General features: G+C 48.1%; 22 protein-coding genes, 7 long non-coding RNA genes, 2 other non-coding genes and 8 pseudogenes across 162 annotated transcripts, besides 56 other annotated features; 15 read left to right on the top strand and 24 right to left on the bottom strand.

The window, feature by feature from the left end:
- On the top strand, positions 15,629 to 16,206 carry NAPGP2 (N-ethylmaleimide-sensitive factor attachment protein, gamma pseudogene 2; annotated as a pseudogene).
- Positions 21,215 to 21,895: an enhancer, noted in NCBI's record as "H3K4me1 hESC enhancer chr6:30923489-30924169 (GRCh37/hg19 assembly coordinates)". NCBI's record gives its function as "activates a minimal SCP1, AML or CMV promoter by ChIP-STARR-seq in naive H9 embryonic stem cells {active_cell/tissue: H9 hESC(naive)}" and the evidence as "EXISTENCE:reporter gene assay evidence [ECO:0000049][PMID:30033119]".
- On the top strand, positions 22,745 to 31,628 carry HCG21 (HLA complex group 21). The gene is made up of 3 exons (NR_138040.1): positions 22,745 to 22,830; positions 25,076 to 25,245; positions 31,029 to 31,628. It is a non-coding gene; the product is annotated as an HLA complex group 21 (long non-coding RNA).
- MUCL3 (mucin like 3) lies at positions 23,386 to 36,634 on the bottom strand. The gene is made up of 3 exons (NM_080870.4): positions 36,526 to 36,634; positions 25,108 to 29,060; positions 23,386 to 24,636 (listed from the first exon to the last, which is right to left on the bottom strand). Exons 1-3 carry the CDS (start codon positions 36,605 to 36,607, stop codon positions 24,490 to 24,492), a joined length of 4,182 nt encoding a protein of 1,393 aa, NP_543146.2. The 5' UTR covers positions 36,608 to 36,634; the 3' UTR covers positions 23,386 to 24,489.
- Positions 35,961 to 36,798: an enhancer, noted in NCBI's record as "H3K27ac-H3K4me1 hESC enhancer chr6:30908586-30909423 (GRCh37/hg19 assembly coordinates)". NCBI's record gives its function as "activates a minimal SCP1, AML or CMV promoter by ChIP-STARR-seq in naive and primed H9 embryonic stem cells {active_cell/tissue: H9 hESC(naive and primed)}" and the evidence as "EXISTENCE:reporter gene assay evidence [ECO:0000049][PMID:30033119]".
- On the bottom strand, positions 38,701 to 40,566 carry LOC124901299 (uncharacterized). Of its 4 annotated transcripts, XM_047419622.1 has the most exons (4): positions 40,306 to 40,566; positions 39,424 to 39,538; positions 39,094 to 39,309; positions 38,701 to 38,966 (listed from the first exon to the last, which is right to left on the bottom strand). In XM_047419622.1, the coding sequence occupies exons 1-4, from the start codon at positions 40,486 to 40,488 to the stop codon at positions 38,833 to 38,835; spliced, it is 648 nt and encodes a 215-aa protein (XP_047275578.1). In that variant the 5' UTR covers positions 40,489 to 40,566; the 3' UTR covers positions 38,701 to 38,832. The 4 variants fall into 4 exon arrangements, with proteins under 4 accessions (XP_047275578.1, XP_047275577.1, XP_047275580.1 ...); XM_047419621.1 differs by having other exon boundaries at positions 38,701 to 39,309; XM_047419624.1 differs by having other exon boundaries at positions 38,701 to 39,305.
- Positions 39,218 to 39,719: an enhancer, noted in NCBI's record as "H3K4me1 hESC enhancer chr6:30905665-30906166 (GRCh37/hg19 assembly coordinates)". NCBI's record gives its function as "activates a minimal SCP1, AML or CMV promoter by ChIP-STARR-seq in naive H9 embryonic stem cells {active_cell/tissue: H9 hESC(naive)}" and the evidence as "EXISTENCE:reporter gene assay evidence [ECO:0000049][PMID:30033119]".
- A 4,870-nt stretch (positions 40,567 to 45,436) lies between the features above and the next one.
- SFTA2 (surfactant associated 2) lies at positions 45,437 to 46,254 on the top strand. The gene is made up of 3 exons (NM_205854.3): positions 45,437 to 45,571; positions 45,812 to 45,900; positions 46,033 to 46,254. The coding sequence occupies exons 1-3, from the start codon at positions 45,511 to 45,513 to the stop codon at positions 46,117 to 46,119; spliced, it is 237 nt and encodes a 78-aa protein (NP_995326.1). The 5' UTR covers positions 45,437 to 45,510; the 3' UTR covers positions 46,120 to 46,254.
- VARS2 (valyl-tRNA synthetase 2, mitochondrial) lies at positions 51,148 to 63,369 on the bottom strand. Of its 3 annotated transcripts, none has more exons than NM_001167734.2 (30): positions 63,138 to 63,369; positions 62,570 to 62,802; positions 62,370 to 62,451; positions 62,152 to 62,252; positions 61,740 to 61,861; positions 61,560 to 61,626; positions 61,358 to 61,455; positions 60,648 to 60,729; positions 60,383 to 60,502; positions 59,801 to 59,912; positions 58,692 to 58,780; positions 57,759 to 57,849; positions 57,391 to 57,518; positions 57,171 to 57,274; positions 56,858 to 56,939; positions 56,466 to 56,542; positions 56,302 to 56,377; positions 55,916 to 56,018; positions 55,612 to 55,682; positions 55,366 to 55,491; positions 55,053 to 55,157; positions 54,833 to 54,901; positions 54,631 to 54,709; positions 54,376 to 54,503; positions 54,102 to 54,254; positions 53,047 to 53,253; positions 52,222 to 52,333; positions 51,888 to 52,063; positions 51,599 to 51,727; positions 51,148 to 51,498 (listed from the first exon to the last, which is right to left on the bottom strand). In NM_001167734.2, the coding sequence occupies exons 1-30, from the start codon at positions 63,193 to 63,195 to the stop codon at positions 51,397 to 51,399; spliced, it is 3,282 nt and encodes a 1,093-aa protein (NP_001161206.1). In that variant the 5' UTR covers positions 63,196 to 63,369; the 3' UTR covers positions 51,148 to 51,396. The 3 variants fall into 3 exon arrangements, with proteins under 3 accessions (NP_001161206.1, NP_065175.4, NP_001161205.1); NM_020442.6 differs by having other exon boundaries at positions 62,570 to 62,797; positions 63,263 to 63,369; NM_001167733.3 differs by lacking the exon at positions 62,570 to 62,802 and having other exon boundaries at positions 63,263 to 63,369.
- Positions 54,180 to 54,761: an enhancer, noted in NCBI's record as "H3K4me1 hESC enhancer chr6:30890623-30891204 (GRCh37/hg19 assembly coordinates)". NCBI's record gives its function as "activates a minimal SCP1, AML or CMV promoter by ChIP-STARR-seq in naive and primed H9 embryonic stem cells {active_cell/tissue: H9 hESC(naive and primed)}" and the evidence as "EXISTENCE:reporter gene assay evidence [ECO:0000049][PMID:30033119]".
- Positions 54,180 to 55,924: a biological region, named in NCBI's record as "MED14-independent group 3 enhancer GRCh37_chr6:30889690-30890889".
- Positions 54,495 to 55,694: an enhancer, noted in NCBI's record as "MED14-independent group 3 enhancer chr6:30889690-30890889 (GRCh37/hg19 assembly coordinates)". NCBI's record gives its function as "activates an origin of replication core promoter dependent on BRD2, BRD4, P300/CBP and CDK7 cofactors, and independent of MED14, by STARR-seq in HCT116 cells {active_cell/tissue: HCT116}" and the evidence as "EXISTENCE:reporter gene assay evidence [ECO:0000049][PMID:35650434]".
- Positions 55,343 to 55,924: an enhancer, noted in NCBI's record as "H3K4me1 hESC enhancer chr6:30889460-30890041 (GRCh37/hg19 assembly coordinates)". NCBI's record gives its function as "activates a minimal SCP1, AML or CMV promoter by ChIP-STARR-seq in naive H9 embryonic stem cells {active_cell/tissue: H9 hESC(naive)}" and the evidence as "EXISTENCE:reporter gene assay evidence [ECO:0000049][PMID:30033119]".
- On the bottom strand, positions 63,501 to 69,400 carry GTF2H4 (general transcription factor IIH subunit 4). The gene is made up of 14 exons (NM_001517.5): positions 69,204 to 69,400; positions 68,434 to 68,573; positions 68,068 to 68,172; positions 67,544 to 67,675; positions 66,846 to 66,942; positions 66,666 to 66,754; positions 66,338 to 66,449; positions 66,108 to 66,176; positions 65,840 to 65,923; positions 65,461 to 65,593; positions 65,149 to 65,279; positions 64,450 to 64,497; positions 64,220 to 64,298; positions 63,501 to 63,796 (listed from the first exon to the last, which is right to left on the bottom strand). Exons 2-14 carry the CDS (start codon positions 68,568 to 68,570, stop codon positions 63,624 to 63,626), a joined length of 1,389 nt encoding a protein of 462 aa, NP_001508.1. The 5' UTR covers positions 68,571 to 68,573; positions 69,204 to 69,400; the 3' UTR covers positions 63,501 to 63,623.
- DDR1 (discoidin domain receptor tyrosine kinase 1) lies at positions 77,451 to 96,637 on the bottom strand. Of its 58 annotated transcripts, XM_047419321.1 has the most exons (22): positions 94,624 to 94,673; positions 94,281 to 94,343; positions 93,462 to 93,549; positions 92,897 to 93,069; positions 92,376 to 92,539; positions 88,793 to 88,919; positions 88,597 to 88,699; positions 88,177 to 88,405; positions 86,487 to 86,634; positions 86,128 to 86,227; positions 85,419 to 85,605; positions 85,065 to 85,311; positions 84,444 to 84,539; positions 84,184 to 84,335; positions 82,936 to 83,101; positions 82,093 to 82,203; positions 80,742 to 80,986; positions 80,466 to 80,593; positions 80,010 to 80,246; positions 79,300 to 79,534; positions 78,570 to 78,719; positions 77,451 to 78,451 (listed from the first exon to the last, which is right to left on the bottom strand). In XM_047419321.1, the coding sequence occupies exons 5-22, from the start codon at positions 92,385 to 92,387 to the stop codon at positions 78,311 to 78,313; spliced, it is 2,814 nt and encodes a 937-aa protein (XP_047275277.1). In that variant the 5' UTR covers positions 92,388 to 92,539; positions 92,897 to 93,069; positions 93,462 to 93,549; positions 94,281 to 94,343; positions 94,624 to 94,673; the 3' UTR covers positions 77,451 to 78,310. The 58 variants fall into 58 exon arrangements, with proteins under 58 accessions (XP_047275277.1, NP_001374828.1, XP_047275278.1 ...); NM_001387899.1 differs by lacking the exons at positions 92,376 to 92,539; positions 93,462 to 93,549; positions 94,281 to 94,343 and adding exons at positions 91,927 to 91,982; positions 94,442 to 94,526 and having other exon boundaries at positions 80,010 to 80,228; XM_047419322.1 differs by lacking the exon at positions 93,462 to 93,549.
- On the bottom strand, positions 86,635 to 86,724 carry MIR4640 (microRNA 4640). The gene has a single exon (NR_039783.1). It is a non-coding gene; the product is annotated as a microRNA 4640 (primary transcript).
- Positions 90,681 to 91,187: an enhancer, noted in NCBI's record as "H3K27ac-H3K4me1 hESC enhancer chr6:30854197-30854703 (GRCh37/hg19 assembly coordinates)". NCBI's record gives its function as "activates a minimal SCP1, AML or CMV promoter by ChIP-STARR-seq in primed H9 embryonic stem cells {active_cell/tissue: H9 hESC(primed)}" and the evidence as "EXISTENCE:reporter gene assay evidence [ECO:0000049][PMID:30033119]".
- Positions 92,203 to 92,710: an enhancer, noted in NCBI's record as "H3K4me1 hESC enhancer chr6:30852674-30853181 (GRCh37/hg19 assembly coordinates)". NCBI's record gives its function as "activates a minimal SCP1, AML or CMV promoter by ChIP-STARR-seq in naive H9 embryonic stem cells {active_cell/tissue: H9 hESC(naive)}" and the evidence as "EXISTENCE:reporter gene assay evidence [ECO:0000049][PMID:30033119]".
- Positions 92,780 to 93,553: an enhancer, noted in NCBI's record as "H3K27ac-H3K4me1 hESC enhancer chr6:30851831-30852604 (GRCh37/hg19 assembly coordinates)". NCBI's record gives its function as "activates a minimal SCP1, AML or CMV promoter by ChIP-STARR-seq in naive H9 embryonic stem cells {active_cell/tissue: H9 hESC(naive)}" and the evidence as "EXISTENCE:reporter gene assay evidence [ECO:0000049][PMID:30033119]".
- Positions 95,988 to 96,916: an enhancer, noted in NCBI's record as "H3K27ac-H3K4me1 hESC enhancer chr6:30848468-30849396 (GRCh37/hg19 assembly coordinates)". NCBI's record gives its function as "activates a minimal SCP1, AML or CMV promoter by ChIP-STARR-seq in naive H9 embryonic stem cells {active_cell/tissue: H9 hESC(naive)}" and the evidence as "EXISTENCE:reporter gene assay evidence [ECO:0000049][PMID:30033119]".
- Positions 99,682 to 100,183: an enhancer, noted in NCBI's record as "NANOG hESC enhancer chr6:30845201-30845702 (GRCh37/hg19 assembly coordinates)". NCBI's record gives its function as "activates a minimal SCP1, AML or CMV promoter by ChIP-STARR-seq in primed H9 embryonic stem cells {active_cell/tissue: H9 hESC(primed)}" and the evidence as "EXISTENCE:reporter gene assay evidence [ECO:0000049][PMID:30033119]".
- RN7SKP186 (RN7SK pseudogene 186) lies at positions 113,114 to 113,357 on the bottom strand (annotated as a pseudogene).
- Positions 119,761 to 120,055: a silencer, noted in NCBI's record as "tiled region #13207; HepG2 Repressive non-DNase unmatched - State 4:PromP, and K562 Repressive DNase matched - State 9:DNaseU". NCBI's record gives its function as "represses a minimal TATA promoter and a strong SV40 promoter by Sharpr-MPRA in HepG2 and K562 cells {active_cell/tissue: HepG2 | K562}" and the evidence as "EXISTENCE:reporter gene assay evidence [ECO:0000049][PMID:27701403]".
- LINC02570 (long intergenic non-protein coding RNA 2570) lies at positions 129,448 to 138,078 on the top strand. Its single transcript, NR_134610.1, has 3 exons — positions 129,448 to 129,639; positions 130,458 to 130,570; positions 137,588 to 138,078. It is a non-coding gene; the product is annotated as a long intergenic non-protein coding RNA 2570 (long non-coding RNA).
- Positions 129,918 to 130,420: an enhancer, noted in NCBI's record as "NANOG-H3K27ac-H3K4me1 hESC enhancer chr6:30814964-30815466 (GRCh37/hg19 assembly coordinates)". NCBI's record gives its function as "activates a minimal SCP1, AML or CMV promoter by ChIP-STARR-seq in naive H9 embryonic stem cells {active_cell/tissue: H9 hESC(naive)}" and the evidence as "EXISTENCE:reporter gene assay evidence [ECO:0000049][PMID:30033119]".
- Positions 133,021 to 133,315: a silencer, noted in NCBI's record as "tiled region #587; HepG2 Repressive non-DNase unmatched - State 21:Repr, and K562 Repressive non-DNase unmatched - State 7:EnhWF". NCBI's record gives its function as "represses a minimal TATA promoter and a strong SV40 promoter by Sharpr-MPRA in HepG2 and K562 cells {active_cell/tissue: HepG2 | K562}" and the evidence as "EXISTENCE:reporter gene assay evidence [ECO:0000049][PMID:27701403]".
- Positions 136,594 to 136,770: a silencer, noted in NCBI's record as "fragment chr6:30808614-30808790 (GRCh37/hg19 assembly coordinates)". NCBI's record gives its function as "represses an EF-1alpha promoter that drives an FKBP-Casp9 reporter gene in an ReSE screen in K562 erythroleukemia cells {active_cell/tissue: K562}" and the evidence as "EXISTENCE:reporter gene assay evidence [ECO:0000049][PMID:32094911]".
- An 8,869-nt stretch (positions 138,079 to 146,947) lies between the features above and the next one.
- On the top strand, positions 146,948 to 164,741 carry LINC00243 (long intergenic non-protein coding RNA 243). The gene is made up of 2 exons (NR_130726.1): positions 146,948 to 147,092; positions 162,835 to 164,741. It is a non-coding gene; the product is annotated as a long intergenic non-protein coding RNA 243 (long non-coding RNA).
- Positions 148,002 to 148,901: an enhancer, noted in NCBI's record as "H3K27ac-H3K4me1 hESC enhancer chr6:30796483-30797382 (GRCh37/hg19 assembly coordinates)". NCBI's record gives its function as "activates a minimal SCP1, AML or CMV promoter by ChIP-STARR-seq in naive H9 embryonic stem cells {active_cell/tissue: H9 hESC(naive)}" and the evidence as "EXISTENCE:reporter gene assay evidence [ECO:0000049][PMID:30033119]".
- Positions 148,002 to 149,075: a biological region, named in NCBI's record as "Sharpr-MPRA regulatory region 12192".
- Positions 148,781 to 149,075: an enhancer, noted in NCBI's record as "tiled region #12192; K562 Activating DNase matched - State 5:Enh". NCBI's record gives its function as "activates a minimal TATA promoter and a strong SV40 promoter by Sharpr-MPRA in K562 cells {active_cell/tissue: K562}" and the evidence as "EXISTENCE:reporter gene assay evidence [ECO:0000049][PMID:27701403]".
- Positions 149,875 to 150,375: an enhancer, noted in NCBI's record as "H3K27ac hESC enhancer chr6:30795009-30795509 (GRCh37/hg19 assembly coordinates)". NCBI's record gives its function as "activates a minimal SCP1, AML or CMV promoter by ChIP-STARR-seq in primed H9 embryonic stem cells {active_cell/tissue: H9 hESC(primed)}" and the evidence as "EXISTENCE:reporter gene assay evidence [ECO:0000049][PMID:30033119]".
- Positions 163,021 to 163,315: an enhancer, noted in NCBI's record as "tiled region #6414; HepG2 Activating DNase unmatched - State 8:EnhW, and K562 Activating DNase unmatched - State 5:Enh". NCBI's record gives its function as "activates a minimal TATA promoter and a strong SV40 promoter by Sharpr-MPRA in HepG2 and K562 cells {active_cell/tissue: HepG2 | K562}" and the evidence as "EXISTENCE:reporter gene assay evidence [ECO:0000049][PMID:27701403]".
- Positions 174,263 to 174,432: an enhancer, noted in NCBI's record as "experimental_91437 CRE fragment used in MPRA reporter constructs". NCBI's record gives its function as "activates a minimal promoter by MPRAs in K562 erythroleukemia cells, with activity observed for both the introgressed and non-introgressed 6:30771037 variant alleles {active_cell/tissue: K562}" and the evidence as "EXISTENCE:reporter gene assay evidence [ECO:0000049][PMID:34662402]".
- Positions 183,710 to 183,829: a transcriptional cis regulatory region, noted in NCBI's record as "candidate enhancer chr6.1563 targeted for multiplex CRISPR interference". NCBI's record gives its function as "positively regulates IER3 gene expression with high confidence in K562 cells {active_cell/tissue: K562}" and the evidence as "EXISTENCE:mutant phenotype evidence [ECO:0000015][PMID:30612741]".
- Positions 185,357 to 210,782, bottom strand: HCG20 (HLA complex group 20). Its single transcript, NR_138037.1, has 4 exons — positions 210,656 to 210,782; positions 188,735 to 188,916; positions 186,651 to 186,718; positions 185,357 to 186,181 (listed from the first exon to the last, which is right to left on the bottom strand). It is a non-coding gene; the product is annotated as an HLA complex group 20 (long non-coding RNA).
- Positions 188,667 to 188,844: a silencer, noted in NCBI's record as "fragment chr6:30756540-30756717 (GRCh37/hg19 assembly coordinates)". NCBI's record gives its function as "represses an EF-1alpha promoter that drives an FKBP-Casp9 reporter gene in an ReSE screen in K562 erythroleukemia cells {active_cell/tissue: K562}" and the evidence as "EXISTENCE:reporter gene assay evidence [ECO:0000049][PMID:32094911]".
- Positions 198,081 to 198,375: a silencer, noted in NCBI's record as "tiled region #6937; HepG2 Repressive non-DNase unmatched - State 23:Low". NCBI's record gives its function as "represses a minimal TATA promoter and a strong SV40 promoter by Sharpr-MPRA in HepG2 cells {active_cell/tissue: HepG2}" and the evidence as "EXISTENCE:reporter gene assay evidence [ECO:0000049][PMID:27701403]".
- Positions 207,322 to 208,521: an enhancer, noted in NCBI's record as "P300/CBP strongly-dependent group 1 enhancer chr6:30736863-30738062 (GRCh37/hg19 assembly coordinates)". NCBI's record gives its function as "activates an origin of replication core promoter dependent on BRD2, BRD4, P300/CBP, MED14 and CDK7 cofactors, with strong dependence on P300/CBP, by STARR-seq in HCT116 cells {active_cell/tissue: HCT116}" and the evidence as "EXISTENCE:reporter gene assay evidence [ECO:0000049][PMID:35650434]".
- Positions 207,374 to 207,905: an enhancer, noted in NCBI's record as "H3K27ac-H3K4me1 hESC enhancer chr6:30737479-30738010 (GRCh37/hg19 assembly coordinates)". NCBI's record gives its function as "activates a minimal SCP1, AML or CMV promoter by ChIP-STARR-seq in primed H9 embryonic stem cells {active_cell/tissue: H9 hESC(primed)}" and the evidence as "EXISTENCE:reporter gene assay evidence [ECO:0000049][PMID:30033119]".
- Positions 207,906 to 208,437: an enhancer, noted in NCBI's record as "H3K27ac-H3K4me1 hESC enhancer chr6:30736947-30737478 (GRCh37/hg19 assembly coordinates)". NCBI's record gives its function as "activates a minimal SCP1, AML or CMV promoter by ChIP-STARR-seq in naive and primed H9 embryonic stem cells {active_cell/tissue: H9 hESC(naive and primed)}" and the evidence as "EXISTENCE:reporter gene assay evidence [ECO:0000049][PMID:30033119]".
- Positions 208,293 to 208,472: a silencer, noted in NCBI's record as "fragment chr6:30736912-30737091 (GRCh37/hg19 assembly coordinates)". NCBI's record gives its function as "represses an EF-1alpha promoter that drives an FKBP-Casp9 reporter gene in an ReSE screen in HepG2 liver carcinoma cells {active_cell/tissue: HepG2}" and the evidence as "EXISTENCE:reporter gene assay evidence [ECO:0000049][PMID:32094911]".
- Positions 213,052 to 213,839: an enhancer, noted in NCBI's record as "OCT4-NANOG-H3K27ac-H3K4me1 hESC enhancer chr6:30731545-30732332 (GRCh37/hg19 assembly coordinates)". NCBI's record gives its function as "activates a minimal SCP1, AML or CMV promoter by ChIP-STARR-seq in naive H9 embryonic stem cells {active_cell/tissue: H9 hESC(naive)}" and the evidence as "EXISTENCE:reporter gene assay evidence [ECO:0000049][PMID:30033119]".
- Positions 219,761 to 220,055: a silencer, noted in NCBI's record as "tiled region #12821; HepG2 Repressive non-DNase unmatched - State 6:EnhF, and K562 Repressive DNase matched - State 8:EnhW". NCBI's record gives its function as "represses a minimal TATA promoter and a strong SV40 promoter by Sharpr-MPRA in HepG2 and K562 cells {active_cell/tissue: HepG2 | K562}" and the evidence as "EXISTENCE:reporter gene assay evidence [ECO:0000049][PMID:27701403]".
- On the bottom strand, positions 226,318 to 226,569 carry RN7SL353P (RNA, 7SL, cytoplasmic 353, pseudogene; annotated as a pseudogene).
- Positions 233,060 to 234,408, top strand: IER3 (immediate early response 3). The gene is made up of 2 exons (NM_003897.4): positions 233,060 to 233,298; positions 233,411 to 234,408. Exons 1-2 carry the CDS (start codon positions 233,089 to 233,091, stop codon positions 233,669 to 233,671), a joined length of 471 nt encoding a protein of 156 aa, NP_003888.2. The 5' UTR covers positions 233,060 to 233,088; the 3' UTR covers positions 233,672 to 234,408.
- Positions 233,393 to 234,273: an enhancer, noted in NCBI's record as "H3K27ac hESC enhancer chr6:30711111-30711991 (GRCh37/hg19 assembly coordinates)". NCBI's record gives its function as "activates a minimal SCP1, AML or CMV promoter by ChIP-STARR-seq in naive H9 embryonic stem cells {active_cell/tissue: H9 hESC(naive)}" and the evidence as "EXISTENCE:reporter gene assay evidence [ECO:0000049][PMID:30033119]".
- Positions 233,934 to 234,644, bottom strand: IER3-AS1 (IER3 antisense RNA 1). Its single transcript, NR_149095.1, has 2 exons — positions 234,511 to 234,644; positions 233,934 to 234,373 (listed from the first exon to the last, which is right to left on the bottom strand). It is a non-coding gene; the product is annotated as an IER3 antisense RNA 1 (long non-coding RNA).
- Positions 234,645 to 234,919: 275 nt separating this feature from the next.
- FLOT1 (flotillin 1) lies at positions 234,920 to 249,898 on the top strand. Of its 7 annotated transcripts, none has more exons than NM_005803.4 (13): positions 234,920 to 235,080; positions 235,404 to 235,460; positions 235,740 to 235,815; positions 235,903 to 235,993; positions 236,274 to 236,417; positions 236,809 to 236,928; positions 237,016 to 237,111; positions 237,297 to 237,449; positions 246,507 to 246,688; positions 246,880 to 246,925; positions 247,042 to 247,179; positions 247,421 to 247,585; positions 249,462 to 249,898. In NM_005803.4, the coding sequence occupies exons 2-13, from the start codon at positions 235,418 to 235,420 to the stop codon at positions 249,489 to 249,491; spliced, it is 1,284 nt and encodes a 427-aa protein (NP_005794.1). In that variant the 5' UTR covers positions 234,920 to 235,080; positions 235,404 to 235,417; the 3' UTR covers positions 249,492 to 249,898. The 7 variants fall into 7 exon arrangements, with proteins under 7 accessions (NP_005794.1, XP_006715010.1, NP_001305804.1 ...); XM_017010157.2 differs by lacking the exon at positions 234,920 to 235,080 and adding an exon at positions 235,096 to 235,140 and having other exon boundaries at positions 235,808 to 235,815; XM_005248780.4 differs by lacking the exon at positions 234,920 to 235,080 and adding an exon at positions 235,096 to 235,140.
- Positions 235,155 to 236,035: an enhancer, noted in NCBI's record as "H3K27ac-H3K4me1 hESC enhancer chr6:30709349-30710229 (GRCh37/hg19 assembly coordinates)". NCBI's record gives its function as "activates a minimal SCP1, AML or CMV promoter by ChIP-STARR-seq in naive H9 embryonic stem cells {active_cell/tissue: H9 hESC(naive)}" and the evidence as "EXISTENCE:reporter gene assay evidence [ECO:0000049][PMID:30033119]".
- Positions 246,641 to 247,265: an enhancer, noted in NCBI's record as "H3K4me1 hESC enhancer chr6:30698119-30698743 (GRCh37/hg19 assembly coordinates)". NCBI's record gives its function as "activates a minimal SCP1, AML or CMV promoter by ChIP-STARR-seq in primed H9 embryonic stem cells {active_cell/tissue: H9 hESC(primed)}" and the evidence as "EXISTENCE:reporter gene assay evidence [ECO:0000049][PMID:30033119]".
- Positions 252,185 to 257,255, bottom strand: TUBB (tubulin beta class I). Of its 7 annotated transcripts, NM_001293213.2 has the most exons (5): positions 257,044 to 257,255; positions 254,962 to 255,070; positions 254,579 to 254,689; positions 254,176 to 254,267; positions 252,185 to 253,569 (listed from the first exon to the last, which is right to left on the bottom strand). In NM_001293213.2, the coding sequence occupies exons 1-5, from the start codon at positions 257,098 to 257,100 to the stop codon at positions 253,210 to 253,212; spliced, it is 729 nt and encodes a 242-aa protein (NP_001280142.1). In that variant the 5' UTR covers positions 257,101 to 257,255; the 3' UTR covers positions 252,185 to 253,209. The 7 variants fall into 7 exon arrangements, 6 of the variants coding, with proteins under 6 accessions (NP_001280142.1, NP_821133.1, NP_001280141.1 ...); NR_120608.2 differs by lacking the exon at positions 254,176 to 254,267 and having other exon boundaries at positions 252,185 to 253,668; NM_178014.4 differs by having other exon boundaries at positions 252,185 to 254,267.
- Positions 256,731 to 257,629: an enhancer, noted in NCBI's record as "H3K27ac hESC enhancer chr6:30687755-30688653 (GRCh37/hg19 assembly coordinates)". NCBI's record gives its function as "activates a minimal SCP1, AML or CMV promoter by ChIP-STARR-seq in naive and primed H9 embryonic stem cells {active_cell/tissue: H9 hESC(naive and primed)}" and the evidence as "EXISTENCE:reporter gene assay evidence [ECO:0000049][PMID:30033119]".
- Positions 259,434 to 260,181: an enhancer, noted in NCBI's record as "H3K27ac-H3K4me1 hESC enhancer chr6:30685203-30685950 (GRCh37/hg19 assembly coordinates)". NCBI's record gives its function as "activates a minimal SCP1, AML or CMV promoter by ChIP-STARR-seq in naive and primed H9 embryonic stem cells {active_cell/tissue: H9 hESC(naive and primed)}" and the evidence as "EXISTENCE:reporter gene assay evidence [ECO:0000049][PMID:30033119]".
- On the top strand, positions 260,326 to 277,800 carry MDC1 (mediator of DNA damage checkpoint 1). 18 transcript variants are annotated; one of them, XM_047419582.1, is made up of 16 exons: positions 260,326 to 260,362; positions 261,900 to 262,019; positions 262,429 to 262,567; positions 263,424 to 263,804; positions 263,890 to 263,959; positions 264,253 to 265,733; positions 265,881 to 265,940; positions 266,103 to 266,195; positions 269,250 to 270,041; positions 270,153 to 270,223; positions 271,509 to 273,986; positions 274,070 to 274,189; positions 274,321 to 274,503; positions 274,730 to 274,855; positions 274,944 to 275,054; positions 276,975 to 277,800. In XM_047419582.1, exons 3-16 carry the CDS (start codon positions 262,432 to 262,434, stop codon positions 277,140 to 277,142), a joined length of 6,270 nt encoding a protein of 2,089 aa, XP_047275538.1. In that variant the 5' UTR covers positions 260,326 to 260,362; positions 261,900 to 262,019; positions 262,429 to 262,431; the 3' UTR covers positions 277,143 to 277,800. The 18 variants fall into 18 exon arrangements, with proteins under 18 accessions (XP_047275538.1, XP_047275540.1, XP_047275541.1 ...); XM_047419584.1 differs by lacking the exon at positions 261,900 to 262,019 and adding an exon at positions 260,524 to 260,569; XM_047419585.1 differs by lacking the exon at positions 261,900 to 262,019 and adding an exon at positions 260,524 to 260,725 and having other exon boundaries at positions 266,106 to 266,195; positions 269,250 to 269,471.
- Positions 260,930 to 261,677: an enhancer, noted in NCBI's record as "H3K27ac-H3K4me1 hESC enhancer chr6:30683707-30684454 (GRCh37/hg19 assembly coordinates)". NCBI's record gives its function as "activates a minimal SCP1, AML or CMV promoter by ChIP-STARR-seq in naive H9 embryonic stem cells {active_cell/tissue: H9 hESC(naive)}" and the evidence as "EXISTENCE:reporter gene assay evidence [ECO:0000049][PMID:30033119]".
- Positions 264,423 to 274,540, bottom strand: MDC1-AS1 (MDC1 antisense RNA 1). The gene is made up of 3 exons (NR_133647.1): positions 274,414 to 274,540; positions 265,182 to 265,295; positions 264,423 to 264,919 (listed from the first exon to the last, which is right to left on the bottom strand). It is a non-coding gene; the product is annotated as an MDC1 antisense RNA 1 (long non-coding RNA).
- Positions 276,586 to 277,087: an enhancer, noted in NCBI's record as "H3K4me1 hESC enhancer chr6:30668297-30668798 (GRCh37/hg19 assembly coordinates)". NCBI's record gives its function as "activates a minimal SCP1, AML or CMV promoter by ChIP-STARR-seq in primed H9 embryonic stem cells {active_cell/tissue: H9 hESC(primed)}" and the evidence as "EXISTENCE:reporter gene assay evidence [ECO:0000049][PMID:30033119]".
- On the top strand, positions 280,071 to 280,861 carry RPL7P4 (ribosomal protein L7 pseudogene 4; annotated as a pseudogene).
- On the top strand, positions 286,187 to 289,558 carry NRM (nurim). Of its 11 annotated transcripts, NM_007243.3 has the most exons (5): positions 286,187 to 286,231; positions 286,326 to 286,765; positions 287,364 to 287,560; positions 288,155 to 288,331; positions 288,665 to 289,558. In NM_007243.3, exons 2-5 carry the CDS (start codon positions 286,633 to 286,635, stop codon positions 288,944 to 288,946), a joined length of 789 nt encoding a protein of 262 aa, NP_009174.1. In that variant the 5' UTR covers positions 286,187 to 286,231; positions 286,326 to 286,632; the 3' UTR covers positions 288,947 to 289,558. The 11 variants fall into 11 exon arrangements, 8 of the variants coding, with proteins under 8 accessions (NP_009174.1, NP_001371298.1, NP_001257636.1 ...); NR_073065.2 differs by lacking the exon at positions 286,187 to 286,231 and having other exon boundaries at positions 286,623 to 286,765; positions 287,364 to 287,582; NM_001384369.1 differs by lacking the exon at positions 286,187 to 286,231 and having other exon boundaries at positions 286,623 to 286,765.
- On the top strand, positions 289,216 to 301,218 carry PPP1R18 (protein phosphatase 1 regulatory subunit 18). 4 transcript variants are annotated; one of them, XM_047418258.1, is made up of 4 exons: positions 289,216 to 289,831; positions 291,561 to 293,199; positions 298,218 to 298,428; positions 300,319 to 301,218. In XM_047418258.1, the coding sequence occupies exons 2-4, from the start codon at positions 291,589 to 291,591 to the stop codon at positions 300,336 to 300,338; spliced, it is 1,842 nt and encodes a 613-aa protein (XP_047274214.1). In that variant the 5' UTR covers positions 289,216 to 289,831; positions 291,561 to 291,588; the 3' UTR covers positions 300,339 to 301,218. The 4 variants fall into 4 exon arrangements, with proteins under 4 accessions (XP_047274214.1, XP_047274213.1, NP_001128342.1 ...); XM_047418257.1 differs by having other exon boundaries at positions 289,216 to 290,143; NM_001134870.2 differs by lacking the exon at positions 289,216 to 289,831 and adding an exon at positions 290,400 to 290,493.
- Positions 293,844 to 294,733: an enhancer, noted in NCBI's record as "H3K27ac-H3K4me1 hESC enhancer chr6:30650651-30651540 (GRCh37/hg19 assembly coordinates)". NCBI's record gives its function as "activates a minimal SCP1, AML or CMV promoter by ChIP-STARR-seq in naive H9 embryonic stem cells {active_cell/tissue: H9 hESC(naive)}" and the evidence as "EXISTENCE:reporter gene assay evidence [ECO:0000049][PMID:30033119]".
- Positions 294,734 to 295,623: an enhancer, noted in NCBI's record as "H3K27ac-H3K4me1 hESC enhancer chr6:30649761-30650650 (GRCh37/hg19 assembly coordinates)". NCBI's record gives its function as "activates a minimal SCP1, AML or CMV promoter by ChIP-STARR-seq in naive H9 embryonic stem cells {active_cell/tissue: H9 hESC(naive)}" and the evidence as "EXISTENCE:reporter gene assay evidence [ECO:0000049][PMID:30033119]".
- Positions 295,201 to 295,495: an enhancer, noted in NCBI's record as "tiled region #567; K562 Activating DNase unmatched - State 1:Tss". NCBI's record gives its function as "activates a minimal TATA promoter and a strong SV40 promoter by Sharpr-MPRA in K562 cells {active_cell/tissue: K562}" and the evidence as "EXISTENCE:reporter gene assay evidence [ECO:0000049][PMID:27701403]".
- Positions 302,509 to 302,648: a silencer, noted in NCBI's record as "fragment chr6:30642736-30642875 (GRCh37/hg19 assembly coordinates)". NCBI's record gives its function as "represses an EF-1alpha promoter that drives an FKBP-Casp9 reporter gene in an ReSE screen in phorbol 12-myristate 13-acetate-treated (for megakaryocytic differentiation) K562 erythroleukemia cells {active_cell/tissue: K562(+PMA)}" and the evidence as "EXISTENCE:reporter gene assay evidence [ECO:0000049][PMID:32094911]".
- Positions 304,290 to 304,886: an enhancer, noted in NCBI's record as "H3K27ac hESC enhancer chr6:30640498-30641094 (GRCh37/hg19 assembly coordinates)". NCBI's record gives its function as "activates a minimal SCP1, AML or CMV promoter by ChIP-STARR-seq in primed H9 embryonic stem cells {active_cell/tissue: H9 hESC(primed)}" and the evidence as "EXISTENCE:reporter gene assay evidence [ECO:0000049][PMID:30033119]".
- Positions 304,601 to 324,480, top strand: DHX16 (DEAH-box helicase 16). Of its 6 annotated transcripts, NM_001363515.2 has the most exons (21): positions 304,601 to 304,972; positions 306,333 to 306,571; positions 306,655 to 306,817; positions 307,141 to 307,197; positions 311,874 to 312,128; positions 312,333 to 312,536; positions 312,615 to 312,806; positions 314,586 to 314,696; positions 314,865 to 314,980; positions 315,176 to 315,851; positions 317,365 to 317,575; positions 317,773 to 317,871; positions 317,983 to 318,135; positions 320,515 to 320,655; positions 320,848 to 321,010; positions 321,098 to 321,216; positions 321,342 to 321,409; positions 322,010 to 322,172; positions 322,271 to 322,432; positions 322,728 to 322,901; positions 324,237 to 324,480. In NM_001363515.2, exons 10-21 carry the CDS (start codon positions 315,751 to 315,753, stop codon positions 324,363 to 324,365), a joined length of 1,683 nt encoding a protein of 560 aa, NP_001350444.1. In that variant the 5' UTR covers positions 304,601 to 304,972; positions 306,333 to 306,571; positions 306,655 to 306,817; positions 307,141 to 307,197; positions 311,874 to 312,128; positions 312,333 to 312,536; positions 312,615 to 312,806; positions 314,586 to 314,696; positions 314,865 to 314,980; positions 315,176 to 315,750; the 3' UTR covers positions 324,366 to 324,480. The 6 variants fall into 6 exon arrangements, with proteins under 6 accessions (NP_001350444.1, NP_001157711.1, NP_003578.2 ...); NM_001164239.2 differs by lacking the exon at positions 315,176 to 315,851 and having other exon boundaries at positions 304,601 to 304,651; NM_003587.5 differs by lacking the exon at positions 315,176 to 315,851.
- Positions 306,082 to 306,680: an enhancer, noted in NCBI's record as "H3K4me1 hESC enhancer chr6:30638704-30639302 (GRCh37/hg19 assembly coordinates)". NCBI's record gives its function as "activates a minimal SCP1, AML or CMV promoter by ChIP-STARR-seq in primed H9 embryonic stem cells {active_cell/tissue: H9 hESC(primed)}" and the evidence as "EXISTENCE:reporter gene assay evidence [ECO:0000049][PMID:30033119]".
- Positions 324,400 to 330,474, bottom strand: C6orf136 (chromosome 6 open reading frame 136). Of its 5 annotated transcripts, XM_011514384.3 has the most exons (7): positions 330,304 to 330,474; positions 329,761 to 330,001; positions 327,648 to 328,049; positions 326,525 to 326,613; positions 326,141 to 326,341; positions 324,890 to 324,959; positions 324,400 to 324,805 (listed from the first exon to the last, which is right to left on the bottom strand). In XM_011514384.3, the coding sequence occupies exons 3-7, from the start codon at positions 327,690 to 327,692 to the stop codon at positions 324,692 to 324,694; spliced, it is 519 nt and encodes a 172-aa protein (XP_011512686.1). In that variant the 5' UTR covers positions 327,693 to 328,049; positions 329,761 to 330,001; positions 330,304 to 330,474; the 3' UTR covers positions 324,400 to 324,691. The 5 variants fall into 5 exon arrangements, with proteins under 5 accessions (XP_011512686.1, NP_001154848.1, NP_001103408.1 ...); NM_001161376.2 differs by having other exon boundaries at positions 329,761 to 330,474; NM_001109938.3 differs by lacking the exon at positions 329,761 to 330,001.
- A 311-nt stretch (positions 330,475 to 330,785) lies between these two features.
- Positions 330,786 to 350,733, bottom strand: ATAT1 (alpha tubulin acetyltransferase 1). Of its 8 annotated transcripts, none has more exons than NM_001031722.4 (13): positions 350,333 to 350,733; positions 350,087 to 350,147; positions 349,880 to 349,971; positions 349,696 to 349,756; positions 349,462 to 349,575; positions 349,177 to 349,278; positions 337,185 to 337,230; positions 337,004 to 337,072; positions 335,360 to 335,431; positions 334,596 to 334,839; positions 331,633 to 331,712; positions 331,498 to 331,540; positions 330,786 to 331,138 (listed from the first exon to the last, which is right to left on the bottom strand). In NM_001031722.4, exons 1-13 carry the CDS (start codon positions 350,401 to 350,403, stop codon positions 330,964 to 330,966), a joined length of 1,230 nt encoding a protein of 409 aa, NP_001026892.1. In that variant the 5' UTR covers positions 350,404 to 350,733; the 3' UTR covers positions 330,786 to 330,963. The 8 variants fall into 8 exon arrangements, 7 of the variants coding, with proteins under 7 accessions (NP_001026892.1, NP_001399996.1, NP_079185.2 ...); NM_001413067.1 differs by having other exon boundaries at positions 350,615 to 350,733; NR_033823.3 differs by lacking the exon at positions 334,596 to 334,839 and having other exon boundaries at positions 330,786 to 331,540; positions 350,615 to 350,733.
- PTMAP1 (prothymosin alpha pseudogene 1) lies at positions 342,370 to 344,157 on the bottom strand (annotated as a pseudogene).
- Positions 350,601 to 350,895: an enhancer, noted in NCBI's record as "tiled region #13793; HepG2 Activating DNase unmatched - State 1:Tss, and K562 Activating non-DNase unmatched - State 2:TssF". NCBI's record gives its function as "activates a minimal TATA promoter and a strong SV40 promoter by Sharpr-MPRA in HepG2 and K562 cells {active_cell/tissue: HepG2 | K562}" and the evidence as "EXISTENCE:reporter gene assay evidence [ECO:0000049][PMID:27701403]".
- Positions 351,215 to 359,767, bottom strand: MRPS18B (mitochondrial ribosomal protein S18B). Of its 2 annotated transcripts, NM_014046.4 has the most exons (7): positions 359,664 to 359,767; positions 358,006 to 358,114; positions 357,801 to 357,898; positions 357,618 to 357,686; positions 354,709 to 354,775; positions 352,665 to 352,724; positions 351,215 to 352,105 (listed from the first exon to the last, which is right to left on the bottom strand). In NM_014046.4, exons 1-7 carry the CDS (start codon positions 359,739 to 359,741, stop codon positions 351,810 to 351,812), a joined length of 777 nt encoding a protein of 258 aa, NP_054765.1. In that variant the 5' UTR covers positions 359,742 to 359,767; the 3' UTR covers positions 351,215 to 351,809. The 2 variants fall into 2 exon arrangements, with proteins under 2 accessions (NP_054765.1, XP_024302176.2); XM_024446408.2 differs by lacking the exon at positions 354,709 to 354,775.
- Positions 359,538 to 360,106: an enhancer, noted in NCBI's record as "H3K27ac hESC enhancer chr6:30585278-30585846 (GRCh37/hg19 assembly coordinates)". NCBI's record gives its function as "activates a minimal SCP1, AML or CMV promoter by ChIP-STARR-seq in naive H9 embryonic stem cells {active_cell/tissue: H9 hESC(naive)}" and the evidence as "EXISTENCE:reporter gene assay evidence [ECO:0000049][PMID:30033119]".
- Positions 360,364 to 377,194, top strand: PPP1R10 (protein phosphatase 1 regulatory subunit 10). 6 transcript variants are annotated; one of them, XM_011514722.2, is made up of 21 exons: positions 360,364 to 360,383; positions 360,609 to 361,129; positions 363,005 to 363,058; positions 367,652 to 367,769; positions 368,444 to 368,530; positions 368,693 to 368,828; positions 369,716 to 369,767; positions 370,751 to 370,828; positions 370,966 to 371,139; positions 371,364 to 371,469; positions 371,572 to 371,684; positions 372,513 to 372,613; positions 372,872 to 373,019; positions 373,096 to 373,254; positions 373,353 to 373,599; positions 373,764 to 373,827; positions 373,941 to 374,135; positions 374,322 to 374,397; positions 374,648 to 374,761; positions 374,916 to 375,671; positions 375,949 to 377,194. In XM_011514722.2, the coding sequence occupies exons 4-21, from the start codon at positions 367,663 to 367,665 to the stop codon at positions 376,056 to 376,058; spliced, it is 2,823 nt and encodes a 940-aa protein (XP_011513024.1). In that variant the 5' UTR covers positions 360,364 to 360,383; positions 360,609 to 361,129; positions 363,005 to 363,058; positions 367,652 to 367,662; the 3' UTR covers positions 376,059 to 377,194. The 6 variants fall into 6 exon arrangements, 3 of the variants coding, with proteins under 3 accessions (XP_011513024.1, NP_002705.2, NP_001363124.1); NR_072994.2 differs by lacking the exon at positions 363,005 to 363,058 and having other exon boundaries at positions 372,933 to 373,019; NM_002714.4 differs by lacking the exon at positions 363,005 to 363,058.
- Positions 367,089 to 368,288: an enhancer, noted in NCBI's record as "BRD4-independent group 4 enhancer chr6:30577096-30578295 (GRCh37/hg19 assembly coordinates)". NCBI's record gives its function as "activates an origin of replication core promoter dependent on BRD2, P300/CBP, MED14 and CDK7 cofactors, and independent of BRD4, by STARR-seq in HCT116 cells {active_cell/tissue: HCT116}" and the evidence as "EXISTENCE:reporter gene assay evidence [ECO:0000049][PMID:35650434]".
- Positions 386,085 to 406,165, bottom strand: ABCF1 (ATP binding cassette subfamily F member 1). Of its 2 annotated transcripts, NM_001025091.2 has the most exons (25): positions 406,047 to 406,165; positions 400,152 to 400,198; positions 399,694 to 399,789; positions 399,405 to 399,531; positions 399,222 to 399,259; positions 399,030 to 399,137; positions 397,602 to 397,676; positions 397,088 to 397,201; positions 395,100 to 395,213; positions 394,419 to 394,541; positions 393,899 to 393,999; positions 393,717 to 393,802; positions 393,276 to 393,415; positions 393,041 to 393,189; positions 392,264 to 392,347; positions 391,925 to 392,049; positions 391,616 to 391,728; positions 391,302 to 391,473; positions 391,059 to 391,133; positions 390,896 to 390,966; positions 387,887 to 387,919; positions 387,633 to 387,801; positions 387,394 to 387,458; positions 387,229 to 387,301; positions 386,085 to 387,072 (listed from the first exon to the last, which is right to left on the bottom strand). In NM_001025091.2, exons 1-25 carry the CDS (start codon positions 406,117 to 406,119, stop codon positions 386,906 to 386,908), a joined length of 2,538 nt encoding a protein of 845 aa, NP_001020262.1. In that variant the 5' UTR covers positions 406,120 to 406,165; the 3' UTR covers positions 386,085 to 386,905. The 2 variants fall into 2 exon arrangements, with proteins under 2 accessions (NP_001020262.1, NP_001081.1); NM_001090.3 differs by lacking the exon at positions 395,100 to 395,213.
- MIR877 (microRNA 877) lies at positions 393,190 to 393,275 on the bottom strand. The gene has a single exon (NR_030615.1). It is a non-coding gene; the product is annotated as a microRNA 877 (primary transcript).
- Positions 405,984 to 406,545: an enhancer, noted in NCBI's record as "H3K27ac hESC enhancer chr6:30538839-30539400 (GRCh37/hg19 assembly coordinates)". NCBI's record gives its function as "activates a minimal SCP1, AML or CMV promoter by ChIP-STARR-seq in primed H9 embryonic stem cells {active_cell/tissue: H9 hESC(primed)}" and the evidence as "EXISTENCE:reporter gene assay evidence [ECO:0000049][PMID:30033119]".
- PRR3 (proline rich 3) lies at positions 413,884 to 420,898 on the bottom strand. 4 transcript variants are annotated; one of them, NM_025263.4, is made up of 4 exons: positions 420,157 to 420,312; positions 419,395 to 419,457; positions 415,483 to 415,773; positions 413,884 to 415,218 (listed from the first exon to the last, which is right to left on the bottom strand). In NM_025263.4, exons 1-4 carry the CDS (start codon positions 420,260 to 420,262, stop codon positions 415,112 to 415,114), a joined length of 567 nt encoding a protein of 188 aa, NP_079539.2. In that variant the 5' UTR covers positions 420,263 to 420,312; the 3' UTR covers positions 413,884 to 415,111. The 4 variants fall into 4 exon arrangements, with proteins under 4 accessions (NP_079539.2, NP_001070965.1, XP_047275337.1 ...); NM_001077497.3 differs by lacking the exon at positions 419,395 to 419,457 and having other exon boundaries at positions 420,157 to 420,898; XM_047419381.1 differs by lacking the exons at positions 413,884 to 415,218; positions 415,483 to 415,773 and adding an exon at positions 415,842 to 416,279 and having other exon boundaries at positions 420,157 to 420,898.
- Positions 420,145 to 420,709: an enhancer, noted in NCBI's record as "H3K27ac hESC enhancer chr6:30524675-30525239 (GRCh37/hg19 assembly coordinates)". NCBI's record gives its function as "activates a minimal SCP1, AML or CMV promoter by ChIP-STARR-seq in primed H9 embryonic stem cells {active_cell/tissue: H9 hESC(primed)}" and the evidence as "EXISTENCE:reporter gene assay evidence [ECO:0000049][PMID:30033119]".
- Positions 420,710 to 421,274: an enhancer, noted in NCBI's record as "NANOG-H3K27ac-H3K4me1 hESC enhancer chr6:30524110-30524674 (GRCh37/hg19 assembly coordinates)". NCBI's record gives its function as "activates a minimal SCP1, AML or CMV promoter by ChIP-STARR-seq in primed H9 embryonic stem cells {active_cell/tissue: H9 hESC(primed)}" and the evidence as "EXISTENCE:reporter gene assay evidence [ECO:0000049][PMID:30033119]".
- GNL1 (G protein nucleolar 1 (putative)) lies at positions 421,118 to 436,226 on the top strand. The gene is made up of 12 exons (NM_005275.5): positions 421,118 to 421,476; positions 421,887 to 422,052; positions 422,416 to 422,552; positions 422,692 to 422,843; positions 422,961 to 423,032; positions 424,050 to 424,257; positions 424,428 to 424,523; positions 424,946 to 425,140; positions 430,077 to 430,255; positions 430,333 to 430,495; positions 430,771 to 430,911; positions 431,294 to 436,226. Exons 1-12 carry the CDS (start codon positions 421,404 to 421,406, stop codon positions 431,533 to 431,535), a joined length of 1,824 nt encoding a protein of 607 aa, NP_005266.2. The 5' UTR covers positions 421,118 to 421,403; the 3' UTR covers positions 431,536 to 436,226.
- Positions 421,275 to 421,840: an enhancer, noted in NCBI's record as "NANOG-H3K27ac-H3K4me1 hESC enhancer chr6:30523544-30524109 (GRCh37/hg19 assembly coordinates)". NCBI's record gives its function as "activates a minimal SCP1, AML or CMV promoter by ChIP-STARR-seq in primed H9 embryonic stem cells {active_cell/tissue: H9 hESC(primed)}" and the evidence as "EXISTENCE:reporter gene assay evidence [ECO:0000049][PMID:30033119]".
- A 21,800-nt stretch (positions 436,227 to 458,026) lies between the features above and the next one.
- LINC02569 (long intergenic non-protein coding RNA 2569) lies at positions 458,027 to 461,341 on the bottom strand. The gene is made up of 2 exons (NR_149088.1): positions 460,996 to 461,341; positions 458,027 to 458,894 (listed from the first exon to the last, which is right to left on the bottom strand). It is a non-coding gene; the product is annotated as a long intergenic non-protein coding RNA 2569 (long non-coding RNA).
- Positions 459,158 to 459,657: an enhancer, noted in NCBI's record as "H3K4me1 hESC enhancer chr6:30485727-30486226 (GRCh37/hg19 assembly coordinates)". NCBI's record gives its function as "activates a minimal SCP1, AML or CMV promoter by ChIP-STARR-seq in primed H9 embryonic stem cells {active_cell/tissue: H9 hESC(primed)}" and the evidence as "EXISTENCE:reporter gene assay evidence [ECO:0000049][PMID:30033119]".
- Positions 462,760 to 463,537: an enhancer, noted in NCBI's record as "H3K27ac-H3K4me1 hESC enhancer chr6:30481847-30482624 (GRCh37/hg19 assembly coordinates)". NCBI's record gives its function as "activates a minimal SCP1, AML or CMV promoter by ChIP-STARR-seq in primed H9 embryonic stem cells {active_cell/tissue: H9 hESC(primed)}" and the evidence as "EXISTENCE:reporter gene assay evidence [ECO:0000049][PMID:30033119]".
- On the bottom strand, positions 483,413 to 488,098 carry HLA-E (major histocompatibility complex, class I, E). Of its 2 annotated transcripts, NM_005516.6 has the most exons (8): positions 488,012 to 488,098; positions 487,612 to 487,881; positions 487,092 to 487,367; positions 486,195 to 486,470; positions 485,954 to 486,070; positions 485,171 to 485,203; positions 485,024 to 485,066; positions 483,413 to 484,858 (listed from the first exon to the last, which is right to left on the bottom strand). In NM_005516.6, exons 1-7 carry the CDS (start codon positions 488,073 to 488,075, stop codon positions 485,026 to 485,028), a joined length of 1,077 nt encoding a protein of 358 aa, NP_005507.3. In that variant the 5' UTR covers positions 488,076 to 488,098; the 3' UTR covers positions 483,413 to 484,858; positions 485,024 to 485,025. The 2 variants fall into 2 exon arrangements, with proteins under 2 accessions (NP_005507.3, XP_016866296.1); XM_017010807.2 differs by having other exon boundaries at positions 487,612 to 488,098.
- Positions 487,257 to 487,805: an enhancer, noted in NCBI's record as "H3K27ac-H3K4me1 hESC enhancer chr6:30457579-30458127 (GRCh37/hg19 assembly coordinates)". NCBI's record gives its function as "activates a minimal SCP1, AML or CMV promoter by ChIP-STARR-seq in naive H9 embryonic stem cells {active_cell/tissue: H9 hESC(naive)}" and the evidence as "EXISTENCE:reporter gene assay evidence [ECO:0000049][PMID:30033119]".
- Positions 490,631 to 491,722, bottom strand: RANP1 (RAN pseudogene 1; annotated as a pseudogene).
- Positions 501,604 to 502,227: an enhancer, noted in NCBI's record as "NANOG-H3K27ac-H3K4me1 hESC enhancer chr6:30443157-30443780 (GRCh37/hg19 assembly coordinates)". NCBI's record gives its function as "activates a minimal SCP1, AML or CMV promoter by ChIP-STARR-seq in primed H9 embryonic stem cells {active_cell/tissue: H9 hESC(primed)}" and the evidence as "EXISTENCE:reporter gene assay evidence [ECO:0000049][PMID:30033119]".
- On the bottom strand, positions 506,685 to 508,729 carry SUCLA2P1 (SUCLA2 pseudogene 1; annotated as a pseudogene).
- On the bottom strand, positions 508,736 to 511,382 carry TMPOP1 (thymopoietin pseudogene 1; annotated as a pseudogene).
- Positions 510,948 to 511,691: an enhancer, noted in NCBI's record as "H3K4me1 hESC enhancer chr6:30433693-30434436 (GRCh37/hg19 assembly coordinates)". NCBI's record gives its function as "activates a minimal SCP1, AML or CMV promoter by ChIP-STARR-seq in naive H9 embryonic stem cells {active_cell/tissue: H9 hESC(naive)}" and the evidence as "EXISTENCE:reporter gene assay evidence [ECO:0000049][PMID:30033119]".
- On the top strand, positions 514,004 to 516,782 carry LOC105375012 (uncharacterized). The gene is made up of 3 exons (XM_047419620.1): positions 514,004 to 514,326; positions 515,091 to 515,201; positions 516,385 to 516,782. Exons 1-3 carry the CDS (start codon positions 514,288 to 514,290, stop codon positions 516,556 to 516,558), a joined length of 324 nt encoding a protein of 107 aa, XP_047275576.1. The 5' UTR covers positions 514,004 to 514,287; the 3' UTR covers positions 516,559 to 516,782.
- The last annotated feature ends 16,773 nt before the right edge of the window (positions 516,783 to 533,555 follow it).

Raw genomic sequence — 533,555 nt, 5'->3', positions numbered from 1 at the left:
TTGAGCCCAGGCATTCCAGAGACCAGCCTGGGCAACATGGTGAAACCCCATCTCTACAAAAATAAAAAAAACAAGACAAGGTAAATTTGCATCCTGTACCTGGGAACAGAGTCAGCTAAGAGTAGGGAATCTTTTATTGTGTAAATCAACCAAAAAGGTTGCATGTCTATGAGGTCAGGTAAAAATAAATAAAAGTTCATAAGGCCAGGTACAGTGGCTCATGCCAGTAATCCTAGTACTTTGGGAGGCCAAAGCGAGAGGATCACTTGAACCCAGCTCTATCTCTGGGTAGACAGAAGCTGCAGTGAGCCAAGACGGCACCACTGGACTCCAGCCTGGGTGACAGAGTGAGACCCCATCCAAAAATTAAAATGAAAAATTTTTTTTAAAGTTCATAAAATAGAAGCTAGAATAGTGCTTACCTTTGATGGAGTGGGTATTATCTGGGAAGGGCCACAAAATAAACTACTCAGATGGTAGAAATATTCTACATTTTAAGTTGGGTAATGGTTGTACAAGTGTTAACACATTTTGAAATTAATCAAGCTGTACAAATAATATTTGTGTACTTTTGTAAATTATAGTTCAAAATTTTTTCATCTGTGAACAGTATTTATTTTTTTCAATTAATATTGTTCTTTTTATTTTTTTTTTATTTCTTGAGACAGAGTCTTTCTCTGCTACCCAGGCTGGAGTGCAGTAGCACGATCTCGGCTCACTGCAACCTCTGCCTCCCAGGTTCAAGCAATTCTCCTGCCTCATCCTCCAGAATAGCTGGGATTACATGCATAAGCCACCATACCCGACTAATTTTTGTATTTTTAGTAGAGACAGGGTTTCCCCATGTTGGCCAGGCTGGTCTTGAACTCCTTACCTCAGATGATCCATCCGCCTCAGCCTCCCAAAGTGTTGAGGTTACAGAACTGCGCCCGGCTGTTCTTTTTATTTTTAAGTGTAATTTAACTTTTAACCTTTCTCCCAACTGTATTAAGTTGATACGTGAAACATATATTTGGACTTCTGCACATTTCCTGGCATGCAGCTCCTAAAATCCTTAGGTACTGAAAAGTGATTTTTTTTTTTGTATGCGAATGAGTCAACTGTTGGCTACAGGATGGGGGCTAATCACCGGAAAGACCAAAGCACCACCCCTTAACCCTTAACCTCCAGGGAGGAGAGGGGACTGAAGGTTAAGTTGATTACCAGTGGCCATGGTTTAATCAGGTATACCTACATAATGAAGCCTCTGTAAAAACCCCAAAGGCCAGGGCTCAGAAAACATATGGAGGTTCCTGGAGGATGGAGTGCTGGGGAGGGCATGGAAGCTCCCTGCTCCTTCTCCCTCCACGCCTCTTCACCTGTATCCTTTGTAATATCCTTTGTAATAAACCAGTAAAGGTGTTTCCCTGAGTTCAGTCAGCCACTCCTGCAAATTAATCGAAACCAAACAGGAGTAGCCAACTCCAACTTGCTCCAGTTGGTCAGAAGTTCCAGAGGCCTGGACTTGGCAGCCTGTGGGAAGGAGCGGTTGGTGTTGAGGGACTGCGCGCTTAGTCTGTGGATCTGATGCTATCTCCAGGTAGGCAGTGCCAGCACTGAATCGGAGGACACCGAGCTGGTGTCTGCTGCAGAACTGATTGCTTGCTTAGTGTGGGAAGAACTTCCCCTCTTAATTTGGTCACCAGAAGTGTTTTGTGTTGGTGGTGGTGTGAGAGCAGAGGAAACACAGTTTGTGTTTTTCCCACTTTCAAAGCTGGTGAATAAATATTGCATATACTTATGGTGTACAATGTGATGTTTTGATATATGTATACATTTTGAAATTATTAAATCAAATTAACATATCTATTGCCTTGCATACTTATCATTTTTTATTGGTAAGAATTACACCTCAATTTTTAAAGATAAAGAAAAATAAGAGACAGGCCATAAAGAGCTAAAGGTTGGAGAACTATCTAAAAAACACTGTGGGCCAGGTGCGGTGGTTCACGCCTGTAATCCCAGCACTTTGGGAGGCCGATGTGGACAGATGATGAGGTCAGGAGTTCGAGAGCAGCCTGGCCAACATGGTGACACCCCATCTCTACTAAAAATACAAAAAATTAGCCGGGCATGGTGGCACATGCCTGTAATCCCAGCTACTCAGGAGGCTGAGGCAGGAGAATTGCTTGAACCCGGGAGGTGGAGGTTGCAGTGAGCCGAGATTGTGCCATTGCACTCCAGCCTGGGCAACAGGGTGAGGCTTCGGCTCAAAAAAACAAACAAACACTCTGGCTAAGAACACAGGCTCTGCTGTCAAGCGGACCAGAATTAGAGCCTAGCTCTGCGTGGCCTTGTCCTGTGGTCTTCAGCAAGTTACTTATGTCTCTGCTTCCAGTTTTCTAGTCTATAAAATGGGATAATAGGAGTACGCATCCCCAAGGGTGGTTGAGCAGAGCAAAGGAGAGATGATGCCCTCTAAGCACTCTGGGCCCTGGACCTCATACCTAGTAGATAGCTAATAAAATGCTAGTTAACTAATATTACATCTTTATCTTAAACATTTAGGGGGTTGCTCATGGCTGGTGAGTCACATATTGTTCTTCCCTTAGGGAGGGGTCAGAGACTCTGAAATAAGAAACTCAGGTAAGTTGATTGTAAATTATGTTAACTGTTTGTGGCTTGTGTGAATTTCTCATTTATGTATTGTGTACTCACTCTGGCTCCTCCTACAAATTTACAAGACTGCATACAGGAATACATAAAGCCAAAATGGGAAAATATAAATGTTCTATTTCTTAAAATAGAACAAGAGAAATACATTTGAATAGAAGATTAAGACCAGGATGGACAATAGAACACAGTCTGCTGCTGGCCAGTGGCTGTCACATTGGCACCAAGAACTGCGGAGGGCTGGGGCCTCTGGAACGTCAAACCCTCCCCTACACCAGGGGGAGCGTTTCTACAGCCTCCATTCTCCAGAAGGGCATTTCTTTGTCAACTTCCCTTAGTGTTTCATGAAGTTTTGAAATCTCTAGCCTATTTGAGTTGTGCTAAGAGGTACCTAGAAAAGTGAATTTGTTTTCACTTGGGTAAAATCATAAAGGCATGAGGTGGGACATGCCCCACTCTCACCCTGGAAGGAGCTTATGATTTTGTCTGTCTTGAAAGTGAAAAACCTGTTGAGGACCTAAATGTTCATCACTTTCCAAAGATGTTTTTTCTAGTGTTACATTCCCAGCTATTTTATAAGACACATTTTCCATCATATTCTCAATGCTCTCCTATTCATACCCAGACACTTTCCTCTCACTTGGGGCCCCCTTCCTCTTTTTTTTTTTGAGATGGAGTTTCACTCTTATAGCCCAGGCTGGAGTGCAGTGGCGCGATCTCGGCTCACTGCAACCTCTGTCTCCCGGGTTCAAGAAGTTCTCCTGCCTCAGCCTCCCGAGTAGTTGGGATTACAGGTGCCTACCACCACACCGGCTAATTTTTGTATTTTTAGTAGAGATGGAGTTTCACCATTTTGGTCAGGCTTCTCTCGAACTCCTGACCTCAAGTGATCCTCCTGCCTTGGCTTCCCAAAGTGCTGGGATTACAGGTGTGAGCCACCACGCCCGGCCTCTTCTTCTTCTTCTTCTTCTTTTTTTCTTCCTGCTATATCTATCGTTTATATTTTCTGTCTTTCTCCTTCTCCCTGGTCTTTATACTACACTATGTGAGACAGTAAAAATCAGACTGCGAAAGCAGCAGTCGGCCGCTGTCCATCAGGAGGTAGATGCATAACAGCATAGGTGGCCAGCTGTGAGGGGCACTGAGAGGAATATTTTTCCCCAGGGCGCACTGCAGCTGTGAAGTATCACAGCCCTTACTCACTTCCAGTGACCTACTCACTTGCAGTGATTTAGCCAATGAAAAATTTCATTCTCTAAAATCGCAGACTATTACAAATTTGCTGTTTGATTCTAAATCAGTGAGAAGGAAATATCCCATTCTTGTCTGGAAACTCTAAGTGACTTTGACACAGAGAAGCAGCCTCCAATTCCAACTGGGGTACAGATAAGGGGTTTCTCTGAATACAACATTCCACGTTCATTTTAACTGTAGTTTCCAAGGAAACAATCTATTTCACAGTTTCAAGCTGCCGGTGACCCCTTTACAAACAGCCCTGCTTTCTTTTGAGCCTTTTAAAATTCTTTCATTTAAATTTCACCAAAAATCCACACTTTCCTCCAATACTATAATGACATTTCCCCCAATACTATAATGACATTTCCCCCAATACTGTAATGACATTTCCGTTGTTTGGTGAGAAGCTCCTCAGCTCCCTGGTATACAGCCTCCCATTTTGCAACTAACTGATAAATCTGACTTCATGGGACTATACATTTGCTCCTGCACTCTTGGTCGATTGGACTAGGGTACAAGTGACTCTCCAGACCCCTCTCCATGCTAATAGTCTAGTGGCCCTTCTTCCGTCAATTCTAATCCTCCTCGTGATCTATCTTCTCAGGAAAGCTCTGCCCATTTCCATGCTCAGTCACTCACAGGCAAAACCTCAGTCCTACTGACAATCCAACACCAACCATGACTACAGCCAGGGAAATGAGCATGATGGCCTGGGGCTGTAAATGTCCACTCAGTTTGATCACATGTTTGGATGTGTGGCTCACGCTAACTGTATTTGTGCCTGTGGACATTGGGCCTGTTTACTGGGAGGTGTTGCTGGTTGGCTCACGGGTGGATCCTGTAGTGGTCCTGAAGCTGGGGGCTGAGGTGGTAGATGATGCTCCCATAGTGGATGTACCCAGGTCAGAGGTGTTTGAGACTATTCCCGTCACAGGATGGCTGCAGCAGAGGCCATGGAGTCCATTCCAGGGGCCATGGTGACAGAGCTAGGGGCGGTAGGACTGGTTCCAGGGGTCACACAACATGATGCATTCATAGCAGAGATAATTAAAGGGGAGTGGGAGCGCTTAGAGCAGAGCGGGGTGAATCTAACATGTCTATGGTGAGAATAGCTCAGGAGAGGGGTGGTGGGGGAGGAGAGATGGTAGAAAGCCATTCCTCTGTGGCCGTGTCCTCACAATAGAGGTGGGTGTCGTACAGAGGAGGAGGTAGAATGTGTCACCTGGTGGAGTTGGTGATGGAGGAGGCAGAAGGTTGAGGAAACGTGACCGTGATGGGTATGGAAGTGGAAGATCTATTTGACTTCGGAAGTGGCCACCCAAATAGAAGAGGGCGGGCTTGTATACAAAGTGGCAGGCCCTGCTTCTTTTGTGACTGTGATCACTGGGTGTAAGGAGGGAGCTGGAGGAGGAGATGACAGAATTGGATTCATTCATGGGCATGCCAGTGGCCGTGGCTGGGACGGAGGTGACATCATCTACCACACTGTGGTGGTCAGCAAAGGTGGGGTGAGTGTGCTTGGGCAGATGTGGGAGGACCTGACCCAAGTGGAGAAGGCTGCTCACAGGGACAGGAGAGGGTGGGCTCAGACAGGTGCGAGTGAGAATCAACACAGCAGAGGCAGTGGTGGTGGCTTTGATAGCAATGGGTGTGCCTAGGTCAGAAGTGGTGAAAATAGGATCCCAAACAGCACCAGTCACCAGAATAGAGGTGAGGGTGCTCAGAACGAAGAGGATAGAATCAGATGCAACCGGCTTGCTGATGGAAAGTGCCAGAGAATGAACATAATTGTTTGGTCTTAGACTGGAGCAAGGTGATATGATTTGGATTTGTGTCCCTGCCCAAATCTCATGTCAAATTGTAATCTCCAATGTTGGAAGAGGGGTGTATTAGTCAGGGTTCTCTACAGCGACAGAACTGATGGAATATATATAAAGCGGAGTTTATTAAATATTAACTCACATGATCACAAGGCCCCACAATAGGCCGTCTGCAGGCTGAGGAGAAAGGAGAGCCAGTCCGAGTTCCAAAACTGAGGAAGCATCCAGCACGGGAGGAAGATGTAGGCTGGGAGGCTGGGCCAGTCTCTCTTTTCACATTTTTCTGCCTGCTTAAATTCTAGCCACTCTGGCAGCTGATTAGATTGTGCCACCCAGATTAAGGGTGGGTCTGCCTTTCTGAGGCCACTGACTCAAATGTTCATCTCCTTTGGTAACACCCTCGCAGACACACCCACGATCAATACTTTGTGTCCTTCAATCCAATCAGGTTGACACTCAGTATTAACCATCATAAGTCCACCCCTTGTCAACTTGAACCCATGCGCATCTCCTGAGATTATACATAATCTTCAAATAAAGACAATAATAAGGTCATAATTATGCCCAACATAATACAACTATCCTTCATACAACCGGAAACGCACCAATCCCCAGCCCATATGCTATTACGCAAAGTTAATAATACTTAAATGCTGATGTGAAGTCAATAAATCTTACATCACATAATAAAGGAGAAAGGAAATAAAATGAAGATATTTTCTTAGTACAAGTGTATACATGTACAAACGTGTTTTTAACAAAAGAAGGAGGAAATACTCATGACAATTACAGTGCTCTTTCTGCAGCTGGTCACGCAGTCATAGTTGGTATTGATGGCTACCTTCTTCTGCTACCCATTCTGTATTCCCTTTCCCTTTAGCAAGCATCTCAGCAGGTCATGGTTTTTTCCTGGTGGAGTGACCCAAACTTCCATTTCTGAAGGGTCTGGGTCATTTGTAGTCCTGCCTGGATTGGGCTGTTGTAGTTTCCCACTGACCTTAATCACAGGGCATGGTAATGCTAAGAGACGCCCTAATGGATCTCAAGTATTCCATGCATACTTTTCCTTACCTCCGTTGTGGAGTAGTAGACTGACTTCATCAGGATAGTCTAGGTCAGTCACAGCAGCCAACACTGTAACTCCCTTCTAAGCCTGTTAACGTAAAGGTAGAAGGAGCCCAAAGTGTCCAGGTGGCAATTTTAACTTCCAGTTTAATGGCATTGTTGTTGTGTCTCCTGGTGGCAGCGTTCCTCCCTCTGGAGCTAAGACCTCTAGGCCAGCAGAATGTAATGTCACAGGAACAGGAAGCAAAAATTTTGCTAGTGGATCACTAGGGGTGATGGTGAGTGGTGCCACTTCCACTTCCATCCCTTGCTTCCTGGACCCAGGAATGCTGGCTATGGGAGAAACAGTACCATACAATGGACACTGATTCAGAGCATACACAGCCTTCTAGAGAATTTTGCCCCAGCCCTGCAAAGTATTGTCACCTAGTTGATGTCGTAATTGTGACTTCAAAAGGCCATTCCACCGTTCTATCAATCCAGCTGCTTTAGGATAATGGGGAACATAAGACCAGTAAATTCCATGAGCATGAGCCCACTGCCACCCTTCTTTAGCTGTAAAGTGAATGCCTTGGCCAGAGGTAATGCTGTGTGGAACCATGATGGTGGATAAGGCATTCTGTGACTTCACGATGGTAGTCTTGGCAGAAGCATTGCATGCAGGATAGGCAAACCCATATCAGGAGTAAGTGTCTATTCCAGTGAGGACAAACCTCTGCCCTTTGCATGATGAAAGAAGTCCAGCCAGTAATCCAGTAATCAGCTGGCTGATCATCCTGAGGAATGGTGCTATACTGAGGGCTCAGTGTTGGTCTCTGCTGCTGGCAAATTGGGCATTCAGCAGTGGCCATAGCCAGGTCAGCCTTGGTGAATGGAAGTCCATGTTGCTGAGCCCATTCATAACCTCCATCCCTGACACCACGGCCACTTTGCTCATGGGCCCATTGGGTGATGACAGGGTTGGCTGGGGAAAGAGGCTGAATGGTATCCACAGAACGGGTCATCGTATCCACTTGATTATTAAAATCCTCCTCTGCTGAGGTCATCTGTTGGTGAGCACTCACATGAGATACAAATATCTTCACAGTTTTTGACCACTCAGAGAGGTCCATCCACATAACTCTTTCCCACATTTCTTTGTCACCAATTTTCCAATCGTGCTTCTTCCAAGTCCCTGACCATCCAGCCAAACCCCCTACTGATTATGCATCAGTAAATAATCACACATCTGACCGTTCTCCTTCCATGCAAAGTGCAGAACCAAGTGCACTGCTTGAAGTTCTGCCCACTGAGAATATTTCCCTCCACCGCTGTCCTTCAGGGATGTCCTAGAGAGGGGCTGTAGTGCTGCAACTGTTCACTTTCGGTTAGTGCTCCATATTGTGCAGAACCATCTGTGAACCAGGCCCTAGTCTTCTCTTCCTCTGTCAACTGATCATAGGGAACTCCCCATGAGGTCATCGGTACAAGCTGGGGAAGAGAAAGCAGGGTGGCAGGAGTGGAGACCATGGGCATTTGAGCCACTTCCTCATGTAACTTACTTGTGCCTTCAGGAACTGCTTGAGCCCGATCATGTGTATATCACTTATATTTGATGATGGAATGCTGCCGCACACCGACCCATTTTATAGCTAGATGGATCAGAAAGCACCCAGTTCATGATAGGTAGTTCAGGTCACATGGTGACTTGATGACTGATAGTCAAATGTTCAGTTTCCACCAAAGCCCAGTAATAGGCCAAGAGCTGTCTCTCAAAAGGAGAGTAGTTATCTGCAGAAGATGGCAGGGACTTGTTCCAAAATCCTAGAGGCCTCTGCTGTGATTCACTTATGTGGGCCTGCCGAAGGCTCCAAACAGCATCCCTATCTGCCACTGACACCTCAAGCACCATTGGATCTGCTGGGTCATATGGCCCAAGTGGCAGAGCAGCTTGCATAGCAGCCTGGACGTATTGCAGAGCCTTCTCCTGTTCTGGATCCCACTCAAAACTGTCAGCCTTTCGGGTGACTCAATAAATGAGCTGGAGTAACACACTCAAATGTGGAATGTGTTGCTTCCAAAATCCAAGTAAGCCCACTAGGCGTTGTGCTTCTTTCTTGGTTGTAGGAGGGGCCAAATGTAGCAACTTCTTCACCTTAGAAGGGATATCTTGACAGGCCCCACACCACTGGACCCCTAGAAATTTTACTGAGGTAGAAGCTCCCTGAATTTTAGTCAGATTTATTTCCCATCCTCTGGCACACAAATATCTCACCAATAAGTCCAGTGTGTTTGCTACTTCTTGCTCACTGGACCCAATCAGCATAATATCATCAATGTAATGGACCAGTATGATATCTTGCAGAAGCAAAAAGTGATCAAGCTCTCTCTGAATAAGATTATGACACAAAGCCGGAGAGTTGATATACCCCTGAGACAGGACAGTAAAGCTGTATTGCTGGCCTTGCCAGCGGAAGGCAAATTACTTCTGGTGGGCCTATGGACAGGAATGGAGAAAAAGGCATTTGCCAAGTCAATGGCTGCATACTAGGTACCAGGAGATGAGTTAATTTGCTCAAGCAATGAAACAACATCGGGTACAGCAACTGTAATTGGAATCACCACTTGGTTAGGCTTACGATAATCCACTGTCCTTCTCCAAGATTCATCTGTCTTCTGCACAGGCCAAATGGGAGAACTGAATGGGGATATGGTGGGAATCACCACCCCTGTGTCTTTCAAGTCCTTGATGGTGGCACTAATCTCCGCAGTCCCTCCTGGGATGTGATTTTTTTTTTTATTTACTATTTTTCTAGGTAGAGGCAGCTCTAATGGCTTCCATTCAGCCTTTTCCACCATAGTAACCCTCACCCTACCAGTCATGGAGCCAATGCAGGGGTTCTGCCAGCTGCTAAGTATATGCCAATTATGCATTCTGGCACTGAGGAAATGATCACAGGATGAGTCCAGGGACCCACGGGACCCACTATAAGTCAGACCTGGGCTAAAACTCCATTAATTACCTGACTTCTATAAACGCCTACTTTTTTTTTTTTTTTTTTTTTTTTTGAGACGGAGTCTCACTCTGTTGCTCAGGCTGGAGTGCAGTGGCAGATCTTGGCTCACCACAACCTCCACTTCCCAGGTTCAAGCTATTCTCCTGCCTCAGCCTCCCAAGTAGCTGGGACTACAGGCGTGCACCACCATACGTGGCTAATTTTTGTATTTTTAGTAGAGAGGGTTTCACTATTTTGGCCAGGCTGGTCTCGAACTCCTGACCTCGTGATCCACCTGCCTTGGCCTTCCAAAATGCTGGGATTACAGGCATGAACCACCACTCCCGGACTCATAAGCCCATACTTTAACTGGAGGGCCACAATGACATTTTGGGTCTCCTGGAATCAACGCCAGCTCAGAGCCAGTGTCCAGTAGTCCCCAAAATGTCTAATCATTTCCCTTTCCCCAATACACAGTTACCCTGGTAAAAGGCCAGAGGTCTTGGGGAAGGATGGGAGAAAGATTCACTGCACAAATTGTTGGTAATGTAGTGGGGTCCTTCCTCAAGGGGACCCGGCCTCCCGTTCATTCAAGGGGATCTGGGTCTGTGAACTGGCTCAAGTCTGGAAATTGGTTGAGGGGCCGTGATTCTGTTTTTATAATTCAAATTAGTCTTTTGTCCATTCAGCCTAGAAGTTCTCTGCTTGTATAAATTAAATAGGAATGCAATAGGCTTCCTATCAATTTCACTTCTAGGAACACTGTGATTAATTAGCCAATGCCAGAGCTCTGCATGAGTTGGACTATTCTGATTGCCACTTTGCCTCTGCTGTCCATTATGGTACCTACACCCACATTGCCTTCGATGTTTGAGTGCTACCACTTGGCCCCTGCCACCTCTGGATCCAATTATTCCCATTGTATTTAAATTTTGCAGTTGACTGACGGCGGTTCCCACTGTTAGATCTGACATACAGAGAAGAGCAATTATAGGGCTCTTCAGATATGCAGGTGCTGCCCTCACAAATGTATTTTGCAAAGCATCATCAAGGGTATATCTTCTGGACCCTCCCAGCTGGGATGAGTAGGTCTAAATTGACTAATCCACTCCACCATCCCAATCTCCCTAAGCCTTTGGATCCCTTCATTTACATTAAACCAAGGGAGATCAGCTTGCTCACAGTGGGCCATCTTTTAATCCATATTTTAGCTAACTAAGCAAATAAACTATTAGAACCCTTTTTAACTCCCCAAGCTGCAACATTAAATGCAGAGTCCCTATTTAGTGGGGCCAAATCAATAAATTCAGCCTGACCTAACTCTATGTTCCTTCCACCATTATCCCACACCCTTCATATCCATTCTAATGCCTGTTCTCCAGATTTCTGTTTATATAAATTAGAAAATTCAAGCAGTTCTTTTCGAGTGTAGTACATCTCCTCATGGGTCACACTCTCAACCTCGCCTCTAGGGGCCCTCCAGGAAATGATACCTAACAGTGTACAGGCTTGACTTGAGACAGGGCAGAGATGATAGAAACAGGTGAAGAGCTAGTGGTTGCCATTGGAATTAAAATGTGTGTGATCAGAGAAGACATGGGGGTTAGTACCTGACACAACTGTTTTGGTGATGGTCTGAGTAGAAATGTCAGTGACCTTGTTGGGCACGAAAGTGGCAGAGACAGTGGTGGAGGTTGCAGTGGCCCCAGAGGCTGTGGTAGAGGCCAAGAAGGGCGATGAGGCCAAAGCGAAGGCTGTGGAGGTCACAGATACTGCTGTGGATGGCATGGTGGCCTCAGAGCCTGTGGTGGAAGCCATGCTGCTTCCAGACCCTGAAGTGACCTCAGAGGCTGTGCTCACAGCCATGTTGCTCGTGGATATTGCAGTGGAGGCTGTGGTGGTCTCAGAGTCTGTGGAGGAGGCGGTTGTGGGCATAGATACTATTATGGAGGCACTGGGGGTCTCAGAATCTGTGAGGGAAGCCGTGGAGGTTTCAGTGGCTGTAGTGGTCTCAGATCTTGTAGTGGAGGCTGTGGTGGTCTCAGAGCCCATCATGGATAAAAATCCTGCAGTGTTCTCAGAGGTTATTTTGGAGGTTGTTGTGGGCACAGATACTATTGTGGAGGTAGTGGGGGTCTCAGAGGTTGATGTGGCCTCAAAGGCCATAGTGGAGGCTAGGATGTGGTGGACACAAATATTTTGAAAGAGGATGTGGTGGACTCAGAGGCTGTGGAGAAGGCCTCAGTAGTTTCAGAGGCTGAGGTGGGAGCTACAGTAGGCACAGAGGTTATCATCCAGGCTGTGGGGATCTCGGAATCTTTGCTAGAGGCCAATGTAGTCACAGACTGCAGTGGTTCCTGAGGTTATGATGGAAGCCAGAGTGATCTCAGAGCCTGTGGTGGTTTCAGGCGCTTTGATAAAGACTGCAGTAGGCACAGATACTATCTTGGAGAGAGTGGTGCTCTTGGAGGCTATGGTAGAGTCCATGGTGGGCACAGACTTGGTCACGGAGTCTATAGTATTCTGATAGAGTGTGGTGGAGGCTGTGGTGGACACAGACGCTGTAGTGGTCTTAGCAGGCATTACGGTGGCTGTGGAGAACCCAGACTGTGTGGTTGTCACAGGAGCTTTGGTGGAGACCACAGCAGTCTCAGAACCTGTGGTCATGGCTGTGGTCATGGCTGTAGTCACTTCAGTGGCAGAGGTGGAAGCTCTGGTGGTCTCAGAGCCTGTGCTGCTTTCAGAGGCTGTAGCGAAGACTGTGGTGGGCACAGATGATACTGTGTGGTGTCCGGTGTTCTCAGAGCCTGTGGTAGAGGTTGTGGTGGGCACAGATGCTGTGGTGGTCTCAGCAGGTGTTGGAGGGGCTGTAGAGGGCGCAGACTCTACAGTTGTCCCAGAGGCTTTTGTGGAGATTGCAGTGGTCGCAGAGTCTGTGGTGGAGGCTGTGGGGATCTCAGAGCCTGCGGTGATTTTAGAGGTTGTGGTGAAGACTGTGGTGGGCAGAGATGTTATCGTAGAGGTCGTGGCGGTCTTGGAAGCTGTGGTCATGGTTTTAGAGGCTGTGTTGGGAGCTGTGGAAGGTGTAGATGTTATCACAGAGGGTGTGTTGTTCTTGGGGACTGTGGCGGACACAGATGCTGTGGTGGTGTCAGTAGGTGTTTTGGTGGCTGTGTGGGGCACAGACTCTGCAGCTATCACAGAGGTTTGAGTGGAGACTGTGGTGTCCTCGGAGGCTGTGATGGCAGCAATGGTAGTTTCAGACATGGTGGCCTCACAGGCTGTTGTGTTCTTAGAGCCTGAGGTGGAAGCTGTGGTGGGCACAGGTGTTACTGTGGAAGATGTGGTGGTGTTAGAGACCGTGGTGAAGGCCAGGGTGGACTCAAGGGCCAGGATAGAGGCTGTCACTGGCTCAGACACTGCAGTGGAGAACCTGATGGTCTCATAAGCTGTGGAGGAGACTGGGATGGCTGCAGAGCTCATGGTGATCTCAGAGGCTGTGCTGGAGGCTGTGCTGGAGGCTGTGGCTGACACAGACATTGTAGAGGACGTGATGATCTCAGAGGCCGTGCTGCTCTCAGAGCCGGTGGTTGAGGCCACAGTGGCACAGATGCTGTGGTGGAGGGTGTGGTAACCTCAGAGGCTGCAACAATAGTTGTGGTGGCTTCTGAGCCTATGGAGGTCTCAGAGTCCATGGTGGAGATGGCGATGATCTCAGAGGTTGAGGTACTCTCAGAGCCTGTGGTTGAGGCCATTGTGGACACAGACTCCACCATGGTCTCAAAGGCTACAGTGGGCCCTGGGGGCATAGTCCTTCCTGAAAAATATCAATTTTTAGTCAAATACGACACCTACTTTACATTTTTGATATTTAATTAGGAGCATCGTGCATATGTCTTTCTTGTTTCCTTTACATCAGCAGAACTGCTGGTGTCGTTACCTTTTATTTGGAATCATGTATTTCAGAGGCTCAGCATTTGCAGTTTCCTCCGCAGCTAAGGGCCCGGTTGCTGATTCAGCTGTGCTTCTGTAGTGCATGAGTCATTTGATCGATCTTCTTGGCACCTTGTCCTTTCTGCCATAATGTTTTTTGGAACTGTACTTGCCTAGGTGAAATAAAATCTAACCTATGTTAAGGAGGCTCCACATTATCTCTGTGTGTGTTATAACACTAAGGATAGTTGGGTCTCATCAGATTAGGGGAAAGTGTGTTGTTTGAAAACCTCATCCAGGGCCAGGCACAGTGGCTCACGCCTGTAATCCCAACACTTTGGGAGGCCAAGGCGGGCAGATCACCTGAGGTTGGGAGTTCGAGACCAGCCTGACCAACATGGAGAAACCCCGTCTCTACTAAAAATACAAAATTAGCCAGGTGTGGTGGTGCATGCCTGTAATCCCAGCTACTCAGGATGCTGAGGGAAGAGAATTGCGTGAACCCAGGAGGCAGAGGTTGCAGTGAGCCGAGATCGTGCCATTGCACTCCAGCCTGGGCAACAAGAGCAAAACTCTGTCTCAAAAAAAAAAAAAAAGAAAGAAAGAAAGAAAACTTCATCCAGGTCATCTGGACTGATCAGAAGAATCCCCTTGTCTGGGTGGAAGTGACAAGGAGGTCATAGGAGGGCAGCTTGAGCAGAGACACTCTGGTGCAAGTCCCCCATCACTCTTTGGGACGTTCAGCACACGATCCCTGCCTGAAGGGAGCCTGCAGGTTCTCATCCACCATCTGAGAGCACCGGGGTGTAAAATTCACAGGAGGCCAGCTTTTTTCCAGCCTCTTCAGGTGGTGAAAGTTGATGAGTTAGGCAGTTTGTAAAGAGACACAAGGAGATACTAGGGGGAAAAGTCCTTGGGAAGATTTCTTCCCCTCCCCTCCTTTCCCCTCCCCTCCCCTCCCCCCTCCCTCTCTCTCTCTCTCTCTCTCTTTCCTTCTTTCTTTCTTTCTCTCTCTTTCTTTTTCTTTCTTTCTCTTCCTTCCTTTCTTCTTTAATTCCTTCCTCCCTTCTTTACTTCCTTCCTTCCTTCTTCCTCCCTCCCTCCCTTCCTTCCTTCTTTCCCTCCTTCCTTCCTGTCTTTCTTACTTTCATTTATTTACTCTTCTAGTATAACATACTAGATTAAGTGGTAGCACTGGGAATGGATTAGAGAAGAATCTGGGGGATTAGTCTGGGTTTCTCTCTGATATACACTCTCTGCATCCAGGCCTTCTCATTCATTTATTCAAACATATTCCTTAAGAACCTTCTGTGGGCCACATGATGTGCCAGGCATGGGATACAGTGATTGAAAAGTTGATACAGAGCTTATATTCAAATAAGGGAGAGAGACCATGAATAAGTAAATGGATGATGTCCGAAATGAAAAACCTATGCATAGCTGACTGGGACTCTTTCAGGGGCCAAAAGGAAAAGTCCCTCCTGTCCTCCATGCAGGACCATGTGCAGGACCAAAAAAGAAATGAGAGGCCCAAAGCAAAGAAATACCTGCAGACTGGTTTTTCAAAATGGAAGCCGTACTGTGACAGTGCCCTTCTGAATATGGAAAAGTAGCGCTTCTGAGCAAATTGCCACAATGTTTTCTTGTTTTTGTTTTGTTTTGTTTTGTTTTTTTAAATGGAGTTTCACTCTTTTTGCCCAGGCTGGAGTGCAGTGGTGTGATCTCGGCTCACTGCAACCTCCGCCTCCTGGGTTTGAGTGATTCTCCTGCCTCAGCCTCCTGAGTAGCTGGGACTACAGGCACACGTCACCACGCCCGGCTAACTTTTATATTTTTAGTAGAGATGGTTTCACCATGTTAGCCATGAACTCCTGACCTCAAGTGATCCGCCCACCTCAGTCTCCCGAAGTGCTGGGATTACAAGCGTAAGCCACCGCGCCCAACCTAGTTGACACAATGTTGAAGGAAATGCAGAAATCCCAGCCTTTGATGGATCTAAAAAACAGCAGCACTGACACAGCAACCTCAGAGGCATTGGAGCAAGCTGGAAAGCTCAGAGAAAATGTAGACCCAGAAAAGGCTGTACGGTTATACCAACAAACAGCAATGCATTTAAAAATGTGGAATGCCTCAACAGGCAGCTGAACAGTTAGGAAAAGCCTCAGGACTGCTAGTATAAGGATGCAGGATTGATGGGACAGCACTCTCTATTTATAAAGAAAAATATTTATAAGGAAACAGAGTTATCCAACTATAAGAAAATAGTCGCTCAAGTATTAGTTCCTCTACATAGCAACGACTGTGCAGCTGGGAAAGCTGTGTCAGGAGAGCTCCAGCACAGCAGGAGTCCGTGCAAGTGGTGGCTGAGCTGTGCTAGAACAGCTTCCAGAAGGGTTTGCCCAGCAAGACCAAGCTACCCATCAGAGGTCAGCAACTCTCCACTTTTCAAGTACACAGGCAACGATTATGCTAAACCCAGCCTGAGTTTAGTAGTTCCGGGACAGAGAATCAAGAAGAAATTACCAGGGATGGTTGCACAACCACATGAATGTACTTAATGATACTAAACTTTACTCTTATAAATGGCTAAAATGATGTATTGTAAGTTATGTATATTTTATCATGGTTAAGAAAATAAGAAGGCGGAGGAGAAAGCAGAGAGGGAGAGAGAAGAGGAAGAGGAGGAAGAATTAGAAGAAAAAGGAGGAGGAGAAGAGGAGGAGGAAGAAGGGAAAATCAGCAGCTACCCTGGCCAAGCCTGGTGGCATCATCTTTGTAGCTGCTGCTCAGGAAGACAAATATTTGGGATTGTGCAAGTACTTTGCTATGCAAAAAGGAAAGGAAAAATTCTGACACGGCATTTCATGGACTTGGAGCTTGTTTAAGAGTACTCCACACTTCATTGCATCCATGGTTTTGAATGCTAATAAAGCCTCTAAGGCTGGGCATGGTGGCTCATGCCTATAATCCCAGAACTTTGGGAGGCCGAGGTCGGTGGATCACCTGAGGTCAGGAGTTCAAGATCAGCCTGGCCAACATGGTGAAACCCCGTCTCTACTAAAAATAAAAAAAATTAGCCAGGTGTGGTGGTGCATGCCTGTAATCCCAGCTACTCGGGAGGCTGAGGCAGAAGAATTGCCTGAACCTGGGAGGCAGAGGTTGCAGTGAGCCAAGATCGCACCACTGCACTCCAGCCTGGGCAACAGAACAAGACTCCGTCTCAAAAAAATAAAAAATAAAAAATAAGACTCTAATTTTTAGTTATCAATTCCCCAAATAACCTATCTGTGTCTGCTACCTGGAAAGCATTTTTTTTTTCTTTCCATAAGAGCTTTCTAAAACATAAGCAGGAGTTAACAGTAAATGCACTGTCATATTTTCATACAGTTTGTTTTAAAACTTATGAGCCAAATTCTAGATAAATTATGTTTTAAACAACAGAAACAATAGATATGGATATTTTCTCTCGAGTCATGTAACTTAGAGAATTTCCTTTGCATTTTATTTTATGATTACTGCTAAAATGAAGTTTACTGATTTTTAAAAATTAGAATTAAAAAATATTTTTAGTTTTGTTTTGAAAAGAAAATTTATCCCTCCATGATATTGGATACTGTCTTAATCACCTTGGACTGCTATAGCAAATACCACAAACTGGGTGGCTTAAACAATGGTAATTTGTCTTCTCACAGTTCTGAAGGCTGGGAAGTCCAAGGTTAAGGTACTGGACAACTTGGTTCCTTGTCAGGGCTCCTTTCTGGATTGCAGATGGCTGCCTTCTTGCTGTGTCCTCACATAGTGAAGACAGAAAGAACTCTCTTTCTCCTTTGATAAGGCCACAGTCCCATTGAATTCGGGCACCACTCTTATGACCCCATTAACTTTAATTACTTCCTAAAGACCCTATCTTCAGATATAGTCACATTGATGATTAAGACTTCAACATATGAGCCGGGCACGGTGGCTCATGCCTATAATCCCAGCACTTTGGGAGGCCAAGGCAGGAGGATCACTTGAGCTCAGGGGTTCAAGACCAGCCTGGGCAACATAGTGAGATATGGTCTCTACTAAAATTTAAAACAAAACTAATTAGCTGGGCATGGTGGCAGCCTCTGGGAGGGGTGAGTGCTGAGATGGGAGGCTCGCTTGAGCCCAGGAGGTCAAGGCTGCAGCAAGCTATGATTGTGCCACTACACTCCAGCTTGGATGACAGAGCAAGCCCCTGTCTCAAAAAAAAAATAGAAAAAAGACTTAAACATATTTAGGGGGGACACTGTTCAGTTCATAGTAGATATATTTAAATTAGTAAGTCCTTTCAGAGGTGAGATTGGGACAGGAAGCTATTTTGAGACTTACAATATTCTTTAGTCCAATAAAAGACGCAATTTAAGGTCTCATTAAAAAAAATCTATGAATTGCAATACAATATGGGCATGATGTTTAAATCTGCACTTGCAAATACTGGGATAAAAAGCTAAAAGTTAAAAGTCGTCTCCTCTGGAGAACAGGAATTGGACATGAAAAGGGGGAGGGTGCATCCGTGCTAGTTTTTGCAATAAATCTATGGAACTATTGGACTCTTTAAACTATTTACATGGATTGCTCTGGTAAAACTTGCAGAGAAAATACATACACACAGAGAGTAGGAGATAAGGACATGAAGATAGTGTTTGTAGGGGATTGTTTCAAGAGGCTTGGTGATGAAGGGGAGCTGATGGGGGCAAGGCTGAGAAGATGTGGGTGGGGGTCTGTGAAGATGGCTGCCAGCAGAGCAGAGCTTTCCAAAGTGTGTCCCTGGACCACATCAGGAGTGCCTGGGGAACTTGTTAATTTTTTTTTTTTTTTTTTTAATAGAGACAGTGTCTCGCAATGTCGCCCAGGCAGGTCTCTGACTCCTAGCTTTGGGCAATCCTCCCACCTTGTCTTCCAAAAGTGCTGGGATTACAGGCCTGAACCACTGCATCCAGTGGCCATCTCCATTTTATTTATTTATTTTTTATTTTTTTGAGACAGCATCTCATTCTGTCACCCAGGCTGGGGTGCACTGGTGTGATCTCAGCTCACTGCAACCTCTGCCTCCCAGGTTCAAGTGATTCCCCTGCCTCAGCCTCCCAAGTAGCTGAGATTACAGGTGTGCACCACCACACCTGGCTAAGTTTTGTATTTTTAGTAGAGACGGGGTTTCGCTATGTTGTCCAGGCTGGTCTCAAACTCCTGGCGTGATCCGCCCACCTCAGCCTCCCAAAGTGCTGGGATTATACGCATGAGCCACCGTGCCGGGTCTTTAGAAATCTACTTTTTAAAAATACTCTCCTCTGGGTGCTTCCTGTGCACACTGCTTAGGGCTTATTTGGCTGGTGTTGGGAAGGACCCTGTAGAAGGAGAAGGAAAAACTGGAAGGGGAAGAAGCCCATGAAGAAGGCAGGAGGTGTGGGATGGGGGAGCCAGAGCCAAGATGCACGAACACTCCAATGTTAGCAGGGGAGAATGGATGCTGATGAAGGCGGCTTTTTAGACTTGATGGTGGGAAGACGAGGTGGGTCCTGACAGTATTTTGCACACTTGTGCCTCTCTTTTATTATATGCCTTCTTTGTGTGATCTCTGCCTTTCCTAGTGAACTGTGAGCTCCCTGAAGGCAGGGCCTGTTGCTGTTTTGTTCACTGATTTATCTTCAGAACTAGCACAGAGTAGATGCTCAAAAAATGTTTGCCAGATGAACACGTGAATGTCACGTTTGATATGATGTGACATCCAAGTGAAGATATTATTGAAAAAAAATTGAAAATAAAGGACTGGATTTCAGAGCCAAGGTAGACTTAATATGAGTTTGGAAGTTGCCTGTTGCAGTAATAATTTGGGCCTCTTAAAATGAACAAGCTCACAGAGACGCAGGGAGGAGGAAAAGAACAGGATGTGCAAGGCAGGGTCTCCAGGAGAGTGCCTGGGATAAGAGAGCAGAGAGAGGATGCAGGAAACAGACATCAAAGAAGCCACCACAAAGCAGCCTCCTGTTCATTCAGCCTAGGGCTGTTTCTGTTTATTCCAATTCCACAACTGTCTCCTTGCTCCCTTTTTATGGCATTCCATCCTACAGTGGAAGCGAAGGGGCTTTATAAATCTGCCTGACATTGGGTTGTAGTCATTAGGCAGAGAAACTTGAAACATTGAAGGGACCAAGGAGAGAAGTCAGGTGGAGAGAAGTCAGGTGAAATGGCTAGGAAGACAGGAATTTGGATTGTACTTCTCTTCAGGCTAATATCACCCACAGTTCCCGTATCCCTGGGATCCGAAGGATCCCTCCCTGTCTCTATCCGGGGATTATGAAAGCCCTACTGAGGATTTTAATTTAGGCAGTATTTCTGGAAGTGATATTTTCATTTCACTTGGCTTTAGACTTGGAGCCTAGCTCTAATAAATATTTAAAGATGATATTGAAACTAGAATTTTCAAGTTAGATACAAAGCATTTGTTGAGCAGCCGTTAAACCCGGGATTCTAAGGAAATACAACACAGCTATTATTTGTGTTCATGCTTACAGCGGAGCATTGGAAGGGGAAGATGAAGGTGGGTTTGCTGCAAGGTGAAGTTGGGGGTCAAAATCGTGGTTAGTGGGGGTTAAGGTTAGTACTGGCTTTTGCAGAAAGGGGCAAAAAAGAAGTTCATCATCTTTGCTTGCTTTTTGCTTTTGCAAAAGAATGAGAATAAGAAAAGCAAACAGAATGCCTGGGACAGGAACCCTTGTCTCCTTCAGACTTTTTGTGGCCTCAGTGTCTTCTCCGATTGATGGATAATTCACTTACCAGTCTCAAGATTCCAAAGAGAAGCATCACCTGGATGCAGGAGGTGGGAGGTAATTTCCCTCACCTCATCTTGAAATAATCCATGTGGGAAGTTGTTATCTAGAATGCCTGGGTTCTAGAGGGCAGATGGGCTCCAGAGGGGGCCTTGATGCCTGGTGTCTCAATGGGACATGAAGTTGCAGGAAGAATTAAAAGCTTGCCAGGGGCAGGGTTCTGGGAGGAGTAAGATCAGTTGGGGTAGGTTCCAAGACAGTGGTGAGTGGGGACTGGGAATGCTGGATTCCTGGGTTCTGAGGGTTGCTCCCACAATATGTCTGGCTTAATTTCTTTTCTCACTTGACCATAGCTGTGGCATTTATAGTTGCCACCAGGCAGGGGAGGCCGTAACTTCTGGACGCTCCCTCTCCAGGGAGGGGTATCTTAAGGCCATGACAATATGAGGGAAGAAGGAGGGAGCGGGAGAGAACAAGGGAATCACATCTGTGGGAGGAGAGGAGACCCACCCTCCCAGCCAGAGGTCAGCAGAAACCTGTTTTCTCTGGGATGTCTCATTTCTGGGACAGAGGCCTTTGTAGGAGGCAGAGGGGAGAAAAATGAAGGTGACTGTGTCCCAAATCATTGGATCTTCTTACTTTGCCAGCACCTCTCCAGGGACAGCTGGGCACTGTGAGGGGAGGATGCAGAGCCTGTGACTATGAGGCCAGTTAATGTGTCTCCGGGGACAGAGGCTGGCAGAAAAAACCCTGACCTGGGATACTGGCAGTGAGGCCAGAAGAAGACTCTGGACGTTCAAGGAGCTGGAAAGGGAGGCCTGGACTCTGGAAGAAGGGGCTGGACACCCTCGTGCAAATCTCAATTACACCCTGTTCCTTAGGTGGTCCCTGTAACATCCCACCCGTCCAGGTGGGGCTGCCTTGGTGTCAGAGAACCTGGCTCCACTGAGGAACAAAGTGAAATTGAGGCTTGGAGAAAATAAAGCAAGCCTTCTGTTCCATAGGAGCCGTGTGGGTTTGAACAGGGCTCTTCTCTGAGCCTCGGTTTTCTCATCTGTAAAGCAAGCTTTATAAGAACTCTTATAAGGTCTGTAACTTCTTATAAGGCTTGTAAAGCAGGCCTCGTAACTCGCAGGGTGATCGGAGGATCACAGGTGCGATGTACGTGAAAGCACAGCACAAACGGGTGTCAGTTTTATGGCCAATGTCACGGGGGTAGGAGCTACGCCCAGGCCCGTCAGTCCAGGCCCCTCCCTGGGGGCTGGGGGCTGGGAGGAGGGGATTCGGCGCAGTAGGGCTGGGGCGCTGCGGGGGCGGCGGCCTCGAGCCACTAATCTGAGCTGTCCGCAAGAGATCAGAAGCCGCCCGCAAAGCGGAACCTGGAGGAACGAGGGAGGGCCGCAGTCTCGGGGAACCGGAGCCCCCGCTGCGACTCCGCCGGGACAGCAGCTTCCGGCGCCCCGGCAGCCTCCTGCCCTCGGGGCACTCGCTCCCCCCGAGGTGTACTCCCCGAGGGCTGGGGGAGCGCATTCCCTCCCGTCCTACTGATTAAGTAATTATCCCTAATGAGGGCCCAGCCCCGGAGCTTGTTAAAGGATTTCCGCCTAGATTTCAAAGTGATAATTAGCGGGGAATAGAGAGGAAAGTGGGAGGGAGACACCCGCCGCGCCCCAGGGCCCACAGTCCGCCTTTGCCGGGCGAAGAACCTCCCCATCCCCCTTATACACCCTTTGACCTCCAGTGCTGCATTTTGGTGTCTTGATAGGGGAGGGGTCTGTCCGGTTGGATGTTTAGGACTCTAGAGGCAGAGATGTTTTTATTTCGTTTTGTTTTTGAATTGGGGTCCAGGCTGAGTTTAGGGGTTTCTGCATCCCTCCCAGGGCAGAGAGACACTCCTGTCCTGGCAGATGCCACAGGCTGAGTCACCGTCTACCCAGACAACTAAAATCCAGGCATCTTCCTCCTTTTCTCGAGGGCTCTCCAGCCCCTTCCAGAACCCAGGTGTCCCTCTGCCTCCTTTCTCCAGGGGCCTAAGTCTGGGTCCCTCTGGCATCTGGCATGTCTGCTTTCTGAGAGTCAAGCTTCAATCTTGCCTTTAGCAGAGCGGGTCTCTGGTGGGAGATTCAGTAATAAGGGCCTTCCCAGCCCAGCCAGGGCCAGATAGTTCAGTGACATCAGTGTCAGGGTTGGGATTACTGACCATGATAGGTTTCCAGCTTTCAGCAAATGGGGATGCCCAAAGGAGCAGATAGCGAGTGACCTGTGGCCCTGCTGTTTGATTCTGGATGGAGTTACGTTTAGGAGCCTGGCAGCAAACTGGGGCACCTGTTCAATTAGTGATGATGCCATACTCTGGTAAGAGAGCCAAGGCTGCATGGGTGATGGGAGGTTTCTGTTGGGACTGACATGGGCACACAACGGTTTTGGAGCAGGGCTGGTGTCCTAACATAAATAGGGGGCATAGTAGATGCTCACGGAGTTGGGCTTAATGAATTAGGGTGTTGTTTTATTCTATATAGCACCTAACTTGTGACAACTCTTGTTGAATTATTTAATTTTAATTTTCCTGTCTTTGTGTCTCAGGTGAGAACTATGTCTTATACTTCTTTATATCCTCAACAGAGTATATAATAGTTGCTTTAAAATACTTGCTTATTAATTGACAGGTTTTTCTACTCATTTTGTCACCATGCAAATAAACCCAGCCTGGACTGAGGCTGGCTCTTACCTAAACCCAGAAAGGAGCCATTTTTGGAGCAATAGAAATTCAGCCTCCCCTTTCTTGACCCTCCATAGATTGCCAGTCCTGCCCTCCAGCTCCTCTGTCTCCTCCACTTCTGTAAGGTCTCAGCCAGAGCCAGGAACGCCAGTCAGAACTTTCTCCCAATGGATAGTCTAATAACTATGATGCCCTTTATAAACATGTTATACTTTATTATAAAAAAGGTCAATAGACAGAAGGAAACTATCATCATCATTCTCCTTTTCCCCCTCTACCCAATCAGTAATAAGGTGAAATGGCCATAAGAAGAGAGAGAGAAAATCCAGAAAACACACACAGATGAAATGCCTACAAGGAGGAAAACTTGAATCTGGGGTGAAGGTGGGAGGAGAGAGAATGGGGACAGTAGAGAAGATGGGTAACTTTTACGAGATAAAGCTACAGCTGGCTTTTGGTGGAAGAGACAGGAAAATAAATGCTGAGACACCAATCAGGGAAGGTCTGGGGTGGAGATCAGTGGGTGAGACTGCTGGCCAAATAAAAATCCCCTCCTTGCGTGTCCACCCACAACCCAGCAAGCCAAACCAACAGGGCGTCCACTGTAGACATTTAGGAAAACTAAGGGATTTGGGAGGAAGAGGAAGCAACCATGTAGATGAGAGATATTTATGATTTCTTCTGGACTTTTTTTTCTCCAGGGCATGGAGAGAGTGGAGAAGGAAATAAATTCTCTTTTCTTCTTGGATCCGTTTTTTTTGTTTTTTTTTTTCATTAAAAAAATGGGGGTGGGGGCAAGGGTCCTGAGAACTCAGAGATGAGCCTGTTTACACACAAACTCTTAAGTAATAGTGAATGGAAATAACATAATGCTGTCCTGAAACCCAGAGACTCTGCCCTCAGTCCCTCCCTTTCCCCATAAACCCCACTCACAAGTCAGTCTGGGGCATTGCCTATAAGGCTCCTGTCCTTCCTTTAGGACTCAGTGCAGTGTTCTGCATTGGTGCCCCCACAACATGTCCATCAAACACCTTTTCATTCTCAGACCATTACCTTCTACAGAGAATGTCTGCTCGTATTATTCATTCTTTCTTCTTTGTCCCCTAAACTTACACCCTCCTTGCTTATCACCTCATTCCCCAACCAGTTTCAAGAACAGATGAAGGGTTAATACTGGTAACCGTCAGTATTCTCTGCCCTTCCTGTAGTCCCGGAAATAGAAATTGTGAGTCCGGTTCCTCATCCAGGAAAGGGGCAGAGCATGGAAGAGCCAGGGCTGGGCGCCTACTCCAAGATCACCGTGGGGAAGGGATCTGGCCCATGCCAAGATTCTGCTGCTCCATCAGGTAGACCGGGTAGGAATTGGGGCCACCCTCATCCTCTGCATCATTGTACTGGGTGTTCTGGGTTAGTGTGCGGCGTGTCCGCATCATATAGGAGACCTGTGATTGGGATGAGAAAGGAGGAATGAGAACCATCTGCGATTTGTTTTCCACAACACTCACCTCAGGTCTTGATTCTATTCTCAAGATTCCATCCAAACCTTGATGTTTATTCCAGCTCCAGGTCCAATACAATGAGTCCCAGCTCCATCTCCAGTTCCCCACTCTACCATATTCTCCTTGTCTTTACACCTCCTATTCTCATACCCCAGACTCTCCACCCCCCACACTTTCTCTTTCACACCCTTTCATTCTCAGCCACAGCCTTGTCCCCAATTCCAGCTTTTTACCTCCTGTGTATTTATTGTCTTTCTCCTTAGTTTTCACCAAAACTCTCCCTCTATTACTGTTCCTCCCACTTCTGCCATGTCTCTTTTCCTAGACTCATTATTCCCTGTAACTCTGACCCCTAATGTATCCTCAATTCCCTATCCCATAGGTTGATTTCTGTGGGGCACATCTGTCCCTTACCAAGAAGATCAGGCCAAGGAACACCAGGAGGAGAATCACAGCCACCAGGACCACAATAACTATGGCCCATGCAGGGAATGAATCATTCTCTCCCATCTGTCCAGCGTGGATACCTTTCTGTGAGCCATCTTTATTGAGGTATGGATGGCTCTCGTTTCCTGTGGCTTCTGATGTGATAGAACTCAGCTTCGTTCTAGATGTAATGAGGGTGAAAGAACCAGTGGGCACCTGATGAGTAACTTCAGTTTTATTTAGATGAGAAGAGGTAGTAGTGAGAGATTTGTCTCCTGTGACCTTGACTGAAGGTTTTATAGTCTTTGTGACTGCTGCTGTTTTTTCTGGGTTTTCTGTGGACTTTACTGGGGCTTTTATGGTCTCAGTGGTCAGTGTGGTGTTCCCCAGGTTTTCTGTAGGCTTTTCTGGGACTGGTGTGTTTTTCCCTTTGGTGCATATGGTCTTCTCTGAGTATAGCGTAGGCTTTTCTGGGGTTCTTGTGGTTTTCTCTGTGGTTGACGTGGTCTTTTCTGGGTGTTCTGTGGACTTTTCTGTGACTTGTGTCATCTTCTCATGGGCCAATGTGGTCCTTTTTGCATGTTTTATAGGCTCTGCTGGGGCTGGTGTGATCACATTGGCTGATGTAGCCCTATCTCTATGTTCTGTAGACTCTGCTGCAGATGAGGTGATCTTGTCATTGGGTGATGTGGTCCTTTCTCCATGTTCTGTAGGCTTTGCTAGGGATGGTGTGATCTTCTCATTGGCCGACGTAGTTTTTGCTCCATGTTCTGTAGGCCCTTCTGGGGATAGTGTGATCTTCTCATTGGCCAATGTAGTCTTTTCTCCATGTTCTGTAGGCTTTACTGGGGATGGTGTGGTGTTCTCATTGGCCGATGGGGTCATTTCTTCGTGTTCTGTAGGCTTTGCTGGAGATGGTATGGTCTTCTCATTGGCTGATGGTGTCCTTTCTCCATGTTCTGTAGGCTCTGCTGGGGATGGTGTGGTCTTCTCATTGGCTGTCCTTTCTCCATGTTCTGTAGACTCTGTTGGGGATGTTGTGGTGTTCTCATTGGCCAGTGGGGTCCTTTCTCCATTTTCTGTAGGCTCTGCTGAGGATGGTGTGGTGTCCTCATTGACTGTCGTTTCTCCATGTTCTGTAGGCTTTGCTGGGGATGGTGTGGCCTTCTCATTGGCTATCCTTTCTCCATGTTCTGTAGGCTCTGCTCGGGATGGTGTGGTGATCTCATTGGCCAGTGGGGTCCTTTCTCCATGTTCTGTAGGCTCTGCTGAGGATGGTGTGGTCTTCTCATTGGTAAATGGGGTCCTTTCTCCATTTTCTGTAGGCTCTGCTGGGGATAGTGTGGTCTTCTCATTGGCCAATGGGGTCATTTCTTCATGTTCTGTAGGCTCTGCTGGGGATAGTGTGGTGTTCTCATTGGCTGTCCATTCTCTATTTTCTGTAGGCTCTGCTGGGAATGGTGTGGTCTTCTCATTGGCTGTGCTTTCTCTATTTTCTGTAGGCTCTGCTGGGAATTGTGTGGTCTTCTCATTGGCTGTCCTTTCTCTATTTTCTGTAGGCTCTGCTGGGGATGATGTGGTGTTCTCATTGGCCAGTGGAGTCCTTTCTGCGTGTTCTGTAGGCTCTGCTGAGGATGATGTGGTCTTCTCATTGGCAAATGGGGTCCTTTTTCCATTTTCTGTAGGCTCTGCTAGAGATGGTGTGGTCTTCTCATTGGCCAATGGAGTCCTGTCTCCATTTTCTGTAGGCTGTGCTGGGGATGGTGTGGTGTTCTCATTGGCTGTCCTTTCTCTATTTTCTGTAGGCTCTGCTGGGAATGGTGTGGTCTTCTCATTGGCTGTCCTTTCTCTATTTTCTGTAGGCTCTGCTGGGGATAGTGTGGTGTTCTCATTGGCCAGTGGGGTCCTTTCTCCGTGTTCTGTAGGCTCTGCTGAGGATGATGTGGTTTTCTCATTGGCAAATGGGGTCCTTTGTCCATTTTCTGTAGGCTCTGCTGGGGATGATGTGGTCTTCTCATTGGCTGTCCTTTCTCTATTTTCTGTAGGCTCTGCTGGGAATAGTGTGGTCTTCTCGTTGGCTGTCATTTCTCTATTTTCTGTAGGCCCTGCTGGGGATGGTGTGGTGTTCTCATTGGCTGTCCTTTCTCTATTTTCTGTAGGCTCTGCCGGGGATGGTGTGGTGTTCTCATTGGCCAGTGGAGTCCTTTCTTCGTGTTCTGTAGGCTCTGCTGAGGATGATGTGGTCTTCTCATTGGCAAATGGGGTCCTTTGTCCATTTTCTGTAGGCTCTGCTAGAGATGGCGTGGTCTTCTCATTGGCCAAAGGAGTCCTGTCTCCATTTTCTGTAGGCTCTGCTGGGGATGGTGTGGTCTTCTCATTGGCTGTCCTTTCTCTATTTTCTGTAGGCTCTGCTGGGGATGGTGTGGTGTTCTCATTGGCCAGTGGGGTCCTTTCTCCGTGTTCTGTAGGCTCTGCTGAGGATGATGTGGTTTTCTCATTGGCAAATGGGGTCCTTTGTCCATTTTCTGTAGGCTCTGCTGGGGATGGTGTGGTCTTCTCATTGGCTGTTGTTTCTCTATTTTCTGTAGGCTCTACTGGGGATAGTGTGGTCTTCTCGTTGGCTGTCGTTTCTCTGTTTTCTGTAGGCCCTGCTGGGGATGGTGTGGTGTTCTCATTGGCTGTCCTTTCTCTATTTTCTGTAGGCTCTGCTGGGGATGGTGTGGTGTTCTCGTTGGCCAGTGGGGTCCTTTCTCCATGTTCTGTAGACTCTGCTGAGGATGATGTGGTTTTGTCATTGGCAAATGGGGTCCTTTCTCCATGTTCTGTAGGCTCTGCTGGGGATGGTGTAGTGTTCTCATTGGCTGTCCTTTCTCCATGTTCTGTAGGCTCTGCTGGGGATGGTGTGGTGTTCTCATTGGCTGTCCTTTCTCCATGTTCTGTAGGCTCTGCTGGGAATAGTGTGGTATTCTCATTGGCTGTCATTTCTCTATTTTCTGTAGGCCCTGCTGGGAATGGTGCGGTGTTCTCATTGGCTGTCCTTTCTCTATTTTCTATAGGCTCTGCTGGGGATAGTGTGGTGTTCTCATTGGCTGTCCTTTCTCTATTTTCTGTAGGCTCTGCTGGGGATGGTGTGTTGTTCTCATTGGCTGTCCTTCCTCCATGTTCTGTAGGCTCTGCTAGAGATTGTGTGAGCTCATTGGCTGATATGGTCTCTTGTATGTTTTTTGTAGTTTTTGTCAGGAGCTTGTCTGAGGCAACTGTTGTTCTGGAATCTTCAGTTTTTTCTGACTCTTCTGGGGTTCCTGTGGTCTTGTATGTTGTTTTTGAGGCTGCTGTGATTTTTTCTGGAAAAGATGTGCTTTTTTGCTTGGTCTGTGAATTGCCTGAGTTGTGGAAGGAAGTTGTAGTCTTATGTGAGCTGGTACTTGTCTTATCCAAAGTACTCATGGACTTTTCCAAAGGTCTTCCAGTTTTATCTGATTTTCTTGTTACCGTTGATTTGCCTGTTGTGGACTTACGACAGTTTATTTTGCTCTTGGGTGCTGGCGTTATATGTTTTTTTCCAGCGGATTCTTTATGTGTGGTAGTGGAGTCAGCAGGATCAACAGAGCGCTGGTTCCGGATCATTGGGTCTTTCCCTTGGTTGCTGGAGTTTTCTTCAGAAGTGGGAGGAGCCTCATGATTATCTGTAGAGCTTTTGTGGTCTATAGTTTTGGAGTTGCCTGTAGGCTTGTCAGTTGGCTTAGAATGGCGTGTGGTGTTGCAGTGGCGTTTTTGCTCATGGATTTCTGTAGATTTAGGGAGCTCTGGAGGTCTTTGTCCTGAATGCAGAACAATGTGATCAAAAGGGATACTATAAACAAGGCCTGGAGTGAGGGGAAATATGTGATCGGATGTTGAGAGTTCCCCAGTTTTCTGATATTCTTGGAATGTAGTAGCACCTGTGGAGGGAGAGAGGCAAATAAGAAACTTCCCCCATGTTCTTCTCCAACTCCCCCTTCCCACCTCCTTCTCTAGGGGATCTCTTTGTTCCCCCTGATATGACTCCCCAGCCAGTCTCCTCTGAATACTATGATATCTATTCCCCATTCTCACCTCCAGCCCCTAGGCTCAGGCTGTGCCTTCAGCAAGCATGCCACCTCATCCCCTTCCACATCTCCTCAACTCTCCATCTCAAGGCCTTCTGGCTTTAAGGCATCTTTTCTGATCCGTCTAAGCAGATAAAATCCAGCTTCATTTCAGTGCTTGAAAAGGTCTTTATTCACCATTCTGTCCTGTTACCTTCAACTTCACGTTACAGTTGTTTGCGTGCCTGCCGACCTCCACTCCCTGCCATGCCTATCCAATGGTAAGGTTTTGAGGGCATGTATGGACTAGCATTTTACTGTGCAGGTGCCCCTTTAGGGTCTGTAACTTATGGAATGGAGTCTTCTTTCTATGGCATAGCTGAGAAGACCAGGAGTAAACGTTAGACTCTTCACCTTTCCATAACATTCTAACACCATCCCAAATGTAACAGTGTGAGAAATTGAGGTAAGACCTCTGGCAGAACTTCCCATAGGGATTAGCAGGTAGACACAAATTGTGAGTGAGAGATGTATAAGAAGAATGGAGGATGGGTAGAGTAAGGAGATGGGAAGCTTTCATTTCGGTGATAAAGTTGGATGAGGGGAATGGATGAGATGACCCAACCCTTATGGTCACCCCACTGGGTCCCCCTCTTCACACATTTAAAGCCAACTGGGGATAGATGAAAGGGGCCATCCTGAAAGGAAAAGATATCTGCTTGGGGGTCCTGACAGGAGTAAACGAGGCAACTAGATTGTGGTAGGGACTGACTATGTTTAAGGACAGGGTGTGAGAGAAAACACCCCTATCAGTGGACAGATACACGCCTTAATTCCATGGAAAAACAACCTGATGGAGACAGAGGAGATGTCTCTGATACCTAGCCAAAAGAGTGAAGGCCAAGAGATCACCAAAGAGTGAAAGAGATAGTGTCATTACATAACTGAGGTTTCTGGTCCCTGTTAGCTCAAGGCGGCAACCGGAACCTGGACCTATTCCCAATCACAAGAAACCACAGTCCACCTGCCTGCTGATGGGCAGAATCGGCCTGGGGAGCTTAGTCCTTGAAAGAAATATGGGCAGGACAAGAAGGGTGTGAGGGTAATAGAGAAGCCCAAGTCTCTGAAAGGAATTGAGAATGAGGGGAGAGAAGGGGGCTGAATGATCAGGCCTGCACTCCACTGTCCCAATCCCATTACCTGATCTCCTTGGCAGCAATACCAGTAATAGCTATTGTTTATTGGACACCTTCCCCGGCCCCAGGATGTGGCTGGTGGCCTCACAGACATTCTCTTTCTGGATTCTCTTCTATGGTGATTGATCTCCCAATGCTCCATAAGGCTCTTTAGAAGCGGTCAACTTCCCCTATTTTACATCTGAGAAATTTACATTTCACGGAGGAAAAGTGACCTGTACATAGTCCCACAACAATAGCAATGGGCAACGTTTCTAGAGCTCTACAATGAGACAGGCAGGTTCTACAAGTGAGGGCATACATTAACTTATTTACTTTTCACAAGAACCTGTTGAGGTTGAGAACTATCCTATTCTCCAAACTTTATAGATGAAGAAACAAGGTTCTGAGTGGTTAAGTAATCTTCTCAAGGACACCCAGCAAGTAAGAGGTCGAGACAGAATCTGAACACACATCCTGGGGTCCCGGGCCCAGATCATTGCTGGTTAAGACCACAGTGCACAGCCAATAGGTCAGCCCAGTCTTTTAAAGAAGGAAAGACACTGACATGTGTGGACTCCCTGAAAGGTGCTGTTCATATATTTGTTTATTTAATCAAATAATTATGAACCTGTGAAGTGAGGAGTGTGATCTTACTGTTTTACAGGTGGGGAAAGGAGACGCAAAGAGGTTAAGTAATTGGCAAAATTAGACTTTTCACTGTGCCCCAGATGTTTTTAAACATGATAAGGGATGAATGACTATCTATTGAGTGAATAAAGGAGCTGGCAGCAATGCAAAGGGCATTTTCCACTGGCCTTAAAGAATCAGAGGACAGGTTTGACATCCAGGCTCGGTCCCTCAGCGGTTTTGCATTCTTGCTCAGGTCTCTTAAGTGCTCTGAAGCTCCATGTTCTCGACTGTAAATAACCATGATGCTGACTGCACCAGCTTAATGTGAGGATTAAAGGAAGTATGGACCATGGAAGACTCTGGAGCACAGAAGCTATTTAAATGTTTGTTGAATCCACATTGTAGTCTCTGAAATAATCTCGTGCTTTGCCCTGTCCTTCTCCTGGTAGTAAGGGGAGCCTGAGCAGTAGCCCTACCCCCCTGCCTGCTCCATCCACCTCTCACCTGCTGTGGCCACCTTCTTGAAAACAGCAGCCTCTGCATTCCTGGGCCACTTTCTCTGCTGTGTTTTAATAACACAGCACTCATCACTTTCTGATATGTGATAAATACAATTAAATTTCCACAATGGCAAGGCTTTTTTTGTTTGTTTGTTTTTTGAGATGGAGTCTCACTCTGTCGCCAAGGCTGGAGTGCAGTGGTGCGATCTGGGCTCACTGCAACCTCCACCTCCTGGGTTCAAGTGATTTTCCTGCTTCAGCCTCCTGAGTAGCTGGGACTACAGGCACATGCCACCACACCCAGCTAATTTTTTGTATTTTTAGTAGAGATGGGGTTTCACTGTGTTAGCCAGGATGGTCTCGATCTCCTGACCTCATGATCTGCCCACCTCAGCCTCCCAAAGTGCTGGGATTACAGGCATGAGCCATTGCATCCGGCCGGGGTTTTTGTTGTTGTTGTTGTTGTTTGAGATAGAGTCTTACTCTGCACCAGGCTGGAGTGCAGTGGCATGGTCACAGCTCACTGCAGTCCTGACCTCCTGGGCTCAAGCAGTACCCCCACCTCAGCCTCCCTGTCAGCTGGGACTACAAATGTGAGCCAGTATGCCCCCTCCTCACCTTTTTTTTTTTTTTTTTTTTAAGACGCAGGGTCTCACTATGTTGGCCAGGCTGGTCTCAAACTCTGGTCTTCAGTGATCCTCTCATCTCAGCCTCCTAAAATATTAGGATTATAGGCGTGAGCCACTGCACCTGGCCTGGCCTGGCCTGGCCTGGCAGGGATTTTTATTGTTTTGTTCATCGCTGTCTCCAGCCTAGAACAGTGTCTGATCCATAGGAGGCACTTTGTAAATATTTGTTGAATAATGAATGAAAGAATAAGACTGATGAAAACTCCTTAAAAGCCTTGCCAACAACATTTCATCATGCACGTTAAGTAAAAACCAAATGTATTTGTGACCTCCACAGGCTGGAAGACCAAGGGCGACTTCCGCTGTTCAGTAATTGAGCTCTGAGATTAAAAGACGTTGAAAGAAGGCCTCTGGCCCACCAATTCTGGGATACCAGTTGTCATTAAACCACAGGATCACAGTCCATAACTAGACTCAGATAACAAGATTTTAGAATTTTAGATCTGCATCAAACAGTTGTGGAACCATAGATTGTAAAAAGCTGAGGTAAAGCTCAAGGGATTCCTTGGCCCTGACACAGCCAAGAGGCAAATCAGTGTAAACCCCCAGGACAAGAGGAGCATCTCTGCCCCAGACGATCTACTTTGGTAGTGACTTATTTCCCTAGTAAGTTTTCACCAGGAGATATTCATTCCACGTACAACCATCATAGCCCGAAAAGAACTGTTTTGGTCACTGAAGAATAGGCAGGAGGTGCAGAGAGGAAAATCCAACTTTAGCACAAGACACTGTAGGTGGATGCTCAGCTGGGATAAAAGAATAAGAACAAATCCCACAACATCAAAACGATGCACAGTGCCAAAGGTCCCCGCCATCTGCTTTGTTCACTCATTTGAAAGAGAGGACATCGGCTGGGCACAGTGCCTTATACCTGCAATCCCAACACTTTGGGAGGCCATTGTGGGCCTGAGGTCAGGAGTTCGAGACCAGCCTGGCCAACATGGCGAAACCCCGTCTCTACTAAAAATATGAAAATTAGCCAGGCGTGTTGGCAGGACCCTGTAATCCCAGCTACTCAGGAGGCTGAGGCAGGAGAATCAGTTGAACCTGGGAGGCAGAGGCTGCAGTGAGCCAAGATCATGCCACTACACTCCAACCTGGGCCACAGAGTGAGACTCTGTCGAAAGAAGAAAGAAAGAGAGACAGAGAAAGAAAGAAAGAGAAAGGGAAAGAAAAGGAAGAAAAGAAAGAAAAGGAAGGAAGGAAGGGAAAGGAAAGGAAAGGGAAGGAAGGAAGGGAGAAAGAATATCTTGCTAAGCAACTCATGCCTTGGAGTCGCTGTCAGGGCACGCTGTCCCAAAAGAGCATCTCTAGTGTTTCCTGGTATCCTTACCCCCATAAATGGCATGCTCCATTTGCAATAATGTGGGTAAATGTTTGTTAAAATACCTATACAGTATGAGTTCAATAAGTGGCTTAAAATGCAGACATAGAAAAAGAAAAGCTGGTGGGCACAGTTGTTCACACCTATAATCCTAGCATTTAGGGAGTCTGAGGCAGGAGGATCACCAGTTTGAGACCAGTCTGGGCAACATAGCGAGACCTGTCTCTACAAAAAAAAAAAAGGAAAGCTAAAGGGAGATATAATCAAATGATTGCTTGGGGACTAGGGAGTATACAGAGATTTTATTTTTCTTTCTTATTTTTTCTATTTTCCATTTTCTACAATGAGCATACATTATTTGTGTTATAGAAATTAAATCAAATAACATTTGTTATAGGAAAATGTTCTTGTTAGATTCTTCCAAGGACCCCAGCCCCAATTCCCATCTCCTGCCTCACCTGTACTCTCTCAGATGGTTTCATCTAGACTGCACCTGTGCTCCCTCAGATGATTTCATCTGGGCTGCACCTGTGCTCCCTCAGATGATTTCATCTAGACTGCACTTGAGCCTCCCTCAGATGATTTAATCTAGACTGCGCTTGAGCCTCCCTGTGATGATTTAATCTGGACTGCACCTGTGCCTCCCTGTGATAATTTAATCTAGACTGCACCTGTGCTCCCTCAGATGATTTAATCTAGACTGCACCTGTGCTCCCTCAGATGCTTTAATCTAGACTGCACCTGTGCCTCCCTCTGGTGACTTAATCTGGACTGCACCTATGCCTCTCTGTGATGATTTAATCTGGACTGCACCTGTGCTGCCCTCGGATGATTTAATCTAGATTGTACCTGTGGTTCTGTGACTGCATGATGCAGACTCTGGGGTTCCAGGATCTAGTTATCTGTCTGGGTGTTGACTGGTCCTGTGGACAAACGTCAGGGTCTCCTCACCAGAATGGTAGACTAAAGGGCTTCATCCATCCCAGTTGTCCCTCTTCCCTTCCTGCCCTGGCCTCTCTCTCTGCTGGGCACAGCCATGCACCAGCTCTGATTCACACTCCAGTTCCACCCGACCTCATCACAACCCGAGCCCAGCCTCAAGCCCTCCCCACCTGTAACCCACTCACTCTTGTCTTCAAAATCTGCAGAATGGGAGCAGCCAGCTCCCCTTGTCCTCCCCACCCCTCCCTCCATGCCGCCCAGCCACGCCTATCTCCTCTCCGAGACCACGCCCACATGGCCCCATCGGAATCTCAGGAATTCAGATCTCCGCCCTGAAGCAAATCTCAGAGCGACTGTGTATGGAGTGGATTCCCTTCCGCCCCCTGCAGGTTCCTCTTCCTTAAGCTGCAAGATGGAAGGAGGAGAGAGCAGCCAGTGGACAATCCGCCTGAGAGGAAGGGGAAGGAAAGGCGGGAGAGATGGGGCCGGGAGGTGTTGGGCAGCTGTGGTACCTCTGTCTCCAGACCCTCAAGGTAGGGGAGACAGACATCAAGTCAGGGCACAGACAGGACGCACTGCTGAGACCTTTCAGAGGCAGCTCAAAGATTCCTCAGTCATCGCCATTCACCACCCACCTGCCCCTGCCTCCACCCCTGGCCTCAACCTGACTGTGCTCAGGGAAGGGGCACTGCCTCTAATATCACCCTGTGGATGGCTCTGTCCTTGGATGACTGTCCAGTGGGTAGATAGTGTCTCTGAATCTGCTGTTCTACATCTGCCTTGTGGAGACCCTCCTCCAAATTGCCCAGGCCCTCCACACCGCCCCTGTGTTCAGCATCTCTGCTCCCCGGGTTCAGTAGCAGTCCGTTTCTTGACTAAGTGAACTAATTTCATAATTTCATCTTATCTTTAGGGTATGTTTTGTTCGTCGAACTTGTCCATAGTCATTTTCCCATCAAAGTCCTGAGATGTTTCCCAACTGTAAGACAGGGACAGAGCCTTTGACGCACACTTTTCTGAGTCTCCATGTGGATTAAATGAGTAAATGTGGATGAAGTCCCTAGAGCAACACCTGGTGCAGTGTAAATGCTCTGTAGGCATCAAATACTGGTACGGCTGGGCAGCAGCATCCAGCCCATTTTACAGATGGTGTGGAAGGCCAGAGTAGGCAAATGGGTCAGAGTCAGGACTGGAAGCTAGGTCTGCACAAAACAGAGCTCTCAGGAGAGAAGCTCCACCTGTCCCCCCAGGGCTGGGGGCAGTGGAGCTGGAATCCCTGCTTACCTCCCTCTAGCTGTGAGATATGGGACATAATCATTGTGAATCCACTCTCCTCAACTATAAGATGGGATATTATTAGCCACCTCAGGGGATGCTGAGATGAAATGAGATGAGTCTCTGGGCACGGTGGCTCTCACTTGTAATACCAGCACTTTGGGAGGCCGAGGCAGGCGGATCACTTGAGGCCAGGCATTTGAGACCAGCCTGGCCAACATGGTGAAATCCTGTCTCTACTAAAAATACAAAAAAATGAGCCAGGCGTGGTGGCAGGTGCCTGTAATCCCAGTTACCCAGGAGACTGAGGCAGAAGAATCGCTTGAACCCGGGAGGCAGAGGCTGCAGTGAGCCAAGATTGTGCCACTGCACTCCAGCCTAGGCAACAGAGCAAGACTCCTTCTCAAAAAAAAAAAAAAAAAAAAGAAGAAGAAGAAGAAGAAGAAGAAAGAAATCACCATGAGCAGCTGTGAATTCCGTGCACGGTGCTCAATGAATGTCAGGTGCCTACCCCCACCATCCAGGGCTGGCAGCCTCTACAGTGTCTTTATGCAAACTTGAAGAAACCCCCTCTGGATGGGTGCAGCCCTGTGAGCCATGTTTTAAAGAGCAGAGCACAGGCTGGATTTCATCTCCTACTACATGTCCCTTAGCCAGCAAACTTGAGCAGAGAACACTCTAGACAACTGTCTGTAGCAGCCCCGTGCCCGCCCCCTTCATTCATTTCTATTTGTTGTCCAACGCTATGAACACTAAGAAACAAGCTGTTTCTGTCTTCTGTATCCCCTGTGGGCATCTTACCTGCCCCCCAAGAAGCTAGAAGGAAGAGGAGGCAGCACTGGAGGCCAAAGGCGGAGCAGAGGCTGTGGACCGGCTGGGCCATGTCGGAGCTGGGTGGCTGCTTGGGGACCATGGGCTGCGGACCCCTCACCTTATATGGAGCCAATCTTGACGTCATGGGGGCTGGGGCTCCTCAGGACTAAGTCTTAAACAAATGGAGCCACCCCAACCCACAGGGGAGCCCTGATAAGAGGAGACCGCAGCTGCTGCGTCATGGAGCCAGGCACCTGGGTGCCTGCCGAGGGGTGGGATCTGGGGGCAGGGCAGAGGAACCAGAAAGGAGCAGGCACCTGAGCCAGCCCCAGTGGAGGGAAGTGAGGGTGGCGCCTCCAGGGCTCTGGGGAAGTGGGGAGCAGATGGCTCAGTTCTAGAAGGACTGAGCTCTGGCTGGGAGCAGGATGGGGTGGGGTTCACGTTCTGATCTGTGTCCAGCTTCACGCGCACCCTCCCACCTCTCCCGCATCAGCCCAGCTTCCACACCCCTTATTCACACATGGTCATTCTTGCCACCTTGGGCGGAGCTGTCCGCGAGGATCAGGTGAAAGAGCAAAGGCGAGAGAAAGCCCTCGAATGACCCTCGCTGCAGAGAAAGGTGCTTCATGATGTTCAGAGGTCATACAACAATATGTGGAGAGTGCAGAGGCAGTGACAGAGACAAGACACAGAACCACAGGGACATATGTCACACCCCTCACCAGGGACACAGACAGGTCAGGCCACCCAGAAGGACCGAGGCCAAGATCTTTGGCCAAGAGATGCTCGGTGTACAGGGGCTTCTGCTTTCACTCTACCTCTTCCCTCCCACCTCAGCTCAGCGGCTGTCTCTTTGTCTCGAAGTCCCCATTCACTCCTATACAGAAATGCAGACATCTCATTTTTAGGAGCACCCCAGAGCTCCCCCTTCCCTTCCTCACTTCCTGCCTAAAGCAAGCATTAGCTCAGAGACTCCCTTGTCTCCCCAGTGACAGTGCCTGGGGCTGGAGTAGGGGAGGACAGACTCCCTGGGTCTCTAGCACAGAGAAGTCACAACCCCTTTCTGCCCACTGTGGGTCTCCATGGAAAGTAAGCACCTTGGATCCCTGCTGTGTCATCAGAGCCTAGGACAGTGTCTGGCACACAGTAGGCAATCAATAAATGTTTCCACTCCGCCTGGATGGAGTGGAAGCCAGGGCCGGAGGATGCCTTTCTGAGGGAAGTGGGGGCAGGCAAAGGCCATAGAGAGGTCCAGGACCTGAGGGCAGGAGGCCAGGCCCTCAGGGCATTTGGGCTCATGAGAGGACTAGAGAACTGGACATGTGGGTTCCTCTCCTTACTTGGTGTGACTTGTCCCTAAGCCCTGGGCAGGGCTGGAATAGGTGGGAAGAGGAGAGGAGGCCAACTGCTTATTAATGTGATTAATGGGAGATTAATGAGGCTCCGTGGAGTCAGGCCAAAGACTGACTACTCAGAACTGGGCAGCCTGCCTCCCAGGCAATATATCCTGCAGGATGGAGAAACTAAGGCAGACACAGGCTGTCCTCTGCAACTCCATGTAGACTCGGGTGACTGACAGTCCCCCTTTTCACTGGTCCCCTTCCCCCCCCCCCTTTCCCCAGGGACCCAAGCCTCTAGGACGGTGGTTCTGTACAGGGAGGAGTAATTTTGCCCACATCAGGGAACATTTGGAAATTTCTGGAGACATTTTTGTCACAATTTGGAGTGGGATGCTACTGGCATCTAGGGGGTAGAGGCCAGAGATGCTGTGGGACATCCTATAATGCCCAGAGCAGTCTCCACAGCAAAGAATTATCCAGCCCAGGACACCAATTGTGCTGAAGTGGAGGATCTCTGCTTTAGAATAAGCACTAACCAGTGTTTGTGAATGAACACCCCCTTCCCTTCTCTCTGAGCTACAACTCCACCCCAAGGACGCTGATGTCTGGGATGGAGAAACCTGGAGGTAGGTGGAGGCCCAAAACAGTCTCTTACAGTCAGTCTATGTTGCTTCATCTGAGCTGGAGGCTGAGAGGCCAGTCACGAAACAACTCTGCCAACTACCATTGTTTGGGCATTTCTATGTACTGAAGAATGTACTAAGCACCTCACCTATGAGTTATCACCTGTCACCCTCACTTTACAGATGAGGATAAATGAGCCTCGGATCAGGGAATGACTTGCCCTGGTAACTGGCAGAGACCAGACTTGGCCCTTCCGGGCCCACATGACACAAAAGCCCATGCACTTGGGCAAACCCACAGCATCTGGGAGACAAGTGGAGGAAGTGCCATTTTATTTAGCAATAACTTGTTCACCACCCTCCCATAGCAGACCGAGGGGGCACCACAGAGGAGGGTCCTGCACCTGCCCTGAGGGGAGAGAATCAGAGGGCCTTGGGGGCTCAAGAGCCAGCCTGAGGGGGCTCCCTGTGGAGGGAAGTGAGAAGGGAAGCCGTGAGCAGACTGTCCTCAGCTAAAGAGCTTCTCTGGTCGTCAGGGAGGAGGGTGGGACTAGGAAGAGAGGGTGAGGGGCAGGGGTTCCAGCTGTCCAGACCTGGGCTCCGTGAGGGCTGGAAGGTGCCTGCAGACCACTTAGCCCTGGTCCTTCCTTCTACAGATGAGAAAACTGCCCTCGGAGAAGCTGGGCACCTTCCCGCAGTCTGCATGGCTGGCGGCAGGACAGAGAGCAGAATCTTGTGACTGACAGTAGACTCCTCCTTACGCTGTGGGTGGAAGAGACCTGGGGGGGCCAGTGACCCCAGGAATCTACCTGCAGGAAATGGTCCCAGCTAAGGTGAATGGGATAGGGGAGTCTGGGAATGAGACTATCTGGGAGAGGAAGAAGGAAGGCCAAAGGGTAGGCGCTCAGCTGCCCCAGCCCCACCTTTCATTTGACAAGAGTAGCGCTGGCTGGCAGCCTCCCCCTCATGGTGGCTGCTGTAAGGGGTCACAGAGCCACAGCCACACCCCAGACTCATCTCCCTCCGGAACTGGCAGGCCTGTGAGATGAGGGGAGGGTACGATGGGTTAATCTAGGGACCCGGGAACCTGCTGCTCAGCCCAGCTCTTCCCATGAACTGCTGCTTCCTCTTGGCAACCCAGGCACTCAGCATTCCTCTTTGAGCAAAAACAGCAATAATAATGAATAAGGCTGTATATTGAGCACTTACTATAATACATGCCAAGCACCATTAGTGCTCTCTTTGCATAAGCTTATTTGATCCTCCCAACCACCCTTTGAGATGGATGCCATCATTCTCATTTCATCCAGGACTCAATTACCTCATCTGTAAAATGAGGAGTAATATTTCCTATATCACTGGCTTGCTGTGAACTAAAATATGTACAGCACCTAGCACACCTAGCACATAATCAGTGCGATGTAATATTATTATTATTTAAGTATTATTATTAATGAAGAATCCGGAGCACAGACAGATTAAGTAACTTGCACAAGGATTCAAGCCCAGGTGAATGTGGCTCCACAGAACTGGTCCTTCATTGCCTAGAGCTGAGTTGAGTGCTTCCACGTGCCAGTCAGCCTCCAGCACTCCCCCGCCTCTTTCAGTGGCCCCAACCCCCTATCCCTGCCAGACCGGTGTTTTTCTCGGCCACTGAGACAAGGGCTCTCTTTGCCCTCCCTGCAACAAGCCCTGCAAGCTGTCATTCCCCTCCCCAAAGCCCTGTTCTCCTCTGAATCCTGGGGCACCAGGTCCCAGCCCCACTGGCACAGGGATCCCACACATTGGACCATGGCATTGCTCACCTTCTTGATACCGTACATTAGGCTGACAATTGCTGCCACCAAAGTGAGAGTGATCAACACAATGGCCCAGTCTGAGACAGAGTCCTTCTGGGGCTTCGGACCTGGGGCACAAAGACAGGGCCAGTGACTGAGGTAAGTGGTGCCTCCAGCCCCCCAGACCCCCACTGCCCTCTGACTTTCCATCTTTCTTTCTGTGACTGATGTCTCTGACTCTGAGACCTCATCTCTCTGGTGTTTTCTCCTATCACCTTGGGAGCAGAATCTCAGCAGGGGTGGGGGTGGGGGTTTAAAGGGCTTCAATCCAAGTCTCAATTGCCTCTTCCCTGTGGACACGTCTGTCAGTCCCAGACTCATCACTGAGGTCCGCACCTCACTGTCTTTCTCGGGCCCTATTTTCTGCATCCCTGGGTCTGTGATGCTTCTGCACTGGGAGGGTCCTCAGTAGGCACTCTCCTTCCTCCAAGCCCCAGTTCTCCCCACCACTCCACCCTGATTCTTGTCCTTAAGGGGAACCAGAGCCTGATCTCCTGTCTTCCTTCCATTCGTTTCCTGCCGTCAGACTTCCCGCGTGGTATTCCCTATGCTCCCCTTCTAGGAATGAAAGGGAGGGGAGGAGGATGATGGAAGAAGGAGGGGTGATCTCTGGAAGGAATGCCTCTCGCCCTGAACAGAGAGATTAGATCATGAGGAAGAAAGATGAAAACCTTTCGAGAAAGCAGCCAGGTAACAGGCATCTGGCAGTTGGTCTGACCAGAGGCCACCAAAACCCCTTTGAGCTACAGACACATCCTCAGACAGGTTTAAAATACAGTTGAAAGCAGGAGCTAATGACTCTCCCTGAACTCCTCCCAAGGAGCCAGGGGTGGCTGCAGGGAAATGAGAGAGAATAGGCCCACCAACATTTTACTGTAAGTGACCCAGTGCCTAGAAGAGTGACTTAACTGGCCAGGATGCTGAGCCCAGAGGACGTGGTGGCCACCCAGCCATGGTGGCAGTGGAACTCCTAAGACAGCAACACTCAGTGCTAAAGTCCCAGGCACAGTTGGAGCTGTTCCGGGAGCACTGGATGAGGCAGGTCCTAAGAGGGCAGAGGGAAAAAACAGAAGAGATTCAAGCAAGAGCAAAGCAGAGGTCACATCAAATGCACCCACAGGCAAGACTCCAGCAAGTTTTTGGAATAAACTGATGAAATAATGTTATGAAAATCAAGACTGAGAATAACCAAGACACTCTCTTAAAAAAAAAAAGGGAGAACTTACACTATGAGATCTCAAGACTTGCTACAAATCTGTAGTCCTTAAGCACTGTGGCCCTGGAGTAAGAACTGACTGATAGGCCGGGTGCAGTGGCTCACACCTGTAATCCCAGCACTTTGGGAGGCTGAGACAGGCAGATCACCTGACGTCAGGAGTTCGACACCAGCCTGGCCAACATGGTAAAATCCCGTCTCTACTAAAAATACAAAAAAATTAGCTGGGTGTGGTGGCAGGCGCCTGTAATCCCAGCTACTCCGGAGGCTGAGGCAGGAGAATTGCTTGAACCCGGGAGGCGGAGGTTGCAGTGAGCCGAGATCGCGCCATTGCACTCCAGCCTAGGCAACAAGAGTGAAACTCCACCTCAAAAAAAAAAAAAACTTACCGAAAAACCCACACAAATAGTCACTTGACTTTCAGGATAGGTGCTCACCGTTCAATGGCAGGGACAGGGGAGGGTCCTTGGAAATAATGGTTCTGGATATTCATAAGAAGAAAAAATGAATCTTGACTTCCACCTCGCTCCATACACAGAAATTAACTTGAGATGGATAATAGACTTAAATTTGAAAGCTAAAATAATAACGTTTCTGGAAGAATGCAGAGGAGAATATTTTCATGACCTTGAAGTAGCCAAAAAAGTCTTAGGATACAACAGGAACTAATCATGACAGAAAAAGGTGATGAATTGGAAAACAGAAAGAGAGGCCCTTGTATAGCCACAAAGGCAAGGGAGCTGCTTCCACTGAGGTTCTGGAAAACTGCCAGGCTTGCAGGAAGCCCCACCCCAGAGCTACAGACCGAGCTGAAGGGTTCTCCCGAGATGGGTTGAGCAACAGAAATATCACCTGATGATGTGGAGACTGTTCCTGAAGTGCTCCCAGAAACGGCTGGAGCTAAAGACTGAGGACTGCTGGGAAAACTCCCAGAGTTTGAAGAAACTGTTGAGACACTCCCAGAGGCAGTAGGGAGACTTCTAGAGATAGTGGGGACAGTTGCAGAGATAGTGGGGAGACCTCCAGAGACAGAGGGAAGATTTCAGAGACAGTAGGGAAACTTTTGGAAATAGTGGGGACAGTTGCAGAAACAGTGGGGAAACCTCCAGAGATAGTGGGAAGACTTCCAGAAACAGTGGGAGACTTCCAGAAACCGGGGAGAGCTCCAGAGACAGAGGAGAGACTTCCAGAGACAGTGGGGAGACTTCCAGAGACAGGGGAGACCTGGGGATACTGTGTCAGAAGTCCCCAGTAGGGTCAGCTGAACTGTTGAAAAAAGAAGATAAACCATAGAACAGGGTTAGAAGAGTTGGCCATCCCACTGGGTCCCAAATTCATGTCCTTCCTCAAGACCCCCTGTCTGGGCCCAAGTGCTCACTGGGTCCGGCCAAGGCCTGCAGGCCCAGGAGCAGCACCAGCACAGTGTCCATGGCACCAGTTGAAGTGTGTTGGCCAGGCCCATCTCCCAGGCTCTTTAAAGGCTCTGGGGCCTATTATGAGTCCCGGGAGAGCCAGTTGTGCCGGGGCCTCCACCAACACCAGAATCTCCATCCCCAGAGAGAGGTCGCCAAGTTGTCCCAGGGGATTAACCTGTCCCAGCCTGATCCCAGGAAGCACAGGGTGAGGGGGAGAGTGAGTAAGAGCCTGCGGGCTCCCCCACCTGGCCCTTGGGCTCTTCCTGGACTAGGGACCTGTCCCCCAGGTCTGAGTCAATTCACAGCCCAGACCCTCCTTTAAAAGGGGAGACCCAAATGACCTATCCCAAGGTCATCCTCTTGTTCCTAGAAGTACAACCGTTGGAAGTCAGGACGTATGAGTCCCTCAGGGAAGCAGGATTTGGAAGCTGGGGTTGTAGGGGAACCATGAGGGTCTAGGACTGCATCTGACCTTCTGGAAACCTAAGAGTGGGCTGGGAAGGTCAATACCTGAGCCGTGTCTCACCTAGATGGCTGCAGCTGACAGAGCTTTCCATTCCTTTGACAGGGAAGGGGAAAGGGGAGATAAGGGGCACCAAGGAAGACACGTGTCATGTTTGGGGACAGTGTGATATGGAAGGTCAGACCCCAGCTCTGGAGCCAGACAGCCCTGAATCCTCAGAAGCTCAGTACCAGGGCTGAGTCCACTGCACTGGAATCCACCACTGCTGAGCTGTGCATTCTCTGGCAAGTCACAAGGCCTAAGTCTTAATTTCACCTCTAAAATCGGGGTAATCTAGTACCTACTTCACAGGCGCTTATGCGCTATAAAGGAATACTTAGTGATGAGCCTAGCACATGGCTGTAGAAAGTGTGGGGGAGGCCAGGTGCGGTGGCTCACGCCTGTGATTCCATCACTCAGGGAGGCCGAGGGGGTGGATCACCTGAGGTGAGGAGTTGGAGACCAGCCTGGCCAACATGGTGAAACCTTGTCTCTACTAAAAATACAAAAATTAGCCTGCTGTGGTGGCGGGTGCCTGTAATCCCAGCTACTCGGGAGGCTGAGCCAGGAGAAGATTGCACCACTGCACCCCAGCCTGGGCGACAGGGATGAGACGCTGTCAAAAAAAAAAAAAAAAAAAAAGGAAGGAAAGGAGGGAGGGAGGGAGGGAGGAAGGGAGGGAGGAAGGGAGGGAGGGAGGGAGGGAGGGCCCTTACTCTTCTCCGAGGAAGATCTCTCTGTGTTCCCAATTCTACCTCCTGCTCGTCCCTCCTGTGCCTGCTGCTCTTCTCCTCCATGCTTTCTTCCCACTGTGGTCTTCCTGTTGTCCTGTGCAAGTCTGGGAGTCATTGGTTGCCTCACTTTACACTTACAGTGCAGACCAGGCCTCTATCTCTGTTTCCCCATCTTGCTTTTGCTCTCCCCACCTCTGCCCAGTGCTCTCTCTGCCTCTGTCTCTCTGTGCTCAGTCCCGCTGGCTTTGGGGAAGGTGGAGAGGCTGCATAGGGAAGTGGCAGATAGGAAGATGCTGGCCTGTGCCCTTGTGTGTTCAAGCAAGTTTCCATGGCTGGTGTGTCTCTTTGTCTGGCTAGAGGGATGGGTTCTAATCTCTCTGCTACTTGTTGGCTGGGTGACCTTAGCAGGTCACTTACCCTCTCTGTGCCTTACTTTCCTAGTTTCTAAAGAGGGTCAGTAACTCCCTCTGCACATCTGTCCTGTGCTTGCCTGTCCCAGCGCTTGCCTGTAGGCATCTCGGCCGGGAGTAGGTGGGTGTCCCCTTTTCATGGGTGCACAAGGCAGGAGTGAGAGGATGTCTGAGGAAACTCGTGTCTCCCCCTGACAATCCAGGATGCGTTAGAGCAAGTAAAACAGAATGTTCAGCAATGGAAGTTCCCATGACCAGATTTCTCATCTAGAAAGCCACCAAGGCTGGGGAAGCAGTGTTCACAGTCCATTATAGACCCAACTCCTTGTTCTACTCCTTCTACTCTTTTCACTACTGCACTTGACTAGTGTTTAAAAAAAAAAAACCTGAGGGAGCAGGACACCTGGGTTCTGGAAGAAACTTGGCTTAATCCACCCCTCCCTTTTGGGCCCACATTCCTGAGCCCTTCGGTGTCAAGAATGATGAAAATTAGCTGCAGTTAATAATTAATCTCTAAAGATCCTTGGGAGGCCCGGGCATGGGTGGGGGCCCAGACACCTGCAGGAGGGACGCCTCCCTGGTCCCCGCTTCCCTCTCCATTTCCCTGTCTGTAGGACCCGCACTCACTCCCTCAAACCTGGAGACACAAGGGAGGGGTGGGACACAGAGTGGAAAAGAGGGGACTTCCTTCTATTTTCCCCAAAAGCACAGTGAATGGTCCTCTCCTGGGTCCTCTCTTACTGGGAGAACTGGAAAATCCAGTTGACCAGATTCCTCCTCCCATTTCCCCTCAAACACTTATGCTAAGGCTTGAGTGGGGTGTAGAAACAGGCCTGTTAAGGAGAGGCCACCGGGACTTCAGTGTCTCCTCCATCCCAGGAGCGCAGTGGCCACTATGGGGTCTGGGCTGCCCCTTGTCCTCCTCTTGACCCTCCTTGGCAGCTCACATGGAACAGGTGAGGGCTAGAGGGCAGGACTCCTGGGTCCCTGTGGCAAGAAGAGGCCAGAGAAAAGGGGTGGGACTTCATGGTCCCTGAGAGTGACAGAGACACCCCAGTCCTGAGCTTCCAAGAGGCTCTGGAGGGGCATTGCTGGGGAAGAGGAACTGTGCCGGGGAGCGTGAGCAGGAAGGTTCTGTGTCTCCGGAGGAATCAGCCCTGACTGCTGGGTCCTAAGCTGTACTTCTGGATCCGCAGGGCCGGGTATGACTTTGCAACTGAAGCTGAAGGAGTCTTTTCTGACAAATTCCTCCTATGAGTCCAGCTTCCTGGAATTGCTTGAAAAGGTAGTTCTTTGGAAGGGGAAAGATGGGGCTGTGTGTTTGTGAGTCAGTTTGGGCCTCTGCTGGGGTCTGGATGTCTCCGTGGTGGGAATGGAGAGCTCTCTTACATGGCGCCCTTTAACCCTTTGTTCCCAGCTCTGCCTCCTCCTCCATCTCCCTTCAGGGACCAGCGTCACCCTCCACCATGCAAGATCTCAACACCATGTTGTCTGCAACACATGACAGCCATTGAAGCCTGTGTCCTTCTTGGCCCGGGCTTTTGGGCCGGGGATGCAGGAGGCAGGCCCCGACCCTGTCTTTCAGCAGGCCCCCACCCTCCTGAGCGGCAATAAATAAAATTCGGTATGCTGAATTCAATAACTTGCTTGACTCTGTGGGTCCCTGAGCACAGAGCTGGCAGGAAGTGGGGGTTGGATGCTCAAGTCTCTGACTGTCCCCCTGTTGAGCAGAGGGTTCCAGGGATGGACAATGTCTCCCTCAACACCAGTGTCACAGGCCTACAAGGCATCTGGGGAGTTGTTTGGGGACACACACACCACACACATATACGCATGCATAGGAACACACACCAAATTGAGATCTTTGGAACACCTGGGAATAAAGAGAAGCAACATTTATTGAAGTCCTGCTTTTCTCCTGCATCCCTATTTCGATGCTTGCAGCAGTCTTGAATGTGGCATACTAGGTATCATTATCCTATTTTACAGATAAGGAAATTGAAGCTCAGAGAGGGCAAGTCACTCACCTGAGATCTAATAGCAGTGGAGAAGTCAGGCACTAGACAGAGGTCTTGGTTTAAGCAAGATTTTTATTTCATTTCCCTTTGCTTAAGCATTGGGGCCAGGGGCTCAAAAACCAAAGAAAGAGACATAGGCAGAACACCCCCAGGACATGGTTCCCCTGGCCCATGGATCCACACAGGTAATTGGGGTGGGAGGTGGGTGGGCACTCAGGTGAGAGATGACGGGTTCAGCTTGTGAGAGGATGCCCAGCCAGGCGCAAGTGCTGGGGAGGAGAGGCCAGGTGCAAGCTGAGCCTGTCCTGGTTAACCATGTGAGTATGAGGTGACACCAGCCCACATGTGAATTCCTGGGCATGTTTCTTATCCTCTTGGAGCCTCCATTTCTTCACTCGCAAAATGGGAACAATGATGGTACCTGCTGTAGTGTGACAGGTCCCCTACCAGGTTACTTAACGGTGTATGCCACTGCCTGAATCCTGAAGGCCAGGTGGCGAGCCAAGGTCACGGTGCCTGGCCGAGGAGCAGGTGTCCCTGAGAACCCAAACATCCCGGAGAGTATCTGGGAACCCACCAAGGAAAACAGTCCATTCGCACACACACAGTCGGCAGAGTCAGAAAATTAGCTTGAAAGCAGCTTTAGCATGGGAGGCAGCACGGATCTCTAAAGCTGTCCTGCTGCCATCCAGGAGTGCCTTGTATGTAAGTCCTAAAAAACTCATCTACTCACCAAGCTGGACTTGTCTGAGTCACTTTTTGGCCTCTCAGCTCCCTCCCAGTTTGGGGGAAGGTTTTTGTTGTTGTTGTTTTGTTTTGTTTTTACACAATTCTGAGTTTTTCTCATTATTCCTGCACCATCAGGTTGTTGTGAGGATCACACAGGGAAGCTACTTAGGGACATATCACAGCCTGTCTTATAGGTCGTCGGCAGGATGGTAGGGATTGCTGTTAGGATGGAAACCTGGTCCCAACATATAACTCCTAGTCCCCTGGGGTTCAGGGTCCTCCTTATGCTGATTTCTGAGGCAGGCACTCCTGACCACCTTCTCAAGATTATCTTGGCCAGGCGCAGTGGCTCACTCACGCCTGTAATCCCAGCACTTTGGGAGGCCAAGTCAGGTGGATCACCTGAGGTCAGGAGTTCAAGACCAGCCTGGCCAACATGGTGAAACGCCATCTCTACTAAAAACACAAAAATTAGCTGGACATGGTGGCATGTGCCTGTAGTCCCAGCTACTTCGGGGAGCTGAGGCAGAATTGCTTGAACCTGGGAAGCAGAGGCTGTAGTGAGCCAAGACCATGCACTCCAGCCTGGACTACAGAGCAAGACTCTGTCTCAAAAAAAAAAAAAAAAAAAAAAAAATTGACTTCTCACCAGCTCTCAAAACACAAACTTGCAGCTCAGACTTGAGCAGTGGGGGGTACTGATAGGATTGCTCTCTGTCCTCTGTGGTACCCACTCTGCCCCCCACACCTACACAACCCTCCATTATCTCCATATGAAATTGGAGACTGACTCCTTTGGAGACAGAAGACAACAAGAGTTCAGTATGGAGCATCACTGAAGATGAGGGGAGCATAGAAAATGGCAGGGTGGAAAAAAAACACTTAAAAAATTGGTCTACCTTCCTTCACAACTGTCCTGGGACAATTAGCCCCCAAGGAGAGGTAGCAGGGGGCTCCAAAGGAGACTAGTATTTTATGACTTGCCCCTAGCCTGCAGTAATGGGCAGGTGACGCCCATGGGGCAGCTGTGAGGATCCCCAAACAAGTTGGGGGACTGGATATCTGAATGTCCAAGAGGTTGGTAGAGCAGACAGCTAAATGCACCTCAACCTGGTTCCTAGACTTCAGGGCCTGAGATCACCAGGATGTGATTTCCAGATTATTTTTCTCAAAGAATTGTCTCCCAAGGCTCAAAACAGAGCAGTGCAGTGAAGAGTGCTTTGGGGTTCACCAGACCTGGGGGTGGCAGAGACTGCTAACTGGCCCCCCTAACAGCCATCCTCCTCCTTTTGGATAGTCATGTAGATTTCAACTCAGCATGTGGATCATTACATTTCCCAGCCTCCCTTGCAGCTAGCTGTGGCCATGTGATCACGTTCTGTCCAATAGGATGCAAGTAGAAAGGAGGTGGGCAACTTTCTGGTAGTATCCTTGAAAAGAAAGGAGCTTCCATTTCAGAGGAGGAAAAGCAAAGTTCTTGAAACAGCCTATAAGGTCTTAGATCAGTGCTTTCCAATAGAACTTTCTGTGATGATGGAAATGTTTTATAACCGTGCTGACGAACATAGTAGCCACTGGCCACATGCAACTACCAAAACACTTGAAATATGGCAAGTACGACTAAGAAACTGAACGTTTTTATTTTATTTAATGCTTTAGGTAGCCAACTGGCTACCATTTTGGACACAAGCCCCAGATTGTCCGCCTTGAGTCTTCCCTACCCCCCACCAATTCCCCACCCTCACCTCTGTTTCTCCACCTCCCACCATCCTCCCCTTCTCACTCTGCCCCACCACACTGGTCTCCAGGCTACTCCTCGAGCTGTCTGACCATGCCTCTATCTGTTTTCCTCTGGCCCTTCCCTTTGTCTGGAACGCTCTTCCTATACCTCCTACAAGCCTTTGCTTAAACCTCACCTTTACAGTGAGTTCTGCCCTGACCCACTATTTAAAAGTACAACCTGCCCCCCGCCACACAAACACATTAGAGTCCCCTTACCTTGTTCTATCCTTTTTCCCTCCCCTGCATTCATGACATTCAAACATAGTATATCGTTCACTCATTTGTATGTTATTTCTGACTGTCCTGCTAGAAGGAAAGTACTACAAGGGCACAGAATTTTGTTTCACTCACTGATGAATCTAAGTGTCCAGAATAAGGCCCAGCCCATCCATAGCAGGTGCTCAAAAAAAAAAAAAAAAAAAAAAAAAAAACACCTTGCTGAAACAGAGTAAAAAGAAAAAGAAAACTGCCCATCCCCTTCTTTCCCTCCTCCCTCTGGGTGGAAATGCAGACACGGTGATGGGAGCTGGTGCAGACCTTGGACATGAAGTTTGACAATGCATCAGAATGGCAGGAAAATAAGATTGAAGGAGGTGTGGGCTCCCATTATTGCAGATCTCTGCACTACTTATGCCCAGCAGAAGAAACATCCACCTCATCTAAGCCACCATTATATTTGAAGTTTAGTTACAGCAGCCAGAAAGAGCCTGCACCTAATTTATTGGGTTAGGTCCCAGTGGAGACTTTTCTCTGAGCACACGTCTTCATCTCCAAAATGGGGGCTGGGCGCAGTGGTTTATGCTTGTAATCCCAACACCTTGGGAGGCCAAGGCAGGTGGATTATTTGAGCCCAGAAGTTCAAGACCACCCTGGCCAACATGGCAAAACCCTATCTCTACAGAACAATTTTAAAAATTAGCAGGGCAGGGCTGGGCATGGTGGCTCATGCCTGTAATCCAAGCATTTTGGGAGGCCGAGGCAGGCAGATCACTTGAGGTCAGGAGTTCAAAACCAGCCTGGCCAACATGGTGAAACCTTGTCTCTACTAAAAATACAAAAAAAATTTAGCTGGGCGTGGTGACAGACAACTGTAATCCCAGCTACTCAAGAGGCTAAGGCAGGAGAATCACTTGTACCAGAGAGGTAGAGGTTGCAGTGAGCCAAGATCTCACCAGTGCACTCCAGCCTAGGTGACAAAGCAAGACTCCGTTTCCAAAAAAAAAAAAAAAAAAAAAAGTAGCAGGGCACAGTGGTGCACACCTGTGGTCCCAGCTACTCAGAAGTCTGAGGCAGGAGGATCACTAGAGCCCTGGAGGTTGAGGCTACAGTGAGCCATGATTATGCCACTGCACTCCAGCCTGAGCAACAGAGCGAGACCCTGTCCCAAAAATAAAGTAAAAATAAAAATCTCCAAAATGGAGCTAACACCCGCCTCATGAGGTTTTCAGTAGGATTAAATGGCATTGTACATCTAGCACCACAGAGGACCCAGCCCAGGACAGGCTACTCAGAGCTGCTGGACAGAATGTACTCTGGGCGTGGAAGGGCCAGGCCCTTGAATTCCATGGAGATGAGATGGTGTTTGGCGTGGGTAAGGTGGCTGGCTGTGCTGTGAATGTGTAACTCAGAGGCTGGGCACTCAGGTGTCAGAGCACAGAAGGTGGGGGCACACCATCTGCAGCACAGCCTGCAGCCCATCAGGTCTGGAGGAAGTCCTACTTCTCTCAGCACCTCTAGGGATACAGCCAAGGAGCGGGGAAGCTTCCATTTAGTGAGAAGTGGAGGAGAAAGAGCCTGCAAAAGCCAGGGCACTGTCAGTTAGTCCAGAAAGTAGGTAGAACCGGAACCACTGTGCCCATACCCTACCCATGACTAGAAAGTTCCTCTTCCTCCAGCGAGGACCCCTCCTCCTCTTTTCCCAGACCAAGCTCTCAGGGGACAACTCAGAAGCACAAAAGTCACCACTGGGAGCAAAGGGGACCAAAGAGCCATAAACAGACATGTTTGGGATTTCAAAAGTTTATCTCAATCTCCTCATTCCCAGACTTCCAGGTGGGAGGCAGGCCGGGCAGTAATGTGAGCATCTCAAGGACACCACAGTCACTGCGACCAAGCCAGTCTGTGTCCTCATTTACACAATGAAGGCGATGGACCACATAGTCTCTGACGTCCCACTGCACCCTGACAGCTGACAAATCTGTTTGTCCTCAAAGACAGGTCTGAGAGGGAGGAAAACTGATGGGGATGATGAGTTAGAGCTCCGGGCTCCCTGGGGCTGGAGGCTCATCCATCAGCTGCCGGAGGTGAGAGGCTGCCTTGTCCAGTTTTGACAATTCCAGCTGGAGGGAAGAAAGCTGGACGAGGAGAAAAGGAGGTGAGGATCCAGGAATGAGGCCCCTCCTGGCCCACATTCCCTCAGGGGTGGAGCCTTCTGGGGGCCTCCCTCAGCCTTACCTTTTGTTGCCTCTGAGTCCCTGCCTCCCCTTCTGATGGGGTCCTGGCTGTGAGGCTGTCAAGCTGCTTCTGCAACTTGTACCTTCGGGCGGCTAACAGAGGTAGCTGGATCTGCGGGTCCACCAGGCCCTGGGGAAGAACAGGGAGAAAAGGCTCAGACATCCGCCTGCTGCCAGGCCTCCATCCTCCATTAGAAGGTCCCTTCCCCTACTTTATAGAGCCCAGCCCCTCCCTTCCTCCCAGCATGCTTCCCAAGCCTGCCCTAACCCTCCCCATCCCCTCTGGTCACCTGCAGCTCCATGTAGACTTGAGCCGTGTCACTGAGTGGAGCCTGGGCCCAGCCGGAGGGAGCTGCTGCGCCTGGGGGTAACAGGCCCACAGCCCCACAGTAGCCCAGGGTGCCCAGGGGCTCCAAGAAGGCCTCGAAGAGGCCCTGGTCCCCAGGCTCTGAGCTCTGCAGCAGCACTGGAAAGAAAGAAACTGTCAGGGGCAAGGCCTCAGCTCCTGCCTCCCTTCCTACCCTGCACCTCCTAACGGGGGGGTTGGCCCTTCAGGCTCTGCTCTTTTCCCCACCAGCCCCCTTTTCCTGCAGGGATCCGAGCCCAGGACCCGCCTTGCCTCACCTCGGGGCCGGGCTTTGGTGAGCTGGTACGTGGCTCGGAGAGCCCTTAGCACCTGCACGACCTCTTGGACCCGGGAGAAGCGCCGCTCCAGCTCTGGCTGGCGCCAGTGCTCCTGGCAATGGGGGGGACCCAGAATTGGCAAAGGGGCTCCTGGGAGACTCAGTACCAACCCTGCTGGCTCTCTTCTCGACCCATCCACCCCATCTCCTTAGGGCAATGAGATCTGTCCTCAGCACCACAGAAAATCCACTATCTCAAGGAACATGACAAAAAGTGAGGCGTCATTTAAGAGGTTTTAGATGATCAGTGTTTGATGCCTGTTTAGTTGCTGTGATTGAAATGGCCAACCAAAAATAAATTAGAATTTAAAATGAATTAGTCAAAACTCAAAACCAAATAAGTATAAATTTAAATAGTTAAATTTTAAAATAATTTTTGGGTGAGTTCATAGCATTTATCCTTCTGAAGTTATTAAAGCTGCACTGAGATTTTGGGGACACCCTATTACTAACTTATCCAACCCTCATCACAACCATAACATATACTATTACTGTTCCTAGTTTAAACATGCGGGAAACTGAGGCTCGATCACACAGCTCAAAAATAGCAGTCTAGCAACAGAGTCCTGCTCTTGAGCACTACGCTAATACTGTCCCTCAAGACCCTAGGGTCATCGCAGCAACCCTGCAGGAACAATCCATCTTCCCCAGGGCTCCACAGTAAAGTACGAACCATTCCTGCAGATGAGCCCCCTGCAGCAAACCCCTTCAGAAGGTGCTCCCCCCCATTCACCCACAGACCCACTCCAAGGTGCTTGGGACTCACCAAGCTGCAGGCGCTGGGGTAGGGGGCAACCGAGATGCTGGGGGCAGGGGGGCAACCAGGCCTGGGGGGCAGCCTCTGCCAGAGCTCTTCAGCCAGGAAGGGCATCAGTGGGGCCAGGAGGCGGAGGCCGAGGTCAGCGCAGGAGAACAGGACCTGAGGGGGCCCCAGGGGGCGGGGCGAGTGCCACAGCACGGGCTTCACAGCCTCCTGGAGAGGAAGCCAATGGTCAGAGGACAGGTCCAGGGCCACAGCCCTCCTCCCTACAGCCACTGCTACCCGCCAGTGGGGCAGGCCATGGGTCCTGGGAGAGAGGGACAGGCAGAAGCACTTAGCACTTCTGATATGATCCACAGTCCCAGGACACACTCAGCACAAAGAAGGGGACTCCAGGACAGCAATTCTCTGCAGTACACAGGGACAGGATTTCCAGGGAAACATGTAGTTTAGGGAAAAAAATCATTGAGTTTTTTGCTTATCAACAGGGGACAGAGGTTTTTAAAAGGCTGAGCTAGGGCAGTGGTCCACAGCCAGCAGCAGCAGCACCACTTGGGACAAGAAATGAATATTCATTACACCACCCACCCCCACCCCAACCTGCTAAAGGAGCCACTCTGGGGTGGCAGTGGAGCGGGGGGGATCCACCGTCAACAAGCCCTCCAGGTGCTTTGGACGTAGGACAGCGTGAGAACCCCTGGTCTAAAGACCGCTGCTAGTCCCTCCCAGGCCTCTCTCAGCACGCAGCCTGCCCATGGGCCAAACTCAGCAACTACAGGGACTGAAAAAATTCCCCTCTGCCTTCTGACACCGACTTGTCAGACATTTCTAGAAGTCTCCCTCCTCCTCCTCTCCCCAGGTGACAGGCAGGCAACAGTGCCTGGGCTGCACTGCCAAAACCAGTCCCAGGAAGAGGGGAACTGAGACTCCCTCGTCTCCTCTCCTCTCCTAACTGAGGGGACAATTGGGAACTTATTAACTCCAGAGCTCTCTGCCTTGGAAATTTCCAGAGGAATTAGAAGCAGGCATGGGAATACCAAGCCTCCCCCAGCCTCACTCACCAGGTAGACGTCACAGAGGTTGTGAAGCCAGAAGTGGTGCAGGGCATGAGTGACGAGCGAGAGCTCTCGGGTGAGGAAGCCCCGCTCACACTCCTGGGCAGCCAGGGCAAGGCGGCTCAGGATCCAGGCATCCATCGGGGAGGAGGGAGACAGCTGCAGGCAGAGGGGGCAGGATGGCCTGACTCCCCCTCCCCTGCCTCCTTTCCTTCCAGATGCCACCTTGGCCCTCTGACACCTGACTACCCTACTCCCAAGCACCTCTGTTTTCTCTTACCTCCTCAGCAGGCTGTGGCACAAATTTCTCCCCTAAAGCATTGAGGATAAAGCGAAGAGCATTCCAGATCTTGTTGCAGAAATGTCGGCAGCTCTGGACCTCAGAGACTGACAGGTGCAAGTCGCCCGCTGGAAGGGAAGAATCGAGGTAGTCTGCATGTAGGTGGCAGCAGCACCAGAAGTCCTGCCCCTGCCCTGCCCCTGCACAGGTGCCCGCTGCCCTCTGCTCACCCCGACACCCCTCGCCCAGGCTTACCCTGAACTCCATGGGAGCAGAGTGTGAATCTCAGGGCATCTGTCCCACACTCAGGGATCCCGTGAGGAAAGTCCTTTTTCTGCAACCAGAGGAAGAAGAAGGGTGGCAGATGCCTTTGTGGCTGCAGGGCCAGGACCTGGGTTGCAGAGGAAGCCAGAGGTGGTGAGCTAGAGCTGGTGGGGGGCAGGCAGCGATGACTCACCTGTGCTGCAGCCACAATGGCCAGCTCTGCAGGGTCCAAATTTCCGCTTCTCAGCTTTTCCTGCAGCACCTGGGGATGGAAGGGGGCAATTCACGACCCAGGTCGAAGGCCCTGCCTCTATAAGGGTCACACCTGCTGGCCTCACTCCTCCCTCAGCCTGCCTTCCTCTCTCCTGCAAACCCTGCAAACCTTGTCCCTCTAGTGGGTGCTTCGTCCTCACCTGCATCTCCACCCCACTGATGATGTCTCTTGGGTCCAGCACATTCCCCAGGGACTTGCTCATCTTCCGGCCCTGCCTGTCCCGAACCATGGGATGAAGAAGCACCTGGGGGCAGGGAGGGGTCAACAGAGGGGGGTTTCCTTGGAGGTGCCTTGGGATCTCTGGCCTCCATACTTTTGGGGGTAGGGTAGGAAGTGAATTAGGAAAAAGGAATCAGCAACGTGGAAAGGACCACATTAGGGGTTAGAAGGGAGGACAAGGTTTGGGGAACACTGGAGTCACAGAAAGCGGCAGGGCACTGAAGGGCTCTTACCTTGCTGAAGGGCAGCTGCCCTGTGAGCTGGGTCCCCAACATGACCATGCGGCCCACCCAGAACAGCAGAAGGTCGCTGCCCGTTTCCAAAAGTGACAGGGGGTAGAAACGAGCAAGGTCTGGGGTCTAGGGGGAAGAGGAGCAGTAAGAGGCCCAGGCCCCAGGCCCCCCTCAAGCCTCTGTGGGGGCCCAGCCATCCCTTCCTTATCGTTTCCCCTTCACTTTCGCCCTCTCAACCCACCTCACCTCTTGGGGCCAGCCCAGGGCAGAAAAGGGGAACAGGGCAGAAGAAAACCATGTGTCTAGGACATCAGGATCTGGGAAACAGAAAAAGAATGGGGACAGTTGGAACCTTGGCTTCTAGGACCTCAGACCACTGCTGCCACCATTCTAGGCCAACCCCCACCCCCAGAGACCAGGGCTGTCCCCTTTGGCTCCATTCCCAACTTTCCTGACCCTACCTTCTGTATCTTGGGATCTGTTCCCCTCAAAGGCCCAGATGCCCAGGCCCCCGCTCCCCTGTACATCCCTCCCCAGCTCAGGCACTCACCCCTCTCCAGGGTCAGCTCTGCCCCTGGCCTCCCTGTCAGTTCCGCTGCTACCTCTCTGGCCTCAGCCTCTGACCGCCCAACCACCCAACAGTCCTCTTCTCCCTGCAAAAGTAGGAAGGGGTTGGGGAGAGTGAGGAAGAACAGCTGACAGGTGTAAATGTCACTTGGTTTTCACGTCCTCATGTGGTCTTAGAGTGGCCAGGTTCCCCCAGGGGTGAGATAAAGAAATGCCACTTCAGGGAGCCTTGATCGCGCAGAAGGTTACATGACTATGAGCATGAAGCACATGACCAGGCAGGAGCGGGACTTGGCCCTGCGGAGCTCTGACTCCTGGGCTAGGTGCTCTGTGCCACACTCGGCCCTCCGGGTGCTTCTTCCTACCCACCTGCGCATGGTCCTCTACAACCAGGTAGGCTGGAATCTGATGGCCCCACCACAGCTGCCGGGAGACACACCAGTCCCTGCCGGGAGGACATTCGTGAAGTCTTAGAATAACCAGTCAGTCCCCCCTCCCCATCTCCACAAGAGCTCCCCTTACCCTACCCTTACCCAATATGGGAAAACCAGTGCTGCCAGTTCTTCTGGTGGAAGGAGGGACTGAGCTCCAGGGCCCCCGACTCCACAGCCTGGAGAGAAAGGGGACTTTAGACAATGTTGCCCTTCCTGCACGGCCGCACCTCCACAGATAGGACGAGTGGCCTCTGAGGTCATTTTAAAACTCAGAAAGGACCTCCCAAGCCTCTTGCCAAGATTCTGGGCTTGAGTAAGGATATGAGCCAGCCCTTGCTGGGCCGCCCAGCCTCCATCCCACACATCCTCTCAGTTACCACAGCTGGAGAGGTCTTCAGGGCAGGAGGTCTCCTGCTTCCCATTTCTTCATTCCAATTCTCAGGGAGCTCCCCCAACCCCTGGCCCCAGTCCTTCCTACACTGCAGCCTCACCTTGGCAGCTCGGGCCCCCATTTCCTGGCAGCGGACAAACCACTGGTTCTTCAGCAGGTATTCTATCACATCCCCAGAACGGCTGAAAGAGAGACAGGGTGAGTCCACTGCTCTTCCGGCCCTGTGACTTCTCCCAGGGGCACAAGACCCCATGCCATGCCAGGCCCTTGGTACTGAGGATACAATAGCGAATAAAACCGACACGGAGCTCGTATTCTAACGGAGGGGTGCAGAGCCCATCCTATTGTCACCCTTAAGCTCCATACATTCCCTTTTGGGGTAGCCCTTAGTAAAGGAGTTAAAATGAGGTTACCTGCAGATGGGCAGTACCATGGGGTGGTTCTGGAGGCCCCGGAACAGGCCCCATTCACTCAGCACAGACATTATCTTTTCCCGGGCCACAAACCGGTGAAGACCCTGGAGAAAAAGCGGCAAGAGTAAAGACTGAAGGCCTCTAGAGAAATAAGAAACTAGGAGGAGGATTAGGGGGACAGAGAGCCCCCAAAGGATGGGGTAACATAGGGTGGTACCACCTGCAGCCAGTCCCCGCAGAGGGAGGTCATGGTCCCATCCTCCGCAATGACATTCAAGGGGCTCAAGCCATGTCGGGCCCCCATCTCAGCATCGGCAGGACTGTGAGCTGGAGTCACCTTCACTGCCCCTTGGGGAGCACAGCCATGGTGAGTACTGAACCTGACCTTGGCTTTTGCTTTTCCAGATGTATCATCATCACCTGCACCGCCCCAGCCCCTGCGACTTTCTCTGTCTGTGCCTCCCTCCCATTCCCCACTCAGACCACCCTATATGAGGATCTCCCACTCCCACCTTCCTCTTCCTCCTGGTTCCCTCCCCTCTCCTCCAGGACCCCCAACTTTCTCTCCCTCCCCTGACTTCCACTCACCCGTGCCCACATGTGGCTGAACAGCATAGTCTGTGATGAGGGGAAGAGGCTGCCCCATCAAGGGGTGACGAAGCTGTCGCCCGTGTAGATGCTGAAGGGAAGGGAGAGGGATCAAGGACAGGCACCTGTGAGGGTTGGAAGGGTCTGGGCTGGGGCGTGAGAACCCCAGGAATAAGAAGGTAGAAAGTGGAAGGTAGCAAGCTAGAGCAAGGTCAGCAAACTCTTAAGGGGCCAGAATGTAGATATTTTAGGCTTTTGGGCCTAGAGACAAATTCATTCTCAGCACAATTACTCTATTATGCCACTGCAGCAGAGCTGGAGAGGGTATATAATAGCAGCCATAGATAATATAAAGGCTGCAAGCAGCCAGGCGCGGCGGCTCACGCCTGTAATCCCAGCACTTTGGGAGGCCGAGGTGGGCAGATCACGAGGTCAGGAGATCGAGACTATCCTGGCTAACACAGTGACACTCCGTCTCTACTAAATAACATTACTTAAAAATTACATTACTTAAAAAAAATTAATTACTAATTTTTGTAAAAATACAAAAAATTAGCTGGGTGTGGTGGCACGTGCCGGGCATGGTGCCACGCTCCCAGCTACTCAGGAGGCTGAGGCAGGAGAATTGCTTGAACCCAGGAGGTGGAGGTTGCAGTGAGCCAAGATCACACCACTGCCCTCCAGCCTTGGTGACAGAGCGAGACTCTGTCTCAAAAAAAAAGGCCGCAAGCTGGATTAGGACCATGGGCCAGTTTGTCAACCCCTGAGCTACAGAAAAACTATAAGAGGAGGAGGGAGTCCAATCAGAACCACTGAGAGAAGTCTCAGGAAAAGGAAGTAGAAGCAAGAGAGAAAGAGCCACCATTTAAAACCCAAGAGAAGAGAAGGCCATTGGCGGGGCGGGCCAGAGTGCAGGAGCGCACTGGGTATTACTGTGTATCGCGAGTCGTCTGGATGAACGGCCACAGCCACATCTCCAGGCAGCGTCTCTGGCCTTGTGGTTCCTACCACAACCTCTGCATCTGAAGATAAACATTTAAACACTTACAGCTGGTCATCATCCTCACCTCTCACTGCCAACATAGCTAAAGGCAGTAGAACTGGAAAGGGGAAGGGGCAGGGAGTAGTCAAGGTGGAAGAGGCCCCCAGGAGTGACTAGAAAAAAGTAGGAGCAGTGTTTATAGGAACCCAGGGTTTCCCATAAGCTGATGACCAGAGGTCTGAGAGGGTCTCTGGTGCTAAAGAATTCCCTGATAATTTGCATGGAAGAAATGGGGGCAGCATTAATTAAAGCAACTATAATAGAATTCTTGCTGGGTGCCCAGAGGACACTGGGGATTCTCAGTGTCCTAATCACAAATGCTGTACATTCCTCAGGGGGAGCACCAGCTCCTACAAGAAGCTTCCACTGACAATTCCAGCTCATCTGTCTTCCCTTTCTCTGAGCTCTTCAGAACATTTACCGTAAAAACCACACCTTAGAGGCCAGGTGCAGTGGCTCACGCCCGTAATCCCAGCACTTTGGGAGGCCAAGGCGGGCAGATCACGAGGTCAGGAGTTCGAGACCAACCTGACCAACATGGTGAAACCCCGTCTCTACTAAAAATACAAAAATTAGCCAGGCCTGGTGGCACGCGCCTGTAATCCCAGCTACTCAGGAGGCTGAGACAGGAGAATCGCTTGAACCTGGGAAGCAGAGGTTGCAGGAGCCGAGATCGTGCCATTGCACTGCAGCCTGGGTGACAGAGTGAGACTCTGTCTCAAAACAAACAAACAAACAAACAAAACAAAACATACCTTAGAACTGATCTCTTTCCTGGGTAGCGCACTCCTGAAGAATCACACCACACTCTCAAAGGGCAGTGACCACATGCACTTTTTGTACATCCCCCAGAAGACCCTGGGTAAGTGCCCACGCTGAGGTGAACACTACCAAGGTACATGTGAGAGATGGACTGATGGGTTCCTAGCAGCCCAACATGGGCTTCAGAAAACAGGAAAAATGGAGGTAAACGGGTGACCCTGCAGAGTACTATGCTCACCAGGCTCTCCATCCACGGGGAAGGCAACAGAAAATAGGAGGCCAAAAGACACGGGGGTGGGGCAGCCAGGCAGTCGAAGCTGTGTGTGGCCAGGCAGGGGCCGGTTCTCCACCTGGAGGCACCGAGAAAGCTGGGTCAGAGGGCAGCCTTTCTGCAAGGCTCATGCCCAGGCTTCACTCTGCCACTCATCCATCTGCCCAGCCTCCCTGCAATCCATCTAAAAGCCATTTGGAGGATTCGGGAGCTACCTCCCTCTGCCCTCACCCAATGCTCGTGCAGTCACACTTCTAATAAATATTCACTGAGCACTTAAGCCATGGCCAGGTATCTTGCCAAGCACCTATGTGAATTCTCATTTAATTTTTACAACACCCCCACGATGCAAGCATTCCATCATCTCTAATTTACAGACTGAGGAAGCTGAGGCTTAAAGAGACTAAACGGCCTGCCAAAAGCCACACAGCTGTAACAGGCAGGCATCAGATTTGAATCCAGGCACCCTGGCTCCAGAGTCTGAGCTCTTAATCATTGACCACTCTGCCTCAGAGCTCTCACAAACCTGCTTCCCTCTCTCCGCCTCACCTCAATGTCCGAGATGGCTGATCTTAAAGCACATGACCAGTTGACAAGCTGATGGTTCCGGTACAGCAACCCCGCCTTGTAGAGCCGCACAAAAGCTTCAGTCACAGCCACTGAGGAGCCCTGGAATGACCTGAGTGTCCACCTCTAAGAGCCACTTCTCAGCCCATCACCCTGCTCAGGGACCCAGGCATTGCTTCCTCCCTGCCCCACACAGATCCCTAAACATCGCCCATCACTCACAGGGACCAAGGCACAGAACACTCACAACATCCATGGTAAAACACTCTCGATCCCAGTCCAGGGAGGCACCCAGAGCTCGCAGCTGCTCACAGATCTCTCCACCTTTCCTGTGCCCAGAGAGATCCTTGTCAGCAAACACTTCCCAAGCACTTCCTATGTACCAGGCCCAGCGATGCCCCCAGCAATGCCAGGTGTTGGAGGAAAATCAAGTGAGGATGGCATTGATCTAGCCTCTAGAGGCTAATAGAAATGGACTTACAAACCCAGTATGGGGTTTTCTAAGATATTAAAAGAGGCAAAAGATTCTATAGGAAGAGAGGAGGGATAGCCATATTGTGGGAAATCCAAGGATGCTTCACAGAGATGGCATGAGATAACAGACCCAGAAGAATGAGGGTAATTCCATGGGAATTGAAAGGTGGGAATGGGCGAGTGGAAGAAGGTGAGATTTAGACAAGAGAAATTGGGGTAAGTAAAGAGAAAGAAAATATATATATATATATAAATACACACACACACACACACACACACGAATATTCTAATGCATATATAATATCCACACACATAAGGCTTAGAAACTCCACCAAATGTTAACAGGCTCCAGAGCTTCCATCTCTGAGGAAGTCAGAGCTGTGTCGGGAAGAGCCAAGGATTACAAGTCAGGAGTGATAGTGGTGGGAGGCAAGAAACCAAATCTGCCATCTGGGCCCCCCGAGTCCTGCCCATCATACTCACGCCTCCTTCCACTGCCACACCTCCCTAAGGAAGGCCTCCCGGCTCAGCTCATGTCTCCTCACTCCCCGTTCCTTCCACAGTTGTTTCTCCACCACAGCCTGCAGTTGGATTCAGGGCAAATGAACAGAGTCAGGTTGCTTGGTTGCTTTGGGGGAAGAAATTGCTTTTGCCCAAGAAAAGGAACAGGTAACAAAAGACATACTTGTGTAGCAATTCCTGCATGATCTGAACCAGGGACCCACAGCACTTGATCCCCACGCATCCGGTGCCTGCAACAAAAATGCCCTCCTGTGAGCCCCTGAGCTTAAATGTTTATCCTCACTCATTCCTGCCCTTCCTATTTCCCTTCCAAGAACTCAAGCAGCCCCCACTCCCCTCTCACCAGCGCACGAGGGCATCCTGTATGGCCACCGTGAGTGCGTGGCCAATGTGCAGGGAGCCAGTGACATTGGGAGGTGGGATACACATGGAAAAGGTCTCCCCTGTAGCTTGGGGCAGCCGGGCCTAGAGGAAGAAAAAAAGTCAAAGGGGCAAGAGAGAATTGGATTGGGGAAAGAGCACCCTCTACTGTCTCCAGAACAGAAAGAACTTCAAGGAAGAACTGTCCTGCAAATAAGAGGAGAGTGGAGAGGAGGGAATTGGCCAGGGGGAACCTGCCAAGAGAAATCTTTGGAGACACCAGAGCCAGAAAGAAGACAAGGTCTACAATGTGAGCTCAACTCTGAGGTCCAGTTGTATTCAAGGGCCACTCTGTCCTGGAGACAATTTAGGACCCCTCCCTGCCAGATACTAACCTGATATTCTGGTTTGAAGAAGCCCTCTCGTACCCACCACGGGTACCAGGCAGCCTCAACATATCGGGGGCTGTATGCAGGAGGCAGGGGCCCAGAGACATCTGTGAAGGCAGAGGAGAGCTCCACTAACCACTGAACTTGTTCCCAGGCTGCATTTCGGCAGGCCAAATGGGCAACACATATGTGAAAGAAAAGGCCTTCTTACTTATTCTACTTACCTTTCTTTTCACCGGGTTTCGTAGGGATTTCATACAATACTAACTCCTTAGGCCTCCAGGCCTTAATGGATTCTGCAGGTGACTGAGAAGAGAAAGCAGAAGAGGCTGGGATCCAGTATACCCCAGACTGCATTTCAGCCGGTCTCCTCCAGCCCCTCTCAAGTCTCAGAAACCCAAGGACAAGCTGTCTGACCCCTAACCTTGCTCTCCCCTGCTATCTCAGCCTCCAGAGTCGCCTGCTTCTCTCGCAGGCGCTTCTGTTTGGCTTCACGGTTCCTCCGGGAGATGGGAGATCCATGGGGCTCCGACTGTGTAGAAACGGAGTGAAACCTGGGGAGGCCCCGTGAGTGCCTCAGCCCCCAAAATGGTGGTCGAAAAGAGGCGAGAGGCAAATGAGGCATCAGGAGTGTTTGGAAAGGGGCCGAGATCTGTTCTGGATAGAGAGAGAGCACATTAGGATATGGGGGTGGAGAAGGGTCACTCCCCTTGTTCCATCTTTCCTGTCTCTAATTAGCACAGGTCTGTTATTCCAAGTCTCTATTCCCTTCCACAAAACCTTTCCTCCTTGAGAGCTAGAGTGCATGGTATCGACAGACAGCGCCATGGAGCCACGGATATCAGGGCTCTTCCGGAACAGGGCCGGAGTGTCTGGATTCGGCGGTGACCACTGACACATGAGAGATAGGGCTCAGAAACTCAGGGAGATGATGGGCATCAGCGCGCCCAAGAGCCAGCAAGGAGTCCCGCCAGGGCCGCGGCGATCTCCACCTGCACAGGGGCCTCCTGCAGTGCCCACAGCCCGGCGCGGCCAAGCCTTCCCGCCCATCCCAAGGCCTGGGCCCAGGACCCGCAGCGTCTCCCACTTCCCGGAGGCCGCCCCGGCGCGCGCTCACCAGGAGGCCCCGCCGCTATCCCAGGGCGCCCCGCGGCGGCAGGGACTGAGGAATCCACCAAACCCGACCCTGGAACGTGGCCCTGGAGCCGCGCGGCGCATGGGGGCGGGGCCCCGGCCGGCGCATGCGCAGCAGCTGGCTTTGGCCCCACCCTCTCCCTACCGGTCCAAAGGCTGTAGACCAGAGGAGCGAGTCCGCCGCGAAGGCAAACCCCACGGGGAGGCGCCCGGGACCGCACTGCTAGCTATCATAACTTTATTAAACAAGAAAAGCCCTGACGCGTAAATAAAAAACACCTGAGTTCTGATGCCCCGCCCCGCCCAGTCCCGCCCGCCGAGGTCCGTGTCCAAGTCCCGCGCTCTCAGGAGCTATGTTTCTGCCGCTTCCAAAAGCGCTTGACGTCGCTGTGCCCGGCCGGGGTCACCACCATGAGCCGCTTGGCCGAGTTCTCGAACACGAGCACGCCCAGCTCCCGCGCGTGGGCCAGCAGCAGCTCAAAGTCCACTTGCGACAGGAACTGGTTATACAGGACACCTGGGGTCGGCAGGACGGGAGGGGCGCGGGGAGAAGACGAGAAAGTGAAGCTCGGAGCTCCTATTGGGAATCCCCCCAGCTCCTTGGTGGCAGCCCTGGACGCGGTCTGGGCTTGCCCCCACCGCAATTTTACAAACTAATTCTCTATGCTTGTCTGCTCAGGGGTTCATCTTAACACCAGTGTGATCCAGCCATATTCAGAAAGGCCTAATACAAATTACTGTGAATTATTCCCTCACCTAGCCAAATCCAAAGTGCATTGATTTGGGACGATTTGTTTACTACCGACTCACCCCAAAACAACAAAAAACTGTCTTGCCAGCTTTTCTCTCCTAGTCCATGAAGTAAAAAATAAAATGCAGACTGAACTGTCTGCCCTTTCTCTGGCCAATGACCAAGACTTGGCCACCAGAAGCTACTCACCCTCAGTGAACCGGAGTCTGTCCCTTTCCAGCTCCCAGAGCCGGATCTGGTCGGTGATGGTGGGGGGCAGCACAGGTGTCTGCAAGGAGCAAGGGTTGACTGTAGGGACTCAGAATACTGCCCCAGACAACCCGGCCCTCTGTTTCTTCCCCAGATTTGGATGCCCCTTTTTCTTTTCCATCATGTCATCACCAGCTGCCAGCCTCTGACATCTTGGAGCCTGTCTATACCTGTTTGAGCATCACTGGGTGGGCTCTTGTCCTTAGGAAATGGATTATCTAGGAAAACAGACAAGAATGGCATGAGGGCTCCAGCAAGAAGGCAGGAAAGCCATCTGAGCTGTCACCTAATGTCACTGGAACATCAGCTTATTCTAAAAACTCATAACTCCTGTCATCAACTCCACCCATCCCAGTTCAGCTGTTATCCCACGTTGCTGCTCCCAGCAACGTGGGATATTCCTTTTCTGGCACATTCGCCCTTTCCAGTAATGTTTTGTTTTTCTTTCTTTAAAATAGCAGCAGCTACTATTTTCTTTTTTTAGCATTTATTGCATGACAGGTGCTGAGCTCAATGCTTTGCCCCTATTCTTCCAATGAATTATCCCGGCAACCCTGAGGTAAGAACTGTCATTTACTAGATGAGGAAACTGAGGCTCACAGAGGCAAAACAACTATGTCTAGTTTACGCAGTTAGGATGTGGCAGTGCCGAGGCACAAATCCAGATCTATACCTCCTCCCTCCATGTTTTTTTCCCCTCAAGGGTCTACCTATTCTCACACCCAAAGCCTTCATTTCTCTTCAAACACAGACAACTCACCACCACCTATTATAACAGACTCAGAGCTAGCCTTCCATAATGTGACCCCTGTCCCCCGCAGCCCAAGTGCAGCCTGTCTTCCTGCTCCACCTCTCCCAAGTGGGAATACCTGCTGGGCTGTGATGCCACTGGCGATTGCCTGCTGCACACTCTCCCGGGTCACCTGCGCCACCACCATGTTGGGGAACCGATAGAGCATCTCAGAGAAGAGGGCAATGAGGGCAATCTGCAGCTCCGACTCTGAGCCAGGGATAGAAAGAGGATGAGGAGGCCACCCCCACACCCAGACTCCCTCAAGCCCTTCTTTCAAGTGTCATGAGAAATGTCAGAGAGCTCTGTAGACTGCCAGGTAAACACGAACATAAACTGGCATTCCCTCACCCCCAACCTCCTCTTCCAGGGGCCCTCTGTCCCGCCTCACCCGTGTAGGCATACAGTCGGTAATTGGTTTCCACGACAATGAAACCTGGCTGATGCACAGTGCCCCCAGCTCCAGAGACACCTGATGAGAGATTGATGGCCAGGCGTGTGGGGTAGTAACGCCGAGATTTCCTCTGAAAAGAATAGAAAGGCAGATGCCTTGTCTCAGAAGTCACTGCCTTACATCTTCCTGCCTGAAATATCAGATCCCTCCCAAGATGCAGAACCTCAACCCCCAACTTCTCTCCCCCGAGAGACCCAAGTATTCAGTTCTGGCAACTGCTTCCTGCTACTGCCCCAAGACCCCACTCCTTTTTAAAGGCAAAGGCAACACACCACCCTGTTTCTTCCCTGGAAGCCACTTATCTAGGCGCTCATACCTTCCTCTGGAAAACAAGCCCAAACTCACGCAGATGTTGCAGGAAGTTCAACAGAGAATCACTCATACCTTCCACAGAGTAATCCTGAGGAACAGAGGTTTCCAGCTGGGGTCCAAAACACAACCCACCCACCCCCAACCCCATACATTCATTCTTTCTTTCTCCATCTCTGTTCGTTCTGTTTTCATTCTTATCTTCTCAGTCTACTCTACTGCCCCACAACTTGCTTTCCCCTTCCCATCTCTATACCTTTCAGCCCCCTGCTTACCTTGCCCAGAGTAGAGAAGCTGAGCTGGAAGAGGAAGGAGAGAATCTCTACCAGGTCCATGCCCCGGCTCTAGGGAGAAAGAGGCAGAGACAAAGGAGGAGGGATGGGAGGGAGACAATGGGAAGAAAGGGACAGAGAAGAGAAAATCAGGGAACAGTCTGTAGGCAGGAGTCTCTCAGTGAGACCTGAGAGGAGCAGAGCATGCTGGTTAAGTGGCCCTGCCTCCTCACCTGGGCTGTCTGCAAATACTGCAACATAAAGTACCAGAGCTGAGCCGGGGTGTCCAGCAACAGGAACTGGAAGCCAGCGGAAGTAATGCAGGGCGGCTCTCCAGGTTCAGTACTAGAGACAAAGACCAGGACAATGATGGTGATATGCAGAGAAAGACTACTATCCCCACTTGTCCACTCACGTTTTTTCTTGGTATCTCTGGCTATATTCTACTCAGCTTGCCTTTTCCAGCTAATGTCCTCTGATCTTGACTAGCCCCAGATACCATTTCTTAGGGACCCAAGGAGATGGCACAGCAGAGAGCTGCTGTACCTCCGGCTTCCTCACCTCTTCATGAGCCCAGCCTGGCTGAGGAGCTGAGCCAAGTCCTGGCTGACAGCTGCACTGGGGGAGCCCACCATGAAGTGCAAGACCACCTGAAGAACAGAAGAGAACAGGGAGACCATGCCCCAAGGGCCATGGGAAGTAGAAGCACAAGCAGAGACACACACACTCCCAAGTGCTTACCTCCCATCGCTCCTCGGCGTACTTGTCAAGGGAGGGAACGTCCCGGGCATGCTTGTCTGGTCCCAGCTGACTTGTGTCATCAGACCAGGCCTTCCCCCTACGGCCAGGATGGGCCAAGAGTAAGGAACCCTGGCCAGGCGCAGTGGCTCACACCTGTAATCCCTGTACTTTGGGAGGCCGAGATGGGCGGATCACTTGAGGTCAGGAGTTCAAGACCAGCCTGGCCAACATGGCGAAACCCCATCTCTACTAAAAATACAAAAAATTAGCCTGGCGTCGTGGTGGGTGCCTGTAATCCCAGCTACTCAGGAGGCTGAGGCAGGAGAATCACTTGAACCCAGGAGGTAGAGGCTGCCGTGAGTCAAGATTACACCACTGCACTCTGGCCTTGGTGACAGAGTGAGACTCTGTCTCAAAAACAAACAAAACAGAACAACAAAAAAAGAGTAAGGAACCCTGTCTGTGTTCCTTGCTGCCCTCTGCCATCTTTCCACCCTTATCCTCAGGGGCCATGAGTGGGGGACATTTCCTACACCACACACTACATCTGGTCCAACTTACTCCTAAAGGAGTTCCCAACGTGGAGACCACAAGGTTCTGGGGAGGCCCCCAGGAGCTCCCCCTCCCAAAGTTTAATTAGTGGTTTAATAAGCAGCAGTTCCCCTGCCCTAGCTTAGGAAGAGAGAGAAGTGACATACCCACCCAGAAGGGCAATGCGGAGGTTCTGGCGGAAAATGGGGTTGAGGATGAGGCCCTGGAGCCCGCCTGGGAGCAGCTGTGTGTGCCAGATCCGGAGGCCGCTCAGCAGCCCTGTACTTTCCTCCTGAGCCCTGGAACAGAAGCAGAGAGGTGAGTAGGGTATTTGGAAAACAAAAAGGAGGCCCATAAAAGCCACCATCTCTGCCTGTTCTGAACTTGCTGACCCTTGGAACACTGTTCCACAGAGTGAAATTAGTATCTTCCTAAGACAAATTCTTTACTGCATTACTTATCAGAGCCTCATTACAGATATCACACATAACTCTTTAAGAGGGAAGATACATTTGAAAGCAAGATCTCAGCTGGGAAATAAATAAAAGGGAAAAGGCAATATGCAGAGTTTCCCAAATGTATTTATTTTTAAGTTTTGTGATATATCTATTAACACTTCCTGGAAGTGCTCCAAGGAACAGCAGTTTGGGAAATGTAGCTGTTGAGAAATTTGTATCTGGCTGAGACTTACTTGCTGAATTCCTTCTTTACCCACAGAGCTACAGCAGCCTGTGGCAAAGGCTGCTCCAGAAAGAGCATCCGCATCACCCAGTTCTTAGCCAAGGATGGGAGCTCCCTGTACAGGAACAGAGGTCAAAGGTTAGTATCAGAAGCTGCATTGTATCTGCATCTCTGCCCTCAATTACCTCTCAAACATCTCATCTCACTCCAGCACAACTTTACCAGTCCTGCTGTTTTGGCCTCCACACTTTAGAGCAATTTCCAACCCTTGCCCCCAGTCCCCACCCCGACTCCAGGCTGCTACACTTTTACCTATGATATTTTATTCCACTCCGCAGACCCCATTACATTTCCCTGCCATGAAGGGGCTTCTCACCTGAAGACAGCCAGACATGTGGCAGGGTGCCCATACAATCGGTCCAATACCCCAGGGCTCAGGCCCCCTAAGAATTCCTGCAGATTCCTGCATTGTAGGTGTACTCGGTTCAGTCCCCTTGAAGGGGTGCTCTCCATCACCTGAGGAATGCAAACGTCAGAAGTGCAACCTCACCATCCATGCCAGTGTCACCCCTGACCTTTCTAACTGATTCCAGATCCATCAGTCCCCACAATAACCCCACCTTTTCTGTGGTCTCCTTTCCCATGTCACTCATCTCCTCTGGTTTCTCCCAAACCTGACCAATCTCCCTCCCTTTCTTGCCTCCTCACCCTATTTCTGCCCTTCAACTCCAGTCTTCCCTCAATTACCAAGTGACAGAATTGTTAACTGTCCAGTGTTTGCAAGATCATTTTGTATTTCAATGACTTGTCTCATCTTTGGCTAAACAGGGACAAAGAAAATTGAGCCCACACCTCTCTCTTCCATCCCATCCTGGTCAGACCAGTCTACAAGCTCCAAATCTGCCCGTCCTTCCTATCTTCTATCTCTTAGCCCACTTCTGCTAAGTACGGCGGTAACCTCTCCCCTCCATGCTTCCCAAATCTAAAGCCACCTCTTTTCCCTTCCCAAGTCTACTTCACGTCATTCACCCTGACCCACGCCTTCCGATCTCCTAGCTTCTCCCTGCCTTCCTCTCACTCTTCGCCTCCCACTCACCTCTCTCTCTCTCATACCTCTGCCACTCCCGCCCTCCTAGGTCCCCTCACCACTCTGTCGATCCTCCTCGCGCACCCCGAGTCTCGGGCCGTCGCTTAATCGGAGCCAAAGTCTCGCATTGGCTCCTGGAGATTGAGGGAAAGATGGTGAAAAAATGCGAGGAAAAGATGGGGAAAGCAAAGAAAGATTTCACAGGCAAGAGCCCAGAATGGAGAATTCAGAAGAGAAGGGAGGTAAGGGGAGGAGTGGAAAAGTGAAGAGGATGAGAATAGACGCTGCACTCTCCGGGCGCGGGGGATGCTGGGAATTGGAGTCTTGCCTTTGCTCTCCTTAGAGCCGGCTGAAGCGCGTCTGACTACAAATCCCGAAAGGCACCGTGGGGAAGCCGAAAGGAGAGGAGCTGGCTTTTAATTGAGCGAGGGGAGACACCAGAAGCTGGACCAGTTGGTTCCGCGAAGGCAGAACCAACTCCGCCCACGCTGCTAACGGCGCGTGTAACCGGCTGGAGCGGGAGGCGGGTCCGGGAAAGTAGAAGTGCCTGGAGGGCTTCCTTGCGGAGGCGCGCTCTGGCGACTTGGTGGTGAGCCGAGTGAGCACAATTACTCCCCATAAAATTGGGATAATACACACTCCAGGCCGGGCGCGGTGACTCACGCCTGTAATCCTAGCACTTTGGGAGGCCGAGGCGGCGAATCACCCGAGGTCAGGAGTTCGAGACCATCCTGGCCAACATGGTGAAACCCCCGTCTTTACTAAAAATACAAAAATTAGCCGGGCGTGGTGGTGGGCACCTGTAATCCCAGCTACTCTGGAGGCTGAGGCAGGTGAATCGCTTGAACCCTGGAGGCGGAGTTGCAGTGAGCCAGGACCATGCCATTACACGCCAGCCTGGGCGACAAGAGTGAAACTCCGTCTCAAAAAAAAAGAAAAGGAAAGAAAAGAAAGAAAGCGTACACACTCTGGGCGGTTTCCACGAGTTAACGATTAACACGATCCAGTGCACCTTACTTGACCCTAAGTACTCAGTAAATCTTAATTTCTGCCTCCACCACTCCTCAAACCGTTTACTTAGAAGACCCAGATAAATACAGTTTTTAAGACACCAACTATTTGCTCTGATTTGATTTATGAACCTACTACAAAAGTGGAGGTCTTCACCCAAACCCAGAACTACACGTTTCCCCAAATTCCTATATGCAAATTTTGTTATTCCCACCTTATAGACTGGAAGACTGGAGCCCGGCAAGATTAAGAAATTTGCCTGCAGCCTGGCGAGGTGGCTCAGAGCTGTGACCCCCAGCTACTTGGGAGGCTGAGGCAGGAGGATCGCTTGAGACTAGGAGTTTGAGGCTACAGTGAGCTATGATCGCACCAGCCTGGGTGACAGAGGGAGACCCCCATTTCTCTCTCTCTTTTTTTTTTTTTTTTGAAACGGAGTCTCTCACTCTGTCACCCAGGCTGGAGTGCAGTTGCATGATCTCAGCTCACGGCAACCTCAGCCTCCCGGGTTCAAGCGATTCTCTTACCTCAGCCTCCCAAGTAGCTGGGACTACAGGTGTGTGCCACCACGCCCGGCTAATTCTGGTATTTTTAGTAGAGATAGGGTTTCAACATGTTGGCCAGGCTAGTCTCAAACTCCTGACCTCAGGTGACCCACCTGCCTCAGCTTCCCAAAGTGTTGGGATTACAGGCATGAGCCACTGAGCCCAACCTGAGATGCCCATCTCTAAAAAAAAAAAAATTAAAAAAAAAATCCCTACAATCAGACAGGAAGTGCCCAAGCTGGGATTTGAAGCACATTTGCAAGCAACCAGGGATCAAAATGGTAATGACTATGCAAGACTTTTTATACTTTGTAGCCCACCCATGTTTTCTGTTGTCCCTGTCTTTTTAGCAATTAATGTTTTAAAATCTTCAAAGAAAAGCTAAAAATTGACAGAGCTTCTTTATGGCAAACTTTAGGTAAGGTTGAAAGACAATTTACAATCTAGGAAGAAATGGTTGATGAAATAAACAAAATACAAAAAGCTGTTACAAAGCAATAAGAAAAAGAAACATAATAGAAAGATTGGGACAGACCACTGCTTACTAGTTAGCCCTGCTCAGCAAGGAGCAGCTTAAAAAAAAAAAAAGAAGAAGAAAAGAAAAAGAAAAGAAAGAGGCCTGGCGGGGTGGCTCAGGCCTGTAATCCCAACACTTTGGGAGGCCAAAGAAGGTGGATCATTTTAGCTCAGGAGTTCCAGACCAGCCTGGGCATTATACAGAAACTCTATCGCTACAAAAACAAAACAAAACAAAAATTAGCTAGGTGTAGTGGTGTGCTCTCCTGCGGTCCCAGCTGCTCAAGAGGCTGAGGTAGAAGGATCACTTGGGCCCAGGAGATTGAGGCTGCAGTGAGCAATGATAGCACCACTGCACTCCAGCCTGAGCAACAGTGTGAGACCCTGTCCCAAAAGGAGAGGGGAAGAGAGGAGAGGACAGGGGAGAACTGGAGAGGGGAGAATTGGGGAGGGGAGAGGAAGGGAGGGTTAGGGAGGGGGAAAGAAGGAAAGAGAAAGAAAGATTGGCCAAAGCAAAAAGAAAGTTAAACAGAATATCAGAAATGTTTCAAAAATCAAAAAATTGGCTGGGCACGGTGGCTCACGCCTGTAATCCCGACACTTTGGGAGGCCGAGGTGGGTGGATCACCCGAGATCAGGAGTTCGAGACCAGCCTGGCCAACATGGTGAAACCCGTCTCTCCTAAAAATACAAAAATTAGCCGGGCGTGGTGGCAGGCGCCTATAAGCCCAGCTACTCGGGAGGCTGAGGCAGGAGAATCGCTTGAACCCGGGAGGTGGAGTTTGTAGTGAGCTGAGATCGTACCATTGCACTCCAGCCTGGGGGACAAGAGCGAGACTTTGTCTCAAAAAAAAAAAAAAAAAATTCAAAAAATTAGCCAGGCCTGGTTCTGTGGTCCCAGCTACTCAGGAGGCTGAGGCAGGAGGATTGTTTGGACCCAGGAGGTCAAGGCTACACTGAGCTGTGATCATGCCACTGCACTCCAGCCTGAGCTATACAGTGAGACCCTGTCTCAAAAAAAAAAAAAAAAAAAAAAAAGAAAAGAAAAGAAAAGAAAAGAGAAAAAGAAATTAGCTCGGTATGCACACACCTGAAGTCCTAGCTACTCAGGAGGCTGAGGTAGGAAGATCGGTTGAGTCCAGCAGTTCAAGGCTGTAGTGAGCTACAGTTACACCACTGCACTCCAGCCTGGCCGCAGAATTAGACTGTCTCTTAAAAATAAATATATAGGCCAGGCGCCATGGCTCACACCTGTAATGCCAGCACTTTGGGAGGTCAAGGTGGGTGGATCACCTGAGGTCAGGAGTTCCAGACTAGCCTGGTCAACATTTTAGTAGAAACCTTGTCTCTACTAAAAACACAAAAATTAGCTGGCATGGTGACGGGCGCCTGTAATCCCAGCTACTTGGGAGGCTGAGGCAGGAGAATCACTTGAACCCGGGAGGCAGAGGTTGCAGTGAGCTGAGACCACACCATTGCACTCCAGCCTGGGCAAGAGTGAAACTCCATCTCAAAATAAATAAATAAATAAAAATAAAAATAAATAAATCGGCCGGAGGCAGTGGCTCACACCTATAATCTCAACACTTTGGGAGGCCGAGGCGGGTGGATCACTTGAGGTCAGAAGTTCGAGACTAGCCTGAGCGGGTGAAACCCCGTCTCTACTGAAAATACAAAAATTAGCCAGACATGGTGGCGGGCGCCTGTAATCCCAGCTACTTGGGAGGCTGAGGCAGGAGAATCACTTGAACCCAGTAGGCTGAGGTTGCAGTAAGCCGAGATCACACCACTGCACTCCAGCCTGGGCAACAGAGCAAGACTCTATCTCAAAATAAATACATAAATAAAATTAAAATATAAAAGTTCAGCAAAAAAGAAATTAAGGATTGACAACCTCAATGTTGACCAGGGTATAGGAGCATACTCATACACTTTTGCTGAAAATTGAGGCCGGGTCCAGTAGCTCATGCCTGTAATCTCAGCACTTTGAAGGGAGGCCAAGCCAGGCAGATCACTTGAGCCCCGAAGTTTGAGACCAGCCTGGGCAACATGGTGAAACCCTGTCTCTACAAAAAATAAAAAAATTAGCTGGGCATGAGGGTGCATGCCTGTAGGCCCAGCTACTTGAGAGGCTGAGGCAGGAGGGTTGTTTGAGCCCTGGAGGTGGAGGTTGCAGTGAGCTGAGATCACACCATTGCACTCCAGACTGGGCAACAAAATGAGAGTCTGTCTCAAATTAAAAAAAAAAAAAAAAAAAAAAAAAAAAAAAAAAAATTGAAATAGGCACACCTCTTTTGGAGGGGGTGAGGGGACAGAGTCTTACAGTGTCACCCAGGTCAAATGCAGTGGCACAATCTTGGCTCACTGCAATCTCTGTCTCCCAGATTCAAGCGATTCTTGTGCCTCAGCCTTCCGAGTAGTTGGGATTACAGGCGTGAACCACCATGCCTGGCTAATTTTTTTTTGTATTTTTAGTACAGACAGGGTTTCACCGTGTTGGCCAGCATGTTAGTGGGCATGGTAGTTCAAAAAAGAAAATTCCTGTGATAGGGAGCTCATGACCTCCTCCTCTCAGGCAGCATCCTGGAGAGAAAGAACAGAGAGCCAGGGCCAGGCGTGGTGGCTCACACCTGTAATCCCAGCACTTTGGGAGACCGAGGAGGGTGGATCAAGACATCAGGAGTTCAAGACCAGCCTGGCCAACATGGTGAAACCCAGTCTCTACTAAAAATACAAAAATTAGCCGGGCATGGTGGCAGGTGCCTGTAATCCCAGCTACTCAGGAGGCTGAGGCAGGAGAATCGCTTCAACCCAGAAGGCGGAGGTTGCAGTGAGCGGAGATAGTGCCACTGAACTCCAGCCTGGGTGACAGAGCAAGACTTTGTCTCAAAAAAAAAAAAAAAAAAAAAAAGGAACAGAGAGCCAGGAGCCCACAGACCCACTTCCCACAGGCTTTACTGTTGACTGACTGCTACTTTGGGCAAGCTGCTTAACCTAACAGAATTTTCTTCTCTGTGCAAAGTAATTTTAACTACTTCATATATTGTTGTATTAAGTAAGATATAATATGTCGTAATTTCAATACCTGGTATATAGTGGGTGCTCAGTAATATATTATCATCATTATTGTAACTTTCACTTATTAATCCTAGTTCTAGTTCTGTAACTACATAGAATCTATGTTAGTCTATCAGATATTTGCTACAATTCTTTCTTTCAACCAATATTGAGCCCTGTGTTCCAAGATTTTGCCCTTGTGCAACTTATAGTTTGGTGGGAGGGGCAGGTATAAAAAGATATGTAAAATTACACACGTAGTAAGTGCCACAAAGAAGAGATTCATGTCCTCTGAGATTATCAGTAGGGAATTTGACCTGGTTGGGGAAGTCAGGAAAGACTGCTGAAGGACAAGCAGGAGTTAATAAGGCACAGACTGCAGGGAACATTGTTCCAGGTGAGGGAACAGCATGCCACGAAGGCCACGTGGCAGGAAGTACTGTGGCCCATTGGGTGAATCTGAAAGAAGGCCAGTGGCCCACAGAGGAAAGCAAGCGGGTGGGGGAGGACGCTGGAGAGGTATGTGGGGGCCAACCTTGGCCAGAAGGATTTTGTTCTTCATTTTAAGATTAATGAAAAGTCACTGCTGGATTTGAAATGAAGGATTAGGGTCAGATTTGTGTGTTTTAAAGATAACTGTGGTTGCAGGGTGGAAAACAACCCAGAGAGGAGCAGAGGCAGATCTGGGTGACAGCTGGGAGACCACTGCAGGAGTCCAGGCAAGATGGAGGCAGCATGTGCCAGGAGGGCGATGGAGACAGAGATGACAAGTTCCAGGGAGATTTGGGAGGCAAAATCAACAGCGTTTTGTGCTGGACTGGACTTGAGAGGTGGAAGGTAAGGGAGAAGGAGCTCGGGGATGCCACCTTGTGCGGCTTGTGCAGCTAAGTGGATGATGCTGCCATTCACTGAGTCAGTAGACTGTGGAGGAGAAGCAGGTTTGGACAAGCAGGGCCTGACTTTTAAATTAACTGCAGGTGGGGCTGGGCACGGTGGCTCACGCCTGTAATCCCAGCACCTTGGGAGGCCAAGGTGGGCGGATCACGAGGTCAGGAGTTTGAGACCAGCCTGGCCAATATGGTGAGACCCCGTCTCTACTAAAAATACAAAAAAATTAGCTGGGCATGGTGGTGCACACCTGTAATCCCAGCTATGTGGGAGGCTGAGGCAGAAGAATCGCTTGAACCCAGGAGGCGGAGGTTGCAGTGAGCTGAGATTGCGCCACGGCACTCCAGCCTGGGTGACAGAGCGAGACCAGGTCTCAAAAAAAAAAAAAAAAAAAAATTAACTCCAGGTGTTTCTGCTTGAAAGACAGCTCAGAGATTTGGGTTATCAGGCTCACTGCCGTGGCTTCCATCGCTCATTATTCTGGGATCTGGCCTCTAAACTCTAACCTATCGGTACACAACTTAAATCATAGTGCACAGTGGTTTGACCTGTGTAAGTTTTAGCAGGACTATTAGATTCGGGACCTAGGCCCCAAGGGCCTATTAATTCAACTTCACATTGATTTATCTTTACTGTGATCCTCATTATCCAATTGGCTCATTTTGTGAATATCATCAACCAAAACCCCAGGGTTTTTATTTCACATGAATGGCCATCAAGATGGGTCTGCCTTGTCCCATCCCTGCAACTGACTTTTAATTTTCTTTTTGAGACAGGGTCTTGCTCTGTCACCCAGGCTGGAGTGAAGTGATGCAATCATGGCTCACTGCAGCCTCAACCTCCTGGGCTCAAGTTATCCTCCCACCTTGGCCTCCTGAGTTGCTGGTGCACACCACTAAGCCCAGCTAGTTTTATATATATATGTATAAATGGGGGCCAGAGTGTGCTATGTTGCCTAGGCTGGTTCCAAACTCCTAGGCTCAAGAAATCCTCCTACCTCAGCTTTCCATAGTGTTGAGATTACAGGGCATGAGCCACCCCACTGGCCGATTTTTTCTTTCCAACCAAATTTGAACCCTTTAATTGTTCTCTTGGTGGTTGCAGCTCATCCTTCCAAGCCTCTGAGATAACTGAGGCTCTTGATTCTGGTTTCTGGTTCTGGTTTCCATTCCAACAACCTATCCCCTACCCCCAGTGGGGCATTTGCACACTTGATCAGCATAACCCAGGGATTCTCCCCTGGGATTTCCAGACCCTGGGGAGCCAGATGGGTTCTAGAATTTGGGCAAGAAAAAGAAATTACACCTTTTACTAACCTCTAATAGAAGTTTAGCATTTCCTCCAATTATGAATATGGGTAAAACCACCAGTAGTATTAGCAGTACCTGTGACTTGTCACTAATTGACACCACAGCTACTTTTATGTCTCACTGTGACTGTTGTAGAAATCTCAAATATGGCTTATGCTCATTAGTATTTGGAAAATGTCAGTTTATTACACCTGTTTTTAGATCTTGTTATTAAATACATGAAAAAGAAGCACATTAGTTTCATAATTTTTTAGCATTTTGGTAAACTGTTTCCATTGGTTTCCCTTATAATCCTATACATTTTATGGGTTTTGTTGTTGTTGTTGTTCTGTTTTTGAGACAGTCTCACTCTGTTGCCCAGGCTGGAGCACAGTTGTGTGATCTCAGCTCACTGCAACCCCCACCTCCCGGGTTCTAAGCAATTCTCCTGCCTCAGCCTCCTGAATAGCTGAGATTACAGGCGCATGCCACCACACCCTGCTAATTTTTGTATCTTTAGTAGAGATGGGGTTTTGCTATGTTGGCCAGGTTGGTCTCGAACTCCTGGCCTCAAGTGATCTACCCACCTCAGCCTCCCAAAGTGCTGGGATTACAGGGGTGAGCCACTATGCCTGGTCCATTTTATAGGTTTTAAAACCTAATTCTGAGGAGGACTCAGTAGACCTCTACAGACTGCCAAAGGCGTTTATGGCACAAAAAAGGTTCAGCACCCCTGGCCTGACTGCATTCCTTCCAGGCCTCCACCAGAGCACCCCTCTGAGTTGAGAAGGTTCATGCACTCAGACATTCATGCATCTCCTGAGGTCCCACAGGCAAAGGCCTGGATTATCCAGAAACAGAACACAATGCTGGGCAAAACAGGTGATGGGAAATGGAATGAGGAGGCAGGAAAAAAGGAAGATGGGAAGTGGGTTGGGAAGTGGGTTCAGAGGGAGGTGCAGGAGGCAGAGTTACCAAATTCCCAAGGAACCCACTCACACAGTTGTGGAAAACTCAACCTTTATTATTACCTGCCTAGTGCAGGGGATTAAAATTGCCTCAAGCTAGGTCCATATATTAGTGTAAAAATCTGTGTCTCTCCCCCCAAAAATGTACAAACCCCAAGTGATTATAGAAAAATCAATGTGGCAGCTACACTAGAGATGTCCAACCCCAAGGCTATGGGCCGTTGCTCCCTCTTTCCCCCCAATCCCAATATTTACTCCACAGAAACGTATAGGCTTAGAGAAGTTCTAGCTACAAGACTGCAAGTGGGAAGTGGGGGTGACTGAGGGCTGGGGCGGGGCTACCCCCAGGTCCAGTGTTTCAGGTGATGGAGGAGGAAGAAGCCCAAGCTGAGGACAAGTACAGGAGCAGGCACAAGGAAACATTTTCCTCTCCTTCTTGTCCTCCTCACCCCCAGATTCTCAGCCAGTGGGGTCCAGTGTGTGACAGGGAGAGAGAAGCTGGGGGCGCAGCCACCTCTCCAGGAATCAGTGTTGTCCAGTGGGGCCCAGGTGCTCCAATGGGCCATGTCCAGTGTCTATCCTATATTTCTCCCCACCCTTCCCCAAGGGATGGCTAGAGGAGGGTGGAGAGGATCCCATCCACAGGACCAGCTGGGTGGGCGACAGGGGCTTCTAGGAAGGAAGAACAGGAAGGGGACATGAGAGTGTGTCCAGGAAGGGGAGAAGGGGCATCAGCTCCCTGGGTGGGCCCAGCCCACCTGCAGTCTCACTGCCTCTATTAGAGGTGATGGGCTGTCGGGAGGGGAAGGGCAGAGGTGCCATTGTGTCCTCTTGTTTTAGTGTCACTGGCTTCCCCTGGATCGCTCCCTGAGGGAGGGGCAGCTGGATGTGTGATTCACACCGTGTTGAGTGCATCCTCTGCCAGGAACCGATGCAGCTGGGAAAAGGGTGGTCGCTGCTCAGACTCCCGGCTCCAGCACCGAAGCATCAGCTCATATAGGCCCTGCGGGCAGGCAGGCGGCCGGGACAGGTACACCTGCATTGTGGCAGTGTGGATGAGAGTCAGGGAACAAATATTCTTTAGTCTCCAAGATGACAACTCTGCCCCTTCTGTCCCCCGCCTCGGACCCATCTTCCCTCTCCTCCACTCTGACCTGCCGGCCCTGGTCCCGGAAGAACTCCCCCGCGTTCTCGATGACCTGCTCGTCGGTGAGCTGCCCAAAGGGCTGGGCCCTACAGAGCATCAGCACCTCCCACAGGGTCACACCAAAGGCCCACACGTCACTCGCAGTCGTGAACTTCCCCTGGGATGCAGAGAAGGCAGCAAAAACAGACAGGGACATCAGGCAACGTAGACCCTCCTCCCTTCCTATTGGAAGCCCCAGATCCACTCTGGGCTCCACTCAGGCCTGATCCCTCCTGACGCCAGGCTCTCCACTCTCCTCCGCTGGCCACCTTTTCCAACTCCTCTCCCTTGGGCTCTGCCTTTCCTCTCCATGCTCTGGTCCTCTCTCCAGGGCCCTGGCCCACCTCTTCCTTCTGCTCCTCCTTCCTCTCCATCCACCCCCACTTTCTGGTCCTGACCTTCGGTCTCCCTACCCAACCCCTTCTATCTCCAGCTTCCTCGCCCAACCTCATCTCTTGAGCTCTCTGCCACCCTGTCTCCATCCCCAGTACCCACTCTTGGCTCCTGGATTCTTGCCCATCACACTGCAGCTCCTGCTTTCCCCAGTCCCTTGGGCTAGGAGAACCTCATATTATAGATGAGATTCTGTAAAATGCAACCCAGAGAAAGTGTGTGACTGATGGAGACCAGGGCTGTGAGTGGCGGCCAGTGTTCTCCCACCTGCCCTGCTCCAACCTGGCTGTCCTCGGGCTGCTCACCATGAGGATGCACTCCCAGGCCATCCAGCGGATGGGCAGCACTGCCCGGCCCTGCACACGGTAATAGTCCCCAGCATAGAGGTTCCGGCTCATGCCAAAGTCTGCGATTTTGATGGTGAAATTTTCCCCAACTAGGCAGTTCCGCGTGGCCAGGTCCCGATGTACAAAGTTGAGTGTGGCCAGATAGCGCATGCCGGAGGCGATCTGGGCTGCCACATGCAGCAGCATTGGGTAGCTGAGAAGGGAACCGACAGAAGGTCACTGGGGGCAGCTTCGCAGATTCCCATCCAGGAGAGGAGAGAGAGCCCACTCCCCGGGCCCGGTCACTCTGGCTCCCCATGTGGAGGTGGAATGCCCACGTGAGGCCAAGGGTCACTTCCCTCTCAATCTCCCAGGCCTGGCCAACACTAGGGGGCTCTTCTTTTATTGTGCTCCCCAATCTGGACTCAGAGGGGAGTGAGGGTGAGAGAAAGCAGAAGGGACGTCATGGCAGGGCCCAAGTCCCTTCACCACTCTTGCATAGTCACCTCCAGCCTTTCTGTCCATGTTCCTGGGTTAACTTGTCACACATTCCTTATCCCAGGCCCTCCTGGAACCTCTCTCCCTTCCCACCCCCACGCTCCCCTCTTTTCCTCCAGGCTGAAGCGAGGGGAGAGGAGGAGATCCCCTGGGGGAATTCTGAGCAAGGCCCAGCCTGGGTAAGCAGGTACCTGATGGTGGGCCCCTGCGCAGCCTGCCCGTCCCCAGGGGCCCCCTCGGCTGCCTTGTCCTCCAGCTGGTGGGCACTGAGGAACTGGTTGAGGTCGCCGTTCTCCATGTAGTCAGTAATCATGCAGAGGGGGTCGTCCTGCACACACACGCCCAGCAGCCGAATGATGTTTGGGTCCTTGAGCCTCGACATGATCTTCACCTCTTTCAGGAAATCATTCCTGGAGAACAAGGAGAAGCTGAAGAGGAATGCCGAGTGGGCGGCCTGCACCTTCCCCCGCGCCCCCACCCCCCTGCCCCACCTCAGGCAGACCAGGCGTCCCCACCCCCAGCGTACATGTAAATCCCCTCCCAGAGATGCCACCCCTCTGTTGGGCTCTGCCATTGTTCTCTCTAGATGGCTCCCCACTCTTCACGGCCTCCCCTCCCTTCTTCCAGATGCCATCCCTGGTCCTCACCTGGCATTCTTGGTGGCATCTGGCCGTAAGATCTTGACAGCTACCAGCAAAGGGTGTCCCTTACGCACATTAAGGGGGAAATCAAGACTAACCAGATCTTGAGGGCTGTCGACCTCACACAGGTGCACCTGGAGAAAGAAGTTCGTTTGCTAGGCGGTCACAGGGTCAAACGGATTAACACGGTTACAAATGACTAAGGTTCCTGGCTAGGGGGATGCGCAGGCATGGCATCAGAGCACACAATAGGGCCAGACACTGGGTAGGCACCCTCCTTACCTCCCCAAACTGGCCCTCGCCAAGCTTCTCCTTGAAGCGGAGTCGAGATCGAGGGAAATCCACTCTGGGGGGCCCATCCCCGACTGCCCCTGGGGGCAGTGCAGGCACAGCATAGGTGTTGCCCCCGGTGACGCCCTGCAGGGTAACAATGTCAGCCTCGGCATAATGGGGGACGCTGTTCTGGGGAGGTGGGGGCAGAAGCGGGGCGCCTGGCTTCTCAGGCTCCATATAGTCCCCACTGTAGGCTGCAGGGGTGAGGGGAAAGAAGACAGGACGAGGCATCAGGAACAGCCCAAGAGCTATAGTTCCCCACACCTCAGCCTCCCGGAGGGCCCTGTGTCTCCCGGTTGAGTGAGAGACTGGGTCTATGCTGTATCTTCCCAGTATTCCATGCGCCAACCTCAAACCAGGAAGACACTGGCATGGGACGAGAGTTAGCTATTCCAGAGCTTTTCAAGGCAATGAATATGGTTGAGCAAAACTGTCATAAAGTCTTACTCTTTTAGGGCCTCCCTAGGGTCTCTCAAGAGACTGTGAGATAAATCTTGGCTGGAAGAAGAATTCCTCCCCAGGAATTCTCCCGCCTCAGGATGGTCCCAGCATCCAGGCACCCTCCACCTTCCAAACCCTTGTCCCGTTCACCACAGCTCCCTCCCCTTCACTTAGCTGCTCTCCCGTGGCTTTCAGCCTGGCTCCCCCTGGGGCCAAGCCCTCCCAACCCTTTCAACCCAACACACCAAGCTCAACAACAAGCAGAGACAGAGGCACACAGAGAGGAGGGAGGGTAACAGCTGCTCACAGCCCCAACACAAGTTGTCTACAGACAGGAGAGGAAGCAGAGCTGTCCCCTCTTAGCCCTGGGGAAGGGGCCACAATGAGAAGGCAACACTGAGGAGAAGAGGGGCAGATGGAAAGGGTTGGGGCATGAGCCTTCACCTCTGGGACTGCAGAGAGAGGACACATGTGAGGGAAAGGGCAAGCGCCCGGGGTGAGAGCCCTCCTCCTCGCAGCTCTAGAGAGAGTGGAGAATAAAGGAGGAGTTACTATAGTCTGGGGCCACCACAGCAACCTCCTGTCTAGCTCTGGAGAGCTGAAGAGATGGCGTGGAAGAGGAGGAGGGAGAAGAGCTGGGGACCAGTAAGCTTTCTACTCCTCAGCTCAAGGGGGGGACCTTAAAAAAGAGCAAGCAGCAGCAGAGATGAGCTAAGGGCACAAGAGCTTCCTCCTTGGGAGCTCAGGAGAGCAGAATAGGCCACAGTGGGGAGAGGAGGAAGTGCAAGGTGTGAGGGCTTTTCCCTGCCCCAGTAGAGGTATGGGGAGCCTGGCGGAGCCCAGGGGCAGAGGGGCTTACCCTGGGTGTTGGTGGGTTTGGCCCAGGCGGGTGTGGGGGGGCCCGGGCCTCGAGGGGGACGGGCGTAAGTGGCCAGAAGGAGGCGGTAGGCTGGATTGGAGAGCAGCAACGCTGTCGGGAGAAGGAGGAGGGGAAACACGGGGAAGGGATGAGACTCAAGGCTAGACAGACAGGGAGACCTTGAATAGGGCAAGACCAGGGCTGATGGGATGATTGCATTAAGAGACAGACAGGATAAAACAAGGATCTGCAGAGTGACGGACGGCTGGCTGGATAATGAATGCATGGACAGATGGGACGTATGAATAGATGGATGGATGGTAAACAGATGTTTTGTTGGATGGATGGATAACAGATGGAAAGATGGATGTGTGAATATAGATGGATAGATGGATGATGGATATGGGTGGGTGGATGGATGGATGAATAGATTTATGAATATAGATAGAAAGACAGATGATGGAAGATTGATGGATGGATGCAAGGATGTATGACTATGGATGGAAGGATGGGTGATGGAGGATAGATGAAGGAACAAACATGGTGAGTCTAATACAAAGCAAAGGGGCCAGGGAGACACAATGAGAGGGTACAACAAAGATAGAGAGATGTCTGTGGGACACAGACAAGATAGCACCACGGGGGACTATGGGTAATACATGGGGAACTCTTGAGAGAGACTACATGGTAGGGACAAAGAGTGATATAGACAGTAACCAGGGGCACAGAAAGAAGAAAACAAGTGGAAACTGGGGAAGACAGGAAAAAAAGAGAATGGGAAAGGGATACAATAAGAAAACAGCAGAGAGGACAGAGGTGCGACTGGAACAAGGCAGGTCTTACCAGAGCCATTGGGGACACAGGGAGCGGAGTGGGGCGGATTCCCACGAGGCCGGGGCTCCTGGTACGGGGGTGGCTCTCTAGGACCTGGGCGGTTGTTGATGAGGATAGTGTCCCCAGGGACAGAGAGGTGAACCGTCAGCTCCTCTTCCAACACCCTCCGTTCAGCCTTGTCATAGGGATGGGAGGCATCACCCGTGTTGCTCAGCACACACGGCCTGGCCCTCTGCTGTGTCCATCCCTGCGTTCCCTCCCTCAGCCCTCACAAGAGCCCTACAGCTGTGGATACTATCAGCACCATCTTACAGGCAGAGAAAGTGAAGCTCAAGAGCATGGAGGTAACTTCCCTGTCCCACAATGAGATTCTAACCCTCATCTGCCCAGTCCATAACTATCAACCGTTTTTTTTTTGTTTGTTTGTTTTTTTGAGATGGAATTTTGCTCTTGTCGCCCAGGCTGAAGTGAAATGGCATGATCTCAGCTCACTGCAACCTTCGCCTCCCAGGTTCAAGAGATTCATGCCTCAGCCTCCTGAGTAGCTGGGATTACAGGCATCAGCCACCATGCCTGGCTAATTTTGTATTCTTAGTAGAGATGGGATTTCACCATGTTGGTCAGGCTGGTCTCGAACTCTTGACCTCAGGTGATCCTCCCGCCTCGGCCTCCCAAAGTGCTAGGATTACAGGCATGAGCCACCGTGTCCAGTCATCAACCTTAATGTACATTACTGCCACTGGACTCCAGCCGGAAGACGTGGCTTGGGGTGTGCCAGACGTCTTCCCTTTGCCCCTCCAACCCCACTCTCTGCCTGTCTCTACCCTGCTTCTGCCCCAAGGCTGACCAGTGTACACTGCACCAACAGGCCTGGTTTGGGTTAGCCAGAGAGGAGCCCAGCAGGAGTTTGGGGCAGAAAGTGAGGTCAGGGCATCTATTCTCCCAGGCCCTCCCTGAGGGGTAGATACGGGCCAGCTGCATCCCAGGACCAAAGTCTACTGCCCCTGTCAAGGTGCCCTCTCCACAGGCTCTCTCCTCTGGGTCGTGGTATTTGCTCCTCTCCGCTGAGCAGACCCAGAGCTGGGGAGCAGCCCTCCCTGTGAGCCCCATACCCTCTTTGACATGGTGTAAGTGGTCTCTTTACTAAGCCCTCCTCTTGGGATGCTAGTGGGCTGTGCCCTGCAGGTCCCACTGGACGCTGGCTCGTGCTGGGGCCTGGCCTCCCCCCGCCACTCCACATGCCACGGCTGTGCCCACCTTGCTGAGGAGCCTGCGCCAGTGCAGCCGCCAGAGCATGAGGGCAATGATGAGCAGCAGGAGCAGGATGATGGCCACCAGGCAGCCGATGAGGATGGCGGTCGGGCTCCCCTCGGCCTTGGCCACGGGCTGCTGGCCTCTGGGCTCCAGCTCTGGTGGAGGCAGCAGGGTCAGCACCACAGGAGGGTCCCACCCTAGCCGAGGGGGAGGCCCAGGGAGAAGGGTGCAGAGGGTCCACACGCCCACCCAAGATTGCTCACCCAAGCTGCTGAAGTTGGTGGGAGGTGGGCCAGGCGGCCACCAGGGGGCTGGCGGGAAGGTGCCTCCCAGTGCCGGAGAGGAATTGTTCACCACATCTGGGGAGAAGGAACAAAAAGAAAGGAGGGAGGTAAATGAGGAGGAGACCCAAGGGAGGCAGAGGCAGTGGACTGTTGTGCAAAGGAGCAGAAGCATGGGTGATTCTCAATAGGCAACCACTGACCAGTGGGGGCTGGGGGAGCAGGGTCCTGGAACACCCAGCTGTGGTGGGTGTTAACCCTATAGTTGCTGGATTGTGGGGAGGTGGAGGACAGGTATCTGGAGGCTTAGAGAAGAGGCTATTTCTCAACTAATACAGAAGTATTTCAATATTTTAACAACCAGTACTGTCATACTGGCTCAATAATAGTCACGGGCAAGGGGCTTACAAAGGAAAGATGGATACGCAGAGAACAAGAGGCAGAAAGGGGCTCAAGTTATTTGGGGCACCCCTAATTGAGAAGTTTCGGTGGGTGATGGGTAGATATAATGCAAGGAATGAGTATTTTAGGGACACTGCAGGGTTAGGAATGAAATCAGTTGTCAATTTCAGGGACTGGAGACTGGGCTACTCCAGGGCTTACCAGAGATGAAGGAGATTTCGCTGAAGAGTAACCAGGGCCCCGCAAAGAGGAAGCGGCACTGCAGAAAGCGAGCCACACGGCCGCCAAGGGGCACTGAGACAGCCCGGGCTCTGGGGTCCCCCAGGTTGCCCCCTAGGTTGTGGCGCATGGGCTCCCCCTCCCAGGCCATGGCAGGGCCACGCCGGAAGCGACATTCCACCCCGCCAGGCAGACGGGCTCCCAGCGTGTGCATGTTGTTACAGTGGACCTGGGGGGAAGGGAAGAGGGCACAGGGTCAAGGCTAGGAGTGGTGGGGGCACCCCAACGGCACCCTGCATGGCTTCAGAGCCCTCCTCGAGAGCCGGACTCACTCACCTGCATAGCCTGGAAGGCCCTCAGCCGGTCAAACTCAAACTCCATCTCCACATAGCCACTGGAGAAGCTGTGGTTGCTCCATCCCACATAGTCATAGCCTGGCCAGACCCGCAGCTCCTGACTCTTCCTAAAGTCATCCAGCCCCACCACACCATCTGCCAGCTGGCCCAGACCCCCATACTGCAGTCTGGAGAAGAGGGGACCAAGGAAGAGGAGGTTGGAAGGGAAGAGGGTCTTGACATCCAGGCATTCTGCTCCGCCACCCTCCGGCACAGTGGCATGGCCAGCCTGGCTCCCATCCACTAGTCCCATTCCCATCCCACCTCACACTCATGCAGCTGGCCCTTCTCCTCTCTCCACCCCACCCCAGCACTACAGGTACCTTGCAGGTCACATCCAGCACAAAGGCACCACCTCTAAGGGGCACCATTTCAATCTATGATGTGTATATTTATTGCAGCAATTTCCAACAATGTGTGTTAGCAAAGGGGTGCCTTTTTCATACAGTGTCATACGGGCTAGTGGTCACCCTAGTGCTACCCTTTGAGGCCCCACCTAACCCATCCCTCTTCTCAGCTCTTCCATCTCACTCCCCACCCTACTTACCAGCCCCCCTACACACACACACTCTCACACACACACACACACACACACACACACAGTCCTCCCTCCCACCCCAAACTCCATATCCTGCAGGGGCCTTTCTTACCCGCCCACGGTATGTCCGTCATAGGTGGAGTCGTTGAGGTACACGGCCTCAGATAAATACATTGTCTGCCCCACAGGGGCGGTGTAAGACAGGAGTCCATCTGGGGCAGGGTGAGAGGATGGGGGTCAGAGGCACTAAGGCTCCATCCCCCATCCCTGCATCAGGCCTGGGCAGGTTTCAGGTCCCTTCTTGTATCTCTCCACTGGCTCATTGGCATGGAGGAGACAATGCTGGCTAGCCCCCTCCTCAGAGTGACAGCTTCCCAGCAGGAGAAGGGATCCTGGATGCCCATTCTCCACACTCCCCACCCTCCAGTCCCCTGCTCAGGAAACAGATTCCCAGGAAGCTGAGCCACTCACCCCTCCAGAGGCAGCCATAGAGCTCTACCCGCAGACAGACGCTCATGACCCGGTCAGCCCGGGGGTAGAAGCGAACCAGTCGGGCAACCATGGGGGGCCCAAGGTCCTTCAGCACCACTCCCTCAGGGTCCTCATTGCCTGAGATCACCTGTGGGCCAGGAAACAGGGGGTGGGTGGGATGGAGTCCAGGTCAGATCTTACTTCCCACCCACCAGCTGCTCCCTGGCCCAGCCCACAGTGGCCACTTAGAGACCCATGAGGGGTGGCACCGAGCACACAGCACTGTGGGGCGCAGCCAGGCATGGGTGAAATGAAGATCTGCAGCTGAGACCTCTGGCTCTGTCGCAGCTCTGATGTTCCATCCTCAGACTTCAGGCTCAGCTGCCCTCTTCTCCTTGCCTGGCTCCATCCATTTGTCTCCAAGCCTATCATCCCATTGTGCCCAGATTCTCCCCAATCCTCACAGCCCTGCACCCCTGCCTCAGCTTCCCCTTCATTTCAGCCCATTCCCTCTGTTCATTCAGCAGAAGTTGGCTGAGTGCCCGCTCTGTGCCAGGCGCGTTCTCAGTGGTGAACGTCACTCCCCACCCTTGTAGGACTGAGATCCCAGCAGGGAAAACAGCTGCGAAGAACAAGAGGCAGGAAGTATGGACAGAGCAGTGAGGTGGGTGGCCAGAAAAGGCTCTCTAAGGAGGTGACACCTGGCAGAGAACTGAATGGAGTGAGGGAGAGCCTGTGGTTATTTAGGGGAGGAGCTTTGCAGGCACAGAGAAAATGTCCAGAAGCTGTGGGAACGAGCCCTGGCTTGTTCCAGCAACAAGAAGAAAGGCAGCGTGGCCAAGGAGGCGCCAAGAAACAAGTGATGCAGGCAGGAGCCAGGTCAGGCTGAGCATCCTGCACCAGCTAGGGACTCAGCTTTTGTTCTGGCAGAGTGGAAAGCCAGCATGGGGGTGTCAGCTAGGTGTGACGTATCTGATTTACATGCTCTAAGGTCCACTGGATGCCGCCCCCCCAGGTGGAGATTTGACTCCAGGCAGAAAAGGGCAGAAGCAGGGAGACGCGTTTGGCATCTACTGCACTCATCTAAGCTGGAGATGGCGGGCAGGTGGCCTAGGGCAGTAGAGGTGGAGTGGTGAGGAGTGACTGGACTCAGGAACACTATGGAGGTAGAACAGACGGGGCTGCTGATGCTTTGGAAGGAGGTGAGAGAAAAAAAGGAATCAAGGATATCATCTTAACTTATAGCCTAGGCAACCAGGCAATGGTGATACCACTTCCTGAGCTGGAGAATGCCAGGGGAGGAGCAGGTTTAGGCTGGGAATGGGAATCAAATTCAGCTTGGGAAGTTAAACGTACGTTTGAGATGCCTATTAGACATCTAGGTGGCTGGCTACAGTGCTTGTAATCCCAGCACTTTGGGAGGCTAAGGTGGGAGGATCACTGAGCCCAGGAGTTCAAGACCAGCCTGGGCAACACAGCAAGACCCCATCTATTAGAAAAAAAAAAAAAGACATCTAAGTGGAGAAATCCAAAAGGTGGCCAGGTTTACAATATTGTTTGGAGCTCAGCTGAGAGGCTTAGTCTGGAGATGATATAAACTGGAGAGTCGTCAGCGTATAGGTGGTGTTTAAAGTACAGCTGGAAGTGAGGAGAGCCAACCTCCTCTGGGTGCTGCCCCTGCCAGTCTCACCTCCTGACCCCAGCGGTCCTTCCAGCCCATCCAGCGGCGACCATCCCGGGAGTAACGCAGCCGGTAGCTCCGGGAGAACTCCTTGCCCAGGCCCCCGGCATGCCGTCCCTGGGTGCCCACCAGAGCCACCAGGTGCAGTCGTTGTAGATCCACCTGCAAGTACTCCTCCTCCTTGGGAAACACCGACCCTGCGGGGCACCAGGCCCCATCCCCGTCACTGCTCTCCAACCTGAGGGTGAAGAGGGGCACAGAGAACATCTGGCCCCAGGTCTGCCTCCATCTCCAGTATTTAAACCCCACTTCATTTGCCCCCTCAGCCTGCAGGGGTTTCACTGGCATGGGCAGAGGGGTTGGAGGGGAAGTAGAGGTCCCAGGAGCTCCTCTCGGGGCAGCTACAAGTGTGCCAGGTGTGCCAAGTACCTGCTGTGGCGGGCGGCAGTGGAATCTGACCAGGAGCTGGAAGCAGAGATGTCACTGTCTGGGATGGTCCGGTCCTGCATGCCCAGGGCATAGCGGCACTTGGCTGAGTAAAAAGCAGGCATGTAACAGGTCAAGGCCCCCAACTCTCTACCTCCCAAGCCCTGGCCCTCAGGGACCCATGATTCAGTCTCCTCACCAGGATCAAAATGTCCCTTCATGTCAGCATCTCCACTTGCCACCAAGAGCAGCAGCAGTAAAGATGACAGGGCCTCTGGTCCCATAGCTCCTGATCCCTCGGGCCTAAGGGGGTGGGGGCAGCATCTCTGCAGGGGATAAAATGGGTGGTGCGTAAGTTAATCAGGGGACTGAGTCATAGCTGACAGCAACAGACAGAATGGGCCGCTTTGGGGATAATAACAGTAAAACAACAACAACAGTCATTGTTTAACAGCATCAGCTATATTTTTAGAATGCTTCCCCTGTGCCAGACACTGGCCTAAACCCTTAAACAGAATCCATAATTTTATCTTCACAGTCACTTCATAAGGTAGATACTATTACTATCCATATTTAACACATGAAGAAACTAGGGCAGAGATCAGTTAAATAACTTCCTAAAGCCCCATTTCTCCAATCAGGAATGGGCAAAATATCCCCATAAACAACGGCTTAGAACAAACAACAAGTGTGCAAAAAATGTTTATAACACATACAACAGGAAAAGGTTTAATAACTACAATAAACTAAGGCCCCTTAGGAACTGACAAGAAAAAATATATAAGTAACCCAATAAAGAAACAGCCAAAGAATGTGAATAGTCATTTCACAGAAAAGCAAAGCCAAATTGCCAACAAACATTTTTTTTAATGGTCAAATTCACCAGCCTCAGGGAAATACCAAGCAGACTGACAAGATATTTTTTTAAGGCTGTAACATATAAAAGTGGTAGAAAGTGATGAAAAGGGAGGCACCATGCTCAATGGCAGAAATGAGTGTTATCTTCTATTTGGAAAGCAATCTAGCAATGTCTATTATAATTAAAAATGCACATCCTCTTCGACCCAGCATTCCCTCGAGAGAGAAGCACCAGGAAGTAAGAACATATGTGCAGGTCTGGGTCTGGTGGCTCATGCCTGTAACCCCAGCACTTTGGGAGGCCGAGATGGGAGGATCACTTGAGGCCAGGAGTTAGAGACCAGCCTGGTGAACATAGTGAGACCCCATCTCTTTAAAAAAAGTGAAAAATAAAAATAAAAAAGAAGATTTCAAAGATGTTTATTATGGTACCTTTTGTAAGACATAAATCTGTAAGATATGTGAATGCCCACAGGGGACAGGCTGGAATTAAAAAAAATAAGGTTTATTGACTACTATGCAGCTATGAAAAGTAACAAAGAGGCAATATATTCCTAACTTTGTGTGATTTCCATGTATATCTGTTGAATATGAAAAGCAAGCAACAGAAGTATAAAAAATATCCCACCTTTTGAAAATAGAATAAACAAGCACCCATGTTTGTATATATACCTGTGTGTACGTCTAGAAGGAGAGAATATATAATAGAATATAACAATAGAATACAATATAACAAGAGTTAACATGAACGGGGCAAAAGAAAAGCAAATTTAAAAAGACAGGTTGATTGTACTATTTTTCTAAATCTTGTAACATAAATGCATTTATGTAAAATCATAAGATATGTAAAAGAATATGAAAATCATTTTGACTTTTAAAAAATAAATATGTCCCAGGAAAGGTTGGGCAATTCCTTGTTGAGGATATGATAGAATTAAACATCAGATAAGCCTGGACCAGCTCACCCTGCTGCCCTCCCACATAGGAGTCCAGAATTCTAAGAGAAGGGCAGAGGGGACCCCAGCACCTTCTAGTCTTACTGTCCCCTATAGCCCTCTAGGCCCAGGGTGGTCCCTGGACCATCAGCAATACCTGGAAGCATGGAAGAAATCAGAATCTCAGGCTCACCCTTGACCTGCTCAATCAAAATCTGCCTTTTAACACAATTCCCAGGTGACCTGTGCCCATTAAAGTTTGAAAATCCCTACTCTGTTCCTCAGGCCCAGGAAGCTTACCCCACATAAAACTATTCTAAATGGCATCTCCTTACAAACCCAAGTAACTACTCTCCCCTCCCCTGCTGCAGGAAAAGCTATCCTAACCTGTACTGGTCTCAGAGCCCTGTACTGAAGTCTCCAGGCCCTGGAGTCCTGAGGGACTCGACTGCCACCTCTTATCAGGTTCAGGGCATCTTGGGCCCAGTTATCCCTGCTCTGCCTTCCTGAGACCCAGACATCCAGTCCCCCCAGTTCCCACTTCCAGAAGGTGGCTGCCTCTGAGGGACTGAGGAAAGGCTGAGTTGCCTTGGAGACGAGGGCGGGTCTAAAGACAAGGAAGGCAGGTCACCCCAGGAGGTAGGAGGAGTGGGGGATACTCCCCCATCCCTTTGTCCTCCTCCAGCTGCTCCCACAATGCACTAGGGCAGGAATGTAAGAGGCAGCTGAGACCCCAGAGCTCTGAAGCAGCAGCTGAGGGGGACGACTGAGTTGTGGGGGGCACTCAGAGGCTAGAACCAGAAGGCATCACGCCTGGTCCCTTAGGGTCCAGCGCCGGGGAGCAGGCTGCCAGAGTCCCAGGAGACTGGCTTGGAATTCCTGGGTGCCGCTCTCCAACCCCACCTCTCTCGGGAACAGCGGGGCTCTTGTTCCCCTAAGTAACCTTCATGCCTATCCCAGATGAGTCATCAGAGCCACACAGAGCCGAGAGGAGCCCGGGGCAGAGATACAAAGGCAGGCAGAGGATACGAGGCAGGCGGAGACAGAGCGAGAGCCACAATGCAAGAGGTAAATAGAGCAGGCTCAGAAACACGGGGCACAGAGCCAAGCAGAGGAACACGGAGAAGCACAGAGACGTCTGGGCTGTCTGTTCTCCAACACCCCCAGTCACCTCATCTCTCTCCACTGGGTCTTCAGTCCACAGTCAGAGACCCAGAGGGCAAGAGAGGACAAGCCCAGAAGACCTTCCCCAATCCCACCCCCTTCCACTCCATTACAACCAAAGACAAACCAGGGGCCAGGCCACCCTGCCTCAAGCCCTTCACGCTCCTCTCCCAACCCCCAAGTCCCACTCAGACAACACCCACACAGCTCTGTACACACACACACGGTGAAACACACAAACTTACTGAACTGGCTGTAAACAGCGAGGCTAAATGTGGCATGCACACACCCACCTCTCAGTGTCCCTGACAACCCTCACAGAGTTTCTGAGACAGAGCAAACACAGAAGCTCATGCATACATCAACCCGTCCACACCTTGGCATTCCTTCAAGTCCAACCCCATCGCTCAGTGAATAGCCACCTTCAGACACCTGTGAACATGAAATGACAGACACCACATGCTCCTGTGACCAAAAGACAGCATGAGACACACACACCCGGGCCCTTGGGCACAGGATCCCCAGAGAACTGGGGCCCAGCCTCTAACACACATGGGTGACCAAGCCAGAGGGACGTCGAGGGGGCAGGGAACAGGTGGGCGCTGGGTGGGAAGAGTGGCAATAAGGACAACAGCCTTTCCCTGCCTTTCCACTCACTCCCCTTTCACCTGTCTCCACCACACCACTCAGTCCTGGACACACCTACAGGCCCTCAGCAACAGCCAGCGAGCTTGGGCGCCTGCCTCTGGCTGCTGGAAGCGCTGGGAAGAAATGTTCAGCCAAGAGCCAGGCATGGGGGGGTGGGACCCTGAAGCTGGCGCTCACCGGCAGTGACATTCTCTCATGCCAGAGCTAATTGACCATCCAGCCGGGAAGAGTGGTGTCACTGGTGGGTTAGAGTGGCAGTCCCTCTTTTTGCTGGACTGTGACCAGACTGACCAACTGGGTGTTGGCTGAGCGGAGGCTTAGCAGTTAGATGCCCGCAGGGACTGGCCAGGTGGAGGGCAGGCGATAGATGAGCTGACTCAGTGGGGCTGCACAGGAGCACCTCCTCCCGGGGCTCAGTTCCTCCGCACTGAGTGAGAGGGGACTTGCCTCAAGGCTGGAGGCTCAAAACTCTTTCTGGGAGGTCACGGGCTTCACCTCCACCCAGTCCCCGCCCCCGGTTTTCAGACGGTATGCCAGAGCATCGGGGAGGCGGGCAGGGAGGCTTAGAAGAGCTGGACGACCAAGCATGGCTCGGGACGTCCTGCCTCCCCCGCCCCTCGCCCTGCAGGCGCCGCCGCGCGCCCCCACCCCAAGAGCCCCAGGCCTCCGCCCGCGGGTTCCGCCGCCGCTCTCCCTACCTCTCATCGCTCTTCCCGGCAGACCCAGGCGTCCGACCCGGGAGCGGGGCCTCTTCGGCGGCGGGGCGAGGGGCGGGGGAGGCGGAGGGAGCCAGGAGCCGGGAGCCGGGAGCGGGAGGCGCCGGCGGGGCTCGGGTGTCGGGAGGCGGCTCCCGAGAGCAGCTGTCGGGGGCCTGTTCCGGGGAGAGGAGCCAGGGCTGGGGCGGCTCGGGCCCAGGCGCCGCCTCCCCCTCGCCTCGGCTCCCTCCCTTCCTCCTCCCGCTCCTCGCTCCCCTCCCTCCCCTCGGCCTTCTCGCCGCGCGTTCGGGCTCGCAGCCCTCCCTTCCCCCTCCCGGACCCAGTAGTCCCAGTGGCTCCCACGCCCGGCGCCGAGCTCCAGGCCCCGCGCCCGCCACGCCCACCCCGCGCGCTAGCGCCCGGCCCGGCCTCCCCCAGGTAACCCGCCCGCCAAGCCCGCCTGGGCGCTCCCAGGCCGCCCAGCCGCCCGCGCCGCTGCCTCCGGCCGGCTCCGCGCCCAGCCCCCTCCACCCACTCGCAGCCCACCCCCGCTTCCCCAAACGAGAACCTCCAAAGCTGGCGCCCCAGGGGGCTGGCTGCAGTCCCGCTCAGGGCCCACGAGGGGAAGACGCCCCTCCTACTTCTGGGATCGGTTCCTGGTGGGAGAGGCAAAGGGGAGCAGCCCCAGGGCACAGAGGAAGAAGCAGGTTCCCACAGGCTCGGCCCAGCCCAGCTGCGGGAGTTAGCCCAGAGAAGGGAGCAGAGCTCAGGTCTCAGGGCTCACCTGTCCAGCCAGGCCCCAGACTGCTCTTCTCCCTCCACCAACCTTTGCTCCTCTCTCGCAGCCTGTGCGCTCCCGCCCCTACGACCCAACCTGGAAGGCCCCAGACCCTGAAGGCGGGCCCACTCTCTTCTCCTTCTCCTCTCAGTTCCTCTCTCTGAAGGGCGTTCTAAGGGACCCGGGGGTCCAGACGCCCAGGCCCTGATTCCCCTGGGCTCCCAACGGAGTGGAGTGGGAGGGGGACTCAGGAGTCCTCAGGGCAAGCCTCCCTCAGGCCCAGCCAGCTCTGGCCGTAGTGGGCCAGAGGGTCTGATCACTGGCCAGAAGAGGCCAAAAATGAGGCCAGGACAAAGTTGAGTGGTCGGGAGGAGGAAGAAGAGGAGCAGGAGAAGGATGGAGGCACACTGAAAATCACACACAGTCAAAAGGAAGGGGACCAAGAGACCCAGGGAAGATGAAACAGTGAGACTGAGTAGGCAAAGCAACTGAGAGAGCTACTGGGCAGAGGATGGAGCGGGACAGAACAGCTTGTGGTGGGAGGTGCTTTTTCCCCACTCAGCACTACCTCAGCCCCTCACCTCTCTCCACACCCCCACACCTGCTCACCACCTAGACAATGTCACGGTCACAGGAAGTTCTCGCTCCACTGCACATCTCCGCCCCAGGAACCTCACAGTAGATAAAAACATACCCTGCTTGCAGTCCCAGACAACAATCCCAAGAAAGAAACACGAAGTCCCAACCAGACAAGTACACAAAAGCACTACCAGGAAGAAGCTGGCCCTTGGGAAAGGCCGAGGCACACATGGGCACTAGTTCAGAAGCCCAAGGACGTTCCAACGGCTGAGGGACCTGCTAACAGACAGCCCCAGGGTCACTCGAAGAGCAGCTTCTTCCCGCCTTCCTGTCCCACCAAGCCCCCAGGGATTCATTCCCCCAGAACACCTACCCCTCCAGAGAACAGCAGCTGGGGAATCTAGGCCCAGGAGACGCTGGACTGGGGGTGGGGCCAGCCTGGGGGTGGGGCCAAGGCTTCCCAAGTCACCTCACCTGGCAGCCCACAGCCCCTCCTTCCAGGAGCTGTGCTCTGGGAAAGCCCCAACAGGCCTGCCAGGCAAGCTACAGCCCGTCATACCCTGGTGGGACATTCCACACCCCAGGCCCACGCTGACCCCAGCTAAGTGGCATGGCAGTGCCAGACAGAGGGGTCCACTGGGGAGAGCAGAAGGAGCTAGAGAGTCCTGAAACCTTTGTCCCCTCTTCTCACTGCCTCAGGAGAAATTCCTAGTGGTGATGCCCACCTCGCCCCAGCTCTAGGCTGGAGGAGTGGGAGGGATGCAAGGCTGGGGCCCAGTGGAGTCAAGTGACAACGGAAAGGGAGCTGGAGCCAGCTGGAATGCGGGACTCGGAGCCGAGATTCCCAGGGGCCTGAGAGGGAAATCCCAGCCATCCTGGGGCCCAGAGAGCAGCACCAAAGACCAAGAGGGCCTGATTACCCATCCGTGGTCCCCAGAGCCCATTCCACATCTCCTGCATCACTCCGAACCCCAGAGGCCCCCTGTGTCCCTGAGAACCCCCAAATGACCCTCTACCATCCCCTCCCATCCTGGGCTTCCCTCCCCTTCAAGCCAGTGGCAGCCTGCTGCCCAGGAAGGAGAGGATGGGAAACAGCTGAAAAAATGTGAGGAGAGGCACGTAGGAGAGGGGAGAAGGCAGCTTCAGGCCTGCAGACCACCTGGCCACAGGAGGGAAGCCCAGCACGACCAGCGAGCGAGAGGACGGACCAGATGGGCCCCCACACATACACTAGCTGCAGTCCCCTTCCGGGAGCTGCAGCTGCCTCTGGAGGAGCAGGCTGGGTCAGCAGCTGGGGAGAGTAAGAAGCGACGGGTGGGGGGCAGGGTGAAGGAGTGTACAAGGCTTTGGGTGTGAGTCAGACCTGATGCCACTGAATAAACTGGAAACTGAGGCCAGGGAGCGAAGGAGGAGATTGAGATGACGTAGCTCTGGGAGAGAGATGAAACAGCTCAGCTGTGGTTGGGGAAGAAAAGGGCAAGGGACCAGAAGAGGGAGAGGAGGCTGATGGTCAGATGGGGACAATGGTGAGAGAATTCCCAGAGAGACGGAGATGGACTGAGGTCAAGGCCAAGGAGACAGGTCTGAGAGAGGAAAAGGAGGATGAAGACAGGGCACACACAGCAAAAGGTGGGAAGCCCCAGGGGCTCAGAGGAGGAGACTGAAGTTTGGGAAGAAAAGGGCTGAACTGGATGAAGGAACTGAAGTGGACTCGGGAAGGAAACAGTGTTGGAAACAAACTCCTAAGAGAGGAAGGCAGGGAACTGAGGAGGCTTGAGAGCTGGGCAGACAGATCAAGGGGACAAGAAGCAAGGACAAGGGAAGAAGGGGCTGGAGTGAAACAGAGAGTGGAGGGAAAGAGGAGGGAGACTGGGGCGCAGAGTGTGAAGCTAAGGGACACGGGGAGATGAGAAGTATAAAAGGCTGAGAAAGGAAGAGGCACCTGCGGGACAGATGGGGACATGAGGACCAAAGAGAGAATCTAACCTGTTTCTGGACAACGGTCCCCCTTTGGGGACACCCTAGTCCCTCAGCCCATTCACCACACCATGGCACCCAACTCTATTCCCTCTCTTTCCCCTCCTCCCTGCCAGGCTCTGGGCCGCTCCCCTCCTCCCAACACACCTCCAGCCTCCAGCCGGGGACCGCCTGGTCCCTGCCCACAAGGGGAGGGCCCAGCTCCAGTGCCCACTCCTGCCCTCCCAGTTCATCTCTGGCTTCCCCCCTCTCACCTCCAGCTCAGGATTCTCTTAGGTCCCAGTCACCCCAGTCTCAGGCCTTTGGGGTCGGGTCTGGGGCTGCCAACGCTGCCTGGCTTTGTCCGAGCGTCCGGGGCCCCGGGCCCAGGAGGAGCAGCTGCCCGGGCCAGCTGCGGCTGGCTTCAATGTGACCATGGCAACCAAGTCCCGCTCCCCTCACCGAGCCTCTAGGCCCCCGCAGAGAGGGACTGAGCAGCCTGGCTGTGGAGAAAGGGAGGGGAGGCTGAGAACTGTGAAACAGAACCAAAGGGAGACCCCAGACAAAGAAACCCCAGACAAAAGGAGATGAAGGGAGGCAGAGGAAACAGAAAGCGGCATTGGGGGTGGTGGCCGGGAGCTCAGGCCCTCCAGAGGGGGAGAATCTAGGAGAGGCGGAGAAAGAGGCAGAAGCAGGGGCTGATTTGCAGGGGAGAAGAGAGATTAGAATTGACTGGCAGAGGTCCTTTAGAGACTCCTTCTGGGCCCCTGAGAATTCACTTCCTTCTCCCAGGATTTTGCACCCTGGAGAGAACCAGAATCCCAGTTTCTTAGTTGGCTGTCTCAAAAATATTATATATGGCGAGAGCTTCCCTCCAATTACACCAATGGCCATAGGAAATATCTGAAAACAAAAGGTGCTCTCAGTTTTCACAAACAACCCCAATTTCAAAGCCTAAACCATCACCTCTTAAATACCAATGGCAATGGTGCCAGTTGCGGTGGCTCATGCCTATAATCCCAGCACTTTGGGAGGCCAAGGAGGGCTGATCGCTTGAGCCCAGAAGTTCGAGACCAGCTTGGGCAACATGGCACAACCCCATCTCTACAAAAAATACCAAAATTAGCTGGATGTGGTGATGCGCACCAGGAGGCTGGGTGGGAGGATCACCTGAGCCCGGGAGGTCAAGGCTGCAGTGTGCCATGATTGCACCACTGCACTCCAGCCTGGGCAACAGAGCAAGACCCTGCCTAAAAAAAAAAAAAAAGGGCATTGTCAGACAATGTTCAGACAATCCTTGGTTTGGAAACTATGATCCCAAAGCCAAAGGTGATGAATTAGGCTTGGAGGGACTGGAGGAGGGAAGAGGAGTAATGAGGCCGCCTCTCACAGCATGCAAGAGGAAGCAGAGTATCAAATGGGAGGGGAGAAAGCAGGGCTCTGCGTCTGAGAGGGAGAGTTAAGGTTCCGACTCAACATCTGGCTTCTCTTGGCTGAGTCTACATCAGTAAGAGGGAGATAATGGTCACTGGCCCAGAGTCTGTTTAGAAGATAATGAGATAGCATCTGTAAGGTACAGGCCCACTGATAAAAGCAACCATCCAAACTCCACTAAACATGATCTCTCTCTGTGGACTTCTCATGTGTCACTTGGGATCTCTGAGTGCCACCTCCCAAGTCATTCCACAACAGTTGTTATTAAGAGTTTGCTTTGAGAGGCCGAGGTGGGTGGATCACCTGAGGTCAGGAGTTTGAGATCAGCCTAGCCAACATGGTGAAACCCCATCTCTACTAAAAATAGAAAAAAATTAGCTGGGTGTGGTGGTGCGCGTCTGTAACCCCAGCTACTTGGGAGGCTGAAGCAGGAGAATTGTTTGCACCTGAGAGGTGGAGGTTGCAGTGAGCCAAGATCACACCACTGCACTCCAGCCTGGGTGACAGAGGGAGACTCTGTCTCAAAAAATAATAATAATAAAATAAGAGTTTGCATAGGGCACCAGGTGCAGTGGCTCATGCCTATCATCCCAGCACTTTGGGAGGCCCGAGTCAGGCAGATCACCTGAAGTCAGGAGTTCGAGACCAGCCCGACCAACGTGGTGAAACCCTGTCTCTACTAAAAATGCAAAAAAATCAGCCAGGCATGGTGGCGGTTACCTGTAATCCCAGCTACTTGGGAGGCTGAGGCAGGAGAATCGCTTGAACCCGAGAGGTGGAGGTTGCAGTGAGCTGAGAATGCGCCATTGCACTCCAGCCTGGGATACAAGAGTGAAAGTCCCTCTCAAAATAAATAAATAAATAAATAAATAAATAAAAATAAAAGAGTTTGCATAGGGCAGGGCTCTGACAGCGAGAGCTATGAAAGATGCATTCAGTAATGGAACCCACTCCCCACCTTCCAGGCCTTTACAATCTAGAGAGTGTTAGGCGTATATATGTAGTCACAGAAGACAGAACACCGTGCTACAGGCAGAGCTGGAAAGGGTCATGGGAACCCAGGGAAGGAGGAGGCCAGGTCCTCCTGAGTGGGACAGGAGACAAGACTCAGGAAGACCTCAGGGAGGAGCTGGAGCTTGAACTGGGCCTTAAGTCATGCTAAGATTTGCAGAGATGAGGCAAGGCCATTCCTGGCCAGAGAAGCGGAGGAGCCAAGGCAGGGAGGCGTGAATATGGCTATGTCCAAATGCAGCCTCACCTGGAAGAAGGGTCCATCCCATGAGTGAAACCAGAAAGGCAGATTTGGAACCTATCATTGAGTAGTTTGGCTTATTCTGAAGGTGAGGAGAAAGAACCTTGGGGTTTTGAGCTGGGAAATGACATGTTTAGATTTGTGTTCTTTTAAAAGTGGTTTTTGGCAGCAGCATGTGGGATGCAGAGTTCAGAGTAATGGCTGAGGGGAGGGAGGAGTTAATCCCACTTTATCCTGTGTACGTCCCATGGTGCTCCCCCTAAGCCTCCAGCCAGGACAGCAGTGCACATCCTAGGTGTTTTACTAGCATTTTCAACCATCCTGTGTTTGCCTCCTCAGGGCCCTCTGACATGAGTGGGGCAGGGCTCTCATAAAAAGAAAACCTTGTAATCCCAGCTACCCAAAAGCTGAGGCAGGAGGATGGCTTGAGCCCCAGAGTTCGAGGTAACAGTAACTATGATCACACCACTACACTCCAGCCTGGGTGACGGAGCAAGACTCTATCGCCAAAAAAAGAGTGAGAAAAAAGAAAACTAGGCCCAGAGGGGCTGCGATTTACCTTAAATTGCAATAGCAATTTAATTGCCACTTAATGGCAAGTGGCTGCTTCCTACCCAGAACTTCCCCTGGATTCCTCCATCTCAGTCTTCCAAAATGGAAAGGGGGATGTAGAATGGCTCCCTGGGCCTCCAGACTGGACCGACCCTGGACCGACCGCTAAGCCTGGTGAGTCCTGCCTCTGCGGAAGCCCGGCCTTGATAAACTTATCGGAGTATTCTTTAGGCCTTATGGTCCGGACAGTGAACAGGAAGGCCACTTGGGGGCGCTTGCTGCACAGGTGACCAACTCCAATTACTGGAAAATGGAAGGAAAGTGAAAGCGGCCAGGAAAGAGATTCAGGCTTGGGCAGGGAATGGCAGGAAGCACCCCAAAGCAGCAGACCCAAGAGAGAGGTCAGAAAGGCTGACTGGAAGCCCAGGGCAGCTGCGGGGCTATTTAGGGTACAATGACCTAATTTGCACATATAGGAGATGTTGTCATTTATAGGCAGAATGTTAGAATCTTCACTTTCTCTTTTCTATTGTCCTTTGCTAAAAAGCCTGTGGAATTCTCAGCAGCGTCTTAGGATCCCTGAGCCTTGCTGTGAGCCAGGCTCTGCTCTCAGCGCTTTCCAGAGCCATCTCATTTGGCCCACACAGCAGTTCTGTGATGTGGCATTTTGAAACATGCCCACTTAGGGTAGAAACTGAGAGTTAGAAAAGTTGCTCTCCATCCCCATCCCCCATACACACACAGTAAATGGCAGATCTGGAATTCAGATCTCAGTTGTTTGTTTATTTGTTTTATAGAGACAAGCTCTCTGTCACCCAGGCTGGAGTGCAGGGGTACAATTATAACTCAATGCAACCTCTCAAGCCATCCTCCCACCTCAGCCTCCCAAATAGCTGGGGCTCAGGCACCATCATGTCCTGTTATTTTTTATTTTTATTTTTTTGAGACAGAGTCTCGCCCTGTTGCCTAGGCTGGAGTGCAATGGCACGCTCTCGGCTCACTGCAACCTCTGCCTCCCGGGTTCAAACGATTCTCCTGCCTCAGCCTTGAGAGTAGCTGGGATTATACGTGCCCGCCACCACACCCAGCTAATTTTTGTATTTTTAGTAGAGACAGGATTTCACCATGTTGGCCAGGCTGATCTTGAACTCCTGACCTCGTGATCCGCCCGCCTCCGCCTCCCAAAGTGCTGGGATTACAGGCATGAGCCACCACGCCCAGCCATTTTTTGTTTGTATGTAGAGATTGGTAGAGATAGGGTCTCACCATGTTACGTAGGCTAGTCTCAAACTCCTGGCCTCAAGCGATCCTTCTGCCACAGCCTCCCAGTGTAATGAGATTACAGGCGTGTGCCACAATGCTTGGCCCAAATCTGAGTCTTTTTGATTACAGAGCCAAAGCTAGGCTGGAGGATCTCAGCCACCATTCTTTTTCCAACTCTAGAGGTCTATAATACATTCTTATCCTTTCTCTCTAGTCCTTGAACATCTTGGAACATTGTCATTAACTCCTCTAACTTCTTTTATCTCCCAAGAACACTGGTGGCCCAAATTATTCTTGTGTACAAAAAATGTACAGAGATCCAAAAATGGTAAATGCTTACCTCAAGGTCACCCTGGAAGTCAAGGTCAGTGCTAGGATAGTGTTCTCAAACTGAGGTCTCTGGACTCCTGAGGACTCGTGAATACCTGTGAAAACTATTAAGTTCCATGTCTAACTTTCCTTAGTAGCATTTGAAAAGTGTTATAAGCATGTTTTGGGTCATTTGTAACTGATCCTGGCCCTGCTTGTGAGTACCTGCATTTGCATTTACCTATTTATAGCTTTAATTGTCTTGGTCGCATTTGTACCAAGTGAAGGCCAGGAGACAAGTTCTAACAAAGATTTCTTAGTAATTTGAACAGACATGAGAAGGGGAAGAATTGAGTCATCGCCAGGCACACAGTGGAATATTGTGCCAAGTGCGGAAGAACCTTCATCAGGCAGTACATGGTCTGTTGCCAGCAGCAACTTCATTTCAGAAAAACACTATTTATTACATTAATGTTAAACTTGTCTTTATACTTTTGTTTGTACCTATGGCTACTTTGCTTTGGTTTTATAACTGCTTAACTACTGAAGCATAAGGAATTCATAGTTAGTTGTGTTTCCACACATTTAAATTATAAAAATAATTTAAGTCCATGAAAATTGTTTTCCTTCCAAAAAGGTCCATCCATACATTACTCAAGTTCTTGCTCTCACAGTAGGTATAAACTAAACCTGGGCCATCAAGAGTCTCCAAGGAAAACTTGCAATGATGGAGTCCCTGTTAAAGGTCAAAAATCTCCCCGACCCTCAAGATCCAGTGCAAGTGAAGCAGCCAGTTGTCTGGGGTAAATACCCGGGGTTTGCCATCCCATGCCAGGAAAATGTAGGACACGGACACACGCGAGGAGTCGCGAGGAGTTTAAGAGGGAAGGTTTAATAGGCAAAAGAAAGAGAAAGGAAAACAGCTCTCTCTCTAGTGAGAGAGGGGACTTCCGAGAGAAAAGGGGCAGCTGGAGGCAGATGAGCCGAATTTATAGTCCAGCTTGAGGAGGCGGCGTCTGATTTACTTAGGACTCACAGATTGGTTTGATCAGGTGTTTGTTTACATAGCTGGGAAGGCTGGCCGCCCCACCCTAAGCTTATTATGCAAATGAACTCTCTCGGAGGGTGCCATTTTGTCGGCTCCTTACTGCACCTGTGGCTGACAGAGAAGGGATGATGGGGCCGCCATTTTGAACATGATTGGCACAACTGCCGTCATCTATGTCTGCAGCCCGATTTTACAGGCTGCTCTTTGTTAGAAGGAAAAATGATTTGGGCCTGCTTTCCATTAAAAGAGAAACCTTACCAAGAACTTCGGTAACCTCACTGTCTACCTAAGTAATTTCTTCTTAACTCCTGTGTCACAAGGAAGTTAGAACCTGGGGTTTCTGGGCTACTAAGAGAGGAAGATGTGAAGGACTGATTCACAAAGTGAAGAAGTCAGAGGGCAGTCACCTGGGGAAAACTCCAAGGACAGTTTACAGGATAGAATCAAGAATTGGCCAGGTGAGGCCAGGCGCCCTGGCTCACACCTGTAATCCCAGCACTCTGGGAGGGCGAGGTGGGCGGATCACGAGGTCAGGAGATCGAGACCATCCTGGCTAACACGGTGAAACCTCGTCTCTACTAAAAATACAAAAAAACGAGCCGGGCGTGGTGGCGGGCCCCTGTAGTCCCAGCTACTCAGGAGGCTGAAGCGGCAGGATGGCGTGAACCGGGGAGGCGGAGCTTGCAGTGAGCCAAGACCGCACCACTGCACTCCAGCCTGGGCGACAGAGCAAGACTCCATCTCAAAAAAAAAAAAAAAAGGCCAGGTGAGGTGGCGCACGGCTGTAATCCTGTTACAGGAAAGGGGTCTCAATCCAGACCCCAAGAGAGGGTTGTTGGATTTCGCACAAGAAAGAATTCTGGGTGAGTCCTCAGTGCAAAGTAAAAGCAAGTTTATTAAGAAAGTAAAGGATTACAAGAACGGCTGCTCCATGGAGCAGCCCTGAGGGCGGCTGGTTGCCCGTTTTTGTGGTTATTTCTTGATGATATGCTAAACAAGGGCTGGATTATTCATGCCTCCCCTTTTTATTTTTTATTTTATTTATTTATTTATTTTTGAGATGGAGTTTCACTCTTGCTGCCCAGGCTGGAGTGCAGTGGTGAGATCTCAGCTTACTGCCACCTCCACCTCCCAGGTTCAAGTGATTCTTCTGCCTCAGCCCCCTGAGTAGCTGGAATTACAGGCGTGCACCACCAGGCCTGGCTAATTTTTGTATTTTTTTTTAGTAGAGACAAGGTTTCACCATGTTGGCCAGGCTGGTCTCGAACTCCTGGCCTCAAGTGATTTGCCTACCTCGGCCTCCCAAAGTGCTGGGATTACAGACGTGAGCCAGGGCACCCAGCCCCCCTTTTTAGACCATATAGGGTAACTTGCTGACATTGCCATGGCATTTGTAAACTGTCATGGCGCTGGTGGGAGTGTAGCAGTGAGGATGACCAGAGGTCACTCTCATCGCCATTTTGGTTTTGGTGGGTTTTGGCTGGCTCCTTTATTGAAAACTGCTTTATCAGCAATGTCTTTATGACCTATATTTTGTGCTGGCCTGCTGTCTCATCCTGTGACTTAGAATACCTTAACCATGTGGGAATGCAGCCCAGTAGGTTTCAGCCTTATTTTACCCAGCTCTTATTTAAGATGGGATTGCTGTGGTTCACACGCCTCTGACAATCCTAGCATTTTGGGAGGCCCAGGTAGGCAAATCACTTGAGGCCAGGAGTTTGAGAACAGCCTGAGCAACATGGTGAAGCCCCGTCTCTGCAAAAAAATACGAAAATTAGCCAGGTGTAGTGGTGCACATCTGTGATCGCAGCTACTCAGGCATCTGAGGTGAGAGGATCATTTGAGCCTGAGAGATGGAGGTTGCAGTGAGCCATACCACTGTACTCCAGGCTGGACCACAGAGTGAGACTGTGTCTCAAAAATGAGTAAATAAATACAGAAATAAATAAATAAGAAAAGGAAAGGTAAGTAGTTAAATGTCCATTAATAGGTATGAATAGCCACAAAAATTACTGTTTTATTTTAGGTTTCTCCAAAAGCACATCCTGGGACAAGTACTTGGATATAAGTAGTTTATTTAGGAGGGGCACTGAGTGAAGGGCTGGGAAGAGTGAGACAGGGAAGGGAGAAGAGCCAATAAAGCGTGTGTTAATGAGCAGATTACTTACTGTTGGGAGAAGTGGAACTTAAAACTGTTGGGACTGTAAGTGTCCAATGGGTTCTTCTTGCCTGCTGCCCAGATAGAGCCAATTTATAAAGGCAGGGGAATTGCAGTAGAGAAAGAGTTTTTCACATGTAGAGCTGGCGAAGGAGAAGACTGGAGTCTTATTATGCTCAAATCAGCCTCTTAGAAAAAATTCTGAGACTAGGGTTTTCCAAGGATAGTTTGGGGGAAGAAGGGGAGTAGCTAGGCAATGGGTGCTTGCTGCTGATTGGTTGCAATCATAGGGGTGTGGGAAATGGTCCTCATACATGCTGAGTCACTTCTGGGTGGGGCCACAGGAGCAGTTGGAGGATCCAGTTGGAGCCATAAGTCGTCAGACATAGAAAAAAATCTGAAAAGATATCTCAAAAGCCCAGACATTTATTCACACTAACGGTGAAAAGCATACCCCACAGTGTCAGTGGAGGTAACATGGGGTCCTGGATTTCCTCTTCACCCTCAGTGGTAGTGAGGTGTTCCTCTCACTCCTTCTGAGTAGAGGAAGCCAAGAGGAAAGCTGGAACTTGTACCATCATCCAGTGGTGATAAAGCCTCTGTCCCTCCACCTTACCCCCAGGTTATCAGTGGCAACCACATGGCTAGTGGTACCCCTCCCGCTCCTAGCCAGAATGATATCAGCAGAGGCCTAGAGAGTAGCCCAAAAACTCATCTGCACCCAGCAGGACTGAGGTTTCCTACCCCCACCAATGGAAGCCAAGTGAGGAACCTAAGCCTTCACCTCTCACTCAGCAGGAACCAGACAACACCCCCTAACACACACACACACACACACACACACACACACACACACACCCTTCTGTTAGTGTGGTATCAAGGAGGCTTGATAAAATAGAAGATTTAAATAGGATCCAGAGGCTGGGTGCAATGGCTCACACCTGTAGTCCCAACACTCTAGGAGGCCAAGTTGGGTGGATCACTTGGGCTCAAGAGTTTGAGAACAGCCTGGACAACATGGTAAAACCCTGTCTCTACAAAAAATACAAAAATTAACCAGGTGTGGTGGCACATGCCTGTAGTCCCAGCCACTTGGGGGGCTGAGGCGGAAGGATCACCTGAGCTAGGAGGCAGAGATTTCAGTGAGCCAAGATTGCACTACTACACTCCTCCAGACTGGGTGACAGAGTGATACCTTGTCTCAAAATAAATTAATAAATAGGATCCAGAGTCTCATAACATAATATCCAAATGTCCAGGATGCAATTGAAAATCACTTGCCATACCAAGAACCAGGAAAATCTCAACCAGAATAAGAAAAGACAACAGATGTCAATATCACGATAACACAGATGTTGCAATTATCTGACAAGGAAGCAGCCGTCATAAAAAATGTTTCAACAAGTCATTGTAAATATGATTGAAACAAATAAAAAAGGGAGAAGTCTCAGAAAAGAAATAGAAGATATAAAGAAGAATCAAATGGAAATTTTAGAACTGAAAAATGCCATAATAAAAATTTAAAATTCACCGAATGGGCACAACAGCAGAATGGAGAGGACAGAGAAAAGACTCAGTAAACTTGAAGATAGAACAACAGAATTCATCCAATCTGAACAACAGGGAGAAAATAGATAGGAAAAAAATGAACGTAACCTCAGACCACAATGAACATAACTATGTGACTGTAACAAAAGATCTAGCATTCATGTTATTGGGGTCCCAGAAGGAGAGGAGAAACAGGATGGAGCTGAAAAAGAATTGAAAGGAATAATGGCTAAAAATTTTCCTAAATTTAGGGGGAAAAAACATAACAGATTCAAGATGCTAAGCAAATCCCAAACAGAATAAACCCAAAGAAATCCATGCAGAGGCACATCATAATTAAACTTCTGGAAACTAAAAAATCTTGAAACCAATCAGAAATGACACAGTATTTGTAGAGGAAAAACAATCCAAATGACAGAAGATTGCTTTTCAGAAACCATGAAAACCAAAAGGAAATGACATTTTTTTCAAGTGCCAAAGGAAAATAACTGTCAGCCCAGTATCCTGTAGCCATCAAAAATACCCTTCATGAATGAAGGGGAAATCAAGACATTCTTAGGAGAAGGAAAATGAAAAGAATTTGTCATCAGCAGACCTACCCTAAAAGAATGGCTAAAAGAAATTCTTTCTTTCTTTCTTTCTTTCTTTCTTTCTCTTTCTTTCTTTCTTTTCTGTATGTGTGTGTGTGTGTGCATGTGTGCGTGTAGAAGCAGGATCTCACCATGCTGCCCAGGCTACTCTCAAACTCCTGGCCTCAGGTGATCTTCCTGTCTCAGCCTCCCAAAGTGCTGGGACTGCAGGTGTAAGCCACCACACCTAGCCTAAAAGGAACTCTTGAGACAAACAGGAGAGGATAAAGAAGAAATCTTGGAGCATCAGGAAGAAAGAAAGAACAATAGAAAATGCAAAAATATGGGAAGATTACATTATTTCACTCCTTGGCATCAGGTTTGGCTATGTGACCTTCTGTGGCCAATCAAATGTGAGCAGAAGCAACATATATCACTTCCAGGAAATAGCTTCAAAGGCCAGTGTGTGGTTCTCCATGACTCTTTCTCCTCTCATGACACCTGTCACTGCTCCAGCTCTGCCATCTGGGTCCTGGTGTGAGATGACATGGACAGGGCCATAGCCAACCTGCAATGAATACATATAGCATGAGCAAAAATAAATCTTGGATGTTGTAAACATCTTAAGATTTTTGGCCAGGCATGGTGGCTGAAGCCTGTAATCCCAGTACTCTGGAAGTCTGAGGCAGGTAGATCACTTGAGGTCAGGGGTTCAAGACTAGCCTGGCCAATATAGTGAAAACCCATCTCTACTAAAAATACAAAAATTAGCTGGGGGTGGTGGCAGGTGCCTGTGATCCCAGCTACTCAGGAGGCTGAGGCAGGAGAGTTGCTTGAACCCAGGAGGCAGAAGTTGCAGTGAGCCAAGATCATGCCACTGCACTCCAGTCTGAGAGACAGAGTGAGACTCTGTCTCAAAAAAAAAAGTAAAGATTTTTTTAACCATGGCAAAACTTGACTTTTTTTTTTTTTTTTTTTTGTGACAGAGTCTCGCTCTGTTGCCAGGCTGGAGTGCAGTGGCATGATCTCGGCTCACTGCAACCTCCGCCTCCCAGGTTCAAGCAATTCTCCTGCCTCAGCCTGCTAAGTAGCTGAGATTACAGGCACGTGCCACCACATCCAGCTAATTTTTTGTATTTTTAGTAGAGACAGGGTTTCATCGTGTTAGCCAGGATGGTCTCGATCTCCTGACCTCGTGATCTGCCTGCCTCAGCCTCCCAAAGCGCTGTGATTACAGGCGTGAGCCACCACGCCTGGCTGACCTTTCTTGATTGATATATAATCACAGTGATACATCTGTATAGTTCTTTTGTGTTGCCAAAACCTCACATTATTTACTTTGACCTTCATAAAACCCCATGAAGTATGAAGACAAATTATAGAGGGAGCCAGCCCCCAATATTTCAATGTAGGTTCTTTTCTATTTTCCCTTAGTGTCGGCTGGTCTGAGAAATAAAGAGAAACAGTACAAAGAGAGAAATTTTACAACTGGGCCTCCAGCGGTGACATCACATACTGGTAGGACCGTGATGACAACCCCGAGCTGCAAAACCAGCAGGTTTTTATTAGGGATTTTAAAAGGGGAGGGGATGTACGAACAGGGAGTAAGCCACAAGGATCACATGCTTCGAAGGGCAATAAAGATCACAAAGCGAAGGCAAAATTAGAATTACTGATGAGGGTCTATGTCCCGCTGTGCACGTATTGTTTTGATAAACATCTTAACAGGAAACAGGGTTCGAGACCAAAGAACCGGTCTGACTAGAATTTACCAGGCTGGAATTTCCCAATCCTAGTAAGCCTGAGGGTACTGCAGGAGACCAGGGCATATTTCAGTCCTTATCTCAACCACATAAGACAGACACTCCCAGAGCAGCCATCTACAGACCTCCCCCGAGGAATGCATTCCTTCCCCAGGGTTATTCCTTCCTGGGAAAAGAATTCAGCGATATTTCTCCTCGCACATCTGTTTATAGGCTTTCTGCAAGAAGAAAAATATGGCTCTATTCTGCCCAACCCTGCAAGCAGTCAGACTTTATGGTTATCTTTTCTTGTTACCTGAAAATTGCTGTTACTTTGTTCTTTTTCAGAGTGCACTGATTTCATATTGTTCAAACCCACATGTTTTACAATCAGATTTCATATTGTTCAAACACACATGTTCTACAACCAATTTGTACAATAGTGGTCCTGAGGTGACGTACATTCTCAGTTTATGAAGATAATAGGATTAAGAGATTAAAGACAGGCATAAGAAATTATAAGAGTATTAGGGAAGTGATAAATATCCATGAAATCTTCACAATTTATGTTCAGAGATTGCAGTAAAGACAGGTGTAAGAAATTATAAAAGTATTAATTTGGGGAACTGCTAAATGTCCATGAAATCTTCACAATTTATGTTCTTCTGCCTTGGCTCCAGCTGGTCCCTCCATTCAGGGTCCCTGACTTCCCACAACAAATTAATGATATTTTTGTGTCAAAGACTAGCTGAACCCTATGTTGTTCCCGGTTACCAACTGACATAAATAAGTATGTTTGTAATGAGCCTTAAGAATGGTTCTATGGAGTTGCCCATGTAAGAAGCAGCCGGATGGCAAATTAGTTATTGTAATTTGAAGTGCTCACAGTTATAACTTCCTATATAAGGTTCCTACTTGCAATTTCTGTTTGTTTTCTATATTCACAATATCTTAAAAGGCATAGACTATCTTTCCAAGCCTCACATTATACATCACTTTAATTTGCTCTGGTGTAAAACTGCTAATTTCTTTGAGGTGATACCACAGAACCACTAAATTAGATACGCTGTATGCCACATAGCATATATTTTAAGTCATTTTTTAATTAAAAAAAAACAAACCTTAAAATTTGGTGAAAATCCATTGTGTTTGTTATCTATTGCTGCATAATAAATTGCCCCAAAAGTAAGTAGCTTCAAACAATAAGAAACATTTATTTTCTATCTCTCTTAAACACATACACACACACATACATACACACACAAACACAGTATTAATTTGTTATTGTTGAAGTTTTAAAAAGTGATTTGTATGTCAAAAACAAACCCCAACCTTCTCTCCTTGCCACCCAAACCAAAGAAGGCCAGCTCCATAACATAAAAGTGCGAGGTGAAGCAGCAAGTGATGATGAAGAAGCTGCATCAAGTTATCCAGAAGATCTAGCCAAGATAATTGGTGAAGGTGACTACACTAAACAACAGATTTTCCATGTAGATAAAATAGCTTTATATTGGAAGAAGAGGCCATCTAGGACATTCATAGCTACAGAGGAAAAGTCAATGCCTGCCTGGCTTCAAAGCTTCAAAGGACAGTCTGACTCTCTTGTTAGAGGCTAATATAGCTGATGGCTTTAAGTTGAAGCTAATCCTCATTTACCACTCTGAAAACCCTCTGGCTCTTAAGAATTATGCTAAATCTACTCTGCCTGTGTTTTATAAATGGAACAACAAAGCTTGGATGACAGCATATCTGTTTACAGCATGGTTTGTTGAATATTTTAAGCCCACTGTTGAGAGACCTACTGCTCAGGAAAAAAAAGATTTCTTTCAAAATATTACTGCTCATTGACAATGTAGTTGGCCACCCAAGAGCTCTGATGCAGAGATACAAGGAGATAAATGTTGTTTTCATGCTTGGTAACACAGTGTCCATTCTGCAGCCTATGGATCAAGGAGTGATTTCAACTTTCAAGTCTTATTATTTAAGAATAAATTTTGTAAGGTTATAGCTGCAATGGATAGTGATTTTTCTGACATATCTGGGCAAAATACATTGAAAATCTTTTGGAAAGCATTCATCATTCTAGATGCCATTAAGAACACTTGTGAGCTGAGCACGGTAGCTCACACCTGTAATCCCAGCACTTTGGGAGGCCGATGTGGGTGGATCACCTGAGGTTAGGAGTTCCAGACCAGCCTGGCCAACATGGTGAAACCCCATCTCTACTAAAAATATAAAATTAGCCAGGCATGGTGACACACTCCTATAATCCTAGCACTTTGGGAGGCCGAGGCAGGTGGATCACCTGAGGTCAGGAGTTTGAAACCAGCCTGGCCAACATGGTGAAACCCCATTTCTACTAAAAATACAAAAATTAGCTAGGCCTGGTGGCAGAGGCCTGTAATCCCAGCTACTTGGGAGGCTGAGGCAGGAGAATTGCTTGAATCTGGGAGGCAGAGGTTGCAGTGAGCTGATATCGCACCACTGCACTCCAGCCTGGGCAACAAGAGTAAGACTCTGTCTCAAAAAAAAAAAAAAAAAAAAAAAAAAGAGAGAGAGAGAAAGAAAAAAAAAGAACACTTGTGATTCACGGGAGGAGGTCAAAATATCAACATTTACAAAAGTTTGGAAGAAGTTTGGTGCAAACCTTCATGAATGACTTTTGAGGGGTTCCTGACTTCGGTAACTGCAGATGTGGTAGAAAAAGCCAGAGAACTAGAAGTGGAGCCTGAAGATGTGACTGAATTGCTGCAATCTCATGATAAAATTTGAATAGATGAGGAAGTGCTTCTTGTGGATGAGCAAAGAAAGTGGTTTCTTGAGACGGAATCTACTCCTGTTGAAGATGCTATGAACATTGTTGAAATGACAACAAAGGACTTAGAATATTACATAAACTTAGTTAATAAAGAAGCAGCAGGGTCTGAGAGAATTGACTCCAATTTCAAAAGAAGTTTTACTGTGGGTAACATGTATCAAACAGCATCACATGCTACAGAGAAATCTCTCACAAAAGGAAGAGTGAATCGATGTGGCAAACTTCGTTGTTGTCTTAATTTAAGAAATTGCCATAGCCACTTAAGCTTCAGCAGCCCCCACTCTGATCAGACAGCAACACACCTTCCACCCACAAAAGGATTATAACTCTCCGAAGGCTCAGATAATCATTATCATTTTTTAGCAATAAAGTATTTTAAAATTAAGGTATGTACTTCTTTAAGACATAATGCTATTGCACACGTAATAGACCATAATATAGTGTAAGCATAACTTTTATGTGCACTAGGAAAACAAAAACTTAGTGACTTACTTTACCGAGATATTCCCTTTATTGTGATGAACTGGAACTGGGCCCGCAATATCTCCAAGGTATGCCTATATCTGAGAAAGCAGCACTGAAATGGCAAATAAATAATATTCATGAAAGCTTTGCCAGTAAGGAAGTAGAGGGTGGCTGTTTTGTGGAAACTAAAAGCGTGTCCTGCAAAAACCTTTCGTGAAATCAGACAGGCTTTCTTTCTTTTTTATTTTTTTTTCCAAGACAGGGTATCACTCTGACACTAAGGCTGGAGTACAGTGATGTGATCTCAGCTCACTGCAGCCTCAACCTCCTGGGCTCAAGTGATCCCCTCACCTCAGCCTCCTCAGTAGCTGGGACTATAGGCATGTACCCCAATGCCTGGCTAATTTTTTTTTTTTTTAAACAGTGGTCTCTCTTTGTTGCCCTGGCTGGTCTTGAACTCCTAGGCGCAAACTGAATAGGCCTCCCAAAGTGCTGTGATTACAGGTGTGAGCCACTGAACCCAGCCAGACAGGCTTTCTTCAGCAAGTTGTCTGCCATGCAAAGAGATTTGGGTCATAAGATTCAGTAGTCTCTGGGAAGCCTTTAAAAAAGAAGTTGAACCTGGCCATGATCAGATTGGCATAGTATTATAAAGGATGATATGAAGGGTGATACAGTTTGAATCCGTGTCCCTGCCCAAATCTTATATTGAAATGTAATCCCCAATGTTGGAGGTGGGTTCTTGTGGGAGGTGATTGGATCGTGGGGGCAGATTTCTCATAAATGGTCTAGTACCATCCCCTTTAGCACTGTACTCACCATAGTGAGTGAGTTCCTGTGATATATGGTCATTTAAAAAGGTGTAGCACCTTTACCATCACTCTCTCTCACTCCTGCTCCCGCCATGTGAGATCCCTGCTCCCCCTTCACCTTCCACCGTGATTGAAAGCTTCCTGGGGCCTCCCCAGAAAGAGATGCTGCTATGCTTCCTGTACAGCCTACAGAACCGTGAGCCAATTAAACCTCTTTTCTTACAAATTACCCAGTCTCAAGTATTTCTTTATAGCAGTGCAAGAATGGCCTAATACAAAGGGAAAGCAAGATTAGGGGAAGGGGTGCCAGTAACAAGGCTATGTATTATGTGCTTCTAATTCTAAATCATATACGTACTGGGAAACCAGAACTTGCAGGTGGATGGATCACCATCATACCTATTCCATCCCAGGAGCAGCAAAACTGTCCCCCTTAGAGATCTTCCACCGTGAACCTCAGAGCCATTCAGCTATGGGTAAAGCTAACCTAAGCACAAATAGCAGATTTTTAGCGCCTGACTGGGATCCAGAGCCACTTGGTCAGCGGGGAGGGTAAGGGATGGATATTGTGAAGGTTCAGAGGTCAGGGTGGGAGGGGGCTGGCAATGGGTTAATCAAAGGGGCTCTCACACAAATATCCTATTCAAGACACCAAAAGTGACAACCTGAGACTTCTATTAGCTTGATTTTGTTGATGAAACATTCACCTTGAGGGGAGGAGGGAGGTACCCAAGGGATATCTCATGCACCTCTCACCTAGACTCCAGGGAAACCAGAGGCAAGGACTTCATAATGATCTGCCCCACCTGAGGATGATGGTGATATGCTGACATCATCCTCTGTACTGCCCAAATCCTGCTGCACATCAAAAACACAATCTGCACCACCACACAACCACGTGATCATCAATTGAGACATGAAGTTCACATCTTGTCTCTGGACCTTGAGAGCTTGTTTGGAGATTCTAGCAGGGGAGCGCAGCTACTCGTATACCCTTAGCCGAAGACTGGTCCTCCTCTATTGGGGATGGTCCTCCTCTTCAACTGAGCACACAGCTTCAGGAGGGATGCACATGGAGTGGTGAGGGAAGAAGGGGACACCACCTAGCCAGCTAGATCAGCAGAATCAACAGTGGCAATCACTGGGGTGACAGATGTCATAGCCAGATCACCCTCACATCCAATGTCTCTGGAAAATAGCGTTCAACTTTCTCCACTTGAGAAGGCACCTGACTACTTGCCTGCTGCCCACACTAGGGGCCAGATATGGTACATTAGTCACCTTCTTAGAGGCATTCTCCAGGCTCAGCAGGAAGCCCCCCCTTGACTGGGGAGCTGGGAAAGGGCAGGGATGTACTTTTCTGCAGAGATCTATTTTCTCCACAATGGGATTTAAATCATTAAACTGACTTTATAACATCAGTTCTAGAGCATCCTACTTGCAAACGGAGTGAAATTATCCAAATTATAAAGGAATCTCTCACTTGATAAAAGAAACACATGGTCTCAGGTAGCGTTTTAATGTTTCATAGCATGTGTTTTCAGATCAATAGACACTTAGCAGAGGGAAGGTGTATTAGTCCTGTAACAGGGTGTATTAGCACTGCTATAAAGAACTACCTGAGACTGGGTAATTTATGAAGAAAGGAAGTTTAATTGGCTCACAGTTCCACAGGCTGTACAAGAATCATGCTTGGGGAGGCCTCAGGAAACTTACAATCTGGGCAGAAGGGCAAGGGGAAGCAAACACCTTCTTCACACGGTGGAGTGGGAGAGAGGGAAAGTGAAGGGGGAGGTACTACACACTTTGTTTTTTTGTTTTGTTTTGTTTGTTTGTTTGTTTTTTGAGTCAGAGTTTTGCTCTTGTTGCCCAGGCTGGAGTGCAATGGCGTGATCTCGGCTCACAGCAACCTCCATCTCTCAGGTTCAAGTGATTCTCCTGCCTCAGCCTCCCAAGTAGCTGGGATTATAGGCATGTGCCACCATGCCGGCTAAATTTGTATTTAGTAGAGACGGGGTTTCTCCATATTGGTCAGGCTGGTCTCGAACTCCCGACCTCAGGTGATCCGCCTACCTCAGCCTCCCAACATGCTGGGATTACAGGCGTGAGCCACCACGCCCGGCTCTACTACACACTTTCAAACAACCAGATCTCGTGGGAACTCACTCACTATCACGAGAACAGCAAGGGGGAAATCTGCCCCAATGATCCAATCACCTCCCACCAGGCCTCTCCTCCAACACTCCAACACTGGGAATTACAGTTCAACTTGAGATTTGGATGGAGCCCATATTGGAGGGATTGAAAGTTCCTATGTTCCAAGACACAGACCAACAAGAAAGCAAGCAAATTAAAAAGGAAGCCTGAAATTCTAGTAGTAAGATGAATTATTAGGCCGGGCGTGGTGGTTCACACCTGTAATCCCAGCACTTTGGGAGGCCAAGGCAGGTGGATCACGAGGCCAGTAGTTCCAGACCAGCCTGACCAACGTGGTGAAACCCTGTCTCTACTAAAAATGCAAAAATTAGCCAGGCATGGTGGTGCGCGCCTGTAATCCCAGCTACTCAGGAAGCTGAGGCAGGAGAATCGCTTGAACCTGGGAGGCAGAGGTTGCAGTAAGCTGAGCTCACACCACTGCACTCTAGCCTGGGTGACAGAGCAAGACTCCATTAAAAAAAAGAGAGAGAGAGAGAAGTGATTTATGTATTTGGTTTTTCCTGGACAGGAAGCTAAAATTCCAGGCTGGTGTTTAACCCCGGATGACTGTCAGGCGTAGCTGAAGACTCTGCTGGGTTTCTCTGGGCAATTGGCTTTTCACATTGGTCTGCGGGTTTGTCTGTAACTCCAGGCGATAGAGCTGGGAGTGTGCTGGGGGAGGACCAAGATTAGGATGAGACGCAGGTGAGGGCTCAGCCGTACTGTTTGTTCATGGGATGTTCCTCATGAGATCCTGTAGCCTCACATCGGCAAGAAAAGAACACATCTCCTTTATGTGCCAGCTGGGAGCTGAGGAGACTGGTCACACTCACAGAAAACCCAAGGAACGTTAGTAGTCATGGTTTTCAAGGCCAAAATCTAAACAGTGTTTGGGGAGGAGCTGGTCCCTCCCACCATGCACAGAGGTGTTTATGTGGTGTCCCTAGGCCAACGAAGAATGTCTCTCCAAGATCTCAGCTCCTCACCACACCTCCCCAACCCTCAACTTTCCCCTTCCCTCTCCATGAATCCACCTCCTTTTTACCTTCTCTCAAAGTTCCCTGCCTTCCCAAGTCCTTGCACTGAGCTGCGCCGACTCTCCGGCAAGATTAGCAAGTCCCTGGCCCCCTTTTATATTTTTGTGCTTGCAGCCTGTCAACTCTCAGGCAAACAGACCCTGACAGACTGCTTTACCAGGCAGAGTGCTACACCTCCTGGCTCCCCTGCTACCAGCTGCTAGGACCTAGTGCACGAGGTTATCACCACTTTGGCCAGCCTCCTCACCACCCTATTTTCTTTTCTTTTTTCTTCCTTGTTTAAAAAAAGAGAGAGAGAGAAAGAGGGCCTCGCTCTGTTGCCTAGGCTGGAGTACAGTGGCACAATCACGGTTCACTGCAGCCTTGAACTCCTGGGCTCAAGTGATCTTTCCAACTCAGCCTCTGGAACAGCTAGGACTACAGGAACATGCCACCATGCCTGGATAACTTGGTTTTTTGTTTGCTTTTAGAGAGGAAGTCTCCCTATGTTGCCCAAGTAAGTCTCCAACTTCTGGCCTCAAGTGATAATCCTGTCTTGGCCTCCCAAAGTGCTGGGATTATAAACTGATATGGTTTGGCTGTGTCCCCAGCCAAATCTCATCTTGAATTGTAGCTCCTATAATTCCCATGTGTTGCAGGAGGGACCTGGTGGGAGATAACTGAATCACAGGGGTGGTTTCCCCTATACTGTTTTCATGGTAGTGAATAAGTCTCATGAGATCTGATGGTTTTATAAGGGGAAACCCCTTTCACTTAGTCTCTCATTCTGTTCTTGTCTGCCACCATGTAAGACATGGCTTTTGCCTTCAATTGTGATTGTGAGGCCTCCCCAGCCATGTGGAACTGTGAGTCCATTAAATCTCTTCTTTTTCTTTATAAATTACCCAGTCTTGGGTATGTTTTTATCAGTAGCATGAAAAGGGACTAATACAGTACATTGGTAATGGGAGTGAGATGCTGCTGTAAAGTAACCCAAAAATGTGGAAGCAACTTTGGAACTGGGTAACAGGTAGCGACTGGAACAGTTTGGAGGGCTCAGAAGACAGGAAAGTGTGGGAAAGTATGGAACTTCCTAGAGACTTGTTGAATGGCTTTGACCAAAATCCTGATAATGATATGGACAATGAAATACAGGCTGAGGTGGTCTCAAATGGAGATGAGGAACTTGTTGGGAACTGGAGTAAAGGTGACTCTTGCTATGTTTTACCACAAAGACTGGTGGCATTTTGCCCCTGACCTAGAGATTTGTGGAACATTGAACTTGAGGGAGATGATTTAGGGTATCTGGCAGAAGAAATTTCTAAGCAGCAAAGCATTCAAGAGGTGATGTAGGTGCTGTTAAAAGCATTCAGTTTTAAAACTGAAACACAGCATAAAAGTTCAGAAAACTTGCAGCCTGACGATGTGATAGAAAATAAAAACCCATTTCTTTTTTGTTTGTTTGTTTTTGAGATGGAGTCTAGCTCTGTCACCCAGGCTGTAGTGCAGTGGCATGATCTTGGCTCACTGCAACCTCTGCCTCCCAGGTTCAAGCAATTCTTTTGCCTCAGCCTCCCAAGTAACTGGAATTACAGGCACATGCCACCACGTCCAGCTAATTTTGTATTTTTAGTAGAGACAGGGTTTCATCATGTTGGCTGACCAGGCTGGTCTTGAACTACTGACCTCAAGTGATCTGCCTGCCGTGGCCTCCCAAAGTGTTGGGATTACAGGCGTGAGCCACCGTGCCCAGCTAATTTTTGTATTTTTTGTAGAGATGGGGTTTTGCCCAGGCTCGTCTCGAACTCCTGAACTCAAGTGATCCACCTGCCTCAGCCTCCCAAAGTGCTGGGATTACAGGCCTGAGCCGCCACGCCCAGCCAAAAAAATCATTTTCTGAGGAGAAATTCGAGCCAGCTGAAGAAGTTTGCATAAGTAATGAAGAGTCAAATGTTAATCACCAAGACAATGGGGTAAATGTCTCCAGGGCGTGTCAGAGACCTTTGCAGCAGCCCCTCCCATCACAGACCTGGAGACTAGGGAGAAAAAATGGTTTTGTGGGCCAGGCCTAGGGCCCCCCTGCTGTGTGCAGCCTGGAGACTTGGTGCCTGCATCCCAGCCATGGCTAAAAGGGGCCAAGGTACAGCTTGGGTCATGGCTTCAGAGGGTGCAAGCCCCAAGCCTTGGCAGCTTCCACATGGTGTTGAGCCTGTGGGTGCACTGAAGTCAAGAATTGAGGTTTGGGAACCTCCAACTAGATTTCACCTGGATGTCCAGGCAGAAGTTTGCTGCAGCGGTGGAGCTCTCACGGAGGACCTCTGCTAGGGCACTGCGGGAGGAAAATGGGAGGTTGAAGCCCCCATGCAGGGTCTCCACTGGGGCACTGCCTAGTGGAGCTGTGAGAAGAGGGCCACCATCCTCCAGACCCCAGAATGGTAGATCCGCCCACAGCTTGCACTGTGTGCCTGGAAAAACAACAGACACTCAACACCAGCCCATGAAAGCAGCCAGAAGAGGGGCTGTACCATGTAAAGCCACAGGGGCAGAGCTGCCCAAGGCCATGGGAACCCATCTCTTGTATCAGTGTTACCTGGATGTGAGACATGGAGTCAATGGAGATAATTTTGGAGCTTTAAGATTTGACTGCCCCACTGGATTTTGGACTTGCATGGGGACTGTAGCCCCTTTGTTTTGGCCAATTTCTCCCATTTGGAATAGCTGTATTTACCCAATGCCTATACCCCCACTATATCTAGGAAGTAACTAACTTGCTTTTGATTTTGCAGCCTCATAGTTGGAAGGGACTTGCCTTGTCTCAGATGAGACTTTGGACTGTGGACTTTTAAGTTTATGCTGAAATGAGTTAAGACTGTTGGGAAGGCATGATTGGTTTTGAAATGTGAGGACATGAGATTTGGGAGGGGCTGGGGCAGAATGATATGGTTGGGCTGTGTCCCCACCCAAATCTCATCTTGAGTTGTAGTTCCCATAATTCCCATGTGTTGTGGGAGGGACCTGATGGGAGATAATTGAATCACAGGGAGTGGTTTCCCCCATACTGTTTTTGTGGTAGTAAGTCCCACAAGATCGGATAGTTTTATAAGGGGAAATCCCTTTCACTTGGTCTCTCATTCTCTTCTTGTCTGCCACCATGTAAGATGTGCCTTTTGCCTTCTGCCATGCTTGTGAGGCCTCCCCTGCCACATGGAACTGTGAGTCCATTAAACCCCTTTTTCTTTATAAATGACCCAGTCTCAGGCATGTCTTTATCAGCAGCATGAAAACAGACTAATATATAGGCCTTCACCATCGTTTTTTTTTTTTTTTTTCGAGACAGAGTCTCGCTTTGTTGCCCAGGCTAGAGTGCAGTGGCATAATCTCTTCTCACTGCCACCTCCGCCTCCTGAGTTCAAGTGATTCTCTTGCCTCAGCCTCCTGAGTAGCTGGTACTACAGGTGGGTGCCACCACATCTGGCTCATTTTTGTATTTTTAGTAGATATGGGGTTTCACCATGTTGGCCAGGGTGGTCTCAAACTCCTGACCTCAGATGATCCACCCATCTCAGCCTCCCAAAGTGCTGGGATTATAGGTGTGAGCCAGCATGCCTGGCCACATCATCCATTTTTGCTGCCAGAATTTTTGCCATCACCCCTGCCATTTGAGGGCAGAACAAAAGGTTGCTCACATCATTTGATTCAGATCATGTTGGCCAAAAGCTAGTCCCACAGCATGTGATACTGGGAAATGTAGTCTTGATTCAGGATGGCCACAAGTCCAGCAAAAATTTGGGAGTCTCATTAGTAAGGAAGAAGAGGAGAATGGATACTTGGGGACAACAGCAGTTTCTGCCACAAAGCACACAGTGGGAAGTGAGAGATCACTACACACCTCCATTCTCACCAGGAGCAGCTGGCCTGTAAATGGCACAAAGTAAGTGAAGAAGCCTCAAATGTTATTTATTTTATTTTTATTTTATTTTTTTGAGACAGGGTCTTGCTGCGTCTCCAAGGCTGGAGTGCAGTGGTATGATCATGGCTCACTGCAGCCTTGACTTCTTGGGCTCCAGTGATCCTCCTTCCTCAGCCTCCCAGTAGCTACGATTACAGGCGTGTGCCACTATGCCTGGCTAATTTTTGTATTTTTGGTAGAGACGGGGTTTTACCACATTGTCCAAGCTGGTCTCGAACTCCTGAGCTCAAGCAATCATCCGCTTTGGCTTCCCACAGTGCTAGGATTACAGGTATGAGCCACCACGCTTGGCCAGAAGCTTCAAATTTACATAAAGTGTGAAGTTTGGAATTCATAAATTCATAGTGTGGAATGGGGAAGGAAGAAAAGCTCTTTAAGAGATACAATCAGTGTTTTCTTTGGTTGTTAGAGTGTTGAAACAAATCAGACACTTTAGCACAGTAAGAGTTAACCTCCCTCACTGGGCCCCAGCAGGCAGCCCGGGAGCAGTGAGGTCGCAGTGGGTTGACAGGGTCTGTTTGTTTGCCTGAGAGTTGACAAGCTGCACGCACAAAACTCATCCAAGCAGAAGAAGCATCCATGCATGATAAACTTGAACCAATAACAAAGTCTTGGACATTAAATCATAACTGCTTTTTTGTTCGTGTTTGTGTATGTGTATACCGCTTTTTGATCTTGTACCAAACCATAAACTCCATGGGCACAGAGACCACGTTTATCTTGTTTATCATGTTCATCATGTGGCTAGCATGGATAAGGAATTTAGGAAATATGTGTTGAATAAAAGAGTAAATGAATGTTGTTTGTCACCACATTTAGTCCAGTCCTGCCTCCATCCGAAGCAAAAAGAAAGCTGAAGGTCAACATAGAAGCTGTGGTTCTACAAGCTCTGCACAATGCTGGAGCCCACCAGCATTGCTTGGGTGGCCCCTTCGTGAACAGGAACACAAAAGAGGGGAAAGGCATTTCCCCACTGGACATAGACACTGCTCTGCCCAATGCAGAATTGATGCCTGAAGGGCTCCGGTTCCCTGGGGGAATGCTCAGCAGGCGATGGAGAGTTGCTGTTGGCCTGGGTGCCTGGATTTAGGAGCACGAGTGAGATTTCCCTCAGACCCCCAGAAATACTTGGGCAGAGAAGGAGACACTGAAATGTTGTTACTATCTTAAGGTGGCCCCATTTGCACATTCCCATAGGTTAGCAAGACCCAGGGATGCTCAGGTTACTTATTTGGAACCTAATGTTGAAATACTATGAATTGTGCATGACAGATTAATTACTACTACTGGGATGAGAGCCCCTGGCCTTTTGGGATGGTGGCAGTGGCACTGGTGGAGCCCAGCTGCCTGTGGCCTCAGGTTGAGGTGGGCTGAAAGAGAAATGTGAAGGCAGAAAGAGAAAGTGAAGGCAGCTTCACTAGATCTTCCGAGGATGTTAATTCCTCTGCAGCTATAGAAGAGATGAGGCAGATGGTAGAGGCAGAGGGGGCTGGGATCTGGCAAACAGTGGCTCTTACTCAAAACAGTGAGCTTCTAAAAAGGTTGAATCTCCTCTTAAATGGAAGAGAGGGGGGAAAAAATGAGATGGACCAGAGTCCAAAAGTAGCAGAGCAACTCTGCAGTCCCCGGCCTGGGAGTGTCCCCATAAAGTGGGGGCCATCGAGTGGAACAGGAAAGGGGAAAGGGGAAGATCTTCAATTACTTGAGGAAATTGAATTCAGTGAGGGTATTTCTTCGAGCCCCAGGAAAGGGCCTTTGGTGGTACCCGTCAGGGAGCTGAATATATGTTCCTGCAATTTGGAGGACAGGGTGAGCAGCTAGCTGGTTCATTTCTGGAAATGGAAAAACACATATACACACAAAGACACACACACAACAAAAAAGAACACCAGGAGTCTGGCTACCTGCCCTGATGGTGGAACAAGGGAGGTAGCTGGGTTTCAGGGCTGCCAGCCTTCCGCAATTGCCGGGGGCACTGGATTCATGTTTCCTGTGGACCACAGGTGGGGCCACCATAAGAGAGAGATGGCAGGGGATGGCATTAGACTCTGTCTAAAAGGGTCATCTGAAGGGGTTTGGTGATCCTAATAGAGGGATGAATCGTCAGACTCTTAGAAGCTGCAGAAAGAAATATAGTTGACCAGCCTAAGGAAGGGCATTTGTCCACCTCAGGGAATTAGGTGATGAGAAATCGTAGCAAAGGGAAGGTGTTAGCTCAGAAAAATCAACGGAAGTGCCTGATGAAAGGAAGAATCAGCTATGCCTAATGACCCAGGCAGTGCTTCTGCCATCTCACAGTAATTCTAGTGCAATGAAACCTCCTGGCCCCTCCCTCTCACCACTGGAACCCTGGAGAGGTCCAGGGTCCAAGTTAGCAAGATGAGGGAGGAGGGATAGAAGCATGCATACACAATGAACCTGTGTAGGTAGAATCCAGGTTCAGCAGCTGAGAGAAAAACTGTATGTCAAAAGACAAAGTGTGTTTCTCATTAACAGTTCCAACATCAGGAGTCTTAGGCTGGATAGAGTGACTCCGCGGTGTTGGAGACCCCAGCTCCTTCTGTCTTGCTGCTCTGCCATTGCATCGAGGGCTGCTCTCTCTTGAAAGGTTGAAATGGCTCCCCACATCTGCTGGGTCAGCATTCCAGCCAGGGAAAGAAGGAAAGGGGAAACTAATGCCACCCATGCTGTTTGAGGGCAGAACAAAAGGTTGCTTATGTTGTTCTGATTCAGATCCGTTGGCCAAAAGTTAGTCTCACAGCCACACCTGGCTGCAAGGGATACTGGAAAATGTAGTCTTGTTTCAGGCTGGCCATAAGTCCAGCAAAAATTTGGGAGTCTTACTAATCAGGAAGAAGAGGAGAATGAATATTTGGTGATAACTGCAATTTCTGCCACAAAGCGCAAAGTGGGAAATCAGAGGTCACCACACACCTCAATTCCCATTGAGCGTGGCTGGTCTGTAAATAGCATAAAGTACGGGAAGAAATCTCAAATTTAAATAAAGTTTAAAGTTTCTACTATTACATGAGATTGGACCATTTAATTACTTATTAAACTCCTTGGGGAATTGGAGTAACCCAATGACCTTAGATTACCTACAAATGACTAGAAAGTTCATGGGGCTTGCTCCAAATTTCATCTTGGGGCAAAAGGAGAAGAAATCCCACAAAATGGATGTAAAGGGACACGGTGAAGTGAAAATAAAGTTGCTTCCTGATCCCCCTTTCTTTAGTTAGATTAGGCTAGGCTGTGATAACAAAAAAACAAAATTTCAATAACTGGCTGGTTGGGACTCTATACCCAATCAGTGGTTTTGTCGGAGATGTTTGAATCAGAGCAACTCCATCTTAAATAGGGGCTGGGTAAAATGAGGCTGAGACCTGCTGGGCTGCATTCCCAGGAGGTTGGGAATTCTTAGTCACAGGATGATATAGGAGGTCAGCACAAGATACAGGCCACAAAGACCTCGCTGATAAAATAGGATGCAGTAAAGAAGCCGGCCCAAACCAAGATGGTGACAAAAGTGACTTTTGGTCATCCTCACTGCCCATTACATGCTAATTATAATGCATTAGCATGCCAAAAGTCACCCCCCACCAGCACCAAGATGGTTTATAAATGTCATGGCAATGTCCCAGAGTTACCCTATATGATCTAAAAGGAAGAAGAACCCACAGTTCCAGGAAATCTCCATCCCTTTCCCAGAAAATTCATGGATACCCCACCCCTTGTTTAGCATATGATTAAGAAATAATTGGCTAGGCGCTGTGGCTCATGCCTGTAGTCCCAGCACTTTGGGAGGCCAAGGCAGGCAGATCACTTCAGGTCAGGAGTTGGAGACCAGCCTGACCAACATGGTGAAGCCCCATCTCTACTAAAAATACAAAATTAGCTGGGAGTGGTGCATGCCTGTAAACCCAGCTACTCAGGAGGCTGAGGCAGGAGAATCGCTTAAACCCAGGAGGCAGAGGTTGCAATAAGCTGAGATCGCGCCATTGCACTCCAAGAGCAAAACTGTGTCTCAAAAAAAAAAAAAAAGGAAAAGAAAGAAAGAATCATAAAAATAGCCAACTAGCAGCCCTCAGAGCCACTCCACCTATGAGGTAACCACTCTTTTATTCCTTTATTTCTTAATAAACTTGCTTTCACTTTACTCTGTGGACTCGCCCCAAATTCTTTCTTGCACAATGTCTAAGAACCCTCTCTTGAGAAGTGACTGGATCAGGATCCCTTTCCAGTAATGATTTGTGCACCCAAACTTTGGTTTCCTTAACTTGTGGGCCCACAGATGGTCAGCCCTCAGACTCTTGTCTCTTCTTATTGCAGGTTATACCTGTGACCTGGGCCCAGAGCTGTGGGCACAGCTCTGGAACAGCATCTGCAGGCTTTCTACCACTTGGCTATTCTTTATTTTTTTATTTTTATTTTTTTTGAGAGGGAGTCTTGCTCTGTCACTCAGGCTGGAGTGCAGTGGCGCAATCTCAGCTCACTGCAGGCTCCGCCCCCTGGGGTTCACGCCATTCTCCTGCCTCAGCCTCCCGAGTAGCTGGGACTACAGGCGCCTGCCACCTTGCCCGGCTAATTTTTTGTATTTTTAGTAGAGACGGGGTTTCACCATGTTAGCCAGGATGGTCTCGATCTCCTGACCTCGTGATCCGCCCGCCTCGGCCTCCCAAAGTGCTGGGATTACAGGCATGAGCCACCGCACCCGGCCTTGGCTATTCTTTAAAAAAAAAAATTATTGAGACATAATTGCACAGATTTAAAGTGTGCACTTTGATCAGTTTTGTCGTATTTGTATACTATGAAACTGTCACCACAATCAAGATAGTGAACACATCCATACCTCTCAAAAGTTTTCTCATGCCCGTTATACTTCCTTCCCTCCTGCCATGCCCATTCTCAAACACTCACTGATCTGCTTTCTGTCACTGTAGATTATTTGCTTCTCCTAGAGTTTTATATAAATGAAATCATATAGTATGTATTCTTCTTTTTTTTTTTTTTTTTCTGGTTTCTTTCACTCTGGCCATTCACTTCCAAGAGATAATGTATTAGTCCATTTTCATACTGCTATGAAGAAATACCCAAGACTGGGTAATTTATAATTCTGAGCTGGGCGCGTGGCTCATGCCTGTAATCCCAGCACTTTGGGAGGCTGAGGCAGGCGGATCACCTGAGGTCAGAATTTCAAGACCAGCCTGGCCAACATGGTGAAACCTCGTCTCCACTAAAAATACAAAAATTAGCCAGCTGTGATGACACATACCTGTAATCCCAGCTACTCAGGAGGCTAAGGCAGGAGAATCACTTGAACCCAGGAGATGGAGGTTGCAGTGAGCCGAGATCATGCCACTGCACTCCAGCCTGGGTGACAGAGTGAGACTCGAAAGAAAAGAAAAGAAAAGAAAAGAAAAGAAAAGAAAGAAGGAAAGGAAGGAAGGAAGGGAAGGAAGGAAGAGAGATTTAATGGATTCACAGTTCCACATGGCTGTGGAGGCCTCATAATCATGGTGGAAAGTGAAGGAGGAGCAAAAGCATGTTGTACATGGCAGCAGGCAAGAGCATGCTCAGGGGAACAGCCCTTTATAAAACCATCAGATCTCATAAGACTTATTCACTATCATGACAATAGCATGGGAAAAACCCGCCACCCATGATTCAGTTACCTGCCACCAAGTCCCTCCCATGACACATGGGGATTATGGGAACTACAATTCAAGATGATATTTGGGTGGAGACACAGCCAAACCATATCATTCCTCCCCTGGCCCCTCCCAAATTTCATGTCTTCACAATTCAACACACAATCATGCCTTTCAACAGTCCACCAAAGTCTTAACTCATTTCAGCATTAACTCAAAAGTCCAACTCCAAAGTATCATCTGAGACAAGGCAAGTCCCTCTTCCTATGAGCCTGTAAATCAAAAGCAAGTTAGTTACTTCCTAGATACAATGGGGGTACAGGCATTGGGTAAATACACCCATTCCAATGGGATACATTGGCCAAAATAAAGGTGCCACAAGCCCCATACAAGTCTGAAATACAGTAGGGCAGTCATTAAACCTTAACGTTCCAAAATGCTCCCCCTTTGACTCCATGTCTCACATCCAGGTCATGCTGATGTGAGAGATGGGCTCCCACAGCATTGGGTAGTTCTGCCTCTGTGGCTTTGCAGGGTACAGCCCCCCTTCCAGCTGCTTTCATGGGCTAGTGTTGAGTGTCTCCAGCTTTTCCAGGTGCATGGTGTAAGCTGTTGGTGGATCTACCATTCTGGGGTTTGGAGGATGGTGGCCCTCTTCTCACAGCTCCACCAGGCAATGCCCCGGTGGGGAACTCTGTGTAGGGGCTCTGACCCCACATTTCCCTTCTGCACTGCCCTAGCAGAGGTTCTCCATAAGGGCTCCACCCCTGCAGCAAACTTCTGCCTAGACATCTAGGCATTTACATACATGCTCTGAAACCTAGGCAGAGGTTCTCAAACCTCAATTCTTGACTTCTGTGCACCCACAGGCCCAGCACATTTGTAAGCTATCAAGGCTTGGGGCTTGGAACCTCTGAAGCAATGGCCTGAGCTGTAGGTTGGCCCTTTTTAGCCACAGCTGGAGCTAAAGTAGCTGGGATGTAGGGCACCATGTCCCCAGGCTGCATAGAGCAGGGGTCCCTTAGCCCAGCCCACAAACCCTTTTTCCCTCCTAGGCCTCCAGGCCTGTGATGGGAGGGGCTGCTATGAAGTTCTCTAATATTCCCTGGAGACATTTTCCCCATTGTCTTAGTGATTAACATTCCACTCCTCTTTACTTATGCAAATTTCTGCAGCAAACTTGAATTTCTCCCTAGAAAATGGGTTTTTCTTTTCTATCGCATCATCAGACTGCAAATTTTCCAAACTTTTATGCTCTACTTCCACTTGAACAGCTTTACCACTTAGAAATTTCTTCTGCCAGATACCCTAAGTCATTTCTTTCAGTTCAAAGTTCCACAGATCTCTAGGGCAGGGGCAAAATACCGCCAGTCTCTTTGCATAGGAAGAGTGACCTTTACTCCAGGTCCCAACAAGTTCCTTATCTCCATCTGAGACCACCTTAGCCTGGACAAATATTGTCCATATCACTGTCAGCATTTTGGTCAAAGCCATTCAACAAGTCTCTAGGAAGTTCCAAAGTTTCCCACATTTTCCTGTCTTCTGAGCCCTCCAAGTCTTGAGGAAGTTCCAAACTTTCCCACATTTTTGTGTCTTCTTCTGAGCCCTCTAAACTTCTAACCTCTGCCTGTTACCCATTTCCACATTTTCAGGTATCTTTATAGCAGTACCCCACTTTACTGGTACCAATTTACTGTATTAATCCATTTTCTTTTTTTATTTTTATTTTTGAGACAGTCTTGCTCTGTCACCCAGGCTGGAGTACGGTGGCACAATCTCGGTTCACTGCACCCTCCACCTCCCAGGTTCAAGCAATTCTCCTTCCTCAGCCTTCTAAGTAGCTGGGATTATAGGCGCCAACCGCCATGCATGGCTAATTTTTTTTGTTTGTTTGTTTAGTAGAGATGGGGTTTCACCATATTGACCACCAGGCTGATCTTGAACTCCTGGCCTCAAATGATTCACCTGCCTCGGCCTCTCAAAGTGCTAGGATTACAGGCATGAGCCACTGCACCCAGCCGTATTAGTCCGTTTTCATACTGCTATGAATAAATACCTGACACTGGGTAATTTATAAAGAAAAAGAGGTTTAATGCATTCACAGTTCCACATGGCTGAGGAGGCCCTCAAAATCATGGTGGAAGATGAAGGAGGAGCAAAGGCATGTCTTACATGGCAGCAGGCAAGAGCGTGTGCAGAACTACCTTTATAAAACCATGAGATCTCATGAGACTTATTCACTATCACAAGAAGAATAGCATGGGAAAAACCTGCCCCTCATGATTCAGTTACCTCCCACCAGGTCCCTCTCATGACACGTGGGGATTAAGGGAACTACAATTCAAGATGAGATTTGGGTGGAGACCCAGCTAAACCATATCAGACACCATTCTAATGGAAAACAGCTCAGCTGAAAGAATCCTGCCAAGAACTCATGCTACCTGTCTGTGCAGCAATTCAGAGTCATGAATTCTTGTTAAGCTATGTGATTTTTCTACGAGGATGCCAAGTTTACTTTCTGATTAATGGACCTCTCTTAATCAGAAACAAGCACAATTTACACTCATAATTTTTTGCCAAAATATATAACCTTAAACATCACCTCTCTCCCCTGCTTGTCAGTTCTCATCAATTAATCTGGTCTGAAGAAGAAAAAAAAACTCAGTTAAGGGAAACCAAGTGCACAGAGGATTTCTTGAAGAATATATTTTGCAGATTATGCAATTACAGACATTTGCAGCACTGTGAATTTGGACTGTTTGTTTTAACCCTTCACAGAATCTCTTACAGTGAATTGTGCTTTGGCAGTCGGCTCTCAGCTTGCAGGGACTCAATAAGAATGGGATGTAATGCAAAATAATTTATGGATGATATGGCACAATGTGTAGAATTTGCTTTAAAAGATCTCCAGCTGAAAAAGTGGTAGGAGTAGATTAAGTGAGTATGGTCAACTTTTGACAGTTTTTAAAACTTTGTGATGGATACAGCAAGACTCATTATATACTCACGGCTTCTGTGTATGTTTGAAATTGTCATCATAAGCAGAGTTTTTTAAAAGAGGCATAAGAAGTTCACCATTGTCTTTACTATAGGGATATTGTTAAAGATTTATTTTATTCATTACTTTGCAAACCAGTATACTTTTGACAAGAAATTAAGAATGATCTTAAAACTTAAATAATACTTATCTTAGTCCTGCCTAGTACAAAGTAAGCATGTAATAAGCAACAGTTATTGTTTATTGTGTAATGATCTCATCAGAATTCATTTGTGGGTATTAGTAGCCTGACCTCCTTGGAACTTGGAGGTTTCCTTTGATATTGGACAAAGTACAAAGAAAACAGTATCTTCTGTAAGGTTAGTTGTAAGAGGTTTTCTGGTAGCATACTGAATATAGGAAGAATTTCTGAAAGAACCTTTAAGAACTCTAGTGTCTCAATCCAGAAGGTAAAAATTTAATATGAAGTATTAAAAAAAAATGCACCATGACTAACCAGGAGTACAAAGATAGCTCTATGTTTTAAAATATATTCAAATGTATCATATTCAAATATATTCAAATTTTAAAGATAGTTTTATATTTTAAAATATATTCAAATTTATCATCTCTGTAGGCCAAAGAAAATAAGCCATATTATCACCTTGATTATGATAAATGGTTCAACTGGCTAACATTTGAAAAACAATAATAATTAGAATTATCTCTCTATACTCAAAATCAATTCCATATGAATATAAATGTGGAAATTTTTTAAAGTGCCAAATGAAAACAAGGGATGAGATTAGGGAGGAAGAAAACTACTCTGTGCTTCCTGGCTTCATCTTTGATCCTGTTCCATCCTCAGAGATTGCAGAGTAAGTAAACTGTGACAGCTCTCTCACTTTTGCATCTTGACATATTCCCCAACCTCTCTCATCTACTTGAATGCCGATTCCTTTATTGCATTCTAGGCTTTATTACATCAATTTTTCAATTCCTGCAATAACTAGATTCCATAATAAGAAAAGACTGTACTTGGCTGATTTCTTTCATAATGTACCTATTAATATTTAAGTGTGAATTCCTTAAAGCTCTTGTGATAGGCTTCTCAAGGCATGGCAACATTCCTCACCTCTCTTCTGCTGTATCATATTATATTACTGTGTCTCTGTGATAACAATAAAGAATTTGACTGCCCTTTGTCCCTGGTTCCTAGGAGGGAAACTAAATCCTTGGAATCTCCTGAGTAATATGAGTATCTTTGTTATTCATGAGCCCCTTGGATCACACCTGGGCTTATGCTAAGAGAGAACTCACGATGGGAGGTTGGTCATCAGAAAGATCACATAATAAAAGGATTGGGCCTTAGAGCCAGCCCAACCTCGACGGAGGGTGGGAGGACTAGAGATTGCGTTCAATTCGGTGGCAAATGAGTCAACCAATTGTGCCTATGTAATGAAAACTCTGGACGCCAAAATTTGGTGGAGCTTCCTGGTTGGTGAACACATCCATGTGCCAGGAGGGTGACACAACCTGATTCACAGAGAGAAGACACAGAAGCTCTGCATGGAAGACCCGCCCAGACCCCGCCCTACGTGTGTCTTCATTAGTCTGGTCCTCCTGATTTGTATCCTTTGTAACAAGCCTGTAATCGTAAGTATAACATTCTCCTGAGTTTGGTGAGTTGTTCTAGCAAATTATCAAACCCGAGGGGGTTGTGGGTACCCCCCAGATTAGTAGCCAGTTGGTCAGAGGAGCGAGTAGCCTGGGGACCTCCACACTTGTGGCTGGCGGCGGAAGTGAGGGCAATCTCATTGGGGCTGAAACCTGTAGTTAGTGTTGTGCTGCACTATTCCAGTCCCTTATCCACCTACATTCCTCATTTCCTTGTCGGGGCCTTGCTGTGATGTCTCCATTTGGGTGATTTCATAAAGGTTAGAGATGAGGGAGGGCAGATTTACCTGGAGAACAAATTCCTAGGCCTTTTGATACTTTTTTTTTTTTTGAGACAAGGTCTCGCTCTGTTACCCAGGCTGAAGTGCAGTGGTGCAATCCAGGCTCACTGCAACCTTGCCTCCCAACCCCCACCCCCACACTCTGGGCTCAAGCGATCCTTCCACATTAGCCTCCAGGGTAATTGGGACCACACGTGCGCACCAGCACGCCCAGTTTTGTTTTTGGTTTTTTTTTTTTTTTTTTTTGTATTTTCAGTAGTGAAAGGGTTGCCCAGGCTGGTCTCAAACTCCTGAGCTCAAGCAATCTGCCCCCCTCAGCCTCCCCAAAGTGCTAGTATTACAGGCATGAGCCATCGCGCCCAGCCAATATACATTCTTAACAATTTTTTACTTACCAATTCTCTGTTCTGGCTTTGTATCTCTGATTTTACTAGATTATCCCTGTTTTGGCAAACACTAACAATATTTATATAAGTTTAGCCTATATGCCTTAAAGACGTTTTCTCCTACTTCCAGAACTTTCTCAGTTGTGTGTGTGAGTACGCCTGGCTTTTCATCAAAGAGCTTTGCCGTCTTGATGCTTCCTTTTCTGTGAACACAGCAATAAATAGATTCTGCAGAACAAATGAGTGAGTAACTTTTTTTTTTTTTTTTTTTTTGAGACAGAGTCTCGCTCTGTCACCCAGGCTGGAGTGCAGTGGAGCTATCTTGGCTCACTGCAGCCTCTGCCTCCTGAGTTTAAGTAACTATTGTACAATAGTGATCACTGCCACAAAGTCAAGTATACATTGTTTATAATCTCTGAATTGAAGTACAAATTTTACTTTCTCTTTTTTTTTTTCCTTTGGAGATGGAGTCTCCCTCTGTCACCCAGGCTAGAGTGCAGTGGCAGGATCTCAACTCACTGCAACCTCCGCCTCCTGGGTTCAAGTGATTCTCCTGCCTCAGCCTCCCGAGTATCTGGGATTACAGGCACGTGCTACCATGCCCGGCTAATTTTTTGTATTTTTAGTGGAGACGGGGTTTCACCATGTTGGGCAGGCTTGTCTCGAACTCCTGATCTCAGGTGATCCTCCTGCCTTGACCTCCCAAAGTGCTGGGATTACAGGCATGAGCCACCACACCTGGCCTTTTTTTTTTTTTTTTTTAATAGAAATGGGCTTCCCCACCTACCCCCACCTGGCATGGTGGCTCATGCCTGTAATCCCAGCACTTTAGGAGGCTGAGGGGGGTGAATCACCTGAGGTCAGGAGTTCGAGACCAGCCTGGCCAACATGGTAAAACCCCATCTCCACTAAAAATACAAAAACTTAGCCGGGCATGGTGGCACGTGCCTGTAATCCCAGCTACTCAAGAGGCTGAGGCAGGAGAATCACTTGAACCCAGGAGGCAGAGGTTGCAGTGAGCTGAGACCGCGCAATTGCACTCCAGCCTGGGCAACAAGAGCAAAACTCCATCTCAAAAAAAAAAGAAAAGAAAAGAAAAGACAAAAAAAGAAATGGGTTCTCACTATGTTGCCTAGGCTGCTCTGGAAATCCCAGGTTCAAACAATCCTCCCTCCTTGGCCTTCCAAAGTGCTATGATTACATGTGTGACCCACCATGCCCAGCTCTAAATATCTTTAATTGTAAGTGTGTAGCATTCCATACAATCCAAGCACAGTTTTATATAATGGGTTGAGCTAGATCAACAAGGTTATAGATGGCTGGTTCATGATCACCAGGTTGGTGGGTAAAATCAGCCATTAATCTCCTATGAAAGGCCAGGTACAGTGGTTCATGCTTGTAATTCCAGCACTTTGGGAGGCCAAGGCAGGTGGATTGCTTGAGCTCAGGAGCTCAAGACCAGCCTGGCCAACATGGTGAGACCCCTCTCTACTAAAATACAAAAAACTAGCCGGGCTTGGTGGTGGGTGCCTGTAGTCCCAGCTATGTGGGTGGCTATGGCAAGAGAATTGCTTGAACCCGAGAGGCGGAGGTTGCAGTGAGCCGAGATGTTGCCACACTGCACTCCAACCTAGGCTACAGTGAGGTAGGAGTTATTAAGAAATTATTTTAGGCAGATAGAGAGGAAAAAGGTCCATGGAAAATTTTTCACAGCTCTTGTCTAGCATGAAAGCCCTGGCTCTTAGACTTGGGCCAGCAACCTTTGATATGCAAACGCTAGCTGTTAGAAACTGGGTCCACCCAACAAGGCTATTCCCACCTTTGTCCTCTTGCCCTTGCCCCTACATGTGCCTGGCAGCATGGCCGCCCCCACATATCCCCACGTGTGTGGAACATGACACAGCCCTACATTTGCATATTAAAAGGCTAGGGTGGGAGGGCCAGCTTTTTCGCCGGCTACATGAATGACATGCCTGGTCAAACCAATCCCCTGAGTCCTATGCAGATCAGATACTGCCTCCTCCACCCATCGAATATAGCTGGCTGGTATTACCTAAGTGCGGGGTTCCATCTCTCGGCTTTGGAGCCCCCCTCCCTCTGTCTCTGTACAAGGGAGTTTCTTCTTTCTTTCTTCTCCCTTCTTTCTTGCCTATTAAACTCTCCGCTCCTTAAAACCACTCCACGTGTGTTCGTGTCATCTTATCTAATTCGATGTGAGACAAGAGCCCTGGTGTTCCTCCACTCATCAGAGCCATATCAACAGAGGGTGACTGTCTCAAAAAAAAAAAAAAAAAAACTCCTCTGAAAAACAGAATTTAAAACTTTAAGTGGGCAAACATCATTTTTATTTTTTTAAAAAGTCAACAAATTCTTATAACCAACATTCATGGTCTCAAGTAACAAGTTGACAGTTTGAGCATCAGCTGCAGAAGATAAAAAAAAAAATTGAGGTATTTGCAAGAAGCTCTTGCTAGAAGGAATAAGAGGGGCTGAGCATTGAAGCCTGGGCCAGGTGAGCTGTCTTCCTTGCCTCCCCACGTTCCACACCCCAGACACCACTGATGGGGAGCTTAGGAGATGAGGGGTGGAAGGAGGAGGTGAGGCTGGGTTTCCTCCAGCTCAGGGATGTTGTCTTGAATGTCCTCATTGAAGGATAAGGAGGAAAGTGATGTCCCTACCAAGGCTGACAGGCTAAGGAATGGGAAAGCATCTTTGGAGGTCCCCAGGCCGACTACTGAATATCCTGCCCCAGGTGTCCAAGCTCCACAGTGTGGCTGGTGGGTGTGCCCTTGGCACCACTTTCCCCATGTGCTGAGTCTTCTGGGAAGCAGGCAGCACAAATGTGAGGACACGCTAGTGCCTCGGGGACCCTTCACTAAGACCGGCAGCTACCCCTTCCCCAACCCTTTTGCCCCTCTCTTTCAGAGATGGAGCCCATCCAGAACCCAGCTGTGCTGCTGCAAGGTACATTCTGTCTCCCTCTCTCTTTCTCTCTTTCCAGCACACCAAATTCCCTACATTCCAGGGAGGGAGTTATCTCAGTCTCCAACTGCCCCAGAGTGGTGAGCAGCATTCCACACACTCCAAGCATATAAGGAAGAAGTGCAGTAGGCTGGGGACTGGCAGAAGGAGCTCCCTGGGCAGAAGAGCCAGGAAGGTAGCTGGGTAGGAAGTAACCTGCATGGGCCCAGCCCAAGGCACTAGAAAATCAGCCTTCCCCAAATAATCACAGAGGCTTCCAAACGTGCCCCACCCCTTCAAGCTCCCTTCCCAGGGCTCTGCTGCTCCCTCTCACTTTCTCTTGCTCTTTTTCCTTCCCACTCTAAGTGTCCTACTTCCATCTTCTTCCCATCTCTTTGTCTCTTTCTTCCCTCTCGGGCCCACCTTTGGCTTTTCTAGGCTTTGATAAAGAGTTTCCTGAGGCTCACCACCGGCAGCTGAATTCTGGTCTCCTCTTCCTGCCTCTGCTTGCCTCCGTGGACTCCTAGACATGCTCCTTGAGCTTGTGGGCAGGCATCTCAGCACAGCTGTGGGATCTGGGGCTCAGAGACCCCCAACTAGCCTGTGCCTAGAATCATATTTCAATAGAATGATTTCTTTTGAATCTTATTGATGCAGAACTTTGTTCCTTAAACCCTAAAACCAGGTTCTTGTCACACAAGCAGGAAAAGCTAGGAACGCAGACGCATTGAAGGGTGAGGGGAACAGAATTTATTGGGTGAAAAAGGAAAAGAAGAAAAAAAAATCTCTCAGCAAAGCAAGAAGAGTTCCTGCCAACAGCACCCCCACCCCCAGACTGATTCCAGGCTACACACAAGAACTGAAGAGGCCAGGCTCCTCCCCAACTGCACATGGCACGAACTTCCCGTGGCTCCACCCCCTTCTCCCAAGTGCATAGGCAGGTCAGAGATTCTCTGGGGACCCTTTCCCTTATCTACCTCCTGCATCTATCAATATGGTGAAACCCTGTCTCCAAGAAAATTGTGAAAGTTAACTGGGCCTGGTGGTGCACGGATGTGGTCCCAGCTACTTGAAAGGCTGAGGTTGGAGAATCACCTGAGCCTGGGAGGTCGAGGCTGCAGTGAGCTGTGATTGCACCACTGCACTCCAGCCTGGGTGACAGAGTGAGACCGTGTCTCAAAAATAAATTTAAAAATAAAATAAAAATAAAGAGTTGCAGCCTACAATGTACCATTCGGACTAGTGGGAAGCATAGCCTCTGGCAGAGCCTAGAGAATGAACTTTGAGGGACGAGGAGGAATAAGAAAGGAATTTAATCTGACTGGGTTGGCCAAGTATACATATTCAACAGGTTACAGAAGGAGCTATGAATATTCATGAAAGTGGTCCTGAAGCACATATACTGAATAAACTAGTATATTGCATATGACCCATGTGCACCTTAGGGTGGAGACTTAGCATTTAAATGTATTACAGCTGGCCAGGCGCGGTGGCTTACACCTGTAATCCCAGCACTTTGGGAGGCTGAGGCAGATGGATCATGAGGTCAGGAGATCGAGGCCATCCTGGCTAACAGGGTGAAACCCCGTCTCTACTAAAAATACAAAAAAAATTAGCCGGGCATGGTAGCGGGTGCCTGTAGTCCCAGCTACTCGGGAGGCTGAGGCAAGAGAATGGCATGAACCTGGGAGGCAGAGCTTGCAGTGAGCCGAGATCGCACCACTGCACTCCAGCCTAAGCGATAGTGAGACTCCGTCTCAAAAAAAAAAAAAATTAATTAAAAAAAAATAAATGTATTACAATTAGGTCTTATACATCAAAAGGTCTTTTCAGGACACAAGCAAACTCAAGTATGCAGCATCTGTAAACCAGCCAGAACCAGTCCATGGTCAGTAGTCTTCTTATCAGGAGAAGGTTACTGAAATCAGTCTCGTGTTCAACCCAAGCTGTAGTTTTGGCTGATGGACGATCTGCAAGTTGTTTTAATCTTGCTTATCTCAAGGCCAATGTTTGTTTGGCTGCTAGAGAAAAATTAAAACCTTGTGGCAGAACACTTTTTCTTTAAGTGCAGGGGTGTGTGACTTAACCCTGACCTGCCATGGCCTTAAGTCTTGTTTATAGTTTGGTCTTTCATTGGCTCAAATACTTTGTTCTGTCAGTCTTATGATCTCTGGTTTATTAATGCTGGTCAGTGGTTGTCTAAACCACAAAAGGGATGAGGTATGACGAGGTGTGTCTGACCTCCCATCCTCTCCTGCCTGGGAACTCAGTTTTTAAGGTTTCTCTGGGGTCCCCTTGGCCAAGAGGGGGTCCATTAAGTCAACTGGGGGGCTTAGGATTTTATTTTCAGTTTACAAAATTATCTCACTATAGTCTCTCAAAAGGAGTCTGTGTTCTTCCCTGAAAGAAAGCTGACATCCCCTGCTGCTGGGGGTTAAGGGTGGCAGGGTCACACATAAACCAGGTGTCAGAAGGGCTGTGGGCAGAGGCCGGAGCAGCCTGATTAAGGTGGGAAACCCCAGGGTTGTTCTTGATAATGAACTGAGGTGGAAAGGGAGAAAGGCAGTTGTTTTGTGAATCCACTGGAGACACTGAGCAGCGGACAGAAAGCAGATGTCAGGGAGTGGGAACCGGGGAGCTGAGTGGGTCCATCCTAAAAGGGGCAGCTCTGAGGCGTTCCTAACCTTTTAGTGCTGCAGGCCTTGTAGCCAAACTTTGTGCCCTACCCACTTGTCCTCTAAGGTTGCCATTCAGATGGCTCCGTCTTTAAGCCTCTGACACTGTTGAGGACTTACCCTAGTCACAGGAGCACTACCCATGGGTAGGGCAGGCTAGAAATGTCAGTGCCCTGGGGGCAGCCCTCAAGTGAAATGGGATTTGGTGAAGAAATACCCCAGCTTCCTCAAGGGTAGGATGACTCCGAGGCATGCTCTATACAGTAGTCTCTTGAAGGTCCCAGTGGGATTGAGCCAAGGAGTTCATTAAGTTCATTGCTCATCGATGCACCCCATGCTGGCTTCTGCCCTTTCCTGTCTACTTTATCAATTATGCCAGGGATTTCCTCTCTAATAACCTCCTTGCTTCAAATCTTTGTCTCCAGATCTGCTTCTGAAGGAAACTAACCTAAAACAGACCCCTTTGGCAATTTGTGAAAGCTGCTGTACTTCTGAGAATAATGGTGGGGTTTTGTTTTTTGTTTGTTTGTTTTGAGACAAGGTTTTGCTGTGTTGCCCAGGATGGAGTGCATTGTCATGATCATAGCTCACTGCAGCCTCCACCTCCTGAGTTCAAGAGATCCTGCTGCCTCAGCTTCCTGAGTAGCTGGGACTACAGGTGCAGGTCACCACACCCGGCAGAATAGTGTTTTAAATGTATAAAATAAAATAGATAATGATAGATGCAGGAGACAGATAAAGGGGAGGGTCCCTGGAGAATCACCTGCCTGCATACTGGGAAAATGGGGTGGAGCCACGGGAAGTTCGTGCCGAGTGTGCAGTGGTCGGGGAGGAGCCTGGCCTCTTCAGCTACTGTGTGTGGCCTGGAATCAATCTGTGGAGTGGGGACCTGTTGGCAGGAACCCCCCTTGCTCTTTGCTGAGAGGTTTTTCTTTTCTTCTTTTCCTTTTTCACCCAAAAAATTCCATTCCCCTCACCCTTCAAAGTGTCTGCCTGCTTAACTTTTCCTGGTCATGTGACAAGAACCCGGTTTTAGCTGAACTGAGGAGCAAAGTTCTGCATCAGTATTGCCAGGCTGGTCTCGAACTCCTGGGTTCAAACGATCCACCCACCTCAGCCTCCCAAAGTGCTGGGACTGCAGATGTGAGCCACAATGCCCAGTCAGCAGTAACTCTTTAAAAGAAATAAAGCTCTCCTTTCCAAATTTATGATTTTTCTTTTCTTTTTTTTTTTTTTTAAGAGACAGGGTCTCACTCTGTTGCCCTGGCTGGAGTAAATAGCTCCCTGCAGCCTCAAACTACTGGGATCCACTTCAGCCTCCTGAGTAGGTAGGACTACAGGCGTGTGCCAGCACACCTAGCTAATTTTTATTTATTTATTTATTTATTGGTAAAGAAAGGGCCTCACTATGTTGCCCAGGCTGGTCTCGAACTCTTACCCTCAAGCAGTCCTCCCACCTCCACCTACCAAAGTGCAGGGATCACAGGCAAGAGCCACTGTCTGCCCAGCCTAAAGTTGTGATTTTTAAGTTAACATATCATTGTCAAATTAATTTGTGTTTTCTGTTTTTTCCTCACCTAACCCTGCCTCCCTCCCACTCTTCGCACCACCCTGCACTTCCAAGCCAGGAGAAAGGACTTTGTGCTCCTTCACCTCAGAAACCTGAACTCAGAATTTCCTTGTAGACACTTTTCAGGCCTTTGTTTGCTGGAGACTGGAGTTCCCTGAGAGGATTAAGGGTGTGGTGGGGAGTGTCTAAAGGAGCCCAGTGCCTTGAGGGCAGCCAAGAAGACAGAGGCCCTGGACTGGATACCGGCTGAGGTAGGTGGATCCCTGTGGGGTGGAGACCATCCCCAGCTCCACAGCCCCAGGCATGTCAAGGGCTATCATCAAGGCCTCAGAGGAGACCAGCTGCCTGGGGCACCTCAGGAAGCTATACCCTGACACCTGGACTCCAGAGTCCACAAATATATCTGTACCCAAACCAGTGGGCAAGCAAAGAAGCCCTTGCCTTTGGGAGACCTCAGGATGTTGGCCATGAGAACATCATGGATGGGCGCGGTGGCTCGCTCCTGTAATCCCAGCACTTTGGGAGGCCAAGGCGGGTGGATCACCTGAGGTTAGGAGTTCGAGACCAGCCTGGCCAACATGGTAAAACCCTGTCTCTACTAAAAATACAGAAATTAGCCAGGCACAGTGGCAGGTGCCTGTAATCCCAGCTACTCGGGCGGCTGAGGCAGGAGAATCGCTTGAACCTGGGAGGCAGAGGTTGCAGTGAGCCAAGATCATATCACTGTGCTCCAGCTTGGGCAACAAGACAGAAACTCCATCTCAAAAAAAAAAAAAAGAAAAGAAATCATGGACTCCAAAAGGCCTGAAGTGGAGAGTCCTGAAGCCATCTCAGACCATGAGGCCACCCTAAGGGTAGAAGGAAGCACACTAAGATGACAGGAACAGAAGACAGGAGCCTGGGTCCATCATGCCAGGGAGCCTCCACACCTGCCCTGGACGTTTCATCTCAGACCTCGTGGATAAAGCAGAGAAATAAATATCTACCTTGTTTAAGCCACTTATTTTCAATTTTTTGTTTCAAGCAGGCTTTTCATGAAGTTCCCAGTCTGACAGCATTAATTGGTGGGCTAGAATTTGTGGACGGTTTCCATGTATGTATTCTGCAAAACCATCCATAAGAAAGAGTTGAACAAGTCTTGGGACTAGCTAGAGAAGTGGGCAAAAAAAGAGAGGAAGTGGCCGAGTGCGGTGGCTCACGCCTGTAATCCCAGCACTTTGGGATGCTCAGGCAGGCAGATCACGAGATCAAGAGATTGAGACCATCCTGGCCAACATGGTGAAACCCCGTCTCTACTGAAAATACAAAAATTAGCTGGGCGTGATGCCATGCGCCTGTAGTCCGAGCTACTCGGGAGGCGGAGGCAGGAGAATCACTTGAACCCTGGAGGCAGAGGTTGCAGTGTGTCAAGATCATGCCACCGCTCTCCAGCCTAGTAACAGAGTGAGAATTCCGTCTCAAAAAAAAAAAAAAAAAAAAAGAGAGAGAGGAAGTAGCCTCTCCACTGCCCCTGCCATGCCTAGAAGGTTCCCCAGCATAAGAAGAGATCATTTGCATCTCAAACAGCACAATAGGCAGCCTGCTGGGTGGCCGGGGAAACTGTCCAAGACAGGACCGTACCAGAGGCCTTTTCTTGTCCTTTGAATATTTCAACTTCTGTGCAGGAAGGCTTGGGCTTTCCCAGGACAAAATAATTTTTAACATTTTATTTGTCTTATTAAATATTAAATAAATATATTTGTAAAAGATACAGACATGAATAACAATGATACAAAGAATGACAAAGTGACCTTTTAAATTTGAGACCAATTCCATCTAAAACAATCCAAGCCACCTGTAGCTGTTGGTTTGATTGCAATAACCAATACTGGACCATGGTTACTTAACCTATCAACCCAAGAAGAAATCTTTCATAACTGTGATGATCACGAAGGAAATATAAACATGGCTAACCTGTGTCATGAAAAATGGAAGCTAATTAAGGTATCTGAAATGAGTGAGGAGACTGAGGATGTTCTGAAGGAAATGCAGGAAGGAGAATTAGCCTAAGTGCATCCATGTTGAACTTATACATAAATCTTTCCTTGGTTGGCAAGAGTCCAGAATATGATATCACAGTGTGTGAAGGAGGCTGAGAGGAAACAGACTGTCCCATGCATTGCTGGCAGCAGTGCAGATGGCACAGTTCTGTGGAGCAGACCTGCAATATCTACCAGAACTATACATGCACAAACCCTTTGACCCAGAGATCCCCCTTCTGGGAATCTATCTTATAGATTCACCTACACAAAGGTAAACTTGCTTAGGTATAAGGTTATTCATTGTGGCATTATTTATAATAACAACGGATCAGAAACAGCCCAACAACCCAGCAATAGGAGACTGGCGAACACACAGCTCTGGTCGATCCACCAATGGAATACTATAGAGCTGTCAAAATGAAAAAGGCAGGAGGAACAGCTTTACGTGGTGATAGGGAAGGATACCCAGTATATTTAGTTACGATTTTAAAAGGAAGGAGCAAGATGTATATAACATGCTTTTTTTGTGTAATAAAAGAGGAAATAAAAGTATGTTATTTATGTTTGCATAAAGAAACGTTGGGAGAATAAATAAGGCACTATTCTGGTAAAAATGGTTACTGACGAGCAATGTGAGGGGAAAAAGAGAGGGTAAGTGTGGGGTAGGAGTGATATTTCTCATGTACTTATTGATGTCATTTTTATTTGAACTACATAAATGAAATATCATTTTAAAAACTAGGCCTGGGTGTGGTGGATCACACTTGTAATCCCAGCACTTTAGGAGGCCAAGGTGGGAGGATGACGAGTTCAGGAGTTCAAGACCAGCCTGGCAACATAGCAAGACTTTGTCTCTACTAAAAAAATTTTAAAAATTAGCCAGGCATGGTGCCACATGGCTGTAGTCCCAGCTACTCATGAGGCTGAGGTGGGAGGATTGCTTGAGCCCAAGAGTTGAAGGCTTCAGTGAGCCACTGCACTTCAGCGTGGGTGACAGAGCAAAACCCTGTCTCAAAAAACATACATAGAATTTTAAAAATCCATATCTGGACGATTTATTAAAATCAAAGAAATACAGAGGGCAGCTATTTAGTAACCAAGAAATAAGGACATGGATCAAAAATAATCGTATTTTGTTTTTCTGACCAAGTCCCTCCTCTGGTCCCATGCCCCACTTTTCATAAAGACAAAATTTCCAAACTTGGAGACATTTCAGGGAATCCTTGCCAAGAAAAATGCTGATAAATTGATGGACACAGGAGCCTACAATGCAAAAAAAACAGAAAGCTATAAAATGTTCCAGGTGGCTTGAGAAGCATGTTATTTTTGTCATTTGGGGCTATAAAATGTGCATGAAATGTCACATTCCTTACTTTTACTCAATCAAATGTAATCTGCTCTGTGTCCTACCCAGAAGACTGGGAGGAAATTCAACCCTAGTCATTAGTGGGGCTGTCTCCTCCCTCCAACACATTACAAAATACCAGGGGCTTAGGCAGTACCAGAAAAGCTGGGAGCAAGGCCAGGTCCTTAGTACTCAGGATAGCCAACTTAGTTCGCTCTAGCTGCTGTGACAGAATACCAGAGACTAGGTGACTTAAATGACAAATATGTTTTTGTTTGTTTTTGAGACAGGGTCTCACTGTATCACTCAGGCTGGAGGGCAGTGTTGCAATGTCACCTCACTACATCCTCAACCTTCCAGGCTCAGGTGATCCTCCTACCTCAGCCTCCCGCGCAGCTGGGACTATAGGTGCATACCACCACATCTGGCTAATTTTTCTTTTTTTTTTTTTTTTTAGACACAGTCTCGCTCTGTCACCCAGGCTGGAGTGCAGTGGCACAATCTCGGCTCACTGCAACCTCCGCCTCCCAGGTTCAAGCAATTGTCCTGCCTCAGCCTCCTGAATAGCTGGGACTACAGGTGCCCGCCACCATGCCCAGCTAATTCTTTGTATTTTTAGTAGAGATGGGGTTTCACCATGTTGGCCAGGCTGGTTTTGAACTCCTGACCTCAGGTGATCTGCCCTTCTTGGCCTCCCAAAGTGCTGGGATTACAGGCATGAGCCACCATGCCAGCCTAAGTTTTTGTATTTTTGTAGAGATGGGGTTTTCCCCATGTTGCCCAGGCTGGTCTCAAACTCCTGGGCTCAAGTAATCTGCCCACCTTGGTCTCCCAAACCTGTACTAGGATTACAGGTGTGAGCCACTACACCCAGCTGAATGAATATGTATTTCTCACAGTTCTGGAGACTAGGAAGTCCAAGATCCAGGTACCAGCAGATTTGATGTCTGCTGAGGGCTCTCTTCCTGATTCTCAGACTGCAGCCTTCTCACTACCGATGGCCGAGAGAGAGCTCTGGTCTCTAACTCGTCTTATAAGGGCACTAATCACACATGGGGGCTCCACCCTTATGACCTCAGCTAAACCTAAGTACCTCCAAAAGGCCCCACCTCCAAATATCATCACACTGGGGGTTGGGTTTTCAACATATTAATTATGGGGGGACAGAGACATTTAGCCCATAGAAGCCACTATTGTTTCTCTAGCTGCCTCTACTTTCAGAGGCTACAGTCAAGTCCTGGAGTGATGTCCTCTGGGTCAGGCCCAGCACTTCCCCTCACATCAGCAATGTCCACATCACCCATAGTAGAATCTCCCTGGGGACCCTGGCCTCTGTGCCCCTAGCTGGGAGAAATCATGGCTTCTCTGGGCATTCTCCAGCAATCCTTCAGCCTGGGAATGCTCTGGGCAGAAGTGGGGGTCTCCTCACTCGTGGGGAGAAAGCACCAAATTTCCAGACCCTAGAGAATCTCAACCTCTGCTCAAGACACACCCACAGTCCACTTCTGCCTCTCTTAGCCTAGGTGTTTGCGCATAATCCAAATGCCATCACTACCCACCTTCTCCATACTCAAGAAAGAGCCTCAGAATTGGGAACAAAAAGCCCAGTAACTCTCTTGGTGAGGGGAGTATACACAGAGCAACAAGAACAAAACAAAACAATTCCACAGTAAATTACCCTGCCACAAGCCTGGCATGGGAGCTTTGATGAACTGTAATGGAATGAAGAGCTGGGTAATGCTGTAGCCGCAACCCGGCAAAGTGAGTTGAAGGAGACAGAGCCTTACAGAACCAAGAAGCTACTCACCCTGGGCATGAAAGCTCTGGTCCAGGTGCAGATACAGCTGTTTCAGTTATCTATCACTGAGCAACCGCCATCCCAAACCTAGTGGCTTACAACAACAGCCACTTCCTTACATAAAAAATTGTGTCTGTCAGTTCAGCAATTCTACTCTGCTTGATGTTAACTGGAGTCACTCAATGCCATCTTCGGCAGCTGGCTGGTCTGGAGTGTTCAAGACAGCTTCCTTCACATTTTTGTCACCTTTGTGGGGACAGCTGGGCTCTGCTAGTGGTTGGCCAGAGTACCATACTCGGCCACTCCAGCAGGCAGTGGCAGGGAATTTGAACTTCTTCTTTTGGGGGGAAGAGGGGTACAGGGTCTCGCTCTGTTGCCTAGGCTGGTGTGCAATGGCATGGTCATAGCTGACTACAACCTTAAAGGTCTCAAGCAATCCTCCTGCCTCAGCCTCTTGAGTAGCTGGGACTACAGGCGTGAGCCACCATTCCCGGCTAATCTTTTCTTTTTTGTAGATATGGACTCTCACTATGTTGACCAGGCTGGTCTGAACTTCTGACCTCAAGTAATCCCCCTGCCTCAGCCTCCCAAAGTTCTAGGATTACGGAGCACCACTGTGCCCAGCCTGAATTTGAAACTTTTTTTTTTTTTTTTTTTTTTCCTGAGACAGAGTCTTGTTCTGTCACCCAGAGCTGGAGTGCAGTGGTGCAATCTCAGCTCACTGCAACCTCCACCTCCGGGGTTCAAGCAATTCTCCTGCCTCAGCCCCCTGAGTAGCTGGGATTACAGGTGCGCACCACCACATCCAGCTAATTTTTGTATTTTTAGTAGAGACGGCATTTCACCATGTTGGCCAGGCTGGTCTTGAACTCCTGACCTCATGATCCGCCCGCCTCAGCCTCCCAAAGTGCTGGGATTACAGGTGTGAGCCACCGTGCCCAGCCTGATTTTGAACTTTTTACATGGTGATTCAGGCTCCCAGAGAATGCTCCAGGAGACAGGAGGTGGAAGGTGCTATTGAATCCTGTGCTGGAAGCTGGTTTAGCATCACTTCCAACAATTTGTGTCGCTCGAGCAGCCACACAGCCACCCAGATTTAAGGGGTCCCCACCTCCCAATGGGAGAAGTAGCAAAGGATATGTAGCCAACTTTTAAATCTGCAATGAATAGAAGTAGTCCCCTTCCTCCAGCTGATTGCCAGGTGAGTTGGGGTTGGCTTCAACAATGGCATATATAAAACTTAGTGGCTCTGGTGAAGACATCAAGATCTCAAACTTAATCAAATGTCTGCCTGGCTGATGTGAGCAGCCCACAGGCCTTACTGCCAGATTTACCAATGCTGATGCCCATGCTCAAGAGTTCAGCTAGCATCTTGTGAAGGAGGCAGCAAATAGGGCTCTCAATAACACAAACCCATCTGTATTAGGGTACTCCAGGGAAGCAGACCCAATAGGAGAAATCAGGGCCAGGCACGGTGGCTCATGCCTGTAATCCTAGCACTTTGGGAGGCCGAGGTGAGAGGATCGCTTGAGCCCAGGAGTTAGAGACCAGCCTGGGCAACATAGTGAGACCTCATCTGTAAAAAAAGTTTAAAAATTAGTTGGGCATGGTGGTGGGCACCTGTAGTCCTAGCTACTCAGGAGGATGAGGCTGGAGGATTGCTTGAGCCTGGGAAGTCAAGGCTGCAATGAGCTAGGATTGTGCCACTGCACTCCAGCCTAGGCAACAGAGTGAGATCTTGTCTCAAAAAAAAAAAAAAGAAGAGAGAGAGAGAAATCAGTAGATGATATGATAGATAGATAAGTAGATAGATAGATTAGATAGATCGATCTATCGATCGATCAATCAATCGATATATAGATTGATAGATAGAATGAGGAATTGGCTCACATTATTATGGAGGCTCTAAAGTCCCACAGTCTGCCATCAGCGAACTGAGACCCAGGAAAGCCAGTAATATAATTCCAGTCTATGTCCACAATCTTGTGGACCAGAGGAACCAGGGGAGCTAATAGTACAAATCTCAGTCCAAGGAGAGAAGAAGACTGATATTCCAGTTCCAGCGCGCAGGCGGGAAGAAACAGTAGTGAATTTCTCTTTCCTCTTTTCGTTCTGTTCAGGCTCTCAGCAGATTAGATGATGCCCACCACACTGGCGAAGACAATCTACTGAGTCCACAATGCTAATCTCACCTAGAAACACCCTCAGAGACACACCAAGAAATGTTATTTAATCTGGGCACCCTGTAGTGCAACACAATCAAATTGACACATAAAATTAATCATTGAATTTTATACCCTAAAAATCGCAACATCTAATCCATTTCCATTTTTGATGCAGATAAAAAATCCATGAGATCAGTTCAGGAAGCCATAAAAAGGTGATCAAAAAGAAGATGGAGTCAAGGAAGATGTCAAGCAGGAAAGAGCAGAAAGTCCTTTTTTTTTTTTTTTTTTTTTTGAAAGACAGAGTCTCATTTGTAGCCCAGGCTGGAATGCTGGAATGCAGTAGTGCGATCTCAGCTCACCTCCACCTCCCAGCCTCCAGGAAGGTGGGATTACAGGCATGTGCCACCACACCCGGCTAATTTTTGTATTTTTAGTAGAGATGGGGTTTCACCATGTTGGTCAGGCTGGTCTCGAACTCCCGACCTCAGGTGATCCATCCGCCTTGGCCTCCCAAAGTGCTGGGATTACAGGCGTGAGCCACTGCATCCAGCTACTTCTATCTTTTAAAAAAATGTTTTTATATAAATAAAACATACATACAGAGAAGTGCATTAATTTTAAATGTACAGCTCAAAGAACTTTCGCAAACAGCATATGCATGCAACCAGTGCCTAGATTAAGGAAAGGACATTCCCAGGATGCCAGGGGCCCCCTCCTGTGCCTTTTAGTTACTACCCTCCCCAAAGGACAACCTCTCTCCTCACTACTACCATTTTGCCTGGACCTGAGCTTTATATAAATGGAATCATACAATGTGCTCTTTCACAGCTGGCTTCTTTCACTCGACTTTATGTCTGCAGATTTGCCTGTTATCACATGCAGTTATAGGAACATTCATTTTCAGTGCTGAGAAATATTCCACTGCATGCATATGCCACAATTTTCCTCCCCTTTCTCCTGCTGAAGGCTATTTGGGTCATTCCCACTTTAGGCAGTGTGGGCTCCAGTGCTTCTCTATTGGGAGCAGCTCTGCTCCTCCTGTCCCTCAATGAGTGCCACTCACTGAGGACACCACGGAGAGTGTGACTGGGCACCACACAGTGCCCCCAACTCAGGGGCACCAGGTCCCCTTTGGCTCAAAGACGAAGCAAGACAGAGCTTTCTGTCTGACCCCACAAACCTGTCTGCCATTTCTGCCACCTCCCCAGGACTCAGCCCAGGGACCCCTTTCTCTAATACCCACAAATGTGCACATTGTTATTATGGCCCCTCTGCCCCACCAGCACAAGGGAACCCCTTTCTGTTGGAAGGTGAGGGGATGGTTGTTCTTAGTGTCCATTTCTCCTAAATACCTGGCCTATGTCATAAATCCTTTCAGTTCCCATGAGGTCTCATGTTTGAAATTTATGAGGCAGAAGATGCTGCTTGGCTCTGCTTTCTGCTGACTGCCCACCCTCCTACCCCAACTGCTAGAAGGGCTGGGGAGTGGGAGGGGAGGAGGGAGAGATACAGATGAAATAAATCAGAAGTTGTTTTTTTTTTTTTTTCTAGAGATGAGGTCTCTCTCTGTCACCCAGGTTGGAGTACAGTGGCAAAATTGCAGCTCACTGCAGCCTGGAACCCCTGGGCTCAAGTGATCCTCCTGCCTCAGCCTCCCAAGTACCTGAGATTACATGTGTGAGCCACCGCACCTGGCCAGAGAATATTTCAAAATGTTAGCCCTCCACATTTACAACGGAAAGGATTTGGACCAACCCACTTCTGCCATCTCTCTTGGGCAATGGACACTGATGGTTAGGGATGCCCTTACTTGTTCCCAGCGGGCTTCTCATACTCTAACAAACACACAGAAAGGCATCCAGCTCCACAGTGTCTCAGTCTGTGTCATTGGTTTGTCTGGGGCTCCAAATGTCCCACTTCTTCTGGGCATCCATTATCTTCCCTGGAATAGAGTGCAAAGGCCCCTCAGCTCAGTGGTCTTCCCTCAGAGCCTGGAAGCCCCTTCATTATGGTGGCTGGATACTTTCTTGAGATATTAACATGTGTTTTTTTGTTCTTCCTGTTTTGTCACTGTTCTACCCCATTCCAGGAAGCGTTTGCACATCCTGGCCCCAGAAGATTTTGCGTAGCCTCACCAAGAGAAGAAGTTGGAAAGAAAAAAAAAGAAGTTGGCAAGGCATCCAGAGGAGACCCCGCCAGCACCTGGGTTCTCTGCCAGGGGAGAGAGGTAAGCACACTGGACTGAAGGAGGCAAAAGCTGCTCAAGGGAGTGGGGGGTGGGGGGAGATTCCCAGATGCTGTGGAAGGGATGTGGTTTGGGGGTCCTTGGAGTAGTGAGGAGAAGCCCTGCTCCCACATAGAACCCCACACACACAACAGTGGGGATGGAGGGAGGTCAGGGATTCCAAAGGAAACTAGCTAAGAACCTTGGCCTTACTAACCACAAAGACTCCCATTCATATCAGCTGTGTCTGAAGGTCAGAGGCCCAGACTCTGAATGTTCTAGGCTGGGTCAGACCCCTGGGATGGTCACTGGACCCCATAGGAGAAGAGATAGGGGAGTCCCTAATAAAACTTCAATTACATTTCCTGCCTGCTTGGTCAGTGGATACTAAATGCAGATGACTTAGAAAAAGAAAGAATTGTGAGATGCTGTGGAGTCAACTCAATGTCATCATTAGCGTCTTCCTCTTCAGAGTCCTGTATCCCAGCGACGGAGCTCAAGGTTCAGACTAAAGGCTTCCTACCCCTGGCAAGGAGGTCTTTATAGTGGAGGTGAACGTTTACACACTACACTCTGAGAATTTTTTTTTTAAAGTAGCCTCTATTTTGTATGTCTTCTCATCCTGTTAGAGTAAGTAGCTAGTCAGGGATGAGCAGGGCAGGAGAGGGCGCCCCAGACACACACCCACAGGAATGTCAGGCAAACATCAGGTGAGGGTCAGGCAGTTGTTAACGGGCTCTCTAAAATAATTGGTCACAGCTGGCACCAGAGACAGGCAGTCTCCCAATAGAAACATCTGAAACTGGTGATCAGCAGTTTCCCAATAAGATCCCAGTAAGTGACCAAAGAGGCAAGAATTGAGGTTGCTGCAGACCCCTATGGATTTGCTGCCACTAACGATCCCTACTACTGCTGCTGGGGAGGAGGTTTTAATAGTATCTATTAATTAAAGATATCCCAGTCTCTTTTCTATCCTCCCTCCCCAAATACTGCTCGGTCCACCTCATGAGATTGTCCTGGGCCTTTTGAGACCCAGGCAATGGGAAGAGAAGGCCATGGAAGTGGACTGAGAATGCTGGGTGTCTAGATTAACTATGCTGCCCTCCGGAAGGCACCTCCAGTAGGATGCACAGCTGTGGCTATCAGCAAATTCCCCTTCCTCCTCTTGCAGGTGCCCTAGAGAACATGGATAGGGCTGCAGGTGGTTAATGGTTCAAAGACTACTCAGTGAAGACGCTGCCTGGGGGAACAGAGTGTGGCCACATCTAAGGAAAGAAGGTACAGGTGAACAGGAGAGGAGGTGAAGGAGAAGCGAGCAGGTGGGGGTTGCGGAGGGGCTGAGGAAGGTCAGGCAGAGCCAGGAGACCAATCCAGCTCCTTGGAAGGTAGCTCAGTTGACTCCTTACCATGTGGCATTTGTAAAAGGTGGACAGTAGAGGCCTGGGGCCAGAGAGAGGCTGGACCAGATTCCCACTGTAAAAATCTCCTTGCCAAGGTCCAGGTAGGGTGTCCTTAAGTCTGAATCTTGATCCCCATCGCTGGGATACAGGACTCTGAAAGAGGAAGATGCTAAATGACTGCATTTGGGGAGGGAAAGACACGCTCACTTCTCCCCAGCCCCAAGTTGCCCTGTGTTGCTGCCACACTACGTAACTACAGTCATAAACTATATTTGAAGCATGATGGAACCTGAACCATGGCAGTAGCTTAAGTTGACTACATTAACAGGGAAAGCTGAGTCATGATTCTATACTGAATATAAAAATTAAGTCAGATGTGCTCACTCACATGCACACAAATATTCTGGAAAGCTGAGATCCACAGCCCCAAGATGGGGAAAGGGCTCCCCCTGGTGGGATTGCCAGAGGTTCCCCCATGGAACTGCACGCCCCAGACCAAGCCAAAGCCCCAAGCAAAACAATCTGCTATGTCATGCAGGATTGGAAGACTTTCGTTTGCTTCAGGGCCAATTTATGACTCCCGGTATTCTCTGTCCTGAAATGACACCCAGTTCCAGGAAGAATTGGATTCTAGGACCAACTTGTACAGGCGCCCCAGGAGACAGTCTGGGCATGCAGGTCAGCCGATGTGTGCCGGGGAAGACTGTCCACATTTGCTCCTCAGTCCCACTGGGCCTGATCACAGGCCACCCCCCATAGTAAAGGGGAGCCAGGGCCCCTGGGCAAGGTTAGATGCTGCCTCTCATGCCCCTGAATTAGCCAAGAGGCGCTCCAGCAGGAAGCCTTGTTTGGCTTATATTGCAAAGGAGGCACCACTTACTATGCAGTCCCCTGCCCGGAGCACCTTGCCTGTGCTACTGAGAAATGTCCTGCTGCAGCAGGAGAGGCGGATCGAGCTACAGCCAAGAGTGTGCCCTGCCTCCATCTGTTGACCCAGGTCAGAATGATGTGGAACACTGGACAGTTAACTCACTGGGTTCAAAAAACACAGCAACACAATGCTCTGGGTGCCTCCTGGCTGTGATGTGCACTATTGTTTTCTGGGGAGATCCCATCACATATGAAACTTCAGATGTTCATCCAGTGATCATGTCAAGCTTCCATTGTTTGCTCTCATATGCTCCCTGGAGCTGGATTCCACCCTGGCTCAAGACCTCTGATGAAGTGCTGGCATGGAGCAGAAACTCCCTTAGGCAGAAACCCCCTTTCCCCCTTGCCACCCACCCCCCACCAGCACCCCATCCTAGGGATGCCACCGCAGGTCTCCTCTCATAGCAGCACTACTTCCTCAATTCTCAACTTCAGGTTACTGCTACAGAGTCTCGCACCTGATCCAGCCTTGAGAAAGTGATTAGAGTGTGACCGGAAAAAATTGTTAGTGATCCCCAAATATGTAGTATAAAGCTACAGTAAATGCTTCTAAAAAATAGACACAAGTGAAACAGGCTAGCCCAGGGGCTTTCAATACAGAGCAATGATAGATATAATATTAGAGAAAATTAAAAAGCAATGCTCCACAAAGGGAGAATATCCCCAAAGATATTCCCAGAAACTGAATATAAATGCAAAAGATGAACAGGGCTACAGCTGTGGCCTGTTGGGTTCTGACTCAGGGTACAGTTAAAGGCAGCTGGGAAGTCAAGTCCTGTTGAGTACTGAGTGGTGAGATAGAATTAAATTGCCCACTGAGGTGGGGGACCAGTGTCATGGTCACTGTGAAAATATTAGGGACTCAGATTCCCCTCTTGCCCACACTTCCACCCTCTTCAAGAAGACTGAAATAGCTTGCTACTAACTTCGCCTGGGACTGTGGCCTAGGGAGGCCCGTGGTTACCAAACGGCACCACACCTGGGCTTAACTGAGCCACCCACAGCCATGGGGCTGGATGTGAGTCATTCCCAGGGTTATCCCAGGGCAGGAGCCCCGACTGCCATATAAGACCTAGTCCTGAACACTGGCCCCTGGGAAGGGCAACTGCACAGCCACTAGGCAGGGAGGAGTGAGGAACAAGAGAAGGGAGACAGAGAAAGCCTGGAAATGAACCTGGAAGCTGAAATTCCAAAACACATAAAAACTAACACTGAGAAAGGCAGCCAGCAACATCAACACTTGATGCATGACAGGTGAAGTGAAAAGAATATAATCATTGGAAAGAGTCTTCAGTATCCTCAAGGAGGCAGTTAAACATATAATGTTCACTTAAAAATCAAGCCACTATGAGATTACAACCAGGCAGAAACGTGCTGTCATATAACAATGGAACAGAAAAATATTATGCAATAAATGGTTCAGGAGAAATAATTATTAATATTTGGGAAAATACATATAGTAGATGTAAATCCTCACTTCATCTAACATATCCTGAGCAAATCTAAATATTTTTTAATCTCTGAAAAGGGTAGGATGTTCTAAATTAGCTGAAAGAAGCCAGGTGTGTTGGTGGCGTAATTCCCAGCTACTTGAGAGGCTGAGGCAGGAAGATCGCTTATGCCCAGAAATTCGAGACCCGCCTGAGAAACATAGCAAGACTCCCAGTCTCTTAAAGAAAAATAAAACTAGATTTTAAGATAAATATCATACAAGAAATATGAAAGTAATAAGTAAAACATGGGAAAAAAGTAAAAAAACAAATTAACTGAAACAATAGGCCAACAAAAGAAAGGAATATATGCATAGATTTAACTACAAAAAGTTTTTAAATTTTTTTTTTTTTCTTTTGAGACAAAGTCTCGCTCTGTCACCCAGGCTGGAGTGCAATGGCACAATCTTGGCTCACTGCAAACTCCACCTCCCACATTCAAGCGATTCTCCTGCCTCAGCCTCTCGAGTTCCTGAGTACCTGGAACTACAGGCACAGGCCATCATGTCCAGCTGATTTTTTGTATTTTTAGTAGAGACAGGGTTTCACTATGTTGGCCAGGCTGGTCTTGAACTCCTGACCTCAAGTGATCCACCCTCCTCGGCCTCCCAATGTGCTGGGATTACAGGTGTGAGCCACTGCGCCTGGCTAATTTTTATATTTAATAGAAAAAAATGGAATGCAAATAAATAAGGAAAATGTTGGCAACAGTCTCTGAATCCAGCCTTTCTGGGTATGACTTTGGGCAAGTTACTTGACCTCTCCAGGCTTCTATTTCCTCCGTCATACGAGACTAATTATTGTACCGTGAGGCAGGATTAACTGAATTACTCCATTTAAAGCTCTTAGAACAGTAACCAGCACCTAGAAAATACCCCACAGCTATTTGTATTTTATATTGTACTGTGTGAGAAATTCAGACACAGACAATTTATAACAGAAACACCATAACTAATTAACAATTATCAACGAACAATTCAACTTCATTAATATTGAAAAAAATCTAATTTTTTTTTTGCCTTTCTAGTTGATAGACTGTTAAAATAACAATAGTGTATTCCTGCCCTAACCCTGGGGTCCTGTTCCTAAAAGCCTCCTTGGATGAAAACATTGTGATTAAGAAACTCAGGACTTTATGAAAAGTTAGGGATAGGGAATACTGAAATCTTTAGAAAACCCATGTTTTTTAAAACTTTTGCGTTTTTTATGTTTTAAAACTATTCCCAGCCAGGCACGGTGGCTCACGCCTCTAATCCCAGCACTCTGGGAGGCCAAGGCAGGCAGATCACTTGAGGTCAGGAGTTCGAGACCAGCCTGGCCAACATGGCAAAACCCCGTCTCTACTATAAAATACAAAAATTAGCAAGGCATGGTGGCGGGCGCCTGTAATCGGAGGCTGAGGCAGGAGAATCGCTTGAACCTGGGAGGCAGAGGTTGCAGTGAGCCGAGATGGCGCCATTGCACTCCAGCCTGGGTGACAAAGCGAGACTCCGTCTCAAAAAAAAAAAAGCTATTCCCTATTTTTACTAAAATACACTCATAAAGAGAGTATCAATTTTATAAAACTTAGATTGGTAACTGCTTACTGAACAATTACTTCCATTAATTTTTCCTTACTGGAGCATAGCCTTCTAAAACCTCTCCCCTGCGGTTTCAGTGAGATGTTTGCAAATCAGTTAAGTGGGTCTATAAGGAAGAACTGTGGTATTTGTTTGCATATGGTTCCTCATCCAAACACTGCGAGCCTTTTCAGTTATCAGTGGCTGTATGTAATGGACAATTATAAAACAGAGAAAGAGAAAGTGATCCAAGCGGAACGTGCTATGGAAGGTTGCACCAGGAAGAGATGCTTGTGCACTGTCTGGAATGAGCCAGTGGTCCCAGCCCAGGGATTCTGGTTCACTGGATCTAGGGATGGGCCAGGCACGTGCCGCTTGGAAGGCTCTGCAGGTAGTTCTAATGTGCACCCTGTCATGAACCTGCGGAAGAGGATTGGATCAGGGAAGGGACACTTGATTTCTCAGCTTTAACATAAATGAGGGTTTCCATTTTCTGGGTTTTAATCTTCTCCTTTCACTGTAAAATGGAAGAGTTGGACTAAAGTGGAATCTTCGTTATATGACGAGGCAGCACAATATGCGAGAAAGCACACAGGACTTAGGGTCAGGCCACTGGAGCTGGTGTTCTCTCCAGAGTCATTCTTCCTCTCCTTCACACTTACATCCACCCTTCCTACCCTAAAATCCATCTCCCATCTGTCCCCACTCAGTCCCTTAACCACTGCCTTTTTTTTTTTTTTTTTTCGAGATGGAGTCTCGCACTGTCACCCAGCCTGGAGTGCAATGGTGCCATCTTGGCTCACTGCAACCTCCGCTTCCCGGGTTCAAGTGATTCTCCTGCCTCAGCCTCCCAAGTAGTTGGGATTACAGGCATCCACCACCACGCCCGGCTAATTTGTCTTTTTTTTTTTTTTAAATCAAGCAATCCCCTGAAACTGAATAGGTTCAGAGAGACTCCTGCCACTAATTCAGATGTTCATCACCTCTCACTGGAGCAATTTCCATAGCTTCCCAACTACTTTTCCCGACACCAGTTTTTGTGTTTTTTTTTCTTTTTTGAGACAGGATCTTGCTCTGCTGCCCAGGCTGGTATGCAGTGGCGTGATTATGGGTCACTGCAGCTTCCGTCTCCTGGGCTTGAGTGATCCTCCCACCTCAACCTCCTGAGTAGCTGGGACTACAGGCATGCACCACCATGTCTGGCTAATTGTTTAAAACTTTTGCAGAGATGAGGTCTCACTATGTTGCCTAGGCTGGTCTCAAACTCCTGGCTCAAGCAATTCTCGCATGTTGGCCTCCCAAAGTGCTGGGATAACAGATGTGAGCCACCACACCCAATCCCTGATACCAGTTTAGATCCTCTCTAATCCCCCTTTGCACCGCCTTCTGGTATGCATCTTCCACTGCTGCTGAAACCTCTGGCTGATCACAGGAGGGTACATTTTCCCCACCTCATATGCCAGTCATTTTATTAGATCATCAAAATCCTGGCAGTCACCAGTGAGCGATTTACATTTTTGCAACGTGGTTCCCATTATTCTACTGTCTCTTTCTTTCTTTAGTAAACCCTCAATGTTTCTTGTATAAGAAATGGGCTGGGATGGCTGGGCGGGGTGGCTCACACCACTGCACTCCAGCCTGGGCAAGAGAGCAAGACTCCATCTCCAAAAAAAAAGAAGGAGAAGGAGGAGAAGAAGAAGAAGGGGAAGAGGAAGAAGAAGAAGAAGGAGAAGGAGAAGTGAAAGAAGAAGAAGAAGAAATGGGCTGGGATGTTATCAAGAAGCTTTGTCATTTTGGTTTATTCTTTTTTTTTTTTGAGATGGAGTCTTACTCTGTCACTCAGGCTGGAGTGCAGTGGTGCCATCTCGGCTCGCTGCAACCTCTGCCTCCCGAGTTCAAGCGATTCTCCTGCCTCAGCCTCCCAAGTAGCTGGGATTACAGGCACCCGCCACCATGCCCAGCTAATTTTTGTATTTTTAGTAGAGACGGGGTTTCACCATGTTGACCAGGCTGGTCTTGAACTCCTGACCTCATGAACCGCCTGCCTTGGCCTCTCAAAGTGCTGTGATTACAGGCGTGAACCACTGCACCCGGCCCATTTTGGTTTATTCTTTGCAGTCAATAAACTTTTAAAGGACTTCTGCCTTCACCAGGAGCTGCATCCCACTTCACACATCTAGGCACTGAGTGTTCCCTTGGGCCACAATCAAAGAGCCTCTCATGGCATTCCCATCTTGCCCCTGTGGGACTAAAAACCAAGATTAGAAAGCTCTTTGAAAGTTGGAACTCTGCCTTATTTACTCTTTCTTCCCAGCCCCTATATGGTGCCTGGAATGCTTGTTGAATAAACAAATCTATGCACCTAGAACAAATATTAGAAATAGACCTTTAAAATCTCCCAGAGTCAAAAATATGTAGAAGCACAAAACAAGCAATGAATGTTTTTACTTTCTCAGTTCCCTTCTTGTCATAACCCAAACCCCACAAGTTCCAAATCATATTCAAAAGTAACCGAAAGGGACAAGCTAATCCTTAGGGACCAATGCCACTCATCCTCAGATTCCACAGGACAGTCAGCACTTCTCCTGACAAAATATGATGGTATTTTAGCTCAACAATGCTAATATTAGCTACAATCCCTCATCACCCTCTTCATCCACTCCGAGATTCAAGGGCTCAACAGTAAGGAGTTTACCTCAAAGGAAGGTGTGTGCTAGAAGCAGGTAGAGACACGCTCATTTCTAACTCTTAGAACAGACAATTCTAAATGCCAGTTGACGATTTCAGTGTGGTTTTCTGGCCATCAGGTACAGACAAATTCCTTTTTGAACCTTAAAATTCCAAAGATGGGTCTCCCCTGCCTGTGTATAAAAAGCCAGCTAGGAGTAAGAATTAGAAATGAGCTTTCTCAGGGGCATTTTCACCATTAATTATCTAGAGTTTTTTTTTTTGTTTTTTCAGAGTAGTAGCCATTCTCTTTGTTTATCTTAATGAGCCCAGTTATGCCATCTGGTGGCCAAAATAAATTGAAAACATGCAACTATGCTGTCAGAAAGTGTGAACGTGTCCTTTTTAGAGTTATTCCCTTTCACCCCTTAGTTTTCTCCCCATTTTCCGTGAGCATCTATCACTCACTACATAAGGAGTACCAGGGCATTGATCTTGATGGTGCCTGTTTCCCTGCATGGAAAGGTAAGAAAGTTTGGTCTTGGTACAAGTGAAACTGGTTAAGATCAAAAGAAAAAGAAGGACAAGTTAGGGACAGGACCCTTGCCCATGTCCAAAGGAACAGAATAATGTTTCCAGAAGAAAGAGCAAGAGCAGAAGCCAGTGCCCCCAGCTTATCAGTAAGCAGCATGGAATTTGACTAGGAAACAGCAGAACGGCCACTGCTAAGTGGGAATCACCATAACACCTGAAAAAAATAATAATAACAGCAAGAGTAGCTGCTCCAAATGTGTTCAAACCTCCTGGTCTGAATGGATTACATTCCTAAGTACCAAAATAAAAATTAACTGAGAGTATCTCCAAGTCACTATCAACGATCTCTGAGAAATCACAAAGAGGCAGAAAGGTATTAGAAGTTGGAGATTGTGTGGCTCTGATTCCCAAAGATGGAAAAAAAGATGAATGTTGAAAAGCACAGATCAGGCCAGGTGTGGGGGCTCACGCCTGTAATCCTAGCACTTTGGGAGGCTGAGGCAGGTGGATTACTTGAGTTCAGGAGTTTGAGATGAGCCTGGGCAAAACCCCATCTCTACAAAAAATACAAAAATTAGCTGGGCACGGTGGCTCACGCCTGTAATCCCAACACTTTGGGAGGCCGCGGCAGGCATATCACCTGAGGTCAGCAGTTCGAGACCAGCCTGACCAACATGGAGAAACCCTGTCTCTACTAAAAATACAAAATTAGCCAGGTGTGGTGGCGCATGCCTGTAATCCCAGCTACTCGGGAGGCTGAGGCAGGAGAATTGCTTGAACCTGGATGGTGGAGTCTGCAGTGAGCCGAGATCGTGCCATCACACTCCAGCCTGGGCAACAAGAGCAAAAACTCCATCTCAAGAAAAAAAAAAAAATTAGCCAGGTGTGGTGGTGCACACCTGTAGTCCCAGCTACTTGGGGGACTGAGGCAGGAGGATCACTTGAGCCCAGGAAGTCAAGGCTTGCAGTGAGCCAAGATCAGGCCACTGTACTCCAGCCTGGGTGACAAAGCGAGACTCTGTCTCAAAAATAAAAAAGAAAAGAAAACTACAGATAAGTGGCCTTGGCAATGACTGTAGGCAAAAACCCTCAAATGAGATACAGAAAGATGTTTTGTAAAGTGTTTCGTGAGCCCCGAGAAGAGCTGAGTATAGTCACCCCTAAGCTCAAGTGATCCTTTCACCTTAGCCTCCCAATAGCTAGGACTATAGGCGTGTCACCATTCCCTACTAATTTTTTAACACCTCCTTCCCGTCCCTCGACTCCTGCTCTCAAACTCTTCAGAAGACTTGTTCCCATGATTCTGTTGGAGACCATGTTCTCTGGAAACAGATACTGAGATAAAGTTGGGATGCAAGATGTTAATTAGGTATTAACACCTGTGAATAAGGGCAAGGAAGCAGGAGTGGGCAGAGGGAGAAGTTAAACTGAGCTGCAGGCCCAACCACACCTCTCATAACTCTGCAGAGAGCTTGGGGCAGTATTGTCTATCAAAGCAAAGCAAGTTGAACTGAAAGAGCCAGACATTTATATCCAGCCCTGCTTAGTCACCACATGGAGCTGCCAGGAGAAAGGGTGTGACCAGGAAGAGGGACCAGGCAGCTCTTTGCAGCCAGGGGACCCTGAAGGAGCTGATGGCTGGAGGCTGTCTGCTGACTGCTCTCCCATAGCTGGGCAACAAGTCCTTCCTTGGGGGAGATCTGAGCAGCACATCTCCATGTCCACTACGCTCTCCTTACTACCATTCCCCTCTGGCACCACTGAAATCCACCTTCCATCTTCGCTTTTACTCCACTCACTCCATCCCTTTGCTCCACGCCAAATCCAGTGGGCCCTTCTTGGTTCTTACCTTACAGCTGACCTCTCTCTCATTTGTTGAAGTTATCGATTTCTACAGTAACTTCTCCTCTCTCTCCTTGACCTCTCTACCCACACTTTGCCGGCCTGTTCAGGGGTCCTGTCCTCCATGCACTACCCAAGCACTGGGACTCCATTCTGAATCCATCCTCCTCTTCCTCCGTACTCTCCCAGGCGATCCCACCCACTATCAGGGTTTTAATTCCTGTTTATATGGCAGTGACTTTGAAATGTACTCTCCAGCTATCCTCTCTGCTAGGCTTCCGATTCCCATATCTAATTGGCTGCTGGCTATCTCCATGCTAAGGGCTGTCAGAACTGTGACATTCCACCTCTCTTCTCCCACTGTGTTCCCACCCTAATTCTTCCAGTGCAAGAAACCAGGGACCCTTTGAACCTGCTCTGTCAAGTTTCTTTTCTCGGCAGCCACCCCCGCTGGGTCCAGTTTGGGCATGGGTATGGAAGCACTCCGAACAGTATCAAGGACTCTGCATATGGAGATTTGCATCACTGACATATAAATAGCTGATGCTGGTGCTGAAACCAAAGAATATTCATCACTGATCACACCCACTACTTGCCCAACCAGATGTGAACCTCTGACTCAGTGGGTCCACAGGAAAGAGTTACTCAGCACTTCCTAGGTATAGGTGATGAGAGATGGTATTCATTTATTTTACAGCTTGAAGAATCTGTAAAGAAAATCTGAAGAAAAGAGTTATCTGGGCTGGGCACGGTGGCTCACGCCTGTAATCCCAGTACTTTGGGAGGCCGAGGCGGGCGGATCACGAGGTCAGGAGATTGAGACCAGCCTGGCCAACAGGGTGAAACCCCGTCTCTATTAAAACACAAAAATTTAGCCGGGCGTGGTGGCGCATGTCTGTAGTCCCAGCTACTCGGGAGGCTGAGGCAGGAGAATCGCTTGAACCCGGGAGACGGAGGTTGCAGTGAGCCAAGATTGCGCCACTGCACTCCGGCCTAGCGACAGAGCGAGACTCCATCTCAAAACAACAACAACAAAAAAAGAGTTCTCTGAGCAGGTAGCTTTTAGCCACACCTTTTATTTCCAGGCCTATACCTGTGTGGCAAAGGCTTAAATAGGAGGTATTTCTGAAGGAAAATTAACTCCAGTTTATTTAAATATACCATGCTTCGTGTATATATGTCCTCTCCTTCCAAACCGGAATTTCCAGTTAAATTCAAGGAATAATTATCAAGTAAATACAACATGACAAGAGCAAGGCTAAGTACAGGACAGTTCCTGCCTTAAGGAATCTAAGGTGAAAGGATAAGTCTAATGGAAGCGCATTCCAGTTTGCTGATGAGCACAAAAGCCATAGCAGCTAAGTGCCATGGGTTCCAGAGAAGGAAAGTGTCTCCGTGCAGGCTGGCTTCATAAAGGCTTCTGAGATAGGCCTAAAGGATAGATCAGATTTCAGGAAGTAAGCACAAGACAGGAATAAGCAAGAAATAATGATGACACACAAGGAATGGAGAGGAAAGAATGCCATCAGAAGAATATCTTCAGAGAATTGCACAATAAAGAGTAATGGTAAGGAAATTTTCTTATAGCTAAGGCCAAATATTGAGACTACAGAAATACCCTGGGAGGCTAGAGAGAGGCAACGTCATGGGGGTAAGATTGGTTTTTTGTTTGATTGGTTTTTTTTGGGGGGGGCGGTTAGGTTTTTTCTTTGGAGAAGGAGTCTCCCTCTGTCACCCAGGCTGGAGGGTAGTGGCGCAATCTCAGCTCACTGCAACCTCCGCCTCCCAGGTTCAAGCGATTCTCCTGCCTCAGCCTCCCGAGTAGCTTGGATTACAGGCAACCACCACCTCGGCCGAATGATTTTTGTATTTTTAGTAGAGACAGGGTTTCACCATGTTGGCCAGTCTGGTCTTGAACTCCTGACCTCAGGTGATCCATTCACCTTGGCCTCCCAAAGTGCTGGGATTATAGGTATGAGCCACATACCCAGCCAGATTGTTAAAATAATATTATTACAAGGAGGTGGGTAGAAAAGGCCAAAATCACTGCCCCATTAACTTTTCCTAGGCCCCAGTTCAGACCCAAACTCTTTTTAGACTTCCCTTTTCTACCATCATGGGCAGCACGGGTGTTGTGGCTCCGAGACCCCTCTTCTATCCAGCTCCCTGAAAAGAACAATGCCCACTAAAGGCTTGCTGGGAGTTGATCCATCACTTCTGGTTTGGTAGAATGTTTCCCTAAGGATCTCTTGAGCCCAGGAATTCAAGACCAGCCTGAGAAACATGGAAAAAACGCATCTCCACAAGAAATGCAAAAATGAATGGGGTGTGGTGGTGTGCGCCTGTAGTCCCTAAGGGCTGTCAGAACTTAGGAGGCTAAGACAGGAGGATTGCTTGAGCCCAGGAAGTCGAGGCTGCAGTGAGCCATGATCACACCACTGTACTCCAGCCTGGGCAACAGAGCAAGACCCTGTCTCAAAGAAAAAGTTTCCCTAATGTTGCCCACATGGGTAACTCCCTCCCACCTATCCCAGTTGTAATTAAGTGAGAACACTCTAGTCCTTGTTCTTAAATGAAGGAAGTGAAAATTTGTGAGGACAAGAATGTTCTGGGCCTGGTGACCTCCCGAAGTGAGCTTGGCAGCAAATCTTCCCATTTGCCTTGGGAAAGCCCTAAAAAAACCAGAGTATGGGATACTGATAGTGGTTATAATTGCTAACGAGGTTAGGGTTTTAACACATGACGCATGCTAAGTAGTCAAAATTCCCCATTTTACAGAAAGAGAAACTGAAGTTCAAAGATGCTATGTGCAATCCCCCTACATGGAGACACAGTCTGAGTCTAGTTTCTCAAGGCCTTGGCAGGGCCTGAGGGAGTGGGTAACATGGGTATGGCTTGTATACATTTATGAATTTTGTATCTGGGAAGCAATATGGAGAAATAGCCTGTAAGGAAGGAAAAGATTAGACACTATTTACTGCAGCTCCAAACAAAACTACACAGAGGCCAGGAGCAGTGGCTGATGCCTGTAATCCCAGCATTTTGGGAGGCCAAGGTGGGTGAATCACCTGAAGTCAGGAGTTTGAGACCAGCCTGGCGAACATGGTGAAACCCTGTCTCCACTAAAAGTACAAAAATTAGCCGGGTGTGGTGGCACACGCCTGTAATCCTACCTACTCAGGAGGCTGAGGCAGGAGAATCACTTGAACCTGGGAGGCAGAGGTTGCAGTGAGCTTGAGAGGTGACAGCCTGCTAGCAGTCCTCACAGCTCTCACTCGCTCTGGGCGCCTCCTCTGCCTGGGCTCCCACTTTGGCGGCATTTGAGGAGCCCTTCAGCCCACCGCTGCACTATGGGAGCCCCTTTCTGGGCTGGCCAAGGCCAGAGCCGGCTCCCTCAGCTTGCAGGGAGGTGTGGAGGGAGAGGCGCGAGCGGAACCGGGGCTGCGTGCAGTGCTTGCGGGCCAGCTGGAGTTCCGGGTGGGCGTGGGCTTGGCGGGCCCCGCACTCGGAGCAGCCGGCCGGCCCTGCCAGCCCCAGGCAGTGAGGGGCTTAGCACCCGGGCCAGCGGCTGCGGAGGGTGTACTAGGTCCCCCAGCAGTGCCGGCCCACCGGCGGTGCGCTCGATTTCTCGCCAGGCCTTAGCTGCCTTCGCACGGGGCAGGGCTCGGGACCTGCAGCCCGCCATGCCTGAGCCTCCCACCCCCTCCGTGGGCTCCTGTGCGGCCCAAGCCTCCCCGACGAGCGCCGCCCCCTGCTCCAGGGCCCCCAGTCCCATCGACCGCCCAAGGGCTAAGGAGTGTGAGCGCATGGCCCAGGACTGGCAGGCAGCTCCACCTGCAGCCCCGGTGCTGGATCCACTGGGTGAAGCCAGCTGGGCTCCTGAGTCTGGTGGGGACGTGGAGAGTCTTTATGTCTAGCTCAGGGATTGTAAATACACCAATCGGCACTCTGTATCTAGCTCAAGGTTTGTAAACACACCAATCAGCACCCTGTGTCTAGCTCAGGGTTTGTGAGTGCCCCAATTGACACTCTACCTAGCTGCTCTAGTGGGCCCTTGGAGAACCTTTATGTCTAGCTCAGGGATTGTAAATACACCAATCGGCACTCTGTATCTAACTCAAGGTTTGTAAACACGCCAATCAGCACCCTGTGTCTAGCTCAGGGTTTGTGAGTGCACCAATCGACACTCTGTATCTAGCTGCTCTGGTGGGGCCTTGGAGAACCTTTACATTTAGCTCAGGGATTGTAAATACACCAATCGGCACTCTGTATCTAACTCAAGGTTTGTAAACACGCCAATCAGCACCCTGTGTCTAGCTCAGGGTTTGTGAGTGCACCAATCGACACTCTGTATCTAGCTGCTCTGGTGGGGCCTTGGAGAACCCGTGTGTCCATACTCTGTATCTAACTAATCTGATGGGGACGTGGAGAACCTTTGTATGTAGCTCAGGGATTGTAAACGCACCAATCAGCACCCTGTCAAAACAGGCCACTCGGCTCTACCAATCAGCAGGATGTGGGTGTGGCCAGATAAGAGAATAAAAGCAGGCTGCCCCAGCCAACAGTGGCAACTTGCTCCGGTCCCCTTCCACAGTGTGTAAGCTTTGTTCTTTTGCTCTTTGCAATAAATCTTGCTACTGCTCAGTCTTTGAGTCTACATTGCTTTTGTGAGCTGTAACACTCACTGCAAAGGTCTGCAGCTTCATTCCTGAAGCCAGTAAGACCACAAACCCACCAGAAGGAAGAAACTCCGAACACATCTGAACATCAGAAAGAACAAACTCCAGACATGCCACCTTAAGAGCTATAACACTCACCGTGAGGGTCCGTGGCTTCATTCTTGAAGTCAGTGAGACCAAGAACCCACCAATTCCGGACACAAGCTAAGATCACACCACACTGCATCCCAGCCTGGCAACAGAGCGAGACTGTCTCAAAAAAAAAAAAAGGCCGGGTGCCGTGGCTCACCTTTGTAATTCCAGCACTTTGAGAGGCTGAGGAGGGTGGATCACCTGAGGTCAGGAGTTCAAGACCAGCCTAGCCAACATTGTGAAACCCCGTCTCCACTAAAAATACAAAAAAATTAGCCAGATGTGGTGGGCGCCTGTAATCTCAGCTACTCAGGAGGCTGAGGCAGGAGAATCGCTTGAACCTGGAGCAGGGCTGGATGGGGGGTAGAGGTTGTAGTGAGCTGAGGTCAGGCCACCACACACAAGCCTGGGCAATAAGAGTGAAATGCCATCTCAATAAATATTGTGTTTGGTTCTTGAGTAACAAAAACTCAATACAATGGCCTAACTTCATAGGTGTTTATTTTTCCCAGTTATGAAGAAGACTTGAGCAGGCAGTCCAGAGCTGATACAGCTGCTCCAATCACCAGAGATGCAATCTCCTGCTAGATGTCTTCACATCTACCTTTCTATGTCACATGTGCAAGATGGTTGCTCTGCCTTCAGACATCACATTTACATTCCAGGCAGAAAGGAGAAGGAAAGAGCAAAAGATGTGTTCCGAACAAATCCATCTTAAAAACAAACAAGGGGAGGGGTAGCAGGAGAAAATTTAAAAAGAAGAAGAAGAAAAACAAAAACAGGAAAGCCGTTGTTTCCCTAAAAGCCCCATCAAGCCGACTTCTACCGGTGACTCATTACCCAGTCATGTGGCCACCCCTGGATTCAAGGCAGTCTGAGGAGGTGAGTGTTTCAAAGAGGCACATGGATGCCACAGACAAAATCAAGTTTCCATGGTTGAAGGAGAAGAGGACGATAGAGTTTGGGGAGGCAGCAGGCTACGTCTGCCACAGAAGATATAAAGATATGGAGCCACACGAGAAGATGGGGGAGGCTGCCAAAAAAGTCCACTGGGTACAGGTGAGGAGCAGGTGACATTGGAGTTGCTCCATCTGAGGAGCCCGCACCTGCAATGGCTTGTGCTCCTGCTCCTGTGGGTATAGGCACAAGGCTGATGCCGAGAGAGTGAGTTGTTTCTGTTGGGGTTCAGAACACAATACCCCAAAGTATGGCGATGAGTACTTAACTAAAGGACATTGGAAGGCCTCAGAAGCAGCCTCAGATCCAAGGTCCCTCTGACCTGCTCCTGCCCTCCTGTCTCTCTCGTCCCTCGTTCTCCCCTGAAGTGAGTCATAGAAACCAGAATCCTCTTCCCCACGGTAGGTCCTAGAAACTAGAACCCTTTTTCCCCGAAGCAAAAGCCATAAAAACTGGAATTATTACTCTAAACTCTCCTTGACTTTTTGTCCAGAAGATGGCCATAAAGAAATTCTCAGCTAGGTGTGGTGGCTCGTATCTGTAATCCCAGCACTTTGAGAGGCCAAGGTGGGAGGATCACTTGAGGCCAGGAGTTTGAGATCGGCCTGGGCAACATAGTAAGACCCCCATCTCTACAAAACTTTTTTTTTTAAACTTACCTAAGCGTGGTGGTACACCTGTAGTCTCAGCTACTTAGGAGGCTGAGGTGGGAGGGACCCTGCTCTGGCTGTGACTGCTTTATCACAGGGAGTGCCTATCTGTGGGCTGCTTTCTACACATTAAAGCATTTTCAGAAAGGGCCAACATCAGCCTTGGAAAAAAGGAGGAAGAGCCACGGAGAGTCTCCCTTTATCTTCCCCTTATGTGATGTGAGAGTGCACATGACTGTGTGCACATACACACACACACACACACCACACACACACACCCCACAGGCACACAGGGTCAAGAACATGCTGGGCAGAGCTTAAGCCACTGAATGTTTCAGTAGGAATCATGATATCTAAAAATAGGACAGCTGATAAGGGGGTTCTTACTACTCACAGTTCCTGGAATTATATGCAATTGCATCTTGGAAACTCAACAAATAAACAGTTAGTATGGAATTAAGGAATTAAGTTTGGTGAAGTTCAAAGAAGCTGATGTTACTCACAAGAGTAAATAGAGAGGAAACCGGGCGTGGTGGCTTCACGCCTGTAATTCTAGCACTTTGGGAGGCCAAGACGAGCAGATCACTTGAGGTAGAGAGTTTGAGACCAGCCTGGCCAACATGATGAAACCCTGTTCTCTACTAAAAATACAAAAATTAGCTGGGTGTGGTGGCAGGCACCTGCAATCCCAGCTACATGGGAGGCTGAGGCAGGAGAATCGCTTGAACCCAGGAGACAGGGGTTGCAGTGAGCCAAGATCACACCACTGCACTCCAGCCTGGGCGACAGAGCAAGACTCCCTCTCAGGAAAGAAAAAAAAAAAAAAAGTAAATAGAGAGGAAAGCACAGGCCAGGGTAAAGAGCTCCATGTAGGGCTGGGCGCGGTGGCTCACGCCTGCGGTCCCAGCACTTTGGGAGGCCGAGGCGGGCGGATCACAAGGTCATGAGATCGAGACCATCCTAGCTAACATGGTGAAACCCCGTCTCTACTAAAAATACAAAAATTAGCCGGGGGTGGTGGGCGCCTGTAGTCCCAGCTACTCGGGAGGCTGAGGCAGGAGAATGGTGTGAATCCAGGAGGTGGAGCTTGCAGTGAGCCGAGATCACACCACTGCACTCCAACTTGGGCAACAGAGTAAGACTCCACCTCAAAAAAAAAAAAAAAAAGAGCTCCATGTATGATTCGTGTATAATGCTGCGGGCATTTGGAGTGCAGCCAACAGCCCCCTTGCAGAGACCCAGTGTTCATTGTCCCTTCCTTCTTCTAGCAGAACCCCAATTTTATTTTGTTTAGCAAAGTTCTATGCTTTAAATTTTTTTTTGCCTCAAACTGCCATGCAGGTAGGAGTGGTGGTGTGGCATAGGGCTGGCCAATGAGATGTTAGCCTAAGTCATGTAAAGGGGACTTTCAGAAAAGTTCTTTTCTAGGACTGACTCAACTGGCATGGGCCCCCTTTGCCTTTTACTCTCCCACTTCCTCCAGCCTGAAACAAAACCATGATGGTCTGAACTCCAGCCATCAACTGGAGAGCACTTAATCACTTTTTCAGTAAATACATGCCAGGCCCTGTTTTCAGTTCTAGGAACTTACCATAAAGAAAACAGATAAAAATCTCTGGCTTCAAGGAGCTTACAGTCTAGTGAGAGGAAACAAATTATAAGCAAACAAATATATAGTATTTCAGAATATGGTAAGTGTTAAGGAAAATAAATTAAGAAATGAGATTCTTATTATCTTTAGGGACACTCTCACTCCATCTCCTTCTGTTGCCCACACTAGAGTGCAGTGGTGCGATCATAGCTCACTGTAACCTCAAACACCTGGGCTCAAGTGATCCTCCTGCCACAGCCTCCTGAGTAGCTGGGACTACAGGTGTATACCACTACATCTGGCTAATTTTTTTTTTATTTTTTATTTTTGTAGAGACGGAGTCTTGCTACATTCCCCAGGCTGGTCTCAAGCTCCTGGCCTCAAGTGATCTTCCTATCCTAACCTCACAAGGGGCTGGGATTATAGGTGTGAGCCACCACACCACCCAGAAATGAGATTCTTTTTATTTTTGTTTGTTTGTTTGTTTGTTTTGAGACAGAGTCTCACTCTGTCACCCAGGCTGGAGTGCAGGGGCACATTCTCGGCTCACTGCAGCCTCCACCTCCAGGTTCAAGTGATTTTCGTGCCTCAGCCTCCCAAGTAGCTGGAGTTACAGGAATATGCCACTACACCCAGCTATTTTTTTTTTTTTTTTTTTTTTTAGTAGAGACAGGATTTCACTATGTTGGCCGGGCTAGTCTCAAACTCCTGACCTCAAGTGATCTGCCAGCCTTGGCTTCCCAAAGTGTAGGGATTATAGGCGTGAGCCACTGCACCCCGCCCAGAAATGAGATTCCTGATGCTCGATCAAGTCAGGGTGGTGGCTCAGAAGGCTGGATGGACCTGGGGGTTGTAAAGGTAGCCAGGGTTTGTTTTAATCAGGTGTGGCAAGACGTGCAGACACAGGAATCACTTTCATGGAGGAAGACATTTACTCACAGTTCCCTAGAAACATGCATGAGGCATGGCATGGCGTGCAGGGGTGCCCCATGGGGAAGCACCTGAGTCAGTCAGGAGGCAGTGGGAGTGAAAGGAAAATGTGGGCAAGAGCCTTTATTGTGGTTTCACAGGCAGGAGTGTGCAGGCAGGTAAGCAAGTTCAGGCTCGGCTAGTTTGAATAATTTCAGCAGCCTCTGGGGCATAGGGGCTGTCCCTAGCTCTCTAGTACTGGTCCTGGGCTGACTAGGGGAATTGCAGCTAGGAGTGGCAGAGCCTGATGAAGGTGGTGGTTGGGAGGATGGGGTCTAGCTTGGTTGATCTACATATGACAGGCGAGTTCTTTGCTTCTAGGAATTAGCTCAACCTGGGAGAGGCAGTCACTCCAGGGTCAGCAAGACCCCACGATGTGGAAGTATCAGAATATAGAAACTAGAAAACATGGTTAATTACACTAGGTTCTTGCCAATATTGCTATGCTATTAGGATCCCTGCTCTCACCTCTAGATTTATTCTAAATGCAGAAAAATTAAACTCTCAATTTTTTATGCCACTGTTTTTCAGGTTTCTATTACTGGTTAGGTGAATGCCAGGCCTGTACTGATAATGATCCTAAAGAAGACTCCTCTTTCATACGGCCTAGTAACCGATTCTCAGATCTTATCCATATAAATAGGCTGTTAGTCAAACAAGAAAAATAGCAAGATAAGTAACAGATCCTTCACAGAGTAACTACTCTCATCTATGTGCGTGCACACACACACAAACACACACACTAGTGCGAAAATAAAATGATTTTTCACAGACTTTTTCTGAAGATTGAAGATTTCAAAACAGTCTGAAAAAAAGTTTCAAAAGTGGTCCTGAAGTTAGCTTTACATCAATGCATTAAATATTAACTTTTTTTTTTTTTTGAGATGGAGTCTCACTCCGTCACCCAGGCTGGAGTGCAGTGATGCCATCTCGGCTCACTGCAACTCCTGTCTCCCGGGTTCAAGTGATTCTGCTGCCTCAGCCTCCCAAGTAGCTAGGATTACAGGCATGCACCACCATGCCTGGCTAATATTTTTGTATTTTTAGTAGAGATGGTGTTTCACCATGTTGGCCAGGCTGGTCTCGAACTCCTGACCTCAAGTGATCCACCCGCTTTGGCCTCCCAAAGTGCTGGGATTACAGGCGTGAGCCACTGTGCCCGGCCTAAATATTAACCTTATATGAACAAAAAGAGAAACGAGGATATATGGAGAGAGTAAAAGAGAAGTGAGGCACGGTGAGAAATTGGGAAGGGAGACCTGAGCCTTTGTCTATAGCGAAGGTTGAAAATTCAGCCACCTGCAGGGGCAAAGCAGAAAATGCAAATGAGGTAGCAGGCTTGGGATAAGAAAGACCTGGCTCTTGTTCTCTGTTTTCCCTTTTTTCAGTAAAGATATAGGTAGAAACTAAAATTTGTCTGCTAGAGGAAAAAATAACTACTCAAGCTAAATAATAAATGCCAATTGGCACTTTCCCTCAGTGTTAAGGAGGCCAGGAGGCATGGAGTGGGCACTGGTGAACAGAGTGGGGCAGCCACCGCCCAGCTCCATCAACTGTTACTAGCAATCGGTGTAGGTCGCATGATGCCAGATAGCCTGATTTTTTTTTAAGCTGTAAAACTGGGATTTCTGTTTAGAGACCGGGTCTCACCCCAGTCTGGAGTGCAATGGCACTATCATAAAACACTGCAGCCTGGAACTCCTGGGCTGAAACAATCCTCCCTCCTCAGCCTCTCAAATTAAATTGTAGGTGTGAACCACCACACCCAGCTGATTTTTATTATTTTTTGTAAAGACAGGGTCTCACTGTGTTGCCCATGTTGCCCAGGATAAAATCTGGATTTTTATGTGAAATCTCCAATTCTTAATTGTTGAGATTGAAGACTTTTTTTCTTCTTTTTTTTTGGAGCCAGGGTCTTGCTCTGTCACCCAAGCTGGAGTGCAGTAGCACAATCAAAGTTTTCTACAGCCTTGACCTCCTGGGCTCAAGCAGTCCTCCCAGCTCAGCCTCCCCAGAAGCTGACTACAGACTACAGGTGTGTAGCATCATGCCTGGCTAATTTTTGTATTTTTTATAAAGACGGGGTCCTACTGTGTTGCCCAGGCTGGTCCCAAACTCCTGGGCTCAAGCAATCCTCCCAACTCGGCCTCCCAAAGTGCTGGAGTTACACGCATGAGCCACTGCTCCCAGTTCCTGAAGACAATATTTTGGATAAACGTTCTCTTAGCAAATTATATGTTTCTGCAGAGCAGATACTCAGGCAGTAGGCCATCGGTTTGCACTTCTATTATGCTGAACAAATGAGATAGGAAGCTGTTGCAAAGAAAGGAAGGGGAAAAGCAAGGGGCTAGCTGACAGTAAGAAAGACTGGGAGACGGACAAGGAGAGACCCAAGGTGATGGGATGAAAAAAGAAGAAAAAAAAATATTGATGAATGCGATTGAGAAGAGATTGGGGGCCGGATGCAGTGGCTCACGCCTATAATCCCAGCAGGCGTGAGGCCAAGGCAGGCGGATCACCTGGGGTCAGGAATTCGAGACCAGCCTGGCCAACATGGCAAAACCCCATCTCTACTAAAAATAGAAAAAAAAAGCCAGGCATGGTGGCATGTGCCTGTAGTCCCAGCTACTTGGGAGGCTGAGGCACGAGAATCACTTGAACCCGGACGGCGGCGGAGGTTGCAGTGAGCGGAGATTACGCCACTGCACTCCAGCCTGGGTGATAGAGTGAGACTCCATCTCAATTAAAAAAAGAAGAAGAGATTGAGAAAGAATGAAGAAGAGAGGAAGAAAACACTGGGGCTCAGAAAACAATACCCCAAAGTGTGGCACTTTGGCATGCTGAATACTTTGAACTAAAGGACATTGGGAAGACTCAGAAGCAGCCTCGAAACCAAGATCCCTCTGACCTTCTGCCCCTCCTGTCTCTCGCCCCTCATTCTCTCCTGAAGTGAGCCACAGAAGCCAGAATTAGTCCTCCCTAAGGTCATAGAAACCAGAACCCCTGTTCCCCAAAGCCAGCCATAAAAACTAGAATTATTTCTTCTACTGCTTCCTAAGACATGACCATAAATAAATAGTCTGACCTACGCTTGTCTAATGGTGGGCCATAATGAGAGGTGACAGCGTGCTGGCAGTCCTCAGAGCCCTCGCTTGCTCTTGCCACCTCCTCTACCTGGGCTCCCACTTTGGCGGCATTTGACGAGCCCTTCAGCCCACCACTGCACTGTGGGAACCCCTTTCTGGGCTGGCCAAGGCTGGAGCCCACTCCCTCAGCTTGCAGGGAGGTGTGGAGGGAGAGGTGCGAGCGGGAACCGGGGCTGCGAGCGGCGCTTGGGCGCCAGCGGGAGTTCCGGGTGGGCGTGGGCTTGGAGGGCCCCGCACTCAGAGCAGCCGGCCAGCCCTGCCGGCCCCGGGCAATGAGGGACTTAGCACCCGGGCCAGTGGCTGCAGAGGGTGTACTGGGTCGCCCAGCAGTGCCAGCCCACCGGCGGTGCGCTCGATTTCTCACCGAGCCTTAGCTGCCTTCCCGCGGGGCAGGGCTCGGGACCTGCAGCCCGCCATGCCTGAGCCTCCCACCCACTCAAAGGGCTCCTGTGCGGCCCGAGCCTCCCCGACGAGCACCACCCCCTGCTCCACGACGCCCAGTCCCATCGACCACCCAAGGGCTGAGGAGTGCAAGCACACGGCACAGGACTGGCAGGCAGCTCCACCTGCAGCCCCAGTGTGGGGTCCACTAGGTGAAGCCAGCTGGGCTCCTGAGTCTGGTGAGGATGTGGAGAGTCTTTATGTCTAGCTCAGGGATTGTAAATACACCAATCAGCACCCTGTGTTTAGCTCAAGGCTTGTGAGTGCACCAGTCCACACTCTGTATCTAGTTGCTCTGGTGGAGCCTTGGAGAACCTGTGTGTCCAAACTCTGTATCTAACTAATCTGATGGGGACGTGGAGAACCTTTGTATCTAGCGCAAGGATTGTAAACGCACCAATCAGCACCCTGACAAAACAGGCCACTCGGCTCTACCAATCAGCAGGATGTGGGTGGGGCCAGATAAGAGAATAAAAGCAGGCTGCCCGAACCAGCATTGGCAACCCGCTTGGGTCCCTTTCCAGACTGTGGAAGGTTTGTTCTTTTGCTCTTTGCAATAAGTCTTGCTGCTGTTCACTTTTTTGGGTCCATGCTGCTTTTATAAGTTGTAACACTTACTGCGAAGATCTGCAGCTTCACTCCTGAGCCAGCAAGACCATGAACCTACCAGAAGGAAGAAACTCCGAACACATCTGAACATCAGAAAGGACAGACTCCAGAAGCGCCACCTTAAGGGCTATAACACTCACCGCGAGGGTCTGTGGCTTCGTTCTTGAAGTCAGTGAAACCAAGAACCCACCATTTCTGGACACAATAAGATCCTCATTCCAGAGGGGTCCAGTCCCATACCTGGCTGGCAGAAATGCTACAACATAGAGGCCGAGAAGAATCCGGACAGACAGGCATTGCTGGATTCCTCCAGGAGATCATACCCTTTCTGTCCCATAATGCTTCCACATGACCATCCATTCTTCATCAACTCTAAGCATAAAAAATGAGAATTTTCCCTGTGGGTCTTAATTCTTTTCTTTTTCCTTTTTTTTTTTTTTTTTTTTTGAGACGGAGTCTTGCTCTGTCGCCCAGGCTGCAGTGTGGCAGTGTGATCTCAGCTCACTGCAACCTCTGCCTCCTGTGTTCAAGCAATTCTCCTGCCTCAGCCTCATGAGTAGCTGGGACTACAGGTGCATGCCACCACACCCAGCTAAATTTTTTTTTTTTTTAGTAGAGACAGGATCTTACCATATTGGACAGGCTGGTCTTGAACTCCTGACCTCAAGTGATCTGCCCACCTCGGCCTCCCAAACTGCTGGGATTACAGGCATGAGCCGCCACATCCGGCCCCTGTGGGTCTTCATTCTAAAGGCCACCGTGACACATAAAACTTGGATTCAATAAATGTTTTTCTCTCATTAACCTGTCTTTTGTTAGAGGACCGTGGCCGAGACTTTCATGATGGAGAGAAAAGGTATCACAGAAAAGGTATGCCCTTTTCTGCTTCTAAAAGGGCAAGGAAGATGGAGAAGAAAGTGAGAAAAAGGAGATTTGAAGAGAGAGGAGGAAGTGGGCTGCTATAGGTAGAGGGTGGAGATTTAAAGTCATTCTACAGGCTCGGCACAGTGGCTCACGCCTGTAATCCCAACACTTTGGGAGGCCAAGGTGAGTGAATCGCTTGAGGTCAGGAGTTCAAAACCAGGCTGGCCAACATGGTGAAACCCTGTCTCTACAAAAATACAAAAAATTAGACGGGCGTGGTGGCAGGAGCTTATAATCCCAGCTACTTGGGAGATTGAGGCAGGAGAATCTCTTGAACCCAAGAGGTGGAGGTTGCAGTGAACCAAGATCACACCACTGCACTCCAGCCTGGGCAACAGAGTGAGACTGTGTCAAAAAAAAAGTCATTCAACAGAAAGAGACAGGAATATGCAGGCACTGTGGAGAGAACAGTGGCTCTATATGGTGAAAGGGAAGCCCACAAGTTTTCCAGCCTTTGGGATTCTGTGCTATTATAATTTATATATAGGTTTTAGTCCATGGTTCCTGGCTTATAATTCCCATTGCCCTTGTTACCATCTGTTGTTGTAATGTTGGGTGCTTTAAGCCTCAGAAGCAGGTCTCAATAAACGGAATCTCTCTGACCTTCTCCTGCCCTCATTTCATCTGCTCCTTTATCTCTCCAAGGCAGGAATCTTTGCCCATCTTTCTGTCTTTGACCTACCTTGTCTGACTATAGGTCATAAGACTCCCATTTCAGAAAGGATGCCCCATATCCTGGAGGAAGAAAGGCTGCACAGAGAGGCCAAGAAGAATCTGGACAGGACTCACTGGGTTTCCCCAGTCTGTCTGTTAGTATTAGATCATATCCTTTTTGTTCAATCACATTTTGACATGGTTGTCCATGCTTCAGTCATGCCTGTCCAGTGAAGTCTCCATAAATGCCCAAGAGGACGGGGTTCAGAGAGCTTCTGGAGAGCTGAACACATGGAGGTTCCTGGAAGGTGTTGCACACAGGGAGGACTCGGAAGCTCTGTGCCCCTTCTCCCTGTGCATCTCTTCATCTCTAGCCTTTGTAATAAACCAGTAAATGCAAGTGTTCATTTAACTGAACCCAAAGAGGGGGTTGTGGGAATCCCAACTTGAAGCTGGTGGGTCAGAAGTTCCCAAGGCCAAACCTGTGACCAGTGTGGGTCGGGGGGCAGTCTTGGGGACTGAGCCCTCAACCTGTGGGATCTGATGCTACCTCTAGGTAGACAGTGTCAGAATTGGATTAGAAGACACCCAACTGGTGTCTGCTGCAGATTTAATTGCTTGCTTGATGTGTAGAGACAAAACTCCTCACATTTGGTCACAGAAGCCTTCTGTGTTAATGATTGTTGTGAGTGAGAGAGTAGGAAAAAGCACATTGAGTGTTGTTTTTCCCACACACAGAGCATCACTTTTTCTTTGATAGTTAAATAACTCAGGCCTGCACTTTTCTACAACTACAGGAAGTCCAGGGCCCTGGCTCAGGAAGTGGCGCCATTTCCCTGGTCAATATCACCTCTTGCTTCTCCTTTCTTTCAACACCTCCCTGTGGGGGTCCAGCTCCTTCAGCCCTTCCCTTCCTTTACCAGCTGACACTGGACTAGGGGTCAACACAGCTTCAGTGGAAGCTTGAACCATGGGTAGGCCAGCCCAGAATTCTACAGGGGACAAGTAGAATTCCATACCAGAGATGACATTCCTAAAATAATCTCCATGCAAGGTGCCCTATTCTGGAAATTTCTCACCACCTCTCTGCTCAAGGAAGACATCCTTTCTCTTCACTGTGCTCAGCAATGGGGCATCTCTTTGATCAGACTCTGCCTGAATTTCATGTAATCAAAGGACACATTAAAATGTTTTCTTTCACACAAGAACCCCAGAGGGGCTGGGAACTAGAAGAGCTGTATTCTTTTATTTATTTATTTATTTATTTATTTTGAGATAGAATCTTGCTCTGTTGCCCAGGCTGGAGTGCAGTGGCGTGATCTCAGCTCACTGCAACCTCCACCTTCCAGGTTCAAGCAATTCTCCTGCCTCAGCCTCCTGAGTAGCTGGGATTACAGGCACCTGCCACCAGGCCTGGCTAATTTTTTTTATATTTTTAATACAGACAGGGTTTCACCATGTTGACCAGGCTGGTCTCGAACTCCTGACCTCAAGTGATCCGCCCACCTCGGCCTCCCAAAGTGCAGGGATTACAGGCATGAGCCACTGCACCCAGCCAAATTTCTGTATTTTCTTTTTTAATTTATTATTATTATTATTTTGTTTTGAGATGGAGTCTTGCTCTGTTGCCAGGCTAGAGTGCAGTGGCATGATCTCGGCTTACTGCAACCTCCGCCTCCCGGGTTCAAGCGATTCTCCTGCATCAGCCTCCTGAGTAGCTGGGACTACAGGCACGCGCTGCCATGCCCAGCTAATTTTTGTATTTTTAGTAGAGACAGGGTTTCACCATGTTGGCCAGGATAGTCTCGATCTCTTGACCTCGTGATCTGTCCACCCCGGCCTCCCAAAGTGCTAGGATTACAGGTGTTAGCCACAGCGCCCGGCTTTTATTTTTATCTTTATTTTTGAGGCAGAGTTTTGCTCTTGTCACCCAGGCTGAAGTGCAATGGCACAACCTCAGCTCACTGCAACCTCCGCCTCCTGGGTTCAAGCAATTCTCCTGCCTCAGCCTCCTCAGTAGCTGGGTCTATAGGCATGCGCCACTACGCCCGGATAATTTTTTATTTTTATTTTTAGTAGAGACGAGGTTTCACCATTTTGACCAGGCTAGTCCCGAACTCCTGACCTCAGGTGATCCACCCTCCTCAGCCTCCCAAAGTACTGGAATTACAGGCGTGAGCAACCACACCCGGCCTAGAGCTGTATTCTTGATGATGGAGAGCAGTTTCCTCCTCTCTGCCAGGCCACACTGTGTGTGGCCATCGCATCCTGAATGGTGCTCTAGTTCTTGAGACCTACAGAAGCCATTTCCTATTTTCCTTACTCACCTGTGTATCCTTAGGGAATGTCCATCCCCTGAGGTAACTTGGGTGTTTCTCTGTCTTTTGCAACCTGTGTGAGCTGAATACCTTCACATTGGCTTGTCTGTAGAAGGCAGTCAGGTTTTTGTTTTGCTTTGCTTTCTAGTTGGATCAGATAAGAGTTAACAGAAAATGACCACAGTCTAAGTCACTTGCTCAGTGATCAAGTTGTGAAAAAACTGAAATCACTTTATATATGTGTGTGTGTATATATATATGTGTGTGTATACATGTGTATATATATGTGTGTGTATATATATGTGTGTGTGTGTTTATATATATATATATATATATTTTTTTTTTTTTTTTTTTTTTTTTTTTGAGACAGTCTTACTCTGCCGCCTAGGCTGGAGTGCAGTGGCGCAATCTTGGCTCACTGCAACCTTCACCTGCTGGGTTCAAGCGATTCTTCTGCCTCAGCCCTCCCGAGTAGCTGGGATTACAGGTGCCTGCCACCACACCTGCTAATTTTTGTATTTTCAGTAGAGACAGGGTTTTACCATATTGGCCAGGCAAGTCTGTAACTCCTGGCCTCAGGTGATCCGTCCGGCAGCTTCCCAAAGTGCTGGGATTACAGGCATGAGCCATCACACCCATCCTGAAATCACTTTTGACCTGGAAGTCACCCTTTTTCTGTGCTTCTGAACACATGGCAACCTTCTACCCACCTGCCCAGCATCCTCATGTCCCACTGGTTTTTCCCAAATCTGTTCTCTTCCCCTGCGCCTCCTCCACTCCTGCCGCTTTATCTCCAGCACACGTTCCTCTTCCTCCTCCTTTTTCATCTAATTATCCAACAGATACGTGATGAGAGCCCACGTGTGCCAAGCACTGTGCTGGCAACAGAACAGACGGAGGGCAAGACGGAGCCCCTCTCCAGCCACGGGTCCCTACAGCCTAGCATGATGCCTGCAGTCACAGCCAAGCACACTGCTCACATCTGAGCTCAGCAGATCTGGGCAGTGAAGTGGAGTAAAGTTAGTCTTTAGATGGAAAAGCAAACAGAAATACAGACTGTTATGAGCCTTTTTTGCGGAGGCCACAAACTTAGACGTTTTGAGCCTGGAATCTGATGTCACACAGACCCAAATCCCACTACTTACCAATTGTGTGAACTTATCTCTGGGCCTCTTTTTCCTTCTGGAAGTAACCACCCTAGCCAACTAACAGGTCAAGATGAAATGATTTATTCTGTATAAAGTACTTAGCGCAGTATCTGATGCGTGGTGGTAGGAAATAACCACTAAATGGTAGTTGGCATTAATGATATGGATCTGCGCTAAGAGTTACATGAGCAGAGTAAGACAGGTTTCAATTTCTGTATTCCACTCCTCCCTTCCTCTGCCCACTTCTCCACCCCCTGACCCCAGTCTTTTCCAGTTAGAAAGGTAGAAATTCCTAATGGAAATCAAGAGCAGGGGAGGGGTGGAAACAGGAAACATGGGTTATCAACAAAAACTGGGCTCCAGGACAGGCGCCGTGGTTCACGCCTGTAATCCCAACACGTTGGGAGGCTGCTGGACAGATCACCTGAGGTCAAGAGTTCGAGACCAGCCTGGCCAACATGGTGAAACCCCGTCTCTACTAAAAATAAAAATTAGCTGGGTGTGGTGGCGGGCGCCTGTAATCCCAGCTACTCAGGAGGCTGAGGCAGGAGAATCACTTGAACCCAAGAGACAGAGGTTGCAGTGAGCCGAGATCACACCACTGCACTCCAGCCCAGGCGACACAGTAAGACTCCGTCTCAAGGAAAAAACAAAAACACAAAAAACTGGGCTCCTGAGTGCTTCACACGCGTGAGTGGCTATCCTGCTCCTGAGAAGCAGCTCTCCAACCCCCTGGCCCAAGTAGAGCTGGGCCCTCCTGGACGTCTACAGGATCCACTCCAGCTTGAATCATTCTCTGGACAGGCCTTTAATGCACTCTTCCTCAAGCCCTAAAGGTCATAACTCCTTGAATGGCTGGAAAAACACTGTGCTGAAATCACAAAGAATCCAGGAAAGAAAAACAGGCAGCAAAATGGAACCAAACACAGGGAGTTGAACAGACGTTTATTTTGATCCATGTCCAGCTTTGGCCAAGAAAATAATAAAATGTCCAGGAAAAATCAAGCTGAAGGGAGGGAGTGGGAGAGAGGAGCTAGTAATATCAAATTTGAGACTCTATATGAAAAAAGATAAAAGTTGGTCCACTTATCATAGCATACATACAAAAAGATAAATTCCATATGAGACTTTAAAAAACAAAAACCACACAATATTAAAGGGAAATAAATTCTTCTACAGCTTGGGAGTGGAAAAGACTTGCATAACTATGGCTAAATCTTCAGCTGCAATTGAAGAGAAAGAGTGATAAATTTTGGCTGGGCATGGTGGCTCATGCCTGTAATCCCAGCACTTTGGGAGGCCAAGGGAGGTGGATCATGAGGTCGGGAGTTCAAGACCAGCCTGGCCAATATGGTGAAACCCCGTCTCTACTAAAAATGCAAAAATTAGTCAAGCATGGTGGCGCTCACTTGTAGTCCCAGCTACTCAGGAGGCTGAGGCAGGAGAATCGCAAAAAAACAAAAAACAAAACAAAAACAAAAACAAAAAACAAAACAAACGAAACAAAACAACTATCCTAAGGTAGCATATTATACCTATCAGATCGGCAAAAAATCCAAAAATTTGTCAATACATGTAGTTGGCAAAGCTATAGGGAAATAGGCATTCTAGTACATTGTGACTAGGAATGCAAAATGAGGCAATCTCTATGGAAGGGAATTTGACTGGCTGTATCTAGCAAAATTACATATGCATTTCCAGCAATACAGTTTCTAGGAAACTATTCCAAAACATCACTGGCAAAAATATGAAAAAGTATTTGTGTAGGCTATTTATTGCAGCTCTGTTTGTCATAACAAAAGACTAGAAATAGGCCGAGCATGGTGGCTGTAATCCTAGCACTTTTTGAGAGGCCAAGGCGGGCTGTTTGCTTAAGCCCAGGAGTTCAAGGCCAGCCTGAGCAACATGGTGAAACTCCATCTCTATTTCAAATTTTAAAAATAAATAAATAAATAAATACTGGAAATAACCCAAATGTCTAACAACAAGGGACTGACTAAATTAAATATGAAGTACTATGGAGCATTAAAAAAAGAATAAATATCTCTACATACTGCCATGGGCTGATTGACAGCACCTATTGTTAAGTAAAGAAAGGTCAAACTGTATGTCAATTTTATCCCAATGTTCATTTAAAAAAAAGAGAAGTGGGGAAATCTGGATGCTACTCTATATCTAAGAATATATACATGTATATATTTAAATTTCTAAAAATCAAAAGCAAAAATAAAAGACTATCCGCACAGTGAGTTAGTGATACAATTACAGAGAGAAAAACTGTCTCAAACAACTTTAGACCACTGCAATTTGATTGTATATTCCTAGTGAGATATACCCTAAGGACAAAAAAAAAGGAACTGAAAGAATAGTTTTATTGTGGAGACAAAAGTGGCCCCATCTTGGATGCTAATCCACCATGTCGTCATCTGATTAGCCCCAGTCCCAGGAACGCCTCCTGATTCCTACTTTATTTACTGTCCCTAGTGTAAGAATATATCAACTTTGATGTTATCACACAAATTATAGGCTGTGACGCACATAGCATTCTAGCCTGTTCTGGACAGTTGCCTTTGTCTTGCACTAAGCACATATACTCTTTCCCTATGGTATATAAATAAGCCTTGGGTCTGAGATAACAGTGTGAGATCCACCTGTCTTGCAGCTGCCCAAGAGCAGGCTTCCGTCTGTAAGTTCCCCAGTGAAACACGCTTTAGCAACAAACTGGACTTGCCTACCTTGTTCTTTGGTTTCTCAGCTCCTTTGACCTTTGGGGGCCACTTTGCATGTATGGCCCTTTCATGGAAAAGCATTATCATATTAATGGCGATAATATTGATGTTGTTATTTTAAGACTGTGTATAAGTATTGAGGGATAAAGCAAACGTTGGTGGATTTGGAAACTAGAATATTTGGTTGGGAGAAAAAAACAGATGCAAGTATGTGAAGTTATATAAAAACACTGAGAGCCTCTATTTGAATGGAAAGTATCTTTTTCCTTGATCCTAGAGCTGGTAAAAAAATTTTTAAAAAAATAAAGAAAGTATTAGTATAAACAGACAATGAGTTTATTTTTAAAATATGTTTATATTTTCTTCCCACTAAAAGGCCCTAGAAACAAGAACCAATCCAGCAGCAACAAGCATCTCTGGCAGTCTATCATTTCCCTTCAACTGAAATCAGATCTTCTTAAAGAAATGCTTGGCTCTCAGACTGGGAACGGAAATGTACAAGATGTGCTTCGATATCTGGTCAAATCAGAAACTCAAAAAGCTATCAAAGTCTCTTTGGACTGTGTCAGAAAGAGGTGAAAAGACTCCCACTTGCCAAAGACGGGACAATTTGAGCATTCATAAGACTAATCACTATAATGGACTATAGTGAACTGAAGTACATCAAATATGTTTCAATCCATGATTTCATAATGGTATCTTAAATAATTGGTCACTTGTGAAGGACTCTACGTAACCAACTCAACAACTTGAAAACTGGTAATAAAGAGAAATCCTTTATTCTGCCTTTCCTATAGAAACCATAACTGAACCCCATGGTTGATGAAGCAATTTCTCTTACACAAGCAGTCTACCTAATAACTGAAGAAAGGAGCGAGCAGGGCAGGAGAGTGGGTGTGGGGGAGAAAAAAGAATAAATACATAAATGAAGAAAGAAATAATAGAATTCCAATATTACTATTTTGCAACTCCTAATGAAATAATGGATTAGTCGATGATCACGAATGACTTAGAACATCACCAAAAGAGACGGACACAAGCAGACAGCATGTACCTCTGGGTGAATGTTCACAACATTCCCTGAGAAGGGGCCCTGCAAAAACAAACACTGAACTTCAATCTGATCAGACCTCTAGATGAAATTAGCAATTCACAAGAAGTCAGCGATCAGAGGAGTGTCTTACATAGCACCTCCAGGGTAGAATCAGCAAAACCCAGACTGGAAAGCTGTACAGTACAAAAAAAATCCATTTTCTCCAACAAACCTATTTCAAGAGGGGGAAAAAATGAGAGAGCTAACCTGTACATTAAAGGAGATATAAAAAACAATAATCAGGTCAGGCAAGGCACATCTGTAATCTCAGCACTTTGTCAGACCAAGGCAGGTAGATCGCTTCAATCAAGGAGTTCGAAACCAGCCTGGGCAATGTGGTATAAAACCTGTCTCTATCAAAAAAAAAAAAAAAAAAAAAATCAGCCGGGTGTGGTGGCCCATGCCCAAATCCCACTTTTGGGATTACAAATTATAATCCCAAATTTTGTATTCTGAAATCACACTTTTGGGATTATAGGTGTGAGCCACCGTGCCTGGCCTTCGATCTTGATTTAAAGTAAACTTATTACGAAACAAAATATATGAGGCAGGGTACGGTGGCTCACACCTGCAATCCCAGCATTTTGGGAGGCTGAGGCAGGCAGATTGCTTGATCCCAGGAGGTCAAGACCAGCTTGGGCAAGACAGGAAGATCTCTACCAAAACTACAAAAATTAGCTAGGTGTGGTGGCATGCACCTGTAGTCCCAGCTACTCAGGAGGCTGAGGTGGGAGGATCACTTGAGCCCGGGAGGCAGAGGTTGCAGTGAGCTGAGATCACACCACTGCACTCCAGCTTGGGAGAATCTGAAAAAAATCAGAGACCCCTAAATTCCAAGCTATTTTGCCACTGTTCTGAGCCTAGGAATCTGCTGTTTTCAGTAAAGACCACTTCAGAGTCCAGAACCACAGGGTTGGACCATCTCCCTCCAATTGTCTCTTTACTGATCATGACCACCTCTCCCATTCTCTCCCAGCCTCCCCTCCTACCAGCACAGAGGAGAGAACCAGGAGAGTGGAGGATTCAGCCACCCAGAATGATGTGCAGGCGGGGCGTGGTATTTCACGCCTATAATCCCAGCACTTTGGGAGGCCAAGGTGGGTAGATCACTTGAGGTCAGGAGTTCAAGACCAGCCTGGTCAACATGGTAAAACTCCGTCTCTACTAAAAATACAAAAACTAGCCAGGCGTGGTGGCACGTGCCTGTAGTCCCAGCTACTTGGGAGGCTGAGGCAGGAAAATCACTAGAACCAGGAAGGCAGAAGTTGCAGTGAGCTGAGATAGCACCATTGCACTCCAGCCTGGGCAACAGAGTGAGACTCTATCTCAAAAATAATAAATAAATAAATAAATAAATAAATAAATAAAAACAGAATGAGGTGCAGACAAGAGGTTCCCTGAAAGTGGTTCCAATTCATACTCTTACTCATCTGGAGCATAGATTTTGGCATTATTGGGGATGTCCCCAAATGAACAAGTTCTGCTCATGTGATATGAGTTGATGTTCCTGATCCCAACTGGGCCTGTGATTTGGAAAGAGAAGTGTTTAGGATACTCCTCCAAATACCACCAGCAGCTAGAATAACTGTAAATGATGCACTGTGGGACTCCACTTTGAAAAAAGGGACACTCTGTGTCCACGACCTAGATGCTCCTAAGTCAGAAGAACTAAGAATTAGCCAATATCCCCACCTATGCCTACTATAGTCTCTCAAATCACTCAACCTTTCCTAGATTCAGTTGCTACTTCTGCAATAAGGGATAATATTTTATCTAGACCAGGAACCAGACTAGGATACCTCTTGAGGTCCCTAACTGCTTTGAGCTCTAACCTTATCAGCTACAATACTGGGAGGAACTCCTTATTTCAGAGAACAGAATAAACAGCAGGACCCAAGGAAGGGCAAGAATGGGCAAGTTAGGAAGTGTTGCTGGACATATGAAGCCAAGGGTTGAACCTGGTAGGCAGACACTAATTAAACAAATGTAATACTTACTGAGCTCTTACTACATGCCTGCTGCTAGGCTAGGTCCTTTTTATGCCTCATCCCATTATTACCCTCAACAATCTGTAGGCAACAACCCTCACTTCCTTCTCTCAAAGGAAACCTCACTCCGACATCTCAGGAACATGTCTCTTACGCATTTCGTATTTCAAACACCTGGAAGTTATATGAAATAACTGAAAAGTTTCATGCAATGTGCAGCAAAGATGCTGAGGGACAGCCCAGGTCTAATGTGGAAGGTCTGAGTTCATGGGGTGGGAGGAGGTGGGGGTCAAAGACCTCCATAATACAATGAACAAAGCTTCTTCCATCTTACCTTCAAGCAGCAGCCTATCTAAAAGAATTTGTCATCTTTGCAAAAGACATCCAGAAGATTCCAAGCTTCTCCAGTCAGAGCTTTGTGTTTGACAGAAGCCATGACCAGCCATTGCTCCATTCCCAGTGGCTCATCTGGCCATCTGCTATCTTGGGTTTTTTTGTTTGTTTGTTTGTTTTCAGAAACTCCAGCAAGCAACACATGAATCACATCTCTAAACAAAGGCTTGTTCCACCTCTTACAATTTTATAATAAATGAGTGAGGCTGAAAGTGGGGTGTATTTATTTGCAAGAAGTCACAATGTAAGGGGTGATTATAGAGCAATTGTTTTTTCTCTATCATTTCCTAACAAGAGTCATACCTTGAAGTTTCAATAATTACATACTGATAGTGACACACAAAAAAGAGGAATTTACATGGGAAGCAAAGATGTGAACTATATTACGTGGATTTTTTTTTTAAGATGGGGTCTTACTCTGTCATCCATGGTGGAGTGCAGTGGCACAAACATGGCTCATGGCAGCCTTGACATCCCCAAGCTCAGGTGATCCTCTCACCTCAGTTTTTTAAATTAAATTAATTTTTTGTTTTTTATTTTTAGTAGAGACAGGGTTTTGTCATCTTGCCCAGGCCAGTCTCAAACTCCTGGACTCAAGCAATCTGCCTGCCTTGGCCTTCCAAAGTGCTAGGATTACAGGCGTGAGCCACATATGGATTTTTCTGTCCCCAGTGAAGGAGCAACATTTGAACTGTGTTTACATTAGTCTAGCCAAAACAAAAACAAAAAAAACTCTTTCCCTCACCAAACCATATAATTAACAATGGGGCTTAACTCTGTAGCCACAATCATACCCAGCATTATTTCAGTGAATCAATGAAGCAATAATGGGGCACAGGGCTTTATTAGTTGTCTGTGCCTCCTGGCTATGGAGATTCAGTACGATAAACATGTCCATCTGAAAATTCAGTATTTCTGGTTGCTTCACTTGTCTGTGAAGACCCCTGACATTTAGGGACATGCAGTTTTGCTGAGGCTCAGACACAAGTGGCACTGCCCAGCTGGGCATGGTTGAGTGAGTATGGATGAGAGCTGACTACCCAGCTTCCCAAAGCGGCTCTGCATTTCTCAGCAGGTGGTCTCACAGGCAGAAACCTACGGGAAACACCTTTTTTAAAAAACCTTGTTTCTTTGTGAAAATCGCCTCCCAATAAAGCCACTTGCTTACACAGGTAATAGAAGCAATGAAAATGTCTGGCCAGGTGTGGTGGCTTACGCCTGTAATCCCAGTACTTTGGGAGGCCAAGGTCAGGAGTTTGAGACCAGCCTGCCAAATATGGTGAAACCCTGTCTCTACTAAAAATACAAAAATTAGCCGGGCATGGTGGCGGGCGCCTGTAATCCCAGCTACTCAGGAGACTGAGGCAGGAAGAATCACTTGAATCTGGGAGGCGGAGGTTGCAGTGAGCCGAGATCGCACCATTACACTCCAGCCTGGGCAACAAGAGCAAAACTCAGTCTCAAAAAACAAAAAACAAAAAACAAAAAAAAAAAGAAGTAATGAAAATGTGAAGAGATCTAAGAAAGTGACAGTTTTTAGGAATTGTAAATTGGGGTAAAGACTGGAATTTTTATCTCAATGATAGTTCAGCTCTATGATTCCAGCATAAATGCAGACATTTCGTAAAAGACTAGAGAAATGATTTCAGGAAATGTGTCCAGCCAGCTCAAACATTTCTCACAGAGTACGATACAAAGCTTAAGTGAAAGTAGGAACAGCAGATAACTTGTGGTAAGAGAATACAAACAGGAAGCAGCAGCCTCTCGAAGTAAATATTATTGAATCAGGCCTAGAAGACCTGGGGAAGTATTTATGTATCATCTAATTGGAAGATTTACAAAGCTCTCTAGTGTCTTTGGTAGAGGTCAAGAAAGGGTCGGCTCTCCTTCCTGCAAGCAGGCCGGTGGGATCACTGCACAGCAGCCTCCCTCTCCTTTTAGGATCCCTCATCTAACCCCACACCAATGGATTTTGGGGGTTGAAAGATTCTGGGCTGGGCACGGTGGCTGATGTCTGTAATCCCAGCACTTTGGGAGGCTGAGGCAGGAGGATCACTTGAGCCCAAGAGTTCAAGACCAGCCTGGGCAACATGGCAAGACCTTGTCTCTATAAAAATTTTTTTAAAAAATTAGCCAGGCATGGTGGTGTGAGCCTGTGGCCCCAATTACTCAGGAGGCTGAAGTGAGAGGATTGCTTGAGCCTGGGAGGTTAAGGCTGCAGTGAGCCAAGATCGCACCACTACACTACAGCCTGGGTGACAGAGTGAGACCCTCTCTAAATAATAAATAAAGACTCTGGGGCCGGGCGCAGTGGCTCACGCCTGTAATCCCAGCACTTTGGGAGGCCGAGGTGGACAGCTCACGAGGTCAGGAGTTCGAGACCAGCCTGGCCAACATGGTGAAACCCCATCTCTACTAAAAATACAAAAATTAGCTGGGCTTGGTGGCACGTGCCTGTAATCCCAGTTACTCAGGAGGCTGAGGCAGGAGAATCGCTTGAACCTGGGAGGCAAAGGTTGTAGTGAGCTGAGATCATGCCATTGCACTTCAGCCAGGGTGACAGAGTGAGACTCCATCTCAAAAAATAAATAAATAAATAAAAAATAAAGGCTCTGAACTCCCCAGAACAAGACTGTCTTGTGGTTAAGATGAGATGTGGGGGTGGGGTTGTAAAAGCAGTCAGCATGCCGAGCATAGAGCCCCTCTCCAACAGGAAAGTCTTCAGACTCATCTTCCAAGACCTCATCCTCTCTCTGTATAGATATTATCTAGTGCTGCATGCATATCCTCCCCTCCATTCCTACTTGATTTATTATTTTACTCTTGTTCAATGATATCTGGACTTATATGTCTTTTCTTGTAACTATCAAAGTCCCTTTGGATATAAATTTGGTGTACATAAATAACAATAGTGGGGCCGGGCACGGTGGCTCGCGCCTGTAATCCCAGCACTTTGGGAGGCCGAGGCAGGCGGATCACGAGGTTAGGAGATCGAGACCATCCTGGCTAACACAGTGAAACCCCGTCTCTACTAAAAATACAAAAAATTAGCCGGGCGTGGTTGCGGGCGCCTGTAGTCCCAGCTGCTCAGGAGGCCGAGGCAGGAGAATGGTGTGAACCCAAGAGGCAGAGCTTGCAGTGAGCCAAGATAGCGCCACTGCACTCCAGCCTGGGCGACAGAGCGAGAGTCCGTCTCAAAAAATAATAATAATAATTTTTTAAAAAATAACAATAGTAGTTACCAAGCATTGACTGTAATATGCCAAACAACGTATATACATTGTCTTTTATCCTCATGATGCTTGGAAATAGAATTTACAAGAAACAGAGGCACAGGAAAGGGAGGCAACTCATTCACTTTCTCACAGCTAGTAAGTGGTGGGCTCAGGGTTCAAACCCAAGTAGGAAGGAATCTATGTCGGACTCATGCTGTTAGTAAGTTGTCTTTAATGGTGTGTATATCATTCGTATTCCTCTCTCACCTACTACTAGTTACGCAGTTTTACAAAAGCTGTTTCCTAAGCTGAGCTAAAGGAAGGTTAACTACAAACACACCTGCGTGCACGCACACACCCTTTATTCAGCTAGATTACTTCATCCTTTCAACCAAAGGAATTGGGCCTCTTCCATGCCAGACACTGGCATGGTAAACATGTCAGCCATGGTCCCTGCATTTCTGGAGCTTCTATTTTCACTACCGCTATTCCCCAGGTATGTCTTAAACGATACCTTCTTTAGTAGGCATTCCTTGTCACCCCAGACTAAATTAGATGACCTCATTATACAGTACCATGCTTTTCTTTCATAACACCCAATACCCTGTAATTACTTGTTCAATGTCTTTCTTCTTGGGCCGGGTTCGATGGCTCATGCCTGTAATCCCTGCACTTTGGGAGGCCGAGGTGGGTGGATCACCTGAGGTCAGGAGTTCGAGACCAGCCTGGCCAACATGATGAAACCCCTGTCTCTACTAAAAATACAAAAAATTAGCCAGGAGTGGTGGCAGGTGCCTGTAATCCCAGCTACTCAAGAGGCCTGAGGCAGGATAATTGCTTGAACTTGGGAGGCGGAGGTTGCAGTGAGTCGAGATCACACCACTGCACTCCAGCCTCGGCAACAAGAGCAAAACTCCGTCTCAAAAAAATAAAAATAAAAAAGTCTTTCTTCTCATTGTCCTGTGACCTCCATGAGGATGAGACGGGCTGTCCTGTTCGCTGCTATAGCCAGTATCTTGTGTAGCACCTGGCACCTAAGAGAAAATTCATAATTGTTTGTTGAATGAATGGATGTGAACAAGCAGTAGGAAAAGACTTTCTCAAAGGTTAGGGAAGATGGTGCAGGGTTGGTGACTAACCCATATTTAGCTGATATCAGTTTCTGTGCCACTAAGTTCTAACCTCTCTCTGCTTAATAGGAACCAGCAGCCTCTGAGTTTAAGCCTCCCTCCATTGCACACACATTCCAGTGTCTGCCTTGCTAATGAGCTCTGCCAGGCTCAGCCCAGGAGCTGTACCAGTGAGTGGCAGCCTGCCCTGTGGAAGGGACTAATTAATCCTAAATGTCACATTGGTCTCATAGCTCTTGCCCTTTACACGCATACCCAATCTGGGTATCTCTTTAATCACAATCTCTAGCCCTGGATTGAACCTCAAGAGAATCAACAATACCTGGAACGAATGACCACATCCCCGCTCCACCCCTCACTGTGTTGGGGTTACCTGGAGATGGTGTCTTTCCCACTGTAGTCTGTAGGAGGAGGTCACACACCTGGGAATAAGAGTGGTCTCTGAAAGAGATGGCCATTCAGGTATTAGGCAGGCATAGGTGAGGTGGGTCATCAGATAGGGACCTGGAACTCAGAAGGGAGCCTTTCACAGGAGGGGTGGGAACCTCCATGCGTCTCTAACCTTCTCTACTCAGACTCAGGGAGTTGCCATGGGAGGGAGCCAGGAAGGGGCAACTCCTGCAGTTGCCTTCAATGACTCTGATTCTGGTTACCTGCTGCTCAGTCCTTCACTTTCTCTTTCCTTAGCTCTTGGCCTTTAGGGAGGTCCTGTTTTAACAAGACTGTTCCAGGTGTGTGCAGTGCTGATGGCCTCAGCTGTACTTGTTCATAGACATAAAGGGACAGAAAAACCTCTGGGGACAGGGTAGGGCTGCAACGTCCAGCTTCGCTCCCCAGGGAGATGCTCCCATCACAAAAGATGTACCACTTATTTTGTTACAGGAGGCTGCTGTTTCTTTGCAGCATCTTTTTGGTTGTTTTTGAGATGGGGTCTCATTCTGTTGCCCAAGCTGGAGTACAGTGGCATGATCATGGCTCACTGCAGCCTCAAACCCCTGGGGCAATCCTCCCACCTCAGCCTCCCAAGTAGTTGGTACTACAGGTGCTCACCAACACACCTGGCTAATTTTTATATTTTTTGTAGAGATGGGGGTACACCATGTGGCCCAGGCTGGTCTCAAACTCCTAGGTTCAAGTAATCTGCCTGCCTCAGCCTCCCACAGTGCTGGGATTACAGGCATGGGCCACCGAGCTCAGCCTTTTGGCAGCATCTACACAAGCTGCGGAAGGCCTCTGATTCCAGGCCTCAGATGGAGTGCCCCAAAGTGGCATGAGACTCAGCTCTGCAGATTTTTGCCCTGGGGCTTAGAGTTGTTCTGCTCTTCACAGATCCCAGCCTGGAATAACCCCATCTCTACCAAAAAAACACAAAAATTAGCCAGGTGTGTTGGTGAGCACCTGTAGTCCCAGCTACTTGGCAGACTGAGATGGGAGGATTGCTTCTGCCTTAGGAGTCTGGGGACCTTGCCAGAGGAAGGTCACCACCTGTCAGGCAAAGGGATTCCTACTGTAACCCCAGGGTCAGGAATCCGGTCCACAAACTGCTTTTCATCCCAAGACCTCAGGCTCAAAGTCAAAGTTCCCCTCTTCTGTGTTGTGCAGCACCACCCCCACCACACTCCCACCAATCCAGGGCACTTTTCTAGTTTCTTCATGAATTAGATCTCCCTTTTCTTGATCTGAAAGAAAAGGACCCTAATAACAAGCCAGAACTCCTCCCAGCAAAATCCCTGGGATTAATAACATTGGTACTTACTTTGTTCATGTGTGAATAATCAATATTCTCCAGCCTCTTTTCTGTCTCTTTTGTGCACACACTTTCCCATAGATACTATCGGTCTTCCCTCAGTCTGCAGCTGAAACTCTGTGACTGCTGGGGGCAGGCCCTGTTCTCTTCAGCTCTCACTCTGGACCCCAAGGTTAGTGCTCTGGGCCGGGCGCGGTGACTCACACCTGTAATCCCAGCACTTTGGGAGGCCGAGTCTGGTGGATCACTTGAGGCCAGGAGTTCAAGACTAGCCTGGCCAACATTGCGAAACCCTGTCTCTACTAAAAATACGAAAATTGCCAGGCATGGTGGCACGTGCCTGTAATCCCAGCTACTTGGGCAGGAGAATTGCTTAAACCTGGGAGGCAGAGGCTGCACTGAGCCAAGATCACGCCACAGCATTCCAGCCTGAGCGACAGAGTGAGACTCTGTCTCAAAAAAAAAAAAAAAAAAAAGAAAGACAGTGATGTGTTAGCAAACCAGCTTGTGGGGGAGATGGGGATCCCTGATTTGTAGCAGTTATCCGTGTGTAGTTATTCCGTGGTGTAGATACTTCCTCCCATGACCAATTTCCAACCACTGACAGTTTAACAACCAGCTTGCAAATTTCCTGAATATTTAACACTCTCACTAGCAGGTCTGAGCTGGCTCCAGCACACCACTGGTTCAGGGGAATCACTGGAGCTTACCTGGGACCCAGGATGTCTTGACAAAATGAGTAACAGATCACATGGAAGTGAAGAGAGAGAGGGTACCTCACACGTCATTTCTGCCCGCTGGCTCCCCTGGCTCAGGGTACTGGAAAGAGTACGGGCTTTAGAAAAGCTCTAGGTTCAAGTCCTTGTGTGACTGCAAGTTTCAGCATCCAACTCTGCAAAATAGGATTGATAAAACCAACCCACAGGATTACTTTGAAGATAAAATTAGATACCTAGATTAAATGCCTAACAAATACATGGAGCAAGCTCTCAATATACGTTTTCTTTTGCCCCCACCCTGTCCTAATTTTCTAGTAGTTCAAAGAATTCTTTTCCAAAGGACCCAATAGGAGAAGCTCAAATGCATCACTGTCAAAGAGGGGACAGGTAAGTCTACCCAATCCACCCCAGTGTGAGCTTTAACTTTGGACCCCTTCAAGGAGCACAGCTCTTTTCTGCTTCAAGACTCTCCTTTGTCCTCATTCCAAGAGGTGAGTTCACCAAAATTTTCTGGGGTTCATGCCACCTAGCTTCATTCTCCTCTGATATGGCAAGCTGCACCCAGAATCAGAAACCACACTTCAAAAAGGGAGCAGCATGTCAGGGCCAGAGCAAGGGCATCGGCTGCCCCAAGGCTGCCCTTTGTACGGGGCAGAGCACATAAAGCTTTCCGCAAGCCCCAAATGCCTCCCACATCAAACCAGGTCCTATAGTCAATGGTTACACTGAACACTCATGGGGATTTATGGCACAATTTTGCAGCAGGAGGTTGTGGTCCGAGATTTAGAAGAACTTTCCAACTATAAAACTACCCTAGAAGGAAGTGGAATCTTTGACTCTGTGGCTCGAGTGAGGGAGGAGTCAGAAGCAGAAGGGACATGAGGCTCCCTAGATTTGAGTTTTGCTGCTCACAAACAATGAAATGATTGGGATCATACAGCAGAGACAGCAAATGAAACTTTGGAGAAATACCGTTTCTTTTTATTTTTTATTTTTATTTTTATTTTTATTTTATTTTATTTTATTTTATTTTATTTTTTTGAGACGGAGTCTCACTCTTTTGCCCAGGCTGGAGTGAAGTGGCATGATCTCGGCTCACTGCAACCTCTGCCCCCGGGTTCAAGCGATTCCCTGCCTCAGCCTCCCCAGTAGCTGGGATTACAGGTGCTTGCCACCACGCCCGGCTAATTTTTGTACTTTTAGTAGAGACAGGGTTTCACCATGTGGCCAGGCTGGTCTCGAACTCCTGACCTCAGGTATTCCACCCACCTCAGCCTCCCAAAGTGTTAGGATTACAGGCGTGAGCACCACCCCCAGCCTAAGAAATATGGTTTCTTGTGACAAAGAGCTTTTGGTAACTCAGGAAATTTTCAGAAACTTTGAAGTATTATACAAAAACTCTTAATTAGAATTAGATGAGAAGGCCAGGTGCAGTGGCTCATGCCTGTAATCCCAACGCTTTGGGAGGCCGAGGCAGGCGGATCATGAGGTCAAGATATCGAGACCATCCTGGCCAACATGGTGAAACCCTGTCTCTACTAAAAACACAAAAGTTAGCTGGGCGTGGTGGTGCGCGCCTGTAGTCCCAGCTACTCAGGAGGCTGAGGCAGGAGAATCGCTTCAACCTGGGAGGTGGAGGTTGCAGTGAGCCGAGATCATGCCACTGCACTCCAGCCTGACGACAAGACTCCATCTCAAAAAAAAAAAAAAGAATTAGATGAGAAGATCTGGGTTTGAGCCATATCTGGCCACCTTCCAACTGACTGACCTATGCAAGTTATTTAACCACACTGAGTCTCAGTCACTCATATGTTCACTCACTCAGGCTATATTTATTGAGCATGTAGCATGTGTCTTGCATGGGGCTAAGAGAATCCTGGGAAGATAATGGTGAGCAAAACCGGGCACAGTCCTTTTTCTTTTCTTTCCTTTTCTTTTTTAAGTAGAGACGGGGTCTCACTCTAATGCCCAGGCTGGTCTCGAACTCCAGGGCTCAAGTGATGCTCCCACCTTGGCCTCCCAAAGTGCTGGGATTACAGGCATAAGCAACCTTGCCAGGCCCATGGTCCTTTTCTTACGAAGCTGAAAATTTATTCCTCCGTAACAAGGCATACTAATGCTGAGACCACTGGATATGCACATGCAAAAGAATGAAGTTGGACCCTTACCTCATACCATAGACAAAAATTTATTCAAAATAGATCAAAGACCTACATGGAAGAGATAAAACTATTAAATTCTTAGAAGAAAAGACAGATGTAAATCTTTGTGACCACAGACTAGGCAGTGGTTTCTTAGCTATGACACAGTGCACAAGCAGGAAAAAAAAATAGATAAATTGGACTTCAAAATTTAAAACTTTTGTGCTTCAAAGGACATTAAGAAAATAGGCTGGGCATGGTGGCCCATGCCTGTAGCCCAAGCACTTTGGGAGGCCAAGCCAGGAGGATTGCTTGAGCCCAAGAGTTCGAGATCAGCCTAGGCAACAAAGCGAGACCCTGTCGCTATTAAAAAAAAAAAAAAAAAAGAAAAGAAAGAAAGAAAGAAACAGGTAAAAAAGACCCATAGAATGGGATAAAATATTTGTAAATTATGTATCAGTTAAGAGACTTATATTTAGAATTTATAACAAACTCTTACAACTCAATAATAAAAAGACAACTCAATTAAAAAATACGCAAAGGATCTGAATAAACATTTCTCCAAAGGTATACAAATGACCAATAAGCACATGAGAAGACGTTCAGGCCAGGCGCGGTGACTCAGCACTTTGGGAGGCCGAGGTGGGCGGATCACTTGAGGTCAGGAGTTTGAGACCAGCCTGGCCAACATGCTGAAACCCTATCTCTAGTAAAAATATAAAAAAATAGCCAGGAGTGGTGGTGCACACCTGTAGTCCCAGCTACTCAGGAAACTGAGGCAGGAGAATCGCTTGAACCCAGGAGGCAGAAGTTGCAGTGAGCTGAGATCGTGCCACTGCATTCCAGCCTGGGCGACAGAGCGAGACTCCATCTCAAAAAAAAAAAAAAAAAGATATTCAACATCATTAACCACCAAGAAAATGCAAATCTAAACCACCATGAAATACCACTTCATACCCACTAAGATGGCTAGAATCAAAAAGACAGACTGGAGAAACTGGAACCTTCATACACTGCTGGTGAGAATGTCAAATGGCTCAGCAACATTGGAAAGCAGTTCTCAAAAGTGGAACATAAAGTTAATGACCTCGAAATTCCACTCCTAAGTGTATACCAAAGAGAAAATGGATGTCCACACAAAATCTTATACATGAATGTTCACACTAGCATTATTCATAATAGCTAAAATTTGGAAACAGTATAAATGTCCATCAACTGATGAATGTATAAATAAAATATGGTATATCCATACAATGAAATAGTATTCAACAATAAAAAGAAAGTACTGATTCATGCTACAACACTGAAAACACTATGCTAAGTGAAAGAAGCCAGACATAAAATGCCACATATTGTATGATTGTTTATATGAAATGTCCAGTGTAGGCAAATCTATAGAGACAAAAAGTAGATTAGTGGTTGCTTAAGGCTGGGAAGGGGAGAGATTGGGGGTAAAACCGGAAATGACTGCTAATGAGCATGGGACGTCTTTGAGTGTGATGAAAATGTTCTAAAATTGTGGTGATGGTTGCACAACTCTGTGAATATACTAAAAACCATTTCTGCCGGGTGCGGCGGCTCACGCCTGTAATCCCAGCACTTTGGGAGGCCGAGGTGGGTGGATCACGTGGTCAGGAGTTCAAGACCAGCCTGGCCAAGATGGTGAAACCCCATCTCTACTAAAAATACAAAAATTAGCCGGGCACGGTGGCAGGAGCCTATAATCCTAGCTACTCTGGTCTGAGCAGGAGTGTCGCTTGAACCAGGGCGGCAGAGGTAGCAGTGAGCCAAGACTGAGCCACTGCACTCCAACCTGGGCAATAGAGTGAGACTCTGTCTCAAAAAAAAAAAAAAAAAAAACACATTTCATTGTACATTTTTAAAGGGTGGATTTTTTTTTTTTTTGAGATGGCGTCTCACTTTGTACCCCCCAGGCTGGAGTGCAGGAGCATGATCTCGGCTCACCACACTGCAACCTCCACCTCTTACAAGGTGAATTATATAGTATGTGAATTGTATCTCAATATAAATGTTATTAAATTGTATACCCACATTCACAGCAGCATCATTCACAATAGCCAAAAGGTGGAAGCCATCCAAGTGTCCATCAATAGATGAATGAATAAGCAAAATGTGGCCAGGCCTGGTAGCTCACACCTGTAATCCAAGCACTTTGGGAGGCTGAGGTGGGAGGATTGCTTGAACCTAGGAGTTCGAGACCAGCCTGGGCAACTTGATGAGACCTCATCTCTACCAAAAACACAAAAATTAGCCAGGCATGGTGGTGCATACCTGTAGTCCCAGCTACTCAGGGGACTAAGGTGGTGAGAGGTTGACTTGAGCCAGGGAGACTGAGGTTGCAGTGGGCTGAGATCGCACCACTGCATTCCAGCCTGGGCAACAGAAGGAGACTCTGTCTCCACCCAAAAAAAAAAAAAAAATTGTATAATACATATATACATATAATGGAATATTTTTTTAAAAAGAAAATTCTGATATGCACTACAATGTGGATAAACCTTGAAGACATCCTGCTAAGTGAAATAAAAGCCAATCATGATCGGGCGTGGTGCCTCATGCCTGTAATCCTAGCACTTTGGGAGGCTGAGGCGGGTGGATCACCTGAGGTCAGGAGTTTGAGACCAGCCTGACCAACATGGAGAAACCCTGTCTCTACCAAAAATACAAAAAATTAGCCCAGTGTGTTGGTGCATGCCTATAATCCCAGCTACTCGGGAGGCTGAGGCAGGAGAATAGCTTGAACCTGGGAGGCAAAGGTTGCGGTGAGCCAAGATTGTGCCATTGCACTCCAGCCTGGGCAACAAGAACAAAAGTCCATCTCAAAAAAAAAAAAAAGCCAATCACAAGAGGAAAAATATTTTATGATTCCACCTTTTTTTTTTTTTTTAGACAGAGTTTTGCTCTGTCACCCAGGCTGGAGCGATCTCGGCTCACCACAAACTCGCCTCCTGGGTTCAAGCGATTCTTCTGCCTCAGCTTCTCAAGTAGCTGGGATTACAGGCGCCCACCACCACGCCCAGCTAATTTTTGTATTTTAAGTAGAGACGGGGTTTCGCAATGTTGGCCAGGCTGGTCTTGAATTCCTGACCTCAGGTGATCCGCCCACTTCGGCCTCCCAAAGTGCTGGGATTACACTCGTGAGCCACCATGCCTGGCCGATTCCACTTTTTTTAAGACAGAATCTTGCTGGAGTGCAGTAGCGTGAGCTCAGCTCACTGCAACCTCTGCCTCCCGCGTTCAGGCAATTCTTGTGCCTCAGTCTCCCAAGTAGCTGGGATTACAGGCACACGGCAGCATGCCCAGCTAATTTTTGTATTTTTAGTAGAGATGGGGTTTTGCCATGTTGGACAGGCTGGTCTCGAACTCCTGACCTCAAGTGATCCATCAGACTTGGTCTCCCAAAGTGCTGGGATTACACGTGTGAGCCATCGCGCCCAGCCTATTATTCCACTTATAAAAGGCACCTACATCCTGGCCAACATGGTGAAACCCCGTCTCTACTAAAAATACAAAAATTAGCTGGGCGTGGTGGCGTGTTCCTGTAATCCCAGCTACTCGGGAAGCTGGGGCAGGAGAATCACTAGAACCCAGGAGGCAGAGGTTGCAGTGAGCCAGGATCGTGCCACAGCACTCTGGCTTGGTGACAGAGAAAGACTCCGTCTCAAAAAAACAAATAAATAAAAAATAAAATAAAAGGCATCTAAAGTGGTTACATTCTACAGAAAGTAGAATGGTGGTTGCCAGGGCTAAGGAAAGTGGGGAATGTGAAGGTATTGTTTGCTGGGTGGAGTTTCAGTGGGGGAAGATGAAAAAGTTCTGAATGTGGCTGATGGTGATGGTTGCACAATAATGTGGATGTACCTAATGCCACTGAACTGTATGTTTACAAACAGTTAAAATGCTAAATTCTATGTCTATTTTACTACAATTTTCAAAATAAAGGCATAATGATAGCTCTTACCTCACAGGGTGATTGTAAGAATGAATAAGATGAATATTGGCTGAAGGAATGGCTAAAATGAGTAACAACTTTTATGAGCCTGGCCTGGAGAGCAGGGTTGGGAATGAGACAGGGAGTGGTGGAGGGACAATTTAACTGTCTACCTTAACACATGTACCATTGTTTAGGTTTTCCCCCAACTGTTATATAACTCAACAAAGTATAACATGGCAGAGGGCTGCTTACATTCTCAAGTTATTGATTTGTTCAAGTCTCAGTGTCCACAGAAAAGTGCATGAGTTTTGGGATCAACATTCTATCCTTGGCCAGTATTTGACCTTCTGTGTTTGTATCTTTATGTGTATCTTTCCCCAGATTTCTTTAGCTTTGCTTACCTTACTCCTCATCTACCCCCAATTGACTTGAGTCTTAGTCACAAAGATCTTCAATTTCCCTGTCTGATCACTAGATCCTCCCCTCTCATCTGAGAAAGGCCCCAGACTCAGATAGAAGGGCTCCCTGTCTCTCTGACCCAGTATGCCTCTTCCCCATTTTTACCTGACTTTATACAGTGAAATCTTCCCTGAGAGCTGACTTTTCAGTTCCTCACTTTGCGAATTGCAAGACCCACTCACCCAGGAGGCCGAAGATGGCTCAGAGCCCAGACAGCCGGAAGTCTGTTTCCTGGGCCGGGGAATGCTGGCAGAAATCCAGATAGCTGACGTCACCTGGTCCAGATGGCGGAAGCCATTGCCCAACCATAGGAAATCGATGCCAACAACACATTTCTCTATGACTGTCTCCCTCAATCCAGAAAAGCATTTTCATAGAGAGGAGGCAGCTCAATAGTAGTGGAAAGTGGCCTAGCCTTCGAACCATGTGATGTGTTGAGTATGAGGCTGGCTGCAGCGTCAGCTGACAGATAACGTGAGAGCGGAGCACTGTACTCCAAGTCAGAAAACGTAAGTCTGAGCAGGAGAGCGGCCACCTAACTTCTGACCTTTGACAAATCACTGGATTTCCTTCAACTGGCTTTTTTAAAGCTATGAATAATAATACCTCACAGAAGCTATTATTGCAAGGCTGGAATGAGGTCATCTGTATAGAAGATTTCATAAGCTTGAAGCAGGATGCCAATGCAAAATTCTGCCTCTGTGAGAGGCTTCCTGGGAGAAGCAGATCCTGAGGGGCAGAATGGAGAGTGACTACAGGCTGATCCCAGAGCCAGGCAGCTGGCGCTGTGTGAAAGTGGGCTTGCCGCTGCCTAGCTCTGCAATTGGGATGCATAACAGCCTCTCTGTGCCCAGTTACTCAGTCAAAATGAGGATAAGAATGCCCATGTCTGGTCGGGTGTGGTGGCTCACGCCTGTAATCCCAGGACTTTGGGAGGCTGAGGTAGGTGGATCACCAGGTCAAGAGATTGAGACCATCCTGGCCAACGTGGTGAAAACCCGTCTCTACTAAAAACACAAAAATTAATTGGGCGTGGTGGCACGCACCTGTAGTCCCAGCTACTCAGGAGGCTGAGGCAGAAGAATCGCTTGAACCCGTAAGGCGGAGGTTGCAGTGAGCCAAGATCACACCTCTGCACTCCAGCCTGGTGACAGAGCAAGACTCCATCTCAAAAAAAAAAGAATGCCCATGTCACAGGATGGTCTTGGGGGATAGGGGGACAGTAAGTGAGTTACTCCACATAGAGCACATAGCACAATGCCCAGCATGTGACAGCACTCACTGTTGAGTAATAATTAAAAAACAAATCAGGCTGGTGGGACCAGGGGAAAGCAAAGAAATGAGGCAAATGGCCCAAGACATATGGCCCTCCTGCTCAGATAATGTACATAACTCAAAAACTTCTGCTTACCATCAAACACCTCAATTTATCAAACACCCTGGCTGACAAAAAAAAAAAAAAAAAAATGCAAGTTACCTCCCTGCTACCCTGGCATAATCAGTACTGCACATAACACTCTACAGCCTAAGAGCCATCCTACAAAATCCCCAACAAGCCTTTGTTTCCTTGCAGTCAGCTCCTCTTCTGCTGGCCTGCCCGTTGCTCTCCTGCCCATTGCTCTCCTGTTTTTCTACTTTCTCTAATAAATTTGCCTTTCTCTACCTACAACTGTCTTGGTAAATTCTCTTACCCCTGAGCCGCCAGCCCAGATAGCCGTTGCTCCCCTGAAACATTTTGGTGGCCCATACAGGGAACTCTCCCTCTCCATACAGGGACTCTCTCTCCTTTCCCTTTCCCAACTCGGGACCCTCGAAGGACAGCATCTAAGCACAAAGACAATTGCAGGTCTCTGGCCAGAGCTACACTCCAGTGAGACTGAAAGGTGTCTGTCCATGTGGAAGCATCTGATCATCATTGCCTGGTTTGGGTGAGTGACCTGACTTTTTTTCTTTTTTCAGTCTTTCAGCAACCAGCTTCTAGTATCTCTCTGGCAATCAAAGGTAACTGGCCAGGGCCACTCTCCAGTGTTGCCTGAAGGCCCAGAGTGAACAGGGCTAGCTGCCCTGCCTGGAAGGGAGAAAGGCTGTTGCCCATCTTCTCTAATTGCAAGTCCCTCATCCCTATATGTGACACAATTGACAGCAGAAGCTTGTTCGGGGCAAACTCACACACGTTTTAGGTAACTCAGACGCTCTCTTTCTCACTCTAAATTCACCTATGGAGTCAGCCAGCCATCCTGTCCTGGGCCTTGCTAAATCAGGTGATGTCAGACAGCCTCAGAACGGTGAGTCTTCTCTTACCCACCCCACCTCCTGGGCCAAGACCAGGTAGAGATCTTCCTTTACCCTTCTTTTTCCTCGTGCCTGGGCTGATCACCCAGCATAAGTGAGTGCCTGGACTGGCCATCCAGCATGAGGCCCCTGAGCGGCCAGGAGGTCTTTTCTAATTGGTGGGATGCCCCCTTTGGAAAGTGCATCCAAGTCCCTCTGTGGATGTAAGTGGAACCCTCTGTTCATCTCAGTGAGATGCCCCCCGCAGAAAAGTGCAGTTCATGTCCCTGATTGACATTGCCCCAGAGCGGCATGTTTTCCAGTCCCACCATGGAGCAAACCCCGTCCGTTCCTGCAAACTTGCCTCTAGGCTGTAAAGAATTGTGACAAATTCTACCGCCAAACTCTCAAAAAGAAACATCTAATTTTCTTGTATAACACAGCATGACCCCTATGCAGAAAATTACCAAATTAGCCTCCTCAGTCTTTATAACCAAGAACAAAATAAGGAGGACAAGACTAAGAAAAAAACAAACACGGAGCCAAAAGGCAGGCTCAACTGTTGGCTGCTTTACAAGCCCCAGCTCCTACTCAGATAGCAGAACTCACAAACTTCCTGCTTACCATCAAACACTTCAACTTTCCAGACATCCCAGCTGACAAAAAAATGCAAGTTACCTCCCTGCAACCCTGGCGTTTTCCTAATTACTGTAATAAATCTGCCTTTCTCTACCTACAACTGCCTTGGTAAATTTTTTTTTTCTTTTTTTGAGATGGAGTCTCACTCTGTCACCCAGGCTGGAGTGCCGTGGCGCAATCTCGGCTCACTGCAAGCTCCGCCTCCCAGGTTCAAGCAATTCTCCTGCCTCAGCCTCTCGAGTAGCTGAGATTAGATTACAAGCACCCACCACCGCGCCCGGCTAACTTTTGTATTTTTAGTAGAGACAGAGTTTTACCATGTTGGCCAGGCTGGTCTCAAACTCCTGACCTTAGGTGATCCACCCGCCTCGGCCTCCCAAAGTGCTGGGATTATGGGCGTGAGCCACTACGCCCGGCTGGTAAATTCTTTTACCCCAACGCCACCACCGCAGATAGCCATCACTCCCCTGAGACACTGATGAAGCAGCGGCTAGGATGATTCTTCCAGAGGCCATCCTGTCCACTTGCAGGCCCTGGGCTGGGTGGGTATTCAGCCCAATCCCCAGAGACCTCATGCAAAGAAATGCTGCCCCAACACACTGTCCACATGGCAGGCAGAGCAATTTAGCTAAAAATCTGACCATGTCACTTCCCCACATAACAGCCCAAATATCCCCGAGCCCATCCACTTAAAGACCAACATCTTAACATTTGAGTCTCTGTGATAGGACCCTGAATCCCTCTCCAGCCTCATCTCCTGCTGCCCACAGCCTCTCATCAAGGGTCCAGCAACCCCAGACTACCTGCAGCTACCTGGCTCCTATTGCCCCTCTGCCCATCGTGGTCCCTCTTTCTCCTCAGAAACCTTGCCATTGCTAACTCCTAGTTATCCTTCAAGACACTCAGGCTCAAATTTTCCAGAAAGCCCCTTTGCAGGGCCTGCTTCCCCTTCTCTTCCCTTAATTCCTCCTGGCACTTCCATCATTGCACAAGCCAGATTGAATCCCAACTGTTCTTGTGTCTGTTTCACACCAGTCTAGGGGCTCCTTGAAGGCAGAGGCCAGCACTAGGTCTTGGTTGCCCCTGTAAAGCCAGCCCAAGCACAATGTCAGGCACAGAGTAGGCGCCCAGTAAACCGAGTGGAAAGACTGATAAATGCACACCCAGAAGCTCTATTTGCCAAAGTTTGTTTGTTCATTTGTCTTAAGGGAAAATGTTGTTTGCCTGGGGTTGGGGCCAACAATTCCAAGAAATACAGTTTCCCTTTGCCTCAGTGGTTTTTCCTTTTGTTTTCTTTTGTTTTTCTGAGAATCACCTCTGTCTATGCCTCAGACATCCCTTATACCTGTTTTTTTGTTTTGTTTTGTTTTGTTTTTTTTTATTTTTATTTATTTATTTATTTTTTATTTTTTGAGACAGAATCTCACTCTGTGGCCCAGGCTGGAGTGCAGTGGCGCACTCTCACCTCACTGCAACCTCTGCTTCCCAGTTCCAAGCGATCCTCATGCCTCAGCCACCCAAGTAGCTGGGATTACAGGCCTGCACCACTAAGGCCAACTAATTTTTGTATTTTTAGTAGAGACGGGGTTTCAGCATGTTGGCCAGGCTGGTCTTGCACTCCTGACCTCAGGTGATCCATCTGACTGGGCCTCCCAAATTGCTGGGATTATAGGCGTGAGCCACCCTGCCTGGCCCTCTGTACCTCTTTCTTCCCTGTTTTTATACTTTGTCTCGCCTTCTTTATCACTTTGTTTCTTTTCCTTTCCTCTGTATTACATTTCTGTACCTTTGTTGCTTTATATCCTTTCTTCTTCCTTTTTCTTTTGTGGTTGAGTGGCTCTCTGTTCTATTGCCCTTTAGCCAGGGTTAGAAGCTGGTAAGAACATTCCTGGGGGCCAGGTGCGGTGGCTCATGCCTGTAATCCAGCACTCTGGCAGGCCAAGGCAGGGGGATCACTTGAGCCCAGTAGTTCAAGACCAGCCTGGGCAACATAGTGGGACCCTGTCTCTGCAAAAAATAAAAAAATCAGCTGGGTATGGCAGGGTATGTCTGCAATCCCAGCTACTCGGAAGGCTGAGGTGGGAGAGGATTACTTAAGATCAGGAGGGGAAGCCTGCAGTGAGCTATGATCACGCCACTGCACGCCAGCCTGGGTAACAGAGCAAGATTCTGTCTCAAAAAAAAAAGTATCCCTGGGTTCATGACTCTTAGAAAGAAAAAAGGAGAGTCTGAAAGGAAGAAAATCAGCTTTATTATGTACCAAGAAGTTCCAAACATTTTACTTCACATAATCTTAGTAATAAATGTGTAATGTGGTATATCAACCAAGCAGGCTAGGTTATGCTTCAGTAACAAACAACCCCCAAATCTCAATGGCTTTTATGCAGCAAAGCTTCATTGACTCTCCTGCCACATATCCATGGTGGGTTGGCCGAGGCTCTGCTCTGAGCTGTCATTGTCCTAACTCCAGGACCCAGGTTGACAGAGCAGCCACTATGTGGAATATCACCAATTACTATAGTTGAAGGAGAAAAAAAAATGTGGAAAAGCATACACTAGCTTTTAAAACTTCCACCTAGAAGGCACCATTTTAATTGGCCTCAGTAAGTCACGTAGCCACGCCTGGATTAGTGGGTAGGAGTTAAATGGAGTGGCAAAGTTCAATTTTCTTACACCCTTTGAAGGAAAGAGGGCCTCAAGTATTTAAAAATAGGTCTGATAATCACAGTGGATGTTACTGTTCCCACTTTACTGATGAAATAGCTGAGGCTCAAGAAGTTTACATAGTTTGTTCAAGAACATGCAGCAAATATCAGAGAGAGGAAGTGAACCCATGCCTTTTGATTCCTAGGACTGTGACCTTCCCCTCCACTGGGTTTTTAAGATGCTAGGCCTGGCCAGGCACAGTGGCTCATGCCTGTAATACCAGCACTTTAGGAGGCTGAGGTGGGCGGATCACTTGAGGCCAGGAGTTCGAGACCAGCCTGGCCAACATGGCTAAACCCTATCTCTACTAAAACTACAAAAAATTAGCTGGCGAGGTGGTGTGTGCCTGTAATCCCAGCTACTTGGGAGACTGAGGCCGGAGAATCACTTGAACCCAGGAGGCAGAGGTTGCAGTGAGCTGAGATGGTGCCACTGCACTCCAGCCTCGGCAACAGACCAAGACTCTGTCTCAAAAAAAAAAAAAAAAAAAGGCCGAGCACGGTGTCTCACGCCTGTAATCCCAGCACTTTGGGAGGCCAAGGCGGGAGGATCACGAGATCAGGAGATCGAGACCATCCTGGCTAACACAGTGAAACCCCGTCTCTACTAAAAAATACAAAAAAAATTAGCCGGGCGCGGTGGCAGACGCCTGTAGTCCCAGCTACTAGGGAGGCTGAGGCAGGAGAATGGCGGGAACACGGGAGGCGGAGCTTGCAGTGAACCGAGATCGCGCCACTGCACTCCAGCCTGGGCGACAGAGCCAGACTCTGCCTGAAAAAAAAAAAAAAAAATTAGGCCTTTTCTACCAACTTTTTGGACACTGCTGTGAGGCTTGGCTTGCTGGAACCCAGGAAGAAAAAGGATAAGAAGCTCATCTTTGCTCACTGGCCCCAGAGCATGACTTCTGGTGAGGGGCATCAGAATCTCTCTCCAAAACATTGAGAGACTTCTAATTCCCAAGACAAAACCAGGTGGGTTATAAAACTTGCACCACAATTGTTAGAAACCTTCCAGACAAAACCAATTTATGGTAACAGAAGTCAGAATAGGCCAGGCGCAGTGGCTCACGCCTGTAATCTCAACACTTTGGGAGGCCAAGGAGAGCAGATCACTTAGGTCAGGAGTTCCTGTCCTCAGGTGATCCACCCACCTTGGCCTCCCAAAGTGCTGGGATTACAGGCGTGAGCCACCACACCCCACCAGCAGCCTGACTCATAATGGTCCCCACTGACCTGGGCAAGCAGCTGGCAAGTGCTGACCATGTGGCCAGAGGAACAGACTCTTCCGTTTCATCAGTACTGCATCAGTCTGGGCATCTTGTATGACCTGAGGGAGGGAGCCTGAAAACTGTCTGACACTGGAGTTCCAGTCAGTGGTGGGCAGGGCTGGACCCAGAGTCTATTTGAGTGAGTCCACAAAGAAACAAGACATTACTTGTAGCCCAGGAGCTGTGGGGCAATCATATCTGTTGCATATATGTGGACATACATGCCTACCTTCACATAAATGTTTCTAGATAGATAGAGAAGGATCTAGTAACAGTTATGAGTCTGGGAAGTGGGACCGGATCTCCCTTTTTTTTTAACTGTTTTTTTTTTAATTGAACAGATTTTCTTGTATAATAAAAATGTATTTCAAAATTAGAATGACAGCAATAATAAACTCAGATTGCTAAATTCTTCAAACGATAGGAAAGCTGGTAACCCTGCCTCATGGGAGGGGTAAGCTTGTGACCCACACCTCGACAGTGATGTCTCCCAGCTATGGCGTGTCCTCTGGGCAGCTGGAAAGGAGGCTAAACATAGAAAAGCCTGTGGAGTGTGCCAAGACGGATCAGGCCTGGTGCTAGAACATTCCTTCACTCTGTCAATGAGCAACCACCTCGTACCTGTGTCTCAGGGACCGGGGACGTAGGAGTGAGCAAAGCACACTGGCTTCCTAGACCCCGAGACTTAGATGCTAAAGGAGGGGATGTGTGGGTCACTCTGGCCCAGCAGGAGGACAAGGAAGGAGAGTGAGAACCACAGAGGGCCCAGGAAGATCCCCAGGCCTGGTACAGGGCAAGGCGGGGAAGGTGGTATGCCTTTTCCAGGGTAGCCAGTTCCTTAGCGCCTCCTTTCAGGAACTCCTCTGCGCTATTGAGGGGCTAGAAGGTCTCTTCTTAATTAAAAATAATTTTATTTTAAAAATTAACATAAAGTAAAATTGATTTTTTTCAGTGGACAGTCCTATGAGTTTCACATGTGTAAAGATTCATGTAATCACCACAATCGATCATGTAATCACCACCACTGAAACAGAATAGCTCCACTGCCTAAAACACTCCCTCGGGCTACCCCTTTGTAGTCCCATCCTCTTTCCTGCCCCCGACAAACTCCCTGCTATTTTGCTATTTTGATCTAGTCTCTGTTGCTATCGTTTTATCTTTTCAAAAGTGTCACATAAATGGAATCATACAGTCTGTAACTTTTGAGAACTTTTTTCACTCAGCGTAATGCCTTTGAGATTCATCCAAGTCATTGCATGTGTCAGTAATTTGTTTCCTTTTTTCATTTTAAAAATGTATGCAGTTTGATGTTTTTCTCCTTTTCCTTTTCTTTTCTTTTTTTAAGCAAGGTTTCACTGTGTTGCCCAGGCTGGAGTAGTGGCATGATAATGGTTCACTGCAGCTTCAACCTCCTGGGCTCAAGTGATCCTTCTGCCTCAGCCTGAGCAGCTAGGATTACAGGCGTGCACCACTATGCCCAGATAATTTTTGTATTTTTTGCAGAGACAGGGTTTCACCATGTTGCCCAGACTGGTCTTGAACATCTGGGCTCAAGCAATCCTCCTGCCTCAGTCTCCTAAAGTGCTGGGATTACAGGAATGAGCCGGTGTACCTGGCCCCAATTAGTTTTTTTAAATTAAATTAATTAACTAATTGGCTATCAGCAGGAAACAAACCGATGAGCTTTTACATTTATATTTACCCATTTAACCACCATCTAGACAAGATAGCTTCAACCCAGGAGTCTCCCTTGTTTCCCTTGCAGTCAATATGTAGCACCCTCTTTCCTGCCCACCTCACTCCAAACTAACCACCATTCTGATTTTTTTTTTTTTTGAGACAGAGTCTTGCTCTTGTTGCCCAGGCTGGAGTGCAGTGGAATGACTTCAGCTCACTGCAACCTCCGCCTCCCAGGTTCAAGCGATTCTCTTGCCTCAGCCTCCCGAGTAGCTGAGATTACAGGCACCCACCACCACGCCCAGCTAATTTTTGTATTTTTAGTAGAGACGGGGTTTCACCATGTTGGCTAGGCTAGTCTCAAACTCCTGACCTCAAGTGATCTGCCCACCTCGGCCTCCCAGAGTGCTGGGATTACAGGTATGAGCTATTGTGCCCAGCCTGCACCCCTTCTCTTTTCCATGAGTCCATGGAAGTCTAAGAGTCAACCAAGAAGTAGGCTCCTGCCCTCACACCCTGTACTCTCATACCATCTGGCACCACAGGTATCTTTCCAGCTCTTCCAAAACGAGGCCTGCTTAGGGTGGGTTTCCTTTACAGCCCCACCCAGCCTGATTCTTTCTGTTCCTTCTAAAACATACACAAAAAGCCAAACACCTCAGGGGTCAGGAAATCCACAATTTCAAAGAAATGAAGTCCTGGTTGCCCAGAGGTGGGAGAGGAGAGGAACACTTTAGTTTCTTTTTAATTCTCAGTAGATTGTTGTTACATGACATTCATAATAAACTGTCCTGCTATGTAACATATTCTTTTAAATATGATTGTTCCTTCAAATGTGATACATGTTGGGAAAGTTGTAGGGAGATCAGTTAATAATCATTTATGGGAATGTTTCCTGAATGAAGGAGCCCAGGATGGGCACGGGATAGGAGATTTCAAGTAAGGAACAGATAGGACCCTTCTGAGAGATTTCAACCCAAATTAGACAACAAAATACATATACTCTCTGAGGACAGCTCAGGTCAATGGAAATGTATTGAGCATCTACCAGTAAAAGTTAATCTTGACTGCTTAGTAGGCACCAGGCACTGTGCTAGCCCTGGGGATACTGCAACCAACCAGACAGAGATCTTCCTGCCTTGTGGAGCTCAGAAGGACAGATATGAAACACACAGGACTGAGGTGGTGACTCTTACACAAGGTGGAGTTCAGGGTACCATAGGCATGTATAGCCAGAGGACCTAACACAGGATGCAGATCAGGGAAGGCCTCTCCTAGAAGCTAATGTTCAAACTGAGACTTGAAAATGATGAAAATATAAAAACATCAGAGCAGGGGGAGGGGGAACCTGAGCTACAAGAGATCCAGACAAGTCGGAGGAACCAAAAAAATTCCAAGATATAAAAGCGTACAGACAGAGAGGTGAGTTGGGTTTAGAAGAGGCTGGTAAGGTGGGCTCAACCAAAAAAGGCCCAGTGGACCCTACACTATGGAATGAATTGTGTCCCCCCAAATTCGTATGTTGAACCCCTAACTCTCAATGCGACTATATTTGGAGATAGGGTTTTTAGGTGATTCAGGTTAAATGAGGTCCTAAGGGTGAGGCCCTAATCTGATGGGACTGGTGTTCTTATAAAAGGAACAGGATGCACAAGAGAGCTCTCTCTCCCCACATGCACGAAGAGGCCATGTGAGTACAGAGCAAAATGGCGGCCACCTACAACGAAGTAAAGAGGACTCTGGGCCAGGTGCGGTGGCTCACACCTGTAATCCCAGCACTTTGGGAGGCTGAGGAGGGTGGATCACCTGAGATCAAGAGTTTGAGAACAGCCTGGCCAACATGGTGAAACCCCGTCTCTACTAAAAATCAAAAATTAGCCAGGCATGGTGGTGGGCGCCTGTAATCCCAGCTACTCAGGAAGCTGAGACAGGAGAATCACTTGAACCTGGGAGGCAGAGTTTGCAGTGAGCCGAGATCATGCCATTGCACTCTAGCCTGGGTGACAGAGCAAGACTCTCTCTGTCTCAAAAAAAAAAAAAAAAAGAGAAAGAAAGAGGCCAGGCGTGGTGGCTTACGCCTGTAATCCCAGCACTTTGGGAGGCCGAGGCAGGCAGATCACAAGGTCAAGAGATCGAGACCATCCTGGCCAACATGGTGAAACCCCGTCTCTATTAAAAGTATCAAATTAGCTGGGTGTGGTGGCGGGCACCTGCAGTCACAGCTACTCGGGAGGCTGAGGCAGGAGAATCACTTGAACCCGAGATCACGCCATTGCACTCCAGCCTGGGCAACAGAGCAGGATGCTGTCTCAAAAAAAATAAAAAAATAAAATAAAATAAAATAAAAGAAAGAAAGAAAAGAGGACTCTGAAAGTCTGAATAAAGCTGACCTTGCCAGCACTTTGGTCTTGGACTTCTCAGCTTCCAGAACTGTGAGAAATAAACTTCTGTTGTTTAAGCCACCCCGTCTAGGATATTTTGTTATGGCAGCCTGAGCTGACTAATACACCATATAAGAATTTTGAGTATATTTCTAAAAGCCTGGTGGGAAGCCACTGGAGTTCTAAGCCAGGGACAGACATGCGTACATCTGTGAGGCTCATTTTGGCGGCAGAGTGGAGAAGGCATCTGAGCAGGGCAAGACTAGAAGCAGAGAGATGAGGTAGGAGGTGAGGGTAGGTGCTCAGGCTGGAGATGATGTTGGAGGCTTAGAGCCTGGTGATGTGGGGATGAGGAAAAGTGGAGAGATTGGAGAGACCTTCATGGGGAAAATCAAAGGACTTGGGGATTAACAGAATAAGAGGAGAGGGGAGGGGGAGTCCAAAGGCCCCCAGGTACAGTGGAAAGAGCCCTGGGCTGGGAATCTAAAGATCCAAGTTCTATTCCCAGATCTGTCACCCAATGGCTTTGGCTAAGTGGCTTCACTACCCTTCACCACTTTAGTTTCCTCATCTGTACAGGAAGAGATGGGCCTGCTGATCTCATGGTGCCGTCCAATTCCATTATCCTGTGATTCTGTGAAGTAAATGCATTAACAAGATAAAACAATGGTGTCATCTCCCCAGGATTGTTCACGGACCTCTCCTCCACACTTTACCTAACACTATTGATCACCGTTTACTTAGCTGTACATTAGAAAGCTTCCATTACTGATCTGTCTCCCTCAAAAGACTGAGACCTCCTCGAGGGTAAGAACTGGGTCATTTTGCTTGGTATCCTGTACCTGAAACCAAGCCAGGCACATAGTAATTGATTAATTATATTTGTTAAATTGATTATTGTAAGTGCTGGGAAGACAGGCACATGGTTATTCCGGGAAGGCATCTGGGTATGATGTATGTTTTCTGAGTACAGGGCACTGTGATGGGTGCTAGGGCCATCAGAGTAAACAAGAAAACCAGTCACAGACCTTACGTCAGGTAGCTAGGCAGACATTAAACACAAGAGGACAAAAATGATGATTTATTTCTAGTTGTGGTGAGTGCTACAAGGAAAAGTACTGGGTATTGTGAGTGTGTAATAAAGAGACTAGCTTGGGGGTAGAGGGAAGGTTTCTCTGAAAGAATGACCCTTAAAATAATAAGGATGAGTAGATTTGCTCACAGATTGAAGGAGGGGAGAGACAGAGAGCATGACTGCAGGTAAAAGAAGCAATAAGCACACATGAAGGCCTGAAGCTGGACGGAGTTCTGGCGAGGAGAATGCCAGATGGAAATCCACCGGAATGTAATGTTAGCTAATTTGGGTTATGGAATTATTGGTGCTTTTTATTCTCTTTTGTGTATATTTTGCATATTACAGATTTCCCACAACAAACATGTACTATTTTAATCATGGGGGTTGGGGGGGGCATTGCTAGTTTTAACAAAATAATAAAGGATGTGGGGAGCATGGGTGTCTGGAGGAGGGGTGCATTCCAGAGGGATTGATGACACGAGCGGTGACTAAGTCCTGCATGGGGGAGGGCAGGAGGCCCATCAGTGGGGCTGGAACAAAGCAGCAAGGATGACTCACAAAAGACACAGCCGAAGCCAGTGCATCAGGGCCCGTGGAGGTGAGGCTGGGGAGTCGGAGGTGATATGAGAAGTCGCAGGGAGCTACTGTCAGACCAACTAGGCAGGGACAGCCTACACCTGAGTAGAGGAGAGGATGAGGAACCAGAGAGAAAAAGCTCCCCTCAGCAGTCCCTGTGGGGCTGGTACAGGACCTTGGGAACCTGGTAAGGGCAGAGTCCTCCTTGTTACTTTCCAGGCACGAAAGGGTTAGATTGTCCCGTGCTTTCTGCCCCCACAGCGGAAGTGGAAGCTGTGGTTTCCAAAGGCCCTTCCTGATCTGCAATCTCTGAGAAATCAACTAAAGAGATAAAGTCAAAGGTTGGTTGGTGGTGTGCAGTGGGCGCGGGGGTGGATCACAGGCAGGAGTTGGAAAATTGAGGCCTGATGCAAGCTCTAAGATCCGCCCCCACCCACTCCTGATCATGAGTGATAAGCACCCCACCACCCACTCTGCCACTTGGCCGGGATTTCCCCGGAGCCTGTGAAGTATTCCCAGGGCTGGGATGTGACTTGGGAGGAGGTGGTAATTGGCTCCTTTCTCCGCTCTGAGCTGGGCCTCCAGGAACTGCCTCCACCACGTCCCCCTTCCCCTCCAGGGGAGTTACTCAGCACAGTCTGACTGCTCCACCTGAACCCTCCTTAGCATCACCCACTCACCTCACACTCCTGACCCAGGTGCTGCCTGCTCATAGCCAGGGCACAGAGATGAGGAGCAACTTCATCCCAGTCTTCTACCCAGCCCCAAAGCTGAATTCCGCAACAGGACCTGGTCCTGACCCTGCTCCCATGAAGAGATGCAAAATCACACTAAATCTTCATGTTAAATCATCATATGTATCAAATGCCAACCAGTCAGTAAGCAGCCGAGGGCACGCTGTCCACAGCCCTACAGCTAGGCCTGTGCTGCTACCAGGGTGCAGAGGCAGGGGCCTTGAAGAAACAGCCCCAGCCCCTAGGAATGCTATTTGCTGTTGGAGACAACAAGTTCTTAATAAAAGCCACATCAACCCAGAAGACCTGAGTCATCTGAGAGAGACCATTTGCGCCTCTAAGCCTCAGTTTCTTCAATTGTGAAATGGTAATGACAGCTAGTTTAGAATTAAATGATGCCGTGTATGAAAAATAGATGAGAGACTTAGAAGGATCCCGTCCTTCCACAGATACTTATTCCTGGGCCAATGCTCAGGATATAAAGATAAAGTAAACAAACGTAACAGGCCTGATCCCTGCCCTCAAGAGGTTCCTCAAGTTGCTGTTATTGTTGACCCAATGACAGCTAAATAAATGAAGGCCACTCATAAAAAGCAAATGGAGGCTCCGATAGAGTGTGGCCGATGGTATTTTCCAAAGTTGGGTGCCCCTTTCCACTTGCTCTCCTTGTCCCATGACTGACACTCCAGGTAGGGGCCATGTTCCCTCTCTTTGAATGGGAGCGGGGCTGTGACTACTCTGACCAATAGGGTAGGAGGGAGGTGATGCAGATCAAAAAAAGATGAGGTTATAAAAAGAATGCAGCTGGGCACAGTGGCTCACACCTGTAATCCCAATACTTTAGGAGGCTGAGATGGACAGATTGCTTGAGCCCAGGAGTTGGAGACCAGCCTGGGCAACATAGTGAGACCCTGTCTCTACAAAATAATGATAATAATAATACAAAAATCAGCCAGGCATGTTGGCAGTAGCCCCAGCTACCAGGGAGACTGAGGCAGGAGGATCACTTAAGCCTGGGTAGTCAAGGCTGCAGTGAACCATGACTGCACCACTGCACTCCAGCCTGGGCAACAAGAGTGAAACTCCGCCTCAAAAAAAAAAAAAGCAGTTCATGCCTGGTTCCCTCACAGCAACCCAGCCACTATGCAAGAGAAACTCTAACTAGACCACAGGTAGAAACCCTGAGGTCCCTGAGCTAACTGCCAGCATCCACTGCAAAGTGTCTGCAGACGATTTCAGTCCCCCAGCTTTCGAGTCTTCCAGCTGCAGCCCCAGATAACATGGAGCAGAGACAAGCCATCCCCACTGCGGTGTGTCCAAATTCCTGGCCCACAGAATCCGTGAACGTAATAAAGGGTTGTCTCATGCCACAAAATTTTGAGGCAATTTGTTGGACAACAAAAAATAACCAGAACACAGAGGACAAGCCAGAATGAGCAGCACATAAGTCGAAGGAGAAAGTACCCTAGAGGTGTTAAGAGTTAGTCAGAATGGAAGGACATTAACTGTGGAAAGCATTACTAGACCTCACGTCACCATATGGTTTTGTACTCTGTCCTGCTGTGAAACTCTTCCTTCAAAGGCCACCAGCAACCCCCAAAGTGACAAATATACAAATTCCCTCTTGTTTAAACTATCATCTAGGCCTGCGCCATGGCTCACACCTATAATCCCAAAACTTTGGGAGGCTGAGGCAGCAGGATCATTTGAGCCCAGGAATTTGAGACCAGCCTGGGCAACACAGTGAGACCCCCAGTCTCTAAAAAAATGTTTAAAAAATTGGCTGGGAGTGGTGACATACACCTGTAGTATCAGCTACTCAAGAAGCTGAGGTGAGACGATCTCTTGAGCCTGGGAGGTCAAGGCTGCAGAGAGCTATGATCATGCCACTATACTCCAGCCAGGGTTACAGAGCAAGACCCTCTCTCCAAACAAACAAACAAACAAACAAACAAAAAAACCCTCACAAACAAACAAACAAAAAACCCTATCATCTGTGCGCCGAAGTCCCCCACTCCAATAGCTACATACCTAGTCCTATCTTTTCACCTGAACTCCTGTCTTGTAGCTCCAATTTCCCGCAGTCACATGCCAGTTCCTTATTTCTTTGCCACCTCAAATCCAACACAACCAAAATGGATTCACTATCATGGACACTGTTTGGGCTCAGGTCCTTTTCACCAGTGAGTCCACTCACTTTCCAGCTTTTGGGAATATCAGCTGATAACCACACACAATTGTCCCCTTTTCTGGAGAATTGCCCTGGGCCAAACAGGAGCCAAGCCCTCCTCCCTTGCACACACTCTGGACAGACTCCCAGTGGCTGCCTGACCTTAAAGCAGATCTACAAAACGCCAGCCCCCATGCCTCCAAGTGCAATTGACTGGTGCAATTTGCTGCCCTGAGCTTCCCCATGAGCTCAGGCTGAAGCTCACATCCTTGCTTAGCCTTTTTCCCTTCCCTATCCTGTTTTCTTCAGTCTTTCTCCTGAGAGCCTCCCGCAGTGTATCTCTTGAACAAAAGTCCCCACCCCAGGTTCTGCTTCAAGGTAGCCCAATCTAAAACACCTGCTGCCGAGTGCAGTGGCTCACACCTGCAATCCCAGCACTTTGGGAGGCCAAGGTGGGCAGATTGCTTTGAGCTCATGAGTTCAAGACCAGCCTGGAGACAGGCTGGACACAGCAAAATCTTGCCTCTTCAAAAGATACAAAAAAAAAATTAGCCTAGCTTTGTGGCATGCGCCTGTAGTCCCAGCTACTTGGGAGGCTGAGACAGGAGGATCGATCGCTTGAGCCCAGGAGGCAGAGGTTGCAGAAAGCTGAGATTGCACCACTGCACTTCAGCCTGAGTGACAGAGGAAGACCCTGTCTCGAAATAAAATAATAATAATAATAGGCCGGGTGCCGTGGCTCATGCCTGTAATTCCAGCACTTTGGGAGGCCAAGGTGGGCGGATCACTTGAGGTCAGGAGTTGGAGATCAGCCTGGCCAACATGGTGAAACCCCGTCTCTAGTAAAAATAAAGAAATTAGCTGGCCATGGTGGCACATACCTGTTACCCCAGCTACTCGGGAGGCTGAGGCAGGAGAATCACTTGAATCTGGGAGGCAGAGGTTGCAGTGAGCTGAGATTGCACCATTGCACTCCAGTCTGGGCAACAAGAGCAAAACTCCATCTCAAAAAAATAATAATAATAAATAAAACACCAACCAAGCCAAGTTTACTTTGTTTACCCTGTTGCTATGAGACCTGTCTCTCATCACCCCAGCCTACAACTCCCTTTCAGACCAGCCATCAGTTTGAATACATTTTCTAGCAAATGCCTCTCATTCTTCCTCCTCATTCCCATTGTCCCCATGTAATCACTGTTCAGGAAGTCAGGGACCCCAAACGGAGGGACCAGCTGAAGCCATGGCAGAAGAATGTGGATTGTGAAGATTTCATGGACATTTATTAGTTCCCCAAATTAATACTTTTATAATTTCTTATGCCTGTCTTTACTGCAATCTCTAAACATAAATTGTGAAGATTTCATGGACACTTATCACTTCCCCAGTCAATACCCTTGTGATTTCCTATGACTGTCTTTACTTTAATCTCTTAATCCTGTCATCTCGTAAGCCAAGGAGGATGTATGTCGCCTCAGGACCCTGTGATAATTGCATTAACTGCACAAATTGTAGAGCATATGTGTTTGAACAATATGAAATCTGGGCACCTTGAAAAAAGAGCAGGATAACAGCAATGTTTAGGGAACAAGAGAGATAACCTTAAACTCTGACCGCCGGTGAGCTGGGCGGAACAGAGCCATATTTCTCTTCTTTCAAAAGCAAATGGGAGAAATATTGCTGAATTCTTTTTCTCAGCAAGGAACATCCCTGGGAAAGAGAATACACGCCTGGGGGTGGGTCTCTGAACTGGCCCCCCTGGGCGTGGCCATCTTCTATGGTCGAGGCTGTAGGGGTGAAATAGACCCCAGTGTCCCATAGCGCTCCCAGGCTTATTAGGAAGAGGAAATTCCTGCCTAATAAATTTTGGTCAGACCAGTTTCTCTCAAAACCCTGTCTCCTGATAAAATGTTATCAATGACAATTGTGCCAGAAACTTCATTAGCAATTTTAATCTCGCCCCGGTCCTGTGGTCCTGTGATCCCGCCCTGCCTCCATTTGCCTTTCGATATTCTATTACCTTGTGAAGTACTTGATGTCTGTGACCCACACCTATTCACACACTCCCTCCCCTTTTGAAAATCCCTAATAAAAACTTGCTGGTTTTGCGGCTTGCGGGGCATCACGGAACCTACCAACATGTGATGTCTCCCCCGGATGCCCAGCTTTAAAATTTCTCTCTTTTGTACTCTGTCCCTTTATTTCTCAAACTGGCCGATGCTTAGGAAAATAGAAAAGAACCTACGTGACTAATGGGGCAGGTTCCCCGATAATCACCTCACACCTGGCTTATGAAATAATTCTCCTTTCCAACCTCCCTGCTGCTTCCTGTTTTTCCTCCTGCCTCCAATCTGTCTAGCACTTAAGTGTGAGATTAACATTTCTGAAATGCCTCTGATCATGTAGCTCCCCTGCTGGAAAGTTCAGTGCCTCCGGTGTCTAGTGGCAGCAGATAAAGATTCTTTTGTCTGCTTTCCTGGTCCCTCACTGAGCTCTGGCTTCCACCTTGTTTATTTAACCTCATTTGTCAGTATTTTTAATTTTCTATTCCAGTCAGCTCCCCCAGAGTTCCACAAACTATGCTCATTCCCATCACACCAACACCAGTTCTCCCTCTCCCCTACATGTTCTCGAATCCCACCTGGCTTCTCAGCTGCCCCCCGGCCCCTGTCCTCCCCTTCTCAGCCCCCAGCAGGGCACATGGCTGCCTGCAGGAAGCAACAGGGCTCTAAGCCTCCCTGGCAGCCAGATGTGGCAGAGAGACTTCCTTCCAACCTATTTGAAATGAGCAGAAATGTTACGGGTTACTTCTGTCTGTGGACCTACTAGGATGGGGTGTGTATTTCTTTGTCCTTCTCTTTCCCCTTGGCCTGAACATGGAGCCTGAGCAGTCATCCTAAATCACAAAGAGCCATGCATCAAAGACAGTGAGGCAGCAAGGCGGAGCTGTCCCAGCCCCGAGCTGCCTGCCTGGCTCTGGACTTTGTTTCTGTCAGAGAGAAATGGACTTCCATCTAGGAAGCCATTGTTCTATTCGGTTTTTGTCACTCACAGGTCAACCTAATGCTAACTTGGTTCTTCTCACAACTTGTGAAGGAAAGAAAGGAGCAGATGTGGCAGTGGCCTGTAAATGTTTAACTCTCAGAGGCAGTGGAGGGCTGGGGGTAGGTGAAAGTTCTGACTTGCAACATTTCCGATTTCTGTGGTGTAAATACTTCCATCAAGGTGTTGGGGCTCAGAAAATGATACCCCAGAGTTTGGTGTTTTGGCAAGTTGAGAAGAACATGGGAAGGACCTGAGAAGTAAAGTCTGCCTCTGACCTTCTCCTGCTCCCCTCTCTCCTCCAAGGCAGGTCAAAGAAACCAGAATGTCTTTCCCCCAAAGCCAATCATAAAACTTAGAACTATTACTCTAGCCTTCCTTTGCCTTTCTGTATAAGCACAGCTCATTAAAAAAAAAAAAAAAAACTGAGCTACCTTTTCTAATAGTAGGTCATAAAACCCTTATTTTGGAGAGTCCCTGCCTATATCCAGAAGGAAGGAATGCTGCACAGAGAGACCAAGCAGAATCCCAACAGACAGGCTCTGCTGGCTTTCTCCCTCAGCCTATTCCCATGCGACCATTCACTTTGTGTTCAATCACATTTCTTTTCTTTTCTTTTTTTTTTTTTTGAGATGGAGTTTCGCTCTTGTTGCCCAGGCTGGAGTGCAATGGCACTATCTTGGCTCACTGCAACCTCCTCCTCCTGGGTTCAAGCGATTCTCCTGCCTCAGCCTCCCAAGTAGCTGGGATTACAGGCACGCACCACCATGCCCAGCTAATTTTGTATTTTTAGTAGAGATGGGGTTTCTCCATGTTGGTCAGGCTGGTCTTGAACTCCCGACCTCAGGTGATCCGCCCGCCTTGGCCTCCCTAAGTGCTAGGATTACAGGCATAAGCCACCGTGCCCAGCCTGTGTTCAGTCACATTTCTACATGACTGTCTGTTCTTTTTTTTTTTTTTTTCTGAGACAGAGTTTCATTCTGTGGCCTAGGCTGGAGTGCAGTGGCACGATCTCAACTCACTGCAACTTCTGTCTCCCAGGTTCAAGTGATTCTCCTGCCTCAGCCTCCTGAGTAGCTGGGATTACAGGCACACACCACCACGCCCGGCTAATTTTTGTATTTTTAGTACAGACGGGGTTTCATTATATTGGCCAGGCTGGTCTCAAACTCCTGGCCTCATGTGATCCTCCCACCTCAGCCTCCCAAAGTACTGGGATTACAGGTGTGAGCCACTGCACCCAGCCTTGGCTGTCCATTCTTCATCGAAACTAATCAAAAAAATTGTTTTCTCTGAGCATTTCTGGGGTCTTCATTTCTGAAGGCTCCCATGTCATGTAAAACTTTGATGAAATAAATTTGTTGGTCGGGCACAGGGGCTCACACCTGTAATCCCAGCACTTTGGGAAGATGAGACAAGCAGATGGTTTGAGCCCAGGAGTTCGAGGCCAGCCTGAGTAACATGGTGAAACCCCATCTCTACAAAAAATTACCTGTGTGTGGTGGTCTGCACCTGTAGTTCCAGCTACTCTGTAGGCTGAGTCAGGAGGATTGCTTGAGCCCAGGAGGTTAAGGCTATGGTGAGCCATGATCATGCCACTTCACTACAGCCTGGGCAAGAGTGAAACTCCGTTTCTAAAAATAGATACATAAAATAAAATAAATTTGTTATGCTTTTGTTTTGTTCGCCTGTCTTTTGTTATGGGAGTATTGGTCATGACTCAGGATGGGTGCAGAAAGCAATCACATCTTTCTGTCTCTACAAAGGCCAACTTCAAGCTACCAATGTTATGCCAGTTGGCTCATAAAGTTCCTGAAACTATAATGATTCTTCTCATGAACTGGTGTGAGCTGGCTTCAGCACAACAGTGGGTGAATGGGAAGGGGTGAAATGGGACTGACATTTAATGAACCTTGCTACATGCCAAGTAAGGTAATAGGCATTTTGCATATATTTTCTTTAATCCTTATATTTAACACTGAGGGGTAAGTAGGGCCAAACTTTCCCAACCATTAATCCTTTCTGGGAAAAATTCCAATACAGGTAGATTTATTTTTCTATATATTTTTCACAACCTTGGAAGATATGTTAGTCACCCCTGTTGTGGATAATTAGAAAAAGTAGAAAATGGAGGTAAGAGAAAATGCGAATGTGGTGGATATTTTCTGAGGTTTGACCATCCTGCATGCATTCTCTTCTCCTGAGAACAGTCACTGGATTCCTTGGAGAATTACCTGTGTGCATTCCTAATGAGCTATGGTTAAGGTGTGCTTTTTCCCCTAGCCTTTACCTAGACTAGGCTGATCAGATTCTCTCTGCTAGGGCTTTGAATGATGAACAAAATGGAAAGGATGGAAAAAACCCTTTGTCACTTACTCATTTCAGCAGGTAGCCAGGACAACACCGTCGATTCCTGCTACCTCATCCGCTGGAGCTACCCTGGTTCTTTGTCTCCTGAGCCTGATTCTCTGGCCTTCCTTTGATTCTGTGAGCTATTCAATATCCTCCCAAGACTCATCTATTCTGTTCAAGTTAAGGACAATCATTTTTGTGGCTTGAAGCCAAAGAAATTCAAATGCCAAGGAAGAAAAGTAGAAGCTCTTTAGAAAAGTTAAAGGAAACCGGCCAGGCGCGGTTGCTCACACCTGTAATCCCAGCACTTTGGGAGGCCAAGGTGGGCGGATCACCCGAGGTCGGGAGTTCAAGACCAGCCTAACCAACATGGAGAAACCCCATCTCTAATAAAAATACAGAATTAGCCGGGCATGGTGGCACACACTGTAATCCCAGCTACTTGGGAGGCTGAGGCAGGAGAATCGCTTGAACCTGGGAGGCGGAGGTTGCGGTGAGCCGAAATCAAGCCATTGCACTCCAGCCTGGGCAACAAGAGCGAAACTCCCTCTCAAAAAAAAAAAGAGAAAAGAAAAGTTAAAGGAAGCCAAGGCGAAGTGCACAGGGCTTTAGAAGAACATTTTAAAATTGCTCCTGGCAGGGAAGTGGTTATGATTATGTAAGGAGAACCTAGGCAAGACTGGTCAGACTGCAGGGTTGGATTTTTATGTGTTCTACACGGCAGGAATTTGGGGCAGAGCCGATGTTATATAAGCCTGAGTTGTAAGTTATTTGACGTATGTCATTGTATGCTCATCACAGGATTATTAAATAAAGGTAACTCAAACCATTTTGTATTAAGAGTATCCAAATTATTCTACATTTGTAGAATCACTATAAAATATGTGGGAGTTTGTTTTTTTAAAATGCGTTATTTTGGTGGAGGACTGGAGAGAAAACATGGATCACTAAGAACTCTTCATCAACATTTTATCTTTTAGAAAGTAAAATGAACTACTAGCAGTGGGCCCAGCGCAGTGGCTCCCGCCTGTAATCCCAGCACTTTGGGAAGCCGAGGAGGATTACTTGAGCCCAGGAGTTTGAGACCGGCCTGAACAACATAGCGAGGCCCTGTGTCTACAAATAGTCAAAAAATTAGCCAGATGTGGTGGCACACACCCATGGTCCCAACAAATCAGGAGGCTGAGGAGGGAGAACTGCTTGAGCTCTGGCAGTTGAGGCTGCACTGAGCCATGACTGCACCACTGCACTGAGCCATGATCACACGACTACACTGAGCCATGATCACACCACTGCACTGAGCCATGATCACACCACTGCACTGAGCCATGATCGCACCACTGCACTGAAACATGATCGCACAACTGCACTGAGACATAATTGCACCACTGCACTGAGCCATGATCGCACCACTGCACTGAGCCATGATCGCACCACTGCACTGAGCCATAATCGCACCACTGCACTGAGACATGATCGCACCACTGCACTGAGCCATGATAGTACCACTGCACCGAGCCATGATTACACCATGGCACTGCACTCCAGCCTGGGCCACAGAGTGAGACCATGTCTTAAAAAAAAAAAGCAAACAAAAACTACAAGCAATTGAGAGCCTGGGAAGTGTCTAGTAGGGAAACCAGGAATTGTATCTGTGTTTGTGTGACTACCCCACATTCCTGCTGGTTCTGCCTCAACAAAAGCTTTCCCCCATCACTCCATCCACAGTGATCTCACCCGGCTGCGAATGCCTAGAATGCTTGCTCTCTGTACCAACATTCCATTTGTTTGACATTCATCATGGGGATCTGCTGAGTCTTCATATGAGGAAAAGTACTTGTTAAGCTCTAAGATATCAAATAAATGTTAGTTAATTATGTTATTAGATAAGTAGGTAGATAGATAATAAATAGATGCACACACACATATAGCTACAGATACAGTTACAGTTTTGTATACTTATATTTATGTGCTGATCTCTTAATTTCCCTTAACTTGGTTATAAACCTCTTAAGACCCATATTTTATACACCTTTCTGCCTTCCACTGCTCTTAGTTGGAACACATTTGACAATCTACTGATGTTTTAAGTGTAGGAACTAGCCTCTACCAGCTGAAAAATCTGTGAACCATGGCCACTTATTTTCACCACTTTCCTGTGCCCTGGGAGGACTAGATGAGCTCATGGGTACAAAGTGCCATGAATCAGTTAGTTTCCTGTGGCCGAAGACAGAAGAACTCAGCAGTCTTAGTTCCCCCTTCAACTTCATGCCTTCCTTTCTGAAGAAGCATGGGTCATGTATGTGATCAGAAATGGGCTTCCATTTCTCAGTACAAGATTTCTGAAGAAGAAGTGGTTTCTGGACCTCTGAATGGGCAGTGTGCGATACAATCTAATGAGAGACAAGTGATCTTGACTCTTTTAAAAGTGTCAAAAGCAGATTAAAGCCATCAGCCTATACCAAGCATTTTCCCAATGCAGCATTTTCTCTTCCCCCACCCTATCTGTCATCTAGCCTAGTGCTGTCCAACAAATCTTTCTGTAATGATGGAAATGTTCTATTTCCGTGTTTTCAAATATGGTAATCACTGGCCACATGGGATTATCGTGCTCTTGAAATGTGGCTAATGAAACTGAGAAACTGAATTTTAAATTTTGACTCATTAGAATTTACATTCAAATAGCCACATGCAGCTGGGCGCAGTGGCTCACGCCTGTAATCCTAGCACTTTGGGAGGCCAAGGTGGGCAGATGACCTGATGTCAGGAGTTCGAGACCAGCCCGGCCAACATGGTGAAACCCCGTCTCCATTAAAAATACAAAAATGCTGGGCGCGGTGGCTCACGCCTGTAATCCCAGCACTTTGGGAGGCCAAGGCGGGCGGATCACGAGGTCAGGAGATCGAGACCATCCTGGCTAACAAGGAGAAACCCCGTCTCTACTAAAAATACAAAAAATTAGCTGAGTGTGGTGGCGGGAGCCTGTAGTCCCAGCTACTCAGGAGGCTGAGGCAGGAGAATGGTGTGAACCCGGGAGGCAGAGCCTGCAGTGAGCTGAGATCACGCCACTACACTCCAGCCTGGGTGACAGAGTGAGACTTTGACTCAAAATAAATAAATAAATAAATAATAAAAATACAAAAATTAGCTGGGCATAGTGGCACAAGCCTGTAATCCCAGCAACCTAGGAGGCTGAGGCAGGAGAACTGCTTGAACCTGGGAGGCAGAGGTTGCAGTGAGCCAAGATCATGCCACTACATTCCAGCCTGGGCGACAGAGTGAGACTCCATCTCAAAAAATAAAATAAAATAAATAGCCACATGCTACTGTATTAGACAGCATAGACCTAAATTAAGAGAATCTGGGCTTCTTTATTTATTCATTTATTTATTCATCATTCAGTCAAAACCATTGAGTACCTAGTATATATCAATCAGGCACACTGCTGAATACTGACAGTGGGTTCAGTGATTAGTCTCTCACCTGAAAAAGCCCAAAATCTGTTTGAGGAAACAAATGATCTTTGGGGATGGCCTCAAGACCTTAAAGTGTCTTCTGGTTACACCACCTTCTCTTGAGAAAAGTATTTGGGAGTAAGTCCTTGGGCATAGGTCACCCTGCAGATAATCTTCCGGCCCTGACCTCATCTACTAAATTAGGATCCTTGCTTGAGCTAGGGGCAGTTCTCAAGGGCTGGCAAGAGGCCAGTGATGCAGCCAGAGGTGAGAATACCCAAAAAGGTTACTGTATCCTGGGGAGTGTGTACACAACCCATTCAGAGTCTCAATTTAAGACATAAGCAAGGACATGAACATCAGAGCAGTGTAAAACCCCAAAGACAAAAAGAGCTAGGTCAGTGGGTTGAATAATAACATTAATAATGAGGATTGTTGAGAGGCAGGAAGGTGTTGAGGTCAATAGCTTTGTCTCTGGAGACAAACTTCCTGGATGCCAAACTCAACTCTGTCATTCCCCTGCTTCACAGAGTTCTGTGCTGTCACTGCACCTGTATAATGAGTGTTGTCATGCCCTCCTCTCAGAGGTGTACCATGAAAATTAAGTGAATTAAAACATACAGTTGTCCAGGCATGGTGTTTCATACCTGTAATCCCACCATTTTGGGAGGCTGAGGCAGGAAGATCATTTGAAGCCAAGAGTTTGAGACCAGCCTGGGCAACAAAGTGAGACCCTATCTCTACCAAAAAAAAAAAAAAATTTTTTTTAATTAGTTGGGCATGGTGGCACACGCCTGTAGTCCTAGAAACTCAGGAAGCTGAAGTGGCAGGATTGCTTGAGCCCAGGAGTTTGGGGCTATAGTGAGCTATGATGGCGCCACTGCACTACAGCCTGAGCTGTAGTGGAAGATCTTGACTCTAAAAACAAACAAGCCAGGCATGGTGGCTCATGCCTGTAATCCCAGCACTTTGGGAGGCCGAGGCAGGCAGATCACGAGGTCAGGAGTTCAAGACCAGTCTGGCCAACATAGTGAAACCCCATCTGTACTAAAAAAACAAAAATTAGCCAGGTATGGTGGCACATGCCTGTAATCCCAGCTAATCAGGAGGCTGAGGCAGGAGAATTGCTTGAACCTGGGAGGCAAAGGTTGCAGTGAGCCAAGACCATGCCATTGCACTCCAGCCTGGGCAACATAGTGAGACTCCATCTCAAAATCAAAAACAAAAAACAAACAAACAAACATGGAGTTGAACCCAGGTAGATGGGCTCTAGCATCTATGCTCTGACAAATAGGTATGCCACTAGGCTTTGGAATGAAATAGACCTAGGTTCACATCTAACTCCCATTACTTCTTGGTTACACAACCTTAAGAAAGTGAATTGCCTCATTGAACCTCATTTTTCTCATCTGTAAAATGGGTGTATAGATAAAATAACAGTTGGGGTTATGAAGGCTTAATGAATTGATTTGAGTATAGCTCTTAAAACAGTGCCTATGCCGGGCGTGGTGGCTCACGCCTGTAATCCTAGCACTTTGGGAGGCCGAGGTGGGCAGATCACGAGATCAGGAGATCGAGACCATCTTGGCTAACACGGGGAAACCCCATCTCTACTAAAAATACGAAAAATTAGCCAGGAGTGGTGGTGAGCGCCTGTAGTCCCAGCTACTCGGGAGACTGAGGGAGAGAATGGCATGAACCCGGGAGTTGGAGCTTGCAGTGAGCCAAGATCGCGCCACTGCACTCCAGCCTGGGCTACAGACAGAGCAAGACTCCATCTCAAACAAACAAACAAACAAAAAAAAACACACAGTGCCTCTGAGGCATCATACATGCTCAGGTGTGTGGGCTAGTGTCACTTCACACTACCCCACAAGACCTGGGCAGAGCCAGTCACTGCAGACAGAGATGCTGAGCCACAAGGAGTCTGGGCAGGGAGGCAGGGTGTGCTCCTGGGGCTGCCGCTGGGCACTGGAAGCCACTGTGGCTTCTGGAAGACATGCTGGTTCTTCAAGGGGCAGGTTACTGGCCACTGAGGTGGCTCTATTCCAGCCCATCTCTGTCCCTTGAGGTAATCTGAGTGGCAACCTGTTCTATAACAAAAAAAACACTTAGTTTTGGCATATTTTAAGCAAGAATTTACAAGAGGAACATTTTGATGCAGCTTCCTTAAAACAGTTCTGTCAGTATGAACCACTTTGGAAAATAGCATAGCAAATTCTTTTTTTTCTTTTTTTTTTTTTTGAGACGGAGTCTCGCCAGGCTGGAGTGCAGTGGTGCAATCTTGGCTCACTGTGCAATCTCCGACTCCCTGGTTCAAGCGATTCTCCTGGCTCAGCCTCCTGAGTAGCTGGGATTACAGGCACGCACCACCACGCTCAGCTAATTTTTGAATTTTTAGTAGAAACGGGGTTTCACCATGTTAGCCAGGCTGGTCTCGATCTTCTGACCTCATGAACTGCCCGCCTCAGCTTCCCAAAGTGCTGGGATTACAGGCATGAGCCACCGAGCCCAGCCCTTATTTTTTCTTTTTTTAGAATGGGGTCTCGCTCTGTCTCCCAGGCTGGAGTGCAGTGGTGTGAATGTGACTTACCACAGCCTCGACCCCTGGATTCAAGTGATCCTTCGACCTGAGCCTCCCAGAGTAGCTGGGACCACAGGCGCGCACCACAACACCTGGCTAATTTTTTAATTTTGTAGAGACGAGGTCTCTCCATGCTGCCCAGGCTGATCTCAAACTCCTGGGCTCAAGAAATCCTTCTGCCTTTAGGCTGGGCATGGTGGCACACACCTGTAATCCCAGCACTTTGGGAGACCAAGGTGGGCTGATCACTTGAGGTCAGGAGTTTGAGACCAGCCTGATCAACATGGTGAAACCTGTCTCTACTAAAAATACAAAAATTAGCTGGGCGTCGTGGTGCAAGTGCTGGGATCACAGGTGTGAGCCACTGGGCACAGCAGCGATTTCTTACTAAGCTAAACATGCACCTAGTTATACTACTCCTAGACATCTGCTCAAGAGAAATAAGAATACATGTCTTAAAAAAGAGTTGTCTATGAATGTTCATAGTAGCTTTATTCATCATTTCCAAAAATAAGAAAAAAACCACAATGTCCATCAATGGTGAATTAATAAGCCAACTGTCATATATTTATACAATGGAATGCTATGCAGAAGTCAAAAGGAAAGAACTACTGAATCATGCCATGACATGGATGAATCACAAAAATATTATACTGAGCAAAAGAATCTGGACACAAAAGAGTGTCTACTGTAGTTTCGTTCTTTCTTTCTTTCTTTTTTTTTTTGAGACGGAGTTTTGCTCTTGTTGCCCAGGCTGAAGTGAAATGGCGTGATCTCAGCTCACTGCAACCTCTGCCTCCTGGGGTCAAGTGATTCTCCTGCCTCAACCTCCCAAGTAGCTGGGATTATAGCCACCTGCCACCACACCTGGCTAATTTTTAGTAGAGACGGGGTTTCACCATGTTGGTCAGGCTGGTCTTGAACTCCTGACCTCAGATGATCCTCCCGCCTCGGCCTCCCAAAGTGCTGGGATTACAGGCATGAGCCACCTTGCCCAGCCTGTAGTTTCATCTATATGACATTCTAGAACAGGCAAAACTGTAAGGTTAGAAGTCTGATCAGTGGTTGCTATAGGGGATGGGGACAGGACTGACTACAAAGGGATGCAGGGAACTTTTGGGGGTGATGGAAAACTCTATATCATCATGGTGGAGGCCTTTACACAAACTATATGCATTTATCAAAACTCATCAAAAACTACTCCTAAGAAGGATGAATTTTACTGTATTTAAATTATACTTCAATCTACCTGACTTTTTAAAACAAAATGCAGTATCACCAAATACTACCAAATTTTATGTGAAAGGCTCAGGGTCAGAGATAGGATGAGTTCAACCCACAGGGATAGGTTGAGAATATCTGGTTTATACATTTCTTACTGATTTTTTTTTTTTTTGAGAAGTCTTGCTCTTGTCCCCCAGGCTGGAGTGCGATAGCGTGATCTCGGCTCACTGCAACCTCTGCCTCCCGGGTTCAAGCGATTCTCCTGCCTTAGCCTTCCAAGTAGCTGGGATTACAGGCGCCTGCCACCACGCCAGGCTAATTTTTGTATTTTTAGTAGAGACGGGGTTTCACCATGTTGGCCAGGCTGGTCTCGAACTCCTGACCTCAGGTGATTTGCCCACCTCGGCCTCCCAAAGTGCTGGGATTACAGGAATGAGACACCGTGCCTGGCCACTGATTTTTTTTTTAATGGTGACAATTTAATAATAATTTTAGGCCTTGTCAAGAGGTTACCAGTATTAAGACGGCTGCATCTCAATGGCACGTGCCTCTCCTGGCAATCAAAAAGATAGACAAATGACTATAATATCGTGTGTGTGATGCTTTGAGAGATTTGTATACAATGTAGATGAACTAATTCTGGATGGCAGGTTCAGGAGTGGTTTTTTCCCAGGAGAATAGGGAGGAAAAAGGAAAAGAAATAGAACGGTTATAGGGTCCAATGGGTAAGAGTTTGGCATGTGTGAGAAAAAGGACAAAATTAGAGATGCACAACATCAAGAAGCAATGGGGGTGTTGAAAGAGAAAGCCTGCAAGGTGCCTGGATTTGGGTTGGGAACTCAGAGAGTTTGGAGCCACTGAACTTACTGAAGCAGGCATGGACATGGTCAAGTCTGTCTTTGAACAAGAAAGCCCTGGGGGGTATAGGAGGTGAACCGGAGGAACAATAGTTAGGAAGGTTCTTTATGGCCCATGATTGTCCCATTTTCACTAAAATAAAATGTGCCTTTTTGGTAGTGAACTGTTCTGAATGCCAAAAGTACTAGGTAAGTTGGTCCCAACTGGAATATTGCAGCCCTGAGGGTGGCTCGGCTGCCCAGTCATTTGGTACCCCCTTTTTCTTTCCTGAACCAGAGAATCTCAGCTCTCAAGAAATCTATTAATTCAGGCTCCCAGGGTCAGCACCACTTGGTCTGTGTCAGAGACACAGCAGTCACACGCACAAACCCAAATGGTCATGGCTGACAGTGGAGGCCTCAGCAGGGCCAAGGAACACAGAGATTTGCAACCTCCCCTTGTGTGCAATTCCCCTTCTATGGTAGGTGGGATTCCCAACCTGGGGAAAGAAATGACCAAGTGTCTGGGAAGGGAAAGTGTCATAAAAGAGCCAGGGCCCAGGAGCTAGGATGACGGTGGCCTGAGGCCCAGACACTCTAGGGAATCCGTGAGACGTGGAGAGAAAACATGAGGGAAAGCAGAGCTACTGTCTGGCCGGCCCAGCTTCCTCTTTTATGAGCTCATGGGCAAAGCCAGGCCAGGCAGAGGGTGCTAGAGATTGAGTGAGCTTGTTTTTTCCCTAACTTGGTTCTGAGTCACACATGGCATCTATCCTTCCCAGAAAACCGCCTCAGGGCTCACCCCTTGGCAGCCCACCAAACCCCAGTACTGACACGCGATCCCCACTGGGTAGGGCCAGGGAGCTGCAGACAGGCCAGCCCCAGCACCCGCCTCCGCCCCTGGAGAGGCCTCTTGGGGAATGAACTGTCCCTCCCAACCTTGGAAGAAAAGAGCCTATGGCAACTGCTTTGGAGGGTAGGCTGGAGGCACGTCCAACTTTTGAGCACACATGGGAGACGCTGCTGAATCATGGGGTTTCAGAGGAGGAGAAACATTAGAGAGCCTTTAATTTATGCCTTTCACTTTGTAGATCAACTCATCCAGTAAATACGGGGTGTCTGAAAAGTCTGGACAAAAGGGGAAATATTTTATTTGTTGTGCATTTTTCCCCTATGATTATGTTTTGACTTCAATCTCCATCAAATTCTCCAATGGCTGACATTGGAGCTGTCTACAGAGAGATGCAGGCTGCTTCCCACGGGAACAGCACTGTAACAGTAATGACATCAACGATCCTGTATTTCTAGCCTTTTCAGCAGCCTGTATTGATTGACAGGCACAGTTCTAGGCACTGAAAATAGAGCAGTACACAAGATAGATAAAGTCCTACTCTGGTGGAGTTATAATCTGGTGGGAAAGAAACCAAGACCAAAGGAGGAGCCACAACACTGGGGTCCTAAGAAGCCGGCTTTGGCAGAAGGACAGGAATGCTGGGCCCTTTCCCAGCTCCCGGCTCAGCTCATAGCAGCCTCCAGGGTAGCTGGGTTGAGTTGGGCTGGGTCAGGCTGAGCTGCATCCCAGGGTAGGGTCATCGTGCCACTTTTGTGACCTTGCCTTGGTGCTCCCGGAACTCTTGCCATGGTTTTGCGTCAGGGGAACTGCCAGGGCCTGATTTTGGGCCTCCTAGAGCCTAGATGAATATCTTTAGGGGTCATTTGTTAACTTGCTGCCTAGAACTCACCACCCCACTCTACCCCCATGCCTCTGGAGAATTGTTCCAGCTAAAATGTAGGTGGGAGGGGATGTTTAAAATCACCTGTTCCTTGTCAGTATAGTGGTGAGTAAAAACAAATTTTTTTTTTTGCTGGGTGTGGTGGCTCACGCCCGTAATCCCAGCACTTTGGGAGGCCGAGGGGGCGGATCACGTGAGGTCAGGAGTTTTCCAGACCAGCCTGGCCAACATGGTGAAACCTTATCTCTACCAAAAATACAAAAATTAGCCGGGCATGGTGGCATGCGCTACTCGGGAGGCTGAAGCAGGAGAATCGCCTGAACCCGGGAGGCAGAGGTTGCAGTGAGCCGAGATTGTGCCACTGCACTCCAGCCTGGACGACAGAGTAAGACTTTCTTTTTTTTTAAGACGGAGTTTCACTCTCGTCGCCCAGGCTGGAGTGCAGTGGTGCAATCTCAGCTCACTGCAACCTCTGCCTCCCTGGTTCAGGCAATTCTCCTGCTTCAGCCTCCCGAGTAGCTGGGATTACAGGCACACGCCACCACGCCCAGCTAATTTTTGTATTTTTGGTAGAGACGGGGTTTTGCCATGTTGGCCAGGCTGGTCTCGAACTCCTGACCTCGTGATCCACCCACCTCAACCTCCCAAAGTGCTGGGATTATGGGCGTGAGCCACCACGCCCAGCCAAACTAAATTTTTTAAATAAATAAAGGCCAGACTTTGTGGCTCACGCCTGTAATCCCAACACTTTGGGAGGTTGAGGCGGGAGGATCGCTTGAGCCCAGAATTTTGAGACCTGCCTGGGCAACATGGCAAGACCCTGTCTCTACCAAAATAAATAAAAATTAGCTGGGCATGGTGGCACGTTCCTGGAGTCCCAGCTACTCAAGAGGCTGAGGTGGGAGGATCACTTGAGCCCAGGAGGTTGAGGTTGCAGTGAGCCATGTTTATGCCACTGCACTCCAGCCTGGGTGAGAGAGTGAGATCTTGTCTCAAAAAATAAATAAATACATACATAAAAAAATAAAATCACTCACATTAGTTGAACAGGAACTAGGAATGCAGAAGTCTTTGCTTCTCTGGAAAATAAAGAGCCACAAAACCTGCCTGATATGGAGAGGGAGGGAGGGCAGAGTAAAAAGAGAAAGAACTTGTATCTCCTGGTGATGTTAGCAGTTAGAGGTTATTTTCTCATTCCAGTTCCCTACTCCTGGGTTGGCTCACTGCTGCCCATCCCTGTTCCAAAGCAGTCCCTCTTCTCATAATTATAATAATGCCCCTGCTCCATGCAAGAAGCACCTACTATGTGCCCAGAAGGAGTAAATTTATATTCTTAACCTTTGCAGTTACCTAGAGGTCAATTTGCCCATTTATCAATTGAGGAAACAGATTTTCAGCAACATTAAGTAACTGGCCCAATATTGCCTAGTTAATAAGTAGCAGAGCTGGCACTTAAACCCAATTTCGTCTAACACCACTAGATTACAATATGTTCTTTTTGCTATTCCGTGTTTCCTTTCTATCTCAAACCCATCTCAAGTCACCAAGTAGTTATTGAGGATCTACTGAATACCAGGTGCAGCTAAAAAGCTTTCACTTTGTCATTCCCTACCCCCAGGACCCTGGTGCAGTCCCTTCACCCTGCTTTCCTTTCTCAGATGCTCCCATTTCCAAATCTCTGCCTCCCTTTCCCCTGCCCATTCTGCCTCCGCCAGTGCCCATTCTTGCCGTCCCCCGTTCTGGGCCTGTGGTCAGCAGTGCAGCAGTACCCAGGTGAGGCAGCAGGCCTGACTCACTCCTATGTCAGGGATTGTAAAGGGCGCGGGCCAGGGCTTTGCTGTCGCTGTCGTCACTGCACAATTGTTCCTGATTCAGCGGCGGATCACCTGAGCCACACCTGAGTGCCCCCAACCTCCTCTTTGAAGAGCAAACATGGGGGCCTCTAAAGGAACATGGCTAGATAAACAGACCTCTCTGCAGATGAGGTTTAGCTCCTCGGAGGAGACAGATTTAAGAATATTTATTAAGTTCCTACTAGGTGACAGCCAAGTACTGGAGATACTACAGAGATCTAATGAGAAAAAGGTCAGATGTGGCCCTGTACACTCGTGGAGATTATATTCCAGTAGGCGGGACAAACAACAGCAAAAAGCAAATACATAAAATGATTCCCCAACGTGATATGTGTCATGAAGAAAAACAAGGGGCTGAGAAGGAGGCTAGCAGTGGTGATGGATCAAGGCAAAGGTCAAACGAGGGAAATGAAGGAACATGGTGATCTGGGGGAAGATGGGAAGGAAATGAGGAGGAGAGCTGGAAATGGAGGAGGCTAAGGGCCTGTTTCTCCAGTATCAGGGCAGTGGGAGCCAGTCCAGTTGCTCGTCTCAGCCCCTGGCACTTTCTGGCCTTAACTCATTCCCCAGCCTGCACTCCCCCACCCCCTTATTGGCTTAATGATTCACCCCCAACATTTCCCTAGCTTCCTGTGTGGCAGGAAGGAGCAGGAGCAGAGCCCTAGGGCTCTGAGGGTAGCAGGAATGGGGATGGGATTGGTTGGGAATGGTGAGCAGTCCGGGTTCTCAGGTCTTCTCTTTGTCCCATTCTGGTCTTGCCACAAAGAAAGGTCTCTCTGTGCCGGGAGGACAGCGAGGATAACTAGACCCAGCTGGAGGCCCAGATTCCAGATGTGGGAGGTAGTGGCAAAACAAGATCCTGGCATCCCCTTCATTTCCCCTCCTCTGCCTAATGCCCTAGAGAAATTTTCCATCATAAACAAGTAATGCATTCCTAACCTTTGGTGCTTCTCTCTCTCTCCCACCCACTAGTTTTCTTCCATCATCACTATCTCCCCCTACTCCCAATTTATGTTTATGTGAGTGTGAGGGTCTGTCCACATGTGTAAGTAGTCATGGGTTTATGTTGGTCATTGTGTAGCGTGCGAGTTGCCTTGGAATAAGGATGTTGGGGGTGGTGGGCTCCCTGTGCTTGGGTGTAAATGTAAGAATGATGGCAGGTGTGAAGACAGGCGTGGGAAAGCAATGCGCCTTTGTTTACAGAGGAGGTGTGTTTTATGCCAGCCAGGAAGAAGTGTGTAATGTGGAAGGGATCTTGTGTATTTAGATAAGAGTAGTGAGTATAAAATAAAGTGACTTGTAGGCCCAGGAATTGTACACAGAGCAGTAGTGTATTTCTAGCCGGTTGTGGCCTGTCCTCTTATTTGTGTTCCTACATGTTCTTGATTGAAAAATCCTTTTAAGTGTTTCCTAAGTGGGAGGGGAGAAAAGTGTTTCCTGTTTGGTGTCTGTGTAAGAATTGTCCCAGCTTTTCTAAAGATGTTGTACATTTGTATGAGTGGTTTGGAGGAGTGTAGCCACATCTCAGAAGCTTGGTGTGACCCAGCCAAGGTGGGAATACTACATGCACACTTACAGTTGTACATTTCACCTGGCATTTAACAAGATTATTGAGCAACTGCTGCCTACAAGGTACCATGCTGGGTTCTCTGGAGGACACAAAGATGTGTATGACACAGCCTCCAGTGGAAGAGATCATATATGTATTCACTTTGTGCACCAGGCTTAAAATGATGGTAGAAAGATCTGAGCCAGATGTATTTCAAATCTCTGGAGTCATCTCAGATCTTTTCATCCTCTTGCTGTCGGCAACTCTCCCTCTCCCATGCTCCCTTCCCCTAATGATATCCATCTCATTGCCCAATTCTGATTATCTTATGCTAGGAATGTCTCTTAGGGCCACCTTCTCAGGCTCTTGTTATCATCTACCTGAGCCCCTCCAATAGCCTCCTGTCTACTGCCTTAGTCTCTACCCGTCCAGAGCATCACTCCTCATCCCAATCAGTTTCCTGCTTGAATTTTCCTCCCTTTATCTCATCCAGCAACCCACAAGCTCTACAGTCTAGAGTGAAACCCAGGCTCCTGACCTGGCAGCTCTGCTCTCCCCACTCTGCCCAATTCCACTCCTTTCCAGCCATTATTACTTCCCACTACTCCGTTACAGGAAACTTACTCTGAGATTGTTTTTCTTGTGATTCCCCAAACACATCCTGTACTTTTCCAGCTCAAGGTCTTTGCTAATTCCATTCTTACAGTCATCCTCCACATCTGAATTTGTCATATCCCACCCACTGTTCAAGGTCACCTTCAGTGCCACTCTTCCATGAAGCCTCCCCTGATTGATTGGACAGATGTGAACACTAGCTCTTTTGGGTCCCCCCCTTAACACTTAGTCTTCAGTTTTCTTAGGTTTTTTTGTTTTTGTTTTTGTTTTTTGTTTTGTTCTTGTTTTTTTGAGACAGGGTCTCACTCTGTCACCCAGGCTGGAGTGCAGTGGCACGCTCTCAGCTTGCTGCAACCTCTGCCTCCTGAGTTCAAGCGATTCTCCTGCCTCAGCCTCCCGAGTAGCTGGGATTACAGACATGCGCCACCATGCTTGGCTAATTTTTGTATTTTTAGTAGAAACAGGGTTTCACCATGTTGACCAGGCTGGTCTCGAACTCCTGACCTCAAATGATCCACCCGCCTCGGCCTGCCAAAGTGTTGGGATTACAGGTGTGAACCACCGTGCCTGGCCTTTCTTAGGATCTTCAAGAAAGCTTGCCTTTCCTTCAGGCAGAAACTCAATATAACAAAAAAAGAGAGAGAGAGAGAGCAACAGAGACAGACAGATAGAGAGCTCTCCTGGCCATGGTTCCCTCCTCATGCCGGAGGGTAAGGCCCTCATGGCTGGAGTATCAGCTTTATCTGGCTTTCCTCAGGCAGCTGCATGGCACAGCACTTATACTGAAACTAGCCTCAGGACTCTCAACAGTAGTACCCTCAACAGAGGGCGCCTGAAACAGGTGAATGCTCAAAAGATGTTAAATTCTGCACGGTGGCTGCCAGCACTTTGGGAGGCCGAGGCAGGCAGATTGGTTGAGCTCAGGAGTTCAAGACCAGCCTGGGCAACATGGCAAAACCCTGGCTCTACAAAAAATTTTATATATATATATATATATATATATATATATATATATATATATATATATATATTAGCCAGGCATGGTGGTGCTCACCTGTGGTCCCAGCTACTCAGGAGGCTGAGGTAGGAGTATGGCTTGAGCCAAGAGGCAGAGGTTGCAGTCAGCCGAGATCATGCCACTGCACTTCAACCTGGGCGACAAAGCCAGATCCTGTCTCAAAACAAAAAAAAAAAGTTAAATTCTGTGTCCATGAGCAGCTGTCTGTAAGGAAGTTATGGAAATGTGAATCTGCTTTAAGTTGAGTAATTACCATTACTGTAACATTTGTATAATGTCTCACAATTTAGAATGTTTGTCCCATAAATTTGGTTGTTTGACTTACAGCAAGGGGCAAATCTGGGTGGCTGCTAACCTATTGCCTTTGTATTTGTGGCCCTCTGCACCAGCCTTTATGTGAATATTTCTGCACGCTCCTAAGAGAGTAGTTTTGCTGAACTGTCCCTATACAGTCTTTGCACCTTTACTGTGTACATGTGTGTTGGTAGGTGTACGTGGTATGTTTTCCTTTTTTTCCAGGATTGCATTCTTTTTATGGCTGAATAATATTTAATTGTGTATTGTTGTTGTTGTTGTTGTTATTTTATAGTGACAAGGTCTCACTATGTTGCCCAGGCTCCTGAGCTCAAGTGATCCTCCCACCTTAGCCCCCCAAAATGCTAGGATTACAGGCAAGAGCCACCATGCCCCACCATTGTGTATTACTTTTTTAATCTTTCTATCCTTCCCTCCCTCCCCAACTTTTATTTTAAATTCTGGGGTATATGTGCAGGTTTGTTACCTAGGTATACTGCATGATGCTGAGGTTTGGGGTATGAATGATCCTGTCACCCAGGTACTGAGCATAGTACCCAATAGTTAGTGTTTCAACCTTTGCCTTACTCCCTCCGTCCTTCTTCTACTGGTCTCAAGTTGCTATTGTTGCCATCTTTATGTCCATGAGTTCCCAATGTTTGGTTCCCACTTATAAGTGAGAATGTGTGGTATTTGGTTTTCTGTTCCTGAGTTAATCCGCTTAGGATAATGGCCACCAGCCGCATCCATGTTGCTGCAAAGCACATAATTTTGTTCTTTTGTATGGCTACGCGGTGTGTGTCTTCATGTGTGCTCAGGCAGGCAGGTTTGTGTCTGTGTGTGCTAGTGTGTTCATTTCTCCCTTAATCTTGACTATTTCTGTAACAATTTCCTTCTTGGGGAGTTTATATTCTAAGGATACCTACAAGTGCATGAATGCGTGCATATAACTGGGTCAGTATTGCAGCAGGATGGCCTGATCTCCAATAAAAAGCCCTCTTGGCAGGGCACGGTGGCTCACGCCTGTAATCCCAGCACTTTGGGAGGCCGAGGCGGGCAAACCAAATACCATACATTCTCACTTATAAGTGGGAACCAAACATTGGGAACTCGTGGACGTAAAGATGGCAACAATAGCAACTTGAGACTACTAGAAGAAGGACGGAGGGAGCGAGGCAGATCACGAGGTCAGGAAATCGAGACCACCCTGGCCAACAGGGTGAAACCCCGTCTCTACTAAAAATACAAAAATTAGCTGGGCGTGGTGGCGCGTGCCTGTATTCCCAGCTACTCAGGAAGCTGAGGCAGGAAAATCGCTTGAACCAGGGAGTCAGGGGTTGCAGTGAGCCGAGATCGCGCCTCTGCATTCCAGCCTGGCGACCGAACGAGACTGCTCCATCTCCAAAAAAAAAAAAAAAAAAAGGCCTGTGAGGGATCCTGTGGCTAAAGTGAGCCCCTCTCCAGGTGCCACATGCCTCGACATGTGCCTGCAGCCCGGGATCTCACCCACCCCCACTCACGACTCACACACTCACAACGTGCAGTTGGGCGCCTAGGATTGTGCATGTCAAGTCTCCACCCACTCCCTTTGTTTAATCGTCGGAATTTCCAGCCCGCTGCTGCCAACCGCTCCCCAGCTGCGGGAGGAGGAGTTAGAAGGACCCGCCCAATTTTCAGGAGCACATAAATTACCTCTGCCGGCAGCCGACCCTCACTTGGCCTTACACTCCGCTCGGCTCACCATGTGTCACTCTCGCAGCTGCCACCCGACCATGACCATCCTGCAGGCCCCGACCCCGGCCCCCTCCACCATCCCGGGACCCCGGCGGGGCTCCGGTCCTGAGATCTTCACCTTCGACCCTCTCCCGGAGCCCGCAGCGGCCCCTGCCGGGCGCCCCAGCGCCTCTCGCGGGCACCGAAAGCGCAGCCGCAGGGTTCTCTACCCTCGAGTGGTGAGTATCGCCGAAGTGGGCATTCGCGGGGTGCGCTGCCCTGGAGTCACTGGGGAACGACCCGACTCCAGAGGCCTCGACCTGACCTGTCTCCTGTTTTGTCTCCCCTTAGGTCCGGCGCCAGCTGCCAGTCGAGGAACCGAACCCAGCCAAAAGGCTTCTCTTTCTGCTGCTCACCATCGTCTTCTGCCAGATCCTGATGGCTGAAGAGGGTGTGCCGGCGCCCCTGCCTCCAGAGGACGCCCCTAACGCCGCATCCCTGGCGCCCACCCCTGTGTCCGCCGTCCTCGAGCCCTTTAATCTGACTTCGGAGCCCTCGGACTACGCTCTGGACCTCAGCACTTTCCTCCAGCAACACCCGGCCGCCTTCTAACTGTGACTCCCCGCACTCCCCAAAAAGAATCCGAAAAACCACAAAGAAACACCAGGCGTACCTGGTGCGCGAGAGCGTATCCCCAACTGGGACTTCCGAGGCAACTTGAACTCAGAACACTACAGCGGAGACGCCACCCGGTGCTTGAGGCGGGACCGAGGCGCACAGAGACCGAGGCGCATAGAGACCGAGGCACAGCCCAGCTGGGGCTAGGCCCGGTGGGAAGGAGAGCGTCGTTAATTTATTTCTTATTGCTCCTAATTAATATTTATATGTATTTATGTACGTCCTCCTAGGTGATGGAGATGTGTACGTAATATTTATTTTAACTTATGCAAGGGTGTGAGATGTTCCCCCTGCTGTAAATGCAGGTCTCTTGGTATTTATTGAGCTTTGTGGGACTGGTGGAAGCAGGACACCTGGAACTGCGGCAAAGTAGGAGAAGAAATGGGGAGGACTCGGGTGGGGGAGGACGTCCCGGCTGGGATGAAGTCTGGTGGTGGGTCGTAAGTTTAGGAGGTGACTGCATCCTCCAGCATCTCAACTCCGTCTGTCTACTGTGTGAGACTTCGGCGGACCATTAGGAATGAGATCCGTGAGATCCTTCCATCTTCTTGAAGTCGCCTTTAGGGTGGCTGCGAGGTAGAGGGTTGGGGGTTGGTGGGCTGTCACGGAGCGACTGTCGAGATCGCCTAGTATGTTCTGTGAACACAAATAAAATTGATTTACTGTCTGCAGTCTTGAGTGTATCTTTGCAAGCGCCGACTCCCCACTCCTCCCGGCCTTCAGATGGCAAGGACCGGCGGGAGGCGCCGTGGCCGAGTCCCCAGCCCGCGCACCTCCCTGGGCCCAGGAGCCCCTTTTCCTGGAGTCACAGAACCCAGCATCCGGTTGCCGGATGTAGTCTTTCATTGCCCAGTCTGCGGTTTTCCCAGGTAGTTGCCCCGCGGCGAATCCGAGATGTGGCAATCACCCTTACGCCAGGGTGCCAGGCGGAGGTCAAGTCCCTCACCCGGGGGCGGAGCGTGGCGCGGCGTGGGCGGGATTCCCGGCTCAAGAAGGGCGGTGACTGGGGCGGCAGGGATGTGGCCCTCCCCGGGCTAACCAGGCAGCCCGGCTGGGCCCGAGAGCCAGCGGGCGGGCGGGCTGCGGACTCTAGCGGGGCCTGCCGGGAAAGGGGCGGGCCGAGCGCACTGGGCCGAGGCGGGGCGAAGTGGGGGTGCTTAGTCCGTTGCGGGGGGCGGGGTCGCGTCTGCCGCAGCAACGGGGTGCGGCAGGGTGGGGAACGCGGGAGCGGGGCCAGCTCCCAGGAAAGCTGGTCTGCGAGCGGCCCCTGCCCGGCTCCCAGGTCCCTGCGCGACCCCGCCCTTCCCGAGACCCCAGCCGGGCTGCCGCCCGCGTCCCGGAAGGTGAGTGGGGGAGGGGAGATGGAGCCTGGGGCTGCCGAGAAGCAGGGAGAGAGGGGAAAGGTCTGCAGGCCTCTGGGCGCGGGGGACCTTTATCAAAGGGAGCGGCGAGGGGAAGGGAGGGACCATACGCAGGCGGAGAAGAGGTAGCTGGGGATCTTAAGGATTTTGTAGGGAAAAGCCTTAGCGGACCCATGGGTGTAGAAGGGACGGGCCGTGGCGGATGCAGACTGGGAGGGCCTGACGGGAAAGGGAAAGGATGGGCCCCTGTGGACGCCACAGCGCGCCTTCCCCATCCGCAAAGGCTTTCCCTCCCTCTCCTCCAGCTCCAGCCTGAACCATGTTTTTCACTTGTGGCCCAAATGAGGCCATGGTGGTCTCCGGTAAGTACTGTTGTTCCCTTCCCAGCCAGTGACCCCAGAACCCCTGTGAGTCTGGCCTCTGCCCCTTCTCCCTCTCCCTACCAACTTCCCAGCACCAGACTTCTGCCCCTTGATGGCCACGAACTGCCCAGTTTGATTCCCACCATTCCAAGGCCCAGACTGCTTCCCCTCCAGCTCCCAGATTCTCTCCTGTGGGTTGCTGTCCCCTCACCCCCGCCAGTTCCTCAGTCTTCCACATTCAAGCTCTGCCACCGTTCCTCACTGCCCCACACCTTGCAGGGTTCTGCCGAAGCCCCCCAGTCATGGTGGCTGGAGGGCGTGTCTTTGTCCTGCCCTGCATCCAACAGATCCAGAGGTAGGCAAGAAGGGAACCAGGGAAGGGGGACCTCCGTTTTCTCTTTTTCCTCCTCTTCTTACTGTCTGTCCCTTCTTTTTCCCCTAGGATCTCTCTCAACACACTGACCCTCAATGTCAAGAGTGAAAAGGTTTACACTCGCCATGGGGTCCCCATCTCAGTCACTGGCATTGCCCAGGTGAAGCTTTCAGAGCCTTTTCCCCACAGTCCACTTCCCCATCACCCTCTCTCCCAGACATTAAGACATCTTCTGGCCACAGTCTTCTCAACCCTTGCCTGCAGAGAAGTTCCTCTGCTAGTCTCATCTTTTCCAGGCACCCCAAGGCACTTGCCTCCTCCTCCTTTCTTTCCCTGAAATGGAAGAAGCATTTCTTAGAGGGCTCTCCCTTCTCTCTCTGCTTTTTCTCTGACTTCATGAGACCCCCACCACACCTTTCCTACCCCTACTCTGGCTACAGGTAAAAATCCAGGGGCAGAACAAGGAGATGTTGGCGGCCGCCTGTCAGATGTTCCTGGGGAAGACGGAGGCTGAGATTGCCCACATTGCCCTGGAGACGTTAGAGGGCCACCAGAGGGCCATCATGGCCCACATGACTGTGGAGGTTGGCCTAGGGGCAGGGAACCATCTGGAAGGATGTCAAAATGAGGGGGGCCCAAGGCCCACACTAGTCTGTGAGAGACAGTGGATCCAAGAGCATACATCCCGGCCGGGCAGGGTGGTTCATGCCTGTAATCCCAGCACTTTGGGATGCCAAGGTGGGCAGATCACTTGAGGTCAGGAGTTCGAGACCAGCCTAGCCAACCTGGTGAAACCCCTTCTCTACTACAAATACAAAAATTAGCTGGGTATGGTGATGGGTGTCGGTAATCCCAGCTACTTGGGAGGCTGAGGCAGGAGAATCACTTGAACCCAGGAGGCAGAGGTTGCAGTGAGCAAAAAAAAAAAAAAAAAAAAAACTTACATCCCTTCTCCCCACCATCCTGTTATCACAGGAGATCTATAAGGACAGGCAGAAATTCTCAGAACAGGTTTTCAAAGTGGCCTCCTCAGACCTGGTCAACATGGGCATCAGTGTGGTTAGCTACACTCTGAAGGACATTCACGATGACCAGGTAAAACTAGGCAATTGATCCTTCCCCACTTCCTTGCTCCCATCTCTTAAGCCCTCCAAAGGACTAATTTCTACATCTCTCCCACAGGACTATTTGCACTCTTTGGGGAAGGCTCGAACAGCTCAAGTCCAAAAAGATGCACGGATTGGAGAAGCAGAGGCCAAGAGAGATGCTGGGATCCGGGTGAGAGAGATGGGGGTTGCTTAGTGGGAAAGGGGATAGAAGTGGCACAACTGAGAAGAAGCAGGGGTGCTGGGTGAGCAGGGAAAATACATGAGGCAGAAAGAGAACCTTGGTGGGAAGCAGGCTGTCACCGTGGCCTTTCTCCCCCTGCCCTGACATTTCCTACCTGATCTCTGCTTGGACAGGAAGCTAAAGCCAAGCAGGAAAAGGTGTCTGCTCAGTACCTGAGTGAGATCGAGATGGCCAAGGCACAGAGAGATTACGAACTGAAGAAGGCCGCCTATGACATCGAGGTCAACACCCGCCGAGCACAGGCTGACCTGGCCTATCAGCTTCAGGTCAGAGCCACTGCCAGGCCACTCTCTGCCCCTTCCCCATTCCTCTCAGGCTGTCCATCTCAGGACACCACTACACTATTTCTCATACTTTAACTTTGGTCTTATTCTGGCTCTCCATCTCTGGACCAACTCCCCCATATGAGGAGAGATTTAAAAGACTCAGACGTTACAGCTGAAAAGCTTTAAAGAAAAGGCCAGCCGGGTGTGGTGACTCATGCCTGTAATCCCAGCACTTTGGGAGGCCAAGGCGGGCTGATTGCTTGACCTCAGGAGTTCAAGGCCAGCCTGGGCAACATGGTGAAACCGTGTCTATGCGAAAAATACAAACATTAGCCAGGCATGGCAGCTCGGGCCTGTAGTCACAGCTACTTGGGGTATGAGGCAGGAGGATTGCTTGAGCCAGGATGCGCAGGTTGCAGTGAGTCGAGATCACACTACTGCACTCCAGCCTGGGTGACAGTGAAATCCTGTCCAAAAAAGAGAAAAAAAAGGCCACGCGCGGTGGCTCATGCCTGTAATCCCAGCACTTTGGTAGGCCAAGGCAGGTGGATCACAAGGTCAAGAGTTCGAGACTAGCCTGGCCAACATAGTGAAACCCTGTTTCTACTAAAAATACAAAAATTAGCCAGGTATGGTGGCACGCACCTGTAGTCCCAGCTACTTGGGAGGCTGAGGCCGGAGAATTGCTTGAACCCGGGAGACAGAGGTTGCAGTGAGCTGAGACCACGCCATTGCACTCCAGCCTGGGTGACAGAGTGAGACTCCATCTCAAAAAAAGAAAAAAAAAAAAGAGAAGGCCAAGAAGGGATATGATCAATAAGGCTGATCATATGTTTGGAGCAGGCTGTGCCCGTGCAAAGGCATCTGACTGAGAAAGTGGATCCGAGCTCAGATCCGGCCCATGCCCCTCTAATCAAGCAGTGCATTCTGACATGGGTCTGCATCTACACAGAGGAATTTCTGATTTGCACAGAGGCATGCTATGGGCTAGCGGCAGCCCTGGTTAATTAAAAAAGGGTATGAAGAAGGAAAACATGGACTTGGACATTGAATCCTGCAAAGTGAGATATGGGCAGCCCTTGATATTGCCAGGAAGTATAGTTGATCTTCATTCTTCATTATTCGTATCTGAGAATTTGCCTATTCACTAAAATGTATTGGTAACCTCAAAAGGTTACCAATAAAGTCGCAGCACTTTCAGGATCTTTTGCAGACACGCACAGTACCCAGGTGAGGTTGATCAAGGAGATGCTCTGCTGCCTTGTTTCAGCTCTCATACCGTAAGCCGTGTTATTTTCACAGTATATTTACTGCCGTGTTTTTTGCATTTTTGTGCTTTTTATTGGTGAATTCACTCTTTAAAATGGCCCCCAAGCATCAGTGCTGTAGTGCTGTCTAGTGTCCTTTAGTGCAAGCGGGCTATGATGTGCCTTATGGGAGAAATACATGTGTTAGGTAAGCTTCGTTCATGCATAAGTTATACTGCTGTTAGCTGTGAGTTCAGTGTTAATGAATCAACAATATATTTTACATAAGGTGTCTTTAAACAGAAACACATATAAAGCAAGGCTCTATGTTGATCAGTTGATGAAAATGTTTTGACCAGAGGCTCACGGGAACCTAGCCTGTATTTCTTCTAGGAACAAATTAGGTATTAACTAATTCAGCATTCATGGCTACTTTATAGAACAGAACTACCAAGAACAATGAAAATCAACTGTACTTTGAGACCTTTACCCAAAGGATAGCAATATTATGCATTTTGTTTTTGCCAAGAGTTGGTACAGGCTGAAAGCATAATGAAGGTAAAAACATCTTTTGTTATTATGTTAAATTCCTGGGTGACTTGACAGGTTGAACATGGCATACAGCTTTGCAACTCAAACTGTGTTCTACCCAGCAGCAGCTGCAGCATCACTGCGAAGCTTGTTAGAAATACAAAATTGCAGGCCCTGGCCCTGACCAGCTGAATCAGAACCTGCATTTTAACAAAATCTCAAGGTGAATTCCTAGGTGATTTGTATGCACATTGGAGTTTGAGTTTGAAAAGGGTTACCATGATGGAAACTGCTAGCTTGCAGTGAAGCTATGGATAAGGTTCTTAACCTTCTAAACATGACCTTACTTGTCTGCAGATTAAGGGATTGGACTGGTTGGACTCTTTTCAACTTTTATCAGTTTCTCGTTATGCACCAGGCAGTGTGCTAGGTGTTCAGGAAAGAAGGATTTATTCAACAAATATCTGTTAAGTGCCTTCTATGTGCTAGACACCATTTTGGAGGTGAGGCTATAAATATGGAGGTGAGGCAGAAAAGATTCCTGCCCTTATGCAGCTTACATTATGACACAGGAAACAGCTAGTAAGCAAGTAAATGACCTTCCCAGGCTATAATTCTTGTTTAGGTGCTGTGAAGGAAATAAACAGGGTGATGTGAAAAACTGTGGGAGGGGAGTTAGTATATTAGGTTAGCGGGTGGTAGAGAAAGTTTCTATGAGGAAGTGGTGTTTGAGATCAGACTTGGAGATAAGAAGGAACAATGTACAGTTCTGAGCCAAGAATATTCTAGCCTGTGCTTTTTAAGTAGTCATACTTAAAAAGTGGCTGGGCGCGGTGGTTCATGCCTGTAATCCCAACACTTTGAGAGGCTGAGACAGGAAGATCACTTGAGGCCGGGAGTTTGAGACCAGTCTGGCCAACAGTGAAACCCTGTCTCTACCAAAAATACAAAAAATATTAGCCGGGTGTGGTGGTTTGAGCCTGCAGTTCCAGCTACTTGGGAGGCTGAGGCGTGAGAATCGCTTGAATCCAGAAGGCACAGTGAGCCGAGATTGCGCCACCGCACTCCAGCCTGGGCGACAGAGCGAGACTCCTTCTAAGATAGATATATGGATGGATGGATGGACGGATGGACGGACGGACGGACGGACGGACGGACGGACGGACGGACGACAGACAGTCAGTCAGTCAGTCAGTCATACGTGGCTTGTGGCTAGGCAGGGGACCAGTAAGTGCAAAGGCTGTGAGGTGGAGTCAGAAAGGAGGTTTCTGATCTGGGGGCGCTGGTGTGCTGTGAGTGAGGAGGAAAGGCAGGCAGGGCCAGATCACAAAGGGTTTGTGTGGTCACGATGGAGACACAGAAGAGAACTGAAAGCACAGTGGAAAGCTATTGGAGAACTTCAAGCAGAAAGGTGCCATGGTCTTATTTATATTTGTATAGGGATCAGTCTGGTTGCCTTGTGGAGAACGGGCAAAGAGAGGAAGCAAGGCCGGGTGCGGTGGTTCACACCTGTAATCCCAACACTTTGGGAGGCCGAGGTGGGCAGATCACGAGGTCAGGAGATCGAGACCATCCTGGCTAACATGGTGAAACCCCGTCTCTACTAAAAATACAAAAAATTAGCTGGGCGTGGTGGCAGGCACCTGTAGTCCCAGCTACTCGGGAGGCTGAGGCAGAAGAATGGCATAAACCCGGGAGGCGGAGCTTGCAGTGAGCCGAGATCGCGCCACTGCACTCCAGCCTGGATGACAGAGTGAGACTCTGTCTCAAAAAAAAAAGCAAAAGATGAGTTGGGCTCTTTTTCAGAGATGATGGATTAAACAAATGTAGCTAATTTTACTCTCTCCTAAAACCTCACTAAAGCCAAAATGATTTTTTTTTTTTTTGAGATGGAGTCTCGCTCTGTCGCCCAGGCTGGAGTGCAGTGGCGCGATCTAAAATGATTTTTTTTAAGGTAAAGATAGAGGCTTGTCCAAAGGTAGTGAGTTATCTCAATTGATTGTTCAGTCAGTTACAGATTGAACTCCTTGTTCTACTCTTTACCTACTTCTCACTATTGCACTTGATTAGTCTTTCTTTCTTCCTTTCTTTCCTTCTCTTCTCTTCTTTCTTCTCTCCTCTCCTCTTTGAGACCGGGTCTTACTCGGTCCCCCAGGCTAGAGTGCAGCGGTACAATCTCAGCTCACTACAGCTTCAACTGCCTGGGCTCAAGCAATACTCCCACCTCAGCTTCCTGAGTAGCTTGGTCTACAAACATATGCCACCACGCCTGGCTAATTTTTGTATGTTTTGTAGAGACGGAATTTCACCATGTTGCCCAGGCTGGTCTCAAACTCCTGGGCTCAAAGGATCCTTCCCGCCTCAGCCTCCCAAAATGCTAGGATTACAGGCGTGAGCCACCATGCCCAGCTGACTAGGCTTTAAAAAAAAAAAAGATGGAGAAAATAGGAACGGAAACCAGAGCATCATTTTGGAAACTGGAAGTCAGTAGTAATTGACTAAGCAGGTATGACACAGCTGAGCTTGAAACCTGCAAAAGGGAAAACAATGAAATGATCTGAGGCTCAGGAGCTGGCAGCACCCAGTGCTTCTCCAGCTGTGGTAGACTGGTTAAATAAGAGGAACATGTGAAAAGCACCTTCTCAGAGCCCCTCACTGCCTCTGGGTAATGGTTCCTGCCCTGCTCCAACAGACATCTGGAGGTTTATTATCTTATTTATCTATTTTATTTATGTTTTTTTTGAGACAGGGTCTCTCACTCTGTTGTCCAGGCTGGAGTGCAGGTGCAGTGGCGCAGTCTCGGCTCACTGCAACCTCTGCCTCCTGGGTTCAAATGATTCTCGTGCCTCACCCTCCCAAGTAATCCTCAACTGGGATTACAAGTGCCCACCACCACGCCCAGGTAATTTTTGTATTTTTTTTTTTTTTTTTAGTAGAGAGGGGTTTCACCATGTCGGCCAGGCTGGTCTCGAACTGCTAGCCTCAAGTGATCCATCCACCTCAGCCTCACAATGTGCTGGGATTACAGGTGTGAGTTACCATACCTGCCATTGGAAGTCTATTATCTGAAGAGAGTAGACTAGAGGATGTGATGGGGGCTGGCCCAGCACAGGTGAGGACCTAGATAGTTTACCAGTAACAGGGGCATGAAATGACTATAACTTTCATGAATGCTAAATACTGAGAGCCAACCCCAACCCCAACCCCCTCAACCCCACTCAGCTCCCAGAACTTCCATCTTCCAAAAAAGAGATCAGAAGACTGCTCTGGGGAACATGACCAATCCAAAAAGAAATAACTTAAAATCCTGAATCAGATGTTTCTCCGTACATGGCCTATCCAGATCACCGTAGGGTGAAGCTCAAAGTCAGCAAGCCTCACCCACATACTCAGAGCTTCCTTTCAGTGTTGAGACCTTCTTCCCTCTGAGCAGATGACAAAGGAGTTTGAAACCAGCCTGGCCAACATGGTGAAACCCCGTCTCTACTAAAAACACAAAAATTAGCTGAAATGGTGACTGTAATCCCAGCTACTCAGGAGGCTGAGGCAGGAGAATCACTTGAATCCGGGAGGCAGAGGTTGCAGTGAGCTGAGATCGTGCCATTTCATTCCAGCCTGGGCAACAGAGCAAGCCATCACAGATTTGGGAGCAACCAAGAAAGCCAGGGACAGGGTATGCTTGGTAACCTGGCAAGAGCTGACAAAGGGGAAAAATAAAACCCCACAGAAAGAAGCAGGGAAGTAAGGGAAAGGGACTAATAAGAGTCAAGCAGGGCCAGGGGTGTTGGCTCATGCCTGTAATCCCAGCACTTTGGGAGGCCAAGGTGGGTGGCTCACGAGGTCAGGAGATCGAGACCATCCTGGCTAACACGGTGAAACCCCAACTCTATAAAAATACAAAAAATTAGCCAGGCGTGGTGGTACGCGCCTGCAGTCCCAGCTACTCGGGAGGCTGAGGCAGGAGAATCACTTGAACCTGGGAGGCAGAGGTTGCAGTGAGATGAGATCATGCCACTGCACTCCAGCCTGGGTGACAGAGCGAGACTCCATCTCCAAAAAAAAAAAAAAAAGTCAAGCACATGCAAATGTGGCATGACTTATTGGGAGCAGAAACATTCTGAGAAAAATTATATAAAAATGAGGTTTTAGATTGAAATGGTCTACTAAGTGCCCAATGCAATGAATGAAAAATATATACATTGAAACATAACACTGTGAAACTTAAGAATGCTGAGGACAAAAAATATGAAAGCTTCTAGAGAGAGAGAGATCTCAAAGAGGCAGGCTTCAAAATGACTTCAGATTCCTTTTTTTTTTTTTTTTTTTTTTTTTTCAGAGACAGGGTCTTGCTCTGTTGTCCAATACAGTGGCATAAACAAGGCTCACTGTAACCTCAACCTCCCAGGCTCAAGTGATTCTCCCACCTCAGCCTCCCCAGTAGTTGGGACCACAGGGGCACACCACCACGCCCAGCTAATTTTTAAATTTTTTTCTAGAGGTGAGATCTTGCCATATTGCACAGGCTGGTCTTGAACTCCTGGGTTCAAGTTATCCTCCCACCTTAGCCTCCCAAAGTGCTGGGATTATAGGCATGAGCCACTGCATCAAGCCCAGCTTTCTTTTCTTTTTTTTTTTTTTTGAGATGGATTTTTGCTCTTGTCACCCAGGCTGGAGTGCAATGGCGTGATCTCAGCTACTGCAACCTCTGCCTCCTGGGTTCAAGCGATTCTCCTACCTCAGCTTCCCAAGTAGCTGGGACTACAGGTATGTGCCACCATTGCTGGCTAATTTTTGTATTTTTAGTAGAGACGGGGTTTCACCACGTTGACCAGGCTGGTCATGAACTCCTGACCTCAGGTGATCTGCCCACCTCAGCCTCCCAAAGTGCTGGGATGACAGGCATGAGCCACCATGACTGGCCCAAGCCCAGATTTCTTAAAAAGCTAGAAAACCATGGAGGAATGCCTTCAGAATTCTGATGGAAAGTTAATCCCAACATAGCAGCCTGCTTTCAGCCTAACTGGTATTAAAATAGAAGGGTAGAGGCCGGGTGCAGTGGCTAACGCCTGTAATCCCAGCACTTTGGGAAGCCGAAGCAGGTGGATCACCTGAGATAAGGAGTTCAAGACCAGCCTGGCCAATGTGGTGGAACCCCATCTCTATTAAAAACACAAAAATTAGCTGAGCGTGGTGGCAGGCACCTATAATCCCAGATACATGGGAGGCTGAGGCAGGAGAATTGCTTGAACCTGGGAGATGGAGATTGCAGTGAGCCAAGACTGCGTCACTGCACTCCAGCCTGGGTGCCAAGAGCGAAATTCCATCTCAAAAAAAGGTAGAATAAAAATCTCAGAGAAAGCAAGACCTCAGAAAAAATATTGTCTTTATATTCTTTCTGAGGAAGCTTCTGGAGGTTGAGTTTCACCAAAAGGTGGGCATAGACAGGAAGGAAAAAGAAACAGACAAATGGTTGCCTAAGGGACACAGGAGAGAGGTGATCCTGCACACCGGTGTAGAGGGCAACGAGGCCAGTTTGGAACGGGTTTGAAAATTTAGGGTGAAAGACAGTACAGAGTGCCGTCTCCAGAGCTATGCTTCTCTCTGGAGTGAACAGATGGGCCCGGGGGAAGGTAGGAGGCAGGGGAAGCATCACATGTATTGATGAGACCTACAATGATGATGGTGCATGGCTGAGCCTGAGCAATGGGACAACGAAGGCATGTGTTCTGGCTGGGTGTGATGGCACATGCCTGTAACCCCAACACTTTGGGAAGCCGAGGCAGGTGGATCACGTGAGCCCAGGAGTTTGAGATCAGCCTGGGCAACATAGAAAACCCTGTCTCTACAAAAAGTACAAAAAATAGCCGGGTGTGCTGGTTCACACCTGTAGTCCCAGCTACTCTAGAGGGGGAGGCGGGAGGATCATCTGAGCCCAGGCAGGTCAAGGCTGCAGTGAGCCATGATTACGCCATTGAACCTGGGTGACAGAGTAAGATGATGTCTCAAAAAGAAAAAAAAAATGTGTTCCTTGCCTGGCACCTCTCCTCACTAGCATCTTGATAAGAGCCTTCTGATTCCCTCACACTGCAAGGAATAAGAAGATGAAATCTAGGCTGGGTGCGATGGCTCATGCCTGTAATCCCAGCACTTTGGGAAACTGAGGCGGATGGATCACTTGAGATCAGGAGTTTGAGACCAGCCTGGCCAACATGGTGAAACCCCGTCTCTACTAAAAAAAATACAAAAATTAGCCAGACATGGTAGCACATGCCTGTAGTCCCAGCTACTTGAGAGGCTGAGGCAAGAGATTAGCTTGAACCTGGGAGGTGAAGGTTGCACTGAGCTGATCGTGCCACTGCACTCCAGCCTGGGCAATAGAGCGAAACTGCCTCAAAAAAAAAGAAAGAAATCTGCCTAAATAAGAGGAATTCTATGAATACACACATTCTTGTAGATGTTCAGAGTATCCCTGGAAGGATACACAAGAAGCTGGTCTTGGTGGTTTCTCTGGGAAAGGGACCCAGGTGGTTTGGAGAATGAGGAAGAAGCCTCGTGGTTCACTTTTTTTTCTGTTAAATCTGCACCATGTGCAAAAGACAAAAAAGATCACCTGTCCCCACCCCCACAAAAAATAAGTCAGCTATTGCAGTAGCCTAGGCTAGCACTAAGGTTATCGCAGCAACAGTGGGGGGATTTGAGCAAGACTGGAGATAGCAGAAAGCCAACATGTGCTCAGTGCCCTCAAGGTATTTATACTCTAGAAGGGGGCACACGTGGGAAAAATAGATTAAACGGGGGCTCATCAGAGAAACACTGGACTCCACTGGACTGGCCAAGCAGACAGGAGGGAACCCACCTTCATGCACCTGCTCCTTTTTTTTTTTTTTTTTTTTTGGAGATGGAGTCTTACTCTGTTGCCCAGGGTGGAGTGCAGTGGCGTGATCCCAGCTCACTGCAACCTTCGCCTCCCAGGTTCAAGCAATTCTCCTGCCTCAGCCTCCCGGGTGGCTGGGACTACAGGCATTCGCCACCACACCTGGCTAATTTTTTGTATTTTAGTAGAGACAGGGTTTCACCATGTTGGCCAGGCTGGTCTCGAGCTCCTGAACTCAGGCAATCCACCCTCCTTGGCCTCCCAAAGCGCTAGGATTACAGGCGTGAGCCACCGCGCCCGGCCACCGGCTCCTATTTTTATATCCCACTCTGGAGCTCTGGTTCCCGGGCACTTGCTCTTCACCTCTGACTCAGAGCGTGAACCTGACTTCACCCTCCTACCCAGGTGGCCAAGACTAAGCAGCAGATTGAGGAGCAGCGGGTGCAGGTGCAGGTGGTGGAGCGGGCCCAGCAGGTGGCAGTGCAGGAGCAGGAGATCGCCCGGCGGGAGAAGGAGCTGGAGGCCCGGGTGCGGAAGCCAGCGGAAGCGGAGCGCTACAAGCTGGAGCGCCTAGCCGAGGCAGAGAAGTAAATGTCCCCTCCCTGACCCTGCCTAGCTCACTTGCCACCTAGGCACCCCAAGATGGAGTGCTGAAGCCTTCACCACCTGGACTCCTATGGATTTCAGGTTTCAGGAGCGTCTGCCTCTGCAGCACTGGGCCTTTCTCCTGGGAGTAAGGGCTGCTGGGCTCCACCCTCCACTTCCCTTCTGTCCACAGGTCCCAACTAATTATGCAGGCGGAGGCAGAAGCCGCGTCTGTGCGGGTGAGTTAAGAGGCAGTTCCATGCTGGCTTGTGGAGAGGGTGGGGGTTGCTGCTTGATCGGGGATTTCTTGTTCTTAATGATTTCCGTCAATCTCACAAGCATCCTTAACCCTCAGATGCGTGGGGAAGCTGAGGCCTTTGCCATAGGGGCCCGAGCCCGAGCCGAGGCTGAGCAGATGGCCAAGAAGGCAGAAGCCTTCCAGCTGTACCAAGAGGCTGCTCAGCTGGACATGCTGCTAGAGAAGCTGCCCCAGGTCTGGAGGTCATGTGGGCACCAAGAAAGGAGGAAATAGAACCAGGGACTAAGGGGTGGGGTGTAGTGAGGGGCTTAGGGAGAAACAGCCTAGGGGGACTCTAAATTAGGGGTGGGAATTATTAGTGACCAAAGTGAGGAAGGATGATCAGTGGAACGAGGACCTTAAAACCCAGAGTAAGTTGTTTTATGAGGAATGTGGTCAGATCATGGGCACTGAGTGGGTGTCTCTCTCCTGCCAGGTGGCAGAGGAGATCAGTGGTCCCTTGACTTCAGCCAATAAGATCACACTGGTGTCCAGCGGCAGTGGGACCATGGGGGCAGCCAAAGTGACTGGGGAAGTACTGGACATTCTAACTCGCCTGCCAGAGAGTGTGGAAAGACTCACAGGCGTGAGCATCTCCCAGGTGAGGTCTCAGGTTGGAGCTGAGGAGAATTGCTAGGTTCCTGTGTTGTGTGACACAGTATGCCTAGCATTTAACCAGCATCCAGGCCTGGGAGTCATTGATGTTTATTAATCACTTTCTGTGTGCCAGACACAGTGCTAAGCTTCTACATAAATGAGTTGTTTTAAATCAAACTACCATTAGGGTATATAGGATTTTACAAAGTCCAGAAACTCAACATCCAGCATGTTCCTACTCATTCTGCTAGTGCAGCTGGAGTGAAATCCAGGTCGACTGTCTCTGCAACCTGTGCTTGTGGTCACCCCACTAGTATAGGGAACTAGTTGCAGCCTATTGACAGTTAATTAATTCTAGGGCATATCACTGCTTTTCTCAGCGCCCCAGTTAATTCACCTGTAGATCATGGTAGAAGTCAGCAAACAGGCTCTGGAACCACTGTTTTGTTGCGAATCCTAGCTACAATGCCTGCTAGCTGTAATCTTGGACAAGTAATCAACCTCTCTATACCTGTTTCCTCATCTTAAAATTGGGTTAATAATTAGAAACTACCCTGTTGAATTGTTGAGGGGCTCGAGCAAATATTTGCAGTGTTTAGAATAGTGCCTGGTATATAGTAAGCATTATGTGTATGTTAAAGAAATGGGGCCAGGTGCAGTGGCTTACGCCTGTAATCCCAGCACTTTGGGAGGCTGAGGCAGGCAGATCACCTGAGGTTAGGAGTTGGAGACCAGCCTGGCCAACATGGTGAAACACCATCTTTACTAAAAATACAAAAAAAAATTAGCCAGGCTTGGTGGTGCATGCCTGTAATCTCAGCTACTCGGGAAGCTGAGGCAGGAGAATTGCTGGAACCCAGGAGCCGAAGGTTGCAGTGAGCTGAGATCACACCACTGCACTCCAGCCTGGGTGACAGAATAAGACTCTATCTCAAAAAAAAAAAAAAATTCCAGGCGCGGTAGCTCATGCCTGTAATCCCAGCACTTTGGGAGGCTGAGGCGGGCGGATCACGAGGTCAGGAGATTGAGACCATCCTGGCTAACACAGTGAAACCCCGTCTCTACTAAAAATACAAAACAGCCGGGCGTGGCGGTGTGTGCCTGTAGTCCCAGCTGCTGGGGAGGCTGAGGCAGGAGAATGGTGTGAACCTGGGAGGCAGAGCTTGCAGTGAGCCGAGATAGCACCACTGCACTCCATCCTAGGCAACAGAGCAAGACTCTGTCTCAAAAAAAAAAAGAGAAAGAAATGCATATTCGGGCTGGGTGCTGTGGCTCACACTTGTAATCCCAGAACTTTGGGAGGCCAGGGTGGACGATCAGCTGAGGTCAGAAGTTTGAGATCACCCTGGCCAACATGGTGATACCCCATCTCTACCAAAAATACAAAAATTAGCTGGGTATGGTGGCGCATACCTGTAATCCCAGCTACTCGGGAGGCTGAGGCAGGAGAATCACTTGAACTCAGGAGGCGGAGGCTGCAGTAAGCCAAGATCGCACCACTGCATTCTAGCCTGGGTGATAGAGTGAGATTCCGTCTCAAAAAAAAAAAGAAAAAAAAAAAGCGTATGTAAATAAAAGCACTGGATCATACCAATGACCTTCAAGCTGGGTTCCTTGGAGCCTCCTGGAGGCCTGCAGTAGAATATTCAGAGCTAAGGAGAGTGTGCAAACAAGGCTCTGCCCCCTCTCCTCTCTTCAGTGATTTATTGTATGTGGGTCCTGATGTCTTTGTTTGGGGAAACAGGTGGTAGGGCACCAGAAAGAACCCTGGCCGTGTGTGTTCTGCCTATAGCCCATTCGTCTAAACTGGGGCCCGGGAGAGTAGGGGCCTCAGCCTCCCGAATGTTCCCAAGTGTCATCTACTGTTGTCTTTTTGCCAGGTGAATCACAAGCCTTTGAGAACAGCCTGAGCCTTCAGCCCTCACAGATGCCCAGCCTCATAGCTGAAGTTGCCTGAATGATCCTCCTGTTGCATGTAACCCACTGGCCTCCCTGAGCATGTCCATTGACAGTGAGGTCCCACCCCTCATCTCTCCTTGCCAAATAGTTTGTGCCTTGTCTTGAAGGGGGTTGCTCCCCTTGCCAACCTCACACTGCTATGATTGCCAACTCCAGCGGTCCCATGTCAGCCTTCTGATGATCCCACTCCACCCCACCTCAACTTATTTAACTTCCTAATTAAATCAGACTGTTTGAGCCTGTTGTCTAGAATATTTTCCTGACCAAGACTGAGGGATGGGCTGGAGGTTTTCAACTTTGCTACCCAAATAAATTGCTGTAAGTAAGTACTAATAAAACAGAAGCAACTGGAAATTAATGCTTGGCCCGGCACAGTGGCTCATGCCTGTAATCCCAGCACTTTGGGAGGCCAAGGCAGGCAGATCATCTGAGGTCAGGAGTTCAAGACCAGCCTGGCCAACATGACGAAACCTTGTCTCTACCAAAAATACAAAAATTAGCCAGGCAGGGTGAAACATGCCAAGTAGTAGTCCCAGCTACTTGGGAGGCTGAGGCAGGAGAATTACTTGAACCTGGGAAGCAGAGGTTGCAGTGAGCCAAGATCGCACCACTGCACTCTAGCCTAGGTGACAGAGTGAGACTGTTTCAAAAAAAAAGAGAAAAAAAATGAATGCTAGACTCAGGTATGGTGACTCTTGCCTATAGTCCTAGCTACTTGGGAGGCTAAGGTGGGAGGATCACTTGAGCTCAGGAGTCTAAGGCTGTAGTGAGCCATGATCACACCACTGCATTCCAGCCTGGGTGACAAAGCAAGATCCTGGCTCTATTAGAAAGAAAATGAATGCTAGAATGTAGCTTCTTCCCTTGCATACAATAGGCTTTCTTGCATACAATAGGCTTTCTAGAATGGGAGAAAAGCAAGTTACTTATATACTGTCAAGAGTTTTAGAGTTAATTTTTCCCCCCAACAGTGTATTATAGTCAGAAAAGCATGCTAAAATAGAAGGAATGTTGGGAATAATACTAGTTCCTAGAATTCCTGAAAACATGGCAAAAGGAATTATTGTTTTCAGGGTAGCTTTGAGACTTGCATTGTGAACTTAAAAGTATGAGGTAGTAGATGGTACAGATTGTTTTAGAATGGGACCATAAGGTAGCAATCCCGCCTAGTTATCCTTTTTTTTTTTTAAAGACAAGGTCTTGGGCTTGGGCCGGGCACGGTGGCTCATGCTTGTAGTCCCAGAACTTTTTGGGAGGCTGAGACGGGTGGATCACTTGAGGTCAGGAGTTTGAGACCAGTCCTGGCCAACGTGGTGAAACCCCATCTCTACTAAAATACAAAAATTAGCCCGGCGTGATGGTGGGTGCCTGTAATCCCAGCTACTTGGGAAGCTGAGGCAGAATTCCTTGAACCCGGGAGGCAGAGGTTGTAGCGAGCCAAGATCGCGCCAATGTGCTCCAACCTGGGCAACATAGCAAGACTCCATCTCAAGAAAAAAGAAAAAAAAAGACAAGGTCTTGCTCTGTCACCCAGGCTGGGGTGCAGGGGTAGGGTCAGGGCTCATTGCAGCCTCTACCTCCCAGGCTCAGGCAATCCTCCCATCCAATCCCCACCCCCCTACCCCCAACAACCACCACCCCCCTCTACCCCAGCAGCTGGGACTACAGGCATGCACCACCATGCCCAGCTTTTTTTTTTGTTAGATGGTTCACTGCTGCCCAGGCTGGTGTGGAACTCCTGGGCTCAAGCCATCCTCCTGCCTCGGCCCCCCAGAGTGCTGGGATTACAAGTGGGAGCCACCATACCAGGGCTTCACTAGTTATCTTGGTGTCATAGGTTGACTAAGCCCACAGGATCACAGGAAATGGCCATGGGTACACATAACCCAAAGGAATCCTGGGCTGGGTGGCCAAGGCCAGTTCAACCATTTATGGTTCAGTACATCTGGGTGGGATGAAAAACTTGCATTTATTTCTGCAAGTTCCCAGAGGATGTGGATGCTGGTCTGGAAACCAGTTACACGTGATTTGTCATTCTTCTCAGCTTCCATTTTCCATCCCTGGATCCTGCATCTAAGCCTATGCCTTCCCCAGTTAAGACTCATTGGTGGGCCTGGTGCACTGGCTCACCTGGCTTATGCCTACAGTCCCAGCTGCTTGGGAGAATGAGATGGATTGTTTGAGCCCAGGACATCAAGGCTGTAGTGAGCTGTCAGAGACTACAGTAAAGACTGACTGGTGCTCAGAGCAGTTTGGGTACCAGAAACAATGATGTGAGGGTCTATAAAGCAGTCAGTGTCCTTACCAGTACCTCCCTGAGATACCAAATCGGCAGACACCCAAGTCCCTCATATAAAATGTAGTACTTGCATATAACCTGTGTACTTCAAATCATCTCTACGTTACTTGTAATACCTAATCTAATGCAAATATTATGTAAATAATTTATACTATTATTGTTTAGGGAATAATGAGAAGTCTATACATGTCCAGTACAACTCTTTTCCCAATATCCAGTTGGTTGAATCCGTAGGACAGGGACTCAATATTAAGTGTCAATTTAAGGAGAGCAGTGCAACTGAACTCAGGCCCCATGCCTCCATCAGCCAGCCGTGTTTCCCTAAATAAGCACACATCTCGCAGCTTTTTTCAATTCCCATTTATTTTTGGCTCTTGGGGCGATGTCATCTTTTCAATATGAAAAAAAGCAGCAAGTTCAACATAAAATAGAAATCTCAAATGTAGGATAGAACAAAACCAAGTGTGTGAGGGGGGAAGCAACAGCAAAAGGAAGAAATGAGATGTTGCAAAAAAGATGGAGGAGGGTTCCCCTCTCCTCTGGGGACTGACTCAAACACTGATGTGGCAGTATACACCACTCCAGAGTCAGGGGTGTTCATTCTTTTTTGGGAGTAAGAAAAGGTGGGGATTAAGAAGACGTTTCTGGAGGCTTAGGGACCAAGGCTGGTCTCTTTCCCCCCTCCCAACCCCCTTGATCCCTTTCTCTGATCAGGGGAAAGGAGCTGAGTGAGGGAGGTAGAGTTGGAAAGGGAAGGATTCCACTTGACAGAGTGGGACAGACTCCTCCAGAGTAGAGCTTGGAGGGAGATTGAAAGTGGAGATAATACTGCTGACACCTCCCTTGAAGCTGAGATGGGAAATGGACATACTTAGAAATTTAGTGACTTTAATAGCCTGGATTTCCCTCTCCAAAACTTTTAGAATGGAAAATCCCATCCCCTTCCTTATATAGTGACTTCTACCCACTACCTTCTACCATTTTCTACTTTGGGCTTAGGATGATGGCCATTATCTACATGTGTTTTCAGCACCTGGTTGGTTCTAAATGGGATCTGGAGACCCAGCTTCTTGGAGATTTTTAAGAGGAAGTATTAACTGGACAAATGGAATGGGCACCAGAAAGAAATACAGGGTCACCCAGAATGGCAGAAACCTAGGTTTCCCAGAGTGGAAAGAGAGAGGAGACATTCAACAAACAAGTATTTATTGAGCGCCTACTATGTGCCAGGCACTGTTCTAGACCCCCCCCAGAAGAAAAAACAAAAAACAAGATAGAGGCAGCAAACACAAATTCTGAGGGAGAGGAAAGGGGCAGTTGAGTAAGACGGCTAAGGGAACTGAGAAGCCTGAGGTGATGGGGGCTCTGCCTTAGGCCTCCTCTTCGGCCTCCTCACCGAAATCCTCCTCCTCTTCTGCGGTGGCATCCTGGTACTGCTGATACTCAGAGACGAGGTCGTTCATGTTGCTCTCAGCCTCGGTGAACTCCATCTCGTCCATGCCCTCGCCTGTGTACCAGTGGAGGAAGGCCTTCCGGCGGAACATGGCAGTGAACTGCTCCGAGATGCGCTTGAAGAGCTCCTGGATGGCTGTGCTATTGCCAATGAAGGTGACTGCCATCTTGAGGCCACGAGGTGGGATGTCACAGACGGCTGTCTTGACATTGTTGGGGATCCATTCCACAAAGTAGCTGCTGTTCTTGTTCTGCACGTTAAGCATCTGCTCATCGACCTCCTTCATGGACATCCGACCACGGAAGACAGCAGCCACGGTGAGGTATCGGCCGTGGCGGGGGTCACAGGCAGCCATCATGTTCTTGGCATCGAAGACCTGCTGGGTGAGTTCCGGCACTGTGAGAGCTCGATACTGCTGGCTTCCACGGCTGGTGAGAGGGGCAAAGCCAGGCATAAAGAAATGGAGACGTGGGAAGGGGACCATGTTGACTGCCAACTTGCGGAGGTCAGCATTGAGCTGGCCAGGGAAACGGAGGCAGGTGGTGACACCACTCATGGTGGCTGAGACAAGGTGGTTCAGATCCCCGTAGGTTGGTGTGGTCAGCTTCAGAGTGCGGAAGCAGATATCATAGAGGGCCTCGTTGTCAATGCAATAGGTCTCATCAGTATTCTCTACCAACTGATGGACGGAGAGGGTGGCATTGTAGGGCTCGACCACGGTGTCAGACACTTTGGGTGAAGGCACCACACTGAAGGTATTCATGATGCGATCAGGGTATTCTTCTCGGATCTTGCTGATAAGGAGAGTGCCCATTCCAGAGCCTGTGCCCCCGCCCAGTGAGTGGGTCAGCTGGAAGCCCTGCAGGCAGTCACAGCTCTCTGCCTCCTTCCGTACCACATCCAGGACAGAATCAACCAGCTCGGCGCCCTCTGTGTAGTGGCCTTTGGCCCAGTTGTTACCTGCCCCAGACTGACCTGGAATGCAGTCAGGAGAAAAGCTCAATTAACAGGGTATGGAAGATACATGATGTTTCCATCTTTCAACTTTTCAAATAATTCCCTCGGATGTATCTTCTTTCTCCTTCACTGTGATATATTCTCCCCCTACTGCCCCATAATTTACCAGCAATAGTAGGCACTACCTCTACCCTCCGTTAGATTTCAGAACACATTTCTGTATTAGCACTCCAATACAACAATCATCTCCTAACTTTTGCTGTGTCCTTGCACCCAAATAAGTTGAACACGATGGTATATCATCTGCTAATATCATCTGTATAACTCACCAAATACAAAGTTGTCTGGTCTAAAGATCTGGCCAAAAGGACCTGAGCGAACAGAGTCCATGGTCCCAGGTTCTAGATCCACCAGGATGGCACGAGGAACATATTTGCCACCTACAGAGAATAAAGTTAAGAGCTGTGAAATCTGGCAGAAGGGAAGGTTTATAGATATACTGGAAATGGGAGACAGCAGGGATCAGAGACTTGTCATTCCAGGTCCCGCCACCAGGTGGCAGCAGACGTCTTTGGCCCCGACGGTGGTTCACGAAAGGGACAAAATGACAGATTCACCCAAAGGGGATAAGGCGTGCCCAGAAATGGAAAGAGATCCCAGATAAGTGGGAGACAGGGAAGGGAACCTGAGCTGCCCGGGCTCCTGCCCTTACCTGTGGCTTCATTGTAGTACACAGAGATGCGGTCCAGCTGCAGGTCGCTGTCCCCGTGGTAGGTGCCGGTGGGGTCGATGCCATGTTCATCACTGATCACCTCCCAGAACTGCCGAGGGGGAGCAACGAGACCACAACAGGTCAAGTCCCAGCCAACTATGTCCCCAACTACCATTTTATTTCATCTTTTTCTTAATTTTTTTTGAGACGGAGTCTCGCTCTGTCACCAGGCTGGAGTGCAGTGGCGCTATCTCGGCTCACTGCAACCTCTGCTTCCCGGGTTCAAGCGATTCTCCTGCCTCAGCCCCCGGAGTAGCTGGGACTATAGGCGCGCACCAACACGCCCAGCTACTTTTTGTATTTTTAGTAGAGACGGGTTTCACCATGTTGGCCAGGATGGTCTAGATCTCTTGACCTCGTGATCCGCCCACCTTGGCCTCCCAAAGTGCTGGGATTACAAGGGTGAGCCACCGCGCCCAGCTTCTTCTAATTTTTAAGACAGGGTCTTCCTGTTGCCCAGCCTGCAGTGCAGTGGTGCAATCACGGATGACTACAGCGTGGAACTCCCAGGCTCAACCGATCCTCCCATCTCAGCCTCTCGAGTAGCTGGGACCACAGACGCGCGCCACCACGCCCAGCTAATTTTTTACTTTTATTTTTTGTAGAAACGTGGCATGGGGGAGGGTCTCGCTTTGTTGCCCAGGATGGTCTCGAACCCCTGACCTGGAGGGATCCCAATTCGCCCACCTCGGCCCCACATCTCCCATTTTAATTCCACAAGCGCTCAGGCCGTTGTTCTAGGGCATGGCATCCCGTGGGCCTGCCACACCCTTCCCCTAGACACTCGCTCCCCCGAGAAAGCCACAGCTTTCCCTGCTCTGGATATGTGCAGCGGGTCCCAAGTGCTCGGTGGGCGGATGGAGGTCGACCACACTTCGATAAGCGCCGCTCTCCTTCCCCCAAGCTGGGCACCGCCCCACCGCGCGGCGCACAAAAGGCTGGGGGTCTGAGGAAAGAGCTGCCGCCGCAGTCGACCACCCCCCCCGCCCTCCACGTGACTGCGGCGCACGCGCAGGTCGAGCCGCCGACAAAAGACTTCGCGCGTGGGCGGGGCCAGGGACAAAAATTCCGCGCGCGAGGGGCGGGGCCCAAGGTAGCGCGCCCCTGCCGGCGGGCAACGCCGCATTGTCCCCGCGCGCCCACGGCGCCCCGGCCCCGCCCCGCAGGGCCCCGCCCTTCTGCTACAACGTAGCAGCCGCACTTCCTCCCGCCCCTCCCCCGCTACACTGTAACCGCGCGCAAAAAAAAAAAATCCCCCTTGGCCTCGGAATTTTTATTCCTTCGCTACATTTCTACCCCTTGATTTAAAGGATTCTTTCTCTCCCATTAAGTCCTGAGGGACTCATTAAAGAAAACCACACACCCCCATTTTCTCGACATATCTGTTCACGCCCTAAAAAAGTCTCTCTTAGGGGCCATGAAAGCAAGTAAAATTAATCCCGTTCTTATTCTCCTTCCACCCAGGAACAAATACAGGACCGGCCCTCTGGGGTCGCGGGCGCGTTGGGGTCCCTGGTCTTTTGTGAAAGGTAGCGCCCAGCGCAGCCCACCCTGGCGCATCGCCCCCCACCCTTGCGCTGGAGCTCTCTGCAGCCGCCCGATGGCCTCACCCCTTCCCGCTCCGGTTTGGCCCTAAGTACCCCGCAGGGGGGTTGGGCGGGATGCACATGGGCAAAACCTCGCCCCGCTTTGTCTGCGACCGTTTCCGCATCTCTCTCCCTGCCCGGTTCTCGGACCGTTAGAAGCCCTTTTAAGTAACATCTTATAAGTCCTCGGTCTTCCCGCCCCCAAACCCGAAGAGCCCTTTTACTAGTTTCTCCAAAATGTGCCTGCCAAGAAAAATGATTCCCAGCTTTCCAAAGGCAAATGCTAGCTACAATTGTTATATATATAAATGTAACAAACTTGAGAGGGGCAAATCTTGATTAAGGATAGCGGGTGCAAATGCCCCACAACCATTTTTTCATAACTTACCTGGATTTTTCCTTGTAAAAAGAAATAAAAGAGGTGTAAAATTCTTACCTTGGCACCGATCTGGTTGCCACACTGACCAGCCTGGATGTGCACGATTTCCCTCATGGTTAAAATTTAATTTTTTTGCTCGCCTCAAGGTATGTATGGGGCAAGAAAATAAGTAATTTTTTTTCTCCGCAGGTCGCAGGCTGGAAGGTTGGAATGCGCCCCAGAGGCTGGAGCAGCGAGGTGCAAACGCGACGGCAGGAAGGTTCTGAGAGGGAGAAAGGAGAGGGGAGGGCGCGGAGGGAAAGCAGGCTGGGCGGGGCGCGCGTGCGCCGGGGCTGGGAGGCGGGAGAATCGGCCCCGCGCGCGGTAGGGAGACAAAGCCTCATCGAGCCTGGCCCTGATTAGTCGATGCCGGTCATGTACCAGGCGTCCATTGGCCTCTGAGCCAGTGGACGAGCGCAGTCCTCTTTGGGAGTTGTAGTCCCCTATTGTTGTCCATGCTGCAAAATGAAGTGACGAATGGGTGGGTACCGGTTTGGTTTTCATGGGGTTTTTGTTTTGTAAATGAAAAACGACCTTGCGCAAGATTCCTTTCCTCTATGCCTGAGGTTTTTGTACAAAAAGTGAGCAGTTCTTGGGGGTACAGGAATTGAGAAGTCTGGGGTTCCAGAAGTTGGGTGGTGGGGAAGACACGCCCTGAAAGCTCCCAGCTGCAGTACCTCTAGGGGAGAAAGGATTGCTTAGTTCAGCGAAAAATGGGGAGAAGTCTGGCACCGTGCTCTGCCTCCCCTGGCCTTTGGTGACCCAAGGCATGAACTTCAGTAAGCTTCTGCTCCCTCAAATACTTCAAGAAGGGAATCGCCCTCTTGCTATTTCCTTGGAAATTTTCGAGCCATTGTTTTGAAAGAGAAACAAAATTGCAGCAAGGGCTTTTCAGGATAGCGATGTTGTCTGGAGAGTATGTTCAAAGAATAAAATAGTTTAGAGAAACCGACATCGGGGATTTGTGAAACTAGAAGTCTCCTACGTGGGTAGGAGATCTGGACCTTAGGGCAGACTTTGAAGACACCTTGGTCTTCTTGTCAAACAGGGAACTATGGAATGAGATGCCTGATAGATTTTCAGTTTTTTCAGCCTGCCTCTTTAGACATGTTAATGAAGTCAGTGGTTTTTCAATTCGCTGATTTCACTGACCAGGTGGCCGCCACTGCAACTCTGCAAGAGACCCAGTATTGAAAAACGAGAGAGGGGTAATTGATGGGGGAAAAATTGAGTGGGTTCAAGACGGAGTCCATCTGCTTCTTCCCATAGATTTATTATTCACTTATTTGATAGTTACTATGTATCCACCAAATTAGGAGCTATGGTTACAAAATGATTAAGAATTAGCTCCCTGTCCTCCAGGATGTTGCAGTCTGGTGAGAAGCATACAATCAATAAAATGTGGTAACCACTCAGAAATGTAGTATCAAGTCAACGTCATTGTTAATTCACATTCGATCACACAGATCAATGTATTTCTTTTTTTTTTTTTTGTATTTTTAGTAGAGACAGGGTTTCACTGTGTTAGCCAGGATGGTCTCGATCTCCTCACCTCGTGATTCGCCCGCCTTTGCCTCCCAAAGTGCTGGGATTACAGGCGTGAGCCACCGCGCTGGGCAGATCAATGTATTTCTAAGTTGCCTTCTAAATGAGGGAACATCAACTTGTGTAAGCCCTCTCTACCCACTTAAAATATAATGCTTTACGTTTTAGGGAAATGAACACAGTCATTTTGTGGGAGTAGAAATAACTCAAAATACACAATCAGATAACTTGTTTCAATTTGTCTCTATATTAGCTGTAGGATCCTAGGAAAGTCCTTTAACTTTGCAGGGCTCCAGCTCCTCGTTTGTAAAATCTGCTTATTTGACTGTTGTGCACAGAATTGAGATAACCAACAGAAAGGACTTTATGAATTATGCAAGTGTTATAGTTACCATTTTCTTCATGTCTTATTGTGAGATAAAATAGGCCGGGCGCAGTGGCTTACGCCTGTAATCCCAGCACATTGGGAGGCCCAGGCGGGAGAATCACCTGAGGTCCGGAGTTTGAGACCAGACTGACCAACATGGAGAAACCCCGTCTCTACTAAAAATACAAAATTAGCCGGGCGTGGTAGCGCATGCCTGTAATCCCAGCTACTCGGGAGGCTGAGACAGGAGAATTGCTTGAACCCAGAAGGCGGAGGTTGCGGTGAGTCGAGATCGCGCCATTGCACTCCAGCCTAGGCAACAAGAGCGAAAGTCCGTCTCAAAAAATAAAATATAGATGGCCGCATGCGGTGGTTTACGCCTGTAATCCCACCACTTTGAGAGGCCGAGGCGGGCGGATCACCTGAGGTCAGAAGTTCGAGACCAGCCTGACCAACATGGAGAAACCACGTCTCTACTAAAAATACAAAAATAAGCTGGGCGTGGTGGCGCATGCCTGTAATCCCAGCTACTTGGGAGGTTGAGGCAGGAGAATCGCTTGAACCTGGGAGGCAGAGGTTGCGGTGAGTCGAGATCGCGCCATTGCACTCCAGCCTGGGCAACAAGAGCAAAACTCCATCTCAAAAAATAGATAAATTAGTTAATTAAAAAATAAAAATAAATGATTTTATGATCCTTCCCTCGCCCCTCGAAAGGTGGGGACAGCCTTTAAGACAGAGAGCAAACCAGTTTTCTCTGTTCGACTACAGATCTTTAGGATCTTGGATTTAAGAAAATGACCTCAAAATGTCCGTCAGAGACGTATTCCCAGGAAGAAAGATATTACTTCTACTACAAACCAAATCAAAAGGAAATGAAATTCCAATGCAACAGGAGTGAACTGCCACGCCTACGGGCTGTTCTCCAAACTGCAGCCTCCAGCCACGACTGCAACGCGCAACCCACTTTCATTTCTCATGAGTCAGCGGACACCATGTCTAGGAGGACCGAGGAAAGGCGCTCTGGCCTTACCAGACACGTCGGACGTCTATGACACAGCCCCTCTATCCGTTGCCGGCAGCTGGCGCCAGACTCTCTGGTCGCGGTTTGGAACTGCGCGGGAAGTGGGTGGTGGGCGGGCAAGCGGTAGTGGGTTGTCCCTTGGAGCTGCCCAATCGACGTGCATTATTCTGTTGGCGCACGGCGGCCTTCAATTACCGTCTCATTAACTGATCTCAGCAGCCTGGGAGACACCACCTATTTGAACTCTAAGGGGGCGGGGCTTTGGGTGTGCCTCCGCTCGACTGGCTGCGGTTGTGAAAGACAGCGGCAGAAGCCAATCAGCAAATAAGCTCTTTTTCGGCACACGCAGTCGCTCCACCTGGGTCGCGACCGTTACTGGTGGCGCGCGCGGGGACTTAAAGTAGGTGAGTTCTAGGGGCCTGGCCCACGGCTCCCCGGGAGCCATCTTGGTTCCCCCAGAAGGCGGGAGGGGCGTACCTTGGGTGCGACTGGGCGGAGGTGACTTGGAAGTTCGCTTCTCGGACTGTAATACTCATCCTTACCTGGCGCCCCGCTCCGAGTTTAGGTATGAAGACACAGGGAGACGTCGGGCCACAAGGGAACCCACTGAGGTGGGGACCAAAGATGGTGGCTCTTTGAATTGGAGCCAAGCGTGGTGGGCACCCGCTGAGTTGGCCTGTCATAAAGACGGAGTTGACACTTTATCCATGGGGCATCCTACTTTCCCTACCTGTCAACAGTTTCCCTCTAGAGTGGCATATTTTCAGGTGAATTCCATTTATGCTATTTTCTTTCCATCTCATTTGTTCCTTCATCAGTAGGCTCGGTGATGAGCCTTCCCGAGGGCAGGGTCGATTTCATGTTTGGTTCACAGATGTATACCAAATACTTCAAACAGGTATACCATAACCATTGAATGAATATGATGGACCCTAGGGGAAAGACACGGTTCCCCTAATCCAGTCCTGGAGGTGGGTGAGTGTGAAGGCAGAAATGGAAAGTAATGGTTACAATATAGCGAGAGATCTTAGAGTAAGCACAAATCCATTGACCACTGTGGAACAGGCAGGATACACCAGGAACACGAGAAGGCAGGGAACACGCCAGGAAAGGGTTTGCTGAGAAAGTGACATTTGAGGCCGGGCGCGGTTGCTCACTGCTGTAATCCCAACACTTTGGGTGGCCAAGGTGGGCGGATCACCTGAGGTCAGGAGCTCGAGACCGTGGTGAAACCCCGTCTCTACTAAAAATACAAAAATTAGCCAGGCGTGATGCCGGGCGCCTGTAATCCCAGCTGCTCGGGAGGCTGAGGCAGGAGAATCGCTTGAAGCCTGGAGGCAGAGGTTGCAGTGAGCCAAGATAGCACCACTGCAGTCCAGCCTGGACGACAGAGCGAGATTCCATCTCAAAAAAAAAAAAAAGAAAGAAAGTGACATTTGAACTGAATCTTAAAGGATGGTAGAAGTTGGACCAGAAAACTAGGTGGGAAAAAGCCAAGGAATTGGGCTAAGGCATGAAGATGTGGGAAGACAAGAACAGTGTGTTCGAAGACTGGGGAAAATGTCTGGCTGAACCATAGGCTTTTGCGGGCGAGGGGTAGGCGTTACAAGATGTGAAGTTCAGATCATGGAGGGTCTCGCTAAGGAGTTTAGATTTTATTCTGTGTGCACGAAAAACCATCAAGATTTTAGAGGAGAGACATCTGAGTGATTTGGGGCAAGTCTTAACCTTATATATGCTTATGTATGTTTCAAGGAGATCTGAAAATCTTAACCCAGCTATGTTGCAGTTTCTTTATCTGAAGAAATGGAAGATAGTAATACTACTTTACAAGGTTCTTGTGAAGATTAAATGAGTCAGAGTCGATATAAAGTAATTAGAACAGTGCTTGACACATAGGAAGCTTCTATATATGTCATCTTTTATTATCATTTTTTGCAGTTGCATCTGATCAAACTGAGGTGGTCTGGTAAAAGTATAAAAAGCATGGGCTAAAAAAGAAAGAAAAACAACGGGGCGCAGTGGCTCACGCCTGTAATCCCAGCACTTTGGGAGGCCAAGGTGGGCGGATCACCCAAGGTCAAGAGTTCGAGTCCACCCTGGCCAATATGGCAAAACCCCATCTCTTCTAAAAATACAAAAATTAGCCAGGCATGGTGGCAGGTGCCTGTAATCTCAGCTACTTGGGAGGCTGAGGTGAGAGAATTGCTTGAAACCCGGGAGGCAGAGGTTGCCGTGGGCCCAAGATCTTACCACTGCATGCCAGCCTGGGGAGCAGAACGAGACTCCATCACAAAAAAGAAAAAAATGTTTTAAGTGCTTCAGAAGGTTAACAACAGAAAGATTGGTGGAAAGAGAAGCATCAACGTTCATAATGATCCAGTTTACCCCCTAGTTTTCAGTCTGATAACTCTGATGCTGTTTGTGTGAACCAATAATGAGGATAATTGATAATGTGTATCCTTCCCAGATCATGGAGGACACCCAGGCTATTGACTGGGATGTTGAAGAAGAGGAGGAGACAGAGCAATCCAGTGAATCCTTGAGGTGTAACGTGGAGCCAGTAGGGCGGCTACATATCTTTAGTGGTGCCCATGGACCAGAAAAAGGTCAGAGGGTATTGGATGTTCAAGTATTGATATAGATCTTTTATTTTTGTGGTAAGGTATTTGGAGGGTTGCAAGAAGCTTATGTATGTTTCAATGAGATGTGAATTTTTTTTTTTCATGAATGGAAGAGATGGGGCCGATTGAGTTGATAGTTGCAGACTACTACCCTGGACTCACTGGAAGTGATTTTACTTTGATAAAAGAAAATTAAGAGATTGAAATGAAGCTGGGTGCAGTGACTCACACCTGTAATTCCCGTGCTTTGAGAGGCCAAGGCAGAAGGATCACTTGAGACTAGGAGTTAGAGACCAGCCTGGGTAGCATAGCAAAACCCTGTCTCTACGAAAAATTTAAAAATTAGCCAGGTGTGGTGGTTCATTTCACATCTGCAGTCCCACCTACTTGGGAGGCTGAGCCAGATGATCACTTGAACCCAAGAGTTCAAGATTGCACTGATCTATGATCATGACACTGCATTCTAGCCTGGGTGACAGAATGAGACCCTGTCTCAAAAAAAAAAAAAAAATCAAATAAAATCCAATTGTGTGCTCTGGAGATGGATGGTAGTGATGATTGCACAACAGTGTGAATGCACTTAATGCCACTGAACTATACACTTAAAATTATTAAGGTGATACATTTTGTGTTATGTGTATTTTATAACAGTAAAAAAACATCCATTGTGGATGGATGGGGTATCGCATATACTCTTTCAGTGCCTAGATGTCCTAGGGCCTTTTATTTTTCTAATGCATATGGAGGCCTTGAGTGAGTAGTAGAGTACCTAATAGGCACTTTTTCCTAATGACAGGCCAGGACTCTGATCTTGGAGCTTATCTACCTCTCTAATTCTTAGATTTCCCACTACACCTCGGGAAGAATGTGGTAGGCCGAATGCCTGACTGCTCTGTGGCCCTGCCCTTTCCATCTATCTCCAAACAACATGCAGAGATTGAAATCTTAGCCTGGGACAAGGCACCTATCCTCCGAGACTGTGGGAGCCTTAATGGTACTCAAATCCTGAGACCTCCTAAGGTTTTGAGCCCTGGGGTGAGTCACCGTCTGAGGGACCAGGAATTGATTCTCTTTGCTGACTTGCTCTGCCAGTACCATCGCCTGGATGTCTCTCTGCCCTTTGTCTCCCGGGGCCCTCTGACAGTAGAAGAGACACCCAGAGTACAGGGAGAAACTCAACCCCAGAGGCTTCTGTTGGCTGAGGACTCGGAGGAGGAAGTAGGTAAGTTTGTATATTGGCAGGGAGAATGAGGAGACAGGAATAATGAGTGTACAATTGTCAACTCATTCCTTTCTGTTCTTGACAGATTTTCTTTCTGAAAGGCGTATGGTAAAAAAATCAAGGACCACATCTTCCTCTGTGATAGTTCCAGAGAGGTGAGTGCCAAAGAGTCAGACACCTGAGTCTTCAAAATGAGGAAGAACCAGGGGCTGGAGGATCAATCTCTAAAAGAGATGATTATCATGAGAGTTGGGGCTGGGGAACCATACATATTCATTCACTCAGCTGAATTTTTATGGAGCACATCTGATGTGCCAAGTGGAAAACAAATTGGAAACAGAAGAAGAAATATGCTACCTTGTGTCTCCCCTCAAGGAGCTCACAGTTGAGTTGGGGTATCCCTTCCAGGGAAATAAATTCTATAGACTCTCTTTTCTTCCCTTCACAGTGATGAAGAGGGGCATTCCCCGGTCCTGGGCGGCCTTGGGCCGCCTTTTGCCTTCAATTTGAACAGTGACACAGATGTGGAAGAAGGTCAGCAACCAGCCACAGAGGAGGCCTCCTCAGCTGCCAGAAGAGGTGCCACTGTAGAGGCAAAGCAGTCTGAAGCTGAAGTTGTAACTGAAATCCAGCTTGAAAAGGATCAGCCTTTAGTGAAGGAGAGGGACAATGATACAAAAGTCAAGAGGGGTGCAGGGAATGGGGTGGTTCCAGCTGGGGTGATTCTGGAGAGGAGCCAACCTCCTGGAGAGGACAGTGACACAGATGTGGATGATGACAGCAGGCCTCCTGGAAGGCCAGCTGAGGTCCATTTGGAAAGGGCTCAGCCTTTTGGCTTCATCGACAGCGACACTGATGCGGAAGAAGAGAGGATCCCAGCAACCCCAGTTGTCATTCCTATGAAGAAGAGGAAGATCTTCCATGGAGTAGGTACAAGGGGTCCTGGAGCACCAGGCCTGGCCCATCTGCAGGAGAGCCAGGCTGGTAGTGATACAGATGTGGAAGAAGGCAAGGCCCCACAGGCTGTCCCTCTGGAGAAAAGCCAAGCTTCCATGGTTATCAACAGCGATACAGATGACGAGGAAGAAGTCTCAGCAGCGCTGACTTTGGCACATCTGAAAGAGAGCCAGCCTGCTATATGGAACAGAGATGCAGAAGAGGACATGCCCCAACGTGTGGTCCTTCTGCAGCGAAGCCAAACCACCACTGAGAGAGACAGTGACACAGACGTGGAGGAGGAAGAGCTCCCAGTGGAAAATAGAGAAGCTGTCCTCAAGGATCACACAAAGATTAGAGCCCTTGTTAGAGCACATTCAGAAAAGGACCAACCTCCTTTTGGGGACAGTGATGACAGTGTGGAAGCAGATAAGAGCTCACCTGGGATCCACCTGGAGAGAAGCCAAGCCTCCACCACAGTGGACATCAACACACAAGTGGAGAAGGAAGTCCCGCCAGGGTCAGCCATTATACATATAAAGAAGCATCAGGTGTCTGTGGAGGGGACAAATCAAACAGATGTGAAAGCAGTTGGGGGACCAGCAAAGCTGCTTGTGGTATCTCTAGAGGAAGCCTGGCCTCTGCATGGGGACTGTGAAACAGATGCAGAGGAGGGCACCTCCCTAACAGCCTCAGTAGTTGCAGATGTAAGAAAGAGCCAGCTTCCAGCAGAAGGGGATGCTGGGGCAGAGTGGGCTGCAGCTGTTCTTAAGCAGGAGAGAGCTCATGAGGTGGGGGCCCAGGGTGGGCCACCTGTGGCACAAGTGGAGCAGGACCTCCCTATCTCAAGAGAGAACCTCACAGATCTGGTGGTGGACACAGACACTCTAGGGGAATCCACCCAGCCACAGAGAGAGGGAGCCCAGGTCCCCACAGGAAGGGAGAGAGAACAACATGTGGGTGGGACCAAGGACTCTGAAGACAACTATGGTGGTAAGTGCTGGCCTTCCTTCCTAGACCTCTGAAATCAACCAGGGTTCTAACAGCTGGGGTTGGGGAGAGAAAGGTAGAGATTATTTAAGGAGTTTAGTGTCAGGTATGATTTTTGTTTTAAACTGTCTTATATTCCTCCCCGACCAGATTCTGAAGATCTGGACCTACAAGCTACCCAGTGCTTTCTGGAGAATCAGGGCCTGGAAGGTGAGGACTTCTGTGTTATTTGAATCCTGTACCAGTGGGAGCTGGGAGATTAGACTGGTGGTCCTTGAAGGGTAAAGGCTAGTATGGGTAGGGTAGGAGACCAGGAATGGAACCCTACAGTAGTATGGAGGAGATGAACTTAGGCCATCTTTTCCTGTACAGCAGTCCAGAGCATGGAGGATGAACCTACCCAGGCCTTCATGTTGACTCCACCCCAAGAGCTTGGCCCTTCCCATTGCAGCTTCCAGACAACAGGTATAAGAAACTCTTCCCTCCTCTGTGTCCCCAATTCTGCATTCTCTTTTTTTTCCTCTGTCACTCAGGCTGGATTACAGTGGTGCAGTCTCGGCTCACTGTAACCTCCGCCTCCCAGGCGGTTTCTCTTCCTTCAGCTTCCCAGGTAGCTGGGATTACAGCTGTCCATGACCATGCCTGGCTAATTTTTTGTATGTTTAGTAGAGACAGGGTTTCACCATGTTGGCCAGGCTGGTCACAAACTCCCGACCTCAAGTGATCCGCCTGCCTCGGCCTCCCAAAATGCTGGAATTGCAGGCGTAAGCCACTGCGCCCGGCCTGCGTTCTTTCTTGATTTGCCTTCCTACATGTTTCTTTCATACTCTGATTACAGTGAGCCCTCTGTGTATGCGAGTTTGCGTCCGTGAATTCAACCAGCTGCAGGTTGAAAATATTTAGGGACTGGCCTGGGCAACAGAGAGAGACCTGGTCTCCACAAAAATGAAAAAATTAGCCCAGCATAGTAGTGAGCACCTGTAGTCCCAGTTACATGGGAGGCCAGGATGGGAAGATCAGTTGAGCCCAGTCTGGGCAATAGCCCATCCCTCAACCCCCACCCCCAATGTCTCTTAAAAAAAACACACACACACTATTGCAGCACTGTTCACAATAGGCAGATATGAAATCAAACTAAATGTCCATCAACAGATGAATGGATAAAGAAAATGTAGGCCGGGGTCGGGCACAGTGGCTCACACCTCTAATCCCAACACTTTGGGAGGCCAAGGCAGGCAGATCACCTGAGATCGGGAGCTTGAGACCAGCCTGACCAACATGGAGAAACCCCGTCTCTACTAAAAATACAAAATTAGCCGGGTGTGGTGGTGCATGCCTGTAATCCCAGCTACTCAGGAGACTGAGTCAGGAGAATCCCTTGAACCCAGGAGGCAGAGGTTGCAGTGAGCTGAGATTGTGCCATCGCACTCTGGCCTGGGCAACAAGAGTGAAACTCTGTCTCAAAAAAACGAAAGAAAAGAAAATGTAGGCCGGGCACAGTGCCTCATGCCTGTAATCCCAGCACTTTGGGAAGCCGAAGTGGGTGGATCACATGAGGTCAGGAGTTTGAGACCAGCCTGGCCAACATGGTGAAACCCTGTCTCTACTAAAAATACAAAAATTAGCTGGGCATGGTGGCAGGTGCCTGTAGTCCCAGCTACTCGGGAGACTGAAGCAGGAGACTCATTTGAACCCCGGAGGCAGAGGTTGCAGTGAGCCAAGGTCACACCACTGCACTCCAACATGGGCAACAGAGTGAGACTTCATCTCTAATAATAAAAAAAAAGAAAATGTGTATATAGGCTGGGTGCAGTGGCTCAAAATACAAAATTTAGCTGGGCATGGTGGCATGCACCTGTAGTCTTAGCTACTCGGGAGGCTAAGATGGGAGGATTGCTGCCTAAGACGCAGAGGTTGCAGTGAGCTGAGGTCATGCCACTGCACTCCAAACTGGGTGACAGAGCAAGACTCAATCTAAAAAAAAAAGAAAATGTGTATATATACACAGTGGAACAGTATTCAGCAACAGAAGAGAATGAAATCCTGTCATCTGCAGCAACATGGATGAACCCTGAGGACATTATGTTAAGTGAAATAAGTCAGCACAGAAAGGCAAATATTGTATGCTCACTCATGTGGGAGCTAAAAACATGGATCTCATGGAAGTAGAGAGTAGAATGGTGGTTACCAAAGGCTAGGAAGGGTAGAGGGACAGAATGCATAAAGAGGTTGGTTAATGAATACAAAAATCCAGTCAGATTGAATGAATAAGTTCTAGTGTTCAGTTCCACAGTAGTGTTACTATAGTTAATAATTTATTGTGTATTTCAAAATAGCTAGAAGAGATTTGATATGTTTCCAAGACAAAGAAATGATAAATGTTTGAGATAGTGGATATCCCAATTATCTTGGTTTTATCATTGTACATTGTATGCATGAGTCAAAATAGCACAGGTACCCCATAAATATGTACAATTATTATGTGTCAATGAAGAAAAAAGAAAATGTGGTATATATACACAGTGGAATACTATTCAGCCTTTAAAAAGAAGGAAATTCCAGCCAAGCATGGTGGCTCACACCTGTAATCCCAGCACTTTGGGAGACCAATGTGGGTGGATCACTTGAGTCTAAGAGTTCAAGACCAAACCCCATCTCTACAACAAATACAAAAAATTAGCCGGGCACTTTGGCACATGCCGTAGTCCCAGCTACTTGGGAGGCTGAGGTGGGAGGATCTCCTGAGCCCAGCAGTTGGGAGTTGCAGTGAGCCAACATCATGCCACTGCACTCCAGCCTGGGTGACAGAGTGAAACTGTCTTGAGAGAGAGAGACTATTCAGGGAACTCTCTTATTAGGCTATGATGTTTTTCTTTCTTTCTTTCTTTCTTTCTTTTTTTGAGACAGGGTCTCTGTCACTCAGGCTGGAATGCAGTGGTATGATGAGAGACTATTCAGGGAACTCATATTAGGCTATGATGTTTTTCTTTTTCTCTTGGGTTTTTTTTTTTTTTTTTTTTTGAGACAGAGTCTCTGTCACTCAGGCTGAAGTGCAGTGGTATGATCACAGCTCACTACAGTCTTGACCTTTGGGGTTCAAGTAGTTCTCCTACCTCAGCCTCCCGGGTAGCTGAGACTACAGGACTACAGGTCCCCGTCCCCACACCTAATTTTTTTGTATTTTTTGTAGAGATGGGGTTTTGCCATGTTGTCCAGGCTAGTCTCAAACTCCTGGCCTCAAGCAATCCTCATGTCTTGGCCTCCCAAAGTCCTGGGATTACATGTCTGAGCCACCATGCCCGCCTAAGGCTATGACCTTTTTGAGACAAACGTTAAATGTTATAACTACCACCCTTATTCCCAGCTTACCTTTAATAACCTGTTCAGATTTATTATTCATGAGTTTATCTAAATCCTTTCTCATCATATTTATTATGTCAACCTGTACTTCCCTTTCCCTCTTCCTCTCCCTCTTTTCTCTCCCTCTCCCTCTCTCTCTCTTCCTTCCTCCCCTTCCAGGTACCCTAGATGAACCATGGGAGGTCCTGGCTACACAGCCATTCTGTCTGAGAGAGTCTGAGGACTCTGAGACCCAGCCTTTTGACACGCACCTTGAGGCCTATGGACCTTGCCTGTCTCCACCTAGGGCAATACCAGGAGACCAACATCCAGAGAGCCCAGTTCACACAGAGCCAATGGGGATTCAAGGCAGAGGGAGGCAGACTGTGGATAAAGTCATGGGTATACCAAAAGAAACAGCAGAGAGGGTGGGCCCTGAGAGAGGGCCATTGGAGAGAGAAACTGAGAAACTGCTACCAGAAAGACAGACAGATGTGACAGGAGAGGAAGAATTAACCAAGGGGAAACAGGACAGAGAACAAAAACAGTTGTTAGCTAGAGACACCCAGAGACAAGAATCTGACAAAAATGGGGAAAGTGCAAGTCCTGAAAGAGATAGGGAGAGTTTGAAGGTAGAAATTGAGACATCTGAGGAAATACAAGAGAAACAAGTACAGAAGCAGACCCTTCCAAGCAAAGCATTTGAGAGAGAAGTAGAGAGACCAGTAGCAAACAGAGAGTGCGATCCAGCCGAGTTAGAAGAGAAGGTGCCCAAAGTGATCCTGGAGAGAGATACACAGAGAGGGGAGCCAGAGGGAGGGAGCCAGGACCAGAAAGGGCAGGCCTCCAGCCCAACACCAGAGCCTGGGGTGGGGGCGGGGGACCTTCCGGGACCTACCTCAGCCCCCGTACCTTCTGGGAGCCAGTCAGGTGGAAGGGGATCCCCAGTGAGCCCCAGGAGGCATCAGAAAGGTAAGTGAAGGCAGAGGGGAACCCAAGGTGATACACAGGCCTCGTGATAATCAACCCCTGGGCAACCAGCTGCTTGGAACTCAGCCACCTTTGTGTTTACTTTCTGTCTAGGCCTCCTGAATTGCAAGATGCCACCTGCTGAGAAGGCTTCCAGGATCAGAGCTGCTGAGAAGGTTTCCAGGGTGAGAGCTACTTTTTCTACCTCCTATTCCACAAGTCATCTCTATATCTTCTCCAATGCTCTTTCACCTAGCCTCACTTTAATCTATTCCTTTCTCATTATTCAGTTTTCTTCCATTTTTGTCACGCCTTGATTGGCTTCTATTCCTTTATCCTCGGCACCCGTTGTTTTCCATATCTGTTTCCTAAGTTGTATCTCCTACCTGACTCAAAAGAAAGACCCTTCGTGTTTCTTCTTTCTTTGCCCCAGCCATCCTTTTCCTTACCATCATCCACGTGTGGAGAACACTATAGTAGCATTATGGAGACAGGTCTGTGGGAAAAAGGTAGCTTCCCAGGTAGATCCCAGTCTAATGGAGGAGAGATCATAGACAGAAAGGAAAATCCAGTGAGCATATTTTTTGTTTTTGTTCTTTTTTGAGACAGAGTCTGTCTCTGTCACCCAGGCTGGAGTGTGCAGTGGCGTGATCTCAGCTTACTGTAACCTCCGTCTCTTGGGTTCAAACAATTTTCCTGCCGCAGCCTCCCAAGTAGCTGGGACTACAGGCGCATGTCACCCGGCTAATTTTTGTGTATTTTTTTGTTTTTTTTGAGACAGTCTCACTCTGTCACCCAGGCTGGAGTGCAGTGGCGCGATCTTGGCTCACTGCAACCTCTGCCTCCCGGGTTCAAGCGACTCTCCTCCCTCAGCCTCCCAGGTAGCTGGGACTACTAGGCGCCTGCCAACACACCTAGCTAATTTTTTTTTTTTTTTTTTTTTTTTTTAGACAGAGTCTTGCTCTGTCCCCCAGGCTGGAGTGCAGTGGCACCATCTCGGCTCACTGCAAGCTCCGCCTCCCGAGTTCACGCCATTCTCCTGCCTCAGCCTTCCAAGTAGCTGGGACTACAGGCGCCCGCCACCACGCCCGGCTAATTTTTTGTATTTTTTAGTAGAGACGGGGTTTCACCGTGTTAGCCAGGATGGTCTCGGTTTCCTGACCTTGTGATCCACCCGCCTCGGCCTCCCAAAGTGCTGGGATTACAGGCATCAGCCACCATGCCTGGCCTTTTTTTTTGTATTTTTAGTAGAGACGGGGTTTCACTATGTTGGCCAGGCTGGTCTTGAACTCCTGACCTCGTGATCCGCCCGCCTCGGCCTCCCAAAGTGCTGGGATTATAGCCGTGAGCCACCACGCCCGGTGGAAATCTGGTAAGCCTATCTAACCATAAACAAGTATCAAGAACAGTATCCAAGTTCTATCTCTTTTCTCCACCTCCTCCCCCTCACTTGCTTCTGTTTCTCCCTAGGGCGATCAGGAATCTCCAGATGCTTGTCTGCCTCCTACAGTACCTGAAGCCCCAGCCCCACCCCAAAAGCCCCTTAACTCTCAGAGCCAGAAACATCTTGCACCTCCGCCCCTTCTTTCTCCCCTTTTACCTTCTATCAAGCCAACCGTTCGTAAGACCAGGCAAGATGGGAGTCAGGAAGCTCCAGAGGCTCCCTTGTCCTCAGAGCTGGAGCCTTTCCACCCAAAGCCTAAAATTAGAACTCGGAAGTCCTCCAGAATGACACCCTTTCCAGCTACCTCTGCTGCCCCTGAGCCCCACCCTTCCACCTCCACAGCCCAGCCAGTCACTCCCAAGCCCACATCTCAGGCCACTAGGAGCAGGACAAATAGGTCCTCTGTCAAGACCCCTGAACCAGTTGTCCCCACAGCCCCTGAGCTCCAGCCTTCCACCTCCACAGACCAGCCTGTCACCTCTGAGCCCACATCTCAGGTTACTAGGGGAAGAAAAAGTAGATCCTCTGTCAAGACCCCTGAAACAGTTGTGCCCACAGCCCTTGAGCTCCAGCCTTCCACCTCCACCGACCGACCTGTCACCTCTGAACCCACCTCTCAGGCTACTAGGGGAAGAAAAAATAGATCCTCTGTCAAGACCCCTGAACCAGTTGTCCCCACAGCCCCTGAGCTCCAGCCTTCCACCTCCACAGACCAGCCTGTCACTTCTGAGCCCACATATCAGGCTACTAGGGGAAGAAAAAATAGATCCTCTGTCAAGACCCCTGAACCAGTTGTGCCCACAGCCCCTGAGCTCCGGCCTTCCACCTCCACAGACCGACCTGTCACCCCCAAGCCCACATCTCGGACCACTAGGAGCAGGACAAATATGTCCTCTGTCAAGACCCCTGAAACAGTTGTCCCCACAGCCCCTGAGCTCCAGATTTCCACCTCCACAGACCAACCTGTCACCCCTAAGCCCACATCTCGGACCACTAGGAGCAGGACAAATATGTCCTCTGTGAAGAACCCTGAATCAACTGTCCCTATAGCCCCTGAGCTCCCACCTTCCACCTCCACAGAGCAGCCTGTCACCCCTGAGCCCACATCTCGGGCTACTAGGGGAAGAAAAAATAGATCCTCTGGCAAGACCCCTGAAACACTTGTCCCCACAGCCCCTAAGCTCGAGCCTTCCACTTCCACAGACCAACCTGTCACTCCTGAGCCCACATCTCAGGCCACCAGGGGCAGGACAAATAGGTCCTCTGTGAAGACCCCTGAAACAGTTGTCCCCACAGCCCCTGAGCTCCAGCCTTCCACCTCCACAGACCAGCCTGTTACCCCTGAGCCTACGTCTCAGGCTACTAGGGGAAGAACAGATAGATCCTCTGTCAAGACTCCTGAAACAGTTGTCCCCACAGCCCCTGAGCTACAGGCTTCCGCCTCCACAGACCAGCCTGTCACCTCTGAGCCCACATCTCGGACCACTAGGGGAAGAAAAAATCGGTCCTCTGTCAAGACCCCTGAAACAGTTGTGCCCGCAGCCCCTGAGCTCCAGCCTTCCACCTCCACAGACCAACCTGTCACCCCTGAGCCCACATCTCGGGCCACTAGGGGCAGGACAAATAGGTCCTCTGTCAAGACCCCTGAATCAATTGTCCCTATAGCCCCTGAGCTTCAGCCTTCCACCTCCAGAAACCAGCTTGTCACCCCTGAGCCCACATCTCGGGCCACTAGGTGCAGGACAAATAGGTCCTCTGTCAAGACCCCTGAGCCAGTTGTCCCCACAGCCCCTGAGCCCCATCCTACCACCTCCACAGACCAGCCTGTCACCCCCAAGCTCACATCTAGGGCCACTAGGAGAAAGACAAATAGGTCCTCTGTCAAGACTCCCAAACCAGTTGAACCAGCAGCCTCTGATCTTGAGCCTTTTACCCCCACAGACCAGTCCGTCACCCCTGAGGCCATAGCTCAGGGTGGTCAGAGCAAAACACTGAGGTCTTCCACAGTAAGAGCTATGCCGGTTCCTACCACCCCTGAATTCCAATCTCCTGTCACCACAGACCAGCCTATTTCCCCTGAGCCTATTACTCAACCCAGTTGCATCAAGAGGCAGAGAGCCGCTGGGAACCCTGGCTCCCTCGCAGCTCCCATTGACCATAAGCCTTGCTCTGCACCCTTGGAACCTAAATCCCAGGCCTCAAGGAACCAAAGATGGGGAGCAGTGAGAGCAGCTGAATCCCTTACAGCCATTCCTGAGCCTGCCTCTCCCCAGCTTCTTGAGACACCAATTCATGCCTCCCAGATCCAAAAGGTGGAACCAGCAGGTAGATCTAGGTTCACCCCGGAGCTCCAGCCTAAGGCCTCTCAAAGCCGCAAGAGGTCTTTAGCTACCATGGATTCACCACCACATCAAAAACAGCCCCAAAGAGGGGAAGTCTCCCAGAAGACAGTGATTATCAAGGAAGAGGAAGAAGATACTGCAGAGAAGCCAGGGAAGGAAGAGGTGAGGAGAGGGTTGGGACCACAAAGCTGGGAAAAATGACTTCAGGGCTCTGAAACTCCCACCAAGATTTTTCTCAATCTCAGGATGTCGTGACTCCAAAACCAGGCAAGAGAAAGAGAGACCAGGCAGAGGAGGAGCCCAACAGAATACCAAGCCGCAGCCTCCGACGGACCAAACTTAACCAAGAATCAACAGCCCCCAAAGTAAGAGACAAAGGCATGGGACTTTGTGGGAGACAGAGATGAGGGGAGGATGCAAGGAGACCTAGAGGATTGTAGAGATGGGTGCTGATGGCATGGGTTGCCGTAACCACCTCAGGTCAACCCTTCCACAGGTGCTCTTCACAGGAGTGGTGGATGCTCGGGGAGAGCGGGCTGTGCTGGCACTGGGGGGAAGTCTGGCTGGTTCAGCGGCAGAGGCTTCCCACCTGGTCACTGATCGCATCCGCCGGACAGTCAAGTTCCTGTGTGCCCTGGGGCGGGGAATCCCCATTCTGTCCCTGGACTGGCTGCATCAGGTGAGAGGCCAAGGGATGATGACAGACCGATATAGTGGCAAGACTGCTCATATAGTGCCCTAGAAAGTGGTGGAAGGGAAGAGGCGTTACAGGAAGACAGGGGCATTGGTGAGCCAGAAGCCTGCATTGATTTAAAAGACATTTTGTGAGCTCTCTCTAAATGCTAGGCAGCAGAGCTGATTGAGGGGCTGGGCTGAGCTTTGATGCTGACTGCTGCCGTCCTTAGTCCCGCAAGGCTGGTTTCTTCTTACCCCCGGATGAATATGTGGTGACCGACCCTGAGCAAGAGAAGAACTTTGGCTTTAGCCTTCAAGACGCACTGAGCAGGGCTCGGGAGCGAAGGCTGCTAGAGGTGAGAGGCTATCTTTTAACCTGTGCTTCAGCCCTCCCTCCAGTGCTTCCCAATCTACAATACCATCTCCATCATTTCTTTCTCTTAGGGCTATGAGATCTATGTGACCCCTGGAGTCCAGCCACCACCACCTCAGATGGGAGAGATTATTAGCTGCTGTGGAGGCACATACCTACCCAGCATGCCTCGGTCCTATAAGGTATGCTTAGGATGTTCTGGGTCTGGGTGAGGTGGCAGTGGCAGTTAAAGAGGTGGCTGGAATGGCAAAGATTGGAGGGAAAAAAATGGAGGTTCAGAAAGGAATATAAAGTAGTGAGAGGGTGGGGGAAAAGACCTATGGTATAGAAAGGGATAGGAATGAGGGGACAGATCTGCTGATACCCCCATATAACAATCACCGAGATTCAGCAGCAGCTTAATTTAGATTATGCTACATTTGCTCCATCTATCCCTTTTTTCCTTTGATTTTCTTTTTTTTTTTTTTTTTTTTTTTTTGAGATGGAGTCTCACTCTCAGGCTGGAGTGCAGTGGCACAATCTCGGCTCACTACAATCTCCGCCTCCTGGGTTCACACCATTCTCCTGCCTCAGCCTCCCGAGTAGCTGGGACTACAGGTGCCCGCCACCACGCCCGGCTAATTCTTTTGTATTTTTAGTAGAGATGGGGTTTCACTGTGTTAGCCAGGATGGTCTTGATCTCCTGAGGTCATGATCTGCCCGCCTCGGCCTCTCAAAGTGCTGGGATTACAGGCGTGAGCCACCGCGCCCGGCTTTTTCCTTTGATTTTCTTTGCTGAAGTATTTCATTTCTTTTTATTTTTCTTTATTCTTTCTTTTTTTCCTTTCTCTTTCTTTGCTGAAATATTTTAAAGCAAACTGCCAATATTATATTATTTCTTCCTACATACTTAAATATATATCTCTAAGAAATACGTACATTTTATTTCATAATCACAATGCCATTATTGATCCTAAGCAAAATTAACAGTAGTTTATTGGTCATTTGCTCACACTCCATTAATAAAATTTCTCCCATTGTCTGAAAAATGTCTCTATACAGTTGTTCAAATCAGGATTCAAATAAGGTCCACATACTGCCACACCTATTATCTTCTTAATTATCTTTACTCTAGAGCATCCCTTAACCCACCCAGCTTTTTTTATGCCATCTATTTCCTGCAGAAGCTGGGTCACTTGTCCTTTAGAATGTTCCTCAGTCTGGAATTTTGGGTTTGCCTCCTTGTCATATAATTTATCTTGTTCCTCTGTACTCCATATTTCCTGGAAATTGCAGATAATTGTAAAAGCTTGAATAAATTCAGGTTCATCTTTCTAGCAAAAGTATTTTTTTTTTTTGAGAGAGTCTCACTCTGTCGCCAGGCTGGAGTACAGTGGAGCAGTCTTGGCTCACTGCAACCTCCATCTCCCGGGTTCAAGCTGTTCTCCTGCCTCAACCTCCCGAGTAGCTGGGACTACAGGCGCACACCACCACGCCCAGCTAATTTTTTTATTTTTACTAAAGACGGGGTTTCACCATGTTGGCCAGGATGGTCTCGATCTCTTGACCTCGTGATCCACCCACCTCGGCCTCCCAAAGTGCTGGGATTATAGGCGTGAGCCACTGTGCCTGGCCTCTAGCAAGAGTATTTCTTTTTTTTTTTTCTTTTTTTTTTTCTTTTGAGATGGAGTCTTGCTCTGTAGCCCAGGCTGGAGTGCAGTGGCGCGATCTCGGCTCACTGCAAGCTCCGCCTCCTGGGTTTTCACGCCATTCTCCTGCCCCAGCCTCCCGAGTAGCTGGGACGACAGGCACCCGTCAGCGCGCCCGGCTAATTTTTTTTTTTTTTTTTTTTTGTATTTTTAGTAGAGACAGGGTTTCACCGTGGTCTTGATCTCCTGACCTCGTGATCCACCCGCCTCAGCCTCCCAAAGTGCTGTGTAATTACAGGCATGAGCCACTGCGCCCGGCCTAGCAAGAGTATTTCATAGACAGTATGCGGTGTGCTTCACTTGGCTTCATATTAGGAGGTATTATTTTAGTGATGGTAAGACTGGTTAGTGGGTCCTGAACCCATTTCTAGGATTCTTTTTCACCTGATTTTGCCTTTGCTCTGTCTTCCCCAGCCTCAGAGAGTTGTGATCACATGCCCTCAGGACTTCCCTCATTGCTCCATTCCACTACGGGTTGGGCTGCCCCTCCTCTCGCCTGAGTTCCTGCTGACTGGAGTGCTGAAGCAGGAAGCCAAGCCAGAGGCCTTTGTCCTCTCCCCTTTGGAGATGTCATCCACCTGAGAACTCCACTACCCTTTTCCCTCCCAGACCACGAATTAGAAGATATGTGGAAGAAAGAACTCAGGGCGTTAGAAAGGATTGGGGTATATTGATACAACTTGTCCTGGAACATGGGTGGGACCAGAAATCTTTATGAATAAATGAAAAGATAAGGGATTTGGAAGCCACAGGTTGTTTTTTGTTTGTTTGTTTGTTTTTTTAATGGCCATTTTATTTTATTTGTATTTATAGTTTTTTATTTGTATAGATTTAGGGGATACAAGATTTCTTACATGCATGTATTAAATGGCCATTTTAAAATTAGCTAGTTTCATGCTCAGATGTCATAAGTGGCAGCTATCTTTAGCCAGACTGTTGCAGTTATTGCTCGATGCCACTCATGGTGTCCTACCTCCTATTTGGAAACCATCTCTATTTTTTTCTTACTGAGATTCTTACTTTGGGGTCAGGAACTTGAAGGGATGCTTGGAGTGAGTAGATTTGAGGGTCCAGTTATGGAGTGCTACTAAAACATTTTCTTCTCTCCTGGCCTCTGGAAGCATCTTTAGCTTTGACTTTGGGCAAGTCTCTGTACTTTTCTGGCCAGCTTTTCCAGGATTTATAAAATTAGAGCTTCGGCTTGACCTCTGTGATAAATAAATATTCACTCTGTGCCTTATGGTGTAGTGTAGTTTTTTAAAATGTCTAGGTCTCAAGACACAAACTTAAAAAAAAAAAAGTCATAGACTTGTATTTAATTCATCATTATCTTCTATTTAGGACAATTTGTATGACATTTCTTAAGATTTTTTTTTTTTTCTTGAGACAGGGTCTCATCTCTGTCACCTAGGCTGGAGTGCAGTGGCACCATCTTGGCTCACTGCAACCTCCACCTCCCAGTTCAAGCAATAGTCCCACCTCAGCCTCCTGAGTAGCTAGGACTGCAGGCACACACCACCATGCCTGGCTAATTTTCTTTTTTTTATTGTTTAGTAGAGACGGGGCTCTACTAAATTTTTGTATTTTTGGTAGAGATGAGGTTTTGTCATGTTGCCCAGGCTGGTCTCTAACTTCTGACCTCAAGTGATCCACCCACCTCAGCCTCCCGAGTAGCTGGGATTACAGGCACATGCCACCACACCCGGCTAATTTTTGTATTTGTAGTAGAGACGGGGTTTCACCATGTTGGCCATGCTGGTCTCGAACTCCTGACCTCAGGTGATCCACCTGTCTTGACTTCCCAAAGTGCTGGGATAACAGGCATGAGCCGCCATGACTGGCCTTTTATCTTTTTGAGTCAAGGTGTCACTCTGTTGCCCAGGCTGAAGTGCAGTGGCTCGATGTCGGCTTACTGCAGCCTTGACCTCCTGGGCTCAAACGATTTTCCTCTCAGCCTCCCAAGTAGCTGGGACCATAGGTGTGTGCAACCATGCCCGATGAATTTTGTATTTTTGGTAGAGACGAGGTTTTGTCATGTTGCCCAAGCTGGTCTCTAACTCGTGACCTCAAGTGAGCCACCCACCTCAGCCTCCAAAAGTGCTGGGATTACAGGCTTGAGCCACCGTGCCCAGCCAGATTTAAATTTTAAAAGTTGGTTGATTACAAGGATGTGGAGAAATTAGAATCCTTATACATTGCTGGTAGGAATGTTAAATGGTTCAGCCTCTGTGGTAAACAGTTTGATGGTTCCTCAAAAAGTTAAACATATGGATGGGCACAGTGGCTCACACATGTAATCCCAGCACTTTGGAGGCCAAGGCTGGCAGATCACTTGAGCTCAGAAGTTCACGGCCAGCCGGGCAACATGACAAAACCTCGTCTCTACCAAAAATACAAAAATTCACTGGGCATGGTGGCACACACCTATGGTCCCAGCTACTTGGGAGGCTAAGAGGAAAATCGTTTGAGCCCAGGAGGTCAAGGCTGCAGTGGGTGGACACGAGCCACTGCACTTCAGCCTGGGCAACAGAGTGAGACCTTGTCTCAAAAAAATAAAAGGCCAGTCACGGCAGCTCATGCCTGTAATCCCAGCACTTTGGGAAGTCAAGACAGGTGGATCACCTGAGGTCAGGAGTTAGAGACCAGCCTGGCCAACATGGTGAAATCCCGTCTCTACTTAAAATACAAAAATTAGCCGGGCGTGGTGGCATGTGCCTGCAATCCCAGCTACTTGGGAGGCTGAGGCAGAAGAATTGCTGGAACCCGGGAAGTGGAGGTTGCAGTGAGCTGAGATCGTGCCACTGCACTCCAGCCTGGGCAACAGAACAAGACTCCATCTAAAAAAAAAAAGGCCAGGCGTGGTGGCTCACCCCTGTAATCCTAGCACTTTGGGAGGCCAAGGTGGGCAGATCACAAGATCAGGAGATTGAGACCATCCTGGCTAACATGGAGAAACCCCGTCTCTACTAAAAATACAAAAAATTAGCTAGGCGTGGTGGCAGGCGCCTGTAGTCCTAGCTACTCGGGAGGCTGAGGCAGGAGAATCGCTTGAACCCGGGAGGTGGAGGTTGCAGTGAGCCAAGACTGCTCCACTGTACTCCAGCCTGGCGACAGAGCGAGACTCCCTCTCAAAAAAAAAACAAAAAAAAAAAAGTAGCCTCTTTTCTGGCTGGAACCCTCATGTAGAGTGTTGTAGATAAGAAGGAGAGGGCCGGGGTGCAGTGGCTCACACCTGTAATCCCAACACTTTGGGAGGCCGAGGTGGGCAGGTCACCTGAGGTCAGGAGTTCAAGACCAGGCTGGCCAACATGACAAAACCCCGTCTCTACTAAAAATTCAAAACAAAATTAGCCGGGCATGGTGGCCAGCCCCTGTGATCCCAGCTACTCAGGAGGCTGAGGCAGGAGAATTGCTTGAATGCAGGAGGGGGAGGTTGCATTGAGTCGAGATCGCACCATTGCACTCCAGCATGGGAGACAGAGCAAGACCCCGTCTTAAAAAAAAAAAGAGAGAGAAAAAGAAGGAGGTTCTTGCTATGCCAGAAACCCTTAAAAAGCGAAGGAATTTCCCAGAGCTGAAGATCAAAGGCCCGAGAAAGAAATTTGCCCAAAAGATGATTCAAAAGGCAAGGAGGAAGCTTATCTATGAAAAAGTGAAGCACTATCACAAGGAATATAGGCAGATGTACAGAACTGAAATTCGAATGGCTAGGATGGCCAGAAAAGCTGGCAACTTCTATGTACCTGCAAAACCCAAATTGCCGTTTGTCATCAGGATCAGAGGTATCAGTGGTGTGAACCCAAAGGTCCGAAAGGTGTTGCAGCTTCTTCGCCTTTGTTAAATCTTCAGTGGAACCTTTGTGAAGCTCAACAAGGCTTCAATGAACATGCTGAGGATTGTAGAACCATATATGGCATGGGGGTACCCAAAGCTGAAGTCAGTAAATGAACTAATCTACCAGCATGGTTATGGCAAAAATCAATAAGAAGCAAATTGCTTTGACAGATGACACTTTGATTGCTTTATCTCTTGGTAAATATGGCATCACCTGCATGGAGGATCTGATTCTTGAGATCTATACTGTTGGAAAATGCTTCAAAGAAGCAAATAACTTCCTGTAGCCCTTCAAATTATCCTCTCCACAAGGTAGAGTAAAGAAAAAGACCACCCATTTTGTAGAAAGTGGACATGCTGGCAACAGGGAGAACCGGATCAACAGACTTATTAGAAGAATGAGCTAAGGTGTCTACTGTGATTGTTTTTCTAATCTAAGCACTTAAGCAGTACCTGCTCTCAAATTGGAGGAAAAAAAAGAAAGTTAAATACGGAATTACCGAACAGTCCAGCAATTCTGCTCCTAGGTGTACACCCAAAAGAATTTAAATCAGGTGTCCAGGCTGGGTGGGGTGGCTTATGCCTATAATCCCAGCAGTTTGGGAGGCCAAAGTGGGAGGATTGCATGAGCCCAGGACTTCACGGGCAACCAGTCTGGGCAACATGGCAAAACCCTGTCACTACAAAAAATACAAAAATGGGCTAGGTGCGGTGGCTCACGCCTATAATCCTAGCACTTTGGGAGGCAAGGTGGGTAGATCACCTGAGGTCAGGAGTTCAAGACGAGCCTGGCCAACATGGCAAAACCCCATCTCTACTAAAAAATACAAAAATTAGCCGGGTGTGGTGGCTCATGCCTGTAATCCCAGCATTTTGGGAGGCCGAAGGTGGTTGGATCACCTGAGGTCAGGAGTTCGATACCAGCCTGACCAACATGGAGAAACCCGTCTCTACTAAAAAATACAAAATTAGCTGGGCGTGGTGGTGCATGCCGGTAATCCCAGCTACTCCGGAGGCTGAGGCAGGAGAATCACTTGAACCTGGGAGGTGGAGATTGTGGTGAGCCAAGATCATGCCGTTGCAACAAGAGCAAAACTCCGTCTAAAAAAAAAAAAAAATTAACTGGGCCTGGTGGCTCACGCCTGTAATCCCAACACTTTGGGAGGCTGAGGCGGGTGGATCATGAGGTCAGGAGATCAAGACCATCCTGTCCAACATGGTGAAACCCCCTCTCTACTAAAAATACAAAAATTAGCTGGGCGTGGTGGCGTGCGCCTGTAGTCCCAGCTACTCGTGAGGCTGAGGCAGAAGAATCACTTGAACCAGAGAGTCAGAGTTTGCAGTGAGCCAAGATCATGCCACTGCACTCGAGCCTGGCTATAGAGGGAGACTCTGTCTCAAAAAATAATAATAATAATAATAAAAAAATTAGCTGGGCATGGTGGCATGTGGCTGTAATCCCAGCTACTGGGGAGGCTGAGGCTGCAGAATCACGTGAACCCGGGAAGCAGAGGTTGCAGTGAGCTGAGATCATGCCACTGCACTCCAGCCTGGGTGACAGAGAAAGACTCTCTCTCAAAAAAAAAAAAAAAATTTAGCCAGGTGTGGTGGCACATGCCTGTAATCCCAGCTACTTGGAATGCTGAGGTGGGAGGAGGTCAAGGCTGCAATGAGCCATGATTGTGCAACTACATTCCAGCCTGGGTAACAGAGCACGACTCTGTCTCCAAAAAAAAAAAAAAAAAAGGAAAAGAAAACAGTTATTCAAACAAATTCTTGTACGTGAGTGTTCATATCAGCACTTTTTACAATAGCCAAAAAGGTGGAAACAACACAAATATTCATCAGCAAATGAGTGGATAAACAATTGTGATATATCCATATAATCAAATATTATTCAACCATAGAAAAGGATGAAATACTGATATATGCTACAATATTTTGAGGATGAATATCAAAATATTTTGCTAAGTGAAGGAAAGCCAGAAACAGAACACATATTATGTGATTACACATGTAAGGAATATCCAGAATAGGTAAACCCATAGAGAACAAGAGCAGATTTGTGGTTGCCAGTGGCTGTGGGGTGGGGGAGATGAGAAAATGGGGAGTAACTTCATGGGTATGGAGTTTTATTTGGGGGTGATGAAAATGTTTTGAAGGCCCAGCGTGGTGGCTCATGCCTGTAATCCCAGCACTTTGGGAGGCTGGGGCAGGTGGATCACTTGAGGTCAGGAGTTCGAGACTAGCTGGACCAACATGGTGAAACCCTGTCACTACTAAAAATACAAAATTAGCCAGGCGTGGTGGCACATGCCTGTAATCCCAGCTACTTGGGAGGCTGAGCAGGAGAATTGCTTGAACCTGGGTGGCAGAGGTTGCAGTGAGCGGAGATCAGCCATTGCACTCCAGCATGGGCAATAAGAGCAAAGCTCCATCTCAAAAAAAAAATGTTTTGAAATTAGATAGAGGTGGTGGTTGTACCTATTACTAATATACTAATGTACTAAATACCATTATATTATTCTCTTTAAAGTGGTTAGGCTAGGCCGGGTGTGGTGGCTCACGCCTGTAATCCCAGCACTGTGGGAGGCCAAGGTGGGTGGATCACCTGAGGTCAGGAGTTTGATTGAGACTAGCCTGGCCAACATGGTGAAACCCTATCTCTATTAAAAATACAAAAATTGGCCAGATGTGGTGGTGGGCGCCTGTAATCCCAGCTACTTGGGAGGCTGAGGCAGGAGAATCACATGAACCCAAGAGGCGGAGGTTGCAGTGAGCCAAGATCGCGCCATTGCACTCCAGCCTGGGCAATAAGAGCGAAACTCTGTCTCAAAAATAAATAAATAAATAAATACAATAAAGTGGTTAGGCAAGGCATGGTGGCACCCTGGGAGGCTAAGGCAGCAGGATCACTTGAGCCAAGGAGTTTGAGACCAACCTGGGTATCATAGTGAGACCCCATCACTACAAAAAATAAAAAGTTAGCTGAATGTGGTGGCGCATGCCTGTAGTCCCAACTACTCAGGAGGCTGAGGCAAGAGGACCATTTGCCCAGAAGTTCGAGGTTGCAGTGAGCTGTGATCATACCACTGCACTCCAGCCTGGACCGCAACTCAAAAAAAAAAAAAGGTTAATTTTATGTTGCATGAATTTCAATTTTTAAAAAATAGTTGATTACTTATGTACACTTTTCTGCATGTAAGTAATACTTAAGTTTGGAAAACTTTGGTGTAGTAGAAATAGCATGAGATTTGCCAAGCATTTTGCTGGCTATTAAACATATCTAATCTCATAATATACATTAAGCACAGCCATTGTGGGGGTGGCAGACAGTATGACCCAGATAAATATTAGTCCCCTTGCACAACTCAAAGCTTTCATACTCTAAAATTGTCCATGTCCCGGAGGCCCTGATTTCTTTCTTTCCATTTTTTTTTTTTTTTTTTTGAGACAGAGTTTCACTCTTGTTGCCCAGGCTGGGTTCAATGGCGTGATCTCGGCTCACTGCAGCCTCCGCCTCTCGGGTTCAAGTGATTCTCCTGCCTCAGCTTTCTGAGTAGCTGGGATTACAGGCATGCACCACCACGCCCAGCTAATTTTGTATTTTTGGTAGAGACAGGGTTTCTCCATGTTGGTCAGGCTGGTCTCGAACTCCCGACCTCAGGTGATCCACCCACCTTGGCCTCGCAAAGTGCTGGGATTACAGGCGTGAGCCACTGCACCCGGCTCCTTTTTTTTTTGTTGTTGTTGTTGAGATGGAGTCTTGTTCTGTTGCCCAGGCTGGAGTGCAGTGGCGCGATCTCGGCTTACTGCAACCTCCGCCTCCCAGGTTCAAGCAATTCTCCTGCCTCAGCCTCCCAAGTAGTTGGGACTACAGGTGTGTGCCACCACACCCGGCTAATTTTTGTATTTTTAGTAGAGACGGGGTTTCGCCATGTTGGTCAGGCTGGTCTCTAACCCCTGACCTCGTGATCCACCCACCTAGGCCTCCCATAGTGCTGGGATAACAGGCATGAGCCACCGCGCCCAGCTCCTTTTTTTTTTTTTTTGAGACGGAGTCTCACTCTGTCACCCAGGCTGGAGTCCAGTGGCGAGATCTCAGCTTATCGCAACCTCCACCTCCCGGGTTCAAGCGATTCTCCTGCCTCAGCCTCCCGAGAAGCTGGGATTACAGGCTCCTGCCACCACACCTGGCTAATTTTTGTCTTTTAAGTGGAGACGAGGTTTCACCATGTTGGCCAGGCTGGTCTCAAACTCCTGACCTCAGATGATCCAACTGCCTCGGCCTCCCAAGTGCTGGGATTACAGCTGTGAGCCACTGCGCCCAGCCAGAGACCTTGATTTCTTACCATACCTGCTGTCTGTAGAGCACCATGTAGCACTCAGCTACACTCCCTCTTCATGAGTGGTACTATTTAAATGCCTCAGGTTAAACATCTAGAGATTAGGGATCTTTTCTTACACTTCCTTGTATTTTATTTATTTATTTTTTTGTTTGAGACAGAATCTTGCTCCATCACCCAGTGGATTCTCCTGCCTCAGCCTCCCAAGTAGCTGGGATTACAGGCGCATACCACCACACCCAGCTAATTTTTAAAATTTTTTAGTAGAAATGGGGTTTCACCACGTTGGCCATTCTGGTCTCCAGCTTCTGGTCTAAAGTGATCCACCCACCTCAGCCTCCCGAATTGCTGGGATTACAGGCGTGAGCCACCGAGTCTGGCCTCTTACACTTCCAATGAACCCCATAGCTTGTAGCACATTGCTTTGTGTGGTAAGTGTCTCTATTCATGGTCCTAGCAGGAAATGAATAGCACAGTGAAATTAGGATAATTTGGGGGAGAGTTTAATAAAGTGATAATTACAAAGAAGTAGGCAGGGTGTAGGGAAATCAGAAAGAATAGTGCAGTGCCTTAGTACCCACAGCTCTGTTGTGATCACCTCCAAGCTCAAAAAGATGAGGACAGAGCAGTCGTGTAGAGAGGACTTTCTTTTTTTTTTTTTCTTTTCTTTTTTTTTTTTTTTTTTTTTGAGATGGAGTCTTGCTCTGTCGCCCAGGCTGGAGTGCAGTGGCGCGATCTCGGCTCACTGCAAGCTCTGCCTCCCGGGTTCACGCCATTCTTCTGCCTCAGCCTCCTGAGCAGCTGTGACTACAAGCGCCCGCCACCGCGCCCGGCTAATTTTTTTTGTATTTTTAGTAGAGACGGGGTTTCACCGTGGTCTCGATCTCCTGACCTCGTGATCCACCCGCCTCGGCCTCCCAAACTGCTGGGATTACAGGCGTGAGCCACCGCGCCCGGCGAGAGGACTTTCTCAATAAAAACTGTGACTTTCATTGATACCGTCCATTTGGGACAACTTACTGAAGCAGAAAGCAGGGTGGAGACTGAATTCAAGGGAAAACATAAGATGTCTGGTACAGCATACAACAGCATTGATTCAGAGGAGGGTGGGAGTACTGAGCCCAGGAGACGGAGAAGGAATGTAAAGCCTGCGAGAGGCTGCTCAGCAATTATCTGGTCCCTTAGCCTACAGGATTAGCAGCTTCCTAACTCAGGCAATTATCTCTCTGGACCTGTTTCTTCTATCTATAAGTTGATGGAATTAGTCTAATGATATCTAAGGTCCCTACTATGTGTACGTCTACTGTGACAAGGTCCTTAGCTGCATGATCTTTAATTCTGACAAAGGTTACTATCACAAATATTTTAACATGTTTATTCTCGTGGTTACTAATCAACAATCTCTGGCACTATTACAACAAACCTTTCAGTATTTACAGAGAAGTTATTTGCCATTCTTAGCAACTGGCCAGTCAACAACTCAACTTTATAGTAAGTTACAGAATTTATTCTGTATATTGTATTCTGTACAATGTATTCCATACATTAATTTATTTTGTGGTAAAACAGTAACTTTTCATTTTAGATGGGAAAACTAGACGAGCTGAGATTCAACCCACGTGAGCGGCTGCAGAGCCGCTACCCTTAACAGCTCTCTCTCGGGATTCTAACATTCCCTTCTGTGACGGAGAGACAGCAGGCCGGGACACGCATCCCAGGACGGATCCACAGCTGGATGGGGAAGGCTGCGCCAGGCGGGCCGGAAGCCTGGCGGTGGCGTGCAGGAGCCCCGCCCTCCTGGGCTGGATTCAGCCGGGGGCGGGGCCGCGGGCGGGGCCTGTGGCAGCGGGAATCCCGACCCCGCCCCTTTCCCCACCCCTCCATTTCTCGCCATGGCCCCTGCACTGCTCCTGATCCCTGCTGCCCTCGCCTCTTTCATCCTGGCCTTTGGCACCGGAGTGGAGTTCGTGCGCTTTACCTCCCTTCGGCCACTTCTTGGAGGGATCCCGGAGTCTGGTGGTCCGGGTGAGCGGGAGGGATCGAGGATGAACTGGGAGGAGGAAGGTGGAGCCGTAGGAGAGGGATTGAGGGCGGGGCTTGGAAACAAATGACAGGGGAAGTCCAAGAGAGGGAACTCGAACCTTGAAAGCGGCCGAGAAGCTACAGGGGAGGGAGACCTGAGTTCTAAATTAGGAACTCAAGGATTAGAGTTTTGGAGAGGCGGGAGAGTGAGGACTGAGGGAGCCGAAAAGGGCGGTGACCGGAGTATTCTAAGTAAAGTGTTTTGTAGAGAGGACTGTTGAGAGGAGAGTGTTAAAAAGAAGGAGCATTTGGAGAACCGAAGTAAGAGGGGCAATCCAGCGTGGCCTCTCCAGCCATGCTTTTTGCAACTGCCTAACATGTGGTGTTCTATAAATCCTCTTCCCCAGGTTTGCAGGAGGCCTAGGGAAGAGGGCAGAAACTAGGGATGGAAAAGTGAGATGGGCACAGCCTAGAGAGGAAGCATTAAGGCTCTTGAAAGCAGTAAGGGACATGGCCTGGGGATCCAAGAGGAGATGAGGGTGGGGGAAACATTCTGCCACTGTTTCGATCTTTTGTCTCTTTTTCCCTCAACTTCCTGTAGATGCCCGCCAGGGATGGCTGGCTGCCCTGCAGGACCGCAGCATCCTTGCCCCCCTGGCATGGGATCTGGGGCTCCTGCTTCTATTTGTTGGGCAGCACAGCCTCATGGCAGCTGAAAGAGTGAAGGCATGGACATCCCGGTACTTTGGGGTCCTTCAGAGGTCACTGTATGTGGCCTGCACTGCCCTGGCCTTGCAGGTATGAGGCCCTGGCCTTGCAGGTATGAAATCCTGGCAGTTGAGTCCCCAAGGGAGACCAAGTGTGGGAGGGGTGCCGTGGATTGGAGGGGCAAAATATGGGTTCAGGAGGAGAATTGAGGAACTAATCTCAGCTTCCATTCCTCCACAGCACATATCCTACTTTTTATCAAGAAGGGTGTACTTGTCCTTCCCTAAGCACAAGATATGCTTCTCACCTCTGCAACTTTGTTTATGTCCTGCTTGAGATCCCTTCTCTTCAGTCCTACCCTTTCTTCAAAACCACTTCCCTAGGTCTGAAGAGAAGGCCTTGTCTGTCTTTTCACTGGGTGGTTGGCACAGGCTACTACTTTGCGTAGCTATCAGGTCACCCCATCTATTCTATAAGTTCTCAGGGTAGAGACAGGCCATCCTTACATCTTTGGGACCTCACCCAGCACGCACCCTCCACATGGTGAATATTTGGTGGTGATGCTTAGGAGAGAGGTGGGGGAGAGTTGCAGGCTAGCCTGTGGTGGGGGCAGATCTGGGTCTGGGTCTCCCAAGGTCGGGCAGACTAGGCCACTGGGATACCCAGCCCCTTATCCTTCCACAGCTGGTGATGCGGTACTGGGAGCCCATACCCAAAGGCCCTGTGTTGTGGGAGGCTCGGGCTGAGCCATGGGCCACCTGGGTGCCGCTCCTCTGCTTTGTGCTCCATGTCATCTCCTGGCTCCTCATCTTTAGCATCCTTCTCGTCTTTGACTATGCTGAGCTCATGGGCCTCAAACAGGTGAGGCTCCGAGATCCCTACCTATGACCTCTGACCCATTTTAGAACTCCTCGTTCCCTTTCAAGGGTTTCCCTCCTCCCATGCTCTTCTACTGTCTCCCTGCTTCTCCCTCGTGGCCCTTCCCTTTGACTTTCCCTCGTAAGGGCAGCAAGCATGGGCCTCCTGGGCCTGGGGAAGGTACATGGATCAGAAGTCAGGATCAGGGATCCAAGTCTCAGAAGGGGGGTTCCTGGGCCTGAGTTCTAGAAGGGTGGTGCCTGGAAGAGGAGGAAAGAAGTGCCCAAGATGAGAAAAGGGCTTGACTCCATTTCTAAGCTCTTCTCCCTCTCTTAGGTATACTACCATGTGCTGGGGCTGGGCGAGCCTCTGGCCCTGAAGTCTCCCCGGGCTCTCAGACTCTTCTCCCACCTGCGCCACCCAGTGTGTGTGGAGCTGCTGACAGTGCTGTGGGTGGTGCCTACCCTGGGCACGGACCGTCTCCTCCTTGCTTTCCTCCTTACCCTCTACCTGGGCCTGGCTCACGGGCTTGATCAGCAAGACCTCCGCTACCTCCGGGCCCAGCTACAAAGAAAACTCCACCTGCTCTCTCGGCCCCAGGATGGGGAGGCAGAGTGAGGAGCTCACTCTGGTTACAAGCCCTGTTCTTCCTCTCCCACTGAATTCTAAATCCTTAACATCCAGGCCCTGGCTGCTTCATGCCAGAGGCCCAAATCCATGGACTGAAGGAGATGCCCCTTCTACTACTTGAGACTTTATTCTCTGGGTCCAGCTCCATACCCTAAATTCTGAGTTTCAGCCACTGAACTCCAAGGTCCACTTCTCACCAGCAAGGAAGAGTGGGGTATGGAAGTCATCTGTCCCTTCACTGTTTAGAGCATGACACTCTCCCCCTCAACAGCCTCCTGAGAAGGAAAGGATCTGCCCTGACCACTCCCCTGGCACTGTTACTTGCCTCTGCGCCTCAGGGGTCCCCTTCTGCACCGCTGGCTTCCACTCCAAGAAGGTGGACCAGGGTCTGCAAGTTCAACGGTCATAGCTGTCCCTCCAGGCCCCAACCTTGCCTCACCACTCCCGGCCCTAGTCTCTGCACCTCCTTAGGCCCTGCCTCTGGGCTCAGACCCCAACCTAGTCAAGGGGATTCTCCTGCTCTTAACTCGATGACTTGGGGCTCCCTGCTCTCCCGAGGAAGATGCTCTGCAGGAAAATAAAAGTCAGCCTTTTTCTACATATGGCATGCAGTCTGTCAGTGTCTCCCAAGCTACAGGGCTGAGTTTGGGAAAGAAAGCCAGAGGGAGCCTGGGAGCACCGAACTGGAGTCTGGGCAGCCACCACGCCCTCTGGCAACCGCTGGGGTTCGGCCACCCCCGCAGACCCGCCCCCACTTTGCCAGAGCGGCCGGGTCCCCATTCCCATTCCTTCAAATCCCCTTTTTCCCGGCAGCCGACCTGTAGACCCAAGGGAGACAGGTTGAAGCTAGAAAGAGTCGGGGCAGCAGCTCTGGTAGGGGAGGGAGCATCCAAAACCTCTGGCTTCTGAGCGCCTCTCCTGCCGCCCATCCACAAAGCCCCCCACAGCCTGGCGGCTGCCCTCGACCCCGCAAAACAAAGGACTTCAGAGGCTGGACCTACAGACCCAGATGAGAAGGCAAAAGCGTAGGGAGGAGCGGCAGGAGATGGGAAGGGCGGGCCCCGCTCGGAGCAGCTGCCGCTTCCTCCCAAAGTCCCACGAGGGGCCTGAGTCACGGGCCACCGCCCTGGGTCGGCGAGCTGGGGGAAGGGATCTGGACACCTGGCGTGTCCGGGCGGGAAGCTGGTGAGGGCCCCTGGGGACAGAGCGGAGGACCAGTGGTTGGGGCGAGAAGAGGGCAGTCCCGCAGCGAGTCCCACGCGGGGTGGGAGGGATCTAGGCCCCGCCCTCTCCTCGGCTCCGCCCTGCGCCCCCTTCCCTCTCCTCATTGTCCTTAGACAAAGCGGTCGCCGCCCCCGCCCGGCCCCCTGGTCTCTGTCTCCGTCCCTCCTCCTTTGCTGCCTCTTTCCCTCCTCCTCTCCCTCCCTCCTCCCCTCCCTCCAGTCTCCGGATCTCCCTCGGTCCCTCTCTCCTCCTCTTCCTCTCTCTGGACGCCCGGCTCCTCCGCACCCCCTCCCCCGGGGGTCCCGCGGCCTGTGAGTTGACTGAGGGGCTCAGACTTGGGGAGTGGGTGTCTCCTCGCCCCTGTCCTTGCTCCCGTCCCTGGCCCGGACCTTGGCTGTCTCCTCTTTGTGCCGAGATTGTCAGTCTGTGCGGCTACAGCGGGGTGGAGACGGCCGGCTCTGTCACGGCTTCATGAGAGCGGGGACGGGGCGCAGGACTTGCAGGCGCCGGGGAGAAGAGACATGGAGCCGGCCCTTGGCACTCTGGGGTCGCGTGGGGCAGTCGGTGGGGGAGGCAGGCGGTGGTGACAGGACAGGGTGGGGGTGGACGCCAGGGTTCTGGGAACGCGCTGGCAGCCCTGACGCCCGGGTTCCGAAAGTCTCGGGGGTGGCTATTTCCCCCGACCCGCCTCGGGGGCGGAGTGCGGGGCAGAGGGGTGGGGGCTGGGGAGAGGCGTGGCCCGAGCGGTGCTGGAAGCGGAGCCGGGACCTTTGGGGCCCGCGCTGAGACGCGCCCGGCTGCTGCCGCCGCCCTCCTTTCCCCTCTTCCCTGGTTTCCCTTCTCCTCTAGACCTGTTCGCTCTCCGCCCCTCCTTGCCTCCCCAACACCCCCTCAGGTCCCGTTGCCTCCTGGTCCTTTCAGGGATTCCTGGTCCTTCCTTCCCACACTAGCCTCCCTGGGGTATCGCTGAGGCAGCCTGGCCTGCACCCAGGTTCCCCTCACCCCTGCCACATTTCTCTCTTCTCCCTCACGCCAACTTTCCTTTTCGCCCTTCTCTCTCTTTCTCACATCCTAGAGACGGTCTTTAATACGCATTAACCCTGTGCTGCCACATCTGGCTCCTGCCCTCATTGCCTCCAATCCGGACTCTTCCTCTCACATCACCCCCACCACCCCCAACTTGGGCTCACAACTTCTCTTCACTTTTTCCATTTCCCCAGTTCTCTGCCTTCCGTCTTTCCCTCTGTCCTCATCCTTAGCCCCTCTGCCCTGCTTTGTGTCCCACCTCTCCCCCTCCACTTCCTCTCCTCCCACCCTCAGTCTCACCCCCGGGCTGTCTCACTCTCTGGAGCCTCTCCTTCCTGTTCTCTGTCCCCAGTGCTCCCTACCCTCACCTCAAGACGACCATGGCCACCATCCCAGACTGGAAGCTACAGCTGCTAGCCCGGCGCCGGCAGGAGGAGGCGTCCGTTCGAGGCCGAGAGAAAGCAGAACGGGAGCGCCTGTCCCAGATGCCAGCCTGGAAACGAGGGCTCCTGGAGCGCCGCCGGGCCAAGCTTGGGCTGTCCCCTGGGGAGCCTAGCCCTGTGCTAGGGACTGTAGAGGCTGGACCTCCAGACCCGGATGAGTCTGCGGTCCTTCTGGAGGCCATCGGGCCAGTGCACCAGAACCGATTCATCCGGCAGGAGCGGCAGCAGCAGCAGCAGCAACAACAACGGAGTGAAGAGCTGCTAGCAGAGAGAAAGCCTGGGCCTCTGGAGGCCCGGGAGCGGAGACCCAGCCCTGGGGAGATGCGGGATCAGAGCCCCAAGGGAAGAGAGTCAAGAGAAGAGAGACTAAGTCCGAGGGAGACCAGAGAGAGGAGGCTGGGGATAGGGGGAGCCCAAGAGTTGAGCCTGAGGCCTCTGGAGGCTCGGGACTGGAGGCAAAGCCCAGGAGAGGTGGGAGACAGGAGCTCCCGACTGTCAGAGGCATGGAAATGGAGGCTGAGTCCTGGAGAAACTCCAGAGCGGAGTCTGAGACTAGCAGAGTCTCGAGAGCAAAGCCCCAGGAGAAAAGAGGTGGAAAGTAGACTGAGCCCAGGGGAATCTGCCTACCAGAAGTTGGGCCTGACAGAGGCCCATAAATGGAGACCTGACTCCAGAGAGTCTCAGGAACAGAGTTTGGTACAACTGGAGGCAACAGAGTGGAGGCTGAGGTCAGGAGAAGAAAGACAAGACTACTCGGAAGAATGTGGGAGAAAAGAAGAGTGGCCAGTTCCAGGGGTAGCTCCAAAAGAGACTGCAGAGCTGTCCGAGACCCTGACAAGGGAGGCCCAAGGCAACAGTTCCGCAGGAGTGGAGGCAGCAGAGCAGAGGCCTGTGGAAGATGGCGAGAGGGGCATGAAGCCAACAGAAGGGTGGAAATGGACCCTGAACTCCGGGAAGGCTCGAGAATGGACACCCAGGGACATAGAGGCTCAAACTCAGAAACCAGAACCTCCAGAGTCAGCAGAGAAGCTTCTGGAATCTCCCGGTGTGGAGGCTGGAGAAGGGGAGGCTGAGAAGGAGGAGGCGGGGGCTCAGGGCAGGCCTCTGAGAGCCCTGCAGAACTGCTGCTCTGTGCCCTCCCCCCTCCCACCAGAGGACGCTGGGACTGGAGGCCTGAGACAGCAGGAAGAGGAAGCAGTGGAGCTCCAGCCCCCACCACCAGCCCCTCTGTCTCCCCCACCCCCAGCCCCAACTGCCCCCCAACCTCCTGGGGATCCCCTCATGAGCCGCCTGTTCTATGGGGTGAAGGCAGGGCCAGGGGTGGGGGCCCCCCGCCGCAGTGGACACACCTTCACCGTCAACCCCCGGCGGTCTGTGCCCCCTGCGACCCCAGCCACCCCAACCTCTCCAGCCACAGTTGATGCTGCAGTCCCGGGGGCTGGGAAGAAGCGGTACCCAACTGCCGAGGAGATCTTGGTTCTGGGGGGCTACCTCCGTCTCAGCCGCAGCTGCCTTGCCAAGGGGTCCCCCGAAAGACACCACAAACAGGTAGGGAAGCAGCCAAGCCAGACTTCTTAGAAGTCCACTTGTCAATTTTCTCTGGACTCTGGTCTCTTTCTTTTTTATACCCCTGTTTTCTTGTCTTCCTCTATTCTTTCTTGTTAATTCCTGCCACCACCCTTCCTCGCTCTGCACATACACCCTTCCTTCTCAGAGCCCTCCTTTTCCATTTTGAGCCCAAAAGATCCTGCCCCAGCAAAGGCTGTCTCTGGGTGTGTCTCTTTCAGGGTGTGCCAGGCTGCTCATTCTCCCTTCCCTTGGGCTCTGAGTTTCCAACCCCCTTTTCTTTCCTTCCTTTCCTGAGTGTGACCTGCCCCAGCCCATCCAGTGGGAGAGCCTAAAGTGACGAGCTTGAATCAGTGAGGGCAGGGTCACCAGGGTGAGAGCACTTGCAGTTTTTCTGGGGAGAAGGGATAGGGAGCCTGGGGTGGTGGAGGGGGTGGGGTGGGTTTGTGTTCTAGGGAGAAACTGCAGGGAGAAGTGAATGGAGAAAGGTCCAACTGCCCCGTGGGAAGGAGGGCAGAGCTGAATAGGGACATCCTAGGATGGAGGGGAGAGGGGAGATGGAACCGGGCCGGCCAAAGATCAGAGAGAAGGCTTTTGAACCCCGAGTCTGCCCCATGGGAGAGACACAGAGAGGCCATTTGAAGTGGGTGACCTCGGGGTTGCACACCCCCAGCTGGGCCACTGCTTCAGACAGTGCTCCCTTCTCTCTTGGGACAAGAAAAGCCTTCTCCTCTTCCAAAATACCCCCGCCCCTCACTCCCCTGTCCTTCCTCCCTGGGTTTCCCCTCCCTCCCAAGAACTGGCTCAGGGATCGGTTTTCCCCTCTTTTCCTGCCATCCTGGACTTTCCCTCCCCTTAGGGTAGCAAAAGAGAGAAGTGAATTTGGAGACAGTTTTGAGAACAGGCACTGGCCAGGGAGCACAGTGGGAGTTCTGGACAGGGGTTGGGGCTGAGGCCAGCAGAGGGTCAGAGGTTAGACTTGCAACAAAGACCTGCAGGAAAGTGGGGGCAGCCAGGATGACTCCCCCTGGCCCTGGCCTCACTTCTTCCCTGTGCACATCCATCTGTTTCCAGCTTGAAAATCTCTAGGGAGACAGAGGTCCCACACTCAGACATCTCAGACTTAGGAAGTCCCTCCAGTCACACACATCTCCCCAGAGCCTGGGAAGCCCAGTCTCATTCTCATCCCATGTGTTAACATCCTCAGATTTGATTTTTTTGTGTCCTCAGTGTCAGTGGGGAACCACAGGGACTAAAGATACGGGTTAAGCCTTGGGTGGAGGGGGGTTCATTTGATCCCCCAATTCATCTTCACATGAAGCGTAAGCTCCCACCTCTAAGCCATGGTTCTTGGGAACCTACCCTCAGCCCTCTGACTGCTACCAGCCTGTTCCCCTCAGGGCTGGGCAGATGAAAAAAACAGAAGTCCGGAAATGCTACCCGGGTGAGGTGTTCAGAAAAGTCACTTCCTACTGAGAGAGGCTTGTGCCTCTGGGGAAGAATGAGCAGAGGGAAGCATGAAGCTTTGGGGCCCAAAGCCCAGGGAGCATCCCAGGGGAGCCAGGAAGCAAGTGCAGGGCAGGACCTGTGCTGGTGACCATACCTAGGCCAGAGAGCAGGGGAGCCGGAAGCAGATCGCCCAAACAGGAAGCCTGGGGTGGGGGCCGGAAGGCTGGTGGGGCTGAGTGGGGAACCCTGGGCCCTGGGCCCTGGGCCTGCCAGATCTGTGCTCAGGATGTGGTGAGAGAATAAGGAAGCAGCCGCTGCTTGGGTGGGGGTGGGGAGGAGGCAGCACAGAGTTCCTCTGACCCAGACGCCTCACCCTCCACCCTCTACCCCCTGTCAGCAACCTGTTCTTCAGGGACTGGGTGCCTTGTCCCAGCTCTGCTGCAACACACTGGCTCAGGAATAGGAGATAGGAGGACCCTGCCACCAACCCCCGCTTCACCTTCCCTAAATAACTCGTTTGCAGGCTAATTCCATCAAATTTATCCCTGCCATCAGGAGAGAAATCCCAGCCCTGCCACTGGAGCCCAGGGGATGGCTGTGGCTGGTGCCCTACCCCAGAGGCCTCTTGGTTGGGCTGAGAGACCAGCCCCATTGTGACCTTATATAGCTGATGGGAGAGGAGCGAGTGAGTCACCCCCTCTCTACCCCCCCACTCCCATGCAGGCTGTGCATTTCTGAGAAGCCCAGTCAGAAGTTGGTGGGGGGTGAGGAGACAGGCAGGGTAGGGGGGGAGATATAAACATAGACCGAGAGCAAATAAAATAAGTCATTTTCAGAGTAGAAAATAAAGTACAGAGGTTATTATTCCAAAAGAGGATATGAGAAGAAAACAAAAATGGGTTCCCAGAAATGTGGGTAAATCTGTCAGTTACAGAAACCTAAGCGGTCCCTTCTGAGAACTTGGGATATAAGCAGTCTGGCTGCTGTCACTAGATTCTACCAGCAGTTCCACAGACATGAACTGGGGGTCAAATGTGTACAGGCTGGACCACCCGCAGATCGTTTCCCCAGCATTGGTCCTCTGATGGCACCTCATGTGAGGTCTGAACAAACCCTAACCTCTTGCATTGTACCAACTTCTAAGCTCCTTTCTTTTTTCTTTTCTTTTCTTTTTTTTTTCTGAGACAGTCTCGCTGTCTCCCAGCCTGGAGTTCAATGGTGAGATTTCGGCTCACTGCAACCTCCACCTCCCGGGTTCAAGTGATTCTCCAGCCTCAGCCTCCTGAGTAGCTGGAATTACAGGCGCACGCCACCATACCCGGCTAATTTTAGTATTTTTAGTAGAGACGGGGTTTCACCATGTTAGCCAGGCTGGTCTCGAACTCCTGACCTCAAGTGATCCACCTGTCTTGGCCTCCCAAAGTGCTGGGATTACAGGGGTGAGCCACCTTACCCGGCCCCAAGCTCCTTTCAACAGCAGACATGAGTATAATATATTAGTAAATTATCTAGTAAGTTAGAAGGTGGTAAGTGATTATGGAAAAAAAAATAGAACAGTGGAACTTAGAGGGTCAGGAGGTAGGGGGAGTGAATATGGAGACTTCAAAATAGGGTGATCAGGAGGGTCAGAGCCATGGGGATATTTTGGGGGAGTGTTCCAGGCAGAAGGAATAGCTAGTACTGTTCTGGTCCTGAGGTAGGAGTGCGTGGAGGGAACCAAGGCCAGTGTGGCTGGAGTGGAGGAAGAGGCCAGAGAGGCAAGGGGAGGGTGGCATACTGGGAGCACCCTGTAGGCTTTGGTCAGGCTCTGGGCACCTTGGGGGCAATCAAGTAGACTTTTTTTTTTTTTTTTTTTTGAGACAGAGTCTTGCTCTGTTGCCCAAGCCGTAGAGCAGTGGCGCGACCTCGGCTCACTGCAACCTCCGCCTCCCGGGTTCAAGCAATTCTCCTGCCTCGTCCTCTCGAGTAGCTGGGACTACAGGTGCACGCCACCATGCCCAGCTAATTTTTTTGTATTTTTAGTAGAGACAGGTTTCACCATGTTGGCCAGGATGGTCTCAATCTCTTGACCTTGTGATCCGCCCGCCTCGGCCTCCCAAAGTTCTGGGATTATAGGCATGAACCACCGCGCCCAGCCTGGAGTAGACTTTTTGCTCCAAGTGAGATGGGGAGACACTGCAGGGTTCAGAGCCAACAAGGAGTAACATATACAGTTCCTGAGTTCTACCTTCCCATGGGGACCCAGGTGTCATATCTGGTTTTCTTTTTTTTTCTTTTTTAGAGACAGTGTCACTCTATTGCCCAGGCTGGTCTCGAACTCCTGGGCTCAAGAAATCCTCCCGCCTCAACCTCCCAAAGTGCTGGGGCTACAGGTGTGAGCCACCATGCCTGACTGGTGTCATATTGATGCAGCTCTTAACAACCACCTGCCCAGCCACCCTTCTGGCTTCTCTCTTTTCATACCTCAGTTCATTAGGGGACTCAGGGATGTACGGCTGACCCCAAGTCTTCCCAAACAGATGCCAGGGAAGGCCTGAGTAGATCATTTGGACCTTTCCAAGTAGTTCATATGGAATCCTCCTGCTGTCTCCCTAATCCCTTTGGCTCCTAGACTTAATCCCACCCTGCCCCTTCCCCCTGAGCTTCTTAATAGGGCAAAGGGGAAGGGTAGAAAGGCAGTGAGAACAGCTGGGACTCGCCTGCTCTTGGGACAGTGTGATTACCAAGGGTTTTCTGTGCCCTGTCTGGTATTTTGTCTCTGTGCCTGTCCCTTTGGGCACACTGTGGACCCCCACCCCAGGTTTGTGTGGACTTTCCTTTCTGCCCTTGTCATCTCCCCCAGCCTTCAGGGTGTCAGCGGCTCATCTTTCCCCTGTGTGTTGCTGGAGTCTCTTGGTTCCTCTCGGCCTTTCTGTTCATCTCCCATCTCTTCCTAGGCCCTAGACTCCCTTTGCTATGGATAGGAGAGGAATGAGGAGAGTAGGAGGGAACAGGTGCCCAGGGTCCTGGGTTTTGCATAGGACAGCAAGGGGCTGTGGGTATGAAAACCTTGCTTTTGTCTGAGACTCGCTCCCCAGCCAGTTCTTTCCCCACTGGCCAGTCTGCTGGGCTCCTCTGGGAAGTTCACTCGATTGCCCCCAAGGTGCCCAAAGACTCGGTTCTGATCACAAGACTTATCGCCATGTATTTTAATTTCTTTTTACCCCTCTGCCTCCCACACTCGAAATAGCAGGGACCTTGGTCTTATATTATTCACTTCTGCCTCCCAAGCCCCTGCCAACGTACAGGGCAAAGTCTGATGTTTTGAAATGATATGATCGAAGAGGGAAACTCTAGAATTGGAGAGCCAGTATGGAAAGGAAAACTGGATCCCAGAGTGGATGGGGAGAGTGAGTGGGGCACCTGAGTCCAGCCCCCACCCCCACGTTCCGCCAGTCCCACCTGCTCCCTTGCAGACTCCGCCCCCCCCGCCCCCGCTTTCTCTCCCTCAACCCCCGCGGGCTTCTCCCCTGCTGACCTTGCCTCCTGCCCCCTTTTTCTCCCTCCTTCAGCTTAAGATCTCCTTCAGCGAGACAGCCCTGGAGACCACGTACCAATACCCCTCCGAGAGTTCGGTACTGGAGGAGCTGGGCCCGGAGCCTGAGGTCCCCAGTGCCCCCAACCCTCCAGCAGCCCAACCCGACGACGAAGAGGATGAGGAAGAGCTGCTGCTGCTGCAGCCAGAGCTCCAGGGCGGGCTGCGCACCAAGGCCCTGATTGTGGGTAAGCGGAGGCTCCGCCGGCCCGAGGGCGCCCCCTGCTGTCAGAGCGGGCGCTGTGGTCCAGGAGAGAGGAGGGAGGATTACATGTAGGCACTCGGAAGGGGCTTGGCGGGTCCTCTGGTTCAACATGCTCCTTTAACAGATGGGCAAACTGAGGTCCCCGGCAGTGAAGTACACATTGAGTCTTCAGGTTTCAAAACGAGAACTCTTCCTGAGTGCTGTAATCTGGTCAAAATCACAGGGTGGGTCGACAGGCCTGAGTTGGAATTCCAGCTTGTCTCTTTAATTGTGTGATCTCAGGGAAACCATCTGATCTCTTGCTTTAGTTTATTATTTATGAAATGAAGTTAATAATAACTACCTCCTGTGGCTCATGCCTGTAATCCCAGCACTTCGGGAAGCCAAGACGGGTGGATCGCTTGAGCCCAGGAGTTCAAGACCACCCTGGGCAACATGGCAAAATCCTGTCTCTACAAAAAAATTGAAAAATTATCCAGGTGTGGGCCGGGCACGGTGGCTCACGCCTGTGATCCCAGCACTTTGGGAGGCCGAGGCGGGCGGATCACGAAGTCAGGAGATCGAGACCATCCTGGCTAACACGGTGAAACCCCATCTCTACTAAAAATACAAAAAAAAATTAGCTGGGCGTGGTGGCGGGCACCTGTAGTCCCAACTACTTGGGAGGCTGAGGCAGGAGAATGGCGTGAACCTGGGAGGCGGAGCTTGCAGTGAGCCGAGGTCGTGCCACTGCACTCCAGCCTTGACAACAGAGTGAGACTCCGTCTCAAAAAAAAAAAAAAAAATTAGCCAGGTGTGGCAGTGCGCAGCTGTGGTTCCAGGTACTTGGAAGGCTGAGGTGGGAGCATCGTTTGACCTCAGGAGTTGGAGGCTGCAGTGAACCAATATTGCACCACCCACTGCACTCCAGCCTGGGCAACAAAGGAAGACCTGTCTCAAAAGAAACAAACAGGCCAGGCACGGTGGCTCACGCCTGTAATCTCAGCACTTTGGGAGGCCGAGGCAGGTGGATCACTCAAGGTCAGAAGTTCAAGACCAGCCTGGCCAACATAGTGAAAACCCATCTCTACTAAAAATACAAAAATTAGCTAGGCATGGAGGTGGACACCTGTAATCCCTGCTACTCGGGAGTCTGAGGCAGGAGAATCACTTGAACCCGGGAAGCAGAGGTTGCAGTGAGCCGAGATGACGCCACTACACTCCAGCCTGGGTGACAGAGTGAAATTCTGTCTCAAAAAAACAGAAACCAAAAACTACCTCCTAGACTTGTAGAAAATATTAAGTAATTTTATTTATTTATTTATTTATTTATTTTGAGACAGCGTCTCCCTCTGTCGCCTGGACTGGAATGCAGTGGCACAACCTTGGCTCACTGCAACCTCTGCCTCCCAAATTCAAGCGATTCTTGTGCCTCAGCCTCTCTAGTAGCTGGGATTACAGATGTGTACCATCACACCTGGCTAGTTTTTATATTTTTAGTAGAGACAGGGTTTCCCCATGTTGGTCAGGCTGGTCTTGAACTCCTGACCTCAAGTGATCCTCCTGCCTCAGCCTCCCAAATTGCTTGGATTACAGGTGCTCCAGGCCAAGATTAAGTAATTTTTTGTGAAGCACCAAGAGCCACAGCTGGATATCATATTACTTAATCTCTCCTGGAGTTATGGTGAGATTAAACAGTTATAAGGATGCCTGGCACAGAGTCCGAGCTAAATGAGTGATGGATGTGGTTACTGGTGGTAACATGCTTTAGATATGGAAGATATTATAGGACTTCCTGCATGCCAACTGCCCTTCAATTTGTGTGGGGGGGAAGGGTGGGCAGAAGGCAGAGGCTCTCACTCATTCTCTAACATTATTGCCCCCTCTCCCACAGATGAGTCCTGCCGGCGGTGACCATCTTCCAACATAGGGATATACCTCCCTCCTTCTTATAACTGAAGATCCTGGAGCCCGGAAGATTCAGGGCAGACAGACCCTGATAATGAGCCTGGCAGGGAAGGGCAACCAACATCTTGTAACTTGCTTTCCCCACCCTGTTTCTGGGGGCAGAGCCAATTGCCCAATTTCTACCCTAATCCAAAGTCCCTGGTGTGGGTGGGGTTAAACGTGCTGGTGCATCCTAGGTCATCCAAGAGTGAGCGCCAAGTCCTGAGAAGGGGCACAGAACTCCCTGGAGGGTGGAGATGGAGCACCTGCCCCCCATGGCAGGGTACACTCTCCCCACAGCCTTCCTCCCCACCATCCCGTGGGGACTCTCGGGATTTAAGCACTCGTCTCTCTGGGAGGCCCAGACCCCACTCCATTTATAGGCACATCTCCTTCATTTCCTAGGTCACTGCCCCTTTGTTTACAGCTCCTGCCTCCTCCCTTGACCACAGCCTGGTTTACAAATTCCATCAGCTCCCAGCCCCACCTGCCAAAGTCCCAGGTTTACAAGCCACGCTTACTTGCTGTGTCTGCGTGGAATTCTCTCCTCTGTCCCCTCCAGTCTCCTCATTGGAGTGACCTGAAGGTGTGGCTTCCTCCACTTTTTCTCAGTATTACTTTGCCTTAGTTTTCCCCAAGAGGGAAGGCTGGAACTCTTAACTCTGTACCCCTTGATAGTTATTTAATTCTGTTTCTCCTAGTGGTTCACAATTGAACTGAATTGAGATGGTGTCGGGTGGCTAAGGAGACACCTCACCTCTCCTTCCCCATTGTGCCGCCTTTATCAATTGCCTGTTTTGTTTTGTTTGTTTTTTAACTTTCCATAATAAAATGGAGTTCTCTTCAACTCGTCTGCTTCTCCTTCTTTGGGAAAAAAAAAGGGTATGTGAGGGGAGGCTCTGGTGGCTGGGGGAGAGGAAAATGATGGGGGATGAACCAGGAACTCGGCACTGACATGTCAAAAGGGGTCTGGGAAGCTGCACGTGGGTTTCACGCAGGACAAGCAGGTGACATGAGAAAGGGCAGTTGAAGTGTCCACTAGACTGGAAGTGCCATGAGGGCTGACTACATCAGCTGGATTCACTGCAATATCCTGTACCTGTCAACTAGTAGACACGGAATTATTTCTAGAATGAATGACAACAAATGAATGAATAGAAGAAAAGGGTTAAAATATTACAGAGGACACTTTGAGTTGAAGGGTTCTAGTATTCAGAAGCCTGCTGCCATGAAGGCAGCTAGGTAGTGTATGACACAACCCATGTGGCTAATCCAGGGATACTTACTTAAAGAGCTGGGGCTACGAATACTAAATCTGAAATTGCTGCAAAATGAAGTAAGTATGTACAAGAGTCAGTTTCCTGGAAAAGGTTCCCCTCTGATAGACAATGGATTTTATATCGTTAAAGGCCTAAAGGCCGGGCACGGTGGCTCACGCCTGTGATCCCAGCACTTTGGGAGGCCGAGGCAGGCGGATCATAAGGTCAGGAGATTGAGACCATCCTGGCTAACACGGTGAAACCCCGTCTCTACTAAAAATACAAAAAATTAGCGGGGCATAGTGGTGGGCACCTGTAGTCCCAGCTACTCGGGAGGCTGAGGCAGGAGAATGGCATGAACCCGGGAGGTGGAGCTTGCAGTGAGCTGAGATTGCGCCATTACACTCCAGCCTGGGCAGCAGAGTGAGACTCCATCTCAAAAAAAAAAAAAAAGGTTTAAAAACCATCTTGATAGTGCATGGCTTTGGTGCCCATGTAGTTGATATTTGGAATTTTCCCATTTCAAAGAATATCTTATACAAATGTGGAACATCAATATTTTACTCATCAGGAAAATTTGTTTGTTTGTTGTTAGCTCTCCAGGCTAACAAAGATATGGTTGAATAGTTATAGTCCTTCTACCACTACAAGTTGCTCCTCTCAGACTGGTCAGAGGAGGCCCCACACCTTTACTATAAAACAAAATATATGAGACAAATTGAACTTAAGCATACGCCAAAGGTTTTCAATTTACTAGCAAGAGAACAAGCCAGGTGTCAAAAGACTCAGCCAGTTCAGAGAAGGTCTGGGTAGGGAAGGAAACAGAATGATTATATTAGTAGCCTGTTAGGTAAAGGTCTTAAAAAGTTTCCAGTTGTGACCCAGGAAAACAGAGTTAGGAAGCTCCGAGGTGCCAGGGGTGCTCACAGTCCATCTCAGAAACAGAAAACAATGCATTCAAGAGGTCAGGCCAGGTGTGGTGGCTCATGCCTGTAATCCTAACACTTTGGGATGCCAAGGCGGGTGGACTGCCTCATCTGAGGAGTTTGAGACCAGCCTGGGCAACATGATGAAACCCCGTCTCTACTAAAATACAAAAAATTAGCTGGACGTGGTGGCACGCACCTGTAGTCCCGCCTACTCAGGAGGCTGAGGCAGGAGAATTGCTTGAACCCAGGAGGTGGAGGCTGCAGTGAGCCAAGATCACGCCACTGCATTCCAGCCTGGGCGACAGAGTGAGACTCCGAGACTCCCTTTCCAAAAAAAAAAAAAAAAAAGTCAGTGATGTAGATCCACTTGTGGCTATTAATAAGAACAATGTTTCATTTCCTAACAGTAGTGCCTGGTAACTGCAATTAATCACAAAAGTATGATGCAGGATCAAACAAATCAGACAGCAGAGCATCGAGTAACAAATTCAGCTTTTTGTTTTGTTTGTTTTTTTTTTTTGAGCATAGTCTTGGTCTGTTGCCTAGGTTGGAGTGCCTGACCTCGGCTCACTGCAACCTCTGGCTCCTGGGCTCAAGAGATTCTCCTGTCTCAGGCCCAGTGCGGTGGCTCACGCCTGTAATCCCAGCACTTTGGGAGGCCGAGACGGGCGGATCATGAGGTCAGGAGTTTGAGACCAGCCTGACCAACATGGTAAAACCCCATCTGTATTAAAAATACAAAAACTAGCTGGGCGTGATGGCATGTGCTTGTCACACTTGTAATTCCAGCTACTCAGGAGGCTGAGGCAGGAGAATCACTTGAACCTGGGAGGCGGAAGTTGCAGTGAGCCGAGATCGTGCCATTGCACTCCAGTCTGGGCAACAGAGCGAGACTCTGTCTCCAAAAAAAAAAAAAAAAATTCTCCTGTCTCAGTCTCCAGAGTAGCTGGGACTACAGGTGCACACCTCCACACCTGGCTAATTTTTTGTAGAGATGGTGGGGTCTCACCCTGTTGCCCAGGCTGGTCTCAAACCCCTGGTCTCAAGATATCCTCCTGCCTCAGCCTCCCAAAGTGCTGGGATTACAGCAAGAGCCACTGCACCTGGCCTTGCTTACTTTTAAATAAGCAGCCACCAGTGATTTTCTCAAGCTGTTAAGCAAAAATGCAGAACACAGTTTGCCTGTTCCTTAGTTTGGAGATTTTGTCTTTAACAACTTTCCCCAGTTCCCCAGTTTCTTCCTGCCTAGAGGTCTTCCCTTATACCTGACCTGTCTTCACTCCTGCTGCAGGCAAACCAGTCCTAGCAACGGTCACTTTTTTGTTTGTTTGAGACAGAGACTTCCTCTGTTGCTCAGGCTGGAGTGCCGTGGTGGGATCTCGGCTCACTGCAAACTCTGCTTCCCATGTTCAAATGATTCTCCTGCCTCAGCCTCCCGAGTGGCTGGGACTACAGGCGCACACCACCACGCCAGGCTAATTTTTATATTTTTAGTAGAGACAGGGTTTCGCCATCTTGGCCAGGCTGGTCTCGAACTCCTGACCTCAGATAATCCGCCCGCCTTGGCCTCCCAAAGTGCTGGGATTACAGGCATGAGCCACCGCGCCCGGCCAACAATGCTAATATGTTTTATGAGCATGGACCCGATCTTCCAATCTGAAATAGAATTTCATTCCTCCCTTACTTTGTATAGTTTTTGGCTCTATAAAATTTCCATACTTTCTTTATTATGTATCCTGTCCCTCCCCCACCGCAAAATGTAAATTTGGTAAGGAACTTTTGATTTGTCCTCTGCTATATCCCAGGGACGGAAAGCAATGAGCACACATTAGGCATCCATTAAATTAATTTCACTTGTTGAATGAATGCGTGAGCGAAGCACTCACAGACTGACCATCAGGGGGCGTCAGAGAAACTGGACAGAGGCGAAATGAAGAAAAAAGAATTACCCCGAGTTTTCAGGTATGGTTCCGCGAGGTTTGAACTCGCTCGGCCACCGTAGTGCTTAGAGGCCGAAAAAGTACAGCCCCTTCCGGGCTCCGCGGTACGGGAAGACAGCTTTGGGATGTCGGAAGATCCTAGAGGTCCCAAGGTAGCTGACTTGCGAAGCTGAGGCTCCAGCCGAGGGCTCCAGGCCTCTGACCGGCCCAGCAGTGAGCGCGGCTGCCCGACGCTTCAGGGCCGGGAGCAGGGAGCGTGAGTCGCCATGGCGACGCCGGCGGGTCTGGAGCGCTGGGTTCAGGACGAGCTGCACTCGGTGTTGGGGCTGAGCGAGCGGCACGTCGCCCAGTTTCTGATCGGTACCGCACAGCGCTGCACCTCTGCCGAGGAGTTCGTGCAGCGCCTACGAGACACTGATACCTTGGATCTCAGTGGGCCGGCCCGGGACTTCGCCCTGAGACTCTGGAACAAGGTGTCGGCAGGGGTGGGGAGGGGCCCTGTGATTTGTCCCGGTGAGGCTGGCCTAACGGTCCATCGAGAAGTTAAGAAAGCTCAGTTCACAAGCACTTATTCTTTGTCCGTTGTCGCGTAGGTACTGTGCTAGCTGCTGGACGCCCAGCTCAGTGGAGAAGATTGAGGAGGGCTTAGGTGTGTCGGGTTAAGCGCAATAGAACGGTGTTTCTCGAACTCTTAACATGCATCCAAGGTTCTTGTTAAAATGCAGATTGCGATTCAGTAGGGATCTTAGTTTCTGCATTTCTTTCTTTCTTTTTTTTTTTTTTGAGAGACACAGTCTCGCTCGCCCCGTCGCCCAGGCTGGAGTGCGGTCGTAAGATCACGGCTCACTACAGCGTCGACCTCCCTGGTTGAAGCGACCCTCCCACCTCATCTTCCCCGGTAGCTGGGACTACGGGCGCGCGCCACCACCCCCGGCTAATATCTTTTATTTTTATTTTTATTTTTAGAGATGAGGCCTTGGTGTGTTGCGCAGGCTGGTCTCTAACTCCTCAGCTCAAGCAATCCTCTCTCAGCCCCCTCAGAGTGCTGAGATTACAGGCGTGAGCCACCATGCCCGGCCCCCCTCATCTTCTGAACTTCCTTTCAGTCGTTTAATTAACAGAGGGGGCCGGGTGCAGTGGCTCACACCTGTAATCCCAGCACCCCGGGAGGCTGAGGCAGGAGGATTACTTGAGCCCAGGAGTTCGAGACCAGCCTGGGCAACATGGCGAAACCTTCGTCCTACAAAAAAATTAAAAATTAGTTGAGCGTGGTAGTGTGCACCTGTGTTTCTAGCTACTTAGGAGCCTGAGGTGGGAGGATCCCTTGAGCCCAAGAGGGACAGAGTGAAACCCTGTCTGTAAAAAAAAATAAAAAACCCCATTCAGGATGATGAAGATGGGGTGAAGCCATGAGGAAGAAAGAGAATGAATGCTGGTTAGCTGGTTTAAAACTAAGTAATTGTGCCCGGGTGTGGTGGCTCATGCCTGTAATCCCAGCACTTTGGGAGGCTGAGGTGAGTGGATCATGAGGTCAGGAGTTTGAGACCAGCCTGGCCAACATGGTGAAACCTCATCTCTACTAAAAATACAAAAATAGTCGGGCGTGGTGGCATGTGCCTGTAATCTCAGCTACTTGGGAGGCTGAGGCAGGAGAATTGCTTGAACCTGGGAGGCGGAGGTTGAAGTGAGCCGAGATCACGCCATTGCCTGACAGTGGGGCCGGGCCGCGGGGGCAGGAAAGACTAAGTAATTGCTTAAATTAGGAACAGAGCTAAGTGGGAGGGCAGAGATCAGGAGTTGCTCAGACCTCCTTATCTTCCCCTCTACTGACAGGTACCACGAAAGGCAGTGGTAGAAAAGCCAGCTCGGGCAGCAGAGCGAGAGGCCCGGGCCCTGCTGGAGAAGAACCGATCTTATAGGTTACTGGAAGACAGTGAAGAGAGCAGTGAGGAGACTGTGAGTAGGGCTGGAAGCAGCCTCCAGAAGAAACGTAAAAAGCGGAAACACCTCAGGAAGAAGCGTGAGGAAGAAGAGGAGGAAGAGGCTTCTGAGAAAGGGAAGAAGAAAACAGGGTAAGTCAGAAGCAGGGTGAGAGAGGATGGGGCAGGCTGAAGTGTTCTCTATGCCCTTATTTAATCCCCTGGATGGGCTGCAGGGGGAGTAAACAGCAGACAGAGAAGCCAGAGTCGGAAGATGAGTGGGAACGGACAGAGCGTGAACGCCTTCAGGACCTGGAGGAGCGTGATGCCTTTGCTGAGCGGGTTCGACAGCGGGACAAGGATCGGACTCGAAATGTCCTGGAACGGTCAGACAAGAAGGTGAATAGGAGCAGCATGTTCTGTAAATCCCCAAGATCCCAGGGTGAAATCTGAGGTTGGCTGTGAGTGCAGAGATAGTGATCTCTGGGAAGACAAGGGGCTGTCTCTAGTGAGATGTTCACCTCTGTGGTGAGAGAAGCCCTGTGCATCCTGTGGCTAAGACAACTGTCTGCTGTACCTGCAATCAGAGAGATTCCTCACTGAGAGGGGACATTTTTTGTGTTAGGGCGCATCTGAATGATCCTTGTGATTCTAGAGGGGAGCAGCTGTCAGTGTGGGGGCTCTTTGGCCTCACACCCCTCCATTCTTGTTTTTTCTTCTAGGCTTATGAAGAGGCTCAGAAGCGCCTCAAGATGGCCGAGGAAGACCGGAAGGCCATGGTGAGTCCCAGGGCCTAGGGAGCCAAGATCAGAAGACAAAAGGAAAGACTTTCTGATAGAGTGTATAGGGAGAGAGGATACAGAGGAAGCACAGTGTGGATGCTGATGGGGTGGTCAGGTTTCTAGAAGAGGGGCTTGGTTGTTAGGAGCCAGCTGAGGATAGACTTATGTTGTTGAGGGAAGGATCCTTCTTAAGTTGTAGGGGGAAGGAGGCTACCCATAAGTCCTCCTTGACTCTTAACTTTAGGATCAAATATACTCTATTAGTGAATGAAATTGTGAGCTTTCCCTATTCCTGAGTCCTAATGAGATATGAGGCAGCTGGAATGTTGTCAAGAAGGTTGCTGGAGGGCAAGGGCAGGGCAGCAGTCCCACTGTACAGGGATGTGCTGACCATTCAGCTTAGGCACACCATCTCCAAATACCTTCCCACCACCTAATTCCTGCACCCCTTATGTGGCTTTGTGATCTCCCTGTGTCTTCTCACTGGACAGGGACAGAGCCCTTGTAATTCATAAACTGGACTTTTTATGGTGTGAAACTAGGTAGGGTAAGCTGTTTTCCAAAGGCCTGGTCTTGTCAAGTAAAGTCACACTTAGATTCCCCAATACCCCAATAGAATTTTGAGACTCTTGAAGTTCCTTTTTTTTTTTTTTTTTTTTTTTAAACCTTTTTTCTTTTTTTTGAAACGGGGTCTTGCCCTGTCACCGAGGCTGGAGTGCAATGATGCGATCTCGGCTCACTGCAACCTCCGCCTCCTGAGTAGCTGGGATTACAGGCGCACACCACCACGCCTGGCTAATTTTTTGTACCTTTAGTAGAGACGGGGTTTCACCATGTTGGCCAGGGTGGTCTCGAACCCCTGACCTTGTGATCCACCTGCTTTGGCCTCCCAGAGAGCTGGAATTACAGGCGTGAGCCACCATGCCCAGCCTTCTTTTTATTTGTTTTGTTTTATTTTTTATTTTTATTTATTTATTTTTGAGATGGAGTCTCACTCTGTTGCCAGGCTGGAGTGTGGTGGTGCGATCTCAGCTCACTACAACCTGTGCCTCCCTGGTGGAGGAATCAAGCGATTCTCCTGCCTCAGCCTCCTGAGTAGCTGGGACTACAGGCCTGCAGTACCACACTCGGCTAATTTTTTGTATTTTTAGTAGAGGAGATTTCATCATGTTGGCCAGGATGGTCTTGATCTCTTGACCTTGTGATCTGCCCGCCTTGGCCTCCCAAAGTGTTGGGATTATAGGCATGAGCCACTACGCCTGGCCGTTTTTACTTTTTAAAATTCATTTATTTATTTTTTTGAAACAGAGTTTTGCACTTGTTGCTCAGGCTGAAGTGCAGTGGCGTGATCTTGGCTCACTGCAACTTCCACCTCCCGAGTTCAAGCGATTCTCCTGCCTCAGCCTCCAGAGTAGCTGGGATTACAGGCATGAGCCACCTCGCCTGGCTAATTTTGTATTTTTAGTAGAGATGGGGTTTCTCCATGTTGGTCAGGCTGGTCTTGAACTCCTGACCTCAGGTGATCCACCTGCCTCGGCCTCCCAAAGTGCTGGGATTATAGGCGTGAGTCACCACGTGCCCGGCCAACTTTTGGAGTTCTAAGAATGGCCTACTGGTTCCCAGGTCTCTCCTGACCAATTTATCTCATATCTCTTCCTGAAATTGACTGTGGTTAGGCTTCTGGGACATCTCAGTGCAGTTGTGGTGGTAGTGGTGTTACTGTTTTGGCCTGAATTTAATTTTTCGGGTTTTTTTTGAGACAGAATCTCATTCTGTCGCCCAGGCTGGAGTGCAGTGGCATGATCTCGGCTCACTGCAACCTCCGCCTCCCGGGTTCAAGTGATTCTCCTGCCTCAACCTCCCGAGCAGCTGGGACTACAGACATGCACTAGCATGCCTGGCTGATTTTTGTATGTTTAGTAGAGATAGGGTTTCACCATGTTGGCCAGTCTGATCTCAAACTCCTGACCTTTGGCGATCCACCCCCCTCGGTCTCCCAAAATGTTAAGATTACAGGCGTGAGCCACTGTGCCCAGCTGTAATTTTTCTTTTTCGATTACAAAAATATTTAAGCACATAGGGAAGTTGAAAGAATAGAACAAAGAACACTCATAGACACTATTCAGATTGAAAAATGGTTAATACTATGGGTAGTATTTGCATTGTAATTGTAAATGTGGTATGTTTTTTCTTTTCAGACCATTTAAAAGAGTCTTAGACATCATGGCGTTTTATCTCTAAGTACATCAGTGTGTACCTGCTAAGGATAAAGATATTGTCCTCTAAAATCAGAATGCTCTTGTCACAGTCAGGAAGTTGAACAGTAATTCTTATGTATCGACTAAGATCTCTCTACAATAAAAGATACCCTCATTACCCTCAAAATAACTTTAATGACTGCTTTTTCCTAACAAGAATGCAGTCAAGGTTCATGCATTGCATTTGGGTCTTAGATGTTAAGTTTGTTTCTCTCTCTGTCTGTCTCACCTTGCAGTGTCCTACATTCTGGATTTGCCTGATTCTTATCTTGTGGTGTTAAGTACTTCTCTGCCCTGTGCTTTCTTTGAAGCAGGAATTGGGTCTAAAGCTTATTGACACTCAGATTAAACAGTTGTGGCAGGAACACTTCTTGGGCGGTGATGTGCACTTCATATTATGTCATATCACGGGGACATACTATCCAGTTGTGTATCTATATATTAGTATTAATATCCTTTCTACCAATAGCCTTTCATCAAATGCTTTTAGAAGCCACTGGTAATCCTTTCCTGAACATGTTATTTTTATTGGGGATTGCAAAATGGTGATTTTTTTTTTTTTTTTTTGAGACAGAGTCTCGCTCTGTCGCCCAGGCTGGAGTGCAACGGTGCGATCTCGGCTCACTGCAAGCTCTGCCTTCCGGGTTCATGCCATTCTCCTGCCTCAGCCTCCTGAGCAGCTAGAACTACAGGCGCCTGCTGCCACGCCCGGCTAATTTTTTGTATTTTTAGTAGAGATGGGGTCTCACCATGTTAGCCAGGATGGTCTCGATCTCCTGACTTCGTGATCCTCTTGCCTCAGCCTCCCAAAGTGCTGGGATTACAGGCGTGAGCCACCGCGCCCGGCCGAAATGGTGATTTTTTGATTCTGTCATTCCTGTTACGTGTATTGGCTAGAATTTGTCTATAAAGAAGAGCTTTTCCTCAACAACTAGGAACAAGCTACAGTTCCTTCTTAAAAAGGGTAAATGTTTGTTTCCTTTTAAATACGAATTTTTAGAGTAAGGCGTTTGCTGTAACAGTCATTTCACTGGTGACAGATTTTTTTCCCTTGTTTTTTGTTTGTGTGTGTCAAATTGGACTCATGAATTTTTATTTTTCAGTATTTTATAATCTCACATCATTATTCTTTTTAATGCTCAAATGGCTCTGATTTTTTGCCCATATTAAAAAAAAAATCTATCTGGCTCTTCCATGGAAGGAATATTTGACTGTGGTACCCAGATTAGGTCATGATCATAAACTGCATTTTAAGTCTTTACAGAACAAACAAGAAAAGCCAAACAACTAAATAGAACCAGGCCCCTTAAGGGTAGAACAGCAGAGGGGCTTTTTTTTTAAAGATGCAGTTTTGTTCTTGTTGCTCAGGCTGGAGTGCAATGGCGTGAGCTAAGCTCACTGCAACCTCCGTCTCCCGGGTTCAAATGATTCTCCTGCCTCAGCCTCCCGAGTAGCTGGGATTACAGGTGCCCACTACCATGCCCAGCTAATTTTTGTATTTTCAGTAGAGACGGGATTTCACCATGTTGGCCAGGCTGGTCTCTAACTCCTGACCTTAGGTGATCCACCCACCTCAGCCTTTCAAAGTGCTGGGATTACAGGTGTGAGTCACCACGCCCACCCAGCCACCAGAGGGGCTTTGACCTTGCAGTAGAGGAAGTTGTGATCACAGAGAGGATGATGTCATAGTGGGAGGACTCCTGGCAGGAAAGGGCCTTATAGATATTGCCAGTTTTCTGCTGTCATCCATAATGTGTCCTGAAAAGTTTGTATCAAAGGTAAATGTGTAGAAACTAAGTGAGACACAGCATGGTGAAGAGAGGTTAGTACCAGAAAGCCAAACATCCCTGATTACATTTGCCTTACAGAAACACTCTGATGCTGTAGTCCTAACTTTTTATAATCAGTTTTTCTCCCTTCCTCAAACTACAGTCATTCCGTTTAAGACCAAAGAACATCTAACTGGGGCTGAAGATTGCCTCCTGTTGGCCCCCTCACTGGTTTCTATCTTTGTCTGAATTGTTTTCGGTTTGAGTCCTGTGCTTCTAAATGCTGGATTAGCCTTTTATTTTCCCCCTTTCCACTAATTTGAATAAAATGGCAAGAGTAAAATATAAGCTACGCAGACATCTCCCTAGTGCATCTATATTAACAAAGATGATAATGCTGCCTAAGAGGACTTTCCAGCTGGATTCTGCTGCAGGAAGATACGATGTGGGGTCAGCATGTAGCATCCAAAGAGGCCCAGATTTGAGTATGTCATTGTTTTGGTTGTGCATTGCAGAGGGAAGGTAGAGGGTGCATCCTGAGGTTCTCATGCCTGCCTGTCAGGGGATTTTTCCCTTGTAGGGATTGGTAGAGAAAGGGGTTGCTCCTCCAGCAAGATGAGGATTCGACTGTCCTTTCCCAACTCAGGTCCCTGAGCTGCGGAAGAAATCTCGCCGAGAGTACCTGGCTAAGCGGGAGCGAGAGAAGCTTGAGGACCTGGAGGCGGAGCTGGCTGATGAGGAGTTCCTTTTTGGGGACGTGGAGCTGAGCCGGCACGAGCGGCAGGAGCTCAAATATAAGCGGCGAGTGCGGGATCTCGCCCGGGAGTACCGGGCAGCTGGGGAGCAGGAGAAGCTGGAGGCCACCAATCGCTACCACATGCCCAAGGAAACCCGAGGACAGGTGAGGTGAAGCGGCGTCTGCTTCAGCCTTGGTCCCCAAGACAAGTTGTGGGGAAGGCTTCAGGGGATTGGGCAACACGTGGGTCATCCCCTTTCTTGCCTTGCCGTTCCCAATGGGCAGTGGGCGGGGGTAGTAATGGGAAGAGGGGAGAGGGCAGAGAGGACATCCTGTTTTTGAGTCTTCACATATCCCCTCTCTCTGTAGCCAGCCCGAGCTGTGGATCTAGTGGAGGAGGAATCAGGAGCCCCTGGGGAGGAGCAGCGGCGCTGGGAGGAGGCGCGGCTTGGGGCAGCGTCCCTGAAGTTTGGGGCCCGAGATGCTGCCTCTCAGGAGCCCAAGTATCAACTGGTGCTGGAGGAGGAGGAGACCATTGAGTTTGTCCGGGCCACTCAGCTCCAGGGTGATGAGGTAAGAGGGGAGCTGGGAGACTTTCTGAGGAAGACCCGTAGCGAGCTATTTAGCTCACACCTCCTTCTCTTTCCTTAGGAGCCGTCAGCTCCACCCACTTCAACTCAGGCCCAGCAGAAAGAGTCCATCCAGGCCGTCCGCCGCAGCCTCCCGGTGTTCCCATTTCGAGAGGAGCTCCTGGCTGCTATTGCAAATCACCAAGTCCTCATCATTGAAGGCGAGACAGGCTCAGGGAAGACCACCCAGATCCCGCAGTATCTCTTTGAGGAGGTACAGTCATCTCACCCTTCAGCTTGCCAGGGCACCTGGCATCAATGTCCTCATTCCTGTCAGAGCTCCTTTTACATTATATTTTTAGTAGTCACTTACCTATCTTTTCCACTAAATTGTGAAATTCTTGAGAGTAAAGACCATACCCTTTTCACATTTCTGTTCTCACTTCCTGCATTCATTTCATTTGGAAGGACGGGTAGATGGATAGGTGGAGTGGGGCGTGTATAAATGTGGACCTCCCTATGCTCCAACGTGGCCAAAAAACAAGGAGTTAAAGGACTATTTTCCTGCCTTTTTGTTAGTTTTTTTTTTTTTTTTTTGGAGACGGAGTCTTGCTCTGTCACCCAGGCTGGAGTGCAGTGGTGCGATCTTGGCTTACTGCAACCTCTGACTCCTGGGTTCAAGGAATTCTCCTGCGTCAGCCTTCAGAGTAGCTGGAATTACAGGCATGCGCCACCACACCTGGCTAATTTTTTAGTAGAGATGGGGTTTCACCATGTTGGCCAGGCTGCTCTCGAACTCCTGACCTCAAGTGATCCAGCCACCTCAGCCTCCCAAAGTGCTGGGATTACAGGTGTGAGCCACTGTGCCTAGCCCCTGCCTTATTTTGGAGACAGGCTCTTGCTCTGATGCCCAAGCTGGAGTGATGTGGCACCATCATGACTCACTGCAACCTGGGACTCCTGGGCTCAAGAGATCATCCCACCTCAGCCTCCTGAGTATCTGGGAGGTGCACACCACCATGCCCATATTAAACATTTTTTGTTTTTTTTTGAGGTGGAGTCTTGCTCTGTCACCAGGCTGGAGTGCAGTGGCGCGATCTTGACTCACTGCAACCTCCACCTCCTGGGTTCAAGTGATTCTCCTGCCTCAGCCTCCTAAGTAGCTGGGACTACAGGTGCGTACCACCACACCCAGCTAATTTTTGTATTTTTAGTAGAGATGGGGTTTCACCATGTTGGCCAGGATGGTCTCAATCTCCTGACCTCGTGATCTGCCCACCTCAGCCTCCCAAAGTGCTGGAGTTACAGGTGTTAGCCACTGTGCCTGGCCTGAAATTTTTTTTTTTTTTTTTTTGAGACAGAGTCTTGCTCTGTTGCCCAGGCTGGAGTGCGGTGGCATGATCTTGGCTTACTGCAACCTCTGTCTCCCAGGTTCAAGCGACTCTCCTGCCTCAGCCTCCCAAGTAGCTGGAAATACAGGCATGCACCACCATGCTCGGCTAATTTTTTGTATTTTTAGTAGACGGGGTTTCACCATTTTGGCCAGGCTGGTCTCGAACTCCCAACCTCAGGAGATCCGTCTGCCTCGGCCTCCCAAAGTGCTGGAATTGCAGGTGTGAGCCACTGTGCCTGGTCAAAATTTTGAATTTTTAATTTTTTTGTCACACTATGTTGCCCAGGCTGGTCTCGAACTCCTGAGCTCAAGCCATCCTCCCACCTCAGCCTCCCAAAGTACTAGGATTACAGGCATGAGCCACTGTGCCCAGCCTTCCTGCTTTTTTACCTTAGCTGGCTCTGTCTCAGCTAATCTGTTCTTTTCCAGCTCAAGTCTAGCAGAGTCATGAACTTAATTACCCAGAGCTGGGTGAGGACCCCCTTTGAGGGCCCTAGGTCTGTCATCCTATCTATTTGCCCTTCTTTTCTGGTTTTCAGCATCTGTCTTTTCCTCCTTTTCTCCTGCCTGGTTTTTACAACTTCTTTCTCTGAAATGTACCTGGTCCCAGGGTGCATATTTAGTAAAGGGCAAACTTCTTCTTTTTTCTTTGTCATTCAGGGTTATACAAACAAGGGTATGAAGATTGCCTGCACCCAACCCCGGAGAGTGGCTGCCATGAGTGTGGCCGCCCGAGTGGCCCGGGAGATGGGTGTGAAGCTTGGGAATGAGGTGAGATTTCTAGGGAACCGGGGGGTAGAGTCTGGGGTCTGTGACTCAGTCTACAGTTCCCTCAGGTCCCTACAGCAGAAGTCTTGGTGCTGCCCCACTTCACCTTTCCCCAAGTTCCTTTCAGGGCACACCAGCCCACACTTGGTTGCTAATGGTTCCCTTGACCAGGTTGGCTACAGCATCCGCTTTGAGGACTGCACATCAGAGCGAACTGTCCTCCGCTACATGACAGATGGGATGCTTCTCCGGGAGTTCCTCTCTGAGCCTGACCTGGCGAGTTACAGGTATCTCTAATCTCTGGCCTTTCTCTCCCTTCTTCCCACCCAGCCAATTCAGCCATTGTCTTCTGATTAATCCACCCGTTCTTGAATCTTTGTGGTTCAAATGGTCCTTGAACTGACCTCCAGGTACCACGGAGATGGGGCTGGAGGACAGAAGAGATTGTAGAGAAAGCCTCTTCTTTCCCCATTCATCTCCAGGGTTTAGAAAACAACCAGGATAGCAGAGCATTGCTGCCGAGACTTGAAATACCGTGTGAAGACCATTTGAAAACACTTGGAATGCTCAGCTCAGAGGGAGAAACAGGAAGCATCCTGGTTCCCTCTAAATATGTGAAGGCTGTTACATGGAAAGAAGGATCAGATTGTTTTATGTGACCCTACACGACATAGCTAGGAGCCATGGGGAGGTTACAGGGAGACAGATTCCAACTCAATACCAATGGCTGAGTAACCCTCAGAGTGGTGGAGATTGCAGGGCCTGTCAGAGTGGTTGGACTCTGGGTCTTGGCCCTCCACACAAGTCTTGGGTAGCTTGGTCTGTGAATAATGAGCTCTTAGTGCTGGAAATGGCCAAGCAGGGGTTGGTTGAACATGTGTTGAGGGGGAAAAGGGATTCATGAATGTAATGGGGGTGGGGTCAGGCCAGCTGAACAATATGTGCCTTTTTGACTCTTCAGAGGCTGTGAATTTCTGGTCTTGGAAGATCACAGTGGAGCAATTGGACAGATAGGATTTTATCCTTCATATCCCTTGCAAAAGATCTCTAAGAACCCATGGAGAGCCAGCCAGCGCAAGAGTGTCTGATGCAGATGTTTTTGCCCATCGAGCCAGCCTGCTTTGTGGAATGGCTGGGGACTTCACCATCACAGTTAGGGTTAGGCACAAAGAGTTGAGGTCAGGGAGGTGGGTAGGGGAAGATGGGGATGAGTTCCTGGGACTTGGCTGCCACCCAGAAAAGCCAAAGAACAAAGAGAAAGAAGGTGTCATGCACATAACTGAGTTAGGAGGAAACCAAGGAGCATGCAGAGTCCTGTGAGAGTTGAGGTAGAAAGGCTTAACTTGCTCCTGTCTCCAAAAGAAGAAACAGTCAAGAATGATGCCAGCAGCAGTTGTCCCACAGGACACCAGGAGCTTCTAGGCTATTTGAATCACAGCAGCTCAGGTCTATTACCCCCAGTCAGCCTTGCTGGCCCACCCTTATTGAAAGGGACCCTGCCTTCCACTTTTTTTTTCCTTTAAAACGTATCAGCCGGGAGCGGTGGCTCACGCCTGTAATCCCAGCACTTTGGGAGGCAGAGGCAGGCGGATCACGAGGTAAGGAGATCAAGACCATCCTGGCTAACACGGTGAAACCCCGTCTCTACTAAAAAATATAAAAAATTAGCTGGGCGTGGTGGCGGGCACCTGTAGTCCCAGCTACTCAGGAGGCTGAGGCAGGAGAATGGCGTGAACGCAACCCAGGAGGCGGAGCTTGCGGTGAGCCGAGATCGTGCCACTGTACTCCAGCCTGGGCGACAGAGTGAGACTCTGTTTCAAAACTCCGTCTCTACTAAAAATACAAAAAATTAGCCAGGCACAGTGGCAGGCACCTGTAGTCCCAGCTACTTGGGAGGCTGAGGCAGGAGAATGGTGTGAACCCAGGAGGCGGAGCTTGCAGTGAGCTGAGATCATGCCACTACACTCCAGCCTGCAACAGAGCAAGACTGTCTCAAAAAAAAAATCCTTCCACTTTTTCTTTTTTCTTTTTTTAGATGGAGTCTCGCTCTGTCACCCAGGCTGGAGTGCAGTGGCACGATCTTGGCTCACTGCAACCTCTGCCTCCCAGGTTCAAGCGATTCTCCTGCCTCAGCCTCCCAAGTAGCTGGGACTACAGGCGTCTACCACCACATCTGGCTAATTTTTTTTGTATTTTTAGAAGAGACGGGGTTTCACTGTATTGGCCAGACTGGTCTCGAACTCCTGACCTTGTGATCCACCTGCCTCGGCCTCCCAAGGTGCTGGGATTACAGGCGTGAGCTACCACCATGCCCAGCCTAAAACATATCCTTCAACTTTTTCTAGTAAGAGCAGCTGCTGAGTCTAAGCAGACTCTTGACTGAACTAGAGGGTATGGCTAACTTGTCCTGGCCTCAGTGTGCAGCCTCTACATCTTGTCTCCTATTATCTGCTGAGGCTGGGATAGGTTGCAGATCATGGGGCCCTGGCCTTCTCTGACTTTCTGTTGCTCTACATAAGTGGGATGGCTGACTTCTCCTTAGAGCCCCCTCCGTCAACAGTCATTCTTGAACTCTTTGTGTCCATTACTCCCCTCTCATCCAGTTAACTCTGGTGTCTGATACTGCATTGCCTAGCGCTCTTCCCTCATTGCTCTCCTATTCCCTCCCCAGCGTGGTGATGGTGGATGAGGCACACGAAAGGACCCTACACACAGACATTCTCTTTGGATTGATCAAGGATGTTGCTCGCTTCCGACCTGAGCTCAAGGTCCTGGTGGCTTCAGCCACAATGGACACTGCCCGTTTTTCCACCTTCTTTGATGACGCCCCTGTGTTTCGAATCCCCGGACGCAGGTTTCCTGTGGACATCTTCTACACCAAGGTGCCCCCTCAGGGAGGATGGGCTTAAGTCTGTGGCAGAAAAGCTGAGGCCTTTGGAGAAGGTTATCCTGTGGAGGGAAAGATGGAATGGAAGGTTCAAAGGGGAACTAGGATAAAGTGTATGTTGAATTGGGAGGAGAGGAAAGGTTTGCCTAAGCAGGTGGCCCTCCTGTGACCCCATCTCTTTCTGCTCTCCAGGCTCCAGAGGCTGACTACTTGGAAGCTTGTGTAGTATCTGTGTTGCAGATCCATGTGACCCAGCCCCCTGGGGATATCCTGGTGTTCCTGACAGGACAGGTGCCTGACATGGTGGGGAGAGGGGATGATGTATCCCAGGGGAAGACAGGGCCGGCATGTTGGCCTTCTGTGACTCTGGGACCCCTGCTGCTCTCCCTACCCTCTATCCAGGAGGAGATTGAGGCTGCCTGTGAGATGCTCCAGGATCGCTGCCGCCGCCTGGGCTCCAAAATCCGGGAGCTCCTGGTGCTGCCCATTTATGCCAATCTGCCCTCTGACATGCAGGCCCGTATCTTCCAGCCCACACCACCTGGGGCACGAAAGGTCAGTTGGAGAAACCCACACTCTTCACCCCTATGCTTCCCACAACTAGTAGTGAAAAAGCTGTGTGCCTGCCCCATGCAAGGTGAGTCCTGCGCACTGCTGCACACAGCTGAGGAGCAGCCAGTCCCTTGTTCCTGGGACTGAAGAGAGGAGAAATATGGTGTGAACCAAGAGAGAGCCAAATATGTGATCTGGAAAGTATGCACAGTAGATTCAGTGGAGAAGGGAAGTCCTTGATGTGCTAAGAGGTGGGATTTGATATGGACCTTTAAGAGAAATGTCTGAGGTCAGGTGCGGTGGCTCACGCCTGTAATCCCAGGACTTTCGGAGGCTGAGGTGGGCGGATCACTTGAGGTCAGTAGTTCGAAACCAGGCTGCCTAACGTGGTGAAACCCTGCCTCCACTGAAAATACAAAAATCAGCAGGGCATGGTGGCGTGCGCCTATAATCCCACCTGTTTAGGAGGCTGAGTCATGAGAATCGCTTGAACCCAGGAGGAGGAGGTTGCAGTGAGCTGAGATTGTGCCACTGCACTCCAGCCTGGGTGACAATGCGAGACTCCATCTCAAAAAAGAAAAATGGCTGAGAAGTCATCAGAGGAAGGCCCAAGGTATGTTTGAGGTCAGAGTGTGAGCTAGTAGGCTTAGTGGGAGGTTCATGTGGTGAAGGAGTAGGAGACAAGGCTAAAAACAATTTGGGGCTAAGATTAGGGAGGGCCTTTGATGACAGGAAAGTTTGGACTTTATTTATTTTTCTTTTTTGAGACAGAGTCTCGCTCTGTTGCCCAGGCTGGAGTGCAGTGGCAAGATCTCGGCTCACTGCAGCCTCCACCTCCCAGGCTCAAGTGATTCTTGTGCCTCAGCTTCCCAAGTAGCTGGGATTACAGGTGTGTACCACCACCCCAAGCTAATTTTTTTTTTTTTTTTTTTGAGATGGAGTCTCACTCTGTCGCCCAGGCTGGAGTGCAGTGGCACCAACTCTGCTCACTGCAACCTCTGCCTCACAGGTTCAAGCGATTCTCCTGTCTCAGCCCCCCAGTAGCTGGGATTACAGGTGCCCTCCACCACGCCTGGCCAATTTTTTGTATTTTTAGTAGAGATGAGGTTTCGCTATTTTGGCCAGGTTGGTCTCAAACTCCTGACCTCAGGTGATCTGCCCACCTTGGCCTCCCAAAGTGCTGGGATTATAGGCGTGAGCCACCATGCCTGGCCAACACCCAGCTAATTTTTAGTAGAGATGGGGTTTCGCCATGTTGGCCAGGCTGGTCTTGAACTCCTGGACTCAAGTGATCCGCCTGCCTTGGCCTCTCAAAGTGCTGGGTTACAGGCATGAGCCACTGTGCTTGGCGAAGTTTGGACTTTAGACAGCTGAGTAGCAGTCAAAGGATTTTGAGCAGAGATATAACTTTCATTCAACAAATATTTAATGAGTTCCTTCTGTGTGTCAGGTACACAGGGGTTGATGATACAGTGATGAACAAAACAAAGTCCTTAGCCTAACAAACTTGCACTTGTGGTCTATCGGGGAAGCAGTGGATGCATAAATACATATTGTCAATTTGTGGCCAGTGCTATGAAGAGATACAAGGCAGCATAGTAGGATGGAACTTGACTCTGTGGGGTGGGAGTGAGGACTGGCATGAAGGTATTTTCCTTGGGGTGTAGGGAGGGCCTCTTCAGTAAGGGGAAAGTGGAATAGAGACCCAAACCAGGTGAGGGAGGGAGCCAGGCTGATATCTGGGAGAAGAGTATGCCAGACAGAGGGAATAGCTGATGCAAATGATCCAGTGAGGAGTGCACTTACTTGGGCAGAGCAAAGCAGTGTGTGGGAGGAGTGAGGGAGGTGGTGGAGTGCTAGCAGATGAGGTCAGAAAGGCAGCTGGGGTAGGTGATCCAGGCTTTTAAGGGGCTTGGATTGAATTCTAGAGTAGGATAGGAAGCCACTGAAGGATGGGGAGTGATGTGACAGGTTTGTATTTTAAAAGGACCATCCTGGATGCCATGTGACAGAGGCTAGGAGCAGAAGCAGGGATACACGTTAGGAGGCTCTTACAGGAAGTGTTGTGTGAAGACGAAAGCGGTGATGGGGAGGATCGGGCAGGAACTTGAACACCCCCATTTCCCATCTCTGAAAAAAAAAAAAAACCCTAAATCCTCTTCTCCATTTCCTTTCCTCCTATGGCCCTGCTGACTCCCAGCCCCCACTTCCCTGTCCCCTGTCTTCTGGCCTTGTCCCCTGCTCCTGACCTTGGATACTACTAATTCCCTCAGCTCCTGCCCCTTACTGCAACTGCTTCACTACTCCTAACTTTCCAAGATTACTTTTTCTGGGTAACTAGGTAGGTGGGGTCACTGGGTGACCCCATATCCTATCACTCAGGTGGTTGTGGCAACGAACATTGCTGAGACATCACTCACCATTGAGGGCATCATTTATGTGCTGGATCCAGGGTTCTGTAAGCAGAAGAGCTACAACCCCCGCACAGGCATGGAATCGCTCACTGTCACACCCTGCAGCAAGGTCAGCCTGGGGATGCATGGGAGTGGGGGAGGTGGAGTTGGCCCACAGAGAAGGTCCAACTCAGAAGCAGGGTGGGGGCTTCCTAGGGAACCGGGATGAGCAGTTTGCATCCTTCCAGATTTCTTGCATAAATACTGCCTTTTTCTTTTCCCTGACCAAATTGTCAGCCAGCCTGTTCCCCTTTCTTTCCAGGCCTCAGCCAATCAGCGAGCTGGCAGGGCAGGTCGGGTGGCTGCAGGGAAGTGCTTCCGCCTGTATACCGCCTGGGCCTATCAGCACGAGCTTGAGGAAACCACAGTGCCTGAGATCCAGAGGACCAGCTTGGGCAATGTCGTGTTGCTGCTCAAGAGCTTAGGTGATTGGGCTACCTGAGAGAGGAGGGAGGGGCTGGAGTCACTGTCCTTTGAAGGGACTCTGTTCCATCCATCACACCTCTTTCTAGGGATCCATGACCTAATGCACTTTGATTTCCTGGACCCTCCACCATATGAGACACTGCTGCTGGCTTTGGAGCAGCTGTATGCTCTGGGAGCCCTCAACCACCTTGGGGAGCTCACCACGGTGAGTCGGGGGACAGCATGGGTGGAGGCAGGATGATAGGGGTCAGGATGGCTCCAGGGACCCCTGTAGTAGTAGCGGGAAACCTGAGGGAGGACTGGGCTCAACTCTCTCTCTCTTCTCCTTAGTCTGGTCGAAAGATGGCAGAGCTGCCGGTGGACCCCATGCTGTCCAAAATGATCTTAGCCTCTGAGAAGTAAGCCCTCGCCTCCACCTGGGCCCCCAGCACACAAACAGGCCAGGCCTCCTCTGTCTCCAGGGTCCCCTTTGTCTGTCTTTTTCTGTTCATCATACTATCCCTTAACACATAATAAAGTATTAGATAACTCTGATTGCCCCCTTTTGAGGCCCACAAGGGTAAGACACTTGATCCTATCCTTGATTCCACTGCGCCCGGCCCCTTGAGGAACTTACTTGTTCCTAAGGTTTCCAACTAGAACATTTAGATGTAGCTGTGGAGGGATGACCTTTAAATGCCATTCCTCTGCTGTCAGAGATCTTTTCCAAATGCACATAGTGAATGCACACTTTCTGCAGAAGCCTCAGAATTCCCCGGTGTTTCCTGCTCCTGCCTCCATGGATGTCCCTCCTTTGTGACTGTGTTTCATCTATGGCCCCTACTTCCTTGACCCCCAAGCTGCTGCCAGAATCTATCTGCTGGCTGCTTTGTAGCCATTATGCCAACCAGCCTTCCCCACATGAGGAAACATCCATCACACAGTGATCACTCCCCACTCCACCATATCTGTTCCTATGTGTCTTGCTTTGAACTCATGCTTTCCCCTTCCTGTCCCAGGTACAGCTGTTCAGAGGAGATCCTGACAGTGGCTGCCATGCTCTCTGTCAACAACTCCATCTTCTACCGACCAAAGGACAAGGTCGTCCATGCTGACAATGCCCGTGTCAACTTCTTTCTCCCTGGCGGTGACCACCTGGTTCTGCTAAATGTTTACACACAGGTCACTGGGCTTGGGTGAGTGGGAATGAGAGACACTGGGGGACTTTAGTCCTGCTGTATACTTAATTATCTCTCCTTTCTTTTTAACTGTCTTCCCAGTGGGCTGAGAGTGGTTACTCTTCCCAGTGGTGCTATGAGAACTTTGTACAGTTCAGATCGATGCGCCGAGCCCGGGATGTGCGGGAACAGCTGGAAGGGCTCTTGGAACGTGTGGAAGTTGGTCTCAGTTCCTGCCAGGGGGACTATATCCGTGTACGCAAGGTCAGCATTTCTTCAGCCTCCTGCTTTCCACCCCCAGTACCTTCCCAGGAGCAAGCTTCTCTGGGGGCATGCAGCATTTCCTCCAGCGTGAGAGCATGCCCTCTTCCCCTTGTGTATGACGTGTCCTCCCAGGGCCCTTTCTTCCCCAGACCACTGAAGGTTCATTCCTGGGAAGTTCTTCATGCATTCCTTACCTCTCTAGTTTTCCTGAAGCCTGAACTAAAAAGGTAGTGCATTCTTAGGGTCCCCAGATGTCTGCCTTTTCCATTGATTTTCTTTCCTGCCCGCTCCTTAGGCCATCACTGCTGGTTACTTTTACCACACGGCACGGTTGACTCGGAGTGGCTACCGCACAGTGAAACAGCAGCAGACAGTCTTCATTCATCCCAACTCCTCCCTCTTTGAGCAACAGCCACGCTGGCTGCTCTACCACGAACTTGTCTTGACCACCAAAGAGTTCATGAGACAGGTGAGGAGAACATCCTGTGCCCACGCAGGTGGAGACTATGTAGAGAGATGGTGTCCTGGCAAGCTAAGAACCCAGGTTCAAGTTGCTGGGACTGGTACAGAAAGAGGAAGGTAGGGTAAAATAGAAAGACATCCTTTGTTTTTTTTTGTTTTTTTTGAGACGGAGTCTCACTCTGTTGTCCAGGCTGGAGTGCAGTGGCGCAATCTAGCCTCACTGCAACCTCTGCCTCTGGGGTTCAAGAGATTCTCATGCCTCAGCCTCCCAAGTAGCTGAGATTACAGGCGCAAGCCTCCAGGCCTGGCTAATTTTTGTTATTTTTAGTAGAGATGAGGTTTCACCATGTTGGCCAGGCTGGTCTCAAATGCCTGCCTCGGCCTCCCAAAGTGCAGGGATTACAGGTGTGAGCCACCATGCCCAGCCCAAAGACATCCTTTCTAACAGGTGTGTCAGCATCTTCCAAGATCTGAGAACTAGACACTTATTCAATAAATATTTGAATGGCTACTGTATAGGTGCTGGGGCTATAATGAACAAAGCAGTCTCTGGTCTCACAGAGTATAGTCTTTATGTTCTAGGCTTTTCTTTTTTTTGAGAGTTCCGTGCTGTTGTAGCCCAGGCTGGAGTGCAGTGGCACCATCTCAGCTCATGCAACCTCCGCCTTCGGTTTCAAGTGATTCCCCTGCCTCAGCCTCCAGTGTAGCTGGGATTACAGGTGCCCACCACCACGCCCAGCTAATTTTATATTTTTAGTAGAGACTGGGTTTCACCATGTTGGCCAGGCTGATCTCGAACTCCTGACCTCATGATCCGCCTGCCACGGCCTCCCAAAGTGTTGGGATTACAGGTGTGAGCCACTGTGCCTGGCATGTTGTTCTAGACTTTTCTTGGGAATAGCTTATTTGGTATCTTGAATAACATACAGAGGTGTATCTGCCCTTTGGGTATATAATAATAGAGCCAGGCACCTTTACACCTAGCCCTGCAGTCAAAGAGGAAAGATAACTTTTGACCATACACATAAGGATCTAGGTTGGGGCTGGGCATAGTGGCTCATTTTTGTAAACCATCCCAGCACTTTGGGAGGCCAAGATCAGCCCAGGCAACATAGTGAGACCCCAACTATACAAAAAATTAATGGTGCACTGTGATGTGTGCCTGTAGTCTCAGCTACTTGGGAGGCTGAGGCAGTAGGACTGCTTTGAGCCATGATACGCCACTGCAGTCCAGCCTGGGCAATAGAGCAAGACTCTGTTTCAATTTAAGAAAAAAAAATAACAACAACAAAAGATCTATGTTGGAAAGAAGGGAACTCCATTGATCTTTTCTCTCTCCTAGGTACTGGAGATTGAGAGCAGTTGGCTTCTGGAGGTGGCTCCCCATTATTATAAGGCCAAGGAGCTAGAAGATCCCCATGCTAAGAAAATGCCCAAAAAAATAGGCAAAACACGAGAAGAGCTAGGGTAAGAGAAGGACGTAAACAGAACCTGACACCAGCTCCTTTTCCTTCTATACATTATTTAATACCTATTAAATAAAATTATTTTTGGAATAAAGCTTGTGGGAACATTTGGGATCTAGAGAAAGTGATATGTGAAATTCTATCTCATATAGTCAGTTAAACTTTATTATTTACAAGTTAAATTACACAGCAGCTTTACACAGCATGAGATGGAAAGGAAGGAAGGAGAGAAACGAGGAGAGGAAGCTGGCTCCTGAGATTCTTGGCTGCCTCCACCTCCTTCTCTTGGGCGTAGCAGTCTTCAGTGCTGCCTCCACTCCAAGGTCAAGGATCAGGGCTTGGAACACAGGTTTAAGTCAGGTTCTGGCTCTGACAGCCCCAGGGCCACCAGGGCTCCCACTAGCAGCTTCTTCACAGGCGTTGGAGGTGAGTGTGAAGGCATCAGCTGCAGGGAGAAAGGTTAATGCCAGTTGGGGGAGGCACACAAATGTTCTACCCTTTACCCCACCCAGCCCTACCTAGGACTCACTTTATCTAGACGATGGCGACAAATGAGGCCACTGGAATTCAGGTAGAAAGTGGAGTAGGCATCATAGGTCCTGGGGAATAGAGGGAGGCTTACTGAGGGAGAAGGTGACTGGTCCCAAAGCTGAATTCAAGCATTTGTTTAAACGAGTAGTCCCTAAATTCTGCTACATATTAGATCACCTGGGCAACTTACAAACATCTCAGTGCTTAGGTTGTGCCCTGTCTCAATTAAATCAGAGTGTTTGGCGTCAATATTTTTTAACGATCCTTGGGCATTTCTACTGTGCAGCAGTTTGGGAACTGCTGGTTTAAAAACTTATATCCAATGTTTGTGGCTGAGTCTAACAATTTATTGGGATTCTACTCCCAGGCGGAAATTTACCAGGTTGTAAGGCTCAACATATGAGACAGGACTTTTCATTTGTTCAGTACTTTTGTGTGTGTGTGTGTGTGTGTGTGTGTGTGTGTGTGTGTGTGTGACAGGGTTTCACTCTGTCACCCAGGCTGGAGTCCAGTAATGTGATCACGGCTCACTGCAACCTCAACCTCCCAGGTTGAAGTGATTCTCTCATCTCAGCCTCCCAAGTAGCTGGAACTACAGGTGTGTACCACCACACTGGGCTAATTTTTGTATTTTTTTGGGTTTTACCATGTTGGCCAGGCAGGTCTCCAACTCCTTACCTCAAGTGATCCGCCCACCTCGGCCTCCCAAAGTGCTGGCATTACAGGCATGAGCCACCACACCCAGTCTGTTCAGTAAGTATTTGAGTACCTACCATGTGCTAGGCACTGTATAGGAAGAAACTGAAGCTCAGAGGTTTTTCTAATATACCCAGTCTCTATTTTTTTTTTAACATTAACATAAACTAAACAGGATCCCTGTCCTTAAACAGTCAAGTGAGGATAGGTCAAGGGTTGTCTGGGAGACTAGATCATCTGTAATCTCAGCACTTTGGGAAGCTAAGGCAGGTGGATCACCTAAGGTGAGGAGTTCGAGACCAGCCTGGCCAACATGGTGAAACCCTCTGTCTACTAAAAATACAAAAATTAGCCGGGTGTGATGGTGTGCCTGTAATTCCAGCTACCCAGGAGGCTGAGGCTGGAGAATTGCTGGAAGCCGGGAGGCAGAGGCTGCAGTGAGCTGAGATCACGCCACTGCACTCCATCCTGGGTGACAGAGTGAGACTCCGTCTCAAAAAAAAAAAAAAAAGGAACTGATTATAGTTTGGGTCCTTTCTCATTTCTCTCTTACCGGTAATGCTCGTCTTTGTCACGCTTGTAGAACCGCAAAAAGAGCAAGTGGACGGGCAGCCCCACAAGCCGCCACCGGGCTTGCAGGGTCCAGTTCTCAGGGTGGCGGGTCAGCTGTAAAACCTCCAAACGAAGGTGTGCAAAATAATTCCAGGCCAGGAAACGGCAGAGGGTCAGTGAAAGAATGTACCATGTCCGGCCCCTGTGAAGAAGGGATGGGAAAGAAATCTCATGATGGCAGAATTAGAAAACCAAACTGGCTTCTAAGGAATGGGGAACAGCTGTGAGAAGCAGTCTAGGAACTTCTCTGGGAAGTGAAAAGGGTCATGTATATACCTTTGGGTGCTTTTCCTCCCCAGTGCCCTACCTGTGCCCCAATTCTCACTTGGTACGTATGTTGAGGATCTCATTGATGAATTCCACATCCAAGGAATACAGACTGTAGTCGTGGGACTGAAGGAAGAGCTTGGGAAGCTAGGTGGAAGAAGATGGCATCAACCCAGTGGGAAAGAAAAGATAATCCTATTTTTCAGTTTTCTAATTTTTTTTTTTTTTTGAGACGGAGTCTAGCTCTGTCGCCCAGGCTGGAGTACAGAGGTACAATCTCAGCTCACTGCAACCTCCGCCTCCTAGGTTCAAGCGATTCTCCTGCCTCAGCCTCCCGAGTAGCTGGGATTACAGGCTTGAGATGGAGTCTAGCTCTGTCGCCCAGGCTGGAGTGCAGAGGTACAATCTCGGCTCACTGCAACCTCCGCCTCCCAGGTTCAAGCGATTCTCCTGCCTCAGCCTCCCGAGTAGCTGGGATTACAGGCACCCACCACCATGCCCAGCTAATTTTTGTATTTTTAGTAGAGACGGGGTTTCACTGTGTTGGCCAGGCTGGTCTTGAACTCCTGACCTTGTGATCCGCCTGCCTCGGCCTCCCAAAGTGCTAGGATTATAAGCGTGAGCCATGTGCCAGGCCCAGTTTTCTATTTTTAAGGCCTCCTTACTCCCATCTTGGAGTGAAAGATCTCATCCCATGATTAACCTCCCTTAACCCAAAATGAGGAACATCATTTTCTTTCTTTTTTTTTTTTTTGAGACGGAGTCTCGCTCTGTTGCCTAGGCTGGAGTACAATGGAGATATCTCCTTTCACTGCGCCTCCTGGGTTCAAGCGATTCTCCTGCCTCAGCCTCCTGAGTAGCTGGGATTATAGGCGTCTGCCACCATGCCTGGCTGATTTTTGTGTTTTTAGTAGAGATGGGGTTTCACCATGTTGGCCAGGCTGGTCTTGAACTCCTGACCTCAGGTGATCCACCTGCCTAAGCCTCCCAAAGTGCTGGGATTACAGCACTTTGAGCCACCGTGCCTGGCTGGAACATCATTTTCTCAGGAAAATGTTTATAATATATTTCTATGCCTGCCTCATGGTTCCAAAAAAGAATCCAGTTGACTATCCCTGTACGTCCAAGGATTACCCACATCCTTCCCACTGTAGACGAAGGCCACTTTTGCACTGACTTACCTCTTGTCTCAGTCTCTCATACATGACAGACAGATGTTCCTCCATACTAGGATCTCCTGACGGGGTGGCAGGGGAAGGGTGGGCAGTTCCAGGGACTTGGAAAGGTATCCAAGCCCCAGGATAGGGGCAGGGAGGTCCCTCAAAAAGGCTTCTAAGCCCATCCAGGCAGCCGCTATGCAACTCAGGTCCTGGTCCCTCCTCCCCCTTTCCTGGAGGGAGAACCACCCATGCTGAGCTGAGGGCCTGGATCTGAGGGAGAGGTAGTGGGGGAACCTGGGGAAGACGCTGGGTGGGAAGGCGTGGGGGCAGGGGAGACCAGAATAGAGGAGAAGATGGGGAAGTGGTTGTCGTGGAGTGGGGCCAAAGGGGTGGGAATGGTAGAGTCCCTGGATAAAGCTGGTCCTAAGGAGAAAGAACAGAAGGGAGAAAGATAAGAATCCACTTGTCTAACACCCCTTGATCCCCTGGATGCTCAACAGGCTTCCAATACCTATTCCTCCTGACAGAATGGATGGAATTACTATAGGAAAAAAGGGATGGATTCATCTCCATCTCTACTGAAAACAGGAGGAAACCATTTTATTTTATTATTTATTTTGAGATGGAGTCTCGCTCTGTTGCCAGGCTGGAGTGCAGTAGCACGATCTCAGCTCACTGCAACCTCCGCCTCCCGGGTTCAAGTGATTTTCCTGCCTCAGCCTCCTGAGTAGCTGGGACTACAGGCGCGCGCCACCATGCCCAGCTAGTTTTTGTATTTTTAGTAGAGACAGGATTTCACCATGTTAGCCAGGATGGTTTTCATCTCTTGACCTCGTGATCCACCCGCCTCTGCCTCCTAAAGTGCTGGGATTACAGGCGTGGGCCACCGCGCCCAGCCGAGCAAACTGTTTTATGTGACATAAATACCGGCACCTCCCAAAACCTAGCAGACATTTTACTTTTTTTTCTTTTTTTGAGACGAAGTCTCACCGTCGCCCAGGCTGGAGTGCATTGGCGCGAACTCGGGTCACTGCAACCGCCGCCTCCTGGGTTCAAGCCATTCTCCTGCCTCAGCCTCCCGAGTAGCTGGGATTACAGGCACCCTTCACCACGCCCGGCTAATTTTTGTATTTTTAGTTACAGATGGGGTTTCACCATGTTGGCCAGGCTGTTCTCGAACTCCTGACCTCAGGTAATCCGCCCACCTCGGCCTCCCAAAGTGCTGGGATTACAGGCGTGAGCCACCGTGCCCGGCCCAGTGTTGGAATCTTAAAGAAATGTGGCCGGGCGCGGTGGCTCACGCCTGTAATCCCAGCACTTTGGGAAGCCGAGGCGGGCGGATCACGAGGTCTAGGAGTTCGAGACCAGCCTGGCCAATATGGTGACACCCCATCTCTACTAAAGATACAAAACAATTAGCCGGGTGTGGTGGCGGGAGCCTGTAGTCCCAGCTACTCGGGAGGCTGAGGAAGGAGAATTGCTTGAACCCAGGAGACGGAGATTGCAGTGAGCCGAGATGGTGCCAATGCACTTCAGCCTGGGTGACGGAGCAAGACTCCATTTCAAAAAAAAAAAAAAAAAGATTCCAACACTGGGGGCAGTTTCACCTCTCTTATCGCAAGAATCATGTAATACATACTTGATGAGTTAACGAATAACAGGTTTTATTGTACTGTGGATTAAATGCTGTGGCCTGTACATCTCCATGATTAAGTGTGCGAGGCAAATGTACAGAGAAAAAAGAATATCCAGCTGAAGCTAGGAATCTGAATTCTATCATGTAACTTTAGGCATTCTCATTCCCTATGCCTCCGCTTCCTACAAATGTCCTATAAATGAGAACAATAAAGCCTCACTGGGTTATGAGGCCTATATGAAATAATGAATGTAAACAAAACGTAGCGACCTAGAAAGCAGTACATAAATGGAAGCTATTATCATTTCGGGCCCCTCTAATGACAGACACAACCTCAGGAGACAGTTAAAGGCTGGCCTTCACTCTCCTGGGTTTACCGACGTTGAAACTGCAAGGGGAGGTCACCCAAAGTTAGGCCTCACCCGAGTCCCTCCGCTCCCAAGGAACCCCCCAGGGGATCGTCTCACTGCAGGGAAGGCGGGCGGACCGCTCGGGTACCTCGGTCCCCGATGGTGTCCTAGAGGCGCCGTCTCTGCTGGGGGCGTGGCCATCTTGCCAGCCCGGGCGCAGGGGCCCGAACCGGGTGCACACTGGCCGGCCTTCCTGCCAGGACCGCTCTCCGAGTGCAAGACGGGCGGGCTGCTGAGGGCGCCCCGCGGGTCTGGTCTGGGCCGGGGAACTCCGGGACGGCGCCGCAGCAGGGCTACGAATCTCTCGGCCCCTGCCCTTCAAATCACCTCTAGGCACAGGTAACCGCGGAGAGTCGGGCGCAACGCAGACGCGCCCCGCTGCCTGGCCTTGACCCCGCCTGACCGCCCTCAAACCTGGGAGGACCGACGTCCTTGCGCGACAGGCCCGGCAGCGCCTCCCTCCCGCTCCCGCGACCCCTAGCCTGTCCACGCGCTGCAGGGCACAGGTGGGAAGGGGCGGCGGGTGTCTCTGCGCCTGCGCGGAACCCAGCGCGCGCTCCGCCCCACGCACCGGCTTTGAGGAGGGTCTCTCCCCGCCCCCTCTCCTCCCTCCCTCTTCTCCTCCGCTCACCTGGGGTCGAGCCTGGTAGGCGCGCAGGCAAGGGCCGAGACGCCGGGCCGCACCCCGGCTGGGCTGGTACATGATCTTCCGGGAGTGGAGAAGGAGCCTCCTGAGTCCGACCTCCGGCCTCCTCACAGGGGTGAGCGCGCCCCAGAGCCGGCTTCGTGAAGGGGAAAGGAGGCCGGGGCGGGGGGGTAGGGGGGGAAGGGGCTGAGGGAGGGAAACGGAGATGTCCCGCGCTTGCGCACTGCAGGCTCGAGGGAAGCGGCTGAAGCGCTCTGTCGGCTGTAAGCGCGCCTGCGCCCGCGGGCTCGGAGACTGCCTGAGTGCGCTTGCGCAAGTTACAGCCTCCCCCGCCCCCCCAAGCGCTGTATTCACAGCTGAGGCCTTTGAGCAAAAAGCTGAGCAAAAACAGGGCTGAAGGCTGAATGGGTGCAACGACAGTGAGGGGTGAGGCGGCTGAAATAATGAGTCAAATTTTTCAACAGCTCTTGTGATAAAAATAAATACTTTTATTGGTCTGGTTAAAAGATACAAATGACTTGAATCTGATAAGCCTGCTGAATGAATGAATGAATGAATGTATCCATCTATTATGAGGGTTGGGCTTTGGCTCTTTCCTGTAGTGAGGGAGAAATAATACTTTGAAGATGTTTGACGGGGCTGCGGTCACCAAGGCCTGGTGCTGCGACGTTCCTGCAGGTTTCGAATGAACCTGGCGTTGAGTATGTCCCCACCCACTGTCCAGGACTGGGCTGGCGGGGCCGGGGCCTGTGGAGGAGCTGTGTGCATGGGCTTCTCCCCAGACCCATCCTGTGACAAGGCCTGCTCCTCACTGGCAGACCTGGTAGGTGGGGAGATGGAGAGTGGGTTATAGGAATACTAAAGAGGAAATTAAGATTACAGACTCTTCAAGGTCTCGGGCCAGGTTTTAATGTAGGACACATGATGGGTATGAAGCTGGAACCATTAGTGCTATGTCCAAATTTAAAACCTCTCAGAGAATCCGTATTCCAAAGGGAAGTACCAGAGTTGAACCTGTGGGGGAAAGGGGCTTGCAGGATGTAAGGTAGAAGGAATTGTGGGAGGAGCTGGTGTCCAGTTCATACAATAAGATTTAAGAGTAGGAAGTGACTGAGAATGATGTTAGGAAGGGAGTCAGATGGTGGTGGGAGGCTGTTAGGGGAGGGGTTTAGACCTCACCTATTCTTTGTTTCCTGTTCTCCCTGCTTGGAGTCTTGGTTGCCTGTGGAAATATCAGGCATGTGAATGGGAAGGCAGGAGTAGACAGTGAATGTGGCCTACTTGATTTGAGGGTAGGGAGGAGTGAATACTTACCTGTATTGGGGGATGAGGAATTCACCCCCCCATGGCGGCTGTAGCAGCAGCTTTGGGCTACCAGACCTGGGGGAGTCCCCCTGTAGAAGAAATGGGAGATGATGGGGAGGAGGCTACTGGATGAAAGATGGGTGGGTATGGAGGAATCAGAGGAGAGGAGTAAAAGGAATAGCACAGGAACAAAGAGAAGGGGGTAATTATCATTCCTAACAGGTTTTAATCAAAGCTGTGCCCCAGAAAAGGGCGGGGGAAGTTCATTTTATACCCAAGATTTTCTGGAGTGCTTCTGATTTATTGCTCTATTCTTTCTAGTTGAGGTAATGTGTTAAATCTATGGCTAGGTGTGATCCAAATCATGTCAGAAGAACAGACTCACATGTGGTCAAAAATGTGTTGGATCGGGTACTCTGGTGTTTGGTTTGGAAAACAGGGTTACCTTAACTATAAGATTCCTTAGACCAGGCTGGGCGCGGTGGCTCAGGCTTGTAATCCCAGCACTTTGGGAGGCCAAGACGGGCAGATCACGTGATCAGGAGATCGAGACCAACCTGGCCAACATGGTGAAACCCTGTCTCTACTAAAAATACACAAACTAGCTGGGCACGGTGGTGCACTTCTGTAATCCCAGCTACTTGGGAGGCTAAGGCAGGAGAATCGCTTGAACCCAGGAGGCGGAGGTTGCAGTGAGCTGAGATTGTGCCACTGCACTCCAGCCTGGCGACAGAGCAAGACTCCATCTCAAAAAAAAAAAAAAAGATTCCTTAGACCAGAGGGAAATAGGAAGTGACAAGGCTGAATTTTGAATTTAGGAGGAAAAGGAAGGGGGCCTCTGTAAATAGGGTGACAGACTGTGTTGCACTCTCAATGGAGGTAAGGGTTTGTCTTGAGAGAGATCCAGCGGTTTAGTGGAGCAGACGTCAGGTAATCAGAGTGGGAAGACGAATACAGGAGGCAGGAGGTAATTAGTGGATCCAGAGATGTTGGTAAGCTTTGACATCTTGGCAAAGGCACGCCCAGAGTAAAGGGTAGAAGTCACTGGGGAGAGCTGGAGGTTCCTGGAGGGAATGAGGGAGTAGATACGGAAGCCCACACACAGGGATCCAGCACCTACATGAAAGGAGACACAGAATCTGCAGGAGGACTAACAGTGAAGATGGGGATAGGCAGACACCAGACTCAGGAGCTCTGAGGCTCCTGGGTAAAAGATGTGCAGATCTCAGAAGTGAGAAATGAGAGGGACAGAGGTCCTGAGATCCCAGGAAAATAAGGGATGACGCACAAATGAGGCTGACAACTTTTTTTTTTGTGATTCTTTTTTTCATTGAAAATGTCAATTTAGAAAACACAAAAGATTTCACACTTTATTCAGACAACACTGAGAGAAGAAAAGGGAAGAGTGAGTAGGGGAGATGGGGAGATCCGGCTCCCAAGGATTTCAGGAAACACAGTGGGGCACCTGATCTAGCACACATTCAGAGGGTAGGGAGGGGAAGGGATCTAGCTATACTCTGGGCATGGAGCAGGGAAGGTCGTCCTTGCTATGGAGGAAAGGAGAGAGGAAGGACAGAGGAAGAGTGGTCCCCCATCTCATCTCGACAATCTCACAAGACAGGAGTATATCGGGACCTAGCTACCAGGGAGGGATGGATGCAAGAAGGGATTCCAGGATCTAACAGATCCTTGACACTCTGGATCTACTCTCAAGAAACAACCTCCCTCAGAGAATCTGGATCTGGGGGAAATGGTGGTGTCAGCCAATCTCCTTTAGAGACCCCAAAGCAACACCAGTTTGGGGTTCCCTGACACCTACACAAAATGTGGAAATGAAGAGTTTGGCAATGGTGAGTAGATCCCTTTGGGAAGCTGGTAAGTCCCTGTTCTACCTAACTAGACTGCTCTGAAGCAGAGCTTGCTCACTAGCGGCCATTCGCAGGCTCAAAGGGCAAGTGTGGCAGGCAGCACAAAGCAGTATTAGAGCCACCAGTAGACACTAGAGGGAATATGGGGTTTATCCCATAGATAAAATTCCTTAAAAAGTTTCCCTGGCACAGGATGCCCTTAGACCTTCCATGGTGGTCTAAAGTTTGACAGCAAGCAAGAGTGTGCTTCTCTAGATAAATGTATGAGCCATCTAACCAAGAAGTCTGGCAACAGATCAGACTTCCTGTTGGGAAAGTATTCAGAGCCCAAGTTAGGAGAGAAGGGGTGCTTTTGTGTTAAGAAAAGCTACAAAGTGTTAGGCAGTTTGAGACCCTGACATCCCTGCTGTCTAAGAAAGTAGAAGAGGGAATCCTATGGGCTCTGTCAGGTTCCACTGGGTCCTACAGGATGCAATGGAAGAGTGGGTCTGAGGTTCTCAGGGAGGGGTTCCCTGCCCACCCCAGGTCTCCCAGGGCAGGGAGAGGGTAGCTGTTAGTATCGACTCTCCTCAGAGCGGGGAAGGGAGCTGTGGAAGGATGTTATGGATGGGAGGAAGGGAGATGGGAAATGGCGGGGGGCGGGGGAGAGAAAAACAGAGAAGTCAGAGGTGAAGAGAAAGGGAGAGAAATAAAGGAAATGCCCACTCCCTGCCTGCTGCGATGGACTCTTGGCACACAAGCCAGTGGCTTCCCACTCTCTGTCAGACACTGCCCCTTCCCCAGCAAGTATTAAGCGAAGATTTTCCCAATCTTAGAAGGCTCTGTTCCCCCAACTCGATGGATCTCGGTGTTCTTCCTACCATTCCACATAACTCTCACATTAAAGCCAGGGTCCCTAGGCTCCATATAAGGTCCTATTCTGCTCCTTCACTGCATTTTTTTCCCAGATCACTTGCACAAATATTTTTCTTGAAAGGTTTCAGGACCCCCCCCAAGCCACCCATCTTATTGATCCATCTCTCTGATGGATTCAAATTGCCCTTTGCCATTTCTAACATCCTCTTTTATAGCTGTGAGGCTCCTTAGCCCTTCAACTCCTATTACCTGGTGCGACGACGTTGAGCTGGGCTGCCCCCAGGGTCAGCAGCCAACAGAAGGCGGGCGGTAGGGTGTGGGGGGCAGAGGCGCAAGGAACGCAGCAGCTCCTGCTCTGGCACAAAGGGGCGGAGGGGACCTCGTTCTGGTGAGTTTCCCAGGCTGCTGGAGCGGGGGGGTGGGTGGGCTGGAGGTGTGGCGCGGCGAGGGGCCCTGTTTAGGGGCCAAGGAGGCTCCACAGCTACCTTCAGAACTGGGGACAGGGAGAATGAAGAGCAAGACAGAAAAAGAAGAAAAAAGGAAGAGAGTCATGACAGCAAAGGTTTTGGTAGAAAAAAAGAGAAATCTGAGTCTTTCTTTTTTTTTTTTTTCTTTTTTGAGACGGAGTCTCACTCTGTCACCCAAGCTGGAGTGCAGTGGCACGATCTTGGCTCACTGCAACTTCCGCCTCCTGGGTTCAAGCCATTCTCCTGCCTCAGCCTCCCAAGTAGCTGGGATTACAGGCACGTGCCACCGTGCCCAGCTAATTTTTGTATTTTTAGTAGAGACGGGGTTTCACCATGTTGGCCAGGCTGGTCTTGAACCCCTGGACTCAGGCGATCTGCCTGCCTTAGCCTCTCAAAGTGCTGGGATTACAGGCATGAGCCACCATGCCCAGCCCAAGAAATCTGAGTCTTTAGAGAGAACGAATCCTTTCCCTGGGTCCCCTGAGCATTCTCTTCCCTTGTGTTAAGGTACCCCAGGCCCAGACACCCGACCCTTGCCCCTCTTACATTCTCGGTCACTAGAGGAGTATGGCTTGATGTCTCCCTCTGCTCTCTTGGGTGGCAGCTTCCTTGCTGGAGCTGGCAGTGGAGGGGACATAGGCAGGGTAAGCGTTAGGAGACATACTTTGCACCCCTCCTCCCAGCCACTATACCCCAACCCCAAACCTCTGCTCCCTGACACCACAGTTCCTCCTGAGAACTTGCAGGAGCAGCACCATGGCAATGCCAGCACACCAAAAGGGAATTTGAGGGGAATGTGGAACACTGTTGAGGAAAGCCAGAAGGAGTAGGCCAAACACAGAGCTAGGGAGAAAGATCGAAGGGGAGACTCTGGGGGCCTGGGAGATGCAGGAGAAGGGCAGCCAAGGGAAGTGAGCTCTTACTGTCAGTGGGTGCTGTCATGGCCCCCTGGTATTCTGGGGCAGTGGAATGGTCCCAGCCGGGCCAACGAGGACCCTGGGTTCCTCTGGATGAGATGGACAAAGCCCTTGGTTAATCAGGAATTGCTCTGGAGAGGTCAGGGGAGGTTTGGAAGGAGGGCACAATCTCTCCTTCCTATACGAAAATGGGAAGAGACTGAAGTTTTATTAGGTTAAAAAAAAAAAAGAAAATAAATATGGGCATCTGAAAGGGAGCTATCAGAGTAAGCAGGAGGCTGATGTAATGTCCAAAGTTCAGCCTCCCCCTCCTCACTTCTCTACTTGCTCCCGGCTTTCCCTCTCAAGAGATTCTCCATCATGTATGTGTGGCAAATGAAAGACTTCTCAGCAAATTCACTTAAGCTTTATCCACAGCACCCTCCCCTGCAGGCCTGAGACCTCACCATCCTTGTTGGCCCTCAGTCCCTCTCACAGCCTGTGGTTCTGAACAAGCTAAATGGGAGAAGCCTTGGAAACCAAAGCGAGTTGAGGTGCCTCTCAGTGCCTGACACTGTGATGCTCATAGCTGGTTACAGACTGCTGTTTGGATGGTGGTTACATCCTTTCCTGGCCACAGAGCCAGCTCAGGAAGGGGGCTCTTCTGTGCAAGCAAGCACTGTACAGCTGTCAGAAGTTGGTAAGGTGGAGGTGGTGAGGAAGAGGAAGGAGTGGGGCTCAGACTGTCAGTAAGTGTGTTTGTGTGTGTGTGTGTGTGTGTATGTGTGTATATGGGATGGGGAATCTGGACAGCATTTTAGTGCCTCTGAGGTTTGGTTTCTCCATATCAATTTCATTATCTGGTTGGAAATGTTATAAACTCTGAGTGTTATCTTCTAAAAGTAACATTTAAATTTTGGGCCATTTGTGTCACTATTCTGTGACTGCAAATGGAAGGGCTGTTTGCACCAGCCTGTCCCTCACTGGCTAACAGAAGCCTGGGGTTTACAAAGGAGCCTGACTCTGGCCTATGTTGACGGACCTGAACTGGCAAGAGGGTCCATTGATATCAGCTGTCAAACAGGCTCCCAATGAGCTTGCTTAGTTAAAAGTCTTGCCAAATATAAAATGCACTGAGCTCCCATGAGGGCAAAGGCAAACAGTCATGACTGCTGGAGACTTGGGTTGCTTTAGAATTTTCCAAAATTGCCCACAGATGGCACTGTACCCCGTGGCATCTAGAGTAAGTAGCCATCACTGCACTACAGTTCCACCCCTTCAATACAGGCTTTACCAGCGGGCGTGGGATCGACTGCAGCAGCACGAGAGTGTCGAGTTGCCCTCAGAGAGGGAGCAGGGGGCCCTGTGAGGAAGGAAGCGGCGGGGCCCCTCAGTGAGGGGTCGGCAGGACCAAGAGTCCAGCTCTTTCCTTTCCCTCACCCCGACTACGTGACCAACAAAATGCAAAAACTTACGATGTTGATGGGCAAAGAAGCCTTCAAAGATCACAAAGTTGTTCACCTGGAAGATGAAACAAACAAAATACAATCATGCATCACTTAACGATGGGGATACATTCTGAGAAATACGTCATTGGGTGATTTCATTGTGTGAACATCACAGAGTGTACTTACACAAACCTAGACACTATAGCCTACAACACACCCAGACTATATCATACAGCCTATTGCTCCTAGGCTACAAACCTGTACAGCATGTTACTGTACTGAATGCTGTAGGCAATTTTTTTTTTTTTTTGAGAGGCAGAGTCTCGCTCTGTTGCCTAGGCTGGAGTGCAGTGGTGCCATCACAGCTCACTGCAGCATCAACCTGGGCTTAAATGATCCTCCCACCTCAGCCTCCCAAGTAGCTAGGACCACAGGTGCATGCCACCACATCTGGCTACTAATTTTTTTTTAACTTTTTGTAGAGATGGGGGTCTCACTATGATGCCCAGGCCAGTCTCAAACTCCAGGGCTCATGTGATCCTTCTGCCTCAGCCTCCAAAAGTCCTGGGATTATAGACGTGAGCCACCATGCTCAGCCAGCTGTAGGCAATTCTAACATAATGGTTCAGCTGATGTATCTAAACATACCTCAACACAGAAAAGGTACAGTAAAGGTCAGGTGCGGTGGCTCACGCCTGTAATCCCAGCACTTTGGGAGGCCGAGGCGGGCGGATCATGAGGTCAGGAGATCGAGACCATCCTGGCTAACATGGTGAAACCCCATCTCTACTAAAAATACAAAAAAATTAGCCGGATGTGGTGGCGGGCGCCTGTAGTCCCAGCTACTCGGGAGGCTGAGGCAGCAGAATGGCGTGAACCCGGGAGGCAGAGCTTGCAGTGAGCTGAGATCGTGCCACTGCACTCCAGCCTGGGCGATGGAGCAAGACTCCGTCTCAAAAAAAAAAAAAAAGAAAGAAAGTGAAAAGACAATCTACAGAATGGGAGAAAATGTTTGCAAGTCATACATCTGATAAGTGCGTTCTATCTAGAATATATGAAAAACTCTCAGAACAAAAAAGAACACAATTTAAGAACAGACAAAGGACTTGTATAAACTTTTCTCTAAAGAAGATACACAAATGGCCAATAAGCACATAAAAAGGTGCTAAAGTCCAGGTTCAGTGGCTCACACCTGTAATCCCAGCACTTTGGGAGGCTGTGGCAGGCATCACTTGAGGTCAGGAGTTCAAGACCGGTCTGGCCAAGATGGTGAAACCCTGTGTCTATTATAAATACAAAAAATTAGCCAGGCATGGCAGTGTGCACCTGTAATCCTAGCTACTTGGGAGGCTGAGGCAGGAGAGTCGCTTGAACCCAGGAGGCGGAGGTTGCAGTGAGCTGAGATCGTGCCACTGCACTCCAGCCTGGGCAAGAGAATGAGACTCCGTCTCAAAGGATAAATAAATAAATAAAAAATTCAGCAGGGTTCCAAGGGGTGGGGAAAGTCAGGGGAAGACATGCTGGAGGCCAGGATGCTACTTTGATAACTAGTAACTATTAATTTTAGAGTTACTTCATTATATTTTCACATTTAATTTGGCCTTCACAATCCTGGAAGTCACTATTTGAAAGAAGGTTGGGGGAAATACAGCCTTGGAGACATGGCTTCGCTTGGCCAATGCCAAGTAGCTACAAGTGGCAGGGCTGGGCCTCAACTTTCAGACTTCTGATTCCAGCTGCAGTGTTTTAGCCAGGAAAATAGTGTAGCCATTAAGAGTTTACTCAAGAGGAGAGCTTGCAGTGAGCCGAGATGGCAACACTGCACTCCAGCCTGGGCGACAGAGAGAGACTCCGTCTCAAAAAAAAAAAAAAAACTCGGGGGCCAGGCGTGGTGGATCACGCCTGTAATCCCAACAATTTGGGAGGCCAAGGCGGGTGGATCACTTGAGGTCAGGAGTTCGAGACCCTGTCTCTACTAAAAATACAAAAATTAGCTGGGTGTGGTGACGTGCGCCTGTAATCCTAGCTACTCAGGAGGCTGAGGCAGGAGAATCCATTGACCCCAGGAGGGAGAGGCTGTAGTGAGCTGAGATTGCACCACTGTACTTCAGCCTGGGTGACAGAGTGAGACTCCATCTCAAAAAAAAAAGTTTAATGGGGGCTGGGCATGGTGGCTCATGTGGATAGCTTGAGCCCAGGAGTTCAAGACCAGCCTGGGCAATATAGCAAGACCTCATCTCTACAAAAATATTTTTAAAAATTAGCCAGGCGTGGGCCGGGCCCAGTGGCTCAAGCCTGTAATCCCAGCACTTTGGGAGGCCGAGGCGGGCCGATCACGAGGTCAGGAGATCGAGACCACCCTGGCTAACACGGTGAAACCCCGTCTCTACTAAAAATACAAAAAATCAGCCAGCCATAGTGGTGGGCGCCTGTAGTCCCAACTACTTGGGAGGTTGAGGTGGGAAGATCTTTTTTGAGATGGAGTCTCGCTCTGTTGCCAGGCTGGACTTCAGTGGCAAGATCTCAGCTCACTGCAACCTCCACCTCCTGAGTTCAAGCGATTCTCCTGCCTCAGCCTCCGGAGCAGCTGGGACTACAGGCATGCGCCACCATGCCCAGCTAATTTTTGTATTTTCAGTAGAGACAGGGTTTCACCATGTTGGCCAGGATGGTCTTGATCTCTTGACCTCGTGATCCGCCCGCCTTGGCCTTCCAAAGTGCTGGGGTTACAGGCGCGAGCCAATGCGTCCGGCCTTTTTTTTTTTTTAACATGGAATCTCACTCTGTTGCCCATGCTGGAGTGCAATGGTGTCATCTCGGCTCCCTGCAACTTCCACCTCCCAGGTTCAAGCTCTTCTCCTGTCTCAGCCTCCTGAGTAGCTGGGATTACAGGCACATGCCACCACGCCCGGCTTATTTTTGTATTTTTAATAGAGATGGGGTTTCGCCATGTTGGCCAGGCTGGTAGGGAAGATCTCTTGAGCCTAGGAGGTAGAGACTGCAGTGAGCCGTGATCGTGCCACTGCACTCCAGCCTAGGCAACAGAGCAAGACCTTGCCTCAAAAAGAAAAAAAAAAAAAAAGTTCACTGGGTGCAAATGGCTATGGGTTCAAATGTGGACTCTACTATTTACTGGCTGTGTGAATTTGGTTAAGTCATTAATTTGTATAAACCCAAAATAGGTTTAATAATAGTACCTACCTCAAAAAGATGTGCAAGAATCCACTGAGATGATGCATATAGATACCACATAGAGCCCATGAAATGTGAATTATTATTTACACTCTATACTGCTCTGGCCTTACATGTTAACTGGGTAATGTGTTTCATATCGAATACTGTGCTCCAGGACCGGGTATGGTGGCTCACGGCTGTAATCGTAGCACTTTGGGAGACCGAGGTGGGCGGATCACTTGAGGTCAGAAGTTCGAGACGTCTGGCCAACATGGTGAAACCTCATCAACACAAAAATTAGCCAGGTGTGGTGGTGGGCGCCTCTAATCCCAGCTACTCAGGAGGCTGAGGCAAGAGAATTGCTTGGACTCAGGAGGCAGAGGTTCCAGTGAGCTGAGATTGTGCCACTGCACTCCAGCCTGGGCGACAGACTGAGACTCCATCTCAAAATACAAACAAACAAACAAAAAAAAACTGTGCTCCTTCCACTGCTCTCTGTTGCCTCTTAATGGAAAAATATACTGTAGGAAGACCCTGCCTATCCCTTGCCTTGACCTTGTTGTAATGTCTACCAGCCCATCCTCATCACCCCCACCCCCCAACAAGCACATGCCCAGCACTCCAACCACACCACACTGCTTGTAGTGTCCTGAAAGGTGGTTTATTTTTATTTATTTATTTATTTTTTTTGAGACAGTGTCTTGCTCTGTCGCCCAGGCTGGAGTGCAGTGGCATGATCTGGGCTCACTGCAAGCTCCGCCTCCTGGGTTCACGCCATTCTCCTGCCTCAGCCTCCTGATTAGCTGGGACTACAGGCGCCTGCCACCACGCCCAGCTAATTTTTTTTGTATTTTTAGTAGAGACGGGGTTTTACCGTGTTAGCCAGGATGGTCTCGATCTCCTGACCTTGTGATCCGCCTACCTTGGCCTCCCAAAGTGCTGGGATTACAGGTGTGAGCCACCACGCCTGGCCTGAAAGGTGGTTTAATACCTTTCTGCCTTTGCTCATGCCTGTTCCTCTACATGAAATGCACTTTAGCCTTTTGTCCACCTGACAAACACTTGCCTTTCAAGATTAGACATGTCATCTTTCTTTACCCAACCCCCAGCCCAAGATAGCACTCAAATCCATGTCCTTATGCCTCCTCTGTAATCACATCTATCAAATCATGTTACAATGGATTAACTGTCCATGTTCCTATCCAAGGCTAACTTGTCAACCAAATCTCAACGCCCCCGCCGCCCATTCAATGACATCACTTCAACAGTTCTCCCCACTTTCTCTGACATAATAATATTTTCTCTCTACTGAATCATTCTAATGCTATTTGTTCTCCCATCTGCAAAAGATCAACTCTTTTGATCCACTTCACTCTCCAGCTCTTGCTCTATTTCTATTCCCATTAAAGCAGGATTTAAAAGAGTAGCTTATTCTTGCTGTGTTCCTAGCTTCTCAGTCTACAAGACCCACTGCATCCAGGCTTCCAAACACCGCTGCACCAAAACTGCTCATTAAGATCACCAATGGCCTAACGCAGATAAATCCAATGGTAACTTCTCAGACCTCTTTGCTCCTTGATCAGCAGCATTTGACCAAGTAAACCATTCCTTCCTCCTGGAAACACTTTCTTCAGTGGCCTTTGAGGTCACCTTACTTTTCAGTTTTCTTTTCTTTTTTTTTTTTTTTGAGATGGAGTTTCGCTTTGTTGCCCAGGCTGGAGTGCAATGGCATGATCTCGGCTTACTGCAACCTCCACCTCCCAGATTCAAGTGATTGTCCTGCCTCAGCCTCCCAAGTAGCTGGGATTACAGGCATGAGCCACCTCGCCTGGCTAATTTTGTATTTTTTGTAGAGATGGGGTTTCACCATGTTGGTCTTGAACTCCTGACCTCAGGTGATCCACCCGACTCGGCCTCCCAAAGTGCTGGGATTACAGGTGTGAGCCACCACACCCGGCCTCAGTTTTCATCTACTTCACTAGTCACTCTGTGGTTGCATTTGCTGGTCTTCTTCTCTTCCTTAACTTCTTTTTGTTGCTGTTAGAACAACTCAGCAAAATAAAATTTGGGTTTATTGTTGCACAATATTGTTTCACACATACATCAAATAGGCCTAAATAAATAAGCAGCCATTTCATAGACAAAAAAGGCAAATAAATGAAACATTTTATCTTTGGCCTTTTTAACCATCTCACACAAACCAACTACTTATGGTACAACTAACTACATACACTAAAGAAGCTACTGGAATGCTCAGAACGAGACTTTTTGTTGTTGTTGTTGTTTTTGAGATGTAGTCTCGCTCTGTTGCCCAGGCTGGAGTGCAGTGGCACAATCTTGGCTCACTGCAAGCTCTGCCTCCCGGGTTCACGCCATTCTCCTGCCTCAGCCTCCCAAGTAGCTGGGACTACAGGCTCCCGCCACCACGCCTGGCTAATTTTTTGTATTTTTAGTAGACAGGGGGTTTCACCATGTTAGCCAGGATGGTCTCGATCTTCTGACCTCGTGATCCACCCACCTCGGCCTCCCAAAGTGCTGGGATTACAGGCGCGAGCCACCGCGCCCAGGCTTTTTTTTTTTTTTTAAACAAGGTTTTTTTTTTTTTTTTTTTTCCTCCTTTGAGATTATAATGAATATGGTCACACCACAAGTAAAGTCAGAAGTAAGACAGAGAACCCTCCAAAGGCTGGCTTGGTCATCTGAGATCATTAAAAATGACTGAACCTGGCTGGGCGCCGGTGGCTCACGCCTGTAATTCGAGCACTTTGGGAGGCCGAGGTAGGTGGATCACAAGGTCAGGAGATAGAAACCATCCTGGCCAACCTGGTGAAAGCCTGTCTCTGCTAAAAATACAAAAATTAGCTGGGTGTGGTGGCGGGCGCCTGTAATCCCAGCTACTCAGGAGGCTGAGGCAGGAGAATCACTTGAACCCAGGAGGTGGAGCTTGCGGTGAGCCAAGATCGCACCACTGCACTTGAGCCTGGCGACAGAGCTAGACTCCGTCTCAAAGAAAAAAAAAATGACCCTAACAATATGTACAAAAATATAAAATGTAAATAAAAAATACAAACAAACTTCCTTTTTAAAGTACTTTTAAAAGAGCAAGACCTTGGAAGTTTTGGTTCTTTTTTCCTCCTCTGTTGCAAATTCTCTGGTTTGGGTTGGGTGGTGGTGAGTGCCTGTCATCTGCAGTGGCACTGTCTGTGGAGGGCAAGCAGGCCTCTCGAGGGCAACCATGTTTAGATTCTGAGATGGGAAGTGGAGGGTGAATAGGTCACGGTGGCCTTAATTTAAAGTTTAACTTTTCTTTTTTTGCTGTCTAATCATCCTCACTGGCCTTCTGCTGCTTGGTATCAACATCGTCATCTTCATCATCATCAGCTGCCCATTTGTCCATACCGCCTCAGCTGCTTCGTTTTCATCTCCGTTCTTTTCTTCACCATCACCTTCCTCTTCCTTCTCCTCTTTCTCCCCACCCTGTTCCTCTTCTTCATCTACCTCGTTGTCAGCCTCCTGCTCCCCATTTTCCTCATTAGCGTTCCCGTTAGCATGGGCGTCTCTTCCACTTTCTGCCTCCTCCACAACTTCTCCTTGAAGTCCTTGGTGGTGATCACGGAGCTTGTGTCCACAACTGCCTCTGACATGGTGGGGCACAGCGGTGATCCGATGCAAGGGATTAAGAAGAAAGTGAGAGTTTGGGGACTATGTCGATTAAGCTGCCAGACTCTGAGGCAGCAGAGGAAGTGCATGGCGGAGGTGGCTGTGGTGAGCAGGACACCGAACCAGGAACAATGCAAAGATGGCTTTTCAGAGCAGCCAGTTGGGGGTCCTCACTTCTTAAAGAGGGCCCAAAGGGGCAGCTTCTCTATCTATAATCTTTCTATGGTGATCGCATCCTGTCTGTTGGCTTTAGATACCAGATGTATGCTGAAAACTCTCCTCCCCAAACCTCCTCCCTGATCTCCAGGGAAGTATCCAACTGTCTACTCAAACCTGGACATATCACAGACATCTCCAATTAACATATTAAAAATGTACTCCTAGTATTTCCCCCAAAGCTGGTCTACCTACCATCTCAGTTAAAGCAACTTCATTCTTCCAGCTGCTCAGGCTTTGGCATTGTCCTAAAGTCCTCTTTCTCCACATACAATCTGTCAGGAAATCTTACTTGCTTTACCTTCAAAATATTTAAAATTTGACCACTCTTTACCATCACTACTGCTACCACCTTGGTCTGAGCCACCACCATTTTTCGCCAGGATTGTTGCTGCCTAATTAGTCTACTTGCTTCTACTCTGGCTCCCTTATTGCCGTTTCCATTTTTTTTTTTTTTTTGATATGGGGTCTTACTCTGTCACCAGGCTAGAGTGCAGTGCAGTGGCACAATCTCAGCTCACTGCAACCTCTACCTCCCTGATTCAAGCAATTCCCCTGCCTCAGTCTCCCGAGTAGCTGGGATTACAGGCGAGCACCACCACACCTGGCTAATTTTTTTTTCTATTTTTAGTAGAGATGGGGTTTCACCATGTTAGCCAGACTGGTCTTGAAGTCCTCAGGCAATCCACCTGCCTCGGCCTCCCAAAGTGCTAGGATTACAGGTGTGAGCCACTGTGCCCGGCTATTGCCTGTTCTTAACAGCCAAAGTGATCTTGTTAAAAAGGAAAAAATCAAGATCACAGCCAAAATGATCTTTTTCTTTTTTCTTTGATGGAGTCTCGTTCTGTTATCCAGGCTGGAGTGCAGTAGTGCGATCTCAGCTCACTGCAACCTCTGCCTCCCAGGTTCAAGCGATTCTTCTATCTCAGCCTCCCAAGTAGCTGGGGCTACAGGTGCCCGCCACCACACCCGGCTAATTTTTGTATTTTTAGTAGAGATGGGGTTTCACCATATGGCCAGGCTGGTCTCGAACTCCTGACCTTGTGATCCACCTGCCTGGGCCTCCCAAAATGCTGGGATTACAGGAATGAGATACCACACCTGGCGCTATTTTTTTTTTTTTTTTTTTTTAAGAAGGAGTCTTGCTCTGTCGCCCAGGCAGGAGTGCAGTGGTACAATTTCAGCGGCTCACTGCAACCTCCGCCTCCCGGTTCTAGTGATTCTCCTGCCTCAGACTCCCAAACAGCTGGGATTACAGGCACCTGCCATCACACCCAGCTAATTTTGGTATTTTCAGTAGAGACCTCAGGTGATCCACCTACCTCGGCCTCCCAAAGTGCTGGGATTACAGGTGTGAGTCGCCACCCCTGGCCTGATCTTATTTTTTACTTAAAATAAAAGCCAGTCTTTGCAGTAGCCTATAAGGCCCCTCCTCCGCATTACCTCTCTGGTCTCATCTCCTACCATACTCCTCCGCTGACTCATGCTGCTCTGGACACAGCCAATTTGCTCTTTCAGGCACACTCCCACCTCACGGCCATACACTGGTGGTACCTTCTGTCTGGGATGCTCTCTCTCCAGATATTTCTTGGCTCTTACTCTTTTTTTTTGTTTGTTTGTTTTGAGACAGTCTCACGTTGTTACCCAGGCTGCAGTGCAGTGGTACCATCTCGGCTCACTGCAGCTTCGACCTCCTGGGCTTAAGCAATCCTCCTGCCTCAGACCCCCAAGTAGCTGGGACCACAGGTGCGTGCCACTACACCTGGCTAATTTTTGTGTTTTTTGTAGAGATGGGGTTTCACCATGTTGCCTAGGCTAGTCTCGAACTCCTGGGCTCAAGTGATCCACCCACCTCGGCCTCCCTAAGTACTAGGATTGCAGATGTAAGTCACCACGCCCAGCCTTGGTTTTTATTCTTTTTTTTTGAGATGGAGTCTCGCTCTGTCACCCAGGCTGGAGTGCAGTGGCGCGATCTCGGCTCACTGCAAGCTCTGCCTCCCAGGTTCACGCCATTCTCCTGCCTCAGCCTCCCGAGTAGCTGGGACTACAGGCACCCAGCTAATTTTTTTGTATTTTTTTTAGTGGAGACAGGGTTTCACCATGTTAGCCAGGATGGTCTAGATCTCCTGACCTCGTGATCCGCGCGCCTCGGCCTCCCAAAGTGCTGGGATTACAGGCATGAGCCACCGTGCCCGGCCAGTTTTTACTCTTACTTCCTTTCAGTTATTGCTCAAATGACACTTTCTCAGTGATGATCCCCTTTCAACCTGCAATCCCACATACTCCCATCCCCACCTTACTTGAGTACTCCCAAACCCTTACTTGCTCTCATTTTTCCAGAGCACTTATTAACCATATTGTTTATTATGTTTGTTTGTCTCTCCAGCTAGAATATAAGCTCCACCACTAAGACAGGGACTTTTGTCTGTTCCCTTCTTTTTCTGTTTTTTTTTTTTGTTCCGAGACAAGAGTCTCGCTTCGTCCCCCAGGGTGGAGTGCTGTAGCAGGACCTCGGCTCACTGTAACCTCTGCCTCCGGGGTTCAAGCAATTCTCCTGCCTCAGCCTCCCGAGTAGCTGGGATTACAGGCGCACGCCATCATGCCCAGTTAATTTTTATATTTTTAGTAGAGACAGGGTTTCACTATGTTCCACATGCTGATCTCGAACTCCTGATATCAGGTGATCCTCCTGCCTTGGCCTCCCAAAGTGTGGGGATTACAGGCATGAGCCACCATGCCTGGCCCTTTTTCTTTTTCTTTTTTGAGATGGAGTCCTCACTCTGTCGCTCAGGCTGGAGTGCAGTGGTGCAATCTTGGTTCACTGCAACCTCTGCCTCCCGGGTTCAAGTGATTCTCCTGCCTCAGCCTCCTGGGTAGCTGGGATTACAGGTACCCACCATCATGCCCCGCTAATTTTTGTATTTTTAATAGAGACGGGGTTTTACCATGTTGACCAGGCTGGTCTCAAACTCCTGACCTCAAGTGATTCGCCCACGTCAGCCTCCCAAAGTGCTGGGATTACGGGCATGGGCCACCGCACCGCACCTGGCCTTTTTTTCTGTTTTTGTTTTCATTTTTGGAGACAGGGTCTCTCTCTGTTGCCCAGGCTATAATGCAGTGGCGCGATCTTGGCTCACTGCAACCTCTGCCTCCCAGGCTCAAGCGATTCTCCCATTTCAGCCTCCCAAGTAGCTGGGACTACAGGCTCGTGCCACCACGCCTGGCTAATTTTTTTTTGTATTTTTTGTAGAGACAGAGTTTCGCTATGTTGCCCAGGCTGTTGTCTGTTTCATTGAGTAAACCATTCCTAGTGCCCAGAACACTGCCAGGCACTCAATGTTTATTGGATGAATGGGTAGCATTAGTAACATTTTGCTGCACTTAGTTATAAACAAGACTTCCTTCCCTATATTAGGCCAAAGCTCCATGAGGACAGGGAATGCATATTATTCTGGACCCTTAATAAATACTGACTGACCAGATGAGTAATGAACTATGTGAAAACAAGGAGGTGAAAATGAGCTGGCTATGTTTGGGTTGAAAATTAGTCATAAGGGGTCGGGCACGGTGGCTCACGCCTGTAATCCCAGCACTTTGGGAGGCCGAGGCGGGCAGATCACAAGGTCAGGAGATCTAGACCATCCTGGCTAACACGGTGAAACCCCATCTCTACTAAAAATACAAAAAATTAGCTGGGTATGGTGGTGGGCACCTGTAGTCCCAGCTACTCGGGAGGCTGAGGCAGGAGAATGCCGTGAACCTGGGAGGCGGAGCTTGCAGTGAGCTGAGATCGTGCCACTGCACTCCAGCCTGGGTGACAGAGCGACTCTGTCTCAAAAAAAAATTAGGCATAAGGGTTGTGTGCGGTGGCTCACACCTGTAATCCCAGCACTTTTGGGAGGCTGAGGTGGGCACATCACTTGAGGCCATGAGTTCAGGACCAGTCTGTCCAACATGGTGAAACTCCATCTCTACTAAAAATACAAAAATTAGCTGGGCATGATGGTGCATGCCTGTAATCCCTACTACTCAGGAGGCTGAGGCACAAGAATCACTTGAACCCCGGAGGCAGAGGTTGCAGTGAGCTGTGATCGTGCCACTGCAATCCAGCCTGGACGATGGAGCAAGGCTACATCTCACAAAAAAAAAAAAAAAGAAAAATTAGGTGTAGGAAACAACTTGTGGTAAAGAATCAAAATAAGTCTGGGTACAGTGGCTCACGCCTATAATCCCAGCACTTTGGGAGGCTGAGGCAGGTGGATCTCTTGAGCCAGGAGTTCAAGACCACCCAGTGCAACATAGTGAGACCTCATCTCTACAAAAAATAAAAAATTAGCCAGGCATGGTGGTGCATGCCTGTAGTCTCAGCTACTCAGGAGGCTAAGGGAGGAGTATCGCTTGAGCCCAGAAGGTTGGGCTGCAGTGAGCCAAGATCCTGCCATAGCACTCCAGCTTGGGCAACAGCAGGAGACTCTGCTTTGAAAAAAAAAAAAAAAAAGTCAGATGCGGTGGCTCACACCTGTAATCCCAGCATTTTGGGAGGCCAAGGCGGGCAGATCACAAGGTCAGGAGTTTGAGACCAGCCTGGCCAGTATGGTGTAACTCCGTCTCCACTAAAGATATAAAAATTAGCTGGGTGTGGTGGTGGGTGCCTGTAGTCCCAGCTACTCAGGAGGCTGAAGCAGGAGAATCGCTTGAAACCAGGAAGTGGAGGTTGCAGTGAGCTGAGATTGCGCCACTGTACTCCAGCCTGGGCAGCATGGCGAGACTCCATCTCAAAAAAAAAAATCAAAATAGATGAGAAAGAAGTCACTACAGGATGAGAGATGGTACCACAAGAGAAAGAAAGAGCCTGGTTGTAGAAAATGAAACCTATGTGATAGGAAATAAGTCACTACTTCTTTGCCATAAATAACAAATAAATTCAATGGGAATGCTCAGTGGGGATCTATTCTCTGAAACCTCTAACCTGTGGGACTGTGGTCTCCAGATTGTAGTGCTTATTCAGGAATTTCAGCAGCTTCTGTGAGGGTCGGTCAATTGCCAGTTGGTGCGGTTCCACTCGCTCCTTCTGCAGGGAAAAGGAGACTCAGGGTAGGAGGAAGTATGGGGAAAGCATGCCAACAGGAAGCCAGAAGCCTGGGAAGGGAATAGAATGACATGGGAACATGGGGGGTGGGAGGCAGGGCTTCTGGAAGGGCTCAGGGCAAAGGAGCCCCTAGTTTGGATGAACCAGTGAAGAGGTCAGTGATACCTGCAACATATACTGGAAGAGTTCTCGCCCATGGCCATGGCGTTGCACAGACTCATGGATGTAAAAGTCCAGGATGCAAAGTGGTTCTACCTCATTATGAGCCTCACGATCATCCTAAGAGAGAAACAATAAAAATGTTTTAGGAACCCCGGCATCTCTGCTGCCCCCTAACCTCCAGCACTTTTGTTCTCAGAAACCAAGGTATACGAACTCCTAGCATCCAATAACACTCACCAGTACAAAGAGCTTCTTGTATCCAACTTTGATGAAACCAATAATGGCTCCTTTTCCAGCCCTGTAGGACGGGGAAAATAATGAACAGGCTAGTGGTATCTATCTGCAAGAGATAGTCAAAGATGGGGGAAGGGCTGAGGAAGGAAGGAATTAAGTATGGGATGGAAGAGCATGTGGCACTCACGGTCGGGCTGAACTGTCTTTGAGAATATAAACAACATGGCGGTTACTCTGCATCCTTGATGCACTAGTGATAGGAGCGGAAAGATTCTGGGCCTGCAGGGAAGATTAAGTCAGACTTTCTGCAAGTCTCTCCGAAGGACCCAGGCCTCCCTTATATACCATCCCCACAGAGGTCCTCCCTTTACTCCATCTAAAAACTCTCCAGTACCTTGGCAGAAGCCTTGCCCAGTTCATCTATAATGGTCATAATTTGCTGCTGTAGATCAACACTAGAGAAAGAGAAGAAATAAAGAGTCAGATACTCACTAAATTAGCGGGTCCTAGGCAGTCAGTCCTGGGAACCTGGGCCACAACTCCAACCCAGGTTTAACACTGAAGGCTCCCTGCCTTTGCCTGGGAGTCTTCCAATCTGATTTCCCACCCCACCCTTCTGAAACCCAAACTTCTGTCACACCTTTCAAGGTGGCACACTCCCTCCTCCCTTAAGGTTATTGTGAGGAAGCAGAAAGGCCAGGTCAACCACATCCTTTGATTGGGACATTTTGGGCCCGGGGTGAAAGGTCACAGATCCAAGCGCTGATCAATCCCACTAGGCCCAGGGTCAGAGGTCACCAAAAAGGCAGGCCTGGACATCAAAAGGGGCGATCACTAGTCAGTGAGAAGGGGGCGTGGTGCCTGGACCAGGTTTGGAGAGGAACCGGGAGAAAAGGGCCAGAGGGTGGGTTTGAGCTGTCACCGGGCCGGCGTTGTGGTTCCGGGTCGGCGGGCTGGGGGCCTCAGGTGCTGGTCCAGCACCGTGATCCGCTCCGGGAACAGCGCGTCCACATCGAACGGGAACTCCATGGCCCATTGTGCGCGGTCGGACCCGCCCCACACGACGTCACTTCCGCCCCTCCTCTCGCCGCACCGCCTCTCGGAGTCTTTATTTCCAGGAGCCCCGCCTGTAGACCTTGCCCCCTAGCGTCCTGGCAACTGACAGGGCCCCCGTTTTTCTTGCCAAACCAGCTGTGCCCCTAGCAGTGCCACTCCTTTCCATCCCTGCATCCCACGGCAGTGAGTGCCATGGCAACGTAGTCTTCCTTGGCCCAGTGTCTCACTGTCCAACCTTTTATCCCCTCAGTGAACAGTGGGCCATGCTGTGGAGTGGGGGCCCACAAGGCATCTTGACAGAGTGGCACAGCTGCCCATCCCCGGCTTCTAGTCCCAGGCGTCACAGGCAAGGCTGGCTTAAGCCTGACCACTTATCTCCCCACAGCATCACCCAATTGCTTATATGAAAAGACCATCACTCAGCCCACCCCCCGCTAATGGCATTCATCGGAAACAGCCCAAAGCAAACCAGAGACAGTAGAGCTTTATTGTGTAAAAGCTGAGTTGGTAGAAGTATGAAACGGCAACAATGTTTAGCCCAGCCCATCTATTTACAATATATAGGGGTTGGGGTTTCCCATACACATCTGTACCACCCGCCCTCAGCCTCAAGATTTATCCCTATCAGCAACATTCATTTCCTGGATTTGTCACTGGCCACAAAAGACACAACTCTTCAGGGTGATATCCCATCACATAAACCTACATACACATTATCTCCTAGTCCCTCTAGCTCTCTTCCCAGTCTTTTTTTTTTTTTTTGAGACAGGGTCTAGCTGTCACCCAGGCTGGAGTGCAGGGGTGTGACTGCAACTCACTGCAACCTCCGCCTCCTGGGATCAAGTGATCCTACCTTAGCCTCCCCAATAGTTGAGACTACAGGTGTGCACCACCACACCCAGCTAATTTTTGTATTTTTTGGTAAAGACGAGGTTTCACCATGGTGCCCAGGCTGGTCTCAAACTCCTGGGATCAAGTGATCAGCCCACCTTGGCTTCCCAAAGTGCTGGGATTACAGGAGTGAGCCACCACGCCTGGCCTCTCTTCCCAGTCTACAGCTCCTACAGAGCACTCTGAGGGCCTGTCTGCCCAGTGGAGGAGGCTTCCGCTGGTGTTCTAGGGGGCATCTTGGGCATTGACTCAGGTGGGGGGCCACTCTCTTCTTGGAGATGACCCTGGTAAAGCCGGCGAAGGCGAGACAGTTCTCTCTCCGGTGGCTGTTTCCAGTTGTACCATGGGTACCAGGGGTCACCTGAGACCAGGGTGGGGGCTGGCGGAGTAGCACTCACAGCCCCATGAGAGGTACTGAAGTCAAGGTCCCGTGGTTCAACCTGGGGGATGTGGTAAATGAGGAGACCTAAGGGATTAAAAAAGAAAAGAAATTTAAGAGGCAATGAGGAGGGTGGTTTAGATGAAGTAAGAAAAAGGATTATAAAGGGAAGGACCAGTCAGAGCCACCAGGTACATTTATGCATGTTGTATACTGCAAACAGGTGACCGGCCCAGAGGGCAAGTGTGGGCTGACATACTGCTGGGGCTCTTGCTTACAAAGCTGTGCAGTGCTGAACAAGGACTATGAAGCTGCATCTGCCCTAGCAGAGGGGTATACTTTTTACTAACTTATGCAGCAGTGCCATGTAGTCCAGGGCCAGACATTTATATAAAGAACTTCCTAAGGCATTGAGACCAGCAGTTGTAAAATAGGAGGGAAAAGGATGGAAAGACAAAGAACAAGGAGACAGGACAATGATAAAGTAAGACACTCAGGAGAAAGGACAGGGGACAATGTAACGTCAGGAAGAACATGCTGGGTGCTACCATCTTGAACAGGTGTGAGCATTTATATCCATTTTCTAGCCCTAAGTCATCTTCCTTATACCTAAACAAAACTGCTGTGTGCCCCGTCTCATGCTCACCATGATCCCTGGCTTTCTGGATGGCCTGGGTCAACCGCTTGTGCTGCTTCACACAGACTCCTGTGGGGAGAAAAATATCTTGTTCTTTAAGGCACAGTAAATAATAGAACACAACTGCTTCCATATGGTGACAGAGGGGTAGATTGGGAAGGATTGGCTTTACCTAATGACCCCTTTCCCCTGACCCCTCCATGGACCTCAGTTTCCCCATCTGCCCAAAGGAAAGAATCTCCCCCATCTTTTGGAGAGCTGGGATAAAGATTTAGGAGGGTCTAGCCACTATAGAGAAGCCATTTAATGGTAAAACCTCCAAGACAGGGAGAACACAATTTAATGGGCAAGTGTGGTTAATTAGAGGGTTGAGTTGAACAATCCACAAAGATTCAATAAAGGGAAAAGAGATTTCAGAGTTGGGGAAGGCAATCTGAGAGAGTAACAATAATAGTCCCTTCAGCCTTTACAGCTTGACTATAAGAAACTCTTGACAAACTGAACACTGATTGTACTGCCACCCCCAACAATGGTGAATTCAGATTATTCTCTGCAAGGCCAGGCACGGTGGCTCATGCCTATAATCCCAGCATTTTGGGAGGCTTAGGTGGGAGGATCACTTGAGGTCAGGAGTTCAAGACCAGACTGGCCAAAATGGTGAAACCCTGTCTCTACTAAAAATACAAAAAAAATTAGCCAGGCACAGTGGCACGTGCCTGTAATCCCAGCTACTTGGGAGGCTGAGGCAGGAGAACTGCTTGAACCCAGGAGGTGGAGACGGCAGTGAGCCAAGATCATGCCACTGCACTCCAGCCTTGGGTGACAGAGTAAATGAGATTTCATCCCCCCACCCACACCCCCCCAAAAAAAACAAAAACAAAGATTAGTCTCTGCCGGGCACGGTGGCTCATGCCTGTCATCCCAGCACTTTGGAAGGCCAAGGCAGCTGGATCACCTGAGATCCGGAGTTCGAGACCAGCCTGACCAACATGGAGAAACCCCATCTCTATTTGCCGGACATGGTGGCATGTGCCTGCAATCCCAGCTACTCAGGGGGCTGAGGCAGGAGAATCACTTGAACTTGGGAGGCAGAGGTTGTGGTGAGGCAAGATTGCACCATTGCACTCCAGCCTGGGCAACAAGAGTGAAACTTCGTCTCAAAAAAAAAAAACAACAAAAAATTATTCTCTGCAAATTTGTCTTGCTTCAGAGCAGGGGTTAGCAAAATTTTTCTGTCTAGAGTCATATAGTAAATATTTTAAACTCTGCAGGTCCTGTGGTCTCTGTCTCAGCTACTCAACTCTGCCATTGTAGCATGGAAGCAATTGCAGAAAATATGAAAACAAATGGACGTGACAGTGGGCCAGATTTGCCCTGTGACTGTAGTTAGGGAATAAATATAATTCTGAATTGTTAAATTTACGATTCCAAGTTTGGAAAATCTAATCCAATTGACAATGATATAAAATAACTTATGTGACAATTTGTGAGAAGTCTTTTGTAAAAGTTAAAAGACCCTATAGAAAGGAATTAATCACTGTTTATCAATTAAAAACTACATTTAGATAGTTTGCTTACAGAAGTACTTGTTTTTTTCTTTTTCCTTTTTTTTTTTTGAGATGGAGCTTCACTTGATGCCCAGGCTGGAGTGCAATGGCGCAATGTTGGCTCACCACAACCTGTGCCTCCTGGGTTCAAGCGACTCTCCTGCCTCCGCCTCCTGAGTAGCTGGGATTACAGGCATGCATCACCACAGGGTTTCTCCATGTTGGTCAGGCTGGTCTCGAACTCCCAACCTCAGGTGATCCAGCCGCCTCGGCCTCCCAAAGTGCTGGGATTACAGGCATGAGCCACCACGCCTGGCTGTATTTGTTGTTTTCTTTTGTCCACATTTAATTACTTTAGCCCCCAGCAAGCCAAGATTTCCAAAAGGTTCAGCCAGACCTTTTAGGCTATAAGCAGGAGCCACTGAACAAATACCTATTGGCCAACTACATAAACAAGGCATGCCACAAGGAAAAGCTCTCTGGTGGTGCAGGGATGATGGGCTAACCTGTGTATGGAGCATAGAAGATGATACCCGTGTGGGCGCAGACAAATTGCTCCAAGAGCTTCACGTTCTGTGGGGGAAAGTGGTAGAGAAACGTGAGGAAAAGAGGCAGGGAGAGCAGCAGGATCTTTGGACATCGAAAGTACACAATCCCTACACACCCACATGGACCACCTTCACCCCTCTACAGCTCTCCAGATGCCATCCTCCTTCATGTCCCAGTTTGGCTTCATCAATTCACTGAATCCATCCTTGCACATCCCATATTCTGTCACTGTGCTCCCATAGAAATCTCTTATGCAGAGGTTAAGTTCTTTTTTTTTTTTTTTTTTTTTTTTTTGAGACAGAGTCTCCCTGTGTTGCCCAGGCTGGAGTGCAGTGGCGCGATCTCAGCTCACCACAACCTCCGCCTCCCAGGTTCAAGCAATTCTCTGCCTTAGCCTCCCGAGTAGCTGGGGTTACAGGCGCCTGCCACCACACCTGGCTAATTATTTTGTATCTTTAGTAGAGATGCGGTTTCACCATCTTGGCCAAGCTGGCCTTGAACTCCTGACCTAGTGATACACCCACCTTGGCCTCAGAAAGTGCTGGGATTACAGGCATGAGCCACCGCGCCTGGGCTGCAGAGGTTAAGTTCTAACGTCAGCCTTTAGGTGAAAAACTGGGGCTGGTCATTGGAAATCCCAGAAATCACCCAAAAAATGATATTGTAATGTGTATGTATAAACAACTAATGTATTTAATAGTATGCTGAATATAATTTATATACTAAGAATAATTTTACAATTTACATAGAACTCTCTCTCAGCAAATTAACTAGGAAATGAGACTCTTGAAAAAAAAGCAGGTACATTGTAGAGTAGAATGCAAGCAGAATCACCCATGCTACTAAATTTGTAACATTTCTCTCTCTCAGTTATGTAATTAATTATAATCTCTGTTTTGTTTTGTTTTTGAGACGGAGTCTCGCTCTGCTGCTCAGGCTGGAGTGCAGTGGTGCAATCTTGGTTCACTGTAACCTCCATCTCCCAGGTTCCAGTGATTCTCCTGCCTCAGCCTCCTGAGAAGCTGGGACTACAGGCGCCCGCCATCACACCCAGCTAATTTTTTTTGTATTTTTAGTAGAGACGGCGTTTCACCTTGTTGGCCAGGCTGGTCTCAAACTCCTGACCTCAAGTGATCCACTCACCTTGGCCTCCCAAAGTGCTGGGATTACAAGCATGAGCCACCGCACCTGGCCATAATCTCTTTTTATAACCAATTATATGCAATTGAAACTGGGAAATTATCTATGGGACTCCTAAATAACCTGTGTTAGAAGGGTTCTTATTGCAGTCAAATACCCCCATTTTCTGACTGTTATCCAAATGCTCTACTACTTCCCTGATGATCAGCCATATAGCTTCTGCTCTAATACTTTTGCTGCAAGCTCAGAAGAACACTTTCCCATTATCTGTTTTATTGATATAATGTTTTCAAATTCTTTTTGTTTTGTTTTTCTTTGAGGAGTTTCACTCTTTCGCCCAGGCTGGAGTGCAGTGGTGCAATCTCAGCTCACTGCAACCTCCGCCTCCCGGGTTCAAGCAATTCTCCTGCCTCAGCCTCCCAAGTAGCTGGGATTATAGGCGCCTGCCACCATGCCTGGCTAATTTTTGTATTTTTAGTAGAGACAGGGTTTCACCACGTTGGCCAGGCTGGTCTCAAACTCCTGACCTCAGGTGAAGCACCTGCCTGGGCCTCCCAAAGTGCTAGCATTACAGGCATGGGCCGCCGCACCCAGCCAATATGTTTTCAAATTCTTTAAGGAGCAAATCCTGTCCTTCTCACATATTGAAGGCTTTTTGAAAAATAATGGACTCTATCTTGCTTCATATACCTGCCCTCCAGCCCCAGGTGCCAGCATGGCACTGAACATTGACAAGGAAATAAAGAAAACCTCAGGAAGAAAGTGGGCCAATATATTTGGTAATAACTGTAATGAATACAAACGAATCTTTGGATATTGGCTCTCCCACTAGAAATAGCCATTTCGCTGGCTGGGTGTGGTGGCTCACACCTGTAATCCCAGCATTTTGGGAGGCCGAGGCGGGTGGGTCACAAGGTCAGGAGTTTGAGACCAGCCTGGCCAATATGGTGAAACTCTGTCTCTACTAAAAATACAAAAAATAGCTGGGCTTGGTGGCACAAGCCTGTAGTTACAGCTACTTGGGAGGCTGAGGCGGGAGAATCGCTTGAACCCAGAAGGCGGAGGTTGCAGTGAGCTGAGATCACGCCACTGCACTCCAGCCTTGGCAACAGAGTAAGACTCCGTCTCAAAAAAAAAAAACAGCCATTTCTCTTACCTGCCAATTTAGACTGTAAATTTCATAGGCATAGGATAAAACTTTCAGTACAATCCATAGTAGAAGGTAAAAGGCTGGAGGGATGTTTTTATAATGCCAGAAACAGTTACTATAAAACGGACTGTAGGGCCTCCTGGATATACGAAGTGTGGGGCACCTACAGTAATCTCTTTGGCACTGCAAAGGGGCTCCTAATCTTTATTTTTCTTTTTAATTTTTTTTATTTTATTTTATTTTTTTTTTGAGACGGAGTCTCACTCTGTCGCCCAGGCTAGAGTGCGGTGATGCGATCTCAGCTCACCGCAAGCTCTGCCTCCCGGGTTCACGCCATTCTCCTGCCTCAGCCTCCTGAGTAGCTGGGACTACAGGCGCCCGCCACCACAACCGGCTAATTTTTTGTATTTTTAGTAGAGACGGGGTTTCACCGTGTTAGCCAGGATGGTCTTGATCTCCTGACCTCATGATCCACCTGCCTTGGCCTCCCAAAGTGCTGGGATTACAGGCGTGAGCCACCGCGCCCAGCCCCTAATCTTTATTTTTCTTACCCTAAAAAGAAAAGACTCTCCTTACCCTAAAGTCAACATGCAACTTGTGATCTCGACAGATGGGGCAGGGATTCCCAACAACTTTATTCCGACGCTGTAGAGAGAAAAAAAACAGCAGTTAAGGATGTTCAAACACGTCAGAAAAAGTGCTGCTGTTACTGTTACTTGTGGCCTCCCCGCACTCCACATCCCACTCTCAGAAACTCACAATACATGTCTTCCGAGTCCGCTGTGGGGGTACACCACCCTTGTGGTTGCGGCGGTAGTCAGCCCAGACGGGGCGAGAACCATATCGCTCCTGGTATTCTGAAATGAAAGATCATACAAGTTATTCCTGGGTGGGAGTGTAGTGGGTGGCTCTGTCCACTTATCTCAAATCCTATCTGACCCTCCCTTTCCCCCTTTAGAGGTACCTTCTGATTCCAGATATTTCCAGGGCTCATCCTTATAAGGAGAAATGGGAACTGAGGACAAAGAATCTTCCTCAGAGGGAGCTTTGGTGCAAAGAGTCTGGAGGGGAACCTACAAAGGAGAAGAAAAAAATAAAAGAATGAGTTTAAGGAAAGGACTAAATTGTTTTGCTTATCACACTTTGGAAAGGAGGAATGCACACATACTGCATTAATGGAATATAACAGGAATGCATATGTAAGTTAAGTATTTTTGTTGGGTTTAAATTGACATAAATCAACAACCACTCTCCTTTTCTACAATTGGATCCTGAAAGAAAAGCTAAGTTAGGGGATATATGCCTAAAAAACAATCTTATTTCAGAAGACAAATAAAAAGTCTAGTACAAGGCCGGGCGCAGTGGCTCACGTCTGTAATCCCAGCACTTTGGGAGGCCCAGGCAGGCGGATCATGAGGTCAAGACATCGAGACCATCCTGGCCAACATGGTGAAACCTTATCTCTACTAAAAATACAAAAATTAGTTCGGCGTGGTGGCATGCGCCTGTAGTCCCAGCTACTCGGGAGGCTGAGGCAAGAGAATCACTTGAACCCGGGAGGCGGAGGTTGCAGTGAGCCAAGATTGCGCCACTACACTCCAACCTGGCAACAGAGTGAGATTTCGTGTAAAGAAAAAAGAAAAAAAAATCTAGTACATAAAAGGTATTCTTGCTTTTTGGAAATAAATTGACTCTGGTGGAAGAATAAAGTAAGAGGAAGGATATCTAGGTTCTTGGAACTAAGATGTGTGGTGGGGAGGGGATGCAGAAGACAGGTGAGTCTCCAAATCAATCCAATGAAGTCACTGAGTTGCCCATTTTCATAAAAGCTGAAGGTCAACATTCTACAGGGCAGAACAAACTTGAGTCCTAACGCTAGTTTTAAAGCTACCAAGGCTGTTATTATTTCTGTGTTGACCTCTGTCACCACTCTTCAGTCCCACTTTAGGGAGTGGCAGCTGGGCAAGCCTTCCTATCTCACCGTGCCCCACCAAGAACCTCCAGAGAGGTGAGTACACAAGACTGGAGGGAAACCTCAATTCAAAGGACGGAGTTAAGCTCTCATAACTCCGATAAGAAACTGATTTAATAAAGAGAGCTGAGAAACTGTCCTCAGGTCGTAAGAATATATCCTGACCTTATTGAGAAATAGCAAGGTTGGTAGAAATTGGGATCCCTAATTTCCCCAAGGACATTCCAGAGCAACACAGATTTAGTCACCACTTGCATAGTTAACAGCTGGTTGTGGCGCTCGCTTGGGGAGTACATATGTTATGCTAAAATTGCAACGATACAGAGATTAGCATGGCCCCTTAATTAGTTAAATAATTTTTAAAAAGCTGGTTATGCATGACTGAGGGTGGACAGGGGTCAATTCCATCACTTAAGTTATTTTACTGAAATGGCATTTTGGAAAAAGGATGATACCTAACCCTGGCGTTTAGTCCTCGGCTCGGGATTAGAAAATGCGCGGGGTGTGGGGGGGGGGTTGCAGGAAGTACTGCCTAGACAGCTAAGACACACGTGGGAAGGTCTCCACTCGTGGATTCCTGACAGTGGAGCGACAACCTCGAGAAGGTATAACCAACTTGAGGTTGTGCAAAATGTCTTTCGAAGAGTTACCTGAACTCTGTGAGAACCTCGGAAGAGAGATAGCATAGGAAGCCGCCTCAGCACGGTGTTTAATACAGACGCCGCCATCTTGACGTACGCCCAGGACAGGAATTGACGGAAAGGCAACTGCGCATGCTTCAGGAAACTGAGTAGGGCAGGGCCAAGGACAAGCCCGCAGTGCGGAAGGCGGCCCCACGTTTGCGTCAGGACGGAAGCGTGAAAGGGAAGGCATGGGGGAGAAGCTAATTTCAACTGCGTCACAATCGAATTAGACCCCAAAATTGCGGTTTTTTTTGGCCAGTCACTACGACTCTTAGATCGCATTGTTAAAGTTTGCCTTTTAAGCAATTTTGAAGGCGATTTTTAGCGGTATCCTCTCAGTGCGCATGCGCTCTTAGGTTTCTACCAATCCTGGGTGAGAAATGTTCTCCAGGGCGGAAGTGGCGGAAGCAGAGGAAAGGGAGGTGCTAGGCTCCTGGTCACGCGCACGCGACAGGGAGGCAGGAAGGAGGCGGAAGAGAGTGCCAGGGAAAGGGGCGGAGCAAAGGTGAAGTGAGAGTAGCCAATCAGTTGGCGAGTTGTCATTTGGGTTGACCAATGAGTTCACGCCTCGCGTATAATGTCTCGCGACAAGGGCGTTTCACTAGCACGTTTGGGCGCGTTGGGCGGCGTCCGGGTATAAAAGACTCCACCCGAGCGGGCGGCCGCCATTCTGGGGTTCGTTTAGAGGTAAGTTTGCCTACTTTGTCGTCTAGTGGGTAAAATTTTGCGGAGAGCGTTGGATCTGGGAAGCGGGATAGGGATGGATGGGTTCATTTGAGAGCCACGGCTTAAAGCGGTTGCGATCAGGATGGGACACAGGTTTGTTTGGGGACAACAAAGATGGCATTTGTGAGTGTTTTGAAGCAACCCGTACTGATTACATCTTTCTCCCTTGTGTTCCTTTTATCCCAGGTTTGAATTTTCTCGGAGAAAGACAGGCCGGCCACGAGGAAAACAGAAACAAGCCGCAGCAACATCTAAGCCCTTGAAAGGATCCTGAGAGAGGGGGGAAAGGGAAAACAGCAGCCACCAGCCCAACCACTTGTGTCTTCTGCCCCTTCCCACCTATCTTGCCCACCCCACCAGCCCACGCTGCTTGGGACTTGAAATCTGTGGCCGAAGGACCGTCACTACATAACTTCAAAAATAATCAACCACCCTCCCTTCCCAAACCACCCAAATTCACTCATCCAGCGTTTACTTTTTTGAATCCACTCAGAACTTTTTTCTGCGACCCCCCTCCCTAAATGGAGTTGGGTGGGGGGGAAATGAATACTGAGTTGGCCTTTATTTTTTAAAAGACTTTTTGATCCAATGAGGCCCCCTAAATAATTGAGTTTTGGGTCCTGGTTGGTTGTTTTATTTTTTTTCCTCCAAAATTTTACCCCCTCCCCCCTGAGCCCGAGGTGCTGACGTCGCAAAAAAATTGGATAGTAAGTGTCGAATTTTCAAAAACCAGCCTTGCAACAAGAAATCAACGTTTCCCGTTGTGAAACCAAAAATAATGAGAGGAAGAAATGAGACCATAGAACAAATAGAGAACTGGAGAAGGACCAATCTGGTCACTTAATCTCCATTAAAAAGGGCCTGTGGGTCTAAACAGTCTTGTTCTCTCTCCCCTACCACCTATCTCTTCCCTGCCTTGCTGCAGGCAAAGAGAGGGTGGAGGGAGGGCCAGCAAGTGAGGATTTTGATGGTTAACCCTTGGTAATCCAGCCAATTTCCAGACTGCCAAAGCCATATGTGTTTATATAAGGAGGAATGGTTACCTTCCTCTGGTTAGCAGCAGTCTTCAAAAGGGTTAATGAGCTCACATACAAGAGATGGTGGATCTTGTGGCCCAGAAGTACCACTTCTTTGTGTGTGAGACAAGCAGGGTGCCTTTCAATTTGCCAGATTAATAAGCAATCTGTACATAAAGATTGCAGGGTAAGGAGATGGGCAGAGAGAAGTAATAGCTCGCTATAACTTTTTAAATGACTGTTAAATCCTCTCAATTTTAATGTAATTTGCTTGGGGTATATTTGTGTGGTTAAAATAGGTGGCAATCTAGGAATAAAGATTGCAAGACACTTAGGACAAAATATAATCTTAGTGCCAGTACATACAAGATAATAGTTGGGGAGGTAAAGAATGTCTTATAATTGTTGCAGATTGCATAGGTATTTAAAAGCAAAAGAGTGATTAACATTTTAACTTGATATTTTTTGGTGGGGGAGGTACAGTTAAATAGAGGGTGGAAAGGTTGGGAAATGTGGAATTTAGGAGTATAATTTTAAAAGCCATTTAGTGCAATTGAATGCTAGCTTTCTAAAAGATTTGTGTCGTTAAAAGGAATTTTTTTCTTCCCTGCTTCAATATGGCGACTTTCCTTGTCCTTTTGTCTTCCAAGCGGCGTTGCAGGTTGTGTCTTGACCCATTTTTTTTCCTGTCCTCCCACCTCAACCCTATTTGTTGAGAGGGGTCCAAGTCCTTCCTCCCCCTTTCCCTCTATAGGGAGGATGGGGGTGGTCGATGGTAGCCGGTTGAACCTCCGTTGCAAATTCAGTTCTTCCCTGCAGAAAATTGTTCTTTTTAATATTTTAATTGCTTTAATTTTCACTACGCTCTTACTGATCAAAATAGGTCAAAGATTATTCACGATGGGGAACTGGTTTTTGATTTTTTTTTTTTTTTTTTTTACTAAAAAGGTGTTTTATAATGTAACTGAAGCTACCGGCAGAGCCGGGTGGCTTTTTAGTTTAAGTCCTCTTTCTCCATTACAAAATGGCGTCCCTCCGTCTTTGTTGTTTTTCTCCCCCTTTTGCCATCCTGAGCTTAGGGCCGCCCTAGAAACTTGGTCAAGTGGGAGGAGCAGCCTTGAAAGGTGATGTAATCAGCTTTCTTCCTCCTCTCTCCACCCTCTTGAAGCTCCACCCCTGAGCAGATGCTTTTGCACTGCCTGTGCTCGTTGCTGCTAGGGAGAAGACATTTTCCTTATTTTCATTATATAAAATATCTTAAAGGGATAGGAGCTTATAGGAATTAAGTATCAAGGCTGTCCATCTCTGTGTAGTTCTAGTTTTTATAGAACCAGTTTTTATTTTCACTTTCCTTCACTCATCACAACTGCTTGTAATTTTTCCCCACTTCAGCTGCCAGGGGTGAAAAAACAGGCAAACCTAAGACTGGGAAGCTTTGAGGATGTGTGTGAGCGTGTGTGTATGTATATATGTGTGTAGAGGGAGATGGGAAAGACACAAGGGCTTGCAAGAGTAACTTGGAGATAAACGGGCCTAATGACACTGAAGTGTGCCATTTCTGCTTAGGAACCAGTGGGCCTCCTGCATTTGGTCGCTTTGTGTAATGAGAATCGGGGGAAGGTGGGTACTTTTAGGACTTTCTTCTAAATCGCCCTCATTCCCACCTCTCAGTTTGGGGATAAACTGTATTCAGTGCTGTATCACGTTCTGCACTTGATTAGTTCCTGTACATTGGTACTAGGATAAGAAGTGAATCTTTAGGAAAGGAGGCGGCAGTTGTAAACTCAAGGCAGGGGGAATCAAGCTACGGTTTCTGGTAAGCAAAACCTTTCTGGTATTACATTTCACAACTTTCATTTTTTTTTTTTCCCCAAAGAGCCACCTTTTTTGAATTTCTTTTTCCTTCCCTTCTAAAAGAAATTCCTAAAAGCATTAATGAAAAAATGATGTCCTCTTCATTTTTCAACTCATGCAGTGCTGTGGCATTTGGTGCATGTTCAGAAGCCATGCCCTATCTGAGGGTGGTATTGGGTGTCTGGTTCCTTTCTTCCCCCAAATTTTTCAAAGTCAAATCTTTATCAGACTCTCCATATAATTTTAATTTTTAAAAGTCCTGCACTGAAGCGTGGAGGTTCTAGGCAGAATTGGAAAGTATAACTGCCCTCTGGTGACCTGGGTGAGACTTAGGGCTAACTTCCTACTGGGTACAGATTCTCAAATTATTACTTAAGCTTCTGGATTGGATGGGAGGGACTCTTCACATGTCTGTTGACTACAAGCTTTTTTTGTTTTGTTTTGTTTTTTTCTTTTAAGCAGTTTGCCATGTGCCTCTGCAGCATATCTTCCTTGGGAGCTGAACATTCTACCCACTGGGGTTCCTGATCTCTAGTGAGCCAGGGGATTAATAAAGAAGATCTTCCTTAACATGGGAGATGGGAAGCCAGGTCTACTAGGGGAACCACATCCATTCAGAAAATCTTGGAAAACCTGATCCTTGTAGTTTGTGGCCAGAGTTCTAGTCTGGGGTCTTTTTCTATGAGTCAGGGTGGTATATCATTTTGCATCTTTATTGGAAGGCAGATAAGCTTTTGAGGAGCTCATGTATCAGGTTTGCAAAATGACTGAGGGGTAGGGGCTTACTACTTGGAAGAAAGCTATGACCTTGTGATGAATCACCTGAGAGACATAATTCAGTCCACTATTGTGTCAAACTAGGAAGTGCCTAAAACACTGAAGAAAGGAAGGGGAACATAAGGGGTTAGGTACAAATCATTTTCATTTCCAGAAGTGCCTCTAAATTAAGGTAAATTTGGGACTTTTTTCTCCTTTTGTTAGAAGACAGTTATTTTTTAAAGAGCTCTGACTTGCACAGAATTTTTATCCTGAACCAATTCAGTCCTGTTTCATTGGTGATGGGTGTGGAATAACTTTAGCTATGCTGGATATTTTTTCACCCTATTTAATTGAATAACCCTCAAGTAAAATTCATTTTGAAGGCAGGAGTTGGTGTCACAGACGTTTATCTCTGGTAAAAATGGTAGAAAATTCCCCAATGCCTTGTGCCAGTAGAGTATGGCTCTGCCTGAAACATTCTCCATAAGGAACGCATAGCTTAGGATGAGGTGGAGGTAGGCCAGGGGGTTGCTACCTCACTCCCCACCTTCTGTATGTTCTGCAGTCAAGAAAATAGCAGCTCATTAAAAGAAGACATAATCATGCCGTGGATTACTTGTGGTTCCAGAAAGCTTTCTTAAGCTTTCATTCTAGACTCCAGATCTTGAGTAGGTAATGTTACAACACTTAGTCACGGCCCCTGCCTGCCTTCATCAACTCAGTTTGCCTTCTCTGCTGTAGCCCTGTGCCCGAAATGTTGGACTTTACATTCCTTTCCACTTGAGCGCCTTGGAAATTGTTTGGTTTTTTTCCAAAATATACTGACTTCAAAGCAAGGAAACTAGGTTATAAGACACTTGGGGTCCTTAATTTTAAATAAGAACTAATCTTCCTGAAGGAAGGCCATCATGAGAAAACCCACTTACATTTTATCAAGATTGGTGCTCATGAGACAAAATTTCACTTATATTTCCAAAATATAAGTAGTGGAAAATGAATATTTAACGCTAATTTTGCTTTGTCTCTTAGCTTCCCTTTGACTATTAATGTCTTTTATTCTTGTTTATACATGTGGGAATAAAAAAGTCCCTGGATCCCATTTCCAGCAGAGGGCACTGGACAGAATTTAGCTTTGTACTCATTGGTCCATTTTTCTAAGACTGGCTCTTCTTTCTTGTCTCCCATCCTCTTAAGGAACACTTGAGCTCAGATGACAGTTTATTTAGTGTCTGAAGGAAATAGGGGTAGTAGGTCTATTTATTGGCTTAGCTTGTAGTTGGATATGCAAAAAGGAATTCTCCAGGGTTATATATATTCAACTCTGGGTTTGAATCAGTCAAGGGTAACTGGTTTGAAATGATGTTTAATTCAAGGCCTTTTGTCAAATTGCATATATTTTGCTTTAGGAATCTAATGGTAGGTATGTGTGTATATATAGAGAGAGGGAGTTTTAAAAATTTCTTAGTCTCTTGATTGCTTATGATATGTTGTTATTGGAACCCATACATTGCTTTTCCAGTCTCCAACAGATGTGATATCTGTTTTATGTGTCCCTTTATCGTATCTCTTTATAGTTTCTATAGATCACTTTATAGTATCTCACTACATGGGAAGAATACCTTTATTTCTGTGTCTGTCTCTGTGTGTGTAGGAATCACCACACTTGAGTGGATTTGGCCCACGGACATCTAATCTTTTCCAGTATTCTCCTTGAATGTTTTTTCTCTGACCTCAGGTTCCACTTGTATTTGTGGAGGTTCCAGGGCAGCAGCGACTTCTCAACATTTCTTGCCTCATCTCTCCCTCTGTTCAGCCCACAGGTTATGATCTCCAGAGCCAAGATTATACTCCTACCCTTCCTGGCTGCCTCCTCCCTGCTTCTGCTGCTGCTCGCCTAGGTTGTTAGGACCTACACATTTGGAAACTTACTGACGTTTTTGTTGGGAGGACAAAAAGGCTGAGATTGTTATGCTATGTTTTTTCTTTTGTTTGAGAACAAGTAGAACTAATTTGCATTGTCTTACAAGAAACCTGTGTTTTTTCCGGCACAAAACTACTCATCTTTGTAAAATACTGATTTTTCTACCCTTCTGCTGGGATTGTGTCTGTTACTTCTGTGCTAGATGTAGGATGAGGAAGGTTTTGTTCTTGCCTCTTCCTTGCTACTCAGTGTGGGCCTTATTGCCCAAAGGCAGATATTGCTGAAGTGGCTTTCTTTTTTGGTGGTTTTTTGTTTGTTTGTTTTTGAGGCAGCGTCTTACTCTGTCTCTCAGGCTGGAGTGCAGTGGCACAATCACAGCTCATTGTAGCCTCAGTATCCCTGGGCTCAAGCAGTCCTCCCGTTTTCCCACGTCAGCCTCCCGGGTAGCTGGGACTACAGGTGCACACCATCACACTCGACTTATGTTTTGTAGAGATGAGGTTTCGCCATGTTGCCAAGGCTGGTTTCAAACTCCTGCGCTCAAGGAATCTGCCCACCTTGGCCTCCCAAAGTGCTGGGATTACAGGCATGAGCCACTGCACCCAGCCTCTTTTTTGGGTCTTAGAAGCAAGTATTTAGAGGCAGTGTAGATAAAAATCCCAATCAGAACCATATTGATCCTAAATTACCTTTCTGGAACTTCAGTTCTGGCTTGTCCCTTCCATAAAAGGAGCTTAGCTTTTAACTAATTCCCTTCCCAACCTGGTCTAAAACAGCTGCTTAAAAGGGAATTTTTCTAGCATTTGGCTTTATCTGTTCCCTTTTTAGGTTCCATGGTTTTCAGTTTTAGGCTTTCCTAGGGGATCTTGTACAGCGTGATTTTTGAGGAGAGGACCAGATTCGCATCTTTGCTTTTGAAAGCACAAACCACTAGCTTCCTTTTAACTTAGAGACAGTAAAAACTTGTGTAGTGTTTGGCTAATGAGTGACAGTCTATTCAAGGTCTAGGAGGACCTGCTTGATTTCCATGCATCCATTTGTCTCAATCTCTGGCACCTACTCCCAGATCTCCTTAGGGAGGGATTCTGTTTTCAAGTTTTGTTTTGTTCTCCATCATCTACCACTTCAGCTGATACATATCTTGCCATGTGTAGTGATTATGACTCTTAATGGGCTAAGATAAAAAGGACTCAAGTCTTATAAGACATTTAGCTCAAACACCCAAGATTGGCCCAATTTCTATCAAGCTATAGGCTGTTTTTCAAGCCAAATTTATCAGCAACTAGGGAAGACAGGACTTAACGATAGGTGTAAATGCCCTGGAGAGTTGAACATCTTGTTATGGGAACTGATCTTAGCTTTAATACGATCTAGTGAAGTTCAGCCATCCTAGGAAGGATGCTGCTGGGAGGGAGGGACAGGTGTGCTGCCCTACTCCTCCAATCGAATTGCTTTCCTGTTCAGTCACATATGCTCCCCATGCTTAACTTGCCAGGGCTATTTTCTCAGTAGTGGCAAGTGGTCTGTGTCGATTTTTCATATCTAAAAAATAGCATAGTTGAATAATTAGTCATTATACTTTGTCAAATATAGAGATGTGGTTTATTAGAGGGCCTACTCGGGTAGTCCTTGCCACCCATTTATTCTGTGGGTTTGTTTGTTTTGTCCTCTTACCATAGAAACCACCATCATGGGTTCGGGTCCCATAGACCCCAAAGAACTTCTCAAGGGCCTGGACAGCTTCCTTAACCGAGATGGGGAAGTCAAAAGTGTGGATGGGATTTCCAAGATCTTCAGGTGAGTCTTTACCCCTTTTTGTATTCACTGTGAGTAGAGAATATTGTGTGTTAAAACATGGCTGCAGTTGAGGCACACTGGAATGATCCTGGAAAGGAAAGGGAAAGATAGTCAGTGCAATAGGATTAAAATGTAACAATTTTAGGATAAGGGATAGGAAAAGATGATCACTTGTTTCTGACCATAATGGAAACTGGAGATTTGGACGTCCACGGTCCCAAGGGAGTCATGCTTTGGAATGAGAGCAGGGTAGCCTGGTAACAGAATTCTAGATTGTTTTGGTTCGTGTTCCACCTACCCATAATGTTATTTTCCTTCAGGGATTCTCAGGTTTTTCAGGGGAGAGTAAATAACTAAGCCAGTCTTGAACAGACTATTAGGGACAGTTGTTGAGGGATAGCCTTATCACCTGGAGGCAGAATGGAATTCATCCTGTGTGTTACGGAGGCAGCGATGCTCTCCTCCCCAGGTCAGAGACTGCGGTGTCTCTGTTCTCCCATAAGTTTCCATGTCACACTGGATCCATCCCATCTTCCTAGAGGTATATGTGACTCCCCTTCTCTGGAGCAAAGTCCCAAGTCATTAGGAATCTCTAGGCAGTTCACAGAGAGGCGCTTTTGCTAAGAGAAGAGATACTGGCTGCTTCATTTCTAACCCTAACTCATCTTCTGCAGTTTGATGAAGGAAGCACGAAAGATGGTGAGTCGATGCACTTACTTGAACATTCTCCTGCAGACCCGTTCACCAGAAATATTGGTCAAGTAAGTGGGGATCTGGATGGTTGGAATGGGAAGGTGTAGCGAAAAGATGGGGCGGTGAGGCATGGGGTTCCTCGGTCATTGATGGGAGACTGGGATTGTAGGATGTGGTACTGTCAAAACCTAGAAAGGGCATTACTGATAGACTCTCCTGCCTGCCTGCAGATTTATTGACGTTGGCGGCTACAAACTTCTTAACAATTGGCTGACGTATTCAAAGACAACCAACAACATTCCCCTCCTCCAGCAAATTCTACTGACCCTGCAGCATCTACCGCTCACTGTAGACCATCTCAAGCAGGTACCTTTAGTCTTTAAACCCTGATTCTTCCTTTTTTGGTTTAGTCTAATGGATGAAAAACTCAAACTGACTGATGTGGCTGTAATCTTGGGCCTGTGAGGTAGAACAGCAGAAAAAAAATAGGAATTTAGAAGAAGAAGACTTGGTTTGAATTTATCTCCTTTAATAGGTGTGTGGCGGCTGGGCACGGTGGCTCACGCCTGTGATCCCAGCACTTTGAGAGGCTGAGGCGGGCGGATCATGAGGTCAGGAGACTGAGACCATCCTGGCTGACGTGGTGAAACCCCGTCTCCACTAAAAATACAAAAAATTAGCCAGGCATGGTGGCATGCGCCTGTAGTCCCAGCTAATCAGGAGGCTGAGGCTGGAGAATCGCTTGAACCCAGGAGGTGGAGGTTATTGTGAGCCGAGATCGCACCACTGCACTCCAGCCTGGGCGACAGAGTGAGACTTCGTCTCAAAAAAAAAAAAAAAAAAGGAATGTGTCAGCCAGGTGTGGTGGCTCACACCTGTAATCCCAACACTTTGGGATGCTGAGGTGGGTGGATTGCTTGAGCCCAGTAGTTCAAGACCAGCGTGGGCAAAAATGATAAAACTCTGTCTCTACAAAAAATACAAAAAATTTACCCAGATGTGGTGGTGCATGCCTGTAGTCTCAGTTATTTAGGAGGCTCAGGTGGGAGAATCATTTGAGCCTGGGAGGTCGAGGCTGCAGTGAGCCAAGACTGCGCCACTGCACTCTAGCCTGGGCAACAGAGTGAGACTCCGTCTCAAAAAATAAAAAAAAAAAAAAAAGCAGGGAGGACTGTAACTTTTGTCGTTTTTAGCTCTAAGTGGAATTATTTGCCTCCTGGCATTTACCTTTCTGCTGCTCCCATCTCTCATAGAACAACACAGCTAAACTGGTGAAGCAGCTGAGCAAGTCAAGTGAGGATGAAGGTAGGGTGCCACTTCTGCTCTCTCATGGGCTTTTCTCTATTACTTCCACTTAATTACCTTAATATCTTTTCCCATCCTTGGATTGTCCCTTCACTTTTCTCTTTCTACCTCACCTTGCTTTTTTTCCTTCTTTTAAAGAGAAAGTTCCTCTAACCTGTACCCTCTTTCCTGTTCTCAATTCCAAAGTTGTTCATTTCTCTGTTGCTGAATATAAGGTGCCATACTTTAACTGGAAGCTGATTCCTAAAATTGCTTGTTATAAAACACATACACTTAAAATTTGCTGTGGGAAATAGTATCATCCTAGCGTGTCTCATCTGTGAAACTCCTATTACTAAATGATAAATTATGAAATGAGTTTATAAGTGGAAATGTTGGCCAGAAGAGAGGTGCCATAGATCAGAGATGTTATTTGCCAAGTACAAAAGGAAAGAGTTACAAAGTATTTTTTCATATATTTAGAAACAAATTTTATTCTTGTTTTCACATCTATAAAGGAAAATAAAAAGTCTTCAGATTGTTGTAACAATTAGGTGTGTTATACATAAAGCAACTAACGTAGCTTTTTAAAAAAATGTCAGTTTTTGAGGAACTGGTGGATTTTGGTTACATGTATAAGTTCTTTAATGGTGATTTCTGAGATTTTGGTACACTCATCACCCAAGCAGTGTACACTGCACCCAACGTGTAGTCTTTTACTAATGTAGATTTTAACCACATATTCTGAAATATTAGGTCTTTTTACTCCAGAGTGGTGTGATGACATCAGAGTTGAAAGTTATCCAAGTAGAACACAACTCTAATTCATTGTTCCATTTTTTAAGGGTTTGGTTTTTAAGCATATCTCATGTTCTTCTTAAAACTTTGGGTTACTTTCTCCGTTACATAAATTTTCACAATATTTTCTCAAACCTCCCATTTTCTGTTCCTGGAAGAATGTTACTTTACATTATTTAGGCATTTCCCCTTTCTGTCACCTGCAGAGCTCCGGAAATTGGCCTCAGTCCTTGTCAGCGACTGGATGGCTGTCATCCGCTCTCAGAGCAGTACCCAGCCTGCTGGTAAGCTCCTTAGTCCTTTATCCTTTGTATTTATTTCTTTCCTATTGGGATGTGGCCTTTAGGTGCTCCCAGTCTGCTTCACCTCTGACAGTGTTCATCTAAATAAAATCCTTTTCTGCTTTGTTTTTTCACAACAGAGAAAGATAAGAAGAAACGTAAAGATGAAGGAAAAAGTCGAACTACCCTTCCTGAGCGACCTTTGACAGAGGTGAAGGCTGAGACCCGGGCTGAGGAGGCCCCAGAGAAGAAGAGGGAGAAGCCCAAGTCTCTTCGCACCACAGCACCCAGTCATGCCAAGTTCCGTTCCACTGGTAAGACTGGCGGCTGGCCTCTGGAGGGTTCATGGGCATGTGCACACCCAGAGCCTTATGGGGGAATCATTTGATGTGTGGTATGTTAATCGTAAGGAAGAGGGAAGACTAGCAGAGGAAGCTTTGGTTACAAGGCTAGAAGAACATTTGCGGGTGAGAACGGGAGGAAAATTCGGGGGTCTGGGGTTTGAGTTCAGCTGCCCACACCGTGCTTCTTTCCCCAGGACTAGAGCTGGAGACACCATCCTTGGTGCCTGTGAAGAAGAATGCCAGCACAGTGGTGGTTTCTGACAAGTACAACCTTAAACCCATCCCCCTCAAACGTCAGAGGTATGGACCATATTCTCAGGCTCTGAATGGGGTGGATCTGTGGACACAAGGGAGCAGGAGGGGGTGAGTCGGAGATGTTGATGACAGTTCCTCTTCTGACAGCAACGTAGCTGCTCCAGGAGATGCCACTCCCCCTGCAGAGAAGAAATACAAGCCACTCAACACAACACCTAATGCCACCAAAGAGATCAAAGTGAAGATCATCCCGCCACAGCGTGAGTCTAAAGTGGGGAAGATGTACTTTGAATTAGGAGCAAACTTTTTTTTTTTTTTTTTTGGAGACAGAGTCTCACTCTGTCACCCAGGCTGGAGTGCAGTGGCACGGTCTTGGCTCACTGCAAGCTCCGCCTCCCGGGTTCACGCCATTCTCCTGCCTCAGCCTCCCGAGTAGCTGGGACTACTGGTGCCCGCCACCACGCCCGGCTAATTTTTTGTATTTTTAGTAGAGATGGGGTTTCACCATGTTAGCCAGGATGGTCTTGATTTCCTGACCTCGTGATCCACCCACCTCAGCTTCCCAAAGTGCTGGGATTACAGGCATGAGCCACCGCACCTGGCCAGGAGCAAACTCTTATGGGAATGAATGTCCCTGGGAACGAGAAGTTTTTTCCCTTCTCTTTTATTATTTCCCTCCATTTTCCTTTGATTTCTTGGTATCCCTTACTTTTTGTACCTCTGGAACTCCCGTTTCAGGGGTCACTTAGGAGTAATTTTAGAGATAAGATAGGGACGTGTGCCATTCTGTGACTGGTCAGGGGCACCTGGTAAGGTGATCTGTCATGTTCACAAGGGCTCACTTCGTCAGCTACCTGAGCTATAATTCACATCCAAAGCTATGGCTTGCCTGCCATGAGAAACCTAGAATAACAACAAGAATATCCTGTGTGAATCCTCCTGCATGTGCTTCCTGGTCCTCTTGAGCTTATCGTGTCCTAAGTTGAGGCAGGGTCTTCACTGGCTCATTTTATGCCTGGACTGTGTTTGCAGGTGTAGGATTATGAAGGAGGTCTGATGATGCCATTTGGTGCTCTTTCTTTTTGTAGCTATGGAGGGCCTGGGCTTTCTGGATGCTCTTAATTCAGCCCCTGTTCCAGGCATCAAAATTAAGAAGAAAAAAAAAGTACTGTCACCTACGGCTGCCAAGGTATGGGCTCCCAGAAGTAGGTTTCAGTGACAGAGTATAAAAGGTAAAGTAGAAGAAAGGGCACAGCAGCTAGGAGTTGTCGGGGAGGACAACAAGAGGCGTTTTGCCTTGGATATAGACTGGTGCAGGTGAGACATTGTGGAGACAGAGTCTTCCTTTATATAGGAACTGTTGGGGGACTGTGCCTGGGACCCTGGACTAATTGCCTTGCCCTTGGCTTTCCAGTCAGTTCATTAACTTCCTTTTCTTTCACAATAGCCAAGCCCCTTTGAAGGGAAAACGAGCACAGAACCAAGCACAGCCAAACCTTCTTCCCCAGAACCAGCACCACCTTCTGAGGCAATGGACGCAGACCGTCCAGGCACCCCGGTTCCCCCTGTTGAAGTCCCGGAGCTCATGGATACAGGTAATCTAGAAACTGGTTCAGTTTGGGGGGTTTTCTGAAAGGAGGGATCTGGGTCTGAAACCTCTTCTGCTTCCAGCCTCTTTGGAGCCAGGAGCTCTGGATGCCAAGCCAGTGGAGAGTCCTGGAGATCCTAACCAACTGACCCGGAAAGGCAGGAAGAGGAAAAGTGTGACATGGCCTGAGGAAGGCAAACTGAGAGAATATTTCTATTTTGAATTGGATGAAACTGAACGAGGTAAGAGGTCATTTCCTACGTAATAGGTGTGTTTAAGGGATTTTGAAAGGACTTGGTTGTGCTTACTTTCCCTCTTGCTTTTCTTCCCCTGCCGACAGTAAATGTGAATAAGATCAAGGACTTTGGTGAGGCGGCTAAGCGAGAGATACTGTCAGACCGACATGCATTTGAGACAGCGCGGCGTCTGAGCCATGATAACATGGAGGAGAAGGTGCCCTGGGTGTGCCCCCGGCCCCTGGTTCTGCCCTCACCTCTTGTCACCCCTGGAAGCAATAGTCAGGAGCGATATATCCAGGCTGAGCGGGAGAAGGGAATCCTTCAGGAGCTCTTCCTGAACAAGGAGAGGTGAGCAGAGTGGGGTTCGTGCCCTGGGATGTTGAGTGCTTGGACACTCCTGAGGGAACATGAGCTGGGGTAATTACGGGGTGGAGGTTAGAAATTACTTTCAGGGTCTGAATTAATAACTTGACTATCATTCTTTTTTCTCTCACCTGTGTTGTTCCTGATAGTCCTCATGAGCCTGATCCTGAGCCCTACGAGCCCATACCCCCTAAACTCATCCCCCTAGATGAGGTAAGTCAATGTTCTGTGATGATGGAAGTTGTGATGGTCATTGAATTCGGTGCATCTTTCATATGAGAATGTCTCTGTTCTGTCAATCCTGATTTTTTTTGTTCTTCTTTCAGGAGTGTTCCATGGATGAGACTCCGTATGTTGAGACTCTGGAACCTGGGGGGTCAGGTGGCTCACCTGATGGGGCAGGAGGCTCCAAGTTGCCTCCAGTTCTGGCCAATCTTATGGGAAGCATGGGTGCTGGAAAGGGCCCCCAAGGCCCTGGAGGAGGAGGCATTAATGTCCAAGAGATCCTCACCTCCATCATGGTACGCACCCTCCTTCCCCTTTTCCACCTTCTGTGGAGCCTCCTTAAGCTCGCTCTCCTCACTGTCTCCCATTCGCCTTACCCCAGTTCTCCACATCTACCCACTTACCCCTAATCTTTGGCGCTATCTTTCGCCATGGTTGTTACCCTTTCTGTCTGTTGACTTTGCCTTCTTACATCCTCACAGGGTAGCCCAAACAGTCATCCTTCAGAGGAACTACTGAAACAACCAGACTATTCGGACAAGATCAAGCAGATGCTGGGTAATCTTCAGGGCCAGCCCCAGGGGACTGGGGGAGGAAGCCTGCAGTGGAGTTGGGGGAAGCAGGGTTTCAAAGATGCAGAAGAATACAGGGCTGTGGCCACTAGGCAAGAAATGGGAGGGGAAGACTGGACAGAGAGAGCATTGCTCTGCCAGGTTGGTTTGAGAGGGTCAGTTGGTTGCACCTAAATGGGAGATCATGCTAGTCTTCTAGAGTGCTCATGCTGTGTTACTCTTGTTTTCATTAACAGTGCCACATGGACTCCTAGGCCCTGGCCCAATAGCCAATGGTTTCCCACCAGGGGGTCCTGGGGGCCCCAAGGGCATGCAGCACTTTCCCCCTGGACCTGGGGGACCTATGCCAGGTAGGTGGTGAGTAAAAGGTTGGAATGGGCTTATCTGCTTAATTTCAGTCTGATAATAGTATAGGATTGACTGGAAGGTGGGAGGTGGTGGTTTAGGTTGGGAGATGGCAGTTCCTGGTAGCTGATACTGTCTCTCTTTTTTGTCCCCTTACAGGTCCCCATGGAGGCCCTGGTGGGCCAGTGGGTCCACGTCTTCTGGGTCCTCCACCCCCTCCCCGGGGAGGTGATCCCTTCTGGGATGGCCCGGGCGACCCTATGCGGGGTGGCCCAATGCGGGGGGGTCCAGGACCAGGTCCTGGACCATACCATAGAGGCCGAGGTGGCCGAGGAGGAAACGAACCTCCTCCTCCTCCTCCTCCATTCCGAGGCGCCAGAGGAGGTCGCTCTGGAGGAGGACCCCCAAATGGACGAGGGGGCCCTGGTGGGGGCATGGTTGGAGGTGGTGGGCATCGTCCTCACGAAGGCCCTGGTGGGGGCATGGGCAACAGCAGTGGACATCGTCCCCACGAAGGCCCTGGCGGTGGCATGGGAAGTGGGCATCGCCCCCATGAAGGCCCTGGTGGTAGCATGGGTGGGGGTGGAGGACATCGTCCCCACGAAGGCCCTGGCGGTGGCATCAGTGGTGGCAGTGGCCATCGTCCCCATGAAGGCCCTGGCGGAGGAATGGGTGCCGGTGGTGGACATCGCCCCCACGAAGGCCCTGGCGGAAGCATGGGTGGAAGTGGTGGACATCGTCCCCATGAAGGCCCTGGACACGGGGGGCCCCATGGCCACCGGCCTCATGATGTCCCTGGTCACCGAGGCCATGACCATCGAGGGCCGCCACCTCATGAGCACCGTGGCCATGATGGTCCTGGCCACGGGGGAGGGGGCCACCGAGGGCACGATGGAGGCCACAGCCATGGAGGAGGTGAGGATGCTCCCTGTCCCCCATATGCCTTTTGGTTGTCCCATACAAGCTTTTGGGGAGTGGGTGAGAGTCACTACTGTTGGTAGCTAGGCAGAACGTGAGGTACCCGTCTCTTTGATGTCCTAGTATGCATAGCAGTTCCTACTCTATGCCCTTCCCCCAAATCCCCAAGATTGTCTCTGAAAGACAGTTCTCAGGATGTCATGGACAAGGGGTGGTGAGGGTGGCATTGCCCTCAGCTATTTCCTGTCTAACTGTTTTGCCATCGTTCCCACAGACATGTCAAACCGCCCTGTCTGCCGACATTTCATGATGAAGGGCAACTGCCGCTATGAGAACAACTGTGCCTTCTACCACCCGGGTGTCAATGGGCCCCCCCTGCCCTAGGGACCATTTGCCTGCCCTGTTCACACAACCCCTGTGGACTGCAGCCTCGCTCTTTCCACCCTGTTATGGCTTCTGTGAGGCCCATTTTCCCTTTTCCCCAGCTGATGAGGAGCCGGCCCCCTCAGTTCCCACTTGCTTGGGTTCCTGGGGGTTTTCTGATCACTGGTGCGCATTGATGTACATATTTTCCTCCAGTCTGGGGAGGAGAGAGACTGGAAACGTTCCTGGACTGCTGAAGAGGAGACCCAGTTGGCTTCACTTTTTGAGAAGATTCGCCCTGTACCCCAAACCCCTTTCCAGTATTACCCTTAATGCTTGAGAACCTAAAGCTGGTTATCCTGGCGAACACCCCTACCCTTCTATTGCGGGTCCCCACATGCACACAGAACTCTGACACAGGATCAGCTGCACTTAAGAAATCATCCCAGCTAAGTTCATTATTCCTCATGGGGTGGGGAGATGCTGAAAGGGGTATTGTATATCCCACTGCACTGAGAGGGCTCAATCAGCTGGATTTGAGTTCTGGAACACACATCATCCCCACCCCTCCCCCAGCGTGGGCTCACCATTCTTAGTCCTTTCTCAAGTGGGACCTTCAACTTTCTGTGAACACCCAGTCTGCGTCCTGGGTCTGCTAGGTTCGATGATGGCGAACTCGTATCTGCATCCGGTGCAAGTTTTAGCTGGCAGAGGTGAGACCGGTGGTGCTGGTCTGCCTTTGCCAACTATAGCCAGTCTGGAGACTTGATAAAATACTTCAGTGAGACCAGCTTCTCATCAACTTGGGCCCGGCGTGCTGGGCCTGAAAGTCACACTACATGCACTGCCTTTGGGAGTCAGCTCACTCCCTGCTCCCACCTGGAACCTTGCCAGCGTGAAGGAGGCTTCCAGGTACTTCACCCTGTCAACCACCTCTGAATCCCCACCAGGCGCCTTCCTGGGTGGATTCAACAAGATGATTTTGCCCTTTCCCAGTTCTCTCCTTCACTTTGGCATCAGTTGTTTTCTATGAAAACAGTGGATTGGTTGGGTTTTGTGCAGGGTCTTGGGTTAGAGCCAAAATGGATTTGAGGATGAGTATTTTTTTTTTTGGTTTTGTATATTTTGTACATTAATAATAAACAGTGGAAAGAGAAGCAGCTTATTTAACCCCTAGTGTGTTTGGACTTTTTTGAGACGGAGTCTCGCTCCGTTGCCTGGGCTAGAATGCAGTGGTGCAGTCTTGGCTTACTGCAATCTCTGCCTCCTGGGTTCAAGGGATTCTTCTGCCTCAGTCTTCTGAGTAGCTGGGATTCCAGGCACCTGCCACCATGCCTGGCTAATTTTTTTGTATTTTTAGTAGAGACTTGGTTTCACCATGTTGGCCAGGCTGGTCTGGAACTCCTGACCTCGTGATCTGCCCGCCACGGCCTCCCAAAGCGCTGGGATTACAGGCGTGAGCCACCGCGCCCGGCCTGGACTGTTTTTCATTTTTTTTTTTTTAAAAGCCATTACCACCTGTGTTAGATACATTAGTACAAATCTGTGGAATCTGATTTTTACTCCTCTGGAGCTAATGCTTGATCTAACAGTTGCTATTAAGTACTGGTGAAAAAATGCTTCAAAAAGTACATAAAATACTCTAGGATACAGAGTAGATCTCGGCCACAGGGCTCTTTCCTGGTTTTCATCTTTCTGAGTCTTCTTTAACACGCCTCGTGTGTGTTCCTAGAACAGTCCTATCCTGGCTATCGTGCCCTCTAGGATGTGTTCTTGGTCATCTTATCCACATTCTACAGATAAGGGAGGAAATCCTGAGGATGCTGGAGTCAGATAAAGGCCATTGTCCCAGCTCTACCTCTCTACAGCCTGGGTGACCTTAGCCAGGTTAGTGTTGGGTATCAGTGGCTCATGTCTGTAATCCCAGCACTTTTGGGAGGCCGAGGTGGGAAGACTACTTGAGCCCAGGAGTTTGAGACCAGCCTGAGCAACATAGGGAGACCAGGTCTGTACAAAAAATACAAAAAATATTAGGCATGGTGGCACATGCCTTTAGTTCCAGCTACCTGGGAGGCTGAGGCGAGAGGATCACTTGAGCCTGGGAGTTCAAACTCACAGCTATGATTGTACCACTGCAATCCAGCCGGAGCAACAGAGCAAGACCCTGTCTCAAAAAAAAAAAAAAAAAAAAAAAGCCAGGCATATTGGGTCATGCCTGTAATCCCATCACTTTGGGAAGGCGAGGTGGGTGGATCACCTGAGGTCAGGAGTTGGAGACCAGCCTGGCCAACATGACAAAACCCCGTCTCTACTAAAAATACAAACATTAGCTGGGTGCCTATAACCCAGCTACTCCGGAGGCTGAGGCGGGAGAATCCCTTAAACCCAGGAGGTGCAGGTTGCAGTGGGCCGAGATCATGCCACTGCACTCCAGCCTGAGTGACAGGGCAAAATTCCGTCACAAAAAAACAAAGGGTAAGTATAGACTGCTCTTCCCAAAGTGGCTCTGGCCAGGCATGGTGGCTCAAGCCAGTAATCCGAGCACTTTGGGACGCCAACATGGGAGGATCACTTGAACCCAGGAGTTCAAAACTACCCTAAGCAACATAGGGAAGCTCCATTTCCCCATTTCCGCGCCTGGCCTCCACTCTTCTTAAACCAGAAATTAAAGCTGGGCATGTTGGCTCACGCCTGTAATCCCAGCACTTTGGGAGGCCCACATGGGACGATCACTTGAACCCAGGAGTTCAAAACTACCCTAAGCAACATAGGGAAACTCCATTTCCCCATTTCCGCGCCTGGCCTCCACTCTTAAACCAGAAATTAAAGCTGGGCGTGGTGGCTCACGCCTGTAATCCCAGCACCTTGGGAGGCCGAAGCAGTTGGATCACCTGAGGTCAGAAGTTCGAGACCAGCCTGGCCAACATGAAGAAACCCCATCTCTACTAAAAATACAAAAATTAGCTGGGTGTGGTTACTGGCGCCTGTTATCCCAGCTACTCGGAAGGCAGGAGAATCGCTTGAACCCAGGAGGCAGAGGTTGCAGACTGCACCACTGCACTCCAGCCTGGGCAACAAGAGTGAAACTCCATCTGAAAAAAAAAAGAAAGGATACATCACTCTGGGGGGAGTGTGTGTGGCAGATATGGGGCAGTTGAAGATATTAACATGTTTTAACATGTGGGTTGAGAATGGCGGTTTTCAAGTCTGTTAGCATTCATCAGGATCATCTGAAGAGCTTATTAGAAAACAAATCTGGGGCCGGGTGCAGTGGCTCATACCTGTAAACCCAGCACTTTGGGAGGCCAAGGCGGGTAGATCAGGAGGTCAGGAGTTCGAGACCAGCCTGACCAACATGGAGAACCCCCGTCTCCACTAAAAATACAAAAATTAGCCGGGCGTGGTGGCGCATGCCTGTAATCCCAGCTACTCGGGAGGCCGAGGCAGGAGAATTGCTTGAACCCGGGAGGTGGAGGTCGTGGTGAGCCGAGATCGCACCATTGCACTCCAGTCTGGGTAACAAGAGCGAAACTTGGTCTCAAAAAAAAAAAAAAAAAAAAGAAAGAAAAAAAAAAACAAATTTGGGTTGGATGCAGTGGCTTATGCCTGTAATCCCAGCACTTTGAGAGGCCAAGGCGGATGGATCACCTGAGGTGAGGAGTTTGTGACCAGCCTGGCCAACATGGTGAAATCCCATCTCTACTAAAAATACAAAAATTAGTCAGGCATGGTGGCTCGCGCCTGTAATCCCAGCTACTTGGGAGACTAAAGCAGGAGAATCACTTGAACCCGGGAAGTGGAGGTTGCAGTGAGCAGAGATCACACCACTGCACTTCAGCTTGGGTGACAGAGCCAGACTCCATCTCCATCTCAAAAAACAAAAACAAAACAAAAAGAAAAAACAGACAGATTGGGGGTAGGGTCCAGCAAAATTCTGATTTAGTAGGTCAGGATGGATCCCGAGATATGCATTTCTAACAAATTCCCAGTTGCTGAGGCTGCTACACTGCCCTGGAATACGTGTCTCAGCTGTATTTCCAGCATTGGCCACATGAGGGGGCAACAATGTTTTATCAGTATCTGAAAGGCCTCACTGCATGTAGGCCCAAAGTGGGTAGTTTTACCTTCCCCTTGCCCAGGCTTGGTGTGTGTGGGCGGAGGTGTTCAGGTCAGTCTGTTGTTGCTGTGTGCACTGGGAGAAGACCTGAGAAGACATAATCTAAGGACCAGGCTAGGGCGTGAAATACCAAAGAAGTATACAGCTCAAGTGAAAAAACCCAAACATGTCACAACCTAGTGGTCACAACTTTGTGTCTCTTTCTGCTTCCATTTACTGCCTGCTTCTCACCTTTCTTCTATCTCCTGCAACAAGCCACAAGAACCTTAAAAGAGAGCTTAAAGTTTTTACTGTATTTTAAGAATAAGCTCGGCCGAGCGCGGTGGCTCACACCTGTAATCCCAACACTCTGGGAGGCCGAGGCGGGCAAATCCCAAGGTCAGGAGATGGAGACCATCCTAGCCAACATGGTGAAACCCCGTCTCTATTAAAAATACAAAAATTGCCAGGCGCGGTGGCTCACGCCTGTAATCCCAGCACTTTGGGAGGCCGAAGCGGGCAGATCATGAGGTCAGGAGATGGAGACCATCCTGGCTAACAAGGTGAAACCCCTTCTCTACTAAAAATACAAAAACTTAGGTGGGTGTGGTGGCGGGTGCCTGTAATCCCAGCTACTGAGGAGACTGAGGCAGGAGAATGGCATGAACCCGGGAGGTGGAGCTTGCAGCGAGCAGAGATCGCGCCACTGCACTCCAGCCTGGGCGACAGAGCAAGACTCTGTCTCAAAAAAAAAAAAAAATTAGCCGGGAGTGGTGGCACGCACCTGTAGTCCCAGCTACTTGGGAGGCTGAGGCAGGGGAATCGCTTGAATCCAGGAGGCAGAGGTTGCAGTGAGCCGAGATAACGCTACTGCATTCCAGGATGGCGACAGAGCAAGACTCCGTCTGAAAAAAAAAGAAAGAATGAGCTCATTTTCTTTCAAATCATTTATGAAAATTCGGCCAGGCGTGGTGGCTCACGCCTGTAATCCCAGCACTTTGGGAGGCCGAGGCGCGTGGATCACCTGAGATCAGGAGTTCGAGAGCAACCTGACCAACATGGTGAAACCGTCTCTACTAAAAATACAAAAAATTAGCCGGGCGTGGTGACTGGTGCCTGTAATCCCAGCTACTCTGGAGGCTGAGGCAGAAGAATCGTTTGAACCCAGGAGGCGGAGGTTGCAGTGAGCTGAGATCGTGCCATTGCACTCCAGCCTGGGTGACAGCAAAATTTCATCTCAAAAAAAAAAAAAAAAAAAATTCAAAGAAACCTGTTTTTTTTTTTTAGACAAGTTTCACTCTTTTGCCCAGGCTGGAGTGAAATGGCACGATCTTGGCTCACTGCCCCCTGGGTTCAAGGATTCTCCTGCCTCAGCCTCCTGAGTAGCTGGGATTGTAGGCACCTGCCACCACGCCTGGCTAATTTCTGTATTTTTAGTAGAGATGGGGTTTTACCATGTTGTCCAGGCTGGTCTCGAACTCCTGACCTCAGGTGATCCACCCGCCTTGGCCTCCCAAAGTGCTGGGATTACAGGTGTGAGTCACGGCACCCGGCCTACCTGTTCCTTTTTACTTACGTAAAAACTTTAGATTATATAAAGAGAAGATTTTCCTTGTTTTTTGTTTTTTTGCAGGGGGAGAGAGGTTGAACATTTCATTCATTTCACTACAATGATGTTTCTTCACCAAGCCCTCCCTGCAGGCACTTTTCTCTCTACCGTTTCAGTCTGTTTTTCCTTTCTGCTTCCATTTTTTCCCTCTAAAATACCCTTGTGACATTCAACGTTCTCTTTCTGTCAATCCTTCCCCAGGTGCAACGGGGTCTATCTTCAATTCAGAATCATTATCCTATTTCTTTCATTCCTACTCCTGGGCAGTAGACCTAATGTTGAAAAATCACAAAATCCTACTATCTTAGCCCAGTACAAATTAATGTTAGCATTGATTCTACACTTACTGCTGCTCAGCAAACCTTTTTTTTTTTTTGAGACGAAGTTTTGCTCTTGTTGCCCAGGCTGGAGTCCAATGGCATGATCTCCGCTCACTGCAACCTCCACCTCCCAGGTTCAAGTAATTCTCCTGCCTCAGCTTCCTGAGTAGCTGGGATTACAAATGCGTGCCACTACTCCTGGCTAATTTTTGCATTTTTAGTAGAGACGGTGTTTTGCCAAGTTGGTCAGGCTGGTCTCGAACTCCTGACCTCAGGTGATCCGCCTGCCTCGGCCTCCCAAAGTGCTGGGATTACAGGCATGAGGCACCGTGCGCGGCCTACTCTTCTTGATTCTCTGGCACCAAAGCTTGGGAAAAAGTGAGTCCCATCCACTGTGAGCAACATTTTCCCTTCCCTTCACATGGAAATATCTGAGTCTACATTATCTCCCTTCCATTCCATTCTTAGATGAAGAGAATCTTCTTTCCAAAGTAATATTGAGCTGTTCTCCTGGCATCTCTTTTCCCTGTCTCCCCACACCCACTATTTGCCACCTAGCAGCCAGGAGCAATTTTGTAAAAATGAAAACTGAATCAGTTTGCACTCCTGGCTAAACAGAACCAATGGCCTCCCATTGCTCAGCCTCTCCTGATCACATCCCAACCTGCTGTCTATGCATATAAGGCCCCGTGTGTATTGGCGCATGCTCAAGTTCTCAGCTCCAGCCATTCCTTGACCATGTTCAGCTCTTTTCAGCCTCAGGGTCTTTGCACATTTTGGTCCCTTCCCTGAAGGCTCTTCCTTTCCTACCTTCAGGCTTTGGCTTTAATGAGGCTGAGGTGGGAGGATAACTTGAACCCAGGAGTCTGAGACCAGCCCGGGCAACAAAGCAAGACCTCTTTGCTACAAAAAAATTAAAAAATTGGCTGGGCATGTTGGTGGACACTTGTAGTCCCAGCTACTTGAGAAGCTGAGGTAGGAGGATCACTTGAGTCCAGAGGGTTGAGGCTGCAGTGAGCCATGATTGTGCCACTGCACTCCAGCCTGGGAAACAGAGGGAGACCACATCTCAAAACAACAAAAAACACATTTCTACGATGTTTACTGTGTACCACATATGTGCATCACTTGTAGGTAATAAGCTGTTTATAAATAAAACAATTTAATTTGGTTAATGAAATTTCCATGCGCTACCATGGAAATGTTTCCCTTTCGTGTTCCATTTCTATGCTGCTTTTTGGAGGGCATACTTTTGCCCACATTTAGGTGAATTATTAATTCCATTAACAGCACATATGATCGGCTACAGGGATCACAGAAGTTAAAACATACACGGGAGGAGATAAAGTTTGTGGCCAGGTGCCGTGGCTCATTCCTGTAATCCCAGCACTTTGGGGAGCCTAGGAGAAAGGACTGCTTGAGGCCAGGAGTTTGGGACCAGCCTGGGCAATATAGCAAGGCCTCATCTTTAAAAAAAAAAAAAAAAAAAAAGAACAGAGAGAGAAATGAAATTTATGCCTGTGGCGGAAAGTTATTTTGGAGTACTTAAAGTACTTTTCTCACTTATGTTTGAAGTAGTGAAATTAGTGACCAAATATTTGAAATGCAAGCTGGTATTCACTTTATAAATAACATTCCTATATATTTTATGTATCATCTCAACTAGACTAGCGAAGTAAAAACTTAAAAATGCAAAAGTATAGGCCAGGTGCGGTGGCTCACGCCTGTAATCCCAGCACTTTGGGAGGCCGAAGTGGGCAGATCACCTGAGGTCAGGAGTTTGAGACCAGACTGGCCAACATGGCAAAACCTGATCTCTACCAAAAGTACAAAACTTAGCCGGGCGTGGTGGCACGTGCCTGTAATCTCAGCTACTTGGGAGGGTGAGACAGCAGAATTACTTGAACCCAGGAGGCAGAGGTTGCAGTGAGCCAAGATCACGCCACAGCACTCCAGCCTGGCAACAGAGTAAGACTCCATCTCAAAAAAAAAAAAAAAAAATATATATATATATATAATATGAAATACATATAACAAAAGCAACAGAATTTAAGGCACTTTACGTATTATTACACATTGAATCCCCTAATAACCCTGTGAAGTAGGTAACTACCACCTTCATTTTACAGATGAGAAAAGAGGTATCAAGAGGCTAATGGCTTGTCCAAGGTCACTGCCAAGACCCTGACTTTTCCCCCTCAAATTCCATAAGAGGCATGTTTCCTGATGTCTTTTGGTTTTTGTTTGAGACAGAGTCTCGCTCTGTTGCTCAGGCTGGAGTGCAGTGGCGCAACCTCGGCTCACTGCAACCACTGCCTCCCGGGTTCAAGCAATTCTCCTGCCTCAGCCTCCTGAGTAGCTGGGACTACAGGTGTGCACCACCACGCTCGGCTAATTTTTTTGTATTTTTAGTGGAGATGGGGTTTCAATATGTTGGTCAGGGTGCTCTCGAACTCCTGACCTCATGATCTGCCCGCCTCCCAAAGTGCTGGGATTACAGGCATGAGCCACCATGCCCGGCCTCCTTATTTTTAATTTAGAGTGTTCCCTGACTATGCAGCTATCTCCACACCAAAACTTCACTTCCTGTATGAAGCTTGTACTTGAAGTCCAGTATTATTTATTCACTTGGCTGGAAAACAATTTCCCCAAATTAAATGTCCAAACAGTTAAATCTTAGCCACACAGCTCTCCCTATTCCCTCTGGAACTGGATATATCTCCTGTCACTCCCTTCTCCCCAACCTCCACATCTGCTCTTTCCATCCCTATCTCCCCTAGCTAGTTTAGGATTCAGTTACCCCATTCCCGTAACAAAAGTTATGGGCTTCACCCTGCAGGTTTCTACAGCACGCCTTGCACATCACCACCTAATACCACTACCCACCATTTGCATTTTACTTTCCAAACCCATCTCCCCAGTCTAACTCTTAAGAAAAATGGCCACAGCAGCTATCATCCATTAACTCCCAAGTAGCTTGTTCTTCCCCCCAAGCCTGAGATCTGCTCTTTTCCTACTTCTGAAAAATGGCTCCCTGGTCCCTGATTAGTCAAATCATCATTTTTCAAGATCTACCCTCAAGTGACCCTGTCAAATAATCAGGCCCTGGATAATCTTTCCCTTTTTTGAGTATGTGGCAACTTAGAATCTAGAGTACGACATATTAGACAATTGATCAAATTAATTATCTATTCATGCTTACTTTTAAGTCTTCTCTAACCAGACTATTAATGAAGGCAGATCTTGTCTCTTCCCTTCTTATATACCCCACAGTACCGTACATTTTGGCTAGATGATTTAATAATTTTTGAGAGAATCAATACCCTGGTCCCTGGCCACAGGGCAGAGCACCTCCTCATTCATGAGATTAACTTGGACAATGAGACCCAAATTCTGGCTAGGCGTCGTGGCTCACGTCTATAATCCCAGCACCCCAGCACTTTGGGAGGTCGAGGTAGGAAGACTGCCTGAGGTCAGGAGTTCAGGACCAGCCTTAAGCAACATAGCAAGACACTGTCTCTACTAAAAATTAAAAAAAAAAAAATTAGTTGAGTGTGGCGGCACATGCCTGTAGTCCCAGCTACTCAGGAGGCTGAGGTGGAAGGATTGCTTGAGCCCAGGAGGTTGAGGGTACAGTGCACTCTAGCCTGGGCAACACAGCAAGACCCTGTCTCAGAAAAGAGAAAAAAAAAGAAGTTGGGCACAGTGGCTCATCCCTATAATCCCAGCACTTTAGGAAGTCAAGGTAGGTGAATTACTTGAGGTCAAGAGTTCGAGACCAGCCTGACCAACATGGTAAAACCCTGTCTCTATTAAAAACACTAAAATTAGCTGGGCCTGGTGGTGTGTGCCTGTAATCCCAGCTACTCGGGAGGCTGAGGCAGGAAAATTGCTTGAACCCAGGAGGTGGAGGCTGCAGTGAGCCAAGATCATGCCACTGCACTCCAGCCTGAGTGAAAGGGCAAGATTCTGTCAAAAAAAAAAAAAAAAAAAAAAAGGAAAGAGACCCATGTTCCAAGATAGAAGGTATGAATCACTTTGCTTTTTCCTTGCGTGAAGGGTTGGGGGAAAGGAATCCTATGATCCTTAAACAGCAAACACTGTCAGCAAGACTGCAAACAAGATCCATTTAGTGGGGAAGAGGGGACTATTAAAAGCTGCTAGAAAACTGAATAAAGCAAATCAAGACTGAGAACAGTTCCAACTCCCATCAATCTCCAAACAGTGACAGGTCGGCAGCAACTCCTTTCCTTTATTTCTTCCCCTTGTAAAGGGAAATTCAAGTTCAGCAGCATTCCTTTCCTGCCCCAAGTCCTCAACCAGACAAGAGGCTGCAGGCACCAAATCTTGGGCTGGATAATGGCAAAGGCCTCAGAAGCTCACCTCCAGCTCTGAGCTTCAACAGCTGTTTGTACCAGTGAGTCAGCATTAAATCCACCAGAAAAGAACAGCACCACCCAAAGACTGGGGGGCAGCTGGGCCTGAAGCTGTAGGGTAAATCAGAGGCAGGCTTCTGAGTGATGAGAGTCCTGAGACAATAGGCCACATAAACTTGGCTGGATGGAACCTCACAATAAGGTGGTCACCTCTTGTTTGTTTAGGGGGATGCCAAGGATAAGGCCAGCTCAGTTATATGAAGAGAAGCAGAACAAACAAGTCTTTCAGAGAAATGGATGCAATCAGAGTGGGATCCCGGTCACATCAAGGTCACACTCCACCTTCATGTGCCTGAATGGTTGCCAGGTCAGCTGCAGGCCAGAGGCAGTCTTCAGAGGAGGGGAGACCACAGAGGACTTCTAGGCCACACAAATATGTCTCTCGGGAGACTTCTGGGAAGGAAAGCTCACTCTCGGGGCCGGCTGACCATGACTTCACCCAGGGCCTCCAACACCTCCCGCTTGTAGTCTTCAAAGTCACCATCGATTTGGCTAACACTCTGCTCCTCCACCACCCACAGCTGGCAATTGGTTTCTGTGATGAGTCGGGCATCATGGCTGACAACGATCACAGCTTTGAAGAAAGATAGCAACAACAGAGGGCAGGAAGAAAGGAGAAAGAGGGGAATCAGAACATGAAATAAGGGAGTCCTAGGCCCTTCTGTAGTGAAGGACACTACAGCTTGGTCCCCATGGAGCAGGGATGAGGGCACACTCTCAGCTGACTTACCACCCTTGTATTCATTGATGGCCTCCCCTAGAGCATCAATAGACTCTATGTCCAGGTTATTGGTTGGCTCGTCCTACATAGGAGGAATTCCATGACTGAGCACTGCAACTCCCGTCTTCCATTACTGTTACCCTTATCCCTTTTCCCACAGCCCAGCTCACTCACCAAGATGAGGACATCAGGTTCCCGACAGGCCAGCTCAGCAAACACAACTCGCGCCTTCTGACCACCTGTAGCAAAGGAAGGGGAGGGCTGTCACACCTAGCACCTCACATTCTGAAGGCAAACCCTCAAGATGTGCCAGTTTGTGAGCTGAGGCTCCCTCATTCTCGGTTCCTCTAGGTACAGTTTGTAGACATGAATGATAAGGTGAAGGGCACCCTCCCTGGCCCCTGAAGTGGTACCAGAGAGTTTGCAGATCTGGATGGTGTGGGCGTGACTCTCCAGGCCGAAGCGGCCCAGGCACTTGCGGGCATCCTGGTAGGGCAGGTTGAAGCCCCGCTGCAGGTACTCAGTGGGCGTCTCCTCCATGCGCAGCTGCTCTGCATACTGCTGGTTGAAGAAGCCAATTTTCTGCCCGAGAAGAGAGGGAGGTGGTCGGTTAAAGTCACACTTCCTCCATCAGATTATCATTCCCTAAATCCCAATGCCAACTTACCAGCCGGTGGTTCTTTCTCATTTCCCCATGGGTCTGCAAGGGAAGACAAAGTAGTTAAGAGGAGGGCAAGGGAAAAAGGTGCTGCAGCTCCATACATCAACTTTTTTTTTTTTTTTTTGAGACGGAGTCTCGCTCTGTCCCCCAGGCTGGAGTGCAGTGGCGCGATCTCGGCTCACTGCAACCTCCACCTTCCGGGTTCACGCCATTCTCCTGCCTCAGCCTCCCCAGTAGCTGGGAATACAGGTGCCTGCCACCACACCCGGCTAATTTTTTGTATTTTTAGTAGAGACGGGATTTCACCATGTTAGCCAGGATGGTCTCGATCTCCTGACCTCGTCCATACACCAACTTTTCTGAAGGAGAGACAAACACCAGAAATGGGCCAGGGACAAGTATGCATAAGAAAAGGAATAGGGGCTGGGCACGGTGGCTCATGCCTGTAATCTCAGCACTTTGGGAGGCCAAGGAAGGCAGGTCAGGAGGCACTTAAGGTCAGGAGTTTGAGACCAGGCTGGCCAACATTGTGAAACCCTGTCTCTACTAAAAATACAATAATTAGCTGGGCATAGTGGGACATGCCTATAATCCCAGCTACTCAGGAGGCTGAGGCACAAGAATGGTTTTAACCCAGGAGGTGGAAGTTGCTGAGATCGCACCACTGCACTCCACCCTCGGGGACAGGGGAAGACTTTGTCTCAAAAAAGAAAAGGAACAGGGATGTTCCCCTAATATGACAAAGGCATGGTGAGCAAAGTAAAAGAGTTAAGGGACAAAAGGGGAGTTAAGCAAAATGGAGGACAAGAGGGACAAGCAGGAGGGACTAACCACAGCCAAAGAACACCTGCTCTCCATACAGCGAGACTCACGAATGGTACATCGTAAGGGCCTCATGTGGCAAGTTTAGTGTTTTGGGGAGAATCTAATAATACCTTTCTAAAGATCTAATCTCTGGATATGAGAAAATGGCCTCTCAACACTGCTAGAGAGAGCAGAAATGGCTACAAACTTTCTAACACACTAGATGGCAATATATTACAAAAGTTCAAATAAAATGGTAGAGTTTGCCGGGCGTGGTGGCTCACACCTGTAATCCCAGCACTCTGGGAGGCCGACGCAGGCAGATCATGAGGTCAGGAGATCAAGACCATCCTGGCTAACACGGTGAAACCATCTCTACTAAAAATACAAAAAATTAGCTGGGCGTGGTAGCACGCGCCTGTTGTCCCAGCTACTCGGGAGGCTAAGGCAGGAGAATCGCGTGAACCCAGGAGACGGAGGTTGCAGTGAGCCAAGACTGTGCCACTGCACTCCAGCCTGGGTGACAGAGTGAGACTCTGTCTCAAAAAAAAAAGGTAGACTCATATGAAATAAGTAATTGCATGGAAAAATGCTTGATATATTTGGAAAAATCTAGCTACACAACAACTCATATGACAGCCCATTTTTGTTAAAAATTATATGCACATTTGCAAAGAAAAAAGGAGAAAGATATCCACTAAAACATTAATACTGGTTATCTCAGCTGGGAGCGGTGGCTCACGCCTGTAATCCCAGCACTTTGGGAGGCTGAGGCGGGCGGATCACAAGGTCAGGAGTTCGAGACCAGCCTGACCAACATGGTGAAACCCTGTCTCTACTAAAAATACAAAAAGTAGCTGGGCATGGTGGGGCGTACCTATAATCCCAGCTATTCAGGAGGCTGAGGCAGGAGAATATCTTGAACCTGGGAGGTGGAGGTTGCAGTGGGCCAAGATCGCACCACTGCACTCCAGGCTGGGCGACAGTGAGACTCCGTCTCAAAACAAAATAACAAAAAAAAAAAACTGGTTATCTCCAGATTTTTCTCTTGACTTAAGCATTTTTTTTTTTTTTTTGACAGAGCCTCACTCTGTCACTTAGACTGGAGTGCAGTGGCACGACCTCGGCTAACTGGAACCTCTGCCCCCTGGACTCAAGCAATTCTCCTACCTCAGCCTCCCGAGTAGCTGGGACTACAGTCGTGCACCAACATACCCAGCTAATTTTTGTATTTTTAGTAGAGATGGGATTTCACCATGTTGCTCAGGCTGGTCTGTTTTTTTTTTTTAGACGGAGTTTTGCTCTTGTTGCCCAGGCTGGAGTGCAATAGCGCAATCTCAGCTCACTGCAACCTCTGCCTCCTGGGTTCAAGTGATTCTCCTGCCTCAGCCTCCCAAAATAGCTGGGATTACAGGCATGTGCAACCACGTCTGGCTAATTTTGTATTTTTAGTAGAGATGGGGTTTCTTCATGTTGGTCTCAAACTCCTGACCTCAGGTGATCTCCCACCTCGGCTTCCCAAAGTGTTGGGATTACAGGTGTGAGCCACCACACTGGGCTCAGGCTGGTTTTTAACTCCTAAGCTCAAGTGATCTGCCTGCCTCAGCCTCCCCCAAAGAGTTGGGATTATAGGCGTGGGCCACCACGCCAGGCCAATTTTTTTTTTTTTTTTTGAGATGGAGTCTCGCTCTGTTGCCCAGGCTGGAGTGCAATGGTGCAATCTCAGCTCACTGCAACCCCCGCCTCCCAGGTTCCAGCAATTCTGCCTCAGCCTCCTGAGTAGCTAGGATATAGGTGCGCGCCACCGCACACGGCTAATTTTTGTATTTTTAGTAGAGGCGGGGTTCACTATGTTGGCTAGGCTGGTCTGGAACTCTTGACCTTAGGTGATCCCTGCTGGGATTATAGGAGTGAGCTACTGTGCCTGGCCCGTTTATGCAATTTTTAATCGTTCTATAAAAGACATATATTTCTTGTATAACCAAAACACGTGGGTGTGCCCCCTAGTTCTATCTTAATTCTCTTAGCTCTCCCCCCTGAACTGATCTAAGCTCTTTCCTCCTCTACTGCCCCTCTTAGGGAAATGAATCATCTATCATGAGTTCTGTATTTAACTCTACATTCTCGAGAGGCTCCCTGATTCCAGCTTCTGGCAAAAGCAGCTGTGTCTTCACATTTCTCATGCTCTCCCTCCTTGGCTCCAGGACTCACCGGTGTCAGCTTGCCAGTCAGCAGCAGGAGTAGCGTACTCTTCCCCACACCATTAGGGCCCACAATGCAAACTGCAAGATGGAAGACAGGTGGTCAAAGAGGTCCCCAGAGACTCTCCCTGTGGCTCCTGCTACACATCCCTGAGGCAACCCCGCCAACTCACTCCTTGAATCCATGTCGATGCCAAAATCCAAGTTCTTAAAGAGTGGTTTCTGTCCCTGGTAGCCGAATGTCACACCTGAAAGCCACGAAAAGAAGCAATTTATATTCTTTTCAGTCCCTGCAAAGTCCCTCTCATGTGCTGGCCTTGGAGAACAGGAGCAATCTCAGCCTTGGTGGAGAATTTAGGGTGCACATACATGCTTCCGGTGCTTCCTGTGGAGCAGCAGAGGCCCGCGGCACTCACCATGCAGACCCAGCACTGGAGGGCTGAGTGGTGGGGGGTCTGGAAAAGTGAAGCGCACAGTGTACTCCTTAGGGCGCTTCAGGAGCTCAGGGGCCTCCTGGGATTCCTCATCTTGGTTTTTCCGTCGGCATTTCTGCTGCTTCCGAGTCAGGGCTTCCTTCGTTTGTTTTTCCTGGAGAGGAAGAGGAAAAAAGAGAAACCTGAGCCCTGCGCGGCAGTCCTTGAAATGTAGGCCAGCGTTCCAGAGTCTCCTTCTTCCTCCACTGCCAGGAGAGAACAGTGGCCCCCAGCCCAGAAGTCCCTCAGGTGCTCACCGCCTGCTTGGTGGACTTCCCGCCTGCCTTCAGCTCCTTCAGCTTTTTCTCTTGCTTCTCATACTGTTTCAGCAGTTCTTTCTGCTTCTGCTGGTACATCTTTTTGAAGGTCACTGGGGCAGAAGAGGGGACCAGGCATCAGTGGTTGCTCCTCTTCCCAGCAAAGGGACAACCAGGGACTGGTGGTGATGGGGTAGGCATCACTGTCTGGAATTCTGACAGGATTCAGTTTATCTAAATAGGCCCTCCCACTCAGGCCTCTTTTCGAGGTTCTATCTCTTCCCTGCATCCACACACAATCCTACTTACTGTAATTGCCCCTATAGTAGTGGAGCCGCTGGGCATCGAGGTGGATGATATCAGTGCAGACATCATCCAAGAAGCCCTGGTCATGGGAGACGATCAGCAAGGTCTTCCGCCAGCCCTGGAGGTAGCTGGGTTTCAGAGAACAGGGTGTAAGTGTCACAGTGGTCAAGTGAGAGAGAATTCAGAGGAAGCAGGCAGACAACGGGGGCTGGGAGGGAAAGGGGGGTCTGAATAGAGCTCCACTCACAGGCACAGTGGAGAAGGGCTAAAGGAAAACAGGGCAGGGAGGGAAGGGGAAGAAAGTGCAGAATGGGAACCAATGATGCAAAGGCCGTAACGCACTTATTAAGCCAGATGACAGCGTTGAGGTCCAGGTGGTTGGTGGGCTCATCCAGCATCAGCAGTGTGGGCTCCATGAACAGTGCCCTAGAGGGTGGGTAGCAGAGGGCAGGGTCAGGGAGAGAAAGATCCTTGCTCAGACAACCCCAGAGAAAACTCGGAGATAGAGCCTGAGACCATGAACACTCCTTCCCAAGCTCTCCTCAGAGAAGTTCTCGGGCAGGATACGGTTTAATTTTTTTGAGACAGGGTCTCGCCCTGTTGCCCAGGCTGTCGTGCAGTGGCACAATAAGGGCTCACTGTAGTCTAAATCTCCCAGGTCTAAGTGATACTTCTACTTCAGCCTCCAGAGTAGCTGTGACCACAGCGTGCGCCACCATATCCAGCTGATCTTTAAATTTTTTGTAGAGACAGGGTCTCCCTATGTTGCCCAGGCTAGGATATGTTTTCTTCCCCCTTTTGTGAAGATAGAGTCTCACTATATTGCCCAGGCTGGTCTCAAACTCCTGGGTTGAAGATAATCCTCCTGCCTCTGCCTTCCAAAGTGCTGGGATTACAGGCGTGACCCATTGCACCCAGCTGCAGGGTATGTTGATGAGAACTCACCACCAAGTAGGGAGATAAATAGAGAAAGACCCTAAGTTCTCACAACACAGATAGTAAGGAGGGAGAGGTAAGCCTTGAGCCTCCCTATTGGCCTTGGAAGAATGAGAAGGGAAAGAGGAAAAGGGCCCCGGTGGTCTGAGGCTGGAAGGGAGGGCAGTGAGGTGAATGGCCCACCTGGCCAGGGAGACACGCATGCGCCAGCCCCCTGAGAACTTCTGTGTGGGTCGATTCTGCATTTCAGGGTCAAAGCCCAGGCCAGCCAGGATCCGCCGTGCTTTGGCCTCTGCAGCTGCCGCCCCAGTGGCCCGCAATTCCTCATACACCTGGGAGGAGGGAGAAGAGGACACACGTCTGAGGGTCCCAGGAACCCCCAAGTCTTTGCCCGTGTCCCCTGCGCCATCTCCTCTACCTTCTCTAGCCTCTCAGCAGCTGTGTCATCCCCTTGTTCCAGCTGTCCCTGAAGCCGCCGCTCCTCTTCCAGCAGCTTCAATCGCTTGGTGTCAGCTCGAAGAACAGCCTGGACTGCTGGTGTCTCATCTGCTACCACCTCTGGGAGGCAGAGGGAGAACAGTCAGGCAGCCTCAAGAGCCAAGAGTCTCATCTTTCTTTCCCTTCAATTACATTTCTGTTTTGCCTGACCCTGCCCAGCTCTTTGTACTTGTTCCAAATAAAACACTCTCAAGTTCCTCATTGACCCTCCCCTCCTTTCCTTAGCATCCCTTTCCCGGTCTCCAGTCTCCCTCCACATCCCTTCCAACTCCATAGCCACAATTTCTTCTATTCTTGGCTGGCTGGCTTTTCTACCCAACTGCCCACCCCACCAAGCCCCTTTTCTCCCCAGTGGTCTCACCCTGCTCACACAGCAACACATCAATGTTGGGAGGGATGCTCAGGGCTCGGTTGGCAATGTGCTTGAGGAGTGTGGTCTTGCCCTTGCTGGGGAATAAAAGCTATTAGGACCTGGCCACCACTGAGAAATCTCTTCTTTTCCCTCCAGGCCCTTTTTTGCCTCCAGCTCCCTCCTCTTCTCACCCATTGGGTCCTACCAGCCCGTAGCGGCGGCCGGCTACAATGTACAGGTCTGCATTGACGAACAGCTCCTTGCCATGAGCGGAGATGCTGAACTTCTCCAGCTGCAGCCATCAGGAAAGAGGTGGCAGAGGGAAGGGATGATCACATGAAAATTCTCCCTTTGGGACAGGAGCGGCCACTTTCTCCCTGCAGGGAAGCCTCTGACAAACCGCTACCTCCAGCATAATCCCCTTCCTCTCCCCACAGCCGGTCCCCGCCCTGTTCGCTGCCTGTAATGGGAGCCCCATGCATCCTCAGCTAGTCTAGTCTGTCCCACACTATTTTCTGCCAAGGGTGGACCCCACTTCTACTGGTTTTTCTATCTTCTTGCTCAAGTTGGCAGAACCTAAGGTGTGGAAAATGCCTCCAATCTTTCTTCCCACTGAACTAACCCATTCACACACCACAGCCACTCAGGGAAGATGAGAGAACTGGCTCTTCCCTAGGTAAGTGGACTGGAAGGGGCCCCTTGAGACCTTACCTTGATGTCAGATGCATTTTCTAACATGGCTTGGCGGGAGGACATCTCCGCCTGGGACACGGAGAAGTCATTTTCAGCTGCATTGGCTGCTTTTAATGAAGCCACTTGGCGCTCATACTCCATCTGAGAAGGTAGGAAAAACTACATTTGAAGCCACAGTCTACCAGTTTCCCATCACCATGAAACAGCCCATGCTGGCTGGGCATGCTGGCTCACGCCTGTAATCCCAGCACTCTGGGAGGCTGAGGTAGGTGGATCTCTTGAGCTCAGGAGTTTGAGACCAGCCTGGCCAACATGCTAAAATACTGTCTCTACAAAAAATACAAAAATTAGCCAGGCATGGTGGTGCCACCCATAGTCTCAGCTATTCGGGAGGCTGAGGTGGGAGGATCACTTGAGCCTGGTAGGTTGAGGCTGCAGTGAACAGAGATCACGTCATTGCACTCCAGCCTGAGTAACAGTGTGAGACCCTGTCTCAAAAAATAAACAAAAAACCCCAAAGTGAAACAGCCCATGTCATCAGACATTGAGATAAGGTTCACAGAACACAATTATTTTCTTACTCCGATTGTTTTACTTGGAGTAGCCCCCAAACCTTTCCTTCGTGTCCCCAATCGCATGTCCCCTAGTTGAAGTATTTAAAAATCCCCTACTTTTGACCGCTAAGAACCAAGGTCTTACCTGTTTTTTCAGCTTTTTCTTCTCCTTTTTGCTAAGATGAGCATAGGGATCATCTGCCTTAGACTCTCCTCCTTCCTCCTCCTCTTCTTCCCCTTCTCCTTCTTCCTCTGAACCCTGTGAGAACCCGGGGATGGTCAAAACTAGGGACTCCTGGCTGGGCGCGGTGGCTCACGCCTGTAATCCCAGCACTTTGGGAAGCCAAAGCGGGCAGATCCCAAGGTCAGGAGATCAAGACCATCCTGGCTAACATGGTGAAACCCCATCTCTACTAAAAATACAAAAAATTAGCCGGACGTGGTGGCGGGCGCCTGTAGTCCCAGCTACTCGGGAGGCTGAGGCAGGAGAATGGTGTGAACCTGGGAGGAGGAGCTTGCAGTGAGCCGAGATCGTGCCACTGCACTCCAGCCTGGGTGACAAAGCAAGACTCCGTCTCAAAAAAAAAAACAACAAAAAAAAACTAGGGACTCCTTCTAGAACTCAGATTTCACATCATCTGCCCCCTGTCCCTGCCCCAGCTCTTTCCTTCACTACTCAGAGTCCTAAAATATCTTGGGATCCTCTCTCATTCTCATACCCAGCCCCTGGTCTCCCTGAGGTCCTTTATTAATTTCTGCTACCAGGAATGGTACAAGACAAATGGTATGAATGTGTATTTATGAAATGTGACAACGCGTTATGTCCCTATAAATGTAACTCCCAATACAATGTAACTGAAGGTGGAGTAAATGGATTTCAAGAGTTTCATTTGTATAAAATGAGTTTCTGTGGTTTCCTTGTTAACATGCAAAGAAAAGATCAGGTAGCCGTCCGGGCACGGTGGCTCATGTCTGTAATCCCAGCACTTTGGGAGGCCAAGATGGACAGATCACAAGGTCAGGAGATCAAGACCATCCTGGCTAACATGGTGAAATCCTGTCTCTACTAAAAACACAAAAAATCAGCCGGTCATGGTGGCACGTGCCTGTAGTCCCAGCTACTCGGGAGACTGAGGCAGAAGAATTGCTTGAACCCGGGAGGCAGAGGTTGCAGTGAGCTGAGATTGCGCCACCGCACTCCAGCCTGGGCAACGGAGTGAGACTCCATCTCAAAAAAAAAAAAAAAAAAAAAAAGATCAGGAAGCTCTAGTGCACAGTCAGAGGAATCCAGCAGAATCACAGAATTAGGAAGTGCCAGACGCATAGGGACCCTAGAGATCTCCGGACTCCTCCTTCTATCACACAAAGGAGACAAGTGAGACCCAAGGGGATGGGAAGATGTATTCAAGGTCACACAGCCAGTGAAGGCAGAGCCAGGACCCAGATCATCTGAGATAAATTCCAGGCCCTTTCTTCACTGGATTAGGTGTTGCAAACTACAGCCCATGGGCCAAGGCTGACCTGACATTTATTTTTATATAGCTCCTGAACTTTATAAAAATAATTTTTGTATTTTCAAAGAGTTGTTAAAAAAAAAAAAGAATATGTGATAGAGATTGTATGTGGCCTGCAAAGCCAAAAACATTTACTATATGGCCCTTTATAGAAAAAGTTTGCTGGCTGGCATGCTGGCTCACACCTGTAAACCCAGCATTTTGGGAGGCTGAGGCAGGAGGACTGCTTGAGCCCAGAAATTCAAGACCAGCCTGAGCAACATAGTGAGACCTCATCTCTATACTAAAAATAAAAAAATTAGCCAGGGGTAGTGGTGCACACTTGTAGTCCCAGCTACTCAGTAGGCTGAGGCAGGAGAATCTGTTGAGCCCAGGAGGTTGAGGCTTCAGTGAGCCGTGTTCACACCACTGCACTCCAGCCTGAGTGACAGAGTAAGATCCTGTGTAAACAAAAACAAAAACAAAAACAAACGAACCACCACCCCAACTACTCCCCCAAAAAAAGAAAAGAATAAAGGTTTGCTGGGATAATAACTATATCCCCAGATTCTAACTCTCCCATAAGGACCCTGGAAGCCCTAGTCCCTCATTCCACCTTGCCCCAACACCAAATACACACCTGCTCTGCCTTCTTGGCCTTCTCCTTCCCTTGTTTGGGAGGCTCCTTTTCCTTTATAATTTCTTCTTCTTTATCCTCCTCTTCATTGTCCAGAGCAGCGAATTTATTTTGAGGCTAATAGGGAAAAGACAGGTCTGATGAAATGTTTTTTTTTTTTTTCTTTTTTTTTTTTTGAGACGGAGTCTCGCTCTGTCACCCAGGCTGGAGTGCAGTGGCGCAATCTCGGCTCACTGCAAGCTCCACCTCCCGGGTTCACGCCATTCTCCTGCCTCAGCCTCCCGAGTAGCTGGGACTACAGGCGCCCGCCACCACGCCCGGCTAATTTTTTTTGTATTTTTAGTAGAGACGGGGTTTTACCGTGTTACCAGGATGGTCTCGATCTCCTGACCTCGTGATCCGCCCACCTCGGCCTCCCAAAGTGCTGGGATTACAGGCGTGAGCCACCGCGCCCAGCCCTGATGAAATGTTTTAATTCCTGGGCCCCAATACCTCCTCCTGCTAGTTACTCTCTCACCTTAGCCTTCCCTTTTGACTTCTCTTCCTTTCCCTTTTTGCCCTTGAGTGCAGGCTGCTGTTCCTCAGATACGGCCTGGAGGAGACACACATACACATTACACACATACATACAAATTATTGTGCTACTTTGCTGTGTAATAAGCATTTCTAGAGAGTCTACTGTGTTAACCATACACATGCTCCTCCATTTACGACAGGTTGCATCCCGATAAACCCACCAGAAACTTAAATAAAAAATGATAGTTCTTGGCCGGGCGTGGTGGCTCACACCTGTAATCCCAGCACTTTGGGAGGCCAAGGCAGGTGGATCACAAGGTCAAGAGATCGAGACCATCCTGGTCAACATGGTGAAACCCTGTCTCTACTAAAAACACAAAAATTAGCTGGGCGTGGTGGCACGTGCCTGTAATCTCAGCTACTCAGGAAGCTGAGGCAGGAGAATCACTTGAACCCGGGAGGCGGAGGTTGCAGTGAGCCAGGATTACGCCACTGCACTCCAGCCTGGCAACAGAGTGAGACTCCGTCTCAAAAAAAAAAAAAAAAAAAAATAGTTCCAACTTATGATGGGTTTATCTGGATATAATCCCATCATGAGTTGAGGAGTACCCTAAATGAGTATGACTTTCACACCATCATAAAGTAGAAAAATCGTACACCGAAGCAGAAGTTGGAGACCATCTGTATTGAGTGCTGCTGACGAAAAATGAGACCCAGAAAAACCCTACCCTCCAGCTTCAGACTAGATAGCGAAGAGATAACTAGGGAACGTCAGCAAGGCTAAGGATTATAAGTCAGGCAAGTGCGCCACCAGAGTGAGTGGCACTAGCACTGGAGGCTTTCTCAAGAGCTCAAATGGACATGGACTAAGATGCACACGCAGAAGAGTCACAAGTAGAAGAGCAAGGACCTGGGGCTTTGTTTCAGGTTCTGTGCTTAAAGCAACAGAATCACTGTAGATTTCTGAGTGATAAAAATGGCATGGTTTTTTTTGTTGTTTTTTTTTTGAGACTGAGTCTTGCTCTGTTGCCCAGGCTGGAGTGCAGTGCCTCAATCTCAGCTCACTGCAAATTCCACCTCCCAAGTTCAAGTGATTCTCCTGCCTCAGCCTTCCAAGTAGCTGGGATTACAGGCGCACGCCACCACGCCTGGCTAATTTTTGTATTTTTAGTAGAGATGAGGTTTCGCCATGTTGGTCAGGCTGGTCTCGATCTCTTGACCTCGTGATTCGCCCACCTCGGCCTCCCAAAGTGCTGGGATTACAGGCGTGACCCACTGTGCCCAGCCTGGGCATGTATTCTAAAAAGATGATTTTAACAGTATAAGTAAGACAGACCGAGAAGAGCTAGTTTAAAAGCGGGAAATTACTCCACCATGGCCAGAAGGTGCTAAATGGAGTGAGAGTGACTGATCGAGCCACCACTGTCACCTTATTGATCCGATTCTTCTCCGGCTTGGCAGGCTTAGGAGGATGTTTTTCTTCCTCCTCCTCTTCCTCACTCTGATCCTGAATCAGGGCTGCAAAAACATTACCACCCTAGAGAATGAAAGGGCCACAGAAGTCAGTAGGATGGTCAAGGTTGCATCCTTGGAGTCTCCGTTTACCACACAGATGGCTTACCTTGGTTTTCTTCCCTCCGCGGGGTTTTGGGGCGGGTACTGAAATGACAGGGGGAGAACATGAGATAGGAAAGAATTACAATGTCTGGCCCCCCAATTGAATCCAACTTGAAGATCAGGGTATGAGGTATCACTCTCCATGACTCATGGATTCCAGGTACCCATTCCCCCTCAGGTCATTTACCTTCATCCTCCTCATCACTGGTTGGCACTGAGAGCTTCTTAAGACGCTCCATGAGCTCTTTCTCTTCTCCATCATCATCCACATCCTTCTTCCGCCTGCCTTTTCGGGTATCTCGCTTTTTTTTTTGCTGCTGAGAGCAAAAGAACAGTGAGAAAATGAAGCCCAGGCCCCTGCTGTATTTCTGCCTCACAGAGGGTTCCCCATCAGCTGAATGGAGCAACATGGGCTGGAAAGGGGTTGGTGGAACCCAGATGCCTCCCAGGATTGGTGGGCCCTGTGGCACTTGTACCTGCTGTTGCTGTTGCTGCTGCTGCTGCTCCTTCTCCTTGAGCACTTTCTCTTCTTCCCCAGCCTGTTTATCTTCTACTGCCAGCTCTTCAAAGAACTATAAAGGGAGTTAAGCTACAGGTAAACATGTTTCCAAGAGCAATCCAAGCAGGCTGTGCTCTGCCACACATTGGCCCACTGGCCCTCCACTCCACCCTCACCTTACCTCCTGTCTCTCTCTTTTTTTTCTTTTTGTGGAGAATGGAGTGTGCAGGTCTCAAATTCCTGGGCTTAAGCTATCCTCCCACCTCTGCCTCCCTAAGCGCTGGGATTACAGGTGTAAGCCACCGTGCCCTGCCTATCTCCTCTCTTGACAAGATCTTTTCTCCTCCCTTGGACCTCCCACCTCCTTCACATGGCTATTTATTTAGCTTGGAAACATCCATAGTCATTTCTTATCCTCAACCCTCATTTTCTCACCGTTTTTTTGATCTTCTTGTCCTTCTTCCCTTTCTTCACCACTTTGTCTAGAAAGTTAAGCGGACATCGTGAATGCTTATCTGCAAATTCCAAAGCAGTCTGATCCCCCCTGCAAAGATCTCTGTAGCCTCTATCCTATTTTATTATTTTTCTAGCTTAACTATCACTCCTTAAATATTTGTACTGTCTCACAACTCCTGCAGAAATAATCATTCCCATCTCTATTCATTCATCCACTAAGTATCTACTAAACAGCTACCATGTGTCAGATATTGTGCTAGCGTAGGGGATCATAGCAATGAACAAGACAAATGTGGTCTCCTCTGGAGCTTGCAGGCTATAGGAAGAGAGATTTTTAAATAGGTAATTCCAGGTGTACTGAAGGTTCCAAAAGAAAAGGTAAAGCCTACTTGGTGGTGGGGGAGAGGCTGGCTTCATCTCTGGTGGCGGCCTCTCTAAGAAGATGGCATTTAAGCAAATAACTGAAGTAATGAGGAGTATGAGAAGTTAGTCAGACACATGGTGTAATTCCAGTGCTGTGCACAGGCCCAGCTGTGAGAAAGCACACACACTGAGAGACAGGGAAAGGTTTGGTATGGCTAAGCTTACAGACTGAGGGGAGAATGGTGCAAGGTAAGGCTGGAGTGAGGGCCTTGTAGCAAGGTTAAGGAATGGGGACTTTATTGGTATGATCACTTTCACACTTTAAAGTTTCACTCTGGCTTCAGAGTACAGCAAGAATCGGAGGGAATAAGCATAGTGGGAAATCCACTGGGGAGGCTGTCAGAGTAGTCTGGGTGGTGGTGACAAGCGGACATAAAGAAGAATTCATAGGATGGGGCTAGAGGTGGGGAATAAAGAGCACCCGGCCGGGCGCGGTGGCTCATGCCTGTAATCCCGGCACTTTGTGAGGCAGAGGCAGGCGGATCACTTGAGGTCAGGAGTTCAAGACTAGTCTGGTGAACATGGTGAAACCCAGTCTCTACTAAAAATACAAAAAATTAGCCAGGCATAGTGGCGGGCGCCTGTAATCCCAGCTACTCAGGAGGCTAAGACAGGAGAATTGCTTGAACCCAGGAGGCGGAGGTTGCAGTGAGCTGAGATCACGCTATTGTACTGCAGCCTGGGTGACAGAGCAAGACTCTATCTCAAAAAAAAAAAAAAAAAAAAAAAAAAAAAGAGCACTCAGAGATGACTCCTGTGTTTTTAGCTGGCAAAATTAGCTGGGCTAAGTGGTACCATTTATTAATTAAGGAGGCAGTGGAAGAGAAGGTCTTATAGGAAGGAAGAAGATATTATAAATTCAATTTGGGAGATATGTGTAGATACACACACATGTATACAACACACACACACCCTCCTTTTTTTTTTTTTTTTTTTAAGAGACAGGGTCTTGCTCTGTCACCCAGGCTGGAATGCAGTGGCATGATCATAACTCACTGTAACCTTAAATTCCTAGGCTTAGGTGATCCTCCCACTTTAGCCTCCTGAGTAGCTAGGACTACAGGCAAGCGCCACCATGCCTGCCTAATTAAAAAAATAATAATTTTTAGAGAGGAGGTCTCACTATGTTGCTCAGGCTAATCCTGAACCTCTGGCCTCAAGCAATTCTCCTGCCTCAGCTTCCCAAACTGTTGGAATTATAGGCCTGAGCCACTGTGCCTGGCCAGGGGGACACGTTGTTTGTAAAACCTATAGGCCATGTAAATAGAGTTATCTGGTAAGCAAATGAACACCTCAGTCTATGCCTTACTTGTTCTGCTTGAATATTATAGCACAAATCACATTGTGTCATATTTACCTGTCTGTGTGCTTTCATTCTAGAGAGTAACCTGAGAGACTGTTTAGCCTGTGTTCCCAGTAAAGCCAAAACAGATTCAACAGATTCTAGCTCTCCCCCTCTCCATCCTTGTTTCCCTGAAGGTAGAGGACCATGTCCAACTCCCTCCCCTACTGGAGGCAGCCTCATGATTTCCCTTCAGGCTTAGGCCTATTTATTATCTTCTCTTCCAAAACATCCCTTCCATTCACTGCTATCTAATTCTACCCTTAAGCATTTCAGTATTTAATATTAAAAAAAAAAAAATTGGTCGGGTGCGGCGGCTCAGGCCTGTAATCTCAGCACATTGGGAGGCCAAGGTGGGTGGATCACAAGGTCAGGAGATTGAGACCAGCTTGGCCAACATGGTGAAACCCCATCTCTACTAAAAATACAAAAATTAGCTGGGCGTGGCAGAGCACGCATGTAGTCCCAGCTACTTGGGAAGCTGAGGCAGGAGAATCGCTTGTACCTGGGAGGTGGAGGTTGCAGTGAGCCAAGATCGCGCCACTGCACTCCAGCCTGGGTGACACAGCGAGACTGTCTCAAAAAAAAAAAAAAAAAAGAAAAAAAGTCAATGGTATCCGCCATCTACTACATTAAAATATTCTCAGACTAGAATTCCATGTATTTCAAAGTAATCATTTATTCAGGAAAGTTTTATGGTGCATCTACTTCTCCAAAAAACTAGAGTTAACGAGAGACAATTCCAATAATTAAAGGCTTCACAGACTAAAATGGCCCTACCCTATCTTTTCTGTTTCCCTACCCACACCTCTGGTCTCGATACTGGCTTCTTTCTGTTCCTTTATGAAGTCCCAGGCACGCTTATGTCTGTCTTTGCTTAATCTGCATCCTCCATCCAGAACACATTTCAAAGTTTGGGGCCCTCCTCCTCCCCAAAAAACAAACCACAAAAAACAAACAAAAAAGTTAAAGAAAAAAAATCTGAGCCCAGTATTGGGTGACTAGTGTGAGAGTTGAAAAATTGTGCAGGATTAATAATAAAAGGCTTTATATGCTATTCCAAGGAGTTTAATCCTAAAGGCATTAGGAGGAAGGATCTACTGAAGTACCTAAGAAGGAAAAACCTGATCAGCTCACCTTATCAACACAGATGACTGACTCATCCCAGACACTAATTTCTCCCCAAGGACTAACACAGCCATACCATCTCTCCTTCCTTTAAATCTCTTTTGTGGCCAGGCACACTGGCTCACGCCTGTAATCCCAACATTTTGGGGACCAAGGTGGGAGGACTGGTTGAGGCCAGAGGTTCAAGATTAGCCTGGGCAACATAGCAAGACCTCATCTCTACAGAAAACAAAAAACAAAAACAAACAAAAAATAAGCCAGGCATGGCGGTGTGTGCCTGTAGTCCCAGCTACAAGGGAAGATGGCTTGAGCCTGCGATTGAGGCTGCAGTGAGCTGAGATCGCGCCACTGCACTCCAGCCTGGAGTGAGGCTCCGTCACAAAAAAAAAAAACCCACCAAAACCAAAAAAATCTTTTGTACTTTAATCACTCTTATCCACTTCATTATAGGGACAGGAAAAGCCTCCGAAGAGTTTCATTGTGAGAAAGTATAATCCCCAAGGAACTGAAAAAGATTAAGTGTGGCTAGAGATATACTGTGTCTTCTCTCCTTTCGTATATCGCTTAAGCTGCTCCTTCAAGGCAAGAAAGCAAGCCTTCTTTACCCTTATACCCCTCTCCCCCATTACTGTTTCGTATTCTTGTCCTCATTGGGTCTCAAAATCGTAATTCACAAGCTTCACTTTCTCTTCTCCCATACCTTTGAAACATACTGCAATCTGGTATCATCTCCGAATGAACACTACTTCTGCCAAAGTTGCCACTGAACCCTTAGCTCCTCAAACCACAAAGTATTTTTTGGTCCTTATTTTGCCTGACTTCTCTGCAGCATTCCATGCTGCCTACCTCCACACCTTTTTTATTCTCTTCTATCATTATTTAATTTCTGGGATCTTGCTCACTCCTGGTTTGCCTCCAGTTTCTCTGGCTGTTTGCCTTTCTCAGTCTCATCTCTTCAGCCTCCTTCCCCACCTGCTTCCTGCAATTGCTGAAGTTCTTTAGGGTTCCCACCTTTAACCTTCTTTTTGGTTCAATCTGCAAACACTCTCTAGGGGACTCTTCCATATCCAGCACTTCAACTCTACTTGCCTGTGTCTTTACTCCTAGTATAGTTGTCTCTCCACAGTGACTAAACAAACTCTCTTCTTGCCATTTCCTTTTAGAAATCCTCAGAAACGCCTAACTCAGCATTCAGAAGTTCACCTTATCTCTTTCCACTTCTTACTCTCCTGTCCATTACTGCTTTCAGTTAATAGTCTACTAGTCACTGGGTTACTTAAGTGTCAACCTTACTTCTCCCTTCATTTAATCAGTTCTCAGTTCCGATCAATGCCGCCTCCTTAGTAACTCTTTATTCTTCAGGCCTTGGCTTATCCCCTTACCACTTCTCACCTAGATCATGGCCAGAGCCCCCTAAATGGTCTCCCCGCCTCCATCTTGACCAGTTCAAGGCCATTCATTCTCCATTGCTCAGTGCTACAGGTGAACTGTTCATAATCATTCCTTATGCACTTCAATGGGCCTTCCTTCTTAATGTCTTTAGGATTAAACTCCTCGGAATGGCATCTAAAGCCTTTCATTATCTGTCTCCTGAGCATCTTTCTGACTTCATCACACTAGTCACCAGGCTCTAGTGGGACCAGTCAGGCTTGCCTACATCTCTACCTTCCACAAACTTCCTTGGCTTGGAATGCGCTTCCCCTTGCTAATTCACGATGATCTTTCAAGAATAAACTCTGGGGAGCAGATGTAGTGGCTCACGCCTGTAATCCCAGCACTTTTGGAGGCTGAGGCAGGAGAATTACTTGAGCCCAGGAGTTTGAGACCAGCCTAGGCAACATAGCCAGATCTTGTGTCTACAAAAAATTTTAAAAATAAGGTGTGGTGGTGCATGCCAGTAGTCTCAACTACTTGGGAGACTGAGGCAGGAAGATCCTTTAAACCCAGGAGGTGGAGGCTGCAGTGAGCCATGTTCATGCCACTGCACTCCAGCCTGGGTGATGGAGCTACAATGTGCCTCAAAAAAAAATACTCAGCTATTACATATTCTTGGGAGGCTTTGCTGACACTCCCTTACCTGTCTGAGTAGATGCTCCTCCTCTCTTCTACAGTCCCATAACATTCTTAAGCACCTTCATCATACTCTGACAACCACTGTCTGTCTGGTTAATGCTCTGACCCTTCACCATACTGGGTTGTCCCTTGAGGGAAAGTCTTATCTTTTATCTCTACATTCCCACTTCCTCCACACAGTACCTGGTATACAGTAGGCATCCAATAAGTGCTTTTAAAATTAGTTACTGTGTACCTACTGGGGTTAGTTGTGTCCATTTATGTCCCCCTTAAAACTGACTTCAACCCTGGGAGGATATCTTCATGTTTTTTTCCTTCCCCTCTCAAAGCACAGTATATAGAGTGCTTAATTAAAAACAAGCGCTTAACAAACTTTCGCTGCTTTTTAAGTAAACCTTAACCCTCATTCCAACATCAAAAATCTACACTCTTGCTCCAGTTGAGTGAGAGGGGTGTCTTAAGAAAGAAACCATGAAGGAGTCACCCTCTCTTGAGAAACAAGGGGGATCACAGGCTCCCAAGGTGTGTGTATGCGCGCGCAGGGGGAAGGGGAGGTCGAGGCAGGGCTCATATATTCCTGGTGGAATACAGTGTATGGTGGGGCGGATGTCCAAATTTTTTAAGCAAGGTTTTCCCATTTCTCCCCATCTCTCCCTCGGTGCCATATGCTCTTTCTTTTATCTCGCCCAGTCTCACTTAGGTCACGTGCGACATCTGGATCTCTTTCCTTTAACCCCGATTCCAAACCCACTCCTCCCCGGCAAACTCCTCCCGGGCCCACGGCACGCATGCGCAGTAACTCCCGCAGGGGCCCGGTCAGTCTCGTGCCCCATGACCCTCTCTTAAAACACGCGCAGTCTCCTCTCTCTTCCCCCTCTGCTCGTTTCTTCCTTGCCTACCAGCCTCACCTGATGGGCTCGTGCTCTCTCCGTCCCCGATCCACTCGGGCTCCGGCGGCTGCTGCTTGGGCGCCTTCGGCATCGCGGTGGCAGTTACAGCTACTGTGGCGGCGCCCGGTGCTATTTCCGCTTCCGGCGGCGGGGAACCCCGATGGGGCTGGCTCTCCAAGCTGGCGCGGCCAACCCCGCCCCCGGGCTGCGCACGTGCGAGCTTCGCCGTCATCTCGGGGGCGTGGCCCTGGTTCAGTGGAGGCGTGGCCTGCAATGACGGAGCGGGGCCGGCGTCCGCTTGCTCCAGTCGCGTAAACACATGGCGTTTACGACTGTCTGGGAAGCCTGACGCCGTGACCTCCCGACGCCGCGAGACTCAAGGAATGAACATAATAATTTCCTACTAGTATGAAGGAGTTGAGGCATACTGTTTTTTTGTTTGTTTTGTTTTTTGTTTTTTTAAAAAGCATATTCTAGTTTCTATCTGTAACTCGTTTCTAGTTCTGCCACCGCGATGCCGAAGGCGCCCAAGCAGCAGCTGCCGGAGCCCGAGTGGATCGGGGACGGAGAGAACACGAGCCCATCAGGTGAGGCTGGTAGGCAAGGAAGACACGAGAGGAAGGGGAAGAGAGAGGAGACTGCGCGTGTTTTAGGAGAGGGTCATGGGGCGCGAGACTGACTGGGTCATGGGCAGAAAAGACAGTGCAGACCAATGGCTAAGGGAGAGGTCTGATCGGTCCAGTGTTGAAATGTGTCACAAAATCCCGAAGTGTACAATTGTAAACAGGGAACTGGAGCCCAACATGCAGAAGTCACGGTGCAGTGGAGCTTCGGTTCATTTATTTTTTTTGGTAACAGCTTTACTGAGATATAATTGACATACAATAAACTGTACACAAAATAAAATGGCACCCAAAATAAACTGCAAAGTATCACTTAAATAAGTTTTGACCTGCATAAACCCAGTAAACTATCACCACAATCAAGACTTTGGTTCACTTCTAACTCTACCACTTAATATGGGAGCTTGAGCAAGGTGCTCCTGTAGTTCTGTCAGCTCTCAAACCACTACAATCATGCTTTTGTTGCCACCATTGTCTGAATTCACACTTGCCAAAGTCAACAGATCTGGGGCCATCCTACTCACTCTCCCATCAATGTTTGATAGACTTGGTCGCTCCCTCCCTCCTTTGTTTTCTTCAGGGACACTACTCTCTATAGGTTTCCTTTGCATCTAATGGGCTTCTCCTGAAGTCTAAATGTTGAAGTGCCTCAGGGCTAAATCTTTGACACTCTCCTTAATCTAGACTTATCACCTATCACCTCCTGACTTTAAATACCATCTATAACCAATGAAGATTCCCAAACTTCTCTTGCTGGCCCCCAACTTCTGCCCCGAGCTCCAGGCTCATGAATTCAACTGCTTATGGGACATCTTCTCTGAGATCTTTAATAAATCTCTCTCATACGTACAAAATGGAGCTCTTGTTCTTACTCCTAAAGCCTGTCTCTTCCAGGCTTCCCCATCAAGAAATTGCACCACAGGTCATTCAGTTATTTGGGCCAAAACTGAAAGGTCATCATCCTCTTTCTCCATTCCTCCTCCCCTAATCAATCCATCAGCCAGCTAAGTCTGCCTCATTTTTTCATTCATCTGTTCAACAAATATATTTATTGAGTGTATAGTATGTGCCAGGCACTCTTCTACGCTCTTGGGATACTACTGAATAAAATAAAGATCTCTGATTAGGTTTCCAGCAGGGGAGATGATCCTATAGATAAAAGAAAATATGGATCAAGTTTAAAAGTATCAAGAGGACAGATTTTAGTCTTAAATGAGGCCTCAGTAAAGTGAAATTCAAGCAAATCATTAAAGAAGATTAGTTTTGGCCACATGGATTTCCAGGAGAAGGGCCTTTCTAGCATAAGAAACAGCTGGAGTAAAGCCCTGTGACAGGAGTGTTCGGACATACATGGGGAACAAACAGGAAGGAGGCAAGAGGGGCTGGAGTGGCACGAGTGAGCCAGAGTTGTGGGAAAGGTGAAAAGAGAAGTAAAGCAGGGTCTGGATTGGGAAAGGTCTTTTAAATTATCTTAAGGATTTTGGCTTCTTCTGTTGATTTAAATGGAAGTCACTGCAGAGTTCTGAGCAGAGTGATGTGATCCAACCTACATTTTAAAAGGATGACCTGGGCTGGGGCGCGGTGGCTCATGCCTGTAATGCCAGCACTTTGGAAGTCCTAGATGGGTGGATCACGAGGTCAGGAGATTGAGACCATCCTGGCTAACATGGTGAAACCCCATCTCTACTAAAAATACAAAAAAGTTAGCTGGGCGAGGTGGCGGGCGCCTGTAGTCCCAGCTACTGGGGAGGCTGAGGTAGGAGAATGGCATGAACCCAGGAGGCAGAGCTTGCAGTGAGCCGAGATCCCGCCACTGCACTCCAGGTTGGGCGACAGAGCGAGACTCCGTCTCAAAAAAAAAAAAATAAAATAAAATAAATAAAAGGATGACCTGGCCAGGTGCAGTGGCTCACACCTGTAATGCCAGTACTTTGGGAGGCTGAGGCAGGAGAATTGCCTGAGCCCAGGGGTTTGTGACCAACCCAGGCAACATAGCGAGACCCCTTGTCTCCGTATATAATACAATTTTTTAATTTTTATTTTATTTTATTTTTTTGAGACAGAGTCTTGCTCTGTTGCCCAGGCTGGAGTGCAGTAGCGTGATCTCGGCTCCCTGCAACCTCTGCCTCCTGGGTTCAAGCAATTCTCCTGCCTCAGTCTCCTGAGTAGCTGGGATTACAAGCGTGCGTCACCATGCCTGGCTCATTTTTGTATTTTTAGTAGAGACGGGGTTTCACCATGTTGGTCAGGCTGGTCTCGGACTCCTGACCTCGTGATCCGCCTGCCTCGGCCTCCCAAAGTGCTGGGATTAGAGGCGTGAGCCACCATGCCTGGCCTATAACATTTTTTAAATTGTTAAATAAAAAGGATGACTCTGGAGGCTGTGCTGAGAACAACCTGGGCGGGAGGTGGGAGGGGGCAGGCAGCAAAGAATGGGCAGAAATGACAGAAGCAGGGAGATCTATTAGGAGGTGATGGTGACTCAGACTAGGGTGACAGCAGTGGAGGTGTGAAAAGGGCTGGTTTCTGAATGTATTTTGGAAAAGAGCCAACAAGTTTTGTTAATGGATTGGAGGTCATGTTTGACAAATAGAATTAAGGATGACTCCAATATTTCTGGCCTGAGTTAACTAGAAAGATGTAATTGCCATCAACTGAGACGAAAACATAACCCAAATTTAACCACTTCTCTCCACCTCTACCCTGACCAAGCCATCGTCTCTTCTCCCTGGACCACTGCACTGCGCTGGCCTCCTAACTGGTCTGCCTGCTGTCATTCTCATTCTCTAGTCTATCCTTCACACCTACAGTCAGAGGTGGTTTTAAAATGTAAATCCATGGGCCAATCGCGGTGGCTCACGCCTGTAATCCCAGCACTTTGGGAGGCTGAGGCGGGCGGATCAAAAGGTCAGGAGTTCAAGACCAGGCTGGCCAACATGGCGAAACCCTGTGTCTACTAAAAATACAAAAATTAGCCAGGCGTGGTGGTGGGCGCCTGTAGTCCCAGCTACTTGGGAGGCTGAGGCAGGAGAATCACTTGAACCCGGGAGGTGGAGGTTGCAGTGAGCTGAGATCATGCCACTGCACTCCAACCTGGGTGATGGAGCAAGACTCCGTCTCAAAAAGAAAAAAAAAAAAAGTAAATCCATTTGTTCAAAGTATAAAAATATTTAAAAAAGTATAAAATCCAGAATAAAATCCAAATGCTTTACCATAGTTTATAGGGCTCTGTACAATATGCCCTCTGTTAAACATCTTGATCCCATCTCCCACAGTCTAGCCACACTGGGCTTTTTTTTTTTTTTTTGAACCAGGATCTTGGTCTGTCATTCAAGCTGGAGTGTAGTGGTATAATCATAGCTCACTGCAACCTCAAAGGATCCTCCCACCTCAGCCTCCAACTAGCTAGGACTACAGGCACACGCCACCAGGCCTGGGTACTTTTTAAACATTTTTGCAGACACAGGGTCTCACCATGTTGCCCAGGCTGGTCTCAAACTTCTGAGCTCAAGCAGTGCTCCTGCCTCAGCCTCTGAGAGTGCTGGGACTGCAGGCATGAACCACCACGCCTGGCCTGGCCTTCTATTTTTACTTCAAACACCCCAGAGTCATTCCTGCATCAAGGCCTTTGCCTTTGCTGTTCCCTGTGCCTGGAACGCACTTTCTCTGTGTGTTCATATGGTTTGTTCCCTCGTTTAATTTTCTCTCTATGTGTTACCTCCTCAAAGCAGCTCTCTCTTTGTATCAACCTGTTCTCTTCCACCTGTCACTCTCTAACCTCTTTTTTCACTTTATTTTCATTTGAAGCATTTACTATTACTTAAAATTATATTACCTATGTATATTGTCTATCATCCTCAAAGCAATGTAAGCTCCATATGGGCAGGGATTTTGTCCTTTTTATTGATGTAGCTCCAGCTCCTAAAACAGTGCTTGCCCTACAGTAGGCACTAAAGTGTTCACTGAAAGTATGCAAAGCTTGGCCAGGTGCGGTGGCTCATGCCTATAATCCCAGCACTTTGGGAGGCCGAGGCAGGTAGATCACCTGAGGTCAGGAGTTCGAGACCGGCCTGGCCAACATGGTGAAACCCCATCTCTACTAAAATACAAAAAATTAGCCGGGTGTGGTGGTGGGCACCTGTAATTCCAGCTACTCGGGAGGCTGAGGCAGGAGAATCGCTTGAACCACCCCCTCTCCCCCCCCAAAAAAGTATGTGAAGCTTAAATAAGACAAAGACAATGTCTATAAAGAGCTTAGCAGGGTACCTGGCACTGAGCAAGCAGCCAGGTGACGCCACACTCTGAGATCTCTCCCTGCCTCTCCGTCATCCCTCCTTAGTCTCCTTGTCTGGCTTATCCTTGTCCTTCTTCACTTAGCAATTCAATGTCAGAGTTCCTCAAGGCTAAGTTCTGGGCCCTTCATCTACAGATTCCTCAGAGAGGTCTATCCTAGCCACCATGTCTTTTTTTTTTTTGGATATGGAGTCTCGCTCTGTTGCCCAGGGTGGAGTACAATGGTGCAATCTCGGCTAACTGCAACCTCTGCTTCCTGGGTTCAAGCCATTCTCCTGCCTCAGCCTCCCAAGTAGCTGGGATTATTTATAAATGCCCACCACCACGCCTCGCTAGTTGTTGTTATTTTAGTAGAGACAGGGTTTCACCATGTTGGCCAGGCTGGTCTCGAATTCCTGACCTCAGGCGATCCACCCGCCTCAGCCTCCCAGAGTACTGGGATTACAGGCGTGACCTACCGCGCCCGGCCACCATGTCTTGAGTAGCTCCCCAACTACTGTTTCTATTCAGTACCCCATTTATTTCCTTCATATGATTCATCTCAACCTGTAATTATATGTTTGCATACTTTTAAGAAAAACAGTCCCTGAGAATTGGGAACTGGCCTGACAATAACTGGCAGGCTTTGGTGTTGCTGGGAGCTGGCCTGTTGCCCATAGTTAGGCCATGGTACTCTTGTTGAACATAAACTATCTCACAGAAAATCAGTGTCAAACAAGGTCATCCTGTGTTTGTGATGAAATTAGACAAACTTCAAAATCTTGTCTAAGCACAAAAACACCACACAGTTCCCTGTCAGCTAAAATGTGTTGGCTTTTTTACCTTACAGCTTTAGCCATATTTCATTTCTCCCTCCTTCTAGATAAGATTAAGAAGTAGTCATCTTTCTGACAGCATCTAAGCCAGAACAATTTCCTGTTTCTTTTGAAATCACCAAACACAAACCCTAATCCTGTCATTCCTAGCCCCCTTTTAGGGAGATAACCTCTGTAGAATTAATAAACTCAACTTAAATGCTTGCCCATAAGTTGAGGAGTTATAAGTTAACTTTTAAGAAGTTTCTTCCGGCTGGGCGTGGTGGCTCACACCTGTAATCCCAGCACTTTGGGAGGCCGAGGCAAGCAGATCACCAGGTCAGGAGATCGAGACCATCCTGGCTAACACGGTGAAACCCCATCTCTACTAAAAACACAAAAAATTAGCTGGGCATGGTGGTGGGCGCCTGTAGTCCCAGCTACTCGGGAGGCTGAGGCAGGAGAATGGCGTGAACCTGGGAGGCGGAGCTTGCAGTGAGCCAAGATCATGCCACTGCACTCCAGCCTGGGCGACAGAGCTGAGACTCCGTCTCAAAAAAAAAAAAAAAAAAAAAAAGAAGTTTCTTCCCAGACAACTGGTGTTCTCAGCCCTTCCTCCATCCTGAGGCTTTGAACATGGATGAGGAAGCCAGAGCTTCACTTTGGACAGTGAATAGAAGCTTGTGGTTGTGAATCTGAAAGTTGGGGGTTGAGGTTCTGAATACTCAGGGACCTTGTAGTGGTGGCATTGTCACACATCTTGGATTGTTGATTGTCCACCTCTTGACCTGTGAGAGAAATAAACTTCTATCTTTTTAAAAATTATTTATTTTTATTTTTATTTTTTATTTATTTATTTTTGAGATGGAGTCTTGCGCTGTCGCCCATGCTGGAGTGCAGTGGTGCGATCTCGGCTCACTGCAAGCTCCGCCTCCTGGGTTCACGCCATTCTCCTGCGTCAGCCTCCCGAGTAGCTGGGACTACAGACGCCGGCCACCACGCCTGGCTAATTTTTTTTCTATTTTTAGTAGAGATGGGGTTTCACCATGTTAGCCAGGATGGTCTTGATCTCCTGACCTCGTGATCCACCCACCTTGGCCTCCCAAAGTGCTGGGATTACAGGCGTGAGCCACCGCGCCCAGCCATAAACTTCTATCTTAAGACTTCTTTTTAAATGGCAGTTACATAAGCCAGAACTACCTGGAGAAATCTGATACTTTTATTTTGACCTGTAATTTTCAAATGTCTACTTTTCTCCAACTCTACTACCCAAGTCTATGTCACCATCATGGCTCACTTGTACTACTGAAGTAGCCAGTAGCCTTCTAATTAACTTCCAGGTCCAAGGTGGGCCCTCTCCATACAAGCTGATTTTTTTTGAAAAGCCAGCCTAAGCCATGATACTCCTGTCTAAAATTCTTCAAAGGCTTCTGTTCTAAGAAAAGAGCCAAATCTTCATGTTTTCCAAGGCCCTGAGTGGTCTAACTCCTCTTTCTTCTGCATCATCTCCCACTGTCCCTAGGTTTCTTAGCTCCTCTTCCCCTAGGTCTTTTAGCGAAGACCTTTGCCTTGACTTCCCTCTCCCACCCCACCTCCTGTTTATCCTTTGGAGCTTGTCTCAGTTGCATCTCCTACCCTGACTCCCTTTATTACACAACTCTCTTTCACCCTCTTTTCTTCCCTGTCTTCTTCCCAGCACTTTTGACAGGTTTAACTTTACATGCTATTTGTGATTATGAGAAACCTGTCTTCCCTGTACATTTTAAATCCATTGGCTTTGGCTGTCAGTTATCTCTAGTGCTTGGTATATTGCCTGGCCCACAGGCATTCTGCAAATTGCTGCTGAAAGACTCCTTCATCATTACCACTCCATAAACACAAACTCTGCAAAGTAAAATATTTAAAAATAACTCCACGGACACCTGGCCTTTCCTTTTTCTTACAAAACTTTGCCCTTGAACATAAGGCAGCTTGTTCTGGTTGATGCCTACAGGCTAATGGAACCTCCATTGGTTTTTTTCAGCCTGGAAGAACCTTAAGCTTTGTCATTCCCCATCACTAGTGTGTATGAACTAAAGAATAAGCTGACTCCACCAGGTGAGAACAGCTTCATCTGCAACTCCAGAGATGACTAGAACACAGGGATTAAATAAAATGCTGGTTTCCACTGCATTTATTACTAATATAAAAAAAGTTAAAAAGAAAAAAAAAAAAAAAACCTCATTCTCAGTTCTCCAACAGCTCTCACCCCTCCCTCTTGCCAATACAACTCCTGACCCATTTCCTCAGGGCCAGTTCAAAACTGAACCTGTTCACTGCTGTTTTCACAGAAAACAACCAGTGCCAGGGATGTAGGGGAAGAGGATTGGAAGAGGGCAACAGTACTGTCCAGCTTCTACCCAAAGATAGGCAAGGTGGAGATTCACAGAATTCAAATGAATGGACTGGTGGCCTCACAATGACATAGTCTAATTAAAATGGGCTGGAAGGGATCTAGGTAGGATAAAGCCATTGGAGGCTTTATAAGACATGTCATGGGTCTGTGTCAGACTCAGAATAACCAACAGGAGAAGAATGGGGAGGGCCAGGGAGGCAGTCTGATGGAAAGTTCACAATTCTCCCATGTTGGGAAGTGGGAAAGTCCAGAGGGCACCAAGCGCCTCACTCATTTTGGCAGGAAAACTTATTCTAGTGCTGGGAAGTCACAAAAATGCCACGGACACTGAGAAAGGCTACAAGGGGATGCACAGTTTCACAAAGCACGGTGATCATAGATAGACCATAGCGGTGGGGATCATGCTACTGACAGAGAAACTATGAAATCCAAAGGCAGGGAGAGTGGCCTTTTAGGAAGTAACTCTGCACCAGTCACCCAAACTTGACCCCAGGTTAGACAACCTGGCTGAGTTTCACAAGCAGCTGACAACATTGGGGGTAGGGAATGTCACATAAAAAGGACTTAAAACAAGCAGCTAAAAGAAGGGAATGGTAGGAAACCGCTCCAGGGCTCTCAGGAATTGAGGGCAATACTGGGGAACAGGTGGACAGATGCACAAGAAACAGCACCAAAGAGGTTTCCTGTTCAGCAGTCATTTGATGACGGGAAAGAAGATCCAGGAGGCAACTGAAAGGAAGCAAAGATGGGTCCCAAAGGCGAGTCTCTACAGGCTGGATCAGAAGAAAGCGCGTATGCCGCGCACCAGTGATGCAACACCACTCTGGACCCCACACGGGGGAAGTGGTGGATGGGATGGGTGTGTCACTGACTGAGGGTGTTAGAAGAGCCTCACAGTAGCCATCATAGGGCTACAGAGAAATAAATGGCCGCTAGGTCACAGAGAGCTCCTTCCAGCCTGGATGGGAAGGCACAGTCTCACAGAGGAGGTCCATTGACGCCTGGATGGTAGAAGGCACAGAGGTCCTCATATCGACAGTGGCCCTTTTTGGCAAAATGTCGGCAGACAGGGCGGTCGGATTTGTCTGTGAACAAGTGAAAATGGAACAGTTAAAAATTTGAGCAACAAAGAAAACAAATACAATGAAACGCAGAGACAGAAGGAGAACTGATTTTCTACCCCCTACCATTTCCAGGTATTTTGGAATGGTAGTCTTTCTCCTGGGAGAAATAACATTGAGGTCTACTTCTGCTTCAAAAGCAAAAAGGAAAGCCCAGAGAAGATTGTGAATGATCTTCTGAAAATTAGGTCACTCTGGGAGTAATGGGCATAACAAAATGGACCTCACCTTCCATAACCTGGGGGTCATCCTTGGGCGGGCAGGTATTCTTGATAAGAGACCAGCTTTTGAGCCTTCGAGGGTTTCTCTGTTCCTTGTGAAAGCTTCCCCTGGTGGGACCCCCATGGCCTGGCCCCGGAAAAGGAGGTTCTGCATTGACTCCCCACCAACCACGACCATATGGGCTAGACCTGGGGCCAAGCCCTCTCCGAATTGGGCCTCTACCCCAAGGAGGAGGTGGGAGACTCAGCAGTGGTGGAATCAGTGGTCCCCTTGATCCTGGAGGACCTCTGTGAAGAGCTGGAGAGAGAGAGAGAGAGAGACACAGAAAGGTGTCTAATGGGCAGCTGAATCCTGATAAACCGTGATTAAAAAAATTTTTTTTATTGAAGAACAGCATACATAAAGACACACCAGTTTTAAGTGCACAACCCAGTTCTCACAAAGTAGACACACTTGAGTTTCCACCACCAGGTGAAGAGATAAAGCCTTATTAGCACCTCAAAAGATCCTCCCCTTGTGCCCCTTTTCCCATTACCCACCCTCCTCCCCAAAGGTAACCACTATCCTGACACCATAGGTTAGTTTTTGCCTGTTTTTGAACTTCACAAAAATGGAATCATACAGTCTGCATTCTTTTATGTCTGGCTCCTTTCGCTCAACATCATGTTTGTGAGATTCATCCAGGTTGCCTGTAGCAGCAGTTCATTCATTTTCGTTGCAGTGTAGTCCCATTGCATGCATACACAACAATTTATTTATCCATTCTACTGATGATGGACATGTGGGTGGTATCCAGTTTGGGGCTATAACGAGAAATGCCACTATAAACATTTTTATACATGTTGTTACACATACGTATGCATTTCTGTTGAATATATACGTAGTAGAGGTATTACTGGCTTATAAAGTATATGTTATGCTCAAGTTTCATACATAATGCCAAACTTTTTTTTCACAGTGGTTATACCAATTTGCACTCTCACCAGCAGTTGTCCTATAGCCTTGACAACACTTGGAATTGTTAGGTTTTTAAATTTTGCCATGGTGAGTGTGAAAAGTGGTGGTTATTTTTTTGTTTGGTTATTATTATTTATTTAATGAGAGATTGGGTCTTGCCACACTGCCCAGGCTGGTCTTGAACTCTTGGGCTCAAGTGATCCTCCCACCTTGGTCTCCTAAAGTGCTGGGATTACAGGCATGAATCATCATGCCTTGTTTTGTTCGGTTTTTATTGTGGTAAAAAACACATAAAAATTACCATCTTAACTATTTTTAAGTGTACAGTTCAGTAGTGTTACATATATTCATATTGATGTGAAACAGATCTCCAAGTTTTTGTTTGTTTTTTGAGATGGAGTCTCGCTCTGTCGCCCAGGCTGGAGTGCAGTGGCGCGATCTTGGCTCACTGCAACCTCTGCCTCCTGGGTTCAAGTGATTCTCCTGCCTCAGCCTCCCAAGTAGCTGGGATTACAGGCGCCCACCACCACGCCTGGCTAATTTTTGTATTTTTAGTAGAGATGGAGTTTTACCATATTGGCCAGGCTGGTCTTGAATTCCTGATCTCATGATCCGCCCGACTTGGCCTCCCAAAGTGCTGGGATTACAGGCACGAGCCACCATGCCCGACCTCCAAAAGTTTTTTATCTTGCAAAACTGAAACTCTGTACCCATTAAACAAAACTCCCCTTCCTCCAGCTTCCTTCCCCCAGCCTCTGGTAACCATCATTCTACTGTTTCTTTGAAGTTGACTTTATTTTTATTTTTTGTTTTGACAATCTTGCTCTGTCATCCAGGCTGGAGTGCAGTGGCGTGATCTCGACTCACTGCAACCTCTGCCTCCCAGGTTCAAGCAATTCTCATGCCTCAGCTACCCGAGTAGCTGGGATTACAGGTGTGCACCACCATGCCCAGCTAATTTTTCTATTTTTAGTAGAGACAGGGTTTTGCCATATTGGCCAGGCTGTTCTCGAACTCCTGACCTCAAGTGATCTGCCTGCCTTGGCCTCCCAAAGTGCTGGGATTACAGGCGTGAAGCACCATGCCCAGCCCCTGAATTTGACTTTAGACACCTCAGATAAGTGGAATAATACACTATGTCTTTACTTAACATAAAGTCCTCAAAGTTCATCCATGTTGTAGTATGTGACAGCACTTTCTTCCTTCATAAGGCTGAATAATATTCCATTGTATGTACACGCCACATTTATCCTTCCATCAGTGGACATGTGGGTTGCTTCCACCTCTTTGTTATTGTGAATACTGCTGCTATGAACATGAGTCTGCAAATATCTCAAGACCCTGCTTTCCATTTTTTTTTTTTTGATATATACCTGGAAGCAGGAGTTCTGGGGTAATTCTATTTTTAATTTTTTTGTCATCTGGTAGTTCTATTTTTAATTAAGAGGAACCTCTTCATATTGTTTTCTATAGTAGTTTCACCATTTTATAATCCCAGCAGCAGTACACAAGAGTTCTAATTTCAAAGTGGTATATTTTTATCTTGCATTTACTTGACAATTAATGATATTGAGTACTTGTTCATTTAGACCTTTAGTTCATTTAGATCTCCATTTTAATAAGGTGTCCTGTGTTTTTGTCAATTTTTCAAATGGCTTGTCTGGAAGAGTTCTTTATATATTATAGATACAGGATCTTTATTTGTTATATTTATTGCAAATATCTTCTATTGTATGGCTTCCTGTTAATTTCTTAATGGTATTATTTGGCAAGTTTGTATTTTGTTTTTTCTTTTTTTTGAGACAGTCTCACTCTGTCCCCCAGGCTGGAGTGCAGTGGTGCAATCTCAGCTCACTGCAACCTCCGCCTTCCAGGTTCAAGCGATTCTCCTGTCTCAGCCTCCTCAGTAGCTGGGATTACAGGCACACACCACCATGCCCGGCTAATTTTTGTATTTTTAGTAGAGACAGGGGTTTCACCATGTTGGTCAGGCTGGTCTTGAACTGCTGACCTCGTGATTCGCCCGCCTCGGCCTCCCAAAGTGCTGGGATTACAGGCGTGAGCCACTGTACCCAGCCGCAAATTTATATTTTCTAACGGAGTTCAATTTATCAATCTTTCCTTTATGGTTAGTGTGTATACGTGCATTTCTTGTCTGTTTAAGAACTCTTAGCTACTCTTAGAAAATACATTTACTTTCTAGAATAATTATTCTCTTACCTTTTATACTTAGATCTACAGTCCATTTGAAATAGATCTTTGTATATGATTATGAGTGCAAGGTGAAATTCCATTTTTTTCACATGAATATCCAATTGATCCAATATCATTTATTGAAAAGACCAACTTTTCAGTTCCATCTTCATCATAAATGAAGTGTCCACACATGTATGGGCCTGTTATTGGACTCTTCGGGACATAAGTCCTATTGACTTATGTCTATCATTGTTTCCAAACTGCATCGTTGTAACTATTGTAGCTTTATAGTAAGTCTTTTTTTCTTCTTGTATTTAGAGACAGGATCTCACTATGTTGCCCAGAGTGGCCTCAAAAACTCCTGGGCTCAAAGGATCCTCGCACCTCAGCCTCCTGAGTAACTGGGACTACAGGCGTGTGCCACCATGCCCAGCTTACAAATCTTGATATTCATAGTAAGCCCTCCCACTTCAAGATTGTCTTGATAGTCGCCTTGATATTTTGCATTTCCCTATAATAATGTGTATTTCCACAAAAACATTATGGGTGTTCTGACTTGGAATGCATGAAATCTGTTTATCAATTTGGGAAGAAGTGACATTTTTACAACATTGAGTTTTTAAATCAGCAAATATACAACTTCTCTCCATTCATTTAGGGATGGAATCCCTGATCTTTTATTTTTAAGTCCTTCCTGGGTTTTATCCCCTCCCTTGCTGTCTTCTCTACGACCTAATACAAGGATCAGGGCCCCTTCCTCCTCACCTGACTTAGGGTCGCCAGGTTTTCCATTGGCCATGGGGGGAGGGCCCAGAAGGCTGGGTGGTCCTAAGAGCAGACATGAAAATATGGTCATCAGAATGGATTAAAGGACTGATGATTCTGTTCTTAGGTGTTTTTCTTGTATTACTTATTTCTTAATTCAACCAGTAAAGTCAGGTATATTTTCAGCAGTCTTGGGAGTTCTCACCCCATCTATCTGCCCTTTTTTCTGCAAAGCTGTTTCAGGGTTTGCAAAAAGTAGATATTCAATCAAAGGGGATAATGCAGGAAAAGATACTGACAACTTTTTTTCTTCACCGTACCGTCGCTATCCAAAACAACCTAAGTGTCTCCAGACATGAACCAATCCCTCACCTTAACTGCTGGCCAGAGGACTAGTTTAGAGAAAGCTGCACCTGTACCTTTTCAGTCAAAGTCTGGATACAAACTGTCATCCCAGTCATCGCAATCTGCAACATCTCTACTACCCCTTTCCCCTACTGTTCTGCGGCTGCGCAAAAGAGCTCTTTATTCTCTCCACCCCCGCCTTCTCCAGAAAGGTCTGGGGCCGTATTGAGGTTGATGGTTCCAGTAAGAGAACTCCTGGTTCAAGGCTCCATTTGGGAGAGCCCCACTTCCATCCCTCCCCAGCGCGTGCGCCCTTCCTCCTTCCGTTACAGCCCCCTCCTTCGCACCTTATTAGCCCCTAGCCCCTTGCCCGGACGGGCTTGACAGGCATGTGCACATCCCTCCCAGACCCCTCACCGATGGGACTCCCATCCTCCTCATCTCCAGTCTCTTCCCGCTCGGGCAGCGGGGGCTGCTGCTGTGTCGGTGGCTGGTGATGATTCTGCTTCTTTCGTTTCGGCATCGTGTCTGCGGCAATGGCTGCAGCGGGATTTGGAGGGTAGTGAGGAAGGGGCACGCGGGGATTCTGTTTCCGCTTCCGGGGGGTCGGTGGGCAGCAATGCTGAGGCTCCCGCCATTCCACTTCCGGAAGGTTGCGGAGAACATCTGCGGCGGCCGCATTCCGGAGCCAACTGCCTCCCTCCGTCTCTGCCAGGCATGGCGGCAACCTCACACCTTCCCTTTGCTGCGTTTCTATAAATGCTTTGAAAAAATTACTCTTTTCTTCCCTCGCTGGAAAACACCACAACCAGCTCCTCAGAGTGTGTCACAGAGTCAACAGGCTCTCGGGCCAGAGGGCCTGAGAAGAGGACTGTCGCACCGTAAGATCGCCACATCCGGTCCTCGGTTACTATGGTAACAGCTGCAGGCACAACTTCGTGCCCTTTGACCTCCCCCCAAAAGTCCTTGTCCCGCTTGGGTTTCCCTTCTCGCCCGCTTTTGCACTTATGATCTGTAAACCTGCTCCTTATCATCGTTCCCACAAGGAATTTGGGTCCCAACAGGTCGGCACCCAGGACTCTCAGACCGCCGCCCTCCCCTAAAGACCTCTGACCGTGCCCCCGGTGTAGTCCAGCAACCTGGACGCAGTCTCGGCTTTCCACTAAGGTCAAGCCCGGGGCTTTGTAGTATAGCCTCAGCGTGTCCACGCCCCCTCTCCCCTAGGTAGTAGGCCCCGCCCTCCGCTCCGCCGCCCCCTCCAGGTGAGTGGTAGGTTCTCCCGGGAGCGCAAGGTAGTGATGACACGCGCCCCCCCTCCTCCGAACGCGAGTTGGTAGCGTCCGTGACGGAGTTAGCCTGGTCCTCCCACGCGCGCCTCCTTCCTCGCCGCCGGGGCGCCCTCTCGGTGCCACTGGCTCTCACGTGCCAGTAGCCCACCCCGCATCATCCTCTCGCCTCGCTCCTGGAGGGAAGTGACTATATCTCCCCCGTCCGCCTTCCATCGCCGCCGCGGCGGTAATTCTGTCGGGCCCGCCCGCTGACGTCACCTGCTAGCCCCGCCTCCTCTAGGGTCCCGGGCCCCTGCGGCGGGGGCTGCCCCGGGGGGCAGTCAGTTGAGGCGGCGGGAGCTCGGCGGAGGGCGGGCCAGGTGACTGGTCCGGGCCATGCCGAGGAAGAAGCCATTCAGCGTGAAGCAGAAGAAGAAGCAGTTGCAGGACAAACGGGAGCGGAAGAGAGGTCAGTGCGGGAGCGGGAGGAGGGGGCGGGGCTCGGGCTTCCGCACATCTGGAAGGAGGGGTGTGCCCGCTGCACCTCTGGGGATCGTGGGAGGGGGTCGTGGGACCGCGTCAACCCTCGCGGCCTATCGCGGAGGGGATCCCCCACCCCCCCTACATCTGGAAGGGGTGGGGAAGGATGGAGAGTTGGGGGAGGGGAATCCCTCCAGCTAGCACGGGGCGCCGTCCCCACTGCTCCCTGAAGGAGTGACTCCCCCCACGCACATCCGGGAGGGTCCCAAATAGGGTGTCTGGGAGGACTGAACATCGGAAGAAGTTGAGTGGGATGAAAGGGAGTCAGGCCGATGGGGGAGAGGGTCTTATGGCCCCTGAGAGCTGGCCAGCACTGGCGTCACCGGCCCCTCCCCGCAGGGCTTCAAGATGGGCTGCGCTCCAGTTCCAACAGCCGCAGCGGGAGCCGGGAGCGGCGAGAGGAACAGACCGACACCTCGGACGGGGAGTCTGTGACCCATCATATCCGCAGGCTTAACCAGCAGCCTTCTCAGGGGCTGGGTCCACGAGGCTACGACCCAAATCGGTGAGGGTGGGAGGGGGCGCTGGTCCCGGCTTTCCCGCCTACCCGGAAGTCAGAGCTTTGGGGGAAAGCGGGCTGCTACTGGTGAAGACGGTGGGCCTGGGATGCCACAGTTCTCCGCTAGCCACTCGGCTCCCCACAGCGGGCCACAGTCTTCCTTTCCAGAGGGGCTGGAGAGAGTTGGGCTTTTAGAAGGAGAAGGCTGAGTATTGCCTGAAAGAAGGACTTGGGGGAAGTCTGACTTGAGAGAGGAGACTTGAACGACTCTGGAGAGAATGGTTTGCGAAGTTGATTGTACAAGAGGGGAGAAAATAGGAGTTTGTGGCCACAGGATTGCTCTGGATGTCTCGGTCCCTGTTCCCTTAGATACCGACTGCATTTTGAGAGAGACAGCAGGGAGGAGGTAGAGAGGAGAAAGAGAGCAGCCCGGGAGCAAGTTCTACAGCCGGTCAGTGCTGAGTTGTTGGAGCTGGACATCCGGGAGGTGTATCAGCCTGGCTCAGGTGAGTGAGAGCAAGACAGGCATTGGGCTGGGGAAGGAGTTTGGAAAGGTAAAAGCCGACTGTGAGGAAGGAGGGGTCTGGGATGTACTCTTGAATCCTGAAGATTTCCTCACACTTGGACTTTTTCCTGAATTCCCAGTTCTGGACTTTCCTCGACGTCCTCCTTGGAGCTATGAGATGTCCAAGGAGCAACTAATGAGCCAAGAGGAACGGAGCTTCCAAGACTATCTTGGGAAGATTCATGGGGCTTACTCCTCTGAGAAACTCAGCTACTTTGAGCACAATCTGGAGGTGACAGTGTACTCTAGGGACAGGAGTGGGGCATAGTGACCTATGGTCAAATTGGTTTGGGATCAGGCTGGAGAGGGACTCTGTTTTCAGTTTCTCTTCCTGATCCTGTCTTTTTAGACATGGAGGCAGCTGTGGCGGGTGTTAGAGATGTCTGACATCGTCCTGCTTATCACTGATATCCGACATCCAGTGAGTACTAGGGATAAGGGTGGGCAAGGAGGAGGGAGAAAGGTTTTTCAGGGGCAAAGGTCAGAGGCAAGAGTTGGGAGACAGAGAGGTATCTATCTTCCTGTCTTTCTAATCTCTACCTAGTGCTGATGTCCGCAGTTAGGAACTCAGTTTTTTATTCTCTTATAGCCTGTCATTCCTCCCTTGGCCAGCTCACTCTTCTCTTCAAAACAGCCATGTCCTGTCCTTTAGCTCATCACAGACCAATAGAAAATCCAAGTGTTGGAGCTCCAGGGATTCTATGAATGCAGCTGGGGACTTCCTCCTGCCCAGCCCAAAGATGCCCTTTCTTCCTTATCTCATTTCTCTAGCACTGCCACATCAGTTGCTACAGAACCCACCTGGAATGCTAGAGTAGTAGTTAAGGCTGTAGACTGCTGCTGGACTGCCCTGTGTGAATCCTAGCTCTGCAACTTCACTCTTGTCCTCCAGTGGGAGAAAGGGAGGTCTGTGAGGACCATTTAGGTTGGAGGTCCTTAATAATATGTACACACACATACTCACACGTACATCATGTGCACATCAATATACACAGGCATGTTTGCACACATGTTCACAGTCACATTAACACACAAACATGCACACATGTGCACGTACTTGCATGCATGCATATATGCACGTGTACACACTTACATAGTTGTGCACACACAAAAAAGCAGACTAATTTCTACCCTAACCCCCATCCCTGTTTCCGATCCCAGCCTTTACCTCAGTGTGCTAAGTGATGCTGTTTCCTTGTCTTGTTTTGGGTTCATTTCCATCTCTAATCATGACCTATAGGAAGCCCTCTGAGACTCAGAAGTATTACTAACCCCTGTTTTGTCTTTGTTTTTCAGTTTGTCTGGTTTATAGTTTTTAGCCCAGAGTCTGCTACCACCAGGGCCTTGTCTCTGAGCTACACCTGCTGAGTGGGGAGCTGGAGGCAGAGAACTCTGGGTTGACTTTCACTGCTCCATCCTCTTATCAACTCTGTCCTAGGTTGTGAATTTCCCGCCAGCACTTTATGAGTATGTGACTGGAGAACTTGGACTGGCCCTGGTGCTGGTTTTGAACAAGGTGGATCTGGCCCCGCCAGCTCTTGTGGTTGCCTGGAAGCATTATTTCCATCAACACTATCCCCAGCTCCACGTCGTCCTTTTCACCTCTTTTCCTCGGGACCCCCGCACCCCACAGGACCCTAGTAGTGGTGAGTGGGCAATGAGAGAGGGCAACTTGGGAGAGGTGAGTTGGCAGGGGACAAAGGGGAGAACAGAGAGGCTTATTGACAAGGGGGCACCTGGTCTTGGGCCTAAGGGTGGTGGGAGAGATGAGAGGCCTAAGCCCGTGTGCCCATCCTTTTGTGCCCTCTGATCTCAGTCTTGAAGAAGAGTCGGAGGCGGGGGAGAGGATGGACTCGGGCCCTGGGGCCAGAGCAGTTGCTGAGAGCCTGTGAAGCCATCACTGTGGGGAAAGGTATGTGGCCCTTAGAGGAGGGCTGTAGGAGGACATGGGGGAGACCAAAGATGCAGAATCATTTTGCTCACCTTTCCTGAAGCCAACCCCTCTATGGTGGATATGTGCAAGAGGCCAGGGGAAGGGACAGAATAAGGAGCAGACTGACTTGGTGGGACGAGAGGCAGCAGGTAGTCAGGAGCCTCAGTGGCTTGCTGCCTTTAGCCTTCCCAGTACTTTTCAGAAGCTCAGAGAAACGTGCGTGATTCCAGGGAGGGTAGGGTCAAATGACTTTTGGGAGATTCTCTGACCTGCTCTTATTTAGGTTGGCACTGTACAACTCCAGAGGGTGCCAGTTACATAATCTGTGCAGGGCACAGTATGTGCCATCATGCACAGCAGCCCTGGGGAGAACCTCTTTAATCTTCTCCTTCTTTGAGCAGTGGACTTGAGCAGCTGGCGGGAGAAGATTGCTCGGGATGTGGCTGGGGCCACCTGGGGTAATGGCTCTGGGGAGGAGGAGGAAGAGGAGGATGGCCCAGCAGTCCTGGTGGAGCAGCAGACTGATTCAGCAATGGAGCCAACTGGCCCAACCCAAGAGCGCTACAAGGATGGGGTGGTGACCATCGGCTGTGTGGGTAAGGAAGTGGCAGCTTGTGCGTGGTGGCCTCCAAGGAGGTACAGAGTTTTCATATTCGGAGAAGAGAGAGGGCGATCAGGTCTCATTAGGCCCCAGGGTGTCTGAGGGGTGATCTCTGCCAGTGGCGGTGGGCAAGGCAGAAGAGGCGTCTGCTGCAGTGGAAGGATCATGACAGCCTGAGTTAAATTCCACCTCTTCTCAGCTGTGAGGTCTTGAGTAAGTGATTTTGCTACTCTGAGTCTTAGTTACTTTGATTTTAAAAATAAGGACATTGATACCTGAGTAAAAGAATGGATGACGGCCATGTGTGAGGGCTCATGCCTATATAGTCCCAGCGCTTTGGGAGGCTGAGGTGGGAGGATTGCTTGAGACCAGGAGCTCAAGACTAGTCTGGGCAACATAGTGAAACCCCATCTTTACAAAAGATAAAGAAAACTAGCCAAGTGTGGTGGTATGTGCCTGTAGTCTCTGCTACTTCAGAGGCTGAGGCAGGAGGATCACTTGAGCCCAAGAGTTCAAGGCTGCAGTGAGCTATGATTGTGCCACTGCACTCCAGCCTGGCTGATAGAGACCCTGTCTTTAAAAAAAAAGAATGGATGTGAGGAATGATGGGAATAGTGTTAAGAGAGTGTAAGAATGCCTGACAAATAGTGATAACAATAATAACAATTATTATTGTTAAAACTCAGTATTTATATGGTGCTTACTATGTAACAGGCACTGTTTTAAGTGGTTTATATAAACCATTTGAATTGTAGTAATTAGTCTGTAGTACAGTGATTATCAAATCATAGTAGGAGCTCAGCAAGAATTAGTATTCTTCTAGGTTTTAACCCTTTAAGTTTGTTGCCAAGGAGAATCTCCTCTTAAGGGCTTTGTCTCAGCTCACAGTGGAGGAAAAAGGAATGTATGATTAGGACCCAGGGCCCGTCTTCATTTAGGGTGGGAGAGGTAAGAAGAGACCTTGGACAAGTTATGGTATCTGAGGTGATATTGGAACCAAAAAGGGCCCAACCCAGAATAAATTTGGGAGTGTGGAGTAGGTAGTTGGGTTCCTTGGAAGTGCCCTGACTTATCTCTGTGTCCTTTTTGTCTTTGGAAGAACCTGCCTTACTGCTGAGTGATTGCTCCTCTTTCCAGTCATTTCACCCGGCTGTCCCTTCCCTGACTTCTGATCCTAGTCTCCCTGTCACAAGGAGCCTCTGTTCCCTCTCTTAGCAGCCTCTGCTCTAGCTGATCTCTATTCCAGGTGGTGTGAGAGGGAGAGTGTTTGCTGTGGCACAGGCACCCCTGAGTTTGGATTTCCCTCCAGCTCTCATTCATTTACCCATTCAACAAATATGTACTGAACACTTAACCAGGTGCCAGATATTCTAGGGATGGGACATACTGCTGTGGAAATGGCAAAAAGGTCTGTAGATTCATGGAGCTTATTTTCTTGTGAGTAAATAGATTTTGTGATCCGAAATCATGTAGGGGCAGTGAAGGCAATAAAGCAATGAAAGGGGATAGAGAGTGACTGAGAGGAGAGGTGCTCAGGGAAAACCTCCCTGAGGAGAGAACTGGATGATGAGATGAAGTGAGCCATTCAGAACTGTGGGGAAAGGGTCTTGAGGAGGGAACGGGCTTGGAGATTCTAGGACCAGCAAGAGTGCCCAGGGGATTGGAGTATGGGAGCCAGGATAAAGTACTGGGGATGAGGTCAGCAAGATCACCAGGGCCCACATCATGTAGAGCCCTGAGGCTGTGACAGCCATTTTGGATTTTATTCCAAGTCTCATGAGAAGCCAAGGGTAGGTTTTGAACAGGGGAATGATAGGATCTGATTTTGTTTCTTATAAGTTTACCTCCTGAGTAGAGAATAAATGATGGGGGGTGGGCAAGAAAGGGAGCAGAGAGAGCAGTTGAGGCTATTTCAGTAATCTAGGAGAGAAATAAGAGTTGCTTAGAGTAGGATGCTGGAGCTGGAGGTGGTGAGACAGGGCCGGAAGCATGATATATTTTGAAGGTAGAGAAAATGAGATCGCTGATGGCTTGCAGTTGGCACGTGAAGGAAAGTGAGGATAAAGAAGGACTTCCAGGTTTTTGTCTTGAGCAACTGGAAATACTGAGATGGGAAGACTGGGGGAGAAGCAGATTTGAAGGCTTTGGGGAGGAGAGGGGAATCAGAAATGAAATTTCAGATTCTTTTTAAATATCCCTAGTGGAGATGTTGAATAGGCAGTGGGTAAGTAGTCAGCAGCTTAGGGGAGAGAAGAGGACGGAAATTTGAATTTGGGAAAGATTTAAATTTGGGGAACCATTGATGGATATAAGTGGTATTTAAAGCCACAGGATTAGGCTGGGCACAGTGGCTCATGCCTATAATCCCAGCCCTTTGGGAGGCTGAGGCAGGTGGATCACTTGAGGCCAGGAGTTTGAGACCAGCCTGGCCAACATGGTGAAACCCTGTCTCTACCAAAAAATACAGAAAATTAGCCGTGTGTGGTGGTGCGTGCCTGTAGTCCCAGATACTCAGGAGGGTGAGGCAGGAGAATTGCTTGAATCCTGGAGGCAGAGGTTACGGTGAGCCAAGATCATACCACTGCACTCCAGCCTGGGTGACAGAGCAAGACTTCGTCAAAAAAAAAAAAAAAAAAGCCATGGAATTGGATGAGATGTAGGAGAGAAAGGAAATAGTTGGAGAAGAGGAGGTCAAGGACTGAGCCTTAGGACAAGCCAGCATTTAGTTGGGCAAAGGACAGTGAGAAGGAGGAAAACCAAGGGAGCGTCCCAGAAGTCAAATGAAGAAGGTGTTTGAAGAGGAAAGGAGGAATCAGCTGTGTCAACTGTTGCTGACAGGCCAAATGAGAGAACAGAGAGCTGCTCAGCAGGCTTGGCAATGTGAAGATCCGTGGTTTCAGTGGGGTGGAGAAAGCCAAACTGGAGTAGGCCCATGAGAGAAGGTGCAACAACTTCACATAACATTGTGTGAAAAGAGTCTGACCCAATAGCATCCATACTGCACAATTTCAGTTCTATCAAGTTTGAAAGCTGCAAAATTAAGCTGCATTGTTGAGAGATACACAGGTCATAAACTAAAGAGAAATGTAAGGAGTTGATTTCCTTAAAAGGATAAAGCTTGCATGTATAGAGGGAGAGGATTATGATCAAGAAGGATGAGTGGCGGCCGGTATGGTGGCTCATCCCTGTAATCCTAGCACTTTGGGAGGCTGAGGCAGGCGCATTACTTGAGGTCAGGAGTTTGAGACCAGCCTGGCCAACATGGCAAAACCCTATCTCTACTAAAAATACAAAAAGTTAGCCAGGTGTGGAGCCGCACGCCTGTGGTCTCAGCTACTCAGGAGGTTGAGGCACGAGAATCGCTTGAACCTGGGAGGATGAGGTTGTAGTGAGCCAACATCGCACCACTGCACTCCAGCCCGGGTGAGGGAGTGAGACTCTGTCTCAAAAACAAAAACAAAAAAAACAAGGACAGATGGAACATGTTGTCACACATTGGGTGGTATGGGGTTCATCAGGCTGCACATGTATGTTCTGTGCATTTTTTTGTATGTTGTAGTTTACAGTTACAAAGAAGATAGCAGGAAGAAATGGTGAAAAAAGTAGGTAAGTCTTTTAAGGAGTTTTCCTGCAAAGCGGACAGAGAACTAGGTCTGGTGGTGGTCGTCAAAGGAGAACTTTTTTCTCCCTCCTTCCCTCCCTTCCTCCTAGATACTTGCATGTGTTGTAAAGAGTGAGCACAGTGGTACATCTTTTCTTAGCCACAGTCAGCTGCCCAGGAGCAGTGCTGAATGGGCAGAGCTGGATTTTACAGGGTTGGGATTTTGCCAGGTGAGTAAGATAGAGGGGAGAAGTGGGACCAGGGAGTTCCAGGTCTGTGAACGGGCCTGGCTGAGGAGCTGGATCATGAAATCTGAGTCAAGTAAGAAGGAAATTGAGGACACGAGTTGGGTATTGCATAGTGTTACTGTGTTAAGGTCAGGGGTCAAAGACTTACTGGCATGGAGTAACCAGAGTAAGTGAGCTGGAAAGATGAGTTGTCAGGGCAGAGAGGGGTGCTTGGAATTGAGGCTTTGGAGCTGTGAAGTGACAAGATGCAGGTATTACCATGGGAGTGGGCAGCTGAGGTGGGGTAAAGGAGATGCTCTGTGGAAGGGAGATGAAGGCACTGAAGTCAGCCAGAAACACAAAAACTGGTGGTGGTGAGTGAGCAGAGTGGCAGTGAGCCCCAAGGCTTCCAGTTTTCTCCTTGGACAAGTCATCGTAATTATTATTATTATTTTTTGAGATGGAGTTTCCCTCTTATTGCCCAGGCTGGAGTGCAATGGTGCAATCTCAGCTCACTGCAACCTCCGCCTCCTGGGTTCAAGTGGTTCTCCTGCCTCAGCCTCCCAAGTAGCTGCAATTACAGGCGCCCACCACCACGCCCAGCTAATTTTTGTATTTTTAGTAGAGATGGGGTTTCACCATGTTGGCCAGGCTGGTCTTGAAGTCCTGACCTCAGGTGATCCACCCGCCTTGGCCTCCCAAAGTAATCACGCTGGGATTACAAGCGTGAGCCACTGTGCCAGGCCAAGTCATAGTAATTATGAGATGTGGATCACTGGTACTGGGTACTTACTGTACTGCAGGCACTGACCCACACAAGTTGTATTGGTTATCTCATTTAATCCTGACCACCCTGAGGTAGGGAGGTGTCCACACTGTAAAATGAAGAAACAGAGGCTCAGAAAGTTAGTTGCCCTGACATCACAAAGCTGGTAAGTGGAAGGGCCAGGATTTAACCCTGGCAGCCCAGAGCGTGATTTGTATTCTGCAATACCATTTCCTTAATTTCTGAGCCTTAGTTCCCCTTTTACCTATAGGTATAGCACCAAGTCCCATCACAGAGTAGAAACCTGTTAAACGTTAATTTTCCTTGCCTTCCTCAGGTTTCCCTAATGTGGGAAAGTCCTCGCTGATCAATGGGCTGGTGGGGCGGAAAGTCGTGAGTGTCTCCAGAACCCCGGGCCATACCCGATACTTTCAGACCTACTTTCTTACCCCCTCTGTGAAGCTCTGTGACTGCCCAGGCCTCATCTTCCCATCTCTTCTGCCTAGGCAGTTGCAGGTATGACGGGGAGGGTGGGTAAGGGAAAGAGAGAAGGTGGGACATTGAGGAAAGTACTGAGTGCTCATTTCCCTCAGGTTCTGGCAGGGATCTACCCTATCGCCCAGATCCAGGAGCCCTACACTGCTGTGGGCTACCTGGCCTCCCGAATTCCCGTGCAGGCCCTGCTCCACCTGCGCCACCCAGAGGCTGAGGACCCCTCAGCGGAACACCCCTGGTGTGCCTGGGACATCTGTGAAGGTGAGTTCCATGTGCCTGGCTTCGCCCCACCTGGTTTCAGCTGCTCTTCCTTACCTGCCTCGCCTTTTACCCTTCCCTGTCTCCTTTCCTCTCCTCAGAGATTCTGCCATTGATGAAGCTGCTGTCCACTCACCCCTAGATTTTTGTTGCATAGCCAGTAAGATCTCTGGCCTGGAATGTTTTGGGGAAAACTGGAAGGACTGTGTTATGGGAGTGGGAGTATAACTGGTACCTGGTTAATGCTTTCCCTTTCCATTATTCTTTTCTTCCTCCAGCCTGGGCAGAGAAACGTGGTTACAAGACAGCCAAGGCGGCTCGGAATGATGTGTACAGAGCAGCCAACAGTCTCTTGCGGCTGGCAGTGGACGGCCGCCTCAGCCTGTGTTTTCATCCCCCAGGCTACAGTGAACAGAAAGGTCAGAGCCCAGATATTCTTCCCCAGCCCCCTGCTATAGCGTAGGTAAAAGGGTGTGGGCTTTGTGGCCAGAGAGAGGGTCAAACCTGGATTCTGTACCTGTTGGCTAGCTCTGTTACTTAACATCTGTGATATTTTCCTGATCTGCAAACTGAGGGTAATAATTGACCCTTAGCATAGTGATTGTAAAGATTGAAGTTGATGTGCACAAAGGTTCTGTTCAGCAATCTGCACATAGGAAGTTGAATGAATGGATGAATGAATGAATGCCAGCAGCTCTAAAGATTATTGTTATTCCTAGTCTTTGCCTCTTCCCCATCTTTCCTTGGCTTTAGTTCTTGCTCAAAACTCTCCTCCATTTTTTTCTTGTTTTGGTTCCCCAGGCACCTGGGAGTCCCATCCAGAGACCACGGAGCTGGTGGTTTTGCAGGGCAGGGTGGGGCCAGCAGGTGACGAGGAGGAGGAGGAAGAGGAAGAGCTGAGCAGCTCCTGTGAGGAGGAGGGAGAGGAGGACCGGGATGCGGATGAGGAGGGAGAAGGGGATGAGGAGACCCCAACCTCGGCTCCAGGGTCCAGCCTGGCTGGCCGAAACCCTTATGCCCTGCTGGGTGAGGATGAGTGCTGAGTTCCTCGCCCAGCGCCATCTTCCCTCCCAGTATCTTTGCTTTTGGACTGACCTGGGGGTATCTCCCCTCTGCCACCCCAATTGTGAATAAAGATTGTTTGCTTTGTAGCCCCTTCCCCAGATGAACTGAGGTGAGAGCGGCTGTTCCAGGCTAACAGCTGTGGGAGGCTTCTCTCCTCTTCTCCCTTCTTTTTTCATGCATTCTCTTTGCAAGGGAAAGTTCTCTTAGGAGTTTAGTAGGTTCTCAGTCTCTGAAACCTGCTTCCTCTACCCATTCTCCCACTCTGCACCTTAGGAATCCCGTTATCTACATGGGGAGGGGAGGTCTAAATCCAGCTCCCTTTTGGAGTTTGTGCCATTCTCCGATTTGAGCAGCAGCCCTGTGTGCCCCCTGCCGCCAGACCTGCTCATTCCAGGAGCTTCTGGGAGAAGGAACAGTAAGAGAGGAACTGTGTCCCAAGCTGATGTCTCTTAATGAGATTTTTACAGGAATTGTTCAAATTCAGCAAATATTTATTGAGGGTCTATTGTGTGTCTTGACCTGTGCTGAGCACCAAGCATATAAGGATGTACCACCAGAGCCTGACCTAAATTTGAAGCCTGGCCATGATCAAAACCCCACCTTCAGGCACCCAAGTTTTTGGATTAAGAAGGGTGAATGATGTTCTCCAAATCCTGGGGGCTCATGCAGTATAATTCTAGGACTTCATGTTGATACAAATTTTTAGTTAAGGCAAAACGCTTGTGAAAATGTTGATTAAATGTGTACGAGTAGTTTTAATTACTGGTGAACAACTAGCGTGCACATTTATGATTTGAGCAGAACAGCCCTTTAAGTACAGTGTTAAGTTTCATTGTTTAAAAGCTTGGCAGCTACGAGTATTTGAGGTACATAGGGGCGGGCACAGAACCAGCCTCCTGAATTCCATTTACTCTGGTTTGGGGGTGGAACAAAGATGATCCAGTGCAGGGTCTGAGCTAGAACCTAGCAGGTGGCCAGAACCATTTTAGGGTTTCACCTCAGCATTTCGGCAGAAATCAGCTCTCTCGTGAGTCAGGGCACCTTAGGCTTTGCTGTATATCCCTTTGTTAAGCCAGCAGCTAGACTCCTAGATTGAATTCTTTTAGAAATGGGAGAATGAGCTTTTTTATTGACTGCCAGTGTTGTCTGTATTGGATGATAGCAAAAAGTGTAGTTGGACAGGTTGCCCACTAGATGGAGTGAGAAGTACCAGACTCCTTTTTTCTCTAAAGCAGATCCTTTCAGGATCTGAGTCACTGGGCAGTTTCTCTAATGCGAGCAGACAGACCCTGTTAACCAAGGAGCAAAGGAAAGTATATTTAAAGAGGCTAAGGTGTTTGGCCACATATTGCTTTAGGTTCATCTCCATTGGTCTCAGTGTGGACATAACTCCTGGAATTCACTCCAGTGCAAAGTTTAAATAATACCAGCATGAGAATGTACTTGAAGGTTTCCCAAAATGTGCTAGACAAGAAAGAGAAAAGGTCCCAGCTGAGAGAAAAATCCACCTGTCTCCCATCTGGGGCTCTTTGGCCTCACTGATAGAAAAGGAAAAGGGGCCCAAGCTAAGCTTACTTTGAGGGTTCATGATGTTCAGAGATGCTCAGGGGACTTCTCCGCTGCAGGAGGTGGGGTGAGGACATTGGATTCATTTCCTCAAAATATGGAGAGAAAGGAGAAAAATCAGAATTCTATTTGTACCTCTGCTTCCTGTGCTGTTTATCTTTGCTTGTCTTTATCTTTTTCCACCTCAGGGGTTTCATCAGGGGTATTTGGGAGAGTCTAGGGGTGGGGATGAAGAATTGACTGGGAGCTGAGGAGGGGGGATTTTTATGCTGAAGACCTGGCAGGAGGCAACTCCTGACACCCCCACAGGGTTAGACTGTAAAACCTCTTCCATGACTTGCTGACTCTATAGGATAATAGCAACAGGAAAAGAACTGAGGGACGTGCAGATGAGGATGAATAGGGCCCCAACACCAGTGCCTGAGGCTGAGGTTAGAACTGACTACAAAGACACAGGAAACCAAGGGCCCAGTCTCCCCTCCACGCTGAAATACGCACCCTCTTGTCTGGGTCATGTCTACTATGTGAATACTTGACCATGGAGGTCTGGGGCTCTGGTGGCTTCCATAGCTGGCTAGTCTCTTGATGGAGAGAAATCAGGGCTTCTCTCATCCATGCTGGAATTTCATTTAGATGTCAACTTCCAAGTTTCCCTTTTTCCAGATGGGATTATAGTCCTGCTTCTGGAACAGGGTAGCTGTGTGTGGTCCAGGATAGTTCAATTATCTGGCCCTTTGTTCACTTCTTACAATCATTGATACAGTCAACAAAAATTGGTTAAAAACAATATATGCCAGACATATATCCCTGAGTTCTGGGACAATAACCAAAATTGAATAAGGCAATATCCTACTCTCAAGCAATAGAGGGTAGGAATAGAATAATAATAATATAATACAATAGCTCTATAGCAGTATGTAAACTATAAAAGCATTATTTTACGTGTTTCTATTGAACTGTCATAACTAAATAAGATGGTTAGTACTATAATTATCCCAAGGATTCATTCACTCATAGAACATTTGTTGAGCAATTACTACCTGCCAGTCACTTCCAAGTGGTAAGTGAGATAGAAATGGTTCTTTGTGGCGCTCACAATTTATTGGAGAATGGAAACACAATTACAAAAAAAAAGTGTGATAAGTTCTGGGAGAAGGGTGGTACAGGATCCTGTGGGGTAGTGGTGGCTCCATATAGGAGGGACATTGGGATACTGATCAGGAAGGAGTGGGGGACAGGGCTAGAAGCTGCATTAGTATAAAGTTATGTCAGACTGCCAAAACAAAACAAACACAAAAAATCAGTAGTCTGTGGTAAAGAATTGCTATAGGAACAGCCAGTAGGGGCAGTTAAGCTGGTCTTGGTGAATCAGGGGAAGCGTCCTAGAGGAACAGATGTCCATGCTGAGGCCAAATGCTGGACAGGAGTTAGCCAGACAGGGAAATTGCATTCTGGGCAGAGGAGACAGCAAAGGTCAAGAAACATGACAACTTTGGAAGACTGTAACTTGTTCAGAGGCAGAGGGTGCAAAGGAGAAATGAGGAAAGGTGAAGCTGGAGAGGTGGGCTTGGTCCAGCTCTTGCTGGGCCTTTTCAGCCGTGTTAAAGATTTAGACTGTATCCAGAGGGATGTTGAACTTTAAGCCTAAGACTGAAAAGGTGAGAATTGTGCCTTAGATCACTATGGTTGCAGTGTGGAGACTGGTTTGGAAAGGGGAGAAATCAGAGGCTTTTACAGCCATCCCAGGGAGAGAGAATGAACACCAGAATTAGGGTAATGGAAGATGGAAAGAAGAGAAATCGTTTTATGGGTTGCTCAGGAGATAGAATTGACATGTCTTGGGATTGTTTTGCTGTGTAGGGGAGAGAGACAAGTCAAGAGTATACATCCTGTTTCTGACTTGGCAACTGGGTGGGTCATGGGTCTGTTTCCTGAGACAGTTGTCTACAGCCATACCACCGTAAGCGCCCTAAATCTCATCAGAGACAGTTTATGCAAATGGAGCTTGGGGAAAGAGAGGTCGTGGCTGGAGACAGAGATTTGGGCATCATCAACATATAGGTGTGGGGAGCAGAGAAGGCTGAGGAAGAAAGCAGGAAACATATAAAAAGGAGAGCAGGGAAAGGAGCCAGTGAGACAGGAAAAACCTAGTAACGTGGTGTGATGAAGCTAGGGGAGGAAGGAAGGAAGGAAGGGCGGCGTGGAACGCTGCTGATGGGTGGTGGCGGGGAAAATGAACGAGTATCCACCAGCAACGAGAGGGGCCTCCATGGTCTTGGTGGGAGCATTTCTTTGGAGAGGTGGAATCAGAAGCCCCAGATGTCAGAGGGTTAAGGAATAATTTGGAGGAAAAGCGTAAAGGCAGTGGAGGTGAGGAGAGAATTTTCAAAATGTTTGGCAGTGATTGCAATGAAAGAAAAAAATGGAGGGAGCAGAGTATATGCAGTTGAGGAACTTTTTTAGTTTGGAGTGTGTTAACACGATGTTAGGAAGAAGGATCAAGTGAAGGAGAAAGGTGAAAATGCTGGAAGGTGGGGCTTAGTGATGAAACAAACCTTGGGGACAGGTGGGCGTGGTACTGAGAGTCCCAGTGAGGGGAGTGCCCTCAGGCAGGCGCCGGTGGCTTCTGTCACAGGAGGGAACAGCGCTGACATTCAGCTGGTTCGCACTGATACGGCTCAACCAGTTTGTTAAAACATGTCTGTTCCAGTGTCAGTAATATACGAGTAACTGCAATATGCAGTAAAAATTATAAATTCTAATACAAACTCAGTTCAAGCTAATTAAGAGATCGCAACAGCCGTTGGTAAATGGACTTCCCGCTGCATTTGAGAAGCTTTGCAGCGCCATCTGCCGGTGTCGTAGCATCACTGCAGGCTGAGAGGCTGCTTTGCGCCTTCATCTTGAAGCACTCTGAAATTGCCTGTTTAAATTACCTTGGAATCATGGAGTTGCTACTGCTTCTGAATAGTTTAGCTTCTACTTTGATTTTATTGTTAGTGCATTGTCGTTCTTGTGTCAGTAGCAAGTTTCAGTGTTTTAATATTTACAAATACAAAAATTTTTAATAAAATATTAAAGCCAAACTTGAATGAAGAGACAACAAAGTTTGGATATGTTTCTTTATGTGCCTTTTGACATATCATAAATGAGAATCTTTTGATTCCTCAGGAGAACAAAGAAGAAATATTAATGAGCTGCAGCCAGGAATGTTTTCTGTTACTGTGTAAAAATCAGAATAATATGGAAATCATTTGCAACTTTTTATTTTGAAAAATTTCTAACATAGAAAAAGAACAATAAACACCCAAATACTGAAAGATTCAACAAATTCTACATTTTGCCATATTTGCTTTACTAGTTTTTGCCAGCTTCTGTATTAATCGATTTTTCTGTCTACTTATCCATTTTTTTTGTTGTCATTACCTTTTATTTTTAAAAATTTTAACCTTTAATTGTAAATTGGCAAATTATAGTTGTATATATTTATGGCGTACAAAGTGATGTTATGATTCATGAATACACTGTGGGATGATTAAATCAAGCAAATTAACATCTATCACTTTTTTTTTTTTGAGATGGAGTTTCACTCTTGTTGCCCAGGCTGGAGTGCAGTGGTGCAATCTCGGCTCACTGCAACTTCCGCCTCCCGGGTTCAAGTGATTCTTCTGCCTCAGCCTCCCGAGTAGCTGGCATTACAGGCGTCCGCCACCATGCCCGGCTAATTTTTTGTATTTTTAGTAGAGACGGGGTTTCACCATGTTGGCCAGGCTGGTCTCCAACTCCTGACCTCAGGTGATCCACCCACCTCCACCTCCCAAAGTGCTGGGATTACAGACGTGAGCCACTGCACCCGGCCCAACATCTATCACTTTTAAATACTTACTTTTTTTGTGGTGAGAATGTTTGAAATTTACTCTCTACATTCAGAGGAGGGAATATGTTAAAAATGTAAAAAAGATATTTACCCTCAACACTTATGAAATGTCCAAGAATTATTTACTATATTCACTTTGCTGTGCAGTATATCTCAAAGAAAAAGAAAAGCTTATTTTTCCAGTCCAATGAAGCTTTGTAACCTTTAACCATCATATCCCCATTTACCCCAGACCCCCAGCCTCTGGTAACTACTATTCTGCTCTCTCCTCCTTTAAGTTCGATTGTTTTAGATTCCACTTATAAGTGAGAACATACAGTATTTGTCTTTCTGTGCCTGGCTTACTTCACTCAGCATAATGTTCTCCAATTCCATTAACGCTGTCTCAAATGACAAAATTTCTTTTTAAAGGCTGAATAGCATTCCACGGTATATATACCATATTTTCTTTCTTTCTTTCTTTTTTTTTTTTTTTTTTGAGACGGAGTCTTGCTCTGTCACCCAGGTTGGAGTGCACTGGTGCAATCTCAGCTCACTGCAAACTCCGCCTCCCAGGTTGAAGTGATTCTCCTGCCTCAGCCTCCAGAGTAGCTGGGACTACAGGCGCCTGCCACCACGCCCAGCTAATTCTTTTGTACTTTTAGTAGAGATGGGGTTTCACCGTGTTAGCCAGGATGCTCTCGATATCCTGACCTCGTGATCCGCCTGCCTCGACCTCCCAAAGTGCTGGGATTACAGGCTTGAGCCACTGCGCCCGGCCTATATACCATATTTTCTTTATCCATTCATCTGCTGATGAACACTCGTTTGACTATGTAACTTCACTGTGGTTAATAGTGCTGCAGCGAACATGAGAGTGCAGGTATCTCCTCGACATACTGATTTCAAATCTCTTTAGTAAATACCCAGACGCAAGATTGCTGGATCATATGGTAATTCTTTTTTTTTTTTTTGAGATGGAGTTTCACTCTTGTTGCCCAGGCTGGAGTGCGATGGCACGGTCTCAGCTCACTGCAACCTCCGCCTCCCGGGTTCAAGCGGTTCTCCTGCCTCAGCCTCTCAAGTAGCTGGGATTACAGGCGCCCACCACCACGCCCAACTAATTTTTGTATTTTTAGTAGAAATGGGGTTTCACCATATTGGCCAGGCTGGTCTCGAGCTCCCGACTTCAGGTGATCCGCTCACCTTGGCCTCCCAAAATGATGGGATTAGAGGTGTGAGCCACTGTGCCCAGCCCCATATGGTAATTCTATTTTTAGTTTTTTGAGGAACCGCCATACAGTTTTCCATAATAGCTGTACTAATTTACATTCCTACCAACAGTATACAAGTGTTGTCTTTTCTCAACCATTTGAACTTTTTTTTTCTTTTTGAGATGGAGTTTTGCTCTGTCACCCAGGTTGGAGTGCAGTGGTGCAATCTTGGTTCACTGCAACCTCTGCCTCCCGGGTTCAAGTGATTCTCTTGCCTCAGCCTCCCCATTAGCTGGGACTACAGGTGTGCACCACCATGCCTGGCTAATTTTTGTATTTTTAGTGGAGACGAGATTACACCACGTTGGCCAAGGTGGCCTCAAACTCCTGACCTCAGGTGATCCGCCTCCTTCGGCCTCCCAAAGTGCTGGGATTGCACTGCACCCAGCCCTGAACCATTTGAAAGTTGGAGACATCGGCTGGGCATGGTGGCTCATACCTGTAATCCCAGTACTTTGGGAGGCCGAGGTAGGCGGATCACCTGAGGCCAGGAGTTGGAGACCAGCCTGGCCAACATGGTGAAACCCCGTCTCTACTAAAAATACAAAAAATTAGCCGGGCATGGTGGTACATGCCTATGATCCCAGCTACTCAGGACGCTGAGGTGGGAAAATTGCTCAAACCTGGGAGGTGGAGGTTGCAGTGAGCCAAGATAGTGCCACTGCACTCTAGCCTGGGTGACAGAGCAAAACTCCATCTCAAAAAAAAAGAAACTTGCAGACATCATGACCATTCACCCCTAAATACTTCATATACATCTCTTACACAATCATAATAGAATCATCATGTTTAATGAGTTAATAATTTTTAATGTCATCTAGCATTAAACTTCTCCAATTTGAATGCCTTTTATAGCATTTAATTTTTCCTAAGTATAATTACCAAATAAAAATTGTATAGATTTATGGTGTATAGCATGATGTTTTAATATATAGCTTTTAAAAAACTCCCAGAACAGGAACCAATCAAGTTTCAACATTGCATTTTTTTATGTCCTTTTCTCACCCCTTTCTTTTTAATCTACAATCATCCAGTTTTTTTCTTCTTGGAATTGGATCTTTGAGGATACTAGGGCAGTTGTCTTTTAGACTGTTCAACATTCTAGATTTGTCTTACTGTTTCTTTGATGTCACTTAATGTGTTCATCTGTCTCCCTGAGTTTTGAGGGGTTTTCCCCCAATTTCTTGGTTAGATTCAGGTTACCCAGTCTTGGGACTAATTCCTCAAACTTGCTATATATGTCACATTGCCTCACATCAGAAGGCATATGATATGAAGCCATCCCACAAGCAGTGATGCTAAGTATGATTGCTTGGTTAGGATGGACACGGTCAGATCTTTTCTGTAAAGGTTATGTTTCCCTCTTGGCAATTAGCAAGTCGTCTGCATGGTTCTTTGACACTGTGTGTATACGCTGAAAAACTTTCTCTTATCGCCATCTACAGTGATTCTTGCTTGAATTGGTTATTTCATCAGAAATTACAAAAGGTGCTTTTCTAATTCTCCCACTTCTACATTTATAAGGGCATAATTACCTAGGAAGGAGCTTTCTCTCACCAACTGGAAAAAGTAGGGTCCTTCTCAAACTCCTGACCTCAAGTGATCCACCTGCCTCAGCCTCCCAAAGTGCTGGGATTACAGACATGAGCCACAGCGCCCGGCCAAAGTAGGGTCCTTCTAAAAGGCAAGGTAAATGCTTATTTCCCTTTACCAGTTTTCAGAATAAGGTATTGGTATGATATTAATCTCCAAAGGTAGAAAATTTATTTTTTTTCTTTTTTTAAACTATAGATTTAGGGTTTTTATCCATTCAGTATTTCTTTTATTTTTTGAGACAGCATCACGGTCTGTTGCCCAGGCTGGAGTGCAGTGGCGCAATTACCACTCACTGCAGCCTCAACCTGCCAGGCTCAAGTGATCCTCCTACCTCAGCCTCCTGAGTAGCTGGGACCACAGGTGCATGCCACCACACCCAGATGATTTTTGTATTTTTTGTAGAGATGGGGTTTTGCCATGTTGCCTGAGATTAAGTGATCCACCTGCCTTGGCCTCAAAGTGCTGGGACTACACCATGCCAGGTATCCATTTAATATTTCACAATTGGTTACAGTCATTATTTTTTTGTGCTCGAACTGTACCTTATGTGTCCAGTGGGAGCCTTTTTTTTTTTTTTTAATTTGAGATGGAGTCTCACTCTGTCACCAGGCTGGAGTGCAGTGGTACGATCTCGGCTCACTGCAACCTCTGCCTCCTGGGTTCAAGCAATTCTCCTGCCTCAGCCTCCTGAGTAGCTGGGACTACAGGTGCATGCCACCATGGCCAGCTAATTTTTGTATTTTTAGTACAGACGGGGTTTCACCTTATTGGCCAGAATGATCTAGATTGGGAGAGGGCCCCAGTGGGAGCCCTTTTAAGCTAACTCCTACATCCATTCTGACATACCCCAAAAGTTCTGTGAGCACTTGCTTGCTTTTGACACAACTAGATGTCCCAGGCACAATTTTTTTTTACTTTCCCAGCTCCAGATGTGGAATCAGCCATTTTTCTTTTTCTTTTTTCTTTCTTTCTTTCCTTTTTTTTTCTTGAGACAGAGTCTCACTCTGTCACCCAGGCTGAAGTGTAGTGGCATGATCTCAGCTCACTGCAACCTCTGCCTCCAGAGTTCAAGTGATCCTCCCACCTCAGCCTCCTGAGTAACTGGGATTATAGGCATTGCCACTACGCCTGGCTAATTTTTGTACTTTTAGTAGAGATGGGGTTTCATTATGTTGGCCAGGCTGGTCTCAAACTCTTGGCCTCAAGTGATCTGCATCTGCCTGCCTTTAGCCTCCCAAATTGCTGGGATTACAGGCATGAGCCACTGCACTTGGCCAAAATCAGCCATCTTTTTTTTTTTTTTTTTTTTTTTTTGAGGCCGAGTCTTGCTCTGTCGCCCAGGCTGGAATGCAGTGGCGTGATCTCAGCGCACTGCAAGCTCTGTCCCCAGGTTCATGCCATTCTCCTGCCTCAGCCTCCCAAGTAGCTGGGACTACAGGTGCCCACCACCATGCCTGTCTACTTTTTTGTATTTTTAGTAGAGACAGGGTCTCACTGTGTTCGCCAGGATGGTCTCGATCTCCTGACCTTGTGATCTGCCCGCCTCGGCCTCCCAAAGTGCTGGGATTACAGGCGTGAGCCACTGCACCTGGCCAAAATCAGCCATCTTTCTAAGGAACATTGATTCGTTTTAGTGAGGAATGGTCTTTAGTGCTGGGAGAGCTCGTTGCTACAGAGGTGTCATCGCTTTAAGTCACATTTAGGGTTTAAAAAAAATCATGAATTCATATTGGTATTTCCAATTCAAATTGTACATTATAGGTTTTTCCCTCTTCTTGGACTTTGTATTTGTATATCTTTTATCAGGGCAATCGAAAGCCTTGGCTCTTAATACTCTTAATATATTTACCTATTTTTCTCTCCTACAATATACATAAAATCATCTTAAAATTGCATTGGGCCAGGCACAGTGGCTCATGCCTGTAATCCCAGCATTTTGGGAGGCTGAGGCGGGCGTTATCACTTGAGGTCAGTAGTTCGAGACCAGCCTGGCCAACATGGCAAAACCCCGTCCCTACTCAAAATACAAAAATTAGCTGGGTGTGGTGGTGGGCATCTGTAATCCCAGCTACTAGGGAGGCTGAGGCAGGAGAATAGCTTGAACTTGGGAAGTGGAGGTTGCAGTGAGCCAAGATTATGCCACTGCACTCCACTCGGGGTGACAGAGCGAGACTCCATCTCAAACAAACAAAAGAAATCGGCTGGGCATGATGCATTCATCTGTAGTCCCAGCTACTCAGGAGGCTGAGGTGGGTGGATCACTTGAGCCCGAGAGATTGAGGCTGCTGTGAGCTATGATCGTGCCACTGCACTCTAGCCTGGGCAACAGAGCAAGATCTTGTCAAAAAAAAAAAAAAATTGGGAAACAAAATCTTTTAGGGCTTCTGAAGTCACCCCATGAGTAACTGAGTGTGATGAGTGTAGGACTCCTGGTCCCAGCACCTGGTCTTATTTCTGTTTCTCAAACATGTCCTTTCCACCCCAAGACTTTTATCCCTTTTTGTTCCCTGGTCTGGAATACTCTGTCCCACCTACCCGCCACCTGTAGTCTTGCCACATCCAGTCTCTGCTGACATATTCCTCAGAGGGGAATATGTGCCTGATTCCCCTCCTTTCAACCTAGGCAAGGTGAGTTTCTCCTGCATGAGTTCCTCTATGGCCAATGAGCCTCACACAATTGAGTGTCTACCATCCACCCGCCAGCAAGGCCCCAAGACAGCACGTTTTCTTCCCTGTTGATCACTCTATTCTCAGTACCTATAACAGCACTGTATTAGTTAGGGTGTTCCAGAGAGTTAGAACCAATCAGATGAAAGAACTGTTTCATGCTATCATAGGGGTTGGCAAATCCAAAATCTGCAGAGCAGGCAGGCCAGCAGCAAAGAGTTGATGTTACAGCTCAGGTCCAAAGGCGGTGTGGAGGCAGAATTCCCTCTTCCTCAGGGACCTCAGTCTTTTTGTCTTAGGCCTTTGAATGATTGGATGAGGCCCACTCACATTGTGGAGGGCAGTCTGCTTTATTCAAAATGCACCAATTTGAAACATCCAAAATACCCTCACAAAACCATCCACAATGTTTGACCAAATATCTGAATACCATGGCTTAGCCAAGTTGACAAATAAAATTAACCATCACAAGTACCTAGCACAAATGCATAATTTTATGTCTATATGTATATATATTTTCTTATACATACATATGCATGCATACACATATTTATGATTATAAAAAGTATATATATATCTATATATATAGAGAGAGAAATAAAGGAATGATCCATGTACCTTACAAATACACTAGAAACATAAATTCATAGATAGCAGCAGATCTCATTACGATGTTTAATTTTATGTGTCAACTTGTCTGGGCCATGGTGTCCAGATATTTAGTCAAACATTATTCTGGATGTTTCTGTGAAGGTGTTTTTGGATGAGATTTACATTTAAATTGGTGAACTTTAAATGTAATGAGGGTGGGCTTCATCCAATCAGTTGAAGACCTGGTTAGAACAAAAGGCTGTCCTCTCTCTTTTGTTCTGGTCAGAAGTTTCCAGCACACCACCTTTGGACTTGAACTGCAACTCTTTCCTGTGTCTCCAGCCTGCTGGGCTCTCCTATCAGACTTTGGACTCACCAAGCCTCCACAATTTTGTGAACTAATTCCTTAAAATAAGTCACACTCTCTCTTTCTCTCTCTGCAAGTATGTATGTATGTACGTATGTATGTATATTCTATTTCTCTGGAGAACCCTGACTAACTCAGAAAGCAAAAATGCCCTCTATGGCAGGGTGCAGTGGCTCATGCCCGTAATCGTAGCACTTTGGGAGGCCGAGGCGGGCAGATCACCTGAGGTCAGGAGTTCAAGACCAGCCTGGCCAACATAGTGAAACTCCGTCTCTACTGAAAAAAACACACACACACAAAAATTAGCCGGGCATGGTGGCAGGTGCCTATAATCCCAGCTACTCAGGAGGCTGAGGCAGGAGAATCGCTTGAACCTGGGGGGCGGAGGTTGCAGGGAGCCAAAAACGTGCCACTTCACTCCAGCCTGGGTGAGAGAGCGAAACTCCGTCTCAAAAAGAAAACCAAAACCAAAAATGCCGCCAATCACGTCTATGAGATAACCATTGTTTACTGTTTGTTCCGTGTTCCTGTATTCTCTCCCCCAACTTTTTCCTGTTTATATATCAGCAAAGATGGATGGAGGGGAAGATTGAAAAAAATGTTTCTTCCAGTTTATATTGTTCTGCAACTTTTATTATTTATTTATGATGTGCTCATTTTCCCATGTCAATACATATAGATCTTTACAAAATGATACTGTGATATTTCATTGTATATACACAGCCTACTTTAACTATTCTGGTACTCCCCCCACGGCCCCCCCCCCCATTATTCACTAGTAGACATAATGCCTCAAAAAAACATTCTTGGGTGGGTGCCGTGGCTCACATCTCTAATCCCAGCACTTTGGGAGGCTAAGGCGGGCAGATTGCTTGAACCCAGATATTGGAAACCAGCCTGGGCAACATGGTGAAACCCTATCTCTACAAAAAATACAAAAATTAGGCTGGGCGCGGTGGCTCACACCTGTAATCCCAGCACTTTGGGAGGCTGAGGCAGGTGGATCACGAGGTCAGGAGTTCGAGACCAGCCTGGCCAACATGGTGAAACCCTGTCTCTTCTAAAAGTATGAAAATTAGCTGGGTGTGGTGGCATGCGCCTGTAGTCCCAGCTACTCAGGAGGCTGAGGCAGGAGAACTGCTTGAATCCAGGAGGCGGAGGTTGCCATGAGCTGAGATCGTGCCATTGCACTCCAGCCTGGGTGACAGAGCGAGACTCCATCTCAAAAAAAAAAAAAAAATTAGCTGGGTGTGGTGGTGTATGCCTATAGTCCTAGCTATTCGGGAAGCTGAGCGGGGAGGATTGCTTGAGCCTGGGAAGTTGAGGCTTCAATGAGCTGTGATTATGCTACTGTACCATGCCTGGGTGACAGCGAGACCCTGTCTCAGAAAACAAAACAAAACAAAACAAAACAAAAAACAAAAAAACCCCAAAAATTCTTGTACTTACTTTTTTGCACACTAGAGGGAGTGTTTCTATAAATTCCTAGTTGCCATGAATGGAATGTTTGTAGTCCCCTCAAACTGTATGTTGAAGCTCTCTAATTCCCAATGTGATAGTCTTTGGAGGTGGGGCCTGGGCTATAATGAGGTTTGGATAAAGTCATGGGGGCATAATGGGATTGGTGCCCTTATAAAGAGATGAAGAGAGGCTATTGCTCTCCCTGCCACAGCAAGGCGGTGGGATGGGCCGGGTGTGGTGGCTCACGTCTGTAATCCCAGCATCTGGGAGGCCGAGGTGGGAGGACTGCTTCAGCCCAGGAGTTCAAGACCAGCCTGGGCAACATAATGAGACCTCGTCTCTACAAAATTACAAAAATTTAGCTGGGCCTGGTGGCATGCACCTGTAGTCCCAGCTACTCGGGCGGCTGAGGTGGGAAGATCAGTTGAGCCCAGGAGGTTGAGGCTGCAGTGAGCCAAGCTTACACCATTGCACTCCAGCCACCTGGGTGACAGAGAAAACCCTCATCTGTTAAAAAAAAAAAAAAAAAAGAAAGAAAGAAGAAAGAAGGAAGAAAGACAGAGAGAAAGAAAGAAAGAGAAAGAGAAAAAGAAAGAAAGAAAAAGAAGGAAAAGAAAGAAAATGAAGGTGGGACATCTGTGAACTGGGAACAGAAAAAGGACCTTCACCAAGCACCTTAACTGCCAGTGCCTTGATACCTGAACTTCCCAGCCCCATGAACTGTGAAAAATAAACCTCTGTTGTCTATAAGCCATCCAGGCTGTGGTGTTGTTATAGCAGCCCAAACTAACTAAGGCACTAATTTAAGTGGAAATGCTAAATCAAAGGTTATGAAAATGTTTAATATTAATAGGTACTAAATTACTTCCCCCAAAGGTGATAAGTTTACACTCTTATCAACAAGAGGTTAAAACATTGTTTTAAGCTGGGTGCAGTGGCTCATGCCTGTAATCCCAGCATTTTGGGAGGCCAAGGTTGATGGATCACTTGAGATCAGGAGTTCGAGACCAGCCTGGCCAACATGGTGGAACCTCGTCTCTACTAAAAATACAAAAATTAGCCGGGCATGGTGGCGGGCGCCTGTAATCCCAGCTACTCAGGAGGCTGAGGCAGGAGAATCGCTTGAACCCAGGAGGCAGAGGTTTCGGTGGGCTGAGATCGCGCCACTGCACTCCACCCTGGGCGACAGAGTGAGACTCTGTCTAAAAAAAAAAAAAGTTTTAATTTACTTTTACTATATGACTGGAGGGGTTGAAAATAATTTCATATTTATTGTTCAATTGAATTTATTCTTCTGTAAATTACTTATATCACTTATATGGTTTTAACAATATATCTTTTAAAATTAATTTGCAGTTGGTATATGATGGATATTACAATTCTACTGTATATGCTGATACTGTTGTAACCACCCAATTGGTTCATTTTGCCTGCTGCTCAGATAGAGCCAATTTATGAAGACAGGGGAATTGCAATAGAGAAAGAGTTTTATATACATAGAGCCAGTTAAACAGGAGACTGAAGTCTTATTATTACTTATATCAGCCTCCTCTCAAATTTGAAGGCTTTTTCAAGATAGTTTGGGTTGGGCATGGCAGCTTACACCTGTAATCCCAGCACTTTTCGAGTCTGAGGTAGGAGGATTGCTTGAGTCCTTGAGTTTGAGATCAGCCTGGACAACACAGCAAGACACCATCTCTACAAAAAATTTAAAAATTAGCCAGGTGTGGTGGTGTACACCTGTAGTCCCAGTGACTTGGGAGGCTGGGCCAGGGAGGTTGAAGCTGCTGTGAGCCATGATTGCACCACTGCACTACAGCCTGGGCGACAGAGTCTCAAGAAAAAAAGAAAAAAAAAGATAGTTTGCTGGGCAGGTGGCTAGGGAATGGGTGCTGCTGATTGATTGGGATGCAATCATAGGGATGTGGAAAATGGTCCTCGTGCACTGAGTCCACTTCTGAGTGGGGCCATAGGACCGGTCTTGGATCTGGGTGGAGTCATCTGGTTTTCCAAAATGGAAAAGCCTGAGCTGGGCAAGGTGGCTCGTGCCTGTAACCCCAGCAGTTTGGGAGGCTGAGGCAGGAGGATCGCTTGAGTCCAGGAGTTTGAGACCAGCCTGAACAACAGAGCCAGACATCATGTCTACTAAAAATACAAAAACAAAACAAACAAACAAGCAAAAAACACCCCAGAACCAAAAAACAACAAAACTGGCCAGGCATGGTGGCATGCACCTGCAGTCCCAGCTACTTGGAAGGCTGAGGTGGAAGGTTCACTTGAGCCCAGGAGATAGAGACTGCAGTGAGCTATGATCACTGCACTCCAGCCTTGGTGACAGAGCAAGACCTTGTCTCAAAGCAAACAAAACAAAAAATAACTGCAAAGACATCTCAAAAGGCCACAGTGATATCATTTTACAGGACTAATTGGGGAAGTTACAAATCTTGTGACCTCTGAAACAATGGCGGGTAATTGTTTATCTAAGCCTGCATTCAGGCCCCTCTCATCCTCCCTAACCTGGTGGCCTTTCATCATTTTTACAAAGACAGGTTAGTTTTGGGAAGGGCTATTATCATTTAAACTGTAAACGAAATTTCTCCCAAAGTTAGCTTGGCCTTTGCTCAGGAATGACTAAGTGCAATTTGGAGGTTAAAGGCAAGAAGGAGTTGGGTTAGATTGGATATCTTTCAATGTCATAATTTTCTCACTGTTACAATTTTTGCAAGGGTGGTTTCGGTGTTTTCATTTTTTTTTCCTTTGTTAAAGCTATATTGACACCTTCCTTCCATCTCCTCCTTGCATTCCCACAGCACATCCTCCAACAGAAGCCACAGACAACAGAAGAGAGCAGCTTCCCTGTGTGTCCCATACCCACCTCTCCACTTCTGCCACTGGGCATGGACTCCTTTTGATGAACAAGTTCCTCTCACCACGAGCTCACTCTCTTCACACCTAGCTTTAGACCCATGGAAAAAGTCCTGCTGAGTCAAGTCAAGAAGTTCTTCTTCTTTTTTTTTCTTTTTTTGAGACGGAGTTTCACTCTTGTTGCCCAGGGTGGAGTGCACTGGCGCAATCTCGGCTCACTGCAACCTCCGCGGCCCGAGTTCAGGTGATTCTCCTGCCTCAAGCTCCTGAGTAGCTGGGATTACAGGTGCCTGCCACCACGCCTGGCTAATTTTTTGTATTTTTAGTAGAGACGTTGTTTCACCATGTTGGCCAGGCTGGTCTCAAACTCCTGACCTCAGGTGATCCAACCGCCTCGGTCTCCGAAGTGTTTGGATTACGGGCGTGAGCCACCGCGCCGGGCCAAGTTCTTCCTGAGGACCCAAACCCTAGACACTCAAACCAGTGGTCTCTCTGTCTCTTCTGCACCCACTCCCACCATCGTGCCCTGGACCTCAACAGGGGTTATGCTGGGTGAGAGGCTGCTAGATGTTTAGAGACACTGAAATCCAGGGCATGACTGTGGCCAGGAAGAAAACAAGGGCAAGAGAAAGATGCTAGAGATAAACTTCCTTTTTCTTTATTCTTCCTAAGGATGAGTCCAGCAGCCAGGTCCTGGGTGACTTTGTCCATTTAGGCACATAAAAAATGGACCAACATGGAAATGTTCACACACTCCCTTATTAGATGAGTTAGGTTCACACAGAAAAAAACAAAAAAAGTTTCCTAAAAATTGTCACCACTATGATGATGCACTTGTTCTGTGTTTTTGTTTTCTTGTTTTATTTTGATTCTTTTCTTTTTTTTTTTAAGAGACAGGATCTCACTATGTTGCCCAGACTGGTCCCACACTTCTGGGCTGAAGTGATCCTGCCTGTTTCCCAAAGTTCTGAGATTACAGGTGTGAGCCACCAACCATGCCTGGCTTTTTTTTTTTTTTTTTTTTTTTTTTTTTTTTTTTTTGAGACGGAGTCTTGCTCTGTCGCCCAGGCTGGAGTGCAGTGGCACAATCTAGGCTCACTGCAAGCTCCGCCTCCTGGGTTCACGCCATTCTCCTGCCTTAGCCTCCTGAGTAGCTGGGACTACAGGCGTCCACCACCACGCCAGGCTAGTTTTTCATATTTTTAGTAGAGACGGGGTTTCACTGTGTTAGCCAGGATGGTCTCGATCTCCTGACCTCGTGATCCGTCCGCCTCGGCCTCCCAAAGTGCTGGGATTACAGGCGTGAGCCACCGCGCCCGGCCATCTTAATTCTTTTATGGACAGTGTGAAGTAGACATTTTAACTCCATGGTAGAGGTGAGAAAACTGAGGCTTAGTAGCAATGCTTTAATTGGAAACATTTATTCACAAATAGATAAGACTCTAAAAAGAAAAAAAAAGTGATTCATGCGATTAGTCCCCACTTCTCAGGGAAAACCCTACAAAACACCCGAGCTGCTGGCTACAAATGTCATGGGTTTATTTAATTTTCCACGTGGTTGTTTCTCCCTGGCCAGTGAACATTTCATTTAGCAGGGAGGCTGGATCTGGCCTGCCATCTGGCTTTCGTGGTGCACTTTAGACTCTGGAGTTTGACAACAGCTGTTGCACAACCATGCCAGGAGGCCACCAGTCTTGGGACAATGGTTTCTCATTAGTTTGCATAAGGTAGAACAGAAATAGTAGCTGAGGGAAAACAAAAACTTTAAATAATTTAGGGATGGGATTTTCCTGGATGAGTCACATTTTAATGAGTATATCAATGATTCATTATGTATGAATGTTATGATGTGTGCAGAAGTTATTTCTTTTTTTTTTCTTTCTTTTTTTTTTTTTTTGAGACGGGGTTTCGCTCTGTTGCCCAGGCTGTAGTGCAGTGGCGTGATCTCGGCTCACTGCAAGGTTCACACCATTCTCCTGCCTCAGCCTTCCAAGTAGCTGGGACTACAGGTGCCTGCCACCGCACCTGGCTAATTTTTTTTGTATTTTTAATAGAGACGGGGCTTCACCGTGTTAGCCAGGATGGTCTCCATCTCCTGATCTCGTGATCCGCCCGCCTCAGACTCCCAAAGTGCTGGTATTACAGGCGTGAGCCACCGCGCCTGGTCTATGCACAAGTTATTTTTATCAGCTCTAACTGTCCTTAAGACCAAGTATCAACATGAACTCAACATAGAACCAGACCATCAAATGTCTGCATTACAAATTGTTAAAGCATCATTTTCAAAAATAATTAAGCATAATTAGTCATATTGCTCTCACTTGAAAGTATATAATTAATAATGTTATAAGGGCAAAATATTCTTTTTTCTTTTTCTTTTCTTTTCTTTTTTTTTCTTTTTTGAGACACAGTCTCACTCTGTCGCCTAGGCTGGAGTGCAGTGGTGCGATCTCGGCTCACTGCAACCTCCGCCTCCCGGGTTCAAGCGATTCTTGTGCCTTAGTCTCCCGAGTAGCTGGGATTACAGGCACCCGCCACTACGCCCAGCTAATTTTTTGTATTTTTAGTAGAGACAGGGTTTCACCATGTTGGCCAGGCTGGTCTTGAACTCCTGACCTCGTGATCTGCCCGCCTCGGCCTGCCAAAGTGCTAGGATTACAGGCGTCAGCCACCGCGCCCAGCCCTATTATTTGTATTTTGAATAAAAATTGTTATTTAAATTATTTTTCTTTATCATATCTTCTAAAATTTCTAATTAAAACACTTTATAATGTGCATAATGTATTGCTACAAAGCAACATACAGTTTAAAAAGTAGGGAAGATTTTTTTTATTTTTTATTTTATTATACTTTAAGATCTGGGGTACATGTGCACAACATGCATGTTTGTTACATAGGTATACCTGTGCCATGGTGGTTTGCTGCACCCATCAACTGGTGATTTACATTAGGTAGTTCTCCTAATGCTATCCCTTCCCTAACCCCCAACCCCCCCACAGGCCTCGGTGTGTGATGTTCCCTGCCCTGTGTCTGTGTATTCTCATTGTTCAACTCCCACTTATGAGTGAGAACATGTAGTGTTTGGTTTTCTGTCCTTGTGATAGTTTGCTGAGAATGATGGTTTCCAGCTTCATCCATGTCCCTGCAAAGGACATGAACTCATCCTTTTTTATGGCTGCATAGTATTCCACGGTGTATATGTGCCACATTTTCTTAATCCAGTCTATCATTGATGGACATCTGGGTTGGTTCCAAGTCTTTGCTACTGTGACTAGTGCCGCAATAAACATACATGTGCATGTGTCCTTATCATGATTTATAATCCTTTGGGTATATACCCAGTAATGGGATGGCTGGGTCAAATGGTATTTCTAGTTCTAGATCCTTGAGGAATCGCTGCATTGTCTTCCACAATGGTTGAACTGATTTACACTCCCACCAACAGTGTAAAAGTGTTCTTATTTCTCCACATCCTCTCCAGCATCTGTTGTTTCCTGACTTTTTAATGATCACCATTCTAACTGGCGTGAGATGGCATCTCATTGTGGTTTTGATTTGCATTTCTCTGGTGACCAGTGATGATGAGCATTTTTTCATATGTCTTTTGGCTGCATAAATGTCTTCTTTTGAGAAGTGTCTGTTCATATCCTTCGCCCACTTGTTGATGGGGTTGTTTGATTTTTTTGTTGTAAATTTGTTTAAGTTCTTTGTAGCTTCTGGATATTAGCCCTTTGCCAGATGGGTAGATTGCAAAATTTTTCCCCATTCTGTAGGTTGCCTGTTCACTGTGATGATAGTTTCTTTTGCTGTGCAGAAGCTCTTTAGTTTAATTAGATCCCATTTGTCTATTTTGGCTTTTGTTGCCATTGCTTTTGGTGTTTTAGTCATGAAGCATTTATCCATGCCTATGTCCTGAATAGTATTGCCTAGGTTTTCTTCTAGGGTTTTTATGGTTTTAGGTCTTATGTTTAAGTCTTTAATACATCTTGAGTTAATTTTTGTATAAAGTGTAAGGAAGGGATCCTGTTTCAGCTTTCTACATATGGCTAGCCAGTTTTCCCAGCACCATTTATTAAACAGGAAATCCTTTCCCCATGCTTGTTTTTGTCAGGTTTGTCAAAGATCAGATGGTTGTAGATGTGTGGTGTTATTTCTGCGGCCTCTGTTCTGTTCCATTTGTCTATATATCTGTTTTGGTACCACTACCATGCTGTTTTGGTTACTGTAGTCTTGTACTATAGTTTGAAGTCAGGTAGCGTGCTGCCTCCAGCTTTGTTCTTTTTGCTTAGGATTGTCTTGGCAATGTGGGCTCTTTTTTTGTTCCATATGAACTTTAAAGTAGTTTTTTCCAATTCTGTGAAGAAAGTCATTGGTAGCTTGATGGGGATGGCATTGAATCTATAAATTACCTTGGGCAGTATGGCCATTTTCACGATATTGATTCTTCCTATCCATGAGCATAGAATGTTCTTCCGTTTGTTTGTCCTCTTTTATTTTGTTGAGCAGTGGTTTGTAGTTCTCCTTGAAGAGGTCCTTCACATCCCTTGTAAGTTGGATTCCTAGGTATTTTATTTTCTTTGTAGTAATTGTGAATGGGAGTCCATTCATGATTTGGCTCTCTGTTTGTCTGTTATTGGTATATAGGAATACTTGTGATTTTTGTGCAATGATTTTGTGTCCTGAGACTTTGCTGAAGTTGCTTATCAGCTTAAGGAGATTTTGGGCTGAGATGATGGTGTTTTCTAAATATACAGTCATGTCATCTGCAAACAGAGACAATTTGACTTCCTCTTTTCCTAATTGAATACCCTTTATTTCTTTCTCTTGCTTGATTGCCCTGGCCAGAACTTCCACCACTATGTTGACTAGGAGTGGTGAGAGAGGGCATCCTTGTCTTGTGCCAATTTTCAAAGGGAATGCTTCCAGTTTTTGCCCATTCAGTATGATATTGACTGTGGGTTTGTCATAAATAGCTCTTATTATTTTGAAATATGTCATCAATACATAGTTTATTGAGAGTTTTTAGCATGAAGGGTTGTTGAATTTTTGTCGAAGGCCTTTTCTACATCTATTGAGATAATCATGTGGTTTTTGTCGTTGGTTCTGTTTATGTGATGGATTACATTTATTGATTTGCATATGTTGAACCAGCCTTGAATCCCAGGGATGAAGCCGGCTTGATCATGGTGGATAAGCTTTTTGATGTGCTGCTGGATTTCGTTTGCCAGTATTTTATTGAGGATTTTTGCATTGATGTTCATCAGGGATATTGGCTTAAATTTTCTTTTTTTGTTGTGTCTCTGCCAGGCTTTGGTATCAGGATGATGCTGTTCTCATGAAATGAGTTAGGGAGGATTCTCTCTTTTTCTATTGATTGGAATAGTTTCCGAAGGAATGGTACCAACTCCTCTTTGTACCTCCAGTAGAATTTGGCTGTGAATCCGTCTGGTCCTGGACTTTTTTTGGTTGGTAGGCTATTAATTATTGCCTCAATTTCAGAGCCTGTTATTGGTCTATTCAGGGATTCAACTTCTTCCTGGTTTAGTCTTGGGAGGGTGTATGTGTCCAGGAATTTATTCATTTCTTCTAGATTTTCTAGTTTATTCGTGTAGAGGTGTTTATAGTATTCCTGATGGTAGTTTGTATTTCTGAGGGATTGGTGGTGATGTCCCCTTTATCATTTTTTATTGTGTCTATTTGATTCTTCTCTCTTTTCTTCTTTATTAGTCTTGCTAGCAGTCTATCAATTTTGTTGATCTTTTCAAAAAACCAGCTCCTAGATTCACTGATTTTTTGGAAGGGTTTTTTGTGTCTCTATCTCCATCAGTTCTGCTCTGATCTTAGTAATTTCTTGCCTTCTGCTAGCTTTTGAATGTGTTTGCTCTTGCTTCTCTAGTTCTTTTAATTGTGATGTTAGGGTGTTGATTTTAGATCTTTCCTGCTTTCTCTTGTGGGCATTTAGTGCTCTAAATTTCCCTCTACACACTGCTTTAAATGTGTCCCAGAGATTCTGGTATGTTGTGTCTTTGTTCTCATTGGTTTCAAACAACATCTTTATTTCTGCCTTCATTTCATTATTTACCCAGTAGTCATTCAGGAGCAGGTAGTTCAATTTCCATGTAGTTGTGCAGTTTTGAGTGAATCTTAATCCTGAGTTCTAATTTGATTGCACTGTGGTCTGACAGACAGTTTGTTGTGATTTCTGTTCTTTTATATTTGCTGAGGAGTGTTTTACTTCCAATTATGTGGTCAATTTTAGAATAAGCGTGATGTGGTGCTGAGAAGAATGTATATTCTGTTGATTTGGGGTGGAGAGTTCTGTAGATGTCTATTCGGTCCCCTTGGTCCAGAGCTGAGTTCAAGTCCTGGATATGCTTGTTAACCTTCTGTCTCATTGATCTGTCTAATATTGACAGTGGGGTATTAAAGTCTCCCATTATTACTGTGTGGGAGTCTAAATCTCTTTGTAGGTCTCCAAGGACTTGCTTTATGAATCTGGGTGCTCCTGTTTGGGGTGCATATGTATTTAGGATAGTTAGTTCTTCTTATTGAATTGATCCCTTTACCATTATGTAATGCCCTTCTTTCTCTCTTTTGATCTTTGTTGGTTTGAAATCTTTTTTTTTTTTTTTAGTCAGAAACGAGGATTGCAACCCCTGATTTTTTTTTTGCTTTCCATTTGCTCGGTAGATCTTCCTCCATCCCTTTATTTTGAGCCTATTTGTATCTTTGCACATGAAATGGGTCTCCTGAATACAGTACAACGATGGGTCTTGACTTTTTATCCAATTTGTCAGTCTGTTTTTCAGTTGGGGCATTTAGCCTATTTACATTTAAGATTAATATTGTTATGGGTGAATTTGATCCTGTCACTATGATGTTAGCTGGTTATTTTGCCCATTAATTGATGCAGTTTCTTCATAGTGTCAATGGTCTTTACACTTTGGCATGTTTTTGCAGTGGCAGTGGCTGATACCAGTTGTTCCTTTCCATGGTTAGTGCTTCCTTCAGGAGCTCTTGTAAAGCAGGCCTGGTGGTGACAAAATCTCTCAACATTTGCTTGTCTGTAAAGGATTTTATTTCTCCTTCACTTATGAAGCTTAGTTTGGCTGGATATGAAATTCTGGTTTGAAAATTCTTTTCTTAAAAATGTTGAATATTGGCCCCCACTCTCTTCTGGCTTGTAAGGTTTCTGCTGAGAGATCCGCTGTTAGTCTGATGGGCTCCCCTTTGTGGGTGACCCGACCTTTCTCTCTGGCTGCCCTTAACATTTTTTCCTTCATTTCATCCTTGGTGAATCTGACAATTGTGTGTCTTGGAGTTGCTCTTCTTAAGAAGTATCTTTGTGGTGTTCTTTGTATTTCCTAAATTTGAATGTTTTCCTGCCTTGCTAGGTTAGGGAAGTCCTCCTGGATAACATCCTGAAGAGTATTTTGTAACTTGGTTCCATTCTCCCCGTCACTTTCAGGTACACCAGTCAAATGTAGATTTGGTCTTTTCACATAGTCCCATATTTCTTGGAGGCTTTGTTCATTTCTTTTCATTCTTTTTTCTCTAATCTTGTCTTCTTGCTCTATTTCATTGAGTTGATCTTCAATCACTGATACCCTTTCTTCCACTTGATTGAATCAGCTACTGAAGCTTGTGCATGAGTCATGTAGTTCTCGTGCCATGGGTTTCAGCTCCATCAGGTCATTTAAGGTCTTCTCTATACCGTTTATTCTAGTTAGCCATTTGTCTAACCTTTTTTCAAGGTTTTCAGCTTCCTTGCGATGGGTTTGAACATCCTCCTTTAGCTCGCAGAAGTTTGTTACCAACCTTCTGAAGCCTACTTCTGTCAACTTGTCAAACTCATTCTCCATCCAGTTTTGTTCCCTTGCTGGTGAGGAGCTGTGATCCTTTGGAGGAGAAGAGGCAATCTGGTTTTTGGAATTTTCAGCTTTTCTGCTCTGGTTTCTTCCCATCTTTGTGGTTTTTTCTACCTTTGGTCTTTGATGTTGGTGACCTACAGATGGGGTTTTGGTGTGGATGTCCTTTTTGTTGGTGTTGATGCTATTCCTTTCTGTTTGTTAGTTTTCCTTCTAACAGTCAGGACCCTCAGCTGCAGGTCTGTTGGAATTTGCTGGAGGTCCACTCCAGACCCTGTTTGCCTGGATATCACTAGCGGAGGCTGCAGAACAGCAAATATTGCTGCCTGATCCTTCCTCTGGAAGCTTTGTTCCAGAGGGGCACCTGCCTGTGTGAGGTGTCTGTTGGCCCCTACTGGGAGGTGTCTCCCAGTCAGGGTACACGGGGGTCAAGGACCGACTTGAGGAGGCAGTCTGTCCATTTTCGGAGCTCAAATGCCATGCTGGGAGAACCACTGCTCTCTTCAGAACTGTCAGACAGGGGCGTTTAGGTCTGCCAAAGCTGTCTGCTGCCTTTTGTTCTGACATGCCCTGCCCACAGAGGTGGAATCTAGAGAGGCAGTAGGCCTTGCTGAGCTGCAGTGGGCTCCACCCAGTTCAAGCTTCCCGGCCTGTTTACACTGTGAGCATAAAACTGCCTACTCAAGCCTCAGGAATGGCGGACGCCCTCCCACCCCCCCAACAAGCTGCAGCATGCCAGGCCAATCTTAAGACTGCTGCACTGGCAGTAAGCAAGGATCCATGGGCATGAGCCCCACCGAGCCAGGCACGGGAGGGAATCTCCTGGTCTGTCAGTTGTGAAGACCATGGGAAAAGCCCAGTATTTGGGCAGGAGTGTACTGTTCCTCCAGGTACAGTCTGTCACGGCTTCCCTTGGCTAGGAAAGGGAAATCCCCTGACCCCTTGCACTTCCCAGGTGAGGCGATGCCCTGCCCTGCTTTGGCTCGCCCTCCATGGGCTGCACCCACTGTCCAACTAGTCCCAATGAGATGAACCAGGTACCTCAGCTGGAAATGCAGAAATCACCCATCTTCTGTGTTGGTCTTGCTGAGAGCTGCAGACCGGAGCTGTTCCTATTCCAGCAAGATGCTTTTAAAACCTTAGAGATGATGGATCCCAGACACCAAGCTTCTGGCTGTGGCTTGGCCTTTCTAAGTATTCAACAAGTCTGTCTTTTCCAAGTGTCTTTAAAGACCAGAAATACCTGTTTTTAACACACAGGGTTGCAAAATTCAGAGGAGATTGGCGAGCATCCCTCTTGTCTGCCCCACATGTGTTTCTTTGCCAGAGGCCACCGTGGCGAGCAGGGGCCTGTGACTGCCCCAACCAAAATTTTGGAAAGTCATTCTGGCGCTACCAGATGCCCCGAGGTTCCCAGGTTGGAGTCTTTCTCTCCCACTGGGTTTCTCCTGCAACTCTTCCCAGCCCACTGGCCCCACTGCCAGAGCACACAGGAGTCCGGACACACACCGCGGGACAGCCTGACTCGCTACTGCTCTCTGCACGTGCTATATGAGAGGGTTCTTTTGAGAACAGAAAATGCAGTGACTGAGCAGGAAAGGGTGAAGGAGGAAAACCAGAGGTCGCATGCAGCCAACCAGGCATTACAAAAATGCCTTCTGGAAAAGTGCACTTGGAGTTGGTTTCCAGAGAAAATGAAAAGTCCCTCCAGAGAAATGTAAAGGCCAGAGAAACGAAGACTCAGAGAATGAAAAGGCCAACCCTGCTCATCCAGTAGCCCAGGGCTAGCCCAGACAGACCCATTCTCTTGTTGGGCTTATGACTCTGGGTGAGTCTTGGTTTCTTTCTCACCCCAAAGCCAATGTTAAACCTACAAATGAAAAAGAACACTTAAAAGGATGATCTGGGCCAGGTTCAGTGGCTCACGCCTGTTATCCCAGCACTTTGGGAGGCTGAAGCGGGTGGATCTCTGGAGGTCAGGAGTTTGAGACCAGCCTGGCCAACCTGACAAAACTCTGTCTCTACTAAAAATACAAAAGTTAGCCAGGAGTGGTGGCGGGTACCTGTAATCCCAGCTACTTGGGAGGCTGAGGCTGGAGAATCACTTGAACCCAGCAGGCAGAGGTTGTAGTGAGCTGAGATCTGCCACTGCACTCCAGCCTGGGCAACAAGGGTGAAACTCTGTCTCGAAAAAAAAAAAAAAAGGATGATCAGCAACTTGGCAAATCGTAGCCATGTTTGTTAAGTGGAGGAAAAGTATTAAACATATTATGAAAACAGAAATGGTAGTCATGTCAAACAAACAAACATTACATATGTAGGGAAAAAGATTGGCAACAAATACACAAAAAATAAAGTTCTGTTTTGATATTCTGAATTTGAGTGGTTCCCCACACCCTCTACAATTTCCAAGTTTTATGAAACATGTTGTCTCCTTTAATTAAGGCAGCAGTAACCTCTACGCACGTGATCCCCACTGCACTCTAAAACTTCCAATTAGGCCGGGCGTGGTGGCTCATTCCTGTAATCCCAGCACTGTGGGAGGCCTAGGTGGAGAGGATCACTTGAGTCCAGGAGTTGGAGACCAGCCTGGGCAACATGCTGAAACCGTCTCTACAATAAATACAAAAATTAGTGGGGCATGGTGGCACACACCTGTAGTTCCAGCTACTTGGGAGACTGAGACGAGAGGATTGCTTGACTCTGGGAGATCCAGGTTGTAGTGAACCAAGATCATGCTGTGTCCGGAATTGTTGGGTTCTTAGTCTCGCTGACTTCAAGAATGAAGCCGTGTACCCTCGCGGTGAGTGTTACAGTTCTTAAAGATGGTGTGTCCAGAGTTTGTTCCTTCAGATGTTCAGATGTGTCCAGAGTTTCTTCCTTCTGGTGGGTTCATGGTCTCACTGACTTCAGGAGTGAAGCTGCAGACTTCCGCGGTGAGTGTTATAGCCCTTAAAGGTGGCATATCTGGAGTTGTTCGTTCCTTCTGGTGGGTTCGTGGTCTTGCTGGCCTCAGGAGTGAAGCTGCAGACCTTCACAGTGAGTGCTACAGTTCATAAAGGTGGTGCACCCGAAGTTGTTTGTTCCTCCCGTCTGGAGTTGTTTATCCCTCCCAGTGGGTTTGTGGTCTCGCTGGCTTAAGGAGTGAAGCTGCAGACCTTCACAGTGAGTGTTAACAGTTCATAAAAGCAGCGTAGACGCAAAGAGTGAGGAGCACTAAGATTTACTGCAAAAAGCAAAAGAACAAAGCAGCTTTTACGGTGTGGAAGAGGACCCGAGCACGTTGCCGCCGCTGGCTTGGGTGGCCTGCTTTTATTCCCCCATCCGGCCCCACCCACATCCTGCTGATTGTTCTATTTTACAGAGAGCTGATTGGTCCATTTTACGGAGAGCTGATTGGTTCATTTTACAGAAAGCTGATTGGTCCGTTTTGACAGAGTGCTTATTGGTGTGTTTACAATCCTTTAGCTAGACACAGAGTGCTGATTGGTGAGTTTACAATCCTTTAGCTAGACACAAAAGTTCTCTAAATCCCCACCAGATTAGCTAGACACAGAGTGGTGATTGGTGCATTTACAAACTTTTAGCTAGACACAGAGTGCTGATTGGTGCGTTTACAATCCTTTACCTAGACACAGAGTGCTGATTGGTGTGTTTACAATCCTTTAGCTAGACACAGAGTGCTGATTGGTGCATTTACAATCCTTTAGCTAGACACAAAAGTTCTCCAAGTCCCCACCAGACCCAGAAGCCCAGCTGGCTTCACCTCTCAATGGCACTCCCGGGACTTTGCCGCGCCTAGTGGGGCACTCCGGCAGCCCAGAGGGCGCTCCTCCCCCACCCCCCCATCAAGCCCAGCAGGCGACGCCAACCTTGCCCCCAGTGCAGGGCCTGCCTAGCCCGCACCCACCCGGAACACCACTGGCCCGGGAGCACCACGCGCAGCCCCTGTTCCCACTGGCGTCTCTCCCTCCACACCTCCCCCCAAGCAGAGGGAGACGGCTCCGGCCTCAGCCAGCCCCAGAGAGGGGCCCCCACAGCACAGCAGTGGGCTGAAGGGCTCCTCGAGCCCGGCCAGAGCAGACACCGAGGCCGAGGAGGCGCCAAGAGCAAGCAAGGGCTGCTAGCAGGTTGTCACCTCTCAATGCCACTGCACTCTAGCCTGAGTAACAGAGCAGATCTGGTGTCAAAAAATAAAATAAAAAATAAAGAACGAGACCAGGCACGGTGGCTCACGCCTGTAATCCCAGCACTTTGGGAGGCTGAGGTGGGCAGATCACGAGCTCAGGAGTTTGAGACCACCCTGGCCAACATGGCAAAACCTTGTCTCTACTAAAAGTACAAAAATTAACTGGGCATGGTGGTGGGTGCTTGTATTCCCAGCTACTCAGGAGGCTGAGGCAGGAGAATCACTTGCATCTGGGAGGCAGAGGTTGCAGTGAACCCAGATCGCGCCACTGCACTCTAGCCTGGGCAACAAGAGTGCAACTTCGTCTCAAAAAAATAAATAAAGAAAAATAAAATGAAACCTCCAATTAAAAGGAGAAATTCAACCAGGTGCAGTGGCTCACGCCTGTATCCCAACACTTTGGGAGGCCAAGGTGGGTGGATCGCTTGAGGTCAGGAGTTCGAGACCAGCCTGACCAACATGGTGAAACCCCATCTCTACTAAAAATACAAAAAATTAGCTGGATGTGGTGGTGCACACCTGTAGTCCCAGCTACTCGGGAGGCTGAGGCAGGAGAATTGTTTAAACTTGGGGCGTGGAGGTAGCAGTGAGCCGAGATCACGCCATTGCATTCCAGCTTGGGTGACAGAGCGAGACTCAGTCACAAATAAATAAATAAATAAATAGGCCAGGTGCGGTGGCTCACGCCTGTAATTCCAGCACTTTGGGAGGCCGAGGTGGGCGGATCACCTGAGGTCAGGAGTTCGAGACCAGCCTGCCCAACATGGTGAAACCCCATGTCTACTAAAAATACACACACAGACACAAAATAGCCAAAATTAGCCAAAAAATTATAAATAAATAAAATAAAAAGATAAGTTGCACACTCAGGAGGCTGAGGCAGGAGACTCGCTTGAACCCAGGAGGTGGAGGCTGCAGTGAGCCGAGACCACGCCATTTCACTCCAGTCTGGGCGACAAAGCAAGACTCTGTCTCAAAAAAAAAAAAAAGACAAATTCAGCAGAAGCATTGCTTGAGTAACACGGAAACTCAGAACCAGGAAACTGAAGGCGGTTACTCCACATACATCTGGGGCAATAAGTGAGCTGTTCCAGCGCGGCTTACGCTGTGGGCGGAGGCGGGCAGGAAATTCACTTACAAGTCTGTGCCAGGAAACAGGAAGAAGGTGCCTCCTGTGATACAAGATACAGACGTAGTCTCCTATCCAGGAAACAGGGACAGAGCCGCAGACCAGATAAAGATACGACCAACATTTTTCATTAAATATTCTCAACGGATTATTTACATTTTTTCTAGAAAAGTAAAATTTAAACCTGAATACATTTGATAACTATGGAATGTGAGCATTCACGTATGCTTGTGACCTGGTTCCTCTACGCTTCAGGGGTCGCCCTGGTCCCAAAGCGCTTCCTGCCGCTCCCACTTCCTCTGTTTTCACCGGAGGGGCAGCCACAGTTCTCGGCTGAGAGAAACTCGGTCGTTCTGTTTACCTCGTGAATGATTGGCTACAGATCCCAGAGAGGAAATAGGGACCCACCCCTCAGTTGTTATGCAATCTGGGGCGGAGTCCGGGGTCCATAGCCTTTCTGAGGGTAACCTGAGCGGGAGAAGTTGTTGCGCCTGATCTCAAACAGCCTTTCGCACGGAAAAGGATTCCTAAAAGTGGGGTTACTCCTCCACAGCAATAGCGTCCTTAAAATAGGGGCTCCCGGCTGGGCGCGGTGGCTCACCCCTGTAATCCCAGCACTTGAGAGGCCAAGACAGGCGGATCACCTGAGGTTGGGAGTTCGAGACCAGCCTGAACAACATGGAGAAACCCCCTCTCTACTAAAAATACAAAATTAGCCGGGTGTGGTGGCGCATGCCTGTAATACAAGCTACTCGGGAGGCTGAGGCAGGAGAATCGCTTGAACCTGGGAGGCGGAAGTTGCGGTGAGCCGAGATGGCGCCATTGCACTATAGCCTGGGCAGCGGCAAGAGCGAAACTCCGTCTCAAAAAAAAAAAAAAAAAAAAAACTATATATCTATCTATCATCTATCTATCTATCTATCTATCTATCTATCTATCTATCTATCTAGGCTGCCGGTGAGGACGTGAGGCACGTGCCACTGAGCCACTGAGAATTTACCCCCCTGGGCAAGTCTGTGAGGCCAGGGCCCCTAGGGAAAAAAGCCTTTCCCAGATTTTAGGGCTCATATGCCTGCAGTGGGTTGGTAGGGATCGGGGAAGATGATGAGGTTGGGATAAGGAAGTGGTACCAATAGAAAGACTAAGCAAACCAAACCAAATCAAACTTTCCCCTTTCCATCCCTGTCCTCCTCTTTGCAATCCCATTTGGGTGGCTGAAGGCAGACCCTGACCAGAGCCATCCTTGCCGGCTTCTTTTGTCTTGCTCTGTGGGGAAACGAGTGAAGAAAAAAGCAGAAGGAAAGGCAAGTGAAATGGAGCCCTCTGTGAAGAACTACGACTAGGGTCACACAGAGCAAAATTCCTAGCCTTCCTTTGAGGAGTAGCCGTATTTCCATTTAAAAAGGACCCACTTTATGCAAGATTCAGGGCTGGGAATTGGTCCTTCCTGCCTCAAGAATTTCAAAGACTTCTAGAGGAGAGTGTCCAAAGACAGACAAGAAAGTGGCCAGTGCCCTGAAGAAAGTCAGGGGGTCCAGGGGAGTGTGAACCCTGAATATCTGAGACAGGTCTCAGTTAATTTAGAAAGTTTATGTTGTCAGGGTTGAGGATGTGTGTCGGTGACACAGCCTTAGGAAGTCCTGATGACATGTGCCCAAGTTGGTCAGGGCACAGCTTGGTTTTATACATTTTAGGGAGACATGAGACATCAATCAACATATGTAAGATTAACATTGGTTCGGTCTGGAAAGGCGGGACAACTTGAAGCAATGGTGGGACAACTCCAAGTGGCGAGGGGGCTTCCAGGTCATAGGTAGATAAGAGACAAATGGTTACTTTCTTTTGAGTTTCTTTTTTTTTGAGATGGAGGCTCGCTCCTGTTGCACAGGCTGGAGTGCAGTGGTGCGATCTTGGCTTGTTGCAACCTCCACCTCCCAGGTTCAAGCGATTCTCATTCCTCAGCCTCCCGAATAGCTGGGATTACAGGCATGTGCCACCACGCTGAGCTAATTTTTGTATTTTTAGTAGAGACGGGGTTTCACCATGTTGGCCAGGCTGGTCTCGAACTCCTGGCCTCGGGTGATCCATCCGCCTCGGCCTCCCAAAGTGCTAGGATTACAGGTGTGAGCCACTGTGCCCGGCCTCTTTTGAGTTTCTGATTAGCCTCTCCAAAGGAGGCAATCAGATAGCATTTATCTCAGTAAGCAGAGGAGTGACCGAATAGAATGAGACGTAGGTTTGCTCTCAGCAGTTCCCAACTTGACTTTTCCCTTTAGCTTAGTGATTTTCGGGCCCCAAGATTTATTTTCCTTTCACAGGTATCCCCTGTTCAGTTCAGACTGAACCTGAGGGGGTGTAGGGATGTACTCCAGGCTGGAGTGAAGTGGCATGATCTCGGCTCACTGCAACGTCTGCTTTCTAGGCTCAAGAGATCCTCCCAACTCAGCCTCCTGAGTAACTGGGATTTCAGGTGAGCACAACCATGCCCAGCTAATTTTTGTATTTTTAGTAGAGACGGGGTTTTGCCCTGTTTCCCAGGCTGGTCTGGAACTCCTGAACTCAGGTGATCCACCCACCTCGGCCTCCCAAAGTGCTGGGAATACAGGCGTCAGCCACTGTGCCCAGCCAAATTCTACGTCTTTTAAAAAATTAAGAGAAGAAATTAGTAAAATACACTTAAAGTTTTTCGTATGAAACTTATTTAGTGTTTCTGATGATTTGTTCTTGTGGATTGGACTTACAATCTGATGTGGTTCCTTTGTTTCAATGTAACTCCATCTTTTCCCTATCCTTTGTACCATTATTGTCATATGTGTGTGAGTGCATATATACACACACATTATCTTTAGATGTTACAAACCCAACACTGTAATTTTATAATTGTTGTTTTATGTAATTTCTTTTAAAACAGTTAAGAAATGAAAAGGAGCCAGGCATGGCGGTGTGCATCTGTAGTCCCAGCTACTCAGGAGGAGGCTGAGGTGAGGGGATCACTTGAGTCCAGGATTTGAGGCTGCAGTGAGCGATGGTCAAACCACTGCACTCCATCCTGGGTGAGAGAGTGAGACCTTGTCTCTCAAAAAAGAAAAAGAAAAAGAAGAGATTTGTAGTTTTTAGTTTTTAGTTTTTAAAAAATAATTACCAACATATTATTTTTTCTGATGCTGTTTGTTTCTTTTACAAATTTTACTTTTTTTAATGTAATATTTTTGAGATGGAGTCTTGCTCTGTTGCCCAGGCTGGACTACAGTGGTGTGATCTTGGCTCACTGCAGACTCCACCTGCTGGGTTCAAGTGATTCTTGTGCCTCAGCCTCCCAAGTAGCTGGGATTACAGGTGTGCGCCACTGTGCCTAGCTACAAGTTTTATCTTTAATTGACATACAATAATTGTTTTTCATTGGATTGGGATTATTATCTGGTGTCATTTCTTCTCAGTCTGAAGAACTTACTTTAGTATTACATTAGTGTTTCTTGTAAGACATATCTGCAAGAGATAAATCTCCCTAGTCTTTGTTTATGTAAGAATATGTTCATGTTGGCTTCTCTTTTTGTTTTCTTTAGAATAAATTTTGGTTTTGGAGACAGGGTCTCGCTCTGTTGCCCAGGCCGGAGTGTAGTGGCATGATCATGTCTCATTGCAACCTCAATCTCTCGGGCCTAAGAGAGCCTCCTGCCTCAGCCTCCTGAGTAGCTAGGACTACAGGTGTGCACTACCACACATGGCTAAATTTTTTTTTTTTTTTTTTTTTTGCAGAGACAGGGTCTTACTTTGTTGCCCAGGCTGGTCTTGAACTCCTGGGTTCAAGCGATCCTCCCACCTTGGCCTCCCAAAGTGCTGGGATTATGGGTGCAAACCACTGTCCCTGTACCGGTCTTCAGTTTTGAAGGATAATTTTTCTTGATGTAAAATTCTTGATTGCTAGCTTCTCCCCACTAACCCCCAAATTTGCATATGTTACTGTCTTCTTTAATTTTTTTTTTTTTTTGAGACAGAGTCTTGCTCTGTTGCCCAGGCTGGAGTGCAGTGGCACAATCTTGGCTCACTGCGCCTCCGCCTCCCGGGTTCAAGCAATTCTCCTGCCTCAGCCTCCCGAGTAGCTGGGATTACAGGCATGTACCACCACACCCAGCTAATTTTTATATTCTTAGTAGAGATGGGGTTTCACCATGTTGGCCAGGCTGGTCTTGAACTCTTGACCTCGTGATCTGCCTGCCTCAGCCTCCCAAAGTGCTGGGATTATAGACATGAGCCACGGCACCCAGCCCATGTTACAGCCTTCTAACCTCCATTGTTACTGATGAGGTTAGCTATTAAGATTATTGTGTCTGTGTGTATGAGTGTATTTGTATGAGATGAGTTTTTTCTCATTGCTTTTAAGATGTCATTTCTATTTTTGGCTGGTAATAGTTTCAGTATAATATATTAATGTTTAGGTGTGAATCAATTTTTTTTTTTTTTTTTGAGACAGAGTCTCACTCCATTTCCAGGGCTGGAGTATAGTGGCATGATATTAGCTCATTGCAACCTCTGACTCCGTGGTTCAAGCAATTCTCCTGCCTCAGCCTCCCGAGTAGCTGGGATTACAGGTGTGCATCACCATGCCCAGCTAATTTTTGTATTTTTATTGAGACAGATTTCACCATGTTGGCCAGGCTGGTCTCGAACTCCTGACCTCAAATGATCCACACACCTCAGCCTCCCAAAGTGCAGGGATTACAGGCATGAGCCACCGTGCCTGGCCGACAATTTCTATTGACTGTTTCTCCCTGCAAATGGATTGCATTTTCCTATTTCTTTGCCCTTTTGTAACTTTTTTGGAAAACTGAAAATTTTAGACAATATATGCTAGCTCTGGATTCCAATTTCTTTCTCTTGGGGGTGAAGGTGGTTGTTGTTTTGTTTGTTTTTATAGTGACTTGCCTGTACTAATTCTGTGGAGTCCCTTTCCCTTGCAGTATGAGGGTTCAGATATTTTTATAGTGACTTGCCTGTACTAATTCAGTGGAGTCCTTTTCCCTTGCAGTATGCAGTATGAGGCTTCAGATATTTCTGCTCAGATATTTCTGCTCAGGTTCCTTTTTGTTTTTGAGACAGAGCTTCACTCTTGTTGCCCAGGCTAGAGTGCAACGGCGTGATCTCGGCTCACTGCAACCTCTGCCTCCTGGGTTCAAGCGATTCTCCTGCCTCAGCCTCCCGTCCTTTTTTAATTCTTATTTTTATTTTTAAGCCTGAATTCTTAGGGGTTGCCCCTGGATCAGCATAGCTTAATGGTCAGCCAGTGATCTGTTAGAGTTTGTGCTTAAATGCCTTAAGCCAGTAAGGCTTCTAACCCTGCTGTTGGAGCTGTGTGTGATTTGGAGGGTACTTTCAAAGTTCAGAGAGTTTACAAGTGAGCCATGGCTTTCTCTTTATTTCTGAGACCTCATATTTAGTTGCAGGGAGGAGTAGCTTCCTATAGCCTTCTCAAGTCTCTCTTCTAAGCAGTTATAACCCTGTGTGCTGCACATAGCTTTTTAAACTACCAAAGTTAAATGGTATTTTACTAAGGCATTCTTTGTCTGTTTTGTTCCTTTGATTTCCCTTTTAAATTTCTGGCTAGTCTGCTATTTTGCTGCTTCTCCCAACCATTGTCATGACGCAGGCTAGCCACACCGTTAGGCTTTGCTAATGAATTCTTCTGTGAAAAAGTACTGCCACATCTTCCCATTTATTTATTTAAGAATTTCTTTTATCAATATGGGCTAATGGATACTTATTTTATTCTATGGGTTATAATCCAATTCCATTATTACTTATTTTGTTGCTCAAATTGTTTCCATTTTAACTATTGGAATTATTTCCAGTTGGCTCCTGTGTCCCTTTGATATGGTTCTCACCTTTTAATCGAGCATGTAAATACTTTCTGACATCATAGGATGCCCCAGTCCTAGAATCGACCGTTTCTCCAAGGAGCCGGAATGCCGTTTTGTTTTCAATTTAAATTTTTTTTGTGTAGAGATAGTGTCTCACTATGTTGCCCAGGCTAGCCTCGAAATCCTGGCCTCAAGCGATCCTCCTGCCTCAGCCTCCCAAAGTGCTAGTATTACAGGCGTGAACCACCATATCTGGCCTGTCAGATTCTTTTAATTTTTGGTTTTTAACTTTTTATTATTGAAAACTTAAAATTTATAAAAAATTAGAAAGAATAGCAAAGTGTTTCCATCACTCAGCTTCAACAATCATCCCTCCCTTAGAGAATCCTAGTAATCTGAACAGGAATGTGGATCAGCAAGGCCTGTTTAGGTGACTAAAGCAGTGAAAATTATCTCCATCAATTGTGTGGGATGAATTTTCAACAGCAACACCTATAGCAGAGAAAAGCAACAGCTTCTTTTCTGTTCTTAGCACTGAAGGGGACTACGAGTGTACCCTTTGGCTGTGGGGTGCTTAGACATTTCACAGGAAGCCCCAAGAGGTATTAGAATGGATCACTGGAAAAATAAAGTTGTGAATATATTTGTATCTTGGGTTTTTAGTGGAAGCTCACATTAGTTACAGTTATGACAAAACCTATTCTCTGTACACCCAAGGGTCTTTTTTGGTCACAAGAGAATATTTTCAAGGGGAATTTAAAAACATAAGAAACCACGTTTACGCTGGGCACAGTGGCTCATGCCTGTAATCCCAGCACTTTGGGAATCTGAGGCGGGCAGACCACTTGAGCCCAGGAGTTTGAGACCAGCCTGGCCAACATGGTGAAACCTCGTCTCTACCAAAAATACAAATAATAATAATAATAATAATAATAAAAATAAAGCAGGGCATGGTGGCGTGCACCTGTAGTCCCAGCTACTGGGGAGGCTGAAGTGGGTGGGAGAATTGCTTTAACTGGGGAGGCAGAGGTTGCAGTGAGCTGAGATTGTGCCACTGCACTCCAGCCTGGGTGACAGAGTGAGAGCCTGTCTAAAAAACAAACAAACAAACAAAAAACCACGTTTAGTCTGAGGAACAGTACCTCGTGGTACATTGCCATAATTAGTTCCCAAGAGAAGATTGAGTGTCAGGCCCTGGAGAGGCCTGGAGCACTAATCAGGGAACCAAGGCTGGGGAGGGTGGGGGAAGGCCCAGCTAGATCTTTCATTCCTGATCTTCTTTCTCACGATCCAAAGAGATGTACTTACTACTTTTTGTCATTATGTCTGTTAAGTATTTTTAAATTCACTGGTTCTCTCTCATTTTTTTTTTTAGCTTTAACTTCCGCTACAGTTTACCACAACTTCCTGGTTCCTCCCCTTTGTGGTCACAAAAACATTTCCTAGTTGAGATACATTTTCTTGACTTGAGTCTCCTTTCTCTGGTTCATTTGGTGCCTTTATCAACTCTATGCATAGTGAGGTTTTAAGTCTTTATAAAGATCATTGGCACATGAGGGGGTCTGCAGCCTACTGTCCTATTTACTCAGTTTGGTGTTATTCTACTATATTTGTGATGTCAGGAGCCACACTGTCTGGAAATGATGCTGGGAGGTCATTCTGGGTTGCCTGAAAAACAAACTCATTAGAACCTGGGGCTCCCTCTTCTTCCAGTGAGTGGGGTTTCCAAAAGTTAGAATCCAGTGGAACCAGGGGTGTTTTTCTCACTCCTGGCAGAGGGACGTGTGACTAGCCATGGGCCCCTAGGTCTCCAGTTCCTGGGTAGCTTGTATTTTTGAACATCTCCTGTATATTAGTTATCATTACAGCATAAAAATTGTCCTAAAATAAGTGGCTTAAAACAACACACCCTTATTATCTCACAATATTTGAAGGACAGCAATTCAATACAGCATAGCTGGGTCCTCTCTTCAGGGCCCCTCAAGGCTGCAATCATAGTTGGGGTCTTCCCTGAAGACTCAACTAGGAAAGGATGAGCTTCCAAGCTCACTAACTTAGTTGTTGGTAGGAAGCACGAAGGGTGGTAGGACTGAAGGTTTGGTTCCTCTTGAATGTTGAGTTGAGAGCACTCTCAGTTCCTCACCACATGGACCTCCTTAACATGGCAGCTTGATTACTTGAGTCAGTAAATGAGTCTGCTAGCAAGATAAAAGCCACAAACTCTTATTGTCTACTCATGGATATGATAGACTTTCACCTTTGTCATATTCCATTGGTTAGAATTAAGTGACAAGGTCCATACCAAACTCAAGGTGGGAAGGATTCCACAAAGACTCGAATACTAAGATGGGGGATCACTGGAGACCATCTTAGAAGTCAGGTTAGCACAACCTGTCAATAACTGACACTCTAATCAAGAGTGCTAGGTGCCTACGCTGTTTGTGTGCCTCTTCATTGATAAGGCTGCTCTCATGCTTGACTCATAATGGAGAGCAATAACACACTGCCTCATCCCTCCCCTCCACCTGCATGTCCAGTAGTGTGCCTGGTTTGCTCTTCTATGGAAAAATAAAAGGAATTGGACTCATGCTTTCTCTTTACTTGCTGACACTGAATTGAAAATTCCCTCAAAAGCCTATTTCTTAACCCATAGCATGCGATATTCTGGCTTTTATCCTGAGCCCTGGTGAACAACAGGTGGTGACCCCAAGGGACCTGCTTTGCATGACAGCCTCACACCTGGTTTTCCTCTCAGTCCTCTCCCAGTCTCTCCTCTTTGCCTCATAAGTTTAGTTACACCCCGAACACTGTCTTTTGGCTATTTTATGGATCCTGTTTGCAGCTTGAGGCACAGGTTATTCCTGCCCTTTGCCCACCATCTGCTCCTGGGACCCCAGCCTGAGTGGAAGAGGTCTTGGAGTGTGGCTTGGACATTATTAATCAGGTTTTCTCCACACCAGCACACATACACACCCATGTGCACACAAACACACAGGCACACCCCCCACACACATGCATGTGCGTGCACACACACACACATGCATGTCGACACACACACACACTTTGTTGTGGAATCTGGTGCCTGTGGTCTTATGTATTTTCGCAGGAATTTGTGCTTAATGGATATTCCGAGCAGTCTTCATTGGTTACCCACGCCCACTGTTATGCTTTATGAACAAACTCATGCATTCTTTCCTAAATAGACTGCATATTTCCTTTTCTTTTCTTTTCTTTTCTTTCTTTCTTTTTTTTTGAGACGGAGTCTTGCTCTGTTGCCCAGGCTGGAGTGCAATGGGGGGATCTTGGCTCACTACAACCTCCGCCTCCTGGCTTCAAGCGATTCTCCTGCCTCATCCTCCCAAGTAGTTGGAATTACTGACGCCCTCTACCACGCCTGGCAAGTTTTGTATTTTTAGTAGAGACAGGGTTTCACTATGTTGGCCAGGCTGGTCTCAAACTCCTGACCTCAAGTGATCCACCTGCCTCAGCCTCCCAAAGTGTTGGGATTACAGGCATAAGCCATGGCGCCTGGCCATTTTTTTTTTTTTAAGAGACAGGGTCTCATCTCACTCTGTCACCCAGGCTAGAGTACAGTGGCATGATCACAGCTCTACTCTACTAAAAATACAAAAATTAGGCCGGGCGCAGTGGCTCACACCTGTAATCCCAGCACTTTGGGAGGCCGAGGTGGGTGGATCACCTGAGGTCGGGAGTTCAAGACCGGACTGACCAACATGGAGAAACCCTGCCTTGGCCGGGCACGGTGGCTCACGCCTGTAATCCCAGCCCTTTGGGAGGCCAAGGTGGGCTGATCACCTGAGGTCAGGAGTTTGAGACCAGCCTGGCCAACATGGTGAAACCCCGTCTCTATCAAAAATATAAAAATTAGCCAGGCACAGTGGCAGACGCCTGTAATCTCAGCTACTTGGGAGGCTGAGGCAGAAGAATCCCTTGAACCCGGGTGATGGAGTTTGCAGTGAGCCATCCTCACGAGATCGTGCCACTGCACTCCAGCCTGGGCGACAGAGCCAGACTCCATCCCCCCCAAAAAAAAAAAGAAAAAAAGAAAACCCGTCTCTACTAAAAATACAAAATTAGCGAGGTGTGGTGGCACATCCCTGTAATCCCAGCTACCTAGGAGGCTGAGGCAGGAATTGCTTGAACCTCGGAGGTGGAGGTTGCGGTGAACCAAGATTGCGCTATTGCACTCCAGCCTGGGCAACAAGAATGAAACTCCATCTCAAAACAAAAATAAAAATAAAAATACAAAAATTAGCCAGGCGTGGTGGCAGATGCCTGTAATCCCTGCTACTCAAGAGGCTGAGGTGGGAGGATTGCTTGAACTTGGGAGGCGGAGGTTGCAGTGAGCCGATATCCCGCCATTGCACTCCAGCCTGGGTGACAGCGTAAGACTCTGTCTCCAAAAAGAAAAGGGAATCCTACCTCCTGAGGGCCTCTGTTACTGTAATTTCTAAAAGTGCCCCACCTGACCCTTGAACCTAATCAACTCAATGTTAAAAGTCATAGCATAGTAGCTAATGCTCATATAGCCCTTTATGGCATTGTCTTACACACTGGCATCCAGCCAGTGTGCACTAGTACAGCCAATACTGATTGTTACAGAAAATAGAATGGTTATCGTGATAGGTGGTAAAATTAATAAGTACTAGAAATTCTAATATCTCATTAACTAATTAACTATTTGTCTTAGTCTATCACAGTGATCATCAATGGATGGGTCTCCTGCACTGCAGCATCTGAGAATCATTTATGGCACCACCGGCTGGTTCAGCCATGTCACCATTGTACATTCATTGTTTTGTGGTTTAGGAAAATCATCAGTTAATTGTTATCCTCACATGCTGTAACTTATAAATAGTATATTTGTTTGGCTTTTCCTTGTTTCTATTGTTATTGTGTTATTATTCATCTGGAAATAATAACTGTGCAGTGTTTTGATATCTATAAATTCAAGAACTTAGAATAGTAAACAGTAAGAGTGAAGTGACAAAGTTTAAATACATTTTATTTATTTATCTATTTACTTATTTTCTGAGATAAGAGTCTTACTCTGTTGCCCAGGCTGGAGTGCAGTGGTGTGATCTCGGCTCACTGCAACTTCTGTCTCCCAGGTTCAAGCGATCTTCCTGCCTCAGTCTCCTGAGTAGCTGGGACTACAGGTGTGTGCCACCACACCCACCAAATTTTTATATTTTTGTTTTATTTTATTTTTTTTGAGACAGAAGGGTTTTTTTTTTTTTTTTTGAGACAGAAGGGTTTTTTTTTTTTTTTTTTTTTTGAGACAGAGTTTCACTTTTGTTGCCCAGGCTGGAGTGCAATGGCGAAATCTCAGCTCACTGCAACCTCTGCCTCCCGGGTTCAAGCAATTCTCCTGCCTCAGCCTCCCAAGTAGCTGGGACTACAGGCATGTACCACCATGCCTGGCTAATTTTTTGTATTTTAGTGGAGACGGAGTTTCACGATGTTGGTCAGGCTGGTCTTGAACTCCTGACTTCAGGTGAGCCACCTGCCTTGGCCTCCCAAAGTGCTGGGATTACAGGCATGAGCCACCGCGCCCAGCCGATTTTTGTATTTTTAGTAGAGATGGGGTTTCGTCATGTTGGCCAAGCTGGTTTCAAACTCCTGACCTCAGGTGATCCATCAGCTTCAGCCTCCCAAAGTGCTGGGATTACAGGCATAAGCCACAGTGCCAGGCCTACATACATTTTAAACATTGCTTTTAGATACTGTAAACATGACTCTTCTGAATCTGAGACAAATCATGAAACCAATGGTATTAATATTGAATCACAGCCTGGAACAACTGATATGCAAAGATTATGGCAGGTGGGAATGCTTTCAGTATTGCATAAGATTCAGTTCAAAGGAAACAATAATTCACATTTCTAAAATTTAATTAAAAACCTGATAATTGGCCAGGTGTATTGGCTCATGCCTGTAATCCCAGCACTTTGGGAGCTCAAGGTGAGTGAATCACCTGAGGTTGGGAGTTCGAGACCAGCCTGACCAACATGGAGAAACCCTGTCTCTACTAAAAATATAAAATTAGCCAGGTGTGGTGGTGCATGCCTGTAATCCTAGCTACTGGGGAGGCTGAGGCAGGATAATCATTTGAACCCAGGAGGTGGAGGTTGCAGTGAGCTGAGATGGCGCCATTGCACTCCAGCCTGGGCAACAAGAGCAAAACTCCATGTCAAAAAACAAACAAACAAAAAACCCCTGATAATTTTGACAAAACTCACAGGTAGCTGATTATTGCTTGAAATGTAAATATTAAATGAAAACGATATGCAAAGCACACATCTTGTGGATGTGTGAAAAGGTGAATGTTCTAGCATATTGTCGGTGCTCAGAATTCAGGGAAAAACTAGTAATAAGAAGAATTTGAAGAATATTATGAATGAGCTTCACATAATGAAGTCTTTGAAATAATAAATCCCCTGAAATACTTTGTATCATAAAAAGAACAAAACATTGAAAAAGTACCATTAGAATGCTAATATTACCTACTGTGTAATTAGTCTACTGCTAAATAGAGTCTTAAAAAAGGTTGTAAATAGTGCATATCATTGCAGTCTACATTAATGGTTACAATGGTCACAAAACGTATATCTACCATGATGAGACAACTTTTTAGTAAATTTATAAATCTAGGCAATCAATCATCACCAAGAAAGCTTCAATTATGTAACAAAAAAAAATTTTTTTTTTTTGAGACGGAGTCTCACTCTGTCACCTAGGCTGGAGTGCAGTGGCGCGATCTCGGTTCACTGCAAGCTCCACCTCCCAGGTTCACACCATTCTCCTGCCTCAGCCTCCCGAGCAGCTGGGACTACAGGCGCCTGCCACCATGCCCGGCTAATTTTTTGTATTTTTAGTAGAGACGGGGTTTCACTGTGTTAGCCAGGATGGTCTTGATCTCCTGACCTCGTGATCCGCACACCTTGGCCTCTCAAAGTGCTGGGATTACAGGTGTGAGCCACCACGCCCGGCCACAAAAATGTGTTTTTATTAGTGACTTAAATACTAAATTTCAGACTTATAAAACTGATGATATAAAACTAATGATTTTTGCTCATCTGAGGAACTGAAATGATGTATCAAGCTTACTTACTCATCAGTGCTCAAGAAAAGTGGTTTTGATGTGAAATGGTTACACAATGCTACAGATGGTTCTAGTATATGTCACAGAGAAAGTTCAGAGAAGCCAAAGTTTTAGAGAAGTCTCTATATGGCCAGGCACAATGGCTCATGCCTGTAATCCCAGCACTTTGGGAGGCCAAGGCAGGCAGATCACGAGGTCAAGAGATTGAGACCATCCTGGCCAACATGGTGAAACCCTGTCTCTACAAAAAAATACAAAAATTAGCTGGGCGTGGTGGCATGCACCTATAGTCCTAGCTGCTTGGGAGGCTGAGGCAGGAGAATCGCTTGAACCTGGGAGGCAGAGTTTGCAGTGAGCAGAGATTATGCCACTGCACTCCAGCCTGGTGACAGAGCGACAATCTGTCTCAAAAAAAAAAAAAAAAAAAGTCTCTTTATATTTTAAATTGGTACTATATAAGTTACTGTATTCAGTGATGTCAGGATGATGCAGTAAAATGTTTAAATGAAAAATTACTTCAAATATTTGCCTCACTAAACTTTATATTCACAACTACATATGAAATAAGCATTTGGGAAAATTAAAAATATTTCTAAAGATACTGGAATTGAAGTCATGAAACTAGAAAGCATATTTGGGCACTCTGTAATAGTGGGATGCCAAGAGCATTAGGGAATTGTACCAAACCTTTTATATTCACTTTAATAGAAGTTGTGAAATGGGAGTAGTAAGTGTTTAGGACATAAACTTTTTTTCCCAGAAATTTGACGTTAATAACTTATATATTAACAGAGATGTCAATGTTATCTTTATCCTTTCCAGAGGAAATATTAAAAATTACAGAAGCTGGATTAATTGTAGAAAAATAAGAATCAGTTAATATATAAAATTAAATACATAAAGCAAAGGGGAAAAAGTAGATAGTATTGTTTAAAAATATGATATACCATTTGAAAGAAAAATGTCAACTTCAAGAGAAAAAGTCAATTAGATTATCTAATAATTTATGTGATTGCAATTGTAGTTTGATGACAAAAGTAAAATATATTAAGAACTTAAAATTTTTAAATTAAGTCAACCATGAAGGATGTTTACAAAGCTTCATAGATGTAACCAATTAAATCAAGACAATTTTTAATTTAATCAATACAATTAAGCCTACTTATTAAAGATGGCTTTTATTAATTGATTTTTGTGGTGGAGTGAACGGAGATATTAAATAATAAGAATTTCTAGGCCGGGCGCGGTGGCTCATGCCTGTAATCCCAGCACTTTGGGAGGCCGAGGCGGGCAGATCACAAGGTTAGGAGATCGAGACCATCCTGGCTAACATGGTGAAACCCCGTCTCTACTAAAAATACAAAAAATGAGCCAGGCATGGTGGCAGGCGCCTGTAGTCCCAGCTACTCAGGAGGCTGAGGCAGGAGAATGGCGTGAACCCGGGAGGAGGAGCTTGCAGTGAGCTGAGATCGCGCCACCGCACTCCAGCCTGGGCGACAGGAGACTCCGTCTCAAAAAAAAAAAAAAGAATTTCTAGGCCAGGCGTGGTGGCTCATGCCTGTAATCCCAGCACTTTGGGAGGCCGAGGCAGGTGGATCATTTGAGGTCAGGAGTTTGAGACCAGCTTGGCCTACGTGGTGAAACCCCCTCTTTACTAAAAATACAAAAAGTAGCTGGGCGTGGTGGCATGTGCCTGCAATCCCAGCTACTCGGGAGGCTGAGACAGGAGAATTGCTTGAACCGGGGAGGTGGAGGTTGCAGTGAGCCAAGATCGCACCACTGCACTCCAGCCTGGGCGACAGAGTGAGACTGTCTCAAAAAAAGAAAAAAAAAAAAGAAAGAAAAAGAATTTCAGACAGCAGTTCAAGGGCTAAAAAATCTTTAACATAGCTGCTAAAGTGAGAGAGGATTTGGCACCATGAACAATATAGTTGATTACATACGTCATAATATACAAACAATTTAATGGGGAAATTATCAGAAGCTTATACAAGGCTCTTTTGTCAAATCATGGCTAACATAGGCATATATCACTTAACCAATAATTACCACCTAAGAAATGCAAAAAATGTTTAAAAATCAATAAATAATTTGGAAATTGTTATAACTATTTAAGAAATTATTTATATTTCAACTGTGTCACTTGGTAAGTAGTTTTATAATCATTTAGTTAGGACAGAAAAATAGCATAATTGGGAAAATTTTATTTATATATTAATTTCCATTGCCATACCAGCTGTCAACTATTTTGAATAGTACTCTTGATCTCACATATAGTTTGCTTGTAGTAAGTATTGATTGAATGGTGTTTGATATAAATGAATGAAGATGACAGTCAGGACACCCAGGACAAGTGAAAGCAGGGCTGAAGGAATGTAAGGGTTGCAGTATTTATTGTCTTTTAGCTGAAATATTTAGAAACAGAAAGGGTAAGCGCACAGAGGAATAGCATAGCAGAAATCATGTGACTTTCTCATGTTAACCCTTCCCCTTGTCCAGACCCTATTTGTCCATATGGGCATCTCCATATAGAGACAAGACTCAGAAGGTTGGATAGCTATACTTCTTTGCCTCTGTTTTCAGGAAGCCAAGTCCTCTGTTCGCTTTGGTTGCCACCACTAACTCGGCGGCTGGGCTGCCCATGTGTAGACAGATGTCTTGAAAATATCAAGTTCCCTAAGCAGCTTGAACTGCAGGGAGGCTCAGAGAGGGTAGATTTCCTGAGCTGCTGACTTACTGCGGGACTGACTCAGTAAGATTCCAGGCACTAGGCAGAGCTAGTTAGGAAAGGAAACGTTTCCTGTTTGCCTCTGTGGGGAAAAAGAACCTACTCTTTGGACAGAGTCACCTGGCTCTAACACCAGAAAGGAAAGCGAGGCGGTGCATCCTCCAGAACAGCAGTAGGCAGGGCCACGGAGCATCCCACAGCCACCAGTGGGGCTGTCCTGCTGTTCTTGCAGTAGTGCCCTGTCTCCCAGAATCTCCCCCTGGTGCTATCTCCACCCTGCCTGAAAGTAGTGAGGAGGATGATGGGGAGAGAGTCAGACAGGCTGGGGTTGGGAAGAGTGAGTGCCCTTGATTTTTCTCTTATCCAAATTCAACTTTCATTTTAGTTTTCCCTCCAATTCCTCAAAGCAAGCATCGCTACTCTTAATTTCTCATATGGAACTACTTAGGGGTGGCAAAAACCTCATGGGACTGGTGGGGCTTCCTGTGCTTTTAATTGAAATGGTTTCTTTGTGGGTTCCCAAAGCTAAATTGTCCTTGCTCACACTGGAAGGAAATAAAGAAAAATAAGTATGATTATTGTACCAAGTAGTGGGATTACAGGTGAGGTTTTTCTTGTTTATTAGAAAATTCTTGGCCAGGCGCGGTGGCTCATGACTGTAATCCCAGCACTTTGGGAGCCGGAGGTGGGCAGATCATGAGGACAGGAGATTGAGACCATCCTGGCTAACACGGTGAAACCTCGTCTCTACTAAAAATACAAAAAATTTTCTGGGCGTGGTGGCATGCACCTGTAATCCCAGCTACTCAGGAGGCTGAGGCAGGAGAATGGCATGAACCCAGGAGGCAGAGTTTGCAGTGAGCAGAGGTTGTGCCATTGCACTCCAGCCTGGGCGACAGTGCGAGACTGTGTCTCAAAAAAAAGAAAAGCAAGAAAATTCTTTTCTTGTTTTTATAGATGTGCAATAAAAACAATTGGGAGAAGAAAGAAGAGTTGACCTGGATTTTCATAATGCAAAGAAAATGGCACCCAAATTCCCACCACAAGGATTTACATGTATTATCCAATTCAATTCATTCAGAATTCCGTGCAGTCAGTCAGATAATTGTTATCCCAGCTTAACTGACAGATGTTAGGAATGAGACTTGAAAGTGCTCAGCCAGGCTGGGTGCGTTGGCTCACGCCTGTAATCCCAGCACTTTGGGAGGCCAAGGTGTGTGGATCACCTGAGGTCGGGAGTTCGAGACCAGCCTGACCAACATGGAGAAACCCCGTCTTTACTAAAGGTACAAAATCAGCCGGGGCGTGATGGCACATGCCTGTAATCCCAGCTACTCCGTAGGCTGAGGCAGGAGAATCGCTTGAATCCAGGAGGCGGAGGTTGCAGTGAGCCAAGATCATGCCACTGCACTCCAGCCTGGGAAACAAGAGCGAAACTCTGTCTCAAAAAAAAAAAAAAAAAAAAAAAAAAAAAAAAAAGTGCTCAGCCAGGATCTCATACCAAGTCTGTGGTGGAGTGCCAAGAGCCAAGATGTCCTCTGCAGAAAGAATCACTTGGTTTTTTTTTTGGTTTTTTTTGTTTTTGTATTTTTTGGTGGAGATGGGGTTTCCCCGTGTTGGCCGGGCTGGTCTCCAGCTCCTGACCGCGAGTGATCTGCCCACCTCGGCCTCCCGAGGTGCCGGGATTGCAGACGGAGTCTCGCTCACTCAGTGCTCAATCTTGCCCAGGCTGGAGTGCAGTGGCGTGATCTCGGCTCGCTACAGCCTCCACCTCCCAGCCGCCTGCCTTGGCCTCCCAAAGTGCCGAGACTGCAGCCTCTGCCCGGCCACCACCCCATCTAGGAAGTGAGGAGCGTATCTGCCCGGCCGCCCATCGTCTGAGATGTGGGGAGCGCCTCTGCCCCGCCGCCCCGTCTGGGATGTGCGGAGCGCCTCTGTCCGGCGGCGACCCCGTCTGGGAACTGAGGAGTGTCTCTGCCCGACCGCCACCCCGTCTGGGAGGTGAGGGGCGTCTCTGCCGGGCCGCCCTGTCTGAGAAGTGAGGAGCCCCTCCGCCCGGCAGCCGCCCCGTCTGGGAAGTGAGGAGCGTCTCCGCCCGGCAGCCGCCCCGTCCAGGAGGTGGGGGGCAGCCCCCGCCCTGCCAGCCGCCCCGTTCGGGAGGTGGGGGGCGCCTCTGCCCGGCCCGTCTGGGAAGTGAGGAGCCCCTCTGCCCGGCCGTCACCCCGTCTGGGAGGTGTACCCAACAGCTCATTGAGAACGGGCCATGATGACGATGGCGGTTTTGTCGAATAGAAAAGGGGGAAATGTGGGGAAAAGAAAGAGAGATCAGATTGTTACTGTGTCTGTGTGGAAAGAGGTGGACATGGGAGACTCCATTTTGTTCTGTACTGGGAGAGGTTCTTCTGCCTTGGGATGCTGTTGATCTATAGCCTTACCCCCAACCCCGTGCTCTCTGAAACATGTGCTGTGTCCACTCAGGGTTAAATGGATTAAGGGCGGTGCAAGATGTGCTTTGTTAAACAGATGCTTGAAGGCAGCATCCTCATTAAGAGTCATCACCGCTCCCTAATCTCAAGTACCCAGGGACACAAACACTGCAGAAGGCCGCAGGGTCCTCTGCCTAGGAAAACCAGAGACCTTTGTTCACATGTTTATCTGCTGACCTTCCCTCCACTATTGTCCTATGACCCTGCTAAATCCCCCTCTCCGATAAACACTCAAGAATGATCAATAAATACTAAAAAAAAAAAAAAAAAAAAGAATCACGTGTACTGGTTGAAACAGCACCAATAAACAATTTAGGCTCTGAGTTGGACACAGTTTGGTAAATACATGTTCTACAATGTTCCATAGTCTTTCAGTGTCCCATGGGATATTTGTTCCCCCATAGAAAGCATAGGTAGAGGTCCTTTACATACCCTGCAGGGACGCTGATTTGCATGGGGAGGGCTGGCACACAGCCTCTGCTGGGTATGAACAGTACAAACCTCTGGAGGCTGTGCTCTGTTCAGGACTTGGAGCTGGTTGGGGACCTCCAATGCCCTGTGCTGACGGCTGGCCTGGGGGCTTCTCCTCACTAGGGTCTTCTCTCAGTCTCTCAAGGTGGGCACAGTCTCTCCTGGACACACAGGCAATGGGCTGGACAAGCATCTCTTTCCTCTAAGGCCCAGTCACCAAGTATTCCCTCCAGGGGACCGGGTTTGGAAATTTTCACTACATATAACAGCCCTTCTGTTGCCTCATATTTTCTAACTCTGGCGTGGTGGTTCCCAGTCTCTTTACCACTGAGGAAGCATAGGTGATTTCTTCCCTCCCTCTGTTTCAAAATGGTTTTAACTACCAAACAAAATCCTCTAAGTGATCATTTGCCTTTCTTTCTTTCTTCCTTTCTTCCTTTCTTTCCTTCTTTCCTTCTTTCCTTTCTTTCTTTCTCTCTCTCTTTCTTTCTTTCTCTCTCCTTCCTTCCTTCCTCCCTCCCTCCCTCTCTCTCTTTCTTTCTTTTCGAAGCGCAGTTTCACTCTTCTTGCTCAGGCTGGAGTGCAATGGTGTGATCTTGGCTCACTGCACAACCTCAGCCTCCTGGGTTCAAGCGATTCTCCTGCCTCAGCCTCCTGAGTAGCTAGGATTACAGGCATGCGCCACCACGCCCAGCTAATTTTTTATTTTTAGTAGAGACAGGGTTTCTCCGTGTTGGTCAGGCTGGTCTTGAACTCCCAACCTCAGGTGATCAACCCGCCTCAGCCTCCCAAAGTGCTGGGATTACAGGCGTGAGCCACCGCGCCCAGGCTTCATTTGCTTTCTTATACTGTTCATCAAGATATATTTAAGGTCATCATGAAGACAAGGTTACATCATTTACAATATATGGAAGTAAGTCCCAGCCCCCGTTAAGATCCTAGTCTGGGCTAGCTGGCTGAGAGGGGCTGTTAAAACTCTAGTAATAGGAATAGCTGTCTCCCTGTCATTCTGCTGCTATGGCAGATGCTTTTTTCCTCTAGGACCACTGACTTCTGGAGATCTATGATTCATAACCTTGTGGCTAGAAATGAGATGTCAAAAGAGGACAAGATCACTCGGGTTCCTCCTTCCCTTGGGTTCCCTCTCCTGGGCCAATTAAGAACAGGCACATGGAGAAAAGAACCCAGAATTATCCCATAATCACACAAAGATCTGTTCACATACAATGGCCCAAGGAGGCAGGGCCTGCCCATGAGTCACCATTATCTACATAATGCAGCCTAACTATCCTGTTTTGCTTTTAGCTATTCAAGACTTTTCCGACCATGGGGAAGTCCCATGGCATGGGCTGTTTTCCCAACAGTATCTTGACTGAATCACTGAGTGTCATGCCAGAGGAGTGGGACCTGGTTGACCCCTCTTCCCTGGTGTCCAGGTGCCCAGGAACCCCTATGTGGTAGTGGGATCCAGATCTAAGAAAGCACAGCTCTTGTGTGGCCTCATGGGGAGTACATGCCTCACTGGGCTGGTTCTAAATTGTTCCAGGGTCAAGCCAGGAGGCATAAAGAACCTGCTCTTTCATCTTCCAACATTTTTTTTTTGGTAATAACCCAATTCCCTGATTAAAACATCTACAGTGGTGTCTTACATTTTTCAAAGCATAACTCAAACATTTTTTCCTTTAGAAAAACCTAAGTCTCCTAAAACAGGGGTTCCCAAGCCCTGGGCCATGGACTGGTACCGGTCCATGGCCTGTTAGGAACTGGGCTGCACAGTAGGAGGTGAGTGGCAGGTGACCAAGCATTAGCGCCTGAGCTCTGCCTCCTGTCAGATCAGCAGTGGGGTTAGATTCTCATAGGAGTGTGAATCTTATTGTGAACTGTGCATGCGAGGGATCTAGGTTGCTCGCTCCTATGAGAATCTAATGCCTGATGACCTGTCAGTGTCTCCCATCACCCTCAGATGGGACTGTCTAGTTGCAGGAAAACAAGCTCAGGGCTCCTACTGACTCTACATTATGGTGAGTTGTATAATTATTTCATTATGTATTATAATGTAATAATAGAAATAAAGTCCACAATACAGGTAACGCGCTTGAATCATCCCAAAACCACCCCTCCGAAAAATTGTCTTCCATGAAACCGGTCCCTGATGCCAAAAATGTTGGGAACCACTGTCCTAGAAAACATAGTTTCCTCCTTGACTTTTGGCATTTTGTACGTTTCTTTCAGCGCTAACCACAATAGTTATCTTCAAGTCTGTTTATTCATTGTTACTAAATCTTAGATTCCTTCAGCGCAGGAACCTTTCTCGCCCCCTAGTCCCACCCTGGACCTCACAACATTCTTTGAACACAGGAAGGGTTCGATAAATATTTGTTAAAGATCCCTTGGAGTCTGGCTTAAAAAGATTTAAGATCTAAAACTGAGGAAGGCAGATCTTTGAGGTGAGGCAAACATAGCCTGCCGATATGGCAGGAAGTAGAAATGGGCAGACCAAGTAGAGAAGGAAAATAGTTCTATACTCCTTATGAGTAGTATATAGGAGTGGGATAAAAAGTAGGATATAGGAGTCCAAATTTCCATCAAATCTATAGATTGATTTTCTTTGCATTAATTAAGACTTCTGGTGGAACGTGGTGGCTCATGCCTATAATCCCAGCACTTTGGGAGGCCAAGGTGGGTGGATCACCTGAGATCAGGAGTTCGAGACCAGCTGGCCAACATGATGAAACTCTGTCTCTACTAAAAATACAAAAATTAGCTGGGCGTGGTAGCAGGCGCCTGTAATCCCAGCTACTTGGGAGGCTGAAGCAGGAGAATCACTTAAACCTGGGAGGCCAAGTTTGCAGTGAGCCAAGGTCATGCCATTGCACTCTAGCCTGGGTGACAAGAGTGAAACTCAGTCTCAAAAAAAAAAAAAAAAAAGACTTATTTGTTGTTGCTAAAATGCAAAGATTCTGGGCTTATGAAGAAACTAATACTCCAGTAGGAATGCTTGAAATAAAAATATCTACCACTAACTGAAACCTAAGTATCAGGTTGCCCATCTTGTGTTGCTGTAATATAATACGCAGACTGAGTAATTTATAAAGCAAAGCAGCCTATTTCATGGTTCTGGAGGATAAGAAGTCTAATATCAAGATCCCGGCATTTGGTGAGTCTTTTTGCTGTATCATCTCTTGGTAAAGGCAAGTGGGTGAGTGAGGGCAAGAGGTTGAACTTGCCTCAACCTCAAGCCCTTTTATAATCAGTATTAATCCATTCATAAAGTTGGAACCTCCATGGCCAGCCAGCCATTAGGATTCACTTCCCGATATGGTTGCATTGTGGATTCAGTTTCCAACACATGCTTTTTGGAGGACACATTCAAACCACAGTACAGGTACTTTATATTAGCTTTATAATGACTCTCCCAAGAAAACAGTGCCACGTACAAGATGAGGAACTGGAGCTCAGACAGGTGAAGCCCCACCGCGTGTCACACAGGAAGAAATGGCAAAGTAAAAATTCACACCCAGGACTCCCTGGGCTTTCTCACCGCACATGTTGCCTTCTTACTGGATATCACCTGACAGAATGAGACTCAGGTGATTACAGGGATTCACCAGGAAAACGGGAAAGTCGGCATGACCAGAACTAGAACATGGGCCAGTGAATGCAGTTCTGGGTGGACCATGGCATTGGAAGCCAAAGGATAGCTTGAATGTGGTTAAAAAATTAAAACAACAAGGCACAAAACGCACAAATGAAATACAAATGATGCTCAAACACAGCTTTTATTTTACTTCAAAGTTTACCTCAGATCAGCCTGGGAAGGTGAGGGGAATGAAGCAGATGCTGTTAAAGGGTCATGGGAGAGAAAAGGTATCTGTGGGAAGAGAATAATCTCTTTTGACTTCGTGTGCTGCCTCACGGACACACTGGAGCAGGGATTGGGCCCCCAAGGCCTCAGGTAGCCCCGTGCCTGTGGCTTTGCTGGGTGCAGCCTACGTGGCTGCTCGAATGGGTTGCAGGCTGGTGCCTAAAGCTTTCCCAAGGGGGCGCTGCATGCTGCCACTGACTCCACAGTTCTGGGGTCCTGGTGGTGGTCAGGTCCTGCTCCCAGCGCTCCACAAGGCACTCTCTCCTGTGGCCTGGATCCACTAGACACTAGACATTTCCCTGGTGGGGGCCCTCTGTGGCAGCTGCACCTCACATTTCCACTTAGCATCACTCTAGTGGAGGCTCTCTGTGGGCTGGGCATGCTAGCTCAGTTCTCTTTTCCTCTTCTTATAAAGCCACCAGTCCCATTCCTGTGATAACCCATTAATCCATTAACCCATGAATGAAGGCACAGCCTTACGATCCAATCACATCTCAAAGGCCCCACCTTTCAGTATTGCCACATTAGGGATTAAGTCTCAACATGAGTGTTGGAGGGAACATTCAAACCACAGCAGTATGAAAACAATATTCAACTCCAAGGTATATGGTCAAGATTACAGGTGGTAAGGAATAGGCTAGAGAATAGGAATAGGCTAAATTTGCTAGAGATGTGCTGTGGAATTATCTGTATTTCTAGCTATGATCTTAGCTTCCTCAAGTCCATTTCATTGCAAGAATATGAAAAATTAAATTGAGATCCAGGTTCTTTTTTTATTTTTCAATTTTTATTTTTTGAGATGGCGTTTCACCCTGTCACCCAGGCTGGAGTGCAGTCGCACAATCCTGGCTCACTGCAACCTCCGCCTCCCGGGTTGACGCCATTCTCCTGCCTCCGCCTCCTGAGTAGCTGGGACTACAGGCCCGTGCCTCTGCGCCCAGCTAATTTTTTGTATTTTTTAGTAGAGACGGGGTTTCACCGTGTTAGCCAGGATGGTTTCGATCTCCTGACCTCGTGATCTGCCCTCCTCGGCCTCCCTAAGTGCTGGGATTACAGGCATGAGCTGCCGCACTCTGCCCAGGTTCTTATTTTTAATAGAAAAGAGAACAGGGAAGGAACACAGGTCAGTGTGAGGAAGGGGGTCATGGTAGACACAGAGGTGGACTGTTTCTCTACCTCCTCACATTGTGCTAACAGGGACACAGACAGATTCAGAGGCCCTTGCAAAAAGAGAAGCCAGAGTCCCCTAAGACACATAGGGGAGGCGTGAGGAAATCCTGCATCTCAGTCGCACACAAGGCAGCTGTGCATCTCAGTCGCACACAAGGCAGCTGTCTCAGGCTACAGAAGAAAATAGTCATGAACAAATTCAGGTCAGTCACGGTAAGTGATGACACTCTGAACAGCCCACCACACACTCAAAAATTCTGAATCAAAAAATCCCCACAACCCAGTCCTGTCCCCTCTGCCCCACCCTCCACCCACTTCAGACCCCCAGAATCTCACCTTTACAAGCTGTGAGACTCAGACCCCTGGGCACTGTCGCTCCCTGGGGTAGAACAAAAACAAGACCTGGTCAGAGCCCACAGGAGATGTGGTGCAGGAGGAATTATAGGGTGGGCGAGCTCCTCCACGCTCCCGCCCCGCACTTACACTCAGCCTTAGAGTAGCTCCCTCCTTTTCCACCTGTTGGAAGAAAATGTCCTGTGAGGGGCCAGGGAGGAGGCAGGGCCATAAGGTCCTAGAGGAACCTCCTAGTTTTGGATCCCAGAGAAGTTTCCTGAACTGTGACTGCAGACCCAGGGCAGGATCAGGAAACGTGAAGAAAGCAGGTGTGGGTCCTGGATCAACTGCCCTTCTGAGGTCTGTCTTCAGCAGGGACCTTCCCCTGTGACCTGTGACTGCTGGGATCAGGTCCCCATCACCACAATCGTCAAGGTGATAAATCTGTCCTTCATTGTCACAGGTGCTTTACAAAAGAGTAGGTGCGGCTGGGTGCGGTGGCTCACGACTGTAATCCCAGCACTTTGGGAGGCCGAGGCAGGCAGATCACAAAGTCAGGAGTTCGAGACCAGCCTGGCCAACATAGTGAAACCCCATCTCCACTAAAAATACAAAAAAAAAAATTAGCCAGGTGTGGTGGCACGCATGTGTAGTCCCAGCTACTAGGGAGGCTGAGGCAGGAGAATTGCTTGAACCTGGGAGGCGGAGGTTGCAGTGAGCTGAAACCACGCCATTGCACTCCAGCCTGGGTGACAGAGCCAAGACTCCGTCTCAAAAAAAAAGAGTAGGTGCTGGCACACAGGGCCCCAGGCTGGGTAGGCTCGTGTGTGTGGATGGTGCTTCCCAGTAACGAGGCAGGACACACTTTTACCTAGGGCTTGAAACACCCAGTGGGACAAGAAAACTCAGACCCCACCCTTCTCCCTTCCCCACCTGAGCTCTTCTTCCTCCATATCACAGCAGCAACCACAGCTCCAGAGACCACAGATCCAAGGAGAACCAGGCCAGCAATGATGCCCACGATGGGGATGGTGGGCTGGGAAGCCGGCTCTGGGAAAAGAGGGGAACGTAAGGGGCCCTGACCCCCAGGCCTCAGCCCTGACCCTGCGGAAGGGCTCCAGAAGGGCTCCCGCTTTCCCTGAGAAGAGACATGACCTCCCATCCCCCTCCTTACTCCATCTCAGGGTGACGGGCTCGGGTAGCCCCTCATGCTGCACATGGCACGTGTATCTCTGCTCCTCTCCAGAAGGCACCACCACAGCTGCCCACTTCTGGAAGGTTCCATCCCCTGCAGGCCTGGTCTCCACGAGCTCCGTGTCCTGGGTATGGCCCTCCCCATCCTGCTGCCAGGTCAGTGTGATCTCCGCAGGGTAGAAGCCCAGGGCCCAGCACCTCAGGGTGGCCTCATGGTCAGAGATGGGGTGGTGAGTCACGTGTGTCTTTGGGGGCTCTGAGGGGAAGAGTCAGAAAATTCAGGCACTTTGTATCTCTCATGGGACACTCCAGCAGCACCCATGTGACCATCCTGAGAAGGAAGAGGACAATTATAGTAGGAGAAGAGGACAAAACCTTGACACCAGCCTGGACTTAGGGATCTGGGATAGCCTCTTATTCCTTGGAAAGTTCTAGAATCGGGATGAGCTAGCCCAGGGTAGAAGGTGAAAAGGGATTTCTGGTCCTGGCCTGTGTGGATGCTGAGTGACTGAGAAAAGCTGGAGTCAGACCTCCAAAAACTCTTGGTGTGGGGCTGAGAATCAGGCACGAGAGAAACTCCCCCGTGATTCCTAATACTGGGAGTCAAAGAGAACTGCTCATCAGTTCATCTGAAGGATGGAATCTCCAGCGAGACTAGATTCCTTAATTGCCCCTGAGAGAGGTCTGGCCCTTTAAGAGAGTCACTCTGTGGTATAGGATCTCCTGTACCTCAGGTGACAGCTCCCTCTCCTGATCCAAGGGAGGAGTGGTATTCTGGCCTCCATCCCTGTTTCTTCTACTGTTTGAGGTCTGTCAGCTGTGGGCACAGTCCTAGCCCAAGAAGGAGATGGGAGAGTAGCCCTGTGGACCCTCTTACCCAGGTGAAGCAGCGTCTCCTTCCCCTTCTCCAGGTATTTGTGGAGCCACTCCACGCATGTGTCTTCCAGGTAGGCTCTCTGGTGCTCCGCCTCAGAGGCATCATTTGACTTTTGCTCGGAGATCTGAGCCGCCGTGTCCACCGCGGTCCAGGAGCGCAGGTCCTCATTCAGGGTGAGATAATCCTTGCCGTCGTAGGCGAACTGTTCATACCCGCGGAGGAAGCGCCCGTCGGGCCCCAGCTCGCAGCCATGCATCCACTGCAGGGTGTGAGACCCTGGCCCCGCCCCTTAGTCAGTCCCGCCCACCAAGCCCCGCCCCCGTCGCCACCACCCTGTGGGCATTTTGGCCTAAACTGAAAAAGAACCGGGTAAAGGCGCCTGAGACTCTCCCCGGTCTAGGGTCTGGGCGGGTTCCGCAGCCTTGGGGTGAATCTGGGACCCGAAGATTCGAGGGGACCCGCGCCGTCCGTGGGGGATGGGGAGGGGTCGTGACCTGCTCCCCTGGCCGGGGTCACTCACCGGCCTCGCTCTGATTGTAGTAGCCGCGCAGCGTCCGCAGATTCACTCGGAAAATCTGTGCGGTGTCCCTGGCGCTCCGTGTCTCCCGGTCCCAATACTCTGACCCCTCCTGCTCCATCCACGGCGCCCGCGGCACCATCCTCGGACTCGCGGCGTCGTTGTCGAAGCGCACGAACTGGGTGTCGTCCACGTAGCCCACAGAGATGAAGCGGGGCTCCCCGCGGCCGGGCCGGGACACGGAAGTGTGGAAATACTTCAAGGAGTGGGAGCCTGGGGGCGAGGAGGGGCTGAGATCGGCCCGACCCTCCTCCCGGCGCGGCTCCCCGAGTCCTTCGCCCCCGCCGGGCCGGCCCCTCTCTACTCCCGGTAGAGGCCGTTTCCATCCCGACCCCGCACTCACCCGCCCAGGTCTGGGTAAGGGCCAGGGCCTCCGAGAGGAGTAAAAGGAGGGTTCCATCTACCATGATCCCAGCCTCTGAGTCCTGAGAACTTCTTGAGTCCGGATGGGGACTTTATAGTCGGGAGTCGTGGCGACGCTGATTGGCTTCTCTAGAAACCCGACACCCATTGGGAATGAGAACTGAGTCTGCGTCATGAGTATCCAGGAAGAAGGACACATGACCAGGTTACGAGAGGAACGGGAAACTGCAGAGTTTCCCAGCAATCAGCAGTTCTTAAACTTTTAGGTTTCGGTATCTCTGCACACTCTTAGAAATTAGTCCTGGCTGGGCGCGGTGGCTCACGCCTGTAATCTCAGCACTTTGGGAGGCCAAGGCGGGCTGATCACCTGAGGTTGGGAGTTCGAGACCAGCCCGACCAATATGGAGAAACCCTGTCTCTACTAAAAGTCCAAAAAATTAGCCGGCGTGGTGGCGCATGGCTGTAATCCTGGCTACTTGGGAGGCTGAGGCAGGAGAATCACTTGAACCCAGGAGGAGGAGGTTGCGGTGAGCCAAGATCGTGCCATTGCCCTCCAGCCTGGGCAACAAGAAAAAAGAAATTAGTGAGGACCCAAATAAATTTTGTTTCTGTGGATTGTATCAATTTTTATCATATATAAATTAAAAGATATTAAAACAAAATATTAAAAATATTAATTCATTTAAGAGAATATTAATAACCCATTACATGTTAATAGAAACAACTTTTTTTTTTTTTTGAGTCAGAGTCTTGCTCTGTCCCCAGGCTGGAGTGCAGTGGCATGATCTCGGCTCACTGCAACCTCCTTCTCCCGGGTTCAAGCGATTCTCCTGCCTCAGCCTCCCCAGTAACTGGAACTACAGGCGTGTGCCACCACACCCAGCTAATTTTTGTGTTTTTAGTAGAGACGGGGTTTCACCATGTTGGCCAGGATGGTCTTGATCTCTTGATCGGAAATAACATATCTTTAATGAAAAAAAACTTAATTTTTAATTTTTCCAAAATAAACAACGTATAGGCCGGGAACGGTGGCTCACGCCTGTAATCGCAGCATTTTGGTAGGCCGAGGCAGGCAGATCACGAGGTCAGGAGTTCAAGACTAACCTGGCCAACATGATGAAACCCTGTCTCTACTAACAATACAAAAATTAGCCGGGTGTGGTGGTGCGCGCCTGTAATTCCAGCAACTCTGGAGGCTGAGATAGGAGAATTGCTTGAACCCGAGAGGTGGTGGTTGCAGTGAGCCGAGATCACACCACTGCACTCCAGCCTGGGCGACAGAGTGAGATGTCTAGGGGGAAAAAACAAGAAACAAAAAACAAAAACAAAAACAAAAAAACAGGATCTGCTTCAAGAAGTTGCCTTTGTAGTCAAACCAGCTGAGACTCGTTACAACCAAGAGAGCCGGCCAAATGACTTCAAAAAGACCTCACGCTTCATTGTAATCCCGTTTCCAGGCTAAATTGCGCTCCCATCCATGCCATGACAGTTGACGATCTCCATGACGATGAGTAGAAGAAGTCCTAAAAGGACCAAAAGGAAAGCGGTATTACCAGTTTGGAGAAGTTCACTGCCTGTTCCCATAAAACATATGAATATTCCTCCCCCTCACTTTTAATGCCCAACCCCTTCATTAGAGCAATCCTACATTTTAGCCCCCTCACCCCTCACTAGCCGCCTCACTAGTGGAGAAGTTGACTTGGCAGAGCTGCTCTCCTCTTTACAAGTCCTGTGCAGGAAATAAAGCTTGCTCTGCTTAAGGCTCACTTTTGGTTTCATGTATTGGCTCTGCGACTCCCAGTGAGGAAAGATCCCACCTTCTGCAGCTACCAAGATTTTTGGTAACAAGAAGAGTGATTATTTTTCATTTTCATAAGTGTTGTTCTTGCAAAATTTTGCAAGCATCATTCTTGGCTCATAGCATACATTCTCTTATGTACTTATTTTTAAATTTTTAACTTTTATTTTAGATACAGGGGGTGGCCAGGCGCGGTGGCTCACGCCTGTAATCCCAGTCGGGAGTTCGAGACCAGCCTTATCAATATGGAGAAACCCCATGTCTACTAAAAATACAAAATTAGCTGGAGGTGGTGGCGCATACCTGTAATCCCACCTACTCAGGAGGCTGAGGCAGGAGAATCGCTTGAACCCGGGAGGCAGAGGTTGCGATGAGCCGAGATCACGCCATTGCGCTCCAGCCTGAGCAACAAGAGTGAAATTGTCTCAAAAAAAAAAAAAAAAAAAACCAGAAAAAAATAGATACAGGGGTTACATGTGCCGGTTTGTTACATGGGTATGTTGTCTGATGCTGAGGTTTGGGGTATGGATCCTGTCACTCAGGTAGTGAACATAGTACCCACAGGTAGTTTTTCAACCCACGTCCCCACCCTCTCCACTCTAGTCGTCTACAGTGTCTGTTATACACATGTTTATGTCTATGTGTGCTCAGTGTTTAGCTCCCAATTATAAGTGAGAAGATGCAGTATTTGGTTTTCTGTTCCTGCATTAATTCACTTAGGATTATGGCCTCCAGCTGCATCCCAGCCATTTTCTTACTTTGATTGAAGTGTATATGTTAAAAAATCTAGCCTTACACAAATATTGAGTTGAAAAAGGAAGGATTTTTTGTTTTTAGATATTTGAAATACAACTTTATTCTGATTCTAAACGAAAAGGAATGGGAATGACAGTAACAAACAAGATTTCACCGCTGAATATTGTGATGTGACTGTAGCAGTCTATATTTGAAACTCAAGGAATCAACTGTGTTCCAAAACAGCTAAATATGCAGGTCCAAACAATGAAGGTATTTTTTGAACTGCCACATTCACTGCGAAGCCCACTCATCTCCTTCAGCATCCCACAGATGAAGCACATGTTCCGCTTAGCTAGATAATAATGAGGTGGCACACACGCTGCACAACTGACATCACAGGACAGCTGCCTATAAAACTAGACTTCTGACGCTGGGCTCCAGCTTCATTCTCACAGGTCATCATCCTCGTCCGGGAGAGCAGTTGTCTGAGCAACCTCTAAGTCGTGCTCATACTGTGCTGCCAAAGCTGGGTCCATGACAACTTCTGGTGGGGCGAGAGCAGGCATGGCAACAAATTCCAAGTTAGGGTCTCCAATGAGCTTCCTAGCAAGCCAGAGGAAGGGCTTTTCAAAGTTATAGTTACTTTTGGCAGAAATGTCGTAGTACTGAAGATTCTTCTTTCGGTGGAAGACAATGGATTTCGCCTTCACTTTCCTGTCCTTAATATCCACTTTGTTGCCACTCAACACAGTGGGGGTGTTTTCACACACTCATACCAGATCTCTATGCCAGTTAGGCACATTCTTGTAAGTAACTCTCGATGTTACATCAAACACTATGATGGTACTCTGGGCTTGGATATAATAGCCATCTCTCAGTCCACTGAATTTCTCCAGGCCGGCTGTGTCCCATACATTGAACTTAACAGGTCCTCTGTTGGTATGGAACACTAGGGGATGAACCTCAACACCCAAGGTGGCTACATACTTCTTCTCAAATTCACCAGTCAAATGATGTTTCACGAAAGTCGTTTTTCCAGTACCACCATCACCAACCAATACAAGTTTGAACTGGACCTGGGGCTGTCCCTGCGCAGCCATTGCGGTGTTCCTTCCAGAAGCGTCTCCATGCCCGTCTGACTCAGGAAGGAAGGATTATTATTGCTGTTGTTTAGAGACAGGGTCTCGCTCTGTCACCCAGGCTGGAGTGCAGTGGCACCATAATAGCTCACTGCAGCCTAGAACTCCTGGGCTCAAGGGATTCTCTCACCTCAGCCTTCCCAGTAGCTGGAACAACATGTGTGAGCTACCATGCCCGGACTGGGAGGATTATTTTTAACAGCTTTTCATGTAATTGTGGATATTCATATTTCACATTACATAAAAACTGTGCAAGTGGTGATTTCTTTTTTTTTGAAAGCAAATAATCCATTTTTAATCCTTTTAAATTTTATTTATTTAAAACATTTTTAAATTTCAATAGTTTTGGGGGAACAGGTGGTGTTTGTTTACATGGATAAGTTCTTTAGTGGTGATTTCCAAGATTTTGGCGCATCCAGCACCTGATTAGTGTACACTGTACACAATGTGTAGTCTTGTATCCCTCAGCTCCCTCCCACCCTTCCCCCGCCAGTTCCCAAAGTCCATTGTATCATTCTTAAGCCTTTGTGTTCTCATAGCTTAGCTCCCATTTATAAGTGAGAACATACAATGCTTGGTTTTCCATTCCGGAGTTAATTCACTCAGAATAATGGTCTCCAGCTCCATCCAGGTTGCTTTGAATGCCATTATTTCCTTTCTTTTTATGACTGTGTAGTATTCCATTATATATCTATATATCTATATATAGATATAGATATATATAGATATAGATATATATAAAATTACATTTTCTTTATCCATTCATTGATTGATGGGCATTTGGGCTGGTTCCATATTTTTGCAATCACCAATTGTGCTGCTATCAATATGCTTGTTCAAGTATCTTCTTCTTTTTTCTTTTCTTTTCTTTTCTTTTTTTTTTTTTTTGAGACGGAGTCTCGCTCTGTCACCCAGGCTGGAGTGCAGTGGCGTGATCTCGGCTCACTGCCACCTCCACCTCCTGGTTGACGCCATTCTCCTGCCTCAGCCTCCTGAGTAGCTGGGACCACAGGCACCTGCCACCACGCCCGGCTAATTTTTTGTATTTTTAGTAAAGACGGGGTTTCATCGTGTTAGCCAGGATGGTCTCGATCTCCTGACCTCGTGATCTGCCTGCCTCAGCCTCCCAAAGTGCTGGGATTACAGGCGTGAGCTATGGTGCCCGGCCATTAAGGGGATAAGTTTTAACAGTCCAGGTTCAAGGGTAGTGGAAGCTGAGGAATTGGAGGGAAAGGTAATTCAGCCAAAGGTGGATACAGAAGAACAGAGGAAAGAGAACAGGAAATCTCTCCTCTGGAGAGGAAAGAATCTGGGGCCCTAAAGCCTTGTTGTCCTTCCTTAACTGTTTGCTGGTCTCAGTTAATTTTGTGATAGAATCTTAGAGGGAGGCAATGTTTGAATCCCGAATGCATTATGAAACTTTGAAGTACCAAGTAAACTAAGCCTCCCATTCACATTGTTTAATTTTAGGACCATGGTCTTCTAGTTTTGTTTTAAGGAAGACAAGTTTGGGGAACTCAAAAGGCCCCAAGGATGGCCATTGAAGATCCAAATTAACTTTGGCGTACTCTACCCATTGATTTCAAAACGTACACAGGAGAGGACCTTAATTTTTTTTTCTTTCCTTATTTATTTTAATTTTTAAAAATAGAGATGAGCTCTTGCTATGTTGCCCAGGATGGTTTCAAACTCATGAGCTCAAGTGATCCTTCCACCTTGGTCTCCCAAGGTGCTGGGATTATAGGCATGAGCCACCGACCATAAATTTTGACCATATAGCTGACAGGAGTCCCAGAAGACGGCCTATATTGGATGCTTTGGAATTTTGGCATCCTGTTCTGCCTCTTATTAATTTCTCGACAGCAAAAGAAAAATTCCATAATCCCTGTGAGGAAATGGTAGAGGCTGGAGCGATTTGTTTTTTAATAGTGTGCCTAGTATAGGATTTTTGTTTTTACTTAGTGGGCAGCCTGTGATCTAATTGTCCATCCTGTGACCATTTTCTCCAGATTTTTCTTGAGACTGGTGCGACCCCTAATGGCAATTTTGTTTATTCATGTACCAGTTTATCCTGACAACAGATAATTTCTCTTTGGGGAGACTGAAGTTTCTCATTGAATGGCGACAATAGCCCAAACAGCTTTTAAAGGGTCGACACATACCCATCTTTTTAGAAAGTAAATTTTGCTCTCAAAAGATGTTCAGAAACAGAGGCAAGAAATCAAGCAATGAACTCAGCATAAGTCTCTTCCAAAGGTAATCTTTCTTCAGGATCACTTCTGATACCAGATTTTTCAACCTAAAAAAAAAAAGACATTAAAGAAATGTCCAAATATGTTGAGTTTATTTGGGAATTAGAATGAGGATTGTAACCTGGGGTGCACTGGTGGATTGCCACTCTGGGAAATATTAGCTTAGCCAGATGTAGTGGGTTGAATGGTTGTCCCCACAAAGATATGTTTCTGTCCTAGTCCCCAGAAGCTGTGAATTTCAAGTTGTTTGGAAAAAAAGGGTCTTTGCAGATGTAATTAAGCTGAGGATATTGAAATGAGGAGATCCTCCTGGATGACCTAGGTGGGCCCTAAATCCAATGAAAAGTGTCTTCCTAACAGGTACACAGAAGAGAGAGTCAGAAGAGGAGAAGGCAATGTGAAGAAGGAGGCAGAGACTGGAGCAATGGGGCTACAAGCCAAAGAACGCTGACCAATGCCCTGGGCCTCCAGAACTGTGAAAGAATAATTTTCTGTTGTTGTAAGTTGCCAACTTTGAGGGCATTTTTGTGGCAGCTACAGGAAGTAAAAATATGGATGGTCAACTTCAACATCAACAGTGGTACATCAAATTGATATAATCTTGATAATGTGTTTGGAGAACAGCACTTCACCTCATCTAAACATCCATAACCATAGTCTAACCATGATCTACACCCCAACTAAATTCAGTTTGAGGGATATTTTACAATATATCTGGTCAGTACTTCCCGATATTGTGAAAGGCATCAAAAATTAGGAAAATCTCAGGAATTGTCACAGACCAGAGGATGCCGTGGAGGCACGACAGAGACTAAATGTAGTGTGATATTCTCCATGGAATCCTGAAACACAGAAAGGACATTAGGGGAACGCTAATGAACTCCAAATAAAGTCTGCAGTTTAGTAATAATAAGGTATGAAAATGGCTTCATTAGCTGTGACAAATGGACCATAGTAATGAGAGATGTTAACATCAGGGGAAACTGACTGTGGAGCGGATGGCAACTCTGTACTACCATTGCAACTTTTATGTAAATTTAAAACTCTTCTAAAATAAAATTATCTAAAAGTAGCAGTCAGGAAAGGATTAAGGAGTGGAAGAAAAAAATGATCAACTTTCCATTTTCCTGGAGTGTTGCCATGAAAAGGCTGGAGGGAGGGTTTGCAAGGAGGAGTTGGAAACCTCAGAGACAGGCAGCTCCAGAGCCCTCCTCTGTTCCGCAGAGCCGGAACCCCGCGCAGTCCAGGGCTTCTCAGAAGGCCTTTCCACCCCCTGGACAACCCCAGCCCCACCTCATTGATACATCCTTTCTGGATCAACAATCTGTGTCTTACTCAGACCACCGCCCCGTCCTCTCCAGAGCAGCTCATCAGAACCCAAGCGTAGAGCGGCAGCGGCCCCGTGTGGCCGAAGGACTGAGGAGAGACACCCAGCTCTCCTGTCCCTTCCCCATCTGGGACCTCCCCAGGTTCCCCTTCGGATCTCGGCAGAACAGGGCTCTGTGCACATGCGGGCGACCCCGTCCCGCGACAGGTGTTTCCTCCCAGTTAGTGGCAGTGGACTCTGACCTCAAGGCAGAGGGAGGTCTGCAGGCCCTAAGACCTGGTTCCCAGGTCTGGGTGGACCCCACAGACATACTGTGCTCCCAGTACGCAGCCTCTCAGTGTTTTTGGAATGAGGCCTTGGACTCCTGAGTCCCTGAAATTTGTTCTGCTGCTTCCAGAGAGGAAGATCCCTCCTCCCCGGAATCCCCTAGATGAGTCTCCAGCCCCAGCACGTTGGGACCCGGGAAGGACATGGCATCGGAGCTGGAGACTATATTGGGTTACAAGGATTTCTGGAATCAGACTGGGCTGAGCATTTGTCCCCAATCCATCGGGAACCCGAGGGCGGTTCCTCCGCCACTACCCGGACCTCCAGGACCCAGGCATCTGAACCTATACCCTATTGGATCCTGGAGGGCGGCCCCTCCCCAGCCTTGAGAGTCCAGGATTCTGGCCCCACCCGAACCCTGAGAGTCCAGGACCCTGGCATCCGGCCTCTTCTTCCCATTTGCAACCTAAGCAGACAGGACCTGCTGTCTATATCCCTTAATCCTGGCCCCCTGCCATCTCCAATCCCTGCTTAAAGGTCCTTGATTCTGGACTCAAATCTAATTTCTGGTCTTGTCGATTGTCCATGACGGTCGCCCACCAGGAGAGGCTCCCCAGCGCGAAACGTGCTGCAGCTGAGCGACAGCGGCGGATTTTGGCGCTTTGGCCCAGACTCCCTGCCCGAAGCGCCCCGGGACTCCGCCCTGGAGACTGCGCCCTGGAGGCTCCGTAGGGGTCTGTCTTCCTCTGCGGCAGGAGGGGGCGCACGGGGATTTCTGCCACTGAGGCTGCGCTCACCACCCTGGGTAAGCCTCTCCCCACCGCTCCCCTGTGGACCTCAAAAATCATATATTGGGAAAATACCGACCTGTCAGCCCCAGACTCAACTTTAAGAGGTTCTGGTCTCTAGATTTATTCAGCCCCTAACTGTTGGTTGAGCATCTACTTTTCGTCAGGCGCTATTCTAGGCGCTTGGGTCAAATCCAAACAGGCACAAATCATGGCTCTCAAGGAATTTACCTTCGGTTGAAAGACGTGGCCAATAAAAAGTCACTGAAGTCAACTACAGGGGTGTCCGAAAATAAAGGATGATTAAGAGAAAAGCAAGGCACGGAAGATGAAAGGAGCCAGGTGCAATTTGAAGTTATTATCATGAGAGTGAGATTTCCCGAGAGGTGCCATGCGAGCTGAGTCCTGAAGCAGATGAAGGAGGAAGCCCTGGGTTATTGGGAGGAAGGGTGTTCTAGAATCACCCTCTGCAGACGTGTGGCTCCGCCGGGGAAAGCACCCAGGCTGCGGCAGGAATGGGGCTGGGTAGGTTTCAGAAGGACTTCCTGAGGCTGGTTGCGGAGATCAGGGTTTGTGTTATCTCCTGACCACTTCCCACCAGTGCCTGGCACTTCATGAAACCCCGAGCTTGCCGGCAGGGTGAGTTGCCTGGTGTGTGGAGGAAGGCTGGGAGAGGAGGAGGCTAAGGTGGGTGCCAGCCTCGACTGTGTCTCTGTACTCTTTCTTTCCGGGACCCAGAGTTGGAAATGTAAGTGGTACTGATGTCTTCTGCAAATCCTAGAATCCCCGGAACTGGAAGAAATCTTGACATGGCAGGATGTAAAATTAAGGAATTTCTAAGCCCTGGAGGCTCTAAGGAATAATTTCAAGAAAGACTAAGTATGAGAAAAAAATGTTAAATATGCCAATAATCTTTTATACTGATTCCATGCTAAAATTATATTTTGGATGTATTGGGTTAAATAAAACATTGTTAAAAATAATTTCATTGATTACTTTTTACTTTTTAAAATGTGGCTACCAGAAAATTAAAGATTACCGATGTGGCTCACATTTGTGACTCATATTATAGCCTATTGCGTAGCACTGTTTTAGAAGGCTGGCAACTTTAGCTCTTATGTTTATATCTATGATTTATATCAAATGAGTTTTTGGATATGGTGTTCCTCTTATTTCTTGTCATTTTTTTTTCCAGCACCATTTGTTGAAAACACTATCCTTTCCCCTTAAAGCATTTTTCAGAGACATATATGTGTGGTTTTATTCATCTACTCTTTATTCTATTCCACCGATTCATGGCTATCCTTATGCCAGTAACACAACCTTGATTCCTGGAGCTTTATAGTAAGTCTTGTAATCAGGTAGTGTGTATTTTCCAAGTTTCTTCTTTTTAAAAATTATTGTGGATATTCAAAGTCCTTCAGATTTCCATATAAATTGACAAATCAGCTTGGTAATTTCTTTTTAAAAAAAACCTGCCAGGATTTATTTTTATTTTTTATTTTTTTAAACTTTTAGGTTCAGCCCTGCCATGATTTTGATTGGAATTGCACTTAATCCACAGGTCAGTTGTGGGAGACTTGGTACCTCAACAATACTGAATATTCCAATCTTTGAACATAGTATTTCTCCGCCCTTATTTATGTCTTCTTTATTTCTTTTTTTGGGGGTGGGGTTGTTTTGTTTTTTATTTTTTTTTATTTCAATAGGTTTTTGGGAGAACAGGTGGTGTTTGGTTACATGAATAAGTTCTTCAGTGTTGATTTCTGAGATTTTGGTGCACCCATCACTTGAGCAGCATACAAAGTACCCAATGTGTAGTCTTTTATCTCTCACCTCCCTACCCCTCTTCCCCTGAGTCCTCAAAGTCCATTTTATCATTCTTATGCCTTTGCATCCTCATAGCTTAGCTACCATTTATGAGTGAGGACATACCATGTTTGGTTTTCCATTCCTGAGTTACTTCACTTAGAATAATGGTCTCCATTTCCATCCAGGTTGCTGCGAATGCCATTATTTCATTCCTTTTTATGGCTCAATAGTATTCCACGGTATACATATACATCATTTTCTTTATCCTTTCGATGATTTATGGGCATTTGGGCTGGTTCCATATTTTTGCAATTGCAAATTGTGCTGTTATTAACATGTATATGCAGGCATCTTCTTTGTATAATGACTTCTTTTCCTCTGGGTAGATATCCAATGGTGGGATTGATGGATCAAACAGTAGATCTACTTTTAGTTATTTAAGGATTCTCCATACTGTTTTCCGTAATTGTTGTACTAGTTTACATTCCCACCAGCAGTGTAAAAGTGTTCCCTTTTCGTCACATCCATGCCAACATCTATTTTTTTTTTGGTATTTTGATTATGGTCATTCTTGCAGGAGTGAGGTGTTATTGCATTGTGGTTTTGATTTGCCTTTCCCTGATCATTAGTGATGTTGGGCATTTTTTTTCATATGTTTGTTGGCTATTTGTATATTTCTTTTGAGAATTTTCTATTCATGTCCTTAGTGCGTTTTTTGATGGGATTGTTTGTTTTGTTCTTTCTGATTTGTTTGAATTCTTTGTAGATTTTGGATATTAGTCCTTTGTCGGATGTGTAGATCAAAGATTTTCTTTCACTCTGTGTGTTGTCTGTTTACCCTGCTGATTGTTTCTTTGCTGTGCAGAGGCTTTTAGTCTAATTAAATCCCATCTATTTATCTTTGTTTTTGTTGCATTTGCTTTTGGGTTCCTGGTCATGAAGTCTTTGCCTAAGGCAATGTCTAGAAGGTTATTTTTTTATGTTGTCTTTTAAAATTTTTATGGTTTCATGTCTTAGATTTAAGTCTTTGATCCACCTTGAGTTGATTTTTGTATAGGATGAGAGAAGAGAATCCGGTTTCATTCTTCTATATATGGCCTGCCAATTAACCCAGGACCATTTGTTGAATACGGTGTCCTCTCCCCAGTTTATGTTTTTGTTTGCTTTGTTGAAGTTCGGTTGACTATAAGTACTTGGTTTTATTTCTGGGTCCTCTATTCTGTTCCATTGGTCTATAGGCCTATTTTTATACCAGTACCATGCTGTTTTGGTGACTGCAGCCTTATAGTATAGTTTGAAGTTGGGTAATGTAATGCCTCCAGATTTGTTCTTTTTGGTTAGTCTTACTTTGGCTATGCAGGGTCTTTTTTTGTTCCATATGAATTTTAGGATTATTTTTTCTAGTTCTGTGAAGAATGATGATGGTATTTTGATGAAAATTGCATTGAATTTGTAGTTTTTTTTTGGCAGTATGGTCATTTTCACAATATTGATTCAACCCATTCATGAGCATGGGATGTGTTTCCATTTGTCTGTGTCATCTGTGATTACTTTCAGCAGTGTTTTGTAGTTTTCCTTGTAGAGATCTTTCACCTCCTTGGTTAAGTATATTCCTAGGTACTTTATTTTTGTCACAGCTAAAGTAAAAGGGGTTGAGTTCTTGATTTGATTCTCAGCTTGGTGGCTGTTGGTGTATAGCAGAGCTACTGATTTTGTACAATAATTTTGTATCGTGAAACTGCTGAATTTGTTCACCCATTCTAGGAGACTTTTGGATGAGTCCTTAGGGTTTTCTAGGTATACAATCATGTCATCAGCAAACAACGACAGTTTGACTTCCTTATGACCAATTTAGATGCACTTTATTTCTTTCTCTTGTCTGATTGCTCTGGTTAGGACTTCCAGTACTATGTTGAATAGAAGTGGTGAAAGTGGGAATCCTTGACTTGTCCCAGTTCTCAGCGGGAATGGTTTCAACTTTCCCCCGTTCAGTATAATGTTGGCTCTGGGTTTGTCATAGATGCCTTTTATTTCCTTAAGGTATGTCCCTTCTATGCTGATTTTGCTGAGGGTTTTTTTTTTTTTTTTTTTTGAGATGGAGTCTCGCTCTGTGGCCCAGGCTGGATGCAGTGGCACGATCTCCGCTCACCCGCCTCCTGGGTTCACGCCATTCTCCTGCCTCAGCCTCCCAAGTAGCTGAGACTAGAGGCGCCCACCACCACGCCCGGCTAATTTTTTGTATTTTTTTTGTAGAGACGGGGTTTCACCACGTTAGCCAGTATGGTCTTGATCTCCTGACCTCGTGATCCACCCCCCTCAGTCTTCCAAAGTGCTGGGATTAAAGGCGTTAGCCACCATGCCCAACCCTGCTGAGGGTTTTAATCATAAAGGGATGCTGGATTTTGTGAAATGATTTTTCTGCATCTATTGAGATGATCATGTGATTTTTGTTTTTAATTCTGTTTATGTGGTGTATTACATTTATTGACTTTCATATGTTAAACCATCCTTGCATATCTGGTAGGAAACCCACTTGATCATGGTGGATTATTGTTTTGATATGCTGTTGGATTCTGTTAGCTAGCATTTTTTTTTTTTTCCAGACGGAGTTTCGCTCTTGTTGCCCAGGCTGGAATGCAATGGCGAGATCTCGGCTCACCCCAACCTCCGCCTCTTGGGCTCAAGCGATTCTCCTGCCTCAGCCTCCCAAGTAGCTGGGACTACAGGCATGCACCACTACGCCCAGCTAATTTTGTATTTTTAGTAGAGATGGGGTTTCTCCATGTTGGTCAGGCTGGTCTTGAACTCCTGGCCTCAAGTGATCAGCCCACCTTGGCCTCCCAAAGTGCTGGGATTACAGGTGTGAGCCACCACGCCCGGCCACTAGTATGTTTTGAGGATTTTTGCATCTATGCTCATTAGGTATATTGGCCTGTAGTTTTGTTTTTTTTTTGTTATGTCCTCTCCTGGTTTTGGTATTAGGGTGATACTGGTTTCATAGAATGATTTAGAGGGGATTCCCTCTTTCTCTACCTTTTGGAATAGTGTCAGTGGTATAGGTACCATTTTTTGAATGTCTGATAGAATTCCGCTGTGCATCCATCTGGTTCTGGGCTTTTTTTTGTTGTTGGTACCTTTTTTTTTTTCTTTGAGGTGGAGTTTCACTCTTGTCGCCCAGGCTGGAGTGCAATAGCACGGTCTCTGCTCACTGCAACCTCCACTTCCTGGGTTCAAGTGATTCTCCTGCCTCAGCCTCCCGAGTAGCTGGGATTCCAGGCATGTACCACCACCCCTGGCTAATTTTTTTGTATTTTTAGAAGAGACGGAGTTTCTCCATGTTGGTCAGGCTGGTCTCAAACTCCCGACCTCAGGTGATCTGCCCGCCTAGGCCTCCCAAAGTGCTGGGACTACAGGCGTGAGCCACTGCGCCCGGCCGGTAATTTTTTAAATTACCATTTTTTTTTTTTTTTTTATTGATCATTCTTGGGTATTTCTCACAGAGGGGGATTTGGCAGGGTCATAGGACAATAGTGGAGGGAAGGTCAGCAGATAAACAAGTGAACAAAGGTCTCTGGTTTTCCTAGGCAGAGGACTCTGCGGCCTTCCGCAGTGTTTGTGTCCCTGGGTACTTGAGATTAGGGAGTGGTGATGACTCTTAACGAGCATGCTGCCTTCAAGCATCTGTTTAACGAAGCACATCTTGCACCACCCTTAATCCATTTAACCCTGAGTGGACACAGCACATGTTTCAGAGAGCACAGGGTTGGGGGTAAGGTCACAGATCAACAGGATCCCAAGGCAGAAGAATTTTTCTTAGTACAGAACAAAATGAAAAGTCTCCCATGTCTACTTCTTTCTACACAGACACGGCAACCATCCGATTTCTCAATCTTTTCCCCACCTTTCCCCTCTTTCTATTCCACAAAACCGCGATTGTCATCCTGGCCCGTTCTCAATGAGCTGTTGGGTACACCTCCCAGACGGGGTGGTGGCCGGGCAGAGGGACTCCTCACTTCCCATTAGGGGCGGCCAGGCAGAGGAGCCCCTCACCTCCCTCCCGGAGGGGGCGGCTGGCCGGGCGGGGGGCTGACACCCCCACCTCCCTCCTGGATGGGGCGGCTGGCCTGGCGGGGGCTGACCCCCACCTCCCTCCCAGACAGGGTGGCTGCCGGGCGGAGACGCTCCTCACTTCCCAGACGGGGCGGCTGCCAGGCAGAGGGTCTCCTCACTTCTCAGACGGGGCGGCCGGGCAGAGACGCTCCTCACCTCCCAGACGGGGTCGCGGCAGGGCAGAGGCGCTCCTCACATCCCAGACGGGGCGGCGGGGCAGAGGTGCTCCCCACATCTCAGACGATGGGCAGCCGGGCAGAGACGCTCCTCACTTCCTAGATGGGGATGGAGGCCGGGAAGAGGCGCTCCTCGCTTCCTAGATGGGATGGCGGCCGGGCAGAGACGCTCCTCACTTTCCAGACTGGGCAGCCAGGCAGAGGGGCTCCTCACATCCCAGACGATGGACGGCCAGGCAGAGACACTCCTCACTTCCCAGATGGGGTGGCGGCCGGGCAGAGGCTGCAATCTCAGCACTTTGGGAGGCCAGGGCAGGCGGCTGGGAGGTGGAGGTTGTAGCGAGCCGAGATCACGCCACTGCACTCCAGCCTGGGCACCATTGAGCACTGAGTGAACGAGACTCTGTCTGCAATCCTGGCACCTTGGGAGGCCGAGGCTGGCAGATCACTCGCGGTTAGGAGCTGGAGACCAGCCCGGCCAACACAGCGAAACCCCGTCTCCACCAAAAAAATACGAAAACTAGTCAGGCGTGGCGGCGCGCGCCTGCAATTGCAGGCACTCGGCAGGCTGAGGCAGGAGAATCAGGCAGGGAGGTTGCAGTGAGCCGAGATGGCAGCAGTACAGTCCAGCTTCGGCTTGGCATCAGAGGGAGACCGTGGAAAGAGAGGGAGAGGGAGACTGTGGGGAGAGGGAGAGGGAGGGGGAGGGGGAGGGGGAGGGGGAGAGGTAGAGCCTAAATTACCATTTCAATCTCACTGCTTGTTATTGGCCTGTTCAGGGTTTCCATTTCTTCCTGGTTTAATCTAGGAGGGTTGTATATTTTCAGGAATTTATCCATGTCCTCTAGGTTTTCTAGTTTATGTGCATAAAGGTGTTCATAGTAGCCTTGAATGATCTTTTGTATTTCTGTGGTATTGGTTGTAATATCTTCTGTTTTGTTTCTAATTGAGCTTATTTGAATCTTCTTCCTTCTTTTCTTGGTTAATCTTACTAATTGTCTATCAATTTGATTTATCTTTTCAAACAACCAGCTTTTTGTTTCATTTATCTTTTGTAATTTTTTGTTTCAATTTCATTTAGTTTTGCTCCGATCTAGGTTATTTTTTTTTCTTCTGCTCATTTGGGTTTGGTTTGTTCTTGTTTCTCTAGTTCCTGGAGGTGCGACCCTAGATTGTTTATTTGTGCTCTTTCAGACTTTTTGATGTAGGCATTTAATGCTATGAACTTTCCTCTTAGCACTGCTTTTTCTGTATCCCAGAGGTTTTGATAGGTTCGGTCACTATAATCATTCAGTTCAAGGAATTTTTTTTTTTTTTTTTTTGGAGACAGAGTCTTGCTCTGTCACCCAGGCTAGAGTGCAGTGGCACCATCTCGCCTCACTGCAATCTCTACCTCCCGGGTTCAAGCAAAGCAATTCTCCTGTCTCAGCCTCCTGAGTAGCTGGGACTACAGGTACCCACCACCACACCAAGCTAATTTTTGTATTTTTAGTATAGACAAGGTTTCACCATATCAGTCAGGCTGCTCTCAAATCCCTGACCTCAGGTGATCCACCCACCTTGGCCTCCCAAAGTGTGGGGATTACAGGATTGAGCCACCACACAGGCCAGTTCAAAGAATTTTTGTATTTCCATCTTGATTGTATTGTTGATCCATTGATCATTCAGGAGCAGGTTACTTAATTTCCACGTATGTGCATGGTTTTGAGGGCTCCTTTTGGTGTTGATTTCCAATTTTATTTCACTGTGGTCTGAGAGAGTACCTGACATAATTTCAATTTTCTCAAATTTGTTAAGACTTGTTTTGTGGCCTATCATATGATTTATCTTGGAGAATGTTCCATGTGCTAATGAATAGAATGTACATTCTGCAGTTGTTGGGTGGAGTGTTCTATAAATATCTGTTAAATCCATTTGTTCTAGGGTAGAGTTTAAGTCCATTGTTTCTTTGTTGACTTTCTATCTTGATGACCTGTCTAGTGCTGTCAGTAGAGTATTAACATCCCCCACTATTGTTGTGTTGCCATCTATCTCATTTCTTAAGTCTAGTAGTAATTGTTTTATAAATTTAGGAGCTCCAGTATTAGGTGCACATATATTTAGGATTGTGATATTTTCCTGTCAGACTAGTCCTTTTGTCATTATATAATGTCCCTCTTTGTCTTTTTAAACTGTTGTTGCTTTAAAGTCTATTTTTTCTGATAGAAGAATAGCTACTCCTGTTTGCTTTTGGTGCCCATTTGCATGGAACATCTTTTTCCATCACTTTATCTTAAGTTTGTATGTGTCCTTATGTGTTAGGTGAGTCTCTTGAAGACAGCAAATACTTAGTTGGGGAATTCTTATCCATTTTGCAATTCCATATCTTTCAAGTGGAGCATTTAGGCCATTTACATTGAGTGTTAGTATTGAGATGTGAGGTACTATTCTATTCATTATGCTAGTTGTTGCCTAAATACCTTTTTTTTTTTTTTTGTAGTGTGATTATTTTATAGGCCCTGTGAGATTTATGCTTTAAGCAGGTCACATTTTGGTATATTTCAAGATTTTGGTTCAAGATTTAGAACATCTTTTAGTAGTTCTTATAGTGCTGGCTTGTTAGTGGCAAATTCTCTCAGCATTTGTTTGTATGAAAAATACTTTATCTTTCCGCTGGGCACAGTGGCTCATGCCTGTAATCCTAGCACTTTGGGAGGCTGAGGCAGGCGGATCATGAGGTCAGGAGATGGAGAGCATCCTGGCTAACATGATGAAACCCCATCTCTACTAAAAATACAAAAAATTAGCTGGGCGTGGTGGTGGGCGCCTGCAGTCCCAGTTACTTGGGAGGCTGAGGCAGGAGAATGGCATGAACCCAGGAGGCGGAGCTTGCAGTGAGCTGAGATTGTGCCACTGCACCCCAGCCTGGGTGACAGCAAGACTCCGTCCCAAAAAAAAAAAAAAAGAAAAATACTTTATCTTTTCCTTCATCACTTTTACTGGATACAAAATTCTGGGTTGATAATTATTTTGTTTAAGTGTCTAAAGATTGGACCCCAATCCCTTCTAGCTTGTAGGGTTTCTGCTGATAAATCTGCTGTTAATCCGATAGGTTTTCCTTTACAGGTTACTTGATGCCTTTGCCTCACAACTCTTAAGATTCTTTCCTTCATCTTGACCCTAGATAACCTGATGACTATGTGTCTAGGTGATGATCTTTTTGAGATGAATTTCCCAGGTGTTCTTTGAGCTTCTTGTATTTGAATGTCCAAATCTGTAGCAAGGCCAGGGAAGTTTTCCTCAATTATTCCCTCAAATAAAATTTTCAAACTTGCAGATTTCTCTTCTTCCTCAGGAACATCAATTATTCTTAAGTTTGGTCATTTAACATGATCCCAAACTTCTTGGAGGCTTTGTTCATTTGATTCTTTTTTCTTTGTTTTTGTCAGAGTTAATTTGAAAGCCTTGTCTTAGAGCTCTGAAGTTCTTTCTTCTAGTTGTTTGATTCTATTGTTGAAACCTGCCATAGTATTTTGCACTTCTCTAAGGGTGTCCTTCAGGCCGGGCGCGGTGGCTCACGCCTGTAATCCCAGCACTTTGGGAGGCCGAGGCGGGCGGATCACGAGGTCAGGAGATCGAGACCATCCCGGCTAAAACGGTGAAACCCCGTCTCTACTAAAAATACAAAAAATTAGCCGGGCGTAGTGGCGGGCGCCTGTAGTCCCAGCTACTTGGGAGGCTGAGTCAGGAGAATGGCGTGAACCCGGGAGGCCGAGCTTGCAGTGAGCCGAGATAGCACCACTGCACTCCAGCCTGGGCAATAGAGCGAGACTCCATCTCAAAAAACAAACAAACAAACAAACATAAAAAAGCCCAGAGTATTAACACTTGCTTATGATGCAATTTGAGAGCAAACACTTTTTGTACTTTTAAATGAAATTGTGCTGGGAAATACAAGGCAAAAAAACTGGGAAAATTTGTTTTTGTTAACAGAAGATGATGCAATAAGGAATCCAGATGAAACATAAGACCAGTGTTTACAATTTCTCATAAAAAGTGTAATTTTCAGCTGTAGCCTCATAGCTAGCTAACAGCTTTTAAAAACATGTACAGCCAGCCAACAGTTCTCTAAAGCATGTTTATGCTGCACTAAAAGATCCCTGCTAAACATCAACTGTACTTAAATGGGTTTTACTGAAGTAGGACTTTCATGATACTTTTAAAAGCCAGTCGTTTAAAAAGTGAATATGATAGGGCTACAATAATAACATTACTATTTTTTTCCCTTGGTTAATATGCCTCTATTTGAAACAAACCTACAGGTGCTTCTTAATACCATGGAATCATGAATTCTTGCAGTTATCAGCGTTTCCTAATGATTAAAACAATGTTCACATAATTACAAAGTTACTTCATCAAAATACTTAGAAGTATTTTGATTTTCTGAGGAGTGTTTGAAAGCTCTGTTTATAAATAGTGATTGTTACATTTATTATGTATTTGGTGCTGAAGATAAACACTTTTTACATAAAACAGTGTTTTAATATACTGGTCTACTAATGAGGCTAGTTATTAGATATACTGTATGTTAACACTGAAGAATAAAGCTTTATCTTCATATTTATTTTATTTGTAGGTCTCTTATCAATGAAGAACTTTGTATCCAACAATAATAAACTGTCATATTGCAAGTTGCATTTTGTAGAAGCAAAAAAGACTGGCTGTGACGAAATAAAGAAGATATTTGCATTATACATGCTTCTTACAAACAGTCCATTCTGAATGGTAGAATTAAATGCAAACCAAATGCTTTTAAATGTTTGTGTGCCTAGATGGCAACTACAATCTCCACACACTTAAAAGAACAATAACACAGAACACAGTATCCTTAATGATTGTAGCACATTTAACACCTTCAGCCATCACTGGGTTTTCAGATCATATTGGCAATTGAAATTTCACATCCACATGCGCTTGCTTTGCTTCACTATTTCAGAGAGCTTTACAAGCACTCTAGCAGCTTCCACCAAATCATCACAAGCAAGTATTTTAAGTCCACTGTCTGCTTTTAGTGCCTTAACATCATCAACTTGTGTACCTTGTAACTGTACCACAACAGGTATTTTAATTTCCAAACTTTTTACTGCCATGACTATACCCTTTGCTGTAATATCACAGTGCATGATTCCTCCACAAATGTTGACCAGAATAGCCAGTACCTTTTTATCTGAAGTGATAGGCTTAAATGCTTCTGTTACTTGATGGACTGTAGCACCACCACCAACAAGGAAATTAGCTGGAGTCTCTCCATGAAGTTTTATTATATCCATTGTGGCCATAGCCAAACCAGCACCATTTACTAGGCAGCCTATACTTCCATCGAGGCCAGTGTAGTTGAGATCTGCCTTAGCAGCATCTTTGTTCCTTTCATCTTCCTGGGTCCAGTCCTGTAGATCAAACATTTTCTTTTGGCGATAGGCTGAATTAGAGTCAAAATTGATCTTTGCATCCTTACACAATGCAGCTCCATCTGAATCTTCCACCATTGAATTTATTTCTATCATGGTTGCATCGTATTTCAGAAAAAGGCTGTAAAGCTTGATCATGTTTTCTGCTGCTGAAGCCACAATATTAGATGGAAATCCCATCTTCTGTGCAAGCTGGAGAGCTTATTCCTCTTTGATACCTTCTACAATATCAATAGGTACTTTAATTATTGCTTCAGGAGTCTCAGCAGCAACATCTTCAATGTTGGCCCCACTATGTAAACTTCCTATTAATACAAGACCTTGAAATGACCTTTCCATTGTTATTGCAAAGTAGCACTCTCTCTTGGGATATTTTCACTCACAGACCAATACCTGATTGCATATTCTGCCCTTTTCTCCCATTTGCTTGGTAAACAACTGTTTCCTAATCATTTGTGAAGGAACAGCTTTTGCTTCTTCTGGAGAGAAAACCATCTTCACTCCTCCTTTGAGGCCACTTTCAAATGTTCCTTTTCCTCTACCACCAGCTAAAACCTGTGCCTTCATCACAACATCTTTTGAACCTAATTTTTTGGCAATTGCATAAGCTTCATCTGGTCACTTTGCCACATATCCTTTGGGAACAGAGACACCAGTTTCTTGCAATAATTCCATACTCATGTATTCATGTAGTGAGAGATTCCTTTGCTGTTGCTGCTGTACTTGGAGTCCATGGTTATTAAACAATCCAGAACTTCCCAGAACCTGAGCAGCAGCCCGCAGTGTGGTCCGAAGGGTGGCGGCCACCAACAGCGGGCGGAAGAACATGGAGGCCACCATTTCTGAGTCTAACATTACTATTAATAAAAGTTACAGAAGAGATTATTGCTGTAGTTTTCCTCATAAACACCATCAAATTTCGTTGCAGTTACAAAAAGTACAACCATGTTACTTTTTCTCTTACCAAATTTCATTGTCTTCCATGTCTGTAAAGTTTTTATTCAGTAGAAGATAATTCTTCCACTCTTTTCTGTAAGAATTCAAAGTATTTAAATGTGTAACTTCATACTATATTACCATGTTTTTCCCTTCTTGTTTCATATATATACGTATATATATGTATATATATGTATATATACGTATATATACGTATATATGTATATATGTATATATATGTATATATGTATATATGTGTATATATGTATATGTGTATATATGTATATATGTATATATGTGTATATATGTATATATGTGTATATATGTATATGTGTGTATATATGTATATATATGTGTGTATATATGTATATATATGTGTATATATGTATATATATGTGTGTGTGTGTGTGTATATATATATGTATATATATATATATATATATATATCTCATTTTTCAAAAAGGAAACCAGGTGTCCACATTTTAAAGAAACCCTGCATGGGTTTGGACAATGAGAAGAAAAAATTTTAAAAAGCCTACAAAAAAGTTTCAGAGCTATAAAAGATTTTCATATGGCATGAAGTGATCTCCTGCTAGTCCAGAGTTCAAAAACACTCTAATGAAGTTCATTTATATATATTTTGTTTGCTTTTCATGGAATACTACATTTATTGAGGTGAAATCACCTGTTTTTTTTTTTTTAGCTATTTAAGTCAACAAGGGTACACAAGTGTTTTTCAATACAGTTATTAAAAATAGGAGGCCAACTTGAATGTGCCAGATGGATTCCATTCAGTTGGGTTTCTAGAGTCATCAGGAAGAACGTTAGAGAAAAGATTTCCTTGTTTGGTTTCTATAGCTTGATAGACCAAAAAACAAACAAACAAAACCTACTACAACAACAAACAGCAAAATTTTTGTCCATACAGAAATGGCTCATTCTTTTTTTGTCTTTTCTGACTTGACATCTGCCAAGGGAACACACTTAGGAACATATTTAGATGAAAAAGATTCTGCCATCCTGAACTCAGTGAGTTCTAATGGCCTGCCTGTAGCCCCTTTGACTGGTCTGCAGCAATTCCTGTTGGTGTAGATGCTTCATAGGGCAACATTTCCTTAAGAATATCCCTTTCTACTCTTCTTTATTCTGTTCCCCCCCAACCCCAGTGGTCTCTTTGGAGTTTGGGGTATGTTTGAAAATTTACTGAGTTGCAGAATAGGAGCTGCATGCTTGAAATTTCCAGTCATCCTACTGACAACGAAGGTTTTGTGTCCTGAAGCCATTAGAGTTTCAGCTGTGGGAGCACTCTCTGAAATTACTGCACTGTCTATTGGAAAATGTTCTGGTTTCCACCCTCTTCCTTGGCCTTCTCCTCCGGTCTCTGGTAGACTCCCTACTCCAGGCCTGCAGAGCTCCGCCTTCTGAAGCTCCACTTGTGCGTTCAGCCTCAGTTATTCCAGCGTGAGAATAGCTCTGACTATCTCAAGTCTTCTTTTCTTCAGTGTTACTGGAGTCTTTGCTCTGCCCTTTAGTGGTTCTGTCTTCTCAAGCTTGATCTTTACTCTAGTCTTCTTCATTGTCACAGTATCTATTAGAACCTTTATTTCAATTCTGCCTTCCATTTTCTGCTGAAGATTAAATTGTTAATCCGCCGAGATGGGCAGATCCCTTGAGCTCAGGAGTTGGAGACCAGCCTGGACAACACGGGGAAAGCCCGTCCCTACCAAAAATACAAAAAAAAAAAAAAAAAAAAAAAAAAAAAAAAAAAAAAAAAATGTAGCCAGGCGAGGTGGCGCATGCCTGTGGTTCTAGCCACTCAGGAGTCTGAGGCACGAGAATCTCTTGAACCCGGGAGGCGGAGGCCGCAGTGAGCCGAGAGCCGAGATCGCGCCACTGCACGCCAGCCTGGGCGACAGATCGTCCTCGTTCCTTCGGTTTCAAGGTTTTTTTCTCACATCGCTTCCTGGTTGTTCTCCAGTAGGACTAGGTTTCTCTTTATACCTCGCAAGCGGGTCCACGAGATCTTCATTAGTGAGCGCGGTTACCTCGAGATCAGCTTTATCTTTTGGTCTGAGTTGAACTGTTTTCTTCGTGGCTTTCCTGCTGTGGGTGGCTTGGCTCTGGAGCCAGCTGGGGGAGGCGGGGCCCTCGCTGTCGGCGCCGCGGCGGGGTAGAGGTAGCGGCGGGGTAGAGGTAGGGCCGAGTGCTGCAGGCGAGGCTGCGCGTCCTGGTCTCTGCGCTGCTCCGGGCCGGGAGCCTCACTTTAATGGCGACCAACTCACTCATCAACTTGTCTTTCGTCAGGACCCAGGAGTCTTCCAGGAACGCTGGCATATCCAGGAGCTGCGAGTCCCGCTCCCGGCAGCCTTCGCAGCCTCCGGTCCCGCCCGAGCTCGCCCGGGCCTCGCGGCTCCCGCCCCGGAGGAGCGCCGCGGAGCAGGGCAAAAACTTGCGGACAGAAAGCCAGGCCAGACCCGACACAAAAGCCCCGGGGCTGAACGATGCAGACACCCGCGGCCAAGCCGGAAGCCCGCACCAACCCCAGCCCCCACACTACAGGCCACTTATTTTATTTTATTCTTTTTAAAATGTGGGTTTCTGGTCTATGCAATTCACCTCGGTGTGACTCAGGAAGGACACTGGAAGTCCACTGATCTGGCCAGGACAGAACCACGTGTGTGTTTAGGAAAAGTGGCCTTCTGTTCTCCATCCCTAGGGGCTCACGGGATACCCTTAGAACAGACTGGCCACAGGAATTCCCAGTTAAGGCAGAAGGTTGACATGAGATCAGTGTTTCAGGATTAAGTTCTCACGAAGGGCAGAAAACTGGGAAGCCCATACTTTTCCACGTTAATCAATTGGTTCCATAAACATCATTCCATTTATGTTTTTGTGTTTTTTATTAATAATTCCTTTGAGCTTCACTGGGAGAGATGAGTATGACTGTGGAGTTCAGTTCTGTAAAGCATGGGGTGGCTAAGAAAGGGAAGTAACTGGCCCCAGAATCCCACAGTCACCCAGTGACCTTCAGCCCAAGAATCTGATGGCCACTGCTGCACTCCAAGGGAAAGGAGGCCATCCGGAGAGAAGAGAATTACAAGAATAAGAGTGCAGAGAGTGTCCCACAGTCCTGAGATTCGTACAGAAGCACAGGAGGAAGCAAGTGTCCAAGTATCCAGAGTCCTGTGAAGTAGGGATTTCAGTCCTCAAAGCTACCCTCTCCCATCTGCCAAGTCTTCTGTGGACGTGCGTGGCTGTGTTTCCCTTCCCATTCCCTTTGGGCAGTGTGCTATAGGTTTCCATGTGAGGGCCAGTACTCCTTGCCTCTCATCTCCCTCTCCATTTTGCCGCAAATGCAAGGGACCCCATACTCGCCCTTGCCCCACCTCTTGCCTCTCCTGGGGACATTCTTCCTGCTCAGTAGTGGGCCTTGTGAGGACCTGCAGGACAGCCTGAGTGGGAGCTACCCCAAGGGCCCAAGGAGTTCCAGGAACCCCATCTGCACTCACTCACCTCCCCATCAAGCGCCCCTGCATTCTTCCTGCACTGCACTCCAGGTGTTGACAGCTCCTGGGCAGGGTAGCAGGTTCCAGGGAGCCCAGGCTGAATGGAGCTTGGGAGCTGAGGTCCTCTGCTGGGGATTCACTGTTCCAAGAGGACAGGATTCTGCCTTTATGGGGGAAGGGCTGGATAGGAACCAGGAGACCAGTTATAGGCCTGTTGCTATCAATCCTGGGACCAGTTAATTGATCTGTGTTCAGTACAGGATAGCAAAAATGGACTTGACCTTTTCTCTGTGTAACTTTTTTCAGAAACCATCACGTCCAGCCTTCCTTCCCTGGGCACAGAGGAGACCTGCCTCAGGCGAAGTTCTTCTGTGGAATTAAAAAGTCTCTTGGGCTCAGCTCTCCCCAGGGGCCTTCAGAACTCACCAAGGATAGAGCTGCAGACCTCTGGTGGTCAAATAGGGACTAAAACCGATTACACCTACAAGTCAATTGCAAATCAGTCTTTCTTTCTGTTGCACCTGTGCCCCTCACTTAGTCACCTGTCTTAGATGGAAGCTTCGGGCCCCTCCTGGGCCCCAACCCTGCGGTCCCCAGGTTCGCGGTTTTTCACGTCTAATCTCAATTGGCCCCTTCCCCACACACCGTGTTTGACCACCCAGTTCACAGAACGCCCCGGGCTTCCTAGTGGGCCAGGTCCTCCTTAGAGAGGCAAGAAGGTGGAGAGGGAGCGTGGACGCCGAGCGCCCGCTGGGCAAACCCGAATCTGGGGCCTGACCTAGCCGGTAGCCGGTGACGGGGCCGGTGGTGGCTTGGAGACTCCTCTCTGGTCCTCTGCTCTTGGCCCCAGCCCCGCGCTCACAGCCACCTCCTGAAGCCGCCAGTGCTGCGTCCTCTTGGCCACGTAGGGGAAGAGCGGACTGGACGGAAGCAGCGGACTCTGGGCGCTGTCAAGGTCACTGTTGTGAAAAGCCGGGAGACCAGATGTGGACACAGGGAGGCCTGGACCCGAGGCGCGGCTGGCCAGAGGCCTCGTGTCTGCCCCTCTTCACAGCTTCCAGGGAAGCTCCCCGCGTATCCTCAAAGCAGAGAGCGGTTTCCAAACGGACCCCCACAGCGCCCGATTGGGCCATCCCGCCCCAGGCTGGAGGGTGGGTGCTCATGGGGTCGCCAGTCACCAAGGGCCCCATCTGAGCGCACCCGGTCCCTCCTCCAGGCTCGCCTGGGCCTCGAGGGCGGCGAACAGCTCGGCTTTGAAGAAGGCTCCGGCCGGCGCTGCCCAAGTCGGGCAGCCTTCCTGGCCCACCCGGGAGTTGAGTTTCAAGGCTTCCCGGAGAGGCCAGCCCAGATTCGCAGCGGAGAGTTTCTCAGGCCACAAACCTCGGAGAGAAGCAGCCGTGGTTCCCTGTGCCCTGGGCCACCGCTGGGCGGGGCAGGAAGCCTCCCTGGCGTTTCCTCGCGGGCGCGACTACGAGCCGCGGAAACCAGTGGCCGCTCCACACTATTTAAGCTGAGGTTCCTCTGCCATGGCTGCGGTTTGCGGTTTCAGCTTAGTGTACCACTTAGTACTAATATTATTACTTAGTGAACTTAGTGCACTTAGTGCTCTAAGTTTACCAAGTTTACCATTTATTGTACTTAGTGTACTTAGTGCTCTAAGTTTACCAAGTTTACCACTTAGTGTACCTAGTCTACTTAATCAACACTTAGTGTATTTAGTGTTTCAGCTTAGTGTAGAGAGGCTTCTTTCTTCCTTTTCTGGAGGAGTCAGTGGTTAGAGACGATTTCCGTGGTTAGAGCGTACTTGGTCTTTAGAAGACGACTTTGGTGTCCATTGCCAACCCCATCAGAGATCGCAGGCCTTTTCCCCTCAGTCCCAGCTCATCAGCAAAGGTCTGGGTGGCTGTCTCCAGAGGAGACTGAACGAGGTTGTCAAAGCGGCTGGATCAAAAGTGTTGCCATGTCGGATGGAGTGGTGTCCACGATGAACCTGAGCATGGTACCAGCATCTGGGGGTGTGGAATTGGGAGGGAAAGCTGGGGCCCCACAGTGTGAGGAAGGAGGAGCATGGTCAAACCAGACTGGGCAGAGTCCTCGGTATTTAGGAATCTCTAAATACTAAATACTAAATCTCTAAATACTAAATACTGAGCTGGGATGGAATCTCTGTGCTGGAGGCTAGTGGTGCAAACATTTTTTCCGCATGAGGTTCAGAAAGGTTAGGCGGCGGTTTCTCATCTGCAGGCACAGGTGACTGACTGCCTTCAGCATGGGCCCATCTGTCCATCTCTCCTCCTGACCCTGGTCTCATTACAGGAGAGGGAACTGGGTGCTAGAGGGTGGGGAATCCAGGATGTCAGAGGTGTCACACCTGGATAAAGCGTTTTGAAAACACAAGTCCCAGGGCTGATTATTGATTTTACCACATGCAGCCTGTTTTTATTTATGAAGTTTCTTTTCTTTTCCCTTAACTTCCAATGATACACTATAATGTACATCAATGTCCTTAAAATGTATGTAGTCCTCTTCATCTAGTAACTATACTGATCCTCAAGTATCCATTCTCTAGTCAAGCGTTATACCTGTTTCTCCTACCCCACGGCAGTGCTGGGTCTGGTGTACCCCTCCCGCAGTATCGCCTCCCCCTAAATAAGCACGTTTCCCTATAATTTCTTACTTTTTCTCTATGCCTTCCCATCATGTTTGCACTCACTGTGAAGTAAGGAAACGCTTCCTAATTCTGTTATTCCTTCCTACTCTTAGGAGATTTCTCCCTCTGCGCTGAGGATCTCACTGTGCACCTCCAGCCCTGGGTCCTGGTGGGCTCTGGTGGCCACTGGAGTCTTTGGAACTGCCTCCCTCTGGCTCTGCTGGGTGAGTGCTCTTCTGTCTTCTGTTTCTCCACTGATAAAAACAAATCCGAGAACATGTTCACAATAACACTTCCAGAAAGGATGGTGTGGAAGGGGATAAGGAGTAGGGGAAGGAACTCCACTCCCTTGGATGAATTTAGAGACAATTTGCTACATTAATCTCTGGCCAGGAGCCAAGACAGAGTCTAGAGTAAGCCAGGCTGCTCAGGTCAAATATCTGAAGGCCTCCTCTTCTCCCTCCTCACATTTCAGTAGACTCAGTGCCAAGGGCTTGTCCTGGGGACAGGTGGCCTCAGCCACAGTAAATCCCTGAGATCCTGGACCACTGCGTGGAACCCTGTTCTCTGCATGAGGCAGGCTCCAGGTGCTACCTGCTTCCCTTTCATTTCCCCTGTTACAAAACATGGTCTCCCCTCTACTCTCTCTCAATCCTTCCTAGCCACCAGCTTCCTGGCAAGCAACCACATGGAAGCCTTTTACTTCATATTTTGTTCTTTATCTTTATGTCTCTTGATAATATACATTTATGCCACTTCAAATGTTTCCATTTTAGATATTATGTATTGACTTTTCAATATCCCTTCTGTCCATAGTACCTTCCCCAGCACACACATTTTCATCCTCCTCGTGTAGGCAGGTGGAGATTTTGAGTGCATTGAGAGCCAGAGTTAAAATTACTGACTTACGTGACTGCTACTCAGACCTGAGCCACATGGTAAACTCTCTTAGTTTTTCTTTCCACATATGCTGAAGTTTTCAAGATTTGATCATTGCCTAGTATTTTCATTTTCTTACTTTCCATGAACCTTAAATGAATTCACCAACTGTTCCTTAGTTGAGTAAATGTCTTCTCAATACCTTTAAACTTATGTTGGCTGTTGTCAAGGTCATCTTCTTGGAGATGGCTTCCCCTCTGCTGTCCACCCACCCAGGTGACCCTCTTCCTTTCTGGTCCTGTTGCCCTTTCACCTTTTCATGGGTTGATGCCTGATTTCATACATCCCATATCTTGGTATTTTTTTTGTTCTTGTTGTTGGTTGATGTTGTTGTTGTTGTTATTTTTTGTATATTCCTTCCTCCTCTGTTTGGTATGTTCCCTCCTTCAGTTTTGTTATCCTTCAACTTTGCTATCAGGAGAAAATTTTTCATGACTTGCAATATCTGAATTTCACCCTATTTTACAGGGTTGGATTCGGGCATCGATGTCACACCCAGCAGGAACAACTGGGGCCACTGGAGGATTCCCAAGGACACAGGTTGTCCTTTTCATGCAGGAAGAATCTGAATCGTTTCCATCCAGTTTCCCCGGCATGCAGCAGAATACAACACAAGGGGCTGCGGTCTTCTCTGACTCTTAAGGCCCTTGGAAGATCCTGTTCTGCCAAAATCAGGGTGATTTGGGCAAGCATCCTTAGGGCTCTGGACCTTAGTTTCTTTCCCTGGTTGATTGATTGACCATATAGGTGTCCTAACTCACATAGTTGAAAATCAGATGTGGTGAAAGTGCATTGAGACCAGAAACAATGTTATTGTCCTGAAATGCATGCCCAGAGAGCACTGAATAAATTTTTAAAACACCTGACCACAGCTGGCATTTCTGTTCTTTTCTAAACTATGGGACTGATCAAAAGAGAGAGGTTAGGTGGGGTGAGTGTGGGTCCTGGCCAGGAGAATGAAGGAGGGAGGGAGGGAAAGGCTGTGAGAAGAAGTGGAAAGCAGGGTACAAAGGATGCAGGATGGTGTCACTTCAGGGAAGGGCCTGGGATTCCTAGTAAGTATGGAGGAGAGGTGGCACCTGAGATTACCTTTGGAAGCCCAGATGTAGCTGATCCTACAACTTGCTTCTCCTCCTGCCTGGACGTCTACACCAATGTGACTAGACACACAGTAGAAAAGAACTGGCACCTGATTCTCAGACTGGTACCATCTTCTACCCTCGAGTGTTTGTTTCATTCCTTTCCTCCCTGTTTCCCCACCCCAACCACCAAACTCATTGCTCCATTCTTCCAATATAACTCTATATCAGGGCACCACTGAGTTCAACGCAATGTGTCACAATCGCTGTGTTCTCCCTCTCCCAAGTGCATGATTCTCCACACTGCAGGGCTGCTGCTGGAGGATGGGGCTGGGGCGGCATTGGCAATTCGGGACAACATCCTACCCTTCTCAGTGTTTCTTTCAGTTATATGAAGTTAAAAACCAGGTTTTGTGAATGCTCACATAACTTTTGTTTCTAGTGAAGGTGATTTTGTCTTTTTTTAAATGTAGATAGTTGTTAGATTGGTATCTTTGTTGCAGGGGGACGGTTAGTGAAGTCTTCTATCTAGCCATCTTGCTCCACCCCTCTCCCTAAAAAATTTTTAAATTTCTTTCCTAATGTCTTCATTGACCCACCAGGCATTCAGGAGCATATTGTTTAATTTCTATGTGTTTGTATAGTTTCCAAAATTCCTCTTGTTATTAATTTCCAGTTCTATTCCATTGTTGTCAGAGAAGATGTTTGATATTATTTCAATTTTTTGAATGTTCTAAGACTTGTTTTGTGACCAAATATTTGGCCTGTCTTTGAGAATGATCCATGTCCTGAGAAGAAATATGTGTATTCTGCAGCTCTTGGATGAAATATGCTGTAAATATCTATTAGATCCATTTAATGTATAGTGCAGATCAAGTCCAATGTTTCTTTGGTGCTTTTCTGTCTAAACGATCTGTCCTATGCTGAAACGGGGGCTGCTGAAGTCTCTGGCTATGATTGTACTGAGATCTATCTTTCTCTTTAGCTCTAATAATAATTGCTTTATACAGCTGGGTGCTCCAGTGTTGGGGTATGTATATTTATAGTTGTTATAGCATCTTACTGAATTGACCCCTTTATCATTATATAGTGACCCTCTTTGTCTCTTCTTATAGTTTTTATCTTAAAATCTATTTTGTCTGATATAGGTATAGCTACTCCTGCACTTTTTTGATTTCCATTGGCATGACCAATCTTTTTCCATCCCTTTATTTTCAGTCTATGTGTGTGTTTATAGGTGAGTGTGTTTCTTGTAGGCAACAGATCATTGGGTCCTTTTTTTTTTTTTTTTTTATTCATTCCACCACTCCATTTCTTTTGATTGGAGAGTTTAGACCATTTACATTCAGTGTTATTATTGATAAAGAAGGACATTTTCTTATTTGTTTTCTCGTTGTTTTGCTTGTTTTCTCTTCCTTCTTTCCTTCCTTTATGTCTTCCTTTTAGTGAAGGTGATTCTCTGGTGATATGATTTAATTTCCTGTTGTTTATTTTTTGTATATCTGTTGCATTTTTTATGATTTGAGATCACCAGGCTGCTTGCAGATATCTTATAACCATTATTTTAATCTGATAAAAACTTAACACTGCTTGTATAAACAAAAACCGAAAGATATGTAATAAGAATTCACACTTTAACTCCATCCTCTTTCTTTTTAACTTTTTGTTGTTTCTATTTATATCTTCTTATACCATCTATGTCTTTTTTTAGATGAGGATCTCACTCTGTCACCCAGCCTGGAGTGCAGTGTCACAATCTCAGCTCACTGCAACCTCTGCCTCCGAAGCACAAGCAATCCTTTCACCTCAGCCTCCTAAGTAGGTGGTACCACAGACACGTGCCACCATAACCAGCTAATTTTTTCCATTTTTTAAAAGAGACTGGGTTTTGCCATGTTGCCCAGGCTAGTCTGAAACTCCTGAGTTCAAATGATCTGTTCACTTCAGCCTCTCAATGTCCTGGGATTACAGGCATGAGCCACTGCAGCTGGCCTTGTACCGTCTATGTGTTGAAAAGTCTTGTAGTTATTATTTTTTATTGGTTCACCTTTTATGCTTTCTACTTAAGACACGAGTAGTTTACACACCACAAATACAGCATTATAATATTCTGTGTTTTTCTGTGGCACTTGGTTCTTGACTGAAGAAATTACAAAGTGCCAATCTGGGTCTAAATGTAATCCATTTTCTGAAGTTAAGTGTCCCAAATATTTCTTCTGAGTTTTCACTAGCTGCAATTTTTCGTCAGAGACTTCATGGTCTTTAGCAGTCAGTTGCTTTAACAGTTGTACACCATTTTTTTCATAGGCTATCTGTGAAGCAGAGCAAAGAAGGCGGCCATCTATATATTGTAGTAAGGTGGAACCTTAAGGAGAAACTATCTCCTCCAAGTGTTCCTTTAATATTTGAAAAACACAGGAAGGGTTTTCAGTAAAAGCAAGAGGCATTACTGTCCAGGTGAATTGTTGGCCTTCCAAGGTAAAGGCAAAAAGATACTGGCTGGCCTGATCCACTGGATTACTGAAGAATGCACTTCATAGATCAATGACAGTGAAAAACCTCCTATCAATAGGTTGTGAGTTTAATGAGATATAGGGATTTGGAACCACTGATGTCTTGGAATCACTATATAGTTTATTGCTCAGAATTCCTGAGCAAACCTTTAATCCCAGTTGTTTGGTTTTTAATAGGTATAATTAGGGTGTTAGAAGGATGAGTACATGGAATAATGAGGCCTTGCTTTTTATGTCCTTCTGTAATAGGTTTAATGACTTATAACACCATCTGGTTTAAGTGGATATTGTTTGATATTAGGCAGGGGTTTTGATGGATCAAGCTGGATTTTTATAGGAGGTATATTATAAAGTTTGCCAATATCAACAGTTTTGCCTATACAGAGACAGGTATTAGATTCAGCAGTGAAAGGGTGTGATGTAGTTTGTATATTTGTCCCCACCCCAATTTCATGTTGAATTGTAATCCCCAGTGTTGGAGGTGGGTCTTGGTGGGAGGTGATTGGATCATGGGGGCACATTTCTCAGGAATGGTTTAGCACCGTCCCCTTGGTGCTGTCTTTGAAATAGTGAGAGCTGGTTGTTTAAAAGTGTGTGGCGTCCTTCCCCTCCCACTCTCTCTCTCGTTCCTGCTTTCGCTATGTGACGTGCCTGCTCCCCTATTGCCTTCTGCCATGATGGTAAGCTTCCTGCGACCTCATCAGAAGCTGATCAGATGCCCAGCACCGTGCTTCCCATAAAGCCTGCAGAACTGTGAGCCAATTAAACTCATTTTTCTTTATAAATTACCCAGTCTCATGTATTCTTTATAGCAATGCAAGAACAGCCTAACACAAGATAGCATTATTTTTGTTTTGTCAGTGGGAATGACATAACAAGTGGGGACATTTGGAGAGTCAGGGATTCCTGAGGTCAGGAATTCAAGACCAGCCTGGCCAACATGGTGAAACCTCGTCTCTACTAAAAATACAAAAAATTAGCTGGGCATGGTGGTGGGCACCTGTAATCCCAGCTACTCGGGAGGCTGAGGCAGGATAATTGCTTGAACCCAGGAGGTGGAGGTTTCAGTGAGTCGAGACTGCACCACTGCACTCCAGCCTGGTGACAGAGTGAGACTTCATCTCAAAAAGAAAAAATTTTAAAAAAAGTTTTTAAGCAGTTTTCTTAGTAGGGTCCTCAAGGGGACAGGCAGGTGATTTATCAAATGGACAAGATCAGAAGTGCACATAGTTTCCCTAAATTGCTGGCTCTTTTACCAAGTTCAGCATGTTTTGAAGAAAAGCTATTCACAAACTTGGAATTAAAGTCTACTCAAGTAGATTTAACATCCATAGGTAATGCAGAAATTTCTTTCTTTTTTCTTTTCTTTTCTTTTCTTTTTTTTTTTTTTTAAGATGGATTCTCACTCTGTCGGCAGGCTGTAGTGCAGTGGCTGGATCTGGGCTCACTGCAAGCTCCGCCTCCCGGATTCACACCATTCTTCTGCCTCAGCCTCCCAGAGTAGCTGGGACTACAGGCACCTGCCACCATGCCCAGCTAATTTTTTTGTGTTTTTAGTAGAGACGAGGTTTCACCGTGCAAGCCAGGATGGTCTTAATCTCCTGACCTCGTGATCTGCCCGCCTCGACTTCCCAAAGTGCTGGGATTACCGGCGTGAGCCACCGCGCCCAGCCTACTTTAGTTTTAAGAAAGACAAGTTTGGGGAACTCAAAAGACCCCAAGGATGGCCATTGAAGATCCAAATTAACTTTGCTATACTCTATCCATTGATTTTAAAAAGTACACAAGAGACGACCTTAATTTTTTTCTTTTCTTATTTATTTTTATTTTTTTTTGACATGAAGTTTCCCTCTTTTCTCCCACGCTGGAGTGCAATGGCATGATCTCGGCTCACTGCAACCTCTGCCTCCCGAGTTCAAGCTGTACTCCTGCCGCAGCCTCCCGAGTAGCTGGGATTACAGGTATGCGCAACCACATCTGGCTGAATTTGTATTTTTATTAGACACGGGGTTTCTCCATGTTGGTCAGGTTGGCCTCCAACTCCCAAATTCAGGCGATCCGCTTGCCTGGGCCTCCCAAAATGCTGGGATTACAGGCGTGAGGCACCACGACCGGCCTTAATTTTTTAAAATAGAGATGAACTCTTGCTATGTTGCCCAGGATGGTTTCAAACTCATGAGCTTAAGCAATCTTTCCACCTCGGCCTCCCAAGGTGCTGGGATTACAGGCATGAGCCACTGACAATAATTTTTGAACATATAGCTGACAGGAGTCCCAGAAGAGGGCCTATATTGGATGCTTTGGAGTTTTGGCATCCTGTTCTGCCTCTTATTAATTTCTCAACAGCAAAAGAAAAATTCTATAATCTCTGTGAGGAAATGGTAGGGGTTGGAGCGATTTGTTTTTTAATAGTGTGTGCCTAGCATAGGATTTTTGTTTTTACTTGATGTGCAGGCAGCCTGTGATCTAATTGTCTATCCTGTCACCATTTTCTCCAGAATTTTCTTGAGACTGGCACGCTGCCTAATGGAAATCTTGTTTATTCATGTACCACTTTATCCTGACAACAAAAAATTTCTCTTTGGGGAGACTGAAGGCTCACATAGAATGGTGACAACAGCCCAAACAGCTTTTAAGGAGTTGACTCATCCTTACCATTTTAGAAAGTAAATTTTGCTCTCAAAAGATATTCAGAAGCAGAGGAAAAATCAAGCAACAAACTCAGTATAAGTCTCTTCCAAAGATAATCTTTCTTCAGGATCATTTCTGACACTAGATTATTCAACCTAAAAAACATGACATTAGAAATGTCCAAATATGTTGAGTTTATTTGGGAATGAGAATGAGGATTGTAACCTAGGGTGCACTGATGGATTGCCATTCTGGAAATATTAGCTTAGCCAGATGTAGTGGGTTGAATGGTGGACCCCATAAAGATATGTTTCTGTCTTAGTGCCCAGCAGCTGTGAATGTCAAGTTGTTTGGAAAAAAAGGGTCTTTGCAGATGTAATTAAGCGGAGGATACTGAAATGAGGAGATCCTCCTAGATGACCCAGGTGGGCTCTAGATCCAATGACAAGTGTCTTTCTAACAGGTACACAGAAGAGAGAGTCAGAAGAGGAGAAGGTGATGTGAAGAATGAGGCAGAGACTAGAGCAATGGGGCTACAAGCCAAAGAACGCTGACCAATGCCCTGCAGCTGCCAGAGCTGGAGGACTCAAGGAATGGATTTGCTCTTAGAGCTTTCAGAGGGAGTGAGGCCCTGCATATTGATTTTGCAGTTTGGGCCTCCAGAACTGTGAAAGAATAATTTTCTGTTGTTGTAAGTTGCCAACTTTGAGGGCATTTGTTGTGGCAGCTACAGGAAGCTAATATACCAGGTGATCAACTTCAACATCAACAGTGGTACATGAAATTGATATTCTATAACCTTGATAAGGTGTTTGGAGAATAGCACTTCACCTCATCTAAACACCCATAACCATAGTCTAACCATGATCTACACCCCAACTAAATTCAGTTTGAGGGACATTTTACAATATATCTGGTCAGTACTTCCCAATATTGTGAAGGGCATCAAAAATTAGGAAAATCTCAGGAACTGTCACAGACCAGAGGATGCCGCGGAGGCACGACGGAGACTAAATGTAGTGTGATATTCTCCATGGAATCCTGAAACACAGAAAGGACATTAGGGGAACGCTAATGAACTCCAAATAAAGTCTGCAGTTTAGTAATAATAAGGTATGAAAATGGCTTCATTAGCTGTGACAAATGGACCATAGTAATGAGAGATGTTAACATCAGGGGAAACTGACTGTGGAGCGGATGGCAACTCTGTACTACCATTGCAACTTTTATGTAAATTTAAAACTCTTCTAAAATAAAATTATTTAAAAGTAGCAGTCAGGAAAGGATTAAGGAGTGGAAGAAAAAAATGATCAACTTTCCATTTTCCTGGAGTGTTGCCATGAAAAGGCTGGAGGGAGGGTTTGCAAGGAGGAGTTGGAAACCTCAGAGACAGGCCGCTCCAGAGCCCTCCTCTGTTCCGCAGAGCCGGAACCCCGCGCAGTCCAGGGCTTCTCAGAAGGCCTTTCCACTCCCTGGACAACCCCAGCCCCACCTCATTGATACATCCTTTCTGGATCAACAATCTGTGTCTTACTCAGACCACCGCCCCATCCTCTCCAGAGCGGCTCATCAGAATCCGAGCGCAGAGCGGCAGCGCCCCCGTGTGGCCCAAGGACTGAGGACAGACGCTCAGCTCCCCTTTCGCTTCCCCACCCGCGACTTCCACAGGGTCCCGTTCGGTTTCCAGCTGCAGAACAGGGCTCTGTGCACACGGGGGCGCCCTGCTCCCGTGTCGGTGTCTCTAAATCCTGGAGTACAGATGTTTCCTCCCAGTTACTGGCGGTGGAGTCTGATCTCAAGGCAGAGGGAGGTCTGCAGGCCCTAAGATCTGGTTCCCAGGTCTGCGTGACCCCACAGACATACTGTGCGCCCAGTACCCAATCTCTCAGTGTTTTTGGAATGAGGCCTTGGACTCCCGAGTCCCTGAAATTTGTTCTGCTGCTTCCAGGGAGGAAGATACCTCCTCGCCGGAATCCACTAGTTGATCCTCCAACCCTACTTTGGAGGGACCCAGGAAGGACATGGCGTTGGAGCTGGACCCAGGAAGAACATGGCGTCGGAGCTGTAACTATATTGGGTTACAAGGATGTCTGGGATCAGACTGGGCAGAGCATTTGTCCCCAATCCGTCGGTTACCGGAGGGAGGTCCCTCCGCGACTCCCCGGACCTCCAGGACCCAGGCATCGGAACCCACACCCTCCTGGAGCGGACCCTTCCCAGCCCCAGTCCAGGACCCCGAGTCCCGCCCCTTCTTCCCCTTTGCGACCTAAGCAGACAGGACCTGCTGTCTACATCTCTTAGGCCTCGTCCCCTGCCATCTCCATTCCCTGATTAAAGGTTCTTGATCCCGGAACCAAATCTAATTTCTGGTCTCGTCTATTGTCCGCGACGATCACCGACCAGGAGAGGCTCCCCAGCCCCAAACAGGCTGCGGCTGAGCGACAGCGGCGGATTTTGGCGCTTTGGCCCAGACTCTCTCGTCGAAGCACCCCGCGACCCCTGCCTGGAGGCTGCGCAGGCAGCTGGGGGTCGGGCTTCGTCTGGGGCCTCGCAGGAGGAGCGGGGTCTGCAGCAGGAGGGGGCCCGCTGGGATTTCTGCCACTGAGGCTGCACTCGCCGCCCTGGGTAAGGCTTCCCCCAGCCCTCCCCTGTGGACCTCGCTGTGGTTCCTTTCCTATTCCCTTTGGGCAGTGTGATATAGGTTTCCATGTGAGGGCCAGTACTCCTTGCCTGTCATCTCACTCTCCAGTTTGCTGCAAAGTGCAAGCGACCCCATACCCGCCTTTGCCCCACCCTTTGCCTCTCCTGGGGACATTCTTCCTGCTCAGTAGTGGGCCTTGTAAGGACCTGCAGGACAGTCTGAGAGGGAGCTACCCCAAAGGCCCAAGGAGTTCCCGGAGACCCTCTGCACTCACTCACCTCCCCACCAAGCGCCCCTGCATTCTTCCTGCACTGCGCTCCAGGTGTTGACAGCTCCTGGGCAGGGTAGCAGGTTCCAGGCAGCCCAGGCTGAGGTCCTCTGCTGGGGATTCACTGTTCCAAGAAGACAGGATTCTGCCTTTATGGGGGAAGGGCTGGATAGGAACCAGGAGACCAGTTATAGGCCTGTTGCTATCAATCCTGGGACCAGTTAATTGATCTGTGTTCAGTACAGGATAGCAAAAATGGACTTGACCTTTTCTCATGTGAATATTTTCAGATACCCTCACTCCCAGCCTTCCTTCCCTGGGCACAGAAGAGACCTGCCTCAGGCGAAGTACCTCCGTGGAATTAAAAAGTCTCTTGGGCTCAGCTCTCCTCAGGGGCCTTCAGAACTCATCAAGGATAAAGCTGCAGACTTCTGGCGGTCACACAGGGACTAAAACCGATAAAATCCACAAGTCAACTGCGACTCAATCTTCCTTCCTCTTGCCGCAGTGTTCCTCACTTAGTCTTGGATGGAAGCTTCGGTCCTCTCCTGGGCCCCAACCTGCGGTCCCCAGGTTCCCCGTTTTTCACGTCTAATCTCAATTGACTCCCTCCTCCACACACCATTTTTGACCACCCAGTCCACAGAACGCCCCGGGCTTCCTAATGGGCCAGGTCCTCCTTAAGAGAGGCAGGGAGGTGGAGAGCGAGCATGGAAGCCGAGCGCCTGCTGGGCAAACCCGAATCTGGGGTCTGACCTCGCCGCCGGCAGCTGGTGAATATGTCGCAGGACCGGTGGTGGCTTGGCAGTCTTCTCCTGTCCTCTGCTCTTGGCCCCAGACCCGCGCTCACAGCCACCTCCTGAAGCCACCAGCTCTGCACCCTCTCGGCCTCGCAGGGGAAGAGGGGACTGGATGGAAGCCGCGGACTCTGGGCGCTGTCAAGGTCACTGTTGTGAAAAGCCGGGAGACCTGATGTGGACACAGGGAGGCCTGGACCGGAGGCGCGGCTGGCCAGAGGCTTCGCGTCTGCCCCTCTTCCTTCAGAGCCTCCTGCTCCCAGGGAAGCTCCGCGCGTGTCCTCAAAGCAGAGAGTGGTTTCCAAACGGACCCCCCAGCATCCGATTGGGCTATCCCGCCCCAGGCTGGAGGGTGGGGGCTCATGGGGTCTCTAGTCACCAAGTGCCCCACCTGAGAGGACCCGGTCTCTCCTCCAGGCTGCGCTGGGTCTCGAGGGAGGCGAGCAGCTCGGCTCTGAGGGGGGCCCCGGCCGGCGCTGCCCAACTCGGACAACCTTCCTGGCCCACCCAGGAGTTGAGTTTCAAGGCTTCCCGGAGAGGCCAGCCCGCATTCGGAGCGGAAGGTTTCTCAGGCCGCGAGCCTCGGAGAGAAGCAGCGCTGGTTCCCTGAGCCCGGGGCCACCGCTGGGCGGGAGCGCGCTTGGATCTTGCAGCAGCTAAAGCCTCGTGGGCTCCTCCTCGACTACAAGCCGCGGAAAACAAGTTGCAGCTCAGCACTATTTAAGTTGAGGTTTTTCTGTTATGCCTGCGGTTTGCTGTTTCAGCGCTTTGCTGTTTCAGCTTAGTGAAAGCTGAATGTACTTAGTACTTCAGCTTAGTTTTTCAGCTTAGTGTACTTAGAGAAGAGGCTTCTTCCTCTTTTGGGGGAATCAGTGGGTAGAGAGGAATTCCGTGGTTAGAGCCTACTTGGTCTTTAAGAGTCGACTATAATTTTGATTTTGATCCTCAACCACATCCGAGATCACAGTTCCCCGGTCAGTCTCAGCTCATCAGCAAAGGGTTTGGCGGCTCTCTCCAGAGGAGACTGAACGAGGTTGTCAAAGCGTCTGGATCAAAAGTGTTCCCCTGTCGGATGGAGCGGTGTCCAGGATGAACCTGAGCATTGTACCAGCATTTGGGGGTGTGGAGTTGGGAGGGAAAGCCAAGGCCCCACAGTGTGAGGAAGGAGACTGGGCAGAGCCCCTCAGTGTTTAGGAATCTCTAAATACTAAATACTACATCTCTAAATACTAAATACTGAGCTGGGATGGAATCTCTGTGCTGGAGGCTAGTGGTGCAAACTGCAGTTTCTCATCTGCAGGCACAGATGACTGACTGCCTTCAGCATGGGCTCATCTGTCCATCTCTCCTCCTGACCCCGGTCTCATTACAGGAGAGGGAACTGGGTGCTAGAGGGTGGGGAATCCAGGACGTCAGCGGTGTCGCACCTGGATAAAGCATTTTGCAAACACAAGTCCCAGGGCTGACTATTGATTTTACCACATGCAGCCTGTTTTTATTTATTAATTTCCTTTCTTTTCCCTTAAATTCCAATGACAAAGTATAACGTAAATCAACGTCCTTAAAATGTATGTAATCCTCTTCATTTAGTAACTATTCTGACCTCAAGTATCCATTCTCTAGTCAAGGATTATACCTGTTTCTCCTAGCCCCCACCAGTGCTGGGTCTGTTGTACCCCTCCCGCAGTATTGCCTCCCCCTAAATAAGCACATTTCCCTATAATTTCTTCCTTTTTCTCTATGCCTTCCCATCATGTTTGCACTTGCTGTGAAGTAAGGAAATGCTCCCCAATTCTGTTATTCCTTCCTACCCTTAGGAGATTTCTCCCTCTGCGCTGAGGATCTCACTGTGCACCTCCAGCCCTGGGTCCTGGTGGGCTCTGGTGGCCACTGGAGTCCTTGGAGCTGCCTCCCTCTGGCTCTGCTGGGTGAGTGCTCTTCTATCCTCTCTTTCTCCACTGATAAAAACAAATCCGAGAACATGTTCAGAATAACACTTCCAGAAAGGATGGTGTTGAGGGGGATCGGGAGTAGGGGAAGGAACTCCACTCCCTTGGATGAATTTGGAGACAGTTTGTTGCATTAATCTCTGGACAGGAAACAAGACAGAGCCTAGAGTAAACCAGGCTGCTCAGGTAAAAGGTCCGAAGGCCTCCTCTTCTCCCTGCCCACATTTCAGTAGACTCAGTGCCAAGGGCTTGTCCTGGGGGCAGGTGGCCTCAGCCACAGTAAGTCCCTGAGATCCTGGACCACTGCGTGGAACCCTGTTCTCTACATGAGGCAGGCTCCAGGTGCTACCTGCTTCCCTTTCATTTCCCCTGTTACAAAACATGGTCTCCCCTCTACTCCCTCTCAATCCTTCCTAGCCACCAGCTTCCTGGCAAACAACCACATAGAAGCCTTTTACTTCATATGTTGTTCTTTATCTTTATGTCTCTTGATAATATACATTTATGCCACTTCAAACATTTCCATTTTAGATATTAAGTATTGACTTTTCAAAATCCCTTCAGTCCATAGTACCTTCCACAGCACACACATTTTCATCCTCCTCATGTAGGCAGGTGGAGATTTTGAGTGCATTGAGAGCCAGAGTTAAAATTACTGACTTACGTGAATGCTACTCAGACCTGAGCCACATGGTAAACTCTCTTAGTTTTTCTTTCCATACATGTTGATGTTTTCAGAGAATTGATAATTGCCCGGCGTTTTCATTTTCTTACTTTCCATGAACCTTAACAAATGAATTCACCAACTGTCCCTTAGTTGAGTAAATGTCTTCTCCATACCTTTAAACTTATGGTGGCTCTTGTCAAGGTCATCTTCTTGGAGATGGCGTCCCCTCTGCTGTGCTGTCCACCCACCCAGGCGACCCTCTTCCTTTCTGGTCCTGTTGCCTTTTCACCTTTTCACCTTTTCATGGGTTGATGCCTGATTCTATACATCCCACGTCTTGGTCTGTTTATTTTTGTTTTGTATTCTTTTCAATATATATTCCTTCCTTCTCTTCTTGGTATGTTCCCTCCTCTCCGAGTACATCCTTCACCTTTGCTATTGGGAGAAAATTTTTCATGCCTTGCAATGTCTGAATTTCTTCTTATTTTACAGGGTTGGATTCAGGAGTTGAGGTCATCCCCAGCAGGAGCAACTAGGGCCACTGGAGGATCCCCAAGGACACAGGTCACCCTTTTCATGCAGGAAGAATCTGAATGGTTCCCACCCAGTTTCCTGGGCAGGCAGGAGAATCCAACACGAGGGGCTGCTGTCTTCTCTGACTCTTAGGGCCCTTGCAAGATCCTGTTCTGGGTGATTTAGCTGAAGGGCAGGGTGATTTGGGCAAGCATCCTCAGGGCTCTGGGCCTCAGTTTCCTTCACTGGGTGATGGGTTGATCAGATAGATGGCCTTCCCCACATAGCTGAAAATCAGATGTGGTGAAAGTGCATTGAGACCGGAAACAATGTTATTGTTCTCAAATACATGCCCAGAGAGCACGAAATAAATTTTTATTCAGCTGGCATTTCTGTTCCTTTCTGAACTATGGGACTGATCAAAAGAGAGAGGTTAGGTGGGGTGAGTGTGGGTCCTGGCCAGGAGAATGGAGGAGGGAGGGAAAAGCTGTGAGAAGAAGTGGAAAGAGAGGTACAAAGAATGCAGGATGGTGTCACTTCAGGGAAGGGCCTGGGATTCCTAGTAAGTATGGAGGAGAGGTGGCACCTGGGATTACCTTTGGAAGCCCACATGTAGCTGATCCCACCGCTTGCTCCTCCTCCTGCCTGGAAGTCTATGCCAACGTGACTAGATGCACAGTAGAATGGAACTGGTGCTTGATTCTCAGACTGGCACCATCATCTACCCTCAAGAGTTTTTTTCATTCCCTTCCTCCCTGTTTCCCCACCCCAACTGCCAAACCCATTGCTCCATTCTTCCCATATAACTCTACCAGGTACCCACCTCTTGGGTTCTAGTCATGTCCGAAGAAGTCTTTTATTAATTTATTTCTTGTAGAGATAGGGTCTTGCATTGTTGTCCAGGCTGGTCTTGAACTCCCGGCCTCACCTCAGCCTACCATAGTGCTAATATTATAGGTGTGAGCCACTGCTCCCAGTCTGTGTCTGACAATGTCTTGAGTGACTAAAAGGCATTTTCTTTCACTTTGTAGTCTTGGGCTTCCTTCAGTCTGCCTCTCTCCTCTTTTCCTGTGACCCCAGGCAGGCTTTGTCATTCCCTTCCTCCTCTGGGGTGCCCTCTGGGCTTCAGAGCAGCCCTGGTGAGAATCTGCAGGGCAACCTGCACACTAGCTGGCTGGGCTTCTGAGCCCCTCCACACTCACTCATATGCCTCTCCCACCTCCCTCCAGTGGTGAGATCGGGAATACAACTCACTGAGTCTCCAAGTCCAATGGATTTTCTATCCCAGGGATGAGCATGTCCTAGTCATCTTCTGTGAAGTAGAGGGAGGCTTCTGTTCCCTTCTGGGCTTCAATTCTGCACTTCCAGAGTTCCCCATTCTTCACGTTTAGTCACTCTACCTCCCTACACATATTTTTGGAATCAACCAACCAGGCTAGATGGACCAGCCAGTCCCCAACGTGAGAGCTGGCAGGGAAGTTCTTAAATAACGGTTTAGTTTTCCTATAGTGTGACAAAACTGGCTCCAAATGCCAAATGAAACCCCTTTAGTGCATGCCCCGTGTGCTCAGAAATTTGCCTTATACTCCTTCACTCACACAGAAAAGCAAAGACAAAAATAAAATAACAAAATTCAATTTCCACAACTAAATTTCCCATGTATTATTTTTCCCAACAGAGTTCATCAACAAGCCTGTGATACCTTAGGATATACTGTGTTCTGTAAATCTAAAACACCACCTTACATTTGTAAGGCTAACATTTACAGAGCACTTGGTATGTCCAAGGCTCTAGTCTAATATCCAAGTGAATATTATCTGATTTGTTCCTTGTGAGGATTAATTTGATTTCTCAACATGACTGGGTCACGAAGGAGCCCAGATATTTGGCCAAACATTATTCTAGGTATTCCCATGAGTGTGTTCGAAAAATGATTTACATTTAAATCAGTGGAATTGACTAATGTACATTGCCCTCCATAATGTGAGTGGGCCTCATCAGATCAACTGGAGATATATGTCGCCTATTCATTCTGCTTCTGTGGAGAGCCCTGATCAATACACTGTTCATAAGACCAGTGTTTTGGGGATTTATTAATTAATGGAGGCACACTGTGGTTACTTGCCTAGTAAGCTAGAAGAACACTAAAGAGGAAGTGTAAGAGCCGAAATTGCTTTTTAGTAGAACTCAGTTTGAAGTTTCCTTGCAGTGGTGAGTGTGGAGATGGGTTCAGCAGGGTGGTCTGCAGTGGGTTTGCCAAGGGTCTCTGGGATTCCACTGGAATTTCTCTCCACTGAAGGGAGAGGCTTAGCAGGTGCCTCCAGTGCTCTCCAGAGCAAATTGGGTCAGCTTCATTAAGAGTTCCTCTCTGAAGAAGGGAACTATGATCCTGACCCTGAAACAGGCCCTGGAGTCTGAGGCATGAGGGAGAAGCCTACATCTTGGAGAGGTGGACGAAGGAGGAGGGGAATCATAAAGATGGGGCTTTGCCTTCAGCCAGAAGCATTCTGCAATCTCAGGGATGAATCCAAAGATGGAAGAGGGGGTTTCTGGGAATAGGAACCTTTGTTCAGTACCTATTTTGGGGGGTGAGGTGGGGTCCCTCATGTTGTATCACAAGAAACAGATTCTATTTTATGACAGTATGATCTACCCATGGTCTTGTTCTTAAACTCTTGCAGATGCTGAGTCTCAATAGAGATGAGGAATCTGAGGGTCACAGAGCTAGTGCTTGGATGGATTTACAAATGTAGGAAGGAGGTTTGACTGATCTTGGTGTGACACCTCCTTCTTTCATTGTTTTTCTGGGAGGAGTCTGATCTCTTTTCTTTTTTTGTGAGATATAAAATATATGCAGAAAAGTTACTTACAAATGTACACAATATTTAACTAGCGACTATGACCACACAAGCACCACCTAGGTCAAGAAGCACAGTTGTCCAGTGTCCCACAAATGCCTTGCTTGCCCCCTCCCATCACACCTCTTCCCTTTCCTAGCTCCATGAGTGACTGCCTTTCTGACCTCTGTGCTAACATTCTTTCCTGGCTATGTGTTTGCAAACACTGTGATTAAAAGATTGCTTCTCAATTTTGGTCTTGTTTTCCTTCTTCAGGTTGTGTCTCCCTTGAGCAGAAACTGTCACTGCCCAAGGTGGGCTGCCGGTCTTGGTGGCTTCTAGTTCTTTTGGGAGTTTCCAGAACTGATTCTGTCTGGCTGTGACAGTGGGTTTTTTTTTTTTTTTTTTTTTTCCTGCTCAGGTCTCTGCTCTGCTACGAACCTTTATATGCTGTATGCTGATTTCGGTGTGAACTTAAGTGTTCATTTCTCTGGGATAAATGCCCTAGAGTGCAATGGCATGTTTAGTTTTTTTTTTTTTTCGCCATACTCTAGTTTCTAGAGTGGCTGTACCATTTTACATTCCCACCAGCAATGAGTGATTCAGCCATTTTCTCCACATCCAGCATGTGGTGTTATTTCTATTTCTTATTTTATTCATTCTGATAGGGGTGTAGTAATATCTCATAATGGTTTTAATTACATTTCCCCAATGATGAATCATATGGACCACATTTTTTTTTTTTCTTTTTTTTTTTGAGATGGAGTCTCGCTCTGTGGCCCCGGCTGGAGTGCAGTGGCGCGATCTCGGCTCACTGCAAGCTCCGCATATGGACCACATTTTTGTGTCCTCACTTCCCATCTACATATCATTTTAAAAGAAATATTTGTCATGTGTTTTGTCCACTTTCCTATTTTATTGATTTTTTTAAACTGTTGAATTTTCAGTGTCTTTATATATTAAAAATGAAGGTTTTTTTTTTTTTTTTTTTTTTTTTTTAGGATACGTGGGAAGGTAGTTTGAAACTTTTGAGGTCACCCAAATCTGCTTTTCTTTCTCTTTTTTGGGAACAGATTCTGGATTCAAGATCCCCTCCAACAGTGAAAGCCATTTTCGTGGGCCCTGGGCCCAGGATACTCCAACCTGGTCGCATACCCCTTGGGATTTCCCAGCAGCGGGCTGCAGAATATAACGTCCAGGAGTGGGGTGTCCTCTCTCTCCGGGCTCTTGGAAGACGCTGCTCCGCCTTTGATCACCTGGATTTTTAACTATTCGAATCTAGCTGAAGATCTGTGTAGCCTGGGCAAGCCTCTGCAGAACCCTGGGCTTCAGTTTCCTTCTCTGGGCACTGGGGTGATCACAGGGTCTCCCTGACCAAACCTACAAATGGAAAGTTCTCCCGGAAAGCTCTTTGTAACCACAGACGGTGATGCAATGTAAACCCTTAGAATGACCTCCTAGGATCTAGCCGTAAACCCTGTTCAAATGCCACACTTCATCCTTAGTTCTGTCCCTTCTGGAATTCTTCAGCGAAAGAAGCCTGAGTAGGGATCAGTGGAGCAGGAGGAGGAAGGGAGGGGCTGGGAAGAAGAGAGCCAGGCGGGGAGCAGAGCGCGGCGGGGGTGGTCCGTGACTCACGCGTGGCAGGGCTCACCATCGCCTCCAGGCTGCGCGCCTGCGGCCGGGTCTCCTCCCAGGTTCCCAGCCTGTTCCTTCACCCCATCTCTCTCTCTCTCTCTCTCCC

This window comes from Homo sapiens, chromosome 6 (genome assembly GCF_000001405.40).
Source record: "Homo sapiens chromosome 6, GRCh38.p14 Primary Assembly".
NCBI lineage: Eukaryota > Metazoa > Chordata > Mammalia > Primates > Hominidae > Homo > Homo sapiens.
Note: the sequence above shows the minus strand (reverse complement) of the source record. Positions and strands in the feature narration are given on the sequence as shown.

Bases quoted from the DNA above. Each gene is read 5' to 3' on its own strand.
- NRM (NM_001270707.2), top strand. From the start codon at position 286,633: ATGGCCCCTGCACTGCTCCTGATCCCTGCTGCCCTCGCCTCTTTCATC. The intron at 287,561-288,136 runs GTATGAGGCCCT...TGGGATACCCAG, and splicing joins GCACTGCCCTGGCCTTGCAG to CCCCTTATCCTTCCACAGCT. The intron at 288,332-288,664 runs GTGAGGCTCCGA...TCCCTCTCTTAG, and splicing joins AGCTCATGGGCCTCAAACAG to GTATACTACCATGTGCTGGG.
- PPP1R10 (NM_002714.4), top strand. From the start codon at position 367,663: ATGGGTTCGGGTCCCATAGACCCCAAAGAACTTCTCAAGGGCCTGGAC. The intron at 371,685-372,512 runs GTGAGTCTAAAG...TTCTTTTTGTAG, and splicing joins GAAGATCATCCCGCCACAGC to CTATGGAGGGCCTGGGCTTT. The intron at 375,672-375,948 runs GTGAGGATGCTC...TCGTTCCCACAG, and splicing joins AGGCCACAGCCATGGAGGAG to ACATGTCAAACCGCCCTGTC.
- DHX16 (NM_003587.5), top strand. From the start codon at position 304,766: ATGGCGACGCCGGCGGGTCTGGAGCGCTGGGTTCAGGACGAGCTGCAC. The intron at 307,198-311,873 runs GTGAGTCCCAGG...TTCCCAACTCAG, and splicing joins AGGAAGACCGGAAGGCCATG to GTCCCTGAGCTGCGGAAGAA. The intron at 317,576-317,772 runs GTGCCCCCTCAG...TCTGCTCTCCAG, and splicing joins TGGACATCTTCTACACCAAG to GCTCCAGAGGCTGACTACTT.
- PPP1R18 (XM_047418257.1), top strand. From the start codon at position 289,968: ATGAGAAGGCAAAAGCGTAGGGAGGAGCGGCAGGAGATGGGAAGGGCG. The intron at 290,144-291,560 runs GTGAGGGCCCCT...CTCTGTCCCCAG, and splicing joins CGTGTCCGGGCGGGAAGCTG to TGCTCCCTACCCTCACCTCA. The intron at 298,429-300,318 runs GTAAGCGGAGGC...CCTCTCCCACAG, and splicing joins CACCAAGGCCCTGATTGTGG to ATGAGTCCTGCCGGCGGTGA.
- LOC105375012 (XM_047419620.1), top strand. From the start codon at position 514,288: ATGTCGGATGGAGTGGTGTCCACGATGAACCTGAGCATG. The intron at 514,327-515,090 runs GTACCAGCATCT...TCCTACTCTTAG, and splicing joins CCACGATGAACCTGAGCATG to GAGATTTCTCCCTCTGCGCT. The intron at 515,202-516,384 runs GTGAGTGCTCTT...CCTATTTTACAG, and splicing joins CCTCCCTCTGGCTCTGCTGG to GGTTGGATTCGGGCATCGAT.
- ABCF1 (NM_001025091.2), bottom strand. From the start codon at position 406,119: ATGCCGAAGGCGCCCAAGCAGCAGCCGCCGGAGCCCGAGTGGATCGGG. The intron at 393,190-393,275 runs GTAGAGGAGATG...CCCTCCTCCCAG, and splicing joins CTGCTGAGAGGCTAGAGAAG to GTGTATGAGGAATTGCGGGC. The intron at 387,459-387,632 runs GTACCACTTCAG...CCTTTGCTACAG, and splicing joins CCAGATCTGCAAACTCTCTG to GTGGTCAGAAGGCGCGAGTT.
- GTF2H4 (NM_001517.5), bottom strand. From the start codon at position 68,570: ATGGAGAGCACCCCTTCAAGGGGACTGAACCGAGTACACCTACAATGC. The intron at 66,943-67,543 runs GTATGTCACTTC...TCCTGGCCGTAG, and splicing joins CGCATTGCCCTTCTGGGTGG to GGGGAAGGCCTGGTCTGATG. The intron at 66,755-66,845 runs GTAAGCACTTGG...TCTGTTCTTCAG, and splicing joins ACGCCGAGGAGCGATGGGAG to GTGGTCTTGCACTTCATGGT.
- MRPS18B (NM_014046.4), bottom strand. From the start codon at position 359,741: ATGGCGGCGTCTGTATTAAACACCGTGCTGAGGCGGCTTCCTATGCTA. The intron at 354,776-357,617 runs GTAAGGAGAGTC...TTTCCCCCACAG, and splicing joins AGTTGCATGTTGACTTTAGG to AACGTGAAGCTCTTGGAGCA. The intron at 352,106-352,664 runs GTGAGCATGAGA...TTAATCCCTTAG, and splicing joins CCAGAAAGCCAGGGATCATG to GTCTCCTCATTTACCACATC.
- FLOT1 (NM_005803.4), top strand. From the start codon at position 235,418: ATGTTTTTCACTTGTGGCCCAAATGAGGCCATGGTGGTCTCCG. The intron at 235,461-235,739 runs GTAAGTACTGTT...CACACCTTGCAG, and splicing joins TGAGGCCATGGTGGTCTCCG to GGTTCTGCCGAAGCCCCCCA. The intron at 235,994-236,273 runs GTGAAGCTTTCA...CTCTGGCTACAG, and splicing joins CAGTCACTGGCATTGCCCAG to GTAAAAATCCAGGGGCAGAA.
- DDR1 (XM_047419324.1), bottom strand. The intron at 85,312-85,418 runs GTGAGTGAGTCC...CCTTCCCCCCAG, and splicing joins GGGCCTTCCAGGCTATGCAG to GTCCACTGTAACAACATGCA. The intron at 80,247-80,465 runs GTGAGGACCAGG...ATTCCTCTTCAG, and splicing joins GATGCCACCAAGAATGCCAG to CTTCTCCTTGTTCTCCAGGA.
- TUBB (NM_001293212.2), bottom strand. From the start codon at position 255,728: ATGGGAGATGTGGGGCCGAGGTGGGCGAATTGGGATCCCTCCAGGTCA. The intron at 254,690-254,961 runs GTAAGGGCAGGA...TATTCTCTGTAG, and splicing joins GTACTACAATGAAGCCACAG to GTGGCAAATATGTTCCTCGT. The intron at 254,268-254,578 runs GTGAGTTATACA...ACTGCATTCCAG, and splicing joins ACCAGACAACTTTGTATTTG to GTCAGTCTGGGGCAGGTAAC.
- ATAT1 (NM_001413067.1), bottom strand. From the start codon at position 350,721: ATGGAGTTCCCGTTCGATGTGGACGCGCTGTTCCCGGAGCGGATCACG. The intron at 349,757-349,879 runs GTGAGTGCCACA...CCCGTCCTACAG, and splicing joins AAAGACAGTTCAGCCCGACC to GGCTGGAAAAGGAGCCATTA. The intron at 331,139-331,497 runs GTGAGGTCTAAA...CCCACCTACCAG, and splicing joins GAACAGGAAACAAAGAATAG to GTCTGCCAGTGAGGAGCAGG.
- MUCL3 (NM_080870.4), bottom strand. From the start codon at position 36,607: ATGGCCCAGCCGGTCCACAGCCTCTGCTCCGCCTTTGGCCTCCAGTGC. The intron at 29,061-36,525 runs GTAAGATGCCCA...CTCCCTCCACAG, and splicing joins TCTAGCTTCTTGGGGGGCAG to GTGCTACTACATTCCAAGAA. The intron at 24,637-25,107 runs GTAAGGGACAGA...TCCCAATCACAG, and splicing joins TCCTTGGCCTGATCTTCTTG to GTCTCCTATATGATGCGGAC.
- SFTA2 (NM_205854.3), top strand. From the start codon at position 45,511: ATGGGGTCTGGGCTGCCCCTTGTCCTCCTCTTGACCCTCCTTGGCAGC. The intron at 45,572-45,811 runs GTGAGGGCTAGA...CTGGATCCGCAG, and splicing joins TGGCAGCTCACATGGAACAG to GGCCGGGTATGACTTTGCAA. The intron at 45,901-46,032 runs GTAGTTCTTTGG...CTTTGTTCCCAG, and splicing joins TCCTGGAATTGCTTGAAAAG to CTCTGCCTCCTCCTCCATCT.
- PRR3 (NM_025263.4), bottom strand. From the start codon at position 420,262: ATGCCGAAACGAAAGAAGCAGAATCATCACCAGCCACCGACACAGCAG. The intron at 419,458-420,156 runs GTGAGGGGTCTG...GTCTGCTCTTAG, and splicing joins GGAGGATGGGAGTCCCATCG to GACCACCCAGCCTTCTGGGC. The intron at 415,219-415,482 runs GTGAGGTCCATT...ACTTGTTCACAG, and splicing joins TGACCCCCAGGTTATGGAAG to ACAAATCCGACCGCCCTGTC.
- LOC124901299 (XM_047419621.1), bottom strand. From the start codon at position 40,488: ATGGAAAGTCAGAGGGCAGTGGGGGTCTGGGGGGCTGGAGGCACCACT. The intron at 39,539-40,305 runs GTGAGCAATGCC...CTCATCTCACAG, and splicing joins TAATGTACGGTATCAAGAAG to GCCTGCCAGTTCCGGAGGGA. The intron at 39,310-39,423 runs GTGGGGCTGGGG...CATTTCCTGCAG, and splicing joins CTACTCTTGTCAAATGAAAG to GTAGATTCCTGGGGTCACTG.
- GNL1 (NM_005275.5), top strand. From the start codon at position 421,404: ATGCCGAGGAAGAAGCCATTCAGCGTGAAGCAGAAGAAGAAGCAGTTG. The intron at 425,141-430,076 runs GTAAGGAAGTGG...TGCCTTCCTCAG, and splicing joins GGTGACCATCGGCTGTGTGG to GTTTCCCTAATGTGGGAAAG. The intron at 430,496-430,770 runs GTGAGTTCCATG...TTCTTCCTCCAG, and splicing joins TGCCTGGGACATCTGTGAAG to CCTGGGCAGAGAAACGTGGT.
- HLA-E (XM_017010807.2), bottom strand. From the start codon at position 488,068: ATGGAACCCTCCTTTTACTCCTCTCGGAGGCCCTGGCCCTTACCCAGA. The intron at 487,368-487,611 runs GTGAGTGACCCC...GGGCGGGGCCAG, and splicing joins CTACAATCAGAGCGAGGCCG to GGTCTCACACCCTGCAGTGG. The intron at 486,071-486,194 runs GTAAGGAGGGGG...CTCTTTTCCCAG, and splicing joins GCCCGTCACCCTGAGATGGA to AGCCGGCTTCCCAGCCCACC.
- VARS2 (NM_001167734.2), bottom strand. From the start codon at position 63,195: ATGGGCGGGAAGGCTTGGCCGCGCCGGGCTGTGGGCACTGCAGGAGGC. The intron at 60,730-61,357 runs GTGAGTATGATG...CTCTGGGCACAG, and splicing joins GTGTGGCAGTGGAAGGAGGC to GAAAGGTGGAGAGATCTGTG. The intron at 60,503-60,647 runs GTGAGTGTTCTG...AGGTCATTCCAG, and splicing joins AGTGTTTTACCATGGATGTT to GGCTCCTCAGTGGCTGTGAC.
- MDC1 (XM_047419580.1), top strand. From the start codon at position 260,666: ATGGGGCATCCTACTTTCCCTACCTGTCAACAGTTTCCCTCTAGAGTG. The intron at 265,734-265,880 runs GTAAGTGCTGGC...CTCCCCGACCAG, and splicing joins CTCTGAAGACAACTATGGTG to ATTCTGAAGATCTGGACCTA. The intron at 265,941-266,102 runs GTGAGGACTTCT...TTTCCTGTACAG, and splicing joins GGAGAATCAGGGCCTGGAAG to CAGTCCAGAGCATGGAGGAT.
- C6orf136 (NM_001161376.2), bottom strand. From the start codon at position 330,375: ATGTACCAGCCCAGCCGGGGTGCGGCCCGGCGTCTCGGCCCTTGCCTG. The intron at 326,614-327,647 runs GTAAGTCAGTGC...TCTTCCACCTAG, and splicing joins ATGAGAGACTGAGACAAGAG to CTTCCCAAGCTCTTCCTTCA. The intron at 324,960-326,140 runs GTAAGAGAGAAA...TCTATTCCCCAG, and splicing joins GACAAAGACGAGCATTACCG to GACCTATGATGCCTACTCCA.
- IER3 (NM_003897.4), top strand. From the start codon at position 233,089: ATGTGTCACTCTCGCAGCTGCCACCCGACCATGACCATCCTGCAGGCC. The intron at 233,299-233,410 runs GTGAGTATCGCC...GTCTCCCCTTAG, and splicing joins GGGTTCTCTACCCTCGAGTG to GTCCGGCGCCAGCTGCCAGT.